Source organism: Crocodylus siamensis, chromosome 4 (genome assembly GCF_052110815.1).
Source record: "Crocodylus siamensis isolate JL-2025a chromosome 4, ASM5211081v1, whole genome shotgun sequence".
In the NCBI taxonomy this organism is placed as follows: Eukaryota; Metazoa; Chordata; order Crocodylia; family Crocodylidae; genus Crocodylus; species Crocodylus siamensis.
Window position 1 is genome coordinate 147,869,083 of NC_143398.1, and position 576,716 is coordinate 148,445,798.

Sequence of the window (576,716 nt, forward strand, 5' to 3'; positions counted from 1 at the left end):
CTGCAGCTGGTTTGTTTTTCTACCTGTCCATCTCCATCAGAAACAAGTCCTGGACATTTTACCTTCTTAATGGTATCCAAAAGCTTCTTTATTTTCTTCCAAAAGCTTCTTTATTGTCTTAATGAAATGTTCATCTCTAAACTATATATAAGCCTCCTTTGCATGTTCTCTGAATGAAAGCAGTCTTTCAGCTACCTCTTTTGGGACACATTGCTTGCTTGTGAAATAGTGAAGTTGCATCTGACCGGATGTGATATATCCTCCATGAACTGGAACACGTAGGAAACACGTGATGCAGTATTTGAGGCTGAACTCCCAGGCAACTCATGGTGAGTGGGTATCTCACGAGACCTAGTTTTGTCAGACCCTGTTAATTTTCAGAATGTATTGCTGATTGCGAGAATGTCATGATAAACAAGTTCCCATTAATTAACATATTTTTGTTGCCCAGTCTGTCCAAGTATACCTCTACTAGGACTTTTTTGAGATCTCTGAATAGTTTGTTCCAGCTTCATATCAGGAGAAACTGCACAGAATGACCTGTTCTGTTGTTGGACAACAAAATGGCCATCTAACTTTTTTGGTACACATCTGCATGTTGTGCATGGAGACTTCTCATATTTTCAAGGTACCAAGATGCATAGCAGAAGTAATTAATGCAGTCAGATTCTCTAAACATAGGGAGGAGGTCCTGTACTGCTTGAAGATGTGATTCCCAATCACCTTCTCTTTCTTTAGTGGCTATCAGATTTTTGAGCATCTGAACTAGCTCAATTAAACCCTTCCAATACTTGCACATTTCAGATTTCTCCTGACAAGAAGCACTGAAAGCCTTGTAATCTTCATAGAGATCATTAATCAGCAGTAAAAGGTTTTCATAAGTGTCCTCAGTTGTCTTTGTAACCTTATCTGTGAGAGATGTCTTCAGTTTTTGTGCATTTCTGAGTACTTCAAAATACTTGTCAGTGGGAGTGATTTTCCAGAAAGCATCCCATTTCAGTTTGTGTATGGCTTCTGACAAGATGAGAAATCCCTTGAATGACCTCACATAGTGACCGTTCAGCAATGGAAGAATGGATCAGCTACCAGAGGGGAATGCACCTGTATTGCCAGGGCCCGAAGATATGAGACAAGGAAAGCTAAGGCAGGCATGGAAATAAAGCTGGCAACTGGCATGAAAGACAACAAAAAGTCCTTTTACACATACGTAGGAAGCAAGAAAAAATTGGGATCTACAATCGACGCCCGGGAAAAGGCAGAACTCCTAAATACATACTTCTCGTTGGTATTCCTGAAACCAAACAGGAGCTGCTCACCTGACTAGAGGTCCAGGGAATGGGAGGAAGACAACAGATTACATAAAATCAGTCCTGAAGAGGTGAGGCATCTCCTACAACACCTGGATGCTTTCAAGTCTGCCAGGCCAGATGGACTGCACCTGAGAGTCCTGAAAGAACTGGCTGATCTTATAACAGCACCATTGGCCAAGCTGTTTGAAGAATTGTGGAACTCTGGAGTGGTCCTGGATGACTGGAAGAGGTCCAGTGTGGTGCCCATCTTTAAGAAAGGGAAGAGGGATGACCCGGCAAACTACAGACTTCTGTCCTGGGTAAAATCTTTGAAAAATTTAAGAAGGCCATCAATCACAAGCTGGCAACTGAAGTGGTATTGTGAAGCAACCAGCACAGCTTTGTTGGGAGAAGATCATGCCTGACTAACCTAGTGTCTGTCTGTGACCAAGTAGCTGGCCATCTGGATGAGGGACACGAGGTTGACGTCATTTACTTAGATTTCAGTAAAGCCTTTGATTCCATCTCCCACGAGATTCTCTTAATCAAGCTGAAGGGTACTGGGCTGGACCAGTTTACAGTGAGGTGGGGGGACAATTGGCTTAGAGGACGCTCTCAGAGAGTTGTAATCCATGGGATGGCCTCATCCTGGCGGCCTACCTCCTTTGGTGTCCCCCAGGGATCAGTGTTGGGACCTGTGCTCTTTAATATACTTTTTAATGACTTGGATGAGGTGGTGGAAAGCTCAGTGATTAAGTTCGTGAATGATACCAAGCTGTGGGGAAACACGGGCACACCAGAGAATGGGGCAAAGATGCAGGACAACTTTGACAGACTGGACTCATGGTCAGAACAAAATCAGATTAGGTTTACTAAGGAGAAGTGCAAAATTCTTCACCTGGGTAGGAAGAACCCTCACCACAACTACAAGATGGGTGGTAGTCCACTGGCTGGAATAGCATCTGAACAGGACCTGGGGGTCACGATTGACTGGAAAATGAATATGACCCAACAGTGTGACGAGGTCGCCAGAAGGGTGAACAGAACTCTGGCGTGCATCAGCCAATGTGTGGCCAATAGATCCAGGGAGGTGCTCCTCCCTCTCTATTTGGCATTGGTGAGGCCTCAGCTGGAGTAATGTGTCCAGTTCTGGGCACTGCATTTCAAGAAGGATGTGGATAAACTTGAGAAGGTACAAAGAAGGGCCATGCATGTGGTCAAGGGCATGACAGGTAGGCCCTTGGAGAAGAGATTTCAGGAACTGGGCCTGTTCAGACACAGTAAGAGAAAGCTGAGAGGTGACTTGATAGCCGCCAACTAGTACGTCAGGGGTGAGCACCAAGAACTAGGGGAGCAATGCTTCAGGAAGGGACCTCAAGGGAGAACGAGGACCAATGGGCATAAACTAATAGAGGGTAAATTCAGACTAGACATAAGAAAATATTTTTTTCTCTATGAGTCACCAGAATTTGGAACACACTCCCAGCTGAAGTGATGCAATCACCCTCCTTGGAGGTGTTCAAGATGAGACTGGACAGGCACCTTGTCGAGCTTGTCTGAGCCCATTAACTTCCTGCCCATGACAGGGGACTGAACTCGATCTTACAGGCCCCTTCCAGTCCTATGGTTCTTTGATTCTATGATAAGGTGATGGGCTCTGTGGATGCAGCGAGACCAGTGGATGTGGTATACTTTGAATTTAACAAGGCTTTTGATACGGTCTCCCACAACATTCTTGCAGGCAAGCTAAGGAAATACAGGCTGGATGAATGGACTGTAAGGTGGATAGAAAACTGACTGAAGCATTGGGCTCAGACGGTAGTAATCAATGGGTCAATGTCTAGTTGGCAGCTGGTATCAAGTGGAGTGCCCCAGAGGCCAGTCCTGGCGACAGTTTTGTTTAATATCTTTATCAATGACCTGGAAGATGGCAAAGAGTGCACCTTCAGCAAGTCTGCAGATAACACCAAGCTGTGAGGAGTAGTAGATACACTGGAAGATAGGGCTAGGATTCAGAGTGACCTAGAAAAATTGGAGGATTGGGCCAAAATAAATCTGATGAGGTTCAATAAGGACAAGTGCAGAGACCTGCACTGAAGTTGGAACAATCCCATGCACGAGTACAGGCTGGGGGCTGGCTGGCTGTGCAGCAACACTGTAGTAAAAGACCTGAAGGTTACAGTGGACAATAAGCTGAATATAAGCTAACAGTGTGCCCTTGTTGCCAAAAAGGCTAATGGCATACTGGGCTGTATTGGTAGGAGTGTTGCCAGCAGGTCAAGGGAAGTGATTATCCCGCCCTATTCAGCAGGATGGAGCTAGACTGTTTTCAGTCGTGAGAGATGACAGAACAAGGAGCAATGGTCTCAAGTTGCAGCAAAGGAAGTTTAGGTTAGACATTAGGAAGAATTTTCTCACTAGGAGTGCAGTAAAACACTGGAATAGGTTATCCAGGGAGGTTGTGGACTCTCCATCCTTGGAGGTTTTAAAGACCCGGCTAGACAAAGCCTTGGCTGGGATGATCTAGTTGCAGATGGTCCTGCTTTGAGCAGGGGGTTGGACTAGATGACCTCCTGAGGTCCCTTCCAACCCTAATTTTGTATGATTCAATGTGCAACTCCCAAGCCATTGCAATGTCCTTACAGTCCCACCCCACCTTTGTCTCAGCCCCATATGGCCCCTCCAGGCCCCACAACCCGAGCTCTCTTTCCCCACAGTACCCACCTGTCCATAAGTCACTGCCCTCAGAGTTCCCTACCCAGATGCACAGCCCCTCCCCTCACACTATCCCACATATGGCTTACAATTCAATCCTACACCTCCCAATTCCCCCATGACCCACCAGTTTCGCCCTGCAGCCCATTTTCCTCCATCAGTCTGTCACCTGCACTAGCTGGGTTCAGCCCCAGCATGACTTGGGGCAGCTCCTGCAGGGGCCATGAGGCCCCAAAACAAGCCAAAGACATTGCTGTCCCTCCTCTCCCATGAGAAACGTCATGGTTGGTGACAGCAGAAGCAGCAGCTGCAGGTCCTGTTGTGTGACCCCTGCAGTCTGGTATGGCTGTGTCCTGCCAGCACAGACAGACCCTTTGACCACCTGCCCGCCCCACCCATTCCCACTCACACTTCACAGCCCCCTACTGGCTCCTAGTCTGCTTGCACCATGCACAGACATCCCTGGATGATGCCAGCACCTCCTTACCCACACCTGTGCTTACACCCACTCCCCAGCCTGCACATGTAGCCAGGGATCCCTTGCACCTCATCCTGGCAGATAGACAGCTCCTGAGTCTTGCCTCCCTCTGACCCTGACCCTTCCCTCCAGCCTGGCCACGACCCGGACCCTGCCTTTGAGGCAGTCAGCCCAGAGCCCCCTTTGCAGCCTGTAGTTCTTGTGGCTTGCTCCAGCCTCAGCTCTACAGCTTTTAATTCCCACCCACCCCATCCCCCACTTACGACCCTATTTTCTTTTTTATTTGCCCCAAGAACTCAGTAGAAGTGACCACAGTGGGTGGCCTCCCTTAGTAAAGGAAGCCGATCATTTCTTGGCGGGCATTGGCCCATGAACTCCCGTGGCACATCAAACAGGCCTGTTTGCAGCTCCAGCAGCTGCACAGCAAATAGACCCACCTGCGGACCCCAGGACAGAAGGCCTCACCGCAACCCATGGGGAAGCTGGGTCTGAGGTTGGCTTGCAGGGGAGGCAGCTCCAGGGCAGGGGGAGGGACAGCAGCAAATAGGGAGCTCAGAAACTTACTGTCTATGGCAGGAGAGACCCAGCCGCCCAGCCAGAGCTGGGGGGGCATGCAGCTGAGACCAGCAGTGTCTGCCCCTGGCCCAGGCACTGCAGGGGCAGTCTCAGGAACAGGCAGGTTGGTGTCATGGAGCAGCTGCCCCAGGGCAAGCCCTGGTGGGGAGAGTCACATGGCAGTGACATTTGCCCTAACCCCAAGCCTTTTGGGCCAGGTCAGACTGGGACAAAAGTGCCATCCTCAGAGCTGATGCTGTCTGTATAGTCCCTCTCCACGCCTGCAGCTGTGACCTGTGCCCAGGGAACATGCATCACTACAGAGCTCTTGCTTCTCTGCCAAAAGAAACACTTTTATAGCAACTGGTCATTGGGGCATGACACAAATGGTGTGTTTCTGTGCAAGGAAAGCAATATTCCTTGTCTTTCAAGTGCTTGCTCCTCGGTTTCCTTGGCAGTAGAATATTTTGGGTGACAGTTACTGGAAACAACTCCAAGTTTCTAAAGGACACTTTCTGGGAACAAAAAAACTTCGGTATCAAGAAGTGAGATTGTAGCTCTCCTGTGCTCGCTGGATGCAGATCAGCTTGTATTAGCAACCCTGCCTCATCAACACAGCTCAGTCGGTTACAGCCTGGTGCTAATAACATCAAGGTTGCAGATTTGATTCCCTGGTTTGCCCAGGCAATCTCCAGGGCCCTTTCAGCCCGACTCCTCTGTGAAATCAGTCCTGCTTGGTTTGATCAGCCTAAAAAACTTCCACCACATCGGCAGACAAGGTTCTTTGGGTGAATCCGATATCTTTTATTGGACCAACTTAAATAGTTGGAAATGTTTTATTATCTTTTTTTGCAAGCACTTGGGTTTAAAAACCCTTGGTCAGGCTGAGGAAGCCTCTGCAGTTGGTGTGTGATCTTCCTGGGTGGAGTGAATAGCAAAGAAACCCAAGGCTGGGCTGGTATGTATGCAAGACAGGCAGTCAGCAAAGATGTAAACTGAGGATTTGAAGGTGTACATTAATCTGTTCACACAACCTTCTTCACACTTTCTTTGTTCACTCCTTAGGGCTTCCTCCTAGACCCCCCCCCAGCTCTGGTTCACACCAGTTTCTCACACAAAAGCCAGGGATGCTCAAGCTTGCACCAGACGACATGACCCATCCCTGCCCCGAGGGCCTCGCTCCTGCCCGCAGCGGCGGGGCGCGGCCTTGCGGTCCTGGCAGACGCGCACGGCAGGCGAGGGCCAGGGCAGCCTCCGAGGTCGTGGCCGCGGGGCCACACGTGGTTCTCGAGCGAGTCAAACGGATTCGGGTTTGATCCGGTGAATCTGGAACACGACACAAATTTCCTCCCCAAAATAATAATAGTAATAAAAAACAGCCCGCCCTGTCCCGCAGGCACCACCCCGCAGTCGCCTCCGCCCGCCCCTGCGCGCGGGGGGCGGGGCTGCGGCCCGGACGTGCTGCGGCCTCAGAGGCGGGCGGTTTCCTCAGCGCCCGCGCCCGTGCTTCCCGCGGCGCCGGGGAGTGCGTGTGGAGGGGCTCGCGGCCGGCGCGGGGTGGGCATCGCTGCGGCGGGAGCGGGGGAGGCGTCGTTGCGGGGCGGGAGGCTGCGGGCGGGGAGTGAGGGGCACGGGCGGGGAGGCGGGCAGGCCAGGGCCCTCGTTTGTCCGGAGACCCCCGCCCTGCCGCGGGAAGACCGGGGTGGGGACTTGTTTTAACACTGGAGCTGAATCTGTGGGGAGTTTGGGGGGCTCTGGGGTAAGTGCAGGTGGTAAGGGAGAGGCCGGGCAGGAGCGCTGCAGGAGTGCTGTGGGGCCACTGGGGGGTGATATGTGGTGAGGTGAGGAGGCGGTGCTGGTGTCTGGGCTGTTGGGAGAAACGGGAGGCCTGGGAAGAGCCTCTCTCCCAGGCTGTCTGCCCCTCCTGGTGGGGCAGGGCATGAGGCTGAGGCAGCAATGGGAAGGGGCATTTCTGGAGCCAGCGCAGTCCTGGCAGCCTGCATGAGGGCAGGAGGGGAAGCAAGGACACGGTGGGTGAAAATCAGTGGGCGCTGGGGCAACGGGGACATGGTCCTGGGTCTCCCATCACGTGGTGAGATCTGTGCTGTCTCCTTTTGGCCAGGAGACCAGATGCTGTTGGCCAGTGCCGTGCGTAAGCAGAGGGAGAGTGAGAGCCCAGGCTGGGGTGAGGGCTCTTCTAGAGGAGAAAATGGCTGCTGAGCTGGAACAGGTGGCTGTTGTAGACTTTCCCTTTGCAGCCCTGGTACAGCCCGGGGTGAAGATCAAGGAGCAGGACCCAGGAGGTCTCCAGAAAGGAGCTGAGGGAGCAGGAAAAGTCCCTCGTGTCATCCAGGCTGGGGCCAGCGGGGCATCCCCATGGCAGTCAGCACCTCAGCCTGTAAAGCAGCAGATGCCAGAGCCAGTCCACAGCCAGGAGATCCAGGGGCAGGAGGTGAAACAGGCCGTGCAGCTGCCTTCTGATGTCAAGCTGCTCTCGGAAACTACACTGCTGGCACCAGGGGACCACCTCCCAACCCCAGAGACCTGGCGCCAGTGCTTCCGGGGCCTCTGCTACCAGGAGGCCGAGGGGCCGCAGGAGGTTTGCAGCCGCCTGTGGGAACTCTGCTGCCACTGGCTGGAGCCCCAGTGCCGCAGCAAGGAGCAGATCCTGGAGCTGGTGGTGCTGGAGCAGTTCTTGGCCATCCTGCCTCAGGAGATGCAGAGCTGGGGGTGGGGGCACAGTGTGGAGACATGTGCCGAGGCAGTGGCCCTGGCCCAGGGGTTTGAGCTGGAGCAGGCAGAGGATGAGAAGCTCCAGGTGAGTGTATTTATTTCAGTTTAATCATCGATGCTGCCATCCCCACCTCCATGTGTTTGTGGGATGTTTCCGGCTTCCCAGTGGCATATTTATCTTGGCCCCAGGTCACAGTGCATGTGAAGATCGAGGAGGTGTCCTCAGAGAAGATGCAGCACACTGGGGCATTGCAGGAACCTGGTGATTCCTGGCTGGAGCAGGCAAAGGCCCATCCTGCAGATGTGTTCCTGGAGGAGGCAGGAGAGAAGGAGACCTCTGGGCCTTGGGACAAGCCACCTCGTATCCCCAAAGAGGAGCCCCTGCCCAACCAGGAGTCAGGTCCTTACCAGCTTATTTTACATATAAGGTTAACATGCGCTGATACTCACAGAGAAATGGTTACCCCCCACGCCCAACCCCTTCTGGTTATTAGGGTTGGCTATCAGGTATAGTCAGTTGATTTTGGGGGGTAACTGAAAAGAAAACGGATGGGAGAGAGGTCTCTAGAGATGTGAAGGCCTGGAAAAAAACCCAAAAATTTTTTGGGGAAAAACATTTTTTCTCCTGCTTTTTTCTGAGAACGTTTTTTGTTTTTTTGTTTTTCTGAAAAACTGGAAAAACTTTAAATCTTTGGAAAAAATTAAAGAAGATCTTATGAATATTTTCTTTTAGAATGATGAATAAAATGTTTAAGACAAGGTGTTCATACATTACTACCCTTTACTCCCCCAAAATGTTTTCTAATAACTATGTAATAGGAAGACTTCTATATAAGATTATCTACAAATCAGATCATTACAATTCCTGTACACCGAGGCCAAGCGGTATAGCACAACTCTCAAATGCAAGAGCAAGATGCATTTCTGTCCACAGGGGGCACTGCCATTTTCACAAGAGGAGGAAGAAGGATTTAGTGCAGGGGCGGGCAGTTATTTTGGGCAGAGGGCCACTTACTGAGTTTTGGCAAGCCATCGAGGGCCACATGATAGGCAGCCAGGGGCAGATGAATATTAATTTTCTAAATTTTTTAGGGGCCCTGTGGGCTGGATAGAATGGCCTGGCTGGCTGCATCTGGCCCCTGGGCCACATTTTGCCCACCCCTGATTTAGTGCCTTTGCTTGTGGATTCCCTCTATTGTTGACTCTTGATCTAGAGGTTGGTGGATCTGCTCCTGTCCTCCTGACTAGACCTCAAAGGACTGGGCATGGACACTGGCAGCAGCATCCATTTGTTCCTGTAGAGATTAGAAAGAAGGAGCTTATTGCCTTGCTTGCTCAAAAGCCTCAGGAGAGGAGACAGAGCAAGTCTAAAGGTTTTGGAGTTGGAAGGAACCTGCTCTTCCTGGCCCTGTAACCTTGAGATCCACAGAAGTGCAGAAGCAGCACAAAGGAACTAAAAGAAAGCATAATTCTTTATTGAAAGGTAAGAGTTTTAAATGTATCTGAATTCAGTGCATTAAACTATATTTTAGCTGCATTAGTATATTTTCATAAACTATGTAATGCATACTTGAATTCCTACTAATCTGATGTTTTGTGATGCATCACCCAACCTTAGCAGTGAGGTGAGGCTTGCAGGGCAGGGAAGTTGTTCACTGTTAACTCTGAGGAGGCCTCTCCTCCATCCATTACTAAATTTGTACATGCTGTAGCTTAGTGTTTATATACGTGAGCTAGCCACTAAATTACGTTTTTCTTTTTTCTCCCTCAGAAAAGTGGTGCGACCAACTTCTAGCATATGGAAGGATTTCCACACTACAAGATATTCTGAGGGAAAAAAAATGGGATTTGCAAATACTGTCTAATGAAATATGCATTTCCAAATGATATTAGGATGACCAAGCACATTGTCTGTAAGAAGTGTCCTGCAGACATTAAAAAATCCTTCGTGGGTATAAGTGAGGAGGAGGTAGATCCTGATGATGAAAGTGCAAGTAGCTCTTTCCAACACTTTTGATCCAGAATTCCTGCTGCTGCTGCTTCTATAACATCAGCATCACAAAGGATTGCCTAATCAATATTCTTAAGTAACCAAATATTGCAACCAACTGCATACCGAAGACTCTCAATATCTTAATTTGTAGACAAATCACCTGAAGATCAGGAAAAAAATTGACCAAGCTCTTTCAAGAGCAATATATTCTTCTGGGGCGCCATTGTCAATAACTGAAAATATCTACTGGTAGGAAGCTTTTAAATTACTAAGACCATCATACCATTTGCCCAGCAGACATTCTTAAGCAAGCCTCTTTTCGAGTTAGAATATGAATATGTAATGCAATCTGTGCAAGAAAAAATTAACAAAGCACTGTGTTTTCCAGTACTTACAGATGGATGGGCAAATGTACAGGGAGAAGGAATCTTAAACTTTGTGATAACAACACCTCAACCATTTTTTTTATGGAAGTATTGAAACGAGAGAACAGGCAAACTGCAGAGTATATCAGTAGTAAAATATGTGAAGTCCTACAGAAGATTCGGAGTGGTAAAGTATTTGCTTTGCTGACTGACAATGCAAGTAACATGAAAGCAGCATGGGAAATCATAATGGATAATTATCCACATATTACTGTAATAGGTTGTGCATCCTATGGGCTAAACTTGCTTCTTAATAACATTGTGAAGCTGGACACTGCAAAAGATCTATCGAAGAGCAAAAGAAGTTATAAAACATGTAAAAGCTACTCGTATTGTAGCTGCAGTCTTTAAGAAGAATCAGGAAGAAAACGCAAAGAATAAAATGGTGTCATTCAAACTGGCATAAAACTAGATGGGGTGGAGTGGTGATCTGATTTGAAAGTTTACTAAAAAACAAATAAGCTTTTCAAGAAACAGTAATAACTGAGGATCTTAAAATACCCAGAAGTGTAAGGAACACTGTACTTGATGAGGATGTCTTCTGGATTTAGCTGCAGAATTTCTTGAAGATTTGAAAGCCAGTTTCTTCAGCAGTCACTGCATCTGAATCAGAAGGTGCACTTTTGTCAGACATTCCTTACTAAAAACCCAGATAAAAACTAGATTTGAGAATCTAAGTGTAGCTTTGCTTACAAGTACAAAAGAAAATCAAGTGAAAGACTTTATTAACAGACAGAGAGACTTTTGTTGCAAGTCAGTTCATGCTGTTGCAAATCTCTTGGATCCAAGATTCAAAGGCAGAAGTGTTAGTGATGATAACACTGCTGCTGCATTTGACTGGATTATAAAACAAGCAACATGCTTATGGCTTGATGTTGGAAAGGTACTTTCAAATGTTGCAGCATACAGAACATCTTCAGGTATTCGGTCCAGCAATGTAGTCTGGTACTCTACCAAGTATATCCCTCCTGCAATGTGGTGGCAAGGCCTTTGCATAACATGGCCTCTGACTCCTCTTGGTTCTCGCCTGCTTCAGGTGCCTCCATCTTTTGTAGCATGTGAAAGAAACTGGTCTACGTTTGGAAATATTCACATAGACTGAACAGACATATGAAAGAGTAGAGAAGCTTGTCTCAATCTGGGCAAACCTTTACTTTTCAGAAGTCCATAAAGATAAAAATGAAGGATCAGAAGAATCAGGAGAAGCAGAAACTGATAATAGTGATAGCTCAGAAAATGAGACTGATTAGACAAATTTTCATGTAGCAAAATTTGTATTCAATAAGGTTTTTTTCTCTCTCTTTTTCTCAGCTCCTTTTCTAAAAATGAGTGCTTTTAGTATCTGCTTGACCTTGTCGAGGAAGTCCAGAATACATAATAACTCCCTTTGTTTTACTATAGTGTTGATGGTTTATTCTATTTTCAAATTTTATTTTTTTTCCTGCTTCTCAAACTGGAAAACACTAAGATGCTAGGTTCTTTAGAGTTCAGCAGCTTGCAGCTCCATTTGTAACAGAAATTTAAAACATTTTAAAGTAAATTCAATTTGTAAATTTGTATTACTTGTTTGAATAAACTACTTTAATAAATATACCAAACATGATAATTTTATGAGCAAACCAAGTTATACATAATACATTTTATGTTCTTAAAGTAGCAAAGTGAATTTAGATCTGTAAAGGGGGCTAGGAAAATAAGTATTGCACATATTTCTATTTTTCCCCCAAATTTGTTTTTGTTCCCCCCAAAAACAAACAAATGCCCCGAACAAACAAAACGAACAAAAAAACCAGGGGAAAAAACATTCTTTTTTTCCCATGGCTTCAAAATTTCTGGGAATTTTACATCTCTAGTGGTCTAAGATTCAGAACATGTGTTCCAGGGGGGAACACTAAACAGAGCAAACTGGACAGTACCCACTGCCTCCTTAATAAATCCAAGGAGCCAGTGGCAGGTAAGATACTAGATGCAGGCCAGGGCGTGGGTCTGGGTACCTGAGTAGCTGTCCTGCATTCAGGGTGAGAGGCCCTTGTCTGTGACACAGCTGCAGTATTTATAACTATATAGCTGGAGTTGAGGTGGGGCTTTGATCTCTGTGGGTGGGCAGTATCCAGGCTGAGGGCCCCTGCTCTTTCTCACTGCATCTGTGCAGTTTTCAGCAGAAAAATGCTTTTTCATGGTTGGGCCTTGATCCAATTGATGTTCTAAGGATCAATGTTCTTTCTACTTGCCCCGTTCTCATTTCCCCATGATCCTTTTGTGCAGGTGTCAGGGAAATATGTTCCCCCAGCGATGTTTGGCTGGTTCATGTACAGTTAACGTCAAGCTTATGTCCTGCTGCAGATTCCCCCAAAACAGAGGAGACCTGGGACTGGTCGGCAGATGAAAGCTCCTCAGACTGGTGCCCTGGACAAGGCCCTTCCCCAGGAGCAGGTAGGGAGCAGTGGTTCTCCCATTTTCCAGCAGTAAGAGGCACTGTCCATCAGTGGAGAAATCTCTCTCCCAGAACATTTTGATAGATTCAGTGCTCCAACAGGTTGGGTTTTCTTGTTCTCCTAGTGCCCATGGAAGCATTTCACATATCCTGGAGCATACTGATCTTGCATTCCCCCTCCCCCACTACTTAAAATGTGGATGCTGCCACTGCACCAGTGTTCCCTGAGCTTTTCTCCCAGGGAGCAATGTACCCGCAGGCTCTGAAATGGTGTTTTGATCAACATCCTGCACTGGACATGTTACTGGGTCCCATGTCTAGCTTTGTGCCTGTGGTGGCCTGTGAGCAAGAGCTGTGGGTCTGTGAGTATTCCTTTTCCCCGCTTTTTCCACACATTGAAGCCTCCGGCTGTCTTAGTCACAGGCCAGTTCAGGAGGCTTGCAGAGCTTTCCCTATGCCACCAGCAGCAGGGCTAACCTGTGCATTCTCTTCCTCACTCTGCAGGTGCAGGAACCCTGAGTATTGCTAAGCAGCTGCCTCCTGAGGAAAGGCCTGTAAACCTGGAGCTGCTGAGGATTTCCCCAGGGAGACTAGAAGAGAGGGGCTCCGAAACACCAGAATCAGGTCGAGTGCAGAAGGGGCAGGACAGGCCTCCAAAGCAGGGGGAGACGTTGGAGGTGAGCAAGGTGCCAGGTTCAGTTTGGTGTGAGAGTAGAGCTGGGGCAGAGGTGACAAGTCAGGGGTGCAGGGAAGAATCTTGGGTAGTGGAGAGACTTGAAGAATGACAGGAGGAAGCTTCATTTGTGACAGAGGCTGTAACCACGCCAAGCTGGTATTAGCAGGAACTCTCTTTCAAATGCAGATATCTAGGGTTGCTGGCATTGGAAGACCTGGTTAGAGTCCATGGAGCCATGGCTCCCTTTTCTTTGAGAAGTGCAGCCTCAGTTGCTTCTAGGAATTGATCAAATAGAACATTTTAAAACCTGAAGAACCAAAAAAGAGTCTCTCTGGGTACACCATGACACTCAACTAGCACCAGGAAGCATGGGGCAATGGTCTCTACAGCTGAGCCCAGCAAGTCTCTTCCAGCCTGGCTAGGACTGCCAAGCATGAAGGGTCTCTGGAGGGGATGCCAGCAGAGTCTTCCAGCCCAGCTCATGCCTGGGGAATCTCATGGGCAGGCAGTTTGGTAGGAGTGAGCAGCACACCTGGCTGCTAGTTATCCATGTTAGTCTGAGATCAGGCAGAAGACAGGATAAATTTGCGCCTTACCAACTATTTGTATGAGAGAGGCATAGCACAAGTTTTTACGAGCCCAAACTCATTTCTTTAGATGCAATGAAAGGATATTCACAGGCCAGACTGTCAAATAGAGTCTTTAGAATATGGGACAGTGCTGGGAAAGGGGAAAATAAGTAGACACCTCCACAGACAAAGGGGACACAAAAGCTGATTTAGGTAATCAGATAAAAATCTATAGTCCCTATTTTGACTGTACCTAACACAATCCAACCTGTGGATGATTTACCGTGGCACAATTCCATGTTCACATTTGTTTTAAAGTGTTTTGGATTAAGGGCCATAGAGGTGCACCGATAGATTGGTCCAATCTCGAATCAGGACCAACATAAAGAAAATTGAGTGTATTGGAAATCAGCCTGATGTGGCCGATAATTTGGCCAATAAATGCCCATGTGTGTGTTCAGCCGCAGCGCAGCATGCAGGCAGCGAGGAGTAGAGCTCAGCAGCTTGGGGAGCTTCATGCAGCTAATTCTCTTGTGGGGGCGGGGGAAGATACTGGGCATGGGGCAACAGATCAAGGCCCCCCGCAGTGAGGTAGGGAGTGGGGCTGGGGCAGGTGCTGCCCAGCCAGGGTGGAGCAGGTGCAGAACAGAGTTACAGCTTGTCTTGAGGGGGAGGGGGGCTCTGGCTACTGCGCACACTCTGGGAGAGCATGGGAGTGGGGGGCATGTGCTTCTTGGATCAGCATGGGGTGGGGCAGAGCAGGCTGCAGCTGTGGGCTAGGGCAGCACCGGGCTTTTCCCAGTGGTGGCTGGGCCAGGCTGCGCTCAGGACAGGTGGCAGCAGTGCTGGGAGCGGGGTTACAGAGGGGGATGTAGCTACTCTAGATTTCATCATAGCCCTCTGCCCCATCTCCCCCTCCCAGCACCACCGCTGCCTGCCCCAGACGCAGCCTAGCCCAGCCCCCGCTGCGAAGAGCCTGGGGCATCCCTAGCCCCAGCCCACAGCTTGAGCTCGCCCCACCCTGCGCAGATCTGGGGAGCACATGCCCTTCACTTCCCTGTGCCCTCCTGGGGTATGTGTAGTGATAGGAGACCCCTCAGGGCCCCCGGACAAGACGTGGCTCTGTCCTGCCCCAGCCGAGCAGCACCTGCCCCAGCCCCAGCCCCACTCCATCCCTCACCACGAGGCCCTTGATCTGCCCCCCCACGCCCCTTCCCTCTCTTCCTCCCTCCCTCCGCCCCTTCTACCACAACAGACTTACCAGCTGCATGTAGCTATATTGGAAATCACATTGGTAATGGCTAATATGCCTCTTTAAAAAAAGGCTATCAGTATTGGCCCCCCCGTATCTCTATCGGTGCACACCTAAAGAGCAGCTATTCTGAGGTCAGCAATGGAATGTTCAGGGAGCTTTAAGTATCCTGCCAAGTCTTTGTGTCTTCCTGGACCTGATGTCAGATTGGGGTTCATTCAGTCTTTTCTGTAGGGATTCCACCATTTGCCAGTATAGACAGCAGAGGAGCACTGTAAGTAGAGGACGGCCTAGGTGAGAAGGGTAGGGTTTGAGGTGAATGACCATCAGATGGTATAATCCATACTATTTGGATTACTGAGGATGTGGTATGTATTGATGAGAGAGCACAGTTTTCATCTGGGTCCATTGCAAGGCCTGGTGCCTTGGTGAGAATGGGAGTTAGGTAGCCTGTTGCTTGAGAGAAGCTGTTTGATGTTGGGGAGCTTCCTGTAAGCTAGGACTAGTTTGTTCCCCATGGCTACAGTGAAAGATTCCCTCCTTTTCCAGGAGGGGATGGAGGTCATTAATGATTGTCCAAGGTTTTTGAGCTGGGGGCTTTAGGTGGCAGTAGCAGTGGCACTCTTTGTCTTGGTATTGCAGCAAGTTGGAGTGAGATCTGAGTCTGGCTTTGTTACTTGCAGTGACTACAGTTTTGGGATTGTATTGTAATTGTAGGATTCTCTGGTCTGGGCCCTTAAGGTATGCATCCCAATGGGTGGGAGGTATTGAAGCAGATAATGTAGTGAGATCTATCATTCAAAGCCCAGCTCTACATGGTGTGCTTAGGATGAAAGCTAGCTGTGGTAGTGGGTGAGTTCCTGATACAATGTGGTGGCAATGTAACCATTGCAAACTTTCATCTTGGTATCTAGGAAATGAATTTGCTGGGTGGAATATTCCAGTGTTAATCTGAGGGAGGGGTGGAAGTTGTTAAAATCCTGGTGAAATTTCTCTAGGGGTTCCTTCCCGTCTATCCATACGATGAAGATGCCATTGACGTACCTTAGGTATATGAAAGGGATGAGATGCAACTATGGAGGAAACAGGCTTCCAGGTTTGTCATAAAAATATTGGCATATTGTGGAGGCCATATGCATGCCCATGGTGTTGCCATGTGTAGGTATCTATAGGGAGTCCCCATATCTGAAGTAGATGTATGTAAGAATAAAGAAAAGTCTGTATTTGCACAACACCCAAGAAAGTGAAATTAATATCTTTCCATGTCCCTTTATACCAGTGTCTGATGGGGAGATAAGACACAGCCCCCATAGCTGATAACATCCATAGAAACCCCCTCCATGCCTACCGGTGTCTTTGCCCACTAGAGTCCAGACATGTGGCTCTATTTCCAGAGACAACAATATTACAGTTCCTGGAGTTTGAAAACCATGTTTAAAAAGAAATGGAAGAATAAACTCATTTTGCACTTAGTCCAGCCTGCCCCAACTTATTGCAGCCTTTGGGGATCCATGTTCCCCTTTCCAGTCTCCCCTCCTTCCCCATCCCTTCATTTCTACTCCTCAGCCAGACACAGCAGGGATGTCTACAGAAGCCCCTGCTCAGGTGAGGCATCAGGGAGGTCCCCTGTGTTGAATGGGGCCAGCCAGCCTGACCCTAGACTCTAGGCTCTTAGCTTCCCACCCCAAAGCCACATGGGAAGTGAAGAAAAATTCCTGACCTTACTGTGCCAGGCTCTGGAATTCCCGGAGGTGGTGTCTGGTGGAAAAGAATTAACTCCTCTTGTTCCCACTGCCAGGCAGGGGTTCTCCCTGCATGTCACTGCCATGAAAATAGCTTCCCCAGGAAGACTTAGTGCATCTGTACAAAAGTCTCCACTGGGTCATCAGTGCCAACTAAAATTAGCTGCACTGTCTCCCAGGATGAGAGAGGCTTAGGCAGACCCATTAATTCCTATACCCACAGAGCTGTGTCCACATAAACTGGCAGCTGAATAATGGGGAATTGTGTACCCCTACCTGTCATGGCTAAGCTTCAAGTCTTTGTAGTGCAGAGTGAGTACAGATAGGGCTGTTGGGGCTGGAGGCAGCTGGAACAGGAGATACTAATGGTATAATGCTTGTGACTGCAGCTCTGGGAGGTCTTTGAGAATGTGGCTTTACATTTCACGAGGAAAGAATGGGAGCTTCTGGAAGATGAAGACAAGGTGCTTTACCAGGACCAGATGCTGAGGAATTACCAAGCCCTTGTTTCCCTGGGTAAAGCTCTGGTTCTTGCTTTTCTGTGGAGCTATGTGAACTCTGAAATTTATTGTCTTCTCCCTATTTTTCAACAGTCTTGTCCTCATGAACTTTTGGCTGGTGGTTTAAATCCACTTCCTCCCCACTGCCCACTCAGTGATCTGACTTTCTCTCACATTTCATATTAATGTATCCTCCTTCATTTGATCCAGCCACTTTCATTTGCATCTTCTCCATTCTTGAAACACCTGGTGCTTCCATATTCTGCAGTTTCTTGCCAACATAATCTCTCTTTGTCTTCTCAGCATGTTCATATTATCTCCAATTCATTGTGCATAAAAATTCACTAACATCTCTTCCTTGGGAAATTATTCTGATTTCCTCCCTCTTTTGCCTAGTTTTTCCTGTCCAAACCCATTTAACACATCCTAGTATGCTTAGTATAATACAGTGATATCTAAATCCTTTTTCCTCCTTTGCTTACAACTCTGTGGAAGTTAGTGGAAGTCTTATCAGCCTCTGCTGCTACAACATCTAGAATTTGAATTTCCTTTCAACTCTTTCTTTAGTGACACATGTACACATGATTAGAGGTGCACCAATACATCAGTCCGATACTGGGTCATAATATAAAGGAAATTGGCTGCATTGGCTATTGGCCTGATGGGGCTGATAATTTGGCCGATAAATGCCAGTGTGTGCACGCAGCAGCACAGTACTTGGGTAGTGAGGAGCACAGCCTGGCAGCGTGGAGAGCTGCCTCTGGCTGGTAAGTGTTGTGGTGGAAGCGGTGGAGGGAGAGAAGGGGCATGGGCGGGGGAGCAGATCAACCACCTCCACCCCTGCACAGTGAGGGAGGGGGCAGAGGCAGGCGTTGCCTGGGTGGGGTGCAGGATGGAGGCATGGCTCCAGGGGTAGGGGGCAGCTCCTGCTGCTGCTTGCACCTTGGAGAGCTGCCTCCAGCTGGTAAGTCCATTGTGGTGGAAGAGGAGGGGGCTAGATCAACCCCTCTGCTGGAGCTGGAGGCACAACTCGTGGGGGGGGCAGCTCCCACTGCTGCTTGCATCATGGAGGGCACGTGCAGGGCATGTGCCCCCTCGGATCTGTGCAGGATGAGCAGGTGGGCTGCAGCTACTGGTTGGAGCCGGGCTTTTCTCTCCAGGGGCTGGCCTTGGAGCAGGGGCTATGGAGGAGGCTGCAGCCACCCCAAATTTTGCCATAGCTCCCAGCGCCTCTGCTGCTGTGCACCCAGTGCACCCCGGCTCTTCCCAGTGCACAGTGGGAGGCGGGGGTTGATCCAGGCTGTGCTGGGTGCACGGTGGTGGCAGTGCTGGCAGGAACCCACAGCAAAATTTGGGGTAGCTGCAGCCCCCTCTGTAGTCCCTGTCCCAGCCCAGCCCCCAGTGAGAAGAGCCTGGCTCCAGCCCGCAGCTGCAGCCCGCTCGCTCTCCCCACGCAGATCTGGGGGGCACATGCCCCCTCCCCTGCTCTCCCAGGGTGCAAGCAGCAGTGGGAGCCACCCCCCCACCTGACAAGCCGTTCCTTCAGCCCCAACGGGGCGGGGGGTGTGATCTGCCCCCCTCCTCTTCCACCGCAACGGACTTACCAGGTGGAGGCGGCTCTTTATGCTATATCCGAACTCGGATTGGTATCAGCAGATATGCCTTCTTAAAAATCGGATATTGGTATTGGCACCAAAAATCTCTACTGGAGCACCCCTATACATGATGCAACCCAGGTACTTCTAAAAAGGAGTTACTGGAAGCTTCTATCTGCAGTCCTTCCTAACATCTTCATCTCCATAGACCACAGATTGTGGCTTTGCTGTATTTACTTTGAGACCTGTACACTCAAGCTCACTCTGCCATTCTTAAGAGTTTTCTTCTCCTCCTCCTAAAATCCTGCATATCAGGTGCCCATCACTGTGATAAAAAGATGGTTAGGTGCAGGGCTTAGTGAAAGCCAGTTTCCAGTTCCAGAGGATCTCTAATACAGGGACTTGTTCTGGCTTGTGTGTAGGTTTGAGGAACTTGGCTTTTACTAGACCAGTTTGCTTTTCTGGTGCTTTCTGTTTCCTCCATTTCCCCCAAGGGACTTCCTTAGGGAGATATATATTTTCTAGTTCAGCAAAGATAATATAGACTATTTCTACATTACGGGCTTTCAGGTGCTGTAAAATGTGTCTCTTTCTGCCTTCTTTTGTCCTCTTCCATGACTCCCAGGAACTTTATTTTAAATCCTGCAGTATTTGCCAACTTGTATACTCATCTTCCCTTCTGGGATGATCTTCCCTTTTGATGGGATGATTGCTTCAGTTCCATCTACAGTTACGTTAAAATCATCTTTTCATGTATCCTGTTGATCAATTACCTTCTTTCCCAGGGAAAATTTTCATTGTCAGCCATATGGCATGGATTCTTTTCACTGCTATGAGTCCTCACTTTAAACCTTTACTGCAAAATAACTCATTTCCACTTATTTGCCTGGAATAACACTGATGAGAGATGTTATCTGTCTGTAAATGTGTCCAGTGTCTTAATTTTGGTTCCTTGAAAACAGTAAAGCTCTATCTTTCTGTGCTCTAGTACATCATAGATCATTGTATCACCACCCCTGTCATTGGTGACTGTAAGTTTCATACCCTTTTTATACCTCGGAGTGGTTGGTGCTTTGTTTCCTGTGACCTTCTCTCTACCACCTGGGTGACAAGGACCATCATCTATTGAAGGCTTCTCCCTGCAGTGCCTTCTCTTTCACTCTACATGTTCACCCTCCCTTATCCATCAAGATCCTAGTAGAATCCTTGAGTTCATTTAATCCATTCCCTAAATCATGGTTTGTTATTCTCTGTCCAGTAGCCAGTCAAAAACACTCTTTAACCACTGCCCTAAACAGGATATCGAGGTCCCACGCCTGACTTAATCTGCCGCATCCAGCAAGGAGAGGTGGAGCTCTGGGTCTGTGAGGATGAGGACCGTGAGAAAATCTTAAGGTTGGAGGACCTGCTGCCAGGTGAGTTGTGGCATTCTCCTCCACCCAACATACCTCTCAGAAATGCTCCATGCCTGGAGTGACAGGGTGCCTGGAAATTGAAGACTTGCTCTGTGCTGTCATTGTAGCAATACATTCTGCTGTAATATGTCCAGGCAGGTGTGGTTCCCATTCCATGAAATTCAAAGTGGAAACAAGCATCTGTTCCTTTTTGTCCCCCTGATTATTGCTGTTAGGTGACAATGGAGTTTGCTGTCTTGATTTTTTTAGGCACAAATCTGGTTTTTCTGGGATACCATGATCTTAAATTTCCATCCTTGCTCAGCAGTGTAAGAGTTGATTCCCCAGCCCAAGGTAGCCATACCTCTCTAACACCCTCTCTCAGGGATGATAGGATTTGTAGTTACCCATGGAAATAAGCCAGGGTGGCTGAAGTTCTGTGTAGCTGTTATTGCTGGACAAGAGAGAACCTGGAGCTGCCTCTGGTTTTTCCTGGTTAGACACTTGGAACCCAGGAAGTGTTTTGATCATGGTCTTAGGCTCCATTTAATGGCTTCATGGGGTGATTGGGATTAACATAATTTTAGGTTAAGAGGGGAAGTGAGTACTGCATGGTTTGCATTACGATCTCCCCATTTCTGTTTCGTCTCTGGGACCCTGAGTGTCACAAAGCCTGGGACTCAGCACAGATTCCACATGCAAGTCAGTGCCAAGGTATTTGTCCCTGTGCAGATTCCTGTGATGTGGAGGCCACCTGGGACTTGTCAGCAGAGGGAAGTGCCATGGATTCATTCCCTGCACCAGACCTTGCCCTGCAAGCAGGTAGGAAGCACAGCCCTGATCCTTTCAGAAGAGAGAACTACAGCTCTAAAGCCTTCCCTCCTAGAACGTTTCTTGGAGGTATGAGGGATGAAACATGTTGGCTTTCCTACCAAGCAGAAGCAGCACCTAATCACCTATTCACCTAGTCACACATACACACCGATGTGTGTAGCATAGAAACACCTAGTCCAATGCAGTGGTCTAGTCTAAGGCAGTGCTCCTGACACACCCCGGCTGATAAGCCCCAAAAATTCACTGTGAGGCTGTTCACCTTTATATCCATATGCTGATCTCAGGACTGCCAGAGATCAAGGGTGAGCACTAGAGAGCATCTCACCAATGCTGTTTGGCTTCCGGAGCACGTGAGCTCAGTTGGGTGGAGTGCTTGGCATCATCTCCCCCTGGGCTCACCAGTGCTGTGAGATAAAGCAGCAGTTAGAGAGCCTCATACTTCTTTTAAGCAGATGCCTCTGGTCTTGTCCTCAGCCCATTAGAGCGTTAAGCCATTCAGATACTATCCTAATATACATGTCCCACATGTATTTCTCCCAGCAGGGTCTGAGGTGTTGGGGCTGACAGCTGGGACAGAAACCCTGATAATCTGGCTCTGAAATCCACTGAGCAGGGAGCATTAGCCTGGTACGGGGACCCACCCCTCCCTCACACTCAACACTTGGGGTTTTGGAAGGAAGACCTTGTTTTCTTGACAAAATCCATGTGCCAAGGTCCAGTCTTGCTCTAAGGCCCATTCCATCGAAGGGATACGTGTTTTTTGTCCTTACCAAAAGATCAGGGACTAATTTGGAGTTTCTCTTACCCGTGCAGGAGGTACCTGGCTGCTGAGGAGAGCTGAGGAGCATGCTTCTGAGGAAGGTCCTGCAAACCTGGAGCCAATACAGTCATCTCCAGGGAGTTTAGGTGAGATGAACTCCCTGAGACCTGAGAATGACCCATGGCACAAGAGTGAAGGGAGGCATGAAAAGCAGGAGGAGAACTTAGTAGTGAAACAGGTACCATCACCTGTTGGTTGTGAGAGTGGAAAAGGGACAGAACCCAGAAAGAGCCCTGGGTGTAGGGAAGAATTTGTGAAGCTGAGAGACCTGAAGACCCATTGGAAAGAGACACTGCATCCAAACCAAGGTAGCGGGGGTGACCTCGGAGGACAGCAGGAACTGAATGCCAAGCACAGGGAGAGAGCCCACCCTTGCTCTGAGTGCAGGAAAACCTTTAACTGCCCATCACTCCTGGCTCTGCACAAGATGAGGCACACTGCAGAGAAGCCCCATATATGTGCCAAGTGCGGGAAAAGCTTCACCTGCCTTGCAACCCTGGCTACTCACCGCAAGATCCATTCTGGAACGCTCCCCAACCACTTCACTAAATGTGGGAAGACCTTTGTGTGCAGCTCAGACCTGGTTAAGAATCAACATGTGAATGGGGAGAAGCATCAGTACAGTGGTGTCACTTGTGGTAAGACCTCCCATTCCTTCTCCCTGGATCAGCACCGGTACATCCACTCGGGGAGGAAGACACAATGCTGCACCAAGTGCAGGAAGAACTTCATGTGCTGGCAAGACCTGTCCCAGCACCAGTGTATTCAGAGTGGAGAGCAGCCACACCACTGCACCAAGTGTGGGAAGAGCTTCAGTCAGCCCTCCAACCTGGCCAGGCATCGGTGCTTGTGCACAAGAGAGAAGCTGCATCAGTACTCTGAGTGTGGTAAGAGTTTCACTCACTCCAGTCTGGCCAAAAACCAGCAGATCCACATAGGAGAGAAGTCACATCCATGTCCTTATTGTGGAAAGAACTTTAGTCGCCCTTCCCGCCTGGCCCGGCACCAGTTAATCCACACAGGGGAGAAGCCACATCAGTGCTCTTTGTGTAGGAAGAGCTTCACTCGCTCTGAGCACCTGACGGAGCACCAGCGCACCCACATGACAGAGAAGCCACATCGGTGTTCTGAGTGTGGGAAGAGCTTCACCCGCCCCTCCCACTTGGCTGAGCACCAACGCATCCACACAGGGGAGAAGCCACATCAGTGCTCTGAGTGTGGAAAGAGCTTCACCCGCTCCTCCAATCTGGCACAGCACAAGCTTATCCACACAGGGGAAAAGCCGCATCGGTGCTCTGAATGTGGGAAGAGCTTCACGCGTTCCTCCTACCTGGCTGCGCACCAGTTAATCCACACGGGAAAAGCCACATCAGTGCTCGGAGTGTGGGAAGAGCTTCACCCACTCCTCCCACCTGGACAAGCACCAGTGCCTCCACACAGGGGAGAAGACACGTCGGTGCTCTTTGTTTGGGAAGAGCTTCCCCAGCTCCTCGCACCTGTACAAGAACCAGTGTGTCCACATGGGGGAAAAGCCACATCAGGGTTCTGAGTGTGGGAAGAGCTTTATATGCTTCTCCCACCTGGCCAAACAGCAGCGCATCTGCACAGGGGAGAAGCCATGCTGGTCCCATGAGTGTTGGAAAAGCTTCTGCCACTCCTCCAGCAGCACCAGCTCATCTACCCAGAGGAGAAGCCACATCAGTGTTTACAGTGTGTGAAGAACTTCACTCAATCCTCCAGCCAGGTCTGGCACCATCCACACCTGGGAGCATCCATAGTTTTACAGGCAATGAAGCGGGGGCTTAGGGATGTCCACCTGTTCAGCACCCACCAGTAGCTGCATTCAGGCAAGCAGCCTCATGCTGTTGGACTGCTGAAAGAGTTCACCCGACTGAAGGCCCTTGAAAGGCACAGCAGAACAAAGGGACCCAGAGGCTGGCTCCCACTGTTTGGGGGATGGAGGGAGTGGGAAATGCTGAGAGGAAACACCTCAGGCAGTGGCTAGTCCAGATGCTGAGGAAACCTATGAGGAGACCATCTTTGCATCAGCCTTGGAGCTTGTGCATTCCCCATCATTCTCTAACAGCAGTTAGTGCTCTCAGGGGGAGATGACATGGCTTCACAACAGGGTGCCATCCCAAGACACCTGGATCCAAAGGACACCCAGACATTGTCATTCACCACTTCCCAGCTTTGTCCTCCCTCCTGGTCCCAGCGTTCTGGTATGTGAGGCTCTTGAATTGCAGGGAGGAGGGTGTTTATGGCTGGGGAAGCATTCCCTTCCCTTCACCCTGATGTCACCTTTCCTCCCCATCTCATAACCATTCTCTCAGGCTTGCTTATGCCCGTAGGGTCTGCAAGGAGCTGCTACTGCCACCGTCTGAGCCCAGTTTGGCAGGTTTTGCTTCTTATCCTCTCTCCAGAACTCTGCGTGCCTGCTGCTCCCCTTGCCCTCCTTCCCTTCAGAGTTTTCTCTATAATGCATTCTGAGCTACTAAAGCCCCAGACCTGAACATAGTAACCCTGTGGTTGGTTTCTGTGTCCTCTCCAGAGTTGTGCAGTGGGAGCAGACAAGGGCCCAGAACCCTTTCTGGGGCAGATATCTCTGTGACTTCCCAATTCCATCCCCTTCCAGAGGATTCACCATAATCTGGGGTTTGTTGCTTACTCTTGGGAGCAGGAGTTGGTCAGACCTGAAACATTCCCATGTCCTGCTGTTCAGGAAGGACCTTACCCTTTTGAAGGAACACATGACCAGGAGGCAGTAGAGTCCCTTTCCTGGGTGAAATGGGGTAGTGGAGGTGAAGGAGGTGCAGCCTGTGACAGGTCCTGTTTCTCCTGTGGAAGGGTGGGCAAAGTATGAAGGCATACTTTGGGTGAAATGCAGCATTTTATAATGTATTGTAAATACTGAAGCCTTGCTAATTACAAAGCTGTTTGGCTCCATGATTGTCTTGGGGACACATCCTGCTGCACAGCTGCTCCAGAGATTCCTGCCACTCCCAGGGCACTGGCCCTTGGCAGGGAGATGCTACCCTCACCCCTGCTAACCCTAGACAGGGGTAAGCGCAGGGAGGGAGACCTTCCTTCTTGGCAGGTCCTGAGCCATTCAGATGTACAGAAGTCAGGGGAGTGTGTTCAGACAGAAGTAGCTGGGGCTGCATCCTGGGGCCTCCTGTTAAGATAGGAGCCCAGGGCAGCCCCCAGTCCAGGCAGCAAACAGGAGGGGCATGGTCCAGACACCCCAGTCTTGGGTTCTGGTGGTGCAGAGGTCATAGACAGAAGCCAACAATTTGCACTAGAGGCAGCTGCAGAACTCAGCTTCTCAGAGACAAGAGCAGTACATGAGATGTTTGAGCAGGTCCTGGCCATAACCAAAGACAGCAGTGGGGAGCAAAGTCTTAGCCAGATGGGCTAGGGTGGGGTATGGGGAGGCTGCTCAAGGGTGTGGTGTTGCTGCCACTGGCTTTGGGGAAGTTAATGCCTCCTGCACTGCCATTGCTAGTGGCCCGGGCATCACTGTTTGGGGCATGGAGGCTGGGGCCTTTCTGTCTGTTGCCAACTGTCTGGGATGGAGAAAGCAGGAGGGTGCTGGGGTCTGCAGGGCTTGGAGACTCGTGGGCAACAGGAGTGATATATTGACTAGGGAAAGCCCTTCCCTCCTTCACAGCATTAGTGGGACTTGACTCTTCTCAGAGGTATGTCCCCACTGCTTTTCTGCCCCGTGCTCTCAGTTGCAGACTCCTTCCTGACCTCTGTCCGCTTTGGTTGCTTTTGCCTTTTGCCAGTGTGAGGGTTGTCTTGTGGATAATTCATTCCAGTCTCAGTCACAAACTGAAATGTGTATGTGCCCAGAGGTGAATCCTGGCAGGATTCAGTCCTGGAGCTCAGGGGACAGGACATCTCAGGGACAGGAATAGCCAAGGGTTTGTTGTCATTGGGCAGAGCAGAACTGCTCCACCCAAAACTTGGCACTGCCCTCTAGGATGCTGTCCCCAGAGCCCATGCCCAGTGCACCATGGTTGCTCCTTGCCCAGCCCCTGGCAGCGACCAACCAGTGTCGTGGGATTCTATTCACCCCTGTACTTGCTGAGCTGCACCAATTACCACCTGGCCTTGATGGGCCTCAATCCCATCTCCCCCCACAGTTGCATGGCTGTGGGCCTGCATGCAAGGCCCAGCCTGTGCGCCACTCACTGCCCCTGCATCAGTTACCAACCCCTTGGCCACTTCCTGGACCTCGGCAGGGATAGTGATGGCCATCTGGACTCTGCTGTACCCACCATCCATGAACTTTGGGGTTCTAGCAGTACTATTTGTAGGTCTGCCCCAGCAGCCAGGACTCGTTGCTTTGTATCATCCACCTCACCTGGGATGATGATGAGTGGCGTGGCTGGTGTTGTTCCAGATGATCTGGGCTGTGTTCCAGGAGCCAGTATAGTAGCTTGGCCCAAACCTGGAGTGCCAGCCCACCATCATGCGCTAACCTCTCCCCAAAAAGACCTGGGTGTCCACTAGGGCTGTGTGAAACAGCACTGTTTCGTTTCTACTTCTGCTTTGCCATTTTGAAGGGGCAGTGTTTTGTTTTGCTGTTTCGAAGCACTGTTCTGTTTTGCTTTGTCGAAACTGTTTTGCTGTTTCAATACTTTTCGACATTTTGCCATAGGCTATAATGGGGAATCATGAAACTGCCTATAATTTTATCATTTCCTGCCTGATTTGGATGAAAATTGCAGGGATGGTAGTCCCTTCTGTGGGCATGAAGCCTACCAAGCTTCAATGAGAGGTGCAGGGAGTTTTGTGAAACTGCACCTTTAACTGTTCAAAGCAAAACCAGTACATTTGCTGGTAGTAACAGCATGCTGTCATCCTGCACACAGATCCAGGGGCCTGCTCCCCCTGGGGGGAGTCTGGCATAGCCCTGCAGCCCTCACAGGGGGGCGGGGGGGGGGCATGAGCCCCTGGATCTGCACATGGGATGACAACGGGCTGCTGCTGCCGGCTGGGGCTAGCGCTAGCACTGGGTTCTTCCTAGCGCTTGGCGTAGGCTGGGCTGGGCAGACTCAGGTGCTGGTGCTGGTGCTGGTGCTGGTGCTGGTGCTGGTGCTGGCACTGGCCCTAGCCAGCAGTGGCAGCATGCTGTCATCCACATGCTCTGCAGTTTTAAAAGGAAAAAAAAAGCCTTGCACTCACTGGCTCTGGCAGTGGCAACTGGGGCCTCTGGGTGCTCGTGGCAGAGTTGCCCCATGCAGTGCAGGACAGTGGGGATGGCCACCCTCCACCTGGTACCCACCTGGCAGCTGCACCATTGTGGAGGTGCAGTGCGGCTCAGTAGGGCGCTGCACGCTGTCTCGGGGCTGGGGCAGATCCACCTATCAGCCAGAGCTTCCAGTTCGATTCCCTAGCTCTCTGATCATGCCTCCAGCTCTTCCTGGGGGGCATGGCCCCTGGATTTGTGTGCAGGGTTTCAGCAGGCTGCTGCCGTCAGCTGGGGAAATGGCCCAGAGCTGTCACCATCCCTAGCTGGCAGTGGCAGCCTGCTGTCATCCCACAGCATCTGGGGGCCTGCGCCCCCTGGGAAGAGCTGGGAGAAACAATCAGAGAGCTGGGGGAAAGATCGGGGAGCTGCGGAATTGATCCGGGAATTATGGGAATGTTCAGGAACCTGAACACTTCCCTAGCCCCCAGCTCGATTCCTCAACCCCTGGTTCAATTCCCTCAGCTCTTCCTGGGGGGTGCAGGCCCCTGGAGCTGCGTGCTGTGGGGCTAGATGTCAGTATCAGAGTAGTCATCCCCACTCTTCTCCTTCCCTTTCCTTAGTTTCTGTTTACCTGCAAGCAAGCTGGGCTTTGAAACTTTCAAAATGTTTTGAGCACTCCTGATTTGTGTGATGGGTTTCAGCAGGCTGCTGCTGCTGCTGCAGGCTTGGGCTGGGAAGACTGCAGTGCTGCCGCTGGCCCCAGCCTGCAGCAGCAGCAGCCTACTGAAACCCCGCACACAGATCGGAGGCTTGGGAAGCTGGGGAATCGAACCAGGAGCTAGATGTCAATATCAAAGCAGTCCTTCCCCTGTCTTCTTCCTCCCTCTCCTTAGTTTCCATTTAGCTGCAAGCAACTCTGGCTTCAAAACTCAAAATTTTTGAAACACTTTGAGTGCCCTTGTTTCGTTTCGAAGCTGTTTTGAAGCCTTTCATTTCATTTCTATTTTGCTGTTTTGAGCTTGAAATGAGTCAAAACAGCTTTGAGATGAAACGCCCATCAAAATTTCACACACCCCTAGTGCCTGTGACCCTCCTGAAGCTGTCCACACTTGACAGCCTGTGCTATGTCAGCCCTCTGTTTGGCATGGACAAGGTAAGTGTCAGGGAGGCCATCCTGGAGGTACACAACCAACAACTTCCAGGACATACTGGCCCACACTGCTCCTGGTTACCAACCCCCTGAAGGTGGTGGTGGGCTTCTGAGCCCTCAGCTTCCCACACTGTATTGGGGCCCTTGAGGGGGACACATCCTTGTTACCTGCCTGCCCTGGGTGGACCACCCCTACCATGGCTGGCAGGGCTTTCACTCCCTCATGCTGCTAGTCATGGTGGACCACTGGGGTGCCTTCATAAACATCTGTGCCAGCTGGGCTAGTAGTGCCCACAACACCGGGATTTTCCTGGGCTTTCCTTGCCAGCCTTGGTGGAGAGTGGCTGCTTTGTGCCAGGTGTCCTGGACCTGCAGTTGGGGAATGTAACAGTCCCACCTTTTCTCTTGCGAGACACCACCCACTCACTGCTGCCATGGCTCATGCACCCCTACGATGGCAAGCTCAACCTATGCCAGGCACACAGGTGCCTGGGTCAGAGCTGCTTGCTGGTGGAGCGCACCTTTGGGTATCTCAGGGGATGCTAGCACACCCTCACTGCCTGTCTTGAGTTTGTGAAGACCAACATCCCGCAAGCCTTCATGTTGCACAACAGCTAGGTGGAGAAAGTGTGAGATGAGCAGAAGATTTAAGCCCAGATCTGTTGTCATCCATTGAACGCTTCAATTATTCATTAAAAGTCCCCTGAAAATTCAAAACTTCCTTTTTATTGGCAGCAAAACCTTCAAAGTATTTGGCTAGAAACAGAAATGACTTCAAACAACAGCTTGACATTGCAGTGAGGTTGGTTTAGATCAGATATCAAGAAAACGCTTAACTGTTAAAAAACGAGCAATGGAATAGATTGCCTAGGAAAGCTGTACAGTCTCTTTCAATGGAGGTATCAAGCAGAGGCTGGATAAGCATTGGTCAGGGCTGGTCTAAGAGTAGCAATGTCTGATGTTGGCTGTGAACAGCAACAGTTGGAAGCTGAGGAGACCTCCGCACATGCATTGTGAATTGGAGAGGGCCATGCTCCATAGTGGGTGGATAAAGCAGGGCTCCAGAACCAGCTTGCTTACAGAACAAGATTAAAGAGCTAGAATAAGTTTATGGAGAGGATACGATGACAGAAGGGCAAGTTCTTGCTCTCTGGTTATAGTGTCTGTTACATGCAGTTGCACCTGGGGACAACAGATACAAGAGTAGAGTTGGAGGGTGTTTGGTTTTTCCAATGATTAGCAGTTGCCCCATGATATTGGGAATAATTTTTTTTATCGTTCCTGTTGCTATGGGTGCCAGGTTGCATCTCCCACCCCCTTTCCTGAGAAGCACTAGATGTTGGCTGCAGCCAAGGCTAGAAATGTTTACTGGGGTGTGCAGATGCTTTCACTGAGACTAAAAGAGCTTGAAGGTTCCTTTCCTAGAGGTTTTTGTTCCTCTGCCCAAAGTCAGAGCAATCATCACATTTGTTATCAGGAAGGAATTTTACCCCACATCCAAATTGGCATTAACTGAGGGACAGTATTGGAGGGAAGGGGGGTTGCCTTCCTCTGTAACACGAGACATGATTACTTTCCTTGGTTCTGTTGAGAATATTTTAAACTCACGCTTGGAGTGGCAGGACATTGACAGTGCCCTCATCTCCCACTTTACTTGTGGCAAATAAGAGTGTTCTTGATATTTGGGGGCATAGTGCCTGGTTATAGATGAGAACTGCTTGTTCAGTTTTAAGACTAGGTTAGACAAACACTTCTACAGGACTGCTTAGTAGGGCTCATCCTGCTTTGAACAAGTTAATCCTGAGATTCTTCCCAGTCCTACTTTTCTAGAATTCTGGGAACAAATTTTGGGTCTTAGGGTTTCAGTTTTACAACGAAAGTCAAAAATTTCATTGGGGGCAGGGGGAAACGGAGCAGAAACTTTCTGTGAGCATTTTGAAAAGTCATTTTAAGACCACTGTTTGCCTGTTATTTGTGAACCAAGGTAAAAATTAAATGGGGATGAAAAGGAAAGTGGCAGTGCATGTTTGATGACTGAGGGGCCAGAGAGTCTGTGTTGAGCAGCCAAGGAGGCAACATTGGGCTAAGCTGCTCCAGGAACACCTTGGAGGTAAGGGTGAGGCTATGAGGACGGAGGAGGCCTCAGTGGTCCTGGACACGAGTGACATGAAACTGTACCCTGCTGGGATAGGGAGGCCTGGTGGGACTGCCGGTGGTGTGGTAGCCCCACTTAAATACCAGGACTGTGGACCTCCCTGGTGTAAGGTGGGTTGCGGCGCCTAAACCCCAGCCCCCATAAGGTGGATTACTAAGAGGGAAAAATAGGGCCAGGCATGGCTGCAGGCAAGACCCCAGAGGCCCGGGGAGGGGATGGCTGTGTGGCCCAAGAGAGGGGGCAATTGTGTGGCCCCAGAGAAGAGACCAGTTGAAAAATCCTGAGAGCAGGGGTGTAGGTGGGCCTGCCCACAGTAGGGTGTATTTTCACAACCTGAAGGACTGGACATCCTCCAGGGTTGAGTAGGTCTGTGAAGGGATGGTCTGAAGGTCAGCCCCGGGGTGTGTGTTGAGAAGGGCTGAAGGGTGGCCAGAAGGGCAGCACACAGGCCAGCCCCCCACAGGATCATGGTGCATATAAGGATCCCAGTGAGGGGCTAGGGGGAAGTTGGCCCTACATTTTTTGGTGAATTGATTGGCACTGCTCAGGTGAGGGTTGTGGGAGTCGCCCAAGAGACTGCATGTCTCTAGCTAAGGCATGATTCATATAAGCCTGATGGCCAGAAGGGTTGCTTCAGGAGAGAGCAGGGCAGAGTGGAGGGGGCACAGTATGGTGCAGTGAACAAGAAACCCTGTGAGGGTGGAGTGTGAGAGGCCCCTGTGATAGGCAGGTGGTGTGTGTGTGCGCGAGAAAGAGAGAGAGGCCTACTGGAGGACTAGGTTTGGTCTGGCTTGTGGCCGGGAGTATGATAACATCTTGGATGCCATCTGTGAGACCTGGGCCACTGTATGGGGGAGGTACAGAGCTGTGGATAGTGCCCCATGGCATCAGGACATAGAATGGCCAGCCTCCCAAATTTACCACCAGTTTATTCCAATAGCAAACTTGTGGCAGGTGAGGCTGGGTGGACTGCCTTATGTAGACAGGTGGGCAGGCCAACTTGAGACTTGACCCTGAGTTTGCCCCCTGTCACAGAAGGCAAAAATACTGCAATTCACATGGAAGATAAAGTGCAATTTGTGTAGGAAACTTATTCCTCCACTTATTTTAGAGAGTTTCCGAGCTTGTTCAATTAACCTAAACTAGACACAGACATAACTAAAGGGCTTGATTAACTGGAAATTTAATTCAAATAGGGTCACTGACCTGGAGACTGGGAAATCTTACCAGAAGCAGGTCTTCTTGTATGGTTAAACCATTTTTGCTTCCTTTTCCAAACTCTGACTCTACTGCAGTTTCTACATGTGTGTAGGGGGTAAAGAAAAAGTTTTACAGTACACAAAATTTGACCTAGCCTCTGGCTAAAATGAAAAAATATACCAACTCACTAGTTTCCGAGTTGAGCACAAACCCCACAGTGGGTCTCTTAACTGCTGTAAAGACCTTATCTGCAAACTGCTGCATCCCTCCCAGCCTTCAGGGGAACCTTCTTGGGCAGGAACACCAGCAGCCAGGAACAAGCTACCTGTTCTTGCTCAGAAGTCAGGATTTATACTTCCAGAGCTTCACCCCTTTCAGTAAAGTGGCTCTCAGACCAGTGACAATTGTGTTACCCCGGCTAAATAGGCAGCCTTCTCTCATCTGCTGCCACCTGCATTATTCCCTTGATTATATCCCTGGACTCTGCCAATTGCCTATTGTCTACTGCAGAGCCATTTGCTTTGGGACTCCTGCCTATTTGCTTCTTCAGTTACCCTTTCTTTCTTGAAGTGACAAGAGCCTTTGCCCCATTACAGATGTGTCAGAGGAGATTAGGATTTGAAAAGCTCTTTGCATTTGGGATATCTGCCAGTGGTCTTGAGTGTCTTCAGGTGCGTCTGTGTGTGGGTGTGCAGTGGCTTAATGTGCATGCCTGCTCTATCAGTGCATCATCTGGTTCAGTCCCATGGATCAGTTGGTGATCCTTGGGGATGAGGTTTCCCACTGTGGACAAGCCTTTTTCATTGCCCTAACTTCAATATTTCATCTGAACCTCTGAGCATTCCTCCTAAAAATGGCAACAGAGTACTGCTGTGTCTTTATATTGTACAGTGCTAGTCAATGGTTTAGCTGTATTCCAGAGCAAGTGATGACCAGGAATTGAGCATCTCATCTAGAAACTGACTACTTCTGGGGCAGTCTGCTCCTCAGGCTTCAACAGGGGCCCATAAGACTTCTGAGATGGGCATGGATTCTCTGCCAGTTCCCCTTATTGTTTACCAGTGCATGCTGGCTATTGAAGGTGCCCTCTCTCTGGCTAAGTAGTGCTGGGTGTACCGTTCTCTGCAGTAAGTCCAGGTTACTTACACCATAATTCAGCAGGTGGGGCAGGTGGGAGTTGCTGCTTGCATAGCATAGACTGCACCCTGTCCCCAGTATCTGAAAATGGAATTTGAAACCTATTCTTCTCTCTGATGAATAAACCACTCCAATTCTTTGGGCAGCATCCTAGACAGAGTAAATCCAGTGCAGGGAGAGGAGAGCTGTTGCCCTTGACATAGCCTGGCTTGTGCAGCAGATGGCTGAGCAGCCTACAACTAAATTTTATAGCTATTCTTTATAGTATTGGCCAGAGTGGGCTTGGGGTTGCATGTAGGAACATGGCTAGCAAGAGCAGTGTCATTGATTGATATCCTGCCAGCAACAGAAAATCTAGAGGAAGGACAAATCCATGGATTCCATGCCCACAGTGGGACTTTCCTTGCCTCAACAGACATCTTGGGGGCTGGAGCGGTGCTAAGGTGCATAGTTGACAGCTTAGAGGTTGTGAGTTTGAGGCTACAGCCAGGGCCAGATTAAAGTATAGGCAAACTATGCACATGCCTAGTGATGAAGGGGCCCAGTTGTGCTTATTTTACATAGTATAATTATTGAGTGAAAAAAGTAACAAGTTTCATCTTCAGCTGGGGGCCCATACGTTTGTTTGCCTAGGGCCCACTAAAGGGTTAATTCAGCCCTGGCTCTAGCAGAAGAGCTCATGACAAGGCCATATCAGATTCCAACAAACCTGCAGATTCTGCTAAATACCTTGTGACAAGGACACAAGAAAGAAGGAAGGAAGGACCAGACCTCCAGCTGACACTACCAGGGAGTTGAACCTGGACTTCTCTCATTTTCTGGGTTGGCAGTCTAGCCACTAGGATAGTGAATAGAAGGCAACTATTCTGAAAGAAGGGAATGAGCCCTGTTCAATCCTTTGAATGGTTGTGGATACCAAAGAGGATGAAGTTACCTCTCTGCATCCCACATTGGTACTCAGATGCTCCTCTGTCCTAAAGGCTCTGGGCACCTCCGTATTCAGTGTGTAGAGTCTTTGGATTGCTTTTGCCATGAGCTGCATGGGGAGTCTTGTGGCCTCACACAGGGTACTGGATTCCACTCTGAAGCTGGGGCATAAGTGTTAAGCACTGCAGTTGAAGGCCTCCAAAGTGCTATCTTGGCTCTGGCCCTGAATGATTTGTTCATGATCAAACATGGTATCTTCAGTGGAGCATGGCCCACCGGTCCTATGCGATGCCTATAAACTGGATCAGATATCTTCTTAGTTACCCTGCAAGTTAGTTACTAGAGAACTGAATGTTGTTACATCAAAGCTCTGTTGTGGATCTAGTTCATAGTTTCTCTGTGGCTCAATTACCTGCCCTTAACAGTGAGCAAAAAGCACTGCCCTACACCACAGGGGGCTGCGCATGGAAATGTATTTCAGAGGGTGGTGTATTCATATATAACAGTCATTCAAAGCAATAGAAGTGTTGATGAGGGATGTCAAGTCCTTTTTCTGGGTACTGTGCGTTTTGCATAGTGTTAATGAAACATTTTTATTGCTGAACATGAGGCAAAATCAGTTCACCAGTCAGTAGGGTTCCCCTCCCTATCTGTGTTCCCACAATTGTTCCTATATAGATCCAACCTGAGTATACTTCAGCCCCACCTTGGTTTGTCTGAGCTAATAAAAAGAGCTGCACTTGGATCTTTGTGAAACTCACTTTTTCTCTCTTTATTGGTGGAAAGTTCTAACACATGATAGCGTTTTGACAAGGTACACAATTCTCTTTGAACATATGGTCACTGACAAATAAGACTCTGATGGAGGCCACATTGCTGATGAACAAAAGAAATGGCTCAACAAAGGGGTGTGTTTGGATTGCAGGAAAAATGTGCTCAAAACAGTCCATGATGCAGAATACATAGGCCTTTCCAGAGAGAATATCATAGATATTGTGTGTTGCTGGAGTAACCTGGCCTGCAAGGGTGAGTGAGCAGAATCCCTTGGGTGTGTATGTACAATCACTGCTTCTTGGAATTGCAGCAGGGATAGGAGTTTTACTCAGCTCCTGGATCTCAGTGGAATCAGGGATTACATTTCTGTACCTTGTGGGAAATGAAAAACACTTTGGAACTAGTTAGGGATTGAGCATTACCAACTGCTTCTAACAGCACATGTGTCTCCAGGGCAGCACCTCATCTGTTTTAAGCTGGTGTGACCCTACTGATGCTAATTTGAGCAGGGACAGTTTCTACTTGCTGAGAACCCAGCCTTTCCTACTGATATTCACCAGGTTATTTATCATGTATTTTACTTGCAGCATTTGGCTATACAACTCGAACCCAGTGGGACTTTTGGAGACCTGAGAGTCCAAACGAGCAGGATCAAAACTTTTATTTACTGACAATTTATCAAACCTATTGCAAAGCAAAGAGGTGGCTGCATATGTCTGGGGGTGGAAAGATGTGGACAGGAGGATGTGGGAGAGTGAAACATGCTGGCCAAAATAGCATTCACTTTCCAACCCCTCTTCAAAGGAAGCCTTCCCTGCTGCTGGGGCTCTGAACTGAGAAAGATCTTCAAGGCATCGGATCAGCATAAAGAGGGTGACACTGCCAAATAAAAGCTGTTATTACAGTAGTATTAACAAGGCAGATGTTCTTCTAGGCAATCCTCCCTCAGTGGGACACAGCTGTGTGGGAAGTCTGCATGCAAACATGCATGCCTGGGTTTGGGCACAGGGAAGAAAAAAACAGCAGAAAAATCGCCACAACCCCAAATAGGGTGCTCACCTCTCCACTCATGCTACATATGTAGCTGTTGTCTAATGAAATTGGCCCTTTTGGGGAGCAGTGGATACTTTGGGAATATGGGGGACATGCTGCTCTCAGTACTGGAGGAAAACAAGGCCCCCTTTCATGTAATTACTGGCTAATAGCCAAAGCATCCACAGGCTGAATAAATATAAAATCCCAGACCCCTCTCTGATGCATCAGGGAGATGCTAGACTGACAGGTCCTGAGGGAAGGGGCAAGTCCAATAGCAGCAGCATGGTGAGCGGGAAGATAAACCCATGGATCCCTTCACTGGGGAAGGCAACAGGGACTGCCTGCTTTAGATGATACCTGTGAAGTAGAGTACTAAGACAGTGCCAAGCTGTTCCATAAGCCTGTCTACCCCAAACTAATGCTGGTATAGGGGTGGACAACTGGCAGACATGGCAGAAATGACACGATCTGGCCATATGCACAAGACCAGATTTAATACCACTCATGATAATGAGGCAAGTGCACAATAAATTAATGAAAAATAAAATTAACTGATCCCCCACTGCAGTTTCATCTGCTCACACCTCCAAAGACAGATTATAAAGGCTACATTACAGACTGAGTAATGCAACATAATAGCCATGGTATGAGACATCTGGGTCAGTCGTGTTGTCTTGGGCTGCTCACCATGGCGACTAAGAGGGTTGGCTATGGCATAGCCTTCTGGGGACCTGGCCTAGATTAAGATTCCTTACAAACTGACATGAAGGACAAGAAAGTAACAAGAGTCCAAGAGCTGCAAGTTTGTTTGTTTCTTTATTCTAATTCAGCTACGATATTAGTAATGGTGATTTTGGGGATGGCTGGGCCTGCAAATTCCTTCTTGGTAGTGAAAATCAGAGGCTTTAAAGAGGAACAGAGCTTATAAAGACAGATAGGAATATATTGCCATAAAAAGTATCAGCATGCAAGTGCTTTATACATTTGGCAGTATATGAAATGGTGGTTTTGTTTTACTGGTGTTGTTGTTTGTTTGTACAGTTCAAAAATAAGCTGTGTCTTCAGATCCTGAAGATGATCCCCCACAGGAAAGGATGACGCAAGTCAAGTCCAAGGTGTCTCTCACTTGGTTTTGGCAAAGAGATTTTATATATATATATATATATATATATATATATATATATATGCATAGCAATTTTCTTTTCCCCCCAGTTGCAAACCTGAGCTTGATCCCTGCTTTCCTGTGCAGATTCCTTCTGTTAGGTCTTCGCACCACAGAGCTGTCAGGAAAGTGTCAGCAAGCTATTTCTTCCAGCGTTCCCAGGGTGGCCTGCAGGGGCACGTTCACAGTGTGGCTGATGGTTTCAGAATGATTTGGCATGGGGTCACAAGTGCTCTGAGGAAGGACAGCAAGGAGGTTACTGTACTGGGCAACTGTTCCTGAGTTGCTCGTGGCATTTAATACCCCCAGCTGTCAAGTGATTTCCCCTAAAAACACAGGGGTGGGGGGCACAGCAACTTAGAGGATGAAGCTTGCAGAGCTCATGGCTGGATTTAAAATCTACTGCAGCTCAGCTTGTCCCATCTATCTCATACTTATCTGAGCACTTGGTTTTACCATAACTGCAAAAAGTCTTCAATGACTGGTAATATCAACTTGCACCTTTACACCTTAGGGCGACCATGCCCCATTCAGCAGGACTATCCTTCCCCTACCCAGCAGCAGGGCAGATGTTTCACTTGGGTGTGCTTGGGCTGTCCTCACACACATAGACCCCTCTTTGTATCAGCCTGAGGCCAGAGGGTAACAAATATGCATCCCTCTTTTCCCATCTTCTGTTCAAAATGGAAGTGCTCCTGCAAGCTGTACCCCATCCCAAGGAGTGCTTTTCTGCAGCTGCCACCTACAGAGCCAAGCCCAGTTTAGCAAAGTCATGTTTGAACAACATCCCTGACACATGCAACCAACTCAGGGTTGGGTAAAGCTGGCTAGCCAGCCCATAACTGCCTGGGCTGGGATGTCTACATCTGCACAACTTACATCTCTGTATATTTTTGTTTCCCCCTGTTTTGATACAAAATTCAGTAAAGTGAGTGAAGTTTAGCTTAGGCAACAAGGATGATTGGTGGTATGGAGAGGCTTCCATATGAGAAAAGACTAAAGAAGCTAGGCCTATTTAGTTTAGAAAAGAGATACTTATGCGGTGGACATAATGGTTTACAAAATACTAAATGGTGAGGAAAAAGTAAATACTTACTTTCTCTTGCAATACACATGCACCCAGGCCTCCTCATACACTCCACCCCCACCATACCCACACACACACCCAATACTGTCCCATAAACGCACACCCCCCAACCACACACCCCACCATACACATCCCACACACACCCATACACCCTGACGCCCAGCATACCCACCCCCACAGCCCCCCATACCCCAACACACCCCATACCTGAAGCACACATCTCACACCCACACACATCCACACATATCCCTTCACGCATACACTTAAATCCCCACCCACACCCACATCCAACAGTCCCACACCCCCCCACATCCCAGCCACACATCCCACACCTTCACACACCCCATTCACAACATACCCATACATGCCCAGCAGTCCTACACTGCCATGCACACTCCACACCCACACATACACCCCACACCCCTCCTACACCCACAAACCACACCACACCATACCCACACCCCACACCCCCCCAACCACATACTATCCCAATCTCACACATCCCCCTACCCCTCCACATATAATATACAAGCAATCCCCCAAAGGAGTACTTCCTGGGTAAAGGAAGAGACTTCCAGTGGCAAAGCTCAGGGGTTAGGGGGCAGGACTTCTGATCACAAGATCACAACCAGGAGGCTGGACACCTGTCAAGGGGCTGGGCTATCCCTGTGGCCCTTGATGCCTAACCCAAACTCATTAAGTGACCCTCCATCCAAAATAATTGCCCGCATTTGCTATAGCACCTTTGTTACTGCACCATCATTTAGTCCTTCCTTTTGGAAGGACTAAATGATGGCAGAGTTACAGTCCATAGTGCACCATGAGTGAGTACACTGCATGGTTATTTTTAGCTGCTAGGTCATTGTAGCAGTGTGCTATAATGAGGACACATGTTGCTACAGTGTCATGTGTAGATGTGGCCAGTGTGTAATTAAAGTGGGGGACTCATTGCCACCAGATGTTGTGGAAGCTTGACAGTTTAGCCAAATTCAAAATGAACTGGAGAAATCCCTGGAGGGAAGGGGGTATCAATATCTATTGGGCAGGACAGTTAGGATACAGCCTCTGAAATAGAACTTCCTAGACCTAAAGCACTGGAGGCTGCAAGTGGAAGAGGAATGGTGGAAAAAACCCTGGTAATACCCTGCTCACTCTCCCTTTCACCATCTGCTCTCTGTGTTACACAGGCCTATTTGATGTACCATAGAAGGGTATTAGGACTAGGCCCATCACCAGGAACTATAAGGCTCCCTTCGGAAGGGAGGCCACTGGGGACATATCAGCTAAATATGTGGGTCAACAAATAAGTAAACAGGAACAGGAGTGAGGTCATAGGTTAAGAGCTAGGGCATTGGAAGGGGACACAGAACAGAACACAGCAGCCAGCACCCCTTGCCCTCTGAAGGAGTCGAGGGATCCTGTGGATGCAGACCAGTGAAACTCTGCCTGGATGCATGAGCGAAGAAGTACCAGGAAAGCAGCACCACACTTGTCCAGGCTCTTCCCAGCTGGAGTCTCTTTCCTGGTCTTATAAATGCTGAGCTTAGCCAAAGCCAGGAGGAGGTTAACCAGGAGGTCCCAGTACTTGGTGGGGCAGTGGATAGGAAGTCCATAAAAGAAAAGGTGTGGGGAGAAGTGTAGCCAGAACCTGAGCAGGAGAGTCTGAAGGAGGCAGAAGAGGGGTTGCAGCCTTGCACACTTGGATAGGTGTGCACTAGGGTCTCCCTCTGAGGGGAGAAGGGGCAGGTGTCATGGGTGTCTGTAAATCATGCCAAATACACCCATGGAGATGGCTCCATTGAGGAGCTACCAGCTGAGGACCCCAGCAGCTTGTAGGATCAAACTGGAATACAGGCTACTCTAGCAGGGACCTTTGCCCCCACTCTTGCCTAGGGTGTCTGGCCATTTGTTGTTGAGGAGGATTGTGAGGACGGGATGATGGGTTGTGCAGAGCATGAGCGCGTAAAGCTGGTGGTGGTGGGCTGTTTGGAAGTGGAATGGTTTGGTGTCCCCCAGCCTGCTGCGGTGGTGGGGCAGGGAGCACCATAGGGCCTGCTGAGGCAGCAGCCCCATGATGAGATCCAGAGGACTAGGGGACACTGGGGGTTGGGGACTGCACTGATTTATGACCTGGTCAATGTAGGTGAGGGAGTGGGTGGCAGGGCAACCTTTTCCTCCTGGAGTATGCAGCAGGGAGCATGCAACCAGGGCAGCTCCATGCACCGACCCAGTGCAGAGGAATCAGCCCAGCCCTGCCTAGCATAGTCCAGGAGGTCTCTAATGAGTGAAGTGGGCCAGGACCATCCTCCAGCACACCCAGGGCACTTCTGTTGCTGGCATCACCAGCTGTGTGTTTTTTAGCAGGGGCTTGGTGAGAAGGTCAGTGCCTTGGGCGACTGTCCTTTGGCACCTGGAGCTGGAGAGCAGTCTCCAGGCCCTGAGGAGGTCCTGCTCAAACTTTGAGAGCTCCTTCAGGTCCTGCTTGGGGAGACCCCACAGATAGAAGAGGTGCTGGTCATATCAGAACTTTTGGAGGTGGTGGTGGAAGGCACAGCCAACCAGGCACCACACTGCCTGCTTACCAACACCATAAAGGAGACTCTGAAAGTCTGAAGGCGGAAGGTGTGGACCTGGCTGCAGAAGCAGAGCAGGCCCTGCTTGCCTTCCTGCAAGAGGAGGCTCAGGACACCTGCAGAGACCCAGTGCCATCCTGGCCAGAAGAACCCTAGTGCCTGTCTCTGGAGACTGGCCAGGAGCTCCGGGGGCATGGCCAGGGTGTTGAAACAGTTTCAGAGCATGGACAGGACCAACTAGTTGATGACCAGTGCCCTCCTACAAAGGAAGAGACACTGCAGCAGGCCCATCTATTACTGCAGCTGTTCAGATATCCTGGCTTTCAGCTGGTGCCAGTTCTCCAGCAGAGAGGGATGACCGGGGGACAAGTAGAGCCCCAGATAGAGCAGTGAGCCCATGCTTCATTGGATGTGCTGGAGCGCAGGTGGAAGCGAGCTCACCTGCCACCCGTCACCCCTGCAGCCTGATCCATCAGCATCCAGTTGAGCTTGAGCATACACTCCACAGAGGTGTTCAACACTTGGAGAAACTGCATGAAGCATGCCTGTGAAGTACCCATGATCCAGCCTATCAAACACTTTCTCCTGGTCAAGGGACAAGAGGGCAAATGACAGGCCATCCCTGTGACTGAGCTTTCAGAGGTCCCAGACCAGGTACTGGTTATTGAAGATGGAACACTTTGGAACCGTGTATATTTGGTCAGGGGGAATCATATCCAACTGCACAGACCTTAGGCACAGCAAGATGGCTCCATGGTCAGCCCATTGATGACCAGCACTTTGTTAGCAGGCACCAGATGGAGGGCATCCAAGAGCTTGGTGAGGGTGAGAGGAGCCTCCAGAGAGTCTCAGTCACCCACACTGACCTGCAGAACTCCCTCCCACAGGACCTGGCAGGTGTCAGCAATTGTTGTAACTGGGGAAAAGAGCTCTGCATAGAAAGCCCTTGCCCTTTCTTGCATCTCGCCTAGGTCCATAAGCAGGGTGCCATCACCTGCCAGGTCTTAGTACCCCTCCTCTTCTCTAGAGCATAGAAGAAGTGGGTGCCCCATCTCCCAAAGAAGCTGTACGCGCGAGCAGACAGATGTGCCTTGGGTGCAGCTGTTGTCCAGAGCGCAAAGCTCTTCCTGCCTCTCCTGATGCTCTCTGCAGAGGAATGGGTTGTCTGGATCAGCAGACAGGCACCTCTCCAGCTCCAACACCTCCTTCTCGAGCCATTCTCTAGCCACCTCCCACTGTCGTGTGTTCCCCAGGGTGGAGCAGCAACAGTACTACCTGATACGTGCCTTCCCCACATCCCGCCATATACAGGCCAAGAGAAAGGCTGGCTCCTGTTTGTGCCAGTCCAGCCAGAACTCCCAGAAGGTGGCCAAAAAGCCCATGCCCTCCAGCAGGCTGTTGTTCTAGTGCCAGTACGCCAGCCCCAAACACTTGGGTTGCAGCATGACCCAAACATACACTAGGTGGTGGTCACTCAAGGGGGGGTGGTCGAGTGCTGGAGGCATGGACCTGGGTGGTGTTCATTATGGGCATGTAGATTTGGTTCAACAGGGAGGTCCATGCTCATTCTTCCTTCACCTTCACAAAGGTCAAGGTGGAGGCATCATCAGGGTGGTGGGCATGCCAGACCTCAACCAAGGAGTGGTCCATGATGATCTTCCTGAGAAGGCCCGTGGTGGCCTGGCTCTACTCCCTGCCACTATGGTCTTGCACCCTGAGAGTGACATTGAAGTCCCTGCTAAGGACCAGGCGCTCATGAGGTCTCAAGGTCCTGGAGTAGGTGGCTACCTGCCAGCAGAAACGGACCATCTCTAAGTCATGCACAGGGGCATAGAGGTTGACCAAGTTGAGGATAAGCCCCTGCACCTGGACCTAGAGATGCAGCAGGCGGCTTGGCACTACCTCAGTGGCGAGAAAGACCTCTGGCTGCAGGCTTGGAGGGAAAAGAGTGGCCACCCCATAGGACATGTCCTTGAGGTGGCTGAAGTAGATCCTGTCTCTGACTCCACTCACCAGTTGGCTTTGGCAGCCAGTGTCATGTGGGTTTCCTGCAGGAGTCCCCCCACTCCCACAGGAAGGAGAGCACCTGGCACCTGCAGAGACCTGTCCTGCAGCCATGCAGGTTGAGAGTTACCATAGTGAAAGACCTCATTGGTTGAAGGGGTTGTTAGGCTGGATGGGGCTTTTGTGGGAGGCAACACGAGCTGTGGGGCCCAAAGCAATCTTGCCACCCTCCCAAAGATGTAGAGGGCATTATAGAAGCTTTGGGCCCAATGGTAATTATTTTTTTGTCATGGCTCTCCTTGTGCTCCTTGCCTTCTGCCACCAGAGCCCTCACCAAATTGAGGACTTGGTGGAAATCCCCCCACAGCATTCCAGGGTGAGCTGCACCTTCTTCCCCGAGTGGCGCATGCTCTCACGGAATTGGAGCAGCTCCTGCTTGGGTACTCATAGATTTCATAGATTTCATAGACATTAGGGCTGGAAGGGACCTCGGGAGATCATCGAGTCCAGCCCCCTGCCCAAAGGGCAGGAAGTCAGCTGGGGTCATAGGATCCCAGCAAGATAAGCATCCAATTTACTCTTGAAGGTGTTCAATGTAGGCGCTTGAACCACCTCCGCTGGCAGACTGTTCCAGACCTTGGGGGCTCGGACAGTAAAGAAATTCTTCCTTATGTCCAGCCTGAAACGGTCTTGCAGGAGTTTGTGACCGTTCGACCTCGTCATCTCATGGGGCGCTCTGGTGAACAGATGTTCCCCCAGATCCTGGTGGTCACCCCTGATAAACTTGTAGGTGGCCATCAGATCACCCCTGAGCCTGCGCTTTTCCAGGCTAAAGAGTCCCATGGCTCTCAGCCTGTCATCGTAAGATCTGTTTTCCTGACCTCTGATCATGCGCGTGGCTCTCCTCTGGACTCTCTCAAGCTTCTCCACATCCTTTTTGAATTGTGGAGCCCAAAACTGGACGCAGTACTCCAGCTGCGGCCTCACTAAGGCCGAGTACAAGGGGAGAATGACGTCCCGGGATTTGCTCGAGAAGCATCTATGGATGCAAGCCAGCGTTTTGGTCGCTTTACTAGCCGCAGCATCGCATTGGAGGCTCATGTTCATCTTGTGGTCAATGATGACCCCCAAGTCTTTTTCTTCTGTAGTGCTAACCAACGTAGCACTGCCGAGCCTATAAGGGTGCTGCAGGTTTTTCCTCCCAAGGTGGAGAACCTTGCATTTTTCGGTGTTAAACACCATGAGGTTCTCGTCTGCCCATTTGCTGAGCTTGTCCAGGTCAGCCTGGATCACCCGCCTATCTTCTGGCGTGGATGCTTTGCCCCAAAGTTTGGTGTCATCGGCGAACTTGGCCAGTCCACTCCTGACTCCAATGTCCACATCGTTAATGAAGATGTTGAACAGTATGGGTCCCAGGACAGAGCCTTGAGGGACCCCACTGGTCACAGGGCACCATGATGAGTGACTGCCATCAATCACAACCCTCTGGGTCCGACCACGAAGCCAATTTCCCAGCCAGCGGATCGTGGTGGAGCCAAAGCCACAACTGGGCAGTTTGGCCAAGAGGTGATCATGGGATACCAGATCAAAAGCTTTTTTGAAGTCAAGATATATGACATCAATCTCTTCTCCCTTGTCCAGGTGATAGGTCACCTGGTCATAGAAGGAAATGAGATTGGTCAAACAAGACCTACCCGCAACAAACCCATGCTGGCTGTCCCTTAGAATGTTAGCCTGGGCCAGTCCATCAAGGATGGCCTCCTTAATAAACTTTTCTAAGATCTTCCCCAGGATAGAAGTCAGGCTAATGGGCCTGTAGTTAGCCGGATCCACTCTCCTCCCTTTTTTGAAGATCGGCACCACATTGGCCTTCTTCCAGTCTTCGGGCACTACACCAGAGCGCCAGGAGTTTTCAAAGATCTGTGCCAGGGGCTGGGCTATGACGCTCGCCAGCTCCTTGAGTACCCTGGGGTGCAGGTTGTCAGGGCCAGCTGACTTGAAGGTATCCAGCTTCTCAAGGTGTTCCTTCATGAGGTCAGCATTGATGGAGGGTAGGGGATCCCCCTCATCCAGATTTCCCTGTCCCATAGCAGGCATGGGCATCCCGTGTGACTGATGAAAGACTGACGCAAAGTACCTATTTAATAGGTTGGCTTTTTCCTGGGCGTCAGTTGTCAGTTGCCCCATCTGGTTTAGCAGGGGTCCAACATTGCCCTTGCTTTTCCTCTGGCTCCCCACATATCTGAAAAAGGACTTTTTGTTGTCCTTGATGCCTGAAGCTAGTTAGAGTTCAGTTGCAGCCTTGGCTTTCCTGGTTTGCTCCCTGCAGGACCAGACCAGCGCGGAGTAATCCTCCTTGGAGGTGAATCCTGTCCTCCATCCTTTGTAGGCTTTCCTTTTTAGCCACAGTAGGTCCGCTAGGTCTCTGGAGAGCCGGGGGGCTGCTGTGCCTTCTTGCTGCCTTTCCTCCGTGTTGGAATAGATTTAGCTTGTGCACTGAGGATCGCTTCCTTGAGAAGCAACCACTCTTCTTGAACTCCCAACTCCCTGTGGTCATGGTCCCTGAGGGCCTGACTGACTAGCCTCTTGAGCTTGTCAAAGTCGGCTTTTCTGAAGTCAAGGACTTCTGTGTTGCTGACTGACTGGCCAGCTTTACGGCGGATGGTGAAGGTGATCAGCTCGTGGTCGCTGTCACCCAACTTCCCATCAATCACTAGGTCGCCGATTAGGTCGTCCCCCATAGCCAGTACCAGGTCAAGCAGCGCTTTGCCTCTCGTTGGCCCATAGACTTCTTGAGTCAGGTAGAGGTCATCCACGCACGAGAGAAAGCTTTGCGCCCGCTCAGATTTAGCTGAGTGATCTTCCCACAAGATGTCCGGGTAATTGAAGTCACCCATGACAACCAAGGTCCTGGAGCAAGCGGCCTCAATCAGTTCCCAGGTGAACTCCTGGTCAAGCTCGGGACTTTGAGTGGGAGGTCTGTAGTAGACTCCCACCGTTGTGTCCCCTGTGCCGAATTCCCCACGAATTTTTACCCAGAGGGTCTCTAGCTGTCCATGCCGGTCGCCAACATCAGCTTGCAGGGACATGTAGCTTTCCTTCACATAGAGAGCTACACCCCCGCCCCTTTTGTCAACACGATCCCTCCTGTACAGGGTATAGCCCTCTATACCCGTGATCCAGTCATGGGTGGAGTCCCACCAGGTCTCCGTTATCCCAATGACATCATATTTCTTTGCACTGAGCAGGAGGACGAGCTCGTCCTGCTTGTTGCCCAGGCTCCTGGCATTAGTGTACAGGCAGGCATGTGTGCCCTTGGGGGCTCTCGCCTTGCCCGCAGATTGTGCCAGGGCTGGGGCAGGGGTGGGCTCCCTTAAGTGCCCCTTTAAGTGCCTTGGTCCGCTGGCCTTGCAAGGGCCGTACTGCTGGGGCCAAGAGGTCTGCAGGCTCTGTGGAGCCCACAGACTCCCGGTCATCCTCTTCCTGGTCCTGTGGTTCGGCATGCTCCTCCTGGATGCTGGGTGGGGTGGGTGTTTCATCCCCCTCTACCCCGTGGGGGCAGAGGCCTGGCAGAGTGCTACATCCCCTGACACTGGGGGAGGGAGAGATGCAGCCTTTTGGGATGGGGGAGGGGGCAGCTTGGGGAGTGGCAGAGGGAATGGCAATGGTTTCTAAGCAAGGTCTCTCTTGGTGTTAGAATGGTGGTCAGCGGGGGACCCTGCTTCTCTCTGCTCAGAACTGTGGCCAGATCAACCCCCAGGGTGGTGGGGCTGAAGTCTCAATATCTACAGCAGTGGGGGGAAGGTCACAGCCAGCAGAGTTGGGGGTCTCCTCCATGGGCTCCTCTACCTCAGAACAGCTGGGCTGTCCTGGGCCCTCCTCCATGGTGTTTACAGTTATCTGTTTTTATTTTATCTGTGTGTGGGAGTCCTGGCACAGCTTATGAGGTGGTGGGAATAATAATAATGTCATCCCCCCTCTTGGGTGGTGGGAGGGAGGCCCCTGCCATGCCGGAGGGCCCAATTTGTGCTTGGTCCTTACGTTTGACCTAGGTGGCTAATCATCACCCATATGTGACCAACATCCACCCAGATTTGGTGTTGACCAGAGAGGGGTCACTTTGGGGTGCTGGTGGTGGTATGGGGCTAGGAAAGGGTGGCAGTGGTGGTGGGGGCTGGCGTGACCCCATCACCACCCTCCCCTGCCTGCACCCCCCTGTTTTGGGATCCCTCTGATGGCTGAGGTGCAAGGTCCCCTGAGCTTTTGCGGGAGCTGGCTGCTGGGGATAGGGTGTCAGGGGTGCGAGTGGTGGTGGCATCCTCTCCTTGGTTGGGGCCTGCGGTGCCCTCTGTAGATAAGGGGGCGCTCCTGGCAGAGGTGCCCCCGTGGCCAGCACTGGAAACACCTCACCTCCTCCGCTATGTAGTTGATGTGGTTGGGGACCCCAGGAAGGGAACCATGAAGGTCCCTCCTGTCTCTGCCCCTGCCACTACTGGATGGTGACTTGGTGGAAGAAGAACTGAATATGGTGGAAGCTGGGGTCCCAGTACCTCAGCAGGAGAGTGAAAACTGGGGCTAGGACTCTCCCCAAGCCCTGCAGAAAGGGCATGAGGGCCCACTTGGGGATGTAGGACAGGATGTAGTTGAGGGCCACCAAGGTCCCCAGCTCCTCCAGGGGCTTGAGCAGGACATACTTGCCCCCACCTTCTTCACTGCCTCCTGGGCAGCAGCTTCCATGGCAAGGTAGAATACACCCTTGTGGTAACACCTGGAGGCTTCCACAATCAGTGGCAATGCATAGCGGGTGCACGTGCACCCCTTGAGAGCACCGGTGCCCCCCCGATGGCCGTGTTCACCGCTTAGGTGATGGGCGTGGGGGATAGGCAGGAACACCGGTGCTCCCCCTGCAAGCACAGGCTGATTGAGTGCTCACTGCACCTGCTTTCAGAAGTGGCTGCAGTGAGTGCAGTGATTGGCTGCAGGCTCCTGGGACTGCAGGACTGCCCCCCCGCCAGACTGCAGAATTGCCCATGTGGGACTCCCCACTCTGGTCGGTGGGACTTGTTGCAAGGGGGGCACATGCCCCCCAGGACTAAGGTGGCATCAGTAGCCCATGTCCACAATCTTTGGGGCCCCCACTACCCGAACGAGCACATGCATGGTTCTCAAATGGTGACAGCTCAATCTCGCACATGTTACGGTGCCTGGTGATGGCGGGAAGGGCCCAATTGCCTGAGGTGTTATGGACAGAGGCAGTGGAGGGCCCACCTGGGCATAGCTCTGGCTGAAGACCTGGGAGAAACCTGAGTGGTTGGGGCACCTGTTGACCAGGTGTTACTGGTCCCTGCAGGTGCTGGCACATTGGCCTTTTGTGCAGGCCCTTTACCCTTCCTACCCGCTTTGGAAGAGGAGGACGAGCAGCCCTTGCCTTTTCCCCTGCCCTGATGTATCTGGGGCTCCCTGTAGCCCCCTCTGGTGGCGACTGGCCAGAGGGAGTCCCCTGGCCCTGCAGGGTCTCTCTCGGCTCATTGGCAGCCCCCTAGTTTGGGGATGCTGGTGTTGCAGTCCCCTCAGGGGGCTCTTGCCCTGCCGTTGGAGGGCTAGTTTAGAAGGGGCTGGGTGGGGTGAGAGAGGGGGAGTCATGGTTTTCCCCTCTGCCTGTAGCTGGGTTCCTGGGTGCCTGCTCTGGCTGCACTAGGTGGGGAGCTGTGGAGGGGTGGTGCCGGGGCTGTGGGTGGGGGCCGGGACATAAAAAGGGACACAGGGACACACACAGGAGGGAGGGAGAAGCATGTTGCTGGCTTACTTAGCTGTACACAAACACTGGGAGAGAGAAGCACAGGACTCACCACAGGAGGACAAATATAGGGGTGCTGCTGGAGCAGCTAGCAAGCAGACAGCACATGGTGGTGCTGGTGGAGGGGCCCCACTGCTATTGTGGGGTCCCCATGGCTGTAGGTGGCTGTGGCAGCAGGTGCTGGCTGGTGCTGGGGAGGGTGGCTTGTAGGTCCAGGAGAAGCAGAGGTGGTGGTGGTGGGGAGAGCAGGAGCCTACAGCAGCTTCTCAGGCTCCTGCTGCTCCCTGCCCAGCTCCAGCAGCAGCCAGGGAGAAGTGGTGGCACCCCTGCTGCTCTGAGGCTACCAGGCAAGATGGACCTATGGTCTGGCCCAGGAAATAGCAGATCTTATGTTCTTATGGGCTCCACATATATGTAGGGAGCAAGGCTGAGGAGTGGGGGGAGAAGCTTTAAGTTCTCTGTACCTCTGAAGACAGACCAAGGAAGTGTGTTCATGAACTTGCCTGTGGCTGCTCTTGCTGTACTCAAGGCTCTCCTAGATTCTCTAGTCACTGGCAGGCACAAACCCAGCCTGCAGTTTGGCTGAGAACTGGAGAAACTCTGGGAGCCTCTGAAAACATAAGATCACAAAGGGGGGCCAACTCTAAGTAGGCTTTGTTTTTGCTTCTCCTCTTCCCCATCAGGACCCGGAGTCATAGTGATATACCAAGTTCTTGGAAAAGTGCTAATGGAGTGGTCTATGATACTGACTGATGTTGTCAGCTCCCGCAAGTAGATGAAGGTAGAATCAAGGCCTCTGTACTTCCACCCATGAACCAGGGACGGAGCCTATGCTGTGGGCACAGAAATGGAGGGAGTGCTAAGGGAGTGGGTGTGAAAATCTCTCTCTTAAAAAGAGCTTCAATATTGTTTAGCACAGGAAACATTTGTAATGTTTCTCCTTTCCAAACTTAATTATTTTTTGTAAGGAATTGTTGACTTCACACTGCCCATTTCTGGCAGTATTTCCTGGGACTATGTTTAGTGACACTCTTATGGCCATTTTTGATTCACTTTTTTGACGTTGTTGATAGTCTTAATTTTATTGAAATGGCCTGGCTTTAGTGATATTTCCTGTGACCATTTGTGCAAATATACTCATTGACTTCAAAATATTTACCAAAGTTGTTTTCCAAGTCCTTGTGGAAAAATAATATTGAAAACACAATTTTTAGGGGAAAAATGCAGTTTGGGGAAAACAAAAAATGATAGTAGCAATTGTTATAAAAACAACAATAACATTTTGATAAATATTGTACTTAAACTTGTGTAGCACATTTCACAAAATAAATAATGGGCATATTTCCAACCCTGTCAAAAAAAAGAATAACTATGACATTTTGAAATTTTTAATCCTTTTTTTCCCCCATGAATATTGGACATCTCTGCCTCAACTGTTCTTTCAAGAGTTGCCCAACAATCTGACACTTTAAATTGTTTCATAAAAATATCTATAATTGCCTCTTTTCTTTTATCATCATGAAGCAAACTCTCTCTTCCTTCACTTGGCTAATTGCTTCTGAATACTATTGTGGTGTTATCATGTGTCTTATGATAGATTTTATTTCCCTGAAGTACCTTGCTCTTGGAGCCAGGTGACTCTCAGGTTATTTTTAATGAGAGGCTCTCACAATGACAGAAAAGAGCTGGAAAACGTGTCCTCTGATATTCAAAAAGCAAATAGGCCTTCTCCCCCTAAAATTTATTAAAACCCCCCAAATCTCATGATTTTTGAAGCATGATGCTTTGTAGCCTCTGGGCTGGGGTTGGCTCTGCTGCCTCACTTTCAAGTATATTTCCTTCTGTATCAAGGATGATTTGGGAGCTGGCAGCTGGACCGTTTTGGGGCACGCTGTGATGGCACTGATTATCGTCCTTACCACATTTTCGTCATGGCTCCCCTCCTCCTCCTCCTTGCCAAGCAGATCTAACAGTTTTTCCTTAATCAGCTGAAAGAGAGGCAAAGATTGTTACATTAAGCCAGGTGGGGGGCCAAACTTTTTGGCAGATTTGCCATAAATTAAGCCCCTTGCTCTCCCCAAGTGCCATTCCAATCCCCTTTCCCTGCCTGATCTGCCACTCTACCTTTTATTCCCTGCCCTATCTGCTGCTGTGCTGCCTGCCCTGTCCCTGACCGCACACAGAGGCTGCCTGCGCAGTGACTGCCCACCCCTGCCCCTCTATCCTGAGAGCGTTCATAGCAGCATGCTCCATAGCACCTAGACAGCCACTCTGGTGAACCCTCACATTGGGTACTCCCCTAACCCGTTTTCTGTTGGATTTAGCACTCACTTCTTCAAGGCTGAACTGTGTAATCTCAGTCCTCAGCCCAATATAAATATTTCCAGGACCCCTCTGAGAGCTCCTGGTATCTGACCACGGAGGGTTGGATCCAGCTCCACTGCCAGCATGGCCCCCAGTTTTAAAGATAGCAAGATCTTGCTGGCATTGTGCCTTTGAAGAAGTCCTGGCACCAGGTAATACACAAAGCCCTGCTTTCCAATATGGGGTTTAATGAGGGATGTCCACGTCCCTCTCATAGCTACAGACAGAGGCTTTTGGTTATTTCATATCCCATAATCTGAAGCTGAGTGATGATTACTTAAAGGGACTTGTGAAAACTGAGCCCTGCCCCTTCCACCACATCCAGCTTATTCCAGCTGCTGCAACTGAAAGGGGAAAAAATCCGTTAAAATCATTCTGCTGCTTAAAGCGAAGGACTATTTGGAGGCTAACAGAAGCCAAGGCAGGGAAGTGCCCTGTCTCTGGAAGTTTCAATCCCACCTGGCACAAACTGCCCAGGATCAGCTACTGGGAGCGGGATTTAGGCAGCAGCAGGCAGGGCAGATCCCCAGAGATCCATTTACTTCTCCTCCACATCCCACAGATAGTCCAGGAAGTCCCCTTTGTGCTCAGCAGCACTTCTTAAAGGAGTCAGGCCCTAGCACCATCAGTGGCTGGGAATGAGCTGCATTGTGACCGCAGTTGAACTGCACTGCTAGGGAACAGGAAAGAGTCACAAGGAGCCCATTGCAGAGTGGAAGTGCGAGACTTTCAGTTTTTGGGATACCCTGCACTGGGAACGCAACAAAGCTTTTTAGGTGGAAAGTAGCTATGTGTTTCAAGAGTAACATTACTGCGCAGAATCCCTGTTTCTGCTGGGAGGTGGGGAGGACAGTGTTTGAAAAATCTTGGCTGGTGAGGTAAACGTTTTCACTTTAGCCCTGCACTCCTGACTAGCTAAGGCAGTTCCATTCATTGCACCAGCAAGTCATGCTTCACAAAAGGTGAAAGAGAAGGAAGAAAAAACTTCTTCAGGTTCTTGGAGCTATCAGTTGAGAGAAAGAAATGGGAAATGAAGGGGAGGGAAGCCTTTAGTTCAGATAGTTTGTATTAATTTCTCATTAAAGAGGCCAAAATAAAGACTGGGTTTTAAAATGTTAATGGAATAATGTAGGCATGAAGACTGGAGTATAACATAAGGAGAAGATTCCTTTTGAGCTCCAAAGCCCTTATTGGTTGTAGGCTTGTAATTTTCAATATATTTCATTGCAAAGAAATGCCACCAAATATTAATAGCTGCTTAGAAGCTATGGGCCAGATCCAAACTGTTCTCAGAAGTGCTTCCACTTAGGAATAGCAATGCCTAAAAATTAGACACGTTGCCCCAAAAAGTGGCAAGGACTGGCTATCTAAGATACCCCCTCCAATCAAGGGAGAGAGTTAGTAGTCATGACAGAGTGATTCAGAGCACCTAAATCCTGAGTCTGGAAGCCCTTAGTGCAGTGTTTATCAACCAATGTGCCATGGCACAAAAGCATGCCATCAGAAATCCATAGGTGTGCCACGAAATTTTGCCATGGCAATGAGCTACAATAGGTATGAGGATGGGGAATGCCTTAACAGGTGTGCTGCAGGAAATTTGTATTAATGTAAGTGTGCCTTGGGCTGGAAAATGTTGGGAAACACTGCCCTAGAGTGCTCAGAAAGACAATACTAGGTTACTCCTGCACTTCTCTGGAATTCAGTCACATGAATCAGGAGTGCAAGAAAGGAACCTCCACCATCTCAGGGGCCAGAGGTATGTTGTGCACATCAGCAGCAGCACATAGTCGAATGCAAAGCCCAGCAACTCCAGTAGTGTCTTACCCTCAACTTGGAGGGATTCAATCTCTTGCAACCCACTTTTTAAGACAGTGCCTTAGCCACCAGGCTATAGTGCAGATCAGGTGAGAACTCTCTCCCTACCTCCTTTGGAAGCTGGCCCATCAGACGGTCATGAGTCCAAGATTCATGGGGCCAGAAGAAGACACAGCAAAATGGATCCTGACTGTAGCTCAGTGATAAAGGTGCTCAGGTGGGAGCTGCATTCTGCCCAGAGGCCTACCTGGTAGGGTTTGTGCTCTGGGCAGCTCTGGCTGCTGTCCAGGATTCAGGCAGTACAGGCAGGGGGGTCTCTAGGGTCCTGGCAACTGCTGGCTCCAGCTTTAGAAGCAAAGTGGAAAGGAGCTGTGGGGGTGAAGCCAGGGGGAGCTTTGGGGTTCCACCAGTTATGGGGAAGGTGACCTTCAGCCAAGCAGTTAACCTTCTTGCCTGCCCCCTCCATCAGCAGTAGTCTGTGCCAAATGCCATGGTGAGTAAAGATAATTCAGTGGCAGGGAGGGGGCATCTCCTTGCCTTCACCCTTTGACTCCTTCCCCAGATCCACACAGCTGGAGCCTTAGCTGGCTGAGTAACAGTTGTCTGTATCCATTCCAATGCTCCCTCCTGCTCTGTCCTAGCCCCCAGCCCCTTTATCAGGGCCAGAGGCTCGTGTTCCCATCATCTAATCATAGTTACCAATTGTAGCTACACTACAGGTTCTGCTCTTTGCTGACAGGGCTATTTCTGTTTTTTTAAATAGTGAAAATGCACAAACAGCCTTGGGAACAGGTATTAGACCCCAGTACTCCCTCCTTCCAAGACAGCACCCGCTTCATTACACCACAGAATTGCACTTCCTTTTGTTCGCACTCCTTCTGGCTGCAGGATTTTTCCATCTGTGATACCTGCTGGGGCAGTTTCAGTGGGGGAGAGGAAGGGAACTCACACGCAATCTCTTCTGTTGCCTGTGCCTGGGGCATTCTCCCAAAGGTGGTTTTGAATCCTCTCAAGTGGAAAAGGGTACACGTCCTAGGCCAGTGCTCTAACCATTAGGAAGATTGTGTCAAAGGCAGGCCCTGCCTCCATGACTGTTGGCCTTGTTCAAGACTGAAGGCTGCTCCAAATGCTATGCTTTGCAATGACCTCAATGCTGTCATTGATATCAGCTAGGCACTCTGCAGGTGTTGAAGGGACAGGGGCTGTGGTGTACTTCTCTGCACTTCTTAGGTCCAATATGGTTCCTGATTGAGCTAAGGTGGTACCTAGGTGCCTCAGGGCTCAATCCGGATCACATCTGAACACGTGAAAAGTCTCCATCTGGACATCTAGGTGCCTTTTAAGGTGAAAATGGAGGTGTCAGGTGAATCTAGGCTCTCAGTGGTTTTCATAGATTTCATAGACATTAGGGTTGGAAGGGACCCTGGAAGATCGAGTCCAGCCCCCTGCCCAAAGGGCAGGAAGTCAGCTGGGGTCACAGGATCCCAGCAAGATAAACATCCAATTAACTCTTAAAGGGGTCCAGAGTAGGTGCTTGAAGCCGCAGGAGCGGTGTTTCTGGGTTTTTTCATTTTTTTTTCTTCTTAAAGGGCCAGAGCTGGCCTGGGTGGAGCACCCGAGGGGAGGCTGGGGGAGTGAGGAGGGTGGACCAGGGGGCTCGTGGAAAGCCCCCCACGCAGTGCAGGACAGTGGATCACCCCCTGCCCAGGTGCACCCAGTGAGCTGGGTCTTTTTTTTTTTTTTTAGAAGTGCCAGGAGCTGGGGCAGCCATTGCTGGGCTGGGAGAGTGGGAGGGGGATAGGCCTGGCCTGGCTGATTCAGAGATTCGGCCAAATTGGATTGGGACAGTGATTTGAATCACTGAATCAAATCACTGTCTCCCAAATCAGCTGAATCCAAATCTGAAGTGAATACTAGCCACTTCGCACAGGCCTCATGTCTATGCTGTAATCATGGTGGTCCATCCCAAGAAGAGGCATAAGCATACCACATGAGCATGCCACAGACCTGCAAGCTCATTTTATACTCAGAAGCTTACCACCAAGCCTGGGAAAACCTCTCTGAGCTACTTCTGAGTTGAGACTCTGACTGTGGGTATGGGCATATGTGGCATGTTTGGTCCTATCCTCACTGGGATCTGTTACTGCTATGGTGTAGCAAGCCCTTTGGTGCCTAAAGTCTTCCGGAGTCTCGTTTAGGAGTCTGTAGGCATATTTACCTGAGACATTTACTGTGGAGCTGCCTAATCAGCTTCACAGTAAAGTCTCAGCATCTGTATGGGAAGCCCTCTTAAGCCACAGTAAACTAATTAACTCCAACTATGTTAGTATTTGTAAATACAAGTCCTATCCTATGGCAGAGTTCTTTACTGCACAGCAACAGATGTGTAGACGCTGATGGTTCTGGCTGGGGCACGAGGGTGCTTCAGTGCAGGGGCTGCCTGCTAGCTAGCCCCACACTGGAGCACACTTGTGCCCCAGCCAGCCCCTCCGCAGTATGTTGAGTTGGGTTGGAGCATCCCCAGGTTGGCAGGCTGATCTCCTGGACAGCCCCTGCCAGCCAGGGCTGCTCTGACCCGGCTCAACATGCTGAGGTCCCAGGTGCACGTGTAAACATGGTGCCTGGGAGCAACAAACTCCAGTGTGATATTCTGGGATTTATTGCTTGGCATTAATTTCATGTGTAGATGTGCCCTGTGAGAGCAATTTGGAGCAGGCCTGTATAATTGAAGTGTCTTCCTTACACTGTAGAAACATCACTGTATTTTTAGAAATAATTTTTCCTAAGCTCTAAAGTGATGCAGGGCTCTCATCCCATTGAAAGTCATTGAGTTGTTTCTTTTGAACTCATTTGGGCACTTGGGAAATATTAATCAATTGTCATAAGCTACATGTGAATGCAATATCCAGGAAGCTTTAAAAATATATCTGTTAAAAAAACCTGTTTAACAACAATATTTAAGCAACTTCTTTATTTAAGAAGAAAGCAAATGACTTGGCATTTTAACAGTTATAATATTGTACATGCATGTGAAAGAAGGCCTTTGTTTGAAATCAGGAAGTTCCGTTTCCTTTTTTTATTCCTTTCTTATATGCTCATCTCAGTGAGTGCATCTACACGAAATGCTTTACTGCACAGTAGCACAGTTTACTGCACAGTACGTGTGCATGTCTACATGAGTAGTTATTGTACAGTAACATGCATGTAGATGCCAACCAGGAGCAAATTTGGTCCTGGTCAGCCCTGCCACTAGGGGCCCAGCCTACGCTCAGCCCCAGGGCCCCAGGGCTGGAAGCCTCTCCTGCTCTAGGGCTGGGTTGGGTCTATGGCAGCCCCAGCCCCAGGCCCTTAAAAGCCTGCAGGCAGTTTGAGCCCTGGGGCACAAGAGCAGGGAGCCTAGGGTTACTGCTGGCCACTGCTGCCCCTGCACAGGCTACAGGCCAGCTGTACTAACTGGCCTGAACCCTGGCAGCACTTCCTGGCACCACAGGGCCCTGCAGAATCCTGCTAGGCATACCAGCACCTGGGCTCAGCTGCAGCCAGCTCCTGGTCACTGGGGTCAGCTTCAGCTGCCTGCAGCCAACCCCCAGCAGCCTGCCTGGACCCTGCAGTTCCTGCAGGGCCTTGCCTCACTGCACAGCTACTAGTTCCATGCTGTGTCTGCCTAAACCTGCCCTCTGCCAGCTTGTGACCATTATTCCTGGTCACTCCTGGCAGTGACTCCCCCAATGCCCACTGATCCCCCCTGACTAATTTATAACAGGCCACTAGATTCCCCCTCAGCCTTCTGTTTTGGAGGCTGAACAGGTTCAGGTCCTGTAGCCTCTCCTCATAGGGCCTGCCCTGCTGTCCCCTGATCATGCGAGTGGCCCTCCTCTGGACCCTCTCCATGCTGTCCACATCCCTCTTGAAGTGTGGTGCCCAGAACTGGACGCAGTACTCCAGCTGCAGCCTGACCAGTGCTGCATAGAGGGGGAGGATCACCTCTTTGGACCTGCTCGAGATGCATCTGTGGATGCATGACAAGGTACGGTTGGCCTTCCTGACTGCCTTCCCACACAGCCGGCCCATGTTCACCTTGGAGTCAATGATGACTCCAAGATCCTTTTCCGCCTCCGTACTGACAAGAGGGGAGTTCCCCAACCTGTAGGTATGGTGCTGGTTGTTCCTCCCCAGGTGCATCACTTTGCACTTGTCTGTGTTGAATCCCATCCTATTCACATCCGCCCACCCTTGTAGCCTGTCTAGGTCTGATTGAAGCCTGATGGTTCCTTCTAGTGTGCCCACATCCCCCCACATCTTAGTGTCATCAGCAAATTTGAACAGGGTGCTTTTTACCCCCTCATCCAAGTCACTGATGAAGATGTTGAAGAGTGCGGGCCCGAGGACCGAGCCCTGCGGGACCCCACTGCCCACGTCCTTCCAGGTTGAGAAGGATCCATCCACTACCACCCTCTGGGTGCGGCCCTCCAGCCAGTTGGCAACCCATTTGACTGTGTGGGTGTCGACACCACAGTCCCCCAGTTTCTTAATGAGAATGGGGTGAGAGACAGTGTCGAATGCCTTCCGGAAGTCCAGGAAGACTATGTCCACTGCTACCCCTGCATCTAATGATCTGGTGATCTGATCGTAGAAAGCCACCAGGTTGGTCTGACAGGACCTGCCACTGATGAACCCGTGTTGGTTGCCCCTAAGCATGCAGTCCCCAGCTGGCCCCTCCTGGATGTGTGCCAGCATAATTTTCTCAAACAGCTTGCCTAGGATCAAGGTAAGACTGACTGGCCTATAGTTTCCTGGGTCCTCCTTCCTCCCCTTTTTGAAGATGGGAACCACGTTAGCCCTCTTCCAGTCCTCTGGGACCACACCAGAGCACCACGAGTGCTCACAGAACCGTGCCAGAGGTCCTGCAATGACCTTGGCCAATTCCTTTAGGATCTCTTCCTTTAGGTGGAGATCATTTGGGCCGGCTGACTTAAACACGTCCAGCCCCTCCAGAAGCTCCCTCACTAGTTCCACGCTAACCTTTGGCCCAGGCGTGCCTTCCCTGGGGCCTGAGGGGGGCCCAGCAGGAAGGTGGCTGTTCTGGTCCCTACTTAGGAAGACAGAGGCAAAGAAATCTTTAAACAGTGGACCCTGTCCGGCTGGCTGGACCCCAGCAGGGATGCTGACAATGTGTGCCTGGATGCCACCTCGGAGAACCGGCCATAGGGTATAATGGGGAATCAATGAAATATCTATAACTTTTTTTTTTTCGTCTGATTTGGATGAAGCCTGCAGGGATGGTGGTCTCTGCTGAGAGCATGAAACCTGCTAAGTTTCAAGAAGATCAGTGCAGGGGTTTCGGGGAAACTGTACCCCAAATTCTTGAAAGCCAAACTCATGTCATGGCTGTGTGTTACACCACAGGGAGGGGGGTCAAAATTGCAGGGCTGGTAGCTCTTAATGAGGTCACAAATTCTGCCACATTTCAAGGAGATCGGTGCCGGGGTTTGGGGGGAACTGGCCCTCAAGCTGTGGACAAGCAAAACTCGTGGCACGGGTGACCCTGCGTGTGTTAAGGCACAGTGGGGTGACAGGTGCAGGGATGCTGACCCCTGCTGAGGCCATGACGCCTTCTAGCTGTCGAGGCGGTCAGTGCAGTCAGGCTCTGGGCCCTGCACCCCTAGCTGCTGACAAACAAAATTCGTGCCAAGACTGTGTCTGTCTTGGGGCAGTTGATTGTCTGTATTGATTCTTTCCTCTCCTCGGCCTGGTTTTGTAGGTGCTAATTGATGCTCATTAAGTAAAGTAGTAGCTAGGTCCTGTGTATTGTGCTAGTCCCTGGTCCCTGAGTGAATCATGATTGATTGATTGGTAACTGGGAACACACACAGCAGCCAGGCTTGCAGCAGTGTCTCCCCTCCCCACCCCTAAACACAGACAGTCAGTCCTACAGCACCTATAGCACCAGTTTTGTTTGTCTGCAGCTTGAGGGCCAGTTCCCCCCAAACCCCTGCACCTATCACCTTACAACTTGGCAGGCTTTGTGGCCTCAGTAAGAGCCACCACCCCTGTAGTTTTCACCCCATGTTGTAAAGCCTAGACATGACATGAGTTTTGCTTTCAAGAATTTGGGGTGCAGTTCCCCTCAAACCCCTGCACCAATCTTCTTGAAACTTGGTAGTCTTCGTTCTCTGCAGAGTCTACCACTCCTGAAAATTTCATACAAATCGGACAAAAAAACAACAAAATTATAGATATTTTATTGTTTCCCCATTATACCCTATGGCTGGATCTCTGAGGTGGCTCCGAAGCTCTTCGGAAGCTCTGAGCCACTTTGGAAAGCCGAATAAAGCCAGCGCTTCGACCTGGATGTGCTGCTTCGGACCCCGAAGTGTCCGAAGCTTTTCTGGATCCAAAGCTCTGTCTAAAGCCTCTCACAGCCCTAGAAATTAGCCAACCAGGCTTCACTCCCAGTGCTCCAAATACTTCTGGAATACGCTTTGCAAAGGAGGTCATATCTTATGTGGGGGTTACGTGCTGAAGTCAGCGTGTAAGGCGAAAATCGCGTATAGCTGAAATCGCCCTTCCTGCTGCACTCCTCACCCCTCTCGTCCTTTGCTGCATTGTCCCGCCAGGGCAGCCAGCTAAGCGTGAGCAAGCTGGAGCCTCCCAGCCATGCTGGCATGTGCAGGCAGTACCACGCGGTGCTGCACTATGCACCGTGCCCTGGCCGGCACCTGGCTAGCACCCAGTGGCCAGCCCCAGCAGCTGAGTACGTGTAGCTGAATTTGCGTAAGTTAAATACGCATAAGATGCAATTCAACTCTACACTCAACCCACTTCACACAGGGGTAAACTAGAGCCCAGGTTGTCACTTGAACCCACAGTTTACTTTATATGCCAGGAGTACATCCCAGAGCCTCATCACAGAGCTCAGAGACACCTTACCATGTAAGGAATTTCTGCCCAGAAGAGCATTCCATCTTTTTACTTCTCTGTGAAATATGAAACACCATAACCAGAAGGAAATATGACTACATCCTGCTTACCACTGAACAACTTTGAGGTAAACAGACTCTTCCATCTTTTCTCTGAGCTTAATCTGCATATAAAAAGAACTGTTCCAGACAGGAGATGTTACCACACCTTCAACTCTCCTATGAAATATGAACTTTAATTTCTACCCAGGAGAACTTTTACAGTCTTTTCTCCTATGCCTGAAGAAGGGTGCTTGTGCTCTAAAGCTTGCAATTAAAGATTTTTTTTTTTTGAAAAATATATTTGGTCTAATAAATGGTATCACCTCTACCATGAGTTTTGATTCCAGGAGTACAGTGAGGACATTCATACTGAAACAGGGGAGAGACCTTTGTGTTGGCATGAGGTGGAAACATCAGAATAGTTCTGGGTAAAGCAGCCTCACCCCATCTTTCAGCACCTTTGCCCTGCAAAGGGATGGAGGGATGGGGCCAAAATTTGTCTCTTTGTGGAAGGGGGACAGAAAAGCCTGATTTCAGCATAAGGGCATGGCTGTTGGGATTCAGGGGCTGTTGAGCTAACGATAAAACAGGGCTCCACTCTGAGGAGCGTGAGTGGAGAAGGATGAAGAGACAGTGGCACTGGGGGCCAGGGGAAAATGTTGCATGCAGGGAGCCAAAGGATCAAATGACTCCCTCAACTATCTGACTTTCATTGCAGCCCTTCCTGTAGAAGGATCCAGGCTTGGACTGAGGCCAGTCCCTTCCCTGACCCCTGTTAAATATGAGGACTGTCAGGCCAGCCAAGTATTTTGCTTGGGAATGATTAATAGGATGAAACATCTATATCATCAGTCATTAAGTGAATAAAGTGGAAGCTAAAACTACAGTGATGCCATCTGACAGCTTGACTCCTTCATTACTCCAAAAATTCAGTGGCACTGGACTTCATCTGGGCTAGACTCTGGGGCTGGGCTTCTCCCTATGCTGTTGAGGTGGATTGGAGGATGTGAAATACGAGACCTGCAGCAGCAGAACCTAAAGCTTCCCCAGCAAGGAAGCTACCTGTTGAGTGGCTTTGACTGAACTGTGAGCTAGGATTCCTGAGTTCTCATCTAGAGAAAGCCCTTGGAACAAGTCACTGTAGCCCTCTGCCTGCTTTCCATTGTAAAATAGGGATTAAAAGATAGCTCCTTCCCTCTGTCAAGTGCTTTGGAGGGAAGGTGTTATTATTGCTTAGAGCACTGGCCTGCTTCTTTCACAGACTTGTCTCCAGGCAAGAAGTAGCTGAAATAAGGTCAGCTGCCATTCAACCATTGACTCCACTTCTACACTTTGGGGGGGGGGGTATTGCCAACATACTTATTAATATGATAATATAGCACCTTGTCTCTGAGCTCTTTTGATATAAGTCCCTGTAGCTAGACCCACAACACTGACACTCAGGGGAAAAGCTTGATTGGCCTAGGGCTTTACAAACACAAGGCATGTCTACACGTGCATTAGTTGTGCTTAGATTTTGCAATTTTTGCTAAGTGTCTACACATGCAAGGATCTGGCAACAAATTTGCTGCCAGGTCCCTCCAAACCTGCTAGGCATCCCTGTGGCCACCAGGGGGAGCACCCAGCTTGGGCCTCAGCTGCTTGCACCTAGCAGTCATCTTTGAAGCCAGCCCCAGCTGCCAGCCATCTTTAAACCCAGCCCTGCTCTGTGCACTCTGGGCAGCCAGGGCCTGTGCTCAGAGATGCAGCATGGCACACACGGAGGCAGCACATGGCAGCTGTGTTAATGCCCACTGTGCCTCTCAGCTATGGCTGCTCCAGCCTCTGGCACTGGAAGCAATGAACAGTGTTCCAGAATCCTGCTGGCTGCCTTGGTCACACTGCTGTCCACTGACTGTCTCCTGGCTTATCGCTGGCTCACCCTGCCTGTTTCCCTCACACATAGTGACCACATGCCTGCCCACAGCATGGCCTTCCAGGACCCCGCCACTGCTGTGCAGCTCCTACCATCAGGGACATTGATAAAGGGCTCCTTGAGGCCACCACTGGGGCAGCCATCAACCCCCTGGGCCTCCAGCCCCACCACCTCTGGGCCCGGCACTTCAGTCAGCACTGGTGGCAGCACTTGGTGTAGCACATCTGAGACAACGAGCAGTGGGTGGATACCTTCCAGCTGACCCAGGCCACCTTTTGGGGCCTGCTCCATCAGCTCCAGTCCCACCTGCAGTGCCAGGACACCAACATGTGGCCACCACTCCCGACTGACCCTGGAACTTCTCAAACTGGCCATGCCCACCAGCCTCCAGTATATGGAACATCTATTCAGTGTGGACAAGGACACCACCAGGAAGGCCATCTTGGAGGTGTGTGGTGCCCTCAGGCAGTGGTGGCAGTCTTCCATCACTGGGCTTCCCCCAGTGTATCGGGGCCCTGGATGGGACCCACATACTGGTCACCTGCCCTCCCCATGGAGACTACCCCTATTATAGCGCAGGGAATTCCACTCCGTAGTTCTGCAGGTCATTGTGGATCACCAGGTCATGTTCATCCATGTAAGCACCAGCTGGGCGGGCAGTGCACACAATGCCTGTGTCTTCAGGAACTTCAGCCTGGCTGTGTTGGTGGAGAGCAGGCACTTTGCACCAGGGGTGCTGCAGCTGGATGCTGTCATCATCCCACCCCTGCTCATCAGGGTCCCTGTTTACCTGCTCCTGCCCTGGCTGATGAAGCCCTACACCAGCTACCTGGACCCCCACCATGTCCACTGCTCCTCTGAGGTGGGTGGCTCCCCCTCTGGCTGGCAAAGTCTATGCGCACCAGGGCCTATGTCAAGTCCCAGCACCACTCCAGGCAGCTCCAACTCTATGCCTGTGTGGAGATGGGATAAATGGTGGGCCTGAGCCTAGAGGGGTGGCACTGGACCTGGGGCAGGTGCCAGAGGCAGTGGAAGACCTCCTACCAGGACTAGGCAGGGGCCTGCTGTGGGGTGGTGGGTGACTGCCAGGGGGCCTGCAGGGCTAGGGCTGGGGCCAGACAGTGGCAGGCATAAATGAGACCACCGGGCCCAGGAAAGCATCTAGGGTCTGGTGGTCATCATCTGTGGCCTCTATAGTTTGGCCCAGGATATTATTTTGCGCACACAGGACCTGCACGCGCTTGTGGCTCTAGGGCCAGGACCTCGGCCCAGAACTTGCACTCTGCCCAGTCCTGTGTCTCCTCCTGGGTGGTCTCCTGGGCAATATCCTGTGCCCCCCACCTCTCCTGGCAGGCAAGCATGCTCCTCCCATTCCCTGGCCAGTAGCACCAGCTGCTGGAAGAGGAGGGCTCTATATCATGTGCACTTCTGGCACAGCTGACGTATCTGCAGGGCTCCAGCACTGGGAAGTGGTGTCCCTGAGCCCACATCCTTGCTCATCCCTGCAGCCTCTCCTCCATGTCCAAATGCTGGCCCTGCAGAGGCAAGATATAGAAGAATTTTGTGAGAGTTTGCAACATTTCAGAGATAAGTTGCTCTGTGCTGGGGCCATGCAGTGTCCAGTCTCAAATCAGGGGTTGGCCATGTACGAGTGCACGAGGGACCACGGTAAGTCAGGCAGACAGTTCTGGCCCAGGCAGCTACCAGCTGAACCCCCATCTTCACATGGTCCCCTGGGGCCAGTGGCCCACTGGGTCCTGGCCACAGGCAGCCTGCCTCCTCCACCCCTTCCTAAGGTGGGACAGGCCAGGCTTCTGGCAGCACCTGCTCCTTTGGCTTCAGACCCCGCTCCATTCCCTTTCCCCTTACAGACCAACTACTCTGCTGTGCTGCTCCCCAGCCCATGGCACCCAGACTTGGGGATCACTGGCTCCCAGAAAACAGGAGCAAGGAGCTGGCCATGCCCCCACCCTCCCTGCAGAGGGCCTCTCTGGGGAGGCACCCTGGAGCCAGGCCCCCATTGCTCCTCAAGTGTGCCCAAGTGTGCCTGCTGCATGTGCCCAAGGTGGAGTGTGATAAGCTCTTTGTGCAGGCTGAGGCATGCCCAACCCACTACACCCTGCTGCTACCAATCCTCCTGGTGCCGTGGGCACACCTGCACAACTGGCATGGGAGTCTGAGCTACAATGGTGCAGGTGGCAAGCCCAGGCTGCCCTGCAACCTCCACCACTGCCTGGAGGGCTACTTGTGGCAGCATTACATGTCCCTGCTCTCCACTGCTGAGAAGGACATCACTGCTGATATTAACACCTTCCTCAGTGTGTGAGAAGCCCATGACCACACAGCTGTGGGGGCACAGACTGCTCAATAAAGTTTTGTACTGTGTCCCACCTCTCTGTGTGCTGTAGCAGAGAACCCAGGGCCAGGGGAGTGCAGACAGACTGGGTGGGGAGGGGGGGCAGGGACAGTGGCAGGGGTGGGGTTTGAAGTGGGGAGGGCCTTTCCCCCCCTAGTGCGGGTCTTACCATGTGTCCAGGGCTGGCAAGGCTGGTGGCTTGGCACGGTTCTCCCTGTTGGTGATGGCATACAGCAGGACCTGGTATCCTGGTATCCTGGGCCCCTGGTGCACAACATGCAGGCACCCAGCCAGGGCTCCCCACCAAGAAGGAGCTGGTGCTGGTGACAGCCAACAGTATCATGGCCCACTGTTCCTCAAGGCAAGGTCTTGGGCTGCAGAGCTAGCAAAGTAGCCACTGGTCAGGGGTCCCTGAGCTCCTATTGGAGCTGGTCAAGGTGGGACACTGAATGCCCAAGTGTTCCTTCTTCAGCGATGTGTCACCAGAGGGCTCAGGGTGGGTGGGGGCTTGGGCAGCCCACCTGTGCTGTGTAAATCTCACAGCTATGGCCTGGGTCCCAGGGCACCAAAATATTGGTCAGCTGCCACATCAAGAGCATGGTCTTGTGGGAACAACCAGACTGACAGTTGTGGTCAGTCGCAGCCACCCATTGTGCCCACAAGGTCTTGATCTTGATGCAGCATTACCACACCAACCAGGAGTGCCCACACTCCTGCATCCCACCCAACAGGGCCTCATAGATGTAGGTGTTCAAGTGTTCACTCCACTTCTGCACCTCTGCTTTGCCCAAGAGTGCCACGAGGTCACTAACCTCTTTCATGAGGTCCCTGGTGTGTGCCCATGGGTGGTGGCAGGCTTAGGGAGGATGAGGCCATGCTGGTGGGTCCCCATGCAGCTGCCCCTCTGTTGCCAGCCCTGGGCAGCTACCAGCAGTGCCCAGCACAGGGGCACGGCAGGAACTGGCAGCTGTGCAGCAGAGGCTATGCCTCACAGCAGCTGCAGGGCAGGCTGCTGGGAGTGTGCAGCAGGCAGGTACTGCTGGCCCTGATGCACAGAGCTGGCTGCAGGTGGCCCTGGGGGCTGGAAGGCCTGCAGCAGGCTTCTAGCCCTGACATCAGTGTCCTGGCAGCCACATGGCTGGGCAGGACCAGGCAGCACTGCTGAGGTCCTGGGAAGCAGGCACACCAGGGCTGTGGCCTGCCCACGGGCACACTCAGGGCCTGCAGTGTTCTCATTTCCCTAGTCTGTGTGTCCCATGGCATAACATATCCACAGGGTTTTATAGCCTGCAGCTAGGGTCTGCCATAGAGGCAGTCTAGTCCTCGTGCAAGAGAGGCTCCTAGTCCCTAGTGGCTGGGCAGAACTGGCAGTAAATTTGCTGCCAGATCATGTCTACACGTGCTTTAACTGCATATTTACTAATCATGCTTAAATTTGCTACTTACATTTGCAGGTAGCAAATTTAATCATGATTAGCCACTTTTACTGCACAGTAAGGGCACACACATGTAGATGCTCGCCTTTACGGCACAGTAAACCAAGCTACTGTGCAGCGACGCATCTCATGCAGATGCACCCATACAGAGTACTGAGCACAGGTAGCAGTTGGGAGAATATTCTCCTTTTACCTATTAGATGGAGTAGAGGGCACATCAGCCCCACAACCTGAGCTCCAAGAAATGGCTTCACTTCCTTGGTTGGTAGCATAAATTACCATTCCCATGAACAAAGAAGCTCATGTTCTTATTCTGTTTGGCTGATTCATTTCTGTCACTGTTACAATTGGAAAGAGGCAGTTATGAAATGACATTATTACACTTCCTGTAGACTGCTGCTCCATGTGGACTCAGCAAAGGTTTCTCAATGCTAGAAAAAATATTTGGGTGTGTTTCATGGCTTGCTGAGTTCCACTTTTGGTTTTTTCTTCAAATGAAAATAATATCTGCTAATATTCTCCCATCAAATCACTTCTCCCAGTCCCCTCCGCTCTCCTTTTTTTGTTGGAAGATTCAGCGCCAGATTAAGAGTTGTCAATTAAAAATCCAAATCCTTCTCCATGCCCAAATGCAGTGAAAAAATGTCCTGTGTACAGTGCCATCAACGTGCCTAATCATGGATCCTGGATCCTTAACTTCTTTTCTAACAAGGTTAGTGAGATTCATGATGACAACTAAGCTCTGTGCATGTGTTTAGCATGTTCCAGCACCCTGTTCAGGCACGTATGAACTACAATAAGCCACAGAAATCATTCACTTTCCCAGTAAACCTATGACAGAGTCAAGGATACAAAGTATGTCTCCCAAAATACAAAATGTGTGTTAACAATAAGATCATTTTTTTCTCTCAGAATGAGGCAGATCCTTGTCTTGTTCAGTTCCCTCCAAAGATAGTGTGGCTTATCTACAGAGTAAATCCATTTTGTCTGGAGGTGGTACCCTCACACATGCTGCACTACCCTGCCAAGGTTCACTAATAACTGAAACTGTCCATGGACTAATTAGTATTGCTAGAAGTACTAGTGGCAGAAACAGTTAGTAGTATCACGCAGATGAACCTACACTGCTTCCAGTTCAGGAGCTAACTTATGTGATGTGATGCAAAGCTGACTCCCTGGGCAGCCAAGATAGGGACTGTGTGGCAGCAGGAGTCACATGGAAGAGGAAAAGGTAGTTATGTGTCTCAGTGAGATGGACTCTGCTCCAAAAGGCAGCAGGTCCTGGGTTCTACCTTGTTTCCAGTAGGGCAGTATCTTTCCCGCTACATTGCTCTCCATACATTTTCCTATGCATATGAAATGCATAGAGAAATGATTCAGCTTCAAAAGGAGATCTGGAAAGGAACTTGGATAATATTTAACCTGTGTCCTTGTGGTTAGAGCACTGTGCTAGGAAGTCAAAAATGCATATTTAAACCCCTATGGGTGATGGGGACCTACAATTCAGGTCTCCAGTTTCCTGGGCAGATGCCATAAGCATGCAGCTTTGGAGGGCTAAGACATGGGAGGGCCCTCCTCCTGTATCTTGCACCCTCTAGTTTGGGTCAGAGGAGGGCAGGGGAAGTGGAACAGCTTTTAGCTATCCCCAAGTGAAACCGGAGTAGAAGTAGCTGGGAGGCAAGAGGCTTAATATCACCAGAGACTCCAGGGTTCAGCTATGTTTTTTTTGTTTTACAGTTTGCAGGAGGGATGTAGTGCAATATCTTAGGGGTGCGGCATCAGCTGATAGGCCAGGTCAGGTGATTACAGAGCAGGCTGTGCAAAGAAATTGTTCCCCATAAGGGGCTGCAGACAGCAATCATTCAACGAGATGACCTGTGGTCTTGGGCAGTGAGTGCAACAGGACCTCTTCAGGGAAGGTCAGTCAGGGGAGGGCCAAGGGTTGCTCTTAGGCAAGCACAATGTTTACCCAGTTAAGGAGGATAACACCATCCATCCTGAATGAGGAACCCAAAATGGGGATCTTACCTCATAAATATAATCAAAGAGCTCTAGAATTGTCAGGATACTAGCACCAATAAATAGTCCCATCTGACCTCCAATGTCACCTAGGAGAAAGAAAACAGCTCATTTTACTTGCATGCTGTCAGAGAAATGTGCTCAGATGGTGCAGGGTTGTAAACATTAGCTATATCTTTATCTGGCATTTTCTGAGGAGTCCTATTCTATTCATAGCCCTTCTGTTCTGGTCAAGAACAAAATCACAAAAGATACAATGCCTGAACTTCCACATCACCCTCCATCAAGATTTCCCCTCAGGCTGACATGCTTGTGGAGTGATATTATTACCTGCGCTGCTCATGGGCAGAACTTCTCTCTGAGTTAACTTTGGCCAGCAGGTATTTTCAGCCTCAGAGCATTGTTGTGACTAACAAAAAGGCCATATCACCCCAACCATCATGTGTGATGAATGATCGCATTCATAGTAGCCAGGAGAGGAACCCACTTATTTTCAAACATTTATTTGAAAATAGCCAGGAATGAAGGAAGGAAAAAAAATGATGAAAAATGAGCTCTTCAGTGAATCACCAACTAGACTTTAAAGTTTGCTCCCCATGGTGTAGCCCAGGAGAGGCAGCATAGAAATCGTGCCTGCCCATGCCCTCTGAAACAGCCAAGGCAGACCACAGGGAAATACAATGCATGCTGTTAACAGATAGAAGCCAGAGGCCTAACAAGCAAGGTTGGCATCCCAGGCAAGCCCTGAAGGTAAGTGAAGGAGGGGGAGGTGCCTCTGAGCACTGGAAGGGACAGGGTCCTGCGAGCAGGTGAAGGAAGGGTAGGGAAGTATCTTACCTACTTTAGGGACTCAAAACCAATCTCTGGCTGCTGTTCCTGCTATGACATGGTCTGCATGCCCCAATTGTTGCTCCTACAAGAGCATTGTAGCATTCTTGTGCCTGGCTACTGCTGCAACAGCAGGACAACGGTGCTGCTTTTGCTACTGGGGTGTGGATTTGGGTGGGGAGCACCATTCTGGTGCTTCTTCTAAGTCATTGCTTGGAGCTGGTGCTCTGCTCACTTCCATCCCAAATTATGTTATAGGGGGAGGCTATAGGCAAAATGCCGTGGAACAAATGGAGCTCAGATCTTAACATCAGCTTTCTACTTTCAAATGTTATGGGCAGTATAGTGTAGAAGGAAGTTAGTGTGTGACTCTCTCCCAGCCTATTCCCCATGCCCTGGGAATATCCCAGCTAGGGCTGAAAACGAAATGCTCTTTCCAGGGCCAACTCGCTTCCTAAATCTCTGGTACCAGTGTTCTATATCTCTGTATAGATAAGTAGGAGGGAGCCACCAGATGTGAACTGCATCAAGCCATCAATTTAATGAGCCATGTGACAAAGATCCTATTAAAGCTGATGATGAGAGCTAGAAGAAGAATACGCCCGCAGATTGCAAAAGTTCAATGTGGTTTTGTAGAAGATCAAGGTACAAGCATTGCTATCTTCATGGTACAAATGCTTTCACAGATGACAGCAGAAATGGGGAAAGGCCTTTTCTTGTGTTTTATTGATTATACCAAAACTTTTGATAGAGTCGAGCATGAGGAGTTAATGAAAATGCTGAAAGAATTGATGGCAAAGACTTGAGAATTTTAAGAAACCTCTATTGGGGCCAAATTGAAGCAGTGAAGATAGAAAATGAACTACGTGATTTCATTCAAATTAAGACCTGACCTGTTTAACTTTTACAGTGAGGAAATACTGAGGGAGATTGAGGATTTACCAGGGCTGATCACTGATGGACAGAATTTGAACAACTTGTGTTATGCTGCTAACACAGTCTTAATAGCTGATTCAGAAGGAATCATGCAGGAAATTTTAGAAACTATTGTTAGTGAAAGCAAGAAGGGTCTCAGCATCACCTGTAGAAAAACAGAATGCATGGTAATTACAAAGAAGATGATCATTCTTGTATGCAACAACAAAGTAGATAAGGAACAGATAAGGCAGATCAATAAATTTAACTACTTGGGAAGCTGGATAATATCAGATGGTAAATGTGATCATGAAATAAAACAGAGAATAGGGATGGCAAAAGATGCATTTCTGAAAATGAAGAAGATATTGACAAACAGTAAAATTTCTATGGGGATGAAGCTAAGAGTTTTGGATTGCTGTGTTATATCAGTCCTCATGTATGCATCAGACTTCTGGACAATATCTTCAAGTATGGAAAAGGAAACAACTGAGATGTGTTTCTTAAGGCGCATCTTGAAGGTATGTTGGACAAGTCACACCTCAAATGAAGATATTTTGTCCAGAGTAGGCTGCAGGAGGAATCTGCTGATTATCATAAGAAAGAGACAGTTGGAGTTTCTTGGACATGTTAGGAGGAAAAAGGAAATAGAAAGTCTGGTCATAACTCGAAGGATTGAAGGAAGGAGAGATCATGGAAGACAGAGGGTGACTTATGTCAAGAGTCTAACTAAATGGATGAATGTATTAATACTGGAAACATGGGCAACTGGTGCCACCTTAGGCGGGGCACGTCCCCCCAGAGACCAGTCAGTGACTGGCGTGGGGGAGGTCCCCCATGGCCGATTGCATGGACTGAGAAGCAGCCACAGCACTCCCAGAAGTGGGTGCAGCGCTTCATCTGGCACTTGCACTCCCTGGCTGATGCTCACAGGGGGGCACTGGTGCTCCTGCCTGCACCCCACCCATCGCCTAAGCAGGGTGTGTGGCCTGTCAGGGGGTGCACCAGCACTCTCAGGGGGTGCATGTGCACCCCCGTGCACCCTGTACGTGTTGCCACTGACTGGAAATTCTGTATGCCTAAAAGAGAAGAGGTTTGTGGAAGACCATGGTCACCAAAGTCCTGTTTGGATCTGGTACCTAGAGAGCAAGAGAGAGAGAATAGATATGGTGCCAGTAGATGGTGCTCAAGAACCAATTCCTGGGTGGATTGTAAATAATTTTCTTTAGCAGACCCTCAAGTCAGTCCTAACAAACTCTTTTTTCTAAGTTCTTTTGCAAGATTCATTTCTAAGAATCTAGAGGATAAAAAGGGATTAAGAAAAAAGCTAATATAATTGTGTCAAAAGCAGGCCATACCTAATCAACTTGATTGCCTTCTGTGACAGGGTGCTGAGCTTTATGGATAGGAAGAACAGGAGATATGATATACTTGACTTTAATAAGGCTTTTTTACAGCATTGGTCATGATGTTCTCATATGTAAATGTGGCAGGGCACCTTTGGTGCGTACCACTTCAACAGCAGCAAAGAGGCAGCAGCCAGAGGCCTGATCAAGGCAGCCATTTTGGTCCAGGGATGTAAGTGGGGCTGCAGTTTGCTACAGGAAGAAGGAAACATCAGGCTGAGAGGCTGCTCTAGCTAGAGTCAGGAGGTGAGGGCAGAGGCTAAGGGGAGAATGTGACCCCTTGTCCTGGGTAAGATGTAAAACTGCACCCTGCTAGGGAAGGGTGGTCTGGTGGGGGTCCTAGTGGCGTGGGAGCCCCGAGGAAATGCCAGGCCAGTTACCTCCCTGGTGAAAGGTGGGTTGGGGTGCCTTAATAACCCCAGCCCCACATCCCTGGTGGTGTTTGAGTGCGCAGGGAGAGCCCAGGGCCCTTGGTTAAGGAGCCCTGTGGCAGAGCTCAGGCTGGAAGAGGAAGCTGGGGCCATACCCAGGCAGCAGAGAAAAGCCTGGGGGCATGAGTGAGACCCTGTGTGAGAGGGCGACGATCAGTGAGACCTTATGTGAGAGGGGTGATGAACAGAGTGGCCTGTGAGTGTGGGTGAGTGAGGAGGCCCAGTGGGGTCATAGTAGTCTGGTGAGGAGCTAGGAGCAAAATAGGCCTACAGTTGGACAATCACTCAAACGCTCAGGTGAGGGTAGCAGGAGATACCCAACAGACTGTGTCGGGGCTGACCGAGGCAAGGAGAGCTCAGTCCAAAGCCAGGTGGCATGAGCGTGGCCCCTGAGAGAGGGCTGTATGAAAGAGGCTGGGTGAGAGCCAGTGGAGTGAGTGAGACCCCAGTGAGAGAGGGGTAGTGTATGAGTGGCCCTCCAAGGCTCTAGAAAAGAGCTACCACTGTGTGCCCAGTTTGCTCCGGCCATAGGCCAGAGAAGTAACATTAGAGTAACGTCTGCAAAGCATGGGACCCATGGAGGGGAGGTTGGAGTGGGTATTAGGCCTTTGTCGGTAGGGCGAGTAATGGGTAGCCTTCCACTTTAGTAACAACTCTCATATTTTTTCATCAAGGTGTGGCAGAAGATGAAGCACCATCAGTGGGTGGTTACTTGAGGAGCAGGGTGGCCAGTGAAGACCTGATGATGAGGCCACCCTGTTACAGTAAACTAAGAATGTAAGGTGCACGACTGTACTCAATGGGCGCCTCTACACATGCAGAACAATCGACTCTGGTGCTTACTGTGCCAGAATTTATTGCTCCTGAGAGTTATATATACACATGCACTCAGGACTACAGCATGTTGAGCCAGGTTGGAGCAGCCCCAGTGGGCAGGGGGCCCACGGCTGCTTCAACCCAGATAAATGTGCTGTGGGAGGGGTTGGCTAGGGCATGAGGGTGCTCCAATGCAATGCTAGGCAGGCAGCCCCTGCACTGAAGCACCCTTGTGCCCCAGCCAGTCATGTCACTGTATATACATGTGGCTACGGAGTAAAAAAACCTCCCCATCAAGAAAGTACTTGTTTTTACAAGTACTATGCTGCTGTGGAGTTCATTAGTTTACTCCAGCCTAATAGGGCTGCATGCATAGATGTGAGACATTTACTGAAGAGCTAATTACTCTTCTCTATAGTAAATGTCTTATGTATATGCAACCATTGCATTCAAAGTATAGTTATCAGTGGCTCAATATGTAACTGGTAGAAAGTATTAAGTAGGTTTTCTCAAAGAACTGTCCTAGGTTCAGTACTGTTCAATATCATCATTAATGATGTGAAGAATAGGGCTGAGTGCATGTTAAGTAAATCTGCAGATGACATCAGGCAGAGTGGCATAGCAACCAATTTTGAGGATAGGATTAGCCTTCAGAATGACCTTGATCAATTGGACAAATGGATTGAAATAAATCAGATGAAACTCAGAAAGAACAAATGCAAAGTGCTACAGTCAGGAATAAACAATACAAATGAAATAATACAAAATGGGGAACAACTGGCTAAGCTACAGTACTGCAGAAAAGGACTTGAGGGTGGACGGAGGGGAGGTAATATGAATATATGAATGAGGTACTGAATATGAGCCAACAGTATAATAGTGTTGCAAAATAGAATACTAGTATGTTGGGGTATGTTAATAGGGTGTCATATCCAAGTGATTTTTCTACTTTGTTTAGTATTGCTGAGGCCTCCTCTGGAATCTTGAGTCCACTTTTGACCACTGAGCTTCAAGAAAGAAATAGACAAGTTGGAAAGAGGCCAGAGGAAAGAAATCAAAACAATGAGAAGTCTAGAAAATATGACATAGGAGAACAGGGTGGAAGAACTGTAGTATCTAGTCTGCAGAAGAGACAGCTTGAGGGACTGGATAACAGTTTTTCAAATACAAAAAATAATCATTATAAAAAAGATGGTTATCACTTGTTCTTTGTGTTCTGAGGATGGGATAAGAAGTAATGGGGTTAAATTGCAAAACATGAAATACAGATTAAATATTAGGAAGAAATATCTGCCCCTTAGGGTGATTAAACACTGGAAGAAGTCACCTAGTGAGGTTGTAGAGTTTCCATCAGTACAAGTGTTTCAGGGCAGGTTAGAGAAATGGTTATCTGGGATGGCTCAGATAACAATGACCCTGCCTAAAACAGGGGATTAGACTAGATGACTTCTTGAGGGAACATCCCTCAAGAAGTCATCTAGTCTAATCCCCTGTTTTAGGCAAGATCATTGTTCAGGGTATCTGTTTACTAATATGTGATTCATAGATTCTAGAGTCAGAAGGGACCCCAGTGGGCCATCTAGTCCAACCCCCTGCCCTGGCAGGCAAGAAAAGGGTCACCAAACCTGGGATCATGTGATCTCAGCCAGGTGCCTGTCCAGTCTCCTCTTGAAGACCCCAAGGATGGGGGGAGAACCACCTCCCTTGGAAGCCCGTTCCAGATCCTGACAACCCTGACCGTGAAGAACTTTTTTCTAATGTCCAGTCTAAACCTACTCTCCAATATGGCCATTGTTCCTTGTTGTTCCAGGGGGTGCCCTGGTAAACAGATCATTGCCTACTTTGTGTTGCTCTCCCCTTATGAATTTGTATGCCACCACAAGGTCTCCTCTCAGCCTTCTCTTTGAGAGGCTGAAGAGGTTAAGGTCCCTTAGCCTTTCCTTGCAGGACCTTCCCTGCAGGCCTCCAGTCAGCTGGGTGGCTCTTCTTTGGACCCTCTCCAGGTTGTCCTTATCCTGCTTGAAGTGCGGCGTCCAGAACTGGACACAGTACTCCAGCTGCGGCCCAACCAGTGCCATGTAGAAAGGGAGAATCACCTCCCTGGACCTGTTTGTGAAGCACCTAGGGATGCATGACAAGGTGTGATTAGCTCTGCCGACTATTTCATCACATTGACGACTCATGTTCATCCTGGAGTCAGCAGTGACTCCAAGATTTCTTTCTGCCTCAGTGGTGCTGAGAAGGTCACCCTCCAGCCTATAGGTATGATGGCAATTTTTTCTCCCTAGATGTAGCACCTTGTACTTGTCCTTATTGAATTGCATCCTGTTGCTCTCTGCCCACTTCCCCAACTTGTCAAGGTCAACTTGGATCTGGTTGCTCCTCTCCAGGGTGTTAGCTTCACCCCATATTTTTGTGTCATCCGTGAATTTGGATAGGGTGCTGCCCACCCCCTTGTCCAGATCACTGATGTTGATGTTGAACAGCACCTGAGGGACTCCACTGTACACATCTTTCCAGGTTGACACTGACCCATCCACCACCACCCTCTGAGTGCAACCTCTGAGTCAGTTTGCTACCCAGTCTACCATATAATCATCCACGGCAAATCTCCTCAGTTTATTAATAAGTCTGTGGATTGGCACTGTTACCTCATGTCATTTAGACCTCTCTCTCAATAATCTGTCCCAGTGCTTTACTACTCTCCCAGTGAGAGTTTTTTCTTAATAGCTAATTTAGCCTTCCCTTGCTGCAATTTGACACCATTGTTCCTTCTTCTGTTACCTACCACCACTGAAAACAGTCTTGCTCCATCCTCTTTTGAACACCTCTTCAGGTAGTTGAAGGCTGCTATTAAATCTCTGCTAAGTCTTCTCTTTTCTAAACTAAATAAGCCCAGTTCCCTCAGCCTCTTCTCATAAGTTATGTACCTCAGCCCTTTCATTGCCATCCACTGGACTCTCCAATTTGTCTACATCTTTTTGTAGTGGAGAGCCCAAAACTGGACATAGGACTCCAGATGTGGTTTCACCAGTGCTAAATAGAGGCGAATAATCACTTCCCATGATCTGCTGGCAATGCTCCTAGCAGTGCAGCCCAGTATGCTGTTAGCTGTCTTGGCAACAATGACACGTTATTGTCTCATATTCAGTTTATTGTCCACTGTAACCCCCAGGTCCTTTTCTTCAGAGCTCTCCTTATCCAGTTGATCCCCACCCTGTACCACTACATAGGGTTGTTCTGTCCTAAGTGCAGGACTTTGTACTTGTCCTTATTGAACCTTACAAGATTTCTTTTGATCTAAATCCTCCAATTTGTCTAGGTCACTCTGAATCCTATCCCTACCCTCCAGCATATCTACAACTTCCCACAGTTTGGTGTCATCTGCAAACTTGTTGAGGATGCACTACATGCCATCTTCCAGCTCACTGATGAAGGTACTGAACAAAACCGGCTCTAGGACCAACCCCTGGGCACTCAACTTGATACCAGCTACTAACTAGACATTGAGCCATTGATTACTACCCTCTAAGCCTGATGATCCAGTCAGTTTTCTATCCACCAGTGATGAGGGACTGGTCATAAATCAAATACTTACCACAGGGAAAGACCGAGCAGAGCAAAGACAAGAAGACAGTGGGAGAATGATGCTTCTGGAGAAGCTTCTCCTTTAAGATAGAGAAACCCCAGAAGGGGTGGTGCGGTGCACGGAGAGACAACTCCAAAGAAAAAAACTGGAAAAGACTGCTGGGAACGGAGAATCCCTAGAACTGGACCTGAGTGGAAGAGAAGACTCAACCAGATACTAAGGCTGTGCGAAACAGCACCGTTCTGTTTCGCCTTGAGTTGCGACGGTTCGACGGGACAGCGTTCCATTTCAAATTTAATTTCAATTTGAAACAGCTGTTCCATTCCATTCTGTCGAAACAGAAAGGCTGTTTTGATGTTTCGCTGGGGATGGGAAGTCAGCCTACAGTCCATTCAATCCAGACTTCTTTACCTTGCTTGTGAGAATGTTGAGGGAGACCGTATCAAAAGCCTGGCTAAAATCAAGGTATACACTTGATCTGAGCCTTCAAGAGGCCGAGAAGCGATACATCCACTGCTTTTCCTGCATCCACAGAGCCAGTCAGCTTATCACAGAAGACAATCAGGTTGGTCAGGCATGACTTGCCCTTGGTGAATTCATACTGACTGTTCCTAATTACTTTCTTCTCCTCCAAATTCTTAGACATGGATTCCATGAGGACCTGCTCCATGATTTTTCCAGAGATTGAGGTGATGCTGACCAGTCTAGTACCCTGGATCCTCCTCCTTCCCTCTCTCAAAGATGCACACTATATTTGCCCCTTTCCAGTTATCCAGGACCATTCCTGATTGCCATGAGTTTTCCGAGATGATGGCTAGTCGCTCTACATATCACATCAGCCAGCTCCTTTAGCACCCTCAGGTACATACATAGCCCCATGGAATTATACATCTGGCTTTTCAAAATAGTATCTAACCTGTTTTTTCACTACTGTTGCTGCTCACCTCCTCCCCAGACTGTTTTTCCAGGTGCAGTAGTCTGGGAGCTGATCTTGCCCATAAAGACTGAGGTGAAAAAGGCATTGAGTACTTCATCCTTTTTTACATCCTCTGTCACTAGGTTGCCTCCCCCATTTAGTAAAGCGTCCACACTTTTCCTGATCCTCATCCTCAGTGAGGTCCTTTTGCCAAGCAGATAAATGGAAGGGGAAAGGGGAGAGTAGGAGGGGGATATTTTTACTTTTTATCAGACTACCTAGTCTGACTGGAATTAGTCAAAACATAATTTAGCCCTCAATTGACTAGGCTATGATTTGGATGCTAGAAACAGTGGAGAGAGACACAGAAGACCTGTTTTTAAAGTATGGCCATGGCTCCTGGAGACAGCTTAGGCAAACCATGAAACTGTTTCCATATCTAGAAAAATGGGAGTAAAGGTTAAATTGATCAATTCCTTTAAACTTTTCACAAAATGAAATTTCAAATGGGTGCAAAATCATGACATGAATGATTGGAAAGGTCTACATTGCCATATTCCTTCAAATTGAAGACTTGATTTTTTAAAATTTAAAAACTATCTCTAATAGTAGCCTGCCTCTGAAACTTGGGGTGGGGAGGGGGCAGGGTTAAGTAAAAAAAACAAACTTTATATGTACCATTGGTGTATCTTTTTAAACATGTCTTTCTTTCAGGTTTTTTTGTCTTCAAATGAGAGTCATAAAATATGGATATTTCTTAAATGCAAATGAGTATACATTTGAATGAATAGGGTAATTTTGACCAAGTATTTACAACAGTTTCACCTAACTCTTTCTTTCCACAGGAGGTGGAATGTCCAGTGGCTTGGGAAACCTGCCCTATGCCTACCTCTGTCCTGGGAAGTTGAGTTCAGTTGCTCAGCTACAGACTATCTCAGGATGTTGGGTAAGACATTTAAAAGTTGTCTACAGTGCTAGAGATACAGGCCCCAATACCTGGCCCACCACAGACACAGGGTTTAAGTCCCAATGCAGAAGGATGACAGTTTGCAACAGCCCTCCTGGGTCACTGCTAGGTTTGGAGTATGCCTGAGGTGTATGGGTGAGGTGTGGGTAGGGCATACTTGAACTCTCCTGTTCTGGTTCCTGCTGCTGCAATAGTGTACATGTTCTCAGTCAGTTGTATCTCAAAGTCATTGCCCTATTTGTGCAGTGGGAATAACAGCACAGCTCTGCTTCACAGGAGTACTGTGAGGATCCCTGAACTGAGATCACCGGGTACTCACAGAAGCACCTGAAATGACCAGATCAATGTTTGTGCCTTTGTATAACATGAACATCTAATGAAAATAACAGTAAACAAGGCCCAGGACCCCCTGAACTTTGGGCAGCAATTAATCCAGACAGAGAAGCAGTTAGCAAAAGCAGGTGTATATAGCGCTAAGTGCTCTGCATGCAGAAGCTCCAGTCCATCATGAAATCATAGGAGTAGCAGCTAGAAACACCCACCTGTCAACTTGACAGGTGGCCATCTTGGCTGCCATCTTGGGACCAGAAGTCCGACCCTATCACATGGTCTTTGACATCACAACCCCCCTCCTTTCCCCCTTATATGGTGTATAAACCAATCAGCAAGAACAGTGCCAAACCATCCAGAGCGAGTACATGGGGTGGGGCCTATGCTGCAAACCCACCCAGCTTGCAAGGATGCCCCCTGTCTGAGACCACGCTAAGGCAAGCAAGGACAGATATGTATTCTTACACTTCACCTGTAAGACCCCTCATCTTCACCATACCATCAAGACTTGCTAGATGTCCACATAGAACACTTTACCGTAGAAATAGTTTTGCGGAGGACAGCCCCCTAGCCCAAAGACTTCCTGAGATGCCTGAACCTGGTCTGGAAGCCCATGTGAACATGCAAGAGGAGACCTGTGAGCCAGAAACCCAGGCTGCTGAACACTGAGCTTGTCTGGACCTATGTGAAGTATTCACATGACTAAATTATAATATCAGTGTCCTTTTGCATAGAATGTAAACTCATGGATGGGACCACCTGAAATATAACAATACAGTTAATCTCATCTCTGACTTTGGTATCAAGTACATCCCATGCCCAACTACTCTAAATTGATTATGAATAAGTCCCCTTTCAGTGTGATTGCCTCTTCCTTGTTACCAGATCCATCACCAATCTAGGTGTCTGTACCAGCTGGAAAAGATTTTGGGTTCCACCCTGTTATCACAGTGGGTGGTGAATTTCGTAAACCAGGGGGTGTGTTGTAAAGATAAATCAGAACACAAAAAAATGTAGATGTGACCAGAGCTTCTAACAGCAGACTTCTACATATTTGAAGACTAAAGAGATTATCTTTTACCAAAAAAATTTTTAGACATGACTCTGTTTTAAAACATTTGGTATATACTTTATATACACTAGTTTGCATTATTTGATTTTTAATACAAGGGGCTGACAATGTATTATCTGATTTTTATTACAGCAAGCTTATCTACTGGGAAAGCCACATGCAATTTTACCACAGCAAGGTAGAAATGTATTTTAAAATGGAGGGGTTATTTGTGGCTGTGTTAATATAGACACACTAAGCTGTATTATAACTGTCTGTAACTCTTTGTTTTCAGACAGAACCCCTCCTTTTAAAATAGAAAAGCAGAACAAACACATACATTCATGTTTTTATCTAGTAGTAAAAGGTACCTTTCTGAAATCAGCTTTTGAAACTTTATGTGTTTCTTGGAGAGAAGAGGTTGGTGTGTGTGAATTAGTCCCCTGTGGATGTAGAGGTGGGGGAGGGGTGTGTGTGGCCCTATGAGTATAGAGATAGATGGGTTAAACCTTTTTTTTTGTTTCTTGGGTATGTGTGAATTAGTCCCCTGTGAATGTAGAGACAGAAGGTGGGGTTAATGAAATTTTAAATTTGTAGTGTATGAGGCTTAGCTGTATACTTGTGGAAAGTGAATTCTCAGTGCTGACATGTACATTTTACATTTCCTAAGTGATCACATGCAACACTCCCGAAGAAAGACAGGAACTAGGTCAGAGAGCTCTAACAACACTATAAAAAACCACAGAAATGCTCAGCCTGCAGATCATAACACCCAAGGACCAGAAGACCATCAGGACAGAACAGAAGGGCATGGTTCCTCAGAGGAAAACATAGTTTCATAGTTAGTAGGGTCAGAAGGCACCTGAGCAGATCAAGTCTGATCCCCTGCCATGGCAGGAAAGGATGCTGGGGTCAAATGACCCTGGCAAGGTGTGTATCTAGCCTAACATGCCACTAACCTCTGAGAAAATTACATGTAAAACCCCAACGATTCAAACCCCTAAAGCAGGTGATTTGGGCCCCATGAATAAGAAACCCAGGAGTGATTGCTCATACACTTTAGAGAAACACAAAGAGAAAGAGGAGGGTCTTCATCTTTTTTTGAAAGATCATGATTACTGTGAAAATCAAAAGGTGGGGTTTTGGGGGGATGTGGGTACACACTTTGCCTTACAAGAACATGATTATTGTAAAAACCAAAAGAGGGGGAGTTTTGGGGGTGTGGGTAACCATCTTGCCTTGAAAACTCATGAATGATCATGATTATTGTGAAAACAAAAAGAGAAGGGGTTTGGGTGGTGCTGGCCAACGTATACATCTCAGAAAGAGTGTGGAGAGTGCAGGGTGGTTTGAAAGATCATGATTACTGTTGAAGCAAAAGAGTAAATGTTATTCAGAGAGGAGGTAGCCTGTATGACCCGGACAGCAGTCATGGCATGTATCATAAGAAGGGAATCCATGATAAACCCGGCGTTAAGAACAAGGAGCTAACCACCAAGTGGCTTGCAGGACAAAAAGTAAGGGCCTGGATAAAGAGCAGTGTGGGAAAGGCTAATTGCCTGTTGAGAAAAAATAAAGAGATCCCCTAGTGATGGTGCTTTAGAAGGGGTCCTTACAGGGCCCCTCAAACGCTTCCCCTACTCCAGGGCCTGGCCCTCCTCCAGGACTTGCGGAGTCAGAGAGGTGGGATGATAAATATGATTTAGAAGACCCTTTATAGGGCCTCGCAAAACTGATCCTGTGAAGGATGTTTTACCGGATGTACATATGGTGCAGGTGAGAAGGCAAGAGTGGTCTGTAGCTAGGTTTGGAGGCACAAGGTACACAGAGGAGTCCTGTTTTGTGAGTCTGGACCATTACACATGGTGTATGAAGCCATAAGCAGAGGGGTAGAACAACATGTAGCAAAACTCATCCAGAGATTCATGGCCAATGGCTATACCCAGGTATGTATTTAGGCAGATAGCATGAGGAACTGTTTATATTCTCAAGCTGTTAATTTAAATCAGATGACCCTGGGGCTGTTTTTAGAGTGATTAGTAACCTGTTACAAAGCCAGAGAGAACTACTGCTTGATTTGATATTTCAGCTGTTTGTAGTTGTTGTGAGAGGCACGGCCAGTGAGAGCCAAAGAGTTATAAACTCTATCCCCTAGTCCTAGATCATTGCTAAAAAGAGGAAATATTTAATTGACCCAAATACCTTTGAGAGTAACCTGTGCTTGGCAGGCAGCCTATTGGCTGTTACAAAAAGTAGAGATGCCACAGATGCTGAACTGCTAGATGGTGTCAAAGAGCTGCACAGGAAATTGGGCCTGTCTATACATCAAAAGGTTATGCTCCACCAAGTAGTTTTGTTTGAAGACCTTGAACAGGTCAACATTCATATTGTAATGTATAAAGAGAAAAAGGGGTGGACCCCCATCTCCTGCATACATTCAAAAGCATTGAAAATGTACCCTGCACCTATTTCAGGCTCTGCAATCTGATGTAGAAAGCACTGATGCTTGTTTACATCCATGACTTCCCCTTAACACAGGCAAAGATGACATTGGAACCTGCATGCATGGCTATGACTGTACAATGTCTGACAAAGATCACAATAACTTCTCCAACCAAACACCTTACATCCAAAATACCATGGTAATGTTTATTATGCAGCAAAAGAAAACAGGTATTGGAGTATCTGGATGTGCCTTGGGCTATCCTGCCTGGTGTACTGATCGAGAAAAACAAGACAGATACTATAAAACCCAACCCCACAAAGTGCCAAATAGCAAAATTGTTTCTAAATTCTTTGTGGGGTAAATTTGGTCAGAGGAGCAACCTGCTCAACACCACCATTGTCAGAAAGCCTAAAGAACTCAGACAAGGGACAGCCACAAGTCTGCAGGCCCAGACAGTATGCACCCGAGAGTTCTGAAGGAGCTGGCGGACATCATAGCATGGCCTACAGCAAAGATATTTGCGAACTTATGGTACTCAAGAGAGGTACTGAGAGATTGGAAAAGAGTCAATGTGGTCCTAATTTTCAAGAAAGGAAGTAAGGAAGGAAGACCCAGGGAATTACAGACCGATCAGTCTGACAATCATCCCTGGAAAGATCCTGGAGAAAACTATCAGCAGCAGGCTAATGGAAGACAAATTTTTGAGTGCCAGACAACATGGCTTTGTTGCTGGAAGGTCCTGCCTGACTTCTCCCTTGTTCAGGCAGTGTGTCACCTTGTCTCCTTCTATGACCAGGTGACGCATTGCCTGGACAAGGGAGATGAGGTTGATTGATGTGATATTTCTGGATTTCAAGAAGGCCTATGACTTGGTCTCCCATGATGTCCTCATGGCTAAGCTGGAAAACTGCAGCCTCGACCATGTCATGTCTGATGGCTGGGGAACTGGCTCTGGGGTTGGACCCAACAACTGCTGGTTGATGGGAGCAAATCAACATGGTGCAAGGTGACTAGTGGTGTTCCTCAGGGCTCAGGCCAGTAGTCTTCAACATCTTCATTAATGATCTGGATTTGGGAATTGGATGTGAACTGGAAAAGTTTGCAGATGATGTTAAACTATTGGGGAAGGCGGTCACACTGTAGATTGGGGATACACGTTGACCTGGACAGGCTTGCAAGGTGGGTGGACCAAAACCTGATGGCATTTAATGCAGAGAAGTGTAGGGTGCTCCACCTTGGGAGGAAAAACCAGGATACCATACTTATAGGCTTGTAGTGCTACACTTGCTAGCACCATGATTGAAAGAGACTTGGGGGTCTTGATTGACCACAAGATGAACATGAGCCAGCAATGTGATGCTGTGGCTGGCAAAGCAAACCAAACTCTGGCGTGCATCCACCAATGCATCTCAAGCAAAACCAGGGACACCATCCTCTCGCTTTAGTGAGGCTGCAGCTGGAGTACTGCATCCAGTTTTGGGACCTCCACTTCAGGAAGGACGTGGGTAAGCTGGAGAGAGTCCAGAGGAGAGCCACCCACATGATCAAAGGCTAGGAGCAAGCCTTATGAGGAGAGGCTGAGGGTCATGGGACTCTTCAGCCTGGAGAAGAGAAGGCTCGGGGGGGATCTGGTGGCAGCCTACAAGTATATAATGGGGGTGCACCAGGATCTGGGAGAACAGATGTTCACCAGGCTCCCCAAGGTCTAACGGCCACAAACTTCTGGAAGGCCAGTTTAGACTGGACATAAGGAAAAACTTGTTTATGGTCCAAGTCTCCAAGGTCTGGAACAGACTCCCCCCAGAGGTGGTGCAAGCACATACTCTGGACTCATTCAAATGGTGTTTGGATGCTTATCTTGCAGGGGTCATTTGACCCCAGCAGACTTCCTGCCTATGGCAGGGGGGCTGGACTCGATGATCTTGCGAGGTTCCTTCCATCCCCTAATGTCTATGAATCTATGAAAAAACTCTTTGGCTATCTCTTTTCTCCCACCTATGAAATCTGATCTTGCGACTTTATTGATGATGAGACAGCCTGTGTGTCTTGAAAGCATGCCAAAGAGAGTTACATGCTCTCAGGTAACACGGACATCTTTATAGCCTGTTTCACCACTGCTTATGTGTGCTTAGATTTGTACGAGCTGCTAGACAGATTGCAAGACCAGTGTCTGTACCGCAACACAGATTCTGTGATATTTGTGAGCCATGAGAGATATTGGAACCCCCTGCTAAGCGATTACTTAGGCAAGCTCACCAGCCAAGTTCCACCAGATGAACACATCATGGAGTTTGTATCAGCCAGTCTGAAAACCTACCAATACAAACTGTTTGGGGGGAAGGTTTGCTTGAAGGTCAAAGAGATTACCCTGAATGTGGCCAACTGTAAAAAAATCAATTTGAAAACTTGAGAGATCTTGTTCTAGATTACGGAGCAAATTCCACTGAGGACACTCATAAAACAATTGCAGTACAATAGTGCTCTATCATCAGGAATAAAAACAAGTGGACATAGGTAGGTCTGATACAGACTGCTTGTGTTCTGTCACAGTTCCTGGTCCTGTTTCGGAAGTCTTGCAATCCATCTCACACTCCCAAATCTCACTTATATATCTACCACTGACTGCCTTAGCACTGTCTCAGATGAACAGAGGGCCCACTTGGGAAAGCAGAGACCGGGTGGGCTGCAGCCTAGGCCTCACACCTCTACTTACTCTGGTTGCTTTGGTGCTGTTCTTGGGGAGATCTGAGGCCTCTGAAACCCTTTGCTGATTAGTCGGGGGTGGTGGGGCAGGTTTTTAGAGGGGTCACCTCCCCCCACTACCCAATATGTTACACCTGTGCCTGGTGGGATAGGGGAGTGCCATGCAGCATTTGGAGTGAGGGTGGGGTTTGTGGCTGGTGGGCAACCACTTCTGATATCACACATCATGTGATGGGGTGGGGAATTGGAGTCTGGAGCATTGCAGTCTGGAGCTTGATAGATCATGACTGTACCATGTGGTTTAAGGCAGGTCTTGCAGTATGAGGGATGGGCTTTGGGGCCTCAATGGGCTGTCCTTCTGATCTCATGGACCAGGTGATGGTGGTGTCATGTGCTATGTGATGGGGTCAGGGGCAGGTTTTTTGGTGTCACTCATGGTGTGACTGGGGTGGGGGCAGGTTTTGTGATGTCACACACCATATAAGGGGGGAAGGGGGTGGGGTTTGTAACATTAAAGACCATGTGATGGGGCAGGACTTCCGGTCCAAGATGGTGGCCAAGATGGCCACGTGTTAAGCTGACAAGTTGGTGTTCCTATATACTGCTCACAGACCACATACCCACAAGCAGGAATGTATACTTTGCAGCACATCAAGGGCTTCTAAGGCACTGCAAAAAGCACACAGCACAGGTGAAAAGGTTCTCTGCACTGCATATTTGCAGCATAGAGCCAAAATTGGATACCAGGAAATCCTGGGACCTAAAAGCTGCTTAAAAAAAAGTGGGGTGGTATATGTGGCTGCAGCCTGCGCTACCTGAAACTGGAGCCTGGTCAGCCAGAGTCACACTCTGCCTGCCAGCTAGGCTTTGTGTGCCCAGATCACCCCTGCTGCAGCCCCAGGAGATCCCCAGAACCCCAGGTAAGGCTTCTGGGGCCAATCCAGATGGTGGCTCCTGCCTCCCCTACCCCACCTGAGCAACATAGCATGCACCACAGCACAGCGCAGGGGTGTTTTCTGGGGACAAGTAGCAGTGGCACAACTATGTGCTGCTGCTGTTTGTCCCTGGGGAAATGCGCATATGCACTCATGGGGATATGCCCATAGTTGCATATCCAAGATTTTGTCATTAAAATGTGGGTGGGGCATTTACATTATGCAGATTAGTATTAAACAAATTTATCTTCATGTTTAGGTAAGAGAGTAAATTGTGTGCTTTACACGGGCAATACTCTTTCTGGCTGTCTTGCAAAAGTGTTTTCTGTCCCTTAGGATAAGGCCCTGGGTCATCTCTTGTATAAACTTCAAAGCTAGAGCACTCAAATAGCCCTCAATCAAAGCAGTGATATGACTGTTTTCCAGGTAAACTACAGCAGGAAAAGCATGTTTGCCAGATGCTGGAGCATAGGGAGAGGGACAAAAGTGCTGAGCACTGTACAACTCCTTTGAAAGAACACTGGGAACCATCTGTGTAGAAATATTGGGTACGAGCTCTTTTGTTTGCTGGCAGCTATTCCATCACTGATGGATCTCATCTCTTATGCATGTTGAGAAGTGGTTAGCTGTTTATTTAAGTTTCTGGTAACTGTATTTGCCAAAATACACAGAAAGCAAAGCAATACAACATGTCGTTTAGCTGCAGGAATAAAGCATCCATAAAAGGAAGAAGTAGGATTAGTAAAAACCGGGGCTGTGCGAAGCCTTGGTCCCTGATTCGATTCGGCGGAGATTTGGCCTGATTCGGTGGCTGACTCTCCAAATCTGAATCAAATCAGAGTACCCTTTAATGTCTCTGAACTGAATTGGAACCCTCCGAATTGATTCAGAGAGTTTTGGAAAGATTTGGAGATTTGGACATAGACACAGCTTTAAATGTTTTTTTCTACATACCTCTAGGTAGCAGGGGCTTGTGAATGCTGCGATGCTGGGGTATATGGAGTGTCCCACAGAAGCATGGGGGGCTCCCCAGAGCACTCAGCAGCAGACCCGGAAGTGGACCAAAAGCAGGGCAGAGAGACAAACTTTGAGATAGAAGGGAACAGCCAAAATTCTGGGCCTAATGTGATAGAAGGTCAGAGGTCTGGGAGATTAGAAGGGTAAAAGTACAGACAAGTATTTATGATTTACAGGATACCTGGATGAGGATGTGGAAGACAAGTCAGTCAGTAAAAATCATCAACAGTTCTACTCACTCATACCTCTTGATCAAAAGCTGTAGGCAGCAATGCCCCATAACTTACTGCATCATGATCCTACCACTGCTGGAAGCACTAGGGTAAGGATGGGAAAAATATGACTCACAGGCCAAATTTAGCCTCTCAAGAGAGCCTATCTGGCCCATAGCTGCTCCTCTGAAGTAGAACTCTATCCAGCCCACAGCTGTCTTGGCTTTCGGTGCCTCTTGCCTCTCTCCCTTCCCCATGCCATAGCTGACTACAGCATCAGTAGCAGCTATGGCTCCAGTGGCCAGGCATCCACTCCTCCCTCTAGCCTGGCCTGTCTTTCCCTGCCTTGCCCTGTCAGCATATGGTCCAAGGCAGGGGGTGCTGAAATCCTGGCCAAGCTGAGGCTACATACAACTCTGAGCCTGAGTCCATTCACAGACCAGAGAGCGTGACTTTGGGTGAGAGTCAAAGCTCAGGTATGATTCTCTCCACTGTCAGAGGAGAGGGTACAGGGAGAAGAGGGCCAGGAGCCATGGGTTATGTGGGCCCTGCTGGGCTGGATCAGGGTCTGTTAGGGGCTCAGGCACCACTGGTGTTGTACCATGCTCTGTTCCACACCTGCTTCAGGCCATGCCACATGGATGCAGCCACTGTGGCTCATGTCTGAGTCTGGTGCAGCTCCTGCCTGACCCCATGTACCCAGAATGCAGCCAGATCGGGAAGGAGCTGCTCCAGCTGTGCCTATGTGGCCCAAAGTGGAATACAGGAACAAAGTGTGGCACTGGCTCAGCCCAGTCACATGCCGAGGACTCGGGGAGGGGAAGGGTGTGCAGGGAGAAAGGGGGAACACAGCAGAGAACCAGCACAGCCAGGACCAAATAACCTGTGGCTCCTGGCCCCCTTCTCCTTGCACCCCCTTCCTGAGTCCCTGGCATGGGCTGGGCTGGCTTGGTGCCATGCTGTGTCCCTATGTGTCGCTTTGGGCCATGTGGACACAGCTTGAGTGGCTGGTGCAACTCCTGGCTGATGCATCTGTGTGTCAGGGGCTCGAGGCAGGGGAGGGGGTGCAGGGAGAACTGCAGGGAGCTTATGTGTGTGTCTATGTGTGTGCACGCGCATGTGTGTGTTTGTCTGCATCTGGCGTGCATATGTATCTGCACATATGTGTGTGTGTGTGCATGGCCCTCAACAGCTCAGCAAACGTCATTAAGTGGCCCTCCAGCCCAAATAATTGCCCACTCCTGCACTAGGGGGTATATCTCCAAGGAAATGAAAATGCTTTGGGTATGGAGCAGGTGGCATATTTTGTTCACAGTGGGCCCATCTACATGTGCCCCCATGGCATAGTTGTTACTGCACCATCATTTAGTACTTCCTTTAGGGAGTGGCAGGGGGCAAGCTGCCTGCCCTCCCAGTGCCTCCCTCATTGCCTGTTCACTACCTACTGGCTTCCCCTCACTGTTTGCCTGCTGCTTGCCCCTTTACTACTTCTACCACTGCCTGACCCACACTACCTGACATGCTACCACTCCCTGCTGCAGTGGTGGTGAGGATGAATTTAAGATAATCCTCCAATAATTAGAAAATTATAACACAGAAAATTATAACAAATTTATAAATGATAACAAATGTATAAATTTTCCATGTATATAATCTAATTATTGGGGGTTGTCTTAAATTCAGGGTCCTCTTGAATTTCTGTAGGTACGGTAAGTCTGTCCTCAGTGGCATCGGCCTCCTAAACCAGAAACGGTATGGCCACTTAAGCACAGTGTTGGGAGCAAGCTAATTAGCACTGTCGAATGCTGCTGCTAATTAGTCTGCTTTAAAGCTAATAGACCTGCTTCCAGCACTGGCTACATCACTTTTTGCTTAGGAGGCAGCCCATCTGGAGCATGCCATTGCTGGAAGTGGAGAGTAGAGAGATGTGGCCTTCATGTCTCAAATCTCCATCTCTAGACTGCATCCATCTCCTATCTTGCAGGAGGGGCTCTGAGTGTAAAAATGTTACAAAAGTGATGATTATATGGAATCTATAATAGGAGGCTACAGAAATAGAGATGTATAATAAGAATTTACCTGGGTGAATACTGTGGTAGCATTACTTAGGCCATGTGGTGCAGAATTTAATGACAAACTCTCCGATATATGGAGGTTTGAGATCACACAGTGTGTGACCAAGACTCCTAGGGCTCATTTAAAAGGAAAAATGGGTGTAATTAACAGGTCTGGGCTATGTAGTTTCTGAGTCTGATTGAAAAACATAGGGAGAAACAGGGATGTGCCCACTGTGCACCCCCAAGCCTGGAATGTAGTGGACATAATATGTCTGGATTTTAGTATGTCTTTTGATGCAGTTTCATATTATCATAAGTAAACTACATAAATGGGGGATACATAGAATTACTAATAGGTGGATGTATACCTGGCTAAATAAATGTAAGCACCTCCTTCTCCTGAACTTGTAGCCCTGAAACTAGCCCACTGTTTGTTGCTTTTATGGATTTCAGGTATGGACTGTTCCAAATATCTATGTCAATGGTGCAACTACTTAAATGCACCTTTCATGTGGAAAAAGGCCCAGAGAGCCTTGAATGGATGAGGGAGATTTAACATACACAAATTCAACAGCCCTTTCATCACAGCAATAGGAGAGCAGTCTGGCTGCACAAATATTAGCTGGAGAGAAGTGCAAAAGCAGGTGCTAGGAACCTCTAGCAGGTGATAAAGGGAGCTCCAGAAACAACTTCTAGGCAGTGAAAGCCACCACAAGGATGGGAACAGACCTCAAGCCATGCATAGGCAAAGCCCAGGATCACAGGGAGCTATGGTCAAATTGAGGTTTCTAAATAAGTATGCAACATGAAGGACAGGATCAGTCCCTCATATATCCCAGGGACCAAGAGGGGATCAGTCCTCAGCCAGTTCATCCCTTCCCTTTTCAGTGTTTATTTCTCTGGTTTCTTTTCTTTATTCCCCCCACCCCTCTTCCTGCCTCATATCCCTCTTTCTGTTACTTGCAACTCCTTTGTGTTGCCAAAGTCAAACTCAAAGGTAGAGAAGCCTGAAACAAAATGGCTGCTGGGTCCATGTACAGACAGTCACTGCCCTGATGGCACTGGAGCTGGTCCAGGCTTGCCAGAGCTTGGCCCTTGCCCCAGTGATGCAGGGCTGGTCCATATTTGCCAGAGCTTGGCCCCTGAGCATGCCTAGATCAGCCCCGCACCTTTAGGACTCTGTGCTGGGCTTGGACATGCCCGTATCAGCCTCACACTATCAGGGCTGTGTACCAGGCCCAGGCAATCCAATGGTACAATCCCAGTTTGGGCTTACCAGAGCTCATCCCCTGGTCCCAGTGGTACAGGGATGATCCCCAAACCCTGGCCCTTCAACCCCCTTGCTCCCGCTTACCTTCAGAAGCAGCTCCCGAGTCCTGCCTGAAGTGGAACGGAAGGTGCAGCTGCTGGAGCTGCTCCCACCACCCTGCTTGTGGTGTTGGCCACTTGTGCATGTGTATGCGTATGCACATGCACATGACGCCCTGTGCCCTGCAGCCCCAATTTTTTTCTCCCCTTTACTTCCCTTCCTCCCTTTCTATAAATGTCAATGTTCATTGATGTTTATCGATAAAATCAATTAACATTAAATCTGGGTTGGCAGGGAGGAGGCAGCAAGTACCTCCTTCCTCCTCCTGTACCTCCCCAACACATTACCAGTGGCAGCCAAGGTAAAGGAAACCCAAGGGCCTGTACTGGGAGCAAGCGAAGTACTTCAAATATTTTCTGTTTTTCTTTTTCTTGGTGAATGCTACTGCAGGGTGAGGCAAACCCCAAGTGGAACATTTCTTTGAGCCAGGACCAGCACCTGTATTTTGGTGGCTTTTGTTTCCATGGTGGACTGGAATGTGGCTGTAGGGACAGCAGAGACCCCTAAAAGGTATGTTCTGAGCCCAAGATGGGTAGAACCTGAAAGGCTTTTGTGGAACGGGATAACAAGACCAGTGGCTTAAGCTGCCTGTGCAGGAGTCTAATGGGGCCTGGAGCCTAATGTCATTAGGGCATAGCCCAAGATGAGCCAGAAGCTTGCAGCACTGAACAGTTGGCTCCAAGCTAGAAGGAAAAGCCAAAGTAAAAGTGGGAGTGGGCCAGGAAAGCCATGGTCCAGACAAGGGTTCCCTTTCCCAAACCTCTTTCCGTACTTCAGGCAGCCTTCCCTGTCTAGTTTATGACATTGAGACATGGCAGGAAAGAATATAGGGAGAGAGAACAAAGGGTGCTAGCAGGAAGAGGTTCTTGAAGGCAGGTGAATTGCATTGGCACCCATGGGCATCCTACAAGGAGCTATTAGCAGAAGACAAAAAAAGCAGAACTGCTTAATGACTACTTTGCATTTTTTTCATTAAAAAAACAAACAAACACTGCAACCAGGCTGCTAATAAACGTAATATAAAAAAGAAGAGGTAAGAGCTGTGGGTCTTAAAAAGCAGAGCACATCACAAAGCTTTTGACAAACTTGAATGAATTTAAGTCAGCAGGGCTTGATGAAATTCATGCCAGAGTGATAAAATAATTGCCTGAAGAAATCTGGGAGTTACGGGAAATATTTGGAAAGTCATGGATGACAGGTAATGTCCCAGAGGACTGGAGATGAACTTTAAGAAATGAAAGAATAGGGAATTGTAAACACAAAGAAGAATGAAGGCTGATTGCTAGTAGTCAACATGAATTTATTACAAATATGTCACACCAAACCAATTTGACTTCCTTCTTTAACAGACTAATTAGCTTGTTGGATGAAGGGAATGTAGTGGACATAATATGTCTGGATTTTAGTATGTCTTTTGATGCAGTTTCATATTATCATAAGTAAACTATATAAATGGGGAATACATAGAATTACCGATAGGTGGATGTATACTTGGCTAAATAAAAGTAAGCAGAATGATTGTTAATGAATGACAGGAAGTTTAGTGTGGCTCCACAAGGGTGTGTTCTGTCTAGTGCTATTTACTATTTCTGTTAATGACTTGGATGCAGGAATGGAGAGCTTTATGATCAAATTTACAGATGATACAAAACTCTCAGGGACTGCAAACACTTTAGAGAAATAGTGTTCAACTTTTTGACCCATGGGCCAGATGAGTGGCACAAGGCCTGTCTGTGGGTCAGATCAAGCCCTGGGGCCTGGTACTACCCTCTCCTATCCCCCATAGACCAAAATTAAGTCCTGGTGGCCTGCTGCTGCTCCCTCCTGCCCCCCTACCCAGGCTTGGGCCGTGGGGCCCAGCATCATGCCCATCTATCGCTATGCTGATATTGGGTGCTGGATCCAGTGTTCAGGGCCCAGGGTTTCCCATGGGTCTAGAGATTTGGCAGCAGAGAGAGGTGGCATTGCTCACCTGCCACCAAATTTCTGGACATGGTGCCATGGGCTGGAAGTTGAACATTCCTGCTTTAGAGGATTTGGTTAGAATTCAAAAGCATCTTGATAGACCAGAGACCCAGATGCTAGAGCATAGAATAAATTCAAGACAGAGATATGTAAGAGAAGAAAAACTGAATGTACAAAGGTAGACTGTGAGCTAACCACAAGCACAACAACAGGAGGAGCTGAGCCACCTGTCCCCACCAACCTCCTCTGAAGTGCCTTCCAGAGAAGGAGACCTGCCTCTAGGGGAACTTTGAGGGGTGCACAAACTCAGATTCCCCCTTGTTCCCCCAAATTTCCTTTGCTATGGCCCTCAGCTCCTCTGCTTCCAGATCCAGCTCCTCCTCTGTCACTGGAAGACTTATGCTAGGAACTGAAATTGGGGTGGAGAATGTCATGCTGCTGCTGGTTAGTGGTGTTAGTGCTGGTGGTGCAGGTGCATGTACAGGCACTGCTACTACCTCCTTGCTCCCACTAGCAGCAGAAGACTTATTTCTGCCATGAAAGAGGGGCAGGGGGAACTTGCAGCTCTCCCTCTGCCCCCTCTCCCTGCTCTGCCAAAAGACCTGGCACCTACTGTTCCAGCATGCTTCATAATGTTTCGTGTGCTACAAAATGTGTGTGTGTGTGTGTGTGTGTGTGTGTGTGTGTATTATATATGTTGTGCTTTCCTGCACAGTGATGACACTGTCAGGGAAAACACAGATTTCTTTTTGTGGGGTGAAGGAATCAAGACAGACTAACAAGAACAAATAAGAGGATTTGGGGGGTGGAAAAAAGATGAAAGGAATGGATAGGAATAACAATAGGTATTTGTTAGACCCCAACTCCATGCGGTGCCCAATGACTAGGGACACAACGATCCAGTTGCTCATAGATCCTGGTATTCATTAGCCACAGCAAGCAGGGAGCAAACACCAGCAAACATTGCTTGCAACAGTGTTATTCAGAATGGAGACAGCTTTGGGCGAGCTCCCTCACAAACACCCAGTCTATGCACATGGGGAGCAGCATTGAACAATATTTTTTTTCACATTTTATACACCGTGGTTTATGCTCATTAACATTCACTCCACCTATGTCCCTCCTCAGGTTCCATCCATTTCTCCTCCCATCACAAGCTCTGCCTCAGTTTACTGTTTACTTCATTAGCATGGAATTGCCTATGCATTTTATTCATTTACATGCCTCTCTGCTAAGACACATACGTAAGGCCATGAACTCAGGTACTCTCTGTCAATCACTGTTTTTTCTGGTTCTTGCTGACTTCAGTACCATCTCCAAGGTCTTGCTTCTGCTTTATCTCCTGACGATAGCTAGTGGGCTGCATCTTGTTCTCCTTACACAACGGGCTGTAACACTGTGACTTTGTTAGAAAACTGCTTGCCTAAGCATTTGTAAGGTTAGTTTTAATACATCATTCTGCCTTGTGACCAGCAGCTCTGCTGAGACACAGAAAAAAAGGCCTTTATTCAGCTGCAAATCCAGTGCTCTCCAAAAATCAACATTATTGTTACCCTAACAGTATTGTAGGCAGGGGTAAGTAGGAAAGGATTGGATACAACTTACAAGAAGAGAGGCTAGCTACCAAGAGACTAGATAGCAAGCCAAAGCTTTTCAGATGCTGCTGGTCCAAGAGAGACAGAGCTCACAAAAGGCCAAGGTCACTTCAGACACAGCTTGATATGTTGTTTCTATGTCCCTCCCCCAGAGCACTGTGAGTGGAAGGGAACCCAGAGAAAGATCAGAGTCACTGGCCAACTACAATGTCACTGTCAGAACAGTCTTCCCCCCACCCCCTCTGCCTTTTCCATATTTGGAAGATTATACCACCCCACTCCCTCTTCTCAGTTTTTGTGTCTTGCAAGCCTTCCAAATCTCTGAATCTCTCTGAATTGATTTGGAGGTTTCCGAGGGCTTTGATGATTTGGGTAGTCCCCAGTGGCTGCAGCAGGGAGCTGCAGCTGACTCCGAGCTGGTAAGTACTAGTGGTGGGGGCGAGCGGGCTGGGGGAGGGGACCATACTTGAACTATGTATAGCTAGTTGGAGATTTGCCATACATTTGTTCACAACATTACCAAACCATTGCTCATGGTCCAGACAGAATCACTGCTACTCTTCCAAGCAGGAACAATTGGAAGTCCTCACACACAGTCATGGAACTATGACCTGACTGGAATCACAGAGACTTGGTGGGATGGCTTGCATAATTGGAGCAGTCATGGATGGTGTAGTACAGGGCATATAGGCTCCAGGCAGCTGCAGCAAGAAGGGGAGGGGCTGCTTTACCCCTGCACCAAGCAGCAGCATCTGCCTGGCCACTGCCGCTGCTCAGTGTGGGCAGGTGATTCAGAGCAGGTGTGGGGGTGGGAGTGGGGTTTGGCGTGCAGGTTTCAGCTGACCCACTCCAGCCGGGATGAGTCAGGAACAGGCACAGGGCAGGCTGTGTTTGAGGCTGGGGCTGTGCGCTGTTGGTGGTGGCAGGGAGGAGCTGCAGGGTGCATGGGCTCTGGGCTGTTGCCCTGACGGAATGGTGCTGACTTGCCCACAGCACCTCTATAGATCTGCCTATGTGGCCTGTGGGCCCAAATAATTGCCCACCTCTGGTGTAACACATTGGGGTCCAAGGGGAAGCTGTGATGCCCCCTGGTGACTCTGCAACCACGCTCCACTCTGCCCCTAGGGTGCCTTCCCATCTTACCAACCGTGCCTTGATGGAATAATAAGGTTAACAAGGAGGGTGCCCACGGGCCTTTTCATGGGTCCCAGTCTAGGTGAATCTGCCCACTGGGGCTACCAGGCCCTGTGCAGGGCCTCTATGGTTCCCAGACCCCATATGGGGCCTCTCTGGTTGATGTGCCAGCTTGGCACCTGAAGTCTTGAGAGTTAATTGTGCGACTCCAATCCTCTCCTACACCATGCCTCAAGCCTCATGGGTGTTACAATAACGTTATTCTCCTGTCAGGGCTTCAGCCTCTGCCCCTTTACTCTAGCTAGGCCTTCTAGCTCAGGCCCACTGTATCAGCCCTGGCTTTGAGGCACTAGCTCTGATTTGGCCCTTTTGGGCACTGGGACCTTGTCCCCTGTCAAGCTGTGCCCCAGTCAGGCACTGGGCCCATGGATCCTGTCTGGCTCTGGCCTCACTCTCTGCCCACTCCAGTCTCAACAGTGACGCAAGACTTGAGTGTGCCCCTGGCAAGGCTCAAGGCAATACTGTGCCCTCAGGCACTAATGGGACCGCTGTATACCACCTCTACGGTCCCAACCCAAACCACCGGTATAACTACAACATAAACTTAAGCTCTTGGGCTACAACATAAATACCAAAAGAAGAAACAGCCCTCTGTCCCTTTAAGAGGGAAAATTGTTCCCTCATCTCTCACCGAGGATAGCCTCCCAGCCCTGGGCTATATCCAAGAGAGCTCCCCTCGCCTCACTGGGGCTCTGTACAGCAACACAGTCCCTTCAGGAGCCCTGCTGCCAGGAGCTCTTCTTCTGAAGGCAACCAGAGACAGACTAATTTGCTAGTCCAAGCCTCAGGCTTATATTCTCCCAGGGCCCTGCCCCCTTCCAGTCGATAGACTGCCAGGGCTGCCCTCAGGTGCCTGCTAATTGGCCCAATTGCCCCATTGCTATGGTGACCCCATTGCTGCTGCACCTTGGCTCGCCTGCAGTGTCCCCTTGCTGGACTGCTTCCTTCCCTTTAAAGGAATAGAGAGCCCCAGGCTTTCTGTTACACATGGGCATAAATTATTCAGGAAGGATAAGCAGGGGAGAAGAGGAGGGGGAGTTGTCCTTTATGTAAAAGAGCTGTACATCAAACAGCTCCAGTATAAAATTGGAGATAGCCCTGTTAAACGTCTCTGGGTTAAAGTCAGAGGGGACAGCAACATGTGTGATGTGGTGGGTGCCTGGTATAGATCACCAGACCAGTATCACAGGCCGAGGTTCTCATGGGGGACTTCAGTCACCCTGACATCTGTTGGGAGGGCAACACAGCAATGCACAGGCAATCGAGGAAGTTTTTGGAGAGTGTTAGGGGACAACTTCCTGGTCCAAGAATTGGAGAAGCCAACTAGGGACCATGCTCTTTTTGCCCTGCTGCTCACGAACAGTTAAGAATTGGTGAAGAGTATAAAAGTGGATAGCAACTTGGGCAGAAGAGATCAATAGATGATTGAGTTCAGGGTCCTGAGGAAAGGAAGGAAAGAGGGTGGCAGAGTAAGGAACCTGGACTTCAGAAAAGCAAACTTCAATTCACTCAGGGAACTGATGGATAGCAGATAACTGTAGTAAAAGAACAGGTTAGGGACTCTGAGAAAAGGTGGATAAACACAAGAGCATGGGGCCAGACATGATGCACATAACCCAATGGATGTGATGCTGAATTGGCTGATGTGATTGCACAACCACTGGTCATTATCTCTGAAAACTCTTGGCGATCAGGGGAGGTCCCAGATGATCAGAAAAGGGCAAGATCCTTCCCTTCCCATCTTTAAGAAAGGGAAGAAGGAGGATCTAAGGAGTTACAGACCAATCAGCCTCACCTTAGTTTCTGGAAAACTCATGGAACAGTTCCTCAAAGAATCCATTTCTAAGCACTTGGGGGAGCAGGTGATTAAGAACAGTCAGCATGGATTCACCATGGTTAAGTCAAGCCTTACCAACCTGACTGCTTTCTATGACAAAAATAACTGGCTCTGTGGATGCGGGGAGATTAGTGGATGGGATAAACTTTGACTTTGAGCCCAAAAGCTTGCAGAAAAAGATATTTTTTTTTGTGATTTCCCAGTTGGTCTAATAAAAGGTATCATTTCTGAACCAGGAGTTCTAGACTTTTGCATGACTTTAGCAAAGCTTTTTTTGATATGGTCCCTCACCACATTCTCACAAGCAAGCTAAATATATCTGGGTTGGATGAATGGACTGTAAGGTGGGTAGAAAACTGGCTGGAGCATTGGGCTTATAGGGAAGTAATCCTTGACAGAACAAGAAGCAATGGTCTGAAGTTGCAGCAAGGGAAGCTTAGGTTAAATATTAGGAAAAAACTTCTCTCACTAGGAGGGTAGTAAAGCACTGGAACAGGCTACCCAGAGAGGTTGTGGAATCTCCATCCTTAGAGGTTTTTAAGACATAACCTGATAAAGCCTTGTCTGGGATGATATAGTTGGGGATGGTCCTGTTTTGAGCAGGGGGCTAGACTAGATGATCTCCTGAGGTCCCTACCAACCCTAATTTTCTATTATTTCTATGCTTGGAATGTAGTGACCTGTTAAATTCAAGACATGTTAATGAGATAATCCTTTCCTGAAACGGAAGGACATAGCAACAGAAGAGTGAATTGTGCCTCCCCCCCCCCAGCCCCACCCAAGATGAGAGAATGGATCTGTGCATTCCAGATTGCACATTTAGATAGACAGCTAGATAGATAGATAGATAGGCCTGTTAAAGCAGGGAGAAGGCCTGTCTCTGGAGAGTGCATGGCATTGAACCTTGATCAGTGGGGTGAGTAAATTTATAAAAGAAGATATATTGTCATGGAAAAACCTGACCCCCAGGTACCAGGGAGGGCTATCAAAACAGGGAGGCAACAGGGAGGCACCCAGAATCAGTATGCATATTGATCAGCTGGGAGTGGGAAGTGTTCAAAGGAAGGGCCATTATCAGGGGAAATCCAGGTGCCCAACCAGAAAGGAATTATTTGGAGAATTCACCTGCTTTCTGAGGATTGCACAGAAAAGAAAAAAAAGATCAGGGGAGCTGGCTTTAAGGTATTTATAAGGTGCCTGATGGGAAGAAAAGGTCTTGAGTTACTTTTTATTGTGTAATCTGTCTTTCTTGTACAATAAATCTTGTTTGTTTTGTACTATGTATATATATTACACACACACGTTGCAGGGGAGGTGAAATGAATGTTCAGTGCAATTGACAATTACAGGTATATAATCTCTGCAGAGGTGAGGATCTATATTTTGCAAACCAAGGGTGAAGATCCCAGGAGCTGGGAAAGTTTCGCTTGCCAAGTGTAAAAGACTATGGCTCTAAGCCTTTATCACCCGAATGTCTTCTACTTCCAGCATGCTACTCTCACCACCAGGATATGGGCTAGCCATTCCCCAGAGCACTTTCTGTCTATCCTACTGAAGCTGGGCAGCCAAGAGAGTAAGAGTCAGGGATCTAGAAGGATAGCAAGCAAGGAATGTGACTTTGTGGCCCAGTGAAAAACGGCTTGTGGCCTGCAAAAGAGGGAGCTGGGTTCTGTTTCCAAAGATGTTTTTCCATGTGTTGAGCAGAGAGCCCAGGGCACTGCAGCCCAGTGTTCAAGGACAGAGCAGGTACTGCCTAGGCAGCAGCAGTGCAAACTTCCCCCACCAATGTATTTCAATCAGAACCTGAGTAGGGCAGGGGAGGGAAGTGTTATTTGCCTTTTCAATCTCCCTGGCAATGGTGACAATTACTGAAAAAACTAGGATGATGGTCTTGCTATACACTGTGCTAGGACTTGCCAGATCCTTTTGCACAACCTCCTAAACTGTGATGATTTCCAGTTATAGCTGGCTTTGGCCAATCAAACCAGCACCCTAGAAAGTGAGCAGCTCCACATTCCCTTACTAATAAGCTGAGATACCCCAGCTGCTGAGCCAAATCATCCACATACCCTGATGTGTCTTGATCAGGTAGCAACTGGCAGCATCTACATAAGATGCTGACTGCACAGTTGTTACTATGCAGTCATTTAGTACTGGCGTTACTGCACAGTAACATCTCCACATAGCTTTGTGGTGATGCTGACTGTGCAGTAGTTCATTACTACTACTGCACAGTAAGAATCTCATGTAGATGTGACCACTGTGTAATGCAAAGATAGGTACAGTGCCCTCTTCTTCAGAGGTAGAGCTGAGCCCATACTGATCTCAACAGGGAACAGCTTTGCTTCCAATCACCTTGGGGGCGGGGGGGTGGTCATGATCCCAAGACATTCACCTACTCAGTGCAGGAAAGAAAATAAGAGATGAACTTTACATTACAATGGATAATTACTGTGATGGTTCCCGGACTCCCAGGCCACTGTTTTAAATGCACAATATAAGCACACTCAGTCTGCACAAACACCCTTCTACTTCATTTGCCTTTTATGTACAACCCCCCAACCCTGCATATGTACACTCAGTGTGTGGCTGTATGCACTGTCCCTCTGTCTGTTGTTCTCAGCATGGATGCATACACTGATTCAGAAATTCATAGGATAAGAATGGTCCTTACCAAGTAAGGCTGCCACTTCATATGCTTTCTTCTGTTCAATGGTCTCGTAGTTGAGTGCTTCAAAAAATATATCCAGCACAAGAATATTCTCTCTGCACAAACAGGACAATGGCATCAGAACACCTGCTGCCTAAAGCTACCTGGGCTTTGTAAGAAGAAGTGAAGAGTGACCCATCTCCTCTCTTCTACCGCCTCTGAAAAAGTCTCAGCACATCAAAGATACATTTCTAGATTCATGGATTTAAGGCCAAAAGAGCCCATTCTGATGACCCAGCCTGAACTCCTGTGTGGTACAATCTAGAGAACTTCACTTAGGGGAGCCCCTCATGCAGCCCAGATACTATGGCTGAGCCAGGGCAAGCCACTCAGTCTTCACTGCATCTTTCTCTTGTAGGGAAAGCCAGGTTAGATGTCATGTGACAGAGGAATGCTGGTCACCTGGAACTGTTGCTGGTCCTTTCACAATAATCACACATATAGTGTGAGATGGGAGTGGGGCTGAGGGTGGGGCAGAGAGGACGAGTCTAACTCCTTCACTAGAACTCTTCATTCCAACCATTTATCCAATGCAGAGTACTGTTCACTTGCTAAGAGGAGCAGCACCTACAGTTCAGAAATGGACGCTAAGGTTATATCTTCACTTCCAAAAAAGCAGTGCTTTTACCTCACCAGCATTGTATTGAGGTAGAACAGGAGGGTCAAACTCATTTGTCCCCATAAGCTGGATGAATAGCATGGGTTTCCCTGCAGGCTGGATCTGGAGCACAGGGCACCCTGTGGGCTTGGCACTTATACACAGGCTCTGGAAGTGGCGGGGGAGCTTTAATTAGAGCAGCTCCGAGAGCCACTCTAATTAAAGTGCCCCAGAGCATCATGTCTACCAGTGTCCCTGCACTGATAAATGGCGGCAGGGTGCTTTAACTAAAGCTCATCAAACAAGTTTTAGTTAAAGCACCCCCATTGCTATTTTTCAGCACAGGGACGCTGATACATGTGATGCTGGAGTTTGCTGGGGCACGATAATTGCCATGTAACTACATCACATTGAAGCAGCCTCACTGCACCTGTATAGGTGCCCAAAGATTTGAACTGGTCCACAGGTATCCAGCCTCTGGCCTGTATGCTTAACACTTCTAATTGTAGAATTCTAATGGAGACAAGGCTCTCAAACCAAGGGGGTGAATCCCAAGTGGGAGCAGAGAGTTGACCTCAAGCAACTACATTGAGGAAAAACCTACCTGTGTCTTATCTGAGGAAAGGTTTTACATGGCATATTACATGGCACTTTATCTTTGCCATGAATGCATCACCAGTATTTGGCACCAGTACCAGCTGAGTTAAGCACTGAATTGATATGGCCCTTGGAAGCCTGCTCTGAAGAAGCTTTTTACATTATAAATTAAATTAGATAAAACTGTTATAGCACTGGTGCCTGCACTTACGAGATGTATTTTTCCGACTTGTTGAATTTTTTCTCCAGATACTTGGCTGAAGTCTTGCTGGGGATTTTCACCATGGATAGCTCTTTGTTGTACCTGGTTAGGTTGCATGGTGTGCTGCAGATACAGTAACTGCTGTCCTTTTCAACAAGCATACCTAGAAAAAGACGAGGGAACTAAGTCACATGGGATTACATTGACATCCACTTTCAAGAGTTACTGGGCATAGCCTATAAATATACCCTTTCTTTGATTCAAAGCAGATTGGGAGTGGAAGGGGCAGGCAATTCTACCCAGGGAAGGGTCAAACAATCAGCAATATGTAAAGGCCATTTCTGTCAAATTCCCTATCATTCAATCCACCACTTCACTACTGTGGCCATTCCTACCAACCTGTAACATGGGAGAAGCCTGTCCCATGCACTCATTCAGATTCTGGGGTTTGGCTGGGGATGTATAAAGGAAGAGAAGAGACCCAATGTTATGGCTGCCTATTCAGCATAACTGCCAACTAGTATAGTTCTTGTAATTCAAGAGGTTGCATTTGGATAAACTATAATGGAGGTGATGTGATGGGGGGGAGGTGCAAGACAATGACATTGTTAAAAGTATCTAAGTGACTTAGGAGCCTACAGCTCATTTTCAAAAGAAGCTTAGAGCCAGGTACTTAGAATGCTTAGGATCCAGGTACTTTTGAACCCCCTAGCATGTCATTTCAAGTGATTTCAATGGCAATTATGTGCCTTGGGTGCCTTGAAAATTCCTGTAGGTCCCTATTTTGGGGATTAGGCACCTGAAGATCTTCAGAAAAACTCCCTAAGTGCCCAAGTCACTTTAAAAATAGGACTTAGTCTTCTAAGCTTCCGAGGCCTAGACTCTCAAGATTATTTTGATAGCTGATTCCCATGATTTTTAATAGGCGTTAGGTGCCAAGTACCAGATTTGGGCCTCAGGCAGTTTTGAAAATGTCCTAAAATATTTTAAGACACCTTTGAAAATAGGAATTGGTCTCCCAAGTAATTTTGTGCTTTTAAAACTGTTATCCTTTATTTTTATCCTTCTCAAAACATGATTAGCTTATTAGCTGAGATTGCTCTGGAGGTGAATTACATGGTGATTAAAAGAGATTAAAGAATATGAAAATGACCAATTACAGGACCTTCTATCCAAATATTCCTCCCATTAGCCTTGCAGTTTGGATACTTAGCTAACAACAGTATTGACATGTAAAGTCCCAGTCTTTTGTAAACAACCTTCACTGGGACCCACTGCACATCCATAGGAACTTCACTGACACATTAATACAAGAGATGAATACATTCATCAGAGTCCACAAGGAGTGGCCTAATACACAAAGAATTGGTAGGCATGGCCAGAGTTAAGGTTGTTTGTGCACCCATCAGTGTAGAGTCTTCCCTGTTGTACCTGAGGGCTTGTTTCAAAATGATTCATATTGACCTTTTGAAACTCTGCAAGAAAAATTACCTCTCCTCACGAACTAACCACAACAGATTAAGAATATTATTGTTTGTCACTGTCACAGCAGTCATAAACCAGGACCTTATTGTGCTAGGCACTGTATAAACAGCGAGAAAAAAGATAACCCTTGACCAAGATAGTTGTCTTTTTGCTACCAGAAGTGAGCCACTTACACACCTGCTGTAACTTCTAAAGGCCTAGAACTGCAGGGTTGGGTTGGACGCAGACCACACAGGTGAATAACACAGACATTTCTGAGAGCTCCTGCAAGCTCAGGGGAACCATAGCAAAAATGTGTGCCTTTGCCATGTGTCAGTGATAGTACCGTAACATATTTTAAGAGCTCCAAAATGAATGGACAGTGCCTAGTTTGGGGTGACCCATGGGTGTGGAAGACATTCAGGAACAACAGTGAAGCTCGGTGCTGGGGGGTTAAAATTTCATGATGGTTGGGGTGTGATGATGTTGAACAGCAGGGATAGAACTTAGTCTATTATGGATCTTCTTAAACCTTCCTGCTGGCTGCTTTTTCTGACTTGGGCCACTTGCCTGCCCCGGCCCTGCTTCCAACAATATGCCATATACGATTCCTCCAAATTGGGGCTGATACACGCCCAAAACATGCTGGGCTCTTGGGAATATTGTGTGCACTATTTATCCAAATTTCTCTTCTCTAAAGCATGCAACTGAGGAAATGTTGCTGAGAAGTATTCTGAATGAAGCTAGGGCTTGGTCCCGTAGTCCTGGAGTACCCAGCAATTGCTGTTGTCTTCAGCCCCATCACAACCTATTTGTTTGCTATCTGCTGTATGTTAATCGAAGAATACAGTCAGGCCTCGATTTACACGGTGGTTATGTTCTTGAAAAAACACTGTGCAAATAGAAATCATGTAAAAAGATACCAAGGGTCTATCGGAAATAAGGGTTTAGGTTCCAGGCTCACAAGATGATCTCCCATTTATCCAACCCCCGCCTCCACTCTTGCACCAGAAAGAGCTGGGGTGCACTGAGTGGGCAGCAGCAGTGCTGGGAGAAGGCTATGGTGAAATCTGGGGTGGCTGCAGCCCCCTCGCCATAGTCCGCTCCCAGTGCTGCCACTGTCTGTCCTGAGCTCAGCCTGGTCAGCCCCCACTGAGAAGCTCCCAGTGTGGCCCACAGCTGCAGCCCTCCCCACCCCATGAAGATCCAGGGGGCACATACTTCCCATGTGCCCTGGGGTGCATGCAGTGGCAGTAGCTGCCCACCCCTCCCTTCCCCCGTGCCTCCCAGATGAGCCACAGCTCCATCTTGAACCCGCCCCACCCTGGCTGGCCAGCATCTGCCCCTGCCCCCTTGCCCCACTCCCTCCCTCACCACAGGGGGCCATGATCTGCACCTCCTTTCCCTCCCCCTCTCCCCATCCACCACACCAGACTTACCAGCTGCACGCAGCTCTCCAAGCTACCTGGCTGTGCTCCTCATTGCCTACATACTGCACTGTGGCTGCATGCATGCACGGGCATTTATTGGCCAAATTATTGGCCACATTGGACCGATTTCTGATACACCAATTTTCTTTATTGCATGGTGTAAAAGTAAATCCATGCCGTGTACAAAAATAAAGGGTCACAATTAATTGACCATGCATAACTGAAACCATGCTGCAAAAATACCATGTAAATCGAGGCCTGACTGTACTGATAAAGAGACTACAGGCAGCTTGGGTGGTACCCCCTCCTCCCGTTTGATACCCACATCATCCACCACCATTGTAAAGGGTCCAAGTGAGCCTGATAATTCGTGGCTGTACTAACCTAGAGCAGGTTCTGCACATTCCTTATACTGCTCAGGAGTACAGAAAGGTGCATCCCCTGCATAGAAAAGAAACAGAAGACAAGAGGGAAATACACAGAGTCAGAAAACAGATGCTGGTGTCAGAGCATCAACTAACACGTTTGGCATCAATAGCATGAAAGCAGCCATACTTATGTATTAGACAACCTCTTGTTAGTGTACCCAGTGCAAACAGCCTAGGAAGAGGTGCATTTGGGGACAATGAGGCTGGCAGGCAGGGTGCAGGGTGAGATGTGAAGCAGGTTAGAGTCAGCATCTCATTGTAGCTTCCCCACTGGAGTTAGGTACTCTGTATGTAAAATTGGCAGGATGGCACAGAGCTAGGCCACTTTGTCAGATTTCTGGGCAAGGTCTGTTTGGCCTAGATTAGCATTTGGATTGGAGGCTTGAAAGTATCATCCAGGTTCTACATAAAGCAGTCATTGATCAAATAGGTTGCCTCTTCCTCCTTTTCTAAACTAAACAAAAGACTTGGCATGGTGCAAGAGCACTATAAGCAAATGAATTTCTCACACCTGCCTGTACCCAAGTATGTCTGCATGGAAGTCTTAGTCTTACCCTAAAGTCATCAAAACAAACCCTAAATCTCATTTCCAGCTTCCCCCAGAAGTTTGTATTTCCTGAGTTTCCCCTCAATGGGCATCTCTTTTGATGCTCCTAATTACTTTTCTTCTAAGATCCTTAAACTCCTTATTCTTCAGGACTGAATTTATGCTTCTGTATCTGTGCTTCTGAAGTGAACCCACATGGTCTTACTGCTGGCTGAATCAGCATAAACAGCTCTGCATCTGTATGGAGGGGTCTTAGCACTTCACACCTTATTGAAAACACACTGTGCTAAAGATAGGGCATGAAATACAGTCCCCAACCATTTGAGGCCATCCATGAGCACAAGGTGCAGGTAATTAAATTCCTAATTAGACCACTTTTATAGGTTCAGTGGAGCATAGTTTCCTTCATCATCTCCAGTGAAAAGATGCTAATCCTGCTAAACAGTGTTTGCATTCTGCCTCAGAGGTGTCTGGTCTTCAGTAGTCAGTAAATCAACCCAAGAATGCAGTTTGTGCCTTAGAATATATGTGAATAATGCTGCTCCTCTGTATGCACTTGTGCATATTAACTACAACCTGGTGACCCCCCTGGATTCAGAGGGGTGATGATAGTCTTATAAAGTCAGCCTACTCATTCAGGCAGGTGGGGTGAAAGGAGGATTCCATTAGTTTCAGTGGAATTCCTGCCACTGGTTTCCTCCTGCATTGTCATATTTAGTGGGTTCTTGGGTTCTGGGGGTGCAGCTACATGAGCTGCTATGTCATCATAGCAATGAGCTACTATGCTGTAAATCATTGCTACAGTGATGTAGCATCGCTGGACATGAACTGGGGTGCCAACGCTATTGCACAGTAGCAAGAATCTACTGCACAGTGGCTCTTTGCTATTAAGCACTAGCAGCTAAAAATAACTGTGCGGGATCGGGACTGTGCAGTAACTGTGCAGTCAGGTGCTCGTGTAGACGTGGCCTGGGTGTAATTTTATCCTGTCAATCAGAACCCACCCACAATTTAGTGGGATGTCCTAGGTGCTGGGGTTTTGTTTGGCAGGAGACCAACTCCTTCCAGGTTGGGCAGTGAAGGTGGAATGAAGGAAATATTGATGTCCGGATGCTGTGGTCAGGGTAGGACTGTGGAGCATGGAAGGAAGCAAGCTTTTGTATTTCATCCACAGTGAGACTGGCCAGGGAGTAATTTAGGATCTTGATGGCTACTGTCATAGAATCATAGAGAAGTAGGGCTGGAAGGGATCTCCAGAGGTCATCTAGTCCAGCCCCATCTGAGGCAGGACTATCTCTATCTAACCACTCTATACAATCCATAATATAAACTACATAAAACTATCATCAGCCCTGACACAACACAGACCTAATACCCTAACCTGCCGCTGGTAAAGCAGGGGACCCATGGCAGCAAATGCCCTGCTTCTATGAAATGTCAATATATGCTCAAGAGATTTAGGATGAAGGGCTGCTACAGATGAAGGCAAAAACACCCACAGTCTGTGCCAATCTGACTATGGGGTAAAATTTTCCTGACCCCAAGTATGGCAATCAGTCTAACCCTGAGCAGAGGGGCAAGACTCTCCAGCCAGGAAAGTCTGGCTTTGGTACCAGCAGGAGCATTGGCACACCCCAGTCAATTTATGTTGCATGCTCAGACGGGTTAGTTAGGGATGCTCTGCAATCTAGGGGTGGCAGGTGCCCTATGGCAAAGGCCTCTTTCCCCAGTGGCTTCCCAGGGTGCTCTCCTGTTCCAAGTTAAGCCACTTAACTCCTGTTCTGAGTTAAGCTGCAGTACTTCAGGCTGCTCTATGCAGCTGTAGTGCAAAGGAACCAAGCAGAACTGATTTATTTGGACACTATCAAAATCAATAATTCATCTCTATGAATATTGCAACAATGCAGGGAAGTGAAAAAGTCATACTACCACCTCAATTAGATGCAGTGCTTTGGTAAGCAGTTTTCAAACAGTTTATAAAGGTCAAGGTCTTCCAACAGTTCTTTCAACTACAGAACTGTTCCAATAAAAGATATCACAAAAAAACCCTGACTTTCATCAATATCCCAGTGCATTTTGCAAACCATGAACTTGATCTCACAGTCCCTACAGAGCAAGGTCAACGGAACCTAATTTCCGATTGCCGCTCCATAAGTAGGGAAGTCAGGGTTCCCCACTCAGCCTGACCTGTCCCTCTGATTGCAAAAGAGCAGGTCTGGCTGTGCAAGGAAAAGCTCCACTTTCTCTGTTCAGTCAGACCCATCTCCAGTGATTGCTAGGAACAGGTCTGGATGAGCAGGCAAAGCAGGGAGATCACAGTGCCCCTTGTCCTACACCATCAAAGGTTAAACAAAGGGTGATGTGTGCTTTCCTAAAGGATGCAGATCGGCTATGTCACAATACATCATGGCACAGCTGATCCACTTCATTCAGCAACATCTATTTCTAGCTTTTGGTACCATTCTCACAAGCTTTAAGCCAGTCTAACAAGCTTGTATGTCTGTCCACTTCAGGTTTCAATTTAAATCAGTCTAAGTGTCATGTGTGTCCATACCCTTAAAGGGCTTCAAGTTCAAGAGTAAACATCGCTACTGAATTGGCCACCAAGAGTTGGTACGTGAAATGATCTCTAACTAGTGCAGGGCAGAAGGTGCCAGAGGAAATCCTTAAACTCTGGTAAAGTTCAGCACAGTCTCTAAAGCCTGCTCATAGCACCAGTGGGATTGGGACACATTAGAAGTGCAATGTCCTTCTGCAAAATCATGTGCTTAATAGGGCAAGTGCATGATTAACTCCCCATGTGCACATTCTTATTCCATAACAACAACAATACCGCAAATGAGTTTAGTTCACTTGGAAGGGGGTTAAACTAATCTACAGTAAGGCACACAAATTCTGGAAGGAATGCATCACACAAATAGTTAATCAGGAACAGCTCTACTGCTTTAAAAATAACATCTGGCCTTAATCCAATTTAATTTACAAATAAGTAAATGATCTACATTGCTGCGCATATTCCAAGACACCTTGTGCAAACTGACCTGGCATGTGAACCATTTTGCAGTTGCAGTTCTCCACGATGTATCGAGTTTCACAGTCAATCCTGCAAGCTGTGATACTGTAAACAGGAAAGAAGGCTAAGCCCATATCTGAAGAGCGACATTCACCCCATGGAGGGGGCAAGTATGTCAGCTGCAAGAGAGGGAAAAGCCATTAGTTAGCAGGGTTGAGAAAGCAGGCATACTGGTCACATCTACACAAGCATTTGATCCAAGATCAGGTTATTTGCAAGTAAACTACTTGTGAGTAAGTTCTCCCAGGCAGGTGTCTACACATGCAGGGACTTAAGAGGAGATTAGCTGCTCCAGGCAGCAAACTGCTGCTACTTTCTGTGGTCCTGCAATGGGCCCTGCCACCATAGGAGGGGGCGAACTCGAGGCACCGGCTGCAGCTGCTGGCAGCCATCTTGAAAAGCCAGCCTCCCTTCCTGTTCACTGGCATACAGTGCTCTGGGTGCACGACAGCCCCTTTCCTGGCCAGAAGCAGCATGCACAGTACAGGGACAGCACGTGGTAGCTCTCTCCTTGCTGTCTCTGCATCCCTGCACCATGGCTGCTCCAGGCCTTGCCCCTGGCAGCAATGACCAGCACCCCAGGCTCCTGCCACTGCAGCCTCCAGGCCACCGCACTGACCCTGCTGGCCTCCTATGCCAACTGCCAGCTTGTACACAGCCCTACTGGCTCCCCAACATGCAATGACCACCTGCCCAGCTGCAATGTGCCATCCCAGGGTGGCCACTGCCACCACCACACAGCTGCTGCTTGGACACTGTCCAGCTGGCTGGATCCCAGCAGGGACACTGATGCCACTGCCAGGCCACTCTCACTATTCTGTGCCTCTAACCCTGCTGCCTCTGTGATCAGCCAGGAATGGTAGCTGCACATTTTCCAGCAGACCAGGGATGATGAGCTGTGGCTAGAGGTATTCAGGATGATCCAGGCCATCTTTCTGGACCTTCTGGGGAAGCTCCACCTGTGCCTGGAGCAGCAGGAAACTGCCATGTGGCCACCCCTCCTCATGGACACCAGCCTCCACTATGTGAGTGCTGGCTGCGTGGGCAGTGCCCATGATACCTGCATGTTTTGCAAGTCTACCCTGCCTGCCCTGGTTCAGAGTGGGTATTTTATGCTGGGGGTGCTGGACCTCCAGCTGGGTACCATGATGGTCCTGCCCCTCCTCATCAGGGACCCTACCTACTCACTTCTCCCCTGGTTTATGCAGCCCTACACTGGCCAGCTGGACCCCTGCCAGGGCCACTTTAACTGCTACCTGAACTGGATCCATGCCCTGGTGGAATGTGCCTTCATCCACCCCAAGGGACACTGGTGCACCCTCACTGCCCACTTCGAAGTTGCTGAAGACAACACCCCCAGGGCCATTGTCATAGCTTGCCTGCTGCATAACATCTGTGAGACCCAGGGGGAGCTGTTTTGTGAGGCCTCTGTGGAGGAGGTCTGACAGCCTGACAGCAGGAGCACCAGCTGTGGTGGCAGCAACAGCAGTGGGCCCCACCTGCCGAGGCCCTGGGATAGCCACCCACCTGCCAATGGGAACCAAGGCACCACATGTGAGAGGTGCTGGACTACCACCTCCTCCTGCACTCCCCACTATAGCCTGCCTGGACAGCCACCCAGAGACACCTCCACCCCTCCCAGCCACCCCCAGCACCACTTTCACTACAGCCATATCTCAGAACAACAATTTTTATTCCCCTCACATCAAACAGACCTCCCCTCCCTCCCCAACAAAAGAGCCCCATGCCTCCCTACCTCCCCCAAAAACAGATCTCTCTCCTCCCTCCCTGCCAACAAACAGACACTCTCCACCACACTCTGACAATAAAACACCCTCTTCCCTGTGCAGACTATTTACAAGTGGAGTGCTGTGGTGTGTCTGTGTGCCCTTCTCGCATGGGCAGCTGTGGAGTGGGGGCATGTAGGGGGCAGAGCTTTGAGATGGGCAGCAAACACTCTGGCCTCTGGCCATTCCCCCATGGATATGCATGCTGTGGTGAGCCCAGCAGGTCAGGGGTTTGTCCAGGGCAATGGCAGGTGGTGTTCCCCTGGTTCTGGCAGCCTCCCCTCTGGCAGCTGGTGTCCAGGGCGAGCAGGTCTGGCATGCCATTCTTGCCTTGCTGCATGCAGCTCCAGCTCAGCACCCACTTGGGGACAGGGTGTGTGGCCTGCCTCAGCTCAGCTGTGGGGGCTGAGTGGCAGGAGACCTGAGGCAGAGCCAGGATAGGAGTTCCTAGCTGGTGAAGGCAGCACTGGACCTCTGCCCAGGCCCAGCTGGGTGGTGGGCTGCTGCCAGGGGGCAGGCCAGGCTAGGGTCAGGGGCCAGGCAGTGGGCAGCCAGGATGGTGTCCAGGACCCAGCAGTCATCCTTCGTAACCTGCAGTTCCTTGCCCAGGACTGTGCTCTGCTCCCACAGAGCCTCCAGCTGTTCATGCTTCAGGGCCAGGGCCTTTGCCCAGAACTCCTGTTCTGCCTGGTCCCATGCCTTCTCATGCCAGTTCCACACCTCCTTGCATCAGTCCTGAGCATCCTGGCAGGCCATGTCCTCCACCCACCAGGCCCAAACAGCCTTTAGATGGTTCTCTGATGCCATAACCAGATCTTCCAGGAGGAGGGTCCTGTCCTACATCCTTCTTTGGTGGAGCTGGAGCATCCACAGGATCCCAGCTGTGGACGGCAGTGACCCTGAGCCCATATCCCAGCTGCCACCTACAGCCTCTTCCCCATGTGTAGCTTCAGGGCCTGCAGAGCCATGAGAAAGAAGCTGTCTGTGAGAGTTTGCAACATTTCTGAGAAAAGATGCTCTGTTCCAGGGGCTGTGCGGGGCCTGGCCTTAGATCAGGGGGTGGGTGTTCACAGGTGGCCAGGGACCATGGTAAGTTGGGTGGGCGAACATGCCTTTCCTGTGTATGTCCCGGGCACTGTGTGAGGAGCTGTTTTTGCAGACCAACAGGTGTCTGACGCACAAGGCCCTGCTGATCACCATGGTGCCCCAGGCTCACTTGCACACCTGGCACAGGACCCTGAGCTTCAATGGTGTGGGGGGGCAAGCCCAGGCTCCTCTGCAACCTCTACCACCACCTAGAGGGCTATCTGTGGCTGTGCTAAATGTCTCTGCCCCCCACTACTGAGGAGGACATTGTTGCCAGCATTTTCACGTTCCTCAGTGTGTGAGAGTCCTATGTCTTCCTAGCTGCGGCAGTTTGAGCTGCTTAATAATGTTTTGCACTGTTTCCCACCTCCTTGAATGCTGTGAGGGGGAACCCAGCTAGGGAAGTGCGGCCGGGACAGCTGGGGAGCCGGGGCAGGGACAGAGGCTGGGGTGGAGGGCCCTTCCTCCCAGTACAGGGTTTACCATGTGGCCAGGGCTAGCGTGGCTGGGGGCTCTGGTTAGTCCCAGCTGGTGATGACAGCTTGTGGCTCCTGGCAAATTCATCAGATGGCAGGGCACAGTGTAGGCAGCTTCCCCCACCTGGGGGAAGATCTGGTGCTGGTGGTGGCTGGCAGTGACATGGCTGGCTGCATCTCATGGCTGTGGCCAAGGCTGTGGAGATGTCGGGGCAAGCACTCACGCAGGCTCCCTAAGCTGCTGGTGGAGGCTGCATGCAGGGAGCTTGTTAGGACAGGGTGCTGATGCCCCAAGAGTCCCTCCCCGGCAACACATCAACATGGGTGCCAGGCTTGGGCATGGGTGGGAGCCCAGCCAGGCTGCCCATGCTGCTGTATACAGTACAGCTGTGGCCTGAGTCCCAGGGCATTAGGATCTCTGTCAGCTGCCACATAAAGGGCATGGTCTTGTGGGCAGTCTCTTAACTGACAATTGTGGTGCCAATGGACACCCACTGTGCCTGTAAGGCCTTGGCCTTTATGTGGCACTGCCACACAGACTGGTCATGCCCTTGCTTCCACATCTAGCCTGACAGCCCCTCATACACATAGATATTGGAGCACCCACCCTGCACAAACTGCCACTGCACCTCCTCCTTGCCCCACAGTGCCATGAGGTTACCAGTCTTCTCCATGGACCAGTTGGTGCCCCAGGTTGGCCGGGGAGGGGGAGGGGTGGGGACTGGCATGGGTGATGATAAGGCTCCTGTGCCATCTCTCCAGGCCTCTGTATGGCTGTCCCTGTACTGCTGGGCCTGGGCAGCTGCCTGCAGTGCCCAGTTCAAGGGCACAGTGTGGGACTGGCAGCTGTGTAGCAAGGCAATGCCCCACAACAGCTGCAGATTCTAGGCAGAGTGCTGGGGGTGGGCTGCTGGTAGCTGGAGCTGGCCTCAGTGGCTAAGAGCTGCCTGCAGCTGGGCCTGGGTGGTGACAGGTCTGGCAGGAGCCTGGAGCAGCTTGCAGGCCTGGACAGCACAGGCCTGGCAGCTGCACAGCACTGCAGTGACAGGAAGTGGCGCTGGTGTGCAGGCAGGCTGGTTCAGCTAGTCTTTAGCCTGAGGAGGGGAGCACAGGGGCCTGGAATAGCCTCAGGCTGTTGTCTCAGAGCTCAAAATGCCTGTAAGCTTTTAAGGGCCTTAGGTAGGGGCTGCCGTAGAGCAGGTCTAGCCCAGGGGAGAAGAGGATCCCATTCTCTGAGCCCTGGGGCTAGCTTGGGTTGGCCCCCTAGTGGCAGGGCTGACCGGGAGCAAATTTGCTCCTGGTTGGCGTCTACATGTGCCTTACTGCACAGTAACTACTCATTGCAGGTAGCAAATTTACTCCCAAGTAGTGTAATTTACTGTGCAGTAAGTGTATGCAAATGTAGACACACGTGCTGACTGCTCAGTAAACTATGCTACTGCTCAGTTAAGTGTCTTATATAGACATGCCCACTGAGACCTAAGAGAGCCTTCTGTGACCTTATGGGAGCTTTGTGATAGTTTGGCAAGGTCAGACTTGCGTAAGAAATCTTTTTTGGCTCTCTCTCCATATGAGGTAATATCTGTTGGGGGGTGGGGAATTATTGGTGAGTATTAAGGTAACTAGAAGTCCAATCCATGCTCTGAAAGTTTTTCCACATATATGACAGAGAGTGCCTTGGGGGGAGGGGAGGAGGAGTGGAGGGAGCACAGCTGTGGGCCAGGATGTTGTGTGCTTTCCCTCCTCCTCTGCTGTTTCTCAGCTTCCTTAGCAAGATGGTTCTCTTCAAAGTGGGCTGTAGCTTGATGTATGGTGCAGTGCCATTGACACGTGTTACCAGCCAGCACTTTAGAGTTTGTAAGGTTGCTGCCACCTTTCTTAAGGTATACTTTCAGGGTGCCCTCATTGCACTTCCTCTATTCTCCGTGGGTCCTCTTACCATGACTGAGTTGAGAGAAGAGGACTTGCTCTAGGAGGCAAGTGTCAGCCATCTGCACACAGTGGCCAGCCCAGCAGAGTTGATGTTTCATGATCTCTGCCTCAATGCTGGTTTTGTCAGCTGCAGAAAGAATGCTAGCACTGGTGCAGTGGTCTTCCCATCTAATGCAAAAGATCTTCCTAAGGCAACGGTGATGGAACCGTTCCAGGCACTTAAGATGGCTTCAGTAAATCATCCAAGTCCCACACCCATAAAGGAGCATGGCGATAACCACTGCACTGTAGACCAGGATTGCAGTTACCATCTGCAGATCTCAGTTGGTAAAGCAGCTTTCTGAAGGATACGCTGGCACAGTGAATTCTGTGTTTGATTTCTACATCAAGACTGACTGACAGGGAGAAGTGGCTGCCAAGGTATGGAAAATGCTCTACATTTTCCAGTGGTTTTCCACCAAACGTAATCTGTGGTGGGGCGGGGGGGGGGCAGCTTATTCTGGGACAGGGTGATGGAGCACTTTGCTCTTCTCAGTATTAAGGGAGAGTCCCAAGCTATGAGAGGCACCTGAAAAAGTTTAGTGATGAACTGCAGATCAGTCGCAGTGTGTGAGGATAACAGTCATCAGCTGCAGTCTGTGATGCCAGTCTTGGTAACTTTCATTTTGCTGTGAAGGTGCTTCAGGCTGAAAAGCTGATCATCCATTCAATAAACCCCAGTTCCAGGAGGAAGGTGGTCATGGATAAGAAACAAAATCACAGCAAGACAGATGGAAAAAAGGGTTGGGGCAATTACGCAACCCTGCTTGACAGCAGTATGGATGGTAAATGCATCTGTCTCTGATCCATTGCAAAAGACTGTGGCAGTCATCACATCATGGAGTAGATTGAGGACACTGATGAACTTTAGTGGACAACCAAACCTAGCCAGCACGTTCCATTAGGCTTCCTGATTAATGGAGTCAAAGGCCTTGGTTAGATCAATGAATGCCATAAACAGCTCCTGGTGTTGCTCTCTGCACTTCTCCTGGATCTTTCATGCACCAAAAATCATGTCAGTGGTATCCCAAGATGGTTTAAAGCCATGCTGGGATTCTGGGAGGACATCCTTGGCAAGGTGGAGGAGGTAATTAAAAGGATGCAAGTAAGAATCTTCCCAGTAATGGAGAGAAGAGCAATGCCTTGGTAGTTCCCACACACTGACTTGTCCCCTTTCTTGAGGGTGGTCACAATGGCCGCATCCACACATGGTGTGGACATCTGGTTCCCGGGGACAACTAGCAGCAGCACCGCACCTTGTGCTGCCACTACTTGTCCCTGGGGAACGTGGGCATGTGGCAAGTTACCCTTGGTGGAGTAGAGGAAGCTGGGGTCAGTACTGGGGGCTGCAGCAGCAGTGATTCTGCTGTGTGGAGCCTGGCTGGCAGCTGCAGCACGGCTCCGGGTGGCTTGGCTCCTCTTTTGAGTGGTGCATGCTGCCTGTGTATATGCTGCTCAACCTTTTTTCTCTGCTGTTTTTTTTTAACCCAGGATCCATGACCACAGCTATCCAGCTGCTTCAGAGGGGCTTCCAGGGCTGGGTGCAGGTTCAACTGCTGGTCAATGGGAGGGGTGAGCACCAGCCTGCCACTCCCTGCAGGCACAGCAGCCTGATTGTAGCCCAAGCATTCAGAGCAATGAGCCAGCCAATCCAGGAGGCACCACAGCTGCCGGGTGCTTCAGGGCTGCAGCACTGGCTCTACCTGATGGGAGCATAAGGGCAGAGGCAGAGTACCTGGGCCCACTATGCCCCAGCTTCCCCACTTGCCCTGACTCAGGAGGGGCTATTGCATTATAGGACACTGGAGGACTTGAACTTGAGTAGAATAACTCTGTGGAGTGGCCATACCTTAATGGAAAGGGAGCAAAACTAGGCAGATTAGAGATATCCTGCCCTGGAGTGGCTTTACTTTAAACTGAATAACAAGTGCTTTAGGCCACTTAAAAGGTGTTAATGTGTAGCCAAACCAGGGGGTTAAGAGCTCCAGAAGCCACCTAAAGCTACTGGATACCCTAAATTTGTACTTTATGGTAGAGTTGACTAATTAGCTCTGCAGTAAAAAAATGTCAACATCTACACATGTGCATATGTTAGGGTGCAGTAAATTAATTAGCTCTGCCCATACTAAGCATTACCCTGAATGCACAGAACACATTCTAACTTTTACCCTTCCACTGATGTTGTGCGGAGTTGCTGACTCACAGCACATTCTGAGAACCAGCCTCAGGCATCATAAACCGAGCAACCAAATGTTCAGGTGTGGAGGGAACAGTAATATAATGCTTACCTTCTTACAACTTGCCCAGAACTAATCCAATCAAGAATTAGCTTTCCCTAGCATCTCTAATGCAGTTAATAAAGGGGGTGGGGGGGAAGGATGAATCTGTTCACATTCCTCCAGATATTTCTACTGTTTATAATTTTCTCTCTAATGGACTATTAGTTATTCCTAAGGCTTGACATTGCGGCCTTAATTGCTCTATCTTCTTTTCATTTTGTATTAATTGCTTGTGTAAATCTTTCCCTTCTTCAGCATATTTGCTCTTTTCTGTTACAGTGACTTTAAGAGCTTGCCACAACAGCCAAGATCCTGCCATCAGTTTCTGTTCATTTGACAGCTTAAAGATACTGCAATATTTTTCAAAAGTCTGCTCAATATCTCCTATTGAAGATCCTGGAGGTACTGCCTCCTCTGTCCACAGACAAATACCCTATCTTGAATGAGTATTTTGTAAGGCAGATGGCTTATCCCCCTTTGTCCAATCCTCTGCCTTCAGATCTGTTTGACCTGTTTTTTTCTCATTTCTATGAAACTTAGTGGCCCTGCACAGTATCAACCACTCAGTTTTCTAAATTCCCAACAGCTAGTAGCTATATCCTTCACTACCTTGCTGCCCTTATTGTACCTCAAGCCTAGTCTCCCCCCTTTCACTTTCTCTACCAATTGCTGCTACTCAAAATGATCACTAGCAGGATCTTAAGAAGGGTAAGACTTTATTGATAACAGGTTGTAAAGCAAATCACATTCATTCACTCACTCACACCATACCAGTAGCAGTGCCAGGTGTTCATGACGGCTCTGAAGTGACCATCTTCACCAGTCATACTGTCAATCTGGGAGAGAGGCACTGGCAACACTCTCCCCTCTAGTATGTAATCCATAGGATACCAACAAAGTCATTCACTAGTCAGTTCTTAAACAGTTCAAACAAAGAAGGCTCACTGCCAACTTACTCCACCAATCGTAAATTATCCACATACCACAGCCCAGCAGTTACACAAGCATTTGGAAAGGTCTTTGTGCAAGCATTACTGTGGTCACAGAAGATGTTCATCACTTCTTTGAAGACCTTGATAAAAACCTTGTTGATGTCCGAGATATAGGGATGTCGCATTCTCATACATTCCCTCTTACCATTCTCCCTGCTTGCTACTGTTGCACATCTTACTAGTATCTTCTTGCTTTTGGCAATCATCCATACACACATCCAGTCACTCAGCATTCATTACAATAGCTGATGCTTAATACATATAAATTCAGTCAAAATTTAACCCTTCACCGGGAATCAGAAGTTCTGAGCACAGCTTTCTAAACATGACTTTTGCAAGTCAAACTGGAGCTAGGCTTCCCCAAATACCTAATTGAAACTGTAATATTGTAACTATTTTATTTGTCTCTCTTGTATGGCTGTTACTACTGGTATCATCATAAATTCAAATACCTGGTAATAAATAACTCCTATGGTCAAGCTGGTTGCTATATTCTTTCTCTGAACCTCAATTACTCTTCCTTCCCTTTGACCACCCCATTTGCTCTGCAGCAACCCTTCTTTTACCTAAGCCAAAGATCCCTGTAATGCCGAAAACTATGGTGGGGTCTGCTTATCAAGGGAGTTACTAGTAGGACCATTTTAACAAGAGATTGGGATGTGCTGAGTTTTGAGGCGCATGGGGGTATCAGCTGAAAGTGCTGATAGGACCCAGCCTGCTCATACTCTGTTATCTTGTGTGTATGTGTGTCTAACTGCATTTATTGTTGTCCTTATGAAATAAGGGATGAAATGAGTTCAAGGCACATGAGGGTGTCAGCCTGTCAATGCTGACTCAGATGTGCTCTGTTAACCCATGTGCTTTGTGTCTGATTGCATTTTATTGTTGCCCTGATAAACTGAGTTCAAGGCATATGAGGGTGTTAGCCTGTCAATGCTGAATAACCTGGCCCAGCTCAGGCGTGCTCTGCTAATCTCTGTGTATGTGCATATATGTGTTTGACTGATTTGGTGGTTGGACGAACCTGGCCCCATTGAAACTAAGTCCTGCAGAATATCTGCATGGGGGTGAGGACTTGTAGAAGGGAGATATACAGTTCCATATAGAAATGTAAGTAACACAAGTAGCACATTGATAATATTACAGAGACCCCAGAAACGTACCCCTAATAAATGAGCACACCCCAAAGTGCTGGGCAAATCTGGTAACAGCACCAGCAAGAAAGGCACCCTGTTTCTTTTGGCAGGTTTAAATATAGGCCCAGAAAGACACTTTCTTCCATCAGTTTATTCATCTGCTTTCCATCTCCTCTATCAGGCTATCTCTGGAGAATGCTTATTACACTTCTGAAAATTCAAATATAATAATAATACAGCCTCTCAGTCATATTACTTTTCTGCAGCCAACAGTGACTTCTTTCTGCTTTAGTTGCCTCTTTTGTTCCACTCATGGTCTAGGGACATGGAAGAAAATAAAAAATCATTGCCTGCAAAGGTTGTAAATAACACAAAAATCAGTGGAGTGATAAATAATGGCAGGCTGGTTTCACAGAGCAATATGGATCACTGGGTAAGATGAACTCAGTTGAACAATGTGCATGCGTTCTAATGCGGTTAAATGCAAAGAAATACATCTAGAAATGAAGCTCAGTGGATGGAGACTGTGTTTTGGAAAGCAGTGACTCTGAAAGGAACTTAGGGCTCCTCGTGGAAATCAAATGAACATGACTGATGTCCACAGCATGATACTGTGATTTGCTGGGTTATCTTAAAACTAGGCTATATAAGCAGAGGAATATACAGGAAGAATAGAGAAGTAAGTGACATTTTCTTTGTATAAGGCATTAGTAAGGGTTTCTGTTAGTTGGTTCTAGTATCCACATATTAAAAAGCAGACTGACAAAATGGAAAAGATTCACAGCTACAATGATGATACCTGAAAAATCTGCAGTGGGGGACTAAAGAAACTCAATCTATTCGGTTTATTCAAGAAAAAGTGAAGAGGTGATTTGATCATAGTCTACAAGTACCTGAGGGATGCAAGACTTTCAATAGTAGCAAGCACTTAGCAGTCAAAGGCAGACGAAGGAGACACAGTGGCTGGAAGCTAAAGCTGCAAGGATCAAGACTCTCGAGAAGAAGCTCATTTCTAAGCAAGAGCTTACACTACAGGAACAGTGGATTGTGATGTATTTCTACCAACTCACTCTCTACATTCATGATCAGGACTTTATAACATCCAAAATTAAAAAAAAAAAAAATCTCCAGATAGCCTCTCCTAGGTTCCACTTTTAGCTCAGTGCATGCTAGGAAAGTGGTCTAGCAGTTCAGTGAGTGTTATTTGTATAGGGCACATTTTCAGTGTAGTTATGATTATAAAGTTTAGGCTGAAAAACTTTTCTCAAGAATTCGTTTGATTTGGGGAGCTCCAGAGAACCAGAGATGCAAAGTGCTTATATATTGCTTTACAAGTGATTTTCAGCCATTCATTCACTTAAAGATATTAAAAGGATTCTCTCTCAATTTAATTGTAAATTTGGATAAACCTAAAGAACTGCATTCCCCAAAGCAGCTCCCATGATGAATGGTGATAGTTGAGTAAAGGCTCCAGACCGTGGTTGATTAAAAAGCCTATTAATACAGTCCTAAGTCCTGAAGTTTTTGTGTAGTTCCTGGTAAACACTCAGTCTAGTCTGAAGAATGTGCCTACATAAGAACTGATGAAGAAGATAACTCATGGTGCATTGTGAGTATCCTACCTCAACAAGATAATACTAGGCAGCACATCTACATGTGTGCCCCACTGTGCAGTTGTTACTGTGTGCAGTCATTTAGTACTTCCGTTCTAAATGACTGCACATTTATTATTTGCTTTAACAAGTACTAAATGACTGTGAAGTAATTGCCGGTACCGCAAAGCCCTGGTGCTGCCCAAGTTGTTGCAGTAGTGGTAGCATCACGGTTAGTGCCTGCAGATGCTACATCACCATTCAAACGAGCTATGTCACTATAGCTTGTCACTATGGTAATGTAGTATCTTGCATAGATACAACCACTGTCACACTAAAGACAGCAAATGCAGCCTTGGTAATGAAGCATTGACAATTCCTGTCTAATGGTTTGGGTTTTTTTTAATTTCCATGTTGCTTTATTTCATGCCATTTATAAAAACAATTACCAAAAAAACTGTTTAATGACATTAAGCAAACAGATGCAGACAGCAGCATAATCAAAGCAAAAGGGACTGATACTGCTGCTTGATTTGGTGTGAACAGCATTGTCACATTCTCACTGTTACGTTTCTGATGTGCCTTATTCAGAATGGTAACCCTGGAGTATAGCAACCATGCTCCCTAGAAACACATGAGCAGCCAAGAGAACTTGTGCTACCTGGAGCTTACTAGTCAAACAGGAGTGACAAAAGACAATGTACTGACTAGCAATTTCCATGTGAACACAGGCAAACAGAGGAAATGAAAGCTTCTTAAAAAAAACGTTGACATACAGATCTTGTCTGAAGAATAATCTTTCTTCTCCATTGGAGGATGGGTCTACTCCACAGGGTGAGCAATTATATTGGATGGAGGGCCACTTAGCGAGTTTGGGTGAGCAGTTGAGGGCTGCAAGGGTAGCCCCACCCCTTGGGAGGTGCCCCCCTCCATGGCCACCATCTTGGGGCTAAAATCCCTGCCCCCTAGCCCCTGGACTTTGCCATCACAAGTCCCTCCCCTTGCCTAGGACGTACTCGTTTTGGAAGGAGGGGTGTGGTCCAGAAGTTACACGCCATCACATGGTCTATGACATGAGACCCACCCACCCAACACCAAACTTTACCCCAGGTGACATGCTGATTCCAGAATCCCCTGCTCTCATCACATTACCTGACATCAGAAAACCCACCCTTCGACTGCCCCTCCACAGGGCCCACCCTCACGGTGCATGGCCTGCCCCTGGGCCCCAGAAGCTCTGCCCTCTAGGCCATGAGGTACAGGCACAATCTATCAGTTAGCAAGGGATGTGACTCCTCTAACATGCTGCCCCATAACCCACAACCAATTGGTGGGGGCTTCATGGGCATCAGACCTCCTAAAGAATGGTGCCAAACCAATCAAGCAAGGACTGCACACATAAACTCTTTCAGAAAAAATCATTTTAACAAAATATAGATTAAAAAAACATATACTAAAAATCAAACATCTATTATAGGTATTTAATTTCATTTTAAAAAATAATTTGAGTTGCATACATAGAGACGATTGAATAATAGCTCAAATGTGGTGGTATGGAGCTAGCCCAGCCCAGCCTGAAGGCCTGCAGTTCATGGCTGCAACACTGGAGCCCACATGTGGCAGCATGGTGTCAGTCCAGCCCAGCCTGGTGGCACGCAGTTCCTGAGTAAAATGCTGGGGTAGACATGTGGCAGCACAGAGCTAGCCTGGCCCGGTGTAACGGTGCACAGTTCTTGGCTGCAATGCCAGTACCAGCATGTGGTGCCACAGAGCCAGCCCAGCCTGGCCTGGCCCAGTGGTGCATTAGAGCGCCAGAAGCCATGGAGAGTCCTGCACCATTAGGCTGCAATGCCTCCCCTGGGCTCCTGGCACTCTAGCCAGAAGCTGCGCATGGAAGCATAGTCAGAGCCCTGTGAGCTGCAAAGAGGTGGGTGATTGCCCACGGTTCCCTCTCCCTCCCATGGCTATTCTTACCTGAATTTCCACTCTCAGAAGGAGGGAGGGCTGGGGAATAATCATAGGGTCACCAAGGCAGAAGCCTCTGCTAGGCAGAAGCTTCTGGTCTCCAGAAGCTTTGGAGGGCTTGGGGTGGGCTGCAGTGGGGCAGGGTGGGGCAGGTTTGGGTTGAGGTTGGTCACTTCACAACCAGAGCCCAAGCTGCTGCTATAGCCAATGCCTCCTGCCAGCAGCTACTCATTGGCTTTCAGACAGGCAGTGGGTAATGATTTTCTAAGTTTTAGAGGGACCCCATGGGCCAGACAGAATGGCCTGGTCAGCTGGATTCAGCCCATGGACTATATTTTGCCTGCCCCTAATTTAGAGTGATCTATCTCCTATTCACTACCCTCCCTGGCATCCACCATTATTGGTATAATGCAGGGGTGGGCAATTATTTTGGGTGGAGGGCTACTTACTGAGTTTTGGCAAGCCATCAAGGGCTTCATGGTAGGCAGCCAGGGGTAGATAACTATTCATTTTCTAAACCTTCTAGGGGCCCCACGGGCCAGATAGAATGGCCTAGTGGCCTGCATCTGGCCCACAGGCCACATTTTGCCCACCCCTAGTATAATGTCTCTCCTACTTTTTATTTCTGGCACATTGTAAGGTGTTATGCTTTGTTTTCATGAAGTGCTTTATGACTGTGGTGTAGGAGGGGCTGAAGTGGATGATTGTTAGGACTTCAGATGTGTGGTGGCCTGCAAATATAGGGAACTGGAATCAATAACTTGTGAAACCTCTTCCAAGCCTGTCTACCTTAGAGTGTTCAGCTAGAAGGGAGTAAGTGCAGTGAATTAACAAAAATGGGTGATGCTGCTGGACTACTAGTCTGGGATTAATTCCTTCAGCACCCAGGGGAATTTCTTGCTGTCCTTGATCCAAGTGCTGGTGAGACTGAATGTTTCGTTCTGCCATAGGAGATCTCTCCTTTCCTTTCCCCACCAGGAGTCTGCTACAGAACTGGCTTGCCTGGATTATAAAAGGAGCCGCTCCAAGCCCCACTGAGCTAAGAATTGGGGAGGGAGAAGGTAGGGAGGGTCTGGGAATTTCCCTGCTTCCCATCAGGGTTACAAGTGTTGGTGCCTACCAAAACGCTGTCCAGTGTTTGCTCCAATTCTCTGAGCAAGTAAAATCTATAACCAGGTAGTTGGTTGAGCACATGTTCTCTTGGGACTACCCCACACAATCAGGCCTCTCTCAGGCTGGCACATGGTGGCCATGGATCTTTTCTGTAATAATCCTAGAATATTGGGATTCAATCATTCTGTGGCCATGGAAAGAACCAGAGTAAGAAGGCAACAATTCTTCACTCAACAGGTGCAGCAAGTGATTGTTTGTGCAAACTCAGGGAAAAGAACATCAAATGCCAAATAATATAATTTTCTAGACATCAACATATGGAGTGAACCCAGCTCTGCTCAAACCATATCTCAGCCAAATATGGCATATCCTTCTGGATTATCAGCCTCCTAGGTGCTCTGTTTCAGCAGACGCAATCTTTTTGTTTTGCTTTTGTATAGAGCTTAGTACACAGAGGTCCTTGCCCTGGCTACAATTCTTGTGTACTGCCACAGTGCGAATAGCAACATCCGTAACTGCCTACTTAAATTCCTAAGCAAAAACAAAAACTATACATTAATACAATAACCTTTTCTAATTCAGAGTTTTGGACTTATTAAAGGAGGAGTAATTTCAGCCTTTTTCCCATGGCTACAACTTGTTTTTCCTTTATTTAATGCTTATGTTTCCTATCCCTCTTAGCTCTTCTTTAAAAATTCTGAGATATTTTCTAATAGAGAACAGAAAATAGAGAGTTTTTTTCCCCCTTTCTTTTCCAATACAGAGGCAAAGTGCTCTGTATTTGAAGCAGTGCTCTTTATTTGAAGGTTGAATGAGCAAGTTTTACAATGCTCCTCTCATCAGAAAAAGATATATAAAACCATATTAACGATCCCACAGTACCCCAGGCCCAGTTCCAGAGGCACCTTCCATACCTCTGTAGCAGTAAAAAAGTGGAAGCAGCAAAAAGAATGCAATACAGAAGAAACAGGTTGTAGAGACTTCACTGAATGAAAAACTGCCACTAGGGAATGGCTTTGCACTAAAGGTGAAGTTACATGTCACATTTAGACCGGACTAAAGGGATGTAACAATCCTGTTAACAAGTACTAAGTGTCTTGTAAAACATTTAAAGTCTTGTAAACATTTAAAGTAAAACAACTTAAAGTTAAAACATTTTAGGTGGGGATTATGTTTGAGTTGGGTTACCCAGCTCAAATTACCGTAATATTCGGATGCCTCACTGAGATAAAGCAATCAATTTGCAGTCCTCTAGGAGAGTAGGGAAGTGGAGGAGTGGGTAGGGCTAGCTAGGGAGTTGATGGGCTGTAGCTTGCAGGGACTGGTGGGTGAGTAGGCAACTGCTCACAGCATGTGCTAACTTTAACATTAACATTCCTTAGAGTTAGCAAGGGCTAATTGTAAAGTGTGTTTCAAAGTTATGCCACATCAGGCAATGGTTAACTCTGGGCTGTGCTACCTAAATCATGTTAGTGTAACTTCAGTGCTCTATGGAGATAAAACAGTAAATTTGCAGTCTTCCAGTATCACAGGATTCACTGCTCCTAGCCTCCACACCCCCAATCCAGCAGGGATACAGCCCAGCTGTTCTAGCTCCTAGACATGCCCCTGCTCACTAACCCTCTGGTGGCAAGTCAGAGCTATGCAGGCAAGAAGCAGTATTAGCCTTTAGCATAGGACTGCTCACAGCATATTCTAACTTGAACGCAGCTTAGCATTCCACAGATTTAGTGTGGTCTACGTGTAATGTGCAAATTCACCCTACACAGGTATTGTGCACTTACAACTGATTAGTGTTAAGTGAGAAGAATGATAATTATGTCATGAGAACTGATATACAACTCAGGAAATGTGGGTTCAGTTCCTGAACCTGCTTCAGGCTTCCTGGGTGAGCTGATCTGAGGTCCTGAGAATTTCCAAAGCACACAGAAAATCTGTCATTACAACCATGTGCCCAAGGTATCCTGGGTACTCAAAATTCATAGCGGGGCTCTCTAAAAACAACAGTGTAATCAGGGGTGAAGCAACCGGGCCATCAGCTCTAGGTGCATAGTTAGAGGGGGCAGAGGTGTAGGTAACTCTTTCAATTCCTGGGCAGTGGTGGGACAAAGCCTGGGGTGTAGCAACTTGCCTGCCTCAGCTTTCCAGCAGCACTTTTTACAGCTGTGGCTGCTGCTTTAACAGCATTGACTCAAGCAGCTGCTACCTGGGGAAAGGCTAACCACATACCAGTTGCAGCAGTCTTGTAATGTGAGCTCCTTAGAGGCCTCCATCCTGTCTACTCCCCCCTCAGGCTATGCCTGGCAAATATTTCTAGGTGTGTGGGGGCAGAGGGTATGCTGTGGGGTTGCGTACATGTAGGGGGTTATAGGGGCAGGGTGTGGGTTTGAGGGAGGTTGGGGTGTGTGTGTGGAGACTCCCCCCAGTCCTCCCCCCTGCCCCATGGTGCAGCAGCAGGGAGGTTGCTCAGGGTGCAGTTGCCCAGTCTGTGGCTCTGACCAGCACTGCACAAGGTAGTGTGGGGTGCAGCCTCCGTGCGGCTGCCTGTATTGCCAGTGCTCCCTGCCACCCATGTGCAGCCCCTGCACTAGCACAGCAGGGAGGGAAGCCCCACATGCTACAGCCAGGTACCTTCCCTGTTGGGGCTGTGCAGCACCAGAGAGAAACTTCATGCTCTAGGGATAGCTGCCTTCCCTGCCCAGCAGGCCCCTGGGGCTTTCCTCCCTTGCAGCCCCTGCGGGGAAGGCAGCTAGCTCCAGCATCTATGGCTTCTCTTTGGTGCTGAGCAGTCCCAGCAGGGAAGCACATGGGGCTTTCCTCCCTGCTGTGTGAGCGCAGGGATTGCCCATGAGTAGCAGGGAGCACCAGCAATCCAGGCAGTCACACGGAAGCTGTGACCCTTGCTGCGATGTGCAGCACTGGCCAGAGCTGCACCCTGCGGGGCACCTGCGCTCTGAGCACCCCACGTGCTGCTGCTGCCGCTGCCTGCCAGGGCTGCATGCCATAGGGAGTGTGTGTGTGTGTGTGTGGGGGGGAAGGGGCCCTATTCCCCCCCCCATGCTTCCTTACACACACATACTGCCCACCCCAGCTCTGCACTGCCACTGCCACCTGTTCCCCTGGGTGTAGGCTTCACGCTGCCACCAGCCCCAGCCCCATGCTCTGGGCTCCCTCCCAGCTGCAACCCCACTCCTGCTGCTTCCCTACTTGTTGCCTGGAGCCAGCAGGAGACTGGGAAAGTGAGGTGGTCCCAGGGGCTGCAGCAGCAGCAGCCCTGCATAGAAACCGTACACTGGCCAGCTGGGTCCTTCTGCCCACAAGGGTGGGAGCCAGGCAATAGGGTGCATTTTTAGAGCTGTGTGTACACATGGGTGCCTCACTCCCACCCTTGTGGGTGGAAGGGCTGGGTGGGGCAAAATTTGCTGTGGGGCCCCCATGAATTGGATGAAAGTGTTTGGCAGGCTGGATCCCACCCGTGGGCCGCATTTTGTCTGCCTCTGGCCTACATGCAATTCATAGTGATGTAATGATGAAGGGCCGTTCAGAAAATGCTTTGCTTAAGATTAAGCGTTGCCTAGATACCAGTAACAGTGCATCTAATAATGTTTGCTATGTTGTTAAAGTGCCATGAAGGTCTCCAGGGAACTGTGAAAGCGTCAGCTAAAGGGGATCTGGTCTGGTCTTCCAGGTTGGGGGTAATGTGGGGGTTGGTAGCTCACCCATGTAAAAAAAATTGAATTACAGTCTACAAGAGAAGAAACCAGATGGAAACGATGGTCTGAAAGCTTTTGAAGTTGGAACGGGAAATGATGCATAAAGCATAAAGTGAAGATGATGATGACTATGACAAAAGGTTATAAAAAATTTTAAAAAATCAAATTAATCTTCCGCAGTGAAGCGCAGCTTCAACTAGTAACACTGGAAACCCCTGGATGCCCATTAAACTCAGCTACTGTCCCCAGTAGCTGAGTTATTTTGAAAAAGACTGTTATGGAAAACATCCTGTGTTGCAGTCTGCATAGTATTTTACTGATGTCCATTCTTTGCTGTCAGTCATTCTGGATGTAGCGGGGACTTTTACATGTGCTCTGGGAGTAGAGGGCAGCGGGCGCAGCACTTTAATTAGAGCACCTTTAAGAGATGCTCTAATTAAAGCGATGTCACATCCCATGTATCAGCGTCCCCATGCTTAAAAATGGTGGAAGGGCACTTGAATTAAAGCTTGTTCAACAAACTTTAGTTCAAGTATGTCCGCCACCATTTTTAAGCATGGGGACGCTGATACCCAAGATGCAGGAGGCTGCTGGAGTGCAGCAATTGCCATGGTCCAGTAGATTTGATTAATCAAGTCTGCTCTGATGCACTGGAATTCCAGAGCATTAGAGCAGCCTCCACACTTCTGTAGAAGTGCCCAAAGATCTGAACGATAAGAGACTGAAATAGTTAAAAACTTTTCACCTTTCATTATACTCAGCTCATTTCTTTCCCTTGCTCCTTGCACATACCTGATAGATGTGTTAGATTTAAGTGGCCTACAGGCCCGTTGGTGGAAGTTATCTCCAGCATAAAATGGGTAAATGCTGCTTTTCCAAGGGTGAACACTGGGCAGACAGCCCAGAAAGCTGTTTCGCTCAGAAGGATTGAGGTCTGGAATCTTCTTGCCTTGCTTTTCTGTCTGACGGGCATTTGTCTGCAGACAGAATCCTGACTACTCCGGCATTCATCCACCCTGCTGTTCCCCAACCCACTTGAGCTCACAGAATCATAGAAACTTAGGTTTGGAAGGGACCTACAGAGGTCATCTAGTCCAACCCCCTGCTCAAACCAGGACCAGCCCCAACTATCATTCCAGGCAAGGCTTTGTCTATCCAGGTCTTACAAACCTCCAAAAATGGAGATTTCACAACCTCTCTGGGTAGCCTGTTCCAGTGCTTTACTGCCTCCTTAGTGCAAAAGTTTTCCCTAATATCTAACCTAAACTGTCCTTGCTGAAACTTCAGACCTTGCTTCTTGTTCTGTCACCTGCCACCATTGAGAACAGTCTAGCTCCATTCTCTTCAGAACCGCCCTTCAGGTAGTTGAAGGCTGCTACTTATTCTGCCCTTAGTCTTCTCTTCTACAGTACAAATATGCCCGGTTTCCTCAGCTTCTCCTCAGAAGTCATGTTCCCTAGCCCTCTAACCATTTTTGTTGCCCTCTGCTGGACTCTTCAATTTGTCCACACCCTCTCTGTAGTGGAGGGCCCAAAATAGGACACAGTGCTCCAGATGTGGCCTCACCAGTGTCACAGAGGGGAAGAATCATTTCCCATGATCTGCTGGCAACACTTGTACCAGTGCAGCCCTGTATGTCATTAGCTTTCTTCACAACAAGGGCACACCGCTGGCTCACATTTAGCTTACTGTTCCACTGTAACCCCTAGGTCCTTTTCTGCAGAGCTGCTGCTTATCCAGTCAGTTCCCAGCCAGTACTATTACATGGGGTTGTTCAACCCTAAGTGCAGGACTTTGCACTTGTTCTTATAGAATTTCATGATATTTTTTCAGGTCCAATCCTCCAATGTGTTCAGGTCTCTCTGGATCCTAGCCCTACCCTCCAGTTTATCTATTAGTCCCCCCAGCTTTGTGCCATTTGCAAACTTGCTAAGGTGAATTCCATCCCATCTTCCAGATAATTAATGAAAATATTGAACAAAATAGCCCCAATATTGATGCCCAGGGCACTGCACTTCATATCAGCTGCCAACTAGATGTAAGCCATTGAGCCCAACTATCCAGTTAGTTTTCTGTCCACATTACAGTCTATTTGTCCAAACCATACTTTCTTACCTTGCTCACGAGAATGTGTGGGATACTGGATCAAAAAGCCTTGCTACAATGAGGGCTTAAGGGGATTTCAAGGTAAAGTCCCAAATTTAATGTTTTCCTGGGAAAACTGTGATTTATCTGGAAATGGCCTGAAACAGCAGGGGGAGGAGGGAGGGCAGGGAAAACAAGTTAAAAAAATACCTGAAGCAAGAAGAAAGGCAGCAGAGGCCCAGAAACATTGTGGAAGCCCCACGTGTTCCAGGGGCAGTCTGATACAGCCTGCCAGGGCTCAGCCAATCAAGTTGTTCAATTCCCCACTTTGCTAGGGAGTTTAAAAATCCTGCCCAGAGCTGAGCAAGTAAGTACCTCCTACCCTAGGGGCTGTGGGCATGGGCATGCACATGCCTGCCCCCACAGCTAGGCATGGGGAACAAGGTTCCCCTGCCACAGGGGCTTGCCTGCACCCCACATGGCTTTCCTGAGGCCTACTTTGTTTTGATGCTATGCAAGAGAGGAGAGGAATTTCCCCCTCCCTTTCTCTGCATGGTGGGGCAGAGCTGGTCTCAGGAGACTCATGCTCAGGAGACCCACGGTGGGGGAAAGCCCCTACAGCAGGGGCACCCTGTGCCCCACACTCAGCTGTGGGGCAAGAACGCAACTTGCGTCTCCCAAGTCCCACTTTGTCCCACTGTGTAAAGAAGGGGAGGAGGAAATTCTCCTCCTCTCCCATGCAACAGCAGAGCAAAGCAGGGCTCAGGAGACCCTGTACCAAACTGGGGGAAGCACCTGCACCACACCTGGCTGTGGAGGCAGGCACCTGGCAGGGGGGAACCCTCCTCCCCCCTCCCTCCCAGACTTATCCCACTCACCCCACATCCAGCCAGCTAAGCAAAGCCTTGGCTGAGATGGTATAGTGATGATATAGTTGGGGCTGGTCCTGCTTTGAGCAGGGAGTTGGACAAGATGACCTCCTTAGATCCCTTCCAACCCTAAATTTCTATGACTGTATGTTTTCAGCATTTTTCACAGTGCAAACTGAAAAGCTGAGCAAAAGCAGTGTGAAGATGCCCCATGTAGCCAAAAAAAAAAAAATTCTGCCGTGGATCGAGTGAAGCAGCTTCCTACAGGCACTCTTCATACAGATAGTGGCAAGCTTTTCCACTCCTTGTGCAATGTGACTCTGGATCTAGTGAGGAAAAATAGTATCGATTGCCATTTAGATTCAGAAGTATACCAGAAGAGAAGGGCTGCTGCAGAGGCTGAAGGACAGAGCAAGCAACAAACCACCATGTCTTTGATGTTCAAAAATCAGTCTGGCAAGGAGAGAGGCTAAATTTGCTCTGCTTAAGGTATTCACAGCTGCAAATACCCCTCTGCAGAAGCACAGCCACCAAATCCTGAGACAGTATTTGCAGGACAACGTGCCAAATGGGGGAAGAATTTCAACAGCTAACAGGCTTCAGGAAGAATGTCTCCCGCAGGTGATACCTTCATGCATGCAGTCCACAGAAGTTGCATTGGCAAAGTTCAACTCCATTTTCATTGTGGCTGATGAAGCCACAGATAGTCAAGAAAACTACATGCTGCGTATTGTATTTGTAGGTGGGAGTGACTTGCCTGTTTTTCAGACAGAACCAGTCTACCTCATGGCTGTCAGTTCTTCAACAGTTGCGCAGGTAGTCATGAAAGCTGTTTTTACCTACCACTTAGACTTGAACAATATATGGGCCTTCCTCTCTGACAGTGCCAGGTACATGTGCAAGGCTTTCACTGGTGGTTCCAGGAAGCAATGACCAATTCTGTACATGTCACCTGCAATGCAGACATCCTGTCATTAATGGGTGACATCTGATGCACACAGTTCCATGATGTGAATGGTCTGGTGTTTTGCCTGAAGGAAGACTTCAAACACTGTCCTGGCTATAAACTCTGGTACAGGAACTTCATCGCCAATCAGTGTGAGGAATCATATGCTACTCTTCCCTTGCCACCAGAGCCTGTGCTCACCTGGTGGAATTCATGGCTCAGTGCCATCCAGTACCATGCTGAATACATCCAGTACTACTGGCAGTTTGTAGCCAAAGAGCTGGACATCACATCATGCATATAGTACATGCTCGAGCTAAGGGATCTTCTAGAAAACAGAGACATTAAAGGGCAGGTGGGCTTTGTGGCATAAAATGCCACAAAAATCATGGAGCTCCTTGTGGCGGGAGAAAGCCACACTCCTCACTTGGTTTGAGGGCTAGCAGCCTTCCACCTACCAGATTCACAACAAAGTGATGGATTTGTGAAGCTGGGTTGAAGTTGGACATCATTGCACAAACTTTCCAAGCATTGATAAGAAAACCAGTGCAGAAGAGAGGTGTTTCAGGCAGTAGCTACTAAGCTGCACCAATACTACAGATACAATCTCTTCAACCCACCAAGGTTCAGGCAACCGGCTGCTTCGTTTGTTAAGGCAGTACAATTTTTTGAGCCAAACCAGGTGGCTCTGCTAAGCTTTGATGCTCAGCTGCTCAAGTCCATTCCTGAGTGGGGGAAACAGCACGAGCAGGACTATCCTAATTATGTAAGCTGTGTCAAAGAGTGCCAGCTGCTTGTGAATATAACTATATCCTGGAAGTCTTTCAGGGAGCAGTTCCCAGAGCTATACACTCTGGCAAAACAGTGCCTCACATTCCCCACGAATTCCATGGATGTGCAGCACCATCTTTATCTATGGCCAAGTGTTCACGCCACAAAGATAGGCTATGTTCCTAGGAAATATCAATGGCTGCCCCATGCTCACTTTGAATTATTAAGATGGATTTTGCAGCAGTGGGCTTTGCCTGAGGGTCAGTGTTCTGTAAAAGCGCTCAATAAAAGTTGTTGTTTAATCAAGTTTATTTATTATAGTTCCATTACGAGTTCTAAGTGGTGAGCTTTACCTAAAATGTGTTGTTTAACAAGTGGTGAGCTTTACTTAAAACAGCTGAAGAACAGCCTGTGTGCTGCTGTTCAATGGTGGGCTCCCTCAACCCTTCAGAGGTTTGGGAGAGGACACCTTGAAAAATGCCTGAAATTGGCATCAATGAGCCTCCAGGGAGCCAGCTTTTGCCTGCCCCCAAGCTTGAATTATAGTAGTTCCTAATTTTGTCCACTGATCTCCCTGCATTCACAGGGCCAGTCATCTTGTCATAGAAGGCAATCAAGTCAATGTCTTGTTTTGTAATCCTCTGCCACTTGCCAGGCAGGAGATTATTCTGCTTTAACGACTGGGTAGTTTTCCAGGGCTAGATATAAACACTGCTGTGTTGGCTGGTAAAAGACAGAACAGAGGGAGCTCCACTTGACTATTTAAAAGGACCCCACACAATTGCCACTTCAAGTGAGAATGTGCAGCAGATAAGCAAAGAATCCTATCTACATGCAAAAAAAACTCAGGTGGTAAGAATAATAACAAGGAACCCAGGAAATATGCAGACACTAGTAAAAGAATGACATTGCCTCTAAATAAGCTGTTTTGAATGTTGCCAATGAAATGCTTTTGAATTAAAAGATTTGAATCTTCTTGTGACAGTGATGAGGCAGCATTTGAAGGATGTCTTTTCTCATTTGCTTTACACTTGTAATATAATAGAGTGCCAGATGCCACCATTTAGTCATCCATGGTGGAGAAAGGGACCCATATGTTGCACATTGTATGATAAAGAAGAATAAATAATAGTAGATTTATCTGGAATTAGATGTCTCCCTAGCACAGTAACACAAATCTTTTAAGCCCTTTAAATAGTATTCTGAATGTAGGTGACCGGATCAGAAAATGATGGCGTTATGATCAGATATTTAGGTTTAAATACTTATTCATCCAGCCCTGGATTTGAGCCATGTTGCTTGGGAATTGGCACAGTTTCTGTGGGAAACTCACACTCTGAATGCTTAATTAAGCTACCTGAAATGTGATTTGAGTGACAAGGCTAGGGCACATTTCATAGTGGAGCACCAGGTCCACTCTACTCCTGCTGAATTAATTCATACACAGCACTGACTGACTTTCGTGCATGCATACCAGCCTCTGGATTCTCTTCTATTTATTCCATCCAGGAAGAGCACAGACCAACTGCAGATGCTGCCTCAGCCTGATGAAGGGTGCTTGTGCCCAAAAGCTTGCAAAGAAAGTTTTTTTTCAGTTATTTGAGTTGGTCTAACAAGATATCAGATTAATGCAAAGAACGCAAAGAACATCTTCCTCTTCTGTAAAGGTCTCATGAGCTCAACTCTTGTTTAAGTAATGGGGAGGGGCAGGGAGGTGCAGGGGCTTGCATTTGCTGGGAATTCTCCTGCAAGAAGCTCTTTTGCTAGATTTCATAGATTTCATAGACATTAGGGCTGGAAGGGACCTCGGGAGATCATCGAGTCCAGCCCCCTGCCCAAAGGGCAGGAAGTCAGCTGGGGTCATAGGATCCCAGCAAGATAAGCATCCAATTTACTCTTGAAGGTGTTCAATGTAGGTGCTTGAACCACCTCCGATGGCAGACTGTTCCAGACCTTGGGGGCTCGGACAGTAAAGAAATTCTTCCTTATGTCCAGCCTGAAACGGTCTTGCAGGAGTTTGTGACCGTTCGACCTCGTCATCCCTTGGGGCGCTCTGGTGAACAAACGTTCCCCCAGATCCTGGTGGTAACCCCGATAAACTTATAGGTGGCCATCAGATCACCCCTGAGCCTGCGCTTTTCCAGGCTAAAGAGTCCCATGGCTCTCAGCCTGTCATCGTAAGATCTGTTTTCCTGACCTCTGATCATGCGCATGGCTCTCCTCTGGACTCTCTCAAGCTTCTCCACATCCTTTTTGAATTGTGGAGCCCAAAACTGGACGCAGTACTTGAGCTGCGGCCTCACCAAGGCCGAGTACAAGGGGAGAATGACGTCCCGGGATTTGCTCGAGAAGCATTTATGGATGCAAGCCAGTGTTTTGGTCGCTTTACTAGCCGCAGCATCGCATGGGAGGCTCATGTTCATCTTGTGGTCAATGATGACCCCCAAGTCTTTTTCTTCTGTAGTGCTAACCAACGTAGCACTGCCGAGCCTATAAGGGTGCTGCAGGTTTTTCCTCCCAAGGTGGTTTTCGGTGTTAAACACCATGAGGTTCTCGTCTGCCCATTTGCTGAGCTTGTCCAGGTCAGCCTGGATCACCCGCCTATCTTCTGGCGTGGATGCTTTGCCCCAAAGTTTGGTGTCATCGGCGAACTTGGCCAGTCCACTCCTGACTCCAATGTCCACATCGTTAATGAAGATGTTGAACAGTATGGGTCCCAGGACAGAGCCTTGAGGGACCCCACTGGTCACAGGGCACCACGATGAGTGACTGCCATCAATCACAACCCTCTGGGTCCGACCACGAAGCCAATTTCCCAGCCAGCGGATCGTGGTGGAGCCAAAGCCACAACTGGGCAGTTTGGCCAAGAGGTGATCATGGGATACCAGATCAAAAGCTTTTTTGAAGTCAAGATATATGACATCAATCTCTTCTCCCTTGTCCAGGTGATAGGTCACCTGGTCATAGAAGGAAATGAGATTGGTCAAACAAGACCTACCCGCAACAAACCCATGCTGGCTGTCCCTTAGAATGTTAGCCTGGGCCAGTCCCTCAAGGATGGCCTCCTTAATAAACTTTTCTAAGATCTTCCCCAGGATAGAAGTCAGGCTAATGGGCCTGTAGTTAGCCGGATCCACTCTCCTCCCTTTCTTGAAGATCGGCACCACATTGGCCTTCTTCCAGTCTTCGGGCACTACACCAGAGCGCCAGGAGTTTTCAAAGATCCGTGCCAGGGCCTGGGCTATGACGCTCGCCAGCTCCTTGAGTACCCTGGGGTGCAGGTTATCAGGGCCGGCTGACTTGAAGGTATCCAGCTTCTCAAGGTGTTCCTTCACGAGGTCAGCATTGATGGAGGGTAGGGGATCCCCCTCATCCAGATTTCCCTGTCCCATAGCAGGCATGGGCATCCCGTGTGACTGATGAAAGACTGACGCAAAGTACCTATTTAATAGGTTGGCTTTTTCCTGGGCGTCAGTTGCCCCATCTGGTTTAGCAGGGGTCCAACATTGCCCTTGCTTTTCCTCCACATATCTGAAAAAGGACTTTTTGTTGTCCTTGATGCCTGAAGCTAGTTGGAGTTCAGTTGCAGCCTTGGCTTTCCTGGTTTGCTCCCTGCAGGACCGGACCAGCACGGAGTAATCCTCCTTGGAGGTGAATCCCGTCCTCCATCCTTTGTAGGCTTTCCTTTTTAGCCACAGTAGGTCCGCTAGGTCTCTGGAGAGCCAGGGGGGCTGCTGTGCCTTCTTGCTGCCTTTCCTCCGTGTTGGAATAGATTTAGCTTGTGCACTGAGGATCACTTCCTTGAGAAGCAACCACTCTTCTTGAACTCCCAACTCCCTGGGGTCATGGTCCCTGAGGGCCTGACTGACTAGTCTCTTGAGCTTGTCAAAGTCGGCTTTTCTGAAGTCAAGGACTTCTGTGTTGCTGACTGACTGGCCAGCTTTACGGTGGATGGTGAAGGTGATCAGCTCGTGGTCGCTGTCACCCAACTTCCCATCAATCACTAGGTCGCCGATTAGGTCATCCCCCGTAGCCAGTACCAGGTTGAGCAGCGCTTTGCCTCTCATTGGCCCATAGACTTCTTGAGTCAGGTAGAGGTCATCCACGCATGAGAGAAAGCTTTGCGCCCGCTCAGATTTAGCTGAGTGATCTTCCCACGAGATGTCTGGGTAATTGAAGTCACCCATGACAACCAAGGTCCTGGAGCAAGCGGCCTCAGTCAGTTCCTGGGCGAACTCCTGGTCAAGCTTGGGACTTTGAGTGGAAGGTCTGTAGTAGATTCCCACCGTTGTGTCCCCTGTGCCGAATTCCCCATGAATTTTTACCCAGAGGGTCTCTAGCTGTCCATGCCGGTCGCCAACATCAGCTTGCAGGGACACGTAGCTTTCCTTCACATAGAGAGCTACACCCCCGCCCCTTTTGTCAACACGATCCCTCCTGTACAGGGTATAGCCCTCTATACCTGTGGTCCAGTCATGGGTGGAGTCCCACCAGGTCTCCGTTATCCCAGTGACGTCATATTTCTTTGCAGTGAGCAGGAGGACGAGCTCGTCCTGCTTGTTGCCCAGGCTCCTGGCATTAGTGTACAGGCAGGCAAGTGTGCCCTTGGGGGCTCTTGCCTTGCCCACAGATTGTGCCAGGGCTGGGGCAGGGGTGGGCTCCCTTAAGTGCCCCTTTAAGTGCCTTGGTCCGCTGGCTTTGCAAGGGCCGTTCAGCGGGCCAGCAGGGGCAGTAGTCCCCCCATCCCCCAGCGGGGGATCAAATAAAACAAATGGCTGGTGAGAGTCCAACCACATTGTGATGAGAGTCCAACGTAACTATGAACCACAATGAAATGGGACAGTCATGTAGGGGAGAAGCTATTGGGTTTATCTTGATATTCAGCTACAGATCTTAGTATAGATATGACAGTAAAATCTACCACACTTAAAGCTCAGATGGCAAATTTCCCCTGCTCTTTGATCTGTGCTTCCTAACTGACCCTAATGGGAAGGGACCTACTATATTCGGGGTAGCTGCCCCCTGATTTGGCAGTCCAAGAGAGGCACTGGTCATGGGAACACGGCAGGCTCCTCTATGCCTGTGATTGGCAGAGGGGCCCTGGAAGTCCCACCTCTCCCCAGAGATTGACAGATGGCCAATCACAGGCATGGGTGAGGTCCTGTCACATTCTGCCACAAAAATCCTGTACCCATCCCAGCCTGTGTTCTTTAAGACACCAAGGCTTCCCATCCTTTTCTGTTTGCATTTCCTGTTTTCCCCCCACCCACTCATTAGCCATTTTCATGCTTTTTAGCAGTCGTCATGCTTTTTTGTGGTGAACAAGTTTTTTTGTGGGGGGCCTACCAATTTTGCGGTTTCAGCAAAAATTGCAACACTGTGATTTCAGTAGGTCCCTACTAATAGGACTCTACTGGATATATGAGACTAGGACAGAGCTCTCTTTTATGCTCAGCAATGCAGATGTCACAGTGAAGGGAGACTTTAGATTCTGTTACAGGTTATCTTTTAAACATTTTAAATCTGTGAAATGCTATACTATTACTAAGTTAGAACAGTATCAAAGCAGATTCAGTTTAAGGCTTAATGTCCTGTCAGGGGTTTGTCCAGTCAGGCATGATGAAGTGGCTGGCTGGCATGCTGGGAGGGGAGGCATAGCTATGGAGGGAGACTCCCTCAGCATCAACCCACCTTGGCCTGTATAAATTCTTGCAGGTTATGTAAAGTGTTGTTATTCAAGCGTGTTTATTTGGAATTAAATACATGACCTGAACAACGCCCCCCCATATGTTAATGAACTGTCATTGGTGGTAGAAGGTGAGGCCCTGGGGAGCCCGCTAACTTAGCCCCACCAGCTGGCCCCACACTAGCACGCTCCAAGGAATCCTCTGGCACTGTCCTCTCTGAGGAAGCCCGGGGAGGGGAGGGAGGTGGGGAATGGACCAGGATCAGGTCAGAGATAGGAGAGTTATGCAGGTTGGAAGATGGTATGCTGAGGTGTTGGGGGGCTCTGCATTCCTGTCCTGACGAGGGAGGGGGTAGGGGTGGTAGGGGACTGGCAAGCACCAGCTGCCTGCAACAAACTCTGCTGAGCTCCCTGCAGTCCTGTTCCAGGTAGTGGGAGGTTTAGAGGGGCCTCAGCTCCCCCTCTGCCTCCACCGCACATCCTTTGCACTCCCATCCCAGCCTGAGAGAGAAGGGTATGGTAAGTGGAGCTCAGGAAGCTGGCTCTACACCAGCTACCTACAAAGAGCTGTGCCAAACCAGATCTTGGGCTCCCTTCCCCATCCCAGCCCCTTCACTCCATGCTTGGAATGCCATGCCTGTGTCTTTAAGCCAGGCACAAGGGGTGGAGAAATCTCAATTAAGCTCACTTTACCTAAGATTAATTAACATTTTTACATACCCCTAGCTCTTTTCCCCTGTTCCCCTGGCCAGGTAGGTGGTGGAGGTTGGTGGGGAGGGACAGCTTTCTCTGGAGGCCCCCCCCCTCAAAGTCCAGTTTGAATGAGGGGGGATATGGAAGGCTAGCAGGGTATGGGAGAGCAGGGAGGCATACTTCCCATCACCTCAGATAACCCCCAGTAAGGTGTGTATGCAGGGTGAAGCCAGAGTGTCAGAGCGGCTAGACCAGACAGCAGAGCAGCCAGGTGGTGATACCATAGAGCTGCTGCTGCATTTAAGGTACTGAGAGCATCTGCTCTCAGCACAGTGCTATCTCAGGGGGGAGGAAGACCAATAGATGTATGGAAAGGGGCTTGGAGAATTGGCAGTGGAAGGCCAAGGCTAAGTGAACTCAGCCCCCCCAAACATGGGGCAGTGGGTAGGGCTGCAAGGCAGCTCAGCTATGGACTCTGGGGGGCTGCAGCAGGGGTGGAATGGGGCATACTTGCAGCCAGGACTGCAGCCTGGTGTGTGGATCACTGGCTGCCCAGCCAGGTGGTGGAACGATTAGAGCTCAGGCTGTTTGTCCAGGGGCATGTGGGGGGGGGTGGTGTTCCTGCTGCTATGCACACCCTGGGGAAGACCCCGGGGAAACATGCCCCCCTGATCTGTGTGCAGAGCAGAGGTGGCTGCAACTACGGGCTGTGCTTTGCACCCAGCTGTGGCTACCTTTGGAGAGGCATGATGCCACATGCCTGCTGCTGCTGGGCTGTGCCGCGCCCCTGCCTATCTGGTGGCAGGATGCATGTGGCATTATGTGGGTCCAGAGGCAACTGCAGCTGGGCACAAAGCTCAGCCTGCAGCAGTAGCCACCTCCACCCTGTGCACAGATTGGCGAGGGGGAACATGCCCTTGGGCCTCTGCTGGGGTGCAAACAGTGGTGGGAGCCCACCCAGAGTGCCCCTGGATGAGCTGCCTGGACTGTAATTGTCCCATCACCCAGCCCAGCCAGGGACCCACTCACCCCAGCCCCTGCCTCTGCCCCACTCCCTCCCTCACTGTGGGAGCCTTGATCTTACCTGCCCACACACCCTTTCTCCCTTCTCCCACCCCTTCCCCCACAGACTTACCTGTTGGGTGGGGGTGGGGAATTTTATCCCACTGCCTGTGGCTAGGAGCTATGCATCTTGGGATTTTAGAGGACTGCAAATTGATCAGTTTATCTCCCAGGAGCTAGTTGACTGCTGCAGGCTTTCTGGAAGCAAGGGAAAGATGTGGAAAGATGGACAGGGGAACAACCCCTTGGGAAAGACACCTGACTATGGATGGTGCCTGCAAAACTAAAGCCTCTCTTCTGGAAAGAAGGGAAAAATCTGAGGAACCAAGCTTGTCCAATGGGAAAGATGAATATCTGACAAGGGAGGAAGTGACACAAGATCTGTCTCCACTTAAATCAGGAGGTAACAAAGCTAACATGCTGTAAGAGTAAAGTAAATGACAGGAGAAAAGGGCATTTGGGATGGGGAAGAAACAATAACAACAAACAGAAGCTCCAAGGAATGAGATGTCATCCCAGCCCACCCAACTGGGAAGCTATGGGCTCAGGTGAGAGTCAGGCTGCACGGTCCAAGTGCAAAATCAAGCACTGTTGGTGGGGTCCCCTCATTTCTATGTATTATTCTCTCCTTAAAGGCTGACAGCATGTTGGGTTCTGTACAAAGATCAAGAAGAGAGATTGTCTGTGCCATGGAGAATTTGTAGATTCCAATCCTGCAATAGGTCTGCTCACACAGCTACAGCAGCCATCCACTGAGGCCCAACTGCAATCCAGCTTTTGCTCCTTTCAGAAAATAGTGACAAAAGTTGCTGCTAAATTTTACTGCTCTCCTTGGCTGGGAAAGAATTTACACATAAACCAGTTTAAGTGATTGGAAGCCAGTCCAGATTTGTAATACAACAGAAGTTCAGTGCACATAAACAACTTTCAAAATGGTCAAAACTGGCTTAAGATAAACCTGGATGGATGTAGTATAAGACTTAACTGATTTAAGTTAAATTGGTTTATAGAAATTATGTCCCAGATCCCCTCCAAATTTATGTTAATTCATAAATATTAACATAAATTCAAGCCAGTGATCCCAGGGTGCATGGCACCTCCTTTGCAAACCCTCTCACACAGAGTGGGCAGGCTAGCATTGGCCTAGGCTGTCTGGTCCAGCTGAGCAGGGAGTTGTGGTTTAGCACCTCCTGCTTCTGGCCTGGGCCACTGTAGGCATGTGGCTGCATTTCCAGAGTCAAAAGTGTCTTTTGACATCCCCCTCTGCATTTAAATTGTGGTTTACGTGCTAAGTTATTTCAGTTATCAAATATGCTGTAATCATTCTCCGTCTCAAGAACTGAGCCTCACTACAGGAAGGGAAGAGGAAAATCATATTCTCTTATACCAGGGGTGTCAAACCAACTGACCCTCCAGATATTATCCAGACCATTGCAGCTCTTTGGGGCCAGATCCAGACCTGGCAGTGGATTGAGCAGACATGCATCTACAATACAGCTCCATCTCTGAAATTTCATCAGTAGGCCCTGATTCCCCCTACATTCCACCCCCAAATTCCTGGCCCCAGAAGGAGCCCCACAGGCCAGATGACATGACTCCATGGCCTGGATCAGTCCTGCAGGTTGTATGTCAGACAACAGTGGTGGTATGTAGGTGCCCCCCTGAGAGCACCAGTTGGGGAGGGGGGGCACCAGGAGGAATGTCTCTGGCACTTCTGATTTGGAGCGATTGGCCAGCCCCACCAGCCCGGTTGGTGTGATTGACCACAGAGGACTCCCCCCCCCCCAGTCACTGACTGGCAGCTTGGGGGGCAGGCAAGTGCCCCCCCTGGGTCAGGAGGTACCAGTCACCCATGTTAGACAATCTTGCCTTATGAGCAGAGAAAAGTAGTTAGTTGTGTTAGTCTGAAATGGGGCAGAAAGCAGAGTAGGTTTTCACGTTACAGACCAACTAAATCAGACAGAGGTATATACCGTAAACTTTTGTAAGCTCATGCTCAGTTCATGAAAGCTCATGCTCAGCTCATGAAAGAACATTCATAGAGATGTAAAAATGGAGAGAGTGATTTGAATACAAAGGACAAGAAAGAAGGAAGGAAGAGGGGGAAGGGTCAAGCAGTGCTGGGAGACTTGTTACAATACTATTACAATACTTGTTACAATACTAACCCTTGGATAAAGACAACAGAATCCCTCTAGTTGCCACCTACAGTCCTCATCTTTAGTACCTTGGATATATCATTAAATGACCTCCTACCCCTCCAGAAAAAGGACAACCATCTCAATGTGGGCATGGGGGACAAGCCTATCCTGGCTTACAGGCAGCCTCCTCATCCTCAAACAACATCTCACAAGCAACAGGCTACCCAGCTCCCACTCTCACTTTGGCACAGGTCTTGCAATGGACCCAGGGCCCTTGTTCACATAATGCATTACCTAGATACACCTCACAAAATGGCAGCAAAAATCTCCATTTTGCTAGCTTAATTGTGTCAGAAGATACATGTTGACCTGGTTTTATTGTGGTAGATTTCCAATTGCCGTGGTAAATTAAACCACCTCCAACGTGTTTTATTTTTAGTGTGGGAAATTGTGCCAACAGGATTATTTTTATCGTGACAGTTTCTAAACATGTATTCCAAGATACAGGCAAAACCAGGATTTTCCCTGTTCTTCCACAATTTGCCCACCAGGTGCCACTTGGGTTCACTCAGAAATTTCTGTTGCAATGCAGCCACTACACACTAGGTGGAATGGATGAAATCTTTACTGGTCAGGCAGTTCAAGGGTCAGGTTAATAAAAAATACCATTTGTTGGACTGAACAAGGTGCCACCAGGAGACAGGAGCTTCCCCCCCCCCGCTCTTTGCTGACAGCTCAAAGCCCAGCAGCCGAAAAAAATTCTTTTGGACTTTGATTTAGTCAAATGTAGGTACCTTGCTTTCAGGGGACTGTTGGGGCAAGCACAAGCACACACCGCTGGGGCACTGGTGGGACTTTGGGGGGTCCCAGCAAGGCCCCCAACCCATTTGTAGGCATGCATGCCTTAATTAATGTAGGGCATCCTGCTCTGCTTATCTCAAAGGGATAATGGCCAGTGATCAGCGGGGCCAGCTCCTGGTGGTAGCATGCATTCCTGGGGGGCAGGGGGGACCCATGCCTCCCAGATGTATGTGGGAGTGGGAGCAGGGTGGGTGTGTGGTGTGGGCTCATGCTCCTCACTATGCTGCCCTCCCCCAGGCCCTCCAGAGCATAGTGTGTACAACCTGGGGCAGCAGCACGCGGGGGGATGTGCATGAAAGCTGCCCGCTGCTGCAAGCTTCTGCAGGTGGGGGCAGAAGCAAGAGGCACAAATCTGTGCTGTCTCCATGCACACAGAGGAAGTGTGGTCAGGGCGGCACGGAGATTGCAGCAGCAAGCAGCTTTCCTGTGCAGCTCTGCTGTGCCTTGCCATGCCAGGTTGCACACACTGCACTCTGGAAGGCAGTGGGGCGGGAAGCACAGTTTGTGACCCAGGGTTTGCAGCCAGCTGGGCACTGCAGCTGAGAGGCGGGTGGGGGTAGTTTGCAGCCTTCCCACTTCTGGAGGGAGTGCCTGGCCAGCTGCAACCCCCCCCACAGCCGGAGAGTGCCCAAGCTGGCTCGGGGCTGAGGTAGTGGGGCAGGGAGGGGGGGACTGCTTTTGCAGCTGGCTGTGCACTCCAGCTGGGAGCAGGGAGACTGCAATCCCCACCCCACCCCCGCCCCCAGCCAGAGTGCCCAGCCAGCTGAAAGCCTTCCTGCAGCCCCGAGCCATCTTCCCCCCTAGCCCTGCCCCATAACCCCACTTACCTCCAGCAAACAGAGTGAGCCTGGTAAGTGTGAATGTCAGGCCCTTCCCTTCCCTCTCTCCATTCCCCTCAGGGCAGGGGGTTTCCCCGCCCCTTTTGCAAATTGCTCTTGCAGGCTGGAACTCAGCCAGCCTGCAGAGCTCTTTGCAAAAAGGGGGAAATTCATGGGTTTCCCTTCTCAAAGGGAAAATCCATGTTTTCTCGGATAAAAAAGAGAAAGCCATGGTATTCTGTTTTCCCCATGGGAAACAGGAAACCCAGATTCCTGGTGATCAGGGACTATTCATTAAAGTTATTTGAGTTAATAAATGTTCTGAGCCAAAGGCAAAGCCTCAGTAACACCCACACTTGTGATCCCAATTAAGGGATCCCTTCCTGGCTCCTCCACCCACCCAGTCTGAGATTATGTGCAAAATTGTAAAGGTGCAAAGGCAAATTTACCCTTCCCACCCTTTAGGGCACCAATGGTCCAAGCACGCAGCACTCAGTCAGTACACAGTGGTTGGGCACATGGCCCCTGGCATGACTTTGTGGGTCCCCCACCTCTTTCCCAAGTGCCTCTTTGAAAACCCAAAATGAAGCTTCACCTAGCAGGTGACAATTTCTTCCAGGATTTGGGTTAGTTGTTTCCCTGGTCCCCCCCAAATTACCCCAGTCATGCAAGGCAACTGTGCCCCCCCACCCTTCAGCACACTCGGGGGGTAGGCACACAGAACTGGGGCAGTTGCTGGACTTTCCTGAGTTCACCACCCACCCAGGGCACCATCAAGGTGTCAGCAGGAGCGAGGAGCCTCAGCCCCCAGCCTTCTCTGGGCTGACACCTCACCCTTTTAGCCTACTGTCAGGGTAGGCATACATTACGCTGCCCCTAGCACAATGCTGGGGATCCCCTAGCCATTGGACACTGAACCTTTTCCTGAGTGCCTTTTTAAAACCCAAAAGTAAACCTTTGCCCAGCATCCAACAGTTACTTCCAGTGTTTGAATTAGGTGCTTCCCAGGCCCCCAAAAGTTTGCTGACACCTCACCCCTTCAGCACACCCCTTCAATGCACTGTCAGGGCAGGCAGACAGTACCACGCCTCTGGTATGATTTGGGGGTCCCCTACGCAGTGGACATGGAACCTTTTTTCAAGTGGCTCTTTGAAACCCAAAAATGAAGCTTCATCCAGGAACCAACAGTTTCTTCCAGTGTTCAAGTTAGGTGCTCCCCTGGCCCCCCAAATGTTTGCCCAGTCAAAGGCAATGGTGCCCGCCCACCCTTCAACACACTCATGGGGCAGGCACACAGCACTTGGGCAGTCGCTGGACTTTCCCAGGTTACAGGTGCCAGCAGGAGACAGTATCTTTAGCCCCCACCCTGTTTCAGCACTCTTTTGGGGCAGGCATACAGTCCTGGGGCATTCTTGGGACTTTGGGGGTCCCCATATGTTCCTTTTTTGAACACACAAACTGGTGGTTAACCCAAGTTGCCCTTGTCACTCATGTCTCCTTCCCCTTCCCACATGTTGCACTTTTCTCTTGAAATGCACCATTACCAATGCTTGTTGCAGCACACAAACAACTGTACTGTACAGATCCAAAACTTTTAGTAACAGAATTTAAAGTAACAACCATTAATCAATAATTTAATCAATCAAATGAACAACAAGGCTTATTAAATAATGGAGCAGTACATAGCATTCCCTCATGGAATAATTGGAGACCATCTTGTTTTCACTTCTGTCAAAAGAAGAATTTGAAATCTTTACAATGGGCCCTCAGTATTACTCTGCAGCTGGTTTCTGTGAAAGGAAGAAAGAATCAAAGGAATCGGGCTTTCTTCTCACCCTACATAATTGCATAACTTAGATTTGCACAACTCTTTTCAATTAAATACCTACCTAATCAATCAGTGTCCTGATTGATAGTATTATTCCTCTGACTTGCCTCATTGCACATGGCAGGGTGAGGAACAGCTGGCAGGGGAAATGACATTGAGCAGTTAGCCCGTTCACGAATCTCCCCTAAAAAAAAAATCAGTGGCTTTTTGAGAAGTATCCCACTATTTGGAAACTTACCAACATCCGGCACTCTCAGTCTTGGTGCCCAAATCCTGGCTGGTGGCCAGAGGACTCCAAATGGTGCAGCACTATCAAGGGGGTAAGGGAGTGGGGGAGGAGGTGCAGGACCATGTACACAGTTGTGTGTACTAGAACTACTGTGGGTCATGTTAACAGTAGCACCCTTTGAGTGGGTAAGGGTGGAGGGGTGGATGCCCATACCTGAGTCAGTGGCAAATGCATTCTGTTCATAACAGGGCTTGGGTAACTAAGGTTTTGGGGGCAGTTTGTCTGATTTGTCCACCCTGCTCAACTCCCTGTGTTGAAAGCCATGGTGTTGGTCTGTGGTTCTGTGGCTTGGCTAGTCTTTGTTCAGTTCGGCTGTGACATAGTGTTATTATGCTTGCTTTATGGTAATTTATCTAGGGTCTGTTCTACTGCTTTTGTAAAGTGATAATGGCTGGTCATCAGTGACTATTCATTAAAATCCTTTGAGGTGAGAAGTGCTCTCAGCCATAGGGCATATTTCATTAGCAGGCCCCAAGCTAGCTGTCACTACTTTTGTGATTCTGATTATGGGGTCCCTCCTTGTTTTCCCCCACCCAGCCTCAGATTAGGGGATTGCAACCCAGAGTGTTCCATCCTTTCCATGTGGCTGTCTTGGGGTTCCCTTTCCTGGCACGCCACACCATGCTCCTCTCTCCTCCAAGACATGGAAGGCACAGCATGGGTCCCTACGACATCAGCTGCTTAGCCAGCTGCCGACTCAGCAACCCTTTTCTGGAGCCTGGACCCCTGACTGTGCTCCTCCTAGCACTGCACACTTCTTACTGGTCTGACAGTTCCTGGGTTCCTTGCAGGTGAGGGCTGGCCAAGCCAGCCTTTCACATTTCCAGAAAAGAAATAACCCACCTTTGTCTCTACAGCACCCATTCCAGGGCTGGCCATCCAACCACTGAAACTGTGTTCCTTGGATCAGCTGTCCTTCACCACCACACCTTTTTGACAGAGGTGGCCCTGAATGGCCATGCATGCTTTGCAACCTCTCAGAACCAACCAGGACTACCCAAGGGTTGTCATACCCCAGGAGCTTTACACCCCATCTGTCATCCCTGCTTGGTTGCTAGTTTCATAGCGTCCCCACTGTTCCTACAGGCATTTCCCACATTGGCATAAGAGCTACCTCTGAAACTGAGCCCCAAGGAGTCTAATTCTACCCCTTCCCCCCACCCCTTCCCTGTTGTTGCTGTTTTGTGATTTCTTGGGTTTCTTAAAGAACCTTCCTTTCCTGCTACTTCACAAATAAAATTGCAATTCATGATAGTACACAAGTATACACCAAAGAAAAAGAGAGTCATTTATCATTTACATTAGTAATCTTTCATTATTTATTTACCATAAGTTACACAAAAATAAAAAAAATACAGTAGTTTCCATGTAAACTTTTTCCAACCCCATTACTTCAGCATATTGAGGACAGCATATTGTAGCAAGTATAGTTTATTGCACCCACACCAGATTATGCACCCCATGCCAGGAAAGAGTTTGGCAGAGAGGTGCTTTCAGGACAAGGTGAAGGGTGGGCAAACAACAGTGCCTGGGAAAATTCTCAGCAGCTGTGGTCCCTGTGGCAGGCCAGTGGGGGGTACTTCTGAGCTGAGCCACCCACCTCACTGTGTCTGGCCAAAAAACAAGCCTCAAGTGCCCCCCTGGGGCACCTATGCTTGTTCAATCCCCTTCCTGGAGCACACCTACAAGCCTGGGGTATGGCTGCCACCACCTGGACTCAGGTTTTCAGGCCCTGTTCTGCCCAGGATCCACAGACCCTGTAAGCGTAGGGGTTGCTAATCCCCAGCAGGATATATCTGGGTGCTTCTTACAGCCTGAAGCATAAAAAGTAGCCTCCCTTAGTCAGCTGAGTAAAGAGAGAAAGAAGGCCTGCCCAACCCCTCTCAAGCATGTACAACAAGGCTGGCTATTATGGATAGCTCTATTGGGTAGAGAAGGTAGGCATAGGGAGGGGTACAAGCTGGAGAAGTAGCAAAAGAATAACCCTGAGCAAACAGAAGTGGCTGGGTAGCTTTTCGATATGCTTCTAGAGCTGTATTACTGGATAAATTTCAGGTGAGGTACTCGCATGTTCATCTGGAGTCTAGAAGAGCTTCAGAGGCCATGTGCTTGCTTCATGTTCCCAAATATGTCTGCCTCTACTTTGTCATGGAGAGGCTTTTTTTATACACCTTTTGTGACCTCATCACTAATTTCCCACCAGAAGCCGACCAATTGGATGCTGACTGGTGCTTCCAAATGACATCACCTTCCCAGGTGAGGGGACTAGTCATATGACCTGCAGTGGTGGGAACTCTTAAACAAAGACAGAGGGAGCTCCCCCTTCCCTACAGAATTTGCAACCGTGTTACCTGGCAGGCCAGGTGAATCCACGAGTCTGAGTTTGTAACCAGAGAGGGAGGGTTTGGGCTGTAGCCCTACAGCAGTGAGACAGGCTGGCGGAGAGGTTGATTCCTCCACAGCCCCAAGACCTAAACTTGAGAGGTATGAGAGGTGACTGCAGCTCCAGGGAGGGTATCACTCTGTACAACAGCCTAAGACAAAAGGAAAGATGGAAGAGGGAGCATCTTGTAAAGCTAAAATTGACTAAGTTAATGTGAATAAAGTTACACATAGTTTTCTGTTAAAAATATAAACTGTAGCATCTCTTGAAAGTTGTTCACATTATTAATGCTTTACACAAGCCAACTGATATTAACCAAGGTTAGAGCACCCAAACAGGCAACAGAAGTATTACAGAATGCTTCCCCAATTATTAGAGGCAGATTATAATTACATGCAGATTTCAATTAGATTTTAATTCAGATTATTATTATTAGAGGCAGATTCTCTCTAAAAAATCTCAATTACACTTGATTGATAAATGATAATCAAAAAAGCTCAATGGTAATGTGCCTCTAATGGTAGATTGGTGAAGAAACTCACAAACACACCCACAATGGGTTGCTCTCCAGACTGCTCAGTGGGCTGGGGGGTGTGGAGGCCAGGGCATACTGGGGGAAAACAGGATATGGGAGAAGCCACAGACATCAGAGCCCTGAGCCCCTAACCTCTGAAAAATCCCTAAAAATCATAGGGGAGTGATAAGACCACATTGCCTTCACATCACTGTCTGTGTCAGGTAGCGGGTGCAGGGGAGAGAGAAGTCCAGGCCAGGCCCACAGGGGCAAAACAGTGTTTGGGAAAAGCCTCAGGAGGCTTTACACAGAGGCCCAAACAGATATAATTCCCCCACCCCACACTCATGCTATAGGGAAAGGACCATGGGGACCAGCTTAGAAAGACATCATATTATTAATGCTTGACACAGAGCTATTGGTTTTATATCAGTGTTACAAGACCCAACAAGCAAAAGCAGCCAAACACCCAAATCTGGGAGAAGCCTCAGCAGGCTTGGCACACAGGCCCAAACATATACAGTAACCTGCCTGCCCCCCATCCCTTATGCTACTGCTCAAGGACAAGGTGCACCAGCTAAATGTTATCTGTGACTATGCAGAAAGCTTAAATTGCTCTTGCACTTCACTTAGTATTAGAGTTAGAGTATCATTAGAAACACATTTCAACTGAGCAAATTTTGATCATAATTTAATAATTGAGTTTAATTGAGAGTGATTAGAGGGAGATTGGTGAGGAAACCCATGAGCACACCCAGACTTGGTTGCCCTCCAGACTGTGCAGTGGGCAGGGATTTGCAGGCCAGCGTATACTTGGGGAAAACAGGATGTGGAAGAAGCCTCAGATGTCAGAGCCCTGAGCCCCTAACCTCTGAAAAATCCCTAAAACTCATAGGGGAGTGATAAGACCACATTGCCTTCACATCACTCTCTGTGGCAGGCAGAGTGCACAGGGGAGAGATGAGTGCAGGCCAGGCCCACAGGGTCAAAACAGTGTTTTGCAAAAGCCTAAGGAGGCTTAGGACAGAGGTACACACAGATGCAATTCCCCCACACTTATGCTACAGGGAAAGGACCATGGGAACCAGCTTGAAAAGACATCTTTGTATTATTAATGCTTTACACAAGCCTACTGGTTTTAAATCAGCCTTACTGTACCCAGAAAGTGCCAGTTTAAAATGTAGGAGTCCCTTGAATTTACTGTGGAACAAAGCCAATAAGAGGATCCAGGCAGGCCTTGAAGTATTTAACAGAAATCTTCCACAGTATTAGAGGCAGATTATCAATAGGGGTAGATTATTATTGTGCTATTTCGATTATCAGTAGGGGCAGATTCGTATTATTATTGCTTTGAACAAGCCTATTGGTATTATTCCACCTTAAAGCACCAAAACAGTGCTATTTTCATCGTTTCATAGTTGATAGGGTCAGAAGGGACCTGAGCAGATCATCGAGTCCGACCACCTGCCATGGCAGGAAAAAGTACTGGGGTCAAATGACCCCAGCAAGGTGTTCATCCAGCCTCCTCTTAAAGACCCCCAGGGTAGGAGCCAGCACCATTTCTCTTGGAAGTTGGTTCCAGACCCTAGCCACCCTGACTGTGAAGTAGCACCTCCTGATATCTAGCCTGAATCTACCCTCTGCCAGCTTGTGACCGTTATTTCTGGTCACTCCTGGTAGTGCTCGGGGGAACAGGGACTTCCCCCAATGCCTGCTGGTTCCCCCAACCAGTTTGTAACAGGCCACTAGATCCCCCCTCAGCCTTCTCTTGCAAAGGCTGAACAGGTTCAGGTCTCGCAGCCTCTCCTCGTAGGACCTGCCCTGCTGCCCCCAATCATGCAAGTGACCCTCCTCTGGACCCTCTCCATGCTGTCCACATCCCAAGTGCGGCACCCAGAACTGGACGCAGTACTCCAGCTGTGGCCTGACCAGCGCTGCATAGAGGGGGAGGATCACCTCCTTGGACCTGCTTGAGATGCATGTGTGGATGCATTTTAAAATTGACAAGCCCCTAAAATTGAGAGTCCATCCCTCCCGCTCCTTCCGCCACAGACTGAGGAATAGAGGCAGCAGCTTGGAAATACATCTTCATATTACTGATGCTTTACACAAGACTTTTGGTATTAATGAATGTTAGAGCACCCAAACACACAAATCTGTGAAAAGCCTCAGCAGGCTTGGCACAGAGCACTGAACAAATAACAGCTCCCCCCATGCAATTCCTCCCACTCTAATCACTTATTTGTGAGACGTAATCATATTATTAATGCTTTAAACAAGCATATTGCTATGAATTAACGTTGGAGCACGTTTTGATCATACTTTAAGGATGGGAGAACCAGAAGCAATCTATTGCTATTAATTAACGTTAGAGCATATTGCAATCATATTTTACAAATAGGGGGGGCCAGAAGAAACCTGCTCATCCATCAGAGCTCAACTGAGATGTGTCACATGGAAGTGGTTGGATGCATGAAAGCCTTGTTGGGGGGGGCTTGCAGGATAAGCTGAGGGGGAAGGTGACACTTCCTATGACCATCAGGAATAGAATGGTGATCAGCACACCAGCAAGGACCTGTAGATCTTGTCAGTTTTGTGTATTACTTCTTTGTGTTCCTTGCTTAATCTCACAAAGCACCCCAGTGACACTTCCCACAGACCAGTGAACTTGGATCCATTCTGTGCATTCATTCAGGCTCTTCATGATCCAGTCAGTTTGCACGCTGGTAGCCTGGTTGGTCCTCCTAATTGTTCTTGGGGGAGAGGTAGCAATCAGAACTGGAACATAACACAGATGTGATTGAACAATAATCGCTGTTTGAAAGGCAGAACTTTGGCTGCAACATAACTTTCACAACATTGCCAAAGCTGCCTGTGAGTGTCTGCATCCCTTGAGGTTTTCCGAGTGCCAACTCAAAACCATATGAGAGAGGAACCTAAAAAAGAGGAGATTAATAGTACCTCATTGCATGCTCTGCATTTTGACATCTAACATCGCCCATGGCTCTTTAATGCCCTGTCAAAATCACACTAGCACCCCTGCCCAGTTCACCCCCCCCAAGACCCTCTGAAGGCAACATATCTTGTGGGGTGGTGGAGGTCCCAGGTCTCTCCTCCTGGTGCTTGGAGCCCACCCAGGACATCCCACTGCATGCACCACTGTGCTCTGAACTTGAGTTGCTGACAGCAGCGCCTCTGGCCAGTGCGGTGGGAGAGCTGCTGCCACTAGTGGAACATCTCAGGGGAGAGGATGCCCTTGTGCCAGTGGTTGTGGCTGTCCATTGTTCCAACACATGCATAAATTGATCCGTGTATTGAGATTTGACTGTCTGCTTGACCAGTGTGCCCATGAGCTGTGCCCTGATGACGTCCCTATGGAACTCGGTGTGAAGTGATTTTGCCTTGATACAGCACTGCTCTGGTGTTTTGTTGTAGCCATGGTCCACCATTCTGCTAGAAACATTGTAGTATACGTGCCAGTTTGCTTTCGGGCTGATCACAAATTGGCGAAGCACCTCTGGTTGGGCCAGTACTAGCCCAAGGCTCTTAACTTCTTGGATGTTTCATGCTATTCTAGTCTTCTTTGCCACTCTCTTCTTGGTCTTCTGATGTTCCTCAGCCATCTCTGTGCGGTGGGTTCACTCGCAAGTGTGCTGGGGCATCAATTTATAGAAATTCTTTTGGAAGAGCACAAAACACCTGCAGATGATCCCTTTGCCTAAATAAGAGTGTTTGTATCTGAAAGCTTGCAAAAAAAAATAATTGTTTCCAACTATTTTAGTTGGTCTAATAAAAGATAGCTTCTACCAAGCTGACTGTATTTGCTACATACTGAGCTTGCAAGGACTATGGAGCACGCCTCCTGGCCATTTTGATTCTTTTTTGAGGATGGCTTATCCCAGAAGTCAATATACAATATGCCATTCAGTGAAAATCCAAGTTTTGGCAGACAGTGGTTGAGAAGCAGGTAGGGGTGGAGGGAGGGGAATGTTGACTTGTAGCTGGAGTCTTTGGGTAGAGGCACTACCTTTTATTAAAAGTTGTTATTTGCAAGCTTTTGGGCACACACAGTCTTTCTCAGGGAAAAAAAAAATTGTCAAACTAGAATCTACTTGACCACTATACTAAAACAGCATTCCTTTCATGTCCTTATACATTTATGGTGATCTCATGCATCTGAGTAATTTTTCTAAGGCAGTTGTTTTATTCAATTTTGTGTGTGGCAAAATTAAGTAGTTCATTTCAACATTGTGTGTTGTGCTTTATTTATTAATGCACTGTGCAAACATTTAGCAGGTCTATTTATTAATGCTTTTTGATACTTGCATGTTTAAAATGGAGTGTGGGGGCCTCCAATTTTCTGTTTTCCCAGGGCTCCAATGAATCTTAATCCACTTCTGTCACAGACTTGCTGCATGAGCCCTACAGCTAGAGGTGAAATTGCAGCAGGTGTAGACAAACCCAAGATAGCTTTAATCTAGTTAGCATCAGCATCCAAAATGCTGGAGGATAAGATCATGGCTGGAAGAGAAATCCTGAGATCATCCAGTTCAGCCTCCTGCTCAAGGCAGGATCTCAACCATCTGACTAAACAATCCCAGCCAAATGTCTGTCCATCCTGCTCTAGAAAGTTTCCAAGAATGGAGATTCAACAACTTCTCTAGATAATCTGTGTCAATGCTTAATCACCTGCATAGTCAGAAAGTTCTTCCTAGTCTCTAACCTAAATTTTCTTTGCTGCAGCTTGAGACTATTGCTCTTAGTCACGTTCCCGACAGCCGCAAGGAAAAGGCTGTCTCCGTCTTCTCCCTATAACAGCCTTTCTGGTATTTGAAGACTTATCACATTCCCCTCTCAGTCTTCTCTTCACCAGACTAAATAACTCTAATTCTTTCAGCCTTTCCTCATAAGTCTTGCTTCCCAGGCATTTTTGTCACTTTCCACTGAACTCACATCTTTCACATTTTTATAGATGGACACTATATTTCCCCTTTTACAAACATCCGGGACCTCACCCAAACTCCACAGCTTCTCAAAGTGGATAGCTAACGGCTCTGAAATTACCACAGCATGGCACCCTGTATGAGTATACCAGTGCTCCTGTGTATAGATTCAGCAGCTCATGCTGCTGTGCTCTCCCACCTATTGATGCCTACACTGCCTAAATTGATGCTAGGTCAGGTACATGTCTCCATTCTGCCATCACACCTACTCTACCCCATGGGTTGTGGTGAAGCTAAAGACTGTAGAGCCTGAGGCACTCAAATATTGTGGTGAGGAGAGTTGCAGGTACATAATGGATATCCAGGGAGAGGAAAGCATCAGCTGAATACCCTCAGAAGTCCCTGCATGTTGTTTAATCATCCAGCCCCTTGCAGGAGGTGCTCATCACCACCATATGAAGTCCGGGAACCTTTTCAAATAGAGCTCTGACAGGCTGGACCAAGCACAGCCTTGTAAAGGCTTCCCAGTAAAGGCTAATGGCCTATTTGCCAGTGGCTTGAGGAAAGCCAGTGTGGATATCTGTACTGTGTTGCCTTTGCAAACCCTGCTTCTCTGGGGTTTTTGTGCTTCATTTGTCAAATAAGAGGTATCCCATTACCTCCCTATTGGCTACTATCACTATCTACTCAGATGCAGCTGCTGAGTCTGGTTTTGCCAGAGAAATAACTGCAAATTTCTGAGGTCAGTCATTCTACATTCCTCCTTGTGGAGTGGCAGGGCCTGCAAAGTATTTGGAGCATGAGATTTCATAGTCACAGGAAAATTCCGTGTTTTGAAGCCTCTACAGGTGGAACTACATTGTGTAAGATGTCAGAAGGTCTCCCAGTCCTACTTTTTGGTTCTTGAAATGAATACAGTGCATTCCTGAGGACGTACCACAACTTTCTGTGTAAGCCCCAAGACTGTGGAGGCAAATAAGGAAGAGATGTGCCTCCTGAGATGAAAGCAGAAAATTGAGGGATCATTACTACCTACTATCAGCTTAGTTTACAGAAAGAGCTGGCTCCCTCCATAGTGGCAAAGTGAAAAGTGAGGGAATGGACACTTAGGGCGCTTATACACGCTATAGCATTTAATCCTCGTTAATTTAATGAGCTTGAAAAATTTTAACCTGGGTTATTCTGGTGCATCACATTTGTGTTTGCATACCATGGGCTTTCGAAAGAATTAAGTCCCATGTGTAATTTCCTGCAAATTCCAGCAGGGGGAGGCAAGTACCAGTATACCCCCAGTAATGTCTTTCTTAATGAATTACAGCAGGACGTGCATGTTTGCCTGTAAACTGGCCTCCACAGTCTCTCCTGCCCCCGCGCCCCCCGCCAGGAGTGTCATGCTAAACTCACCTCCACCCTCCATGCCAGGCCGCGCTTACCCCAAAACCCTGCCACTTTTACCTGCCTAGGTTTGGGCCGGTCTCCCAGTAGGTGACCCTGTGGTGATCCTGATGTCAAGCAGTGTGAATCATCACCTTCCCTCCCTTTCCCCATGTTACAAAGTAATGAAAATGAATATATGAATTTTTTCTTTTGATGTTTTCTTTTGATAATTCTGGTATCAACCTTAGAGTCCTCAGTGCATATCTGCGGTATGGGGAACATTTTTTCATTCATGGCATGCCTCCTCCAGTATCTCAAACTGCCTTGAGATGCCAGAACAGGCACTTCCTTGTTTGTGTGAATGCAGTCTATGAACGCAATTCTGCCTAGTTACCCTGTAAACGCAAACTGAGTAACAGAAAAATCTCTCAGATTAAAGCCATATAAACAAAGTAAGCAAATTAGATTTGATTCTCCCCTGAATCCCCTTTCGAGCTACATATAATGATGCAGATCCTGCAAAAAAATGACTTCTGTTATGACCAATACTATTTTTAGCAGAAACTGGTACCCTAGTGAAGGAAGTTGTACTGAGGTCAAAGTTGTCATCTACCAGATTGACAGGTATTATGAGAAAGGTGATGCTGGGGGTGGGGTGGGGGGGTGACTCATGCATTTCTTGGGGGTAATGCACTGGATATAGGAGAGATTTGAAACTTGGAATCAGGAGAGATGCAGGAGCAGATGATAAAACTGCCCAAAACTGACATAACCTCAGATCTTTTCCATTGAATCAGATAATGTTGTGCTGTCTTTGTAACACTGAAACACTCTGGTGTTACTGTAATAGGGCAGGAGGGCCCTATAAAAGCAGGTTGTGCTAGGTCAGAGATGGGACTGGTCAAGATTGTAAAAAATAAAGAAGCCGGGAGTTCTGAGACCTGGCTGAGCAGGGAGAGGCTCCCAGGGGAGAAAGACTGGCAGAAACCAGAAATTAAGAGAGACTCTTGAAAGGGTTACAGACCATCTCTCATGGTCCAGAGAGAGCAAGATCATCCAACTGCCAAAGAAGGGTCTGCAGGAAAGGACCAGAGGCAAGGAGGAGTCTGAAGGAGTGTATCTCTTCCACTTCCTAGAGGGTTTATGGACAGGAACCCAGGAGGAGGCCCCTGGTTCCCCAATGGTGTCACCAGGGGGAGACCATTTGTTGATTTCCCTGTACTTAGCTGTGCTTCCAGGAGGAGGAGGAGGCTGATATTTTAGCCTTGGATGGATAGCAATGGCTAGTGATATCCATAGGAGGACAGAGGGCCTCTTTTAACAAGGAAGGGAAATCCTGGGATACTGCCCTGAAGAAGTGATTGTGTCTGAGGGGCAGGAAGGCTTTTAATTACTTATGCAGGGGATGGAGTCACATCAGAGATAAAGCCAGACATAGGTTTCTTCATTCCCAAGAATCATATGTCTTTAATAAAGTTATTTTGGTCTTCCCTTTCCACCCTATCATTTTCTCTGAGACCCATGTGTTTAGTAATATCCATGTCAAATCCACAGTTCATTTTCCTACTTAAGAGAGAGGCTTCTGAATAGGCTCAGGGCTACCAAAAGCTGAGGTAGTACTGTAGTGAGAAGGGCAATTGCTATCTGCTAGTGGCTGGGCTATACCAAGCACTAGGAATCAGCTACTGCTGGTTACAGGAGATGTCAGTAGTGCTGGTTACAGAGGTCTGTTTTTCTGGAATGGAAGCACCAGGATTTGAGTCCTGGGTCTTCATGGGAGTATTTCATTTAGTCTGAGTCTGTCACTGTCAACATGTGGGTATAGAGCTGTAGTTTCATAGAGCTGGAAAGGACCTCAGTGGGCCATCTAGTCTGACTCCCTGCCCCTGGCAGGAAAGAAAAGAAACACCAACACTGGGGTCATGTGATCCCAGCCAGGTGCCTGTCCAGTCTCCTCTTGGAAGACCCCCAAGGATGGGGCAAGCACCACCTCCCTTGGGAGCCCATTCCAGATTCTGGCAACCCTGATCTTGACGAACTTTCTCCTAATACCCAGCCTGAATCTTTTCTCTAGTAGTTTATGACCATTGTTCCTTGTCATTCCAGGGGTGCCCTGGTGAACAGATCATTGCCTACTTTGTGTTGCTCTCCCCTTATGAATTTGTACGCCACCAGAAAGTCCCCTCTCAGCCTTCTCTTGGAGAGGCTGAAGAGGTTAAGGTCCCTTAGCCTTTTCTCATAAGGCCTTCCCTGCAGGCCTCTAATCAGGCGAGTGGCTCTTCTTTGGACCCTCTCCAGGTTGTCCACATCCCGCTTGAACTGCGGCATCCAGAACTGGACACAGTACTCCAGGTTTGGCCCGACCAGTGCCATGTAGAAAGGGAGAATCACCTCCCTGGACCTGTTTGTGAAGCACCTACGGATGCACAACAAGGTGCAACTGGCTCTGCCAGCTGCTTCATCACATTGATGATTCATGTTCATCCTGGAGTCAACAGTGACTCCAAGATCTTTTTCTGCCTCAATGGTGCTGAGAAGGTCGCCTTCCAGCCTGTAGGTATGATGTCAGTTCTTCCTCCCTAGATGCAGCACCTTGCATTTGTCCTTATTGAATTGCATCCTGTTGCTCTCTGCCCACTTCCCTAGCCTGTCTAGGTCAGCCTGGATCTAGTTCCTCCTCTCCAGGGTGTTAGTTGAACCCCATAATTTTGTGTTGTCCGTAAATTTGGACAGGGTGCTTCCCACCCCATCATTCAGATCACTGATGAAGATGTTGAACAGTACCAGCCCCAGAACCGAGCCTTGAGGGACTCCACTGCACACATCTTTCCAGGTTGACAATGACCCATCCACTACAACCCTCTGAGTGCGACCCCTGAGCCAGTTTGCTACCCAGTCTATTGCGTAATGATCCAAGGCAAATCCCCTCAGTTTATTTATAAGGATGGTATGGGATACCTAGTCAAAGGTATGTTACTGGACATTTTCTATGCCAAATGGGCTTAGTGTTTCTCCCTGGAGCTCTAAGTGTTGGCTGTTGTGGCCACTCAGGAAACTGCCTGGCAATGCAAGCATCTATGGGGCAGTGCAAAGCTCCCAGCTAGTGTGCAGGCTGACTGGGGGAGGAGGGGTAGTGGGTTGGCCAATTTACTTTGTCCTGAACCACAGAAATGGGAGACAGAGCACAGAGATTCTCATATGTGGGGCTCCCCTCCACCAAGAAATATTAGTAACATGTGAGGAAATATCATTTCCCTCATTTGAAGAACATTGTGCTCCTTAACTAAGGAGTTCTGGGGTAGGGAAATGAGCCAGGGAGGCAAAGTTAGGATGGAACTGATCTCTGTATGAGGACCAGTAGGTAAGTGCAGAGCTGTGTGATCAACTCCTCAGTTCGGTGGTTGAATCAAAAAAAAAAAAAAAAAAACGTAAAATGATGATGATTTCAGGTCAACAAAAAAAAAAAGGTATTTTTGGTTTTCTCTCTGAAATGGTACCAAAGGAGAGGAAGGTATTAATTTAGCATCAAAGGAAATATTTTGTTCATCCCCAGATGAAAACATCCCTATTTAATCTTTTAAAATAAACTGGCAATGTTAAAAATAAAAAAATAAAAATCAATGATGCTTTGTTTGGAAACTGTTGAAATAAATGTTTTAACTTTTCCAAATGTTTTAACCCTTTTTTTTCTAGCTGAAACTCTTCTGTGGTGTTGGCAATAGCTTCCTCCGCCCCCCATGAAATGGCCATTTTTCTGAGTAAAGAAAAAATGCCAAAAAGCATTTGCCCAGCTCTAAGATGGGGCTCCTGGGTCTCAGCCAAATACACAAGCTACTAGACTTCTCCCCCTATCTACTGATGTTCACAATGCAAGCACCCTGCTAAGAGGACAGAAGAAGAATGCAGAAGATAAAAAGCAGGGAAAGTGAGAATAACACATGGCAGTTTCACTATCAACTCCCTGCTGCATCTTCACAAAAGTAACTCTGAGATTATATTTTGCTTCACTGCAATGCCAGCTTTCCAAAGGCTCCAAATGCAGATGCTTCTTTGGCACGAAGAAAGTTACATTTCTAGAAACTTGATTTTAACCTCTAATTGAGGTTGACAAATTTACTTCCTTGCACATTCACAATCATTAATACTTAATTAATTAAATGATTTTTAAATTCCCTCAATCGCCTCTGTTAAGAATTGAGACAATCAGTAATTAACTGGAAGACTTAGAGAGAAAGGGATTAAATCCAATCATTCTCTTTAAATGCATGATGGATTTGCTTTCTTGAAATTGGAGAACTGCTTAAACAAAGGCCATGCATACAATATAAGCACAGCCAAGAATGGGACAGAAGTCCAGGAGCAGGGAGTAAGGATTCAAGGTCAGGCTGCGATTGTGTGAGATGTCTACATGTGAAATTAATTCAAAGCAATAAACTCTAACATTTGCACCAGAGTTAATTGCTCCCAGGTGCACTGTTTGAATGTGCACCTGGAACTGAAGCATGTTGAGCTGGGTTAAAGCAGCCCTTGCTGGTAGGGGGCCCAAGGATTCAGCCTACCAGCCTGGGGTTGACAGACCTGGCTCAATTTGTTGAGGAGGGGCTGGTTGTGGCACAAGGGTACTCCTGTGTGAAGCTAGCTGGGAGGCAGATCCCACACTGTATCACCCCCGTGCTAGCTGCATCAGTGTCTACACTTGCAATGCTGCAGAGTAAAAAAAAACCCTGTATAGTATTTGTATTTCCAAGTACTACCCTGCTGTGGCATTTTTTAGTTTACTTTAGTCTAATAGCCCTGCATGGGTAGACACTGAGACCTTTACTGTGGAGCTAATTAGGCAACTCCACAGTAAACTTCTTGTGTAGATGTGCCCTGTATATGCCATAATGGCTGTGCTGTTAGTTCTTACAACCTAATCCCTAGTTTTTATAACCTAATCCCTATGGTTTTTCTCCCATGGCTAAGTAATTGCCATTCATATTTTACTCCTGCAAATGCAAATATGGCTATCTCAGCATCTACAGAATTTTTTTAGTCATTTCATCTTTAAGTGTGGTTTTCAAAGGTACTGAATGAAGGGATAGATTCAGAGAGCTGAAGAGAGACAGAGAGTGTTCAGGCCAACTTGAACAACATCATCCAGTCCTAACCACAGTAGTTCCTGCTAGCCCAGCTCTGGAGAAGACATGCAGGGAATGGAATGGTCCCAGCTCAGAGCTCAAGGACTGCAATGTTGATGTGCCCTACACCACAGCTTCCATACTACAAGGCCAGACTTTTATTCTGCCCTCCAGCTCTCTTGGCTGGTCCTGTCTTGTGCCACACTCTTTATAGCCCACAAACACCTGTAAGCATCTCATTTCTCACCTGCAGAAGCCTGTTGCCCTGGTTTCAGACAGGAGAGTGTAGCTAAACCTCCCTCTGGCTGAATTTGAGTGCTGTCTCCACTCTCTCTTCCTTAATATTGTTTCCTGACTCACCCTGGCAGACCTGATCTGGGGAGTAAACTGAGTGCGTTGGCTCCTTGTAAGGCTGCTTGCAAGGCCATGTGTCCTTCACATGGCAGGCAGGGCATGGCAAGGGGTTCTGGGCATGCAGACCTGTGCACAGACCCAACAGAAATGCTACTGCGAAGTGAGTGGCAGAACGGCAATCAAGCCTCTCTTTTTAGTGGTCCCTGTTACCCAGTAGGTACAGAACATTCATTTCTACATCCTGAACAGCCAGCTTACACTTCTTAGGTGCTACTGGGAGGCCACAGGCTGGAGTGATGAGAGGTTCCTAAAACCTGCTACCAGAAATCACAGACAGGTCTGACCTAGAAAGCACCTCCTCTCCTTTGGCCACCTCCACTTGGCACCCGCAGAGTCTTGCCAAAGATGGGGTTTATGAGGAGAACCTGCTTTGGTTAACCATACACATGACCTTTGACCCTGGGGAACAAGCCTCTGGTTCCTGTAGACTTAAAGCAGTGAAGAAGATCTGCAATTCACAGCCAGTGCTCATTGGACTTAACTCCTTCTGTGGAGCAAGCAAGGTGGTCCTGCAAAGTCCACCCCAAACTCTCTCCTTTTAGTATCACGGTCAAATTGTTTCAGGTGCCAGACTGATGGGGTAATTGTCCTATTTCTAGTTCTGCCACAAATTTTATGTAAGACCCTGTGCAAATCATGTGTTTGCACATTTGTAAAGTAAGAAGGGTACATCCCTTCCTCACAAAGGTGTTAGAAGGCCAACACAACACCTGTAAAGCACACTGCAATCTCCATGGGTCCAGAGGTGCATGTACATAAGCTCATGCATGATATCTGTGACTGGGTAGACACCTGCATATCTCCCTTAGAGAAGCAAAATAAGGAATGTATGTGTTGACCCTGGAGGACCCTGGTGAACAGACAGGATGAGGCCCAACTTCAGACTGTGATCAGCTGAGGAGAATTCAAATTCTCTGGGTTTCACAAGCTTCTGTATGCTGTGAGTGCAAGTCTTGGGTATATATGCATTTACTCCAAATGAAATCATGAGCAGAAATCTATGTTCTTTAACGGGACATCAAATAACATCTACTTAATAGAATTTCAATTCCAGACAGTGTTAGTACTTGTAACATACTTAAAAGCTTCACACACACGCAGTTTGCCATCATTGTTGCCACCATTGCCTAGTTAATGATGCTGGAATTTTTCTATTTACTGTCTCATTTTGCAGACACTGCTGTGTTCAGTGCAATACATCTGTTCCTTCCCATTTGCTCCCTTCATGGAAGCACCAGGAGCGTTGTTTTTCTTATAGAGAATTAAGCTGCCTGTCCCATCCATGGGTGACTGGTGCGGTCTTAGTCAGGTAGGGCACGTGCCCCCCCAGTGACCAGTCAGCGACTGGGCAGGTGTGTCCCCCCAAAAAAATCTTGCTGACTTGGGTTGTTGGGTTGGGGGGGTAGGCCGGTACTTGTGGGGGTGGGGGAAACTGGTGCTCCTGCCTGCCCCCACTGCCTGTAGCTTAAGCGGTCATGGCTGGTCAGGGGGTACACCAGGGCTCTCAGAGGGTGTATGTGCACCATGTTGCCACTGGTCCCACCACTCAAGGCCCTCATAGTGGGCTGGGCCATCTCCTGTTGCCTTGTCCACTACACAGGAAACATAGCTGTTGCATTAGCAACATTTGCAAATGCATAAAAGTTGATCTTGTGAGCCCTATGGTGCTAGATTTGCATGCAGTGGGCTGGGGAGATAACTGCAAGAAAAGCACCTGCCTCAGAATTTGAAGCTCACAGTTTCTAGCACTGTGCTCCACTTCTAATTGGCTTTGGCACGTCATTCTTGTCAAACCAGACAAGATATTAAACCAGGAGGGAAAAATATAGAAGTCCAAGCCTTCCTAGCAACCCTGTATTAACTCCATGATACCAGGGACTGGAATGCAAGCTGGTCAGTCACACTTCTCATAGACTGTGTGATTCTGAACTCCAGAAGGCAGGGTAGATTTGCACCATATAAACTAACTAAATCAGAGATGTGTAGCATAACTTTTCATGAGTGTGAGCTAAGGCCTTTCCTGGATGTCTAACTACAGAAGGGTTGAATTTGTCATCAGCTTTGCACAAAGAAAACAATACAGACACTCTTCTTGTCTCTGTGTTGCCACAGTTTTCTCCCAACTGTCTCAGAGACAGGCCTTCAAAATGCATGGGTATCCAGATTTGGGAGGGCCTGCAGTTATCCACCTGGCATCAGGAAAACCCTGTTACAAATTTCTATGAGTCTTGAATGGTACCTTCCTAGAATGCCCCATCCCATGAACATATTATGAAAATGCCTTGGCACACAGGACTAACTCAGGAATGCATTACTCCACTGGATTTTAACATAGCTTGTTTGTATTTTTTCCACTGCTGCATACCACCTCAAAAGGGTTGGGCAGGCTACAGGGCACAGCAAACCTTTCCAAGACCTGGACTCATCAGCAAAGCAAATCAGGAAACAAACTGAAGAATCAATGGTTGTTGCCACTATCCAAAATATCACAGGACGAAGGTGAAAATGTGAGCAACTGCAGCCTCACCATCTGGCTCTTCAGAGCCCTCTGATTCACCCCCACCCCCAAGTTGGTCCTGCTGGGTATGATGCTACCCATGCCCTCACCTGAAGAGTAGGATCCTGGGGTACCTGGTGGCCCTGCTCAGCTACCTGAGTAGCTGCTGCAGGGTCCCCGAGCGGAGAGCCTTCCCTTACAATCAAACAACCTTGCAGACAGTTATAAAATATTTATAGGATTTAATTATTTACAAGGTAACATATAACCAATGCAATATAACAAATGATACACTGCATGACCTGGCAATGGTGGCTTAAGGGTTAATACTTCTTGGATACACATTACACTAGGAAAAGTATACAAATTACCCATGATAAATAAGGAACCAATAACTAAATACATTGATACTCCAACTAACAAAGAACTTATTTAATAGATTTCACAGATTTCATAGAGATTAGGGCTGGAAGGGACCTTGGAAGATCATCGAGTCCAGCCCCCTGCCCAAAGGGCAGGAAGTCAGCTGGGGTCATAGGATCCCAGCAAGATAAGCATCCAATTTGCTCTTGAAGGTGTTCAGTGTAGGTGCTTGAACCACGTCCGCTGGCAGACTGTTCCAGACCTTGGGGGCTTGGACAGTAAAGAAATTCTTCCTCATGTCCAGCCTGAAACGGTCTCGCAGTAGTTTACGACCGTTCGACCTCGTCATCCCTTGGGGCGCTCTGGTGAACAAATGTTCCCCTAGATCCTGGTGGTCACCCCTATAAACTTACAGGTGGCCATCAGATAACCCCTGAGCCTGCGCTTTTCCAGGCTAAAGAGCCTGGAACATGGTCTATAAATTGTACACTGTGTACTGAGGACCCTGTGTGCACTGCCCCTGGCTGGGTGTCTCAGAGAGCAGGACTGGGTCTGTGTCCCTGCCACAGGAGCTGTGAGCAGGTCCCTGCTGCTGGCATCTCACATGAACTCATCACTTCGTAGTCCCATTTTGCTGCTTTTCTTAGAGTAATTTACCATTCTTGAGGCAGCATTTCTTCATAGCTGATGCTCTCTGTCCCATGCAAACATTACAAGAAGATGAGTCTCTGAGGCACACTAGAGCAGTATTAAACAATATTTCTCTATCTTCCAACCTGTTGCATAATTTAAACCTCTTAAATTTGTATTGCGAAGTTGGTAGAAATTGCCAGTTTAGTATGCATTTCATCTTCTCTAACATACTGTATATGGGATGTAACAAGTAGCAATAGTGCCTGGGTAAGTAATGTTATCTGATCCCCCTCATTTCATGCAGAGGGGCTGGAACAATGCCGCAGGCATTTCCAAGCTGAGAGATGATGTCTGCTATAAAATTCAGACTAAAAGAAAATTCTAAGGAGGTGATTTGTGGAGGAAGCTAAGTGCAGCCACCTGCCTCTGCGTTTCTAAAGGGTAAAGCAAAGAAAGGCCTTTTATTGTGATTAATGAAGCCACTTACAATGGAGGGATTGTATCATTTCTAAGTCACAGTGTCCAGCCTCTTCAGGAGAGTTGGCTAATGAAACCAGTTTTGGGGAAGTGTGTGCTCCTGCTTCCACTGACAAAGAGAGATGGGGGAGCATACTTCCAGCCTGCCCTCAAGTCTCAAAGCTCAAATTTCATCCACCCCTTAAAATTCAGAATGAAGCATCTATCAAAATGAGAGCTGCCCCTGGCTAGCACTTGTGCAGCCTTCCAAAAGAAATAGACCCCTGCAACCTGCACAAGTGCAGGGCAGTGCTTCATTCACAATACAGATTCTGAGCAAATGCAGCAGCTTCATGGAATTTGCTTTGCAGAGAGGTGGAGAGTTTCCCAAGAGGCAAACTGCAAGCTGCTGTCCCCAGCACAGTCTGACTGCTTTCCCTCTTCTCCCACAGGCTGCCATTGCACAGAGGAGCATTGCCTCCAGCAATGGCTTTAAAAGCTTTTGTTTTTTCAGGGGAAAATATTACTATTTATTAACCATGTAATTGCCAGAGCAACTTCTTTTCCATGATATAGAGCCCCCTTTCCATAAATTGCCGTGTTAGAATGAAGCACAGGTCAGCTCTGGTGCACTCCTTGAATGGTTGCCATGAATAAAAGTGCTTCCCACTGTTCATTTGAAGTCCGACCTATTGCAAAGAGACTCTGGTCTATGTATGTTGTGCAGTCAGCTCTAAGCCACTTTTGTAACAGGATAATCTGATAGTTTATGGGCACTTATGGGATACTCCTCTGAATTGGCTGAGAATTTTTCTGCCACATCAGTTCTGCAGCAAAACTATATTGGTATGTGGAGTGGGATTCAGAGAGATTCAGAGAGTATGACAGAGAGCTGGGAACAGGGCCCCAGACTTCTGCAGCAAAACAGCCTGAGCTGGGGCACCACCTAGGTCACTGCGTGGGCTTCAGCACTCACTGCTGAAGCACTTGGATAGCTCCTCTAGGTGCAAAGATGCTGGGTGCTGATAAAGGCTCCTTCATCATATGTGCATAGCACAGATCAGGGGTCTTCACACAGCACTTCCCATTTCCAGCTGAGTAGCTTATGATGTGATTCAGCTTGAACAAACCCTCGCTCCAAGTATTTCAAATGACAAGAGTCCACCATACTTCCAAATAAGTTTGTACAAATATTTAAGTAACCATGTGAACGTGAAAGGGGTAGGTCTACACCAGAGGGCCCTGCAATGAAGCACAGCATGCTCATGCCACACACCCTACACAGGATGTAATACAGCTGCCATAGCATAATGCTGACCACGTACCAATGAGTGTTCTGTCACTAAAACACCTATGGACCCTAACTCCACAGTCAATTTAGTCAGATAGCCACAGTAGGAACATCGAGACTGAATGAGTTTTGAAGCACAGTAAAAATATTCTGGAAACCTTTTCAGAACATCCTTGATTTTCAATTTCTTCCCTCTCCAGAGTGCTTCATAAATTACAGGTTAGATTTTGGGACACTGGCCAAGTCTACACTAGAAAAGGCTTGCTGGCATTGCTGTACTGGGAAAGCCTTCTAGTGTAAACACAACTTGTAACAGCAAAAGACAGCATTTTCTAGTGTAGCTTATCCTGATTTGGCAAGCAAATTAAACTCTTATCAACAAAAGCACTTTTATGTTGGTAGGTGTGTTTTTGGCTGGGATAGAAATATTACAAAAATAACTCATAAACAAAACCCTACATCATTTGTTTAACCAACTATAACACTATGATATGATACGATATAATATATGATACTTTAGAACAGTGGGGGCCAACCTTTTTGGCAGGTGAGCTACAAATTAGTCCCGCATCCCTCTTGGGTGCCACTCCAGTCCCCTTCTCCTACCCAATCTGATGCTCTTTCTGGTTTTTGCCCTGGGCTCCTTGCCCAGTCTACTAGGCTTTGAGTTCTTCTTTCTGCCCTGTCCCCTCATCAGTCTACAGAATGCCACATACAGAGGCTGGCTGTGCCACTTACATCATCTGTACCATAAATTGGCCACCCCTTCTTTAGAGAATATTAATGGAGGTGAACCCAGGCTTTTCACAGAAAACTGGTTATGACTGTCATTGTAGCATTGCTACTGCAGCTCTGGAGTGGCTGCTCAAATCACTTGTTAATGAACCACAGCATCCCTTAGTGTGTGAATCAAGTGGAAAGGTAAAGACAATCCAAGGAACAGCCAGATGATAAAACACCCTATTACTGCTAGTGATGGAGGCATCTGTCTGACTGTTTAAACAATTTTGCTAGCATCTCATTAAACAAAGGGTCACAGTAAAGACTGCAATGAAGAATGACAGCAGTCACAGAGTTCATGCATGACAAAAATTAAAGGAACCAAACCAGTGGCCTGGTTTTAAGAGGTGCTGAGCAATCTGGAACTTCTATTGATTGAAATGGGCGCTGCAGTTGCTCCAGCACCCCTAAAAGCCTAACTCTGGCTACTGTCTGTGGTTTACAGAAATGGAACCAGTGGTGGCTCTGTATGAAGAGAAACAATACAAAAGAGATTTTTTTCAAGTGATTCAAATCTGTTTTAAGAGAAGTAATATCATTATACTTGTAACGCCCACACGTACTTGTGCTGTGTATGGCAGAGTGTACGCCTTTGGTTTCATATGTGTTGTGGGGTCTTTTTTTCCTATATTTACATTTTTGTTTTTCTTTGTTTTCCTTTTCTCTTCTGGCCTGTTGCTGAAGAGAAAACATGCAGTGTGGCCATGTGGGCAGGATGGCTCCTGTTGTTCATGCCATGTGTTCTGCACAGGGAGAGCTGGGGCCTTGTATCTGGGTGAGACATGTAAAATCCTCTAGCCTAATTAGGGAGCAAAGACTTCTTCAGGCAGATTGGTTGAGAAGGAGAGACTTGGAGTGCGGCACTCCCTGTCTGGACAAGGCTAAGGTGATGTCATACTAAGGGATATAAGATCAGCTACACTGGTTCAGTGGGGGTGGGGAAGAAGCTGTTGGGAGTTGCTGAAAAGTGAAGTCCCTTCCAAGGGGGGAAGAAGGAATCTGTGGCTAGAAAGGAAAAATTCAAGTACAGGAGAGAGAGAATTGTCCTAGTGTCTGGGAACTCCTCTCTTGTTTTCTTCCCCCTTTTCTGAGGTTTTAAGGGATTAATAGTGGGGATGAGGGTATTGATTTCTTAGTTGGCTGGCTAGGAATTAGGCCTGGCAATGTTTTGACAGAGTTGCAACTTGGGAGTTTCTAATCCTGCCAATTTTGGAGCAGGGTTGAAGTTTGTAAACTACTTCTCCTAGTGGAGCTCTGAACCCAAACTACCTGCAGACCAGGCCTAGAGGGTAGGTCTGGCTTTCCCCTGTTGTTTCTTCTGATGGTCCTTGGCTCCAGCCAAACAGTGTGGTTGGCACAGCTGTAACCAGTATTCAACCTGGCTCCCCTTTCAGTTTGTCCTACAGTTTCTGTCTCAGCAGGCCATATAACCGAGCTTAAAACTTTTGGGGTGTGTGTATGATGGCTGGAGCCAGTCACCACTCCGCCTCTGCCCCTCCCCACCCCCCCAACCTCTCCATGGGAGCAAAGATCAGCACTCTGCCACTTCTCCAGGAGCAATGAGGGACACCTTGCACCATAGCCAAACCACCAACCACAAGGAGCTTCCTGAGGACCATGGGTGACTGGTGCCTCCTGAGTGAGTGGGGGGCATATGCTCCCCCTGACACCAGTCAATGACCGGAGGGGGTCCGCTGGCAGATGATCCCACTGACCAGGACAGGGGTGGTCCCCTGGCAGCCCATCTCACCCATCAAAAAGCAGCTGCACCACTTCTGGAAGTCCCGCCCTTGTCTCTTTGGGTCAGGCCTCAGTCTTGCTGCCAAGACTGGCAGCTGGGCCTCCCCCTTCTTGCCACTAGGGGTCTCTCCCGAGCCGTTTTCCTGCTCTCAGGCGCAGGCCCACCTTTAACTTCAGACTCACCCAGACGAGTCTTCCACCTTATCCACACGGCTTTCAGTCGCTGATCTCTCAGACCCGGGTTCTTGTTCTTGGAGCATTTTAACTTGCACCAGCAGAGGTTTTAGGGCACCTCCTACCCACCTTTTACCCAAGGCGCATCATGTGGGATTTTACGGGATTTGCCCTGCCGCAGGCAGTCCTCCCACACTAGCTAACCTTGGTAAATCACGCCCTCCGTTGATCCAGCTCCAGCTCCAGCTCCAGCCTACGTTCCGGGGTTCCTTCTCCTTCTTACTTCTGGGCCTTCTATGGTCCACCCGTGTGTACCCTGGTCTCTGTCTCTGTCTCAGGGAAAATTGTGGGCTCTTTTGTCTCCTTATGCTTTTCTGGAGGTCTTGAAGACTTCCCTAGATCTCCCACGGTCTCTCCAGCCCTTTCTGGGCATCCTCTCTCCTCCAGAACTCTATCTTCCCCTGTCCCATAGATTCTCCTCCGGGTCACTTATAGATTTTTAGATAGGCTACCCGTCCCACTTGCTCTTCGATGATTTTCTTTAAGATCCACCATTTAACTAGCCTAGGGACATTCCTCATGTAAATTTGCGGCCTCTTTTCAGGCTTCGGCCCCCACTTTGGGTTTTGTGCCCTCTTCTGCCTCTCTTGCCCCCTTTTCCCAGCTTTCTTTCCTGGGGTCCACCAATCCCCCTTTCTCGGGGCCTACCTTTAGTCCTCTTGCCCCCGGTCCTGTGCTGCCTGGGTACAATCCTGGCACGTTAACAGGAGATCTCACTCCTTGGGGTCATTTGTTCACCCTTCCCTTCTGTCCCCACATCTACCCTACCCACTTTTCCTGTCTGCTCCTGACCAATTCCTGGAATTCTTCCCTTAGCGTGGGGACTACATGTTTCTCCCAGCTGGCATCTTAGCTGGCTCAATTCTATTGTCTGGTGTTTCTGCCATTGGTTCCATCGCTCTAGGATGCTCTGCAGGGCCTGCTTTTGTAGGGTCACCGAATTCTCCCCTACAGATTTTTCTTTCCCTTGTACGGTGTCCACCTCCTCCCCAGAATCCCCTATGCCTCAGTCCCCAGGGAGCTCTAGGGGCTTAACCTGCTCTAGAGTTCTCACTCGGGTGATTTCTAACAGTGTCTCCTTCAAGGACCCCTTCAATATTTCCATCTGTCTACATGGTTCTTGATGTTCATACTTAGCAGCCCCCCCATGTGCTCCGCTAGTTGGGTTGCCAGAGCCTCCAACCTCTCTCGGATTATATACACGTTATCTGAGGTCTGAGGCTTCTGCCCGCTTCTTCTAGGTCTTGCATCTTCATAGCCATCTATTTGTTCCCTGTAACTCCTTCCTCTCAGTCTCCAAACCCCGAACTTCTTGCTTCATTGTTTTTTCTTCTAGTCGTAACTGTTGGCTTTCTACCCTTGTCCCCTCTTCTTTAGCTAGGCTATTTTCTAGGGGGGTTTTAAGGGATTGTACCCGTTGCACCAGCATTTCCTTTTTGGTCTCCAACCTCTGCAGCTGGGTGTGGATTTCCTCATTTTCTTTCTCGCTGGCTTTTAGATCTCCTTCCAGGGACAGCCTATGCTTCTCTAACATTTCACAATTTGCCCCGACTATTTTCATCTGTTTGATCTCTTGCAACAGCACCTTGTCGGTCTCTGCTGCTCATGCATAGCTCACCCGCAACTTGTCCTGCATTTCACGTGCCAAGCCTTCTGCCCGGTCACTTCTCTGTTGCCAACTCTCTAATTCCTCATGCAACTCTCTTATCCGGTCCTCTTGAGTATGGACTTTTTTGGAGGACCTCTATTACATCTCTTGCTACTTCTGATTTTCATAACGCCTCTTTATGTTCTTCTCCCTGTTTGGTACTGGCTTCTGAAGACCTTGTCCTCTCTGTTATCATTTCCTCCTTCAATTTTTAAAATTTTTCTTCCCTCTCTTGGCTCCTCTGAGTCTCCTGGGAGATAAGCTGCTCAATTGCTCGAGTCTTCTCTGCCTCTGCTGCCACAAGGCAGCAAATTTCCTTCGAGCCTGCCTCTTTCATGCCTGATTGTACCTGAAACTCTAATACCACGGCCTTCACTTCCGCTCTCTCTTTCTGAAGTCTTCCCAGTCCTAGCTCCCATTCCAACCGGGTCACATTCTCCTGCATCTCGGCAATCCTGAGTTGCCAGGCAAAGCTTTCTTGCCCCTGGCGTCCCATACTCTCTATCTGAGCCTTAATTACTCCTCCCTTGTCTCTCTGGGTCGGGCCTCAGTCTTGCTACCTCAAATCCAGGCGATGGGTATTCTCCCACTGTGATCTGATGCATCTCAGTCTCGGCTCTATTTTTGGTGACTCGGTGCACCCCAGCCTTATGGGCTGTGTGGCTCCAACCACTCCAGTACCACACCCCAAGCCTCACAGATGTACTAGACGTTGTTTTGTCAATTTCACTCTCCTGCACCCCACTGGCGCTTCTGGCTTGCTTCGCAACCGTGCTCCCTGGCACTCGTCAATAATCTCCACCCCCTTGCTCTGGGGCTTCTCGCAACTGCCACCCTTGCTCTGGGGTGTCTTGCTCCTCACAGCCCTCTCTCTGGACTCCTCACTGTCCCCTTGCTCTGGGGCTAGGGCCAATGCACCCCAAATGCTGCGCCCTTTGTGGCGCTAGGATCCCCATGCTACCATGGAGTCCCCATGAGGCCTCCTCCAACCCCTAATCACCTCACCCGGTCCTCCGGTAAAAACAGTGAACACAAAAAACACAAAGCCCCTGGGCTATAACATAAAAAGCTAGACCATCCGGCCAAACAACATTCAATCCCTACCAGGAAAATGCTCCAACCTGCCCTCCCCAGCAGCAGCAGCAGCAGCAGCAGCAGCAGCAGCAGCAGCAGCAGCAGCAGCAGCAGCAGCAACCAGGGGCTGCTCACGCAGTCAGGGTTCTCCCCTCTGTCTGCACTGGCCAAGCTCCTCCTCCCTTGGCCACCAGAGGGGAACTGCCCTCCTAGCCTCCTACCTGGGCTTATATGGGCCAGGCCCTGCCCCTTCCTGTCAGCTGGCTCCCCAGCTGTTGTCCCAGCAACCAGCACCTGTTATTCTGGCTGCCCTGGTAACTGGCAGCTGGGCCTCCCCCTTCTTGCCACTAGGGGTCTCTCCCAAGCTGTTTTCCTGCTCTCAGGCGCACGGCACCTGAGTGCTCTGCAACAGGAACACTTGGGGGAATTAAATAGTACTCCAGGAGGAAGAAGCCAGCATGAGATATAGAGAAGATGGACTGTGATTTCAGGGGCTCCTTCCAGAATGGACTGCCAGGAATATACTCAGCAGCTAGTTTTAAAGAGGCATTGAACAAAAATCACTTTCCTCTCTACAGCCAGAGAGTTTATTTTTTAATGTAGTGCCTTGCATGTGTGTAAGCAGAAAGGTCACAGTTTTACTGCCATTTGGATCCATTTGTAAAGGAAGATCTGAACCTGAAAGCATGAGATGCTGCTATTTTATTTATTCATTCCCATCCCCACCATGAATTTAGTGTATAAAATCTCAGAAGCACAGCGATGCTAGTGATTTAAACAAAGGTCTGGGAACCCCTGAATATATTCCTGCCTCTGTGAGCTTTGGGTGACATCTGTGCCTGAGTCTTTTCTTACACTGGTACAGTGGAGTCCAAATAACTATGGCTGCTGTACCCAGAACCTGCTGAGTGCCAGTAGTGGATCACAGACTATTTAAAGATGTACAACCCAACTCCCATACACTGCATTCAGCTTCCATCCTTTAGTTAGAGGGAAAACATAGCATACGTTCCTCTGAATTCCCAGGGGGTTGCAATTATGACTGTTTAGCACACTGCAGATGTTAGTGCCGGACATCAGTATTAACAGCAAGCTACCATGTAGTTAAAGACAGGACTCATACACAGGATTATTCATCGATTCATAGACTGTAAGGCTGGAACAGACCTTGGAAGATCATCAGGTCCAGACCCCTGCACCAGGCAGAAAAGACAGCTGGAGTCAGGTGACCCAAGCAAGGTGACTGTCCAGTCTCCTCTTCAAGATTTCCAGTGCAGTTGATTGCATCACCTTTGGAGGGAGCTTATTCCACAGTCTGGCCACTCTAACTGTGAAGAAGGTTTTCCTAATGTTGAGCCTGAAATGGTCTTCCATGAGTTTGTGGCCCTTACTCCTGGTTTTCCCTAAGGGTTCCCTGGTGAACAGTTGTTCACTAAGCCCTTGATATACTTTCTTGATGTAGCTGTTAGCTCCTACTAAGTCCCCTCTCAGCCTTCTCTTTATTAGGCCAAAGAGTATCAGGTCCTTCAGCCTCTCCTCGAATGGCTTGCTGTGCAAGTCTCTGATCATATGGATGGCCCTTCTCTGAACTCTCTCAAGCCTTACCATGTCCTTGTTAAAGTGCGGCACCCAGAACTGGATGCTGTTCTCCAGCTGTGGTCTCACCAATGCCAAGTAAAGCAGAAGAATCACTCCCTTGGTTTTGCTGGAGATGCATTGATTGATGCATGCCAGAGTGTTATTTGCCCTGCTGGCTACAGCATCGCACTGCCAGCTTATATTCATACTGTGGTCTATTATTTCCCCTAGGTCCCTTTTGTTCATAGTACTGGTCAGTTTGTCACTGCCAAGCTTGTAGGTGTGTAGTAGGGGTGTGTGAAGCAGGCCCTATTCAATTCAGATTCAGCCTGAATCAGGGACAGTGATTTGATTCGTTGATTCAGATCACTGTCATTGATTTGATTTGGTCGAAGCTGAATCTGAAGATTGGATGCTGATTTGGACATAGACATAGCTTTAAATGTTTTTTCTATATACCTAGAGGTACCAGAGCAGCTTGTGAATGCTTCAATGTTGGGGCGGATGGAGCATCCCACAGGAGCGTGGTGGGGCCCTTCACGTGCTCGGTGGTGAACCCAGAAGTGGACCAGAAGCACTTCCGGTCCACTTTTCGGTCCTCTGGTGAGCGCATGGGGGCTCCAGTCTGGGCGATCAGCCATGGGGGGAACCCAGGTGTCCTCCTAGTTGTAGGAGGCACCAGTCACTGCGCCAGGGGTGCGTGTGGGGGTAGAGGTGCAGTGCATTCTCTGGCGGACCCGGAAATGGACCAGAAATGCTTCTGGTCCACTTCTGGGTCTGCTGCCGAGTGCACTGGGGACCCCACTGTGCTCCTGTGGGATGCTCCATCTGCCCCAGCATTGCAGCGTTCACAAGGTACCTGCTACCTAGAGGTATGTAGAAAAAACATTTAAAGCTGTGTCTATGTCTGAATTGCTGAATTTTTCTGAATCTCTACAAATTGATTTGGAGGGTTCTGATTTGATTCGGAGATATTAAAGGGTCTTCTGATTTGATTCAGATTTGGAGATTCAGCCACTGAATCAGGCCAAATCTCTGCCGAATCGAATCAGGGACCAAAGCTTTGCACAGCCCTGGTGTGTAGGGGGTTGTTCATCCCCAGGTGGAGCACTTTACATTTCTCAATGCTGAACTTCATCTGGTTCTGACCCGCCCAACTGGCCAGCCTGTCTAGATCTGCCTGCATCTGTATCTTGTCTTCAAACATGACCATGCGTCCCCATAACTTGGTGTTATCTGCAAACTTGACAAGTAAGCTCTTTACCCCCACATCTAAATCATTGATAAAGATGTTGAAAAGTACTGGACCAAGCACTGACCCCTGTGGGACACCGCTGGCCACTTCTCACCAGGACAACACATATCTATTCATTAGAACTTTCTGGGTCCTATCCTGCATCCAACTTCCTACCCACCTAATTGTCTCACAGTTAAGCCCACAGTCCTCCAGTTTTCTTGCGAGGACATCATGGAATACCAGATCAAAAGCTTTTGGAAGTCAAGGTATACAGTGTAAACCTCCCCTCTCTTATCAAGGTGGTGAGTTACCTGATCGTAAAAGGAGATGAGGTTGGTAAGACAAGACCTGCCCATGATGAAGCCATGCTGGCTGTTGTTCAGAATCCTACCTTCTGCAAGTCTATCGCACATAGACTCCTTAATGAATTTTTCCAGAATTTTTCCTAGGATAGAAGTTAGGCTAATTGGCCTATAGTTACCTGGGTCCTCCTTCTTCACCTTCTTGAAGATGGGCACAACACTGGTCCTCTTCTAGTCCTCAGGGACCTCTCTAGAGTAGCATGAGTTTTGGAAGAGTTTTGCCAGGGTCTCCATGATGACTTCAGCCAGCTCCTTCAGCACTCTTGGATGGAGTTCATTCGGTCCTGCTGACTTATATATGTCCAATTTTTTTAATTGATCACACACCAGTTCTATGGCAATAGTAGGGAGGCAGTCATTCCTGCCCTGCTTGTTCTGTACCCTATCTGGAATGATTTTCCCCTTGGCCCGGTGAAATACCAAAGCAAAGTAGTCAATCGGGAGTTCAGTTTTCTCCTAAGTGCCAAGAATGAGCTGTCCTAAATTGCTGAGTGATGGCCCCACGCTCCCATTTGTTTCCTCCTGTTTCCTACATACCTAAAGAAGGTCTTCTTGTTGTCCTTGATTCCTTTGCTAATTTAAATTGCCTTAGCCTTTCTAATTTGTTTTCTACAAGTGCATGCCATTGTTACATAGTCCTCCTTGGGGCTTCCATTGTTTGTAAACCTTTTTCTTCTTTCTTAAGAGGACCATCATTTCCCTGTTTAGCCAAGAGGGCTTCCCAGTTCTTTTGGTACCTTTCCTCCACATGGAAATGCTCTTAAAGAACAACCACTCTTCATGCACTCCTTTTGCCTTTGGTCCCTGGTCCCACAGCGCTAACCCTACTAGTGACCTGAGCTTGTTGAAATCTTGAAGTCCAAAACTTCAGTCCTGCTATCTGATTTGTCTGCCTTGCAATGGACAGTGAATATAATGGTTTCATGGTTGCTGTTGCCGAGGCTACCCTCTATATTTAAGTCAGTCACCAGGGCATCTCCTTTGGCCAGGACCAAGTCTAGGAGAGCATTACTTCTGGTTGGCCCATGCACCTCCTGAGCCAGGAAGAGCTCTTCAATGCAGGTCAGGAAGGAATATGACCGGTCCAACTTGGCTGAGTGTTCCTGCCAAGAGATGTCGGGATAAGTGGAGTCACCCATGTCTCGTGCAAGTGTGGCCTCTGTTCTCAGGTGAACTCTAGATTGAGTTGCTCCCCATGGTTTGGTGGTCTGCAGTATCCACCTACAGTTAGGTCTCTCTCACCACCCCCTCTCCCTCCCTCCCCCCTGCAGCTTGACCCAGCCGGTTTCAAGCCATCCTTTTTTGGAGCTGATGTCAGCCTCCAAGAAGGTGTTCTCCTCCTTCACATAGACAGCTATACCCCCACCTTTCTTCCCTACTTGGTCCCTTCTGTGTAAGGCGCAGCCCTCTATTGCTACACTCCAATCATTTGAGGAGTCCCACCAGGCCTCCGTAATCCCTACTAGGTCATAATGCCCACTGAAGAGTAGAAGGGCTAGCTCCCCCTAGTTGTTCCCCCTGCTTCTGGCATTAGTGTACAGGCCAGGAGCATGGGGAACAAGCAGGAGGAGACTGGAAATCTTCAAGATGAGACTGGCGAGTCAGCTTGCTGGGGTCACCCAGCTGTCCTTCCTGTCTGGTGCAGGGGGCTGGACCCAATGATCTTCCAAGGTCCCTTCCAGCTTTACAATCTATGAATCTATGAATAATCCTGTGTATGAGTCCTGTCTTTAACTACATGCTAGCTTGCTTTTAATATTGATGTCCAAGCACTAACATCTGCAGTGTGCTAAACAGTCATTATTGCAACCTCCTGAGAATTCAGAGAAACATATGCTATGTTTTCTCTTTAACTAAATGATGGAAGCTGAATGCAGTGTATGGGAGTTGGATTGTACATCTTTAAGTAGTCTGTGATCCACTACTGGCACTCAACAGGTTCTGGGTACAGCAGACAAAGTTATTTGGACTCTGCTGTACCAGTGTAAGAAAAGACTCAGGCACAGATGTCACCCAAAGCTCACAGCCCTCCTACTCTCCAGTTGCCTATTACAGGTTTCCCTTGATTTATGTGGTACACGCGTTCCTGGAGAACGCCACATAAATCGAATTTGCATAAAGTGAACCTACTTTGCAATGTAATAAATGGGGATAGGTTCCCCTGTCAGCTGCTCCTGTGGTCTGGGGTGAGTGCTGCACCCCACACCGCCTGGGGCTCTGCTTGTCCACACTCACCCCAGCCCTGGCTGCAACAGCCCCAGGAGCTACTGGCCCCAGCAGCCACTGGGCTGCACCATGCCCCAAACCCCTGGGGGCTCTGCCTGTCCCCACTCACCCCAGCTCCTGCTGCAGCTGTCCTGGGGGGGTTGAGGCATGGGACAGTGCAGCAGCTGCAAGTAGGCTGCATCCACCACTGCAGCAGGGGCTGGCTGGTGCATGCAGCCAAATGAGACCAGGATGCGGCCAGTGGCATGATCAGGGCACTCCACCCCAGCCCCGGCTGCAGCGGTTCCAGAAGCTGCCAACACCAGCTGCCCGCACCAGGGCACAGTGCAGCCCAGCACCTACAGGGAGCTGGCATTGGCTGCTCCCAGGACAGCTGCAGAAGGAGCTGGGATGAGTGGGGACAGACAGAGCTCCAGCGGGTTTGGGGCATGGTGCATCCCAGTGGCTGCTGGCAGCTGGTGCCAGCACCTCCTGGGGCTGCTGCAGCTTGGGCTGGGGTGAGTGTTGCACTCTGTACTGCCTAGGGCTCTGCTTGTCTGCACTCACCCCAGCTTGCCCCGGGAGCAGCTGACAGGGGAACCTATCCCTATTTCTTACATTACTACATAAAATAGATTCGCTTTATGCAAATTTGATTTATGAGTCATTCTCCAGGCCTATGCCGATTGCATATATGCAAATTTACCTTGCATATAACAAATCTTGGGTACAAAAGGGTCATTACATAAAAGCGAATTTGCATAAATCAAACCCGCATAAATTGAGGGAGACCTGTACTTGCCTGATCGAGGTCTTGTAGTAAGATTCAACAGGATGCTTGTTGGGAGGCAGGAGACTCTGCTACATCACGATCAAGTACATAAGACAAAAGTCAAATAGGTTACTTTTCCAGGTCTTACTGTTCCTCTGTGTCCTTGGATGTGTATCTTAACTCCATTCTGCCTTGAGACATACAAGCTACAATTAGTCATCTGCTGGGAGCCTTTTGGAAACTGTGATGAATTCAGTTCAACTAACTTTGCAGCTGAGCTCTTTTCAAATCGAGTGACGCAAGATGCAACAAAGCAACTGGGGAGCTCACATTTAGCTGGTGTATTCCAGAGACCCTGGCTATTGCAGGGTCCTCAACTCATTTCTGGCCACAAAGCTGTTAATGACACAGGAAAGGAGATGGTATTCTTTAATTAGCCTTTATCACCCCTGAAAGTTGAGCTTCTTAGCAAATTGAAGTGACATATTTCCATCATGGAGTGTTCTCTGCTTCCCCACTGTTCATTCAGCAGGCAGGACTTGCCAAAATCCTTCTCTGAAGTGTAACACACTCCCTGTCTCTGAAGTTTACAAAACCCCATGAGTAAGGAAACCTAGGGATGAACTTCAAGTAAGGCTTCCAATTTATTCAGCGCCAAGGATCCTGGTTTTCCCTTGTAAAAAACTGCAAAATCTCTGATAAAATAATTGTAAATTCTCTGATAAAATCCCCTAAATCCATGATTGAAATGAAAGGTCCCTCACTCCCTCCCATAGCCTTCCCCCGGCCCTGCTGATGCCTTTCACTCCCCACCCCCCAAGCTCCCTGGCCCTGCTCGTGCCCCTTACTCCTTCCCACAGCCCCCACATCACTGCTCATGCCCCTCACTTCCCCCCCACAGGTCCCCCAGCCTTGCCGGTGCCCTCCCGGATGGGGTCCTTAGCTGCCAAGGCTACAGGGCCAGGGACCCGGGTCTGCAGTCCCTTTCTCCAGCAGGAGACGGCAGCTGCTGCAGTGAAGTGAAGCTCAGCTCCCCACCTCTGCTGCCTGCGGCCTGCCTGCTGCAGGCTGGAGGGGGCTGGCTCCCTGCCACTATGCGCACTCCTGGGGGGGCAGTGGGGACCCATGCCCCCAGATCTGTTCATGGGGTGGAGGCCGGCATGGGCTGCCTGCTGTGGGCTGGGCTCCTGCCATGCTGCCCTCCTCCAGGGCCTCTGCTGCTACAGAGGGAAGCACCGGCCCCACCCCATGCAGTCCAGGGACCACTCCACCTCACGGCAGCTCCCCTTTCTGTCCCCGCCAGAGAGGCAAGTAAGTTAGTGGATATGACATGGGGGTTTTAATCAGCCCCAAATTGAAGCAGTGTTTTTTAAAACCCACTGCTTCAATTTACGGTGCCCGTTCATCTACACACGCCCAGAGTTAACAGTCGTAAAATACTTCACTAGCTTCTAGTCTAGGTTGATAAATCGTGTTATCACCAGGGTTCACTCCACTTCCACCAGAGTGCAGCCAGTCCATAGGGGACTGGATGTGGAAATAAAAGATGCACAGGGGATTGTTCCAGGGGAGATCATTGCTACTCTTCTGCGTTGTAGTGAGACAGAAAGTCAGATAACATTTTCATCCCCTCACCAGTGTTGCCCAAACTACACAAGAACAGAGCTTTCCAGTTACACATCAAATCCTCTTGCCAAGTTCTAAGAACACACCATATGCTTTTAAAAACTGCTCAGCCAAAGATCAACAGGGCAGACGTATTCTGGGGAGATGGCATCTTCTGCCTTTTACATTTCGTTATAAGGTCAGACAGTGCCAAAAAAAAAAAAAAAAGATGCAAAAGTTGGAAAACAGGAGTTACCACACTAAGATTTTCAGCCATGGCTCACTGCCATATGTTCTAATTAGGAACTGCAGTGGGTTTGGTTCCCATCTACACCTTAGGCCCACTAATACCTGAAGGTTAAATTCATGCCCTCAGCTGTATATAGGAGCCTGAGTGTAAATGTGAATCAAGCCCTATTTGTTTAGGATTTAGTCAAGTAACAATGAGAGACAGTAAAGTTGCCTGGACACAATATGACTATTATCTCTTGAGGTTGGGAATTTTCAGCTGGGTTTGGCTTCCCTCAGATGAAGTGAACCAAACCTATTGCTGATCATTGCTAATAGCAGCTAATAGCAGCTATCACTCCACTGAAACTTGACAACTTATTATTAACAAGGAGGTTGAAAAATGGGCCAAAAGAAGTAATACAGTTTCTCCTTTAACTCTATAACTGCCTTCTTCACTGAAAGGCAAAGTTCTGTGGGCAGATGCACTGAAGTTTCTTATTAAGTGCACTCCCAGTTAATGCACAGAAAGCTTATTGCACGGTGAAATACTGGGCAATAAGCTTTCCCTGGGAGTATGTCTACAGCTACTTGGACAAGGAGGTGAAAAGCACCTTGTTCAAATTCGCAGATGACACTAAGATGTGAGGAGAAGTGGGCACGCTAGAAGGGAGGGACAGGCTGCAATTGGATCTGGACAGGTTACAGGGGTGGGTGGATGAGAATAAGATGGGATTCAATACTGACAAGTGCAAAGTGATGCACCTGGGGAGGAACAACCGGCACCATACCTACAGGCTGGGGAACTCCCTTCTCATCAGTGCAGAGGCAGAAAAGGATCTTGGAGTCATTATAGACTCCAAGATAAACATGGGCCGCCAATGTGGGGACGCAGTCAGGAAGGCCAACCGCACCTTGTCATGCATCCACAGATACATCCCAAACAGATCCAAGTAGGTGATCCTCCCCCTCTATGTGACACTGGTCAGGCCGCAGCTGGAGTACTGTGTCCAGTTCTGGGCACCGTACTTCAAGAGGGATGTGGACAGCATGGAGAGGGTCCAGAGGAGGGCCACTCGCATGATCGGGGGCAGCAGGGCAGGCCCTAGGAGGACAGGCTGCGGGACCTGAACCTGTTCAGCCTGCGCAAGAGAAGGCTGAGAGGGGACCTGGTGGCCATCTATAAACTGGCCAAGGGAGACCAGCAGGCAATGGGAGAGTCCCTGTTCTCCCAAGCACTACTGGGAGTAACAAGGAATAATGGCCATAAGTTGATGGAGAGTAGATCCAGACTAGATATCAGGAAGCGCTACTTCACAGTCGGGGCGGCTAGGACCTGGAACCAACTTCCAAGAGCACTGGTGCTGGCTCCTACCCTGGGGGTCTTTAAGTGGCTGGGTGAACACTTTGCTGGGATCTCTTTCCTGCCATGGCAGGGGGTCGGACTCGATGATCTGCTCAGGTCCCTTCTGACTCTACCAGCTATGAAACTATGTGTGTCCCTCAGGAACAAATCTGCTCCAACGGGAGCAGTTCAGGGCAGGGCTACTCCTGCCAAGCTCTGCTCCCATATGGCAGCCAGTGAGAGCTCTAGACTCTGTCTGGGTGCCAGCCCCAGGCTGGCAGGCAGCACCAGGGTCAGGGCTGTGCAGAAGTTCAGGGAAAGACTACTTGTGCCCTACTCTGCTCTCACACGGCAGCCCTGGGCTGGCAGGCAGCACTAGGGTCGTGCCTGGGCTCCGGAGACTGAGAGGGAGCTGTCCCTCTTCTGGGGCAGCTGCTTCCCACACCCCTGCCCTGGGTAGCTGCCTGCTGCCCAACCCCTGGTCTGAGATTGGACCTGCACTGCTTTAATGATGTTGGTGTTTGCACGTGTTGGCGGTGTATTGTGCGGTAATTCCAGCTGGTGTAGCAAATTCAGCAGTGTAATCTGCCTTAAATGACTTGAGGTGCCTGAGGAGTTTTAGTTTGCTGCCTTACAGCTGCAGAGCAAAGCACTGGGCTCTGTACAACTCAGGGGCTCTGCAGGAAGCCCACGCAAGTGGCCCGGCAGCAGCCTGGGAAAGCGCCAGGCCCCCTGCAGCTCAGGGATTGCTATGCCCACCAGCAGCTTGCCCTCCCCTCCCTGTCACCAGAAAAGCAGGTAAGACATGGGTGTACACGACACAGGGGTTTACATCATCCTAAATTGAAGTGGTGTTTTTAAAAACCCACCACTTAAATTTAGGGCCCCTGTTTCATCTACACACACCCTCAGAGACCAGGCTAGGATAATTCCTTGGTGGGCAGAGATTTTCTTTTAATTTCCTCCCCATTCAAACACATACATGCCCCACCCTCATAATACCTCTCTCCAAACCCATGCTTGCTCCATACATTTTTTTGCCAAGGGTTTCAAAGATATAAATTCCATAGTAACTAGATTTGCTATTAAAATAAAAAAGAGAAGCAAATGCACACACTGGGCACATCTACATGTGCACTTAATGCACCAAATTTTCTGTGCAGAAAAGTCATGCTTATTAAAGCTCTCCCGAGGAAGTGTTTATACAGGCTGGCAGAGGGCACAGGGCTTGTCCTGAGCCCTGTGGGGTGGTACAGCTCACTCCCAGCTAGGAGGAGAATGGGGCTGGCCCTGAGCTCCAGGGGTGGGGGAAGCGACATGTCCTGGGTCCCAGGGCAGCTCCCTCCCAGCCACAGGGAGAGTGAGGCTGGCTCCAAGCCCCAGAGAAAATTTGTAATTGAGACTTTAGAATAGGAATTGCTACCAGGAAGCCCATAGCCACCACATCTGAGCAAGTTAATCCGAAATTTGCCTAATACCAAAAACAGGAATGACCAAAGTTTTCAAACCATGTGCCCGGTGGATCAGAGAGCATCTTTCCCCACTTAGTAGCTGCCTTGTCTTGACCAGTTCCATGATCCCTAGATAACAGGGAAAAATGCAAAATCATTCTGAAAGTGCTGCTACAAGAAAGGGTCTATCTCACGCTCTCTCTCTCTTTCTGTATTCTCTGAAGCAACCGATAATATCAAAGTGTTTGAGAGGTCTCACTCTGTCAGTAAAACTAGAGACTTACCCTTTGCTCTTGTGTGGCGACAAAGGTCTGAAATCCAGGGGCCACTCCAAAACCAAGCTCTTGGACGAACGGTGGTTCAGACTGGCTGTGGATCTGAACTTTGACTCCAGCTTCAAAAGTAGTTTCCTCTAAAAAGAGAGGCAGGGATTTAGTTAAGAGTACAAAAGCCAAGGGACATCTGGGGTTGTGACAGCCATGATCAGAGGGCACAGCCATGTGCAATCAGATTTGGAATAGATCCGGTACTGGCCCCGACTGTCCCAAAAGAGTTTTATGAGAATTCATCGTGTCAGCAAATGTGCTGCTCAGAGGGATGTGTGCAACTTGCTAGCTAAACAAGTTTTCACTTCAGGCTGTTCTCAATAGGCCCCGTGAAATCAAATCAGCATCACCCTGAGTTAAGCAAACTCTAGACTTATCATCTAGGGCAGGGCTGTGCAACTTCCAAGTGTTGCAGAACTCACAGGCCACACATCCCATGGGCTGCACCACAGTAAGCACACCCCATGGACACCTTCACTGGTGTACCATGCACTCACATCCCTGCCCCCACCCTGAAAACCCCATGTCTATGACCCACCATCACTGCACTGCACATCTGTGACCCCCTCTCCCCACCCCTACATTACAGGGCTATGAACCAATCCCCCTCTACACTGCTTCCCATGATTCCCACCCCATACTGCACACATGCCCATAGTGCATCCCACCTTTTCACTTCATGCCTGTGATCCCTGAATCTCCCCACCCCTCACTGAACTTTGCATCCCAGGCTCACCAGCAGTGCCCTGTGCTGCTATGCTGCCCTGCTCCCTGGGGCAGGAAACAGCAGCCTCAGAAGAAGGGAGGGAAGCCCAGAGACTCCAGCTGCTCTTGCAGCCAGAGCTATGGGATGGAAGAGAGGAGGTAGCAGCAGCTAGGCAGGAGCCTGGGGAGCTGCAATTTAACCCCTTACAGTCTGCATGTGATCCACAGGGCTTCAGTCCAGTAAAACCCTGGGTTAGGGGTTTACTTTGGCTCAGACCTGATAGCATTGCTACTGATCCATGAGAATAACAATAGCTTTGGGTGACACAGCTGCCTAGTTAGATGGGATTCTTACCGTGTGGGTATAACTTTCTTACTTTGTGGGGATAATTTTCTGTATCATGGAAAGTTCTCCATCCTTTGCATACTTACAAAAGTTTCTAGGGATAAGGAAATATAGATAATTTCTTCTGTTTCCTGGAAATATGTCTACATTTTCAAGGTAGCGCCTGTATCTTTCTGATGTCTGCTGGACACACTAATTCACAACATTTTTTTGGCCTACAGTGCACAGGATGAACTGAAAGCCAGTGGGTCACCAATCCTTTATGCGCCTACCCCCTCTCCTGTTCAATTTGTGTATGTGGAGAAGTGCGATTTTAGGAGACATTCAACAGTGGATACAGTCAGATGGTGTCCCACACAACAGGGTGGGCTAGTGACACAGGGCTGAAGAAGTCTAAGTATTGTACATATGAGCTTTCACATAGGAAAGTCAGAGGTATTGGGGTTTGCTATGATCAGTCCACCAAGCTTTCTTTTCCTCTCTCTAAGCACATGCACAGAAATTCTGGATCCCATCTATCAAGTGTCCTCTCATGCACAAAGAAACACTGCAGCAAGGACTGTCACTTTAAAGGCTTTCCAAGCAGTGCAGTCTGGGGGTCTCTTCCACCTTTTTGGGAAGGGAGTTTCAAGCAGGCACCATGAGAAGTCTGCCCTCTGCCCCAGTGCTGTTCTCACAGTTTTCCCAATGACTTTGAAATGCAAAATGCTCAAAAAGCAGTGGAAGCAAAGACTCACTTCCCCTTACCAGGGCAGCATTTTTATCCCTGAGCCACGGGGTCAGGGTTGCTTAAGAAAGCAGTCTGAGATGCCACAGGGGGCACGCAAGGAATGAAACTTAAGAAACTTAAGAAAGAAACTTTCTTTAGAAACTTAAGAAAGAGTTTGAGATGCCACAGGAAACACAAGGAATGAAAAAAATGTTCCCCGTGCTGCATATTTGCAGCGCGGACTTTAAATCTGATACCGGGAAATCCCAGTATTAAAAAAAAAACATGCTGAAAAACGCACCTCAGGTGTGGCACGTTCCTAGATCACACCCTGAAGCACCTGGAGTCTGAGTTCTCCAGAGAGACACTCTAGCACCCAGCCAGGGCATCTCTATGCCTGCTACATACCCCTGCTGCTCCAGCACACGGCCTCAGCATGCTGGAGCAAATAGGAGCAGGGCAAGGCTGCAGCAGTGGGCCAGACCCAGGCTCTGTCCCAGATAAGCAGGGATGTGCGGGTGGCGGGTACTGTGTGGGGGGTGGGATGGACTGTTTGGCGCTCATGGCCCGCTTCTTGCAGAGCCTCCAGGCAGCACATGGTGCTGCCTGATATCCAGGGGCTACACATGGCACATGGTGCCAGCCCACTGGCACGTGCCCTTGACTAGGACTGGGCCTGCTCTTGCTGTTACCCAGACTCCCAGCACCACATGCAGAAGTCACATGCCAGCAGGCCAGGCCAAGTCCTGCCTCTATGTGCCCCATGAACTGTTGGGCCAGGCCATCTCTATGGAGAAAAATCCATGGAAAAAAAACAACGGAGCACACATGGGCAGCACACCCTTGCAGTGTGGGGAACACCTGACTGTGCAGTGTGTGGCGCTGCAGACAAGTTCGCGGTGCCACATTCCTCACAGCCACGCTCATCTGGGCATGCCCATAGGGTTTAAGTATCTAGTCACTTTTGAAACAGATTCAAGCTCCTAAATCATTTAAATCATTTAGAGAATTTTATCCTGAAGCATGATATACACAAAAAGAACAAATTAAGGTTTTCATGGCAATCATAAATCTGGTATTTTCCAGATTTTGAGTGTCTGACTTTGCTAGTTAAATGTTTCTAACACTCCATTTTAATGTGAAGGAAAACATAAAAACAGTCTCTAATAAATTCTGCTATTTTAGTGGTGGTACCATGAGTCTGACTTTAAAGAATATCCATACTGAGTTACTATTTTGGCAGTCTGCCATTGCTCGCTGACAGTGCAAGTGACATTAGCGAAATGCCCACTTTCATCCGTTTATAACTCCAGTAAATCCTCCTAGTATTTCACAAGACAAAGCAAAAGCATCTTCCAAGCCAGAGGAATTCCCTGGGCTAAATTTCAGAAACTTTCTACAAACAGGCTTCTAAAAAATATTGCAAGTCTTTTAGAAGAGGGATATCAAGCATATAGCCCCTCCAGTTTTGTCTGACCTGTGGTGCTCATGTAGGGCACAAGAATTTTGGGTGAGACAGGCAGGGAATAGGGCCTGCCATGTAACTCACAGCTATGGAGCCTTCAGTGGCCGGGGGAAGGGGAAAATGGGGGGCAAGAGACAGTTGTACCAGTACAGTACTGCTTACGCTGTTGCTCCTTGCCACTTTCCCATTATCGCTTGCCTCACTGCTGCATGCCCTGCCACTACAAGTTGCCCCACCACTTGACCTTACCATTACTGGGTCTGGATCCAGCTTGCAAGGAGCCCTGTGGTCTATGTCCAGCCTGGGGGGTGGGAGGACCTGGGTGAGTTTGACATCCCTGTTTTAGTGCGATAGGTCATGCAACCTCTTACTCCCACATCTCTCTCTCTCCTTCATGTGCACACACACACACGTGAGTACGTACACACACACACACACACACACACACACACACACTATATAAAGAGGTTGGCAGGTTAAAGGGTAAGAACTTGAGAGTGGCTTACTGCTGTCAAAGCAAGATACTGATGGCTAGAAACTGGTAATTAGAGGTTTGTTTTTGGGAATTGGCTTATGGGTAAACTAGATATGCATAAGAATAATGATCCAGAGCAACAGCAAGGGTTAACTGATTTCTAAAAAGCCTGTCCGTGACAAAGTTTCTTCAAGGCCTGCTGTGTCTGATGTGGGCAAGCAGTGAGCAGACACACAGGCTGGGAATTGAAACGATGTGCTACCCTGTTCCATAACATGAGATGAGGTGGCATTAGGTCACAGTTGACAGAAAGCTGCATAGCTAGTCTTGGACTATAGGCCCAAATTTGGTGAGGTGTTCAGGAAAAATGTGGTCAGGGCCAGCAGCTTTACCTGTTTTAATGCAAGACTGTGCTGTCTTCATCTCTTCTTCAGTGAAAGGAGCTATCAGATTTTGATTTGCAGTTGGTGATTTTAGGCTGGATGTGGTTTTTTGCTGGATGACCTTGTCAAAACTCCTATTTGGTTCTGAAAAATTGCTGTTTGTGATGAATACACTTGCAATGGCATTTGGTTGAACACGGCAGTCTCTGTGGCTTGCCCTCTCCAGTTGGTTTCTTGATGGTTGACCAAGCCTTTCGGCCTGAATGTGTCATGTCTATGTTTTTTATATGCATAATTGCAAGAGACCAAAAATCTGGTGCAAGACCAACATCATTGCAACACAGAAGCCAGGGAAAGACCCAACAGACCCAAAGAGCTTCAGACCCATATCACTTCTGTTAGTGGTCTATAAACTCCCAGAGTGACTTATCCTGAACTGGATCACACTAGTTGTTGACCAACAGCTGCCACATGAACAAGCAGGTTCTGGATTAAATTGATCAACCCTTGACTATGTGGCAGCTCTTACAACTGACATTGAGAGAGCCTTTGAGAATTGAGAAAAAGTTGGAGTGGTTCTAGTTGACCTAACAGCAGCCTATGACATGATCTGGAACCCAGGATGTCTGGTTAACTTCATCATGGAGATGATCTTGAATCAGTCCTTTATTCTGAGTACACCATGCAGAAAGACAAGTCAGCACAAGAGACTCAGGAATGGAGTACCACAAGGCTCTGTCCTAGCTCCTACCCTGCTTAACATCTGCACGGCAGACTACATAAACACCACATCAACTAAATACATGTATGCAGACAACCTGGAACTTGCCACTGCCAGTAATCGCATATCATTAATAGAGGCTAATCTGAACTGTGACAGAGCTTCCTACCTAAAACATTGGCCATTGAAGCTGAATATACAGAAGACTACCTCAACACTTTTTCACCTAAACAATCATGCCACAAGTGCCAAGATAAGACTTGTTGTGGAGAGAAAAGAGTTACTCTTTGAGAAGAAACTAACCTATCTGGGTGTCACTCTAGATAGAAGCTTAACCTTCCACCAATACCTGGAGAAGTTGAGGCACAAGGTAACCTCAAGGGCAGATGCCATTAAGAAACTAGCTGGCACAACATGGGGAGCCTACTTCTCTTCCTTGAGAACAACTACACTAGCCATGGTTAACACACGACTGGAATACTGCCTCCTTGTGTGGGCAAATAGCTCCCACACCTGCGAAGTGGATAGCTCCCTGAATTCTGCACTACGAACAATAACTGCTGTCAGAGGGAAACATATTCATACAGGGAATAGGGAAACATGTTCATGTTGGCAGGCACCCCCTCTCATAACATCAAGAGGTCTGGAATATGGCTTGACCTAGCAACCAAAGCCCAACATGAAGACCATTTATTACATGACATGATTGAAAAATATCCAATGCAGAAACATCTAAGAAGCAGAAAAACCCTACCAGTATCCGCCAGAAACATCATAGAGGAAGCAGGAGACACCATACTGTCATCACGGTCCCAGAGAAGGTGGGAAAAGCAATGGGATAACAACCACACTCCACCACACAACTACATACAACTACCATCCTGACACCCTTCTGGTCATAAACTCCCATGTAAGGCATAGGTAAACCTGGATCAACTGTGATCAGGCTATGGAGTACTTCAATAAAATCAAACATAAAATGGGCCTTACAAACTCACCATTGTGTCCCTGTAGCAAAGGAGATCATATAACCTAGCATATACTAACTGGCTACCTTCTATATGGTCTACCAGAGAGAGAGAACAGTCTGAAAGATTGCAATAATAGTGATGGATGTACTCTTAAATGGTTGGAGGAGTCAACTTTCTGAAATCATATGCAAGAAGAAGGTCACAGTGCCCAGCCGCAGAACTCTTGGGATTTGTGGTTTTGGGGAACAGACCAAATTAGAACAGATGTAAAGCCCAAATTAGGATGTGTGCATGTGATGGATTTGTGAACCAAAGGATTATGCTGACAGGGCAGAATGTGGACAGTATGACAACCACTGAGACCAATCAGCAATGGCCAGAAATGAAGAGTCATCAGGAGGGGAAAAGACTACAAAAGAAGGGATTTCAGAGCAGCAAAGGGTCTCTGAGAGGGGAACCCGAGCTCACCATGGACAAAGGGCATACCACCAGGTCATCTCACCCACCCCACTGGAGGGTGGAGGGGAGAGAGGTCAGTCCTCAGCTTCTAACCTCTGGGCTGCTGACATCTGACATTCAAGAGGGAACCTCAGGGTGAAGCTCATGTACTGGCCAGATGATGACCCTCTGATGATGGCCCTCCGATGACAGCTCTAGGACTGGTACTGTAAGAGTTAAGCTACGTCTGCAAAATAAATCACCATCTCTTGTTTAATATGAACTGGTTAATTTCCTTTATTTCTTGCCCGCCATGACTTTGACGGAATAAGATACAGAAATAAACGCAGTCCTGAGAGATGAGGAAGATATCGTATCTGCAGTTCAACAAAAATAACTCTTCTGCACAACTATTATGTCTCTCTTAGATAAATAACATATATATATGTTTATTTTATATATATATGTTTAGTATATATTATATATAACATATATATATGTTTATTATATATATTTAGTTCCCTCTCCCTTTAAGAACTCTCAATTTCTTGGTTGCTTGCCCCGTTCTCCCCTGCACGGGTCCCAAGCAAAATAGCAATCCTAGGTCACCTCGTCTTTACTACTAATATCAACATTGGGGGGGTCTTTTTTCTTTGTTAGTTTTCATCCACTCTCATTCCTTTCTCTTAATTTTAAGTCTCTGGGATGTTACTCAATGTCTTCAGGTATCAGACTCACTGACTCAAAGTCCTCTTTGTTAACTCACTTCATCTTCCCAGGTAAGTCTCTCTCCAGGACCCTTCTTACATTCCCTTTTCTCTTTCTTGTAGTTTCTCCTTGTTTCTTCTGGGTTGCTTTCTTCTCTTTTTTCAGCTAAATTTGGGTTACTTCACCTTTAGATCCTTCCAGCCATCTGCTGTCTCTCTCACAGCCAGCACTCTCTCCCCTCTCCCTTGGCACCTGCTGCTCTCTTTGTTCATGTTTTCATCCGGGTCTCCCTCTCCTCCATCTGGGTAGCCCCGCTCCTTTTCTCCTGTGACTGGGTGCTAAGGTAAGTTTTCTGCTTTCCTTCACTTCCCTGAAGTTCTGTGAGGGGGCAGACTTGGTGCCCCATCACAGGTACATATAGAATTGTTTGCATTATTCTTATCGCCTATCACTGTGTATCCATAAAATTAACCTGCTATCGAATAGAGAGGTCATGGTTGGTCTGAGGTTTTGGGTCCACCTGGAACAAGGTATCTGGTAGGGCTGTGCAAAGCTTTGGTTGCTGATTCAATTTGGCGGAGATTCGGCCTGATTCGGTGGCCAAATCTCTGAATCCATATTGAATCAGAATCTCTCCGAATCAAATCAGAACCCTCCAAATCAATTTGGGGAGATTCAGAGAGATTTGACGATTTGGACATAGACACGGCTTCATATGTTTTTTCTATATACCTCAAGGTACCAGGCAGCTTGTGTGAACGTTGAGATGGTGGGGTGGATGGAGCATCCCATTCCCATGGGATGGGAAGCATGGGGGGGGGTCCCTGTTGCCCTCAGAGGTGACCTAGAAGTGCTTCTGGTCCACTTCTGAGTCTACTGCGGAGCGTGTGGGGGACCCCTCCCTCTTCCCCAGCTCTGTAACTGGTGCCTCCTGGGTCTGGAGGGCCACTCGGATCCCCCCATGGCTGATTGCTGAGTCAGGGGGGCATCAAGGGGGAGTTCTGGTCCACTTTTTGGTCTGCTGCCAAGCACCCAGGGCCCCCTCTTCCCCCCGCGCTTGTGTGGGACATGCCACTGCCCCACCATCTCAGCATGCATGAGCCATGCCTGGTACCTCAAAGTATGTAGAAAAAACATTTAAAGCTGTGTCTATGGCCAAATTGCTGATTCTCTGAATCAGAATCAAATCTTCAGATTCAGCCAAATTGAATAGGGACAGTGATCCAAATCAACAAATCAAATCGTTGTCCCCCGAATCAGGCTGAATTCAGATCCAAATCTGAACTGAATATGGTCCGCTTCACACACTCCTAGTATCATAAATCCAGTGCCAACAGATGTCAGTTGGAAGTTACTAGAGGGACATAAAGGGCACTTAAACACATGCAGGGAGGCTGCTATGACATGCTTTAAATCAAGTGCATTGGAGCAGACTCAATCGAGTCTGATGGAGCATGGCAATTAATAAGCTTTTGTTCCAAGTGCCCTGCCACATTTTTTTCAGCACAGGGATGCTGATACACATGATGTGTGGGCATTTTTAATTAGCATGGCTCATTAATTAAAGTGCCGCCCCTCCCCCGCCTCCTAGAGCATGTCTATAAATACCCAAAGTCTCACAAATTCTTTCTCTCAACATGAAAACAATGTAAATTTTTCAAAGAAATGCTGCATTATTATTTCTGTGCTGTAATCTAAGCTGTTGGAAGGACTGCTGTTGAGCAGTGAGACAGCTTGGTCACTGCCTTAATCACTGTAACAAAAAACAATCAGTGCAAAATTGCCTCTCTGAAACCAGACATTGGTGGAGGTTCTTGAACATAGGGCTTTCTTACGTACTGTGTTTGACCATCTCTGTCCCAACGCAGGTTTATAGTCTATTAATAAGCACATTTCATTAAGAAGATACCCACTGATTCTTCTTCTAACAGGACCCTGACCTCTGAGGTCCTAGCATTTGCTAATGCCCAGCAGATGGACAATGCTTTGAAAGATTACAGACAGCGTCCATGGAAATGGTATAGATGATACCACAGCAACCCAATTATCCAGTGACTTTATATTAACAGAGAACTTGGTAAATGTGGGGGTCAGCCAGTTCAGCAGGCTCAGAAGTCTGTGCTTATGATTCTCCTACCCTTAACACAACTATTTGAGCCTGTTATCTAGCTTTCCTGATTGCATACTGTTTAGGCCTGTGTGAAGCAGCTGGTATTTGCTTCAGATTCAGATTCAGCTGATTCAGGGGACTGCCCATTAATGAATGTGTAGATGTACCACCTGAGCACCATTTTTCTCTGCCGTCAGTGCCGGAAAGGTATCTTAAGGAAGCATGTCTTGCATATGGAACCTGCACAGAACTAAACTCTGTCTCCTTCTATTCTTTGATGGAGGTCTTCAATAAATCCTTACCTTTTGCTAACTAACATGATTGATTATATTAAAATGATTATGTTAAGGAATAGGAGAGTAGTGGTGGTTGCTAATTCCTGTTTGCAGGTGATGGAAGTGCCAAATATGTCATCCAGAATTTGGGTCTCAGGAGATACGCTCTCTGCCTGGAGCCTGCATACAGGATGTAACAGAAAACTGCCAGAGCTCTTCCATTCCTCTGATCACTGCCGTCTCTTGATTGTTCATGTAGGTACTACTGATACTTCCAGGACCAACACTGACCACATGAGAGGAGACTATGAGACTCTTGACAAGAGGGTTAAGGAAATTGGACCACAAGTGGTGTTCTCACCAATCCTCCCTGTGTAAGACAAGGATCCATGCAGGGACCATGGTATTATGGAAGTAAACACCTGACAGAGAAGGTGGTATTGACATGAAGGCTTTGGATTCTTTGAAAGTGAACAGATATTCTGGGGAGGACTGCTGTTAAGAGACAGGATCCATGTGAGCAGAAAAGGGAACAGCATATTTGGGCACTTTCTGGCCAGCCTAGTAGGGGGAGCATTAAGGTGAGTTATACAGGGGATGGTATACAAAACCTTCTAGCAACAGAAAAAATAATCTAGAGGGGGAAAGGACCAGAAGATCAACTGTGGAAAAGGGCCAGAAAGTGACAGGTCAGAAACTGTGACACAAAAGGGAAATGAGTAGTTCAGACTACAAAATGGGTGTATTACATGAGACAGTATATTGCTATAGCAATGCACACCTGTGTAGTGTTGGTGGGCAGAAATCATGATGCTACAGCTATGTTGCCATAGCAATACACTCCCGTCATTATAGTGCATTGCTACGGTGACATAGCAGCTAAAAATAATTGTGCATTGCTGGCATAGCACAGTATGGGCTGTTACTGTGCTGTCATTTAATACTTCCAAAAGGAAACACTAAACGATGGTGCAGAAACAGCTGCACCACTGGAGTATGTGTAGACATTAAGGCTGTGTGAAGCTTCGGTAGCCAATTCGATTCGGAGGAGATTTGGCCGGCGAGTCAAGCCAAATCTCCTTAATCGAATTGAGAGACATATTAAAAGCTCTGAATTTAATTGAAACATCTAGATTGATTTGGAAAAGGTTAGGAGATTCAGAAGGCAGGCATGCAGGAAACTGAAACTGAGAAGAGGGAGAGGGTGGAAAGACTGCTTTGATATTGACATCTGTAGCCTGGCAGTGACTGTGATCTTTCTCTGAATTCCATTCTGCGGCAGGGCACTGTTGGTGTCTGCCACTTTAAGAACTGAGCCAAGCAGCCAGCAGGTGCTTGATTGCGGTGGCCATTTTAGATCTTTGGCCTCCCATATAAACTGAGCAGTTTCTGCTTGCAGGCCAGACAGTAACATCACCTGGCTGCAAGGCTACCTGCATGCAACAACCTGAAGGTAAGGGCAGGTGCTGTAGGGGTTGGCTTGGAGGCTCCTGGCCCTGGGCATGACTTAAAACTGCATCCTGCTGGGAGTGGGTGGCCTGGTGGGGCTCTCAGTGGTGTGGAAGACCCTTGGAAATACCAGGCCAGTTACCACCCCGGTGAAAGGCAGGTTGTGGTGCCTTAATAACCCCAGCTCCTGCAACCGGGTGGGTTACCCCCTAGTAGGGTCCAGAAGGTAGACCCAGGAGAGAGAACGGGGCTATAGACTCAGAAGACTGACTTGAAATCCCTTGACTGGTCAATGCTGGGACCAGAACCTGAAGGGTCAAAAGGGCCAGGGGCCCACTGTGAGGAATACCCAGAGCTGAGGGCCTGGGGTTCTGACTGACCTGGAGGTAAGGCCAGGGCCTGTGTAGCCAAAGGTCCCAGGGGGGCCACACCCATAAGGGAAAACAGCTCAGGGAGCTAGGTAGCCCAGAATGAAGGTGGAGTAGGCTGCCTGAGTGGAGGGATCCAGTTGGGGTCTAGACTGGAGGATTCTGGGGCCCAGTGTGGGGCCAATGAAGGTAAGATCTATGGATGCCATCTGCGAGGCTTGGGCTGCAGTAAAGGGGAGGAATGGAGCTGCAGATAGCGCACCCCTGGCATCGGGGCAAGAAATGGGCAGCCTCCTGCCTTATTAACAACTTCATTAAATATCATCAAGGCATGTCAGGCGAGAAGGCAGGTGGGTGGGCCATTGATAGACTGGCCCTGAGAAGATCCCCTGTTAACACCTTCTAATCACAGTGCTCTGGGGAAGGGATGTAGAAACAACATATAAGGCTATGTGAACTCATCTGTGTGTCTTTTGTGAGCTGTCTGTCTCTTTGTTGCAGCAGCAGCATCTGAAGGGCTCTGGCTTGGTAGTAAATAGTTTCTTGCCACCAAGTTCTATCCAATCCTTTCCTATTTACCCTTGCCTACAATCTCTATTGTTATTCATTCCTTTCAGCTTATTCTTCCCACAAAATCCTCTTATTTGTTCTTATTAGCCTGTCATTTTTTCTTCCCACAAAAACAAACCTGTGTTTTCCCTGACAGTGTGTCATCACTGTGCAAGAAAGCACAACATATATTACACAGAGACCCACACACATTATGCAGTACACCAATCATCATGAAGTGTCTCTCTCACCCCCTGATGCCTCAATTTACATTTTCACTGACTGGCTTTCTTGCATGCATACCAGCCTCTGGCTTCTTTGTTGTTCATTCCATTCAGGAAGTGCACACCAACTGGAGATGCTTCCTCTGCATGACAAAGGGTTTTTAAACCCGAAAGCTTGCCAAGATATATTTCTCCAACTATTCAATTGATCTAATAAAAGATATCACATCTACTCAAAGAACCTTGCCTGCCTGTTCCTTAGACCAACATGGCTACAACCAAAAACCCACATAATACACACAAGTGACTTGAGTTTTGCTTTCAACAGTTCGAGGTGCACTTTCACAGAAGCACCTGCACCTATCTCCTTGAAACCTGGCAGACTTTATGCTCTCAGAAGGTGCTACAATCCCTGCTATTTTCATCCCACTCTACCATAATACACACAGATGACACGAGTTTTACTTTCAAAAGTTTGAGGGGTACTTTCACAGAAACCCCTACACCTAACTTCTTGAAACTTGGCAGGCTTCATGCCCTCAGAAGGGTCTACCATTCCTGCTGTTTTCATCCAAATTTTCAAAAATTACAAAGTTATAGGTATTTTAGTGATTCCCCATTATAGTTTATGGCTGAATCACTGATTTGGCATCCAAATCTCTGAATCCAATTTGGTTGAATTGAATCAGGTCAGTGACTCGAATCACCAAGGAATCCGAATCCAGATCAAATACTTGCTGCTTTGGACAGGCCTAGCAGACATGCCCCATAAGTCCTATGTATGTATACAAATGCAAGATCTATGGGGAAGAAACGAGATGAGCTGGAAGAAAGGGTGGTGGTAGCATTACTTTGTGTATCAAAAACAAATGCACTTGTACCCTGATTCAGGAGTAAGGAAGTAGCAGATCAGAATGTGTTTGGGTGCAGATGAAAGCTATAGCATAGATATATGGTGGAGATTTATTATAGAACACCAAATCAAGAAGAAGAGGTGAATGAGGCACGCTTCAGGAAAGTGACAAAATTATCCAAAAGTTATGAGTTGGTACTGATGGGAGACTTCAATTTTATGGACATTTGATGGAAGAATAGTATAGCCAAACATAAATGTTGAGCAAGTTCTTAATTTGTGTGGAGGATAACTTTCTGTTTCAGAAAACGGAGGATACAACTAGGGGATCATCCAGGTTCATCCCTTGTGCCATTGTTGTGCCCTGAGCATGCCCTTGCTGTGTGTGTTGTGGCTATGCACAGTGAACTGTTTGGGCAGGCTGAGGGGTGCCTGAACCACTATGCCCAGATGCTGCTGCTCAGGAATTCTGCAAATAAGCAACAACTGACAATGCACTGAACAAATGCATCAGATCTTTGGCTGCATTCATATCCTAACAATTTTATACCTACATTATTATTAGCAAAACCATGCCTGAGCAGCAAGCAGTGATGGGGGGAGGGGCAGAAGTCAGGCAGACTCTGCTGTACCTGCAGTCTTCACTAGAGCTGTGGCTAGGGAGCAAAGCCCTGTTCTCTGGATCAGATATCACAGTACAGCCCAGCACAGCACAGGACTGCAAAGCATCTGGGATGCTGGGGGACTCTGGTTTAACTTAAACCAGGAAGGGATCTGGTACAGACATTTCATAAACCAATTTGATCAAAATCAGTTAAGTCTGATACTACATTCAACCAGGTTTATCTTAAACCAGTTTCAGCCTTTTTGAAACTGGTTGGTGTGCACCGAACTTATGTTCTGTTACAGGTTTAAACCAGTTTTTGGTTACTTAAACTGGTTTATGTGTAATGTCTGTCCCTACCCCAGAGGACCTTTGGCAGCCTTTCTTTTCCATTAGTCTATGATTATTTATATTGTCATAGCAATTAGAAGTCTTGGTCATGGATCAGAACCCTAACATACTAGGTGCTGTACAGACACAACCTGTCCCTGCTGCAAAAAAAATCCCATCTCTGTATAAGGCTAGAGGAAACAGAAGGGAGCACAAAAAAATTATAAGATGCTGCTGCTCAGCATGACTAGGAATGGCCTTGCATTTTTTTTGGGTGGGTAGGTAGCAAAGAATTTTTAGCCTCTTCTTCCCAAGAGATTTTGCCCTGGATATTATAAGTCTATGCAAACCCCATGATCTCAGCTACCCAAATGCAATTAGATATAATTTCTCCTTATTCTGGAAACAAAGCTCCAAACAGCATGCTTCCTTAAAGTTTGAAAAACAATCAGTTTATTAAAAAAACCCTTGACAATGAAGCTGCTTTTCATGTTGGCTACTTCATACATCATGTTCTGTAAATGGAGTAGTATACCTAGGGGTTACATCTTGAGTTCTCAGACATATCTCAGCAGTCTTTATAGAAACAGTAGCTGGTGTGGCCTATTAATATTTAAAAACAAGTCCAAGATAAATAGAATTTATTAAAAACATTGCTTTTGGGGGCTTTGCAGATTTCTGAGCGATCCCTCGGGTGGGCAGTAACTTCTGAGAGTGCTCAATAGGCTCAGAACTCTAACTGTTTGGGTAGAACATTCAGTTAGTCCCAATTCACTGATTTATAAATTTGGCTCTGCAATACAGATTTGAATTCATTGATATCTTTGATGTTAGGATTAGTTGTGTACCCTGAACATCTTGGCCTGTATACATTTTGTAAGGCAATTATATCTTTTTTGCTCTTTTTTTGTTTTTGAAAACAGTACATTTTTAGCTACACGGTATCATAATTACTGAATGCAATCATTGTTTTTGTATGCTGTTGCACTGTGAACAAATATAACACAGATCAGTCCACCAAAGTATGAAAACAACAGAAATAAATATACTGCATAGTGATTAGATCCCGCTCTGGATCAGTCTTATCTGATCAGAATGACAAGTAGGAGCAAAGTCAGGCAGGGAGAAGGAAAAAGCTGTGTACATTTAACCTCTCATGTTGTTTCCTGGAGAAACTAGTGCCTGCTTCCTGGAAGAGAACAACACCATACAGAATTGGTAACAGAAAGCAGAGGGGTTTGGAGCCACCACTGACAGGGATTTTTACTGACTTCTGTTGAGATGGTGTGAGTTTGGTCATTTAATGGTGGGAGCATGGCATGGGTTGCCCCAGGAGGGAGTGGGTGGGGCTCAGCCCCATGCAGAGTGCCATGGGGGCAGCTGCAGGCTGGATGCAATCAATTGGCAGGCAGGATTCAGCCCATAGGCTGCATTTGCTCACCCTGATCTAACTTATCATTACAAATGGCTTCTGTGTCAGACAACTGGAAGGTTGCCAACATAATACCTATCTTCAAAAGGGCTCCAGAGGTTATCCTGGGAACTGCAGACCAGTGAGTCTTTCATCCCTGGCAAATTGGTAGAATCTATAATACGGAATAAAACCAGAAGTCACACAGACAAATATGATTTGTTGGGGACGAGGAAAAGTCAAAATGGGTTTGATAAATGAATTCTGCCTCACCTATCTACTGGAGGTCTTCAAGGGTGAACAAGCACCTGGAAAGGGGGATCAAACTCACATATATTTGAACTTTCAAATAGTTTCAGCGAAGTCAATCACCAAAGGATTTTTTAAAAAACTGTTGCCATGGGATTGGAGGGAAGTTTCTTTCATGGACTGAGAGCAGGTTAAAATATAGGAACCAAAGGGTAGGGCCAAATGGTCACTTTTCAGGATGGAAGCAGGTCAAAATTGGGGTCCTACAGGGATCTGCACTGGGCCCCATTTTGTTCAATGTTTTCATCAATGGCCTGGAAATGGAGGTGCACAATGTAATCTTCAGGTCTGCAGATGATGCCAAATTATTCCAGATGGTCAAGTCTCAAACTGATGGAGATGAGCTGCAGAAAACTCTCACCGAGCGAAATGGGTAGAAAAGAGGCATATGAACTTCATTGTCAGTAAGTGCAAGGTAATGCTTCTGGGGAATAATAACCTCAATTAGATGAACAAAATGTTTGGTTATGGACTAGCCATTACAACTTAGGAAAGAGACCTTAGAATCATTGTAGTTAGTTCTCAAAAAATGTTAGCTCAGCGTACAGTGGTGACCAAAAAGCCAATAAAATGTTTGGCATCATTAAGAAGAGAACTGAAAACAAAACAGATACCATCTTCACACCATTGTATAAATTCATGCTGCACTTACATCTTGAATACTGTGTGCAGTTCTGGGCTCCACATCTCAAAAGGATGCAGTAGAATCTAAAAAGGTACAAAGAAAGGCAACCAAAATGACTAGGGGCCTTGAGCATGTTCCATGACAGGAGCAACTAAAAGCCTTTAGTTTGGAAAAGAGATGCCTGAGAGGTATGATAAAGATCTATAGAATCATGAAGAGTGTGGATCGAGGGAACAGAGAACAGTTGTTTACCAAGTCCCAGAATACTAGAACAAGGGTTCACCCACTGACATCTGTAGGTGACAGGCTTAAATCTGACAAGAGAAAGTACAAAAAGCACTGTTTATGGAATTCATTGCCATGGGAGCTAGTGGAGGTAGATAACATAGCCACGTTCAAAAAGATACTGGGTCAATTCATGGATGATATATCTATTAATTGCTATTGAACAAAATGGTTGGAGATGTTTCATAGATTTCATAGATTTCATAGACATCAGGGCTGGAAGGGACCTCGGGAGATCATTGAGTCCAGCCCCCTGCCCAAAGGGCAGGAAGTCAACTGGGGTCATAGGATCCCAGCAAGATAAGCATCCAATTTCCTCTGGTATCTGTAACCAATAAATGGTGGATGCCAAGGAGGATGTTGAATAAGTGATAGATCACTCTAGAAGTATCTGGTTCAGTGTTCTCCCTATATATCCTCCACTTCTGCTACTGTTGGAAAAATGATATTGCAATAGATGGACCATTGGTGTGACCCATTATGGCACTTCTTACGTTTTTATGTCCCCAACAGTACTATCTTACAGTGGAGTTAATTAGTTTACTGTGTGCTAATACCACCACACAAGTAGAGGGTGATGCTTTACTGAAGAGCTAATTAGTCTAATTATAGTAAAACACACATATAGATGCACCCATAACGTGCATCCAGACAAGTGTGTACATGCCTGTTGTGGTGTCTCAAATCAATAAGAGGCATGCTGGGAATGAAAATATGTTCTCCGTGCTGCATGGTCCCAGATCCCTTAGTCTTTCCTTATGAGTTTTGTCCTCCAGGCCCTTAATCATTCTTGTGGCTCTTCTCAAGATCCTTTCAAGATTCTCCACATCTTTTTTGAAGTGTGGTGCCCAGAGCTGGACACAGTACTCCAGCTGGGGTCTCACCAGCACTGAGTAGAGAGGAAGAATCAGTTTCTTAGCCCTGCCTGCAACACAATACTTAATCCATCCCAGTATGTTATTAGCTCTGGTGAGTACAGCATAGCACTGGCAGCTCATGTTTATTCTGTGATGAACCATAACCCCAAAGTCCCTTTCAGCCATTGTGCTAGCTGGGACATCTCCTAACCTATATTCATGTCACTAGTTACTTCTCCCTTGGTGAAGCACTCTGCATTTATCCTTATTGAACTACCGGTTCCACTCCACCCACCTTTCCAGCTTGTTCAGGTCTGCTTGGATTCACATCCTGCCCCCTAGCATGACTGCTTTTCCCCATAACTTAGTATCATCCACAAACTTGGCCAGTGTGCTTTCCACATCCTCATCTAAATCATTAATAAAGATGTTGAACAGCAGAGGGCCAAGAACTGAACCCTGCGGGACACCACTGGCTACCCCCTGCCAAGACGATACAGACCCATCCACTAACACTCTCTGGGTTTGACCTCTTAGCCAGTTCCCAACCCAGCTGACCATGGACTCTGCAAGCTTACAATCCCCCAGTTTTTTTTTTTTTTTACACAAGTGTCATGGGAGAACATATCGAAGGCCTTTTTAAAAACCATATGATACCAACCATGTCTCCCACATCTAAGCGGTTTGTTACTTGATCAAAGAAGGTAAGGTTGGTCAGACATGACCTACCTACAATCAAACCATGGTGGCTATCCTTTAGAATCATTCTTGTTCCAGTCAGAAAGCATGATGCTAAAGGTTGCAAAAAGATATAAACTTGTGCTGGCATTAAAAAATTATGGCAACACAAAAGCCAAGTGATGAGACATCATTGCCTTTTCATGCACCGCAAGTACTTAAGTCATGTGGCACCAACAAAGATAGTAACAATTAGCTCTAGTGAGTACAGCATAGTACTGGTGGCTCATGTTTATTCTGTGATCAACCATAACTCCAAGGTCCCTTTTAGTCATTGTGCTAGCTGGGACATCTCTGCCAGTGGGTCATGGCTGCACAGTTGTCCTTTGTGCAGCACTGTTGCCATAAGTCCCTCTGCCCTGTCATCTGGGCAGCCATTGCCTGGGAGATGTTCTCAGTGTGGTGGCCTGCTTTGAACTGTCAAAGCATGGCCTCCTGGCCCCAAATGTCTACGAGGTCAGCCACCCCATTTGACCTCCAGCTGGGTCCTGGGTGCCAGCCCTGAGCAGGCTCCTCTGCCTGGGTCCTACCACTTGCCACACCAGCAGGAACCCTGGTGTTCCCTATTTAAAAACTGAAAAATTAGAACTCCCCCTGACCCGTTCACTAATCAGGATGTGGGGACCTGAATGAAGCCACAGCTCCTGCAGCCACAGCTTCTGCCCTGTCTGGCAGCTAGGCATGCTGGTGGTGTATGGGGGGATGTGTGGTGTGTAGGCGGGTGTGGGGGGCCATGGGGTGTGTGGGTCAGTGTGGGGGATGTGGGGTTTGCCAGTGGGGGAGCAGGTGTGGGGGGATGTGGGGTTTGTAGGAAGGGGGTGGGTGGTGTGAGGTGTGCGGGTGGGGATGTGGGGTTTGATGGGGGGGGCACCACATACCCTCCTCCACAGCACCCAGTGTGAGGAGCAGCAGCCATGAGGGCTATGGCCCACTGTCAGCACAGCCTTGAAGCCAGCTCACCCTCATGGAGAATGGGCCTGGCCTGGCCCAACCAGTGGCAGACTTGTGCCCTCTCAGACTTAGGATATGCTGCAGAAACTTCCTAGGTACTGAGGCAAGGCTAACTGGTCCTTAATTCCTTGGGTCCTCCTTCTTGTCTTTTTTAAAAAGAGGCTCTTTTTCCATCCTCAGGTACCTTGCCCATCTCACACGCCTTCATGAATATCATTGCCTAGTGTTTCAAGATCTATTCTGCCAGTTTCTTCAGGATTCTGGGATGAAGTTCATCAGGCCCTGATAACCTGAGTTCATTTGGACCCACCAAAAGCTCTCTTTTTCTTTTGTTATCTCATCCCTCAGTTTGTCCCTTCCTTATCCAAATAATCCTTGTTAGCTGTCTGGTTGCAGCCTAATATTTTGTGAAGACTGAGGCAAAGTAATTGTTGAGTATCTCTGTCTTCTTTGCAACTTCTGTTAAGAGTTTTTTCCTGGCTATTTAACAGTGGACCCACAGCTGCCTTGGTCTTTCTTTTCTGGACAACATACTTATAGAACCTCTTCTAGTTATCTTTAACCTTTCTTGCTGGAGGCAGCTTATTCCTTATTCTTCCTGATTTTGTCCCTGAAGGTGCTTGCTATTTCCTGGTAACGTTCTTTGGTGGCCTGTCCATTTTTCCTTTTGCATTTGAGGCATCCTTAGAAACTTCTTTTTTCTGCCACATTGGTCTCTTGGTTTTCTTTCTGTGCCCCATTGAGTTGGAAAAGTTGTGTTGAGCTCCTAATATTGTACCATTTAGAAACTCCCAGCGCTTCTGGGCACCTTAATTCTTCAGTGTGTCTTCCCAAGGCACCGGGCTTATTAACTTCTTGAGTCAGGTGAAATTCACCTTTTTGAAATCTAGCATCCTAATTTCACTTTCCTCATCTCAGGTTCTGGAATGTTATTGTATTGTAATCACTTTCTCCCAAGTTGCCCATCACCTTCACATCATCCACCAGTTCTTCCCTTATGATCAGGACAAAATTCAAGATAGATGACCCCCTAGTTGTATCTTCAACCTTATGGAACAGAAAGCTGTGCTTCACATGAGTTAGGAACTGGCTTGACATTTTCTTCTTGATATTGTATTGTTCTTTTCAGCAGATATCTGCAAAACTGAAGTCTCCAATCAGTATCAACCCATAGCTTTTGGGTATGTCACTTCCTTTAAGAGTGCCTCACCCACCACCTCTTGCTGATTTGGTGACCTATAATAAATTCCCACCATTATATCAGTGCTGCATCTTTTATCTCCAGATAAATACACTCTGCTATCTTTTTCCTTCTAAACCAGGGAACAATTGTATGTGATTTTGGCACACAAGGTGAAATCACCAACTTTTCTCCCAACCCTGATATTCTGAAACAAAGTATAACACTTAATGTTGACATTCTAGCCCTAAGAGCTGTCCTACCAGGTCTCTGTGATTGCAATCAAGTCATACTTCTTTTCATATAGAGCTCATAGGTCTGTCACAGGGGGTGGGATCACCATCAAAAGAAAACTCCAGTTTATTTTTATGCTTTATCTCCCAAGCACATGGCCTGGACACCCCTGCAGTCATACCACTGCAAGAGGCAAGGACAGCAGGCAAAAACAGCATATAGGTACTAACTGTAAGAGCAGAGATCTCCCCCAAGACAGCAAGAAATGTTGTGTCCTTTCGTTGCTTTTAAAATCCAGCTAGTATATATAGGTTATACTGCCTTTCCTACCTCACTTTCATCTTGCCAGATGGCTGGCAACACTGCATTCAGGAACTCTTAACAGAGGGAGAACACATACCTTTAATTGCCTAGGCCAGGAATTGGCAACCTAGTACTGTGCAGTAAATGTCTTGTGCAGATGTGCCCCGTGAGAGACAGAATAGGACCATGTGATACATTGGTCTGATCCAGGTCCTACATTTCTAATGATTGGAAAACCTACTTGTATGCTTTTCTATGCTTAAAGTTCTTTGTAAAGAACAGCTGTGATTCATTATTCACCAAATAACAGGTGCTATAATAAACTATATTAAGCATATCAGCTATTTTTAGTTAAGCATATTGCACTTGCATACTAAATACGAGGAGCCATATGTCTTGATATATATTATAAAAGGTTGTTACATAATATACAGGGTATGAAAATGCTGCTGGTCCCTGGAGCCAGTTATAGATGTTATGTTTTTATAGGTTTAATCTGGATTATAGCCATTGCTATATATACCTGAACATCTGTAGTCAGAATTAAAATTGGCACCAGTCCAAATCAACTAATCCTCATTGAAAGAGGATTAAATTTAATGCAAACTCAAGATTTGAAACATAACAGAGGCTATCAGGCACAAAGTTACACCTTTACAAAATCAAATGTACCAACAACACCTCATCATGATTGAGTATCAGTATCCTGACTAAACCCCCAGCCCTCCCCAACCACACAGGCTACTGGTCTGTGAAGAAGGGGGCAAACCCCTTGATAATCTATTAGCTCTTAATTCATATTGAAATTTAAGTCCAACTGTCAGATAACATGGTTCAGAAAATGGTGAGTACATCTACAAACAGCCCGCGTGGCTGGGATCTGTTGCATTCCGAGATGTCTATCCTGCTGGGTGGTACAACAGTGATACCAGATGCTCCATCTCCTTACCAATCCACCCCCACTAACTAAAGCTCTAATTATTACCAGAAATCAGAGATAACATTATTCTTCTCATTGGAGAGTTCCATTTGGGGAAGGGAGTGTCTAAGGCTGTTTTATATCACTCTGTTTAGGAACAGCCACTCACTGTCACAGTATGGGGAAAACTTCTTCCATAATAACCAGTAATAGGCCTTGTTTGTACTTTGCTTGGGAACAGTAAGCACTGGCCATTGAAGAGGATAGCCTAGCAGAATAAACAGCCCCTGGTCTGAGAAGGTGTAGCAATTCCTATTCTAGGCGCATCTACACATAAACATTTACTGCCCAGTAACCTAAATTACTATAGAGTATGGTGCATGCATACAGATGCATGCCCATATTGTGCAGTAACTATGGTAACTTATGCCAATTTGGGCATAAATATGATACCTGCATGCTGCTGGGCTGGGCTGCTCTCTGGCAGCCCCTAGCTGCAGGGTAGAAAAGCCTGCAGCTATTTTATTCTGCAGGGCACACATTCCAGGAGCCTGCAGGAGCCTGTGCTTACTGGTGGAGCCCAGAAGGCCCTGCGTGCCCCTCTGGACAGCCCACAGCAGGGGCAATGTGTAGGGGGTACACAAGGGTGCATGTGCACCCCCTGACAGTGCCGGTGCACTGCCTGTCAGGCCATGCTCCCTGTTTAGCTGGCAGGTAGGTGGGCAGGTGAAAGCACCAGTACCCTCCCTGCAAACACTGGCTGGATAGTGGCCGCAGGAGTTTTGGATGGAGTGGAAGTGGCACAGGAGTTTCGGAAGCGGCACAGCTACTTTTATGGTGAGTGAGATTGGCTGCAGAGGACCCCCCCTCCCCCCCCCGATCAGTGGGATCTGTGACTGGGGCCACCCCTCCCCAGGTCGCTGACTGGTGTCAGGCAGGGCACATGCCCCTGCTAATTCAAGAGGCACCAGACAGCCATTGGCCCACAGTGTGTGTCTGCCAGGTCTGTCCCACTCCAGGGTTGCTGCCTGGCCACAGGTGAGTGATGTAAAGGACTTCAGCTTGCTGCATCCCTTACCCAGCCCTGTGATCCCACCAGGGCTCCTGGCCCTGCTGGCTGTGCCACCAGGGGCAGCACCTGCTGCTGACTGCTGCTCAACCCCAGCTCTCTCTCTTTGCAGAACCATGGTGAAGTGCCTCAGCCACACAGCTGCAACTCCCTGGCCATGCCCCTGTTGGGAGCACTGCTGCCAGCCCTCCAAGGCTGGCCACACAGGACCAGATATGCAAGGCCCCAGATGGCATGGGGACAATGTCCACCACCTCCGTTGTGTCTATCCTGGTCCTACCTGCATACGCTTGTCTGTCCACAGCCCCAGAGTGGTACTTTGTGGTGGGGAGGATATCCTGAGGCAGTTTGCAGCCCCACTCTGCTGCCCCTGGGTTCCTCCCCAAAGCATGCAGGGAGGTGGGGCATAGTTTAGAACTTAATTGAGCAGGTCATGTCCCCACAACTGGGTGGGCACAGGCCTCTTGTGATGAGGAACACATCAATCCTGGTGGCAATTTCCTCAGTGGCTAGGGGCAGGAACATGTAGCACTGTGACAGGTAGTCCTCCAGGTGGCAGCAAACGTTGTGGGGCTTGCTCCACATGCCACTGTAGCTCAGGGTCCCAATCCAGGACTGTAGCAGGGCAAAGTGGCTGGAGCAATCCTCTGCCTGCAGAAACAGCCTATTGTGCACCACCCACAACACATGCAACAGAGACATGCTCTGGGTGCAATAGCAGTATGGTAGAGGGCCAGTCCTGGGGCACCTCCTTGGAGAGTCCCCCTGCAGGGGACCTGCAGCCACCCCCTTGCCCCATTGTCTGGGAGCCCCATATGCCCTGTGCCTGGGAGCTGGGGGCTGGGTGGCAGCAAAGCACAGCAGTGGTCCTGGGGTCGGGGGAGGTCAGCAGAGGCTGGGGGTGTGGCAGCAGGTGCTGCTAGCAGCCTGGCCTGGCTAACCCTGGGAAGGGGAGGCAAGCAGCCTGTGGCCAGCCCCCAGGGAGCAATCAGGGTTGGGGGCTTGGGCAGCACCCACCTGGGCCCAGGCCTGCCCAGTGAGCTTTCCACAGTCCCTGGCACCTGGACACTGCTGCCCTCTGATCTGAGGCCAGGTAGAACAGGGGCCCTGGAGTAGAGCATCTTATCTCTCAAATGTTGCAAACTCTCACAAAAGCCTTTTGTCACTCGCCTCTGCAGGGCCAACATCTGGACATGGGGAAAGGCTGCAGAGGCCTGCAGGACTGCTGTCACAGAGTTTCCACCACCTTCTGGTGCCACCCAGAGCTACCAGTGGCATCACCACTACATCCCTGAACGTACCTGCTTGCTCTGGTGGGTGGTGGTGACCATGGAAGGTTGGGTGGCAGACCACTGGGCATGGCAAGTGGAGAACCTTGCCCAGGAGGCTTCCTGGGAGGAGGTGCAATTCTGGGCATATGCAGAGCATGGGGCTGTGCTGGTGGTCCTGGAGCATTGGCATGAGGTTCTGCTGGAGCAGCAGCTCACTGCCTAGGTTGCCCAGCAGTGCCCTGGCCCTTCATGGCCCCTGGGTCCTGCCTACCACTCTGAAGCAGGCCCCCGGCAGTGCCTCAAGGAACTGGTGTGGTGCTTGCCAGCTGCAGGCATCCCTGGGCTCTCCTGTGGCCCTTGGACCCACAGCAGTACTTCTTGTGGCTGGGGTGGCCATCTGCCGCCAGGCTCTCTGCCCTGGGCAGTCCCAACTCTGAGCCCCTCACAGGTCGACCTGGGGACAAAGTCAGACTTCTGAAATGTCTTTGAAATTTGGGGAATGGTATTTTCATTATTGGTGAGTGAGGAGGGTAGTGGAGGGGCACTGTGTGGGGTGGGGAGGGGCCTGTGTTTGTTGAAGGAGGAGGGATGAAGGGGTTGTTTTTTTAATAAAGTTTGTACTGTTTCTCCTATATGTGTGTCCTGGAGTGGTGCTGGGGGTGGGCAGGGGTTGGGGGTGTGTGGGCAGCAGGGCAGGGGGGATGGAATGGGGACCATAGGAGGAGGGGGTCAACAAGAGCCTCCTGAAGCTGGTGCCCTGGTCCCCACTGGCAGGCAAACAGCTGCCCTAGAGCCTGGGCAGGGTGAAGCATTGTTGGGCCAGTAGGGCCAGCACCATGGCCAGCAGCAGCACAGGCCACTGGTTGCCATGGGTAGGAGCAGGGGCAGGGGTGGTGCAGGGAAGGAGTTGCTGCATGCTGGCCCTGTGCTGGGCACCTGGCTTGCAGGTAGGGGAGGGGCTGGGCAGGGCTGTGTGGGTGGAGATGAGCCTTTAAGATGGCCACTACATGCTGCCAGATGCTTTTGGCCTCAGCATGGCTGCCAAGTGCTGGCAGACATGTGGCTGGAGGCTGGAGCCCCCCCCAGTGGCCACAGGGGCACATGGCAGGCTGTTCTGATTTGGGACTAACTCTAATTCCAGGTTGCCTACTGGAATTGACCTATTTCTTGTTACTGCACAGTAACTTACTGGGCAGTAAATTTAATGTGGCATAAATGCATGTTTAGATGTGTCCTCTAAGTGGCACCACCCCATGAGGCAAGACCTGAATGATGGAGGGTACAAATACAAAGTCAGCAAATGATAAATATTCCTCTCCAAATCTTACGTTGTCTCTTCTCTCTGGAGCTCTGGGTGCCTGCCTCTAGGGCCTTCCATCTGCCAACTTTCAGCTCAGCAAACTGCATTCACAATAAAAAGAGCCTTTTAAAGACATAGCAGCAGTTTGTCTGAAGCCAGCATCCCTGCCTTCACACAGGAGTCTTGCTGCTTCTCACTGAACATCTTGAAATAATAAACAGTAAAATATCTGTTGCTAATTTCAGTTTATATTAGAGCCAGGTGGAAGCAGATTTATGAACTCTGATTCTGGGTTCATTCTGCCCATGTCATTTTTCAGCAGATGGATGGGCTACTGGCCAGTTGGAAGCTCACAAAGATGAATTTCCATTAAAAAACTGTTTGCCTTTACCAGTCAGTTTGCCTATAAAAAGACAGAATGGGATCCCTCAAGCCACTATTCAGAGCACAAAATGGAGAACACTTTCTAGTACCCTACTGACTTTCTTAGTGTTTTGTAAGGCACCCTGGCAATCTTTACTAGGAGAGATGATCTCGATGCAAATTACTGCCCCTTTAGAGCCTAACTAATGATGAATCAATGCCATAAATTGTAAACCAGGAGGTCAAGCACTTACACTGAACTAAAGCCATGGGAAACATTTATGCGTTTACACACTGAACAGCCAACAAAGTTTTGGTAAATTATCTTCATACTGTAAGGACAACAGAGAAAGGGACAAATCCAGATAGACCTTGCAGGCCTCTGAAAAGGACTTGGGAAGAATTCAGGCAGAAATCAACCCTACTCAGGGGTCACAAAGCTATCACTGTGCCTATCTATATTTATTACATCACATCAGTTGGCCTGAAAACATGCTCAGGTGCTTAGACCTGGGCTGTTGCACTTACTCAGACCAGATGTGATCCAGAGAAGCTGGCTACATGACTAGCTCCTGCCTAAGCTCTGCAGTGGTCCAGATCTGGGCTAGACTTCAACTTCACCTATTAATCCTTAAACCCTTAGCCAAGGTCAGATCATGCCTAGCAACTGTCTGATCCTGAGTATACTCACACAGGATGAAGAGGCAGTGCTGCCATCTTTTTGTCCAGTCAACAGGAGAATTTGCCCTAGAAGTTGAAGACCTGAGTTCTAGGCCTCCCTAGCCTGAAGGAATTTTAACCTACATCTCCCACTTCCCTGGAAGATGCTCTCTCCAACAGATTACAGAACAGGCTGGTTGAGGGCTCCCTCTACTAGTTATGTTGAAGCAGGCCCTGGGCAACCAAAAGCGATGGGACTAGAAGGAGTGCAAACAAGAAAGTGTGACTGTATAGTCTAAAGTTTATAACAGTCAGCTGGGATGGAGGAATCCCAGCTTGTACCCCCTGCTGTCAGGCTTTTCTGATTTGGATTTTCCAAGCTTGGTCATCTGAACTGACAACAGGCTGAGAGAGCATCAGGAGAAGAAGGGGCTACCACTGGAGGAGTGGGAATGGCACCGCCAGCAAAACCAATGCTTTTACTGCAGTAAACCTTGGCATAGCATTGCATTTTGTTCAGTCTGTACCTGGGAGGTTCAGGAAACACTGAAGTACAGGCCCTCTGAGTGGAGCAGGCCTGGGATCCACCCATAACACCCCCCACCTGAAGTTTTGGTGGGCCTACTCACTGCCAAGACCCTCATCTGTAATTAGTTACATAACTATATGAACCTGATTTGTCTCAACCATCTCTGGAGCTGGCTGTCCTCCTCAACTCAGGTCTACTGACTGCTTCATGGACAAGGAGACTGCCTGGAGACTGCACATTCCCTTATACCCACAGTCTATTCCAGACCTAATAGAAACCAGTAGGGCTGTGTGAAGCTTCCATCCCTGATTCAATTGGGTGGAGATTCAGTCCGACTCAGTGGCTGAATCTCTGAATCCGAACTGAATCAGAGGACCCTTTAATCTCTCCAAATCGAATTGGATCCCTCTGAATCAATTTGGAGAGATTCGGAAAGATTCAGCGATTTGGACATAGACACAGGTTTAAATGTTTTTGGATCATGAAAGATCATTCAAGCACCATTTTTCAGTGCAGGGACACTGATATATGTGATGCTCCAGCCACTTAGAGTAGCTCTCGGAGCCATTCTAATTAGAGCACCTCCCCCCCACACACTCCCAGAGCACATTAATAAATGCCCAGTGTTCAAATACCTGAAGGGCAATTACAGAAAGGATGCAGATGGGCTTTCGTCTGTGGTCATAAGGGACAGGACTAGGAGCAGTAGCCTCAAGCTGCAGCAGGAGAAATTTAGGTTGGGGATCATGAGGAACTTTCTGACTATGAGTATGGTCAACCATTAAAGCAGGCTACTTAGAGATCCTGTGGAATCTCCACCCTTGGAAGTTTTCAACGCCCTGTTAAGACAGACTCTTGGCTGGAATGGTCTATAAAGGGATGATCCTGCCTTAAATGGGAGCTGAATTAGATGACCTGCTGAATTCTCTTCTTTCTTATGAACTTATGATGAACACTGGTCTCCACACCGTCTCACTTAGGGTCATGACAGACATACATGCCCCCACTTTAACTCATGGCACTTTGTATAAAGCATTCTGACCCAACAGATGTTTGTTTGTTGAGTAAAGGGGCGGGGGTGGGGATTGAGACTTCCTGCAGGAGTCTGCCTGCAGTGGAGGAGCTGCCTTTGTCCCTCAGTCCCCCTCCCCCAAGCTCCAGCACTGTCTGCAGGAAAGGAGTGGGGAGAGGGGAGGAGAAGTGAGCTGTAGGCTGGGGAGTGCCTGGCTTGAGTTGTAGGGGGAAGGGCTTGGTGGGGGGGGGGTGCATGAGGTGGGGAGCTACAATCTACCAGTCCCCCCTGTCAGCTCAGGCCAGGCAAACCCCAGCTCACAGGTCGCTCTGCCTCCCCTTTCCCGCTCCCTTCGTGCAGACAGGCTTGGGGGCAGGGCTACATCAGCCCAGTCCCAATCATTCACAGGAAAGTTTAACTCCAGGGAACACAAGTTCCCTAAGGCACTCCGAAGGTACCCAAAAGTACTCTGCAGCTTTGCCCATGTGTCACGATGACATATGTGTAAAGTGCTTTCATGGGTCCAATCATACAACAAATGTAACTTCTGTCTGCACTTTTATTTCATTAGCCAGAGGATGATGGAGGAAGACAGAGCCTACAGCTAGGAACTAGATCTCCAGGCTGAAATGCTCCTGTCCCTACAATTTCAAAAATCTCTATCTTTGCAAGCCCTCATATGGAGAGAGTATAAGAGGTCCCAGAAAATGGCCATGAACACATATCCAGAACAGCAGGAAAGATGGGTACTGTCAGACATCAGCATAGCTTTTACAGCAACATTTTTCAAAAACACATAAAGGACTTAGGATCCCATTTGCCAATAAATTTTATGAGGATCCCAAGTATTTATGTCATCCTTGAGACTCATGGAGGAGTTCCAGTTGTGCTAGGCTATAGTTATGCTAAGCTATCATGCTGAAAAGCAGTGTGGGGAAAAAGGGCCCCCCGACTTCTGTGGGACCCAGTAAGAAAAAAAAATAAAAAATAAAAATGCACTAGTGAGCAAAAAGACATTGAAGAGAGTATGAAAACAGCAGCTATACATGTAGAAGAACTTACTAATGAGACTGGAGTTTGTGAACCTGGCAAACAAAACAAAGGAAGATGAGCATCTCAACAGAGTGAGAGATAAGAGTGGACACAAGACGGGGGAGGGGAGTGAGCGCAAGATGTGGGAGGTCTGTAAACATAAATACAGGAGTTGGGGGACCTGTCTCTCATAGAGACCTAGGGGAGTCCAGAGAAGAGCCACGCGCATGATCAGAGGTTCAGGAAAACAGACCTAATGATGACAGGCTGAGAGCCAGGGGGCTCTTTAGCCTGGAAAAGCGCAGGCTCAGGGGTGATCTGATGGCCACCTATAAGTTTATCAGGGGTGACCACCAGTATCTGGGGGAACGTTTGTTCACCAGAGCACCCCAGGGGATGACGAGGTCGAATGGTCATAAACTCCTGCAAGACTGTTTCAGGCTGGACATAAGGAAGAATTTCTTTACTGTCCGAGCCACCAAGGTCTGGAACAGCCTGCCAGCGGAGGTGGTTCAAGCACCTACATTGAACACCTTCAAGAGCAAAGTGGATGCTTATCTTGCTGGGATCCTATGAACCCAGCTGACTTCCTGCCCTTTGGGCGGGGTGCTGGACTCGATGATCTTCCAAGGTCCCTTCTAGCCCTAATGTCTATGAAATCTATGAAATAATGTATGGTGTATCTATTGGTCAAGGAGAAGCTTCACCAAGTTGGATTGCCTGTTAATCAGACCAAGTAGTGTGCTGTCTGATGACAATAAACTTTTCTGAGATTTTGCCACTGAAAATTAATCTGAGTTGTGTTTTCTACATTGCCTTCAGGATCTGGAACATGACTTGCTAGCATCAGCCTCCCAGACCATAAAGACTACAGCACTCTGTAGATCAAAAGCAACAGCAACCAGATACCATCCAAGAAAATGCTGCATGCCTCAGAACAACAAATGACACTTAGGCATTTGTAAAAAAGAATTATTGTACCTTTTGTTACCTTCAGCAAGGAAATAGCATTAATGCTGTAGTATTAGAGTTTGCACTAGAGCAAGGGTTTTGAACTTTTTAAAATCAAAGTATCCCTGGTGGCTAGATGGGGGGGGGGCGAGGAGGAGGAAGCTAGTGAGCAGCCGGACGCAGAGCAGAGGTGTGGAGAGGTGGCGAGTGGCCAGACATGGAGCAGTGGCATCATGGGCTGGTGGGTGGCAAGCTTCCCCACCCCGCAGAGGGGTGTCGCTGCCCTGCCTCGACCCTGCTTCTTGGAGGTGGTGGCACTCCATCCCTGCCCACCCACACATACTCCTAGGACCATTGCAAGTACAAGCAGTTTGTACAAGTACAATCACTGGCTTTCTGTTGTATCACAATGGAAATGGAACAGGTGCAAAGAATTAGCTAAAATGAAATTCCACAGGTAATGGGGCTGGAACAATTCCAGAGCACTTGGATTACAAAAGAGCAGAAAACATCTCTGAAGGATTTACTCCAACCTTCATTAAAATTCATGGCCAAACTCCTTTTGTTTTCTGCAGGATGGATGCCTGAAGATTAGGGAGCCATAATTATGACGATTCTTGCTTTAAAGGTGTTGTGCCTTACATTAAAAGTCATATGAGTGTCAATAGTAATGCTTAATTATTATTTTCATTAATTAAATATTGATTGGAGTCCATATAACATCCATATAAATGGCTAAATGAGGCCATTACTACTGTTACAGAAATAAATATCTACACTGAAGGACATTATGATGCGACAATGAAGATAAATTATTGCTAGCTTATGAGATTAAGCACAGCAAATTGCTTTATAACATTAACACATTGATTTTTCTTTTGAAAATTTGATCAGGTCACATGTCTGAACATGAGGAATCACAAAGTTTTAGTCTGATGTGGATCTGATTGGAATCAACTGTCTTCCAAGCAGGAGGTGTGACCTACCCCCATACTCACTGAAATGTGGCTGTATTTTAAATGTACTTTAACAGACTAGGAGGAGACAACACCTTGCTCTGGGACCCTGGGAGCAACCTCCCTTTTTCTCTATAAAATAATAACAGCAAGGCATGGCAGGTGAGGTAGCAAAAGCAAGGGTACCCAAAAAGATACAACAAAGCAGGAGTTGTGAGGCCACCAGGGGGCATCATAGCTGAACATAAGACTCCATCCTGCTACAAAGTTGAAGTCTGTTTGCTCAGGGTGAGAGAGTGCTAAGAGCCAGAGTACTTGCCCATGCTCTCTAGCATTCCTGGGCAGGTGGTCCAGAAACCTAAGGGGCCCAATCCTGTGCACCCCAGGGAATTCCCAGGCAGAATCAAGCCCTTGAGCACCTGCCTTGCTTGCCCTGCTTACAGAAACACACCCCAGGAAATCTCAGGGTGTATCTAGTAATCAGGGAAAGTCAGGATTTCCCCACTTACAGAGCCACCCCCAGGGTCTCCTGGGCTTATCTTCTTAAGTGAGGAATACCCTGCATTTCCATGCTAGGACCCATCCCACACTAACTGTTGTGGAAGCATGGCTCAGCACAGGTTTCAGAAAGGACGTACAGGATCTAGGGCTTTCCCAGGCTTTCCTTGCTTGAGACAGACTCCCAGGAGACACAGGAGCTGGGAAATTCCTGGTGCCCTGTATGTCTACGCTGTTACTCATCCTGCACTGACCTGTGCTTCATGTGGAGGCACAGGTCAGTGTTTGTTGGGGTGTGGAAGATACAGAAGCCAACAATTGCCAAGCTCCTGTGCAGCCCCAGGACTCTGCGCCACACTGTGCTGACCCATGCCTCCACATGAGGCAAGGGCAGCATGGATTTCATGATGGAGGGATGAGATATTAGGAATTCCTCAGCTCCCACACGACCCCATACCTCCTTGTAGGGACCTGTGCTGACCCTTGCTTCACCTGGGACAGGTCAGTACAGATCTGTGCTAATCCTAAATAAATTTCCTTGGGGGACTGAATCTCATGGCAAAAATCCCGGAGCTCCAGAAGCAGAGGGAAGCCAAGGCATAACCAGAGTAACTAGTGCACAGCATGCTTCTAGTCTGAAAACTGACTGAAAAAAAAATGACCATGAGGATTTCTGAACCTATCATCATTCAGTACACCAACAAATGTGCTCCGTTCACAAGGAAAAGTATATTTTTTCTTATGCACTGATCATTCTGAAACTCATGCTCAGCTGAGGCCTACTCACAGAAGTTAAAATACAACATACTTTTTATCTTACTGTATTCATGATGATTTCAAGCAGGCTCCTAGTTGACTGGTATGTAACCACGTGAAATGTTTATCCTTGATTAATTAGTATGGTAACTATATCTCTTACAATTAACTCATGTTATGTACAGGCGGAGTTATTCTCCATATCTGATAGACGTCTCCTCTCGATTTGCTTTTATTTTGCCTAGTGGTTCCTTTGATTTTCCAAGGACACTTTCCAAAACCTTGTGTTCTTCCTGGCTGTTAACCAGTTTCTTGATATGTTCCAGACTTAGTAGAAATGGATGCCCTCTTGTTACTGAGGAAAGTAATTCAATCAAATTGGAACTTTCTGATAACCAATAATCAGCAGTTTGATAAACAGGATTTTCCTGTCAATTACTGCTTGGCATTCTTTCTCGATTTATACAATTAAAAAAATGCTTTGAACATGTTGGACTAAGGGTATAAGAACAAAGTGAAAACAGCTAACAGCACGCATGCTTCAACAGTGAGAAATCTTTCTGACACCAACTGCTGCTGTGCCCCAGCTATCTTAAGAAGCTGGAAGAAACAGACTGTCTCTCTTGTTGCCTGTTTGGTGAGAAATCACCACCTTATAGCTAATTACTTGATTTTGATTTGTTTGGGCTCACTTGACTTGACTTTGAATACTTGTAGTAAATAAAGCCTTCTGTCACTCATTGAATGAGGTGTCATGTCAAACCCTAGGCTAGTCTGTAATCCTAGGTTTTTATTAGCTAACAGCACTATCCCTACAAATTGCCTTCAGACTCTGAGAGTAAAGCTGAATCCTCTCCTTATCACGCATCATCACCTTTAATAAGGAATCTTCAGGCCAAATTGAGTCTCACTGACAACAATGCAACCCTATTATCATCTTCTGTAACTGACAGGAACTTATAACACAATTCTACTGATGGTATTTGAGAATGAATAGACTCTAGCTCAGCCAGTTTGGTTCAGCAGACCTAATGGAAATCAAAACTACTACACACAACTTGTGACTATATGTGCAATTAATGCTATTTAGACTTACTGGTCATGTCTACGTGAGACTCTGACTGCACAGTCATTACTGCACAGTCATTTAATACTTGTATACACAAATACTGAATGCACAGTAACCAGAGTTGCTGCACAGTCACACTGAGGAATGGCTTTTTCATAATACTGACTGCATAGTAGCTTGTGACTACTGCATAGTGGCTCAGTTAGGCTCCGGAGTGGTGGGAGACATGCGGGTGAAGCCCGCTGCGCCCCCGCTCCCCCGAAGCCCCCCAGACACCCCCTCAGCAGCCGCGGAGCCCCCTGCCGACCCCCAGCACAGCCGGAGGTAAGCAGGCTCATGGTGGGAAGGGGTTAACTCCTCGCTCCCCGGGAGGAGGCCGCTGCCTGGTGCCGGCCGGGTCAAGCCCCCGCCCAGGCCGCTACTTGGCCCAGCCCCCCAGGGAGTGACAAGAGAAAGAGTGGGGTACTCACCAGTCCCCCTCCTGTAGGGCAGGGCCCCCCAAATCCTGGGCAGGGCCCCCCTGGCCTAGAGAAACCAGCGTTCCCCGATGGCAGGCCCACTGCGCATGCACACAGTTTAAAAGGGCCCGCCAAACAGGGGAAAAAAAAAAAAAAGGCTCAGTTAGGCTCCTAATGAGGCTCAGTTAGGCTCCGAAGTGGTGGGAGATACGTGGGTGAAGCCCGCTGCGCCCCCGCTCCCCCGAAGCCTCCCAGACACCCCCTCAGCAGCCGTGGAGCCCAGTGCCGACCCCCAGCACAGCCAGAGGTAGGCAGGCTCGTGGTGGGAAGGGGTTAAGTCCTTGCTCCCTAGGAGGAGGCCGCTGCCTGGTGCCGGCCGGGTCAAGCCCCCGCCCAGGCCCCTACTTGGCCCAGCCCCCCAGGGAGCCACGCGACCGGAGCCGCGCGAACTGGCTGCGTAAACAGGCGCTCGAGTTAGCGTGGAGTTCGCGCAGGAGAGGGTGCGGGAGGCCACGAGACCCTGCCTGCGACACCCCCAGAGTAGTCAGCCCCAGCCGTAGCCAGCCTACCAGAGGCATGACACAGATGGGCACGCGCCGCACCCCGAGGGTCCCCTCGGGCTCTGCGGCTCCCCCATCGGGCACATCAGAGACGGCCGCCCAGACGGAGCCCATGGTTCCGGGCTCCACGCAGACGGAGCGCCTGGCTCTTGGCTGCGGGGGCTGCCTGTCCCTTTTTCGGGCTATGGGGCCTGGGAGCATGGCCACCTCCCCTTGCAGGGTCTGCTCCCTACTGGGGTCTCTGGCGCGCCAGCTGGAGGAGCTCAGGCCACAGTCCAGAGACTGCGTGCCATCATGGACTGCGAGCAGGAGATAGACTCCTACTGCCAGGCCCTTCTCCCCCGGGAGCCGCAGGGGAGAGCACTGTCTTCCTCCAGGACTAAGGAGGACTCTGGGACCTCCTGCTCTGCCCAATCAGGGACATGGACCAAGGCGGTCAAGGGCCCGAAGGCTCGCCGCACCAAGGCCCCTCCCTTGCCGGAGCTTAGCAACAGGTTCGCACCTCTTGCAGCCCCAGCAGAGCCTGCTCAGTTGCCAGCTCCCGCAGGCAACCCAGGCTCAACCACAGCTACTGGCCCCGCTCTCCCCAAGTCAAAGCGAAAGGTGTTTGTTGTGGGAGACTCCATCCTGCGGGGCACTGAGGGGGCAATCTGCTGCCCCCACCCCTTAGCCTGGGAAGTCTGCTGCTTCCCGAGGGCCTGCATCCGAGACATTGCGGAGAGGACCCCGCAGCTCCTCCGGCCCACAGACCACTACCCCATGCTCCTTATTCACGTGGGCACCAATGACATGGCTCAGAGCACCCCTAGCCAGGTCATGAGGCACTACAGGGAGTTGGGAGTGGGGCTTAGGGGTCTGGGAGCTCAGGTGGTTTTTTCGTCAATCCTCCCAGTCTCAGGCTATGGGCTGAGGAGGGAGAGGAGGATCCACGCAGTGAACCAAAGACTGCGGAGCTGGTGTTATCGGGAAGGCTTTGGCTTCCATGACCACAGCTCGCTCTTTGGCGAGAGAGGCAGCGAGCTGCTGGGAAGAGATGGCCTCCACCTCTCTCCCCTGGGGAGGAGGCTCTTCTCAGCCAGGCTGGCTGACCTGCTCCACCGGGCTTTAAACTAAGCCCGCTGCGGGATGGGGGGACTACTGCCACTGCTGGCCCGCTGAGCGACCCTTGCAAAGCCAGCAGACCAAGGCACTTAAGGGAGCCCACCCCTGCCCCAGCCCTGGCACAATCTGTGGGCAAGGCAAGAGCCCCCAAGGGCACACTTGCCTGCCTGTACACTAATGCCAGGAGCCTGGGTAACAAGCAGGAGGAGCTTGTCCTCCTGCTCAGTGCAAAGAATTATGATGTCATTGGGATAACGGAGACCTGGTGGGACTCCACCCATGACTGGACCACGGGTATAGAGGGCTATACCCTGTACAGGAGGGATCGTGTTGACAAAAGGGGCGGGGGTGTAGCTCTCTATGTGAAGGAAAGCTACATGTCCCTGCAAGCTGATGTGGGTGACCGGCATGGACAGCTAGAGACCCTCTGGGTAAAAATTCGTGGGGAATTCGGCACAGGGGACACAACAGTGGGAGTCTACTACAGACCTCCCACTCAAAGTCCCAAGCTTGACCAGGAGTTCGCCCGGGAACTGACTGAGGCCGCTTGCTCCAGGACCTTGGTTGTCATGGGGGACTTCAATTACCCGGACATCTCGTGGGAAGATCACTCAGCAAAATCCGAGCTGTCGCAAAGCTTTCTCTCATGCGTGGATGACCTCTACCTGACTCAAGAAGTCTATGGGCCAACGAGAGGCAAAGTGCTGCTCGACCTGGTACTGGCTATGGGGGACGACCTAATCGGCAACCCAGTGATTGATGGGAAGCTGGGTGACAGCGACCACAAGCTGATCACCTTCACCATCCGCCGTAAAGCTGGCAAGTCAGTCAGCAACACAGAAGTCCTTGACTTCAGAAAAGCCAACTTTGACAAGCTCAAGAGGCTAGTCGGTGAGGCCCTCAGGGACCCCAGGGAGATGGGAGTTCAAGAAGAGTGGTTGCTTCTCAAGGAAGCGATCCTCAATGCACAAGCTAAATCTATTCCAACATGGAGGAAAGGCAGCAAGAAGGCACAGCAGCCCTCCTGGCTCTCTAGGGACCTAGCGGACCTCCTGCAGCTAAAAAGGAAAGCCTACAAAGGATGGAGGACGGGATTCACCTCCAAGGAGGATTATTCTGCGCTGGTCCAGTCCTGCAGGGACCAAACCAGGAAAGCCAAGGCTGCAACTGAACTCCAACTAGCTTGAAGCATCAAGGACAACAAAAAGTCCTTTTTCAGATATGTGGGGAGCCGGAGGAAAAGCAAGGGTAGCGTTGGACCCCTGCTAAACCAGATGGTGCAACTGACAACTGACGCTCAAGAAAAAGCCAACCTATTAAATAGGTACTTTGCGTCAGTCTTTCATCAGTCCCATGGGACGCCCATGCCTGCTATGAGACAGGGAGATCCGGGTGATGGGGATCCCCTACCCTCCATAAATGCTGACCTCGTGAAGGAACACCTTGAGAAGCTGGATACCTTCAAGTCAGCCGGCCCTGACAATCTGCACCCCAGGGTACTCAAGGAGCTGGTGAGCGTCATAGCTCAGACCCTGGCACGGATCTTTGAAAACTCCTGGCGCTCTGGTGTAGTGCCCAAAGACTGGAAGAAGGTCAATGTGGTGCCGATCTTCAAGAAAGGGAGGAGAGTGGATCTGGCTAACTAGAGGCCCATTAGCCTGACTTCTATCCTGGGGAAGATCTTAGAAAAGTTTATTAAGGAGGCCAACCTTGAGGGACTGGCCCAGGCTAACATTCTAAGGGACAGCCAGCATGGGTTTGTTGCGGGTAGGTCTTGTTTGACCAATCTCATTTCCTTCTATGACCAGGTGACCTATCACCTGGATGAGGGAGAAGAGATTGATGTCATATATCTTGACTTCAAAAAAGCCTTTGATCTGGTATCCCACGATCACCTCTTGGCCAAACTGCCCAGTTGTGGCGTTGGCTCCACCACAATCTGCTGGCTGGGAAACTGGCTCCGTGGTCGACCCAGAGGGTTGTAATTGATGGCAGTCACTCATCGTGGTGCCCTGTGACCAGTGGGGTCCCTCAAGGCTCTGTCCTGGGACCCATCCTGTTCAACATCTTCATTAATGATGTGGACATTGGAGTCAGGAGTGGACTGGCCAAGTTCGCCGATGACACCAAACTTTGGGGCAAAGCATCCATGCCAGAAGATAGGCGGGTGATCCAGGCTGACCTGGACAAGCTCAGCAAATGGGCAGACGAGACCCTCATGGTGTTTAACACTGAAAAATGCAAGGTTCTCCACCTTGGGAAGAAAAACCTACAGCATCCTTATAGGCTCGGCAGTGCTACGTTGGATAGCACTACAGAAGAAAGAGACTTGGGGGTCATCATTGACCACAAGATGAACATGAGCCTCCAGTGCGATGCTGCAGCTAGTAAAGCGACCAAAACGCTGGCTTGCATCCATAGATGCTTCTCGAGCAAATCCTGGGACGTCATTCTCCCCTTGTACTCGGCCTTGGTGAGGCCGCAGCTGGAGTACTGCGTCCAGTTTTGGGCTCCACAATTCAAAAAGGATGTGGAGAAGCTTGAGAGAGTCCAGAGGAGAGCCATGCGCATGATCAGAGGTCAGGAAAACAGATCTTATGATGACAGGCTGAGAGCCATGGGACTCTTTAGCATGGAAAAGCGCAGGCTCAGGAGTGATCTGATGGCCACCTATAAGTTTATCAGGGGTGACCACCAGGATCTGGGGGAACGTCTGTTCACCAGAGCGCCCCAAAGGATGACGAGGTCGAACGGTCACAAACTCCTGCAAGACCGTTTCAGGCTGGACATAAGGAAGAATTTCTTTACTGTCCGAGCCACCAAGGTCTGGAACAGTCTGCCAGCGGAGGTGGTTCAAGCACCTACACTGAACACCTTCAAGAGTAAATTGGATGCTTATCTTGCTGGGATCCTATGACCCCAGCTGACTTCCTGCCCTTTGGGCAGGGGGCTGGACTCGATGATCTCCCGAGGTCCCTTCCAGCCCTAATGTCTATGAAATCTATGAAATCACATCATGTTCCTGCCATGTGACAGTATTGTGCAGTAGTCACGAGCTACTGGACAGTCAGCATCTTGTATAGACATGGCCACTGCATGGTAATTTACTATGCAGTAAGCCAGCTCTGGGAAGGTATCTACAAGTGCACCCTACTGGGAGCATATTTTGTCTTTATAGGGGTAAGCAGATCAAGTCCACACTTCTACCTTGCTCTGACCTCCTGCAGCACCAAGGGGAGCTGCAAGCTCTGGATGCAGCTGCCCAGGTTCCAGGGGTCACCAGGGAGGACAGGCTCAGGCTAGTAGGGGTATCTGGGGGCCAGGCACAGACTAGCCAGAGATGCTGTCCCGGGAGCCTGTGATGAGGACCATGGATGCTACCTGCCCTCCCCACCAGCAGCAGTGGACAGGACACTGTGTCTTGTGGACCTCCTCCTCCCCCACCCCCAAAATAGGGCCCCTGGGTGGCTGACCATGACCCTTAGGCCCACAGTGCACCCCCAAGACCACACGCTTGACAGCTTCCAATCACCAATCCTTTATTTCTGTTCCCAACAACACAGTCCCTCTTTCTCTTCCTTCCCAACAGCCCCCACCCTGAACCCCAATACCCACCACCAATAAAATACCCTAATTCCCATGCAACTAGTTACACTAGTGTGGCTGGTGCAGTGTCAGGATGGAATGGTGGGCTGGAGGTGCCTATGGCATGGAGCCCAGAGAGAGGCACAGTGTAGCCAGAGGTCTGGGGGCTCAGCCAGTGGAGAGGGTGGGTGCTGTCCAGCCTACTCCTCCTTCTCCTCCATAGGTCTCCACAATGGGCCCAGCAGGGGGCATTTCCCACTCAGGGGCCACATGGTGGGAAGGTGAGTGGTGGGCAGCAGCCTAGGTGGGTGGCTTGGCTGCCAAGAGACCCAGCTCAGGAGCAGAGGAAGGAGGCCCTGGCCACTGCAGGCACAACTGGACCTCCTTTAAGGCTACAGGGGGTCTTGGTGGGGGGCCAAAGGTGGCTGCCAGAGAGCAGGTGGGGCAGGAGCCAGGGCCAAGACCATGGCCAGGGCTGGTGACTGTCAGGTAGGTGGCTGCCAGGCAGCAGGTGGGGCCAGAGCTGGGTGCTAGGCAGGTGGCATAAAGGTGACCACCAGGCCAGGATGGTGTCCAGCACACAGTGGTCCTCCTCAATGGCTTTCACTGCCTGGGTCACCACAGCAGCCTGCTTCTCCAGTGCCTTCAACATCCTCTTGAGGAAGGCAGTGTGCCTCTTCTTGATGGCAAAGAGCTTGTCCTAGCAGGCAGGTTCCTCCTCGTCCCTCTCCCACTCACACATGATGACCTGCCAGTACATCCCTGAAGCACAGGGGCATGGTGCCCAGGGTCCAAGGAGCAGCTAGCAGAGGCCTGGGAGTAAGGCTAGGGCTCTGCAGTACTGCTGCAACCACCACGTGCCCACCACACCAGCATACAATGGTGAGGGGCAGGCATTAGCTGACTCAGGTCCTAGGGGTCAAATCAAGGGTCCAAAGGCCAGCCAGGGACAGCTAAAGAGTCATCCCTGCCATGTGGCTGGAGGGACTCCCAGACATATTGCTCTTCCCCTGGCAGGAGGCTGGCCCCCTGCTGGTTTGGCTGACCAGGAGTAAGTATGCTCCTGGTCAGCGTCTACACATGCATTACAGTACATTAGCTGATGTGCAGTAAATCTATTACCTGTAAATACAGATTTACTGCACATTAGCTTATTGTAATGCACAGCAGCTCAGTGCATGTGGGCACATCTATATATGGGCTGTACTACACAGTAGATTATTTTTTTTTGTGCATTAAAACAATGTAAAAAACTGTGACATTATGCTAATGCACAGTAAAATAGCCTAGTGTGCATTAAGCATCACTAAAATGTATGCAAATGTGCTTCTGCACATTAGAGCAGACTAATGTGCATTAATTTAGTACCTCACATTGGAGGTAAGAAATTTAATGCATATTAGAAAAGGTGCATTAATGCACATGTAGATGTGCCCAGTGACCCACAAAAAAGCAAGTCAGCTCACTAAAAGCTCCCCATTTTTCTTTTGCATTCTGCTGTTTCTGAGCAGAGCCAGAAATGCAGACAGGCATATACAACTGCATACAATTCTTCCTTATAGATTCATAGATTGTAAGGCTGCACCAGGTGACCATCCGGTCTCCTCCTGAAGGTTTTCAGAGTAGGTGATCACACCACCTGTGGAGGGAGCTTATTCCACAGCCTGGACACCTTAGCTATACCTTAGTTTTTCCTAATATTGAGCCTGAAACAGTTTTCCAGGAGTTTGTGACCATTACTTCTAGTTTTTCCCAAGGGTGCCCTGGTGAACAGTTGTTCACCAAACTCTTGATGTACACCTCTGATTCACATGCATCCTATTAAGCTAGGTAGAAAGATTTGGACAGCTATCTCTTCCTCAGGGTAGTGGCCAGGTGACAAATGAAACCTGGGCTTAGGAATACAAGTCCAAGCTCTGGGCTAGGAGGGAAGGAAGTTTATATCCTGAAGGTGATGGGCATGAATGGGAGGAACTGGAAGCTGGGGAAGGAAACCTCAGCCACTCTAGACAGCAGTAACCTTTGTCACAACTATGGAGGGTAGGAAGTAGTTTTTAGCAGGATGATGAACCCCTTTGTTCTGATTCTTTGTTCTGGAATTGAATTTTAAAGACTGGAGGACTGGGAGTCACTGTAGGGATGAAGGAGGCCACGAGCAGGGTACCTGATAGCCATGTTGTGCTGCAGGGCTCAGACCAGAGAGCTAGGACCCAAAATAGTGGACCTGAGATGAAAGATCTCAGTTAAAGGAAAAAGGGCCAAAGCCAAAAAGGTTGGGCCTGAGGAGCCCAGTGCTGATCTTCTGTAAAGAAAGAGACCATGAGGAAGAGACTCCCGAAAAAGGGGCAGATGCATAGTCATCAGTGAGGCATGGGCATGGCTATAGGGGTGGCAAGAGGCCTTGATAATAGCCATAAGGCACAAAGGAAAGGACTGTCCCCATCTCAAGTGCACCCTCCCTCAGAATACATATTGATTGCCATTAAGTCATGGCAGGAAAAAAGCAGGAGGCAAAATAGGCTGGGGAATATGGACAGGAAGAGGCAGGGACCAAAGCCCACACCTGTCACAGACTAGTTTCTGGTCAGTCCTTGAAAAAACCCATCCGGAAGCACTCCTACTCTTCTTCCCCCAATAATCACAACCCTACCTCTGAAAGACAGCTGGCTGCTGTGGTACTGCTCACTGGTCAGATAGAGAGGGAGAGGGATGATGTCCCTGCTTCTAGGGGAGGAACAATTAACAATTAATGGTCCAATTCACATTGATAGAGCATGAAATTGAAAGCCATTCTATGTTATTAAGTGCCTACTTTTCAGTTTCTGTTTTCCATGTTAGCAATTGTCCCCTTACTATTAAAGGACAACCAACCACCCACCTTACAGTGTGTGTGTGTAAAGGGTGAATTGAAAAAATATAAACAGCTTTCTAGGAAAAGTCTTTCACTCAGTACTGGGAGGCATGCTGGGCTGGGTACTCACTCTTACACCAGTGGCAGTTCAAAACCACTGTAATGACTATAATGTAACTGTTCTACTTACAGCCCTTGGGTGGTGTATGTGCAGACACCTCAGAAACAGCAGTCCTGAACTAGCTCCCAGAGGCATAGCTGGACATTTCCATGCCTGGGGCAGCAAGAATGCGCAGAGCAGTGTGGGCTGCTATCATGCGGATTATAGTAGCATTATCAACTACCACTATGGGGAAGCAACTGTTTTTGCACCCACTTCCCCCCCATAAAGGTGGCATGTGGACCTGCTGCCCTGGTTTCTTCCCTTCAATTATACTAATACACATGGCCACTGATCCTCCAGATCATGGTGTATGCACAAGAGATCTATGACCATCACACAAAGACCTGTGATGTGTAGGCCTAGGCAAGAGTATGGAGACTGTAAGCTGTACATGGCCTGTGTGACATAAGCCCTGTAAGGGGGGACAGTAAGTGGGGGACAGTTCTCATCATTAAGAGCTGTCCTCTGCTCATCACAATGGCAGCGGTGGCAGAAGGGGATATTTCCCAATGGCAAAGCTGGAAGAAGAAGATGACAGTAAACACTGCTTTGTGGAATGCCTCGGGAAAGGTGAAGGCTAAGACAGTAAATAATGAAAGACAACCCAGAGTGAAGCCCCTAAGGCAGTTAGGTGATTGTTCAATCTTCTTTCTGGCAGCTCCTACAACTTTCCTGGCTCCACATTATACTGGTTCTACATTTCCAGTGGCTAATTCAGCAAAGCTGAAAGAGTGATTTTGATGCTTAGGCAACTCTTGATCATCACTGAATGTCCCAGCCTTTGCACCCTGGATAGGTTACTCCAGCTTCACCAATGCACTGAAACAAATGGAAGTCAACAGTAACCAGTTATAAGCCATGGATTGATTGTCATAGATACAGGCACCAGGGGTGGTCTCTGATGGTGGGAGAGATCATAGCACCTCATTGGAAAACTATCTCCTGCCTCAAGCTGGGCAGTCCCCATCCAATGAGGTGTTTCCAACCATAATCTGCTGTTTCAGTGGGTGCTTGGAGCTTAGAGATGCAACATGAAATAAGACTGTTATCATGCAGTATCAGCTACTACAAAAAATGTAAGCAAAAATACCAGGTATACCCAGTGACCTCCAAACCCCTGATGACACACGCACAATTGCAGTCATTGATGCAGAACTGCTGAGACTGAATGTTGATATTGTCACTGTACAAGAAACCAGACTACCAGGCATTGAGAGGGAAGAACTATACTTTTTTCTGGTGTAGTAAACAGCCCAAAGAAATCAGAGAGTATGGTATTAGCTTTACAGTAAAAAAAAACAAAAAAGAAACTTCTGTTTGCAATATAACTCCCAAACAAAGGCTCCAAAAGATTAATGGTGCTTTAACTCACTACTGCCTCTGGTCCTGTCAGTCTCTTATGTGTATAAACTCCAAGTCTCACTGCTTCATCTGAATCAAAGGACCACTTCTCCAATGATCTTAGTGCCTTAATCAGTAATATTTCACCTAATGAAAAAATTCTCCTGCTTGTAGACTTCAATGCAAGAGTTAGCACTGAGCATGCTACCTGCCCTCACTGTTTGGGCACAAATGGTGTTGGCAAAATGAATGAAAACAGACAACATTTGCTTGAGCTATGTTCATGAAATGAGCTATGTATAATAAATTATTTCTTCAATGTGAAACCTCAACACAAGGTGTCTTGGTGCCACCCATGATCTGGACACGGGCATCAACTCAACCTGATTATCATGAGACTTCTATGACATAAACATCATGCAATCCTATCAGAGTACTGACTGCGATACCAAACATTTATTGGTATGCACTAATTGTGTCAAATTGTGTCCCTGGAAATTTTACAAGAGCAATAAACTCTCCTTACTACAAATAAATGCCACATGACTGAAAGCTGAAGACACATCATCTCAATTCATCAAAACTCTCTGGGGCTCTATCATCTCTTAAGCCATGTACAACTGCTGAGGAGAAATTGGTTCAGTTTAATGGAGCCATGTTATCAAACTGCCTTGGACTCTTGTGGTACATTGCATCACAGCTCAAATGATTGGTTTGATGAGAACTCATTTGAAATGATCTCACTCATAGAGAATAAATGGTCAGCTCTCCTTAAATATAAGTGTGACCCTAGGCACTCCAACTTGCAGGTGCTGTGAAAGATCGGGAAAAAAAACAAATGTACAGTGAGATAGTGTGTAAACAAGTATTGGCTACAACTGTGTGAAAGTATCTAAAAAGTTGCTGACTGAGGCAACACACAAGCAATATATGGGAGCAGCAGGAAAGTTATCCGCTTATTCCAAGGAAGATCAGGCCTTTAAAATCCTCCACAGGTGAAGTCATCAATGACTGCAATAAGCAGACGAATCGATGGGTTGAGCATTACTCAGAACTCTACTCTCACAAAAATGTGGTCTGTGACTCCACTCTCAATGCACCTGAAGACCCCTCAGCTTTGACAGTGCTTGACCATGAACCTACCATATGAAGTAGAAAAAGCCACAGATTAGCCTGCTTGTGGTAAAGCCCCAGGTGCAGATTACATAACAGCTAAAGTTTTTAAGTGCAGAAAATCAATCTATTCTTCTCCAGCTTCACAAATTAATATGGATGTGTTGGAGAGAAGGTGAAGTTTCTCAAGATAAAAAGGATAAAAGCACAGACACTCTGTACAAAAATAAAAGTGATATAAGATACTTCAATAACTATTGCAGTATATCCTTAATTTGGATCATTGGGAAGCTGTTTGCCAAAGTCATCCTGCTAAGACTGCAGACCTTGTGGACAGAGTCTACCCTGAGTCTCGATGTGGTTTCAGATCTGGTAGATCAGAGGTGGGCTCAGTACAGCCTGTGGGCCAGATCTGGCCCACCAGGCCATTCTATCCAGCCTGCAGGGGCCCTAAACAGTTTAGAAAATTAATATTTATCTGCCCTTGGTTACCTGTCAAAGATGACAGGAGCAAGGGGCAGTATAACCCAGGGGAAGCCATGACAGGCTCCTACAATAGCAAAGCTCACCCATCCCTGCCTCCTCACTTAGCAGGGGCTTCTGGCCTAGGACTCTGGGGCTGCTTATGCCTCCCTGGGCGGGAGCAGGAAATTCAGGTAGGAAGGGACAGGAGGCGAGGAAGCAGGGAAGGACTGTGGGTGATCGCCTCAGTCCTCAGGGCTGGGTCAGCTCCATCTGAGTCCTGCGGTCCAGCCATGCAGCCAGGAGCCATGTGGTGTAGAGCAGCTGGCAGGCAGGCACCATTTTTTGCAGTCACTGCTCATCCTCAGCCCCAGAGCCGGCTCCAGGTTCACCCATCAGGGCTGAGCAGCAGCGGCAGCAGCAGCTGGGCACAAACTGCTGCTCGGGGTACAGGAAAGCGCCCCTTCCCCACTGCTTACCGCTGCTGGTACTGTTTGCTGCAGCCGCCTGGAGCCAGCACCACACTAAGCTGCACTGTGACTCCTTCACCACCGTTTGTGAGCTGCCCAGTATGGCAGCAATGACAATGTGGAGCAGCTACAGTGCAGCTCACAAGTGGCAGTGAAGGTGCTGCACCACAGCTTAGCGCAGCTTAGGCTCCGAGTGCCTACAGCAAACCCCACCTGGCGGCAGTGAGGGAAAAGCCACTTGCTTCTGCCCTGAGCAGCAGTTTGTGCCCAGCTGCTGCTGGTGCTCAGCCCGGACAGGTGAGCCCAGAGCTGGGGCTCAGCATGAGCAGTGGCAGCACAGGACAAACTGCTGCTCAGTGTGTGGGAAAAGCAGCCCCTGTCTCTCCCCCTGCCAGCAGCCCCTGGTTCAGCCTCTCAGAGCCCATGCAGGCTGCCTATACCTGCTCTCCACTGCCATCACTGCCCCATGGGGCAGCCCAGAGGTGGCAGTGACATGGTAGAGATGCAAGACAGCCCCACATGGGCTCTGGGTGGCTGCACCAGGAAGCACTAGCCATGGGGAGGGGCCACTTTTCCCCTGTGCTTAGCAGAAGTTTTGTCCTGCACTGCTGCTGCTCAGCTCAGATGGTTGAGCGCAGGGTGTGCTGGATCGCGGCTGCGCATACTCATCCCTGCCTATCCCGCAGGGCTGGGGCTGGGGGAACCGGGAGTGAGCAGACATGCGGAAGCCAGTGACACCCAGACAGAAGCGCGGGACCTGTGCCAGTGGAGCCCAGAGTGGGGTGGCAGGACCACGGGCTCCTGGCCAGCAGGGCCTCTATGCAGCTGGGCCAGCTTTCCCCTCTCCCTGCTGGCACAGCCGAGCCCCGCTCTGGGCCCCATTGGTGCTGGCACCAGGACATCAGCACAGGCTCTGCGCTTCCACATGCCTGCTCACTTCCACTCTCCCCTGCCCCCGCCACCACTTTCCCCACTTTCCTGCCTGCCTGCTGGCCACTGCACCACATGGCTCCCATACCCACACACACACATCCATACATTCCCACAAACTCCCATACCTACTCACCCACAGCTCCCCACAAACTCCACACTCACCATCCCATACCCCCAGAGACCCCTTCACACCCCATACAATATAAAAGTAAGATTGCATTTTAAGGTATTATGCAATCACTTCTACATTGTAAAATACTTGGTCACTGCTCAAGTATTGGTGACAAAATGTCTCATACTAATTCGGCTATTAATTGGTCCTATCAAATAAAATTGTCTCCATGTGTCTTCTTTATTAATTTTAGTCTTCAGCTTGCCAGCAGAAGATTCCCAGGATATTTCTTAGCACAATGTACCTCGCACCCCACTCTTGTCTGCCACGTCTGGATGATAAAGGAGGAAAATAAAGGATGTCAGGCTAACTGCATGAATGATTCTTGGCAATACCTTAACATAGTGAGAGCTCTGCCAACCCCTACACCCTCTCCTGATCCACTGGGTGGTAACTCATTGTCCATATAACATTAAAATAGTCCACAGGATCCTTTTGTTAGGCTTGTACCTTTAACTTAAAACAAACTTAGTCCCAGTTAATCCTCACTGGGACTCTGGAAGGGAAATGTTTTTCTTCTGAACAGTTTATTAGCCTAGGTGCAGATATCTGAGCTTTATCCTCACTTTATTTTCTGAGAGGATTCCCACCTCCTTTAGGCCAGTGGGAATAATGAACAAAACAAAGATCACTGTCCGAATATCTCAGTATTAATGGTACCTCCAACTAAAGTTAACTTAAATATATCTCAGTATTTATGGTATATCCATCTCAGCCCTTCTCACACAGCTAGCTGACTGGAGTTTTGGATTTCATTCTGGCTGCTTTGTCACAGATATGTCTCCTCAGTGGCAAATCTGCAGCTAGCTTCAGGTAGGACTGTTGCTTGTGCTTCATTGCCTCTCTCAGCTTTCTCCTCTCTTGCTGTCTGGGTGAGGAACTTCTGGTTCCTGTCTCTGCCCCTGAGTCTGCTCCGGGTCTTTCTTTATACTGGAGCCTGCCTTGCTTCCCCCTCCCCTCCAGAAGCAGGGGGAGAAGAAAGATTCCTTTGTAACTGTATGTATCCTAGGCAATGGAATGACTGTGGGCAAGCACCCTTCAAACCCTGGTTTCTTCCTTTCTGCCCCAGGGATTCCTTCTCTTCCCTTACATACATATACAGCACACACACAAATCAGAACAAAAATATATATATTTAAATTAAATTAAAAAATATTCTTATGGGTGTTTGATTTTCAGTATATAATTTGCTTTTCCCCTCTAAAATGGTAAACCCTCTTCCCCAAAGGAGTACTTCCAGGGACAAAGGGAGGGACTTCCGGTGGCAAAAGTCAAAGGTTAGGGGCAGGGATTCTGGTCCCAAGACGGCAACAAGGGGTGGGGCACCTGCCAAGGGGCGGGGCTATCCATACTGCCCTTGACATCTTGCCAGAACTCGGTAAGTGGCTCTCTGCCTGAAATAATTGCCTGCACCTGTGGTCGATCCATGACGGATATGATATTTTCCCTGAGACAGCTACAAGTAAAGCGCTGTGAACAAACAAAATCTCTGTATATAGCATTTGGAGATCTCACCAGTTTTTCATCTTGTCAGCACAGATGGTTTGTTCCAAATCTTGAAGAAGATAGGATGCCCTCCTAAGGTCCTGAGAATCATGAAGTCCTTTCACATCAGTATGCATGGAATGCTGCAGTTTGATGGGTCACATTTAGAAGAATTTGAAATCAGGAGTGGGCTTGTCAAGCAGGGCTGTGTCCTATCTTTGATGGTTTGGGGGATTTTTTTTTGCTGTCCTGCTCAAATATGCTTTCAGTGGCTTTTCAAAAGAAATATACCTTTGGATGACATCTGATGGGAATCTGTTTAACTTCACTCATCTCAAAGTGAAAACAAAAACTTGAGAAGTTCCTGTCCATGAAATGAACTTTTCAGACAATGCAGCAATTGCTAGTCATTCAGAAGAGACTGCAAAGTCTCATACACAGGTGGAGGAAGAAAATATTTGAGGGAGCTCAGCATGTGCGTGCTTGCATGCACATGCATGTATATAACCTCCCCTGCCCACCGCATTTAAGTCTGTAGTGTGGAAGGGGCATGGGGGGTGTGTGCAGACTGAGGCCCCTGTGGTGAGGAAGGGAGTGGGGCAAAGGCAGTGGCAGGCAGGAGCTGTGGTGAATGGGACCCCATGGTTCACCCAGGGGTGCGGCAGGGTGGGGAGGAGGGGCTCCCGCCACTGCATGCACCCTGGGGGAGGCAAGGGAAGACATGTGCCCCCCAATTTGTGCACAAGGTGAAGGCAGGCTACACTCTGTGCCGTGCTGCTGCTTCCCCAGAGTGGCACAACACCATGTGCCTGCTGCGCACAGGGCACAAAGTCCCAAAATCATGGACTCAATACAGATATTGGGATTATGACACATTACAATCTGCCTGATATCTGATTTACCAGGTGTGGAAAAATTCCATATTAGTCTCTTTTCAGTCTCTTTTTGTTTCCCCCCACCCGCTTCCCATTATCTTCCCACCTGTCTGTCAACCAGTTGCTAAGCAACCAGTTCTGCCTACATGACCTGAGCCAGGTGAGAGGGGGTGGACCAAGCTCTCCATTGTGTTAGCACTGACCTGATGGGATGGGGGCAGGGACTCAAGCTCCTGTCACTGTCACAGGTGAGCAGTGATGCTTTTTAAATTAATTGGTTGGCACCCCACAACACCTGGCCATAATTGGGTCTCACGGATGATGTCAAAAGGCCTATATAAGCCTAAGACTGCCCAGGGGGAGGGACAGCAGCCATGTTAAGGATCACAAAGCAACTGGAACATCTGCAGCTCTCACTCTCTTTCCCTCACAAGATGCTGAAGTGAGTAAACTGCCTGAAACTTACCTAGATACATAGCTTACTGTAATATACAAGCCTATCAACCAGCTACTATGCTGACACTATTTGCTCTAAGGTTATTCTTTGATAGTTCCTTATCATGTACCCCTCCGCAAGCCTAACCTCTTTAACCAATAAAGCTTTCCACTATTACAAGCATGGTGATCTTGCAGGGAGAGGGATCAGGGCATGCCTGTAAGCTCACTAGGCTCAGATAACTAAAGGAGGCTACTTTCTGTGCTTCAGGCTAAAGGAAGCATGCCATGTTCTTGCAGGAGGACAATCACCATCAAGGTCTACAAGGCCAGTGTACCTCAGAGGTACATAGGGCCTGAATACAGACCAGCAACCCTGGGTGGTGGCAACAGTACCCTGGGCTTGTGGGTGTGCTCCAGGAAGGGGATTGGTCGGATGTAAGGTGCCGCTGGGGAGGTACTCAGAGCTTGGTAGGTGGTTGGGTGCAGTGAGGTGAGTGGCTCAGTTCAGGAGTGCCTCTAACTTGCCTGCCACACCACGTACCTGCCAGGCCTGACCTCTTACACTTCCCCCCCGTCCCCTTCCTCCCCTCTCCTCCCCTTCTTTTATGCCTTGCATCTTCCTAATTTCTGGATATTTATTTTTTCACAGACAGCCTCTTTTCTACCTTGAAAATCTATTACTGTAGAATCTTTGTTACTGACCTTTGGCTCCCCCCACCCTGCACCTTATTACCCTCCCCCCTTCCCTGCCTTTGCTTTTGTTTTCCTAATTTCTACCTATATATATCTTCATTGACATCCTGTCACACTTTCAGCTTCTTTCATTCCTTGGAGTCTCAGAACAGCAGAGATTTCCTGTGTCTGAAGAAGGCTGATTGTGCCCGAAAGCTTGCAAATAACTTTTTCCCAACTACTCAGTTGGTCTAATAAAAAAAAACACATCTACCGAAAGAACCTTACCTGCCTATGTCCTTAGACCAACATGGTTACAACCAAAAACCTAGTAACTACTGCACATGAATGAATGTGTAGATGTGCTCAGTGAGAGTAAGATTTGAAGAGTAAGATTTGTGGGCACTGTATAAAGCTTTTACCTACTAACTTCCAAATACATTTCTTCTAGCATGATCCCTGCATTTACTACTTTTGAAAAAAAGCTACATTTTGCAAGAAAGCAATTGGGTTTCCTTTGTGCGATTTATAAACCCTCAATGTTGCTTGCTGTTCAAGGTTCAGAGCTGATTGAGAATATGTCATTCACCTTCATGAAATGCCATACTCCAAAATAATCCTGTCTAAGCTTCAGTATTACCAACCCAAAGCATTCAAAAGCATGAGTCAGGCTTCTAGAGTGAAAAAAAAAAGGTTAAAACATAAGGCTTTTTTGTTTTGTTTTACATTAATGTCAGATTTTCTTAGTTGCCTTCTGATTCCTGAGCATATAGGGTCAGATTCAGGCCATATCATAAGACATTTTATGAAGAGGAAGTCTAGAATTTCATAGATTTCATAGATTTCATAGACATTAGGGCTGGAAGGGACCTCGGGAAATCATCGAGTCCAGCCCCCTGCCCAAAGGGCAGGAAGTCAGCTGGGGTCATAGGATCCCAGCAAGATAAGCATCCAATTTACTCTTGAAGGTGTTCAGTGTAGGTGCTTGAACCACCTCCGCTGGCAGACTTCCAGACCCTGGGGGCTCGGACAGTAAAGAAATTCTTCCTTATGTCCAGCCTGAAACGGTCTTGCAGGAGTTTGTGACCGTTCGACCTCGCCATCCCTTGGGGCGCTCTGGTGAACAGATGTTCCCCCAGATCCTGGTGGTCACCCCTGATAAACTTATAGGTGGCCATCAGATCACTGCTGAGCCTGCGCTTTTCCAGGCTAAAGAGTCCCGTGGCTCTCAGCCTGTCATCGTAAGATCTGTTTTCCTGACCTCTGATCATGCGCGTGGCTCTCCTCTGGACTCTCTCAAGCTTCTCCACACCCTTTTTGAATTGTGGAGCCCAAAACTGGACACAGTACTCCAGCTGCGGCCTCACTAAGGCTGAGTACAAGGGGAGAATGACGTCCCGGGATTTGCTCGAGAAGCATCTATGGACGCACGCCAGCATTTTGGTCGCTTTACTAGCCGCAGCATCACATGGGAGGCTCATGTTCATCTTGTGGTCAATGATGACCCCCAAGTCTTTTTCTTCTGTAGTGCTAACCAACGTAGCACTGCAGAGCCTATAAGGGTGCTGCAGGTTTTTCCTCCCAAGGTGGAGAACCTTGCATTTATCGGCGTTAAACACCATGAGGGTCTCGTCTGCCCATTTGCTGAGCTTGTCCAGGTCAGCCTGGATCACCCGCCTATCTTCTGGCATGGATGCTTTGCCCCAAAGTTTGGTGTCATCGGCGAACTTGGACAGTCCACTCCTGACTCCAATGTCCACATCATTAATGAAGATGTTGAACAGTATGGGTCCCAGGACAGAGCCTTGAGGGATCCCACTGGTCACAGGGCACCATGATGAGTGACTGCCATCAATCACAACCCTCTGGGTCCGACCACGAAGCCAATTTCCCAGCCAGCGGATCGTGGTGGAGCCAAAGCCACAACTGGGCAGTTTGGCCAAGAGGTGATCATGGGATACCAGATCAAAAGCTTTTCTGAAGTCAAGATATATGACATCAATCTCTTCTCCCTTGTCCAGGTGATAGGTCACCTGGTCATAGAAGGAAATGAGATTGGTCAAACAAGACCTACCCGCAACAAACCCGTGCTGGCTATCCCTTAGAATGTTAGCCTGGGCCAGTCCCTCAAGGATGGCCTCCTTAATAAACTTTTCTAAGATCTTCCCCAGGATAGAAGTTAGGCTAATGGGCCTGTAGTTAGCTGGATCCACTCTCCTCCCTTTCTTGAAGATCGGCACCACATTGGCCTTCTTCCAGTCTTCGGGCACTACACCAGAGCGCCAGGAGTTTTCAAAGATCCGTGCCAGGGTCTGGGCTATGATGCTCGCCAGCTCCTTGAGTACCCTGGGGTGCAGGTTGTCAGGGCCGGCTGACTTCAAGGTATCCAGCTTCTCAAGGTGTTCCTTCACGAGGTCAGCATTGACGGAGGGTAGGGGATCCCCCTCACCCAGATTTCCCTGTCCCATAGCAGGCATGGGCATCCCTTGTGACTGATGAAAGACTGACGCAAAGTACCTATTTAATAGGTTGGCTTTTTCCTGGGCGTCAATTGTCAGTTGCCCCATCTGGTTTAGCAGGGGTCCAACGTTGCCCTTGCTTTTCCTCCGGCTCCCCACATATCTGAAAAAGGACTTTTTGTTGTCCTTGATGCCTAAAGCTAGTTGGAGTTCAGTTGCAGCCTTGGCTTTCCTGGTTTGGTCCCTGCAGGACCGGACCAGCGCGGAGTAATCCTCCTTGGAGGTGAATCCCGTCCTCCATCCTTTGTAGGCTTTCCTTTTTAGCCACAGTAGGTCCGCTAGGTCTCTGGAGAGCCAGGGGGGCTGCTGTGCCTTCTTGCTGCCTTTCCTCCGTGTTGGAACAGATTTAGCTTGTGCACTGAGGATCACTTCCTTGAGTAGCAACCACTCTTCTTGAACTCCCATCTCCCTGGGGTCATGGTCCCTGAGGGCCTGACCGACTAGCCTCTTGAGCTTATCAAAGTCGGCTTTTCTGAAGTCAAGGACTTCTGTGTTGCTGACTGACTTGCCAGCTTTACGGCGGATGGTGAAGGTGATCAGCTCGTGGTCGCTGTCACCCAACTTTCCATCAATCACTAGGTCGCCGATTAGGTCATCCCCCGTAACCAGTACCAGGTCAAGCAGCACTTTGCCTCTCATTGGCCCATAAACTTCTTGAGTCAGGTAGAGGTCATCCACGCACGAGAGAAAGCTTTGCGCCCGCTCAGATTTAGCTGAGTGATCTTCCCACGAGATGTCCGGGTGATTGAAGTCACCCATGACAACCAAGGTCCTGGAGCAAGCGGCCTCAGTCAGTTCCCGGGCGAACTCCTGATCAAGCTTGGGACTTTGAGTGGGAGGTCTGTAGTAGACTCCCACCGTTGTGTCCCCTGTGCCGAATTCCCCACAAATTTTTACCCAGAGGGTCTCTAGCTGTCCATGCCGGTCACCAAGATCAGCTTGCAGGGACATGTAGCTTTCCTTCACATAGAGAGCTACACCCCCACCCCTTTTTTCAACACGATCCCTCCTGTACAGGGTATAGCCCTCTATACTCGTGGTCCAGTCATGGGTGGAGTCCCACCAGGTCTCCGTTATCCCAATGACATTTCTTTGCACTGAGCAGGAGGATGAGCTCGTCCTGCTTGTTACCCAGGCTCCTGGCATTAGTGTACAGGCAGGCAAGTGTGCCCTTGGGGGCTCTTGCCTTGCCCACAGATTGTGCCAGGGCTGGGGCAGGGGTGGGCTCCCTTAAGTGCCCCCTTAAGTGCCTTGGTCCGCTGGCACTTAATTTATATATATGTACATATAGAGTTCATCTACATGTTGTGCTATGTTGCCGTAGTGTCGCACTACACCACCGTAGCAATGTACTATGCTAGCGTAGTCACCATGTGAGTCTACACGTGACTGGCAACTACTTCACTGTAGCCGTGTGTTCCCCCATTTTAATGTGACACTATGGTGAAGTAGCAGCTAAAACTCACCATGGGCTGGGTGCACAGCACAGCAGGGCTGGTTACTGTACCCTAAGGCAACGTATAGATGTGCCCATAGTCTCATAAGTCTCACAGTTACAGCAGTGGAAACTCCAAGGGTTCAGGCCAAATTATCACACAAGTCAGCAATACCAAAGCTTCCTGTTCTATGCTTTAATGTTGGCTCTTGCCCCAAGTTTATCTACAGCTCAGATGGCACCATTCCCCATGCCCTTCCCTCCTATACTAACTAGTGATTCTTTTATGGGGTGTGATGACAGAAAGGTTTAAGTATGTTATTATAGCTCTGGTGATGTGAATGCAAGTATTGTTCTGGACTCATATTACATTTGCCTAAAGTCACCAGGCTATACATAGATAGTGGGTCATTTACAATGTGGAGTGAAAGGAAGCAGTTCTGATGCTGGTCATATCATTCCTTTGTGTGCTTTTGGTTATACAAACTAGGATGCCTCAGCCACACCACCTTGACTGGCCTGATCAGCTCACTTGAACTTACTGTGAGTCCTTTTTTACATCAAATGTTAAAACTGCTATCCAAAACATACATGAATGTTACCATACAAAATAGACTGCTTGGAGTCATTGCAGGCAGTTCACTAAACAAAACAGAGAGTACCATTATGCTTCTGTTTAAATCTAGTGTCCTTTATGCTGTATGCAGTTTAAGTTCTTTCACCTTAGAAAGGATATAAAAGAACTAGAAAAGAGACAAATAAGAGCAACAGAGATGATCAGGGGTATGAATGGATTTCTGTATGAGGAGAGTCTACAAAGACTAGGACTTTTCAGCATAGAAAAGGGACATTTGAGATATACAAAATACTAAAAGATGCAGAAAAAGTAAATAGAGATTTATTATTTGTATCTCTCACAATACTAGAGCTAAGGTGAATCAAATGAAATTAAGTAGTAGGTTTAAAACTACAAAAAGAAATTCTTTTTCACACAATGTGTAATTAATTTGTAGATCTAACTGCCACACAGTGCTGTGGAGGCTGATAGCTTAATTCAGTTCAAAGGGAAATTGGACACCTTTTTGGAGGAAAAGTCCATCAGTGGGTACTGAACATGGTAGACAGGGATACAGCCTCAAAATAAAGAGCTTCCTAAGCCTCCAATTGCTGAAAGCTGCAATGAGAGAGGAACAGTGTCTGGGAGATTCTGGACATGCTCTGTTCACCTTCCTCCCTGCAGAATCTACTCTCTGGCACTGTGTACACAGGATACTGAGCTAGATGGATTTATTGGCTGACCCAAAAAAACACATTTCTTCTGTATTTTAACAGGGAAAGAGATTTCCATCCAAGGCCTCTGTCCATAGGCCAATATGGAGCCTCATGCAACATGGCTCATCTCAGCCCTTGCCCAGTCAGGTTATTTTGAAAGCATGTGTTACTATGCTCATAAACCAATGAGATGAGCTCCTTGGCCTGCTTGAACATACTGGGCATCCTAAATATTGTGTGTAGTATGAAGCACTTGTCTGTGCCCTTGGAAAGGCTTTAGCAGTTTGCTGCAAACTGGCAAATAAACCCAACACTCCTGCTTGATTAATCATACTTTCACGGGTGACTGGTGCCTCCTGAGGCTGGGGGGGCACCAGATCGCCGACGGGAGTAGTGGGGGAAAGGAAGGTGGTCTTCCCAGTGGCCAATCACCGAGCTGTCCTTTTGGTTTTGTGGCTGGCACTTTCAGGGGGTGCACAGCTGATCTCAGGGGGTGCACGTGCACCCATGTCCACCCCTACGCTTTGCCAATGCATATAACACTAAAATAAGTTAAATTTGATGCCCCTGCACATAATTAGCAGGCAGGAGTTCAACACTGAAAAATTAAATGACTGAGGGCATTTTTAAAATGTGCTCCTTTTCTGCTAGGACTGTTTGACTTTGGTGTATTGCTAGCATTTCACGGGGTTAATTTTAATTATAATCATGTTTAAAAAGTACTTTAAAACATGATTATAATTACTGCTGGCCGTACTTCCTAACACTGAGCAAATACTCCCCAGAAAGGAGGGACTAAGAGCCATTGCTGGCTGGCTTCCTGAAAGATACTGTTGTTGTCTGTAAGGACACTTTTGTTCCGGCTGACTCATTCCATGACCATCCCTTTGTTCAAATGTTTAGAGGAATGAAACAACATACAAATGATACCACAAGCAACCCATACCAGACAGGGGAATGCTATGCCATTTCCAACTCTGCCATGCTCAAGGGCCAAGCCAACAGGGTGCTTTTCTTTCTTTGCTCCTTTATAAGCATGAAGACGATGTGATTTAACAGTTGACCCCTCCTATAGAAATTCATGTCTAGGCAGCATTTCCTTGAGACTTCAGGAATGACTGAAGAAATGGCATAATTAGGATATCACAGGCACTCTGTCAGGGAAGCCAGATTAACTGTGCAGGGAGGCAACTTTCACTGAAACTCTTTGTCTTTCTGTTGGGTTTTGCTGACAGCAGCATCGCTCAAATGCCTAAAACACATGCGGGGAAAGTAATATTTGGTAAAAATTCAACAGCTGCCTTCCCATTCCATTGTCTTCCCCAACTCTTTCAGCTCCTTCCCAGCATCATCAGTATTTCTCAGCTTAAGAACAAAAACAGTTTGCTGGGTGGGGACAAGGAATCTTTCAGACTTTTTTATAAAGTGGCATACAACATGAAAAATGAGGCCAAAAATGTCATTTCTCTCATACTGCAGATAATCATGATATATGACTGCCTGTCAGCCTTCAGAACAGTGTGGCAACCAATCCCCCTGCCCTCCAAGAATTAGCTAAAAGGAGGAACCTGCAGGGAACCACAGGCTGTCAGTGTGTCCAGACAATACAGTTCAGAGCTGACAGTTGCTCCAAATTGGATTGGTTCCCTACTTGTACAGTCTCATAAAAGCAGGGACATTTCTGGGAATTTCACCAATTTCCTTCCTTCAGTAACTAGAATAGGCAATGGGATCTTCTCAGGCAGAGTTTTGAATCTAGTCCTGCCTGCTATCTGCAGCCAGGAAAGATTATATATCTTGGTGAAGTTGCTTCAGTTGTCAGGGTTTTCCCCTAACAAAGGAGCTGACTGAAAGCTCTCTGAAGAAGAGGCTGTCTGTCTACTTCACATTCATATGGTGCCAGCACAGCAGGGTGTCTATCACTGACTGAGCTTCCAGGGGCTACCGAAAAACAAGTAACAACATCCTGATACTCATAATAAAGGAGAATAAGGTGACGAGAAACATCCAGCATGAGTTCATCAAGAGCAAGTCATGCCTGACCAATCTGATTTCCTTCTATAAGCTGACAGGCTCTGCAGATGCGGGGAGAGCAGTGGATGTGATATACCGTGACTTTAGCAAGGCTTTTGACATTGTTCCTCACAACATTCTCACTAACAAGCTAAGAAAATATAAACTGGATGAAGAACTGTGAGGTGGATAGACAACTGGTTCGATCACATGGCTCAACATGTAGTCATCATTGTCAAGTTGGGAGGAAGTATCAGTGGGGGGTTCCTTAGGGGTCAGTTTTGGGTTTCTTATTGTTTAATATCTTCATTAATGATTTGAAGGAAGGGATTAAGTGAATGCTTAGCAAATACTGCAGATGAGGGTGGCATTAAAAACACTCTGGAGGTTAGGGATAGGATCCAGAATGACCCAGATAGACTGGAAAAATGGTCTGCAGTTAACTAGATGAAATTCAACAAGAACAAGTGGAAAGTCGTACACTCAAGACAGAATGGTTGCACATGTGCATAGAGACTAGGGGATGACTGGCTAGCTGCAATACTGCAGGGAAGGACCTGGGAGTTGTCGTGGACCATAAGCTGAACATGAGACAGTGTGCTTGTTTTACAACAAAAAGAGTGTCACTTGCAAATCAAGGAAAGTGATTCTCCCACTTTATTCAGCACTAGTGAGTCTTCCCATGGAGTACTGGGTCCAGTTTGGGCTCCATACTTTAACAAGGATATGGACAGATTATAAAGAGTCCAGTGGAGAACAACAAAAATGATTAGAGGTATAGGAAGTAAACCTTATAGAACTGTAGAATCATAGAAATATAGTGCTGGAAAGGGCTTCCAGAAATCACCTAGTCCAATTTATTAGTAAAACTACACAGTCAACACTGACACAACCACAAGACTTCACATGCTAACGTAACACAGGTAAAGCAGGGGGACAACAGCATCAAATGTTCTACTTCTGTGAGGCCTGTTAAAATACATTTGAGAGACCCAAGGAAGAATGCCATGGTCCTACTACAGAGAAATGCACAAACCCACACTGACTATAGTATTAGGGTTACCATTATTTCCAGTTCCAAGAAAGAGGACACCTGTCATGTAGGGGGAGAGGGGGTATATGACTGTGGAGGCACAGTGATAAGGCTGTGCCCTACCCCTACCCATTCTGTTATCTCTCACTCCCAATAAACAGCCCCCTCCCAGCCCTGCTGCTGTCTCTCACTCCTGACCCACAGACTCCAGCTGTGCCAGTGCCCCTCACTTCCAACCTGCAGCCCCCTATCCCTACTGGTATCCTTCATTCCCAACCCACAACCACCTGGCACTGCCAATGCCCTGCTCTCCCAACCCACAGTCCCCCATGCCCCTCATTCCCATGCCACAGGCCCCCCAGCTCTGTTGGAGACCCTCATTTCTAACCTGCAGCCTCCTGCTCCCCCCCATCCCTGTTTCTGAAAGCACAAGCACTGGCCCTGGTGCTGCCAGGCCAGCCACACAGCTCCTTGCTGCCCTTAAGGCACCCCTCCCACCTCCTTCCCCTGTTGGAGCGGCAGGTGCCTTCTCCACCCTGCTGCACACCTGGACCTGCCCCCCACCACACACACATACACACACACACAACCCCCACCCCCCACAGACTTACCTTTATTCAGCTGAGCTGCTCTTATCCCCTGCCTGGCTACATGCTAGCCACATGTATGTGCACCTTGTCTCCAATAGTCCTGCCCCCAGCCCCAAACAGCTCCTTGCTAGGGCAAGCCAGGAAGTGCTGAGAAAAGCTTTGAAGCTGAGCTGTTCAAAATCCTGGACATTTGAACACCACCCAGACTGAGATCAAAGGATCTAAAAAGAGGACATGTCTGGGAAGACCCAGGCATATGGTAAATCTAGTCTGTGCAAATCTGACCATGGGGTTACATTCCTTTCTGACACCAAATGTGGTGATTGCTCTGGTCCTGAGCAGAAGGGCCAGGAACCTCTGGGTTTAAGTCAGGAACACTGGCATACCCCAGTCAAAATACCCAGCTTTGGCTGAAGCCAACCTCTATGCTTCTGAGGAAGGTGATATAAAACACACACACCCTGATACACACAACAGCAGCAGACACAAATTCCTTCCCAGCCCCAGAAAAGTCCAGCAAAGCCTAGAATCAGGGGAAACAACTATAGAAGAGTACAGATATAGTTATTCCTAGATCATCCCTGACCAATACTTTTCCAGTCTCTTCTTAAATGTCTCCAGTGATGGAGTTTACACAAATTTCCTGGGTAGTCTGCTCCACTGCTTCACTGTTCTAACAATGAAAATGTTTTTCCTAATGTCTGACCCAAACCTACTTCGCTGCAACTTCAAGCCATTGTTCCATGTCCTGATCTTTGGAGCAAGAGGGAAGAGGTGTTTCAGTCTATGGTAACACTCAGATATTTGAAGATTGCTTTTAAGCACCTTTTCTGAGAGCAGAACATGCCTAAACCTCTTCCTGTATGACTTACCTTCCAAGACCTTTATCATTTTTATTGCTCATGTCTGGACCAGGGTTGCCAACCCAATATGTTTTTTTTCTACTGACAATCTGCAACATTTTTACTAACAGGCAAACTTTTTTACTGATTTGTTTTTACTGTAATTAAAGAAAATCTTAGATTGGCAGCTTTTTGTGACTGCAACAGTGATTTTACATCCTGTTGTCCCCACCATGAGGGTAGCCTATTCACCCACACCAGGCATGTCTACATGTGTGTTTACTGTGAAGTAGACCAATTTATTGCACAGTAAAGTATTACCACTTACACATGCACAGCAGTTAGGTCAGTGTAGACTAATGTACTGCTGCAAGGTTGGATAGTCCCATCAGACACAAGTACTATCCAATAGCACAGTAAATTACTGCCCTTAAATGCACATGTAGATGGTGATGCAGGACAAGAATTCACCCAGTCAGACAACCCAGCAGGGGGCCAAGCTTCTGGAGCTGGATGGTATGGGAAGCTCCTCAGGCACCCAACACTACCACCTGGACCCTGGGCCTGACACTCTGAGGCTCCTGCCAGCCTGAACTGGCCTGCCAGGCACTGTGCTCTCCACTGCAAGCACATGCAGCCCAGCGCTTGACCCAGACCCTGTGGCTGCTCTGCTGACCTCAGCCTGCCCCCTAGCTCCCCAGCTCCCAGGCGCTGTAGCCTACTGCTCCAGGCATCTGCTTGCCAGCTGCTGTTCAGTGCTTCAGCCAGAGCCTGGGACTGCCTTGCTGAGGCTCCAGCCAGCCTGGGCCTGACTTCTGACACTGTGGTCCCCATGGTTGTCCCTCCGAGGCCCCTGGCAGCCTGCTTCTGCCCCTTGGGCACTGTGCCCCACTGCAGCAGGCACCTGTCATTGATGCTTGCACTAGAAGTCCAGGCCTGACTCCCTGAGGCTCCTGTCAGCTGCCACTATGCTGAGCTCTGCACCTGCTGACACACAGGGCCAGGGGCCCAACTGGAGCCCTGAACAGATGGCAGACTCTCTGAAATGTTGCAAACTCTCCCAAAGAGCCTCTCTGTCCTTGCTTTGAAGATCTGCTTTGCAGATCCAGCTACGTGGGGGTGACCTACCTGCTGCCAGCTGAGATAGGACCTCAAGGACATCACCATGCTTGGCAGGCAGGCTTTTCGTGCACTGGCTCCATCAGTGCCAGAGCCAGGACAGGATGGCTTTCTTGGAGCATCTGTTTGGCATCTCCAAGGAATGGCTCAAGGAGACTTAGGCCTGGTGCCACAAGGTCCATAATATGGACTAGGAGTACCTTGCCCTCCTGCAGAAGTATCTTGCCTTCCTGGAGAGGCAGGTGGAGCCCCAGGAGCAGCAGTGTGCTGTGCTGTGCTGGGTCAGGTGGTAGACACCAAGGAGAATAACTGGTACCTCATCACCACAGTGCTGGCTCTGGTGGTCTATTTTGTGCCACCCAGCATCCAGGTCCAGCCCTGACCCCAGTTGGTCTCCTGGAAGCCACCTATGCACCTGCATCAGGCCCCCCAGTGGCCATGGGAGGAGGTGCAGCACCATCTGCAGAAGCCAGGGCCTTCAGCCCCTGCTCCAGATCCTGGGTCCCAATGACTGGGCTCCCACCTTACCTGGCACTTACTGCTCACCCCACCTCCATGCAGCCCCTTAGTGGGAGCTGGCTGTGGTGGAGCCAGCTCCCCACTTGGGCTCTGTTGTCCCTAGTTCAATGGAGGAGGAAGAGGGTGGATTGAGTGGGCTAGATAGCACTCACCCTGGCCCACGGGCCAGCCCCCAGCCTGCTGGGCTCACCATGGTGTCTGGACCTGAGGTTGTGAGAACAGAGCTTGGGGTGCTGGGCACATCCCTCTGGGCTTGATGCCATAGGTGCCTCTCCCCACCCTGTTCACCCCGATACTTGGAAAAAGACGCTTGTAAATAGTTTTACAGGGAAAAGGGTGATTTACTGGTGGTGTAGATTGGGGTTAGGGTGGGGTCTGTTGTTGGAAAGGGAGGGAGAGGGTCTGATGTTGTGAGGTGGGGGACCGGTTGCTGTGTTGGGGATGTAAATAAAGGTTGTGGTATTGCAAACTGTTCACAGTGCACATGGTCTTAGAGCTGCTCTGTGGGTCTGGGGTTTGTGGGCAGATGCCCAGGCACCCTACTGTGAGGGGTGGTGGAGGAAATGGTTTGTGAGCTCCTTGCAGATATGGTGACCTGGCCCCTGCTGTCAGGTATGCAACTTGCCCAGGGCCTCAAGGGTGGTGGGTGGGGCATCATCAGTGCCACCACCACAGTGGACCCTGGACTTCAGAAAAGCCAACTTTGACTCACTCAGAGAACTCATGGGTAGGATTCCCTGGAAAGCCAGTCTGAGGGGGTGAAGAGTCCAGGAAAGCTGGCTGTACTTTAAAGAAACCTTATGGAGAGTGTAGGAACAAACCATCCCAATGTACAAGAAAGACTAGCAAGTATGGCAGAAGACCAGCTTGGCTTAGCAGGCAATTCTGCAGTGAGCTAATTCACAGAAGGGAAGCTTATAAGAAGTGGACAAATAACTAGGGAATATTATAAGAGCATTGCTTGGGCAAGCAGGGGTGAAGTCAGGAAGGTCAAAGTACAATTGGAATTGCAGCTAGCAAGGGATGTGAAGGGTAACAGGAAGCATCTCTACAAGTATGTCAGTAACAAGAGGAGGAACAGGGAAAGTGTAGGTCTCCTACTGAATGCGGGAAGCAACTTAGTGACAGGGGATGCACAGAAGGCTGAAGTAATCAATGCCTTTTTCACTTCAGACTTCACAGGCAAGGTCAACTCCCAGACTACTGAACCTGGCAGCACAGTTTGAGGAGGAAGTCAGCAGCTAGCAGTAGCAAAAGAACAGGTTAGTGTTAGGGACTATTTAGAAAAGCTGGACATGTAGGTTTCATAGATAATAGGGCTGGAAGGGACTTTGGAAGATTATTGAGTCCAGCACCCTGCCCAAAGGGCAGGAAGTCGGCTGGGGTCATAGGATCCCAGCAAGATGAGCATCCAATTTGCTCTTGAAGGTATTCAATGTAGGTGCTTGAACCACCTCTGATGGCAAGCTGTTTCAGACCTTGGGGGCTTGGACAGTAAAGAAATTCTTCCTTATGTCCAGCCTGAAACAGTCCTGTAGTAGTTTATGACCGTGCGACCTCGTCATGCCTTGGGGCACTCTGGTGAACAAACATTCCCCCAGATCCTGGTGGTCACCCCTGATAAATTTATAGGTGGCCATCAGATCACCCCTGAGCCTGTACTTTTCCAGGCTAAAGAGCCCCATGGCTCTCAGCCTGTCATCGTAAGGTCTGTTCTCCTGACCTCTGATCATGTGCGTGGCTCTCCTCTGGACTCTCCATGGACCTGGATGTACTTCTCTGTACAAGTCCATGGACCTGGATGAGAATCACTTGAGGGTGCTGAGGGAATTGGCTGATGTGATTGCAGAGCAACTATCTATCTGCGAGTGCCTGCAGTGCCGGGCCTGGGGTGGGCGAGGGGCTGCTTTGCTCCATGCAGGGAAGGAGCCCAGGGAAAAGTTGAGTGTGGGGAGGGAGTGGCCCATCCCCCGCCCCACTCCCAGTGCACTCATAGCCTGGACGCGGCTGTCTGGAGCGGGCATAGGCAGCCCCACGTGGGCTGCAACCAGCTGCAGCATGGGGCACCGGGCATGGGTGGGGAGGGGCCGCTTCCCCGCGCTCCTTCCTTGCCCGGGGTCCCCCAGCCCCACTTACCTGAGCTTCCTGCGGCGCCGGGGCAGCCACGTGCTCCCAGCCCAGAAACCCCAGAAGGGGCTTCCAGCTGGGGGGCGGGGCCGGGTGGGCCCCGCTGTTGTTGGAGCCTGCTGGGCTTCCCCTGAGTCCTACTGCCCTTGGTTCCTGTCATGTTTTACAGGAACCAAGGGCAGAGTAATATTAATTTTCCAAATATTTTTCAGGGCACCATGGGCCGGATAGAACTGCCTCGTGGGCCAGATCTGGCCCACAGGCCATATTTTGCCCACTCCTGCCTTAGAGCACTGGCCAACAAATGGAGGCTCATAGCTGAAATTCTCAATGAGTTACTGTAAAATGTTCATCCATTCGTGCTTCGGAAAGATGGGTATGATTTGGCCTAATGCAGGCCCCAGCTCAACAAAGCACATATTTAAAACAGGTTGAAACATTTCTGTCAAAACTTCTCTTTTTTTTAGAAAGAAAATCGGGTTTCTGACTAAATGAAAAGTAGGCAATTCCTGCTCTTTTGGATACCTTTTCATTAGAAAATAAAAAGCCAGAAACATGAACCTTTTTTTAGTTTTCCAGTTGCTGAAAACAAACAGGCAAAGCTATTTTTTCACCAAAGGTTGATATTTTTCCACAGAAATCCTCTACCCCGTTTTCCATTTGGTCCCATTGCCAGCATCAGAGAGCCAGCAACCTGGATCATTGTTTGCATATTTGTTCTAGATATGGAAATGAATGTTTTCTATTATGTTTTCAGGGAGAAAATAGCTTTTTCATTAGTGGTACTTGGAAAACCCAGCAAATGGTAAAGCTTGGAGGCTCAGGAGAGCTATTTACCTCTAGCTGGAATATCTCAGATACATGACAAGCTTAATGATACAGTTTGGCACAAAAGTCCGCCTAACCTTTAAACTGACTCTCTTTACTGAGAGTCTTTACTATTATTGAATCCGTTCAGTCACACACAATTATTTTTTACTTGAAGTCTAATTTTCCTGATGCTCCGGTCATCAGATTGGTCATGGAAGACGGAAATAATGCTGACCTTTTCTCCCTGGGAAACTCAGTTAATTGAATGAATTCTTGCTCTCATTAGGAAAAGGTCCAAGATGCAATGACATAGAGAACATTTTTAAATTTCCCTTTGGGTGATATCTTCCAAACTTTTCAAAGGTCAAGTAGAATTCTGATGAGGTGAAACAACCTGGTCTGAAAATTATTTGTAGCACAATAACTCATGCCATTCCCTAGCATTATTTATTCTCAAGATCACTGGTACTTTACAGATGCTATTTATCTAGTATTACTTTTACATTCTTAGTGACATGAATAAAATACTTGTAACTTTTTTTATTGTCTTGGCTAAATATTGCTACCTGGTAATGCAATCCCTTGAACATTATTTAAAATAAAAGTGTACTCCCTTTGTAGGCCTGACTGCAGCTCTGCTGAAGTTGTTCTACAATGGAGTTTAATAGCATAACCAGGAAGGGCTTATACTTAGCAAGAAGAGTGCTACATAAGAGATTTATGCATTGAATACCCTGTTTTGTTTATCAAGAAGGGACAGAAAGAAGGAAGAATGTTCTGAGGCTCAGAGGAGGGTCTCTGCATCGCACAACAAATTACTGGTGAAAGGAAGATATCAATAACATTATATATCAATATTCCTCTATCTCTGTGTTAGGAATTCACCATATATTTTTTTGTAAAATGTTTAGGATGTGTCAACACATTCCTTCTGTGTCTTGAACATACATATTATAGGTGGTCATTCTCCCCATGTAAGCAGCTGATCTGTGTTGGTTGTCAGACAGTAAGTGAAGAATGTGAGCTTTATGACTTGCATTCATGGCTGTCTTTATTTATTTGGATTTTGATGTTGTGCCTGTCTTGAGCTCCAGGGGCATACAGACCTTAAAATTCACACAATCCATAAAACATTGTAACAAGAGAGGAAACAGTAAGCTGTAGAGTTTATAGTCTGTAGATATATGCTAAAATGAAATTCTCTATTACAATATGTAAAGTGTGACTGTCTATAAACAATGTACATTAACATGTGTGGCTGCATTGGGCTAATTCCAAAGTCAAGGGACCATTCATAGAAAACATCTTATTGGTATTTAAGACAAGGAGGCTCTGCCTTTGGGACCTTTGCTGACTGCAACTAAGAGTACATCCTTCGTGTTAAGTGCACTAACAAAACCTTACTAACTGTACTGAAGTAACACCTAGTCGCATAAGCTCCATGGTGCTTGGTGCTGTACAAATAAGGGTGGGTGGGGCAGGAGGGAGGTCTTCTCTGTCTCAGACAGCTCTTGCTTAACTGTAACATGGCTGTCATCAGAGGGTGCCTTTGGATTTGTTCTTTAAACAACTTACACATTTGGGTGTTGCATGAATAGTCTCCAGAGTTCAAGATTTTAGACTAATTATTTAAAGTGCCAGGTTTTAGGACAAAAAAGAGACTGGCCACAGCCAAAGTTAAGCAGGTGGTGATGGGAGCTGGAGGACAGTGTGTCTTAATGAAGATCCAGAAAGAAGAGTTTTTCTCTAGTTTTTTTGTACTGAAACAATAAATTTATTGTAATGCAGAATTCACACATTCACACAAACACACATACAATCTATGCTCTCCTTAGTAAAGAATAGGGGTGTGCAAAGTGGGCCCTATTCAATTCAGATTTGGATTTGGCCCGAATCAGGGACAGTGATTTGATTAACTGATTCAGATCACTGTCCCTGATGTGATTTGGCTAAATCCAGATCTGAAGGTTCAGTGCTGATTCGGAGAATCATCGATTTGGCCATAGACGCAGCTTTAAATGTTTTTTCTATATACCTTGGGAGGGGGTGAGCACTCCATGTGCTGAATGGTGAGCCCAGAAGTTGACCAAAAGTACTTCCAGTCCACTTCTGAGTCTGCCAGGGAGTGTCCTGGGAGGTCCCCTCATGCCCTCCGGGCTTGGTGATCAGCCACAGGGGGACCCCGGTTGCCACCCCCAGACCCAGGAGGCACCAGTCACCGAGCTGGGGACAGAGGATATGGGGGTGGGGAGCACCCCTGTGCACTCCCCGGTGGACCTGGAAGTGCTTCTGGTTCACTTCTGGGTCTGCTTCCGAGCGCACTGGGGAGCCCCCCACACTTCTGTGGGACACTCCATGCACCCCATCATCACAGCATTCATAAGCTCCTGCTACCTAGCGGTATGTAGAAAAAACATTTAAAGCTATGTCTATGTCTGAATCGCAGAATTGTTCCGAATGTCTCTGAATCTATTTGGAGGGTTCTGATTCAATTCAGAGAGATTAAAGGGTCCCCTGATTTGATTCAGATTTGAAGATTAGGCCACCGAATCTGCCCGAATCTCCGCCGAATCGAATCAGGGACTGAAACTTCACACTGCCCTAGTTAAGAAATTTATCAAGTTCTCATACCACAAAGTGTACATGCCCTATATATTACAATAAATTAGAACATTACAAACTCCAATTACAACATAAGACTCCCAACATTACAAAATTACACATAAACTAGAAGTTCAGATATTGAGATGAGTCTAAATACATGGAGAAAGTACCATTCTGAATACATTTTCCTTAGTCTTTTCATTTGCATATCCTCCCAATCCTGTAGGCTCTCTGTGCAGGATTCTGTCCGGGGTAATGAAAGTTCCACAGGAGAAGTGGAGATAGGTCTAGACCATCACTCATTTGGCATGGCTCTCTCAGGAGGTCTTGCAAATTTATTTTAATACGCTCTGCATAGAAAATAAGCTGTGGTCCTGAACTTGGGCCTTATAGGCCACAGGGTGCTTGCAAGACTGTTTGGGATTGCTCACAGGAAATTTTTCTTCCTATCTTTTTTCCAGTCAAGATGGAAGGGAAAGTTTGATGTTGTATACTGTGCTCCATTTTACTATTGATGAGCCAACAAAGGTTGGGAACCTTGGGGACAAGGCATTGGCCTAGTGTCCACAAAACCTGGGAACTATCTCAGGCTCTGATAGGCAAGTCAGTCCCTCTCCTCTATAAGACAATGATTACACTTTGCTAAGCACTCCACAAAGGATAAGAGCAAGAGATTATGATAACCTGGGTCTTGTCACAGCCTGCAGAGAACTAAAATGGACTAGGAATGGCAGTTCCAACACTCAAGGATATTTTCAGGGGTGGGAGAGAGTTATTATTATTATAAATAAAGAGGAAGAAATAAAACAAATTAAATAAATAGTTAAAAAGTCTACATCTAGGCCAGCAAGACAGATCTGTGTGATGTTCAAGTGTCTCACAGTAATTGCATCTAATTGCTCTAATTAAAATGGTTTATAGTTTATGAAATTGTAGAGAGTCAGCACAACAAAACTGACATTCCTTGTTTCCAACAACAGTGCATAGGCACATGGTATTAGCTTTGCATTGCTACTTGTAAGGCAACAATTAATTGGCAATTAAGACATAGTCCTCTGACAAATTAAGAAAATCAAGTTAGAGCCATTATAGAGCAGCAGCACATGATGTCTAAAGCTATGATCCTTCACTTATTCTAGGTGACAGATCACACTGAAACAGGAGGCAAGTGGGCATTTCAACCAAACTGAAGTGCCACATACAAGTTTCTAGTAAATATTTCAGAATAGATGGAGTTGGAACTATGTGGCTGAAGGTAAGCTTTCTGGATGAGACATAAAATCAGTTCTGACTTGTGCTAATTCAAGACCCCATGGTACTTTTTGTAATAATACAGAGCATTAACCCAAGTGTCTTGGTTAAATACCAAGTCAGACCATTATACTGTAGCTTCCTAAATACCTCCTGCTTTGTTCAGGTGAATTCAATATTGCTTCCTCCACATCTTAAAGTGTTAGGTTTGATCTGCACTGCTAAATGCATTTTGTCTTCCACCCCACAGAGAGCTGCTTTTTTTATCTGCTTTGGTAAAGTATTACATAGATAACATTCACTAATTAGCTCACAAAGTGCTTTGTGTTGAAAGGTGCTAAGGAAAGGTAAGTTAGCATTAGATGGACCTTCCCTTTTTTAACTGAAAGTAATATGAAATTCAGAATCAGTACTTCCAAGGCAAAATAAAATTTTAAGTTGGCCTCTAATGCAGCACAACAGAGAGATGCTTTCAACACTCCTGCAATGGAAATGGAATTGCAAAGGCATTGTGGAGCTGGATGGTCAACTGTAACAATCCTAGATTGTACAGACGCATTTAGGGCAGCATTGTATTTCCCTTTGTGCATCTAAATGGCAGCTTTCTAGCCATGTAAATGGCACTTCTGGCATCTATTCCTAGGTGATGCTACCTCCCCTGCGGTGTGCACACGTAAGTGTGCATGCATAGACTGAGTATGCACAATCAGCTAGCCGCTGCAGGCATGCATAAGCATCCAAGTCAGGTAAATGTAGGCAGCCAGAATCCCATGACCAGTGGGTGTTAGACATAGAAGGAATACCTTTCTATGCTTCAGACCCAAGAGGTAGTTGAAACCACACAGGAAGCCATTGATCTATATCCCCTCCTTGCCAAGAAGGAATTTGATCCTGTGTCTTTTTTACTTCCCAGCACAGAGCTCTAACCACCACATCACAGGTTAGGCATGGCCCAGTCTCCTCATGGATCCTACTTTTGAAGCTGTTGCCCTGGGCAACCATGAGACGGAGACATTTGAGGCCAAGAGGAAACAAGCAGGGTATAGGATGTGTGGTTCAGTGTGATGGCTACTGTCTTTGATGGGAGGGGGTCCTGGTTTCTAGCCTTGGACTCTTGCTCAGTACTGCAAAACCTTTTGCACTGCTTTCCATTTCTTATAATCAATGATTATTAAATGCAAAGAGCAGAGGTTCATCTTGAAACCTGTGTCCAAACAATAGGTTGGATGACACTATGGATAGCAATAGGTATGCTAAGGATGATACATTTGGAGATATGCTACTACAAGTCCCTTACCTATCCCATCTCCCCTGACATCCCCCACATAACAGTATTAGTAGTAGTAGTAGTCCAAATGTTACTGTCATTTACATCAATCTGGAGTAACTTCACTGAATGTAATAAAGCTGCTCAGGTTTCCACTAGAGTCTTTTGGAGTGGACAGGTTGCTAAACTCAATTTAAGGGGAAGTGTACTGCTCCTTCACATAGAGAATTACACCCTTAACCCTGTTCCCAACACAGTCTCTGCTGTACAGGGTATAGCCTTCTATGCCTATGCACCAGTCATATGTGGAGTCCCACCAGGTCTCCATTATCCCTACGAGATCATAATCTTTGTCCCTCAGGAGAAGGCCCAGTTCCAGTTGTTTGTTTCCAAAACTCTTGGCATTTGTGTATAGGCAGTTGAGCCTGCCACAAGAAGCCCTGGACTTCCCTGTGCGCTGGGCTGTGATTTTTCCTTGAGCTGTCATCAGAATAGGTTCTCTTGGGTTACCTAACCTGTTAACATGACCTGGGCTAGAACTGTTAATTGACTGCTCATCCCCCAGTGATCCTAGTTTAAAGTGCTGTTAGTAGGTCAGCCATTCTGGCTGAGAAGAGCTTCTTTTCTTTCACAATGAGGTGGAGGCCATTCCTTCCCAACAAGCCACTGTTTCTGTCCCTGAAGTGTGGACTGTGGTTGAAGAACCCAAACCCCTCGCAATGGCACCATTGCTGGAGTCTTCTGTTGACCTCTTTAATGCACCTTCCCCTCCAAGGCGTGTGACCCATGACTAGGAGGATCGAGAGAAAAACTACCTGTGCCCCAGACACTTGAGCCCAGTCCCCAGAATCCTGTAGTCACACATGACACAGCTAGGATTATTCCAACCCATGTCATTCATGCCCATGTGAATGAGTAGCGTGCAGTGGTGGTCAGAGGGCTGGATGAGTTTGGGAATCCTCTCAGTTACATCCTGGACATGAGCCCCTGGGACGTAGCAGATCTCACAGGCTAAGGGGTCAGGGCTACAGACTGCTCCATCTGTCCCCTTCAAGAGGGAGTCACTCACCATGACTACTCTGCGCCTTCTCCTGGGTATGGTTGCTGGTAGCTCTCCATCCTCACATGCTGGAGCTAGCAGATCAGCTGGCTTTGTCGATGTAAGGGGGTTGAAATGGTTGTGTATCTCCAAAGGAGTGGTAACCTTGGTGCAGTGCCTCCTTGGGCCAGAGGCTACCTTTGTCCAGGCAACCTCTGGTTGGACTTCATGGTGGCTCTTCATTCCTGCCCTGAAGTTGCCAGCCATCTTTACTCTGTCCCCTTTGTTCTTCTGGTGGACAGCCTGGTAGTAGGTGTCCAGTTCCTGTTCTACATCCCTAATGCTGTGCAGCCTCTGCACTAATGCCTGGAGATCCCTAATATGGCACTCCAAGGCCTCCACTGTTGAGCACATCCCACAAGGGGAGGTGTCAGTGCTCCTAAACCCAGGCAGCCTCCACAGGAAGCCAAAGGCTCTGTCTGTTTGGAAACTGGGGCCGTGGGTTCCACTGAGGTGTGAGCAGGGACCACAAGCTCCGTTTGGATACCAGCCAGAACCATAGGCTCCATCTGGGTGGAGGCCTTGGCGATACTAGAGGAGAGGGGTCCAGTCACGGAGGGGATCTGCAGGGTGCAATGTGTCCCCACCATGGTCTGTGTAGTGGTCTGGGCTACTACCATGTTGACCCTGCTCTTCAGGCTCATCACCAAGAGCCTTGTGCCCCACCTGCATGAACTACCATGCTAACTCATGCACTGGGCCCAGAGTGTGCCTGTTTGTGTGCTCTGTTCATGTGGCTCCCTAGGTGGCTGGGCCATGTAGGAGCTGGGTGGGGGCATGATCCTCCTTGGCTCCTCTCAGATGCCTAACACCCATCCATTGCAGGCTTCACCCACCTCCCAGCAATGCTGGGGGTCTGGGTTGGGGTCTGCCGGGTTTGTGCTGGGTGTCCTCAGGGTTCCAGCCTCAGCAGGGGTATGATGGGCTTCTGCCCATGCATCTTGCACCAGAGCCGGGTCCAAGCTCTTGAAATTATTAAGAGTACACACTACTGTAATTACATTAATATGTAGAAGGAAATTACAATTACTATTTTGTACACCAGCACAGACTCTAAGTAGAGGTAGGCAACCCCCAGCACATGTGCTAGAATGTGGCACATGAAGAAATTTTCCTTGGCATGCACACCTTGAAGTGGATGGTGGGGGAGCCACAAAGGGCCCAATCCTTGTTGTGGCAATATAGCCCCGGTCCCTTCCCTGCTATCTGTCTTGAGTTGTGTGTGCACCCATTGTCAGCAACTAGTGGGACCAGAGCTCCACAGGTCCCAGTGCAGCTGCTTGCAGCCTGGTGTAAGCAATCCAGGCCCCAGAGTGGGCAGTAGGGGCCTGCCCAAAGCCCAGGATCGCTGTGGCACACAGCTAGGAGGGGTCTGCAGAGCTGTGACCTGCCTTGTTGCTAGTGGCAGGTACACAAGCACCTCAGGGTGGACAGCAGGGAAGGGGCCAGGCTTGCACTCAAGGCTGCACTTAGGACTGCACTCAGAGCTACAGCAAGTATCATGCCTGTTGTGACTCCCCCATCGTCCACCCCTGGCATGCTAACATCTTATAAGCTGAGGTTGCAGGTGTTTTTGGCACTCTGCCCAAAAACATTTCCAACCCCTGCTCTAGGTGATGCGGAGGTCATGGTTTCACAGTACTTATATGTGGAGATCTACTTAGATTATGGTTTCACAATTTTCATGGAAACCATAAAAAACTGGTTTCTGCAAACACCATAAAAACCAGCGTTTCCCGTGATTTTGCATGGAATCAGGCAGAAAAAAAAAAAGCTTACCAGAAAAAAAAGGTGTGGCAATCCCTGCATCCATAAAACATGTGGTTTGAGAAAGAGAGACCAACTGAGAGGCTGAACTAGTGATTTAAATTCAGCAAAGGCAGCAGTCAGAAAAGTGAAAGGGTTTCAGTGCCATTTTTTAAGAAGCCAGATGCAATGCTGCAGTCTGAAGGTAAGTGGGGATAGGGCCGTGGGGCTCCTTGGCCAATCAGCAGGGTGTGAGGCTTACCACAAGAAGACCATAAAATCAGCTCCACTTGCTGCAAGTGGACCATGAAAATCCTTCCATCTCACCATGATTTAGGTAGGTCCCTATTTATGTGCTGAGCATGGAGTTTGCATAGATAGAAAGGGCAAAACCCCAGCTTGTAACCTTAGGGCTAAGAGGACAAGTTGCCCTTAAACCTAAGCTAAATCCTTACCGGTCTGCTTATTGCTATGAAATATTTTGCTGTACTATATCTGATTGAAGCAGCAAGAGCATTTCATATACACATCTCTGCAGTACAGGAGAGATACTATTTTAAATGTTTTACCTAACACAAAATGCTTGCAGACAGGAAAATGAAAGAAACCATGGAAACACTCTGAGTTTATGCCAGTACCAGCAAACTTTGCAAGAGGAATTTCACGGTTGTTAGTAGCTGCCTCTAGATATCTGAAATGACACAATTTCATGCTTCTCTTTGCACACTGGTATGGGCATTGAGAGTAAAGCTTCCACTGCAATACCTCATAAGTAGTAATCAGCTGCTTAGGCGCAATCTATGTGAGTAACGTATGTGATGGTTAGTGCTCTGAATTCCCTGTTATAAGCCTATTGTAGGCAGCAAGCACCTGAAAAAGTAGAAGAGGGCTATAATACTAATTTCCTAGGAGGGAATTTCTGCCAGCTAAGCTTCTGTCCTTCCAGAAGGTAGCTATGCCATCAGAGAAACTCCTATGCTGCCATACCCCATGTATCCACTAGAGGACTCTGTCAGCATGGTTCTGGTAGCAGTAGCTCTGTTCCAGAGGTGTGAGTCTCTTCTGACTTCTGCATTGCTGAGAAGAATAAGTCTAACACCAGAAAGGACTTGGTCAAAGTTGGTGTAGAATTCCTCCTTGGTTTTGTTGGTGGTGTCAAGAGTTAGGACATAAGCACTGATGACAGTGGTGTATTGGCTTCCTGCCAGTTTAAGATGGTGAGTCATGAGGAGCTCATTAATTCTGATAGGGAACTTTTTGAGTTGGAAAGCCAATTCTGTGAAGCCAGCATTCTTCTTCCTGTTTACACTTCCAGAGGAAGGTATAGCCACCTCCTTGTTCTTTGGGCTGTACATCTCCCGCTCTCTGGGTCTCACTCCATTCAGCAATATCAATATTTTGCCAGCTGAGTTCTTGAGCCATAATTTCAGTGTGGTGCTCTGGACATTCACTATTAGGATTTTGCATGAGAGTCATGATGAAGTCATGCATGAGGTCCCAAAATTGTGTCTTTGTTGATTTTGACCAAAGTAAAGGTGAGTCCAAAGGACACATTTTTCCAATCAGGAAAAAGGTATCCAGACTATGTTAAGGGCATCTTTTCTAGACCTTTCCCTATGTGGGGTGATATGAAAAGATCCTGAAGAGAGTTGCTCAGTTGAAGTTACAGATGCCAAATTGCACTCCTGACTCCAAGTGCTACATGACTTTCTTGTGATTGCTGTCTTTGTGCTAGTTCATGACTAGGAGCTTCCAGACTTCACAAACCTGCTCTTGTCATGACTAGCTGGTTGTCAAAGGACTTAAAGACTGTGCCGGAAAAGCCGTTTCCATGGAAGACCCTGTGCATGTTTCTTTTACCATGGAGAAGATGCACATCAGCTTCCACACAGTTCTTAAAAGAACAAGACCTTGATCCAATGGCAAGGAGGCCAAGACAACTGGAGATCTCATTCTACTGCAGCCTTTGTCCACCTTCACAGCTGTTGAGTTTATAATATCTTCTTTTACTTGTTCCTTCATTGAGGACATATAGATGCATGGCTGGGGTCTGGGCAGGCTTATTATAGTGGTGACTTGTACTCACAATATCACAGCACTGTCAAAGGATATATGTGGCTTTTCATGAAGGAAAGTATTCCCATCTGCTCTCCCTACCACATCCTGGTGGGGGCTTCCACTGCTTGGTCCATGAATGCTTATTTATCAGAGTTACCATTACTTATGTGTAGGCCATTCCACTGCCATCCACCTGTGGATGTGTTGTGTATAAATACAGCTTTGTCACCTCAAACCTCTGAAATGTAACCATTGGCAAGGAAGGGGCAGGAAAAGTCAACTCCAATGGCATCCTCCTTTTGATCAAATGTGCAGAACATGGATTCATCATCACATCACCAACACCCTGTTCTGCCAGAAAAAACATACACAAGATGTTATGGCAACACCTGTGATCCAAGCATTGGCACTTGATTGACTGTGAGCATGTCTACACATTGTTGTACGACAATGTTTCTATGGAGCTATGTTTTACCTTTTGCTTCCTTTTAGAAGTACTAAAGCATGGCGTTGTAACTGCCCATACTGCATTGTATGCATGGCACACAGTTAGATTTTGTAGCTGCTTCACTTTAGCAGCATGCTAAAATGGAGGAGCGTGCCACTACAGTGAAATAATTACTGATCGTGTGTAGACTCATGTGATCTCTACTTTGCCATAGTGTGCTGTACGGTGATGTAGCGCATTGCTACAGAGACATAGGGTGATGTGTAGACGTGCCTTATGTAATTGTTTGTAACTGGGATCACAAAGATATCCACATCACCCAAGCTGTGCTAGGAGCTGACATTTGCTGGACCAATCACTGACTCATCAACTCAGTTATGTCATTCAAACTGGTTTCCATATGACAGCTGCAACAGAAGCAATGTTGACAGAAGATCAGCATCAAAGGATTCAAGGACCCAGTCAAGTGAGACCACATCCACCAGTGTCTCGACAAAAAAATGGTGAATTGCAATCAACAACAATGGTAAAATGTCAGAAGTGCTTGGAGTGCCTTCAAAGCCACTGTCATAAACACCTGTGAAATGACACTTGGATTCTTTACCAGGCAACATCAAAACCGGTTTGATGAAAATGACTCGGAGATCCGAAAGTTGATATACTGCAAGTGCAAGACCTTTTGTTCTTGGGGAATGACATAAGTTCCAAGCAAAAGAAATTAAATCACCCAAAAGCCAAAGTAGAGGTTAAAAGGAGAACCCATTATATGAAGAACAGATGGTGGGAAGACAAGGCAAAGGCGATTCATCACTTCAGTGACATCCACAATATGCACATTTTTTTCCAGTGACGCCAAAGCTATCTGTACTCCAAGCACTCCAGAACCAACCCCCTTGAGACCTAAGTATGGAGAAGATCTGATCAAGATCTGATCAATTCCCATTGGAAGGTGCATTTGAAGACCTCTTCAGTTAAAACTCTGTTGTTGATGAGAGTATTCTCAAATCCATCCCACAACATCGAGCCAGAAACAATCTCAGAATCCCTCCAATCCATGGTGAGGTGAGGAAAGCCATCAAGCAGATGAAGAATGACAAGGCATATGGAGATGATGGAATTCCTGCTGAATTATTCAAGCAGCGGGGAGAGGAGCTCACATTAGAGCTCCATGCCCTCATTTTAAAGATCTGGTATTATGAGGAAATTCCAGATGGCCTCAGGGATTCCATGATCATGATAATATTCAAGAAAGGAGACAAGTCCAACTGGAAATTATGACTAAGGTCTTTCACCAACAAGCTCTTAATGAGCAGTCCCCAGATTTGTCAATTCAGATTCATGGAAAGATTCCAGAGAATATTGAGCATTTCCTGTACACTTCAAGTCACTGGAGAAGTACCATCAAAGCTGATTATGGAAGATCCTTCGAATACAGTGCGTAGACAGACACACCAACATTGGAATCCTTCTCACAAGCAAATGCCATGAGCATTGAGGTGATGAGCATCTGATATCAATTTTGCTGGGCAAGCCATGTCATCTGGATGTCCAACTGCAGACTTGTTACCAGATTTGCCCATCACTTTGGCGTGCACTTATTTATTAGAGTTATGTTTCCGGGGTCTCTGTAATTCTATCAATGTGCTACTTGTATCACTTGTATTTCTATATGGAGCTCTATCTCTCCCTTCTGCAAGTCCTCACTCCCAATGGAGCTACCTTGCAGGGCTTATCTTTAATAGGGCTGGGTTCCTCCAACCACAGAGCCAGGTGAACAGGCTGGGTTAAACAGCACTTTCAGCTGACACCCTTATGTGCCACAACCTACCACAGAACTTATTTCAGCAGGACAGTAATAAAATGCAGTCAGACACACACACAAGTTAACAGGGCATGCCTGAGCAGGCTGAGTCTGATCAGCACTTTTACCTGATACCATTATGTGCCTCAAACTCAGTATGTCCCCATCTCTTGTAACAAGTGTCCTGTTAGTAACTCCCTTGATGAGCAGACCCCACAGGATCTTTGGGCTTTACAGGGGATCTTTGGCTTAGGTAAAAGAAACATTGCTGCAGAGCAAGTGGAGAGGTAGAGGTTCAGAGAGAGTATGGCAACCATGGAAGTTATTTTATTGCCAGGTATATGAAACTTATGATGATACTAGTAGTAATAGCCATACAAGGAAAATCAAAGAAAACAGTTGCAACATTACATGGGTTCAATTGGGTATTTGGGGGAATCTAGCTCAAGTTTGATGAATGAAAGTCAGGTTTAGAAAGCTATGCCTGGAATGAGAGAGAAGGAGAGAGAGCAAGAGATTAAATCATGTCTGAGGTTTAGGAAGTGGGCTTAAACAAAAGAGGGAGGGGGAGAGAGAGAGAGAGAGAGTTGGGATTCTCACCACTCCTAGGTTCCCAGGAGTTCATTGACAGGAAGAGCCCCCACCACGATCAGTGACGGTATTCCAGGCAGAAAAGGAGTAAGTATAGTCCCAGTGGAACTGATGTAGCTTTTTGAATCCAAGCACCAAGACAGAGACTTGGGTTTGGGTTGAGGGTTCTTATAGGGCAGGGGTGTCCAAGCTTTTTGAATGTGAAGATCATGAACTTTTTATCATCCAGTGTGCTGGCAGGAGCGGGCGCTCATGTGGCCTGTCCAGTCCGGCTGTGCCTGGGGGCTCAGGGGTAAAGGGGTGTCGCCTGACCCCGCTGTGTGCTCCCTGCCCCCCGGGCGGCCTCAAGGATGCTCCTACACTTGCGCGCCTGGGCTCAGCAGCCAGGGGGACATGTGGGGACCCTACAGGGGGGTGCAGGGACACCCCCTGCTCCCTCTCCCCCAGGGCAGCCCAAGCCCAACCGGCAGGGCTCCCTCCCTCCCCCAAGGCCCACGATTCACTACCCCCAGTGCGATGTCTGCAGGTGCGGGGGGATACAGGGAGGCTGGAACAGCGCTGGCTTCCCACCCTGACCGCTACAGCCACAGCAGCAGTGGCAGCAGCATCTCCCATGGGCCTGGCTGCAGCATCCCTCTGATCCAGCATCTGCGCCCACCCACCTGCTGCACCAGAACCTGCTCCAGCCTGCATGGCCTGCGGGGACCAGCGCAGGATGGGGCCGACATGCAAATGAGGAAGGGAGGGGCGGGGCTAGGAAGGGACACCGTGAAATGAGGGGGGAGATGAGGAGCCACATCACGTTGGCAACATCAAGCTGACATAGTATGTGTGGGAACCTTGTCCCTTCCCCAGCCCTTCAGCAGCCATTAGGAAGCTGCTGAGGAGCTGGGGGAGGGACAAGGGGCAGGAACAAAAGTAAACAGAATTTACTTTCATTTCCCATTACAGCACCTCGGGCCATAGAAAACGGCTTGGCGGGCCACGTGGTGGCCCACAGGCCATATGTTGGACAAGCCTGTTATAGGGAAACAGCAATGGTTCAAGGGAGAACAGTGGATTTGTTTATGCTCGACAATAGGAACCGATTATTCCTGGCTCTACGTGGTGTTACTCAGAGGGAGCTCATAATGCAATCAGGCAGACAGTTTTTTTGGGTACCAATAAAGGATTTATCACTAGAATGGGTCTGATAAATGCTGAGCAGGATGTGTACAGACATGAGTTAATTAATATCTGGAGCAGAGATCCCCCATCATGCAGCACTTCCCTGTTCGGTGTGGTCCTCTCCTTGGAACTCTGTTCTCCACCCTTGATGCTAATGAAGGTGCCTTACTTTTCCCATCTCCGATGTAAATGAGACTGAGGGAAATTGCTGTAATCTTGTTACCCTTATCTGGAGGAGCTTACATGTGAGGCGTGTCTCACATTGTATCTTCATTTGCTTCTGTAAGCTTTTCTTCTGATCAGTTCTGGTTCAGGCAGAGGTGAGGTGGTGGAGGGGAATGTTGTTCATGAATCAGGCAGGCTGGGTACTGTGCCAGGGTTCCTTAGGAACACAGAGCTGACAGGTAACAGACTCCAGAAGCAAGTGTTGTTCTCCCAGCTCAGTCAAGGCATATGCTCAAAAGGGGTGCAGAGAAAGCGTTTCAAGGACGTACTCAAAGCCAGCTTGAAAAAAATGCAACACTGATATCGACTCATGGAAGATTATTACCTACGATCACCCCAAATGGAGGCACAGTGTGCTGCAAGGATCTCAGTACTTTGAAACTTCATGACAAATAGAATAAAATAAAATAGAGCCAGCACTGGGTAGTTAAGTCTAACATATGCGGAACAGAGAGACAGGCAAAAGTAGGGAAGTGAAACAAGTTAAACTGAATTATGACCACTTTAATTCTGAATAGCGGGTTTAACTAATTTGTTTTAAGTTCCCACCTTCTGTTAGTTCAGATTAACGCTCCTTAACTGCCTCCAAGTAGGCAGATCCTAATTGCCTTGCCTAAAGTGACATAGTGGATCCAGAGAAGAACAAAGAGTTTAAAGCAGTGTTTTTGAGGGTCTAGATCTTTATCTGGCAGTTGATACTAATGGGGTCCAGCTCTATAAATGTAGATCTCAAATGTATAATATCCAGGTGAAAACTGACATCTTAGAGGAGTTTGCATCCTCCCAAAACTTCTTCCCCCAGTTAATGCTGGCATGAAGACAAAATGCATGCAGTAGAAACACTGAATTGCAAAAGAGATTTCAGGCCTGTCACTGTGGTATATATGAGGTGCTCACAAAGGCCATGTTTATAGTCCCTTGCACAATACTAAGTGTCAAGCAGAGACCCTGCAAGGAGAAGCTGGCTTGGCTCATGTCGCTGCAAGAAACCTTTAAGTAAAATGACTGTCTCATTGAACAAATATACTATTATCAATTTTTGATTGCACAGCTGCAGAGTAACATGGACCTTAGATCTTGCTTGCATGCGACTTCACCAGAAAGCCTGCTTGGAGGCCACATTGCTTTTTTGTATTAAATGAAAACAGCCTGGGTTGTTCCTTGGTTGTTTACTAAGGGCTTCAGCCTTTATGAATTTCATGCTTCTACTAATGTGATTTTACAGTGTTCTTTACCCCTTTTCTTATTAAACAAGTCACATGATTAATTAGTATGCAATATTCATTTCTCAAATGATGCTTGAAAAACAAACATACATCTATTTACTTTTATTTCTTATTTAGTACACTGTTGTTTGAATGATTTCCTAGTTTCTTTGTTGGTCTAGTAGGTCTACACCTAACTACTATAACACAGGCAGTCAGATTAACTGGTAATAGATTTCATTGTCAATCAAATATTGAGTGCCATAATATAAGTTCTTTTTAATATGTTTGATTGGATTTCTGTTGGCTTCACTACAAGTAAAATAAAATAATCACTCACGCACTGTATGACTTGGGGACCCTACACATGTATATCCAGACAGTGACTGTCCATTAGATCAGGGGCCTGTAACCATTTCAAGGTATGTGTTGAAACATTCCAGCTCCAGTCTGGCTCAGGCTGAGTGTCTTCAGTGGCATGTCAGCAGCGAGGGGGATTTGCTGGGAGCTGCACTGGCCCTGCCACCACTTTTCCCAGGTCACCACTGCCCAGCTAGGGTGTAAGCACAGCTTCCAGCTGAAAGAGAGCTGCACTAGGGTCATGTAGCTGAGAACTGCGCCCATGGTGATGCTGCTGTTTCTCTTCAACACCTGTTTCCCAGCTGCAGCATGGGCACTGCTTCTAGCTACTGGGGAGCTGCACCAGGGCTGGGCAGCTGAAGCTGCATCAGCACTGCTGCTGCTTCTTCCCATCCCCACCTTCTATCTACCAACTGTGTCAAAGGTGCAAGTGGAAGTTGCCCAGCTCCCATATAGCTCTCCTCCACCTGGAAGCTGTGCCCAGTCTGCAGCTTGGGAGCAAGGGGTGGGAAGAAGGAGTAGCAATGCAAGTGCAGCTTCCAGCTGCACAGTCACAGCCCTTGTGAGGGCAAGGTCAAAGCTTCTGGGTCTGTAAGCCAGGAGTGGTTACGCATGCCAGATTTGGCCCGAGGACTATATTGCCGAGCTCTGCCTTAGACTATTTGAAGTTTGCTGTTTTTCCTTATCTTGCTGGATAGCTTCTGCTTTCATTCTGTGGTCTCACATATAACTTCTGTGCTTGGAAAGTGATGCTAACACTTGCAATGTTACTGCAAATCTTGTGAGTCTTGTTATATTTAACACTTTTCTTAAAGCCCTGGACTCTAGACTCACATGAATATTTCAAATTTATGGATACAGTTTTCAAAACAGATTTTCTAGCCATCGGTGGTTATGGAAACAATGCTGGAGAACCTTCTCCAAATTTGCAAATTTTCTTTTTATCTAAAGAAGTTTCATTTTATTTTATGAGTTTAAGATAATCTTATGATTCTGGGAGATATGACTTGTGATTTTTTAAATTTTTATGGTTGGACATGCTCCCTCATATAGTGACATTTAGGCATGTTTACAATTTTTGTTCCTGCTATTAGACAACCTAATAAAGCAAACTGTGTATACTTTATATTATCAAATTAGGATTTTCTTGACTGACTGTGGATTTAGCAGCATATTCAAGTAGTGGCCTTATACAAATATACAATATTTCAGCTAAACATATATTTTTTCTCATGAAATTCATGAGATGCCAATCATGAGACTACAGGCTTGTGGAGAGCCTGGAGAATGGAATATAATCTAAGATTTGGCTTTGGTCCAGAGCACTGCAAAGAGTACCAAAGTCTTGAACCAAAATGGAGTTCAGTGTTAATCTGTGATAAATCTCACCAGCAATGTGATTACCCTCATCTTTTTGGTGTCTTTCCCCATACCAACACTTGTGTAACAGGATTGCCTTTTGGACCTTGGGTTGAGTCCCAGGCTTGAAATCTTGCTGTTTTGATTGGTGGAGCCCATCCACCAATCAGGAGGCAGCAAGAGGAGTTAAGTCATGCCCCTTTCCTGAGGGGAGGGGGAGAGGAGTTCCCTTCTACCCAGGACCTGATTGAAGACAGCAACACTTAGGTCCAGAAGACTTCAGGGGCAGAGCCCTGGAGCGTATAAATGGAGCTGTGTGCCCAGCATGAGGGGAACACATCCAGGACAGAGAAGAGAGACGAGTGGGGCTTAGAAGAGCCAAGGAGAACTGCTCAGCAGGGTGAAGCAGTAGCCCAGAAGCGCTCCTGAAGTCTTCTATCAGTGGAAGACTCCAGCAGCTATGTTCTCGGTGTGCAGCACGGCACAGCGTCCAGACCCTGGGAGCTGTGTGAGGTGGCTTGGGTCTGCAACCTCTGGTGTGCGGCCAGAGACATGGTGCACAGGCCAGTGCATGGAGTAGGACCTTTGGAGCACTTGGACAGCTCAGGTCCTCGACCCCCGAAACGAGGCTGGGAGCTCAGTGCAGGAGGCAGGAGCAGACCAATCCTGGTGCTGCATGAGGCAGCCCAGGCCTCCAGCCCATAGCAAAAGGTTGAGTCCAGGCAGCCAGACAGTTCTCAGGCTACTGAGCCAGCAGACAGGGCCTAGCCAGAGGCCCCGGAAGCCCTGCATAAAGGAGCCCTGTTCCAGGGGACGGCGACCCCCTCCCACCCAAAGCCCACTGCAAGCAAGAGAGCAGTTTGGCGCAGATGACGAGGGCCACCTTCCAGGCCTGGGAGCTGTGAGTTGCAGGGTAAACACGATTCTCACAGGGGAGGGGGAGTTCCCCCTGGTTAGTTAAGGGCTCCTGAAAGTGGAGGTCCCAGTGGACGGCCCCCCCCTAAAGTTACCAGCTTCCTTGTAGGGCTTGGGAAAAGCCCAAGGGCACTAGGTTTTCCCCTTGGGATTAAGTTTATCTTCGGGGTTCTTGTACCATAAGTGGTGTGATGGCATGCCTTATATTTTGTGAACTCTCATGTTTGTTGCTATTATTTCACCTGTTGTTTACTTGTATTTATTTGTGGCTTATTTATTGTTCACCCATACTTATCTATAGTTTATCTGTTGGCTATCTATGTTTATTTTGGGGTTTATCTGTTTCAGATCAGATACTTACCTGTGACTTACCTGTATCTGGAGCACTGGTATAAGGTTTTATATCATTTACCCAGAGGGTATTGTTTATGTTACCTGTTTAGCTATCTTATATATATATATAGAGAGAGAGAGAGTACATGTTTATATTCATGTTCCTTTCCCTTGTAATAAGTTAATGTAAATAAATGTGTATATAGTTAAGTCCCCTGACTGTCCTGGCCTGTTTCTATAGGGACGGAGGGAAACTGAGAGGTCTGCAGTTACCCCCACAGCACACCTGCCAGCAAACAATCCCCTTCAATTGGAGAAGGGGAGGATATACCTGAGTACCTGGGCTACATTTCTTTGGGGGTTTAAGTTTCTTACTATGTTCTGTGCAATGAAGGCCCATGGCAAAGGGAGGCCTTTGCAGGTTCCAATTTACAGATGCGGAGTAGATTTAAATCCAAATAGATTTACATTATTATGCAAATATATGGAAATCATTCACTTCTTCACTCACCTGCTAAGAGCCATGTTAAGTGTTTCTATGGGAACAGCATCTGTTAGCACTGTTACTGATATTTGTATTCTGGTAATGTCCAGAGAACCCAGTCAGGATCAGAGTCTCATTGTATTAGGTATTGTGCAAGTAACAGACCCCTGCTGGCATGTAGCAATCTAGATTTCATACAGTTCCAAGAGGATGGCTGGTAGCAAAATTCATTGTGACCTGCAAGTATACTCCGAGCACAATTCCGGTGCTGTTTCTCCCCACTGTAGCAGTTTCCTGTATATCAGGGCTGGGCAAAATACAGCTCGTGGGCCAGATTCAGCCCACTGGGCCATTCTATCCAACCTGTGGAGCACCTTAAAAGTTTAAAAGATTAATATTTATCTGCTCCTTGCTGCCTGTCAAAGATGACATGAGCCAGGGGCTGTAGAACCCAGCGGAAGCCAGGAGGACTCACCAGCAATGCCAGGCAATCCCCACACCTATCTACCCTCCCCCACATACCCACAGCCCCCCACAAATCTATACCCACCCCACTCCCCCATGGTATACAAGAGTAAGACTTCATTTTAAGCTGTTGCACAATAACCTCTGTGTACGCTACACAAAGGTATGTAAATCAGGACAAAAATATTTTTTGAAATTAAATTAATGAATGTAATAGATGTTAATTTTTTAGAATAACATTTGGTATTTTTTTTGTTTCCAAGATGGCAAAACCCCTTGCTGAAAGGAGTATTTCCGGGGGCCAGGGAAGGGACTTCTGGTGACAAAGGGCGGAGGTTAGGGTGAGGACTTTTGGTCCCAAGATGATGGCCAGAGGGTGGGGCACCTGTCAAGGTGCGGAGCTACTCATGGCCCTTGACAGCTTGCCAAAACTCAGTAAACGGCCCTCCTCCCAAAAGAATAGCTTGCCCCTGCTCTATATTATCTCACCAACTGCAGTGGGATCATTCTTACAGCATTAGCTTGCCTTTCTGAGAATTTTATGTCAAGATAGCAGTCATGTGTTAGCTATTTGAATATAAGGGCACCCTTTTTTGCCATGGCAAAAGAACCTGAGCTCGTCTTAGACCAGTGAAAGGGCATCCAAATTTGGTCTAGTGTCTAAAATGTTTAGGAAGTTAGGGAAAACTGGGACAAAAAGACATTTTAAGGTGAAAGCATTGTAGCTAGAGCTGGAGTCTCTGGATGAGGTCACAGACTGACATAACAAGCTTAGGTTTCTAGAAACTGAATAAAGTGCAGTGTACCCAACCATATATGTGCTGAAATCAAGTCAGGCATTAGGGCTGTGCAACGCTTTGGTCCCAGATTCAATTTGGCAGAGATTCAGCCCGATTCAGTGACTGAATCTCTGAATCTGAATCGAATCAGAGGACACTTTACTTCTCTGAATTGAATTGGAACCCTCTGAATTGATTTGGAGAAGATTTGGAGATTTGGACATAGACACAGTTTTAAATGGTTTTTTAAACATACCTCTAGGTACTGGGTGACTCATGAATGCTGTGATACTGGGGCGCATGTCCCACAGAAGCATGGGGGGGGGGCTCCCCAGTGTGCTTGGCAGCAGACCCAGAAGTGGACCAGAAGCACTTCCAGTTCACTTCTGGGTCCACCAGGGAGCACATCGGGAGCCCCCCTGTATTCCCTTGGCTCGGCAACTGGTACCTCTTGGATCTGGAGGGGGGGGCACCTGTGGTCCCCCCATGGCTGATCACCAAGCCAGGGGGCACAGGGGGTCCCCTAGCGTGCTTCCCAGCAGATCTTGAAGTGGACTGGAAGTACTTCCGATCCATTTCCAGGTTTGCCGCAATGCATGCGGAGAGCGCCCCAGCATCACAGCATTCACAAGCCACGCTGGTACCATGAGGTATGTAGAAAAAACATTTAAAGCTGTGTCTATGTCCAAATCGCTGATTCTCTGAATCAGCATCGAATCTTCAGATTCAGATACAACTGAATTAAATCAGGGATAGTGATCTGAATCAACTAATGAATCACCGTCCCTGATTTGGCCCAAATCCAAATCGAATAAGGCCTGCTTCGCACACCCCTATCAGGCATCATAAAGCTATGTTTTGGGGGTTTTGTTGTCATTGATTTGTTTGTTTGCTTGGGTTTTTGTTTGTGTTTTTTTTTACTTGTAAACTTGCAGTTTATTTTCCTTCTGGTTCTTGTTCTGTTTCTATATGAAATCACTTAGTCTGTGTTTTCATAGGTAATGTTAGTTGGGAGCGGTTGATGGTCCTGCCCTTGGGCATGTAAAGTGGTATCATTTAACCCAGTTTCTCAAGTACAGCTTGAGTACATTACTCTTTATTATACACAACCAATTTAAATAACAGAAAAAAGAAGAAAAGATAACAATAATTTGATAACAAAACTAACAACTTGGATAAAATTGCAAGTTCGGACTGGGTGGATAATTCCAGCACACTTGGTAGTTCCACTTGTGTTAAACAACTGGAATAACTAAAAACACCTTGTTATGCCCTTTAGAACAGTTTCCCTTCTAACCCAATTGATTTTCTCCTGGTCACAATCGATTTTTCATAATTCAAAATAGCAACACAGCTATAACTATGATCCACCACTAAATGGTGGGGGTGAGGCTTCTTCTGCTCTCTAGAAGTGTGGCTCTTTTAAGCAGTCCTAGTAGCACAGGGAAACAGCCACTTAAAAGCAAAACTGCTGCAGACAAAGTGCTCTGCTTGTTTCCTTTGCTGGCAGAGTGTTCTCTTATGCAGTTTCCTTCTGAAAAATACTGGCAAGCGTGGGTGATTAGGGGTCCCCTTAAACCCCATGCTGCTTTTTACTTCTCAGCTCACTCCCTCTCAGGAGAAACCTACATCTCCCAGCACACCAACCCACAGACAGAGGTTTCCCTCTTCAGGTATCTGACTCTGTTGCTCAAGCCTTCCCAGCTCAGGTTTCATGCTGTGCTCAGCCCAGCATCCTAGCCAGACACAAACACAGCCCAGTCATTAAAGACCTTTGTCCACGGCATTGGCTTTTTCTGGCTAAAGATGTTCCTGGTTTTTATTCACTGTTGTAATGTACCATGACTAATGACCTAAGATATATGTTATTTACCACATTATGGCTTAATATGATATTACTAGTTAAAAATGCTTAGGGGGCACATCATAACAATTTTACCCTTCTGCCCTCACAGTACTAATTTATGTCAGGGGGGCGTTTTAAGATAGGATTTGATTTCATTGGGGGGGGGGGAATGTTGTCGGCTTTCCTTGAGAGACATCCCTATTTTGGGGGGTTTGAGTTCAGTAAGAGGTGGTGTCCAACTCCTTGCAAAACCTTCCCCACCCCCTTACAAGGCTTGGCATCAGGGGTCAGCCAGGTGAGTATCCACCCAAAGTGGGTGCCCCCCTGGCCAATCCTGATCCTGCACTCCCCTCTCTCCTGCTTTTTCTGGGTGCTTGCAGCACAGGGGTCATGAAATCTTTTTGTGCAAACCGCCACAAGTGGCTGCCTGCCATCCCCTCACAAGTCAGGCTTGGTAACAGGAGTCGGTACTGCAGGCCACCCAAAGGGGCTGCCTCCTTGGCCAAGCCTGTTCCCACACTTTTCCTCCCCTCCCCTACTTTTTCTGGATGCTTGCAGCATGGGGCTTGTGAAATCTTTTCATTTCACACCCACTTTGCAAAGCAACACAAAGTGGCTTCCCCTTGCAAAGTCTTTTCCTGGCATTTTTTGCACAGGGTTTTGATGCTCTTTTTTGCCCGTTTTTTTGTGATCTTTTCCAGTCCAGTGCCAGCCTGTCTGGAGTTTTTTTTACTCCAAAACAAGGTTGGTGGGGGGTGGAAGGGTGCCTGCCATGTTCAAGGCCTATAAATTATTGGAGCAGTGGTCGGGGTGCACGTATACTGTATCAATGAAAGAGTTTTGAGGCACATGACACACAGCAGTACACCAGAAGCAGGGCTCAGCCCAGTAGGGAGAGTTGCCTCTGGATGCAGTGCAACATTTGAGTGCAGGTTGAGAGCTGCTTTGCAGTCTGGGACTTGAAAGACAATACCGCTTTATTTAAATGACATCTGATGCTTGGCTATGCCCGGGGTGGGGGTGTGTGTGTGTGTGCACTGTTTACTTCAACTTTGATGTAAATAGGGTGGGTGGATTTAATTGCCCTGAAGGAGAGTGCAAGATATTGCACAGTATGAAGCCCTGCAATTGCAGCTCAAGGTCTGGGGCAAGGGGGAAGGGGAATGCCCTTCCCCACTTCCTTGGCCATCAGCCTCCTTTTTCTACCCCCCATACAGTAGTTCAGGACAGGAGGCACTGCATGCTAGTTTTTCAATACAAATTCTTATGCTCACTCTCAAACTTCCCCCATGCATTCCTTCCCTCCCTCCTATTTTTAGCTCCTGATTGCTATGCTCCATGTTGCTCCCGTTAGTCACAATAAGCAGAAGAGAAGAATACAGTCATGAAGCCTGAGAAGGATGCCTGATGCCACTTCCATCTTAAGTGGCAATGTCACTGCCAGGTACCTATTTGCTACTCATAATATCCTTAGATTTATAATATTGAAAAAGCAATTGAGAATTCACCATTAGCAATGTATGTATAAAGTGTAAGCTTCTCTCTGCGCAATGTAGACAGTTTCTAAGTAGAGACAAAGGCATCATATTGTGTAAGTACATCAGCAACTAAACATCCACATACTTGAAGTAATGATTTTAAAATTTAAAAGTTAATATTTTGGTTTAATATATTAACATGCAAATATTTACCAATGTTTACAATTTTTTTTGTCTCTTTTCAGGATAAGAACAGTCTGTGCTATGTTTGTTTGCCCTACTTCCAGGTTTGCCTGCTGCTTTGCTGCCCAACCTACAGTGTGCAGGATTTTAAAAGGCTGAAAAATTAGAAATGTTCAGGTAGTTCAAACAGCTAATTACTGAAATATACTTCATTAGCTCTTTTCAAAGATGCTTTATGCAATCTTCCTTGTTTTGTTTGTTTATATACCCCAATTTTTTTACTTCAATGTATTTTGCTACTTGGGCTTGGTGTACTTTATGTCCAGATACAAAGGAGCACAGTCATTTATGGGTGCTGGGTCCAGTAGGTACAGTAAAATAATTTGAATGAAGTTTTGGCATTAGGATACTGTATTTTTCTAATGATAATAATCATAATATCTCATGTGTCTGCCCTTGTCGGCCTCCCTCCCTTCCTTGGTGTCTGCCTTCCTCTGGTGGCTGCCCAAAGATCTGAGGTGCTGGACCCCGGACGGGACCGGCTGCCTATTTCCTAATGATTGTGCTCTTTTGTATCTTATGAGGACAATAATCACAAGTAATTCTGTCTATGGTAATGATTAAATTAATAATTATACTAGTAATCATAAATGATACTAACAATACTCTGGCCACCGTCTCATTTTAGTATTCATACATACATATATACTAGGGCTGTGCAAAGCTTTGGTTCCTGATTCGGTTCAGTGGAGATTCTGCCTGATTCGGTGGCCAAATCTCTGAATCCAAATCAAATCAGAGGACCCTTTATGTCTTCAAATTGAATCAGAACCCTCTGAATTGATTCAGAGAGATTCGGAACGATTCAGTGATTTGGACATAGATGCAGCTTTAAATGTTTTTTTTACGTACCTCTAGGTAGCAGGTGGCTCATGAATGTTGTAATGCTAGGACGAATGGAGTGTCCCATAGAAGCATGGGGAGCTCCCCAGCATGCCTGGCAGCAGTCTCAGAAGTGGACCAGAAGCACTTCCAGTCTACTTCTGGGTCCCCTGGGGAGCATGCATGGGGGCCCCTCCATGCCCCCCGGCTCAGTGACTACTGCCTTCTGGGTCTGGGAGGGCACCCAGAGTCCCCCTGCAGCCGCCTGTTGATTCAGGGAGGTGCAGAGATTTGGGGCCCCAGCATGCTCCCCAGTAGACCCAGAAGTGGACTGGAAGTATTTCCGGTCCGCTTCCGGGTTTGTTCCGCACATGTGGAGGGTCCCCCCCGCACTCCTGTGGGACGCTCCATGCGCCCCAGCATCACAGCATTCACAACCTGTGCTGGTACTTCGAGGTATATAGAAAAAATATTTAATGTTGTGTCTATGTCCAAATTACTGATTCTCTGAATCAGCATTGACTCTTCAGATTTGGCCGAATCAAATCAGGGACAATGATCCAAACCAAGAAATCGAATCACTGTCCCTGATTCAGGCCGAATCTGAATCAAATAGGGCCCACTTTGCACACCTCATACAGTCACACTAATCCCTTATACGTATCCATTCATACATACACTCAGTCTTCCCTGTCCCAGGTCTTATCTCCTGAGGTGGTGGGCAAAGGCAGTCCTTCCTGTGGACTGGTCATATCTCAGTAAAAACACTAAATTCCCTTTCCCCCCAACTCTTCCCAAATGCCTGGTGGGTGGTTTGGGACTTAGTACCCAGGGCCCAGTGGGTCTTTTCACCCAGTGTGGAGGGTGGGCAAAGGCACTCTCTTTTCCCCTTCTCTTCCCAGGGCCCAGTGGGTCTTTTCACCCAGTGTGGAGGGTGGGCAAAGACACTCTCTCTTCCCCTTCTCTTCCCAAGTGCATATATTTGCTGAGACTAGTACTGAGCAAATGAACAAGCCCTGCACACTGGAAGATTTGCTCACTTTGAATGCAAATCCAGATGTTGCTGCAACCTTCAGATTGTTATTGCTGCCTGGACCACAGTGTTCCCCTCCCTCCCTCTTGCCCCCTGGCTGGTGGCTCTTAGCATTCCCTTCCTCCATCCCTCTTAACTGCCACATGGTGTCTCTTAGCACACACTGTGGTTTTTGGGCAAAGCCCCCCCACACTCCCACTTTCTGGTAGAAGTCATTTTCTCTGAATTTCCTGCAATGCAAGAAGTGCTTCCTGCCCTGCAAGAAGTGCCCTCACCTCACTCCCTGCTTGCCTCACTTGCCTGCTGCCTGGACCTCCTTCCGGGTTACTGGCCATGTCTCACCAAAGGCCCTTACTGCCTCCTCGTATTCAATCAATTAAATAACAATCAATCAAATAATCTATAATCAATCATCAAATCAAAATAATCAATCAAATCAATAATCAGTTTGGAATCAATAAGCAATCAAATCAAAATAATCAATCAATAATCATTCAAACAATCACACACACACGTAGAGTCATAAAAGCACTGAAATCATAAAAGTCATAAAAACACTGAATTCCCATTTCCCCTCTCTTCTCAAATGCCCTGGTGGGTGGGCCGGGCCTTGGTACCCGAGGCCCGATGGGTCTTTTCACTTGCTGTAGAGAGTGTACAAAGGCACTCTGTCTCCCCACTTTCTTCCCAAATGCATACAGGCAGTCCTCGACTTACAGCATTTCAACTTATGGTGATTCGCACTTGCGGCACTCTGCCATTTACACCCATGTTATTACTGACTGTGCTGGATCTTTGCACTTACGGCACAACAGGAAAATTTACAATGAGGAAGAGAGCAGCAAAACAAACATCCCCCAATCAGTTTCTCAAAAAGCCATCAAATGGCCCTAAGTCTCCCCAGAAGTCTCCCCAAAGATTTCATAGATTTCATAGACATTAGGGCTGGAAGGGACCTCGGGAGATCATCGAGTCCAGCCCCCTGCCCAAAGGGCAGGAAGTCAGCTGGGGTCATAGGATCCCAACAAGATAAACATCCAATTTACTCTTGAAGGTGTTCAATGTAGGCGCTTGAACCACCTCCGCTGGCAGACTGTTCCAGACCTTGGAGGCTCGGACAGTAAAGAAATTCTTCCTTATGTCCAGCCTGAAACGGTCTTGCAGGAGTTTGTGACCATTCGACCTCGTCATCCCTTGGGGCGCTCTGGTGAACAGACGTTCCCCCAGATCCTGGTGGTCACCCCTGATAAACTTATAGGTGGCCATCAGATCACCCCTGAGCCTGCGCTTTTCCAGGCTAAAGAGTCCCATGGCTCTCAGCCTGTCATCGTAAGATCTGTTTTCCTGACCTCTGATCATGCGCGTGGCTCTCCTCTGGACTCTCTCAAGCTTCTCCACATCTTTTTTGAATTGTGGAGCCCAAAACTGGATGCAGTACTCGAGCTGCGGCCTCACCAAGGCCGAGTACAAGGGGAGAATGACGTCCTGGGATTTGCTTGAGAAGCATCTATGGATGCATGCCAGCATTTTGGTCGCTTTACTAGCCGCAGCATCGCATTGGAGGCTCATGTTCATCTTGTGGTCAATGATGACCCCCAAGTCTTTTTTTTCTGTAGTGCTAACCAACGTAGCACTGCCGAGCCTATAAGGGTGCTGCAGGTTTTTCCTCCCAGGGTGGAGAACCTTGCATTTATCGGTGTTAAACACCATGAGGTTCTCGTCTGCCCATTTGCTGAGCTTGTCCAGGTCAGCCTGGATCACCCGCCTGTCTTCTGGCATGGATGCTTTGCCCCAAAGTTTGGTGTCATCGGCGAACTTGGCCAGTCCACTCCTGACTCCAATGTCCACATCATTAATGAAGATGTTGAACAGTATGGGTCCCAGGACAGAGCCTTGAGGGACCCCACTGGTCACAGGGCACCATGATGAGTGACTGCCATCAATCACAACCCTCTGGGTCCGACCACGAAGCCAATTTCCCAGCCAGCGGATCGTGGTGGAGCCAAGGCCACAACTGGGCAGTTTGGCCAAGAGGTGATAATGTGATACAAGATCAAAAGCTTTTTTGAAGTCAAGATATATGACATCAATCTCTTCTCCCTTGTCCAGGTGATAGGTCACCTGGTCATAGAAGGAAATGAGATTGGTCAAACAAGACCTACCCGCAACAAACCCGTGCTGGCTGTCCCTTAGGATGTTAGCCTGGGCCAGTCCATCAAGGATGGCCTCCTTAATAAACTTTTCTAAGATCTTCCCCAGGATAGAAGTCAGGCTAATGGGCCTGTAGTTAGCTGGATCCACTCTCCTCCCTTTCTTGAAGATCGGCACCACATTGGCCTTCTTCCAGTCTTCGGGCACTACACCAGAGCGCCAGGAGTTTTCAAAGATCCGTGCCAGGGGCTGGGCTATGACGCTCGCCAGCTCCTTGAGTACCCTGGGGTGCAGGTTGTCAGGGCCAGCTGACTTGAAGGTATCCAGCTTCTCAAGGTGTTCCTTCACGAGGTCAGCATTGATGGAGGGTAGGGAATTCCCCTCACCCAGATTTCCCTGTCCCATAGCAGGCATGGGCATCCCGTGTGACTGATGAAAGACTGACGCAAAGTACCTATTTAATAGGTTGGCTTTTTCCTGGGCATCAGTTGTCAGTTGCCCCATCTGGTTTAGCAGGGGTCCAACACTGCCCTTGCTTTTCCTCCGGCTCCCCACATATCTGAAAAAGGACTTTTTGTTGTCCTTGATGCCTGAAGCTAGTTGGAGTTCAGTTGCAGCCTTGGCTTTCCTGGTTTGCTCCCTGCAGGACCGGACCAGCGTGGAGTAATCCTCCTTGGAGGTGAATCCCGTCCTCCATCCTTTGTAGGCTTTCCTTTTTAGCCACAGTAGGTCCGCTAGGTCTCTGGAGAGCCAGGAGGGCTGCTGTGCCTTCTTGCTGCCTTTCCTCCATGTTGGAATAGATTTAGCTTGTGCACTGAGGATCACTTCCTTGAGAAGCAACCACTCTTCTTGAACTCCCATCTCCCTGGGGTCATGGTCCCTGAGGGCCTGACTGACTAGCCTCTTGAGCTTGTCAAAGTTGGCTTTTCTGAAGTCAAGGACTTCTGTGTTGCTGACTGACTTGCCAGCTTTACAGCGGATGGTGAAGGTGATCAGCTCGTGGTCGCTGTCACCCAATTTCCCATCAATCACTAGGTCGCCGATTAGGTCGTCCCCCGTAGCCAGTAGCAGGTCAAGCAGCGCTTTGCCTCTCGTTGGCCCATAGACTTCTGAATTCCATGACCCTGGTGGAGGCATTCCTTCATCTTCTGATTAAATAAAATGTTATGTGATGAGTTACTATATTGTCCCGTTTAATAGATTTATATATAGTATATATAGTATACTTTGGAAAGCTTTGTACTATGCAGTCTGTATCATTTATAGTTGATTAAATAGTTGATTTAAATATGATGTTTATGGTCACTTCTATAAAAAGTTGGGCATCAGGCCCTTGTTCAGAAATGTAACCCCCTACTATAACATTGTTTTTATGGGAAAATCAGATTCGACTTACATCGTTTTGACTTACAGTGCCTTTTCCAGGAACGTAACCTGCCGTAAGTGTAAGGACTGCCTGTACATTTGCTGAGACTAGTACTGAGCTTCCCTTGTTGAAGACATCTTTATTGACATCAGTGCCTATCACCATAACTGATTTTGGCTAAAATTTGAAATTAGTGTGATTTTGCAATTTTAAATCAATTTTAATTGAAAAAAAGTCAGTCAATTAAACAATCAATCAAATAATCTAATCAATTAAATCTAATCAATCAAATAATCAATTGAAGAACTGAATTTCATAGATTTCATAGACATTAGGGCTGGAAGGGACCTCGGATGATCATTGAGACCAGCTCCGTGCCCGAGGGGCAGTAAGTCAGCTGGGGTCATAGGATCCTAGCAAAATGAGCATCCAAATTTCTGTTGAAGGTGTTCAATGTAGGTGCTTGAACCACCTCTGATGGCAGGCTATTCCAGACCTCGAGGGCTCGGACAGTAAAGAGATTCTTACATATATCCAGCCTAAAACAGTCTTGCAGTAGTTTATAACTGCTTGACCTCATCATCCCTTGGGGCGCTCTGGTGAACAAACGTTCCCCAGATACTGGTGGTCACCCCTGATAAACTTACAGGTGGCCATCAGATCACCCCTAACCCTGTGCTTTTCCAGGCTAAAGAGCCCCATAGCTTTCAGCTTGTTGTTGTAAGGTCTATTTTCCTGACCTCTGATCATGCATGTGGCTCTTTGCTGGACTCTCTCAAGCTTCTCCACATCCTTTTTGAATTGTGGGGCCCAAAACTGGATGCAGTACTCCAGCTGTGGCCTCACCAAGGCCGAGTACAAGGGGAGAATGATGTCCTGGGATTTGCTTGAGAAGCATCTATGGGTGCAAGCCAGCATTTTGCTCACTTTACTAGCCGCAGCATCACATTGAAGGTTCATGTTCATCTTGTGGCCAATGATGACCCCCAAGTCTCTTTCTTCCATAGTGCTAGCCAGCATAGCACTGCAGAGCCTATAAGGATTGATGTAATCAAGTAAGATTCTCAGGGTCTGCTTACACACACACACGTATATACATTCATAAAAGTGCTGAATCCTCTTTCCCCTGCCCCCCTCCCTTGCCAAGAACCGGTGGGTCTTAGCACCTCAGGTGGTGGGCAAGCTTTCCTTGTTGAGGGAGTCATTGTGGACTGCTTAATGTGCCAAATATTTAAAAGGAATGGTGGGTCTTATCTCTTGAGGGCCTCCAACTTCACCACTGCCTGCCTCCATGTTTCCTTTCTGTCAGCATGTTCACGCGGGGTACCATCTGTTCCTTTGGTTCTCTCCTGCCATGACTTTGATCTTATGGAAAAAAGGGGAGGAAAGAGACGTTACCATGCTTAGCATCCACTGAAGGACCATGCTTGGTCTATCTCATGATACAGGTGCTTTTTTATTCTTTTCTTTTACAGAGAATCGGTTGGGAGGCAGCAGCTCGTCCAGGTTGTTCCTGGGATCGGCCCCGTGCTCCAGGGAGGATTCCCGGCAACTTGATCCACATGGTAAGTTCCAACAGAATCTCACTTATGGGCTTATGGATGTGCCCTCAATCAGTCCCAGTGGGGATCCAGCCTAAGTCCACTGCCCTGAGTTGGGTGCCCCGGCTAACTCTCCTTACATGGGTTGCTTGTCATAACCCCCTGCCTCTGCAGTCATTGCCCACTCCAGGTAGTAATAAGAAGGTAAAAAAAAGATAAAAGAAAGATTTCCTTCTATGCTCGTGTCTGAGCTCCCTGCTGCTAATTACCTCATTAGCAGCTCATTACGGGCACCGCCCAATCTTTTCTACTGCGCATTGTGCCGGTGTGTGGATCCGGGAGTCTCCCCACAGTCGGGCCCATTGTTCTCAGTCCCAGCTTCCCTCTCCCCTCACGTCCTGGATGAGGGGCCAGGTCTCTCCCCGGCTCTGGGCTGGTGACTCCCCCTGAGATTCTGAGTTCCTTCACTGTGTCCCTGCATAAAAACCACGGCTTCTTCCTGTGCCGCGGCTGCGTTCTCCCCAGACTCACTGCTACTCCCACGGACTCCTGGCAGGTGGTGCATGGTTTTGCTGATCCTGGGCTCTGGAGCCCCTCAGCTCCCGCTGGTCTCACGTTGCGGATCCCTCCTTTGGATCCTTCTTTGGGAGAGTCCCCAGCAGCTCCTCTCTTCCCTTGTAGTGCCTGAAGGCATCTTCCCCGGGCATCATTCTCCTCATATCCCTGGATGTTGAGCCCCATTGGCTCCCTGTGGGCATGGGGTGTCTCCCCACCCTGCTGGGGCATTATCACTGCCTGCTGCTGGGATTTCTCAAGTAACAGGGCTCCAGTCGGGAACCCTGTTACACTCCCCATCCAGTAAAAATTGCAAAGACACAAAAAACAAACACAAAAAACCCCACAAAGACACAAAACCCACAAGAATTACAGAGGCAAAAAAACCAAAACACTAAATCAAAACTACATAAAAAACAAAACAAAACAGGGAGATAATCTTTGTTGCTCCAGGTAAAGTTTTCTAAATAGTCCATGTTATATTGACTAACTATATGCTTTTAAGTTTTGAACATGGCACTCTATAACAAAGTTGGTGTGGCTTGACTGCTCTTTGTCAGCATCTGGTGGTTGTAACCATTAGAAAAAAATGCAGCTGGCCAGTGTGCCTATGAAAGAAAATACCCAATTCAGGAATGGCATATATTTCTACACTGTGTATTTCAACATTAAAATGCTGTGTGAGTTACATGTCTTTTTAGAAACAGAAAAAAACCCCCTGTGTGTTAAATGTCTGTCCTGCAGAGGTGGATGCTTTCCACAAGGTATGGGGGTACCACTGCCCAAATGGTATTGGGTTCACCTGTCTAGTCAGTTTCTTCCATCAGGGTGGGCTGGTTGGATTTTTAAAAATATTAATGTGAATGTTTGAAATTAAAAAAATGTAACTGTCAACGCTTGGATTGATAAAATTGTAACTCACTCATGGTTTTGCTACTGAGAAACATTAAAGGGTTAATGGAAACATCACAGGAATTTTTTTGTAAAACAGAAAGAATCATCTGCCTCCTGTTGTTTGTATTCTTGTGTCAAACCACAGACAAGGACTTTTTCTCAAGTTGAGAACCATCCTGGGGGCGGGTTGGAGTTGTTGTTGAGGTTGATTAAGGTTGCTTGGGTACTGGGGATCCCTGTGCCCGGGACAGCTGCTTCCAAAGTGGTGTTGGGAGGCCCTGATCAGCCTACTCCAATGCCCCACCCTTGAAGGCGATCACCACAAAGGCCAGCATGAGCTGCCTCTCTGCTCCCCCCCCGCATGGCAGGGGGATGGTATGGTTGAGGTGAAGAAGGAATTTTCTTATCATGTAGTCAGTCTATTTGCATGTCAACCCTATTACTGCTTGCATTGCAGATCATTGCCTGCAGTAATATTCCCCAACCAGTTCTACTCTTGCCTTTCTTCTCAAGTCACCTGACACCCCAAAACAACCCAGACCCATCCTCCATGCCTCCCACCCACTGAACCCCCATACAGAGACCTGTTGGTTTCATCTCAGCCATGGCAACACACTTCTCTGGGCTAATGGGCTGATGGGCTTCTGAATGACAGTTGTCTGGTGCTCAATGTGCAGTGAAAGCAAGATAATAATATGTACGAACATCTTTTTGCTCATTCTTAATGTTTTGAGCCATTGAGCATCATTCCATGTTGACATGATGATTCTTTCCCACTAGTCCGAGATGCTTTCATGTGCCCATATCTGGTGAGCCTTGCCCTTAACGTATAGTCTGCAAGCCACTGTAGTCTTTTGAATCCAACCTTTTTGTTTGTTGCAATGTGAGAGCAGCTTCCATAGTTCAATCAAGAGCATGTTCTTCAAGACACTCATCTGAAGTTGGTTATACAGGAGTTTTACAAAACAACAGCACAGGTGCCTCACGTTGTTAAAGTCCTCCTTTAGATCCATACTTCTACAATGTGAATATCTGATGGCCTTCAAGATTAACCTCTGCTTTCTGAATAGTCCATCAGGATTTGAGGAAGCCATTGTCTTTAGCAAGCAGGACATGTACCAATTTCTGCCTGTTGTGTTCCCTGTTGCTCAAAGCCTACAACATTCAGTTCTATGTTAGCATGAAACCACTTGTGTCATTTACATGTCAATAGCTACTCAAACCATGTGCTCTTAGCAATCCTCCCTGCAACTGCATCTTTCTGGTTTGGGTTGAAAAGAGCTGAAATGTAACCACATTCCTACTAAATTTACAATCCTTCCTTAGTTTCCTCCATTTCATATTTGATGTGTTAAACACCCCTCCCCACACAAAAGGTAGGCTACACTTGTCTGTCTTTTGTCAAAATTGTCTGTCTGCTTGAACACTCTAGATCAAACATCCCACCTCAGGCACTACATGGGGTTTGGCCCAATAATTTACAACTCTTTTTAATGCAGGGCTGTGAATTCAGACTTCAGGCTTCCCTAGTGTTCCTTGTAAGCTGAAGGTCAGGGCTGGCCAAGCAAACAATTTTAAGTGGTGTTGGAATTATGGTCTCTCCAGGAGAGCTTCTCAGTTCCCTAAGTCAAGTCATGGATGGGTGCAGCCTGCCAATATCTTTCCATGAAAAAATTGCCAGAAAACCATTCTAAAGCTATGACTCACTCAGTTCTGTAGCCTGGCAGGTGACAGCACCCCGGGCACAGGAGGGGTTTCCATTCCATTCCACAATGTACCCTCAAGCACATGGAACAGTCAACTTCTATGCTCTGCACCCAAAAATGAGATTATGGACCATCACCCACATTGCACTCCCTCTCACAATGTATGAATCCTGATCACCCTGTGGAAAATGCTCATACAGGATATATTTTTGCCTGCATATCTAATGGATATGTGTTTCAAACATCCATTCTAACATGTTTGCAGTTTCTTGCCTGAAGTGATCACCCAACAGTTTCACCTATTTCCAGCACAATAGTTGTGTGAGTATGCTTCTGAATGCCAGCGGCTAGATTATCAAAAGTGAAGAACTGCCACAAATGTCTGGAGATTGCACCAATCACACTTCTATTAAGCCTCTCTTCATAAAAGGTTCACAGGTCTCAGGCCCTTGGACATACCCGAAAACAGGTCCTAGTAGGCTATACACTGTACCATCTGCTCTGCTATACATTTTGTTGGCCATGGAAGGGAGCAAAAAAAGGCCACATTTGGAAGATATGCTGGATACTTCTCAAAGCCAGGGACCAGACTGGACTTATGTGGAAGTTGAGCCACTGATTGATATTTGGGGTGAATGGAACATGTTGACACAACTGGAAAACTGAAGAAATAAACCAGTGTATGTGGCTATTGTTGAACTATTAGCAGAACGTGTCATTGTTCAGGACTGGGAACAATATTGCAGTAAGATCAAGTCCTTAAAGTCTGCCTTCCATTGCATAAGGGACAATAATTCTTGGTCAAGTGCCTCATGTAGAATGATTCCACTCTATGACAAGCTGTCTACCATCCTTACCATCCTTAAAAGTGATGCTTCAGAGGCTTGCATGAACAAGTTTGGGACAACAGGTTTGGTGGATGAGGAACCAGAAACTCCACAGTGCCACAGTACTTGGCAAGCCACAGCCACTGCGCAAGCTCCATGCAATCAGGCTCCTCATTCACAGACTCAGTTACAGATGAATGACCTCAAAGGGACCTCCACTGCACGTGGTCAGAAATGAGCAGCAGGAGTCTAGAAACAACTCTCCTATTCATGATGCAGAAGTCTTCAGACCAATAGTCTGTCGCAGGAGTCTTCAGGTTTCCAAGCAAGTCCTGTGTTGGAGACCCCACAAGCCTTGTGAACAGCGACTCTAAGTTACAGCAGTAGTATTAGCCATGGGAGTAAAATATTAGTGCGGATGCGTCCTTAGTCTCCTGGGGTGGGGGAGACTAGTCCCCTTAAACAAATCTAACCTACTCTCTGCTGGGTGGATGGTAGTATGCATTTTTCCAGGCAGAGGGGTACCAGGTACAGGGAGGTGGGGGACTAGATGCCTTGAGACTGGTCAGAATATTTTTGAGGTGCAGCCTTAATAACACATTTGGGTGCTACCTAGTGTGCTTTCATTGGTAATTCTTGTGGAGGGTATCCTGTTAAAATATTTTAACAATGACTTACTGTTCTTAAAAAAAATGTTTAAAAGTAGCCAAACATTGCATGAGAGCTTTCTCTTGTACACAGCAACCCCTGCTACAGGAGCTGTGGTTCCTGGGTCATCAAGACCAGCTATTAATACTCATCATCAATGCAATTAGTAAAGAAATCAATGAGCAACTAAGAAAAGTATTCTTCAGCTACTGACCAAATGACATCCAAAATTCAGGATATCTTCAATAGGTTAATGAGGAGGGGGGAAACCAATTTTGAGCTTATGGAAAGCAGGATTAATGAAATGGTACAATGCTTTAAGAAATTCAGTAAGAAGGCTGATTGTAGTTTGCGGCTGGAGCAAAGGTTTGAAGAGGAGCTTCTAACAGTTTCAAGATTGTAAACATACTTGGAGGAGCACTGACAATATGCTACCCCAGCCAATTGTTCATTCTCTTCCAAACAAAAGCTATGCTTCTTCTAGCCACAAGAGGAGAGTCCCAAGATGGTTCAGGGATGAAGGGCAGGAGGATACTGAACATCCCCAGGGAGGGTCCAAGAGGGGGGCAGCTTGTGGGGCAGCATATTTTTGTGACTAAAGCATGAGTGTAAACAAAGCTGAGCGATGTCCTAATAGAAATCCCATTCAACAGGCAGTCCTCAGTGATCAAGCTCTAACTGAATCCATTTTTTAAAATTTCAATTAGATAGGCTATTATGTCACAAGAGGGGTGATGGCTGCTCTGTTACTCCCTGTGATGGTGTGCTTCTTAGGCAATGCTCCCTCATCTGCTGTCACCCCAATTTTCTCAAAGCAGATTGTGCTTCTATCTATCTAGCATTTCTCTGTAACATTAAAGGCAGGGGTGGAGGTGTGTGAACCAAGTTAGGTTCACTTGCTATCTGTTTTTTCTATCTGATTTAGTATTTTTTTCTAAAACTGAGCTAGAAATAAAGTTCCCCAAAGGACTTTGGAAAGTGTCTTGTACTGTTTTTTCCATAGGAGGAAAGGTTTAAATTGCACTTTAAATCCACCTATGTTACAGACTCCGAAGAATACCAGAATTGCAGTAACGATCCAGCTCCCGTGCTCTAACACCAAAAATGCTTTATTCTCCCACCCTGGCCACCCAGACAACCCTGACAATTCTCCAAATCTTGGATGGCAGAGGTAGGCAGCACATGAACTGTACCATGACAGGGCAACACAAGCCCAGAACAGTGTGCTTGACAAGGCTGGCTGGTTAACCTCAAGGGGTATTACTTGGGGGTACACCACATACATGAGTAAATCTTTGATAATGTAACCTGGGCGGTACTCCAAGAGGTACCCCCCTCTCCAGTTGAAGGGATCAAAGAAGGTGCACAAACACTTTGGGAGGTGTAGGGACTCTCCCCACTATAGAGCAGAGCCAGATCACCAATGGAGACTTCACCATACACCTTTTAATGAGAGAACGGTACTGGGAACATAACCAGCATAAACCAGGGGATATAGGGGACACTACAACGCCCTGAGGGGACAGGATTCAACAAAGGTTAGACACTTACAATCATAGGTATATTCATCCAGTTGACAAAAGACAGGGTTAACAAAATATAAAACACAAACAGCAGAGCAAACAATACGGGTTGGTGAAATATAAGAGGCACAAAATACAAAATGTCAAATAACAAAGAATATAGGACCTAGGTACCTGGAGTGGGAGAAAACACAATGACCCCTTTCCACTGCAATGAGAACTTCTCCTTGTTAGCTCACTCACCCCAACTGGGACTTGACCTCAGTCCTCCCACATGGTAGGCAGAAACTCTACTACACAGCCACCAGTGCCAGTACTGTGCAAAGCTGCTAAGGGTCTTGGTCTTCCAGGAGCCCCGGCCTCACGTTGAGCTACCTGGCCTCTAATTGGAGGAGCTGGAAGCAGAGCTGCGAACTCTCAGGTCGCTGCTCAGATCCTTGCTGGAGCTGGGGAGCCTCTCCTGGTGGCCGCAGCCTCTCATAGGGGATTCTGGAGCCCAGCAGGGAGCCTCTCCTGCCGGCTGCACACCGTGCTGCTGAGGGTCCCACTGCTGCCTGCAGGTCCCACTCCTTCAAGTGCTTCTGGGGCAACTGCTCCCGCCCTGTTGGCCCAGCTCTTTGCCAGCTCTTTAAAGCTCCTTCCTTGTGGTCCCTCACCAGTCTCTCCTGAGTTAGCTGCACTACTCCTTTTATCCCTCTCCAGGTGACCCAAGGGGCCAATCAGGGGATGTGGAGGGTGAGTCTCTGGGGCCTGACTGGTGAAGAAAGGGAATCCCAAGTCCTCCCATTATCTTTTACCCCTTCAAAACCCCTAGGCCAAATCATTACCAGATTGGTGAGGAAAGGGAATCCCACGTCCTCCAATCATCTTTTACCCTTTCAAAACCCCTGGGCTAAGTCACTACCAGCTAGCCCATCACAATAATACATAGGGCTGCGCAAAACAGCACCATTTCGCTCTGATTTCTGTTTTGACGTTTGTATGGGACAGTGTTTTGTTTTGAGTTTTGTTTCATTTCAAAAGCACTGGTCCATTTAGTTTCATTGAAAGTGTTTCACCATTTCAATGCTGTTTCTATGTTTCGCCCATAGGCTATAATGCAGAATCACGAACATGCTTAAAACATTGTCAATTCTTGCCTGATTCAGCTGAAACAAGTGATGGTAGCCCCACTTGAGAGCATGAAGTCTGCCAAGTTTCAAGGAGATAGATGCAGAGGTTTCTGGGAAACTGCACCTCAAGGTGTTGACAGGCAGAACAAGCAGAAGACCAAAAGAGTCACATGGGGAAGAGGGAAGAAGCTTGGTAAATTTTTTGGGGGATGCTGGGTAGGGTGATACAGGGAGGCACCCCATAATATGAATCACAAGACTGGTGACAGCCATCTTGGGGCCTGCATGACCAAGGCTAGTGTATTGTGGCTGAGGGCACTTATCAAGTAATGATGACCAGCCATTAGCCCTTTATAAAGGCACTAGGAAACACTCTATGTAATACAGCATAAATTTGAACATATATTTGAACAGGGTAACCAAACTGACACAGCAGGAACCCAGAACTCTGCCTTTCAACTTCCCACAGTGCCACCATTCATATCAGGCATGGGCACCCACTCATGGTCCTACTATACTCACTCCATGGGTGCTGTGGATAAGTCCCCCGCCATACTTCTGGTACACATGACGCGTACATGGTGCTGCACCACTGCCTTCCCAGCATGGCACCACCGGGAATCCTGTGGACACCACCTGTGCTTTGGTGTCAGCAACAAGGAGAGTGCAGGACAGTGGTAAGTTTGCCGATGGTGGGGTACTTTGGAAAAAGATTTCTGGTTGAATTTTTGAATGTCATCTCCCATGACAACTGTTCCTTGCCCTGACACAAGAGATGCCATGACACAGATAGAATAGCAACAGGTTCAATGAGAATATTGATTGATTAATTAGGTATGTATGTATGTAAGTAATCAAAAGAAAATACAAGTAATGTCATGTGGGAAGAAAGCCTAAGTACTTGAATTCTTTCTAACTGTCACATTTATTACCCGGAGAATAATACTGATGATGCATTGTAAAGATTTCAAATTTGTCTTTTGACAGGAGTGAAAATGAGATCATTATCCAATCCCAGGAGACTGCTCTTTACTGTTGGAAGAGCATAGCTCTTTGTTTCCTTTCTTTGCTTGTTTGTTTTTTAATTTGTTCATTTGACATTTTCATTGTTTGAAGTCTTCATTTATGGTTCTTAAGTTAAATTATGTTATTACTTTTTTTTTTTTTGCTCTGTACAATACAGGTTTTTGTGTGCTTGCTTGAAATGAAAAAAATGAAAAAATGTGAAAAAAGTGTGAAAAAAGTGTAAGAAATACAGTGGCCATACATGGCCCAGGCGTGGTGTGAAAGCAGGGGCCAGCCACCACTGAGTGGGTGGCGGGAAGCAGCAGAAAAGTTGGGGCACGGTGCACAGAAGAAGCTTGCTGGCTCTGAGAAGCAGCAGTGGGGAAAACAGGCATTGCCTGCTGGTGGCAGTGTTGGGGGGGGGGGGAAGGGGAGGAGCCCTGATATCCAACCAGCCATCCATGGGACTGTGGCCACGCATGGCCTGGGCATGATGTGAAAGCAGGAGTGTGCTCCAGGGGTGGGGGGTCAGCCACCATTTGTCGGGAGGAGGGGAAAGACAGCAAAGCAGGGCATGCGAGGAACAACAGAAAAGGTGGGGTGAAGTGCATGTGAATATGGGGAACAATATTTTTTGGAATCCAAAAAAGTTGTTTTTTTCATTAACCTGAACCTTGAATTAAATCACCAGTAAAGATTTGCAATAATTACACCTAGTGTCTTGCTGCAGCACTGCAAGAGAAATTTCATAGATTTCTGAGTGAACCCAAGCGGCACCTAGTGGTGAAATCATTGCAAGGCAGGGAAAATGCCACTTTCGCCCATATGTCAGATACACATTGAAAAAATAATACAATAAAAATAATCCTCTCGGCACAAATTCACCCACTAAAAATAAAACATGCTGGAGGTGGTTTCATTTACCATGATAAAAAGATGACTAACATGAGAAAACAAGGTGACAACATAGATCTTCAGATGTGATTAAAATAGCAAAATGGCAAATTTTGTCATGTGGAAGCAGGAAAAGTGCAACGCGGACAAGGTCCCTAACACTCTAGGACTCTGCTGCTTCTCTCAGTCCCAGTGAGGCTACCAACCTTGCTTACCAACCCCTCCCTAAGCCCTTCACAGGGTCCCTTCCAACTGTTTCCCTGGCACCTGTGTCTCTGGTTGCACAGCTCTGAACCTGGAGTGGGATCAGCTTCTCATGGGGTGTCACAGGCTCTGCCTCGTCCTGATGCTCTCTGGGCAAGTTTCAACATGGTCTCCCCTGACTTGGGCTGAGTTTCCTTGACCTCTCCTGGGTCGGGGTCTGCTACTTCCCCCTTCTCCAAACTTTCCCTCCCTCAGCTTTTATGGACTCAGTAGTAGCCAATCAGAGCCCCCAGTTTGCAATGCAGGCTCTGGTCACAATTTAAACATGCCAATATGAAGCATGCATCATGCTACTGTCTGGTAGGACTTGTGCACCCTCTGCAAAGTTTTGTTGCCCCTCTGTTGCAGAGCTCTTAAGCCCCAGTCACTCACTTGGCTTGAAGCCAGATGAATTTTGCAGCTGTTATACTTTAATACGCAGTAGACTATTTTACTGCTCATTAAAGCGTCATGTAAAAAACTGTGACATTATGCTAACATACAGTAAAGTAGTCTACTACTCATTAAGCATCACTAAAAAAAGCATGCAAATTAGTGCAGTCTAATGAGCATTATTTAGTACCTCACATTAGAAGGTACCTATACACATGCCAGATGTCTGCTCCTAATACGTACTAATTAGCATGCGTTGGAGCAAATTCAATTAATTGACTGTGCTGAAGCATGTTGATTCATACCTATTCAGCATCTCTGCACTTCAAAATGGTGGTGGGAGCACTTGAACTAAATCTCATTTGACAAGCTTTACTTCAAGTGCCCCTGTCATCATTTTGAAGTGTGGGACACTGAAAACATGTGATGCTATGGACACTTTAATTAGATCTCCCAGTGTCAAAAATCCACTGCATTAATTAGCAGTGCAGTGAATGCCTGCATATGCAGCAAGTGTGGTTTGCAGTGCCATAGACTAGTCTGTGGTGTTGCAAACCACACGTGCACACTTGTCTGGATGTGCCTGAGAAGCAGTTCAGTGTAGGGCTACTCCAGCCCTGCTGAGCCCCCCCTAAAGCAGGGGGGTGGGTAAAGCTGACCCACCTCTGGGGCAGCTGCCTCCCAGCCCTGTACCCCAATCTGTAGATCAGGGTATGGGGTGGGGAAAATGTCCCCTTCCCTTGGCTACTGCTTCCCAGCTCCATGCTGCAGTCAGCAGAGGCTGGGAAGCAGCAGCCAGAGGAGGGGACATTTTCTCCACCCCATGCCCCAGTCTTCCAGTCAGAACATGAGGCTGTGAAGCAACTGCCTGGAGAAAGGACAGTTTCCCTGCCCCCTAATGTCTGGGCTGACTAGGAGCAATTTGCTCCCAGTCATCAGTCTACATGCATGCTACTGCACAGTAGTTACTGTGTGGTTAATCTGCTACCTGTGTTGCAGAATACCATCTATGTCTCTCCCCAAAACTCTGCTATCTGATGATTTGGTTACCATGATCACTGCAGAGGGCAGATACCTCTGACCCTGAGCTGAGCTGGATACATTTCTGAGGGAGGGGGAAAACCTGCTCCCTCTGCCTATGTGACTGGGTATCACATACCTGGGTGGGGGGCTTAAGCTCCTTATTGTTCTTGTCAAAGAAAAATCTTTGATTTCAGATGCCGATGGCAAAAAGGTCAAAAGGTTAACATAATATATTTTGTCATCATAGTTCCGTATTCAGCCCTCCCCCAGCTTAAATGTAAAATACATGCGCAGTCAATCTTGCATGCAACCTGAGCAGAAGTAAGGAACACACAAAGTCTGCTCACAGTCATAATTGGCAGTCCTGTAATTATTCAAGCCTGGTGTGTTGTGATTGGCTACCTGAAAACCTTTAATTTTGGAAAGATTTCCGCCTTCTGCGGAGACCTCCACGCACACCCAGGAGACATAGTCAGCGACCTGGCCAGTCGCTGACCCCTCCCCACCTGCGGCGAAAAATTTTCAGGTGTTGTATCCGATTTTGTTGACTCATCCGTTCTCACCAAGAGCTCACGAATGTCTTTGAACCGAAGTTACCTGTACGCTTTGTTGAAAATCTGCACTAAGCAGTTTATGATCTGTGCAACAGAAAAGCGTCTGCAAGCTGAACTGAACTTCTTTCCTACTGTGTAACCACAACTTCCTTCCTACGCTACAAATCTCCTGTAGTGTAAGTAAAAATAAACTTTCTGTATAACCAAAACGCATTTAAACTCCCTGACTCCTCTCGCTTTTCCACCTGTATGACCACCGTATCATACCGCGTCCAGCCGGTCGTGCCCACCCAGGCTCGCAGGTCAAGGGTGCACCAGTCCTCGGACGCAACAGTTCTAAGCAATGCCAACATTACTGGGAGTGGGCTAAAGACCCTGCCAGTCTATCCAGAAACCCATGATGCCTTTGAAATCGGTTGGCTGGCAGCCAACAGTTTCTGGCCTTCATTGGATCAGCTAAATGAGGTGATAAGGGCTATAAGTGAAGGACTCCTGGGCAGTAACTATGATGAAAACTCACAGACAGAAGCTGGACCATCTGAATCTGTCTCTGTCTCTCAGCTCATGATCAATGCACTGCCTGCCTCCAGAGGGAATCTCCACCTGTCTCTGGGTGATACTCATGAGTAAGCTACCTGAGAGCTCACTAGATATATAGCTTGCAGTAACACAGATGTGTAACCAAAGGCTACCAGGCCACTTTGCTGTAAGGGATTTCTCTGATATTGCTGTACCCTGTACCCTTTTCCAAACCTACTCCTTGTAACCAGTAAAGTTCTCCTTTTTACCAAGTATGGGAGAATTATTGGGAGAGGGTATAGATTATGCTTGGGGTCCTCTTGCTTCAGTTGACTAATGATTTGGAGCTGGGATGGGTGGAGACCACTATTTGTGCTTCAGACTGAGGGAAGCACCCCAAGTTCTTGTAGTGGGTCAAGTACCCTCAAGGGCTAATAGGCCAGTGCTTCCCAGAGGGCACAGGTCCAGGATCAGTCCAGACTCTGGATGGTGGCAGTGTTACCCCCAGGCTAGCGGGTATGGTCCAGGAAGGGGGTTGGCCAGACATGAGGCACCCAAGGGCGGCACTCGGAGCCTGAAAGGTGGTTGGGTGCAGTGAGGTGGGTGGCTCAGCACAGCAGCAACCCCTACTGGCCTGCCACAACCTGTATTTACAAGTAGGAGGCAGCTTCACAGTAGACTAATCTACCACACAGTAAATGATACATACATGTAGATGGTGATGCTTTATTGCACAGTACATTAGTCTACTAGGCTTTAAGACTAGGGACAGACATTCAAAAAGCCTGAGCCTGAATTGATTCAATCTTTGCAGGTTAGCCTAACATGGCTAGGCTCAGTCAGTTTTGCAACCAGGCAGACATCCCAGAAATCCAGGCACATGCCTGCAGTGGCTTAAGCTAGAAGCTGGGTGGGGTGCTAAAGCAACCCTTCCTTCCCTTGTACAGACCTGAGCTGAGAAGGGGACGTGGCCAGGTTCCAGCAGGATGCTATGATTAGCGAGGGGTTCCCCCCACTCCTGACCAGCCCAGCAGGAAATGTTTATCACCCCTAATTCAGAGTTTATCAGGCCATTAAGAAAACAACAGAAAGACATTACCAGCTATCTGTTGATTCTGCCTTTGCCCTGTGTGCTACAGCTCAGTGGTAGCCAGCGTGTGGTCTGCTAGCTAATGCTAATGTGTCTGCGAGGGAAGGGGGAATGCTGCTTAGCAGAGTGGGGACAGAAGGGTGGGAGCAGAAGCCAAGCAGATGCTTGCAGAGGCAGTGAAGGTGCAGCCAGGGAGCAGAGGGCAAGGGCCAACCCTGCTGTGGAGCAGAGAACTCTGCCGAGCCCAGAGAGCATGCTGGGATGCTGGGGGAGTCTGATTTAATTTAAACCAGCAGGGGGCCTGGGACACACATTATATAAATTGGTTTGAGCCAATCAGTTAAGTCTGATACTACATCCAATCAGGATTTTCTCAAACTGGTTTATGTGGATCAAACATCTATTATGTTACAGGTTTAAACTAGTTTCTGATCACTTAAACCAGTTTGTGTGTAATGTCTCTAGCCCATAAATCATCTGTGGTAGCAGGGCTAACGAGACGGTTCAACGCATAACTAAAGATGAATAACTGGGATCCGGGGCACTGAAAATACTGGACAAGTAAAATATGGCTCCAGAAAGCAGGCAGCAGGTGCTGGAGGGACATCAGGAGGCTGGACACAGCCATGCAGAGCGGGGGCAGAAATTATATTTGGGGTCACAAAGGAATTTTACCCCATGGCCAGATTGGTACAGACTGGGTTTTTCTTTTCCTTCCTCTGTAGTGGAGAGATGGGGCCTAGGACTGTGAGAAGCTTTGGGTGCCGATTCAATTTGGAGGAGATTTGGCCTGATTTGGTGGCCGAATCTCTGAATTCAAATTGAATCAGGGGACTAATTAAAAAGCCCAAATTATTCAAAGGTCTCAGAATCTTCAGAAAAAAATTCAGAGAGTTTCAATGATTTGGAAAGTCCCCAGAGGCTGCATCAAGGAGCTGCAGCTGGACTCAGAGCTGGTAAGTAGGGGGTGGGGAAGCAGGGCTGGAGGAGACCATGGGGGGGACCCAGCCAGGCCCCATACCCTGCCTGCTCCCCCAGTCCCCCTGCCTGCCTCAGCTCCCAGTCCTATAAAAAAAACTCCCCACTCACTGGGTGCTGTTTTGTGGGGGAGAGCAATCCCTGCTGACTACCACTGCCCCATGCTGCGTGGGGGGCTCTGCATGAGCTCCCTCCCCCCCCTCCCCCAGGTCCCCCATGGCTGTCCCGCCCATCCCAGCTCCAGCCCTTTAAGAAAAAAAAAAACCTGAGAAAAATGCTGGGACTCATTGTTCCTGAAGTGGCCTCGGGGCTTCAGGGGGTTCATGCAGATCCCCCCACATGGCGTGGCGCAGTGGGGCTGCTGCCAAATCTCCAAATCAGATTCATCTGAATTGATTTGGGACAGTGATTCGACCTACTGTCCCACAAATTGACCAAATCCAAATTTGAAGTGAATTCTAGCCACTTCATACAGACCTAATGGGGCCCTCTTCCTTTGATCTCTCAAGTATATTTTAAACAACCTTTGCAGCAGCATGACAATTTTTGTCACTATTGTCCCCTTGCTTTACTTCTGGCAGGTTACGGTGCTATGCCTTGGGGTTGTGTCAGGGTTGCCTATCTAGTTTTAGAAATAGGATGGCCCACGTGTCTGTATACGATGGTTTAGATATGGATGATCTGGCCTTTGGCAGAAGGCTAAACTCGAGGACCTCTGAACTCTACTTTTTAACAATTCTATGATTCTATGGGTCCCATCACCAGTGCCACTACCCCCTCCAGCTCCCAGCGTCCTGCCAGACTAGCTGATGGGTGATCCCAGGCCAAAGCACGTAAAACTGCCTGCCACTCCACCATTCCAGGTTCCTGCCACCGTTCCAGTGCCCCACTGCTCCCATGTTCTCCTGTACTCCCTCCTGTACCCCCCACCAGATCTGCCCAGGGTGCTAAATAGCTAGTTATGACGCTCACTATAAGATAGCCTAGCAAGTGAAGAATATTTCCAAGCTGGAAAGCAAGTCCTCAGAATAAACCACTGAACTTGCTCTTGCCCCTGAGTTTTGGGTAGTCAACTTCACTTTTAAGTTCCACCTGCATTTGTAAAGCTCAGATGCTCTCTGCAAAGCTTCAGGACTTTTAAAATTGAAACTTAAAACAGGCTTTGGTTGTTGATGGCGAGTGGAATTCCTTAGCCCATGGCAATGGGAAGAGGCAGCAAAGCTGGTAAAAGTACATCTGCAACCAACTCACATCATTAGCTAAAGGAATTAATATTTTCTCTTACCTGTTTCTCCCCATATTGGTAAATATTCATCTTGCTGTATGTCCAGCATGAGTTCCAATCCATTGCCTGTCCCACCTTTGACTGTAGTAAGCAGAGGCCGCCCTTCTTCTCCTGAGTTAAACATGTAGCATTTCCCATATTTTGTAAACACCTTTGAGAGAGAGAAAAAAATAGAAAGCTCCTTATAATATGCACCTTTTCCCAACCCGACCATAGCTGCAATATCACAAAGAATATAACTCCAGGACAGCTCTAAGGGACATGTTTGAAGACAAATTTAGTCTCATTAAATAATTTAGTGTATTTCATTCTTCTTTTTTTATAGGAAAAAAGAGGACAAGGGAGGAAACAATGTGGAATTTCAAAGGCATGAACAAAAGTCTGATTAATATTGTGTTAAATCGTTACAAAACTTTGTACACTTGCAGTATTTGAGTTCATGCTGAAATATAACATAGTTCCCCTATTTTGTCTAAGATGTCACAACGGCATTGTATGATGGTAGATTTAGAGGTGGAATATTTTATGTCTAATTTCAAGCAAATATGAATGCCTGTGGGGAAGTCCAGCTTACTCCAGGATAACTCATGTGAAACTAACTGTCAATCACCTTCTAGCCTGCTGCCCGTCTAATCCAAGCCTTTTCATCCCATTTCAATAAACATGCTTCTTGTTGTTTTGTTCTCCCCTTTTGACTAAGAAATAAAAAGCCTTTGGAGGGACAGAAGCTATTGAAGGAAAATGGAAGGATAGATTAACAAAGCAAAAGACAGAGTTCTGCCTAATGACAGTTACTTTTTGACCCGACAATACCTTCCTGCTGAATATTGACTCATGAAGGCTTTGTTCATACTGTTTTATATATAAAACAGAGCTGTTTATCCACAATGCTTTTTCCTACCAGTCACAATCCAGGTTACAGGCCTGCTCTCTCAACACACTCTTTAAGCATAAAAAATGTATTAGACTTCTCATTCACGATTTTATCACTTCTCTGGAAGAATACAATTTATGCCACCTCTGTAACAGAGCAAAACTTCCTCTTTAAACAGAAAGTTTTCAAGATTTTCCCAGTCATTTCTGCTCTTTGTTTAATCAGTGCTTTAAGCAGGCTGAGACATGCCTCCCACATCCCCATGAGATCTTGTATAAAAAATGGTTAGTTAGCCAAACAGTACAAAGACAGATATTTTTACTACACACATTTTGAAACGGGGGCAAATGCACCCTGCTGTCCTTCATGGGGGTCACCACTGTTGATTTTTGCACTACTGACAACCCAACACATCTCAAAATCAAAAGTCAAGTCCTACCCATCTCCAGATCATGAGATTTGCTTAAAAATAACTAGTGTTGGGGTAGTTTTAAATTGCCTCTGGCTGCAGATGATGTCAGAGGTGATATTTTAAAGCTTTTTGCTGTATTTAAGAAGGCTAGAAACTTACTTAAAAATGAAAGCTGATACAGTGCTAGCTTTCAGAAATAACCACTTATGAAAATTAGAACTACGATTCAATCAGAACCCTGTATCTGCAAGTATTCAAGTGACCACTGGCTTTGGCTTGAAAAAGAATGTGTGAATTCCCCAAATATCATACATTTTTAGCACTGAAGTAAAAATTAGCACTGGAAACTAATATTTGCTTCACACTGTTCTCTGGTTTTAAAAGTTCCAGGCATCCAATCAATGAATAAGTCACATATCATAGTTAACATATTCAAACAGAGCATTAAACAAGTTAACAGCTAGTGTTGGTTCCCTTTCGAGATCCTGCAAATAATCACAAAGAAGGAACATAGTAGCTGAGATCAGATTACTATAAAAGCAATTCACAAACCTAAACAAAGGCTGGAATCATCAACTAATACATTCAGAGTAAATAATCTCATTCGGTGTGTCCAGACAAGTGCACATGTGCCTCCTGCAGTGTCTCAAACCCCGTTGAGATGCTGTAAGAGGCACATGTGGGAACATAAAAACATTCCTCATGCTTCAAATTTGCAGCGCAGCAGCAAAATTAGACCCCTGGATATCCAGGGGTCAAAAAATACCCTGGGTAAAAAAAATGGGCCTGGGCATGGTGCCATTTTTACTACACATATTTTGAAAAGGCGGCAAGTGCACTCTGAGGCAACTGGAGTCTTGGTCCTCCACAGAGATGCTCTGGTAGCCAGCCAGCGCATCTCTATGGCTGGCCTTCACCCCGGTGCTGAAGCATGCTGCCTCCCCATGCAGGGTAGGTAGTGTGCCAGCTGCAGGAAGCTGGACCCAGTCTCTGTGCCAGTAAGTAGGGGGTGGAAGGTGGAGAAGGGGCCCCATTCCCCATGCTAGGGTGGGGGGAACTCTGCCAAGAGACCCCAGTGACCCCAATGGCAGCTGATACTGACAGTGACTGTGGGCCTTTAAAAAAAAAGATTGCCAGGATGCTGCGGCTGGGTGGGGCAGCAGGAGCTGGTGAGGGATGGGGTCAGTGGGACAGTGACAGTTCCCATCTGGATCTGGCAGGAGCACAGCAGGTCCCAGCCAGGCAGCAGCCTGCACTGCCAGACTGCTGCAGTGGGTAAAGAGTGAAGGGAATGCTCAGGGCTGCTTCAACAGTCCAGCTGGCACAAGTGGTGGTGTCCCCAGGTACCAATTGGCTGGGCCCCAGAAGCTCCTGAGAGTGAGTAGCCCTGAGCTACTTGCTAGGGCGGCTTTTTATACTGCTGGGGACAACACAGGTGCTGGGCCTGGGCTCTAGCTCCCTCTGGCTACAGATCTGGGAGGAGCCAGGCAGGGTTATTGTTCCCCAAGTGTCACAACTTGCACCACACCAAAGCGCATGTCCAGGCATATGCACTGAGGCAAAAAGCCCTGGCTCAAATTTGCACCACGTCTATTTGAGCTCCTGCAAGCACATGTGTTTGCATGCATGGTCATGTCCATTAGATCTATATATACCAGAAAATCACAACATTGCTGCAAGAGCAAATGAAAACAAAAACATTAAGTTGATTAAACATGACTAACCTATAAAACCTAGTGAAATAAAAAGGATAATCCAAACAACTTGAAGTCCATATGTGGCAGGACTGTCCCTAGGGGTGCTGTGACCTCCCCTAGTGCCCTTGCCTACTGTGCCAACCTGGGTCTTGAATGCACCCTATCTCACCCGCCACGTCTTTGATCTTATTATTATTATTAATGGGAGGCTGCCTTCCTGCCCTCCTTGGCACGGGGCTGGTCTCGCTATACTGGGATTCTGTTCTAAGTAGCCTGCTCTTTCTCGGGCCTACTCGATATACTCATTCCTTCTCTCCAGGGCCTTCCACTGGGCTCGCCCCCTTCCGGGGCTTTCCCCTCCCAGGCCGTGCCCCACTGGGACTCTTCCCGATGTAACATACGCGCCCTCTCCCAGGGCCTGTCCGATGTCCAATATACACGCCCTCTCCCAGGGCCTGCTCCAAGATACTCGCGCTCTCCCCCCACACCGGGGCCTTTGCTCACATCTCGCGTGCTCCCCTGTCTGCACTGGGGCCCTTGCTCATGCTTGTCGCCCACACTGGGGCCCCTGCTTGCACTTCTCACGCTCTCCACCCACACTGGGGCCTTGTTCGCACCTCTCGCGCTCCCCTGCCTGCGCTGGGGCCCTTGCTTGTGCTCATTGCTCTCGTTGCCTGCACTGGGGCCTTCTACGCCCGACGCGGGTTTCCCAAGGTTGGGGCTCAGGTGGCCCCGGCCTCACCTGGCCCCCAGACCTGCTTTCTCAGGTCTATGCCCCACTGGGGCTCTTCCCAATTGGGGATCCCAATTGAGGCTCGTCCCACTACCACCCCGCTGGGCTGGGGTCGGGACCCCCTCAGACCCACCTTTCTGGGCCTGTGCCCCACTGGGCTTCTGCCTCTACCGAGCTCTTCCCAAAGCTGCCCACATTGGGCTGGGGTTGGGACACCCCCACAACACGACACCCTCAGTGGTGCCAGGAATACCCCCACTTTACTGGGGAGCTCCTGATGAGGCCTCCTCCACCCCTACAGCCTCACCCAGTCCTCCGGTGTAATAATCACAACAACCAAACCAAACAGAAACACAAGGCCACTAGGCCATAACACAAATCTTAGGCCAACCTGGCTATCCTTCTCTCATCCCTGTCAGGGTCCTCTCCACCCTGTAGCCACACGCTGCTGCTGCTGCACAACACCACCCTGCTTGCTCTAGCAGAGCTCTTACTCCTTAAGCTACCAGAGGGGAACTGCGTCTGGCCTGAGCCTTCTCTATTTATGAAGGCCCGGCCCTGCCCCCTGGTGGTCAGCTGACCCAATTAGTTGCTTTGGCAACTCACAGCTGTGCTGCCCTATTGAGTGGCAGCTAGGCCTATATCACCACTATCAGTAGCAGGCTCCTTAGTGCCCTGCTACACACCATTATCTAGTAGTAGGCACCCTGGTGCCCTGCTACACCATATTACTAACCTCATGCTGTTTCCTTCAACTACCTGAAGAGTGGTTCCAAAAAGGATGGAGCTAGATTGCTCTCAGTGGTGGCAGATGACAGAACAAGGAGCAGTAGTCTCAAGTTGCAGCAAGGAGGTTTAGGCTAGATATTAGAAAAAAAACTTTCTCACTAGAAGTGTAGCTAAAGCACTGAAACAGGCTATCCAGAGAGGTTGTGGAATCCTTGAAGGGTTGTAAGACCAGGCTAGACAAAACCTTGGCTGGAATGACAGTGGTGGTGGTGGTCCTGCTCTGAGTGGGGGGCTGGACTAGGAGACCTCCTGAGGTCCCTTCCAACCCTAATTTTCTATGATTTTATGACATGGGCTAGACATAATGCCATGGGCACAGGTTTATCTAAAGATGCGCTAAAAGCAGGGGCAACATTTTCTAACTGAGTGAGTTTAAGATACAGGAAGAAAACTCACATTAGCAAAAACTACAAGATAGCAAGCTTGCTTATATCAAAGGCAACACCACATTTTATTTGCTGAATGAGGATTTAACTGTTGATGCAGTTATTGTAGCCTCTAGCCAGCTGAACACCAAAGTGAAGCTAGGCAATTTTCCAAGGCTTTATATGAGACAGAAGTGCTCACAGACCCTTGGGATTTAAAATAGTAAGTGTAAAACATCCAGGCAGGATATGTATTTATAACTCATTGGGTGTTCCCAGTGTTCTAAGCCCATTGGCTTGTGAGCTGAATGCCCAGAAAACATACATTTGTAGAAACCCCCATTGGCTCCTGTGCCGTTCTCAGGGCTTGGTCCACATGTCTCTGTTGCCTCCATGAGACTTCTATGTTTAACCTAAACAGCTCTCTGAATCTCCAAACATGTACCTGTACTTCGTCTTGCTATTTAACTGAGCCAGAGGCATAACCAACTCACTGATCCCACTGAGATCTTTCATGGAGTTCAAAAAGAACCCCTCACATTCTTCTCTCTTTCAAACTGGACAGTCATGCTCGGTAGCTTCCAGTAGTCAAAAGATGAACCAGAGCATTGAACCAGGCCTCACAGAAAATCAAGACTTATGTCCTAATAAGGAATGGGCATGTTGAACCTCCTGGCTAGAGTGCCAAGACCAACAGAAAACTAAAAATCCAAGACAGGGAAACCAGACATTAAAACCTGGACAGTTATAAGGCTGATCAAAGCACAACTTAAAAGAAACATAAAGGAAAAAGCCATTCCACATCAAGAGACCAAGGATGGAATAATGCGGAGATCTGGGATTTTCTGGTTCTTGTGGATTTGTTTTGAACACTTCCTGCCCTGTGCTCACAGCGGGGAGCTTGCATGGAATGGCTTCAGACTTCAGGAGAATTTAACACTGGAGGAAATGACCTCAGGAATGAGAGATAGCAGCTCCCTATCCCAAGAGGTTTGCAAGCAGGCATCTCAAGGGAAATACAGGGTTAGACAATGAGTAAGAAAGATCTTATGCCTCTGCTGGCAATATCCCAGGCCATTGTCCCTGGGGCTAGTTCTGCTCCATGTGGAAAAGGCATCCCAAAAGTCAGACAGAAAAAAGGAACTTGAAATACAGCCCTTCTGGCCCAGACTACAACCACACTTCACTTACCCCACATAACAACTCAGAAACTTGCTTCCTTGGGTAGAAAATGTATATTGGATTTCAATTTACAAGAGAACCCACTGCAGTCCTCCCGTCTCTCTGCAGGCTCTGAAAAAACAGACCTTCCTAACCTTACAAATGTGTACAGAAAACTGAATCTGAATTCTAATATATCAATAACAGTAAAGATAGTGGTTGACCAGACAGCATGATTAAGCCTTGTAAACTGTCACATACAAAGCAATGTAGTCACCTAGCAGGAATGTAACTGGTGGTCTCTGCCTTGGGGTCTTCCATCCAGACAATACCATGCCTACATTGAGGAAGAATCTGTTTTGTCTCTACTTACTTTGCCTACTTACTTTGGCAAGGTCAGTAGGGGATGGAAAAGTGAAGTTTGTTAGCAGCTGGGTATTAGTGATTTGGGTTTTTAGGGTGTTTGTACATGCCACAGTGTTTGATCCTCATTAATTTAACATGCCTAAACATTTTTAACCTGGGTTATTTTGCTGCATCGCATTTCTGTTTGCACACCACGGGGTTTTGAAGTACTTAAGTCCTGTGTGTAATTCCCTGCAGATTCCAGCAGGGACAGCCAAATACAAATCTACCCCCAGTAACATCTTTCCTAATGAATTACAGCAGCAGGCACCTGTTCACCAGTAAAGCAGTCTCCCTCCACAGTCCCTGGCCCCTACTGTCCGCCAGGAGTCTCACACCACGTTCCTTCCTACACCCGCCCCCCTCCAGGCTACGGTCACCATTGGCTTAGGGGTTGCACTGGGAGAGTGGTGCAGGACAGGTCGGTATCAACCTGGAAAGATGTGGGCAGTGGAGTCCTGCAAGGCTCGGTTCTTGGACCAGTGCTATTCAATGTTTTCATCAGTGACTTGGACGGAGGCATGGAGAACACCCTGTCCAAGTTCGCAGATGATACCAAATTATGGAGCAAAGTTAACACACCAGAAGGTAGGGAAAAGATCCAGGTGGATCTGGACAGGTTGGAAAAATGGGCAGAATGAAATAGGATGCAGTTCAACAAAGACAAGTACAAAGTGCTGACCTGGGCAAAAAGAACCACCAACACACTTATAGGCTGGGGGCTGACCTTCTCAGTGGCACAGCAGTAGAAAGGGATCTTGGAGTCATAGTTGACTCCAAGATGAACACGAGTTGTCAATGTGACGAAGTGATCAACAAGGCTAACCACACTTTATCATGCATTAGCAGATGCATGATAAACAGGAATCTTTTGTGGATCAGTGGTAGAATCCTTGTCTACTATACAGAAGACCTGGGTTCAATTCCCAGGCACTTATATAACTACAGCTGTGGAGGCACCAAACATCTGGATTCAGTCTGGTCTTTGGATTCTGTCTCAGTGGCCGAAAAGGAGGATGGAGGGATGTATGAACACCCCCGGAAATTGGCTGTGCACCCCCCTGGAAGTGTACTTCTGGCTTGTTTCTTCCTGCCCCTGGGGCAGGGGGCTGGACTCAATGATCTTCTGAGGTCCCTTACAGCCCTAATGTCTATGAAATCTATGAAACAGGTCCAGGGAGGTGATGCTTCCCCTCTATGTGGCACTGGTCAGGCCGCAGTTGGAGTACTGCATCCAGTTTTGGGTGCCACACTTCAAGAGGGATGTGGAAAATCTTGAGAGGGTTCAGAGAAGGGTCACTCGTAGGGTTAGAGGTCTGCAGGCAAGGCCCTACGAGAAGAGACTGAGGGACCTAGATCTCTTCAGCCTTCACAAGAGAAGACTGAGAGGTGATCTAGTGGCTGCCTAGAAATTCATCAGAAAGTGCAGCATGGAATAGGAAATGCCCTGTTTACTAGGGCACCCCCTGGAGTAACTAGGAACAGTGTCCACAAATTGATGGAGAGCAGATTTAGGTTGGACATCTGAAAGAACTTCTTCACAGTAAGGGTTGCTAGAATCTGGAATGGGCTTCCAAGGGAGGTGGTGCTCTCCCCTGCCCTGGGGGTTTTCAAGAGGAGACTGGACAAGCACCTAGCAGGGGGCTGGACGTGACCTACTGAGGTCCCTTCCAACCCTAACATCTATGAATCTATGAAATCCCTGCCACTTGCAATGACTTAGGCTTGGGCTGGTCTCCCAGTAGGCAACTCGATGGTTATCCTGACGACAAGCCGTGTGAATCATCCCCTCCTGTCTCTTTCCTTTCCCCCATGTTACAAAGTAATGAGAACTTATATATGATTTTTTTAAAACTGTATATATGATATGAGAAACATACAGGGTTGAGAATAGTGGGTGTGACCCTGGCTGGTTGGTGATTGCCACTGATGGTGGCGGCGAGTGGACCAGTGTGTGGGTGTTTCATGCTGTGTTGCTAAAGCAGATGTGGCCATGAATGCTTAATGAAAATTAATGGTGTACTAATAGTATAGTACAGTGTGTGTGGGGGGCAGAGGGATGATGCCAAATGTGACAGATGTTAGTTTTCTGGCTTTTAGGACTACATTTCCCAGCATTCCAGAGCTGCCAGGGCTTCAAACAGTTTCCATGGGGGATATATCAATGGGGCTGCTTCCCAGCTCCCCTTCCCTGTCCATGTTCCATTATGAATACCTGCCACCTTCTCTATTTGTTTAGTACGGCATATGGCTTTTGGAGGGGTGTTGTGAAAAGTTGCTGAAATGAACAACCACGGCTAGTTGTCAGCATCCATATCCATAATATGTGCTGCCAGGCAATCCAGCACAAGGGCCCCCTGACCAACTTCTCCTTGTGGATATGTCCTCGGTCTTTGCACTGCTGGCTGGCAATGACTCTGTCTGGCCACTGCCTGTCACGCTTCTTTAGCTCGCGAGTTGCTGAAAACCTCTCCATGGGTCTCAGACATGTTGTGAAGCATGCAGGCTGCCACTACAAAGGCCATATTTTCTAGCTCCAGCCTGAGCCAGGAGTTAAGTGCCATCCATCATGAACAATGCCTGCCCCCAATGGCTGGAGGGCCACGGTGGTACTGGCAGTGGCAGGGGCATGGTGGTGGTGAGCGAGGAGCTCCCGCAGACACTGCTGGTGCTGTTGGTGGTGGTGGGGGAGGTGGTGAGCGGTGACCGCCACAGCAGCAACTGCCCCTTTTCATAGGGGATGCACTGCCATGCTCAAGGGCTGTATGTGGATGCTACGCGTTGCCACTGCCCTTCATCATCTTTTCAGTTAGATACACATTCAACAGCTATCCTGCATCTGCTCAGATGGTATTTGAAAACCAGGTTCCACGGGTCCATAATGTTCCCTCCGTAAGGCTTCATAAGCCAGGGGTTTAGGGGGTAGGCAGCATCCACTATTATAAGCAGGGGAATGGCAATAACGTGTATCAGTGTCTTGGAGACTCCGGGGGCATAGCGTTCTTTCTCCACAAGGTGAGACAGAGGAGAGTTTCTGAACATGTGCATGTCATATGTGCTGCCAGCCCACCAGGTTACAATATTCATGAACCAGTGCCAGTGGTCCACCAAGGCTTGCAGGATCACAGAGGAAAATCCTTTCCTGTTTGTGAAAGACCTTCCCCTCCCTGAAGGGGACCGCACTGGGATATGAGTGCTGTCTAAAACCCCCACACAGTTAGGGAAAGCTATGGCACTGAAGCCATTTATGACTTCCTGAGATTTCCTGAGGCAAATAAAGTTGTTTGTAGCAATGTCCTGCAGCGGCTGACATACCTCACAAGTTGTCATCCCAGCTGTGCAGGAAGCTGCACTGAACTGGTTCACGATGTAGTGGATTGGATGGGGGGGCCAATTTCATGATGGCTATGGCCACCCTCTTGTCCAGCGGGGTGGCCCGATGGATATTAGTGTCCTGCCTCTCAATCTGTGGTGCCAGCATCGAGATGATAAAACATCTCCATGGTCATTCAGAATATCTCCAGCCACTGCTGATCATTCCAAGTGGTCAGCATGATTCGGTCCCACCAGTCCGAGCTGCTCTTGCAGGCCCAGACCATGCAGTTGCTGCTCCTGAGGTTTCTCAACAGGGGCCAGCCAGCTTCCATTTCTTTGCATGCCTCTCAGTCGTCCCAGTCCTCAGAATATATCCATCCCCTGTTCACGAGGTGCCTATACATTCAGCCTCATTGAAAACTTGGAGAAATGCTAATGATGCATATGCTATCATCTTTATATGGTTCTGCATGTCTTGTATTAAGGCCAGCAGTAGTTCAATCAGCAGCAGTATCATCTCCTCCTCCTCCTGCTTACCCATGTCCTCCTGATTCTCCATGTCAGAGGAGTCTTCATTCCATTGTTCTCTTTTCTCAACTTCCCATTCATGATTTGTTTCATCCTGAATCTCCATTTGGTCCTCCTCCATCATCATTTGCTTCTCATATCAGCTGTTTTTATGATCACCACCACCACCACCAATTGGGAAGGGGGCAGGTGATGGGGGTTGTATTCTGGAGCTCTGTCTTGCTGCATTCACTATAGATGACCACTGCATCAATTCTTACCTGCATTTCAATAAGTAACCCCACCTGGGGCGCTGGGCATTTGCGTAGCCTTTGTTTGGTGGGAGGTGATGTTGGTGTTTGTTCAAGTCTTTATTCAAGACAATAGTCATCAAGCTTTCAAAGAATTAATTCTGGAATGAGACAGATAAAATGTTGCCATAGTGCTCTCATGTTAATGTGGGACCACAGCAACTGAATACTTTGTCTGGTCAGTGAAAACAGTCTGCCTGTGCTTCTCTAGTTGCACCAATAAAAATTTGGCCTTGATTCTGTGCTACTAGGGGTAGACAGTCAAAAACACAAGCGTGCTCGATTTTTGCAACATTATGGGCCATTAACCAGGCATTCAAATGGACAATGGCTTTATTTTGCCCATGCTCAAGCCCATCACCATGTCTTTGTTGCTAAACATGGTGCTTCATCACCTTTGGGTGTTGTGACACACAGGTAATACCTTCACAACAGTATATGGAATTTTCCAAAGTGGTTGTGCAAGGCATGTGTATAAAGCTGACCCACAAATGTAGCTAGTGACCTTTTGTGAATCCAGTTTCTGTTGGGCACAAACTGCTTCCTGATGTTTCAGAAAACCAAGTCCAACAATATGCAGGTGACTGAGCAGAAGGCTGATACCTCCAACACCCATGGACCCAACTGGACCCGGGAAGAACTGCAGGACTTACTCAACATTCGGTCAGAGCAAAGGATCATAGACGAGCTGGAAAGTTGGAGGAATAAGCCTGTTTGTGCAGCTATAGCAAAAGCAATGCAGGTGTAAGGGCACAACCAGCAGGACTGGACTAAGTGCCAGTGCAAGATCAAGGCCGTGAGATGTGCATTTCACCGTGCCAAGGATGCAAATGCTCATTCTGGGGCAGGGTGCACAATTGCTCCTTTCTATGACAAGGTGTCCATCATTCTACCCAAGGATGTGGGTGAGACTCCCTGTATGCAGTCTTTCAGGACTGGCACTGTGCTGGAGGAGAGCACACTGACAGAGGCAGCTCCTCCTCAACCAAAACCCATGCTGCATCAGTGGGGAGACTGCTCCTTGTTCCCAGATGACAGGGAGTGCCAAGAAGGGCAGTATACCTTGGCCTTGACTACCCTGGTTCCATGGAGTAGCACAGTTGTTGAGGTGGAGGAGGATGAACAGGAAAAAAACCTTTACCCATGCAGCTTCTCTTCCCCACGCTCAAACGTCGGCTTCTGTTCCCGAGACTCAAGAAGATTCACGACCGGTTTCTCTTCCCTGCACTCAGACATTGGTTTCTGTTCCCAAGACCCAAAAAGATGCATGCTCGGTGACTTGTAAGTATCACGGAATGTGGCTCTTGCCACTGGCAGGCACTGCTCAGGTAAGTGTGAGTTGGGTTTGTGTGTACGTGGAGGGGAGAAATGCAGGTATCATTGGAGGTGGGTCGCCATGCTCTTTTGGTGTTGAATGAAGGGTACACGTCATTCTCTTCTGGTGTTGGTAATGTAACTGGTAATGTAACAGATGCCAAACTCATTTTTTGGCTTTGGTTGTCTGCAGCTGGCACAGGCAGTGACTCTGACTCTGGACCGGGGTCTTGTAAATTTTGGGCAATGTGAATGGTGCCCCAATCTTGCAGGGTTTGCTTCTGTGCCTGTATGCTTTTTCTTCACTGCAGTGGTAGGGAGGGATTGCAGGTGTGGAGTTTCCTCTTCTTTGGGGAAGGAAATGTCACCAAACCAGGAACACCTTTTTGTTTGTTTACCAGGTACCGCGCCTGATGCTGGGAGGGCACGTTCACCCAAACCTCGGAAACCAGCTCACACTACAACAGAGCACTCAAGGGATGTGCACCACAGGCATCAACGGTCCTGAGAAAACATGATGGAGGCTTTGGTGGACTCGTCATGAGCCAGAATGTCAGGTGCAGCAGGCTGGTGGAATTAACTCTGGGACTCGCTTCGTTCTGATACAGAAAACACAAATGCCTTCTTCGAGAAGGTGCTAGACCACATAGGACGGTTGGGAGACATGGCTACAGAGTGCTCTGTTGATTCCAGGTCACAGGGCTTGATAAGTGATGTCCTGCAGTTTAAAAAGCGGATAGCACCCCAGAAAGGGCAGGCTCAGCTTGCCTTTGTCCAGGAGGTAGCCAGCAGCATTACAGCTGAGCCTCTTCCCCCAAATGCAGTGGAGTTGGGGAGGGACAAAAGACTGCCAGTAGGCTAGGTGGCCACCACTGCGGTTCAGGGAAGTAGGGTCCATTCAAGATGATGTTGGGGTAAAGGCAAAGAAGGCCAAATAACCGACTGGTTACAATACTGTGTTGCTTATAATAAAACCTCATGTTATGCTGGATTTCTGCGTCTGGCTCCATAACTTTGAAGGGCTGTCAAGATCCCCACGTCACTGTGTTGGTTTGGGAGGTGCTGTAATTGGGAGGGGGTATGGCCTGCACACAAGAAGTTTGCCAAGGCAGTCACTGTGCAAAGTCACCCAAAGGGGCTGCTCCCTGACCACATGGGGCAGTTTTAGGTCTCTCTCCCCCGCTTTATCTTTAGTTTTTCCTTTTTACCTATTCATATTTTCACTACATTCTCTCACACTTTTAACTTCTCTCAGTCCTGTTTTCCTGATCTCCAACTACTTTATTTTTCACTGATAGCCTCTTTTCTACTTTGGATTCTATCACTGTAATGTCTCCTGTTGGCCTTTTTTTTCCCTTCTCCCCTGTTTTCTCCCTCCTCTGCTTTACCTCTGTGCTTTACCTTTTGTCTTTCTAAGTCTACCTATTTACATTTTCACTGTCATCCTACTTTAAGCTTCTTTAATTTCTTGGAGTCTCAGAACAGCAAAGACTCCCTATGCCTGAAGAAGGGTGACTGCGCCCAAAAGCGTGCCAAAACCTTTTTTCCAACTAGTTAGTTAGTCTAATGAAAGATATCACATCTACTCAAAGAACCTTGCCTGCTCCCTGACCAGGATTTTCTGACTGGGGGGATGGGGGGGGCAAGGGACTATCTGGCTGTGTCCCCCCCTTACAAGTCTGGCTGATCACAAGCAGTTTGTCAAGGCAGTCACTCTGCAAAGTCACCCAAAGGGGCTGCTCCCTATCTAGGCTTTTCTTCCTATGGGGTGTGGGGTGTGGGGGAGGCTGCTTGGCTGTCTCTCTGGCTGACTGTGTCCCCCCTCACACAGTGTGCAAAGGCACCGCAAGTATTTTGCCGAGGCAGCCACTTTGCAAATGCACTTTTCCTACTATTTTTTCATACTCTTTTACAGCCCAGTGCCAGACTGTCTGGATTTTTTTACACCAAAATGAGGGCAGTGGGGGGTGGCGGGAAGGCGGGGGGCTGCTCTGATCAAGGCCTATAAATTAAGGGAGCAGTTATTGGGGGTGCACACACACTGTATCGATGGAAGAGATTTGAGGTGGATGAGAGAGAACAGCACACCAGAGGCAGAAGGACGCAGCCCAGTGTGGAGACCAACAGGGCGAGGTGACCCTGGGGGGTGTTCAGCAGTATAAATGCAGCTTTCAAGAAGAGTGCAGGCTGCTGAAGTGGGGTGCAATGAAGCTTTGACTGAAGCTTTGAGTGCAGGATGTGAGCTGCTTTGTGATGTGGAACTTGAAAGAGGACTTTGCGACATGCTCCACAACTGCCCAAACTTTATCCATTGGTAAGTGACACCTGCCACTTTGCTGTGCCCTGAGGGTGGTGGTGGAGGGTGCATTGTTTACTTGAACTTTCATGTAAATTGTATTCGTGGTTTTTTTGTCATGAAGCAAGGTACAAGAGGTATACAAGATGTCCAGGCAGGAGGCACTGCATGGTGGTTTTCCAGTAAAAATTCCTATGCTCCTTCTATGCTGCCTCCCTCCTATTTTTAACTCCCATTGCTATGCTGAGCTCCCAACGGTGAGAAGAACAGGCAGAAGAGAAGAACCTGGAAGGATGCCTGATGCCACTTACTTCTGCAGTGTTTCAATTGGCAGTCTCAACTCACAATGCTAACAATGTCTCACTGCCAGGTACCTATTGCTACTGGAATTAGATTCATAATAACCCTCATCCATTTTCATGAAACCATAACCACTGCTGTTTTCACAGGGTAACTTGTTACCCCATCTGCATGAACAAAATGGAATCAGTGACAAATGTACCAAAACCTATTTATTAAACATAAAAATTGTTTGAAAGAGTATTTATGATGATTTGAACCCAAAATATTATTTAACTAGAACTATGTACAAAATTTAAACTTTAATTTTAGATTTTCAAAACTTGAATGAACAATTTGCTAAGTCTGCAGTTCACACTGTTTTCAAAGTAACAATTGCTTCCAAAAATATCTCCTAACTGTTTTAATTAAATATAGCATTCCTCACAAAGCAGCAGTGATGTACTATGGTGCACACAAGCAAATCACTTACAGTCTTCACATCATTTCTGGGTTTTGCAGTCATCTGTCCTTGGACAAAAAGTACAACGTCCACTCATGCTTGCAGAAGATTCTACTGAGGTGGGTTGTAGCAATTTGTAATTTAAGGCAATCATATCAGACTTGAGGGACTTAGACAGATTACATATATCCATCATTCTTAGTTTTATTTGTCCGTTGATCAACTGTTCTCCAAGCTCCTGCAAAAAAAAAGCACCATCTTCTTAAATGTAATCTTCCAGTTTAGGTTGTGGCCTAGCCAAATGATGAGGCTGGCAATGGCAGCCACATCCAGGGTATTGAAAAACAGTGTGATTGACCACCCGTTGATTTTCCAACTGCAGGTGGTCATACAGATTAAATGGTCAAGGTTATCTACCTCACCCTTGTTTTTACTGTAATCATGGATAATGTCCAGCTTTCTTTGCTCTCTACCCTCTGACAGGTCATGGTGCATGCTTGACAGCAACAGTGCAGCTTTACTTTGGGACATAGGAAAGTAGGGTGAGTTCCTCATTAAAAACAAAAGTGGATGAAAAAGTTTACCTTCTTTAATTCATTTGCTTGCATTTCGTTTGGGATATTGGCCTTGTTTTTCTGAATCGTACCCACGTCCTGCTGTAGCAGTCTTTCTGCCAGGTCAGTATTTGTGAAGAAATTCTCACCCACAGTATTCCTTCTCATCTTGTACCAGGGATGAACCAGTTTTTCAATGACCTGGGTACCAAGATTACCTTGGCATAGAGCTTCTGGTTGCTTGCCCAGATAGATGTCTTCAGATAGAGGGAATGATGTTGCTTCATCACAGCACCATGGAATTTTCAAGCCATATTTGGCAGGCTACCTGGGCATATACTGTCTGGAAGGACAGCAACCCCTGAATGCAATGAGCTGCTCATCAACCATTAGGTGTATTCCAGGAATATACCATTTTGTGAGCTACTCCACAAAATGTGTCCAAATATTTTTGAAGGCAGCAAGCTTGTCCACAGCTCTCCTTTCCTCATGTGCCAGTTTGTTGTCAAATCTGAGGTAGATAGTGATTTGTTGGAATCGTTTTAAATGCATGGTGGCACAGAAGCAAGGATGCCTGGTGCGTTGCTGCCACAAGTCCTTCAGTGCCTTGTGACCACTGTGGTATAGATCACGCAGCAGTATAGGCTTTCACCTCTGTTTCATCCAGCTTTTTCTACTCCTTTCTGTTTTCAGGATGGCTATCATTCCACTCCCTGAATCTTCTTTCTGCCTCTCTGTTTGTTTCTCTTATAACAGTCCAGAATATATTGTGAGAGAAACAGGTGGAATGTTTCCACCACCATGTCTTTATTACTTTCTCTTGCTGGCCCAGCACTTTCATGGACTATGTCCTTGGCTGTTCTCTGATGATGTATTAGCTGTGGACTTTTTTCCCCACATTTTGCCATTCTTTCCTCTAAAGGTGTCATCATCTGCAATGTTTTCCAGGGATGGTGGCAGTGGTTCTGCTCTGTGCCCTGCTGTAGCTCTCCCTGGTCTTCCACAGTGGCCCCAGGCTGGTCCTCTTCCCTTTCCCACTGGAAGTATTGGCATCACTTCTGCTTGTGGCACCAACTCCTCCTCATCTGAGCTGGATGAAGCTTCCATAGACATCTTGCTCTGAACCATCTCCCATGTCTGGAACAAAGTCAGCATCTTGGGATAAGATTTCGTCAGTGGATGTGTTGCTGTCATCCCTGATTACCTGTGCAAAATGGGTTTCAGCACTGAATATGCGCTGTCTTTTATTCCTGGACTGCAGGAAAAAAAGAAAGAATGATTAGTGCTGAATGCATATAAATAACAATCAAAGACAAGCCTGTCCACCTATGCTGTCTCAGAAGCAATTCTGCCCTGCCCTATGACAGTGCAGGTAGCACCCTCTCCTCCTAGGCACAGAAGCCAGAGACCAGCATCCACCCTTTGCAGGCAAGCCAAATGTGGGTGGATACTGTTTGGAAACCACACATGCAGGGGCTTACTGAGAGCTTACTGAGTAAAAGGGGCATGGGGGATGTCAAACCCTTACCGTTGAAGGGGACTCCATAGTGTACGCTGTATTGCAGCATGATGTTGTTCTATTTCTTCTCTGCTGTCCCTTTGCTCCTTGTCATCACTTCCAACAAAAGCAGTGGAAACTAGCTTGTATGTTACGAAAGGGGCAGGTGAGGTGGGGTTTTGCCATGAGAAAAGAGAGCAGAAGTGGCTTAGGGTGTGACAAAGGGTTTTTTTGTTTGGCAAAGGACAGGGTGTTTTGATGTCCTTGCAGCCTGCAAACAAAGTGGTTAGCAAAAGGGATTACCACATCTTCTGCAAAAGCATATTGGAGGATGGCCATCCATTAGTTACCATAGATACCTGAAGTGGACATGAATGATGTGTGAATGAATGCTGACCTTTCAGATGCATCCACCCGAAGTGGCCAAACAGGTCTAGACCTGTCATTTATAGAAATTGCATGGAGTAACAAATGCATTAACCTGGACTTGGGATAAGTTGTTACCCCAGATGGAATACACATTTACGCCTGAAGTAACATGTTCTCCTGGACAGTTTTTCATCCACAGAGAGCAAACCATTTATATAAGCTGGCTGACCTTTGGTGATATTGTGCACTGCAGTGCCCATGATAATGTCCTAAAAAGAATATTTTTTTAGAATTAATTAACTTTAAGATACTGCACAAAATATGTGTCTAGGGTAGAAAATTATCCCATGGGAACATACAATGGTTAAAAAAGAATTGCCTGAGAAATGAGCATTATAATTAGTCCTGATAATGGTAGTAAACAGTGCATATATAAAAATTATACCTCTCTCTACTGCACCATACAGAGTTTATAAACATAGAGAAAGTCACCCTGTGACTATAGCAGCAGCTAAAATATATATATATTTTGTTTTAATATTAATGTGCCTGTATTTATTATTAGAATGTTTTTGTCTCTGGCCCAGGTAAGAACAGTCTATGTGTGTGTGCCCCGCTTCCAGTGCTGACTGTTGTTCAGCCTACTGCCCTACATTGTACAAGATTTTAAAATGGTAAAAAATTACCAATGTTCAGGTAGTCTAACTGGGCACTTACTCAAATATGCTTCATTACTCTTTTGAAAAATGATGGATTCAATTTTTCCTTTTCTTTTTATTTGATTTATATTTTTTACTTCAATGTAAAAGAAAGAATAGGGTTGTATACAACAGTAAATGGAAATGTGGGTTGCTCCTCCATCTCTTATGTGCTAGGGTAACTAACATTTTGATTTCTTGTAATTATGTCCCTCCTTCCCTCCCTCTTTGCCTGCTGCCTGGTGACTTTGTGACTGGGATGTTCATTTCAGAATTAATATGTCCCACCCCATTCTCAGAGGTTACAGTCCCATGAAAAACTGCATTTATGCTTCTTTATTTTCTGCTGGTCACAAACTACTACTGAATTTCCCTTGTTGAGGGCAGAGTGCATCTTTATTTTGTGCTGACCACAAACCCTACTATTGAGCTTTCCTTGCTAAAGGAAATTGAAAACTGCATCTATGCTTCCCATCTTGGCTACCAATGGCACCTTCCCCACTCTGGCTGGTGGGTCTCCTTGCTGACATGACATTCCCATCAAGGGAAGTTTGGGTCTGGGCCTTTATTGAAGCATTAATGAAGGCTTTAGCTTGTAATTTTGAAATTGGTGCTTGCCACAAAGCCTATACAGAGACCTTCCCTCATTGAAGGCATATTTTTGTGTCAATTATATACAGCGCTCCAACCACTTGAATACCAATGGGCCTTTATTACTCCTCTCCCACCTCCAGCTGCTGGGTCTCCTCCCTACTGCCTGCTTGGTCTCAGATTTTTAATTTTAATGACATACATACATATTCATACATACATTCTAATACATACATGCATACATGTATGCATAGATACTTTGTCTTAGCACCAGAGGAAAATGTGCATTGATTACATGACTTTAACTTGTTCTTGTTTGGGTTTATTAAAGGGAAGAACACTTCAATAAAAAGATTTTATTAAAGCAACTGGCAAAGGCCCTCCCTCCTGCTTGCCTGCTGCCTGGCTTGGTGTGTCTTTGTTTCCAGCATGGCCTGTAATTTTGAAATTGAAATCAAGTAAAATTTCAATTTATTGTGATTTGCCAACGGAAAATCTGCATGGGGGGTGGGGCCGGGGAAGCACATACAGGACCACTGGAAGTGGTACATGATTGACCAATTGTGACTGACAAATCAAATCTGTCAATTTGTACTTAGTCCTGTTTGGTGTCAGGGCCAGGACCTGGGCCTGCCTGCTTCGAGGTCAGATGAGAAAGGTCTCACCTTTTCTCATGTACATATATGCATGAATAAGATTTCAAAGTATTGTGATTCACCAATCAAAATAGTATTTTAATTTAATAAAATTTCAATCCCCCTTTCCCCTATTGCCTGGAATCCCTGGACATGACACCCCACCCTATGTTATTCTTTGCCTCTGCCCTGTAGGGGTGGGTGGGTTGTTGCTCACTGTGAATGCTTGGATTCATACAAATGTAACTCACTCATGGTTTTACTAATGAAAAGGAAAATAAAACATTAAAGGATTGTAGAAGAGACTCTGTCTGACTCCTGTCTGTTGTGAAACTATTTGCAAAGCCTACAACTGAGGAGCTATTTAAGCAGCAGAGCAGCAGCACTGGGCGGGTAAGTGTTGCCTTCGCAGTGTAGTGGCGGATTAATATTAATATTCCTTGGGTAATTGTGATCCCAACTGATGGGGACACCGAGGATACTGCTTTACCTACACTACATGTTCGGGGGGTGTGGGGGGAGAGGAGGGAACCACTCATGGTGGGAGGGTGTTTTGGAGGTGATGCAAAAAATAAAAGCTAAGCATTACACAGAAGAGTTGCTAATTACCCTTATTCAACTACGAAGGAAAGCTCTCCCATGCCAGGCCCAGTACTGCTGCTTGCCGCTTTTTCTTGTGTGTTTGGTTCTGGGGTGGACTGGGTGTGGGGGGAGAGGAGGGCGAGTCTTTCTTGCGAACAGCATTGGACCTCCCATAACAATCCACCCTGAAACTCTTTCCAGTAATACCATCACTTCATAAATGTCCCCAAGCACAGGACCACCCCCCCTCCAAAACTGAGGATAGTGTCTCCCAACCCTCCCACTCCCAAACTGCACAGACTGCCATGCCACCCATATAGACACAATTTCAAATCTTTATTTAAAAAATGCAGTATGTTTACATGATTTTTTTAAATAAAAAAAGGCATAATTAAAAAAGGATTTAAATAATAAATAAATTGAGAGTAAAAAAATTAGGAAAATAGACAAATAGTGAGGGGGGGAGGTCAGGATTTTTCCCCCCAGCACCTATACAGCATTGTTTATTACAACACTGTCTATACACTAATAGATTTTACACACAATACACTATTTAACTACACAGTATTTTCTATAAGACACTATACAGTATACACTATTACATACACTATACACTATTTAAAAATTATACTATTACTAAATAACTTGCTTCTACTGGTTGATTCTTGATGCTTTTATTAATCTTTTGCGATTTCTGACCTTGAAAGTCTTCTGCAGGGAGCGGAAGAAAGAAGAAGAGGCTGGGGTTTTGGACCACAGGCCAAACACTGCCCTTTTGTCCCCCAACCCCCTCCGCCCCCACAGAAGGTCAGTGTGGCATTTTTTATTTTGCCTATATATTACCTGGGATGTTGCATATCCTGGGGGATGGGTCTGGCATGCAGCATCTGCCTGCACTACTCCTAGTATTTCTGGAATGAATGGCAATGTCAATTAGAAGAAATATTGAAGTGTTAAGAAGAGGTGCCACACTCCAAATACAAATCCAAGTTGCAAACTTACCATGCCACTGGCAGTGGTGATGCCACTGTGTTCACTGGCATTTCAGAACACTGTGGTAGGCGCAGCAGCATGGGAGAAGTGTGGAGTGGGGGCTCACACGGAGAACTGATGGTGGTGGTGGTACAGGCACAACCACAAGTAGAGAATAGTAAAAAAACAGTACTTGGCAATGGTTGCTCCTCCATTTCTTTCCTATTAAGTATTCTCTGATAGCTGGGTTAACTTTGCTACAGATGCCCCTTGCACCATGCCCTGGCTACAGGCACAGCTGTGGGAGCAGAGGGAGGGAGAGGGAGATGAGGAGCCAAAAAAAAAAGCAAAAAATAACAGGAGCAAATAACAGTGGGACCTCCTGGCCAGAGGCCTGAACTACAGAAATAGCACAGCACCACCTGGTGGCAAAAGAAAGTAATTAGAAGTCTTTGAGACACTGGGTGTTTACACGCCACAAATCCACGGATATGGCAATGTAAGCAGTGACAACGCAAATTAAACTATGTCCTAGCAGCTTTAGTTTAACGCAGTGAAAAGACTTTTAAAGCAACGGGAAATCCCACTCGTGCAAACACAAACGCAGTTCCAGGAGCTTAAATGAGAAATCTCGTGTCGTGTACAAATGGCCTTAGAGCTTGTAGGATTGCCTTGGAGTGGCTGACGAAGGATGCCTTAAAGAATCAGCCAGGACTTCAACACAGGCTTGGGGACACAGCCAAGACTATAACAGAACTCCATCAAGAAAGAAGAGTCATCAAAAACCTCACCACCTTCCACTATGAGTACCAGACACATTTCCTCAACTTGCTTAGGCTGAAAGAGACACAGGGCTGTGTGTACTCATAAAAGACTATACCAAAACAAAGCATTATGGTGTGGGCATAATTCTCTTTCTCAGGGGAGGATGAGAGAGAGAAAGAATGAACCAGGCATAACAGATGTGTTACATCTCTTAATGCACAACTGAGATTAAACTACAGTGCTGAGGGCGGTATAAGAACCTGAACAGAAGAGCACAGAACAGAACGTGTCTCCTGAGTCCTCTCCAGAGCTCTCACTGCACAGCAACTACTTCTTCTCTATGAGCTGTCCAAGAAGTAATAAAGCATAATTTATAGCAGCAGTTAAAAAACCATTGCCAAATCTGGCCAAACTGAAAATCCATATGCCTCCATTTAAACCCACCTTAAAGAGCTCCTGCATTTCCCCCTTTGCTCTAAATGACAACTTGGAAGATATTTCTCAGGTGCATCTCTTTTTCCTATATTGAATTCCCTTGGTTCTTGGAAGGCATATTGTTATTCTTTAATGGCTTACATTCAGTATCAAATGAATTGGGCTGAAAGACCTGGCTGGTTGGATAGGAAAGAACTTGAGTTTATGCACTGGAGTTATACAATGCAACTACAACAGTAAATGAAAACCAGAAAAGAAACACACAATTTAATTGGGGTTTGTTTGGTTTGGAGGAAGTGGCAAATACATGTGTTAACATCGGCTTGACTGCAGGAATGGCGCTTTTAATCTGAGACAAGAATATATTTTATCACAAAATGGAAAAACTAAAGATCTATCTTGAAAGTCATCTATATAATGCCAGATTTCTCAGTGATAGATCACTAGTTACATCTAAAATCTACATTTCAGTTCAAATGCAAACACATTTTACATTTTTAATTGGTATTTGAGTGATACAATCATCCTCTTTATTGAGCGCCTAAAGGAAAATATACGTATAGCCCATGAAATTAAAATGCAGTATATAGATATTTCAGAGGCACTGCACATATAAAAACAAAACATCATTCTTTATAATTCTTAGAAAGAAAAATCTATATCTTATGGGGTGCATTTACACATTCATTAATGTGCTGTAATAACAGGTACTAACATAATGCACCATAATTGGCACTACTGCACATTAGTGCAGATTTACACTTTTTGTGATGCGTAAAGCCCATTGGACTAATCTACTGTGCATTAGAGCATTAGCATGTTTTTTGCCACCTGCGCTAATGTGCAGTAAAATTAGTCCAATGGGCATGAAGCGTCTCATGTAGATGCACCCCCTAAATGTCAGATCAAACCAGTAGTCGAAAACAGATTCATATTCAATGTGTGAGTAAGTGTGGCCAGAATAATAGATGGAAAATATTTTACTGTTTATACCCAAAGTCTACATGGGATTGAATTATGTTTTAAGTACAGAGTGAAATGATGGTAAAAGCTGGGTACTTGAGTTCTGTAAATACAGTAAAAAGATGTAAAATTGAGTTTATTAAGAATGAAAGACACTGCTTGCTTGATTAAAGTATCAACTATTGAAAAGGGAGTGAATTAGCATCTCTAACAAGCATCTTCACTCAAACTGAGACATGCAAAAGTTTACAAACACCTTTTGTTTCTAACTGCTTTAAAAAGGATTATGTGGGAGTTAGAAGGTAGGAAAATGGGGAAATTTTCCTGGGGTAACAGTAGCTGAATGACAGCAATTAATAAATTAGTAAACCTCATGTAGTGAATGGAGACTCATCCATCTTCTCCAAATGATACATGATTGAATCCTCCTGCATGAAAATTATGGAATTTCCTTATCCAGATATGAAAATGGCCTCCAAACTTTACAGCCAAATTGGACAAATAAATAGATTGAAAGATTGGCTGGGTTGATAATGAAAAGGAAACAACTCCCAAATGGGCAGAGGAGAATCTCATTCAGGTTTTCATGGAAAAAGAGTGAGGCAATTAATTGATTTCATGAGATGCAATGACTCTGGACTGTGTGAGGGGTTTAAATGAAGGATATGCTGCAGAACCAATGACTTTCCTGTCATATGATTTTCTCTATCTTTTCAATAAGTTCTGTTTTAACTTGATTTTTTGATTTGTAGGGTGCTGGCAGGGTAATTTCATTCAGACAGCCTGAAGAAATGAGAATCCATCCATCTCCATGGAGAAGTAGCAACTGACTGGCAAAGAATAAGACTTGTACCAAATTTTCTTGGAAGACAGGTTGTTTGGGGTTTTTTTAATGGAAAATTCAGTTTAAAAAAAATTTGTTTTTAGAAAGTGTCTACTTCTACAGAAACATCCATACTTGAAAGATCCAAAAATTGAAATACTTTTATTTGGATATTTAATGCTGATGTCTTACTAGAGCTGCAATTCAGTCTCTGTGCATCCTCCAAATCCCCCGCAGGCCAGTTTCCTTACTTGGCTTACGCGGTGTAACAGAGCAGCTCCACATCCTGGGCAGCTTCCATGCATGGGGAGGTGCCCACTGCTGGGCTGCTGACAGTGGCAACACAGCCAGCCTCCCAGCTGCAGCGTAGGTCCTTTTTGCAGCCTCCTGTCTCCCAAAGATGGCACTTAGAATTACTGCAGGGGCTCCCATGATGCAACTGCTGCCTCTTACCAGCAGGTGAAGCTATAATATAGCATATCATAGTAAATGTAGTTGGCAGGGAATTCCAACAACTCCTGTGAAGTACCCTGGCAGTATTCCCTACTCAAATTATTTTTAGTTTTCAAAATTTCACCACAAAAGTTGAAATGTTCCATGACAATTTTAATTAAAACAGTTTTTGTTTTGCTTTGTTTTAGTCAAACTTTCCATAGGGGAGAGAGCTTATTTTCTAACCATCTCCAGGAAGCAATTGCTAGAGACAAGCTTTGTCAGAGCAAGCCTGCATGCAACAAAGTGATGGATGCTGTCCCCTAGGTTTCAGTCCAGCCTTCCAATGCTGTTTATGGATTTTATCCAATGACTTTTAAATGTAAAATGCATTAGCAGTCCCCAGGTCTTGCTAGTAAAGTTATTCTCCTGGGAACTGGGAGATGGGGGGGGGGCAAAACCCATATCCACCACTTTCTGGGCAACTGTCCTAAATACTAGGCTTTTAGATTAAAGATGGACACCAACAATGGCCCTGAATTTTTAAAGCAAGTGGTTGAAGCTGCTGTACTTTCTATTGAACTCAACACTGTAAGCACATATTAGGCATACTCTTTGAGTTCCCCTGCTGGTTGTGGCCACTGGAAGACTTAGCTACAGGGAGGCCTAATTTATGAATCCCAGCCACCCTTAGGTATGATGTCAGTTCTGAGATGATCCACTCAGCTTCTGGGTAAATGCAGTGCCAGAACTTTAGGCACATGTAGACTCCTAGACATGTAAGCATCAACAGTAGGTTTGTGTGGCATTAACCTATGGCAATTTGCAAATTAAACTGAGAGATATAGCATCACCTCCTCACTGGTACTGTGGAGTGTGGTGCATATAGTGGAAGAATTAGGGCACAGGGCAAGGGTGGATTAATGCATGGGCCCACTGGGCCTGGACCCAGGCATCCCAGCCAGTCAGGCCGCCCTGGGGTGTCAGAGGCAGCAGAGCCCATGCAGGCATCCTGGCTGCAGGCATCTGGGATGGGCAGTGTGCACTGCCTGCCCTCTGGCTGGGCCAGGGCCAGGGCCTGGGGTTATGGGTGGGCGCAGGGCTCCCTGCAGATGATGGTGGCTTTCAGGGGCTGTCTGCTGCCAGGAGGCCCCATGGACAGCCACTCTCTGCTGTCACTGGGCTGCCATTGGCATCAGTGCCACTGGGATAGGATGGGACAGCCCTGTCCTGCCCCACCTGAGTCAGCAGAGAGGTGGGTAGGCAGCTGGGAGTGGAGCTTGTGGCCCCCCCAAGCTGACCCCAGCCCCAACCTGTCTTGTGGTGCTGGGGGACTGCAGCTCTGGCTGCATGACACCCGCCACGTGGTGGGGCCAGGCTGGGGCCAAGGCTACTTTTATCTCAGTGTCACGGAGCGGCATCCTAAAAGCAGCCGTGATTTCTCCTAGTGCCCCCTACCATGCCAAGTTGGTGTCAATGCACCTCGTTCTCACCTGCCGCGTCTTTGATGTCATTAATGTTATGGGAGGCTGCCTTTTCGCCCCCTTGGACATGGTATCCCTGATGTATCAAAGTCTGTGCCCCATCTGATATGACTCCGTGCACTCAAGCCTTAGGGGCTACGCGTGGCTCCTACCACCCCTGATAACACACCCCAAACCTCGCAGATGTCCTGGACATTGTCTAGTCAATTCCTTGCCGTGCCCTCACGGCACCCCCTTGCTTGCCTTACTATAGCCCACGCCCCCACGGACTTTCCCTCTGGGCTCGTCTCAGTCGCACACACCCTCATGGGCGTTCCCTGTGCTCTCAGTTGCCCGCACCCTCATGAGCGCTTCCTGGGCTTGTCCCACTCTCGTGGCCCACACTGGGGCCTTTTTCCATGCTCCCACCCGTACTGGGGCCTAGTCTCACAATTGGGCTCAGGTGGCCGTAGCCGTGCCTGGCCCCGAATCCCCTCCTTGGGCCTTAACACAAGCACCCTCTGGGGCTTCTCGTCTGAGCGCCCTTCCTGGGGCTTCTTTTCTGTCTCTGGCCTCTCTCAGGGCCATGCCCACACTGGGGCCTGCTCTCACAATTGGGGCCTTCCCTTGCGATCCTGCCCATACTGGGGCCCTGTCTCACAATCAGGGCTCAGGTGGCCGTAGCCATGCCTGGCCCCTAGTTCTCCTCCTCAGGTCTACAACTCCTGTGGGGCTCAGGCGGCCTCGACCTTACCTGGCCCCCAATGCACTGTGCCCCTTCTCAGGACTGGGGTCTGAGCCCCCTAAATGCTGTGTCCTCTTTGGCACTGGGGACCCCACACCGCTGTGGAGCCCCTATGGGGCCTCCTTCAACCCCTATTAGCCTCACCCGGCCCTCCGGTGTAACAACAAAAGCAATAACATAAGCCAATCAAAACTAAGCCTCCTGGCTAAAACACAATCTGTAAGCCACCTGGCTAATCATCATTCCACTCCCTACCAGGTCTTTCTCCACCCAGTCCTCAAACCAAAGCTGTTCAGGCCATCAAGCTTCCCTAGGCTGCATACTCCAGCAGAGCTCCTTTTCCCTTAGATGTTAGCGGGGAACTGTCTCTTTGGCTTCAGCCTGGGCTGTTTATATAGGCCAGGCCCTGCCCCTTCTGGTCAGCTGACGGAACTGCGGTTGCCCTGGCAACCGGCACTTATACCTTTTCCTAGGAGCAAAGCACTTCAGTGCCCTGCGACACACCTCCCCCCTTAAGTTCCTGACTCACTGGGAGCAGGGCACGGAAGTGCCCTGCGACAGTGGCGCTTGTGCCGCCTGGCTCACCCCAGATGAGCTGAGCAGGCTGGGCAGATGAAGCCACAGCCCCCTGGCAGGCTCTGAGAGAACCTGCCCTTGCCTGATGCGGGGCTTCCAATTTTCTGGTTGCCCAGGGCCCCAGTAAATCGTAATCCACCGCTATACAAGGGGCGCATCTACATGAAATATAGCGCTGGCAGGCATGAACCATGACACCACAGCTACTGTGCAGGAGCAATGAGTTGCTGTTTAGTAGGGTTGGACATGACTTGTGTGCTGCCAGGACTGTACAGTAACACGGATTACTGGGCAGTCATTTAGTACTTGCAAAAGCACTAAAAGAAATACTAAATGACTGTGCAGTAACAACTATGCAGTCCAGTCCATGTATAAATGCGCCGAGGTAGATTAAGTCAGTTAATGATAATATGGCTCATTAATGAGGTACACTAATAAAGTGGGTCTCAGAGCAGCTCAGAAGGCCTGGCTTTCAGTGGTTTACTCCAACACATGTGGGTAAACCCTGCAGAGCTCAAAACATTAGCAGAGCTGGCATGCTGCTCACTCCACACTGTCTTTTGACCTTTTTCCATGGAGGCAGTAGGATGATACAACTCCAAGCTGTTTTTAAATATTGTCATTTATTCTTCTACACAATCATTCATAGGAGGGGGTGACACTGCACATAATGGAACAGTTACTGCAAAAGGCCACAAAAAAGACATTTAAATATATTAAAACATTGGACTTAATGCCCAAAAGTGACTAGTGATTTTGTGTATTTATCTTGAGAGAAAGTAATACAATATTACATGCTGAGCCACTTGAAGGCCTCAAAGTACTACATAAGTGCAAGCAATTGCTATTATTAAATATCAATGAAAATCTGGAAGGAACAATGTGCACAGATGAAATACCTTGAAAGCCTCATTCCATAACATGACTGTATGCTTCCTTTTACTTCCTTGTTTGTTTTACATTATCTTATACTTGACAAAAAATTCTCAAAGAAGCAGAACATTTTGGATTGTCATTTATATTCTTGACATGGAAGGAGTGATGGAGATCTAGTTCTGGATAGCAGAGCCATAAAACTTGTCAGAGATGTGTTTATAGGCTACAGCTTTACTTTCAGCCTCCGTGATTGAAATATGACAATGAAGTGTGTCAAGTAACTCTGAAACGCAAGACTGATAGATGCTTTGTCTGAATCAATTAGATATTTGCACACACCCTTTTGGGCACAGTTGCCATATGACTACATGGGACACATAGGGATAACATCTCAGGTTTTATACTAGGATGCTGTTACTCAATAAAAACTCTTTGATATCTTGGGTACTGCCTGAGGCTAAGGCAGACTTATGTTGGCATGAATTTTATTTCTCCTATAGGAGGTAACATCCAAAGCCGCAGCTGTACATTAGTCTGGCACTCCACAAAAGCGTATATATATAACACAACCTGCTATGAACTGCTGTCTTCCAAACTATCTCCTTGTAGCTAGACCAGGCCTGATAGTCATGGACTGTAAGACCAGAAGGGACCTTGGAAGATCATTGGGTCCAGCCCCCGCACCAAGCAGGAAAGATAACTGGGGGTCAGGTGACACCAGAAAAGTGACTGTCTAGTCTCCTTCTGAAGATTTACAGGGTAGGTGATTGGACCACCTGTAGAGGGAGCTTATTCCACAGTCTGGACACCCAGACTGTGAAGAAGCTTTTCCTAATGTTGAGCCTGAATCAGTCTTCAAGGAGTTTGTGGCCATTACTCTTAGTTTTCCTCTTGGGTGCCCTGGTGAACAGTTGCTCACCGAGCCCTTGATGTACTCTCCTATTATAGCGGTAAGCTGCTACCAGGTCCCCTCTCAGCCTTCTTTTCCTCAGGCTGAAGAGTCCCAGATCCCTCAGCCTTTCCTCATATGGCTTGCTGTGTAATCCTCTAATCATGTGATTAGCTCTTCTTTGGACTCTCTCAAGCTTGTCCATGTCCTTGTTAAAGTGTGGTGCCCAGAACTGGATGCAGTACTCCAGCTGCAGTCACAGCAGTGCTGAGTACAGTGGAAGAATCGCCTCCTGGGTTTTGTTGGAGGTGCATCAATTGATTCATGCCAGAGTATTATTTGCTTTTTAGAGATAAAATAATACGGAGTTAAGCATGTTGCTGTATGTGAAAATTCCAACCCACATATTCTAACCTTTAAGGATATTTAAACTCTAGAAGAGCAAACCAAGATGTGTGAAAGGCTAAGATGTTTAATTGACTGAGAGAGATTGTAATTTCCTTCATATTTGGGCAATCAGCCATTCACTGTAATAGCATATTGGTGGAGGCATTTGTTTGAATGGTGAGTACTTATGAAGGGTCCTTAGAGGTAACATAAATCATCTACATAGATATACTTGCAATTTAGTGTTGGCTGAGTGGGTATTGAAAAAGAAATACAGTACAAATATTCTGGCGGCAAATTAATAAAATAATGGTTAGGCTCAAAATATTTGAGATGTCTGCTGGTATATAAATTAAGTAATATGCTATACTCTATATTGTTCCCCTTGATAATTATCTAGAAGGCATAATAAACTTGTAACAGAACAACATGGCAAAAGGTGCTGATGGAGCACTGCTTTGTTTCATTAGACATTTTGCTCTCAAAGACACTGGCTGGAATCATGGCAGCTCTACCAAGTACAGATAAACCTAATAACCCGATGAACACCAATGAGCAAATAGACATATTTTTAAGTTGTTCAGAGGAGCCAAGGTATTTTAACCTGCAACAGAAAAGACGAGCAAGGTTCAAAAGTTTTAGATTTTTTTTTTAATATAACAAAGCCAAATTGTGTCATCCTCAAAGTCTGTGGAGTTCTGGCAGGGGGTGGGTAGAGGGTCTGAAAATACTTTTCAACTATTCTGAAATGAAATTTGAGTTGTTTCTACAGTTAAAAATAATCAATGCATCTGTTATGGGAGAACCACTAGGATGTCTGATCACAAATATATACATATGCATGAAAGCACACACACAAACACACACAGACACCCATTCAAATATGAATATCTTTTACATCATATTTTCTCAAGGTTCAGAAACATAGAGTATTATGATTATGTAGTATCACATTTATGGGTGTATCTGTTATTTAGTTTTTTGATGTTTTGCTATAAACTTGGAGGCCTGTTTTACTAAACTCCCTTGACATATAGAAAGAAAGCATAATCAATGTGAACTTTGCAAAAAATTCAGCAGCTGCATGCTCCTGAGTCTTTGTGCACATTTTGAAATTAGTTTTTTTTTTTAAGTTAATGTCTGACCTAGCATCCTATTCATGTAATTCTGGGTAAGTGATATCAGGTTAAGCAAAATCAGACCTGATCAAGTAGTTGGGAGATTGCCCTAAGGAAAGGCAGATGGTGTGGGAAGAACAGTAGCATTGGTGACTCAGTAGGTAGCACTCTTCTGCCAAGTTTGTCCTATTTTGGAGCCAGTAGGAACTGGCAATGCTTGCAGTATCAGCTTTCAGCTGAGACAGAAAACAAAGTTGCTCTTCATCTGTGGTTACAGAAAATCCTAGAGTCTTCTGTAACAGGTGTTAGTATATGTCCAGAAGGCTAAGATGAATTTGGGTAATAATTACAATCTGTCTTCCTACAGTCTTCCAGTGATTACATTTAATAATTTATTCTTTGTTGCCCTCACTAAATTTCACGATCAGTAATATTACAATTGCGACTGCATCTCAGGAAGTAAAGTGGCCTATGACAGTCTGTAGCATAATTCTACAGGGATCTGTCTGGATAGAGCAGGGGTGGACAATTATTTTGTGTGGAGGACTGATTACCAAGTATTGGCAAGCTGCCAGGGCTGCATGGTTTTGCCACCTTAGAACCAGAAAAATACCAAATTATACCTAAAAAGAAAATATGTACAACATCCATTAATTTGATTAAAAAAATATAATTGCCCTGATTTACATGTGTTTGTATAGTATACATAGAGGTGATTGAACAATAGCTTAAATTAAGTCTGACTCTTGTACACTGTGGTGGGGGTATGGGTGTGTGGGGGGCTGTGTATGGGGGGAAGTGTGGGTATGGGGTTTGCATGTATGGCAGTGCGAGGCAGGGTGTGGGTGCATGTGTATGGTGGGGTGTGCATGTAGGACTCACCCTACGAACACACACACACTGTCCCACCCTCCCTCATTGCACGCACACATGTGCACACACACACACACGCACACACAAACTCTGTCCCGCCCTAACTGCACCCCCCCCCACACCTACACTCACACTCACACCCACACACAGTCTGTTCCTCCCTCACTGCTCTCTGTCTCTCCCCGCCTCCCTCCCTCCTTCCCTCATTGCATGGACACATGCATGCACACACCCAGCCCCCCTCCTGGCCCCAGGGTACTGGTGCAGGCCCTATGCTCCAGCGGTTCAGTGATGCAGCTGGAAGCCATGTGGCATAGGAATGGGCAGTGGTGGGCAAGAAAGCAGTGAAAGTGGTGGCAGGCAGGGGGGAGTGGCAGTGAGTGGGCATGTGGGAGTACAGCAACAGCTAAGAGGGAGCGCAGGGCCTGCACTGGTGTCCCTGGGCTAGGGCCAGCCAGGCACAGAATGGGGTGGCAGGAGCATGGGATCAGGCTGGCAGGGCTCTATGGAGACTGGTTGGCCTCTCCCTGCTGGCGCAGCCCGGCCTGGGTCTATGGAGTCCCTGCCACCCAGCTCTGGGTGCCATTGGCTATATATATAACCACATATATATATAGCTGCACTCCCGCCCAGCTGTCACCAAGATCTTGCATGCCCACTCACTGCCACTCGCCCCTACCTGCTGCTGCTTTCACAGCTTTTCTGCCCACCTGCTGGTTCCTCCGGCACCATGTGGCTCCTGGCTGCATGGTTAGACCACAGGACTCATTGGAAGCCAGACCGGCCTGGCCCTAAGGACTGGGGCAATCACCTGCAGTCCTCCCCTGCCCCCCCATCCCCAATCTGAATTTAGCTCTCATGTGGAGGGAGGCAGGTAACAGCTCCATCGTCCCAGGCCAGAATCCTCTGGCTTCTGGTTGGGGAGGGTGAGGCTGGGCAGGCCTTGCTGCTGGCCTGCTGGGCCCTGTTGCCAGCTTCCTCTGTTTCGTACTGCCCCTGGCTCCTGTCATCTTTGACAGGCAGCCAGGAGCAAATAAATATTAATTTTCTAATTTTTTTAGGGGCACTGCAGGACAGATAAAATGACTTGGTGGGTCGGACCTAGCCTGTGGGCTGTATTTTGCCTTCCCCTGGTATAGAGCATGCCATTACAATGTCTGTGCTGGAAGTTGTGTGTTTAGGTGCCTGCTGCTGGCAAGATACACATTCACAAATAAGTAGGATGCCTCTTATAAGAATGGGCATGCTTGTATTTAACAGTCCTGGGCACCGTTATATATTAAAATATCTGGGGGCATTTTTACACATGCTCCAAATGCAGCATTGGGTGCTTTTAATTAGTAATCCGCACTAATGAAAAGCACCCAACACTGTGTCAGATGCAGATGTATAAGTGGCAGAGTGCATGTCAGCACTGAGAAAATGGTGGTGGTGCTCTTTGAACTAAAAGCACATTGGATGTGTTCTAGTTTAAAGTGCCTGCCTGCCTTTTTTCCAGTGCTGATGTGCACTGCACTGCTTATATAAATGCACCCGACTCAGTGTCAGGTGCATCAATTACGTGCTTCAGCAGGCTTAATTAATAAAATCTGCTCCAACACGCTGGATTTCTGGCACATTGGGGCAGGATTGCAAGATCAAATGATCAGCTACAAGGGAGGATAAGACATATCAACTTAAAATATCAACATCAAACACAAACCCACTGAAATAACATAGGATCTCCCAGGCTTTTCACTGGCATCTTTTCCTAGGTGGTGAGCAGCAGTGTCCATGTTATACTGTAGCTGGACCAGTGCTACAATCAGGGATCAGGTGTTTTAACTCTGAGTAGGTTCATAGAAAATGCACCTGACCCCTTTATCAGTGTTTCACAAGTTAAGTTGCACAGCTGTGAGAAAAATAATTATTTTTCTACTGCACATCAAATCTTGGGCTACCAAATCTTGGGTCAGTGAACATCTCTGTGCCAGAGTCCATTCCCTAAAAATTATATCCCATCCAGTTCCCAGGAATCCCAAGCACCAATCTCATGAAGATGAAGTTATGCATTACACCTAGACAATATCAAACCTTGGTATGCAGTTAAACAGTGTTAAAGTTAGAAGGTGCTGTTAGCACTTGCACATTAAGGCAGGGACAGGCAAAATATGGCCCACAGGTTGGATCCAGCCCACCAGGCACTTTCATCCAGCCTGCTGACATCCACCAATGAGTTGTACTTCACCCAGTCCTTCTGCCCATAAGGGCAGGAGCGAGGCACCCAGGTATACACCCCTCCTCCCACATACCCTATTGCACTTCGCTTCCACCCTTGTGGGCAGAAGGGCTTGGCCCAGCCAGCAGTCACTTCTTGGCAGGGCTGCTGCTGCTGCTGAAGCCACACCTGGGGGACTTGCTAAGCTTCCCTGGCATCTCACTCACTCTAACAGCAGGTAGGGAAGCAGAGGTGGTGGGGGGTGGGGGCAGTGGGGAGCTGCAGCTGGGTAGGGCAGGGAGTGTAGGGCTGGCAGCAATGCAAAACCCAAGTCCAGGGGCAGTGGGAGTGTGGAGCTTAGCTGGGCAGGGTGTGGGTGTGAGGGAGGGTATGGGGGTGGGGGGATCCAACCCCATACCCTCCCCCACATGGTGTCCAACCCCTGCTGCTGGCAGCAGCAGCAGCCAGGGCTGCTTGAGGTGCTCCTATCCCATGCAGATGCTGGCGCCCAGTGGCACATGGCTCCAGCCAGAGCTGCACATGGGGGCAAGGGACACAGCCTGTCTGGCCTGTCCCTATCCACACTGGAGCTGGTTGACTTCCCTGCCCCCTGCTGTGTAGGTCCTGGGACTCTGCTGGAAGTAGAGGAAAGCCCTGGACCCTGCTTTCCCACAGAGTCACAGGATCTGCACAGCAGGGGGAGGGGGAGGCAGCTGAGCTACTATGCAATCCCTTCTGTATACAGTATGCAAACACAAACCCACATTGTATACGGTATGCAAATACAAATCATGACATATTTTTTGTAATACAATCAAAATATGTTATTGTAGATGTTTGACTTTTAGTGTACAATTTGTTTTTTTTCCTGGTTCCAGGATGACAACCTCCCCTCCCAAAAGCAGTATTTCCAGGGTGCAAGGATTCTGGTTGCAAAGGTCAGGAGTTAGGGGGCAGGACTTCCAATCTCAATATGGTTACCAGGGGGTGTGGTAAAGGTCAAGGGGCAGGGCTACCCATGTGACCCTCAACAACTCACCAAAACTCGTTAAGTGGCCCTCCAGCCAAAATAATTGCCCATCCCTGCATTAAGGGTTAATGCAGTTTCTTGCCTGCACAGCTCTGACTTGCCACTAGAGGGCTGGCATGCAAGAGTATGGCTAGCAGCCAGGGCACTCAATCTCAAACCTTGCTCTGGGCAGTTGAGAGAGGAGGAGAGACAGGGAACAGTGTATCAAGGGATGCTAAAGGACTTCAGATTGCTCATTTCATCTCCATGGACTAACAGCTAGATAACCTGGCACAGAATTAACCCTCGCCTGAAACAGTGTAACTTTGAGATGCTCAGAAAGCACTTAGCTCAAGTTAGTGCATAGACAGTTGTGTTTTAAGTGTCCTTAAGTACATGGTACAAATGTAACAAGTAACTTCACCCTTGAAGGATCGCACCTATAGCTAAGCCTTTGATGAAATGTGCATCAGCAAATCAGGTGTTGTGGGTGGACTGGGCTTTTATTTCCTTTATTCTCCAGGTCATGATGGGTGGTCTGACTGTGCCTTCTTCCACTTCATCATCCCTCCCAACTCTTCCTGAGCACTCAAATCACCCTGGTTCCTCTGTGCTTCAGTGCCCAATCCTTCCCTACCATGGGGAAAGATTTGCTTAAATATTTAAATTTATATTTGCTTAAACCCGTAAATATTTACTCAACCTTATGAGTCTATGTTCAACCTAGAAACCCAAGATTCTCAGACAGGCAAAGGGAAGCCATGTAGAAAATAACTCAAAATTTAGAACAGAGATGAGGATCTGCAAATATTCCTCAGTGGGGAAGAAATTCTGTTCAATTCTTTCTAACAGAAAAAAGAAATGAGTGTTGCTTCCATCCTCCTTTCAAAAGATAAATATTGAAAACAGCTTTGAAAACAGAGTTCATCTGAACTTGAGGAGTCTGGACACTCTTGGGGTTTTCATTATTTACAGCCCAAAGAGTTCTCACCTTTCCCATAACTTCCCTATCTTTATCCTGCATCACTTCACTCCCTGTGATGCACCCCTGCTTTGCAAGCCCCCTCATCTGCCCTTCACTGGGACTCACACCAGTGCTGCGGGCCACAGCACAGGAAACCTGCCAGCAGCAATCCCCAAAACCCCTGCCCCTGATTTCAACCTTTCTGAACACCACTTCCTTTCTCTTTCTTGGAAGGAGAGACAAGTAACCTACAAGATAAGGTTGGATCAGTTGCATGCAGCAGTGCAGGCTGGAAGCTGACTAGCTAGGCAGCAGTCTGTAGAAAAGGATCTAGGGGTTACAGTGGACAATAAGCTGAATATGAGCCAACAATGTGCCATTGTTCCCAAGAAGGGTAATGGCATATGGAGCTGCATTGGTAGGAATGTTGCCAGCATATCAAGGGAAGTGATTATTCTGCTCTATTCATCACTGGTAAGGTCACATCTAGAGTACTGTGTCCAGTTTTGGGCTGCCCACTACAGAAAGGAAGTAGACAAACTGGAGAGAATCCAGTGAAGGGCAACAAAAATGGTTAGGGGGCTAGAGCACAAGGAGAGGCTATAGGAAGTGGCATGGGCAAGTGATGCCTCCTGAGTTGGGGGGGTGAGGTGGGGGCACTTGCCCCCACAGCAGTCAGTGACTGGGGAGGGCTCCCCCTGTAGCCAATTGCACTGATGTGGAAGTGCCAGCATTGCGGGGGAGGGGTGGACCACGGGGATTGCTTCTCCTTGCCCTCACTCCACAGCTGGCACTCTCAGGAGGGGTACCTGCACTCCCACCTGCCCATCGCCTAAGCAGGGAATGCTTTTTTCAGGGGGTGCATCAGTACTTTCAGGGGGTGCACAGGCACCTCCATGCACCCCTTACACATCAGCACTGTGAACTAGGCATATTTAGTGTAGAGATGAGAAGACTGAGAGAGGATTTAAGAGCAGCCTTCAAGTACCTGAAGGGTGGTTCCAAAGTGGATGTAGCTAAACTGTTCTCAGTGGTGGCAGATAACAGAACAAGGAGCAATGGTCTCAAGTTGCAGCAAGGGAAGTTTAGGTTAGACAGGAAAAATGTTCTCGCTAGGATAGTAAAAGACTGAAACATGTTACCCAGAGGTTGTGGAATTTCCATTCTTAGAGGTTTTTAAGGCCTGTCTAGACAAAGCCTTGGCTGGGATGATTTAGTTGGGGATGATCATGCTTTGAGCAGGGGCTTGGACTAGACCTGACCTCCTGAGGCCCCTTCCAAACCTAATGTTCTATGATTCTATGACTCAAAGATTCCTAGAAGGGTTTTACAAGGGAAAGGGGGAAACATCAAAGTGGACCCTAAACATAAGTATAGATATAGCCACTATTTCTCTGTGCTTCTCTTCCTCTTCTGTAAACTGAATATAAAAACACTGCCCTACCTCACAGGACTACCTGAGGATGCCTGCATTAAAGATAGTAAGAAGCTCAAGCACTGTCTGACATATAGGGTTGCCTGTACACATACGGGACATTTGCTCCAATGTGCTATAATTACAGCGCCTTGGAGCAGATTTGATAAATCAAATCTAATTAGCATGCCCCTGCAGCCTCAGCATCTTATGTATTCAGGATCTCCACACTTCAAAATGATGGGGGGGTGCTTTAACTAAGTGTGGGATACTGAATACACCCTCCCCCACCCCCTGATCCCTGGAGCACATGTAAAGATGCCCATAGGTACCTATAGGAGACATGAAGACTACACAGGAGTTCCTTCCCTGTCATTCAGGAAGGAGTTTTACTACTGATGTGAGTGTGAGTCAAAGCAGGCCCCATATTAACATGACACCATGGTATAGCATTTGCCTCTCAATGTATGAAGCTGCTATCCTGTGCATGTGCGTGTGTGTTGGGGGGATGGGAGGGCAAACAAAAAAAACCCCTTTATCAACAATACAACTGTCTTATTACAGAAAACTACAGGAGAACACAGTTGTCTTGTGCATCAGGGAAGTGGTACCTAGAACTCCTTTCAAGCACTCTCTCATAAGCAATAGGCCTGGCTCCCTGTACCTCCCTCAGAGGAGCCATGTGGCCCAGACAGACTTGCACTGGATTTCTGGGCAACAGCCACCATTTCCAAACACATTAATGCAATCTTCCAAACTGCCTTTTGTTCCTGCAAGCTCCTTCAGTCTGGGAATGTAACTGGCAAATCGATTAAAACAACACAAAAACTTTTCAAAGCACAGCACTTTGTATTTACGTCATTAAAGGTACCAAGGCATGCGCTTGTTTAGCCAGTGATTACTTGGACAATGCATCTGACTATGAACTAGTAGATTGTTGGCTTGTCTCCTGTCTGGCTTTTGGATTTCTTCTCCTGGTAGCTTGTGTTTTGTGGGAGTGGAGTTAGGAGCCCTATGGGCATCTTTACATGTACTCCAGGATGGGGTAGGGGCTTTAGTTAAACCATTCGATGATCTTTAGTTAAAGCACCCCACCACCATTTTAAAGCATGGAAATGCTGAATATAGAGGATGCTGAAGCTGATGAAATGTACTAATCAGCACACACTGAGGCAGGTTTCAGGCTCATTTATAGGTACCCTATGATTCTATACAGAGCAAAGGGAAAAAAAAAACAATGAAAGTACTGTTTGCATGAGTCTTGCTTACATCTCAATCATTCTTTGCCAGCTTTTTCAAGTTCCCTTCAGTGCAGCTAACTGCCAGCTTCGGCTAGGAGAAGTGGAATATCCTTTTCCAGCATGTACGCTTTCCTTGGGTCTCCTTGCCAGCCTTGTGTCTTCTGATGATGTTTCCTGGGCACTACCTGATCAGTCATCTCCCACAATACTTTTGTAGCCTCTCCACACTAAAGTCCTCTATCAATATCCTCATGCTTCTAGAACTCACCATGGGATGAATTCTGTCCCACAGTGCCAGGAGCAAAGGAGGAAGTATTCTCCAAAAACAGCTAAGTTATTGTTCCCACAAAGACTCTTTTCTGTGCCATACAGTTATCTTCTCATTTTTATCTAACTCCAAGGAAATGAACTAATCATAAACAAAGACACAGAGCCATGTAACATATTTGTAAAAATAATACAGATATTTCCAAGCTGATCACAACAGTACAGAACTGATATCCTTAAAAATGAATCCAACAGTTCAACAGAAATCAGTTTCTCTGCTTTAGGAAGCAGATGATAAAGAGACACTATCATAAAGCATTTAAATTAACAACTAGTCTTGAAAAAGGAGATAAAAAATTCTGTTCTGCCTGTCTCATACCACAAGTACAGGCAGGCATGCAATGAAATAGAAATATACCAACTTTTAAACATTAACACCTTCTGCATTTGGACAAGCCAGTCACTGCTAGAGGGAATTTTGGAGGCCAAAAACTCAGCAAAATTCTCGAAGAGATTAGACGGGTAATGAATAACAGTTTTGGAAAAATATTAACCTTCATGTTTCAAGGTTTAAACCAATCCTTGAGTGTTAGAGACCAAGGTGATGTTTTATGTGGGAATAGATTATCCACATCTTTCTACTCCAAACACCAAACACTTTTATCTCAAATACCTTATGCTGGCCAGAGCCAGAGACAGGGTGAGTCTCAGCTAAGATCCAGTCTGTAAGCTGACATGTTCCTGATTTAGGAAGCCATTTCAACTGACCAGAAAGTAAGCAATCTATGACAGAATATGGTTTCATCATTGTGCAGATAAAACTCCCTGGCAAAAAAAGAATTCCTGCATTTTCATTCACAAATTGGCCTTTGGTTTGCATGGATTTTGCACCTGTGAAAAATACATACATTTCATCAACCATTCCTTGATGCATATGTTGAGAGTCCTACATCTTTTTCCAATACCAGCTCATGCTCTGCAGTTTACAAATCAACCACACTTCATTAACAGCTGCCATTCGTTTCTCAGATACCACTTCTCAGATATGATGGGAGCTTAGCACCTTCACCAGCATCTAACATTTGGTCTTTCCTAACACCCCATAGTATCTGAAATGAACAACAGTATCACCCTGTATACTTAGGGGTAACACTTAGTTACAAAAAAACACATACTAAATACCAAAGCCAACATCAACACACAAAACAACATTCTGTATAAACTTGCAAATTCCAAGTGGGGAGCACATCCACCCACTCTATGCACTACTGCCTTAGCACTTTATTTCTCTGTGGTTGAATATGCCTGCACCACCTGGGGATGCTTATGTCACAGTTAACATATTAACACGGCCCTAAATGATACATGCAGAATTATAACAGGCTGCCTAAAACCCACCTTCGTTCCCTAGCTGTACTCACTATCAGGAGGAAAGTAGCAAATTACATTGATTAACAGGTATGAGAGTCAGATGACCCCCTCTACCTCTGTCCCGCTATATGGACAACAACCAGCACACAATCATCTCTCATCAAGAAATAGCTTTTTGTCTTTTACCATATCATTGACCACATCACCAGATTCAGCTAGAACTACCTTGTACTCAAAAGAATGGGAGAAACTAGGTGACAAAGCTACTGAATGGAGTTGGTGAGGAATTACCACCAGTGAGAAGTTACCATCTGGCTTCAACTACACGTAGCACACATGGCGGAGCCTGAAAAGACAGAGTGGATCTCAGGAGATAAATTTTCTTATGAAACCATGGGGTCCCTATGCAACTGACCAATGTGTTTGCCAGAAGAAGCAAACCATGGATCATCTCCTGAGGTGCCTGTAAGCACCACAATGCACCCCACAAGATCTGGCAACACCAACACCAGAAGCAGTTGTCTGTGCAGAATATTGGGAGCAGAACATAAAGAAAGTTTGGATTCAAGACATGATGAAGAATCTGGAATGAATTTTTGCTTCAGTCCATTTCACCAAATTGTTGGTCAATTTTTACATGCATGTTCTGGGTTCAGGTTGAACAGTTTACGAATCAAGCATTTATGTGGGTTTTTTTGGTCAAAACCTTTGCTGCATACTAAATAGAAAACCTTCTGTGTACAGCCTGGTCAATGGCATCACTAATCTCCTCAGAAAGAGAAACTGAAGTTAGCTGGGCATGAAGGGCACTTTTACACGTGACAGGATTTAATCCTCACTGAATTAAATAGATTAAAATTGAAATGAGTTGTTTTAATTCAATAAGTCATTGTTTACAAGTGACAGACTTTATATCAAATTAAGTTCAGTGTGCAATTCACAGTAAATTACAGCAGGGGGAACTGCATAAAAATCCACCCCGCTGATCGCTTTGGTACTCAATTACAGCAGAGGGTGCCAGCAAACCAGTAATTCAGTTACTCCTGAACTGCACCCTCCCCTTGAAGCTGTAGTTGCCCGTAGAAAGCCTCACACCAATTCACTTATGAAAAAAAATCTACATCTGGAAGGAACTTTATAAATTAAAAGCTTTATTAGCATTTTAAAAATCTTATTTACAAGGTATAAAAATATAAGTATTCAGTATTTAAAAATATAAATATATGAATAGCACTAGAAAACACTGTATAAAATTGAAAACACAGTATAAAATAGATTATAAAATATGGTCTTTCTGCCTTATATTAAAAAAAACAAATAAATATCTACAAATAAATAGGTAATTAAATAAATAAATAAAAGCAGCTCATATACATTAATAACATTAAACTTTCCCACCACCTATACTATTATTTCCTACTATTTGTTATCCTATCTTTTATATTTTTATTCTACTATGTATTTGTTCTATTCTATTGCTCTATTTTCTGCTTTATTAATCTTTATTTTATTCTATTTCTATTCTGTTATCAATTTGCTTTCCAATTGTCTCTATTCTTGTTTCTTCAACTGTCTTCTTCTTCAAGGTCTGCTCCTCTAAGAGTCCTGCAGGGAAAGAAAGAAGATGGGTTTTGCCCCATACTCCCAAAACTACCTTCTTCACCTTCCCCCTACAGGCTACAAAATCTCCTGTGAGAGATTTCTCCAAGCATTATGTCTGTCATTACCCATATAAAACCTGGGATGCAGCCCAGCCCAGTGGATGGGTCTGGCAGGATGCATTTGCTGTGCATGAGTTTTCTGGAAGGCATTTATAAGAAAGATGTAAATTACCCCAAAATATTAACTTGCTAATATGTGCCAAGGCACACCCCCTCACTTGTAAACTTATCATTTGCTGCACCTGCTGCTTCACATCTTATTAGGTGGCTTGGTGCTGTGATGTTTGGGGTTGAGGGGCAGGGGGAAGCATCACCAGCATAGCTGGTAGTGCTGGAACAAACAACACCACCGTATGTGGTCAGTACATAGCCAGTATGGGGTGGGGAGGGAATTTGGGCTCTGTCCCCGCATGTTTTTTTTATTTTGCAGCCAGACTACATTTCCCAGCTGCCCTTGACTGCATGGGTGGGTCTCCATGAAGACCCCAGCAGCAGCCACATTGTGATAGCATGGCCCCAGGGTTCCTATGGAGACACGGTCAGATGTGTTGGCTGTGCACATGCCTGTGTGAGCAGCTATGTGCAATTTTGGGGTGGCTTGGGCCCCACAAAGACCTCTCCCTTAGCACTGGTCCTGCTCACAGGGTAAGCAATATGGTATGAATGTGCACTGCAGCTGGCCTGGCATCTTGCAGCAGTGACAGCGTGGCTCATAGCTGGGGCAGAAGCATGATCTACAGCCTACATGCTCCGGCCTTGTCTCCCTGCTGCCACTTGGTGCTATGGCTGCTCCTACAGCTTTGGTATGGTTGTGATCCTCCTCACCCCTGCACAGTACCTGGAAGCTGGCCTGTGTGTTACTTCACCTGTGGGTAGGGGTTAGGCAATCTTTTTCAACATGAAGGGAAATTTTGGCACCCATTAACCAGTCTTGCCATGGCGTACACATATGTACTAACTCTCCGTACAGTCACATCCATGAGTTTTAGCAGGCAGCCTCCTTGCCAAGACCCGGACTCCTGTAGGATCATACTTCCCCTACCCTCCCATGATGGGGCCCTGGAACACTTTAATTAACCCTTCACAATGCATGGCCAGCCCAGGTCCATTCAAGGAGGATAGGCTAGGGGTGTTGTGCCAACCCAGGTGTCAGGCACTGAGTTGTGCTTGAGGGCCCCTCATTGGGCTGTGGCTCCAGTGCTGCACTTGTCAGCCTGACAACATATCTCTTCCCCCCACACCTGGGCAGCATCTCCCTTCCCTCCCCCCATGCCCTGCTGCAGTCAGAGCGATAGTTACTATTCATAGTTCAAGTAACCATGGGAAGCCACAGCTGCCCAAAGGGAGACCCTGCCCATCACTTCACCCCCTCCACTACCCATCATCACTGCGTACTCCTTACCACTACTACAGACAATGTACTGAAGAGACAAACAGAAGTTTTGTGTTGCAATGAAAACTTTATTTTTATTCAAAGAAACACTCAGTGGTAGATATCAGGAACATATCTACTGGGCTAGAGAAAACCAACTCCATTGGCAACACCCATAATGTGTGTGGCCAGGCAATCCTGCACGATGACCACCTGACCAGTATCTCCATGATGATGCTGTGGGGTGCTGTATACTGCCTGCCCACATCTCTGTCTGCCCACTGCCTCCCGCGATTCCTCAGCCCACAACTCACTAAAAACCTCTCCCCTGGTTTTGCAAATATTGTGGAGCATGCAGGCTGCCAGTATAGCTGTTATGTTTACTGGCTCCAACCTGAGCCTGTAGTTTGGTGACCTCCACCATGTCTTGAGGTGGCAAAAGGTGTATTCAACAGGCATCCTGCAGTTACTCAGATGGCAGTTGAAAGCCATATTTTTCAGGTCAGTAACATGTCCTCCATATGGCTTAATGAGACAGGGCCAGAGAGGGTAAGATGCATCCATTATGACAAGCAGGGGTATGGCAACACCACGATCACTGTACTGGGGACTCTGGATGCATATTGTCTTTTTTCCATCAAACCAGGCAGCAGCAAGTTCTAACCACATGCACATCATGTGTGCTTCCTGCCCAGCCTGTGTAAGTTTTACTGAAATAGCCCCAAAGATCCACCATGGCTTGCAGGATTATGGAGTAAAATCTTTATTGGGATGGGTTTATAATGCCTGGTCCTGGGTGTTGGATGATGTAAGCGAAGCCAAACTTTCTCTGGCTTGCCTCAGACACATAGTGGTAATGAGAGAGACTAATTCCTCACAAGTGGGTGGTGGGTTGGTGTAGTGGTGGGTGAAAAATAAGCTAACTAGTGGTGTGGAGGAATGGGATTCTAGTGTGGGGAGGGGGCAGGTTCGATACCAGTTGCCTGCATGGGCTGCTTGCCCTGTACTATAATAGTGGTGCTGGTGCTGGGAGCCAAAGGCAAACCACAGGGTGTAGGTGGTAGCGGGGCCAACTATAAATGTTTGGGTGCTTAACATGGGCACCTGGAAGTGCTTTCATTTGACCTTAACAGCAAATGAGGCCCTTCTGGTCCCATGCCCACCATCCATGTGCGTGGCCAGGGTGCCAACCTGTGCCATGCTCCCCCTGGCTACTGGCATTTCTTTTGTGCCCCACCCCAACCCCCTGAAGCCAATCTGCAATTTTAGTAGGGGTTGTAGTTTTAAAAGTTTAACAAACTCCTCTAAGGGTGCTTCTGTCAACTGGTCCTGGTTTTGCAACTGAAGAGAACAAAGCCAGGGAGCCTAGCCTGAGCATTTAATAATAGCTTGCTGAGAAAAATAAAGTGGCTGGATAAAGGCCTACACTGAAAAAGATAGTGCCTGCCCATCAAGGTTATGCAAGTCCCTCCGTCTGGCCAGATCACACATAGAATCTGAAGTCAGGCATATAGAAACTTTGATTTTCATATTTAAACATAATTGATATATTAAGCATGTGACCTTGAGGTGTTTGGGACCCTGAGCCTGACTATCCCCGGTGTATAGGTGTACAGAAGCCTTTTGTGAAATTTTGCAACATTTCACAGATAAGATGCTCAGCAGCCAGTGCCGTTATCTGCCTTCCCTCAGATTGAGGCTTGGACATGCATGGGGGTGTGCAGTGAAAATGGTAAGTCAACACATCAGACCCGGTGGCCAGGAGGCAGCTGGATGACTCCCCTCCCCTCCCAGCTTGTTCTACTGTGGTCAGCGTCCTACCAGGTGATTTCATAGATTTTCATAGATTTCATAGACATTAGGGCTGGAAGGGACCTCGGGAGATCATCGAGTCCAGCCCCCTGCCCAAAGGGCAGGAAGTCAGCTGGGGTCATAGGATCCCAGCAAGATAAGCATCCAATTTACTCTTGAAGGTGTTCAATGTAGGTGCTTGAACCACCTCCGCTGGCAGACTGTTCCAGCCCTTGGGGGCTCGGACAGTAAAGAAATTCTTCTTTATGTCCAGCCTGAAACGGTCTTGCAGGAGTTTGTGACCGTTTGACCTCGTCATCCCTTGGGGTGCTCTGGTGAACAAACGTTCCCCCAGATCCTGGTGGTCACCCCGATAAACTTATAGGTGGCCATCAGATCATCCCTGAGCCTGCGCTTTTCCAGGCTAAAGAGTCCCATGGCTCTCAGCCTGTCATCGTAAGATCTGTTTTCCTGACCTCTGATCATGCGCATGGCTCTCCTCTGGACTCTCTCAAGCTTCTCCGCATCCTTTTTGAATTGTGGAGCCCAAAACTGGATGCAGTACTCCAGCTGCGGCCTCACCAAGGCCGAGTACAAGGGGAGAATGATGTCCCGGCATTTGCTCGAGAAGCATCTATGGATGCAAGCCAGTGTTTTGGTCGCTTTACTAGCCGCAGCATCGCATTGGAGGCTCATGTTCATCTTGTGGTCAATGATGACTCCCAAGTCTCTTTCTTCTGTAGTGCTATCCAATGTAGCACTGCCGAGCCTATAAGGAAGCTGCAGGTTTTTCTTCCCAAGGTGGAGAACCTTGCATTTTTCGGTGTTAAACACCATCAGGTTCTCGTCCGCCCATTTGCTGAGCCTGTCCAGGTCAGCCTGGATCACCCGCCTATCTTCTGGCGTGGATGCTTTGCCCCAAAGTTTGGTGTCATCGGCGAACTTGGCCAGTCCACTCCTGACTCCAATGTCCACATCATTAATGAAGATGTTGAACAGGATGGGTCCCAGGACAGAGCCTTGAGGGACCCCACTTGTCACAGGGCACCACAATGAGTGACTGCCATCAATTACAACCCTCTGGGTCCGACCACAGAGCCAGTTTCCCAGCCAGCGGATCGTGGTGGAGCCAAGGCCACAACTGGCCAGTTTGGCCAAGAGGTGATCATGGGATACCAGATCAAAGGCTTTTTTGAAGTCAAGATATATGACATCAATCTCTTCTCCCTCGTCCAGGTGATAGGTCACCTGGTCATAGAAGGAAATGAGATTGGTCAAACAAGACCTACCCACAACAAACCCGTGCTGGCTATCCCTTAGAAAGTTAGCCTGGGCTAGTCCATGAAGGATGGCCTCCTTAATAAACTTTTCCTTTTTATCCTTTTATTCTCTCACCTATAGCAAGGACCATTATACAAAGCTATGGATTCAGAAAGGCATAAATTAAATTATATTTAACAATAATTTGCATATATAATGATTTATATAATTTATATGTATCTATTACATGCTTTATATGTATAAATTAAATTAATTTAGAGATATTTTTTCTGGGTCACTGAGACCAATTTTAACAATTTTTGGCTTTTAACTTTTGATCAGCACAGAGATTCCTATATGATATGTATATTGTACCAAAGCATTGTCTCCTGAATGCTATAGGTATAGCTATAATTTCCTAGGCAACTGTGAGAACTGCACTGGAAAATGTTGACAGTTGCAATGCAAAAGACAGGTATTAATATAAATTTCCATTTGTCTTTATTTTTTTAATCCAACCAATCACAGTATGTTCACATTATAAAATTAAACATCATTTAAATATATAAGAAGGTTTTTATGTGTTCCTTAGAAAGGATACAAGACAAGAAACACCGTTAATATTATCTTCATTAAATGTTACTGAGATCTTTTGAACATAGGGTACAAAACAAACAGGAAGTAAAAAATGTACAGTATTTTATAGTAGTTATTTTATCAATTAATTGGAATCACATTTTACATCTTTTTGGACATAACATTGACGTAAGATGGCTGCATAGAACTGCTGTTGTTGCTCTGAAGCATTTTTCCCACACCCTGTCTGGCCATCCAGGACAACTGCTTTGCTCTGCTGCTGCACAGCCATTGGCACCCAGGATCGGATCACATGGGGCTGTAGGACAACTGCTGTGAGGATCTTACCATATAGCCACTATCGCACTGGGGGTCTGTTTGGGGAGGTGCATGGGGAGTAACTGCCCGCAGGGATGTCAGTGGTTCCAGAGCATACCACTGTTGTGTGTGACCTGGGCCATGCAAGATGAGCTCTTTGAGCAGGCTGAAGGTTTCCAAAGTCAGTACGCCCTCCTGCTGCTAATCCTGCTGCTTTGGGCCCTTAGCTGTGATGGTGTGGGGTACAAGCCTGGCCTGCTACGCAACATCCATTGATGGATAGATAGATACCTATTACAACACTATGTGACCCAGACCCCCAATACTAAGGACATCGCCACAGGAATCAACACCTTCCTTGGAATGTGAGTGGCACACTCTCACCCAGTACAGTACTGGGGAAAGGAAATGGGATGATAAATAAAATTATGAACCTTATCATGCCTGTGCATGTGCTGTGCTGGTTGGAATAAGGTGCCAGGTCAGTGCTGTCATGCTATCCCACCCTAACAGTAATCCTAAAACTACTTAGATCTTCATTTTGTGCTGTCATGCCCATTGAGGAAAGAACTGACCCGATATTCATAAAGCAGGTGGCCCTGCTTACGGTCTCACAGGATCACGGAACACCATTTATCAGGTTTTTCTGTAAAACTGTCACTTGAATATGTGGTTTGTTGGTAGGAGTGGGGGTGGAATTCAGCCACAGCATGCCAAAAGGATGTTTTAGTGGAGGGTAGAGAGTAGCAGTGGTTCCTCAAGGTCACTACTTTCATGTAAAGTCTTGGGAGCACTGCTGTACTAACATATGTTCTGTAGTGCAGCAGTTGCAATTTTCACTGGTGCCTGTGAACACCATGAACTGCCCATCACCACCACTGGGGGTGAGGGTGGTGTTCCAGTGAACTGCACTGAGAAAAAGAACCTTTCCCAATCTCAGTGACTCAGACACTGTGACTCATTGACCCAGACACCGGTATCGGGGACCCTTGCCTGACCACCCTTCCCTCTGGGTCAGCCAGGACCATGCATGCTCCTTTCCTGGTGTTGGCCCAGGCAGAAGTCTGGCTTATGTATGACCTGGTCAAAGACCAGGGGAACACGGATGTAACATGGTGCAAAGTAGTTCTGATGCCTGTAGCTGTGCAATTGGAGAACTGCATGCTAGTTTAAATGGCCAATGAAAGCAGTTAAAGCAGAGAAGTGGTCATTAAATTCATGCTAGTGTCAGATTAACAGACATGCACAAGGGGGCCAGGATCCGGGGTTCCCTTGGTAATCATGATGCACCTGAACTTGACAGAGAGGTGGTATAGACCTGGCAGGCATGCTGACCACTGTCATCTATGGCAGTCTGCTGTCATCTGTGGCAGCCACTGTGTTAGCGAGCCCACTTGTGTTTTCAGCAGACATGCTTTATGAATAGCAGATCAGTTATCATAGAATCATAGAAATTAAAGGCTGGAAGGGACCTTGAAAGATCATCCAGTCCAACACCTCTGATCTGGACAGGAATATAGCTGAGATCAAGTGAGGTGTCTGTCCAGTCTCCTCTTGAAGACTTCTAAGGTTGGGGACTGCACCATCTCCTTGGGAAGTCTATTCCAGATTCTGGTCACCCTTACTGTGGGGGATGGGGTGGACTACCTTGGGTCGGTCGCCCGTATCCCCTGGATGGCCCCTGGAGAAGAGGGGGGGATCTGCCGTCCGTACCGCGCCTCCGCCGATCTCGCTTGCCACGACTTGATGGAATTTGGGGGGTTCACCCACCTGGGGAAGCGGGCAGTCCGGATGCGGTCCCTCGGCTCTAGAGTCCAGGGGTCCTGAGGGCTCCTCCTCCCCTACACTCTCACCCGGTCCTCCGGGGTAGCCGCTCTCTGCGTGGCTCCCTACAGGGTGCTAGTCCGTGTGGTAGGTAACAGGTCCAAAAGGAACAAAGCAATATAATGCCAACACAAACGTCTGCGCCCGCTTCTCTGGGGCGGAGGTTATCTCACTCTGCAATGGCCTTCGGCCCTGGTCAGGCGAGGACCTTTGGCCCCTTAGTCTGTCCATCAGTCCCGCAGTGGGGTTTCTTCCTCCCCCTGCAGGTCCCTATAAGAGTCCTTACGGTACCTGGCTTGGGCCGGGTGCCGCTGCCTTCTGCGGTACTGGGGTCAGTGTTCCCCTACCGCCTGCCGCTCGCGCCACTTGGGTGCGTTGGAGCTTACCTCCACCCCAGCAGGTCCTGCCAAGTGGCCAGATGGCTTGCAGCCGCCTGAGGAGGGTCTTTCCGTCGATGCTTCTCTTACCAGGACCCTCCGGCTCCGTCGCCTCCGGCTCCACTGCCTCCGGCTCCCCTGCCGCCGTCTCCGCCGCCACTGTCTCTGCCGCCACCGTCTCCGCTGTCGCCGGCATTGGCTCCCGTCGGAGCCTCTCCCTCCTTCTGTTTGGGGTTGGGGGGCTCCTTTTATCTCTCCGGGCTGGTCCTGACCCAGATCTGCCCGGGTTCCTGGAAGGGGAAGGCTTCCGAGCCCACTTCCAGGTCCGCACCCATAAGCTAGGCTGGACTGCACTGCCTTCCGCCTTGCCCCGGCCCCCCGGGTCTTTGACCCCTTCACACTTACCATAAAGAAGTTCTTCCTTACATCCAACCTGAAACTGTCCTCTAAGAGTTTATGGCCATTGCTTCTTGCTCTGCCCTGGGAAACCCCTAGTGAACAGTTTCTCTCTCAGCTCCAGATATTCACCCCTTACATACTTATAGACAGCCACCAAGTCCCCCCTCAGTCTTCTCTTCCCCAGGCTTAACATTCTCAGATCCCTTAGTCTTTCCTCATATGGTTTGTCAGCATCATTCATTCACTCATTCATTCATTCATTGCCTCACCAGTTATGGAGACTGTGGGCAAGGACCAGTGTCTTGACACATGGTTGACTGGTGGGTAGCCCTCTACTGTGCCATGGCCTTAAAGGGACCCTGTGGGCAACCCTCATTGGCATACCTGGGAGTACATGGCTCATTGGTTAGCTACACCATCCACAGATTTTGGGAGCCAAAAACAGCAAAAAACCATCCTGAGCAAGTATGCCCATAAGAAACAAAGTTGCGAGCATGGCATGTCTGTTGTACAAACTTTTTGCACCGAAACGAGGGTTGGAAGGGGGTGAATTTTCTTGACCTGCTCAACAAGAGACCTATAAATTGAGGGCCCAGGGGCCCAGGTATGGGTACCCCTTATTGAGCTGAGATGTCTGAAACTGAGGAGAGAAGACAACAGACCAGGGAGAGAAGACAGCAAATGAGGGTGTGTAAGACTAAGACCACTTGGTCCTAGGCAGAAGCTAAGAGCCTGGTGCAGGTGCTGGGGAACGCTGAAGTGTCAACTGAATTTGGCATCGGCCACAGCCCAAGTGTGAAATTATACATCTATCTGGATATGTCCAGGAGACTTGTGGAGCAGGGTCACAACAAGAAGGTGCTCCAGTGCAGAGTTAAGGCCAAGAATATGAGGACTACTTTGTGATGTGAAGTAGCAAGAGCTCAGTAGAAGAGCACCCTGGTGTGTAACGTGCCACATTATGTCAGGCAATGAGACTATCAGAGATATCCAGACCATCCTCCGCTCCTGAGTTCCAAAACCTGCTGCCTCAAGTGAGGAAGAGTGCCAGTTCACTAGTAGTGGCCCTTGAAGAGTCTGCGGAAGAGGAGAGAACTGGTGCATCATCCTCCACAATCAGTATGTGAAGCCCTGGAGAACCTTTAAATCAATTGTTTTCTGAACTGACACCTGTGATTAGGCTGAGCTGCGAGTTGAAGGTGCAGAGGGATTAAGTTGGTGTCCGACACTGCTTTAAAGATTCAGCAAGTTAGGCAGTGCAGGGAGGCTCTGCTGGGCAATTGTTTGCAGCCATTCAGGGCCTGCAGTCCAACAACGTGACAGACAGGCAAGCCCTTCTTGGTGGTTTTCCCCGACCACTTCTTATCTGATTTCCTAAGCATAGCCTCTTAAAAAAGGCTCGATTCCCCACATTCTTTGATTTTCAGCTCTGCTTGTTATGCTGTGACCGCCAAAAAAATTCAGACCACATAGGAAGCCCGCTAACGATGCCCAGACAGATAGGATTGTTAATGTCATCAGTACCTGTGCAGTGTTGTTGAGGGAGATTGCAGGGAAGGCACATCAGGTCTGTGGCCAAGTGTCGTCCAGGCAACGCAGCAGGAGGCATTCAAGAGAATGTGAGAGAGACGGAAGGTAAAACAGTATTGCTTATTTGCAGTGAAAGCTGTTGATTATTGTTGATTGCTTGTTTGTTGTTTTAAACATTCAATGCCTATGGTTATTACTTCCTGTTATAAAAGTTGTTATAAAACTTGTGGATTATTGATTGAGGTTTTAAAAGTTGAAGAGTATTGCTTGTTGATCGTGGTTATCTTATAAATGCTCTGATGTTTGGTAATTTATGTAAAGTATGCTTAATATATCAGTAAATGTTAACTATTTTTAAAAAAACAACTTTCTTATTTTCTTTTCTTCCAATGTGGGGCATTAGGAGGCCATCAAGCCAAGCTCCCTGGCTTTGTTTTCATCACCACCAAATCAGGGAGGATTGTTAAACTAACTTGTGAAACTGGAAAAAGCAGTAAATCCTCAAGCAGCATCAACATAACACAGGGGGACAGGGCACTGCAGGTTGGGATTGAGGGGCACTGACAGGGTCAGGGTTCCCCAGGTCAGGAGTGAGGGCTCAGGGGGCTGTGGCTCTAGAGTGAGGAGCAACATAATGGGCAGGGCCAGGGTACCTCTTTTTTGGAACTTTTTTGGAACTGGAAATATGTGAACCTTAGTGAAGGTGACGTTATCAGTAAGGGCTGCCTGCTGCTATTGTGGGAGCGCTCATGGGTCTGACTGTGGGGTGAGGCTGTGCAATTGCGACTGGTGTGGCAACCAGTACAAGAGGGGAAAACGTTATGAAGCACGGCAGCTACAGGCTGGCTGCACTCAGTGCTGTGAGAGGGCGGGTGCCATTTGCTTTAAAGGGCAAATGAAAGCAGTACAGGGCATCCCCTTTAGGTGCCCAAACAGTTTTTCACTCCTGAACTGAAGCAGGGCCAGATTATGGGGTGATGGTGCCATTTTCATTAAGGGATGCCTGCTGACATGGCTCTGACTGTAGGGTGAGCTTACGTGTGGATTAAATTCTGTTGGCTATGGGCTAAAATTCTGTTGATCAGGAGGGTACCATTTGTTCAAAAAGGAAAGGAAACTGCTCCCCCCTTTAGACAGCTAAGAGGTTCTTCATTCCTGGATGGAACTAGAGGCAGATTATGGGGTGATGGTACCAATGTCACCCTGGTCAGGGCATGACCGGGGGAGGATGGGGGAGGGAGATGGGGGGCAGGAGGGAGGGACAGAGGCTGGGTTTCTGGGCAGGTAAGCAGAAGATTTATTCATGTCGGGCTGGATGGACCGCAACACTTTGCATGCAGCACCTGGAGTCTGAAAAACACATTACCCAAGTACCTAAAAACTGCAGGTATCCTCCTTCTCTCCCATCTGCAATTTGAAGCAAAATCTGGTGGAAAAAGGGGCTCAACTACACAAAAATTGCAGTGGCATCTGGTGGACAAAGGGGCTCATTACATGTCACTGAGGGTATTTCTGTTTTCATGTGATGTATCCATGGAGACAGCTGTGTAATTCATGGTGATTGAAAGTAAAATACATTGGGATGTGTTTTACTTTGAATTGCAAAGAAGATATTTAAATCACTAAAAAAAACCCCCCATGAAACCTGTAACACAATTAAAGAGCAAAAAAGGGCAATTTCCATCATGTGTAAAAGTGTCCAAGATGATTGGTCATTTAACACTGCAATCCAGGAAATGCTCTTCATATTTTCAGATCAAATTAAAATTATGCAGTCAAACCAATTTTACAATCTTTTCTTCAATACCTGATGAAGAGTGTTTGTGCCAGAAAGATTGCAATTAAAGATATATTTTTGCCAAAATCCAGTTGTTCTAATATAGATACCTCAAAAAATCCCAGGCACCCTTGAAGTGTTTTCTATTAAGGTAGCTACCAGCCTAAAGGAATATATATAGGACATCAACAGCATTGCCAAACAGACCTTCTGACATCAAAGAACACAACAGATCAGAGCTGATATCTGCTTTGAATTCAGGGGTATAAATCCTTAACTTCCAAAATCCCATGGCAAAAGTACAAAATGATGACCTTTTCATACAATCGCATACATTTGTATAAATCCAGGTACAAACAGGTTGTAAGCACTTGCCTTAACATTGTACCTTCTGACCTTGAACATGGATGATCCCAACCATAGGGAATAGAAGGTGGCTTTTGAGTATTTTAAAGCCAAGGCAATTTATTTAGCCACACACAAGTAACTGCTTAGATTTCCCAGAGCATCAGGTTTGGAAAGAGCAAGAAAAACAGCCCATTTGGGCTTGATGACTTATAGTAGATGAGCAGTGATATTTGTTTTTATCTCTGCAAGTCTGTTGTCAACAGTTATTCATTACCAAAAAGATTTAAACCAGGAGGCAATCTTTAAGCAGCATTAACAAGGTCTGTGACATTACATTTCCTTTGTTTTAAAAGGAATAATTTCTCAGAACCACATGTACACAAGGCCCACAGCTCACCTTCAGCTCCTTGCAAATCAATTTCCTAGCCAACAGCACTAATGTAGAGACTAATGGAGGTAGCACAGGAGTGGGCAATTATTTTTGGTGGAGGGTCACTTACTGAGTTTTGGCAAGCCATCGAGAGCTGCATGACAGGCCACCAGGGGCACATCCGGCCCCCAGGCTGCATTTTGCCCACCCCAGAGGTAGCATCAGCTCTTCCTGCCTTTGATTCCCCAGCTTGAGAAACCAGGGTCCCATTATACCTGGCTGACCTACAGGAAGCTTTTGGCATGAGTTGAGAGCAGAACATGACCTCACACCTCTAGAGCAGTAGGTTTCAATTTTTTTATTTAGAGACCCCTAACTTTTTTTTTTTTGAATGGAGGTGTGGACCCCTAAAAAAATCTGCATGGATATGCAGATCCTTTGGAAACAGAATAACTTTTCTGGGATTTGAAACTTTATTTTTATAATCATCTCTCGTGGACCCCCTTCGACAGTGTGTGGATCTCCAGCAGTTTGCAGACAACAGGTTGAAAACCACTGCTCTAGAGCAAAATATCCCTCTACAGCTGTTTGAGTACTCGGAAGATAAGACTTAATAGATGAAGTATTGCTCACCATTAACTATAGTGGAGCCAGCGCTCTACAACATAGCTGCCCAACTTGCAGTTCCCAAGTGCTGCAGCCCCAGATTCAGAAAAGTTGGACTGCCCTCCTATATCTACCACACTATTAAGATCCTGCATATGTTGTCATCATAGAAGGGAAAGCATTCATTGTCCTTTAATGTAGAGAAAACAGTCTCAACTCTTTAAAGTACAATAAATTATTAAAATAAATAAAAGAGAAACTGAATGAGAGTGAGAGACAAATATCTAATTTGTTTTTCACAGACGACTGGCTTAGAACAGAAGTCCAGATCTGAACTCTGCATTTGATCAGTTTTCTGCTTAAAACTGCCATCTAATTGCAATCCCTGAATTCATGTACAAAAATCCCAGCTGCATCAGTAATGTGAATTAGAAAACCTCCAGTAACCTGCTATTTATCACTGGGCCTGTGCCACAGAATTCCAATTCTTAGCTGTCACCAGTAAGCTGCCTCATGTATTTCTATAAAATGCAGACCTACAGATGCATATGATGTTACAAATTACTAGTGTTCATATACTATGTGTATGATGTTACAAATTAGTAGTATTCTGCCCAGACTTGATATATGCCTTGTACAATCTCTCACCACTGTCAGAAATTAGATAGAAAAAATGAGACCATAAATAATATGACACTAGCTCAATTCACTGCTAATACAGAATTATTCCTCCTACAGTTACGTAGTAAATGAGTCTTATAACTGAAGATGCCACTAGTCAAATCATACATGACAAAGCAGCATAATGGATTACATAAACAAATCCTGCTACTGAAAGACAATGTCTGTTAAGTGGAAATAGAATAATAGAAGTAGTAGTGTTGGAAGGGACCTCCAGAGGTCATCTAGTCCAACCTCCAAAAGATTCATTTTGAATGAAGAAAAAACAAGGAATACAAAAAGGAGTTCAGTAATATGTGGTAAGCTTTTTCTCATGAGGAATAAAGTTGTGTATGGAACTGAAAATGTGTTTTTTTTCTGAAAGGTGACTGTAAAAATGGTCCCTTCTGACTCAGCCAACTGTGTGTGCAGTCATATCTTTTCCATCTTTTTCTTCCCTTTAGTCCCAGAGAGTCAGAACAGCTCTGGAAAGAACACAATTCTTGTCTAGCTCCTGCATTTAGCAAAAGAAAAGTTAGCCAAGTTCCAAATGCATTTTTAAATGCTGATGATGTGAGACACTTTCTTTCAGATTCCAGGATAAATCTGTAGCCCAGGCAAACAAAACATCATTTTTATGCTTTCAAACAGAGCAGATTTCCTCTAGATATCACGGAGGCATGGCAAACATGGAACATCATGATGCCATTCTTATAGCCATTTTTCAGAGCAGAACTGAGCTTTAAGAGATTATTGGATTCAATATTTTGGCCAAACATCTTCTATAACATTAGAATCATAATGTTGCATTTCCACATTAAGTTGTTTCCTAGCAGCATGTCAGCTATTTGGGGTGAGAATAACATTTTCAATAAATCCACCTGTCTCATCATGGTTTAATATAAACATCTTTTTATAACTTTTTGCTTGAGAATGGAATTGAATCTGGACTATGGAAATGTACTAATGTAATCAAGCAAGTGGCAATAAAGAAGTTATTACTATTCACTGCAGTACTAAACTAAGGCAATGTATATAAGCTTTAGATGCAGAAGAAGCTGCTCAGAGACAGCCTTACAAAAGGAAGGGGATGTTTTAAAAGGGGCAATGTTAAATGCAGTTGGGAAAATATCTGGTGATGAACATTCTTAAACAAGTACTCCATATTATACTAGAAAGGAGTTTAGTACATGTTGATATAATTGCTCTGCTGGGACTCTGGCTAAATTACCACTGAAGGTGCTGATTGGGCAAGGTGCTTTTTAGCTATAATTGTACTGCAATAGTACTTAGAAGCCTGAGTTATGGCCTGGGACCCTACTGTCTTTGGCACTGTAGAAACATAGGACAAAACAATAAAGAACTTATGCATAACCTTTATGCTGATCTCAGCTCACAGTGACACAATCGGACCACTGATCATGAAGCTCACAATTAAAACGTCAGCTCTTATTAGCAAAGCCATTTTCATAGTTTCATAGTTGGTAGGGTTGGAAGGGACCTGAGCAGATCATCAAGTCTGACCCCCTGCCATGGCAGAAAAGAGTACTGGGGTCAAATGACCCTGGCACGATGTTCATCTAGCCTCCTCTTAAAGACCCCCAGGGTAGGAGCCAGCACCACTTCTCTTGGAAGTTGGTTCCAGATCCTAGCCGCCTTGACAGTGAAGTAGCGCCTCCTGAAAATTTTGATACACACAGGGTATGTCTACACAAGTGCATTTACTGCGAAGTAACCAAAATTACTGTACAGTACAGGTACACATCTATATGTGCATGCCTCTATTTCACAGGAAGTATGGCAACTTCTGCTGACTTGAATGTAGAATTGATACCTGCATTATGCAGGTATCAAATTTACACCCAATTAGCTACTGCACAGTAATTCTCATATAGATGCTTTACTGCATAGTAACTCAGGAGGCCCCCTTCTGGGTCTGCCCAGCCACTAGGGGGCTAGCCCGAGCCTGGCCCCAGGGGTCATGGCCTAAGGCCTCTCTTAGCTTCAATTTGGGACTAAAGTTAGTCCCAAGTGCTGGCAGCCATGTGGCCGGAGGTTGGAGCTCCCACTGATGGCCACAGAGGCACGAGGCAGGCTGCTCTGATCTGGGACTAAATTTAGTCCCAGGTTGCCTGCATGTGTAGATACCAGCCTATCACAGACTCATAGAAGTAGGGTCAGAAGGGACCTTGTAGATCTTCAAGTCTGACCCCCTGCCTGGGCAGGAGAAAAAAAAAAAATACTGGGCTCAAATGATCCCAGCTAGGAAGGCATCAAGCCTCCTCTTAAAGACCCCCAGGGTAGGAGCCAGCACCACTTCCCTTGGAAGTTGGTTCCAGAACCTAGCCACCCTGACCGTGAAGTAGTTCTTACGGATGTCTAATCTAAACCTACTCTCCAACAACTTATGACCGTTATTCCTTGTTATGCCAGGGGCACTAGGGGAAACAAGGTCTCTCCCAAACCCCTCTAGTCCCCCCTAGTGAGTTTATAGACTGTCACCAGGTCCCCCCTCAACCTTCGCTTGTGAAGGCTGAACAGGTTCAGGTCCCGCAGTCTCTTATTGTAGGGTCTGCCCTGTTGTCCCTGGATCATGCAGGTGGCCCTCCTCTCAATGTTGTCCACATCCCTCCTGAAGTGGGGCGCACAGAACTGGACACAGTACTCCATCTGTGGCCTGACCAGTGCTGCATAGAGGGGGAGGATCACCTCCTTGTCCCTGCTAGAGATGCACCTGTGGATGCACGACAAGGTCCAGTTAGCCCTGCCAACCGTGACCTCGCATTGTCAGCCCATGTTCATCTTCGAGTCAATAATGACTGTTGGCACCACCAGCTGCATGTTTTTCAGCAGGAGCTCAGTTAAGAGGTCTGTACCCTAGGCAGAGCCACCCCTAGGGGTGTGTGGGGCCTGGGGCATATCACCCCATGCGGGGCCCAGGGGTGGCAAGTGGCCGGAGCAGAGCAGGGGGTGGGGTGGGGTGGGGTGGTGAGTGGCCAGAGCACAGAGCTGGGGGGTGGCGAGTGGCTGAAGTATGGAGTGGGGGGGGGGGGTGGAGTGGCGAGCGGCCGGAGCATGGAGCTGGCAATGTGCAGCAAAGCTTGTATGGCACTGTCTGTGGGGGCCCTCAAAGCATGGGGCCCGAGGCAGTTGCCCCAATTAGCCCCCTCCTTGGGACAGCCCTGACCATGGATGACTATGTCTGGGGACCTTGAGGCAGAAACCAGTCTCCAGGCCCTGAGGATGTCCTGGTGGAGTTCCAGCAGCTCGTCAAGGCCTCATATGGATGGCAGCCTCACAAGGCCAATCACAGGACAATCACATCAGAACCCTTAGAGATATTGGAGGAAGGTGTGCTAGTGGGTATGTCTTATGGAACACCATGCTGCCTGGCTACTGGCACTGTAAAGGAGCTTCTTCAGCCTGAAGGTAAAAGATGCAGACCTGGCTGTGCAAGCAGATCAGGTTCTTCCCCCACTTATACAAGGGGAGACTCAGGACACCTGCAGAGACCCAGTGCCATTCGGGCCAGAAGAACACTAGTGCTTATCTCTGAAGCCTAGCTAGGAGCTTCAGGTGCAAGGGCAAGGTGTTGAAGTGGTGCCAGAGACATGGACAAGGCAAGCTGATTGATGACCAGTGCCTGCCTGCAGGGGCAGAGGCACTAGAGAAGCCCCACTCATGCCTGTAACCACTCAGACACTCTAACTTCATGAGGTTTTTTCATAGATTTCATAGACGTTAGGGCTGGAAGGGACCTTGGAAGATCATCGAGTCCAGCCCCCTGCACCAGGGGCAGGAAGTCAGCTGGGGTCACAGGATCCTAGCAAGATAAACATCCAATTGACTGTTAAAGGAGTCCAGAGGTGCTTGTTCTCTAGTTGGCAGGGGTGGCTGAGGGACAGGTAGACCCCCAGGTACCACAGGAGGCCCACATGCCAGCAGATGCCATGGCAGATGCAGGTGGGAGGGAGCCCATCTGTCATCCGTCACCTACTGTCAGTCCAGAGCTCTTGGTCAAGTTGACCCAGGTAGAGGAGGCTGTCAAGTAGATAGATGGGCAGGCCTCCACCTGTGCCAGGTTGCTCAGGTCCTGAACAGTGAGAAGCAACACACTGACCTATGCTGATAGGACCAGTCTCATGACTGGTTCCTGGACTACCATCCCCACCAACTGCTTGTGCAGGAGGCAAAGGAAGGGCTCAAGGGTGGCAGTGTAGAGCTATCCCAACAGTGGGCAGCCTTGATGCACTCCTCACCCAAACAGGATGAGCTCCATCAGTGTCCAGTTGAGTTTGACCAGACATTCAGCAGAGGTGAACAGCATCTGGAAAAACTATATGAAGCAGGGATTGAAGCTGAACACCCTCAGTGTGTCTGCAAAATACCCATGATCCATCATGTCAAATGCCTTCTCCTGGTCAAGGGACAGGACAGTGAAAGATAGGCTGATTCTGGAAAGTAAGCTCAAGGAGGAGATGAGGTCTAAGTTGTTGAAGATGGTCCATCCTGGCACTGTGTACATCTGGTCAGGGTGGATCATATCCACCACCACAGACATCAGGTGCAGCAAGATGGCTTTTGTTATGATCTTGTTACACATTCACTGGAGGGAAACTGGGCACCAGTTTCTCAGGTTGCAGGGGTCATCCTTATTAGGCAGCATGGTCAGCAAATCCCCCTGTTCAACAGGGGGAGTTCCCCATCCCCTTTGGACTCAGTCCAAACTGTGGTAAGGCCTGGGCTGAGGACTTCTCAGAAGGTGCGGTAGAGCAACAGTCAACCTGTTGATGCCTGGTGGCATAGATGACATGTAGGGGGTGCATGTGCACCCCCTGAGAGCAAGTGCTCTCAGATTAGGTGATGGGTAGGAGGGGCAGATGGAGTGCTGGTGACCCCCACCCTGAGAAGTGCTGATGGCACTCCCGGGCATGCTGCTAGCACCTCAGGGCTCTGTGTCCACCTGCAGATGGTCCCCGCTCAGCCTGCCCTTGCCACTGACCCCCATGTAACTGCTTGCAAGCGGTCACTATGCCCCCCCAGCCTCAGGAGGCACGCATCACCTCTGCCTGGTAAACATCAGGCAGAAGGCATCCAAGCTCAGCCAGAGTGATAGGACCTTCAAGTCAGTCCTGGCTCATGCTGATCTGTAGCAGCCACTCCCACAGGACCTGGAGGGCATAAGTACTGGTTGGATTTCGTGAGACGAGCACCGCATAGAAGCCCTCACCATCACAGCTTACTGGGATCCAGGAGGCAGATGATGTACTTCATTGCCCCCTTTTTTCCAGAGGATCTAGATCTGTGATCAGATGAACACCTTGTGGGCACAGCTGTCATCCAGAGCTCTTATTAGCAAGGTGACAGATGCATCTGATGAAACAAAACCCCCAGTTGCAGAAGCAATGGTAAAAAATATATATATTCTACAGGAGCCTGAAGCTACAAATAGTAGAAAATCAAGCTGCAAGCCTTGATTGCATGTTAGCTTTGACTAGCAATGCCCTGACTTCAGAGACATTGCATCAAGTCCTTAGCATAACTCAGATGGGGAAGAGAGGGAGGATTTATTTATAAGGATACAAGACTCATTGCAATGTTCTGCTTCAATTACAGTATTAATATATTTCAGATTGTATATTTCAATTCACTACTTGCCCACTAGTCTGTTTCAGCTCAATAATAATTTTGGGTAATGGGCCAGGACATACACATTATGTAGAAATTCATAAACACATGACATGACAGCAGGGTTAGAATTCAGCTGCTAGAACTACTGCAGCTTCTCCATTTCACCTCCCCTGTCACCAAAGAGAAACTGGATCCTAGGAAGGTTAATCTTGACATAATTTAGACACTGCCTATCACCTGCACAAAGAGAATACTGTAAAACAGCCTCCTAGTAGAATTAAAATAGATCAATAACATGAGAAAGAAAACAGAGAGAGAGGAAGCAAATTCAGATAAATTAATGAGTTGTGAAGCAGACATACCTACTGAAGGTTTATCATCTACATGTCTGACTGCGCTACCTGTCTGTGTCTCAGGAATAAAAGAAAAGAAAAATGTGACACAATCCTGGAATGTGCCTTTAAAATCAGCCATTACTTTTCACTTCCTTTTAAACAATGCAGCATTGCAGGCCACGACTCAGAAATGATTCATCCTGTTTGACAACATTTGAATGCCATGAAACCTACATGTGAGCATATTTTAGATCTGACAGTCCCAAAATGATTAAATAGTATTCAGCAGCCAGGTATGATTGGCTCATGAATGGTCCTAACCTCAAGGCATGTTCAATCAATGCAAATTTGCTTTGGTCATAATGTCCCTTAGACAAAGCTATGGGAGAAAAGGGGGAACAAGATTTACTTTGATACAAAAATCAACAGATTGAGTTCTGCCTAAACCTGGCAGTGGGGTTGAGGCAAATTCCTAGATCACCTTTTTGGTGCCATGCCATGGAGCCAGAGGCTCCTATCATTTTAAGTAGAGAGTGCAGCATGCCAAGCTGGCTGCATGGAGCTGCAGCAGAGGAGCACAGTTGGCCATTCCAATGGGAAAACCCCTGCAGGTGACTGGAGAGCCACATGACTTGAGGCAAAGCAGGCTGTTTGTCCGTGTGTGCTGCAGGGGAAGGAGCTCCTGGGAGGGGGGCTTCAAGGAACAGGCCCATGGACACCCAAGCTACCCAGGGGAGGTAGACAGAGAAGCTAAATGGGAGGTATGATTTGTGGTGGGGTACTGACCCAGAGTGGGGATAAAGTTTAGTTTGGAAGTGGTTTGCATATATTTGTGTTATGATTAAGTCTGGAGGGTTGGTTTGTGGCTATGGGGATAGTATGGAGGTTACAAAGGCATCTGCAGGGCACCCACCTTGAGTCTGTTCAGAGATCCCTAGTGGGGGTTGGGCAGACTGAGAGCATGATTAATGCCCTAAAGAGTGTCAGGCATTCCAAATGTCCACTAGGGAGTGGTCTAAGTGGACCCCCTGAGGATGGTGGTGATGGCCTAGCTCTACTCCCTGCCCATATGGTCCTGCAGCTTGGGGGTGATGTTAAAGTCCCCACTGAGGACTAGGAGCTCATGAGGGTTTACGGTGCCAAGGTAGGTGGCTGCCTGCTGATAGAACCAGGCCATCTCTGAGTCATGCACAGGAACATATATATTCATCAGGTTCAGAACAAGCCCCTGTGCCCAGACTTGGAGATGCAGTAGAGGCATGGGACTACCTTAATGGCTTGGAGGATTTACAGCTGCAGGCTTGGGGAGAAGATGGTAACCACTCATGCAATACTCCATAAGGTGGCTGAAGTCACCCTTTCTCACACTCCAGCCACTAGCTGGCTTCAGTGACCTCAGTTGCATGGGTCTCCTGCAGAAAAAGCATAGAGTTCCCCCCATCCTAAAGGAAGGAATACCTGGTACCTGTGGAGACCTGTCCTGCAGCTGCATCATGTTGAAGATCACAATGTTAAGCAACCTCATTGCTGGGGGGTATCAGCAGGCCTAGCAGGGGCCTTGAGGGTGGCAACACCAGGCCCAGAGCCTAGCAGCAACCCTACTACCCTCCTGTGTACATAGAAGGTGTCATGGATGCTGTAGGCCTACAGGTAGGTCTTGGCATTGCACCACTTCAGCCATGTGCCTTCCTCCACCAGCATCATCACAGCATTGAGGATGCAGTGGAAGTCCCCCCAGTGGTCCAGGCTGAGCTGCACCTGGCTCCCAGAGAACCGTGTGCTCTCTGGGAACTGGAGCAGCTCTTTCCGGGGGACCATTGGAGCTGAGAGGTTGTCAGACTCCACAGAGCCCATGGACTTTTCTGGTCATCCTCTTCCTAGCCCTGTGGCTCAGCAGGAACCTCTTGATGATGGTGGGGGCAGGTCAGAACACAGTGGGGTCAGTACAGGGCTCCCCTCAGGGTTTTTCTGGGTGTCAGGGGACCCTGCTTTGCCCTCCCTCTGTTAGGACCATAGGGCAGGTCTAAGATAATTTCTGGGGAGGGGGAGGGTTTTGTCACTGGACCTGCCCCGGGGTGGCCAAGGCCTGTGTCTCAGCATTCACTGTGTTGGGGGGAGGGGCGGGGGGTAGGTTGCTGTCAGCAGAGTGGGAGCTGTCCTCTGTGGGCTCCTCTCCGGAATCTTCTTTATGTTCCCTGGGGATGGGGTACCTGGCACAGCTCAGAAGGTATCAGGCACATCTTTCAGCTTGGCTCCCCTCTTGGTGGGATGGAGGGGGGACTCCCTCCATGTTAGAGGGCCTGAGCTGCCCTTCTTTTGCTTGCCAGTGGCTGAGGCATGGGGGGTCCCCTGAGCTTTGTGGGGGGGGGGGGCTAGGTGCAGCAGCTGGGGTGTCAGAGGTGTTAGAGATATGGGCACCCCTCTCTCTGGTGGAGTTGCCAGTGCTCCCCAATGCTGGCCTAGGGGGCACTCTTGATGCAGGTGTCCCAGTGCACAACACCAGAGGCACCTCAGGTCCCCCATGATGTATTAGATTATTAGGTAACCCTTAGGCCTTAAAGTGTGGGCCTTCTTTCTCAGGCAGCCAGCACATCACCCTGTGCCTGTAAGTGAGGGCCTGGAAGAGGACCCCACTGTCAGAGGTAGATAGGTTGGCTTTTCTTCTAGTTTGGCTGATCTCATATGGTGGGCCTTAAACTAGCTTTGCCAGGGGAAGGGGCCGCTCCCAGTGGAGAGGATGCTTCACCATAATGCAGGGTGACAAAAGAAAGGGATGGCCAGGTAAGCAACAACGTCCTGGGACTAGGGGGCCACAACTGTCCTGTGTGTTGCGGGGAGGTGCGTGCACCCTCAGGAGGCCTCAAGTGCCTCTATACTAATGCGCGTAATATGGGGAACAAGCAGGAGGAACTGTGCCTCGTGATTGCGAGTAAGAATCCAGACCTAGTAGGGCTCACAGAAACCTGGTGGGACCCCACCTACGACTACATAGAAGTGACAGGACAGAGAAAAAAGGTTGGGGGGGGTTGCACTCTATGTCAAAGAGCACCTCACAACATCAAGGATTAGCTTCAAGTTAGAGAAGAGTTGGGTAGAGACACTGTGGGTCAAACTATAAGGGGGCATGGTGAAAGGGACCTTACGGTGGGTGTATACTACAGATCACCCATCCAGGGGGAAGAACTGGACTGGGACTTCTCCGGTCAGCTTATGGAGACAATTAGGTTAAGGGATGTTATTGTCATGGATGACCTAAACTACCCAGACATTTGCTGGGAGAAGTAGACAGCCAGGTCTGACTGCTCACGTAGGTTCTTGGCTGTATTACAGGACCTTCACCTTATCCAGGAGGTGCACAGCCCCACCAGCGGTAATGCCTTGCTGGACCTGGTCCTGGCCACTGGGGATGACCTGGTGAGGGGACTGAAGGTCCTTGACCACCTGGACAATAGTGATCATCACCTGCTGGAATTCATTATCCAGCGCAGGGTGTCAAGGGCTTACAGCAAGACTAAAGCTCTTGACTTCAGAAGGGCCAACTTCAATGAGCTTCAGAGATTAGTAGGGGAGGCACCGAGGGCCCAGAAGGTAGAGGAGATGGGAGTCCATGGGGGATGGTCATACCTTAAGGGGGTGATCCTCCAGACCTAAAGGAGAACAGTCCTTGAGAGAAACAAGGGGGGTAAGAGTGTTCAGAAATCCCCTTGGCTCAGCAAGGGCATTCAGCAATGCCTGAGGACTAAAAGGGTGGTGTACAACCAGTAGAAGGGAGGAGTTATCACCAAGGAGGATTACTCCTCCTCGGCCTGTGAGTGTAGGAGGGCTATTAGGAAGGCCAAGGCAGTGATGGAACTCAGGCTAGTGTCCAGGATTAAGGACAATAAAAAGTCCTTTTTCAAGTACATTGGGAGCAAGAAGAGGGCACCAGGCAACGTAGGGCCCCTGCAAGACTCAAATGGTAACCTCGTGGCTATGCCAGACGAGAAAGCTGATATTTTTAACAGTTTCTTTGCCTCTGTTTTCTTGAACAAGGACCGGGACATCCTTCCTGCCAGAAGTAGGGACAGTCATGGGGATTGCTCTGTCAGGCCTTCAGTCAGCACAGATGTAGTTAGGGGTCTTCTGGAAGGGCTGGACATTTTTAAATCTGCAGGTCCAGATGCCCTCCACCCAAGGGTGTTGAGGGAGCTGACAGGAATCATCACAGAGCCCTTGGCCCGGCTGTATGAGCACTTGTATGGTCATCTGGCTGGGTGCCAAAGGATTGGAAACTAGCTAATGTGGTCCCAATTTTGAAGAAAGGGAGGAAGAAGGACCTAAGTAACTATAGGCCCGTAAGCCTCACCTTGATGCTCGGGAAGATTTTGGAGAGAATCATCAAGGAGCACATCTGTGGGGGGCCAGCAGGGGAGATCATGCTCAGGGGCAATCAGCATGGGTTCATCAAAGGCAGGTCCTGCCTGACCAGCTTGATTGCCTTTTATGACCAAGTAACCAAATCCTTGCATGATGGAGTCACCATGGACATAGTCTTTCTAGATTTTAAGAAGGCCTTTCACACTGTCTCTCACCCCATTCTCATCAATAAATTAGGTGACTGTGGCACTGATGCCTACACAGTTGGTTGGGTAAAAAATTGGCTGATGGGGCACACCCAGAGAGTAGTGGTGGGTGGGTCATACTCAACCTGGAGAGATGTGAGCAGTGAGGACCCCCAGGGCTCAGTCCACAGGGCCACACTGTTTAACATGTTCAACAGCGACTTGGACAAGGGGGTTGAAAGCACGTTGTTCAAGTTTGCTGATGACACTAAGATGTGGGGTGAGGTGAACACACATTTTAAGGGAAAGAGAGGCTCCAACTAGATTTAGACAGACTACAAAAGTGGGCAGATGAGAATAGGATGGGGTTCAATGTAGACAAATGCAGGGTGCTGCACCTTGGGAGAAGGAATCCACAGCATACATACAGGCTGGGGAGTTTCCCTCTTGAAAGCACAGAGGTGGAAAGGGATCTTGGAGTCATTATTGACTCCAAGATGAACATGAGCCACCAATGCCAGACCGCAGCCAGCAAGGCCAGCCATACCTTGTCATGCATTCAAAGATGCATCTCAAGCCGGTCCAGAGAGGTGATACTCCCTCTCTATGTGACATTGGTCAGGCTGCAATTGGAGTACTGTGTCCAGTACTGGGCACTGTACTTTAAAAAGGATGTGGCCAGCCTGGAGAGAGTTCAGAGGAGGGCCACCCGTTTGATGAGAGGTCAGCAGGACAGGTCCTATGAGGAGAGACCGAGGGACCTGAACCTGTTCAGCCTCGGCAAGAGGAGGCTGAGGGGGGACCTGGTGGCTGCCTACAAACTCATTAGGGGAGATCATCAGCAGAGCCCTTTTCTCCCCAGCACCACCTGGGGTGACGAGGAACAAGGTAATAAGCTGATGGAGAACAGGTTTAGGTTAGAGATCAGAAGGCAATATTTCACAGTTAGGGTGGCCGGAATCTGAAACCAACTTCCTAGGGAAGTGGTCCTTGCCCCTACCTTGGGTAAATTAAAAAAGAGGTTAGATGATCACCTGTCTAGGGTCTTGTGAACCCAGTATTCATTCCTGCCTGTGGCAGGGGGTCAGGCTAGATGATCTGATAGGTCTCTCCTGACCCTAGCTACTATGAAAATGTAGGGCAGTGGCAACGAAGAGCCCAGGCTTAGGATCTGGGGGCTTCCCCGCAGTAGTGTGGGCATAGCTGAGGCTTCCCAGATGGGAAGCTGTATTGGCAGGACCAGGGATGGGCTGAGTGAATGTGGTGCTCTGATGAAGAACACCTGGACCACTTAGGTGCTGGTGGTTTAGTTTTGGCAGCCAGCTTTTTGCCCTTCCCAGCCCTAGGTATGGAAGAGGCTCCTGAGGAGCCCTTACCTGGGTCCCTTTGGGGGAAGTCTGCCTGAGCAGAGCTCCCTGGCACTGCTGGCTCTTCCTTGCTTCATTGCCAGCCTCCAAGTTGGGGACTGTTGGGGTGGCAGTCCACTCAGGGGGCTCCTGCCCTGCACTCTCTCATGGCAGGGTTTCCCCTCCATTCATTAAATGGGTTGAGGGGATCAGAAGGGCTCAGTCAGATGCTTCCTCTGGCTGCACTATGGGAAGGATGTGCTAGTGGGGGTGGGATGTGGTGGAGCAGAAAGGGTGGGCCACGGAAGGGGGGAGGGAAGACACACACACACACACACACACACGGGAGGGCATGCCTCCGGCTTACTCAACTTGTGTACAAAAACAATGAAGGAAACACAGGGCTGGGGAGGGAGTGGGAACACAGGATTCACACAGGGCAGAGATGTAGGTGTTGCCCAGGCAGCTGACATGACTGGGGCAGGTGGAGGGGTCCTGGTGGCACTGTGGGATCTACTTGGACAGGTAGTGTGGGTGGCAGTGGTGTGGGAGGCCCTGCTGATGCTGTGGGATCCTCCTGGTCTGTGTAGCAGCCCAACAGCTCAAAACCTGGAGCAGGAAGCAGAAGCTGGGGGAATCCAGGGGCCTGTGTAGGGAAGGAGGGATCCCGCAGGGAGCTGGGGTGGCAGCAGCAGCAGTGGCAGCAACAGCAGCAGTGGTTCAGGGGAGCTAGCTCAGGTAGAGCAGGCAAGGGGCTGGCTCTATGTGGAGCCAGTGGGAGCCCTCTTTGGGGAAGCCAGGCAGGGAAGCAGGCTCTGGGGAAGGGGAGGGGCACAGTGTTTTGTTTCTTGCCCAAAAGTTTTGGCAACAGGTGGTAGTGCTGGCACCCCCATGTGGCACAGGAGACTGGGCAAAAAGGACCTATGCTCTGACCCAGTAAGTGGTAATTCTTACGTTATTATGTTCTTATAGTCCGAATGATTAATTAAAATTAACGGATTGATTTTAAAGGTCAGAGCAAGAGCTATGAAGCGTTTCCCTGGATCAGGCCTCCTGGCTGCACTAGCATGCTCAGGTACGGTTTGCCTTTTGGAGATCCTTGCTTTTTATTAGGCTGTAAATGTACAATGTCAATGTAATGCAATGGGGTCCCTGACCACCACAGAGCACTGTAAATCTGAAGGATTTTCACTGCCCCAGCAACATATTTGATGACAGAGCGAGGATCACTCCATCTGTACAGGCAGACAGGCTGCCAGCTCCTTTGTCGGACACGATGGTTGGAAACAGATATTACCTAGAATCTCATTTGTGCTGACATTTTTTATGGTGGCACAAATACTGAGCAAATAAACATTGACACCTTTTGTTGCTCCACATGAAAGGGAAAAAAAAATCACTGTGCAACAGAAAGTGGCAATAGGCTCTGCCACTTTATAGCGATGGCCATCTATTACCTCTGTGGCATTTCCCCCACTCAGTCAGATCTATACCTCAGGTCTGGGTGGGTGGGGAGAAATACTTCTCCACTCAACCAAACCAACTTATCCTGCTTTTCCCCACCCATTCAGACTTGGGTCATGGGTATAGCTGAGTGGGGAAAGTGAGATCACTTCACCTCTTGTCCCACATCATCAAGGGCAGTACAAGGGGACAATGCAACACATCATGGCACAGCTGATCTTCATTCAGTAAGATCCACTTCTGTTAGCATATTAGTGTTGTCAGCAACAGCCAGCCTTCTCCAGCCCTCCCCTGTACTATGGTACAGTCATGATAAAGTCCGTTTCTTCTTTTAGCTCTTGCACCATTACTCAATTGAGCATTACACTACAAAGCACCATTAGACACGCCCCATTCCTTTCAGTGGGACACAGAGTTCTTCCCAGAGAATTCATTTTCTCCAGTTAATAGGTACACTTGCATCAGTGGATACCGAGAATTGCATGAAGCCTTTCAAACAGAGCTAGATTAACATATATTGTGCTTTCTTACAGTATCTTATACAGCTGATCTGTCCTGACTGCTCAAAGAAACACCATGCCATGAAAGCATTCATACATCAAAAAGCCCTCTTGGACAGCTATTAACAAAACATAGCAGCAAGGATTATTACTAAAGATATTGCGACAAAATGCTAACAAAGTCTGAAAGCAACAGAAACCAGGTAGAGGATCAACAGGAAATTCCATTACAGCTGACATTTTTTAAAGTTTTGTTTAAATTTGTGTGGAAATAAAAAGGGTTAATAAGCTATAAGGGAGCAGAATCTCTTATTGGCTTCATACTCATGTGCAAGCTCTTTGGGGCAGGGGCTATCATTTCACCCTGCTCTATGGTGGGGCTCAGAGGACTACTAATAATAATTGTACAAAAAGCTCCTGAAGTAAGCACTGAGATCTTTCCCGAAGAAAGCTGAAATAGGCACAAACAGAGCAACTTGTACATACTTCTTCAGGCAAACACTGTATCCTTTTAGCCATAATGCTGGTATTTTCCTAATGCTTCTACTACCCTTTGTGAGGGACTAAAGCAAAAGAACCAATTTGGAAATGAATGTTGCCTTCTAAGTTGTAGGGCAGAGCTCACAAGAGAAGAATTGTAACCCCGCTAACCTGATCTGAGAAGGAATGTACACCTCTTGTCTCTTATTAAATAACTGTGGACTATAGGCAAAGATGGTGATTTGATTTCATGACACTTCACAGAAGCTAACAGCCTAACAATCCAGAGAGCCTCCTGCGCAGCAAAGAGCAAGATTCTAGTTATCTCCTGAATAAAATGTCAAGGTACAGAATTACAGATATTTGCTTACGGCTTCTTCCTGCCCTCCCATTCCCCTTCCCCTTCCCCCCCAGTACTTTGTTTCTGCTTCCTTTTTGAATTTGTTTCCATGATAATGATTGATGGCAAAGACCTTCTTGTGAAAGTGGTTTAGCATTTAAGAGCTGAGGTTTTTATAAATTATTACAATTATGGCTAGTGAAACAGTACAAGAACTGACTTGCGGGGCTGGGAGTGAGGGGAGGAACCACACATCTGGACTGGACTGACTTCCAGAGAGATATCAACCAAGCTGAGGTACACAAACACTTGTTTAAATCTATGTTTATGAAAACACTCAGTTCTTGGGAACACCTTCAATCTGAAGGTCTTAAAATATTTTGCAAGTAGTGGACTCTACTTCAAAACACCACTATGGAGTGGGATGACTACAAAGGTAAGATTTCATAGATGTCATAGACATTAGGGCTGGAAGGGACCTCGGAAGATCATCGAGTCCAGCCCCCCGCCCAAAGGGCAGGAAGTCAGCTGGGGCCATAGGATCCCAAAGGCATAGAGAAAGGAAGTGCTTAAGGCCACACACAAATGAAGTGGCAGAACTAGTAAGAGAATGTAGATTGCATCACCAGATGCCGCACTCATCCTGCCTATTTTGACCAAAGAGTCCTCCAAAGATACTTTTTGCTGTTGTGCCAGGTGGTAACAGGGAAGTTACCTTAGAGCAAGACTGTCCAACTCAAGGCAGGTGGGCTTCATAAACCCCATAAGGATTAACTTGTGATCCACTACCACTGCCCTAAACACTCCTCCTGTTGTTGCCAAAGTCACCAGGCTCCCTCTCCTTCCTCCAGTTCTCTCTTAAAGCCCTCATCCCTGGGACAGTGTGGCATAACCTATCAGCACCCACACAGTTTGTGCAGCAGGGGGGCTTGTGGCAGAATGGCCCAGGATGTCTGCATAGCCCATGTGGTGGACCTGCATGGCACGTGGCCCCTGGCCTCTCAGAAGTTGTACAGCCCTGTCTTAAAGGATAATTCACGTCTGTCTTGCAACCTTTATTCAAACACTTTTGTGAACTACCCACAAAACCGTGACACTACTCAGCATTAAAGAATAGAGGTAACCCATCTCCCCACATTGCCAGCTTAGAGCAATTTAGGGCAGTAAGTAGTAGTGATGGTTGTAGGATTCATGGTAAACAACCAGTGCAAGGGAGCAATCAGAAATTCTAAGGTAGGGTTACCATATTCCCAGTTCCAAAAAAGAGGATGCCTGTCATGCAGGGGGTAGGGGAAAGTGATATGCCAATACTCTGCCCCTGCCCACTCTGCTGCCCCTCATTCCCAAGCCACCCTACCTCCCAGCCCTGCCAGTGGCCCTCACTCCAAATCTGCAGTACCCTGTCCCCCCCGGTCATGCCAGTGCCCTTCACTCCCAACCCACAGCACCTCCCCAATCCCTTCTGATGCCCCTCACTCAACCTGCAAACCCCTGGTGCTGCCAGTGCCCCACCTTTCCAATCCACAGCCCCCCCCACCCAGTGACACTCACTCCCAAGCCACAGCTGCCCCCCCCCATCACCCCCCAGCCCTGTAGCATCTCCCAGCTGCCCTGCAAACACAGGCACAGACCCCAGTGCCACTGGCCTGGCCGTGCAGCTCCACGCTGCCTCTGAAGGTCCCCCATCCCCTTTCCCCACTGGAGGGGTAGGTGCTTCCCCCACTCTGCTGCAGCCCCAGCACCAGGACAACTCCCCTGAGTACCACCAGGCACCCATTCCCTCCACACACACCCATTCCCCCCACCCCAAACAGTCCCCAAGTCCTGGTCCTCCAACCCCCACCTCCCACAGACTTACTTGTATCCAGCTGCTGGGCTGCTCCCCGCCCTACCTGGCTACATGCTGGCCGTGTGTGTATACCCTGCCTCTAATGCCCTGTCCCCAGACACAAGCAGCTTCTTGCTCGCTAGGGAAAGCTAAGAAGTGCCAGAAAAACCTTTGAGCCTGAGTAGAGAAAAATGCCAGACATTTGATCATACTTAAAACAACAATAAGTCCTGGACCAAGACTGGAGGATCTAAAGAAAGAGGACATATCTGAGAAATCCTGGATGTATGGTAACCCTACAGAGAAACTCTGAATAAAAGCCCAGAGTGGTGTGATCTCTGCATACCACATCACTGAGACCATTCTTGGAGGTCATGCACACAGTGTCCATACCTCACAGTTCTGTGAAGATCAGAAAAATCTTAAGAAAAATAAGTTTCAAAAGATTTGAAGTTTGGAAAGCTTCCTTCTGGTGCTCATTCTTAACTTATTGAAGAGGAGGCTAAAGAGATTATTTGACCATGGTCTATGTATGCCGCACAGGGATGAACTATCAGATGCAGGGGTGCTCAGTCCCTGACCTGCAGCCCTGATCAGCACCAGCCAGGCACCACCATTCATTAGATCAGGCCCACAAACAGGATACAGCCAATGAGCCAACTGACACCGCTTATCTGGCCCATGGGCCAAAGAGGTTAATCACCACTGGTCTATTGCTACAGGGCTCTTTAATCCCGCAAAGAAAGGCAGAACAAACACTTATGGCCATAGGCTGAAGCCAGATCCATTAACACTGAAAATTTGGAGCACTTTAACAAAGAGGTTAAGTAGCCACTGGAAGAGTTTCTCTATACTGCTATAGAGTCCCCCCTCAACTTGAGATCTTTGCAGCAAGATAGCCGTATTCTTAAAAAGGTGCACTGACTTGCAGCCACAAGTTGTTGGGTGAAATGTTTTGGCAAGTGATACCTAGAAGGTCAGAGAAGACAAGGAAAAAGCACTTTTCTGGCCTTAAAACTTTTGGATCTCAGAAGGGCTTTTACATATGATTGAAGGGATTACACAAATTGATGGGATAATGCCAAGGAATCTACCTGCAGTTTTAGTTTTTGTAGAGTTTAGAAAACCTAACCCAGATTAAAATATTTGCATTATTGCAAATTACTACTTTGGCTGATGAAGCCTAGGATGAAGCATTCTTATCAAAGAGATCCAGTTCTGGAATGAACTTCCAGAGATTAAGCAAACCAAAATTCTCCCCATGATTAGGAAATGCTGTATGAAAGCACCTCCCTCAGGTCAAGAAAAAAATATTCTCAACATCACCTCTCCAACTTTCCTCCCAGCTCTCCCCAGTTCTCAAGCTCCTCTAACTCCTGTAATTAATGAGCATTCCTCCCTCTAAAAAAATTTCCACAGGGTTTTACTTCAAACAGTCCAGAGATGGCATGATGCTTAGTGAAGTAGCAAAGCTCCCCTGGTAATATGTGAAATGTGTTCCCACTACACATTTAGTGGGCTGTATAGAAATCCTTATGCAAACAGACAGAGTATGTGGAGACAGACAGACAGATGATTATTTCAAATATCATTGGAGAATGTATTTTAAAACAACCAGACATTTTCATGGAATGCCTGGAATACAAAGAATGCAGGAGTGAGTGCCCCATACCAGCTACAAACAAAAGTGAACCTGATGTGGTTGATTCAAGTGGCTGAATTTGAAGAGAATATAGAAAGTAAACAACATAATCACTAGGAAGTAAGTTGATATTGAATATTCTCTCAGTTATAAAGTTTGTAAAGTTTAAGGAGATACTGGTGACACAGGCAGAAAAATAAGTTTGCTTAATACATTCACTGAGAGGTTTAAACTTTTCTGAAGATACCCTTCTAGCCTGCCCAGTATGCAGAACCACCTGAACTGACTATTCACTTAAATGAATAGCCTACTCCATTTTTAAGATTCAGCCTGCTGTTTTATTCAAACAGTTCTGCAGGAATAACACCAGTCAAGGTTGTTGCTCAGTACCATAGACACTTTGTTACAGATGCTTTACTTCTACACTGGAGGAAAAATATATAAATATATGTATTTCCCTCCAGTTTTGCAGAAAAGCATCTGTGGATAAATATATAAATACGACACACAGAGATTAGTTTGTTCCAGTCATCATTAGCAAAGTGATTGTGTAGCTCCGGCTTCACCATTTGTGGTGTTAAACTGAAGAGGTCCCCAGTTCAACACCCCTTTCCCCACAAACATGCACACTGTGTTAGCCAAGATGGTAGCTATCAAAATATCATCAATGCTAGGGACAGACTTAGTAAGCAGAAACTAGTTTAAACCTGTAACAAAACAGATGCTCAGTGCACATAAACCAGCTTGAAAATGGCTCAAACTGGTTTGAGATAAACCTGGTTGAATGTAGTATCAGATTTGGCTCAAACTGGCTTCTGCAATGTCTGCCTGAGACCCCTTAATGGTTTAAGATAAATCAGAGTCCCCCAGCATCCGGGCATGGTCTTGGGCTGGGGGAAGCTCTCTGCTTTACAGCAGGGCTGGCCCCTGCCCTCTGCTGCCTTGCTAGAGCTCCACAGCCTCTGCAGGTGTCTGCCTAGCTTCTGCTCTCCACTCTGTTCTAAGCAGGCATTCCCAGTCCCTCAGACACCTTAGCATTAGCTAGCAGACCATATGCTGGCTACAGTCCCTGCTGTGGGAGAAAGACAGGCAGGCTTTATGGAGCTAATCAGCAGGTAGATTAATGTCCTTCCTTGGAAATGCTGTTTGAGAAGGGCTGTTTGCTCCCCTCCCTCTCCCTCACCACTGTCTGCTAAACAGAATTCTTACCCCCCCCCCCCCGGCTGAGAGGTGCCTGTGTATTAGCCAGCAAACCACATGCTGGGGCTGTGCTGAATCAACAAATAGCTGGTAATCTCTCTCTGTTTTCATAATGGGGCAATAAACAGTGAGGTAAGAGTGATAGGTACTTTTATCATCTCCCCCACCCTTGCTTGCCTGTCAGTTTGATGTAGATAATATACAGAAGCAGGGAGGGTGAAAAACTTTGTATCATCAACAGATGCACGCACTGCACTACACCTCCCACCCCCATTACCTCAAAGTGCTAGCCCTGCAGGCTGGCAATACTCCTGTCCCTTGAGCAGGGAGTCAGAAAAAGCCTGAGACTGGAGCCAGGATGGGGGTTCACACCCCTCCCTAATCAGAGCCCTGCTGGGGCTGGCCACACCCTCATCTGTTTAGCTCTGCAGAAGGGCAGGGAGGGTTTCTCTAGCATCCCCCAGCTTCCAGCCTGAGCCACTGCAAGCATGTGCCTAAATTTCCTCAATCAAGAGGGATTGTCTGTATGGTTGGAAACCAGTTGAGCCTAGGCAGGTTAGACTAATCTGCAAAGGTTGAATCAATTCAGGTTCAGGCTTTTTGAATGCCTGTCCCTAGCTGGTCCTGAACTTCTGGAGGATACAAGAGACCTTTGCCATAGTTCCTGCTTTATCCTACTGTCAGCCATCCATTAGACAACGGGCTCTCTGGAGCAAAGGATTCACCATACCAGTTCAAATCACTGGTTTATCTGCTTGGCAGTCTAACTTTGGAATTAGCCTACATTTAAGATGATCAGAAGGATAACGAATGTGACCATGTGCATTCTAGAGAGGGAGAAAATTATGTAATTCCATATAGCACTCTGTCACCTCCGTAGCATGAGATCCGATTGTAGGCTATAAATGCTATCACTTGATTGAACTATAAATTATTCCACCTTTGGCTGTCCTGCAGAGCCCTCTCTGGGCTGTTGTCCTCTTAAAGTGATAGGCCACCCTCAGCTATCTGTCACATTTACAAACTGATGAAGGCAGACAAGGTTCTTTGGGTAAATGTGATATCTTTTATTAGACCAGCTAGCTAGTTGGATAAATTGTTCTTCACAAGTTTTCAGGTACAAATACCCTTCTTCAGGTGTAGGGAGGGTCTGAAGTTGTTTTGTGCTCTCCTGGATGAGATAGATTCTAGTATGCAAAAATACAGGTCTGTGAAAATGCAAATGTGTGGCAGTGAGGATCAAAACAGGGTGGGAAATAAGGTGTGTATGTGTGGGGAGGGGGAGGCGGGTTGTGACCTGGTGATAGAATATAGCTGGTAAAATGTAGAGAGGTTCCAGGGATTATCAGATGGTAGGCAGGTTATAATGATGAAAGAGTTTGAAGGGGAAAACACAAGAATAAAACCCAGACCCACTGCTTGTAAGTCCTCCAAACATTTCAGGAATGGAAAAACCCCCAGCTATTTTAAACAAAATTGAATTGCTACTCTAAAGTCTGAAAACTACCTGTTCCGAAATCTAGAGGCTTTATTTTTTAATTAATCTGACACTAATTACTGAAAAGCTCAAATACTTAGCACCTCATTTGCATGATTTGGATGTCACTGAATAAAGATTTTACTTTATTTCCATTTTAAAGACTTGCCTTGTATTTTATATTCAGGACAGTTCATTGAGTTTACAAAGCTGAGCTCCATGCAGGCCTATGTTCATAGCACAGAGGTGTCAAATATATGGCCTGCAGACCAGATTTAGCCCTTAGTACCATTCATTCTGGTCTGGTACCACTGTAGACTACCAGAAGTTAGGGGGTGGGGCTAGAGCAAGCCTATTGCAGAATTTGGGACCCCTGGACCCTTATGGGCATGGCCAATGGCAGCATGAGGGTGAGCAAGAGCTATGCAAATACAGACCTCACTCATCCTGCAGTGACTTGGCCCCACTGCCACCAGTCCCTCATCAGTGCCCCCAGATCTATGCTACCATGAAATCCCTGAAACCTCTGTTAGATCCCTCACTGCTAGATCCTTGCCACTGGTTTCTGAACTGCTGAAGCTGCCACTGAGCCTGCAGATCTGGCCTGGGAGAAGCTTAATAGTCTGGATGCGACCCAGAGCCAAAAGTGAATTCGACATACATGGCATAGCAACATAAAATCAGTAAAGGTGCTTTACAAATGAGGGGGCAGGGTGGTGAAGGGGCAGGGCCCTTGATGTGGGCAGCAGCCCCTGTCATAGCATCAGGAAGCCCAAGCCCCTTTTTGGTGGGGGAGCCCCACTGTGGGGTGGACAGAGCTGCAACAGACATTGTGCAGCAGTACCAGCGCCTGGAGGTGGTCAGAGCCCTGCAAGCCATTGCTGCTGCACTCTACACTAGCTTTTCTCGTCCCGCACTATGGTTTCCTACCGGGAAGAGGTTTGCTCTCAGGGAAACCATGATAGGGGCCGCTCCAGTGGCTGGGTGGGGGCAGGGCCAGACGCCAGCCAGCAGGGCCCCTTAGGTAGGGGGCAGGGAGCGGGTCTATTCCCCGCTCTGTCCCCAGGGCATCACAGCAGGGTCTGCCTGGCCTGACCACTGCTTGCTCTGTGCCAGAGGCAAGCAGTGGAATAATCACCCTCCACCAGATACCAGAGGGAAGGAAGGAGGCAGGAGGGGGCTTATTCCGCTGCTCGCGGCTGGGGTGGCCAGACCCTGCTGCAGTGCCCTGGGGGCAAAGTGGGGAATAACCCCACTTCTTGCCCCACCCCCCCAGGGGACCTGCTGCCTGGTGTCTGGCCCCACTACCACCCAGCCACTGGAGCAGGAAGGGGGGAGCAACAGGGGGGAGCAATAGATGGGGGAAGCAGCCACTGTCAGTTTCCCTGAGAGCAAGACTTTCCAGTGGTCAAAGCTGCTGTGGGGTGAGGAAAGCTGCTGCGGAGCTGCTGGCAGTGAAGCTTGTAGGGCTCTGGTCCCCTCCGGCTTCCAGTGCTGCTGCATGCAGTCTGCCGCAGCTGTGCCTGCCTGCTCCACAGTGGGCCCCCCACCACTGGGAAAGGGCTCACACTCCCTGACACTATGACAGGGACTGCTGACCCCATTAAGGGCCTTGCCTCCTCGCTGATGCAGCAGCCCAGAGGGGGCACAGCCAGTTCTTGGCCAGCAGGGCCCCTTAGGCAGAGGCAGGGACAGGGATTATTCCTCCTCCCTCCCATGTCTGGCAGAGGGAGGAGCAGAGGGCTTATTCCGCTGCTTGCCCCAAGCAGAGAGCAAGTGGCAGTGGTGGTTGGTCCAGGCAGATCCAGATGCGGTGTCCCAGGGGGTAGAGGAGGGAACCCCACTCCCTGCCCCTTCTACCTCGGGCCATTCCAGCCTGCCACTGAAGCAAATGACTCAGAAATTGGAACTATCTTAAGTGTGGCTGAGTTTGGAGGAAACTCTTGGGGTTTTTTGCAATCCTATTGAGACTTCAAGGAAGTAGATAGGTCATACAATAATGTATCTTGCTTTATGCAAAGTTGCATAATAAATTACAATCTATACTAAATCACTGTTGACAAATAATATCATGCTATTAATAGAGAATACATTTTAAAATACAACAGGAGAAAAGAGTTGATGAAGAGCTTTCAGCCACATATCTACTTCTCCTCATTTTGACTGCCTGGCTTCCTAAACTCAGTGCTACTGGAAATGCCTTTTTTGGTTATGTGTGGTCAGATTCATGTTGCATGTAAAACAAACAATGCTGAAAAAGTAAAGCCTTATTTAGGTCTCAGGTACTGATTATCACTGCCCTGGGGAAAATGAGCCTAGGAGATACTTCAGCCTAACACCTTTAAAGAAGATGTTCACTCTTGATAAATGTTGCTTCCCAGAACTGTGAGGTGGCCTTGGCTGTGAAGTAGGCTGTCAAAATTCAAGGCCTGCTTGAGGTTACTAACGCTTTAATTGTAGAGAGGTTTATACCAGTACTTCTGGAAAGAGAACATAAACACTTATATGCACTTTTAATGGTAGAGAACATACTGTCCTACATTGCTTTGTGTTCTGCTGTATACAACATCATCATTCCTCATCACAACCTGTATAAAAATAATGACTTAAGTCCTGCTTTTGGTTACAGCATGCAATGCAGCATGAGACAGACATAACAATTATACTGATACTAAGTTATAGCGATATATGTTATTCTGATGCACCAGTTAGAATTAAAGTGGTATAAATGGAGTAAAATCATCACAAATTTAACCGTTTCATTCAGGGTTTTCTTTTTGTTTTATTTGTACATTCACTAGCATAATGGGGTCCTGATCCCTAACTCATTCTCCAAAATACTACTGCTTTGTAGATAATAAACAGATCATCATTCTGATTTCAGAAAAAAACAGTGAAACCCTTTCCCCTTAGGAACGTAAACTTCTTCAAGGATGCTGCTCTCCTATGGAATCGGGATTAGAATCCTTTATGTTTAAAATAATGGAATGGCCATAATTTTTTTAAGGATAATTCTTCCATTTTATAGATGAAATAATCCTTTATAATTTTGTGTCTAACTACTGAGAAATCAGTCAGAAGTTATTAAAGTTGTGTTTTAAATACTGGCATTACCCTGCTATCTTGGAAACTAAGGGCATTTGTACATGCCATGATGTTTGATTCTCATTAATTTTCTGTGCCTTAAAAATTATAACCTGGGTCATTGCAGTGCGGCGTGTTTGTGTTTGCAAGCCACACTCTTTCATGTGTCATTCCCCACAAATTCCAGCAGAGGTAGGCAAAATACCAGTTTACCCCAGTAATGTCTTTCCTAATGAATTACAGCAGGAGGCACTTGTCCAACTGCGGGGGGAGGGGCGGGGTAAAGCGAGGCATACAGGATGTGGGCATGGAGGTGCTGGGAGCAGGGGCTATGCCCTGCTGCCACTTGCCCAACTGAAGCAGGGTGGGAGGCACAATGCTGGCACAGCTCGCTCCAGGCAGAAGGCGCTGGGAGTGGGGGCTCTGCCCTGTTGCTGCTTGTCCAGCTGGGGCAGGGGGTGGTGCGGGGCAGAGATCCTGTGCTGCCTTGGACAAGCGGCGTGCAGCAGTGGAGCCTCTCCAGCCTCCCCATGCCTCCTGGATGAGCCATGGTTTCACTCCACCCTGATGAGCAGTGGCTGTCCATGGCAGGGGCATATGCCCCAGATCTGCTTGGGGCAGCCTGGGCTGGGGCTGCTCTGGGCAGGAGGTGGGGCCTATGGGGAACTTTAGGGTAGCTGCAGTGCCCCCATAATCTCCTCTCTGCTGCCATCCCTGTGCAGATCTGCAGATCTGGGGCCACACAACCCTGCCACACCCTGCAGCTGCTGCTGCTTAGTGGCGTGAAACTGTGGCTTGTCCGGGAGGTATGGGGAGGCTGGAGGAGCTCTGCCACTGTGAGATGCTTGTCTGAAGCAGCACAATGCCTCTGTCCTGTGCCCTCCCCCGCTTACCAGCTGGGCAAGTGGTGGCAGGGCAGAGCCCCTGCATGCAGCCCCTCCACCTGGTGCACAGCCCTGGCTCCAGCCACCCCATACAGGTCCAGGGAACATGCCCCCCCGCCCCGTGCCCTCTTAGACCTGTGGTGCACAGCAGCAGGAGCCACCCCATCTCCTCCCTGTGCCCCCTCTACCCTGACTGGACAGCGCTTGCCCCAGCCCCAGTCCCAGCCGCAATCCCTCCCTTACCGTGGCGGCCTTGATCTGCCCCGCCATCACTCTTCCCTCTCCCTCCCCTACACCAGAACAGACTTATCAGCTGGACACAGTTGTGTCCAGTGTTGGAACATTGAAACAGGGTGTCAGTTTAAAAATGTTGTAAGTACCGTTCAATGCAACTCAAAACTTGTAAGTTGAGGCCTGCCTGTAAAAGGCCAATGCCTACATTTTGCTACGGACCTGTCATGAATCAGAATCACTTGCTGTTGACCATGAACTGCTTTGCCATGTCTCAGAAAGTCAAGGCCAGCAGTATGGAAGTGACTGAGCAGGACACTGATACTTCTAATACCCAGGGACCCAACTGGACCTGAGAAGAACTCCAAGACTTAATCAACATTTGGTAGGAGCAAAGCATCATAGACAAGCTGGAAAGTAGGAGGAATACACCTGTTTATGTCTTCATTGCAAAAGCGATGCAGGTGCGAGGGCACAATTATGATTGGACCCAAGTTCAGTGCAAGATCAAGGCCCTGAGATCTGTGTTTTACCATGCCAAAGATGCAAACTCTCACTCTGGGGCAGGGTGCACAATTGCTCCTATGACTCGTCCCGAAACACTGCACACCTGGAGTGTCGCCTACATCCTTAGGGAGAACGATGGCCAGATGGTCCCAGTACCGTTGCCTCTCACCCTGAGCATAGCCTGCCTTTGCCCCATGCAGATCCAGGGCACACGACTCCCCATAACCTCCTGGGGTATGCATAGCAGCAGGAGCTGTGGCCCCCGGACGAGCCGCCTGTGGCTCCATCCTGCACCCTGCCCTGGCTGGGCAGTGCCTGCCTCAGCCCCTGCCCCAGCCCCACTCCCTCCCTCACCACTGCATGTGCGCCTCTCCTCTCCACCTCTGCTGCAGCAACCTGCAACTGGTCTGTCTTGCAGCCCTACTGTTGCCCCGTGTTCCGGGGGTGGGGCTGAGCTCCATTATCCCCCTCCCCCCTTCCACCTCTTATGTGTAAGGGTACCGTAAGAACTATATAAATTGATATTAAACAACAACAGAAATAAACAAGTGTTGAGTAGTCCAAGACAATGGAACATAGAGGCCCACCTGATCCTAGCATACTGCTATTCTCCCAGATGAATCTATCCCACTTTACAAGCTGGCCTGCTAGCCAGAGTCCGAAAAAACAGGAAGGGAAGAAGAATCTCCTTGTCCTGCTAAAATTGCTAGCTTAGAACTGCGACAACTGGGTGTAAATTCAAAAGCTGTAAGGTTCAGCCAAAATTCCAGGGTTATGCCTCTTTTTTACAAGAATGAAAAAGCCATTTCTTAGTTAATAAACAACTCAATTTCCAATTTTAGATGAGATTATTTGGGAATTTAGTGTGTATGGAAGGGAAATGATTAGAAAATGCAGAATCATCACAACTAAAACCTTCCATGGTGATGTTTTGAGTTTGATAGTCTGTTGGGAGGGTCTCTCAGGTGCATGATGGAGCTCCTGGCCAAAGCAAAAGACAGCTCCAGCTGCATTCCAGACCAGTCACTCACCTAAGGATTTGATACCCAGAGGTAATGAGAGAGAAACCAGGAAGATCAGGTCATCCATATTACAAAGGAAGCCCCCAACCACCAGACTACTGACACTTTTTGAGGGAGGGAGTCTGACTTCTTCCTCCTCAAAAACAAACAAACAACCAAAAAAACCAACCCCCCCCTCCCATCCCCCAAATAAACTCTACTTCGCAAGGTCTGGATTTATCCTGCTATAGAAAGGGGAAATTTTCAAAATCTTATACATATTTACAGGCTGGGGAAATCTTTCCCTGACCAGATCTAATAATAATAATTCTAACTCTCTTTTCTTCATCTCAGCCTATGCTTTCTTTTTAAAAATGTACCAAAAATAGAATATTAGCTCCAAACATTTCTGTGGATACAATAGGATCTTTATGTCAAATTTAAATTGAAGTGGGAGGAAAACTCCTGTTTCGTTTTGTTTTTGATCTTAGAAGTGAACAAGAAAAATAAAAACAAAACCTAGATTTTTTTTTTGCTTGAGAAAGAAAAAGCTATATAGTTTTTATGATGTTCCATGTCAGATTTATATCCTGGAAAGTTTTGCTTGCTTAAAATACTTTGACCCCAGTTATGATGACTGCACAGATCCCCCCAAAATGGCAGTAAAGTATATCTTCCTGTAGGTCTTTAAAAAGACTGTGAATGAAAGATTTCATACACTCTCTTGCAATCCAGGTCTCCCCTTTATAACATACAGCCCCCTCATGCCCCGCACTGCTGTTGAGTGAAAGATTGATTCTTCATGTATGTCATTTTGATTAATAGTCAAGACAGCTTATCCTTATAAGGTTTCCTTACCAAGGTTTCCTTCATTTTCGCCCAATCCTGCTCTGCTATCTTTCTACCCTGAGGCCTTGAGCAGTGCTGGCAAAGTTTATTGTACAGAATTGCTGTAAAACCCTCAGATATGTTGTCAGAGACAATATCCACCTTCACAGCTTCTCTGGACCTTATAACTGATGTCTGAGAACCTCCTGATGCTCATCGCATGTCTTTTTATAACATCCCCATGAGGAAGGGTAGTGCTATTATCCCAACTGTACAGAAGAACTGGGCAACATGCAGGAGATCAGAGTCTGGAACCAAGCAGAGATCTGAATGAGAGTGACTCAGGTGCAGGCAATAGCACCATCTATTGTACAACTCTGCCTCCCCATTTCATTATTGTTGTATACACTGCTCTTTCTTCTGCCTATCAATGCAAAGCAACTGAAAGGAGGAGAGAGAGACAGTGCACAGCTCATTGGACTAATTCAGGAGTGCTGATCAGATCATTAGAGTCCACTAAGAATCCACAAAATTGGAAATGGGATGATACCTGCTGGCAGACTGAGTCTGTGGTTGCTGGCAACCAACATGAGGCTGGTAAGAAGAAGTGGTGGTAGGCTGAAAGCCTATTAAAACAAAGCACTAGTGCCTGTGTCCCCAGTGCAGACTGCAAAAGGGTTCTGCGCCCAATTTCCAAAGCATGTCTCCTCAGCAATTTTCAGATGCCTTCCCTCAGCCATTTCTGCACTACAGTTCTTCACAAACAGTTGTCAGATTTTTTCTCTCCCAATCAGCAGAGATGTTTTTACTTTCTGTCCTTCTGCCAAAAAATGAGCCAACTTCATTCAAACTTCCTCCTCTAAGCAGTGGCCAAATTAGAGAATTTCAGCCCAATAATAGAAAGCTTGGGAACAAAATCATATTTGTACTAAGACCCTTTCCCCTTCACTGGCACAGTAGTGCCAAGGATAAGGCACAAGCCTGAAATCTGCAAGACTAGAGTGCAATTGTTTTCAACCTATAGTCAGAAGAGCCTTGAGGGCCTGCAGACTGTCTAAGGGATCCACAAAAGACATCTATGATCAATTAAAAGTATGTCATACCCACACTTACAATTCAAAGGGGTCCACAGCTGCATTCAATTTTTTTTAGGGTCTGCAAATGTAAAAGGTTGAAAACCAGTGGTCTAGTCCATCACATATTCCCGTGTGACCCTGGTAAAGTCACTTAATCTCTCTGTTTCTTGCTTCTCCATGTACGGGTGCTTAAAGAAGCTAAATTTTTCACATGATTGGGCCCCTAATCGTGCTCTACAGCCATGATGTAACACATGGGCATGTCTGCAGAACACTTTAACAGTGGCTGATAGTGTGAAAAGAATTAATCTTTGTCAAATTAGGTATTAGATGAAGGTGCTCTAAAGCACAGAACCTTAGGGAACTTGTGTTCCCTCAAGGGTTATTTTTTATTGCTTTGTGAGGGGTGAGGGGGATGTCAGCAGGGGAGGGAGGGGAAGGGGAAGAGAGGGAGGAGGGAGCAGCGCAGCTGCTGGCTGGGCTTTGCATGGCTGGAGCTCGAAGTGGGAGGGCAGGGTGGAATGGAGCCCCCTCAGCTCATGTCCCCCCCAAGCTACCCCAGCTGGGGTATTGTGGGGAGCCGGGCTGGGCCCACAAGGTGAGGGGGCTCTGTTTCACCCCCCACCCAGCTCTGGCCACTGTGAAGCTGAGATGGTAGCTGATGCTGTCAAAAGGCCTAGGAAGGTGGCGGGGGAAAAGACCTTCCCACCCTCAACTGGCGGGCCAGGCGCAGCCCCTCCTAGTACCCTAGCCAAGGAACCTGTGGGGGAGCTTTGAGGTGAGGGGGGCTCCCTTCCCCCACCCGCTGCCTGGGAGTCTTGGCAGTGGCAGCAGCAGCTTCCAGATTAGCTTTGCAGTGGCTAGAGTTGGGGGAGAGAGACAGGGTGAAAAGGAGCCCACTTGCCTCTCAGGCCTGGTCTGACTCCCTCCAATACCCCAGCTGGGGTAGCTAGTAGGGGCCTACAAGGCAAGAGAACTCTGCTCCATCCCAGCCCCCCATCTCCAGCTCTTGGTAGGCAAAGTCCAGCCAGCACCTCCATGCTGCTCCCTTCCTCTCCTTCTCCCACTGACAGCCCCAGAACTGGTGTGGTGGGGGGAGGGGGGGGAGGCGGGGGCAAGGCTGGGCAGAGGGGTAGTTCAGCAACCTCCTTGGAAGCTGCTGGAGCACCCCCTCCTGCTGGCCAGGGCTGGTTCAGGCAGGCTTGATTTCTGCCTCCCCCTACCCACCCAACAGGTGAACATCTGTTGGGGGGTGGGGAGGGGAGTCTCTAACTTGTGTAAAGTGCCATGAGTTATAGCACATCCCCTAAACATCTATAGGCACACTAATACAATTAAGAAAATAGCACTGCCTTTTCTCAGAGGGGTGTCATGAAGATGAATATATGACACATCAAATGTATTTAATCATGATGCTGTTGGAGATCTGTTAAGGACCAGTGATAGATAAAGGGGATGTAAAGTAACACAGCAGGGTAATGATGCTTTAATGTATTTAATCAGGCTCAGGGAGCAAAAATGCAAATAATTATAACAGTCTTTCTAGCAGGTCACTACAAGTTCCCCTGTAATAGATAATTACTCCATATTAATGATGCTTGCAAGTGAGCATTAAAATTGCTCTTGCTTCCACACTGTAATAAGACTAACCTATTTCTGTCTGTTATTGTGTAGATACTCAGCGCAGGGTTCCTAATCCCAATGCTCCATTCAATTTATGGTAAAAATGAATCAACTCTAAACACTGACCAAATCTGTTATTACAACTGAATTATGTTTCCTGTGGTGAGAAATTGTCTCCCTGCCATAGTAACCAGTGCAATATTTGTTTAGCTCTTTTCATTTTATCATCCAGAAAGTGACGTACTATCCACAGAGGCACGAGTTAAGGAAGAGAAGCAGGATAAATTAATAAATAATAATTGGCCCATCTCAACTCCCCATGAGGGATAAAAAGTATGCGATTTGCTTTGTGGACTGTGGAGAGGTTAGCCCCCTGGATAGGGAGAAGCATGAGAAAATACAAATGTTGCATCTGCCCGGTGACCAGGTCCACAAGGGCAACTGTTTCTTGGCAGTTGTTCAACTCAAAATGCCAGGTACTAAGGAAGGGACTGGCTCTTTGCTTTGTTGTTGTGGAACACATTGGGCACCAGCCCATGAATGGAGCATTTCAGTGCTATCTTAACATGAATGAGGCTTAAGTTACAATTGTAATTCTATTGTTAAATGGGAAAATGTTTAAGTATATAGTGTTGTGAAAATAAGGTTGAAAATAGGGTGGAGGAGTCCGTACACTCAAAATGAGTTAGGTGTGGTATGAGAATAGATAGATGTGAGCACCTGCCTATGTACATACTCTTACCCTGCTGTAAGGAGTAGCTGAATTGCAGTAATTTATACCTTAGGGTTAAGCAGCTACAGTTTAGCTTCCTTTGAATGGAAGGTAAAAACATGCATGAGGACATTTACCCTGGAGCAACTGACAATAAAGCCCCGTTCCCTTTTATCTTGCGATAAATTGCTCATACATTCATATTGTAAAGAGAGTTGTTAGACAGTCAAGCAATGCTCAGCTCAGCACATCCGCATGATACAACCTGCAACACACCTGACAGACAGGAGTCAGTGCTATCCCTGAACACCATCCCAGCCTCACTAACTGAAAAGTTAATCATGATCTAACCAGGCAGCCTGACACACATTAAGAGAGGATGGACTGTGGTACTAGAATTTAAGCCAAAGTGTATTACTTTTGACATCACTAGAACTATTTATTTGGCCTTAAGGAAGGCTAAAGCTTAGTGGCTTAGAGAGGATTTTTTTTAAAACCCACTAATGGTAGAGACAATTCTCTGCAAGTAAACAGGATCTCAAATTGAAGGCCTCTGATGTATCTGTCCACCCACAGCTAACTCCTTATGTTGGGATTCTTCAACTCTACATACAAGCAGCTCAAACAACCTGAAATCTAGTAGGCCAATAATTTATAACATTCAGATCTGTATCAGTAACATCTCAGCCATAGTTGTGAGATATGTAATCATGTTGGCAAGTGAGTGGGCTGAATTCTGGATAGGTCTTAAGAAGCCCATCTCCCCGGGGTTTTCCTGTATCATTCCAAGGTAGACATATGGCTATGTCTGTATCTTTGCCTGGCAATTCTGGGATGTTGTTTGTTGTTCTGAATCCTAGCCTAAACAGCCATTGGTAAAGTCAGATTAATTAATCAACATTTTTTATTAATAAAGCATAAAAATCAAGGCAAGCCAGGCAGACAGGGAAGTACATAGCAAAAAATGTAGAGTTTATTTTTTTTCTTTATTCTCATGCAAGCGGATGGTGACACAGAAATTCTATCGGTTTGCTATGCTTTGCTCCTATAAGTATATCTCCCTGTGGACAATAACATTATGAAATGTTCCTTTTTACTATGGAGTTTTAAATATATCTAAGCACAGTGTTGGTGTTGTGTGTGAATACATTACTTGGCATAAGAGGTGAAACCATATAGCCAACCCACAGAGAAATCGCAGCAGAGAGACATGCAAACATGGGGAAACTGTGCAGACAGCCACCAGAGCAAAGAGCTGATAGTATAGACAGCTAAACCTAAAAACTTTGTTACTTCACCCCTTGTCCCACTCCTTTGCCCAGTAGTGCCTGTCAAATCCTACTAAAAGTACTTATCTACGACCTATTACCACAAATACTTTTAAGTAGCTGGACCTAAGTGAACTGACCAATACCACAAGAAAGAGCAGGATCCTGAGTCACTCTTCCTGCCCACATGGCAGTTACCTGACCATTTGATAGCTGTTTTGGATATCTGTGTATAGTCAGTGATTCTGCCACATACCCCCGGGCAGCCAAGAGAGGAAGATATTTGGGGCAAGGAAAAAGGACAGTGTATGGAGTAATGAGGCTCAGGGAGACAGCTGCTGCTACTGTGAAACAAAGCAGGTTCTGAGTTCTAACTGGATTCTTGCTTCCAATGGGGTGGGTGACACCTTGCTGGATGAGGAAAGATCTGGGAGTCTTTGTAGATCAGACTCAATATGAGCCTGTCAAATGACTGCAGCTGCACAAAAGGGGAGTACAGTTTTGGCATGCATCAACAGAAGCATCAGGTGCCAGACACAGGAGGTGAGAGTGCCTCTCTACTTGGCACTGGTTGGGCCTCACCTAGAGCATTATGTGCAGTCTGGAACTCCATATTTTAAAAAGAATGTGGAGAAGTTAGAGGGGGTTCAGAGGCAGGCAACAAAAATGGTAAAGGGCTGGCAGGACAAGACATATAAGAGGAGGGTGAAAGAAATAGGCATATTCAGTTTGTGAAAAAGGTGCTTAAGAGATAGCAATCTTCAAATACCTGAAGGGCTGCCATAAAGGAGGAGAAAACACATTTCACTCTCTCATTGCACAGAGGATGACATGGACCAGTGGCTTGAAAGTTGCAGCCAAGTAGACTTAGATTGAATATCAGGAAAAATGTCTTCTCTGTTATAACAGTGAAATAGACTGCCTAGGGAAGTTGTGCACTCTCCATCATTGAAGGTGTTCAAGAAGATGTTGGACAGGCATGGGTCAGGGACGATCTAGGAGTAGCTATGGCTGTGTTCTCCTATGGGTTTTTCCCATATTTATTTCTGGATTTTTCTGGTTACTATATGGGGCCCAGAGGGATTTTTTGCCTCCTTTGTGCTGCTCTACGTATCAGAGGTTTTTTTAACCTTCTGCAGAAGTATTAAGTGTTAGCTGCAGCCAAGGCTAGGGATTTTGACTGGGGTGTGCTAATGTACCTGTTGGGACTAAAACCTGCAGGTTCCTGGCTAGAGGTTTCCTCCCTCCACTCAGGGTCAGACTGATTGCCCTATTATGGGTCAGAAAGAAATTTTACCTCATGGTCAGATTGGTATGGACTGTGGGATTTTTTGCCTGTACTGGGGCATTGTGGCCCTCGTCCTGGGATCTCTTAAGCTGATTTCAACAACCTCTGCAGAAGCAAGACCTCCATGGTCACACCTGTGGTGGCAGGGTTGACTGCACAGTTTTGCTTTGAGGCTAGACTATGCAATGGATCTGTATAGGGTGGTTTAGATAGAGGTGATCCTGCCTCAGGCTGGGGGGCTGGACTAGATAACTTTTCAAGGTCCCTCTCTGATTGTTTAATAAACTTCCTCATTGCTATTAAATGCTACGTGCAGTGAGTGGCTCAGACTTGAGATGGAATTGGATAAGGCTAAAGCCTTATGCTGGGAAGTTGTTTGCATTACTACCAGATCCTGCTGTTCCAGTCACAATTCCCAACCTGCATAGGGCTGGTGAAAGGAAAAAAATTCCCTTTTTATGCTCAGATGCAATGCAGCAATGTGGTCCAGCTAACAGTACTAGGAATGCAGCTCTAAGAGGGGTGTGTGGTATTAAGGACCAGGATTCTATAAAGAAAGGGAAATGTGGAGTGTTGATAAAGAACAAGATTAGATAATAACACATTAAAAATTATTAACAATAAACTATGACCCTTAAAACTATTTATACAGATGTACCAAATAACCAACATATATATCTACAACTATACAAGGATGGTTAAAGGTCAAGTCTCCACAGAGGTCTGTTCAGTCTTCCAGACCTTGTTTCAACCTCTTTAGAGCTCCCGTCTCAGACTGAGCATTCCTATAGACTTCCTGAGGAGGAGGTTCATTTTCATGCTCTAACCCTGTCTCTTTTGGTGGTTGATCCTCTTTATGTTGACAAGGTAAACCCCATTTCCCTGGAGAAAGCCTTCTGTAGTCTCCAATAACTAGGATCTAGGGGTGTCTGTCACAGTTTGGGCAGTTCCAAACATTTGGGAACATTTGAGCCAAACTCTGAAACTTGGCAGCAGCTCAGAACATAACCACTGCCAATGTAAAAAACTGAAGTTCCTGTACTGATGAAGTTCTAGTTCAGTTTATCATTTCTTAAATTCATATAGGTTGGGGCATCTTGGTTTAACCTAATCCATGCTATAGGTCATGGCATCCTGTTATCATCCCATGAGCAGTTCAGCTGGAAACAGTCCTAATGCCAGTGGTGTATATCAATGCCAGAAGTGCCAGATATGGATCTCTGTATTTATGCAGAAGCTGTTTCAAAGTTCTCTGCAAACTGCAGAAATGACCCAAAAGTAAACTGAGGTCTATTATCGAATATGACAACCTCAGAAACACCTTGCTTTGCAAATATAGACTTCATTTTTTGGGTGACCTATGCTGATGAGGTCTGTATACATAAAGCTAACTCAATATATCTGGAGAAAGTCTACTATAATAAAATGTGTTTTCCTTTCCAGAAAAATAAACCCATTACTACCAAGATCCTTCTCATGTATTTGCAAGAAGTAATGGCACCAGAGACAGTCTTTATTTATTTTTTTTCTTTTTTGCATTCCCCACAACCTTCTACTGAAATCAGAATCTGTTTACACACACTAGGACACCATATAAACTGTGGTGGCCTAGGCTGAGTATAAGCTATTTCCATGCATTTGTTTATACCCCAGTGTCCTTCATGGATCTTCAACGCAATTCTTTTCAAAGAACCTGAGAGATCACAATACATCTTTCTTTAAGGAGCAGACCATCAGCTATCTGTAGGTCATTTCAGTCCTGTCAGTATGGTTGTAGGTCTTTTGGACATTGTGTCCTGTGGCCCCATCCATCTTGGCAGAAATGAAATTGTTTCTGGCAAGTGTCAAACTTTCATTGTTCATTTTTAATTTCCCAAGGAAGTAAGAGCTCAGCCATTCATGGGCCCAACTAGCTGCTAAGGCTTCTTTTTTTCACTTGAGCATAATGCTGTAAGACATCTTGATTTAAATGTTACTGAGAGAGTACTGCTCTTAAATCATATGATGATGCATATGCTGTGACTACTGTGATATAATTCACCAACTACTGTTCTAAAACAGGTGGCAATGCCAGTAGTCTTTCATTACATTGAATGCCCCTTCCGCATTACCCCAGACACACATTTTGTATCCATTGAGGTTTTGTTAGTGGTGCAATTTTTTTCCATACTGATTGGTTATACCCAGAAACTGTCTTATGGCAGGAACATCTTGGGGTTAAACTAAAGTATACAATGCCTTTATTTTTTGTCTAGGTCTGGCTGAATTCCATTTTTGTTAATATGTTCAACAAAATTTATTTGTTCCTTCCTAGATTCATATTTCTTATTCAAAGTGAGACCAGACTGTTTGAAGCATTGCAAAACAGATGAATGCCTACATGCATGTTCCTGTTTGTTTTTGCCATATATATCTACAAGTCATCTTCATGGCAGAGAATGCTGGACAGCTCCACGACAAGCTGAGACATTCATTTTTGAAACTGCTCTGGCACTGATGATATGCAAAAAAAGATGACACCTGATACATTACCCCATTTGGGAGAAATTGTATGTACTTAACAGTCTAGATTCTTGTGCGCAAGAGGGATTTGCCAAAATCCTGATGTAGCATCTAATTTTGAGACTACTTTAGCATCAGCCAAGCTAATGTCTGTTTTGCTACAGGAAGCATGTGTCTTTTTGTATATATTTTTGTTAAGTTGAGTACAAACCACACAAATGCAAATTCTTCCAGTGGGTTGTGGTACTACAACTGTTCCTGCACACCAGTCTGTGAGTTAATCTATTTGGGAAATAACCTCCAGCGCTTCCATCCTCTTTAAGTCTTCCCTTTGTTGAAAATGAATGGGGATGCATGAAGGAGGTGTCAGAGCAAGAGAGGTTGGTGATTTTAATTTTATATTCCCCTGACAGCTTCCCCAACTGTGTGAAGACCTGAAGATACATTTCTTGTATAGCTTGCATTTTGCTATTAATTGAGTCTAGTTTTTCCATTAGATGTAGTCTTTGTACTGCTGGTCATCCCAATGCGGGAACTGTTAACACTTGTACCACATAAGTTGTGACACTTTTTCCCTTTTTTTCCTCCAATTTCCTCTTGAATTGGCCACACACTTCTAATGCAGTATCACTTACCCCCCTGAGAATCTTCTCTCACCTTTACAGATCTCTTTTCCAAAGATAGATCATAATCTTTTGCAGAGATGGCAGTAACTACAGCTCCAGTGTCTATTTTGAACTTAATGATTCAACTATTGAGATTGGCATTCATGTATCAAGTTGTTGACTCTATTGAGGATATAGTTTCTAGTAGCATAGGCTCATTGTTATCAAATTCCACTCCTGCCTCTTGAATTATTTCCAATAGCCTGGATGACCTGCACTTGCAAAATGTCCTTTCTTATGGCATGTCTTGCACTCCATATTTATTGCTAGATGTGGCAAAATACCAAGTCACTATTGGCAACAACATCTACTATATCTTTCACTACTAAACTTTCTCAATTGTTTTTGCCTCTTTTGCTCTATTTTTATATTGCATCTTACATGTGAGGGTCCCTTCCTCTCTTAGATCTTGTCTTTTTACTACCATATTTACCTGAAACTAAGATGATCCTGAATTTAAAATAACGCCCCCTAATAATTAGATTCTATACTGGAAAATTTGTAAATATGCTATAATTTTTCCTTCCCCTCCCCGCCCCCAGCTTTGCTCTGTCCAGCACACTACATCCCCATTCTAGCCTTAGGCACTGAGCGTGGCCCCAGCCCAGCCCCCTTAGCAATCTGGCCTCATAGCGGCTGCTATGAGGCTACACTAGGGCTGTGCTCCATGCTCCAGGCTGCAGCATGGTCAGAGACTGCTGGCATGGAGCAAGGATAAGGTGGGGAGGTAGAGAGGAAAATAGGGGAGCAGAGGCTGCAGGAGGGAGATGGTGGGTGCATAGGTGGTGGAAGGTAAGCAGCAACTGCTGCTATGCCCCAAACCTAGGTAGGAGCTGGAGCCTGATCCACAACAGTCACCTGCTCCCTCCCCCCTACTCAATTTTAAGACAAGGGGCATTCCCCCACCATATCAAATGGGAGGGAAAACTCATTTTAGAATTGAGTTAATATGGTATATCCATGTTCTCTGAGGAAGTTTTAGTATACTGTTAGCCTACAAGTCATCCTGATGATTCTTTATCATTCCTTGTAGCTTAACATTACTCACAGCATTTCCTAGTGTGAGTTCTGGATCCAGCTATAGTTGTGTTGTGTTGAGAAACTGGCATCACTGATGCCTACAGCAACCCTGTCACCATCTTATGAGTTCTTTCAAAACACTAATTGCAGTGTTCAGCAAAATGGTGAACTGCAGTAATAAAAGATCCAGCTGTTTTCCCTGGTTCTTGGTATCTCATACTGAATTTGGTCCTCGTGTATAGCATTTCTTTTCCCTATGAAATGGGCATCAACAGCTTTTTTCCCCTTCATATAGTCTCAGGGAGTGGGGAGGCACATAAGGGCCTTTAACTGGTATTCCTGTGTTCTTTCTGATGAGCCTGAAGCATCTGGAACTGCTAAAACCTTTTGATCCAGCAAGACCAAGTCCCTGCATTCCCACAGTCAGACTTCTCTCTCAGAGCTACTTTTGTTATGGCTTGTGTAGCTGCCCTGGGCTTTCTCTTCCCTGCTGCAGTGAACAGAGTCTCTCCCTGACTGCAGTCTTGCAGGTTGGGGCTCCTTTCTCTCTCACTTTCTTTTTCCTAGAGAGAGGGATCGGGCCTATTTCTGACAGTGTGGAGGACCAGGACTCTGTATTTAATCCATATTATGTGTGCTGCTGGGACCCTGGAGTGTTGTAGATATAAGGAAACAAACCAGGATCTGGCATTTGCAGCACAGACAGAACACAGACCATCATCCCCAGCAACACCAAATGGTGAAATGCCAATAATTGCAAGCCAGTGAGTCTAGCTTTATACCCTGGTAGAATTATCAAAAAGCATATACAAATGAACTATAGAAAGTGCTCTTTAACAGGAGGCAGTGCTGTTTTATACCAGGTGCATAGTAGATAGTGCTATAATTGCAGGAGAAGGCAGGCACACTGACAAGGAATGTGATGGGTCTAGACTGCTTGCAGCACACACCTGCTTGGTTCTTAGTCACCCTGAACAGAGGACATGGGAATATTAATTGGATAGTGATTTGGCTAAATGGACAGAAGCAGGAGGTCACCTCCAACAACTATGGGTCACTGCTGCAAGGAGTAATGAGGGAGCTCTGTTTGCCTGTTAATGACTTTGTGCATAACAGCTGCTGTAAGTCTGTCAAATGCAACTATGAATATCTCCAGAGACACAGATAATCTTCAGGATGATTGAAAGCCACCAGGAGAGCCAGCTAGGCAGCAATTTTTGCATTGGTAAGTGACAAATTATGCATTTTGGATTTTAACCCTGTACTGCACACACACCAATATGAAAAAAAGAGCACAAAGAGATAACTTATAAGACAATGAACCTTGACGTTCAGGTTTGCAATAAAATGAAACTAGAAATTCCTGATCACTTTGCCATGAGCCTCCCAAGAAACATCAATGTTTGTACATGAAGTCAAGGTATTCCTATCCCTTCTGCACTGGTCTACAGACTTTCTGTGTCCATGGAGTTTTTAGCACTGCAACACAGTCCTTGGGTGTGTTTTGTGGGTGCCCCTGGCCTTCCTCATTTCTGTTAATCTACAGATCTTCTAGGCAATGATTTCCAAGGCTTATGGCCCATTGAACAGGAATGCTGTGCTCATGAACCACTTACCAACCCTAACAGTTCAGCCCTGAGATTTCACACAGACATCTGATAGGGCACAGTTTCAGAACTGCTGCTTTGATAAGATCAAGAGACAGCAATGAACTTCAGCAAAATTCAGCAAAAAAGTGTTCTGCCCTCAGTTTGGGAGCTTCAAGCCCACACATGCCACAGAAAGGGATCTACTGCCTTTTAATTCTTACATCTAGAAAACAGTTGCAAAGATTTACACCACTTATCTCAGAAACTGAGAGCAGACTGGGCTTTTGGCTACCAGGATAGCTTCATGCAATGAATCCTCAAGAAGCCCAGATAGGGATTCCTAACCAAGCCTCTTCCTGCAGCCAGAATACATCTATCTCCTTGTGGTGACTTTATCCTAAGGAAGCTGTCATTCCAGTCAGAAAGCGTTACTATTCCTGCTGCATTGAAATTAGTACAATCCCACCACGCACTGAGTGTTGCAAGGGACAAATTTAAAGATTTTGGCCAGGTTTGGCCATCATTCACCCTGCTGTAAATGTAGGATCATTATGTTGAAGTCTGTGGAGTTAGTACACAGTTAAAGTGGTGCAACCAAGCTCAGGGTCTGAGCCATAAAATTGCAGTCAGTATTTGTCATGGTCCCAGGAAAGTCCATCTATTCTGTCACTTCAATTCTTTGCTCTGTTGTTCCATTTACATAGTCTCTGGTATGCTGCTCTGCCTCTCCTGTAATGGTGCCTTAACTTTCCAGTTTTGGCTAGCTCTTGTATTGCCCAACTGTTCAAGCTGTTAATAATCCCTAACACCATAATAGCTGCCCCATACTTTACCTCAAGTCATTGCCCCTTGCCCTGCCATGTTCCGAGACTATTATTAATTGCCTCATGGGATCTTTTTCAAAGAAAAAGGTATTTCACATAGACTATTCCCTTGAAGGTAATTATTGATTTGGATCTTGTTCTCAGATCTGTACATTTAGCTCCTTGATGTCCTCTCTCAGTATTATTTTTTCAGAAATCGTTTACATTTTTTTCTAACTTCGTATTCTAACATGGCAGGGGAGTAATATCTGTTTCCATGGATGTAGCTAGGCTAACATGATTCCTCATCTTCAATCTCAATATCATGTATTCCCTGTGCTATCTGTCTAATGAACAAACCCTTTGCACCAGGTTTATTTAATCTGATCAGTCTTCATCATGAACACAGAAATTTACATCTACACGTGTACACCTCAAGATGCCTTAACAGGGCTTTAGTAGGCCTGTGAGAAGCAGCAAGTATTTAATTTGGCCAATTCAGATTCGCAATTTGGCTGCTGAATCTCCTCTGAATTGAACAAGTGGTGGTGGCAGTGCTGGCAGTGGGGGCATGGCAGCAGTGAGTGGGGCCCCAACCCCTGCCTGCTTCCCCAGCTCCCACCATGGCTCCTGTGCCCTGCCCCAGTGTCCCGGCACTTTAAAAAAGCCCTGCACTCAATGGCTGCAGCAGCAGCGATCAGGGCCTCTGGGGGCTCATGGCAAAGCCCCCCCATGCAGTGGCAGCTGTTATATCATGTGGGTGCAGCACAGCTTGGCAGGGTGCTGCACACTGTCCTGGAGCTGGGGCAGCTCCAGCAGTCACCTGGAGCCTGGCAGCACTCAGTCCAAGTGGCCCCAGCTCCCAGACAGCTCATGGACCCCTGTGGCACCCTGGTGAGTTATGCTGTACCCGTGTGATGCAACAGCTGCTGCATGAGTGCCAAGTGGGGCTGGGGGCCTGATCCCCCAGCCTCCTCTGCATGGGAGGGGGCGGGGGCTCTGCCATGAGCCACCAAATACCAGTGCTGCAGCGCATGAGTTCAGGACTTTTTAAAAAAAGTGCCAGGATGCTGGAGCCAGCCAGAACATCCATAGGAGGGTGCTGGGGGAGTGTGTGGGGCGGGGGGCTGGTTAGGTCCCCCAATCATTTTCTCCCCATTCTTCCAGACCTCCACCCCTTACTTACCGACACAGGTCCAGCTCCCTGTGGTGGCGAGCGGAGACCACCCAAATCTCCAAATGAATTCAGAGGCTTCCAATTCCAATTCAGACCTTTTAATGGGTCTCCCAATTTGATTTGGATTCGGTGATTCAGCCTCTGAATTGGGCTGAATCTCTTAGGAACTGAATCGACTACCAAAACCTCGCACAGCTCTACTATGCAGCCTTCTTTGGTCAGCACCCTGGACAGCTGCCCTTACCTCCCGCCTCTAACTTGCTCCCCCTGTTCTGCCCTCCCCAGCAGATCAGAGAGGCACCACCATGAACTAAAACCAGTGGGTGTTTTTGCAGCTGGTAGCACATTTCTCATACCTCCCACACCTCTGCCTCCGTGTAGGGTTCCCCTGCAGCAGTGGGACATGTTGCTGCCCTCCCAGGAATGAGGCGTCCTTAGAAGCCAGTGCTGGGGTTCCCACCTGAGGCAGCAGGTGGGTTGGGGCAATGTCTGCTCCAGCAGCTGGCGCGGCTTTCCCTGCTGCAGCCACCTCCATCTCAGGCAAGTGCCGAGCTTCCCTGCTGAGAGGATATTCCTAGGGGCTCTGCTTGGCTTAGCCCAGGCAGGCCTGCTCATGGAGCTGGGTGGGAAACAAGTTCCTCAGCCTGTTCCCCACACAGCTCAGGGCTCCCAGAGCTCAGCAGGGAACAGGCTTCCCAGCCCCTGCCAGCAGGGAGCTCCCAGTGCCAGCTCCATGGGTTGGGGGCCAGTGGTGGGAGACCCTTATCTCCCAGGGGCAGTACCAGCTTCTAAGGGTGCCTGAATCCTGGGCAGGCAGGGAAGCATCCAGCCACTATGGGGGCTGCATTGCCTGGCCAAGAAACCTGCCTCGAGGCAGACACATGGAGGTGCCAGCAGCTGCAAAAACACCTGTGGCTTTTACTTTCTGGCAGGGTGTGCCTGGCAGGCTTGGCTGCAGCTGGCACAGCTGACATAGCATTAAGGTGTTATATCATGTCTACACATGGGTTACAGTGCCTTAACTACTCACACCTAAATTTGATACCTGCTTTATGCAGGTATCAAATTTAGTGCCAGATCACCCTTAGTCATCCATATTTAAGGCGGATTAAGGATGGAAACATGTAGGCCCATCCTTAATGCGCCTTATATATGGTTACTAATGATCCATTAATTGCCTTACGTCACCTTAAGGGGGCACATGTAGATATGCCCCACTGAGAAGGGACACTTCACCTTTTATCTTCTTTAAATCTGATGGCCTAATTTAGGGGTCTGCTAAAATTGAGGGAGCAGTCAGCCAACTTCACAGGCAAACCCTGGGGTTGGCAGCCATTTTCAGAGACTGAGTGGGGTCAGCCCTTCCTACACCTCTGATGGGCCAAGGGGCCCGGGTGGCCCCACTTCTCACTGCTGATTGGTGAAAGGGGGTGGGGTCATATGACATAGCCCTCATAGTCAGTCAGTGAGAGGCAGGAGCAGTGAGAGGCAGGTCATCTTAGTGTGCTGGCATCCCCTCTCACCCCACCCTAGTGGGCTGTGTAGCTAGGCAACCCAGTGGGAGCAAGAATTTAATTTCTTTCACTAAGTTGTTTTGTTCCCCCCCTTCCAGGAAGCCCACTAAAAGTGCAATGCCCGCACTTTTTAGCCTACCTAAAAATCACAGTTTCCATGAAAATTGCACAATTGCAATTTTGGTAGACCCCTAACTATATTTAAATTCTGTTAATTTGCCCAGCCACCTCCTACCAATTTTCCAGCAAACCAAGTTCACAAGTGGCAGAAGATGAGAGACAGATCCTTCATTAAACCTTCTCCATAATAGCGACCTTCAGAAGTTGACAAGGCTGGTTTACAAGGCTGTTGTGTTGACCACTGTCCCGTACTGCAGTGAAACCTGGACCGTCTACCAATGCCACATTAAGATCCTTGAGAACTTTCACCAGCAGTGCTCATGTCAAATCCTGGGGATCACATAGGAGGACCGCCAGACCAATGTGACCGTTTTCCATGAAGCTGCATCCACCAGCATCAAAGCCTTGCTTTTGATAAATCAACTGTGATGGATGGGCCAATGCATCTGGCTGTCTGAGGACTGCCTCCCTCATCAAATTATCTTCTCCCAGATCTCTGTTGGCCAACACTCAAAGGGCAGCCAAAGGAAACAGTACAAAGACACATTCAAGGTTGCCCTCAAGCACAGAGGTATCAACACCAACAGCTGGGAGGAGCAAGCTGCTAACTATTTGGCATGGTGCCATCTGGTTCACCAAGGCACGTGTCACTTCAAGACCCAATTACTTGATACTGAGGTGGAATGGCAGCAGCAGAGGAAGGAGAAGGAGACCAACCCAGGGCTGCAAATTCCACTCCCCCAAGCAACAACATGCCCCCATTGCTGAAGAATGTGTGCATCCAGAATTGGGCTCCTCCGTTACCTGAGGACCCATCAAGTCTGGCAGATGTCATCCTCGACTTTGAGGGAGTGCCACCAAAACCTCCAGTATCTGGGTCAGAGGGCATTTCACAAGTAGTTCCACTGAATTTTGAGTCATTACTATTTATCATCCATTATTTCCTCTCCATAAATCAGACATGAGTATATTTCTTATTCAAGGTTTTAAGAGAAACACACATATTCAACCAGAGAGATTGAATGTCAGTAATCACTGGTGTTTTCTGCTATCCACAACCCATAAAAGCCAACTGCAAGTTCTTTCCTTCTGCAGAATCTGAAGTGTTAATGCACATTATGTGCATCATATTCTTTAATCATTTAAATTACACATTTGTAGATACTACTTATCACTTTAACACCTGAGTGCTTTGCCTTAATTAAAGTTGCTGTTCTATACTGAAAAGAGGGAAAAAATGACACTTTTAAACTTCACAGACCTGTTTCCTCTACATAATCATTATCACTTCTGCTTACATTATTAATTAAAATAAATGTATGCAACATTTTACTCACATTAGGAAAATACATTGATATGTACCTGAAAATATATGCTGAGGTCCACTCCCCATATTTTGGGGTCACTGGAGTGTATGCAGGTGGGGTGTGGGGAGCTGGACCCAGAAGCCCTAACAGCACTTAGCATTGGTAGTTCTGTGTTATGCCTGATTTTTTGGAGGAGGTACACAGAAAGGTTGTTCCTGGCATGGCCTCTGGGAACCCAGGCCTCATTTTTCCTCTGGCACATTGCCCATTTGGCTTGACTCCTCTCAGGAGCTGGGGTAAAGGGGTACCTGCTGTGAAGCCAGGTCTTTTCCCATCCTGCCCAGCATCCTTTCTTCCTTCCAAAGCTTGCCTCCTGTGGTAGACTATATTGGTCATGCCCCATTTGGGGCCTAGGCCTACTGTGTTGGACCTAGATTTGAGGTGCTAGCTCAGCTTCCTCCTTTCCCACTGCTAGGCCCCTGGCCCCTGTCAGCTGCACCCCTCTGGTGCCAAGCTCTCTGGACCCTGTGTCTCTGTGCAATACTCACAGGAACCTTGAGCCTGCCCCTGGCAGGGCTCAAGGTGCTTATGCACCCCTGGGCACTAATGAGGCCTCCAAACCTCCCCTTTTAAGCCTCATCCCAAGACTCTGGTTTAAACTACAACATAAACACCAAGCCCCTGGGCTATAACAAAGAAAAATAATAGAAGCAGAATACCTGATTACCCCTGGCTTTTCCTCCCTGGGTCGTCTATCTGGTGCTCCAGCCTGAAATGCTGGTTTCCAGTTTCCTGAGGCATTCAGGAGCCCACACTACACCACAGCCTAGGCTGGATGTCCTACAGCTTGCTCAGGCCAGGATTTATATAGCTATGGCCTGAGCTCTCACAGTCATGTGACAGCCCCCAGTCAGCTTATTGGTTAGTAGGGCTACCCTTTAACACTTCCTCTTTTGGCAGACTGTGCTGTAAAGACTCTGGCCTTAAAGGGGCCATTCTGCTTCCTAGTAACAGGGCTAGGGTTCCCTGTTACAACCCCGATTTATTTCAATATCTTAAATTTGGACTAATTAAGGTGTCACAATTGAGTGAAAAGCTGATAGAAAATGTTCACCTGTTAGGTAAAACAGAGGGAAGAGTGGGGCAGCACCTTAAAGACTAATTAGTTCTGGTAGGCATGAGCTTTTTGGAGGCAAGAGCCTACTTCAGGGGTGGCCAACTCATGTCACGCATGCCACAAGTGGCACAGTCAGCCACTTGTATGTGGCATGCTTCAGATAGGGAAGAAGCAGAAAGAACAGTTACAGAGCAGGAAGGAGAAAGAAGAGCAGTAATCAGTCAGGGGAAAGGGAGTGGCACTTGGGGATGATACAGGGCATAACACCAGTAAAAAAAGTTGTGCCTTTACTAGCCTATGTCATCAGGTGCAGTGAAAGAAATATTTCCACCACAGCTGCCAAAGGTGAAAACTCCTAGAGTTAAACATCTTACCACTAATGACAATTCTGCAGACTGAATTACATTCTCCCTGATATCTGAGTCTTGTGAGCATGCTAGTAAACAACTCAGTCAATACCATACAAGAAAGAACAGATCCCTGCTCCCACACTCACAAACACATTTTCTCTGTGAGACAAATGGGATCAAAATGCAGTAAAAGCTCATTTGAGCCATGAAACTCTGCAGATCAGGGAGCAGAGATACTGGGGTAGACAGCATGAGTCCTTTTCAAAGCAAATAAAACTTTACAATAAGGAACCTAACTAACAGATGGCCTAGGCTGTCTTGGCAGATGATACTCCTCAGTTCTGAAGTCATTCAAACACCTGAACACAGAGAATGAATTCACATTTAGTGGTGGTGGAAACTCTGAAGAGTTGAGTAGCATACATGCCACCACCAAAACAGACAAGTGGAAGCATTTACAAGATTACTTTCAGAAAGACTAAAGATGACAAAGCTGCCCTATCGTTGACTGAAAGTCAGGAGCATTGCCAAAAAACTGCTTCTGCTGAAACAGAAAGCAAGTGTCAGTTGCCTCCTACTTCCCAGCTTCACCCCCCTGGAAGCAAACTGCTTAAATTCCTTGCCAGTCACAGCAGGCTTTCAGAAAGGAAGACAAAAATTACTCTGGTAGTAATCAATATACATGCAGATTCTACACTTTGGCAGACATAAGAGGAGGGTAAGAAAGCAATGTCACTGCAAATGCTGGTGGCAATGCTTTGTTTTGGTTGCCAAGGTAAACAGTGGCAATCGACTATTCATTAAATCATATAAGAGATTAGAAAAGGCCACCTGTAATAGACTACATCACCTACAAAAACAGGTTGCTAACTGCTCGCAATAGAACTGCAAATTACTAGAGCAAGCTCCTCAATGTAAGAATTACCATTTTGTTACCATTAATAGTAAGAATATTAATAACACCTCCCCAGCTGCACTGAGAATGACACACTGGGGGAGGTATGCATGAAGCCATGCAGCTTATTTGCATGGCTGACATTCACAATCAGGATGTCATTGCCAGCAATACACTGATGTTAGAAGCAGGCTTCCCTGCCAGGATTAAACAGATTTCATTGGTCACTGCAGGCATTTATAGTTACATTTTTCTGGGGCTACAGGGAACCAACACATGCTAGGTCTTGCTGTTTGAATTTGGAAGGAATTAGGATAGACACAGTAATAACAAGGTCTGCAATTACTCAAAAGCCAGTGGGATGTAAGTGAAAACAGTATGGAGACAAGGTAGCTTGGCAAGTTCTGTGACACCCTGGCAAAATCAGCTAGGTGCAAGCTCGATTTTCATCAATAAGTGCTTTACAAGGAGCCTATTAAGAACCAGATGTTAGTGAAAACATGCTATCCAGTTGTTGGCTGGCTGGCCCCAACAAAACACACCTCACATCTTGCAATGCCTGCAAAGCTTAATGATGGCAAATGCACACAGAATAACAACTGACTTCCTCTTTCAGTTACTATATTAAAGTGCAAGTCACAACCAAGGTGTTTCATTTGTATACATTAGGGTTAGAGACAGACTTTCAAAAAGCCTGAGCCTGAATTGATTTAATTTTTGCGGGTTAGTGTAACCTGGCTAGGCTGAACTGGTTTGGAACCGTACAGATATCCCCTCTAGACTGAGGAAACGCAGGCACATGCCTGCAGTGGCTCAGGATAGAAGCTGGGGGGAGCTAGAGCAGCCCTCCCTGCCCTTCCACAGTGTTGAGCTGATGGGGGTGTGGCCAGGCCCAGCAGGATGCTGGTTAGGGTGGAGTTCTTCCACCCCTTGAAAACAAAGCATTTATCAGCTCTGTTATCAGCATTTAGTACCCCATCAGAGAAAAAAAAAGCCTCTCTCATTAATTCAAGCTCTTCTTAATCAACTTTTTCCAAGGAAGGAAACATTCCAAGGATGGACATTACCAGCTACCTGTTGATTAGCTCCAAAAAGTCCTAAGCGACACTGTCCTGTCTGCCTTACACAGACACTTCTCAGCATTAGCTAGGATATCATATATTGGCTATTGACCATGCTGTGGGAGAGAGGAAGGAGGGATCCCTGCTTGAGCAGTGAGCAGCAAGGGGTGGAAAGAGGAGACAGGAAAAGCCAGTCAGAGGCTGCTTTGCCTGCAAGTCTCTGCAGGAGATCCAGCGAGGGAGCAGAGGGGAGAGGCCACCCCAGCTCTCTGGAGCAGAGAACCCAGCCCAGCCCAGACTCTGATTACCTTAAACCAGGAAGGGATTTGGGACAGACATTGCCAAAACTGACTTGACCCAAATCAGATAAGTCATTCAATCAGGTTTATCTCAAACTGATGTTAGCCATTTTCAAACTGGTTTATGTGCACTGAATGTCTGTTCTGTTACAGGTTTAAACCAGTTTCTGATCACTTAAACTGGTTTCTGTGTAATGTCTGTCCCTAGCCTAGATGAGCTGGATTGTATTGTGTGCTGGAGTAGCAAAACACACCACAGTATTCCTAGGTACTGCATTCTTTTTTCAGATGAGCAGTGTTACAATGATTGTAACATCATGACAATGGCAATACAGAACTCTAGACAGTGCCTTCAAGGAATAATAGCCATTAGCTCATTGTCGCTAACTTGTCTAGATAGTTGGCACTGACATGTGTGCATTGTGTTTGCTCTACAGGTCTTGGATTTTTTCTCACCTCACTAGTTTCCTTGCAGTATTATTTACTATCTGGAAACATGCTTTTAAAGAGAGTGGAGGAAGAAGCAACTCTACAATCATTAATTTGAAGAGAGGGTTCCAGTTCCTCTGACAGAAAGAACTGAATGAAGCAGAATTTAAGGAATAAAACTTGCACATTCCTAACTGGAACCAGGGTGACCTTGAAGGAATTCCTCCGGCTTTGTAGAAGAAAAAAGAAAATGGGTTGAGAAGTGATTTTGCTATTTCTCTGTGGTAATTATATGTCATGAAAGCACTAAATAGTTTCCAAATCAAAGTGAACTGCATCCTCACCCCATAGGGTTCAATTTATTTGATCTGCACTTCATCTCAAATCTTTCACAAGTCTAAACAGTGCCTGTCCTTCTAGGAATAAGGTTCAGCAGTAAATCAGAAAAAGCACGTAACAGTGAAAGGTACAATGATGATACTTTTATATCAAAACTCCACACAGGGCACAGCTCAAACTTCACTTTCTGTGAAGCAAGAATATTATGTCAAAGGAACAGATTATTTCCCAATTTCTACCATGACAATTCGGGGAATTTTACAATTTATGAGTTCTGTTCTGAGATTATGAACGTTATTTATATCAGAGTATCAAACTGAAAACTGCATTTGGATTGAGAAATTGTAGCATATTCTCTGTTGCCTTTTTTTTCAATCCAGAATGGAATTCCAAGGGTTAGTAACCAAGACGTAACAATGGATGTCTGTTAAACTTGGAAACTCTGTTACACAAATGGAAGCCCCACTGGACAAGGAAAAAAGAAGAGGGTGACCAGATAAAGAAAACAACTCTGCCCATGAAGCCTGGTTTCCAAATAGATCATTGGTGTGGGCTCTGAACACTGATGAAACTGATGGGGTGGGGGGTTCACACAACACAGGGAACCACAGGGAAGGACTCTCACCTGTCTCACCCTCACCTCTCACTCTCTACTTATTGAAGGACTGAGAAGAGAGAAGTCCGTGCAGTACGAGAAGGCAGAGGATTATAGACATGAAAGAAGACACCAACCATATACGAAAAACTGTTCAAGGCTGATTAGGAAACTGATTCAGGAGACTGAGTAGGAGTTTCATTTTTCTATCTAGAGCAGCCTATTTCCTGGGCTAACAATATATGTGTTTTAGATTCCTTTTACCATGTATGTGTGTGTCAACTACATGTTGATGAGCAGATTTTCAAAATGTACCAGTGACTCCAGTGCTTCATATCTGCAAAAGTAGTCAAGGCTAACCAAGTCTTCATGCTAAAGGATGAAAATCTGGTAAAAGAAAAAAAAAAAAGCTTCCCCAAAACTCCTAGTCCATATAAACTTGTACTCCCTAATGCCAGAGGCATAAACCCAGTCCACGTACAATGTTGTCTTGTCTATGGTGAAACTAAATCTTCTCAGCATCCCCTACTAATATGATTTGCAGCACCCCCATTTCCTATCACCAGTATGAATTCTCATTCCATCACCTTGATCAGAAGTGGTGAATCCAGATGGCTTTGCAAAAGCCAGTGCATACACCACAAAAACTGTTGTAGTACAAGCATTTCCTGCCCCCCTCTCCGTTAGGCCTGCTTGATATAGGGCACTCAGTTAAAGGAGATAAAATGGAAACTTCCCACGCTAAGCATAGAAAGCAATAAAATGCCCTAAATTTAACTGGAACAGGTAGAGACTTCCTAAACATTGCCGGAGCAAACTGCCAGGAAACAAGTTGCCATTTAAAAAAACAAACACAAAAAACCCTGTGACACAGAGAAAGATGTAAGAGGTTTCTTCCTCTGTCAGATCCCTCAAGACAGTGTCAATCCTCTCACCTACTTTTAAATACTTTACCAGGGAGTGAGTTAAAAAAAAAAAAAAAGCTTCCCACAGTGCTTACAGAAAGGTGGTGGCGCTCCCTCATATAGAAATGTGATGCAACTGATAGAAGACTGGAACCTGAGGAAGGAAGGACTAGCTAGTGACCTGTAGCCATCCCATAAAGACAAGTCTTTTGCCACCCTCATTTCAAGAATCAAGGGATGCTCAGAAATCCCCTTGGATACAAGGCTAATGCTTTGCCCATGGAGATGCCACCAGCCCTCTTGCACTATGTAACATTCCATTTTAAATAAAAATCTGTAAGGGGGAAAAGGAGAGAGTTAAAACAATTCTACTTCTCTCTTGTAAAACTCTATATCTTTTAGTTGGCTAACTCCCTTCCTGTCCTTCAAAATCCCTAAAGTCACATAACAGAGGCCATGACATCCTTACCTACCCTCTAAGGACCTCCAGAAGGTTGGGGAAGTGGGAGGGCTGCTCCATAATGGCACAGAGGACTGCTAGGGTCAAAAAATAATTATAGAAGGTCAACAAGGTTCTTTAGGTAAATGTGATACCTGTTATTAGACCAACAGGATAGTTGGAAAAATTGTTCTTTGCAAACTTTCACGTACAAACACACTTTTTCAGGGATAGGGAAAGTCTGCTGCTGTTTATGTGCTCTCCGGGGCAGAATAGAAGTATAAGCCAATATGCAAAATACATGTCTGTGAAAATGCAAGTGCATAGCAGGGAAAATCATGGTGATAGAATATAGCTGGTAAAATGCATAGAGGTTACCTGGCGTTGTCAGATGGCAGGCCCTTTATAATGTGCCATAAATCCAATGTCGATATTCAGTCCATGATTTTTTGTATCCAGTAGATTTACAAAGTGGAGTCTGTAGGCTCATTTATACAAGATCCAAACTTTCTGATAATTAACTGGTATCTAAGCTTTCTTAAAGAATGTAGAAATTCAATTAAACTGCCTTTGAAATAGAATAAAAATTATATGTTCTGATAATCTTTTGGGAGGGCTTTTTGGAACACTCTTTGGAACATAGGTACACTGCCATGAAGCCGCCCATCCCCACAGACACCCAGCTGTCCCTTACCCTGCTAAAGCTGGCCATACTCATTAGCCTTCACCGAGGAGGCACAGTGGGCTGAGGCCTCTACCCAGGCCTCACAGAAGAGCTCCCCCTGGGCCTTACAGATGTTATGCAGCATGCAGGCTGCAACAATGACCTAGGGGAGATTGTCTTTGACAGACTCAAAACAGATGGTGAGGGTGCGCCATCATGCCTTCAGGTGCCTGAAGGCATACTCTACTAGGACATGGGTATGGCCCAGGCAGCAGCTAAAATGGGGGGGGGGTTGTGAAAGGTGACCAGGTCATTCTGAATGCCTCCAACCACTGCTCATCATCCAAGGTCTGCTGAATGATGTGTAGCCACCAGTCCTAGCTGGTCCGATGGGCCCAGAGGCAGCAGGGCTACAGGCCCAGAAGAGTGAAGGTGGCTCAAGTGGTAGGATCCAGCAGCACATCATTGGCATCCCTGCCAGGGTCTGGCCAGCTGGATGCAGTCCAGGCAGCAGGTGCATGGTGGTGGTAGCCCTGGGATAGTAAGGTAGGGTTGGTCAGGCGGTCACTATGCATGGAGAGCTGGGTAGGCCCAGATGGCCATGGGCCAGCCAGCAGTTGGCACAGAGGGACAGCAGAGTCAGTGTGGTGTCCAGCAGGAGTTCAGAGTGCTGGTTGTCATTGCTAGGGGCAGGGGCAGCAGCTGGAGCAGCCATGGTGTGGGGAGGCAAAGTCAGTGAGGAGAGAGTTGCCTTGTGCTGCCCCTGTGCTGTGCACACTGCTCCTGGCCAGGGAACTGGCTGGCCAGGGAGCAGAAAGAGGGTTTGGCTTTTCAAGAAGGCTGCCAGCTGCTGCAGCCATAGCCTGGAGCCCTCCCCGCACTCCATGGCAGCAGGAGCCTATTGCAGGGCTGCAGGAAGTGGCACCAATTTAGTATTACTGGTGCCACTTTAGTGCTACTGATGCCAAGTCCCTGCATGTGTAGATGCCTGACTGGGAGCTTTTACTTACAAGCAGTTTATTTGAAAGTAACTTGATCTCAGATCAAATCATGTGTAGATGCACCCAGTAAGAAAGAAATGCACTCTCACCTTCCCTATGTCTGCACAGAAGAATGTATAGTCAGCTTGCAGAGCAATGGTAGTTTGACTCTTCTTTCCACCAATCTCATGTCCCAGCATTTTGAACAGGCACATCACTGTGGTATCCAAACACCAAAAGGGCAGCAGTATGTATTAAGCCCAACCACCTGGCTTCTGAGCTCCCCAGCTCCAAACGGACACACTTCCTAAGATGAATTAATGTCAGTTTGCAAAGGACTTTGTGATGGTCATTTACCACAGTCACAGGAAGCCAGGCAACACCCAAAAACAGAGGCGTAATGCTGCTCCTTTTAATCTGTGTGAAATAAGCCATCTTGATGTAATTACCAGACATAACAGCTTCTGTTCTTTGAGCTCAACTACCTAGCAAAGTATGGGGACACTTACATCAGTGGTTGGCAGCCTTTTCAGGTTGTGGGCCAGATGACCCAGCTCAGGTCAAAGATGGGTGGGCACTAGGACCCAGCCACCAATGCTGCTTCTCAGTGTTGAGGCAAAGAGAGTGCTGCCACAACCATCATATCTCCCTACAGTGGCATGTAGAGAGGAACTGCTCCCAAAGCCCCCTGCAACTGAAGCCCCAAGCCCACAGGCCAAATCAAATGACTTTGTGGGCTGAATCCAGTCCACAGGCTGTAGATTGCCAACCCCTGATTAAGTCACAAAGGTCTAAGTGAAGGGAAAAAAAATCATGTTTCTAACTTTGTCCATAAAATGGTTTTTTTTCTTTTCTTTTTTTTTTGACCTGTTGGCAACATCCTCTGACTCTGAGGAGCTGAGAATTTCAGCCAAGGCATCTGTGGCAAAAGCAAGCAAGCAGTGAGTTTAATACGGCAGAGGTGGAACCTCACTGACTATAGCAGGACCAAGGCCCTAGGGGTGGCTGTGATATTCCCTGGTGACCAAGTGCATCCTGCGCCATTCAAGCTCCCTAGGATACCTTATTTTCCTCTCCTTCATGCCTTTGTAGCAAGAAGCCCCTTTTGCCTGCCCTGGCCCCCTCCCTAATGCAACAGGAAGCCCCCTCCATATAGCAAGAGCCTCTTGCCTGCATTGCATACCCTCTGCTTTAGGGTATTTTCTCTTTCCGTTTAACCTTTTCTTCCTTCCTCCCTTTTCTTATTCTCTTTTCACTATAAGAATAAAGATACAGAATTGTTTGGGTATGAAATTGTGTTTTATGAAATTATATTTGTTATGTGCTTCTATAGGTATAATGATGTATTTTACCTTTGTATTTCTCCCTCATTGTATTTTGTACTGTATCTATTTTATTGTGCCATGGCATTTTATCTTTTATATTCTATATTTTATACTTTTAAACTTTTAATGAATATATTTTATTTAGAAATAAGTTTTATCCTGTAACAGTATTAGAACTATGATTCAATGGGGCATTGACATTGAAATTGTAAGGGCAGGAATCTAACCCCTGCTTGTCTGTATTAGGCTGGTTTTATGAATGAGTGAGACAGGGCGAATTGGATGCATAATAAGTTAATGAGTGGCAATTAACACTTGCAGAACTGCAGACCGCAGTCAGGAGGAAGAAATCAATACCAGAGCCAGGAACTCCCTGAAACTCCACTGCGAGTGCAACAAAAAGTCTTTGATTTGAATTAACGCCGGAGACTGGCTCTTGCGACTGCGTGCCAACCAACTGATCACTCCCAGAGCCCTATTCAAAAATCACCAACGGACTCCCAAAACTGCACATAGCATTGGATGTGGCCCCCAGTGACTGACAACTATAATTCAACATCCATCAGGGGACAGTCAGGGGATGTCACCCAAGGACCAGTGGCTCTTGGATTGGATAAGCTTGGAAACTGGGAAGGGGGGGTGCAGAAGTCTGCCAGAGAGGAATAAAACAGTGAAAAGTGACCCCTGGTGGTGCCCTCTTCAACCCAGCCAGAAAGACCAGCCAGCCACCCCTTCTGAAGACAACACCGCCTTGGAAAAAACTTCAACTGGTCATCTATGGCAGACTCCAGTGCTTAGGTTAGATATACTCAACCACGGTGCTCTATTGCTGATGCTACGTGAGTGTGTATGTGTGTGTGTGTAGGCATTTAAATAGACAGTGCCTTAACAAGAGAGTACCCCTCATAAATAAAGCTTTGCATTTGTGACTTGTGATTTTGTTAACTTTGTACTCCATCCAATAAACTAGAATTTTGATGATCCTGAGTTGGTGCTTTGTGTCCAACATTATCTGGTGGAGAATGTGGGCAAAATTCTAAGATTATTGATAGATGTGACAGTTGATAATTGTGGGGGTGCAGTGTCACCTCATAGAACCCATGTCCATGGAAGAGTGGGAGTTGCTTGGATAATTTGGGGGGTGTGGAGAGGACTGTGTCACCTCATAGAACCTATGTCCATGGAAGAGCGGGAGTTGGTTATAGATAGAACTCACATCCACAAAGGAGTGCAGAACTCCTGCGGGGCAGGGACATAGTCAGTCAGGCAGCTGAGGGCTTGGGAACTGACAGGCTCAGTCAGGAACACATGGAACTCACCCAAGGGAGTAGGCATATCCCAGGGAAGGGATTTGGTTATAGAATTCCTGCAGGGCAGGGGCAAAGTCAGTTAGGCAGCTGAGGGCTCAGGAACCAACAGGCTCAGGGTCATGATTTAGAACTCATTCCAAAGAGGAGCAGGAATATCTAAGGAGGGTCAGATAAAGATAGAATTCACCCAACAGGGGGGGCCGGGCATATCCCAGGGAAGGGATTTGGTTATAGAACTCCTGCAGGGCAGGGGCATAATCAGTTGGGCAGCTGAGGGCTCAGGAACCAATAGGCTCAAAGTATGTTTAGGAAAATGTCATTATTCAGGAAGAACTCCCCTAAGGTTGAAACAGGGGACCATGAAGTTAAGTAGATGTACAGGGAGGAAATTTCCCCTCTCTATAAGGAGATTCTAAAGGGTGGACCTAGCCTATGGAAGGGGGAGGATGTGTGTGCCCCAGGTTTTTCCAAAGGAGACATGGAGGTTCAATCTGAAAAATTATGCCTTTGTGAAAAACCCTCGGCCCAAAGGTAGCACAGTGCCCTGGTCTGGCTAGTGGAGCATGCTGTCAAGACAGCTACTAAAAAAAAAAGCCCTGAGAGCCTCAGAACTTGAGGAGAAAGAAGAACAAATCCAAATTCTAAAACATAAATGTGCCCAATTAGAAACCAGTAATCAGACCCTAAAAGGACTGTCTCAGAATTTGGAAAATGAAAATGAAAAATTGAGGAAAGTAAATCAAGATAACATGCAACAATTGGAATTCTTGGTCCAGGAAAAGGCTAGCTGAGAAGCCTTACAAAAATTGGCAAAGACCATGGCTAAAGATAAAGCCAAAAGGGGAACCAAAGTAAACCATGGCCCCTGCCTGAACACCATAAATTACTTAATGTGAGAACTCTGGGACTGCAGCATAGAAGTAGCAGCTGTAATCCAGGGAGATCAATCCTGAGACCCAGACATCCCCATCAACCCAGGAGAGATTTGCGATGGGGAGTTGTGGGGAGACCCAGAGGACACAGTGGATCCCTTCCCTGAGGAACCTAAGTCCAAGATGGAGAGCGATCTGGTGCCTGAGGTGAGTGCGATCACTTGAACCTCAGTCACCTGGGACATGCAGGGAAACGCAAGGGAAAGCATGTACATGATAGTTCCCCTTAGTGGAGCTAATTTAACTGCTCTGGGCAAGACTCTGGGACCTCCTAATGTTAGAAACCTGGGGCAGTGGCTGCAGAAATCTTTAACTGTAGTGGAGTGGGAAACCTTGAGCGTCTGGGAATGGCACCACTTATTAAGGGCTTGTGCTACCCCGGAGATTCAGGTGGCCATGAGTCTTGAGAATGGCTTTTGGGGAAACACTATTCCCTGGAGCATAGCAGACTTGGGAATCAATCTAGGAAGAAAGACTTTCAAGGAACAGTTTGGGGCAAGCCACCAGACACCTAGGGAACCTGTCAGAGTCTATGTAATTTGATGTGTCATGTTGGGGTTGCTGTTAGGGTCCATATTACCCCTGAACAGGGCGGGCCACTGCACATCCAATATCCCAAATATACATCACCCCCCCCCTCCCAGCTTTTGGAAAGAAGTACAGGAGGGTATGCATCAGTCCATAATTGGACTGATGGGTCAGCTCCGAGAACCCTGGAATTATGTGCTGGGAGAAGTCCTATCCTGGGCTCAGGATGTGGAGTGGTTGATTGGATGGCAAAGGGGGTGGGGGGCAATTGCAGCCACCCAGTTCAAAGAGAAGGCCAATGACATACCAAATTACATGGTCACATATTCTAATGAAAGTGCATATCCCAAACCTAACAGGTGGGTGGAGGGACCAAATTGCTGTCCTAGCCCAGACATGGTTGACCTGAGGCTAGCAAAGGAAAGGAAAAGGGAAAATGGAAATCAGGAGCCAGTCTGGAGATTTTTAATGCAGCATGGGGAACCCAGAGAGAGATGGGACAAGCAGCCCCTACCCGAGCTAATTAACAGAATGACAGAGCCGAGTAGGGAGGGGAGGGGAGGGGGGCAATGCCTTCCCATAACAGAATAGCAGTCTCAGCTCTGGTCTCCAAAGAATGCTGATGGAGCCCTCGTAGCTGATGGAGCCCTGAGTAGAGCCCAGGCTTGTGGGAAAAATTGGGGACCCTCAATTGGAATCCAGGATGGGGACCCTGAATACCTGTTATGGTGGGGAACCAAGGGCATACTAGCGCACTTTTGGACTCTGGAGCTGCTCTGAATATATTTGGAAGATGGTACCTAAGCCAGTTTCGGACCTAGCAAATAACATTCTGGTCCTTCACAGGACGAGAGACAGCTGGGGTTGTATGCAAAGGGGTAGCCACCTGTATTTGATTCCCAGAAGGACCGTATAAGATTGAGATATGAGGGGTTCAAAAAAGAGGGCTTGACTGAACAATTTATTTTGGGACCCCCCTTGTTCAACAGAGAAGGCTAGATCCTGGATCTGGCCAATAGGGTCGTGTGGCAGGCACAGGAAGCTGATCCCTGGGAGCCTTGTGAAACAAACCCATATTGGAGGTGAGAATTGTGTATGGGTATTGGGGCAATCAACTTTGACACAGAGGATGAGTGGGTACAGCAGTTCCCTGACGTATGGGCTAAAAGTAAAAGTAACTGCGGCTGGATCAACACCTGTGTTAAAATCATAGGTGATCTGGTGCCTCCTCAAAGACAGTATAATTTCCCTAAGCAAGCAGAGGTAGCTATATAGTAGCAAGGGGTGCTAATTGAAACCAATTCAGTGTTTAACTCCCCCATATGGCCCATCCTAAAAGCAGACAGGGTATTTTGGAGACTGACAGTAGACTATCGAGTCATTAACAAGGTGACTCGTCCCATGGCTCCGATAGTGGCTAACATGCCTGCCATGCTCAGCATAGTGCAAGAGAGTCCTCGATGGTTTTCTGTAATAGATTTGGCTAACTGCTTCTTTGCAATCCCCTTGCACCTGGAGTCATGAAACCAGTCTGCTTTCACATTTAAAGGGAAACCTTTACTTGGGTCCCACAGGGGTTTCACAATGCTCCAGCCATAACACACCACCACATTGTGACTATGCTCCAGAACCTAGCCGGACCTGATCAGGAGAGGGTGGTCTTTTACGCAGATGACATTCTGGTATGGGGAGATCATGAACATGAAGTGAAGGAATGCATCAAGAGGGTGCTAGCCCTGATTCAGGAAACTGGATTCAGGGTTAGCAGACCAAATGCTCAATTAGTCACACAGGAAGTAACATACTTGGGTGTAAACCTGGGGGTGGAAGCAAAAAAATAGACTCCCAAAAGATCACCGCCCTGTTGAACATGCTGGTCCCCAAGGATCCTTATTCCCTGCACATACTGCTTGGAGGATTTAATTTTCTCTGCTCACATATCCATCAATTTGCAGAAATTACTCAGCCCTTGTGGAGGCTGCTAAAGAAAAAGGTACAGTGGGAGTAGGGAGACCCCAAGCAGAGAGCTTTTTGCCTACTTAAGAAGGCATTAGTCACCGCTCTGGCTTTGGCATACCCGAACCAGTCAAAACCATTCTATATTAAATTGGCAACAAATGACATACTGCTACAAAAAGATTTGGGTAACTAATTGGTACCTATAGTTTATGAATCCCACAAATTGACAGGTCCAAAAATCAACTTTAACCAGTGTGAATTACAATGTCTGGCTGCAGTATGGGCTGTTCAAAAATTTGAAGGACTCATGGAAATGGCACTGGTCATCATTCAGACAAACCATTCACCCCTAAAATATATCCTATCAGGAAACCTAACAGGGTCTAAAGTGTCCAACACCCAAATCACTCAGAGGGCATTGCTCCTAGCTGGACAGGGAGTCGGACATGAAACCTAGTCTAAAATAGATATGCTCCCATACTCCCATAGATATGCTCCCATGCTTTGCTAATAGAAGGCACCACTCACGAGAGCCCTGGTGTAGTTCCAAGGGCATACAGGAGTGACTGAGGCTCCACCACTGGAGAAAAATCCAGTGGTGAAGGATCAGCCTGCCCATGTGCAATTTACAGACGGAAGCCTCAGCTTTGAAAATAGGGAGTTATTTACTGGGTATGGAGTGGTGAATTTTAATAATGATCAGATAAGGGGTCCCTTGCCAGCAGGCTATTCAGCTCAAGCTGCTGAAGTAAACACCATCAGGGAGCTCCTTGAACAGTCTAACCCACCTGAAGGGAAACTGCGGCTCTACACTGACTCAGACTTCTGCATTAAGGCTCTGCTGTATTGGGTATATGATTAAAACAAAGCTAATTGGCATGCCGCTGATGGCAAGGAAATTGCACAGAAAGCCAACTGGCAGGCAATTTGGGAATGGATTCAAAGGTACTCATCCTTACTGTGTATTCAACATGTTGAGGGTCACCAAAAGGCTGACACCTTAGAGGCCAAAATGAACCAATTAGCAGATGCTGTGGCAAAGAAAGGGGCAGAGAGAGACATTTCGGTAATACAGACCCGGTCCTCAAACCACCAAAATTGGAAAATTCAGGAGGAGTATGCTATTCATCAGGAAACTGGGGAAGTGAGATGGGTGCCACTCCCGGAGAGCAGAGAGGAAATTATTAAGGCCTGTCATAGTCTCAGACATGAAGCACCTGAAACTACTACAGCCAGGGTGCAGGAAATTGCCTACTGGCCAGGGATGCCCAAAGGTATAAAGAAATGGGTACAGAACTGCTTGCATTGTGGAGGGAAGGGAGCAAAGCCAAGGACCTCAGGCTCATTTTCCATAAGAAAATAGTGGGTTTGTGGCAATGGATCCAAATGGATTATATTGATAAACTTCCCTGCACAGCCAGGGGAAACTAGTATTTGCTGGTGACTATAGATTCTTTCAGTGGATGGCGGGAGGCATTTCCTATGCACACCCACACTATGCACATCCACACTACTGAAGTCACAGCAAAGAAGCTGTGGACAGAGGTGATATGCAGATTTGGAGCCCCTAAGGTTACTGATTTGGACTGAGGTCCCCACTTCACTGGGGCGGTCATTAAGCAGCTGCTACAAGCCTTAGGCATCAAGCAGCAATGGCAAATTCCTTACCACCCCTAGGCAGCCGGACAAGTGGAGTGAATATATAGAACAATGAAGGAGTCTTTGAAGAAAGTTGTGAATCAAATGGGCATGGACTGGGACCTTAAGCTCTCCCTGATTTTGGTGGCTCTCCAGAGTGGGAACAGCTTGGGAACCAGCCTCCAGCCCTACCACATTCTATTTGGCAAGCAAATAGATCTAATTCCTACCAGGCTTATCCCATACCTGGACAGTCTAGGCAATCCACAACCCACAGAAATTATTGAGTGGGTAAAAAAGCTCCAATATCAGTTAAAGCAGCAGGAGCTGCAAATTAATGAAGCCATTCAGCAAGCTTGGATGCAGATGGACAAGCCGTCTGAACAGCTTCCCAGGCTGTGGGAAACTGGACAATTGGCCATGTACCTTAGATTCCCCCCAAAGGCACATGTTTTGGAGTCCAAATGGATCAGGCCATTTACCATTATTAACCGAATAAGCCCAGCCATGGTTCAAATTGATAAACGGGTATCAGGGAAATGGGTACATGTGTCCTAACTGAAACTGTTCAAAGGGGCGGGATAAGTCGAACCCTGTATTTAGCCCTGTTCTAATAGGATTCTTAACATTGTGAGGAGAGCGTCACAGGATCCCTGCTCAAAGGATGAAAAGTAAACTGACCACCTAACAACTGACCCCCAAGGAATAAGGTAACCAATTTCCTCAACCCTGCCAGCCACCCTTCTTGACTACCAAGGAGGAAAGGCTTGAGCTGTTGGAAAATACACATCAGGTGGGCTGATCAGTGCCCATCCCCATTTTTAAGCAGAAAAGGTCAGAGAAGTCTTCAACTTATGACAGCCACCCTCTTATAGGTAAGTGCCTCACTCTTTCTGCAAAGAATCTACATTAAAACAGGCACTGCTGATTAAGTTCCCTCTCCTCATCTTCACCCCACTTTCCCTGTTAACCTGAACTGCCTATTTTATTTTTTTTTGAGTGCTAAAGATTTTTGATATGGAGACTCTAAGTCTGTGGGGAATTCTTTTCCTATGGATCTTTCCACTTAATGCCAGCCTTCATTGTACCCTGAACAGTGAGTCAAATGCTACTTGGAGGTAATTAGCTGTGATGGTAGCCTAGAGGGCATCCAGGCCTCACAGTGGCTGACCTCCCAGCAGAAAGGTTGCAAGTTCTGGGCAGCACAGTTCTGGAAAATCCAGAATGGCATAAACAAATTCAGCCTACAGGATCCTTTAACCTTGTCATTCTTCTTAAGTCCAGATGCAACCCCCACACAGAGTGTGTTTGTGTAGGATTGAATCCCTGCAGAGAAATCTGGGACTAGCAGGGCAGTAAGGTCTGGAGAACAGCCAGAATCCTCATCCCCACTGGGGGACAGGGAATATTGGGGTGGTTGCGAGATGGACCAATCAGGTGCACTGGGCACTCCCACGCTTTTAGATTGGTCCATCCACCCAGACCCACACCTGCCCCCACGGTGTCCACAACCCAACCCTTTTCACCACCACCTCCCACCTGCTCATGCATAAGATGGAACATCTCTAGTCTCCTGCCTGCTGGGAAGCACAATACCTAGGCATGTTGAGGCAGCAATAGCACTGATCCAGATCCCCAATACAAATAACCATCAGTTCTCTGCAAGGACAGCTAGCTGTCAGTCTCACCAACCCAAAATCTGAACCCATGAATTCTACCCTCAGTGCCTCCAGCTGCTCTCAGGAATGTCCTCTACTCAGCTGTGGCACCCTAACGCACAACTTCTCCCTGTCAAGCTCTGAAGTGTAGGGAGCTTCTGCTTCCAAGGTCTCCCCAACCCTAGTCACAGAAATAATACATGAAAAGGCAGAAGAACATGAAGTCGGACCCTTTGTAGTGAGACAAGATATTAGCAAGCCTTTATTAACTAATATAACACAGTCTTTATGGAATGTCACTATCAATCTGCAATCCCACAGTATCACACAGCTGTATCCATAGTGTGGCGACTATGCTATTCTGCTAAACCTTGGATGGCAGGGATGGACTCAGCAAATCCATCATAAATCCCCCAATAGCTCTGGAACTGGCAGCCCATGACACCAATGATCCCTGGACACAGTGTTGAGGGCAACTGGGACTGGCACCAGTGTCCTCAATACCATCAACGCAGAGGTGCTCTAAAATAAATTGGCAACTGTTGGAAATCTCCTTCACCAATTATATAGGCCTAGAAAGGGCAATTTTGATGCCTCCGTTCAGTTAAGTGTTTCTATTACCTCCCTCATGCAGTGGATGACTCACGTGGCATCCAAGGACTCCCATACCCTAACTGAAGCTATCATAGCCCTAGGGCAAAACACCTCTCTTGCCCTCATGTGCACCCAAGCCCAAGTATGGTACCTAGATACAGTTAAAGGTATCATATTTCAGGGCATGGGAGAACACATTCCCTTAGAACTGTAAAACTTGCTAACAAATTAAACCAAGCAGTCTCCACAGATAACCCCTTACAATTAGCTAATAAAATTTGGGTTTAACCCAAATTTATGACATATTAATCTTATAATTGGGGGTGGGAAGGGTGGGGAAGGGAGGGTTAGTGGCAAATTAGACCAAGTATTCTCAGTCATAACATTGGGAAGCCACATTAATGATACTTTCATGATCTCACAGACAGGCAAGCACTGGGCTCTAAAGAAACCTAGCAGCCAATTCAAAGCCATTGCTGTCAATAACTGTGAAGACACAGGCTCTGATTTCCTTTGTGAAGAACTCATGTTAAAATCTCAAACCCTCTGCTTTGACCCTGAGTTTTCAATTTGTCCCTATATGATATTTAGAGACCCAATGTTTACTCATTGTTTATCAATATTGGTTTTGGATGTGTTTGCCTCCATACTCTATGTCCCTGCATTACTGTGAATGAGTTTTATAATATTACTGACCTACAACACAACCTCTGTCTGTGTAATGTCAGATCCATTACTGTGTGATATTCAGTACAAAAAGGAAACTACATTACACCAATTAATCACCTCACAGTACAGCCTCTTTGAATCTAAGATCACCCCAGTCTACCTAGGCATGTCCCCCAAAGCTCTCAGACATGCCATCACACACCCAGAACTCCAACAGGTCTTACAAGCATTACAGTGTCAAGGCAACAAAACCTACACCATCATCCAAACTAATAACCAAGTTACTCAAGTACTCACCAAAATCAAAGAAGTCACCCAGAACAGCTCATGGGAAACCCTCTTGGGCTGGTCCCCAACAGCCAATAGAATCCTGAACCTTATGATGAACCTCATTGTAATACTGTTTATCCTAATGAAAATTTTAATGTTCCTAGTCCTGTACTGTAAACTTATTTCCACCCTATGTACAATACATGCTAAAATAGATGAGGTCAAAATATTAGTCAGAATGCTATAGTGACATCGCCCTGATGGCCAATGCCAAGGGAGAGAATAATGTAGCAAGAAGCCACTTTTGCCTGCCGCCCGCCCCCACAATTGTGATAGGAAGCCCCTTCCATGTAACAAGAGCCTCTTGCCTGTATTGCATGCTTTCCTCTTTAAGGTATTTTCTCTTTCCCTCTACCTTTTCTTCCTTCCTCACTTTTCTTCTTCTCTTTTCACTATAAAAATAAAGGTATAGAATTATTTGGGTACAAATTGCGTTTTATGAAATCATATTTGATAGGTGCTTCTATAGGTATAGTGAGGCATTTTGCCTTTGTATTTCCCCCTTGTATTTTGTATTTTATCTATTTTCTTGTGCCATGGCATTTTACCCTTTATAGTCTATATTTTATATTTTTAAACTTTTAATGCATGTATTTTATTAGGAATAAGTTTATCCTGTAACAGTATTAGAACTATGATTGAATAGGGCATTAACATTGGAATTGTAAGGGTGAGAATTAAACCCCTGCTTCTCTGTATCAGGCTGGTTTATGAATAAACGGGACAGGGTGAATGAATGAGTGTTTGGATGGGTAATGAGTTAATGCGTGGCAATTAACACTTTCAAAACTGCAGACTGTCAGGAGGAAGAAATCTATACCAGAGCCAGGAATTCCCTACAACTCCATTGCGAGTGCACCAGAAAGTCTTTGATTTGAATTAATCAACGCTGCAGATTGGCTCCTGGGACTGCATGCTAACCAACTGACCACTCCCAGAGCCCTATTCAAAAATCACCAACAGACTCCCAAAACTGCACGTACCAGCAGACATGACCTCCAGTGACTGACAACTGTCATTCAACAGCCATCAGGGGATGTTCAGGGGACATCACCCAAGGTTCAGTGACCCTTGGAGTAGACAAGCTTGGAAACTGGGGGAGGATGCGGGGGGAGTACAGATGTCTATCAGAGAAGAATAAAAGGCAGTGAAAAGTGACCCCCGGTGGCAGCCTCTTCAACACAGCCAGAAGGACCAGCCAGCCACTGCCTTCTGGAGGCAACACTGCCTTGGAAGAAACCTCAACTGGCCATCACCGGCAGACTCCAGTGCTTAGAATAGGTATATTCAACACTGGTGCTCTATTGCAGCTGGTGTGTATGTGTGTATGTGTGTGCGCGCGCGCACTGCGTGCGTGTGCGGGCATTTAAACAGACAGTATCTTAACTAGACTGTACCCCTCATAACTAAAGGTTTGCATTTGTGATTTGTGATTTTGTTAACTTTGAACTTGGTCCAATAAACTAGAATTCTGATGATCCTGAGAGTTGGGTCTTTGTAGCCAACACCTTGATGTAACTAATAATACTTAGGGAGGCTGTCCCAGGGCCCCAAAGTGAGCTTCTGTCCCTTAGCTATCTACTATCTCAGGTGCTTGCCTGGCACCTATCTCACTCCTTCAACTGCGTCATGGTCTCATGGCTCTATCTGTGCTTAGAGCACAAACCACCTTACAGGTGATAATAGTGGTCTCTATCCTCCTGCAGCCATGCCCATGCCTTAGAGGTGTCATTCTGACAATGGCCTGGACCTTCCTGTAGGGGCTTCTGCCCTCTTCACTTTAGCATCCTGTTATCCCATTTGCCATCCTCCATCTGTGGCCCACTTGTTCCAGCCCAGTTTTCTCATCCTCAGCCTTCTCCATATATCAGATCCTGGGCTCACCCTTCTTGGGGCCCTTCACCCACCTGGGGTCCCAGAGCCAGGCAAGGTTGCTCTTCTTTTCTTTCAGTCCCCTCAGGTACCTGACTCAGGCAAGGCTGCTTATGTACCCCTCAGCTTCCTGGGGGTTCCTAACCCAGACCAGGCAGTTCTGCGGCTGCCCAGCCCCTTATGATACCAGATCCCTAAAGGGCTGTATGCAGGCTGCCTCTCAGGCACCCCTGTTGTCTCCACACTGCCCCCATAGCTATAAGCCAGTTCTCCAGTTTCAACTTAATGTCACACAAACACAAGCGACCACTTTCAACAAAACTCTGCCCCTCACTCTAGATTTATGCATTCTTGCAAGGCCTACCTTCCTTTGGGCTCTCACCTTCCAGCTCTCATCATGGTTTGGGTGTTTGCCTGGCTGTTTCTTTCAGCCCCTCTTTCCCAGGAGCTCAGCTCCCTGTAGCACACAGGGGCCAGACTGCCTGCCTCACTTCTGGTATTTGGCTCTTCAGGGAGGGGACCAGCGGGGATCACAGAGCCCCCGCAGATACTGCCAGGGGCAGGGTGATGAGCGGCAACCGCCCACAGGCGCCACACTCAGGGTGTGCACAGTCACCCATGTACACTCCCTATGCATCACCCCTGGTCCAGCCATGGCACATCCTGCCACCCTCTGGGCATGCAGCGGGGCTGGGGCAGCTCCACAACTCGACTGCCTTTCTAGGTAGCCCAGATGGCAGGTGGCTCCTTCGGCTTCTGCCACTGCTTGCCCCAGCCCCGCAGTACCTCTCTGATGTGGAATTGTGCCCCCAACTGCTGGTGGGTGGGCAGGGGGCACACAGCCAGTACAGGGCTCCCAAGGGAAAGGCAGCAGAGCGGGGAGCCCCAAGCCCACAGCAGGCAACCTGCATCCACTCCTGCTCTATACTATCTGTGCAGCCAGCAGAGGTGGTGGTGTGGGGGGATGGGTCCTGCCTTTACATTTTAAATAAGTGGTCATCCTAGGCTCACAGCCTTCACTCTCAGGCTGCCTAAAATCTGCTTCACACAGCCAGCTTGTGGCAATGCAGCTAACTCCTGCTCAGTTGCCTGCCTACACAACAAAGTTGGCCTGTTACACTTTCCCCTTAAAGTAACAGGAGCCTCTGGCTCTCTGTTACAATGATGTTCTTTGCACCTTGCAATTTTAAAATCAGCGTGGACAAGGGAGTTATCTGAAGAAGCACTGACTTTAAAAGATGGGGTGTTTTTAAAGGATAAATGTCTGAGCCTATGCATTACAGTCCAGTGTTAGAGGTATTTACTTATTCTGGAACATTTATGGTAATTTCTGCAGCAAAACCTCACATAAATCATGTGAGCATAAGGAAAACCTTTGTCCATGCAGACTTAATTTAACTTTGTTATTCATAATCACTTTCCTATTTCTGCTGGTCCCCTCCACTTCTTCCCACACTTGGACGCTGAGGTGAAAGAAACAGCCAGTTTGCAAACCTTTTGGGTGGTAACACCAATAAAAGCCAATAGTGGGGCTGTATTTCACATCCTAACTCTGCAGTCTGTATATATTTAAAAGCAGTGTGTATACACAGATAGTCTTCCCTTGTACTCAGTGGTTTTTCAACTTGTGGTCTGTGGAGACCTGGGGTTCTGCAGACTATGGCTAAGGGATCCACAAAAGATGATTATGATCAAGCAAAAGTATGCGAAGGGTGCCTCTGAGCTAGGTCCCTCTCCTCCACCATGGGGCCAGGGTCAACAGGGCCCAGGGGGGGATGCTGGCCTCGCTGTGGGCAGCTTCTGTTCAGAGGCCACATGGGATCTGGGCAAGCGGTTGTGGGGAGGGGGTCATGCGCACACAGGTGCCCATGGACCATGGTAAGTTGGCCAGGTAGGTCCTGTCACAGGCAGCCACTGCCTGAGACCTCCACCTGTGCTCCCCTCCATGATCCCTCCAGGTTGGGCCAGGGTTGGCTCCTGGCAGCAGCTACCATGGCTAGGAGGAGAAGGGAAGGGAAAGCCCATCCAGGTGTGCAGCCCAGGTGCAAGTGAGAGAGCTGGCATGGGCTCAGGTGGCCATGGTGCTGCCTTCCATCCCCCCCAGCCCTCCTTCCTGTGCAGGGCTTACCAGATGTTCATGGCAGGTGTCCCTGGCAGCCCAAATTTGTCCCTACAGGTGGCAATGAGGTGCAGCTCTTTCCAATGTCCTGTGGTTCAGGGGCATGGTGCCTGGTTGTTTGGGCAGTTGTCCCCTCCAAGGAGGATCTGGAATTCCTCACAGTTGCTGGTGACATGCCCAAGCTATCCTCCTGGGTGGGGCTGTGCACACAGAGCTTGCATGGCAGTTGCTAGCCTCGGGTCCCAGAGTGGCAGTTGCTAGCCAGGCCCCCAAAGGCATGGCAGGGATTTAAAGGCCAAGCTGGGCCAGGAAAAGAGCTGTCCCAGCCCCAGGACTGGAGAAACAGCCCCATGCCCCAGGAGATGCTGAGGACAGAATGCTTTATAAACTCAACTCCTCCTCAAGTCAGCATGAGCCCAGAGTCCTCTGCATTCTGTGCACAGGCCTTAAACACACTGTAAGTAGCAAACATGGTCAGTGAAGCATATCTAGTTAACAACCATGAAAAGAACCAAATACCTCTAACTTTGTTGTTTTTTGTCTGATTTGGATGAAACTTGCAGACATGGTAGCCTCTGTGGAGAACACGATGTCTGCCATGTTTCAAGACAATCAGTGCAGGGGTTCAGGGAAACTGCACCTCAAATTCTTGAACGCAAAACTCACGTCACGTGTATGTGTTACACCACAAGGGGGTGAAAACTGCAGCGGTGGTGGCCCCTGTCACAGCCACAAAACCTGCTAAGTTTCAAGAAGATCGGTGCAGGGGTTTGGGGGGAACTGCACCTCAAGCTGCAGACAAGCAAAACTCGTGACATGGGTGACACTGTGTGTGTTAAGTTGCAGCAGGGTGAAAGCTGCAGGGATGGTGGCCCCTGCTGTGGCCACAAAGTCTATCAGCTGTCAAGGAGATAGGTGCAGGGGCTTCTGGGTTCTGGGGCCCTGTACCTGTAGCTGCTGACAGGCAAAACTCGTGACATGGGTCCTTGTGCAACTGATTGTGTCTGTCTTGGAAGAGCTGATTGTCTGTATTGATTATTTCCTCTCCTTAGTCTGTGGTTTTTTAGGTGTTAATGAGTTAATAAGCAACGATCAACACACATTAATGAAACAATCCTGATACCAACTTTTATTGCTGAACTCCAGTACACGCTTTCAAACAGAAACTTCTTCAGGACAAAATCCCCCAAAGCAGCCTAATTTCTGCCACTGAAGCAAAGCACAGTGACAAATTCTACAGCCTTGTCTACAGTACATTGATTAGTTATACCAGTATAGCCTCCATTACATGGACACATGCAAATGAGTGCGAAGCTGTTTCTTACTGAGACAGCTATTCCCACTGGGAAACAGAAAAAACTTCAGTGGCATAAGGAACATTTAAGGAGCTATAACTGCACCCCCACTTGAGGACTGGGATGCTTTAACCACTGCCATAGAAAAAAACCCAACAACCTTCTCCACTGAAATAGTGAAACCAATAGGGTGCACAGACAGTCTCAACAATCTTCACCCATTTTCTCCAGTTCCAAGGACAGAAAAAGAGCACTCATGATAAGGTAATGCCAGCCATGCAAAATCCAAGAAAATTATATTTTTATTTTTTTACTTTTCACATGACTAACATACAACTGGCAATTTTCTCCACTACAAAATAATTCCATGTATTCATACCTAGTAAAACATCATGAGACACTAAACTGTGTTAATATATACTAATCCTAACTCTTCTGCCAAATTGTAAAACTGTCCCTTACAAATAAAGTAACTGCCTAATTTTTCTACTGTGCGTGCTTAATGCTTGTGTGTGTGAATTAAGTATTAAAGTTAGTGTTAGAATGATTGTGATCTCCATCTTTCTATGGGTTTGGTTTTGTTGTTGTTTTTTTTTTGTCACGGATATATTTAATGGTACATTTTCTGAAGAGCAGTTAGTAACCTTAAATGTAACTTAAAGTTTGTCTGATAGTAATGAATGGATTTAATGAATACTAACAAACCATATTAGCATAACTATTATGCAAATGCTCCACTCAACCCAGCCCTCTTATCAGGGACAGTTGTATCTGGAAATTGCTTCCAACTACAAATATTACATTCCTAATATAGCAAGCTAAACAAACCTTTGGGGAAGTTGGGCAGACGCACTGTGGTAATGTATACATTGTACACTATCTGCACTGAACTGAATGAAATCATTTAAGCAGGGCCATTCCCAACCCACTCTTCCCTCTTCTGGGTTCTACTCCTTATGCTGTGATGCACTAGTAAATGAAAATTAATCAGTATATTCTGAATCACCCGCATATGCTTTAAAGAAGGATGGAGTCCAAAACAAATGGGGTTTTATACTTCATACAAGTCTTACAAAGTTCTTTAAATAAAAAATATTGAGCTGTTTTCTTAATATCATTCAGTGTGATTAAGTAGGAAATTACAATCATTAATAAAGCTCTTTAAACCTCAAGGCAGCAGCATAATTTTCCCCCTTCAGTATTAAAAGTGAGAAAAAAAGAGAGAGAGAGAGAGAGAGAGAGAGAGAAAGCACATTGAAGAACAAAAAAGATTGGATAGTGCCTTATCATAAGTCACCAGTACCACCTAGGGTAGAACAATTCTGCAGAATGTTAAGCAATTAGTGATGTGTTCATTAAAATATTATTAATATGCAAATTGAAACCAGATCAATGTATCAGTTACCAACCTACTTTCCCCAGAATAGGAAATGAAGCTATAAAGTTGACTACTACAACACACCAGTGACTAATAATATAAGTAAACTTTCTCACAACGGGCAGAGTAATAATACTTTGCAGAAGTACTGGAACTTCACCCAGAGTAAGAGAAACTGGCTCAACCTTACAAGCTAGCCACACCACACACTGGTAAAAACTATTGCACAGGGCTATGTCATCCAGTCCATTGGACTCCCTACAGGTCTGGAAATTTGGCAGCAAGTTTGATCACTGCCACCGCTCCCCCACCACCAAATTTTTGGATCTGAAGGACAGATGACATGTCTCCACAAGCTGGAGTTTGAGCACCACTGCTCTATACTACACCAAGCATTTAGAGGCAGCATGGCCCAGTGCTGTTACTACTGACTAGTATGCCATTGTGCCAGTGGAGTGAAGCTGTGTAACATCTCTCTATTCCTAGGCTTTCAGTGATCTTTTACAGCTATGCAGTCCGGACTGGGAGCACCTTGAAAAATTAGGACTGAGATCTTCAGCTTAATTTGCTCATCCCTGGAAAGGCCATGTAGGGAGCAGAGGACAGGTGGCACAGCTCCTCCCTTCCTTATCTAGTCATTTTACTCACTCAGAACAGTCTAAGAGCTACGGGCTGTGCATAGCTGTAAGGAAGACCAATGTTTGTTCAAATGCTGCAGGTGGATGACCAGGGATCCTGGTTTTCTCTGTTTAAAAATCCCAAAGTCTCTGATTATAAAACCCAAATCTGTATTCTTCCAAAATAAAACACCACTCTAATATATATGTATTAGCTGAACACACTGTTTTATTGATATAGGTATACTTTTAAAACAATTTGGAAGCTGACCAGTGTCTCAATCATTATAATATAATAAAATAAATTCTATATACCTATATATTTTAGCATTTGATTTGTTTTTTGTTTTGTCTTTTTATCACAGACAATCAGAGCTTCCTCTGCCTGTCCGGCTGTGGCTGTCTCCTCCGCCCGCTGGGTGCATTGTGGCACTGAGCAGTCCTAATATTCTGGCATCCCTCACTCCCAAACCACAGTCCCCCCAGTTCTGTCAGTGCCCCTCACTCCCAACCCACAGCCCCCATCTCCATTAGTGTCCCTTTCTCCTGACCCACAGCCCCCCACCTCCCCCAGCCCTACTGATGCCCCTCACTCCCAACTTGCTACCCCCGGCTCCCAGGCCCCAAGCCCCCAGTGTGTTTGGGGCAATGCCCTGGGTGACACATTGTGGGGTGGGGGGTACATCCCCCTCCAGATTTGTTGGCCCACAGTGGGACATGGGGCTGCAGGCTGTGCTGACTAGCATAGGCAAGAGCTGCCTCTGTGACCCAGCAGATGGGACTCAGCATGGCAGGGCAGAGCTGCTGCCACCACTGCCAGAACTCCCACACCAACTGTGCTGCCATCAGTACAAAGAGTAATGGATGTGGGGTGATGGGCAGACTGCCCTCACCTCCTCCTGCTGCCAGCTGCTTGTATGCCAGGCCCTATATCTACCCACCACCATGGCCAATCTGCCACCACCACTCCCTTCCCCTTCAGGCTGCTTATGTTGGCGTCTACCCCACCTCCCCTCTGGGGTAGAGCTGTAGCCTGGCATGCAAACAGCTGGCAGTGGGAGGAGGCTAGGGCAGTGTGGCAACCCTCCTCCCCCTGGTTCATCACTCCTTGCACTGCTGAAAGCACAATTGGCACAGGGGTCTCTGCAGTGACAGTGACAGCAGCAGCAGCAGCAGCAGCAGCAGCAAAGAGTCTCGCTGCCCTGCTCCACTCTCTTACACCAGGTCCTCCCCTTTGGGCCACAAAGGCAGGTCCTGCCTGTGCTGGTTCAGTCAGGCTACAGTTCCATTCCCTGCTGTGGGTGCACAAATCTCGGAGGGCATGTGGCCCCACAGCACACTGCCTATGGTGCCTGGCCTCTCCATGGGAGTGCATGTAGCAGTGGGGAGCCGGCTCCTCCACCAGCCCCTGCCTCCCCCTTCCCCACACCAGATGAGCTGCCTATGGCTCTGTCCTGTTTCCTAGCTGGGCCCCACAGCTGCGCGTTCCTGCCCCAGCCATGGGTACCACTCCAGCTGAGCAGTGCCCCCTGCCACAGCCACCGACTCTGCCACACTCCCTCCATCTCCCCCTACCCCCACACATCACCTATGCCTGCTCCCCACTCCCCCATGTGTCACCAGTACATCCATCATTACACTTACCTGCAGGCAGCTGGGGGAACTACTCTCCAGCATGCTGCCTGACTGTATTGCTGGCCACCTGCCTATGCATGCATACACACATGCATACGGTACCCCTTACATCTGATTGACCTCCTCCTACTCCCCCCAGCCTTGAGCAGCCAGCCTGCAGCTCTGCCACCCTACAAGAGGAAACCTATGGTTTCCCACATTTTTGTCCTTTAAAGGAGAGTATTTTTTTCCATAGCAAACAGAAAACCTAGATCTCTGTTGATGAATAAGGTGAGCTTGCTGTTGGGATCATCAATTAATCTGCATGTAATGACAGACAGGAAAGGCCATCCTCGTTTGTTTTTTTCTTCAGCTTTTCAGTACAGAGAAAGAATTAAAGTTATGTGAAAAGCCTTAACTAGGCTTTCCAATGAAAAATGATCCTTAACTGAATTTCCTGCGTTTCTAGCCCTTGCTCTGTTTTAAAAATGCAACATTTTTGGCAGCTTAATAATAAATTATGGATAGTTACTCTCTTGTTTAACAAAACTTGTGGGTCTGAGACTGTTCAGGAGTCTAAGGGACAGATTCTGATCTTGCTTATACCAGTTTAATCTCAACAAAATCAGTAGCAGTTATCCTGGGACCCACAACAATGTAATGAAAATCAGGCTCCATCCAAAGATGTACCCAGCCATATACAACACTTATCACAGGTGCAGCCATTACAAGTGTGGTGGGCTCAGCTGCTTTTGCCCAGCAAGCCAGGCTTGGAGAAGGACACTTTGGATTGATGGAACATTTCCACCAATCAGGTAACAGCTGGGAGGGACTTGCCCTGCCCCTGCTCAGAGGTGTCGGGTGAGGAGCCCCTGGACCTGATTGAAGACTGTGTTCTGCAGGTCTGGCAGACTTTGGGGCAGGGTCGTGGGTATAAATAAAAGCCCAGTCTGCTTGACATGCTGGACAGAGGCGGCAAGGGATGGATAGAAACTGACTGGATTGTCAGGCTCAAAGGGGATGTCTACATGTGCAAATTGCTGCTGGATAGATTTACTCCACAGTAATTTACTGTGGAGTAAAGCCACCCTGGGCAAATGTCCACATGAGCGGGCATTTGGAAGCAGATTTGCTCCCACCATGCGCCACTCCCTTGCAGCAGCCAGGGGAGCTCTAGCCTCCAGCTGTCTCCTGGCAGGGGCTGGGAGATAGCTCCCTGCCCCTAGGAGCTGCTTGCTGCTGGGGCAGGTGGCAGTGGCAGCACCTAGGCTGGGACAATTTCCCCCCACCCCAGCAGCAGGTAGCTCCTGGTACACACAATCTATTCTTCCTTCCCTCCACATACACACACACACACACACACACACACACACAATTCCTCCCTTCTTGTACCCCCCAACACACACACGCACACTCTATCCCTCCCTCCCTGCATACATGCACACACACTGTCCCTCCCTCCCTGCACATGTGTGCACACACACACACACACACACACACTGTCCCGCCTGTCCTGCACAAACACACAATCTATCCTTCCCTCCCTCCACACAATTCCTCCCTCCTTGTGCGTGTGCACACATGCACACACAATCCTTCCCTCCCTGCACACATGCGCGCACACACGCACGCACACAGCTCTCTCTCTGCAGTCTGCTCCTGCACGCACTCACTCTGTCCCTCCCTCCCTGCACACGCGTGCACACTCACTCACTCACTCTGTCCCTCCTTCCCTGTGTGCACGCACATATTGTGCTGAATTTTATTGCTTCTGAGCACTGTGTTTACATATGCATCCAGGACCACAGTACACTGAGACGGGGGGGAAGATGTGGCGGGGGATGTGGGTACGTTAGAAGGAAGGAATAGGCTACAATTGGACCTAGACAGGTTACAGGGGTGGGCAGACAAGAACAGAATGGGATTCAACACTGACAAGTGCAAGGTGATGCACCTGGGGAGGAAGAACCAGGACCATACCTACAGGCTGGGGAACTCCCTTCTCATCAGTGCAGAGGCAGAAAGGATCTTGGAGTCATCATTGATGCCAAGATGAACATGGGCTGGAAGTGTGGGGATACAGTCAGGAAGACCAACCGCACTTTGTCATGCATCCACAGCTGCATCTCAAGCAGGTCCAGGGAGGTGATCCTCCCCCTCTGTGCAGCACTGGTAAGGCCGCAGCTGGAGTACTGTGTCCAGTTCTGGGCGCTGCACTTCAGGAGTGATGTGGACAACATGGAGAGGGTCCAGAGGAGGGCCACTCGCATGATCAGGGGGCAGCAGGGCAGGCCCTACAAGGACAGGTTATGGGACCTGAACCTATTCAGCCTCCATAAGAGAAGGCTGAGGGGGGATCTAGTGGCCTGTTACAAACTAGTCAGAGGGGACCAGCAGGCATTGGGGGAGTCCCTGTTCCCCCAAGCACTACCAGCAGTGACTAGGAGTCACAAGCTGGCAAAGGGTAAATTCAGACTAGATATCAGGAGGTGCTACTTCACTGTCAGAGCAGCTAGGATCTGGAACCAACTTCCAAGCAAAGTGGTGCTGGCTCCTACCCTGGGGGTCTTTAAGACAAGGCAGCAAGTCACCTTGCTGGGGTCTTTTGACCCCAGTGCTCTTTCCTGCCACGGCAGGGGGTCGGGCTTGATGATCTGCTCAGGTCCCTTCCGAACCTACCAGCTATGAAACTATGAAACTAGGTTGGAGCAGCCCGGGTTAGCAGGGATCTGAGGGGTCAGCCTGCCAGCTTTTGGCTTCTCCGACCTGGTTCAGTGTACTGCAGAGGGGCTGGCTGGGGCACAAGGGTTCACCACTGTGGGGGCTGCCTGCTGGTTAGTTGCCAGTCATCTGTCTAAAATTTCACTTCTTATAATTCCACTTCCTTTTTGTGTGCTAGCTCACTGAAGAGTTCCCTGCTGAGCCGAGCTTGTCTTCTGCCATATTTGTTAGTCTTCCTGTGTATCAGGATGATTCAATTCCTGTGCCCTCATTAAAGTTACTTTAAAATACAGTCAGCTCTCCTAGGCTCCCTTCCCCCCCCGCAACCAGCCTCCCAGGGATTTTGCCCATCAGTTCCCTGAGTGAGTTCAAGTCTGCTTTTCTGAAGTCCAGGGTCCATAGTCTTCTGCTTTCCTTTCTTTTCTCAGTGTGCTGAACTCAATCAATCATCTTGTGGCCCTTCTGCCCATGATGCCATCTATTTCTACATTTCTGCTATTTGTGAGCAGCAGGTCAAGAGAAGCATGACCCCTAGTTGGCCTCTCCAACACTGGCACCAGAAAGTTGTCCCTAACACTCTTCAGAAACTTCCTGGATTGCCTGTGCACTGCTGCATTGCCTTCTCAGCAGAAACTTCCACTATCTATTTGAAGAAAGCCTCATCTACCTCATCCTCCTGGTCTGATGGTCTTTAGCAAACACCCACCTAGACATCAACTTTGTTGCTCTCTCCTCTGACCCTAATCCAGAGACTTTCTCTTTTACATAAAGAGCAATGCTTCCTCTTCTCCCCTGCCTATCCTTCCTAAACAGTTTATGCCCATCCATAACAGTGCTCCAGTCATGCAAGCTATCCCACCAAGTTACTATTTTTCCAATCATGTCATAGTTCCACGAGTGTGTTAAGACTTCCAATTCTTCCTGCTCATGTCCCAGGCTACATGTATTCATATACAGACACCTAAGGTAACTAGCTGATGGTCCTACTTTGTCAGGAAGAATGAGGCCTCCCCTGTTGCTCCCTCCTGCTTGTGCTTCCTCCAGGTCACCCACTTCCCCACTTACCTCAGGGTTTTGGTCTCCATCCCTAAGTGAACCTAGTTTAGAACCCTCCTCACTAGCTTAGCGAGCCTGTCTGCAAAGATGCTCTTTTCTCTCTTCATCAGGTGGATCCATCTCCTTCTAGCAATTCTTCTTGGAACAACATCCCATGGTTGAAGAAGCCAAAGCTCTGCTGGTGATACCACCTGGGCAGCCATGCATTGATCTGCAAGATGTGTCCTGTCCTGCCTGGGCCCTTCCCCTTGATCAGAAAGGTTGAGAAAAACACCACTTGAGCTCCATCCCCTTTATTCATACACCCAGAGCCCTCTGGTTACTTTTGATCTGCTCGGGGTCACTCCTGGCAGTATCAGTGGGGCCCACATGGATAAGCAGCATGGGTTAGTAGTCAGAGGGCCAGATAAGTCTTGATAATCTTTTCATGACATCTCAGATCCAGGCTTAAGGCAAGCAGCAGACCTACAGAAACAACAGGTCAGGCCAGCAGATGGATGCCTCCATGCCCTATAGAACTGAGTCTCCAACCACCACCACTTGTTGCTTCCTCTTGGTGGCAGTGGTCTCAGCCCCCCAACCTTGGGGATGCCTGGTCTGACCTTTTCCACCAACAGAATGTGCTCCTCCTCCTGTTTTGCTAGGACTCCGTATCTGTTCTCCAGCTAAAATGCAGCAGGTGGGGATGAAGACTTCTGCTTACTGCCAGGTATCACAAGTTTCCAGCTTCCACCTTCCTGGGAGTCCATGTCCTCTTTCTTTTGTAGTCCTGCCTGACAGTCCTTCCTCTGCAGTCCTAGAAATCTCTTCCAGCATCACACTGATGAATCCCTCATGACGGAGGAGTCTTCAAAGCCTTGCCACCTCCTACTGGACCTCTCTTGCCTGCTTCTTGAGGGACATCACCAGGAGGATTTGCTCACATTGCAGGCTGGCTAGAAGGAACATGCAAGCCACAGTTTCCACAGCATCAAACCGGGATCTCGCTGGAAGCCTCAACAGTGGGTGATCCTGCCCAGACAGACACCTCACAGGTGCAAGCACAGGAAGAGCTGGCAGTGGCAGCGACTCTGGCATTATGATGCCCTCCAGACATCTTTCTAGGTCTCTTAAATCTGCTGCCTCTCTTCCTACCCCTCTCTTTAAAAAGACAACCCCTAGCAACTCCCCTATAAGCTGACATGTTTGCTGATGTTTGGTCCTTAACAGTCCCCTTTTCCCTGCTAACCTGCTTCATCTCACCAAACTTACAGTGAAGGAAGGCGAGAAAATTTCCAGGCAAAATCCCTAGTGAGCTCTCCCTTGCTTTGGACTCTAGTTAAACAAGGGGCTTAAGCATTGGTCTAACTGCTGAGTTTTAGCTACTTATGGTAAATATATGTAAGTTAGTTACTCTTAATTAAGGAAAGAACTTACCTTAGAGGCTCCCCTTCAAAGATGGAGGCAGAAAACTAACCTATGAACTGACTAGAGAACTGGCAGCAAACTATTCACTTGCAAACATATACATAAACAACACACACACAAACACACACACACCCACAGATAAACATACACACAGATATATACCTACTCACATCTATGTTCATACATAGTCACATTCACATATCTAGCCATATACACACCGTCCTATATATGAACACATACAAACACATACATATATTCAGACATGCACATATACATACACACTCACACATATACATACACATATTCATTCACACACACACATGCATATATATGCAGACTGTCCCAGGGTGCGGCGAAGGTATGAACCCCAAAGGGTCCAAGAGAGGCCCTGGGGGGCAGCACACCACGGGGAAAAGAAAGGAGAAGAGAAACTAAACAAAAACAACTTACCGGCAGCAGGAAGCGCGGCGGGGATTGCAGCGGAGCGAAAAGCGGTGGCGGGTCCTGCGCGGCTCATTAGCCGTGGTTTATTTAAAGAGGAAACAGCTGGGGAAGTGGGGGAGGAGAACCAGCGCGGGAGAATAAGAAGGGAGAGCGAGTGGGCAGAAGGGGAGGAGAGGTGGCAAGAAAGCGTGGGGAGAAGAGCTCCAGAGCCCTCCAGGAAGGTGGAGGAGCCGGAGAACGGTGCTGCAGCCTCATGGGAAGAATCTGAATTCTGCCCAGGGGAAGACTCTGCCATCGGGCTTGACAAGACCCAGGTGTCTCGACTGCATATAATCCTGGGGTGCGAGGAGAGTCGAAGTTGAAAGCTTCATTAACACAGAGGACAACGGACATAGGAATTAAGAGGGAATCTTCAAAGGAAAGAAGGACTGAGACACGACGGTGGGGATATAGGACCTCGACCAAAATTCGTGAGCCGAATATCCCCTTGATAGGGAGCATAGATTATTTTGTGGGAGGTGATCCCTTGAGCCTTGTGGTTAAATTAGCATTTTTTTTTCTTTCGCTACTAGTGTGGTTTGTTTGTGTTGGCCTGGGTCTCTGTATTATTGTTCAGGGCTATTGAGTTAGAGGGAACCTAGGATCCTACAGGTTAGGCTGGCCAAGAAGGAACCAGGACTACTGTGCAGTCAGCTTCTTGTGTAGATGCAGCCACTGGGATCCTGGCCATCCCTGACTCCAGTTCCAAAATACCCTCTTGGTTGCCAATATCTCTGTGGATTTCTTTAGTGCCTACCACTTTGAACATGCACCCAACTACAGCTATTAGCAGTTCAAGGCTCTTAGCTTTCTTTAGATCTCTTTGTCTTGTATTACCATGGACTAGTAAGAGAAAGGTTGCCGCCTTCCATTCCCTTTGAAATTATCTCGCCACTGAGTTACTGCTCCTCTTTAAATCATGCCTGACTGTCATCTTGCCCTGTTTATCTTCTGACTGGCTCTCCCTGGGAAGCATTATGAGATGCTCTGCATCAAGGCCACTATATAGAATCAGTTATGCTGTGCTGTGCTGTGCTGTGCAATGATTAAGTCTGCCAAGATTGAAAAAGTAGCAAATGGGGGAAAAGTCTGACTTTCTAGGGAATCTGCTGAGTACTGGAAACTCTTCATATCATGCATCTATCTCCGCTGTCAGAAGAAAGGGCAGCATTTGTTAGAAGAATAAAACCAGACCTGGAAACAGCACAATGTTTAAAAACAAAAACAAAACAGGAAGAAAATGTTACCTAGTGGGCACATCTACATGTGCTCATTTACTGCATACTAACCAAAATTACTGCATAGCACAGGCATGTCTCCCCACATGCATGCCTGTACTACTCAGTAAATATGGTGACTTACACTGACTTGAGTGTAAATTTGATGCCTGTATCATGCAGGCATAAAATTTACTCCCAATTAGTTAGTGTGCAGGAACACACGTGTAGAAAACTTACTGCACAGTAACACTGTGTGTAGACTGATTTGGGACTAACTTTAGTCTCAAGTCAGTCCACACAATGTTACTGCATTTTAATGCCTGCACAAGTAGACGCTACACAGTATTCCTGCTTGCTGCACAGTAAATTACTGCACAGTAAATTTAAGCCGGTGTAAATGCACATATAAACACACGCAGCGTGCTGAATAACGCTATCTCCACCTGGGCTCAATCCAACAGGGACAACTGGTTTCTCTGGTCTCTATGAAGGGGAGAATGCCTGGTTAGGTTGGCTGCTGAAGGTTCTTTTCCATGCCAGTAGAAACACAGCCTTACAGTTCTGTATGTAGGTTAATGCTCTGCAGGGTCCACCTAGTTTGTCACTTTGAAATACTTGCAGCCATAGCATTTTCGTCTAAACCTTAATTAACACAAGGCCTCCTGGCAGTTATTGAGGTTGAGCTGCACTGAACTGCCACAGCCCAAAGAAAGCCCAGACAAAGAGCAATGGATCTACGCTGCACTGACAGGCCTGTGTACTATAGTGGATCTTGGAAACAGAAAAGACCTATATGCTCTTATCCAGTCCATAATCCCTTAAGTGCAACACTGGTCACTACAGTTTGTTCTCAACAGAGCTTTGCCCAGTCCCATTTCACATACCCCAATCAATGAGCCTTTGCTAGCTTCCCAGGAGACTAACTAAATATTATAGTTGGAAAAGGCATCCCCAGAGAGTCTACATTTCCCTTTGCTTTATTCTTTTCCTAGTAGGCTAGTAGCCCCTTTGCTGAAATCTCTCTTCCCCAGACTACACCAGTTGATGCTTCTACCCTTTATTCTTACTACCATCCCTGAAAGCCAAGCAGCACAGTTCACACATCTGCACAGTCTTCTATAATGTCTCCATAAACCAGAAGCATTTTTGCACTCCTAGGGCAATAATATTCTTCAGGATCCAGAAACAATATGAATTTATTTATCTTTAATGTTTTACCTTCATGCACATTTTGTATGTGACTCTGCAGTTCTAATCTCTCCAGGCATTCACCCTCAAATTTAAATTAGGCTGCTAAACGGACTAAAAAATCCTCATAGATTGTGGTTTGACATTTTGAACCAATGCTTAACTGTAGCCATGTGAGATGAATCCAGGATTCATATAAAACCAAACCAAACCAAACCACACAAACATTCCAAACAAACGGCACTGAAGAAATTGCTTTGTTTTGCATTTGGATTCTTATTATTAAAGCAGTCATCTTTGATAGCTCAACAGTTACCTAATAACCTCATCCATGAGACAGCAGTCACTACTTATTCTAAATAATAGTCTCCAAGGTATCACTAGTAATAAATATTGGATTTTTAATGCTGCTCGCAAAAACTCAAGGAAAGGAAACAGAAAACAAAGGCTGGGGTTATTAACTACGCTTACCATTTTACATCTGCAAAGCACTGCACAAACGTGCCTAAATTAAATTTTGCTTCACACCAAGCTCTATGTAACTGATCCCTAGAATGGATCACAACTTGGAGGGGGAAGGGTGGAAAATTAAAACAAAACCCTAACAAAAATTTTGTTTTGATCAAAATATTCTCAGGAAAATGACAGCATTTTGTCAAGGAAACCAAAATTGGGGTGGAGGGGAGAATGGAGGAAGGTTACCAGAGAAAAGAACTGATATAAATTTAAAGTTTGTCAGGGAAAAAAAGGGGGGGAGGTTGAAGTTCTCCCTGCCAATCAGCGCTGAGGGGTGGGGCTTCTCTGCCAATCAAAGTGCTCCACCTGGGGACGAACAGTCCCCCGCACACCTACAGGCTTGGCAATGCCAACCTGACCAGTACCATGAATGAAAGGGGCCTGGGGGTAATAATAGACCACAGTATGAACATGAGCCGGCAATGCAATGTTGTAGCCAGCAGGGCTAACAATACCCTGGCATGAGTCCAGTTCAGAGAAGGGCCACCCATATGATCAGAGACTTGAACAGCAAGTTATACAAGGAAAGACTGAAGGATTTGGGACTCTTCAGCCTGAAAAGAATGCTGAGAGGGGACTTGGTAGCAGCTTACCGCTATATTAGAGGTGTACATCAAAGGCTCGGTGAACAACTGTTCACCAGGACACTCTTGGGGAAAACTACGAGTAATGATCACAAACTCCTGGAAGACCATTTCAGGCTCAACATTAGGAAAAACTCCTTCACAACTAGGGTGTCCAGACTGAGAAATAGGCTCCCTCCCTGCACCTTTTTTGTTATGCGCTCCTCATCTGTGGCCCCAGCAAGCCCCAGGACCTCCTCCTGGTCAACCTCTTCCTGGCCCTGGCCAAGATTGCCATCTATAACATTACGAAGGAGCCTCTGAATGGCAGGAACTTGGGCAAGTGTTGGGCTGTCGTCCTGTCAATTCCTCTGCTTACATCTCCAGGCAGTTTCACTGTTCAGTGTCCACAGGCTCCCTCCACTCATTCAGGGGACTGTGGGCACTGGTCATTGTGCTCTGCTTGGTGTCCCCTTCTAGATCCATTGTTATTAACCTATGACCTCACTTCCCTTCCTGTGTTCCTGTTATTGGTCCCAAGAAATTAGATTATGCATCTCAGTGGCCTCCCTTATTAAGGGAGGTTTATAGTTTTTTCATGATGGGCCTAAGACCATGACCCTATGACACACCAAATAGGCTTGTCTTGGTTTCTGTCCATTCATCCCACTGGGTCGCAGAACCCTTCCAGGGTTCTCTCTTGGCTTCAGTGCCTAAATCACTTGGCTGTCTCATAAGGGTGGCGTGTCTCACAGACACTTTGCTTGTGGCTTCCCAACCACCCCAAACCTCCATGATATTCAGCATCTCCTTCCTCTTGCAAGATCAAGGCCAGTCTGAGTCTCTAGCCCCAGGCTCAGGTTTATGTGGTCCTTTCTCCTCCCATTACTGGTCACCTGATCCCCAGTCATCAGGGCCAGGATCAGGGGGTTCTCTTTCCCTCCTAATTATTAGGGTTTTTGCTCTGACCTGTCTCTTTACCTCCTATACCCCACCACCTGTCTCTCTCATCAATGGCTTACCAGTTTGTAGGTAGCCTCCCTGTGGCACTGCACTCATTCACTCTCTCCTGGTAGCAGGGGTAGGGGTCTCTGCTATACCACTCTGCTGAAGGGATGGAAACCTAGAGAGAAACACCAGGCCACCAGGAAGAGTCACAGACTGCTATTGCCAGATACACTCAGTTCTCTGGGGCTCCTAGTTCCCAGCCCTGTGCTCAAGCTGAGCATCTTTTGGTAGCATTAGCTTAGCCTATCTGGCTCCACTTTCCTACTTATGGGGATAACACAGATTCTTACATCCTTCAGCATCCCCACATCCTTCAGGATCGTGCCCTGCCTCATTTATTAAAAAAATATGAGCTCAAATCAAATGGCATCCTTTCCAGACCTCAGCCCTTCAGCCCCTTGCTGGGCTCAGCTGCACCTTAGGAGTCTGGCTGTGAGCAGTTGGGAAAGGCCACCTTACACGTGGGCAATATCCAGGGGGCAGCTACCCAGGGAGCTGGGAGTCAAAAACTACAGTCAAGGTGAACCAAAAGCCAGTGACCAGGTCAGGATGAGCTAAGAATCAGAACCAGAATCATTAATCAGGGCTGAGTCTGGGTATACCAGAGCCAGAGCCGGAGTCAAGGTGTGCCAAAGTTCAGGGTGTATCAGGAGTTAGAACTGGAATCAGGAGCCAGAGCTAAGTCCGGGTTAGCCAAATGTCAGGACCAGAGGTCCAATAAGTGAAGGAAGAAAATGTGGTAGGGCCAAAAGCAAATACCTAAGTCTTTTTCTGGACACAGTACCATAGGCTAAGCCTAGTTTTAAGGGCTGGAGTGAAACCTGTTGCCTATGGCCTCAGGGGATTTGTTGTCACCCATTTTAGACTCAAGGAACCCCTCTGCAAGCTTCAAAATTTAGCTGCACCCATTAAAAAATATATAAATGTAGTATGAATATGATCATAGAAAATGTTTTAATATAATATAATATGTAAAACAATAGTTAAGCCTTCAGACTGCTCCCCCATCTCTGTCTGGCCCCATGCACATTTACTCCCACAACAGCACCTGGACTCTCAACACAGCTGGGCCTGGGAACCAGCAAGCCAACTTCTGGCCTTAGTTATCCCAAGACAATCCCCCTGAACTCCAGCCACAGGGCCAAACTAGACAGAGTCCAGGAATACTGAGACACAAGGTGCTAGGCTGCACCTATGTGGTACAAAGGAGGTGCTGAGGGGGACACCCACCCTTGCACACTCAGTCTGTACCAGAGGGGGCAAGCCCAGCCCCTGCCCTGCCTGCTCCTGCAACCCCTCTCACCTGGAATGTGCAAGGAACTGGAAGACAAGCCAGTTGAAAAGAATGGCTCTGCCTACATGTCCGCCCACTTGCCCATGGCAGATCACACTGCTCAGGGTGGTGGTGAATCCAGAGCTTGTCAGATGGTAATATAGGGCAGCTCTGGGTACTCCTTGTCTGTCAGACTCTGGGGTGGGAGGTGGGGGAATAAGTGGCATACTTACCTTTCTCTACAGGGACAGGGTGCAGCAGTGCCCCTGAGGGGGTCCTGCAGCACCCTGGTTGAAAATCCCTGACCTAGGCCTTTTTATCTGGCTGAAGGGGACAGATCTTAGATGTGAGAGATCTCAGTAAGCCAGCCTGCTCCAAGGCCCTCATGCTTCTTCATGTCATTCTACAACATGAATTCTGATACGACTCACCAAGCAAACCTGACTCTCTGAGCTGCAAGGTAAGCCAGCTGCAGGTGAGGCTAATTTAATCTGCCAGACAGCCCCAGGCCCATTTCCAAATCCTGCCAGCCTTCACAGGATAAGACTCACACAGACCAAGAGAAATTGACCACTTGTGTGCTTCAGATTGATGAAGAAAACTAATCAATATTTCCACAACCAAGTTAGTAGTTACCAACCTGGAACACTCAAGGTTTCCATCACAGTAGTGTTCTGGCACATGGCCCCGTAATTATTGGTACTGCCTTACACTCTACCCCAGCCAGCCCTCTCAGTGATGTGTGCAACCATGGTGGACAGCTCTGACAGTGTACTTTTCAGCCACAGGTCTCAATGTACTTTATAAAGGAAGTCATAATCAGGATCAGACAAAACATAGTTTAGAGCAGGGATGGGCAAAATAAGGTCCATGGGCTGGATTCGGCCCACCAGACAATTTCATCCGACCTCCAGGCACCCACCAATTAAATCTACCCCCTCCCCCAGCCCACATACTTTACTTCCACCCTCATACATGGGAAGGCCCTGGCCTGACCAGCACACACAGCTTCCAGCTGGGGCCACTGCTACTATTGCTGCAGGGGACCTGCTTGGCTTCCCCATCTTCCAGTAGCTGCAGCAGCTGGTGATGTACCATCTTCCCTGCTGCAGCACTCACTGCCAGTAGTAGATAGGGAAGTGGTGAAGGGAGACCAGTGGGGGGAAGCTGCCATTGAGTGGGAGTATAGAGTGTGGGGCTGGAGCTGATGGGAGCACAAAGCCCAGAGCTCACACCCAGGGGGTCAATGGAAGTGCAGAGCTCGGGTCAGCTAGGTGTGGGTGCAAGTGTGTGGGATGCGAAAGCGGGGGGAGTGTGGGGACTCCCCCGCACTCACTCCCTTCTATGGCACAAGCTCCAGCCACTGGTGGCAGCAGCAGCAGACAGGGGTTCTCAGGGTGCTCATGGACCGCTCAGGTGTTGCTGTCCAGCTCCAGCCAGTTCCAGGAGCTGCATGTGGCAGCAAGGAGCAGAGCCAGGCCACCCCCCTCTATCACATGGGGCTTCCCACAACTCATGTGCAGCTTCTGGCACTCACATGCCACCGAAAGAAAACCCTATGCAATGGAGTTGGCTGCTTTTCCTGCTCCCTGCCGCCACATGCAGGTTCTGATATCTCGCCAGAAATAGAGGGGAGCCTTGCCACCTGCTTCCCAATAGAGTCTCAGCAGCCCCATCATGCAGGGTTTCCCCTAGTGGTGTGTAAGTGCCATGAGCTGCACGTGAGCCACAGGGAACCCCACACAATAGAAGTGAGCCAACCTGGCTCCACTCCTTGCCACCACATGCAGCTCCCAGAACTGTCTGGAGCTGCATGCCATTGGGCAGCAGTGCCTGTGCAGGCCATGAGCACCCCAAAGGCCTGCTGCCAGTTGCTGCAGCAGCTGGTGGGGGGGTTGCGCACCATGGGGAGGAGTGTGGGGGTGGGTCCCCACATCCCACACATCCTACACATGCATACCTTGTCCCCATAACCCCCCCACATACAACCTGCAACATACCCTACACCCCCCCACATACACACAGCCACACCCCCTCGCAAACCCCACACATGAACACACCACATCCCATCATACACACACAGACACACCCTCAACCACACCCTACACACTCCCCCCAAACACAGTAAACAAGAGTAAGACTTTGTTTTTCAGCTATTAGGCTATCATCTCTATATACACTATGCAAAGAAAAATAAATTGGGACTTAAAAAAATAAAATTAAAATATGTTATAGTAGATGCTTGACTTTTAGTATATGATTTGTTTTTTGTCTGGGGCAGAATGTCCATTCCCAAGACAGCAACCACAGGCAGGGCACCTGTCAAGGGGTGGGGCTACACTTGTGTCCCTCAATAGGTCACCAAAACCCATGAAGAAGTAATTGCCCACCCCTAATTTAGAGAGATGTATGCCCATATCAGTCACAGCTCTCCACATACATCCACAGGGCTCGCTGCTCCACCTCATTCTGCAAGGTATCTTCCTCCACACTGACAAAGGTGCACCTCCACTTTCACCCCCATGTAACACCTCCTCCCCCACCAGACAGCCTCCTTACACCCACTTCCCACATGAGACAAGATCTTATTTCTTCTCCCCATCTCTCATGCTCAGAAGCAGGCTCCAACCCTGCCCCCTATACCTACAGCCACAGCCAGCTCCTATTTGTGAACCTCTCTTTACTGCCCCTAAAACAGATGTCATTCCTTCCCTCCTGTTGCTCTGCATGTGCCTCCAGGGGAACACACACATCTCATGTACCTTGTGAATATATTCCTACACACACACACAGAGGGCTTATGGAGAAGGGATGGAGTAGCTCCCTGCCTTCTCTCTGTAACGATAAAAGTTGCAATTTAAAGATGGTTCCTAACTATGGAGCCTGAGGAAATTAGTAACTGAGAGATGATCCCTCATTTAAACAGCCAGTACTTGGAGACAGGCAAGGATCTGCAGAAGTGACCTATGACTCCACAATTTAAGTCTGTTGTTAGTTCTTCTCATTCACTGGATGCCTGCAATTATTGCCCAGACTGCGCATAGGAAGCTCATGCTGGGCAGGAAGGAGCAAACTTTGCAGCTGAAATGTCCCCCACTCCTCCCTCCCTCAGCACCTAGGGAGGAGGCTGGAACTAAATATGCCAAGGGAGGTAGGCATGTCCTTCCCTGGAAGCAAAAATTAGGTGTAGGGGCTGCAGTGGAGGGGGGAGTGACATCCCCTTCAGCCCACCCCAGGCACAATGTATAACATGGCTGTAGAACTCATCACAGAGACCAAGAGCCCAGGAAGGGATGAGACATTTCTAGGTAAAGCAAGAGCATGCAGAGTTGCTGTAGCAAGCAATAACAACCATTCTCTAAGTAAATGAAACTTCATGTACCAAGCCTTGCACCCATTGCTTGCTGCTGCAGACCAAGATGAGGCCTAATGTGAAGGTGGATAGTCCCATCTGACTGCTTACTGATTCCTCTGAGGCATCTGACTCTGGTCATTGGCAGAGAAAGTGTCACAGCATGGAGTCTAATTCAGGCTGACAATTCCTACATTTCTCTTGGTGACTAGAGAAAGGAGTAAGTGTGCCTCTTTGTTGCAGAGCCAGGCAGTACCCTGAGGCAGCTACAATATGTTTTAGATTGGGAAGTGTCTAGCCAGTTAGGCTCCCTGGTCTTGCAGGTAAAAGGAAGAAATTAAGAGACCTCAGAGGAGTTACTTCTGACTTAGGCCAAGCTGAATTCTGAGGGGCCTTAGCCTCTCAAAAATGAGGGTATGCAACAAGAATTCTCTCCAGGGCCAGTTCTGTTGTAACATCCACAATAATTCTAAAAATGAAGAGGAAGAATGCTTCCCATGGCTCCATTTCTCTGTCTCTGGTGACAAAGAAGTGGCCCCTTTTCCCTTTGCTTGTATTGGGCAAAATACACATGATTTTATTTCTGCAATGTACATTTCCCTGCTGGCTGGCAGTCTTGGAGATCTGGCAGCACAAACAGTTGGTAAGCCTCATATTAAGGTTTGGTGAGAAGTAGTGGGTCAGGTCTATGTTTCCCAGCTGCTGAACTACACTAACTGCAAAATGAACCAAATAAATTACAGAGAAAACAAAAATACACTGGAACTGGAAATACAAAATTCTTCTCCAAGAGACAGCAGAGACCACTGGCTCTGCCTTTTCACCTCTCTTCTACCAATCACTGTGGTTTTGTTCTATTTTTCCTGAAAACCAAGATAATTAGCTGGCAAAATGGTCATAAACTCACACTTAGCCAACACCATGATGCGTAAGCTTAGGCAGGGAGAAAGGAGACACCTGAGTGCCATCAACAAGTACAAAGCAGGTTTTCAGTTAAGAGACTTTGATGCTGCTCCATAGTGACCTGCTTACTGAAACACCTTCTCCATCTTTTCTTCCTCTCTTTTACACATACAGTATCTGTGTATACCAATATTCATGCAGGCATAAATAATGGCACAGGTTAGCTATTAGGGGTGTGTGAAGCTTCAGTCTGTAATTCGATTCAGAGAAGATTCAGCCTGATCCGGAAGTTGAATTGCCGAATCCTTGAATCGGGAGAAGAAAAAATCTCCAAATCAATTCAGAGCCTCTGAATCAATTCAGAAAAGATTCAAAGATTTGGAAGGCAGTGTTTTCAGGGGAGCAGAAACTGGGAAGAGGTAGTGGGGGAGCAGTGAGGGTAAAACTGACATCTGTAGCCGGCCAGTGACTATGATCTTTCCCTGAGGCCCCTACCAATCACAGGGTCTGGGGGATGGACATAGAAACAGCACACAAGCCCTTGTCTGCACACTTTCTGTACTTTTTGTGAGCTGTTTCTACCTGAGTGACAGCATCTGAAAGGTACTGGACTAGCTTGGCTTCCTACCTAGTAAGTCTCCTGCTACTTTCTGTTCTTTGAAAGGATTGGATATAGCTTACTAACTAGAATCCTTCTACTTATCCTTATCCAATCCATTTCTTTCCATTTATATTTGTTCTTCTTTCTTTCTCCCCATACTTCTTAAATAGAAAACTGTCTTTTCCCTGGCAGTGAAACCTCTATACTTATCTCCTTGAAACTTGGCAGGCCTCATGCCCTCAGAAGGGGCTACCATCCCTGTTCTTTTCATCCATGTCTGCCATAACACACACACAACATAAGTTTAGCTTTGAGCCATTTGAGGTACTGTTTCCTAGAAACCCCTGCACCTATCTTCTTGAATCCTGGCATGCTTCATGCCCTCAGAAGGGGCTAACATTCCTACAATTCTATTTGAATCATCCAAAAAATGACAAAGCTATAGATATTTCAGTGATTCTCCATTATAGCCTATGGCCAAATCTCCAAATCTCTCTGAATCAGTGCTGAATCTTCCAAAGCTGATTTGGCCGAATCAATTCAGAACAGTGATCCGAATCTCCAAATTGAATCACTGTCCTCTGAATTGGCTGAATCCGAATTGAATACTTCCCTATTCGTGCAGGCCTATTAGCTATTAACTAATGCATCAAATCTTCCTTCCAGTTGTATTACAGTCACCCTTAAGGTAGCATCACTTCAGAGGCTCATCACAAACATACAGAAAAGTAGGTCAGGGAAAAACATTTTTGAATAGCATAAACTGAGTTCTACATCTAGACTATTCTCAGGAAAAACCAAGCCCATGATTTGTATACCACTTGCACCTACATTTTGCAAAATATAGAACTACTATCAGTACTAAAAAAGAACCTCTGAAAATAGAAATTCCTCTCCTCCCTATGAAATTATATGAGTTTTAATTCAAAAGTAAAAGAAACAAGCTGAATCTATTATACATAGGGACAATGTATTTTTATTAGATTTCTTGCAGCTACAATCTCTACAGGCCATTTTAAGATAATGAGGTAATACGGAGCATGACATCTGTCAGTTTTCTAGCACTTACTTGGTGCAGGCTTTGCAGCTTGCTGTGCACTCCACTGTTGACATGTAACCTAAGTTCCCTATTGACAGCAAAGCTATTTTATTGTGGCAGCCCCCTTGCTTGCAAAAACAGTGGGCCAGAGTGGTAGTGGGTGTAAATGGATATGGTTTCACTGATTTTAATTGCTTGCTAGTGATTCACACCAGCTGAGAATGTCCCAAAGACTTTCATTTTACAAACTTGGGGAGGACACATTCTAACAAGCTGTAGCCAAGCCTTTATTGGGAAGGGCAGCCTATAAACCTAATAAACAAATTCTGCAGAGACGCTGTCCAGGGTGCTAGGTAATGCATGGCATGTTTATGCTGCAACTGCTACTACAACTGCAATCAAGTGTAGACATACCTAGTCTAGCTTAAATTAATGAGATCACTAGTCATCTAGCCGCAGCAGCACACATTTCAACATGGGTTACTCCACTAGTATTCGCCTACCTTTTTGGGTGGTTTTAGGAGTCTGTACCCAGTTTGGTGCTACTGTTGAACTAACTGAATGCTAGTTTGTGCTATCTACACCAAATTTCAAGTATTGCAATGATGGCAGTGCAGAGATTGTTCATGCAAGCAACTTATTTAATACCTGTTTCTTCTATGCTTAAAAGTAAGAGTAAAATCATTACCAGGCGCCCTTGTTCATCTGAGAAACAGCTCCTACATAACCCAACAATCCCACAGCACTTTGCAAGAAGGCAACAAAGAACAAACACAATAGGACCCTGCGAGAAGCCACTCCTTAGCTGCCTTTTGAAGGATAAGATTTGAACGCATAGCATGGAAGGATGGAGATACTAGTCTGAAAGCAAATTTTATTTTCAAGCTTCTGAAGAAAAAGTCTCAGTATATTAGATTTTGTTAAAAAAAAATAAAGGTGTAAACACCCTTTGCACACAGATTTGGTTGTCAATACATTCTTTCAGCTTCATTTAATGTTCATTAACTTCCCATGTTTAATAAGTCACATGCAGCATTTGTACACAAGTTTATGCTGCAGTGCTGGGCACGTTTAAAAGCACCTGGCACTGCAGCAAGTAGTTATATAAGCACTGAAATGCATGTCAGTGCTGAGAAAATGGCAGTGGCACACTTTTGAACTAAAACATCTCAAAGGTGTTTTAGTTCAAAAGTGCACAGCTGCCATTTTCTGCATGCTGATGCACATTTTGCCACATATACAACTGCACGTGACAGTGCAGCATGTGTCAGCTCGCATGTGAAGACGACTTGATTAATCGAGTCTGCTCTGACCTGCTGGATCTCTGGCATGTTGTAGGACAAAAAGGTATTTGTATAAATGCCCATATGATAGAAAATGACAAAAAACCCCAAATCAAAATATCTTCTATCTTTACAACCAATGATAATGGTCTAGAAACAGTGTATGTATACCTATGGCAATTGCAAACTTTTAATCGAGCCCAGGGCTCTCTCTGAACTATGCCACTCACTGGATGCCTGAGTGTCTCTCTTGGGAATCTTACAACACATCCAGAGTAAAACAAGAGATATGCTGCCAAATTCAGTATGCAGGAGTTTCCACCAGCACAACAGAAGGCAGACTGAACAACAAAAATGATCAGCTTTGCTCTTCTGGGCTTCTGCAATGCTGGCTGCAACAGTCTGGGTAACATGGAAGTGTGGGGTAAGCAGCAATTCAGAGAGTGGGAGGAAACTATGGTGTACTGTCCCCTGCTACCACATGGAAGGGGTGAATTTTGAAGGCTGAACTGGCCTCTCCTCATCTGGTGAAGCAATCCAAAACATACCAAATAGGGCAGTGTCACTCAGAGACAGCTGTGCTTTACTCAGCACCACTTATCCATTGAAAGAGATATAGCACTACCCAATTTCCAATTTGCCTATCAGGCATGCTGTACCTTACTGTAGGTCAGGTTGCTTTAGTGAATTAACCATGGGATGGCTTCCAGACTTCAGGGGACTATTCACAACTATACCCAAAATGTTTCTGAGCAAATCACTAAGCTTCTCCTTATTTTCCATCTATACAGTGTGCTGGATAAATCATCTCATGATGAATGGCTATGCCTACACATTAGAATATGAATGGCATGGGTCCTGAAAACAACCCAGACCTTGGCCAGGCAATAGAAGTGGCAGAAATCTGCCAACTGTGATTTTTACCTAAATTTGCTTTTTTTCCAAAATGTCTGAGTAAAAACAGTTTAATATTTTTTGAGGCTGAGAAGGAGCAAAATTATTAATGTAAAAAAAAAAATGAAATCTCTTTTTGAACAGTTCTTAATCCCAAATGGCCTTAATTTTAAATGCTCAAGACACATCTTTGCTTAGGAAGGAATCAGTTCAGGTTTGGCCAAAGTGGAAAGTACTGAAATATTGCATATTGAGCATTTGTAGACCAGCTCCCTCCTAGGTTACACAGAGATCCTGTGCAGGGCTGCCAAAGTCTGTGAGGGAGCAGTATGCTAGTTGGTCCACAGAATGGCCTCAGATCAGTTTAAACCACTTTGCTAGGATGAGATTTAATAAACATGTTCTCATTGAATACTCTGCTCATTAGTTGCCCCATTTGGCCTGAGGAAAAGTGCTCAGCACTAGAAGCCAGATAAGTCTAGGGTCTGTTCCCACTGACTACAGCTTATAAATCCCTTTAGGTGGTAATTTTTCCACTTCATGAAACTGTGCCTTTTATTTACAGATCTATAGTGAGAGTATCTAATTCCACCAGCAGGAGTTGGGCTGTGTAATATGGGGATATCCATTTTGAGAGCTTGACAATGGTGACTTACATTAAGAGTTCTTCAGGATATACAAACCATCCTTCAGTCATCAGAAGGTTGTGTCATGCCAGTTCACATTTTGATGTCCCTTGGGGGCCTAAAGCAAATTGTTAACAAATCTGGATATATTCTAAGCATTCCCCTCCTCTGACTGAAAAGAAAACAGTGCACATGAAACCCTTCCTATGACATAAAATAAAACACATTAAACTCATCATATTCAGTCCATTGAACTTTTTTGGCAGTGGTGGTTACACTGTGTCAATGACTGCAACCAGTCTTTAGAGTCCAAATATTCATTTCAAGTGAATTAGAACTATACTGTCCTGGCAAAAATCCAAGCCCTGAATCAACAGATGGAAAAAGACACACTTACATCACCTGCAAGTACAAACCCTTGTGGTCCCAAAAAGCATCTTTTTTGCCAACAACCCAGACTAATGCCCTGATGCTTGTTCATGTCCTGCTTTCCAGAAGTCAAGTCCACATTTATAAGAGTTTCTCTAGACCACATTATCATTCCACACCATGGACGCCTACTCCAATAGTGACTAATTGCTAACAAGCTCATTACAAGAAGAAAGCAGCAGGAGTATAATGCTGGAATGTTTCCCTTTGTCTGCAGAGTGAACAGCTGGCCACCAAACCTAGAGTATTAATTTGATAAAACAGTAACAAAAAAATCTATGTCTAGGTAAAACAAAAGACACTGGGGTATGAATGTCCTATTCTCAAAGTTCATCACAATTTTGCCAATTTTGAAAGTGCTTCCAGTAGTTATATTCCAGGAGAGATATAAGATGAACTGTCTGTGACTACTTATGTGCAATCAATGTACAGTCCTATCACTCAGGACAGATGAGGATGAACAAGTAAGGGAGAGACAGAAACTGTGTGCACGTGTGCGCATGAGCGAGAGAGAAGGAAGACTACTCATAGCAGGTGATCCAGAGCCATGATGAAAGCATGGGAACAGGGACTCTCTCTGTGTGTTCTCTGAGAACAAGAGTTAATAAAGAATAATACTGGGGCAGTGGGGATTTCTATAACAGTGGGAAAATTACTTGCAGCAATTTTTTCTTTGGCCATTTCCTTTTTTCTCTGCAATTTATCCTCAATCAGTCTCTGAGCTGTACAAGCCTGTTCACTAATCTAATTTGCTTGTATAACAATTTACAAAAGCACATTTCTACTCAGGAGCTGGTGGTTCCCTGGATGCTTGGCTCCCAATAAGCTACCTGTGCAAGATTCTGGAGTGGAGGTTTGTTGCATCTTGTGCACTTTACACAATCCCAACAGTGTAAAAAAAGTCATGCAGGTACAGTATGGTTTCCCAAATAACTGTACACAAGCACATTCAGCAGTGTAGCTATATGTATATACAGTGGGTACAACCTACCTATATTATAGATTTTAATACATGACACATAGGAAACACCAATGGAGGGCTCACAAACTATTCAAAGAGATAATCTTGCATTTCTGCAGTGGCAGAAATGTGGGGACGGCAGAAGTGGGATGCACTTGCAAAGCAGTCATAGCACCTTGCTATAGCTGTGGAGGTAAGTGTGTGAAATTTGCTCTGGACACATGTCAAAGGCCATCAAGCTAATCCAGCTGTACTTAGTCATCTGGACTGGAAAGTCAAAGGCAGCTAGATCCGATGTGGTCACATCACTTCTTTGTTCACACCTGGTTAGAGAAATTGTTTAGCCTAGGGGTTGACATCCTAAGTCCTGCAGAATGAGGGCTTTAAGCAGTAGGGGTCATTGGCAGTGTTCAGCCGTGGGAGCTTTATTGCCTATGACTCAGGGAGCATACCTACAAGCGCTCCCTCTTGGGAGCAGATTTTATCCCACCCTGCTATGCCCCCCCTGCAGCAGCCAGGGGAGCTCCTGGCTCCCCCTGGGTGCTAGCCCAGGGGCTGGCAGGGAGCACAAAGCCAGGAGACAGCCGTTTCCTGGCCCCATACACATTGGGAATGATTATGATGTGCATGTGTGTGTTCTTCTACTGCAGAGCTCTCCACCTTGTGCACATGTGGACAAACCTTGTGCCTAGCAGGGCTTCCCCATGCAGCCCATAGCTGGCCATGACCTATCCTGTTCTAGGGCAAGTCCCAGCCAGCCCTGGGCTAGGAGGGGAACTCTTTTGGTGCAAGGAGCTCCTGGCTCTGGCTCCATGATTGCAGTGGGGGTAGGAAATTACTCCTTGCCCCCCGGAGCTGTCTGCTGCCAGGGCAGGCTTCAAACTCAGAGCCCAGGCAAGGACAACATCTCTCTGCCCTAGCAGCAGGCAGCTCCCAGCCCTGGCTCCCTGCTGGAATCCTAGATTTTATTCCCAGATCAGCGATTGACACCTGGGCAGATGACGTGCAAATGGGGACTGGGCAGATGATATAAACCCATATATAGAGATATCTTTGACCAATGCAGTTTAAAATTACTAATGAAAGAATCAGGGAAAGGAAAAAAAGTAATATTAAAATGAAAAACAACACCTGAGTAGGTATCATCTGCTTAGAATTCAGTTATCCATTTACACACTGCTTTGAGTAAGGTGCTTACCAGCAGTAAGGTGTTTTAATAGCATCAAGTGAATGTAGTTATCCCAGTGTAGCTGTTCACCTGTGCATGAAAGATCCTGATGTAATTTACATTGGTGTACAACTAAATTGCCCTGGTGTAACACAGTATCTATCTAGGCCCTGAGAAATGGTAACATGTTAGACAGGCCTCTTACTCTCTGTATGCCTTTGTCTAAAACAAAGGTAGTAATACATACCTACCGTACAGGGGGTTGCAACACTAGTTAATGTCTGAACAACTGTATAAAGTAAAGCAATCTGCTATTAATATAATCATGCTTCATCTATAGAAGCTAGATCTTCCAAACAGCTGATTTAACAAAAACAAGCTCAAACTGGGTGCATCTACCACATTCAATTAACGTGGAACAAAAAACTCTGACATTTACTGCTCCACAACTTGTTGCTCCTGGGCGCTCTATTTCAACATGTACTCAGGACTGCAGCCCATTGAGCTGGGTCAGTGCAGCCATGGCTGGCCAGGGGCCCCAGGGGTCAGCTCACCAGCCTAAGGCTGCTCCCCTTCTGGCTCAATGTGCTGTGAAGGGGTTGGCTGGGGCATGTGGGTGCTCTAGTTGGGGTTAGCTGGTAGGCAGCCCCCTGCACTGAACCACCCTCATGTGATTCAGGGGGAAACATGGAGGAAGACGGGGAGAGGGGAAAAGGGGAGAGGAGGAGGGAGTTCTACAAGGACCAGGGACCCAGAGTGCAGAGAGCCCTTTAGTCAGTCAAGGCCCAGATGGCCATGATTAAGGGCTGACAAGCCCTGAGAAATGAAAGACAGTGACGCAGGACAGGGAAGCCCATGGACAAGGGAAACACAAGCAGTATGTCTTGCTCAGGTGGGGACTGGGGCCAGAAGAAGGCCCTCTAGTCATGAGAAAGATGGAATGAAGCACCAATGGCTTACTCTGATGTCTGAGGGCAGCCTCCTACATCTTATTTGGACATCAAGCAGGGGCAGGAAAACAAAGGGTGGTGGCCTGAGAGACCATTGGACCAGAACAGGGATTGGAGTGCCCTGTAGAGGATATCGTGGCCAACCTTTGGAGGCAGATCCTGTGACACAGCACATCAGATTCTAGCCAGGGACTTTAAAAGAACTGATTTTGTTTTTCAAAAACCATGCTTAATATTTTAAGCACTGTGAGCTCTAAGTTTATTGTGTGTCAAATTTTCTTTCCTTCATTATTTATTTGACGCTGCTTTTCATACTTAAAAGTTAAGGAGATACAAATTAGTAAATGAGTTTCATGAAAAATGTAATCAACTTACTATGGTCATCTTTATTCCCCCTCAGAGCTGGAAGGGATACCCAAGTCTGGAGAATGAGTCTATTCTTCTCTCACAATATATATTTTAATATCAAAGAGCCTTGATGAACCCATGGAAGAAGATACAAAGAGTTGGTGTCAGACTAATTCTATCAGCTGTCGATGCCTCATGGGCAACTTCTAAAACTAATTTGGCTGACATGTATAAAATATTTTCTTTCCACTTTTTTTATTTGCTGAAAATCAGGTTCTTTGTAGCTATTTAAATCTGTCTATGCCCACTATTTAGACAGTCCACTTTCAGGTCCACCAGGGAGCACACCAGGGGCTCTCCCTTCACCCCGGCTCAGTGATCGGCTATGGGGGGACTCCAGGTGCCCCCCCAGACCAAAGAGGCACCAGTTGCCAAGCCAGAAGGGGTGCGGAGCCCCCCCCCCACACACACTCCCTGGCAGACCCAGAAGAGCTTCTGGTCCACTTCCAGGTCCGCTGTTGAGTGTGCTGAAGAGCCCTTCACACTCCTGTGGGATACTCCATCTGCCCCAGCATCGCAGCTTTCATGAGCCATCTGCTATGTAGAGGTATGTAGAAAAAACATTTAAAGCTGTGTCTATGTCCGAATTGTCAAATCTTTCTGAATCTCTCTGAATCAATTCGGAAAGTTCTGATTCGATTTGGAGAGATTAAAGGGTCTCCTGATTCGACTCAGATTCAGAGATTCAGCCACCGAATCAGGCCAAATCTCTGCCAAATCAAATTAGGGACTGAAAATTTGTATAGCCCTAATGCTCATGTGCTCATTGTAACAGAATGCTGACACGTGAGGATCACGCCAGAGGTGAGTCTGAAAAGCAAACTGAATGAAGAGAAGTTACCAGGAAACTGTCATCAATCGACATGATCAAGGCATGTCAGAACGTTAGCTTTAAGAATGCTGTGCAAGGGATGACTTTTGAAATATGGTGGAGAAAGAAATACGGCAATCTGATCATGAGAAGGAGAGGAAGCCATCTGCCTTTCTGATTTAAAACTTATTTAAGTGGCGCTCCTGTAACACCCTTGTACTGCAGAAGGGAGCTTTTCAAGATGCATCCATTTTGGACCCTCTTGAGTATGCTCAGTGGGGATATGGAAGTGGTTGGAAGCAAGGCTGCCTATACATGATCTTGGGGGTAGGAGGGGGACACATTTTAATTAGAGTGGTCCCTGGAGAGCGGCTCTAATTAAAATGCCTTACTGTCATGTATACTAAGCCCTCATGGGTTTAAATGAGGTTTAGATAAAGCACCTCAGAGGCCATTTTTAAACATGCAGGGGCTTAAACATGTGACAGTGAAGCCATGCTGGAGCATTCTAAATGGAAAGCAAAGCAGACTTGATTAATCTAATTAGAACATGAACCAGCACATGCATAGGCAGCCCAAGTTAGGTATCAAGGGGAGACAAAAACTCTATCCTAGCAGCCACACTGGAGTGTGTGTATGGCAACTGGGGTCCAGAGTGGGGTGTTCTCAGAGAACTGTGTGAACAGGGGCAGGGTCTGATTGACTGAAACAGATCATCCTATTGAAAACACTGGTGATCAGGGTTGGGTGAGCTCTTGCTCCTGCTGGTAGAGGGGTAAGAAATCTATCCAGCATCCCAGGAACTGAAGGAGGTTGAGGAGAAATTTGGATGAATTTTCTCTCTGTCAGAGAAACATGCATCCTGCTTTAAGCACTTGCTGGGGAAAAAAAAAAGAAAAAGAAAAATAGCATAAGCATGTTGGATCCATCCAGAGTTTCTGGAGAAGGTGGATTAAATTTACACTAACCGCATGCAGAATGCAGGGAGCATCAGGGATGGTGAAGCTGGTTATCAGTTTATTTGCTACCAAAAGGAGGGGGAGAGGGAGACATTTTTAATGTTTTTCATTATTGTGTGTGTTGTTTGTTATTGTAGTAAAAAGATGCATTTGGGCATTTTTGTATTCATTATTATTCACTGAGGAAAACTCGATGCCAAGTCTCTCACACCAGGTGCTGTTGGATTGTATGTCGGTGTGTGGTGAACCCAGAACGGTATTACATAATCCTTATAGTCCCAGTATTACAATGTTCTCATCTATAGTACAGCTACAAATGTTGTGGCAGCAGTTTTTAAAATAAGCAGGCTCCTATGTGGATATGCCACTGTTTGGTTTAATTTGCGCACTCAGGACCATGCCATTCTATGATCCACAGAACAGGGCAAAGATCAGTGGTGAAATCCTGGCCCCACTAAAGACAATGGGAGTTTCATAATTAAATAAATCCTGGAAAGCCAAGATTTTATTCATGGGGACAGACACATGAGGAAGAAGAGAAGACACACGGCTTTATGCAGAGAGGACAGATGCTTCTTCAGCCCCTATAAATTCCTGGACATGGACTATATAGAAGCTCATGCAGAATTAAAACATATAAAAGCAACAATCAGACCATCACCCTCTCTCACAGTTTTGACTTAAATGAGAGAGAGTCACAGAAAATCAGTAAATTACAGCATTAAACTACTTTAAATACTGGGATCAGACATTTCAGGCTGCAGCAATTCTGTGAGGCAGGTTTACGTCCAGGTTAGTAAAAGGCACCTGAAACAACCTGTCTTTAACCTAACTTCAGGGGCAGTAATACCTCCTAGGGGAGCTCTGCACTGTGAGCTCAGCTGTAAACGATGCATAAATAGATATACCAATACTAGCTGTAAACTAACCAGTTCAACCCTAATGACTACATGGGCTTGAGCTGCTGAATACATACCCAGAATCCTGAGAGGGCTTGGGTAGCTTACGTGCAGCCTGTGTCTCCTTGGCTATGTTAATGGGGTACCTTAGCTAGCTAGTTCAGATGCAGTAGTTCATCTGAGCTGCAATCACAAAGCTGGAAGGCAGGGCAGATATAACCACAGCCTTGCTCAGGGCTCTAGGAGAACTTTATAGTTCATTAGCTCATTTCCATACAGTCTATTTGCTCATGACCAGCACCTGAACCAAGCTTGCTGTCATTAACAGAACATTTTTTTAAGACTTTGTAGCAACTCCAGTGTCATTTATTCCCCCTTCTTCAAAATCAGAGCTTGAAAATGTACACAGATAAAATAATTGCCATTAGCTTGTCATTTCTGCTACTGCGTTGCATTGGTTAGACAGCCAGGTGCTCAGATCATGTAAAGTTCCTTTCACACTTTACATTTCTTTTTATCATTTTTACCTTCCCCTGAGAGACTCCCAGGTCAGGCTTGAGTTCAAGATCAGCCCTGGAGGCTGAGCATCTCCTTTGTGACTTGCACCAAGGACCATTCATGCCACTCAAGGGTAGAGAAGAGATCCATGAGGCAGATCAAAATAATTGCCCTTAATTTTGGCCTTCTCCATGTCAAGTCAAAGTACTAACAAATCAATCATTTCCATTAAACCTACTTACCTGCCAGTTCCTGTCTGTCTTCAGGGCTCTAGTTATACCTTCCCTGGAGTACATTTCCAGCCTAAGGCCAGACTCGCACACATTTTTTGGCTGCAGCAGCAATGCAGCTAATCAACCAATAAATGTCCTGTAGGGGCTTTTGTGGGGTCTGTTCCCTTTTTTTTATTGCATGAGACAAACAGACATGATGATCATTTAAACCAAACACAAATGATTACCCATTTTGGACATCTTTTTTCAAGGGAAAAGAAGGAAATGCATGAATTTCACTAGGGACTTCTGAATAGCTGAATTTCTGTTCAACAGAAATGCCACAAGATTGTTAATCTCTGAATAGAAAAAGATGCTGATTTTCATGATTTTTGTTGCCTGAATTTTTATGGGCGAGCAAACAAATGTCTCTATCCTTCGCTGCACCACATCGGTGGCCGCAACAAAAGGTAGTGCTGCTTTCTTGCAATGGACATCTATTTGCCCTGTGGTGGGAGAATGGGGACAGCCTAGAGCTGCCCAATATCTCCAGCTACCTTAGGCAGGTGGTCTGGGGGCCTGAGGCTCCCAGTCCTTCACACTCCTGGAATTTCTGTAGGGGATTGGACCCCCCCGCCCCAGCCCTAGGAGAACCTTCCCAGCTTTCTCCAGTTACAGAGATACTCCCCAGGGAATCTTGCAGCACCTCTCTAGTAGGAGGAGAAGTCAGGGCTCCCCACTTACAGACTCACCCCAAGATCTCCAGGGGAGCATCTCCATAAGCAAGAAAGCTTTCATAGGTCCCAACATGGAGGCGTGGAACCTGGAGATTCCCCAGCACCCTGTGCCTCTAAGACCCATGGTGAGTTTCATGCCAGCAGCTTGGCACCGAATGTGGTATAGGTCCTCATAAGGAGGTGGAGAACAGTGAGGGACATGAGGATTCTCCAGTCCAGGGCAAGTTAATAAAGCAGATTATCTGTAGTGGGATGTATCCTACCACAGATGATCTGCTTCATGGGTGACATCTGTTTTTACCCTCTGTGAATAGCAGAGAAACCCTGAGTTGTTAACAGACTGCATTCTAAAGGCATAGCACATAGCATATCAGATGAGTCACTATTTTATCTGTAAGAGTTTTGAAAAGACAACAGATTTGTAAACCCCAATAAACCATACTTCTGGCTCCAAAGAGTAACCTAACAGTAAAAGTTTAAAAAGTATTGGGCAAAGGCAACTAACCAATCTAATGTAAAAGGTGGAATTTACCTGCAATAGGAGGGGAGATCAAGTTTTTGTCCAGTTTAAGACCCTTTTATTTAAAGAAATGGGGGACTGTAGGAGCAATTATAGAAACCTATTGCAAACAAACAAGAAAGCTGCCACAAACCACTGAAAGGGAAAGGAAAGTCAGGTACCTCGAACTGCACAAAAGAAGCACATGTCAGGCAAGTGGTTTTGGCTCTTTACTCATGTGGTCAAGTAGGTTAAATAAAACTGACCAAGTAGAAGGAGGCTGGGGAAAAATTGGAGTTATGTACCTCCATATTTTTTGCTTTGCTACTTTATCAGTAAAAAGGAAAGTCATAAAGGAATATATCATCTGTAAAAAAAAAAAAAAAAAAGACTTGAAATTACTTCCAAGGCTCTTAAATAATCACATTAGGAATTCAAAAATTGTCTAATCCAGAGGATACTATAGTGACTGGAAAACTAATTAAAAAACGGCATCATAAGAGCTAAGTGAGTAAAAGCAAAGCAAAAATGAGAAAGGCAAACATTTTAATCTGAATAATAAAACTAGTTTTAGCTTGTCTTTTAGCATCTTTTTAATTCCAATGCCAAACACACAAGTGGAAACAAAAGTAGTTTGTACTACAGATTCAACTGTCACAGTCTACTCCATCAATTAAAATAAGACACGCCATAATAAATATCTCAGAGACCCCCCTTAAAGGGTCAGAGGAGACCACAAACCTAACTTCCCTTGAATCCCTAAATAAAATCAAGGGAAAACAATTAAATCTTTTGTGTTTTCACTATCTCTGAGAAAAGCAACTCAGGACCACCTACCTATTCCCCAACCCCTCAAGCACACCCATGCTATCCTGTACCTCCTGCAAGGGATAGTCCAGGCTTTAGAAGAAAAGCAAGTGGCCAAATAAAGGTCTGGGCATTTCAGAAAAAGGGAGTAACTCCATCCTGCTCAGCAATGACTACAGGTAATAGGTGCATGCTTACAAAGCCCCTACATAACCCAGGAGGTCATATTCTACTTTCAAGACTGCGTGTCTCACAGAAACTCCATGGGACTTGGTGGGTGTTCTACTAAATCACTCAGAAAGCTTCAAAGGACTTGCAGTAACACATTGGCTCCTAATCACTTTCAGAAATTGGAAATTAACTCCCATGTTATTTGGGGCTTGTTAATACTACCTCTGCTGTGCCAATGACCACCACAGAAAAGCATTCCCTGTCCACTGCTTCCCATTCAGCATACAATAAATCCCACAAATGAGGTCCAGAGATCCAATTCCATGGCCCTGAGTGCAGGCTCCAGAGCTGCTCTCGGGTTCTCTGCCATGGGTATGATTCTTGGCACATGCTCCAAACTGCTCCGAAGTACAAATACTGGCTAGTTTCTGGGATCTAGAGTGTAATGAGCAGGATCATGCACCCCAGTAGCATGCCCAGCTACAGTACAAATGTGATTTAGGCATGGCTTTAGGCACTTCTCACAGTTTTATCCAGGAACCTATATATACTCCCAGTAGAAGAGTAACTTGTTCACACTGTTAGGAAGTAAGGAAGGGCCTGGTTGGCCCAGACCAATGCTCCACCCAGCCTAACACCAGGTGTCTGTGGACAGCCAGCACCACCTACTTCCTAAGAAACTGCAAGGCACCCAGTAGCAAGTAGTTAAGGTATAATCTGTGCCCAGAGAAAAATACTCCTTCAACTCCAGTTCTTTGATGCTGGTTTAGATTCTGAAGTGGGAAGTCTTGTCATCTTTTAATATTGGCTATTATTCATTTGTATCCTCCTGGCATTCACACAAGTGTCCAATTCTCTTTTGAGTCTTTCTGTCCTTATCATTTGTTTCATGAGCAAGGCTAGGAGGGCGAAAGAGATGTCGTATTCTCCACCTGATGTCTTGCAACATTGACAATTGGTATGGCAGCCATGACTGAGATGGTATCAGGAAAGATCCTCCCACTTTCACCAGCTGAGGTCATTTTGCTGTAGTCATGTTAATAAACAAACAAGGAAGATACAGAAAACAGGTTTCCCTACAGCAAAAAAAGCTCCAGACAGACAAATGACTCAACTGAACTAAAAGTTACAAAGAGAAGAACATCACATACTATTTTTAAAACTTCCATGTAAAACACAAAAGATAAAAGATAAATCAAACTAAGCCATAGAAAATCTAACACACACTTTTAAAAATATCCTTCAACAATTTACATCTTTTCACCTTTCTTCTCACTTCATTTTTGTCTGATCTTCTGCAAATGTCTCCATCTGGCAAATCATATGAAGTCAGTAACTGAGGAGATCAGAACAGGTTTATTAAATGCCCCCAAGAGTGGCCTTCACCTAATGCTTCAGGACAAGACAAATATCACCACTAGGATGCTGAGCAGATCCTACTATGACAGTGGTTAAGGACCTACAGCCCGTGGTCCAGATCTGACTTGTGAATCCACTGGATTTAGTCTGAAGCTGGAAGCTTTTGGTGGCATTCGGGGGAGAAGTGGGGGTGGGAAGTTTCAGCCACACCATACCATGGTTGGATGCCTTAGTGGTAGGGAGAACAGTGGTAGTGGCCAGGTCCTAGAGCCAGCTTACCTTCAACCCAACCTGGGTCATTTTGATTCAACTCCAGAAAACCATCACAGATATTGCATGCAAGAGAAACTTTACTGAATAAATATGAAGGCGGCAAAGTTATACCCCTAAAATAAACAAATGCTACATAAGAGGTTGCTTAAGCAGCCTTAATTCACCCCCCTTGGGTACATCCAGACAAGTGTGTATGTGCGTTTCCTGGGGGCAAATAGCAGTAGGGACAAATAGTATGTGCGGCTGCTACTTATCCCCTGGGAACACCTATGCATGTGCACTCTGGTGCACGGCAAGTTGCCCCAGGTGAGGTAGGGGAGGCTGAGGGCAGCACCTGGGCTGACCCCAGCAGCCTTACTTGGGGTCCTGTGGGATTCCAAGGGCTCCTCCGGCAGTGATTTGGGGGCACAGAACCTGGCCAGTAGCTGGAGCATGGCTCCAGCTCATCAGGCTCTAGTTTTGGGCAGTGCATGCCGCCACCATGTGTGCCACCCCACTTACTTCTCCCATGGGTTTTACTGACACCAGGATCTCCTGATGTAAAAAAAACCCACTACACTGCAAATCAGCAGTGTGGTGAATGCCTGCATGTGCAGTGTGTGTGGTTTGCAGAGTTGCAGATGGGTCTCTTCACAGCACGCTCTTTCTAAAACGCATCCAATCACTGCATTTATGCTGCTATGTGCCCTTGCCAGCTCACTGAAATCAGTGGCAGCTTTTCCAACAACACTAATCAACTCTAGATGAAGATCCCAACTCTGTAAGGTTCTCTTCAGGGGTTCTGATCCTGACTTTTCCATCTTTTGGAATGGCTTTGCAAAGGGATTTTGCTGCAATACAATAGTCAATGAACAGAAGCCATAGGGCAAACATCCTCCATTAACATTTATCATTGCCCTCCAGGGAGGTCTCAAAAGAAAAAAAAGGCCTGAAAGGAAAAGGTAGAAGCCAAGCCCAGTAATAGGTCTATAGATGGGGACTGAGTAGCTTGCACTGTCCATTGTCCTCACTGCTCCTGCTGTACATAAACAGAGAACTTCCATCCAGCATCTTTGGGCACTTCCATCCAGCACCGCTAGGCACTTCTGATTAAGGGCCTCATGCTTTTTAGTGTTCTTCTTTAAATCATAGCTTCTCCAGTCAGGAAAATGTGCATAAAATCTCAGCTTTTCTTTTATAGTAGCCCTCAAGCTAGTGAAGAAAAGCTGGGAAATATCACTTCCAAAAGGCTCAAAAATTTAAAGCAAAAAAACCCCAAAACACCCCGCCCAAATCTCCCAACAACCCCTACACACACTATTTCTTAAAAATCCTTTTTTTGGCCAATAATCATGATTTTTTCCCCTACCAATATTACATGTTTTCATATGCAACAACCTCTGTTTCTGTGATGACGTGGTCTTGCAACAACTGTAATAATATTTCCTTCAGCAGTTACACATTACAGCACATTGTTACACATTACAGCACATTGTTACAATTTGTGAAGTCTGCCTGTACAAAATAAAGCTGTAAAAATCTGCCATTTGTAATGATGTGCCTGTTTCCCAGCAGGTGACACCTAATGAATCCAAAGTCATTCTAACTTTGAAGACTCTAACTCAGAGTCTTCCCAAACTTTGAATGGGAGTAAAAGCACCATGCAAGCACTTGTCACTTCATGATGTGTCCACGTTGTCAGTGTTAATTCTCATTATTAAATAAAGGGGGTTTCATTCAGAAATGAAAGAATCTGATCACAATTCAATTCTTTCTTGTCCAGAAAGGGCAGAACTTGTTCCTAGAAGATATTATGGAGCCTGAGGTCTCTGTGATTTTAGAAAAGGAACAGCCATTTATGCAACTAGAAAAACCCAGTGACACAATAGGTTTTAAAAAAATAGATGACAGCTATAAACATGCACAGACTCACTCCATCCAAGGAATGCCTTGAACCTTCACAAGTAAACAGAACTCTTGGAGAGGTAATATCTTTTATTAGACTAACTAGATAGTTGAAAAAATGTCTTTGTTTGAAAGCTTTCAGGCAAACACATCCTTCCTCAAGCATAGAAGAGTGCAACAATTGTAAATTTCTCCTAGGTGGAAATGAAAATTCATATTTAACAGAAAACCTGGTGTAAGATTTACACCTGGAAAAAAATAACTCCTCCAAGTTATCTCTTTACAGACTCCCCTGTCAGATCCCGGTGTCTGGTACTCCAGAGATCACTGGAGTCAGGGGCCTCTCTCTGCTGCTTTCACCCAGCTCAGAGGCATGGGCTTTTGGCCATGCCAAAGCAAGGGGATCTCTCATCTGCTACTATCTGGCTCTAGCACCTGGCTGCTCTGCTCTTCCGGGCAGGCCTTTTGTGCGTCACTCCCTGCACATCTTCATAAACACAGGGAGTATGTACTCTTAAAGTGGTGCAGCGGCACTGCACACTGCTCTAGTGTTTTGGTTCCAGTGCCTGCAGGTGAGTTTTGAATGTCATTAGCCCTTCCCAAGCTAGTCTCCCTCACGGGCTGATGCCATTTTACAGTTTCCAGGCTAAATTGTGTGGTGACTCCAAGTTACAATTCAATACCTTAATCATCCTTCCCCTTATGAAGTATGTCATGCTCAAGACAGGATTAGATTTGGAGTTTCCTATTAGTTCTCCTGACAGACCCAGTTCTCATACACATACAGGGTCCTGGCCCAAGTTTTAGCAGAAGAACACAATGTGCCACAAGCCCATACTACAGGTAGCAGGAAAACAGAGGCACTGGGTAAAATTTGGTAATCCTGTGACCATGGGATTATATGTCCCCAGTCACTCATAAAGCCAGTTGCTTTCTTGATAGTGGAAATCACATCTTTGTTAAATATAAAAGTTCAGGCAAGCAAGGTTCTTTGGATAGATGTGATATCTTTTTATTAGATCAACTTAATAGTTAGAAAAATTGTTTCATAGGGAAAGTCTGTCCTGAAGAAGGGTGCTTGTGCCTGAAAGTTTGCAAAGAACATTTTTTCCAACTATTGAGTCAGTTTAATAAAAGATATCAAATCTACCCAAAGAACCTTGTCTGCCTATATCCTTAGACCAACACAACTACAACCAACACCCCCAAGGTCAGGAAATGTTTCTTATCAGAAATTAACAGAGCCAGGTGATCCATGGCTGACCTGGCTATATGTACACTTAGGTCTACGTTCTATTTTCATTAACAGAAAGAACCAAAATGTCAGCTACTTAATTGCACCATCCAAAAAAAATGCTCTAAAAGCTAAAAATTACATAAATGATAATGACAGCAGACAAGAATGTTGTCAAAGCATTATAGTCTCCTGCTGCTGAGTAAATTTCATCCTGTCTATCAAAGCTGAATACCATCACCAAGCCAAGATGTTCAGTACTAGGGAGTGACACACCCACTCTTCGACAGTATTTTATTCCTGTCATGTGTATGGTTATAAGACAAACAGCCTAATGGTAGAATATATGCAGAAAGAACATTGGTGGAAGAAACCCTCCATAGCTCTAAAAGGAGGAGGATGCTAGGGAGTAAGATTTAGGCACCCAATTCTCTTTGTCTGCTTTGAAAATCCCATCCTTACCACTTGCATTGCCAAGTACTGCGAAAACATTAAGAACCCATTGCAACTATTGCATTGTACTTCTGGGAACAAGAACGTTTCTAGACTGGCAGGAGTTTAACTCCTTTAAACCTCAATGGGAAAGCATAAAGCATACATGGGGGCATTGTTCCTTCTGACTACCTCAGGTTTCACAATAGCTTCCATGCACTACAAAAGATTCTGAGGTATGCTAATGAGTTAGGAGCAGGGTTGATATGCAGATGAGGACACAGGGGATAGCTGTTTAAGATAAAACTCCTTGCTTACAATGTACCCTGGACAGTTTAAGGGCAAGGCCTGCAGCTCATGCCACAGGCTTTTACCCTAAAAAGAAACTTTCCAAAGAGGCAATGAATCTGGTATTTGTCTAAGCCAAGTCACTTGGAACAGATAATCAACTAGAATAAATGTTAGAATACATTTCCAAGGTGAAAGACCAGGATGCTTTCAAAATACTGTCATTCCATTTCCAACTTCTACCAGGCTTCCAAGAATAACTTTACTCTAGGAGGACACACAGTATGCAGGTGTTCCCAGAGCCCACTATCTTTCTTGTGAATCTTAGGAATGCAGGTAGAGGAAGAGTAGTTGGTTTTGTCCTTTAAACTGGCTTCAAAATAGGAAACCAGCTGTTACAATAACTATGGGGTAGCTAGCACTAGTCCATCAATCAAGCCGTTACCTTCTGGAAGCTAACACAAGAATATTTGTGCAGAAAAAAGTCAAGCAGGCAAGGGTGATCCACCAAGCAAGGAGCTCTGCTGATATGGATGCTTCATCTATGTTGTATTAACAGGGATTGGTAGAGAGTGCTTTTGTAATGGCTTACATATGAAGCAACTCTCATTCCCTCTCCATATTTAAAAAAAGGAAAAATGTCTTGGGTCTGCCCATTTTCACAGAAGGAACACTTAACTTCAGTTAATACGACAAGCACCAGCAAGAGAATAATGTAGACTTCTAGAAGCTGAGGGGTCTTTAATTCCACAGAAAAAGGCAGAAAAAAACTAATGGTTCAAAAATGAAGCTAGACAGCCTCACATTAGCAACAAGGAACAATTTATTTCAGCAAACAACTCTATTAAGAATTCTCCAAGACAAAGCCTATAAATCAAGACTGGATTACTTCCTGCTAGGTATGTGTGAGCTCGCCCAGGAGTTATGACCTGGAAGAAGACAGGGGTGGATCCAGAGGGATTGCAGCAGTGCAGACATACATCCCTTTCCATTTTTCCCACTGCTGTCCCAAGGCTGACCCAAAACTGCTCCTGCCCTGCTCCACATCTGCACAGGTGCCAGGCTCAGCAAGGAGCAGTGGTGGCAACACAGGTTCTTCCTTGAAGCACTTTCTCCCTGCCCACCCATCCTTCCCTGGCTGGGATGCCCCAGTAGTTCTCAACACATACTAGAGGAGGAACCAGCACGCTGCAGCCACTGTCTCAAGCTGATGCATGTATGGGGGCAGCACCAGATCTACTGTCCCTTTGTCCAGGGAATGGCTCTGCAGAGATCCAACTTAGCTGCAGTAGTGCAGAGGTTCCTCCTTCTAGCACCTGGGGACCAGGGGCATGCAGAGTGCAGAGGCTGGAAGGAAGAAACTGCATGCCATTGCAAGGGTCTAGGACAAGCACCCCATGCAGCCATTCCCCAGGGTCCCCAGCTGGAGCAGGGCAGGAGCAGCTCTGCCCACCCCCCACACCATTGCTGGGGACAGCACCAGCAGTATTGGCAGTGGGCCAGGAACCTACCCCCCTCCACCACCACCTCCACTGCTAGCAGGGGGGCAGGTCTCCCTATTCCCATCTTTGTGCACCTGCTCCCTGGGCTGCTCCCTACTGTCTCCTGCCAACCTAGGGGCTCCAGCCATGACTTGCCCCCATCCCTCCATGGTCTGAGAGGAGGTGTGCTGTACCTCCTCTCTAGTATATCTAAGATCTGTCCATGAACGCAGAAATCATTAGGTGAAATTCTGCAATCAGACAAGGCTGTCAGAAGGGTCTCTTCTGGGCTTAAAACCTCTGCATCTATGGTAATAAGGAGTGGAAAGGTTTGGACACATGAGATGCCAACTTGTGCGGGGATGGAAAAGGCAGTGGAACAAAGGGAAAAGCAGTGACAGCAGAGGCATCCCTTGTAAGGATTGCTGAGAGGAACTGACAGAAAGGAACCAGGCACAGCACGTCAGAAGAGCATGAAGGAGGCAGGAGCTAAAGGGAGAATGCAGAAGAGGAAAGCAGAAATAAACTGAAAAGTACACCCTGAAAGTCAAACCCTGTGAATTCGTAGGTGAATTCTACTCCCCCTGGTGAATTCCACTCATCTCAGGTGAGGGGAAGGAAGGTGTGTTTGACCTCATGATCAAAATAAAACTAACCATACTACCCTACCCCTAATCAAATACATTTGCCTGTAAGAGAGTAACCAACCTCAAGGAGGCAAAAACCATCTCAGAGAGAGAGATTACATTACATTCACCAGGAATTCAGGGGGTACAGATACAGCTTCTCAGAACAAGGTGGGGCTAAGGAGGAAAGGAGACAGGGGCAGTGTGGATTAGTAGCACAGTGGTTCACAGACAGATGGATCAGAGCCATGGCCCATCACAGTAGGGAGGTCTGGCTGCTCTGGCCTCTCTCTAACACCATTTGCTTGTGAATAAAGCAGCTGGCCAGAAGGGCTCCGGAAAAGACAGCCATTTTACTACTATGAAAATGTATAATTTTAAAGTCAGGGAGATAATACATTTAATATGTGGAAATTGCATTTTAATTATTTAATGAGATGCCAATGGACCAGACTGTTGTGACATTGTAATGGGTCTCCTACCATCAGCAAATGCCACCATGAAGCAAGGAACCATTATCTTATCAAACAGCCCCTTACAGAGACTCCAGGAGTCCTAAATGCTTTGGAGTGTGGCTCAGTTGGTAGGAGACACATTTAGTACATCAAATGAAAGCCACATGAAATGGTATGGAAGGGCAAAGACAGTAAGCAGAGATGAGTGGGGCAGCTTTCATAGAATCATAGAAAAGTAAGGCTGGAAGGGATCTCAGGATGTCATATAGTCCAGCCCCCTGCAGGATCATCCCTGTCTAAGCCATCCTAGACAAGGAAGGAGAGAGGAATAGTATAAATGGGGAGAGGTTTCAGGGTGGGAGGTTTGTTTGCATGGGAGGTAAAGGGTCTGGAGGGAAAATTAGGAACAAAGAGGGTGAATGGAGTGAGGGAAAACAGTCCAATGGAACTGGGCCCTTACCATTTTCTGCACTTTTACAGCATGGGTACATCTGTCCCCAGACACTGATACAACAGTAGGACAACAGGGAACCCTTGAGCCCCTACACAATCAAAAGGCACCCAAATGAATTCTTCAGATCAGTGAGCTGAGCACTCATTCATATATTTGCAATGGTTTGTGGAAAATACTTTGCCTTTTCTGACTGATTCCTCCTGTAAGTTGTTTGATCCAATTATGTATTACCATTTCTATTTTTCTCACAGATATTTTTTTTTACGGTGACATGAGTGTGCGTGTGTGAGGGGGAAGGGATCTTTTTTTGAAAGAAAAATTCCAGTCAGTTTTATTTAGACTGCCCACTCCCATGCAACTTCAAGCCATTCTCTGGTTGCTCAAATGAAATGCAGTATTAGATTCATAGACACAAGTACCTGTATTGCTAATAAAGTGCAAGAGACCATTTCCAGATGCAGCAGCGTCCCAGGTGCAAATACTGTCCCAGGTATTATCCAGGAGTTTATACACAGGGAGTTCCTGAAGACCAGTATTATTAGAAACAGTGATTGACATGTCTGATATTATGGGGTGTGTTGAATTTGTGGCACTGTACATGTTTGAGATGTGTGTGCAAAGTCTGCATCTGTCATCCTATGAAGTAAATATTATAAGTATTGTTTCATAGAAAATAATTCCAGGCACAGCAATTTAACACAAACGTATTCATTGCAGAGAATGTGTTTCTGCATTTTAACATCAGTCTGATATGTTGATTTGTGGGTATCTTTTTGGATATAGAATGGCTAGTACAAACTAGCTGGAGGAATAGCAAATGTTCAGTATTGATCAAAACTAGAGGACTAGCTAGATAACCTTAACTACTGCATTTCCTGATATTGTAAAACTTTGGGAGGTTTCACAGGTAGAGAATGTTTGTAACAACGTGCTTCTGAATTTGAGCAGGACTCCTCTGAAATACATTCTTAGCTTTAACTCTGTTTTGCTTGTTTTTAACTACTTACCTCCAACTCTTTTAAAATGCCACACTGAAGCACAGAAAGAGGGAACTGACTGAAAGAGGCCCTGTGGTAAAGGTGCTAACTGTGGACAATGGACAATATTTTTTGTACTAAAATTAACACTAATTTTATGAAAAAACAACATTTTTGTTATGTTTGTATTTGCTTACTGTATATAGAGTTGATTACATGGTATGTGGTGTGTGTGTGGTATGTGTCGGGGGTGGCATCGGTGATGAGTAGGGGGTGCACAGGGATGCACGTGCCCCACCAGATGGGGCCAGTGCCCCCAATGGCTGACACTGATGCTCTCAGCAGGGCCGATGCCCCCCGAGAGGGCCGCTGCCATTGGTGGCTTCTGCAGGTGCCCCCCAGATTCATGAGGCACCAATCACTCATGGAGTGTGGTATATGTGTGTTGGGGGGTGGTAAATGTGGGGAGTGTGGTGTGTGTACGGTAGCTGTGTATGGTGGAGTGCAGGGGTGTGTGGCTGTGCAGTGGAGCACAGGGTATGTTGGGGGGTTGTGTATATGTGGGGGGTTGTGGGGAGCTCCCTGTTGCTTCTCCTCCTCCTTCTGATGGATGAGGCCAGACTAGAATAGGCTAAAATAAAAATATTTCCCCCCTTTTGTTGCAGGAACTTGGTAGCTCAAATGAAATTTGCAAAATTTGAGCAGATTTGGAAAAAATTAAAATGTTGAGCTGCCTGGTCTGGGGGAAGAAGCAGCAGGATCCTCACTTTCAAGATCACTGTCACCAGAGATTGAATCTACCATGAGTAGCTGTCCAAGACAACCAAGCTTTTTATCAAGCTGTGTGGACAAGATGTCAAAAGAAGATCAAGAAAAAGCAGATGAGACATTAGCTTGGGCTATGTTTGCAAATGGTACACCTCTTTCCATAACTGAAAATCCATACTGGAAGGAACATTATAAACTAATTTACCCATCATATCAGTTACTGTTGCATTATCGCTTATCACATCCTCTCTTAGATAGAGAGTATGACAGAGTTCAGACAATGGTTATTCAAAGGATTGGTCAAGCAGAATCACTGACTGATGTCAGATGGATGGACTGATACAAAAAGAAATCCTTTATTGAACATTATGTTAGTAAAATCTGAACCAATACTCCTGAAAGCAATTGTTACCAAGTCTTCTCATCATACAGGTGAATACATAGCCAAAATTACAGACTGTAGAGATTGAAAGTGCAGGTCCCTTGAGGGTACAAGCCCTTGTAACTGATAATGTATGTGAGTGTGTAGGGTGATTTTAGCCTCTTGTCCCCTCTTGTACTCACCTGCCATGACTTGGATTAAATAGCAAAAAAGAAGGAGCTCAGTGGACTTTGATGTTTTGATTGGTAAATACCACCCAGGTGTTAAATGCTCAAGTAGTAAGGGTTTATTTTCCACAAACACAGATATAATCACAAAAACCTCGCCAATTACTTCATTGGCAGGCCATTCTGGGTTACAGAGAAGGGAGAACTCTGGTTTGTTACCTGAGAGAGACTTTGCAACTAAATTGCATCCACCACCACTTACTTCAGTAGTGGAGCGTGTTTCCCCGCTGCCTTTGCTCTCCGCTCACGGCTTGTGCCTAGAGCAGCCCCCTGCAGCTCTAACTCAGCTTGTTCCATTATCTTCTTGTCCTGATTCCCGTCTCCCTGGGAATTGTCCCAGAGACACAGTCTCTCATTCGGCGCAGGGCAAAGCTGCTTCCTGGTGCCTCAGTGCTTTTCCGCACTCACCGCATGCCGGCCAATCGCCCAGACCATTGCCCACCATGCATCCGACCTGTTCTCCAGCATCCCTATCTCATGGTGCTCTCTGGGCCCACAGGTAAGAATCCTGTCACGCTTTCTACATCTTCCTGGGGTCTCCATTACCCCTGCATTTGTCCTCCAGTGCCCGAGGGCAATCAGGCAATGTCCCACTGCTGATTTTATCTCCAGTTTTCATGGGCTATTTATCTAATCTGCCCCCAGTATGAAATCCTTTCCACCTGGCAGGGCATTCAAGGGACACTCCTCCCAGAGCTAGCCTGTAACAGGGCCCCTCTCTGAGTCCCTGTTACAATGCCAGTAACATGAAAGCTGCATGGCAAATATTAAAGGCAAAATATCCTCATTTCATAGTATTTGGCTGTCTTGCTCATGGGTTGCATCTTCTGGCAAAAGACACAGTAAGTGTAAATACAATTAAGACAAGATTGGCAAACTGCAAAGCAATTGTGAAGGGGAAGGAAAATGCACTTTTATTGCTGGGGAAGCTATGAAATGTTTACCTAGTTTGCTGCACACAAAGAACTGTCTGCAGTGTGCTTCAGTAGGTGACGCAGTATCCCAGATTATTCCCATGAACGTTCAGAAGCAGATTCTCGACAACGATGTGTTTTGGGTTCGAGTTCAAGCAGCATTCAATTTGCTACTACGTGTTTCAGTGGCTATCAAGAAACTTGAAGGAGATGCACCAACCCTTTCAAATATTCCAGAGAAATTCAGACAACTGAATGAAAATCTAATTGAGCTTTTGACTTCTTCACCTCTATCCAAAAAAGAACTAAAACAAAGTTTTACTAAGAGATCTGAGTTTTGCTCTCATCCAGTTCATCTGGCAGCAAACCTTTTGGATCCTCAATGCAGAGGACAACATTTATCAGAAGATTAATTATCTACTACTCTCAATACAATTATGGAAGTAGCTAAGAATGTCCCCAACATTGATGAAACAGCCGTGATGACAGACATTGCTGAGCACTGCACGAAAGAAGAACTTTAGAGCAAATATATCATTTGGCAGGCAGCATCATTTGTCTCCTCTCACATGGTGGAAGGGAAACTGTAACACCCGGCTGTTGTCCAGGATTGCTCGAAGCATCCTAAGCATTCCCCCAACAGCAGCTTCTTGTGAATGGAACTGGAAAGCTTTCAGCTCAATCAAGACAAAAAAGAGGAATAGACTAACAAATGAATACACTGCTGAACTGGTTTCTATTTCTCAAAATCTCTTGCTTCTGGAGAATCAATCAGAAGCACAATTAGTGAAGAAGATGCAGTGTGATAAGTTGCCCTTGCCCATAGACTCATGGGTAAAACCATCCTTTAGCTAAAGAGAACCCGGTTCAAGTAGTTCTGAATCAGGTTTGCCTCAATCTAATTCTGACATGGGACTAATAAGTAGTGCAAGCAATTCTACAGATAGTGACCGCAAAACTGGAGGTGCCACAATGACCTCAGTGGAAGACAGTTAAACCCTATTGAAGCAGATGAGTAGACAACCACGGCATATCATGCACAGTTCTTTGAGTGTGCTAAAGTAAGTGTGTCAACAGTTTTCAGTGCCTTCCTTTTTTTCCTTAAATTTTAAACAAAATGTAAGGGAATTACATGCTATTGTGTATTGTCTTTACATTTTTACAAGTATTTCAATAAAAATAATTTCTTTCCACAAAGTTTTGAATGTGTTTGGAATATAACATTTAAACTACATTAAGTGTGCTGTATTTACTTTTTTCCTAATCAAATATTTCAGTTCAAATACCCCCATGTTAATTTCATGTCTCAAGAGCCACAGGTAACTTTTTTAGTTTTGTTTACTAAATATAAGTCAAACATGCTAAATCTGATCACGCTCTATTTCATAGATTTCATAGACACTAGGAGCTGGAAGGCACCTTGTGAGATCATTAAGTCCAGCCCCCCTCCCACCCCCACTTGCCATAGGCAGCAAGTCAGCTGGGATCAAGTAATCCCAGCAAGGAAAATATCCAGATGTTTTTCGAATGAGTCCCGAGTAGGTTCTTGCACTACCTCTGGGGGGAGTCTGTTCCAGACCCTGGACACTCGCACCATAAAGACATTTTTTCTTATGTCTAGTCTAAATTGGCCTTCCTGGAGTTTATGGCCATTAGACCTTGTTATCCCTTGGGGAGCTCTGATGAACAGCTCTTCTCTCAGGTCCTGATGTACTCCTCTAATATAATTGTAGGCTGCTACCAAATCCCCCCTGAGCCTTCTCTTTTCCAGACTGAAGAGTCCCAAATCCCTCAGCCTCTCCTCGTATTGCCTGCCCTCCATATGAGTGGCTCTCCTCTGGACTCTCAAGCTTTTCTACATCCCTCCTGAAGTAGGGGCTCAAAACTAGGTGCAATACTCCAGCTGCGGCCTCACCAAAGCTGAGTAAAGCAGAAGGATGACATCCCTGGTTTTGCTTGCAATGCTTCAGTAGATGGACGCCAGAATTTGGTTCGCTTTGTCAGCCACAGCATTGCATTGGTGACTCATATTCATCTTGTGGTCAGTCAGGACCCCCAAGTCTCTTTCGGTCATGCTGCTAGTGAGCATAGCACTGCTGAGCTTGTAAGTATGTTGAGGGTTCTTCCTACCGAGGTGCAGCACCTTACACTCCTCACATTGATGGCCATCAGGTTTTGGTCTGCCCACCTCGAGAGCATGTCTGAGCATTCCAATGTCCTATTTAGGGCGCTGGAAAATTTCATAGTTAGTAGGGTCAGAAGGGACCTGAGCAGATCATCAAGTCCGACCCCCTGCCATGGCAGGACAGAGTACTGGGGTCAAACGACCCCAGCAAGGTGTTCATCTAACCTCCTCTTAAACACCCCCAGGGTAGAAGCCAGCACCACTTCTCTTGGAATTTGCTACCAGATCCTAGCTGCCCTGACCGTGAAGTAGCGCCTCCTGATGTCTAGCCTGAATCTACCCTCTGCTAGCTTGTGAACGTTATTCCTGGTCACTGCTGGCGGTGCTCGGGGAAACAGGAACTTCCCCAGTGCCTGCTGGTCCCCTCTGACTAGTTTGTAACAGGCCACTAGATTCCCCCTCAGCCTTTTCTTGTGGAGGCTGAACAGGTTCAGGTCCCGTAGCCTCTCCTCATAGGGCCTGCCTGGCTGCCCCCTGATCATGCAAATGGCCCTCCTCTGGACCCTCTCCATGTTGTCCACATTTAGGGCATAGGAAATTGGAAAATTACAATGTTTTCAACCATTTTCAAACTGGTTTATGTGCCCTGAACATCTGTTCTGTTACAGGTTGAAAACAATTTCTGGTCACTTAAACCAGTTTATATGCAATGTCTGTCCCTAGCCCAGAAAACTACTCTCTCTCACTCCAATCTCTCAGTTCTAATCCTCAAAGGGAATTTACTAAATGCCTTTCACAGATAAGCCTACAAACTTAACTTTATCAACCTACTGGATTAAAAAAAAAATCATGGACTAAGTATAGGTATTGGATTTATGACACATTATGACCTGCCTAACATCTGACTCCTCAGGCACCTCTCCACTATTTACTAGCTACATTTCTCTCCCCCACCCCCCGACCTGTTTGTCACCCATTGACTCCTATTTACGTAGTCACTGATTGGCTTTCCAGTCTCTGGATTCTTTACTATTTATTCCATCCAGGAAGAACACAGACCAATTGCAGATGCTTCTTCAACCTGACAAAGGGTGTTTGTGTCCAAAAGCTTGCAAAGAAGATTTTTTTTCCAACTATTTGAGTTGGTCTAATAAAATATGTCAGGTTTACCCAAAGAACTGTCTCTTCTGTTACAACGAATTCAGAAAGACCACAGCATGTCAGAATATTTTTGATGCTGCTACACATTCTTAACTGAAACCTCCGAATTTATCTTGTGAATCGCATGTAGGTGTTTGCACACCGAACACTGCTAGTATTGTGTGGCACCCTACACCACCCTTAAAGGTATCTTGTGGCACCTTAATTGAAAATCACTGGTCTAAGCCTTTTCATGGATCTTATTGGCTCCTCTGTACCTCAGATCCCCACCTAGACAACAGGAACAAAAACAATATTCTGCCACATAAGGCTGCTGTGAAGAGGAAAAGATGAAAAATTGTGAGGTGCTCAGATAATGTGCTAGTGGAAGCCAACTAAGAAAAGACTGTATTTTTATGAGTTCATGTATTTTAAGGCCAGAGGAGACCATTAGATCTTTTCTCTGACCTCCTGTATGAAACAGACCAGTAAATTTTAACCAGTTACCCTTGTCCTGCGCCCAGTAACTTGTATTTGGTTAAAGCCAATCTCCCAGGAAGGCATCTAGTCTTGTTCTGAAGATATTAGAGGGTGAAAGTCTCCCTTAGAGATAGGCCTTACTTATGGCATCAACTCACTGTTACAGATGCTCCAGATTAATAAAGAGAAGCTTAAGGGAGCCTGCCAGGCTGTTGTACAGTGACTAACCTGAGCTTTGCTTACATCAGCTGGTTTGGCTTTAATCACTGTAACTATTCTTGGAGTTCTCTCAAATCTCTCTCTCTCACATTCTACTGACACGAGGGAGGTAACACTGCATATTCAATCACAGCACAGCTACTAAAACCATTATTATGGCTGACCAATTTAGGTGCTGACACACAAGGGTCTTTACCACTGCCTAAGTACATTCACCTTTACTCCTAATTTCATTGCTGCTTTCTTGATTATCTGACCAGTTTCAGCCCTTCCTTCTCACATTTGCAGTTATTTTGTTCTTAGAATATTGGGAAAGGATAGTCAGATGTTTTCCAAAACAAAATTAGAAAACTAAAATGTTTCATTTTTCTTAGAATTTTGTTGTTATTCAGTAAAGAACATGTGGTCAACTGTTTAGATGACTATGCTGGGAAGTCAGGCAGATGGAGGTAGTCAATACCTGCCTGGCCACTGCATAATCTACTGAATATGCTCAGTAGCCATGCAGACACTTAGTTCCCATTGCAAAGGTAACAGAATCACAAACCATGCCTAAGCATAAATAATGCTGCTTACGCAGTTGATTGGCTAGTATACCCACATTTGATCACTTATAGGGCAATAGAGTTTGATTCCTTATGTCTTTTACATACAGAGTGGCCAACTGCTGCCAGTGGCCTGTGCCTGTCACAAGCATGAGCTGGAGTTACATATGCAATATGCAACCACAAGCACTAAGATGCATGGGGCAAAAATTCATAACCCACAAGAAAAATTCAGTGTCATGCTGAAGTTCCCAGTTTGCTCTTAAAACAGAGGAAGGTAGTAGACAAAACTTGCCCCCCCTCATTCCTGGCTTTTAAGAAACATACATATTTTGAATTTAAAATTATGTTTGATCAAAAGAACATCACACTGGGAGCACCCCACTGACACCAGCACTCCTACTCACTGGTCACAGACAGACTGGGGTCCCTCCACAAGAGCAAGTTTAGAGGAACTGATGCATAAAGTTTAATCAAGCAACAGGATGAAGTTATTTATTTTTGTCAGTAACACATATTGGCAGAATATGAAAATTTACATACCTACAAAAAAAGTTTTAATTACTAAATTATTATAAAAACAGCTCATTAATTCCCTACTGCTTATTTTTCATTCCAGCAGCTGAAATGCACCCTTTAAAAGACAATAAAGTCTGCTCTAAACCTGTCCCAATCTTATTATGTAACTTTTCCTCCACATTGGAGACAGTAAATCCTGCTTGTGATTCAGAGCTAATTATATTATAATGTGCCATTCTTCATGATTTAATATACTGTATAAACATCACTATGTAAGCGAGTCCATGTCGTTGTGAGATTAGTAACTGCTTTAATTTTTAATTTGTGTTCACACTTTATTATTGGAAAATTTCAAAACTCAAGTGCATTAAGACTGATTTTTTGGTTGTTTGCTTTAGCCATGAAGTAAATTACAAAATTAAGAGAGTGGGGAAAAAATAAATTACAAATACCTTCTTTCGCTGCATGAAATTACAACTCCTGAAGTGGAGCATTAATTTTTTTCCTCTGAACTGTGACTGATAAACAAATGAAGCAGCTATATGATTATTGAATTTCACAACAATAGGATCCTTGCCACCTCTAGAAGTTGAAGAGAAAACTAAGATGAAAGCTGCACAGCAAAATACATGGGAGGCATTTCTTTATCTGTTGAGCTAAACCTTTTTTAAAGATAGGAAAGGATTAGAAGAAGCCAGGGAGATCAGTCAAGGTTTACATATAAAGAGACATAGGCTGCTTGTACATGCCATGGGGGGTTATTTCGGTTTAATCCTCCTTAATTTGAAGCAGTGGGTTTTTAAAACCACCACTTCAAATTAGGGCAAAGTAAACCCCCATGGTGTGTACAGAAGGGTCAGGCCCGATCCTTACTTGCCTCTCTGGTGGTAGGGTCAAATGGAAGGCAAGCTGCCAGAGGGCCAGGCTGTCCCTGAGCTGCAGGGGGGAAAGGAGGAGGGGGGCAGTGCTTGCCTCCATGGCAGTGGCAGCACCCCCCATGTGGCATCTGCCCACAGGCACCTAGCCTGGGAGGTCCTAGGGGGCACTGCAGCAACGGAGGGAAGCACGGGGCCCCTGCACAGCTGCAGAGGGAAGCACTGGGCCCACACACAGCTCAGTGTGTTAAGGCGCAGCAGGGTGACAGGTGCAGGGATGCTGTGACCACGATGCCTGCCAACTGTGGAGGAGATCGGTGCAGGGGGGTTCTGAGGCCCTGCACCCCTAGCTGCTGACAAACAAAACTCGTGCCATGAGTGCTTGTGGGACTGACTGTGTCTGTCTTGGGGCAGTTGATTGTATTGATTCTTTGCTCTCCTTAGCCTCCTTTTGTAGGTGCTAATTGATGGCAATTAACTGGTTACATTAGCTAGGTCCTGTGTATTGAGTTGGTCCCGCAGTGAATCATGACTGGTTGGTAACTGGTAACACAGTAGCTTAGCAGCCAGGCCTGCAGCAGTGTCTCCCAGCCCCAAGACAGAGACAGTCACCCGTGGCACAAGTTTTGACTGTCAGCAGCTAGGGATGCAGGGCCCCAGAACACCCCTGCACCAATCTCCTCCACAGCTGCCAGGCTTTGTGGCCGCAGCAGGGACCACCATCCCTGCAGCTGTCACCTTGCTGCACCTTAACATACACAGGGTCACCCATGGCACGAGTTTTGCTTGTCCACAGCTTGAGGGGCCATTCCCCCCAAAGCCCTGCACCAATCTTCTTGAAACTTGTCAGTCTTTGTGGCCTCAGCAAGAGCTACCAGCCTAGCAGTTTTGACCCCCTCCATATGTTGTAACACATAGACATGACGTGAGTTTTGCTTTCAAGAATTTGGGGTGCAGTTCCCCCCAAACTCCTGCACTGATCTTCTTGAAACTTGGCTGGCTTCATGCTCTCTGCAGAATCTACCACCCCTGAAAATTTCAGCCAAATAAAACAAAAGAAAACAAAATTATGGATATTTTATTGTTTCCCCATTATACCCTATGGCTGGATCTCCAAGGCAGCTCCGAAGCACTTTGGAAGCTCTGAGCCACTTCGGGAAGCCTAACGAGACCAGCGCTTCAACTCAGATGTGCTACTTTGGACCCTGAAGCATCCAAAGGTTCTCTGGATCTGAAGCTCTGTCTGAAGCCTCACACAGCCCTACATTTAAGCTGTTTTAAAGCCCAATTTTGTGGCATGTACAAAGGCCCCAAAATTCCCAACCAGGCTACACAGGGAAAACAACAGACACTTAACAATACAATTGCCAAGAAGACATGAGAATATAAGGGTAAGAAAGCAGGCTGCATTGCTTTGTCCAGGCCAGCCTTACCAGTGTATTTTCAACTCTCCAGGTCAAGCAATGTAGCTTATAATCATGGTACTCCCCAGGCATGTTATTTTTTAATGTAATTTTACAAACTGTTGTAGAGAGCATAGGGCAGAGAGCAATTTAAGCTTTCGCCTCCCTCTTTAAGTTGAGGCAGCAGGCCCACCTCCACTGCCCCTCCAGGAAAAGCCTGTGTGAAGTGACAAAACCTATGGTCCCAAAGTGTTACACAGTCATAGGCTTAACTGTGAGCACAAACAGCTTGCTGGAGCATAGCTTGTGCTCCAAATGTTCAACTAAAGGTGCATCAAAGACCCTTAGCCTTTCCATAGAACAGTGCATTCTCAGCACACACCATTCACACAGAATGTTGGAGGGATTGCTTCAGCTTGGATTTCAGTTGTACTGGAGAAGCTGCAATTCCTTCAGTAGCTTTGATCTAAACCTGGCCCAAAATTGTACAATCACTTGCCACCTGGCCTCCTGCCATGGCAGTCCATGACTGTTAGCAACACTGGACTGGTCTTGCTTGACCAATCTTATTTCCTTTTATGACTAGGTGACCCATCACCTGGACAAGGGAGAAAAGATTGATGTTGTATATCTTGACATTAAAAAAAGCCTTCAATCTGGTATCCCATGATCACCTCTTAGCAAAACTGACCAATTGTGGCCTCGGCTTCACCATGCTCCGCTGGCTGGGGAATTGGCTCTGTAATCAGACCCAGAGGGTGGTGGTTGATGAAAGTCAATCATCATGGAGCGCTGTGACCAGTGGGATCCCTCAAGGCTCTGTCCTTGGGCCTATGCTATTCAACATCTTCATTAATGCTGTGGGCACTGGTGTCAGAAGTGGACTGGCCAAATTCACTGATGACACCAAACTTCAGGGTAAAGAATCCATACCTGACCAGGCTGACCTTGACAGGCTCAGAAGAACTTGATGGTGTTTAACACTGAAAAATGCAAGGTTCTCCACCTTGGGAATAAAAACCCGCAACATGCTTATATGTTCGGCACTGCTACACTGGCTAGCACTATGGACGAAAGGGACTTGGGGTTCATGATTGACCACAAGATGAACATGAGCCATCAATGTGATGCTGTGGCTAGTAAAACAAGCAAAACACTAGCTTGCATCCATAGATACTTCTCAAGCAAATCTCAGGACATCATTCTCCTGTTGTACTCGGCCTTGGTGAGGCCACAGCTGGAGTACTGCATCCAGTTTTGGGCTCCGCAATTCAAAAAGGATGTGGAGAAGCTTGAGATCAGAGGTCAGGAAAACAGACCTTATGATGACAAGCTGAGAGCTATGGGACTCTTCAGCATGGAAAAGCACAGGCTCAGGTGTGATCTGGTGGCTGCCTATAAGTTTATAAGGGGTGTTCACCAGGATCTGGTGCGTTCACCAGAGCACCCCAAGGGCTGACAAGGTCACAAACTCCTCCATGACCATTTCAGGTTGGACATAAGGAAGAACGTCTTCACTGTCCGAGTCCCCAAGGTCTGGAATAGACTGCCACTGGAGGTGGTTCAAGCACCTACTTTGAACACCTTCAAGAGAAATTTGGATGTTTATCTTGTTGGGATCCTACGACCACAGCTGACTTCCTGCCCCTGGGGCAGGGGGCTGGACTCGAAGATCTTCTGAGGTCGCTTCCAGCCCTGATGTCTATGAAATCTATGAAATACATGGTAACATCCTGAATTGCACCCAAGGACAAATGATAAGCAAAGGCACTTCATTGGAAACTGACATAGGCTCCCCATAGGTATTTTTATTAAGTAAATTATCTGTGGTATTTAAGCGTTTGGGGGCAGGGAGGTATCTGCACATTTCTCACCCTTTCCCATTGAGGAGCTTGGAATTTTTTATTGTATCATTTGCCTACTTTCCCCCATACATCTTGCTTAGATAAAAATACTATGATTACTATTCTTTGAAAAAGTTATATATATACTAGCAAATTGCCCATTAAGAATGATGGACGGGGAGGTGGGCAGGGATGGAGCCCTGTGTCTGGCCCCCTGCTGTGCTGGGTCCGACTCTGCTCCCCACTCCATACCAGGCCTGAGCTCACTGTCCCTTCCATGCTGGGCTTGCTGCCCCTGCCATGCCAGGCCCGGGCCTGTGCTTGATGCCCTACCATGGCAGGCCCGGGCCCACTGGCTCCGCTGCACTGGGCCAGGCCTGCCCCTGCTGCCCCTGCTGCACTGGGCCCAGGTCTACTTCCCGCATTGTGCTGCGCCCTGGTCTGGACTCAGGCCCACTGCCCATGACATGCCAGGCCTGTGCCCACTGCCTGCACCAGGCCCGGGGCTGCGCCCACGCCCCCTGCCTGGACCGCTCCGGGCTCCACCTTGCTCCCCCCATTCCGGGTCAGCTCCTCTCCTCCCCTCCACTCTATCCCTCCTCCGATTGCCTGAGTTGGGGGGGGGGGGGCAGACTCAGACCCCCACAGTGCAGGAGGGAGTGGGGCAAGGACAAATTATTCACCTCTGTCCCACTCCCTCCTGCACTGTGGGGATTGCCCCATGAATGGGGCTGGGCCACGCTGGGTCGTGGGACAATTGGAGTCCGATGGCTTCTCCAGAGGCGCGGCGCTGGGGAGTCAAGAAGGGAACGCAAAGGGGTCTGTGCCTGGGGCAAGGGCAGGCTATAGCCTCTGCTACCTGCCTCACTGCTGCTGCTTTGACAGCAGTATGGCACAGTGCCAAGTGCCTTGCTGCACGGGCCACCCAGCAGTGGGACTCACATGGCACCACACCAGCTGCTGTCAAAGCAGCAGCAGCAGTGAGGCATGGAGCAGAGGCTGCAGTCCACCCTTGCTACGTATACAGACCAGGGAGCTACATGCCACCCCCTTGGCTCCCCAGCACCATGCATCTGGAGGAGCTGCTGGGCTCCGATGGTCTCACGACCTGGCCCAACCAGGCTGGGCTGGGGCGTGGGGCTATCAGAGCCCGGTGGTTCATCCAGGGGAGTGGATTGGGGGAGCCAAGGAGGGGGGGAAATGTGCCCCGCCTTCCCTGGCTCCCCCACGGTGCATGCAGTGGCAGGAGCTGCCCACCCACAGCCCTGGCGGAACCGTCAGGCTCTTACTGCCTCATGACCTGGCCTGGCCTGAGCACAACCCGCCCCTGCTGGGAAGAGCCCAGCATGTCCCAACCCCAACCCCACCGCCTTGCCCTCCACAGCCCTTCCCCTTGGCAGTGGCAGTGGCAGGGCAGTGGGCCGCCACAACCCCTGCTCCACTTCCCTCCCCGCCAGCTGTTGTCAGGGGGGATACGGGGGCAGAGGATGTGGCACCATGTCTCCCTCTCCCCCAACCACCTCTGCTTCCTCCCCTGAGCCCCAGCGCAAAGTTTTGCCCACAGCTATCTGGGCCGGCCGAGCATCACCCGCTCTCTCAGCGGGGCATGTACAATTGGCCCGGAGCATTATGGATAGACAAACAGATGGACTAAGGCTTTTATTATACTAGAAATACACACACACACACACACAATTATACACACATACGTACACAATTATACACACATATATACAGTATACATAATTATATACATACACACATGCATAATTATACACACACATGTATACACACATATATATGTCTATCCATATGTATAGCTAGCTATTCTAATATAATAAAAGGATTAGTCTGTTTGTCTGTAACATTTCTGGCCAACTGTGTGTGAGCTGTCGAGAAGGCAGGCAGTGATTGGCTGCACAGCCTGGGCTGCGTGGTCCCAAGTTTACACTGCTGCTGGGGAAGTTTGGTGGTGGGGAACACACCCTGGCCATCTGAGCAGTGGGGCTTTCCCCCTGCTTCCCTGCCTGAGGGTGAAGAGGGTGATCATGGTGGCAGCACCCCCCAGAACAGCCAGCAGGGAGGGGGAAGTGGTGGGCAGAGATGGAGGGAGGGGAGCGGGGAGCCAGGCAGATGCAGGCCAGGCAGACCTGAAGTGGATGGGGGGTGGGGGCAGACCTGAAACAGCGAAAGGGGTGGGGTGTGGGATTGGAACCAAAGTGGTAGGGGGAAGGGAGGGAGCGGGGCCAGACCTGAAGGGGTGGCGAGAAGGGTGGGTAAGTGGGCTTGGACCCAAAGAGGTAGGAGGGAGGGGAGGAGCCAGGCTGCACCTGCAGCAGCAGGTGGAGGAGGTGTGGGAGAGGGGCTGGACCCGAATCAGTGTGGGAGGTGGGGAGCAGGGTCAGACCTGAAGTGGCAGGGGGAGGGGGAGAATGGAAGGGGTAGACACAGAGCAACAGTGGACAAGGAGCAGCAGGGGGTTGGGGTGGGGTGGATTGGAGCTGGACCCAGAGCGGCAGTGGGGGGTGGAGTGAGGCCGGATGAGGAGTGGTGGGAGGGAAAGCAGGGGCACAGGACCAGACTCAGGGCTCCATCCCCACCTCTTCCCCATCATTCTTGATGGGCAATTTGCTAGTATATATTTATTAGTAGTAAGTTGGAAGATCTTGAAGTGATTTACAAATACTAATTAAGCCTCAGCACATACCTGGGTAATGCATAAGTGTAATTAAGTTCATAATTATATTTATTATACTGTAGGGCTGCAAATAATTATTTGAAATCTATCTATGGCTAAAACAAACCTAAGTTTGTGTGTACACTTTCTGAAAGTAACTGTAAATTATCATTTTTTTCCTAACAGCTCCAGAGAAAAGAAAACAAAAAAATATAAAAAGCTAATTTTGACTGTAATAATTATATACATGGTCAGGCTTGTCACTGCAGAAGTGTGATTTCCCCTGAGCCTCACTGTACTTTTATCATTCAGTCACACATGGCTTAGCACCACAGATGGTCACTTTCTTAAGTTTTCACTTGACCTCAGATGACTGATGCTCCTGCATTTCTGATCCTGCTGGGACTATTCAGACCCAGACAGGCTGCCTGGCCCTTTCTTTGCAACTAGAGTTATGATCTCAAAGGCTTAAGTTAGATAGTTAATCTATAGGTTCAGCTCAGTTCTACCAGGAGATCTAGCACTATGTGAAATACAATCTGCTTCATTATTGGGTTTTCCAATACAGTATGAAATGGGTCTTGCCACCACCCTCCGATGAGACATAAAGCAGAGGTCATAGCCTCTGTGGGGTTTCCTGGATTTCTATGGAAACCTCAATGTTATTTTTATTATTTTATTTTTACTTAAGAGCCAGGGCCGGAACCCTAGTGCACTAGCCAAATTACAATCTTCAGGATTCATTTTCCTTACCCAAATTTTGGTATTGGCTTTAAACTATCACACAGTGCTGCTGCATGTTTTTAACAATTAGAGCAGGTGTCCAACTGAAGCCCTGCACAGAGGAAATGAACCTTAACATAGCTGGTTTTCCTCCTCTACTGTCACAGCTCCACCTGCCAGAAGGCATGTTTATCTTCTGAATTGTCCCTAAAAATCAAATGTGTCCTGTCTCATGGTTTAGAGATTTAGAACATGCAAATAGAGTGATGTTACAGCAAAGGTGGCTTTAGTGCCAGGAGTGTGGATGTCTTCTCTTTTTTCTTGGGGTAGGGGGAAGGAGGAAGGATTAGCTAAACAGTGGTATGATCCAAAGAAAAGGTAATTAATGAAAAGAAATGGGGATGAGGTTGGCATCTGGAGAGCAGGAGGGAGGTAGAGCAGTGGTTTGGTCAGCTCATGGAACGTACTTGAGCTTGAGAAAAAGAGCACAATTAGCCTCTGTAACAGCAAAATTGTGTACCAAGGAAATCCTGCTTCCATTGCTATTTACAGCACCATTAAACTGAAATGAGCTTTTTTTATGTTCTTATCTGCCAAAATGTTTTGAACTCCTTTGCATATTTTAGGAAGAATAGGATGGCTTTTCCTATACAATTTGTGTCTTTCAAAAATGATATGAAGTAGACTTGGTTAAAATTCATAATGTTCATCATTTAGGAAATACCCAGATGTTTAAAACTGGTTTTATTCCTGAATGGGACAAACAGTCAATCTTGGAGTTTTTCATGAAACAAACTATCCTGAGAAATGTCCTGTTTGAACATTAGATTTTTGTGAGTGATATCAGTTGTCTGGAACCTCAACCTCCTGCTTCTGACTTCTATGTTATAATATAAATCAAGGTGGTAAAGTTATGTATCATTTGGATAATATTCCACAAAAGATTTCATTTTTCATCAGAAAGTACTGATTCAACAAAACCTGTTCTGCTGAAACATCCTTAACCAGCTCTAAGTTTACATATTTTGGAATTTTAGTTCTTGATGCCTGGGGACATTTTACGTGGCTCTGGAGAAACTGCACTGCCATGCTACATTAGCTCTGCACTCCTCATGGGTAGAAAGATATTGACAACTTGAGGGAGCCTGAAGAACAACAATAAACAATATGATGACTATAATGGTTGATTTATGGAGAAGGATATAAAAAATCATATCTGCATGACTTGTCTAACCACATAACCTCCCCACAAAAAATCAAGGCTGGCTATGATAAGTTGCTAGAGCTCTTTGAGGATCTCCCCTCTAATGAGGAAGTGCTTAGGATGAAATTGATATTTTGTTTTAATTTGGAAGGACAGATTTAGGAATGTATTGCACCAGTGGGTCAGCAGTAACTTTTGTGAATTTCATCAATATTTTCAACTGGTCATGGCTGCTGCAACTTCCCTCCAGCTGATTCAGGGACTGAAATGTAAAATCTTGGCTTCTGATAGATCACATGAACTTCCTGAAGGATGCTGGCTTTATGAATGTCTGATTGGATTACTCTTCCTTATTGTAGGAGATGCAGTAGAATTTTTTATTACTGAAAGATATCATCTTTTACCCCTTGCTTCTAGCTAGCTTTACACTGCAAGAATGCCTTCTAGAAACAGTCAGTCTGCTCTGAGCAACAGGGCTGCCTTTATTCTGGGCTTTGAACAAAAGCTATTAGCATGCAGGACAAGAAAGTGGCTAAAATTTTGTGCTGCATAGATTCTAAGCTACTTTGGAGTCAGTTTTGGTAGTAGGGAGTCCCATGTTAGGCACCTAAGTCCAATCCTATGATCCTGAAAACCCCTAGCTGAGCTGCCACCTAACCCTGGAAGAGCCTAAAATCCATAGGCACCTCAACATTACGCTTGATCTTGATCTTCTGGAACCCAAACCTCAGCTTCTGGGCATTCACAACATCACCTCAGTTGTGTCAACACTGAATAATTCAGCGTACATCACATACCAAAGCTTGATTAGGATGCAGGAACCAGATATGACTCCAACTAAGACCCCACTAGTTCTGGGGTACCTGGGGTGGGTCCCTGCTCATTCTACCGGCTGCTGTTGCTCCTGTTCTCAGGAGCCTCACTCTCCCCATGCACTGTGCAGAACTCTTGCTCTCCCTGTGCATTGTAAAGGGGCCTGAGAATTGAACTCAAGTTTAGGGATTCTATTTTGGGGACAGGCGTTTGAAAGTGACGCTTTGCCAGAGGTGTAACTAGTAGTTTGTGCCCTGGACAGTAGAGGCATGCCTGTTAGGTATGGCTGTAGAGCACTGGAGTGGAAGTAGATGGACTTCAGACTGGCTGCTCAGAGCAGATACAGGACACTGCTGCAAGGGGACACAGTGCTGCCAACAGCCAGGTTAATCCTTCCCTGGGCCCATGACTAACAGAGTTTTACATGGCGAGTGACCCTCCAAAGCCACCCCATTTTGCAGTGCCTACAGGGCGAGGAAAGGTTAACCTGGCTGTTGTTGGTAATACCTCCCTTCCCAGCAGCAGCATCTCCTATGGGAAGAGGGAGGGGGAGGTTGACAACAGGATGCCTTCCCCTTTTCCACTCTGCAAAACTGGAGCTTCAAACCACCTGCCTCCATTCTGCATTCCTCCCCCATGCTGAGAGCCTAGGGCTCATGTTCCAGTTGCAACTCTTACTTATGCTACTGGGCAAGGCCCACCCTCCTCGCTGAATCCAAGACAAGGCTTCTCTTCTGTCTGTTTTATACCACCTAGCACAATAAAGCCACAATTTCTGCTTGGATCCCGGGATGCACTTGTAATACAAAAATAAAATTATTTAGTACAACTTCAATCTAGTAAGCAGAGCGTGACCTTGGCAGTGTCATGCTAAAACATTGGGTTGGATCCAACTGGCTTCACTTTGTAGTTTTTAAATGGCAGTTGCACGGATCAGTAGCATATTTAAAACTTCAGCCCCACAGCACAGTAATTAAATGTATATATTTCTTTTCCAAAACTAATGGCAACAGCAGGCCAGATCCTGAGTTAGGCTTGGAACCCTAGAAATCTCTATCCAGTTATTATTCCATAAGGGTCCTATTTGGGGAGTAGGTAATAACTGGTCTAATACAAATGGTGAACAAATAAAAACACTAACAGCTTTTGACTCAAGAGCCTTTGAAATAGCCCTATAAATCACAGCGCTTGACATGGCTTATTTCACAAAAGTGTAATAAGGAAACAGAATGAAATGTCCCATCTTTCAAGGCAATTTGCATATGTGTCCATTGTAATGTGTATATCGCCACCTATGATTTTTCTAGTCAATCTTGCAAATAAAATGACTAGTTCTATTTTGAAGGGTTCTTAAATCAAGAAGATAAGATTAGTTCATATATTTCAACACACAAGTGGAATGAACTGGACTCCATCTGTACCTGGGTATAATCATGTTATTTGTGATACCATAACTAAGGACATTAGGCCAAATTTTGCCCTTTATTAATATCCATTCAAATACACTCAGAGCAACTATACTATGCAAGTATTAAAAAGGGTAAAATCTGCTTCTCAGAAAAATAACTCATTTGACCTGTTTTCCAATATATCCAGTAGCAAAGATTTCCACAAATTAGTTGTGCAATACAGAAAAAAGCAATTAAAAGAGAAATACATCCGTCTATTTTGAAGTGGTTGTATATCATTGATGGTAGGGTAATCATGAAGCACAAGTGTGATACAGCTGTGGAAAAGGGTAATACAATCTGATATATTAGCCAGGGTATACACAGTAGAGAGAGGTGTGCAGTTCTGGTCAGTGGTGTTCAAAGACGAACTTAAGCTGGATGAAGTTCAAAGAGGGGAACTAAGCTTGTCAAGGAAATTTAGACCCTTTCTTATACAAAATAATTAAAGTAGCTTGGATTGCTTAGTTAAGCAAAACAAACTTTAAGAGGAAATAGGATCACCTTTTACATGAAACTTTGTAGAGACAATATTAAGGAAGGAGAACGTTTTTTAACAGAAAAACAATAGCACACAATTAAATGGCTACAATCTGGTTATGGATAAATTCAAACAGGATACCATATTGGTCAGCAGCCTATGGCCCATAGCCCAGATATGAACTACAGAGCCTTTGGGTGTGGCCCATGGAGCCATGGATTTGATGACATTCAGAGGTGAGGGCCTCTCCCTGCACAAAACTGACGTTAGATGCCTGGGTTCCAGGAGAGTGGGAGCTCTGCTCATGCCCTGCCACAGTCCAGCACCACAGACACTGATGGAGGGGGGATTTTGACGTGCTCAGTTGAACAGCAGAGAAAAGCAATGGCAGAGGCTGAGTCCTAATGCCTGCCTACCTCCAACCCAGGTCATTCTAGCCCCTTCCCCCTCCCCCCAATAAAAATGTTACTGACCCCTAGCATATCATAAGATCTCTAACTATCAGAGGAGTAATGAGTTGGAAAAGACTTCAGGCAAAAGCAGTAGGACAAAGAACCTGAAGCTCTAAGAATAAAATAAAGAAGTTAATGTAAGGGCTGGTATGATGGGACAGGACATTGTCTCATTGATCAGTGTGGGTGATGTCAAGTCATGTGTCTAACCTCAGGGTCCTGGTATATAAAGGTGCACCCATACGTTGGTCCCATATTGCATTGGCACCAACATAAGGAAAATTGACATTATCGGCAATCAGCTTTTTTGGCTGATGTGGCCAATAATATCTCTCATAAATGCCTTGTGCAAGAGCAGAGCTGCACTGCAGCACACAGGCGGCAAGAAGTGCAGCCTGGCAGCGTGGAGAGCAACATCTGGTTGGTAAGTCTGTTGTGGGGGAAGGAAGGAGTGTAAGGGAGAAGACTGAGGCCCCAGTGGTGAGGGAGGTCCCTCCCCATCCAGCTGGGGCAGGATGTGACATGGGACGGAGCCACAAGTATCTTGTCTGAGGGACAGCTCCTGGGGTGCATGCCCTCTGGCTCTGTGCACTGGGTGAGGGTGAGCTACTGCTGCAGGCTGGGGCCAGGAACAGCACCAGGCTCTTCCTGGGGGGAGGGAGGGGGACTGCACTCAGGGAGGGTCACAGCAGCACTTGCAGGCAGGGGCTACAGCCACTCCAAAATCAATTGTAGCTCCCCTCCCAGCACTGTCACTACACACTCAAAGCACAGCTCCAGCCCAACCCTCCCTCTAGGAAGAGCCCAACACTGCCACTGGCCCCAGCCCATAGTGGCAGCCCACCCTTGTGCCACACAAAGATCTGGGGGGCACATGGCCCCCCCATGTACTTCCAGGGTGTGTGCAGCAGTGGGAGCCACCCCCCCACCCCTTGGATGAGCCACAGCTCCATCCCACGCGCCACATGCCTGGATTGGGTAGTGTCTGCCTCTACTCCTGCCCCAGTCCCAGTGCCAGCCCCACTCCCCCCCTTACCATGGGGGCCCATGCCCCTTCCCTTCCCTTCCCCAACAACAGACCTACCAGCCAGACACTGCTGTCTGTGCTGCTAGGTCACATATCAGCAGTTGGATCAGTATCAGCCAATATGGGTTGTTAAAAATTGGTACTGGCCCAGAAAACCTCTATCAGTGCACCTCTAGTGGTGTATAGAAGCTCTTGTGGAAGGTGTCCAATAAGCCCAAGCCTCAGGGATTTTGCTGGCTGCCATATGGGGTCAGGAAGGGTTTGTTATTTTCCTCCTCATGAATGCTACTGGCTTTGGGAGACTGAGGGAGGCTCTGCTTTCCTCTGAAGTACTGGAACACTGGCCATAACTAAGACTGGAGGTTAAGTGAGGTACACTGGTAATTCTGCCAATACTTAGAAAATCCATAAGTTGCTGGCTTGAGGAACATTTTTTTTTTCTGGTCAGAGTCACAATGATCATCAAATCTGGGGTCAAAGCAGAAATTTCCTCCTAGGTCAGAATTACATGGAGTGTAAGGGGTTAGCCGTCCTCTGCTGCTTGGGGCATGATCCTTTGCTTATTATCTTCTGAACATATATCAACCAACTGCTTACTTCTCACTGCAGTGGCATTGTAACCCTCTTCTACCATGCATTTATGGCGGGGGGTGGTGGGGAACCTTTTTGGCAGGCAGAGGAAGTGGTGTTAGTCATGGTCTCCTTAAAACAGTATGCCAGTGGTTAGAGCACTCACTCAGCCAGATACCTTCCTTCTTCTGGCTAAGGAAATTAAAATCCCTGCTCCAAGACCTGCTTATATAATTAAATATGGCAGAGATGCTCAACTCCTGGCCCATAGCACCATGTCATCTGGCCTACAGGGCTCCAGAAATTTGGCTGGGCCCTCAGGACCTAACCCTGGCACATGAGGGAAGCAAGGGGCAGTGTGTGGTCCTAGGACCCAATCATGGCATGCAGGGGGCAGGAGAGGACAGTGCTGGGCTCCTAGGACCCAATCCCAGCACATGGAGAGCAGGAGTGGGTGGCACCAGACCCCTGGGACCCAATCCCAGCACATGGAGAGCAGGAGTGGGTGGCACCAGACCCCTGGGACCCAATCCCAGCATGTGGAGCTCGGAGGAGGTAGTACAGAGCCCCATGGCCCAATCCAGCCCATGGGCTGACCCCATGCTGCTCATCTGGCCTGCAGGGCCAAAATGTTGAGTATCATTGACACACAGTATAACAAACAAATAGGTCAAGTCTCTTGCCTCCCTCACTGGCATAACCAAGACTAGTCAATTAGCCATTTACTCATTTGTGCCCTCTCTGGCCACTGACTTGAGCAGCAGCAAAACTAGGATGGACCAGCCAGGGCGAGCACCCTAGGCACTGACTGTGGGAAAGAAGGAAGGAGGGAGAAAAGCTGGCAGCTGGAAGCAGCTACTGCCTCCATGCATCACAGATGACCCAGGAGTCTGTCTGTGGTGTTAGACAGCTGAATTAGAATTCTTTCTTCCCAGCAGCACTATCCCCATGGGACAGCTGAATGATATCCCATATCTTGAGAGATATGGTCCATTCTGGATCTGGATCCTGGATTTGAGCTCCTCAGTTAGAGGAAGGAGCTGATTCTGGGTTCCCACCTCCCAGATGAGGATTTCTAGTATGCTCTGAGAATGCTTACTTGATCAAAGGGTGATGGCTAGAGAAATGTCTCATGCTGGGGTTTAGGCAGAAGCTAGGAACCTGCTTGCTCAGAAGCATCAGGCTTGGACATCCAGAATATTGGGCACCTGAGCATATTAGTATTGAGAGCTTATTCAGAATTAGACAGCAACCAAGCCAGGCTTGGGGACACTTAATTCTGCCTTGGGTATATTCCATATTAAAAGTTTTCCTGGTAGAACTTTGAGTGTGGGGATGAAACACACTTCCTGCCATCAGAATCATGCAACTCAGCAAAGGGGAGAAAGGCTACTGCCATTGCCCAGCATCAGGCTGAAGGCACAACTACACAGTCTGGTCCTATCAACTGGCTGCTGTGGTCCATTCGGCATGCTCTGGTGGTTCAGCTGCTGAATGGAGCTGTGCCAGAGGCACATCGTAGTGCACATACTCTGGCAGCTTGGCAGCAGAAGCAGCTGAATGTAGACACAGATCGTGTCCATTTGATGTACATAGGTCCCTTTCTGGATTTGTGCCTCCAAAGTTCCCCATTCTACAGCGGGTCTTACTCTTGATGCACAGCTCACTTAGCTTCAATCTCCCGGAGGTAGATATTGAAAGCTATGCTTTGCAACATTATCGAGAAGGAGAGAAAAGCCACATTCATTAGTCTTCTTCGTTTGCATTTAGCAGGCACTGCAAACATTAGTAACTGGGAGGTTGATTATATTAAACAGAAGTCTACATTTGATTCCTACACTGTTCTCCCTGGAATCCTTCACTGATGTCACGCACAAACAGCACTTGAGGCTTCATGTTTTGCAGGATAACATGTTTACAAATCATCTTTTCCTTGCTCTCTAAAACTTCAATAAGAGTTCATTAAAACTGACAAGCAGGTCTACCGAACTAGCAAAGAGAGAAAATGTGTAGGCTGTAAGAAGAACAGCTCCCCTCAGAATTTAGGTTTAATTCCTAATTGTTTCTGTTTCCTTCTGCCAGCCCCACTCTTAGTAGTCATAAGTTTCTCTCTGTTACCTTGTAGGGTTTTTTTTCCTGTGATGTCCCAAAAGGAAAGCAAAAAATCAACCAGACATAAAAAACATTCTTCTCTTTTTGGCAAAGGCACCTCTATTAATGAAGAAAACTCCATCATGACAGCCCACAGCCACAGAAGCATATACTAGCTCAACAGCCCTTTGCTACTCAAATTATTCCATGGGGAATCAATCTCTCTCTCTCTCCTGCCCCTCCCTCCCCCCACCCGCCCGCCCAAGCCTGATATTTTCTTTTGATTTTAGGTATACATCTCAGGCTAGACCAAACGAATTGGGAATTAAATGGGGCTCCTGCATGCAGTAGTAACAGCGCCTCAGGGTAACTGACTCTTCCTAAAGCTCACCACACTAGCACTGGTAGTAGTAATGGGGATGTTTCATAGATTTCATAGACATTAGGGTCTGGAAGGGACCTTGCAAGATCCTTGAGCCCAGCCCCCTGCCATAGACAGGAAGTCTGCTGGGGTCAAATGATCCTAGCAAGATATGCATCCAAACACCTTTTGAATGAGTCCAGAGTAGGTGCTTGCACCATCTCTGGGGAAGTCTGTTCCAGACCCTGGACACTTGGACTGTAAAGAAGTTTTTCCTTATATCTGGGCTAAATCAGCCTTCCAGAAGTTTGTGCCCATTTAAGTGAAGAATGTGCTCTTCTCTCCTTGATATTACAGTACAGACAAGAAGAGCAGACTGTTCCTACCCAATAAGCATTAGACTGCCACCGTGAAGTGAGAGAAGGGAGATTCTCAGAAGTCCAGTTAGAGGTACTTTTAAAATGAATTCAGTTAGCTTTTTCCTCTGAAACAATTTTTTCCCAATAGTGTCCCTGCCCGCAGGGGCAAACGGACTATTTGCTCCATGTGACAAGAAGGACAGAATGGGGATGGTTCTGCTCTGAGCAGGGGGGTTGGACTAGATGACCTCCTGAGGTCCCTTTCAACCCTAATTTTCTGATTTTGTGATTCTAATGGTGTCATCAGTGTCAAAGTATGTTAATTCAAGTCTTGTCCAAACACTTAGACCCTTCACTTAGTGGTGGTGATGTTTATAAATGAAAATGCTTGAACTCCAGTTAGTACAATTCATTGGACACTAATCCAACCACTCTGCAAAATAACCCTTAAACCGAAGGGGCTGACCGCTTTTAGCTGAGCAAGGTGAGCTCAGGAGTTAACTGTGTTGAAGGTGTATCCAAAGAAAAGATGCAGAATCACCAAAGCCAGACTTTCAGACCCCCTCCACTGTGCCCTATGATTAAGCTCAACATTCACAGTGGACTACTGCTTGACAACCAAACCAAGCTGCTAAGTGTTACTGACCACAAAAATACAAAACAGCAGTGCTATAGTGTACAGGGTATGTGTAAGCAGGATCCACTCAGGGAAACTTTGCTTGCTTGTTGGGGCTGGAGAATCATAAAGATTCCAGGTATTCTGAGTGTCATATGAGGAATAAAGTCACAGGAAGTGTTTGAAAGAGGTTACCAGCTGTGAGGAGACTGTGTGGCACTTTTAAAGCAGAATCCATCAAGAGAGTCAGACTGCTCTGTTCAGAGGCACTGTTCTTTTAGTTGTTAACAGGTGGAGAGAGGCTGTCTGAAAATTTATATTCATGTCTTAGTTCGAAAGGGAAATAAGAACTTGGAGAAACAGAAGTGAGTAGCCAGGGACTGTTAAGAGAACAAACTTGGCAGGCAGCTCTGTGGGAGCAGATTCCTAGGGTTTTCATACAGGTAGGGTAGTTACAAGACCTAATGCCTGAAGGACAAGGGGTTTGTAATCCAGGCTTTTTTGATGCTATTAATATTAAGGCTAACAGTTGTGACAATTATTGCCAAGAAAAAAAAACCTGGTTAAGAACTGAAAGGGACCTGAGGAGAATTAAGGGCAGCCCAGAAGAGGAACAGAGATACTGTTTTGTTCCAGGAATTTATGCATGTGTGTTCTGATTTACTTCCACAAAATGCTATGTTAAAACAAAAATTGCTTGTCTTTCTGTTTTACCTGCGCTTACAAGCACAGTGCAAGGCAACCTCACCTATGCAGGTTTGAACTGGGAATTGATCTCAGTGGCCTTCACCACATGCCTTCTAGACACAAGTGCATGTTTCCAAATGACCACAGGGCCACTTCTATGGGATAATTCTGCCCTCAGCTTCCCAAGCTTACTTTGTTCTGTTACTACATTGCTTCCTCATGGTCAGAACAAACATCGTCTCCCCCCTGACCTAGAAGAAGGTTCCTCTTCTGTTTTAGGCCCAGATCAATTGTCAGCCTTTCAGTGAAACCTGCAGGGTACCAAATATCCATGTCTCTCTGCTCTATACCTTATCCTTGAGGAAAACAAGCTGGAAGTCAGCTTGTTCCTGTTATGCTCTGAAAAATCCCATTTACAGGCCTCACTTTCCGGCAGAAAGAGTGGGATTTCTGCCCCAAGATCCCCTTCTCCTGCCAAAACAAACTTTAAAGACCTGTAGCATATATGAGCTCTCCAAATCTGGGGGACCAGCTGGCATGCACCTAGACAGGAGACAACAGGCTTCAAGTGAAAAGTTTCATTCAAGCTCTGACTTTTCCTTAAAACAAGGAAAGGATTCCTTGCTTCTCTGCTGAAGGAGCTATGGACGAAGAAACACAGTGGGGTCAAATCCCACTTACACTGGACTTGGACTCAAAGATGTGCTGCAACCAACATTTCCCCTCCCCCCACCCCTTTGGTCAAGAGCTGAGCTACAACCTGGAGCGGGAGGGTCTGGGACGGGAAAAGTCAAATGCCAGCTTAACTAGACAATCAGGACTCCTCATCCAGATGATCTTTTTTATTAGACCAACAAGTTTTTTGCAAATAAATACATAAATAAATAAATTCTTTAATTGCAAACTTCCGGGCAGAAACAAGCTTTTGGGCACAGACACCCTTTACCGCCGTTTGTGTCCGAAAGCTTGCAATTAAAGAATTCGGGCACAAACACCTTTCACCGGCCAGAAAGCCTGCAATCAAGGAATACGGGCACAAACACCCTTCACCGGCGTTTGCGCCCGAAAGCTTGCAATGAAAGGATTTTTTGTGTGCCCGCAAAAATCTTGTCAGTGTAATAAAAGTGATCATCTCTACTACGCGTCCCGATTGCCTTTGCCTCGCTAGCCCAAGACGGCTACCACCCGACAGCTTGACTAGAGGCAGGCGCCAGGAGGCTCCGCAGAAACGCCTGCCGGCACGCTGGCAGCACGGACAGCTCCTCGGGCGGCGGCTGGAGGCTGGCACCACCTTGGCGCCGGGGGGCAGGCTCAGGAGCCCGCCCGCTGCCCCTGGCCTGAAGCGGAGGGTGCTGTGCAGGCAGGGAGGCGGCAGGGAGGCAGCCGCGGCCGAGCGCGGCGCGCACGCACTCACCGCGGAGAAGTTCTGGGGCCCGCACAGCTCGCCGCGGTACTTGCAGGAGAGCAGCATGTCGTCCAGCTGGTGGCCCAGGCGGTCCATGAACTGGGCGCTGATGCCCTCGTAGTGGCGGGGCGGCAGGAAGAGGCGGAAATCCGCGAGCTTGGCGAACCACCGGAGGCGCGACTCGTCCTCGCGGAGCAGCTCGGCCAGCAGCGGGCGGGCCGTGCGGTTGGGCAGCAGCAGCCCCAGCCAGTGGCCCGCGTAGTAGAGGTCGCCCTTGGAGAGGCGGGGGAAGCGCAGCGGGTTGTTGTTGCAGACGGTGACGGCGGGGAAGGGCAGCTGGCGGCTCCACTCGGTGCGCACCTGGGTGTGCGACGGGAAGGCGAGCCAGTGCAGCAGCCGGTTCGAGGACCACGAGAGCAGCAAGCCCAGCGAGGTGCAGAAAGCCAGCACCCAGAGCGCCCGCCGCTGCAGCGCCGCCCTCCGCGAGCACATGTGCCGCAGGCCGTGCAGCCGGGGGCGCAGCAGCGGTGCCCGCCGCGCCCCGCGCCCCCGCGCCATGGGCGCCGCCGTCCTCCGCCGCCGCCGCCGCCGCCGCCGGGGGCTCAGCGCCAGGGCAGCGGCTTCGCGGCAGCGCAGCCCGACCCACAGCATTCAGGCGGGCGGCGGCCCCGAGCGGCGGGGGGGGCCGCCATGGGCAGCCCGCGGCGCCGGGGACCTCTGAGCCGGGCAGGAGTTCCGGCAGCGCGGCATGCCGGGCGCCGCCCCCGCCGCCAGCCCCGGGACGGGCCCCGCGCGCCGGCCGCTCTCTCCAGGGGGGCCGCCCGCCGTGGCGCCTCAGCCCGTCCCGCGCTCCGCCTGCGCGGGGGGCGCTCGGGCGGGCCCGGGGCTCATCCTCCGGGCGCGCCGCCCCGCCCGCCGCCCCTCCACCAGGAGCAGGGCGAGACTCTCCGCCGGCAGAGCGGCAGGCCGGCTCCTCCCCGCGATGCGCCCCGGCAGGGCTGCAGCCCGCCACCGAGACGCGGGGCATGACGCGCCCGGCTCCGGCGGGGGAGGGGGCGCCGCTGCCGCCGCTCAGCTCCCGCCCGCCGCGCGCAGGGATGCGCCCCTCGCCCGGTGGGGGCCCGGGGGTCACTTCGGCAGCTCTTGCCCTGTGTAGCGGCGCGCAGGGCTGGCTGCAGGCGGGGGGGGGTTCCCCTTCGTCCTCCCCCGGGGGTGGCAAGGTGTCACCATCCCCGTCTCTCGAGCTCATCCCCGAGGAGGAGAAGACACGGCCGAGATGAGCAATTAGACCCCCGCTTTATTTGTGGCCCTGCTCCCTTGGGAAGTTGTCCCGGAGCATCAGCCCCTGGCTGCTCCCCTCTGGGTGCTGTTGCATTTTTGGATGGGTCTGTCCATCAGAGTTCCTACTTTCAGGCTTCGCACCAAAGGAGGGAAACATCATGATCCTGGCAGACAAAGCAAATCCTACTGAAAGGGGGGCAAAGAAAGCTTCAGAGTGGGGGAAGAGCAGGGAAGGTGCTTTTTAAAAGCCTCTTGGCCTGTTTCTTAACTTAAACCCAGACATGAAAGGCAGTATATGTACCACAGCTAATTATTATGAGCCTGCAGGGTTTTTCAAAGGAGGGACCTCATCTGCATTTTTATCCTGTTGAGGATCAGGCTCCTTTCCTGCTGCATACCCTGCGCTCCTGAAAAAGGAAATCCTAAAAGGCATATATCCCTTGCATGGGATTTGTGGCATTGACACTCGAAATGCAGCCTCTCTCGGTGTGTAAAGTCTGAATCCCCTTCCTGTTTATATAAGTTGTTATTAGGAAAAAATACAGGAAAGCATAGCTGTAGCTTCTATTAACTGCTTTGGGGCTGCTATGCTGCTTTGATCGAAATTTGGTTTTCTTGTAGATTTTATATTGTTTCACATTTTCACCCAATAGATGGAGCCGTTACAGCCTGGTTTCTAGATCCTTTATAAAGAGTTTATTTTAGATACTGTAGACCTGTGTGGACCAGTCTTTTTGGCCAGCATGCCACATAGCCCTGCACCATCTCTGAATGCCACTCTGATCTCTTTCCTCTGCCTGATGTACCAGTCTGCTCTCTATCCCCTACCACTCTTCTCCCTGGCTGGTCTACTCCTCTGCTTTCTACTTCCTGCCCTATCTGCTGCATGCTATACACAGAGGATGCCCTTACCACTTGCAACAGATGTGCCACAAGTTGTTCATCCTGACCAAAGACCATGTCCCATGGAGATAGTCCATAGGGTGTTCTCATTTCTCCATAGCAAGTGATTCCTGTTTAGGAAAATGGAAGCTATGACTTTTATCATGCCGGCACTGGTGCACAGGGTAAGTCTCATGAGCAGGCACTATGACAAAAATGGTACTCCTGACCAAAGCCCTTTGAGAGGCCTACAAACAGGGCCATCCCGGGGGGTGGGGGGGAGATTGGGGCAATTGCCCTGGGCCTCACACTTTGGGGGTCCCAGCAGAACCAGGCTGGCTTCACGTCCGGCTGCTTGCCACCTGTTTGCCCTCCCGCCGCCGCCACATCCGGGCCCTCCACAGGCTGATTTGCCCTGGGCCCAGCATCCTGCCACAGTCATCTCTGCCTGCAAATACACCTTCCTTTGTCAACAACCAAGCCCGTTAGCAATGTCAAATCAATTCTCATTCACTTCCATACACTCCCTGACCCACGGTTCACCAAAGTGAACAGAAGTCTTTGCCAGCTTGCCACTTAATGGGGAAAACTGCCAGTTCAACTTCAGGAAGTCTTGGATCAGATTTCAGAGGTAAAATTCTTCTCTTGGAAATGCAGGGCAGGCCATGACTCAAGTATTTTGCTCTCTGCAAACATAATAGAGCCTTTCAAGCCTTGGCAAGGACTCTCTTTCAAAACGGAAGGGATAAGGCCCTTCAAGTACCATATCTATAAGATCGAGCACCTAGCAGCTCCCTTTGTGACACTTCTGGCCAGATATTCAAAACAATCCTGACTTGGCCATAATCTACTTCCTGTTAGCTAGAGACATTTTCACCATTGGCTTGATGGGAGCATGCACCTTTGTTGTGAAGCAGTTAGAGATCTTCTGCATACAGTATGTGTCATAACCTCCCAAAATCGAGGAAATAAAACTATCACACTGCAACTAATTCAGCTTTTCTACCCCAGCTATGGGCCTACCAATTAACCCATCCCATAGAGTCTGCATACGTATTGTTTGTTTATTACAATGTATTCCACTTGCATGTATCCTGAGGAAACAGGTAACTCAGGTATTGGAATAACAGAATGCTAGCTTTGATTTGCTGTTTGTTATAGCAAACATTGATTATCCATGTATTGGATAATATCATAAGCCACTTAAGTGCATGGTACTTTTTGGGTCCCACTATTTGATTTCAAACATAATGGTACTCCAGGATAACTTGGTGGAATGGAGAAGGGGAATGAGCTTTCCAAGGACTATTAATAGAAGCCTTGAAATTGGCAGGGCTCGGTGAGTGTCAGAGCTGTTCTGTCCCCTCATTTTCCAGGTTTCTAATAGCAGCCCTGCAGCATGTTTTTAGGAGCCTTGAAAATTAAGAGAGTTAGTGAATGTCGAGGGTGCTAGTGCCACAGCACTGATAGCACCATGTATTTAAGGATCACCGTTTATTCTTATTCAGATGCATGCATACTTTAGGTAAATGCAGAGCCTTTCTTTCAGTCCCAAAGCCATGCACTTAGACTGGGTTCACAGTATTTCTGCTGGAGCACCTTCTAGGAACTCCAGTCCTGGAACAAAGCTTTACTATGGATATGTGACAAGGAGCCATCCCAAGGCTAGTCACAATGTTGGCCTGCACATCTGTCTAGGGCAGCCCGCCCACCTGACTCACCTGCAATGCCTTTATTGTAACTAAATAGTTGTTCCTAGGCAGGAGGCTGCCCATGTAATGTCCTGATGCCAAGGGACTAATACATGGCTCTAACCTTCCCTTTACTGTGTCCCATGCCTTGCAGATGGCATCCAAAACCACTTCAACTCCTCCAGCCCCATTACTTGGCCACTGGCCCAAATGTGGCTTTAGGTATCCTCAGCCATACCTTGGCCTAGGCTTCAGCACTAACTTGGCCTCAGGTACTCTTAGACATGCCTTAGTCTCTCAGGGACCTCTACTCTGCTCCTTTCTGGGCTCCTTGCCTCTCATTAGGCTCATTGGTCCTCATACTCTACCCCCTCACTGGGCCTTATACCTCTCGGGCCTCAGGTGTCTGTCAGTGTTGGGGCTCCTGGGCCTTATGCCCCTTGAGCCTCAGGTGTTTGTCAATGTGCCTGGACCCCTAACTTGGCCTATGGCCCACTCAGGCCTCAGGTGTCTGTCAGCATACCTGGACCTCACTCATCTTCAAGCCTTCCCCTTGGCCTTACTCATTCAGGCCTCCCCCTAGGTCTACTCTCTCAGGCGTTGGGTCTTGGGCCCTCCTGGCCCCTGTGTTGCTACTCAAGCCTCACTCTCAGATTTTGGGTCTCGGGCCCTGCTGGCCCCATGGTTTGTTACCTAACCCTAGTGACTTTCAGGTTGTGCTTCCTGGGCATTTATCCTCTATAAGGGTCACCCACAAAGTAGTGGGAAATGAGGCTTTCTGCTGCCCCATCCTCACCTTTCACTAGGGAAGGCATTGGTGTGGCATTTCCTGGAGACTCCCCTGCCACAGGCAGCCTCACCATACCATCCAACCCCATCAGGGTGTAGTTTTAGGTCATGCCCCAGGACCAGGAACCTTCTCCATTCCTATAGCTCCTACCCTCTGCTCCAGTTGTTTTGGGAGCTGTAAACTGAGCAATGTTGTCCCTCTGGCTCCCTAGATGTAACTGCCAGATCAGCTTCTAGGGCCTGGGCTTATACTGAGGCTGCTCATCCCTCCTCCAGTCTAGAGGCCCTCTTGCAGTCCTGTGACTGTCTAATTGGGCCTGACCACATGGGCCGCCTACTCCACAGCCTACTGAAGCCCCTTAGAGTGTCAGGCACCAAATGTGCCCTGCCACAGGATAATGCCATTCAAAAATCAAAACCTGGTCCCTGCTGCCTCCCTTCCTTGCACCGTTCTTCACTCTCATGTTCCCAAATCATTTCTTCCAGGCACCCAACAAAAATTGAGAGTGGATGGAGTGCACCATTTTTCAAGAGGGAAATTTTGGTAGCAGATTGATACTAGAGAGATTAATAGAAGGCCAGCATGAAAATCCCGGTTGATTTTTTTTTTTTTTTTTGTCATAAGCTGATCATTGTAGCATCTGTCCTCAGAATCTGCCTCTGCTCCAGGTTCAGTGTAGGGAGGTGATGTGCGTTGTTAGCTTGCTTGTTTTGAAGAGATAACAGCCAACTGTTAAAAGAGGGATGGCCAAGGAAATAATTAAACTGAGCCTACATTTACAGAGTTTCTATTAAAACTTTATGAAAAAACAACAGAAAAGAACAGAGATAATTCAAGGACTGGAAACAAACTTTGGTATCAAATTTCATAGAATTGGCCACCTGTTGTGAGACAGAAACAGGAATTTGTGTCCCTTTTTGTTCTAATAATGAAGTATCTGTTATGTTACTCCATTCTCACAGTCTCATAGTGAATGGGCCTGATTCTCATTCATGCAGCCACAGCAGGTCCCAGGGATCATAGAGTACATGATGATCAGGGTTGGTGCCTGCGAATGTTACATATGTCATTAGTAGGCTAGGGAGAGGTTACTTCGATTATTGGGCTTTTGTTGAAGTGATGAGGGGGAGGGGGGCAGGACAAGGCACTGGCAAATAGCTCATGTGCTAGAAAATGTTGTTTGGAGAAGACGAAAACTGTTTGTGAACACAAGCTGAATGTGATAGGGCACCCGTCACTTTAAGAGGAAAGGACTGCCTGAAAAGCAGCCTGCAGGTGGTGATGGGAGCCAATCAGGGAGTCACCTGACCAGGGCTGGACTTGAACTATATAAACCCAGGGTCTTAGCTGCTCAGGCAGTTTAGTCCCAGGAGCCACAGGAAGAGGAAGGAGTTCCTGCCTTTTCATCTGAGTGGAGGCCAGGCAGTACTGAGTCCAGGACCAGGAGTATGTGAGCCCATACCCTTGGAAGAAACAGGCATGGGATCAAGGACCAGGGTCCCAGCACCTGAGAGGGGCAGAACAGACCTTGGAAGGGAGACAATGGTCTGAGAGAGCTGGTGGTAAACGATGCCTGGTGGTTGTGGAAGGGGCCCCATTTGGTACAACCAGAGAGAGTGGGGCCAGAAGAACAGAGGGCATGGCGCCAAGAGGGAGAGAGCTTGAGTCCATAGTGAGACAGAGTCCAGGGCCAGAGTGGGACTTGGAAGAGATAGCCCCAAGGCCTACAGAGAGAGAGCTTGAGCCCAGGAAGTACTAGGTACTTGGGAGAAAGTCTGGTTCCTTTGTGGGGTGGGGAGGACACCAGGAAGGTCCAGTGTCCAGGGCAAACTAAAGCATATCATGAGAAGGTCCGGTGCCTGGAGGGGACTAGGAGGATCCGGTACCCAGGGGGTGACTAGGGTGAATTGAGGGAAGCTCCCATGCCTGGGGCCTCCCAGAGGGCAAAGTATGGAGCCAAAAGGCCCAAGCCTATAGAAAAGTTGGTGTCAGAAGGGCTAAAGAGCTTGGAGGTCTTGAACCCAGGAGGGATGAGGACTGGGGCTTGGAGCCTATAGTCCATGAGCGGTATATGTTAGCAAATAACCTGTGAGGCTTGGGAGTGGGTATTGGGAAGTATAGAGCCCATGAAGTTAACCCTTAAGTCAATGACCATGAGCACCTGTAGTCATAAGAGTAAGACCAGGCTTGGGGAAATCTTGGGGCAGTGTCCCTTTCACCAGAAATCATTAACATCAAGGTGTGGCAGAAGAGTAACAAGGAAAGGGCCTGAAGGGGAGCAAAGTTGGCAAGGGCTGAACAGCCACTAGGGGGGCATCGCAGTCACCTCTTGGACATACTGAACTTGGTGAAACTTTATTCAAAAGAAAGAAATGTGGGGGAGGGATGGAAAGGAGGTGGATCAAAGCATTCTGCTTTCCTCCCAGGAGGGGTGAGGACTGGGGTTTGGAGCCCATAGCTCAGGTCTGACCAAAATATAGCCAGGGGGCTGTGTGTTGGAGGGGGGAGAGGGAGTAAGTAGGGGTCCCCACACCACCCCTATCCTCCCTCACATACCACAAACCCCAGATACCTCCCACATATACATACATCTACACCGCATCACACACACAATATGTAAGAGGAAGACTTTATTATTTTCAAGCTATTATGCAATTGTCTCTATATATACTAAGCAAACACACACAAATCAGGTCAAAAATATTTTCTGAAGTAAAATTAAAATATAGTAGATATACTAAAAGTCAAATATGACTTGTTTTTTTTTCCAGTTCTAAGATGACAACCCCCCCCCCCCCACTGCCCCCACCAAAAGGGGTATTTCTGGGGCAAGGGCAGGGACTTCCAGTGGCAAAGGTCAGGGGCTGGATTTCTGGTCCCAAGAGTGTGACTAGGGGGTGTGGCACCTGTGAAAGGGTGGGGATACCATTGCAGCTCTCGACAGCTCACCAAAATGTATTAAGTGGCCCTCCAGGTAAAATAATTACCCACCACTGCCCTAGCCCGTAAGTGGCATATGTTAACAGACCACCTATGAGTTTTGATTCAAAACTAAATGCTTGAAATTTTTATTGCAAAACAACACTTTTCTTTCAAATATTGACACTATAATAAAAAGGGGTCAAATGAACAATTAAAAGCCCTCAAATATATCACTTTATGTTTAGTTTGAAACTGCATTTTTTTTATTTAAAAAAACAAAACAAAAATAGCTTTCACTCTGTCTATTAACTGGAAAGCCAGCTATTTGAGGTCTGTTGTTCATGCAGCTCTGTTCAATAAGCCTCAGTCAGCATTAGAAAACACAAAATTCAGGGCACAGTATAATCTGAGGCAGGCACAGCCTCTGGCCAAAGAGGCTTATGGTCTAAGATCCCAGAACTGCAAGCCTGAAGGTGACCAAGTTTTGTAACAGCTTGCACAGTATAGACCATAAGTGGCAGTAGTTTCACCTCACTATCCAAAATGAATGCTTTTGGCTGAGGCATGATTTCCACAGCTTCTTAGTACTGCAGTACTATTGCCTCTGTGTATAAGGTCAACAGATCTGTCTTGAGTTCTGTAAAAAAACAAGTTAGTACTGTGATTGTACCCAGGACTTGGAAAATCTTTGCAAAAGCTATCATTTCATCAGTTTTGTAGCAGTTATAGGAAAAATGGTCTCTGTGTGCAGTAGGCAAGATTGCAGCAATGCGATCAAAGCTGCAGAATGCTGGTTAGCAGCTTGCAGCATTACCTGAATATTATAAAACCTTATTAAAAATGAAGGGCTTGATTACGACTCTTAGGAGCCTAACGCCTTCTGTGAAGGGACATTGACTGAGCAGCACTACCTGGAAAGTATTGTGTTTTTGGAAGGTATAATGATTTTAGGAAACAACACTCAGGTTTTACCTGCTCCACAAGTTTTGCACATCATCCAGCTGGGAACAGAGTATGGCAGACCATAGAATCACAGAAAATTATGGTTTGAAGTAACCACAGGAAGTCATCTAATCCAAACCTCTGCTCAAAGCAAGACCATTCTCTAAGTATAGCATCCCAGGAAAGGCTTTGTCTATTCAGGTCTTAAAAACCTCCAAGGATGGAGATTACACAGCCTCTCTCAGTAGCCTGTTCCAGTGATTAACTACCCTCCTAGTGAGAAAGCCTTTCCTAATATCTAATCTAAGTTTCCTTTGCTGCAACTTGAGACCATTGCTCCTTGTTCTGTTATCTGCTACTACCAAGAACAGTTCAGCTCCATCCTCTTTGGAACCACCCTTTACGCAGAGGGGTGGTTCCAAATCTGCTCTTGGTCCAAATCTGCTATTAAATCCACCCTCAGTGTTGTGGTCTATGCTGGGGTAGGGCTAAGATCCAGTGACATAGACACATTGGAGGATTGGACAAAAATAAATCTCATGAGGTTTAACAAGGCCAAGTGCAAAGTCCTTCACTTAGGACAGAAGAATCCCATGCACCACTACAGACAGGGGACCACCTGCCTAAGCAGAAGCTCTGAAGAAAAGGACCTGGGGGGTTACAGAGGACAATAAGCTGAATATGAGTCAATAGTGTGCCCTTGTTGCCAAAAGGGCTAACAGCATACTGGGCTGCATTAGTATGAGCATTGCCAGTGGATCAAGGGGAGTAATTCCCTCTATTCAGCACTGCTGAGGCCACATCTGGACTACTGTGTTCCAGCTGTCAGCCTCCACTACAGTAAGGGCAAAACTGGACACAATACTCTGGATTTGGCCTTACGGGTGTCAAATAGAAGAGAAGAATCACTTCCCTCAATGTGCTAGCAATGCTCTGCTCCTACTTATGCGGCCCAGCATGCCGTTAGTCTTCTTGGCAACAAGGGCATACTGTTGACTCATATTCAGTTGATTATCCGTTGTAACCCCATGTTCTTTTCTTCAGAGCTGCTGCTTAACGAGTTGATCCCCAGCCTACAGAGGTGCATTTTCTTCCGTCCAAGTGCAGGACTTCGCACTTCTTATTGAACCTCATGAGATTTCCAATCTTCTGATTTGCTGAGGTCCTGCCCCTTCAAAAAATAATTCCTTTCCATAATTAGAAGTCTTTGATGTGAAGTGGATGCCCCTGCCCCTCTTGTAGAGCACTGAACAATTGGCTAGCGAGGCACCCTAAGAAATACAGGTTGAAAAAAAGATTCTAGGGTCAAAACTCAGTGAGCTGATCCAGTGTACTCAATGAGCTTCGTGTTTCATCAAAACAAAACAAGCACTTTTAGTGTATCTTTAAAAAGGTATGTGTGCTTTCTCTGGGCTTCTTTAAAGTTCAGTATTTCCCAATTCTTCACATTTTGGTTGGGAATAGCCATGATTAAATTCCTGCTCAGCCATGCCAGAAAGCTTCTTAAAATAAGGATTTTATTGGAATTCATTCTAGCATTCCTGTATCAAGTCCTGTATTATAACAAAACTGTTCCTTTCTAGAAGGCAATCCGATGGCAGATGTATATCTGAGAAGTCCATGGGGGGCGGGGCAGCTCCTTTTAACAGTGACTTTATTATAAAATGTTTCATTTTCTGTAATTTTTTATGGAAGGCAGCCTATTGAACTGCCAGCTGTAAAATTCTACAAGTTCATTTGGGATTCTTAGAGCAGTATCTTGATCACTATAACTATGCATTGTGTGTTCTATGGGGAGTTTTGTTTTTTTCTTGGTTTTGGCATTTTCTTTGCTGTTTTAATACAGGGATGTAAAATACTTGATCAAAAATAAAATATAGAAAGCAGAAATAATATATGCCTGCACATCCATATTATGCAGATGCCTATTTATTCACCCACCAGCATGCATTATAATGAAATACAGCAATCCTGACACATGTAAAGTAGCAAAACAATTTCTGCTTAATAGCTCTCATTTCTAACATCAGAAATATGTGAAACCATTTAGACTAATTTCTTCCATGACCAATGTCTGTGCAAATATATAAATGAGCTATATAGGCCCTCAGCTGAGACTAAAAAACCCCATGGTTCTTGGTTAGAGGATCTTCTCCACTCAGGGTTGGATCTATTGCCAGATCTGGGGTAATGAAAGACTTTTGCCCTGTGGTTGGATTGATGTCGACTGTGGGGGATTTTGCCTTCCTCTACAGCAGAAGACAGAGAAAGGGAGAGGAGGAGGGGTGTCTATTTTTCTGGATCTCACAAGTGTGGTTTAACTTTAACAAACGTCAGCACCAAGATACTGAGAGTGCCTCGGGCTTCAAACTGACTAAGTGAGACTGGTACACTGGGCAGCCAAGAGGATGACAAAATGTGGGGCCAGGAGGAAGGCAACAAGCCAGAGGTACATGTCTCAGTGGGATAAAGGGTGCCAAGGAAGGATGGATCCTTCTTTGAAACCATGCTGCCAGTAGGACAGAAACTTCTGAACTACTATCCATCTACTTTATTTATTGACTATTAAATATCATGATTAGTGACTTGGCTTCAAAAGAAGTGCTGGAGACAGTACCGTAGTAAGTAGGAAGCTTGGTTTTCAGGGCAGCCTGCCTTTGCCCCATGCACAGATCTGGGGGGTACATGCCCCCCATGCTTGCCAGGGAGTGCACACAGCAGCAGGAGCCATCCTCCCTGCATCCCTGCTTCCCTCCAGATGAGGTGCTCTTAGTTCTGTCCAACAGCCTGCCCTGGTTGGGCAGAGCCTTTTGGCACACCTTTGCTTCAGCTTTCCTTCTTTTCCTTGCTTATTCTGAGAATTGCACCAAGGCCTGCAAATATGTAACTGTGTAACTGTTCAGCCTGGGCAGCCTCCATCTGTTCCATAGATTTATGTTTCCACACTGCATAACAGACACTATCCATGTTGGATAGTGTGCGTACATGCCAAAAACACCACTTCAGCAGGTAGAAAGCTGAACTTTAGGTGCACAGAGGGCAATTGAGTTCCACTTTAAATAAGTTTGTGTGTAAACTTTTCCACAAAAGTGTTTAATGTGTGTGTATGTAAAATATTAACCAGTGCTGCTTTTGGTGCACTGAACACGTGACGTTGCACAATATGAGTCTGATCCTGTTCCTAGCATGCTGTATGCCTATCAAAGCCAAATTAACCTTTGTGGCGCAGCACCTGGTCCCAAGAAAACATACCATCTTCTGATAAAATGAATTTTCCTTACATTTCCTTACAATTTTCCTTCCGTATCTGATTGGTTGTCCAACGATATGGCTCCTTTCCACAGATGCCCCTGGTTTGGGAGGAATGGTGATCAGTGGTTGGATCACTAGCCTAGTTCTAGGGGAAGCCTGATTTTAATGCCATCCTGTCCCAGATTCCCCATATAAACTCAAGGGCATTATTTAGACCAAGATTCATGACAGGGCTTAGGCACCTGAAGTGAGATTTAGAGGGAATGCCGGTATCTATGTCTTGCTTCCCATGTAAACAACTCAGTACTGATCCCACTTGGGCTTCCACACATAGCCAGAAGCAATTCAGTCTGGTCAGTGCAGAGCAACTCAGCCTGCATATCAGAACCAAACCCTCTGGGATCCACAAATCCACCCTACTTCTATGCTTGCCAAAGGGCCTGATTTGGAGCAGACTAAGGCACAGGCTCAGTGGCACTAGCTGCTTTTATTTAAAAGCCTCAGTAGAGGAGGAAGTGGACCTACTACCAGCCTTGTTTCTACAATGTGGTCTAGTGGTTAGAGAACTCAACCCAGATGTGGGAAAGCAGGCTCAATCCCTGGCACTGTCTGAGAGCTTTCACATCTGTCCCTAAGCTAGGCCCATGCCTATGATCCCTCTTCCCTGTATTCTTTTCTACAAAATGGAACAGCCTCTGCCTGATGTGTGAACGATGCCCGACATGCACCTCAGGATAGTCCGTAGCCAAGTGACTAGGGAACTTTTGTGGAGATGTGGATTTAAAGCCCCTCCAGCAGAAGTGGAAATTAAAACCAGGTCACCTTCACCACTCAGGGCTGCACTTACTTCATGAGGCATCAAAGCCCTGACAGGAGGCAGGCTCTTCTCCTCCGTGCTGAGCATTTCCCCTTACCTGGCTGAGGCATCTCTCTCCCCACAGATGGGCTTCTGTGGATCCCATTTAGAGGCACTTAGCTATGAAGAGCCTGAAAACCTGATTCAGACCCAAAGCTTTCACTTGGGGGACCCAGCCCCCCACAATTAAGCATTAAGATGCTCATCACTACCCTGGTGGTAGTTCTTAATGTCTCTGTATTTTATTTTCCTATCAGTAGAATGAAAATAAACATTCTGCCGTCTCAGTGAATTATTAGGAGGGGGAAAGCGCAGAAGAGACTGTAAGAGATTATCTATACCATGATGGTAATATATCCTATCACCAGAGGACATGAGCACCCCCCACTGCTCCCCTGAGTCTGTTCATTTGCTCCAGGGCCATACGTTTACCAGTGCGGCAGTGCTTGGCTCATCCTCAACACCCACTCCTGAGTCCTTGGTCTCTACAGGCAAACCCTCATCAATTCTACTGTCAAACATCCCCAGCTTTGTAGCAGGTCAGCAGATATGGATCATTGTGATGGGGGTGAGGGGACCATATTCAGGCCCTCCAGTGCCAGCCACACCACTGCCATGGTAGATCTATATCCCAATGTCATCTAGCCACACCTTTCATTTTCAAGACTTGCTCTCTAACTCCTGCCCAGTTGGGCAGGAACATGCATTGCATCAGCATTACTGAAAAGTCTCACAGAGATGATGAGAGGAACACCATAATTTGGAGTTGATCAGTTCTGATAATCCTTTCAAGCCTAAATGTGCAGCAGGAGAAACAATGCAAATGAGTATAATTGAAAGAAGAGAAAAAAAATTCTCTTATCTGTGGTATGTATTGCTATCTATAGCATCTAGTGTGGGTGTGAGTGACAGGTTTGATAAAATAATCTTTTTAAAGAGAGCAGAATAGTTACCCCAAAGATATAAAGGCCTGTTCCAGCATCAGTTGACTCTGATGAGAATTTCTGCAGCTTGAAGCTGTCAAAACGTGGAGGGAAGGGAATAACTGGGGTGGTGATGGACCTAGATGTCTGGAATGCTTCACACAATAGCTGAACTTCCAGAATTTCTGTGTGAGCTGAGGAAAGACACACTGTGTAGGAGGTTGCTTTGAATATAAAAAGTAGTATGAAATCCAGGAAAGGAATCAGGGTAAAAGGAGACAAAGAGATCTGGGGGAAGAGGAGTAGGAAGAGGATGGAGGCAGTGGGAATTGGGGGGCTGAGACATAGCTGGGAGCAGAAGTGTAGGATGTGCTTCTCTCACATCAATCGAGGTTTCCCTAAGCTATACCTGTGAGAGAAGAGGCCTGTAGAGAGCTCAGGTGGAGAAGCAGAAGGCAAGGAGATGCTGGTCCAGATCCAGGAGGTGGGAGACACTGAGCAAGGGTCAGGTGAAATTGCTTAGATCTTACCCAGGGCTAAGATTTAGTATTGTCTCTGTTTTGGAGAGAGCTTTTGCATCTACTGTGCTGCCAAGCCCCAGGGCACCTTTACACGGAGCAATTTTTTTGCGTTGTCAAATTAAAAAAAAAAAAAGAATCTAAATTCATTTAGTATTGCATGGAATTTTAGTTGGTAAGATCTTGTTGTTTCCGCTCACATCTTTATTTATGATAGGCTGTGTTGCACAAGAGCATTCTCCCTTTCATAAGCAGGAGCGATGCCGTGGCTTTGCTTCAGCATTTAATCAAATTCTAAAGCATTTTACAGCTTTGTGTACACTGCCATAGGAAATGTTCTGCCTTAATTAAAAAGTCTCTACAAAAATGCAAGGTTCTTTTTATTGTTAAACTCTGTGTAATCCAGCCATTCTCTTCAGCACTGTGCTGCAGTGAGGAGCAGTGTGAACTAAAGTCCCTGAGTCTGATTCTCCACTTCATTACTCCCACACTTGTTCATGAGGCAAGCTGAACCAATGTAAATGTGGGGTGGCAAGATGTGTAAAACACCAACTACTCCTTGGGTCTTAAAGACAACTCACTGGGTGGCTGTGGACGAATTGAGGACAGAAGACAGAGTACAAAGTTGTTCTTATCATGTGCGCATAGAAGAAAGATCTCCCAGACAATATCCATGACCCAGATACAGCTGAGTAGCTGCAGAGACAATAAGGACCACCTCAGTTTTAGTCTCAAGTTTGTAATTTCCTATATGATTGAAATTATAGGGACTCCCATAACACATAAATGATAAATTTTGGTACCCTATTTTGCATTCACTTAAAAAAAGAAGGAAAACTGACTAATTGTGGTAGTAAATCAGGACCAGAAGGGTCAAAGCTGAAAAGACAGGATTCAGCTTTCCTCTCATCCTCACAATTAACTTTGAAACTTACACAGGTACAAACCCCAGATAAAAATAAGGCCCAGAGTCTTGTAAGATTGATTCTGCCTGCTTCCCTTGCCAAAGTCTCCTTCCCCTCCAGCCATCGGTCCAGACAGCCAGAAAATTAAAATACTTAGAATTCTATCATCCAAGTGCAATCCCATCAGGAGGCCCATGAAGAAGAGATGTGCCCAGCACCTGGCTCAGGGTCTAACACATCACAAACATACCTGAGCCAAACCAGTGCCACCATGAGTGGGTCTTTGCTTATGTAAGGGCATGGATGCAGTAACTGTGGATAGTCCATCCTGTGTGTGTGCATCTTATAACTGTAGGGGGTGGGTGAGAGATGCCATTCATGATCTCTTCAGAACCCCATGGTGCCGACTCCCTATGACTCAGGTGAAATTCAGAGCCATTAGCCGATACCTGGACTGGTGTCTCCATGTTTAGATGCTGGAGGGGAACATTACAGTTCTTCCATGGAAGTTCACCAATGTCTTCAGTTACTATTTATTCTGACTTTATTCAACTTTTTAAAGTTCCTGTAGGAGCTAGTAGAACAACATCCATTTCCCTTAAACCTGCCAATGCAACAGAGTCCACAACAGGATGTTACAAGACCTCCCCTTACAATATCACAAAGCGGGGCAAATCAGTAGTAAAGCTGTGGTCCAGAAACAGATCCAAAATCCAGGGATGCAGTTGCAGCAACCTGTACTACAAGGGTGGCTGCACACCTGCTCCCAGCCTTCTTCCCCTGCATTGGGGCAAGCAGACAGCACTACAGGAGCAACAGCCAAGGACTCCAGTCCCAGGTAAGGCAAGCATCCCCTGCCCCTTCTGTTCCCACACGGGCCTCTGTCTGCTGCTGCCAGGTGCTGTTCTAGGGGTGAGAGGAGTTCCTGCCCACTGCAGCTGTGCTGTGTGGAGATGCACTCACTGGGGACAGTGACTGTAGCATCAGTGGCTGGGGACTATTCCTTCTACCTGCACATGCTCCCAGGCTGGCACAGAGCACCCAGGGGGAACATGTAGGGAGAGGGAATCTGCCTGCCTGTTTCAGCGGCAGTCCCTGTGCAGCTCAGCTGGAGTGATCAGACGATCCCCACACCACAACCTACCCCCTGCCCCCAGTTCTCTCCCAGAAGCAGGCAGGGTAGGGGGGACTAGATGTACCTTTTAATCATGGAGGGAAAACAGACAGAGAGAGAAGGAGGGGGAGGAACATGTTTACTTTCTTCAAGACTCAAATCCATGGCAGGTATTCCAGCAGCATAGTGGGAAAGGAGTGGGAAGGCTGCTCCACTGCACCCTCTCTGGATCCAGCCCCGCTCTGGTTATTCAAACACTTAAATATGCACTCAGGTTCATAGCTACATAAGTATTTCCATGGAGGTCAGCAGGATTACTAGCTGCTTACAGAAACTGACAGTGTGAGCATTTGTGAAAACAGGGCTAAACATTTATTTGAATACTGCCCTGTTTGCTGCTTGCAAATCTAGTGTATATGGGTGACTGCTGCCTCCTGAGTCTGGGAGAGCACCAGTGGCTGATTGCCGACTGGGAGGGAGGGGTCCCCCAGCGGCTGATTGCTGAAGGGCCGGGGGGAGCGGCTGACCACCAACCCTGGAAGCGACAGCGGCAAAACCCAACACTAGCTCCACTCCCTCCCTCACAGCTATAAGTACATCCCTCCCCATCCCTGCTGCAGCCACTAGAAGCAGCTAGGCTGCCTTGAGGCCCTACCACTGCCTCGCATTTGGGGGGCTAAGCCTCATTAGCCTCCCTCTTCCACTGCCCATGTCCCCAGCCCTTCTAGTGCCCCTCACTCCCGACCTGCAGCCCCCCTATCCTTGCTAGTGCCCCTCACTCCTGACCTACATCCTGCTGCCCCTCCCCCAAACCTGCAAGAAGGGGTCCCCAGCTACCAGGCCAATGGGACCCAGTGGCTGTATCCTGCCCACTCCTTGCTTTATGCCCTGTGGGTGCTATCCACAGCTGGCCAGCAGGGCTGTGTGAAGCTTTGGTCCATGATTTGCTTCTGTGGAGATTGGGCCTGATCTGGTAGCTGAATCTCTGAATCCAAATTGAATCAGGAGACCCTTTAATCTCTCTGAATCAAATCAGAACTGTCTGAATCAATCCAGAAAGATTCGGAGATTCAGACATAGACACAGCTTTAAATGTTTTTTCTGCATACTTCAAGGCACCAGGCAGTTTGTGACTGCTGCGATGCTGGAATGGATGGAGCATGAGGGGGACTGGAGGGTCCCCAGTGCACTTGGCAGCAGACCCAGAAGTGGACCAGAAGCACTTCTACAGCTGAATCCCTAATTCTCCAACTCAGCATCGAATCGTCAGATTTGGATTCCGCCAAATCAAATTGGGGACAGTAATCTGAATCAATGAATTGAATCACTATCTCCAATTCAGGCTGAATCTGAATCCAAATCAAATATGGCCCATTTCACACACCCCTACTGGCCAGTGGCACCTGAGCCCCAGCTGCTGGGCACAGAAGTCAATAGCTGCTGCAGCTGGAGCAGAGGGAAGAGCACAAAGCCTGGGGTGTCCCCCTCTGTCCCACCCTGCCCATGGGCAACACAGAGCGGAGCCAAGTAGAGCCCATGGGTGGTAGTGGTGGGGGTCGGGGGAGAATGTGGTCTGCCTGCTGCAGAGCTCAGACCTCCCCATCCTGCTATCCTCCCTCAGGCGCCTCCACAGCCCAAAACGTGGGAACCAGTGCAGGAGTGCAGAGTGGGGCAGTGAGACTCATTGCCTTGCCATGACTCCCATGCCAGTTGCACTGCCAGCTATGTGAGGAGTAATGGATCTTGGCAGTGGCAATGGATCTTGGCGGTGGTGGCAATAAATATTGCTGCCCCGCTCCACCCTCCCATGCTGGGTCCCACCTACTGGGCCCTGTATCCACTGTGGGCACACCAATCTGGGGGGGTAAAAGAGTTCCCCCATTCTCTTGATGCATCATCTATGCCCCCCAGCCTCCAACACCCTACTTATGGCTCCCCATAGACTTACCTGCAGGGAGCTGCTGGAGCTGCTCTCCACCGTGCTGTCTGGCTGACATGTATGTGTGTATGCATGCACATGCACATGATGCCTACTGCCTGATTGCCCTCTTCCTGTTCCCCACTGTCCCAAGTAGCCCCTTACAGGCTGGAACTCTGCCAGTCTGCAAGGGGACACCTTCCGTTTCCCATGTATTTCTCTCCTAAATGAGAAAATATGTGTTTTTCCGCAGCAAATGGAAACCCAGATCCCTGTTCATGACTGATATACCAGTGACTGAGCTAAGGAGTTCTAGAACTACAAAGTATGATTTGCTACATCTTGAGCCTGCCACCTGCAACAGGTGATGGATACAAGGCTCAAAGGTGTACTTATATGGCACACACATGCACATATGCCCCGCCCCCTGCCATCACCATGGGGTGGGAGCGGGGTGGGGGGGGTACTACAAATGGATATATAGGTCAAATTAGTATGAGTAAATAGACAAAATAATTCTATTTATTTATTCTGTACATTGCACATGTACATAGCAGCTAAGATAGGAATCCTGGGAGATAGTTTTCTATAGCTTTCAATGCTGTGACAAACTCCTGTTAAAGTCATTGCTGGTATGTAGGCAGACTGCCTGGAGTTCAGTACAGGTTTCAAAACTCATTTGGGAGCCATATATGCTTGAGTGGCTATCTCAGGCTCCCCTCTTCTGCAGTCAAGGGTCTATTAGTACTCAAACCAGCTAGTTTCAAGGTTTTTTACTGCATGTCCAATGTGAGTTTACTACATTCCCACTGTGAGATATTTATACTTTAACAGAAGAAGAATTAGGCCAATTCTGAATGCTTTTAAAAATGTCACCCTTGATCTTTTAGCTACTGAAATACAGCCTTATGGCATGGACAGATGGAATGTTTATGCTGGTGTGGCTGGCATTACACTGTTGAAAAAACAGTGAATAGAAAAGGCAAATAAATCAGAGTAATATCACCCCATCCAATGGAGAATTACCTTGGGTAGAATCAGTGCTTAAACCTTACTGGTGTAATTACAATGGTTTAGGTTCTGTCTGTCCATGTCCACCCTAAATTTGTGGCTTGTTAAAGGCTAACAGGTATTACCTGCTCCCTCCCACAAGAGATTCAGGGAGGAATTTTGGTGGTGCAGTCACACCTTGTCCCCTTTGATTCCTGGTACATTCAGAGTTTGAAACAAACTGCCCAGCGGCAGCAACTTTATTCAGACAGAGCTGAGAGAGTCAACTGACTTCACTTCATTATCCACTTGATTGCAGCTAACCTCTTCACATAGGTGTTAACAACACTTGGTCTTCTATTAATCAAACCATTCTTTCTTCTACAATTACACTGTCTGTTATCTACTCCTGGTAATATTTTTCTGCTCATCCCCCTGCATATCCAGTAAAAATGTTCTGCAACCTAGAACCCTGTACTAGGTGTGAGGGGGGTTGAGAGTAAGAGATTGTGGATAAGCGGAGCCCAGGAGGTATGCCAGACTGCAGTAAGGTTTAGGTATTTGGAGGGCTTACTGGGCTGTGAGGGATCAGGGAAGCTAGAAAGTGATGGGGAGGGTTCTGTGCAGGGTACAGTGGGTTCATGGGGGCAGTGAGGGGCAGGTTAGGACTCAGTGGGGCATGAGGGGGATAATAGGGTCTGATGGGGCTTGGAACACAATGAGGTGGGCTGAGCATAGGGGATATGGGATAACAAAGAACAGAATGAAGACCGGAAGCATTCAAGGTACTAGGTACTAGAAGCAATGTATAAAAGGCAGTGTGGGGTACTTTGGCACCATGGTGGAGTGTCTGGGGGACACATGTATTGGAGTGCAGGAAGCAGTTTTATGTCTAGCCAGGTTTGGGATGTGACAGCTCTACTTCCCTAGCATCAGGTACCTGCCTCGCCCTGGAGCTAGCAAATCAGCCCCACTTCCAAACTCAGTTATATTTCTTTTCACTTGGATCATAAACAAAATGAGATAGTCCTAGCTCTCTAGCATATTAGTAAAAGTTCTAGTTTCTTCATAATTAACAAAAATGTGTTGTTATCTGATGGTCTGATGGTATGCCACACCATCTGCACCACCCCCCTCCAACTTCTCAAATTCCCAGATCCACTTCTGCCTCCCACCTAGTGGCAAGACACAGTAATATCTGCTGTTTTAGCATGTTATAGCAACACCACTGTCTATTCCTGATCACAGTATCATTTATATCCGCTTGCATATCAGTGTACGTGGCATGAGGGGATGTGTAATTCTGTCCATACCCTCAACTGATAACAATAGTAGAACTCCTACCCTCCTCGTATACAAGCCACTGAACAACAACTCTCTTGTCTGTTTTTTCTCATGTGCACATGTTCCACACAAAGACGATATATTGTAAATTAGTAAAAGTACTTCTTTATCTGGAACATAGTAGAGCCATCTTCTAACTCTGTTCTGATGGCTATCCCTTCTTGGTTTTTTATTTTTTGGGGGTTTTTTTACTGTACTGACGTGATGTAAGTGTGCTCACACTAAAATAATATTAATATTCACATATTTACATGGGTCATAGACTAATAGAAAATTAGGGCCAGAAGGGACCTCAGGATGTCATCTAGTCCAACCCCCTGCTCAAAGCAGGACCACTTGGGGATTAAGGCACTGACCATGGATAGTTAAGCAGAATCCAAGGTCAAACTGGGTCAGGAAGCCAGGAGATCAAACAGGAGGTGAATTCCAGGAATAAACTAAGTCAGAAAGCTGGGAGATTAAACAGAAAGTGAAGCTAAAGAGCAAGCCAAAGGAAGCACCAAAGCAATCTTGGACCAGATTGCCTAGATCAGGGGTAGGCAACATTTTTTGGCCGGAGTGCCAAAAAACCACAGTGTCTACCTTGGAAGGTGCCGGAGTGCCGACATGCCGGAGCCCAGAGCAGCTGTTTGTGGCCTCCCAGTTGGAGCTGGCCTACAGAGCCTGGTCTGCTTGCAGCAGGGCTTGCAGTCTCCCAGCCACCTGCTGGGAGCAGCCTGGGCTCCGTGGCTGGCAGCAGCTGCTTAAAGCCCAGGCTGGTGGTGGTGTGCTGAACAAAATGGCCTTGTGTGCCATGCTCGGCACACGTGCTGAGGGTTGCTGACCCCTTGCCTAGATGCTTTGTGTCCTGGTCCAGTGTTTATATGGGGAGAGTAAAGTTTCAGTGGACCCTAGTTGGCCTCTCTGGTAAAAAGGAGTGTGCAGAGGGCTAGACAGACCCCACACTGGCTTTGACCAAGGCCCTACATCAAGGTTGTGGCCTGACAGACTAAAAATTCCAATTATTTTTGACTGAAGTATAATACTTTTGCTCATTAATGGAATTAAAGCCCATAGAATAGATTTTTTTTCCTGCAAACACTTGTCTTAAACCCAAATATCAGTAGAGTAAGCAGCAGTGGAAGGAATGTGGGATTTTGTGAAAGTCTATTCATAGCAAACTGAATGAAAAGTCTCAAACTGCAATGTGTTCACCGCATCCATTTTCAATTCTTGATTAAGTTAAGCACTTTGAATGTGTAAGCAGTCCTTTCTGAGTCAGCAGTGGTAGCTGGTGATTTAAATTTAAGTGGCACTGCCCACATGATTCACTGCTTCACTAAGTCAGGGCTGTTGTCAAACTGCTCCATGAAAAAGCAAAACATGATACAGTGATTAGAGCTGGCAGTTGGTCTGGTAGTAGATGGGACAGGACAGGTGACCATGCAAAGGCTTTAATTACCAGGCTGAATAACTTAATCATGACCTGATTAAGGCGGCAGGGCCAATCTACACTAATGTTTCACCCTCTGTGAGTGCTGGTAATCCTGCACAAGGGAGCAGAAATAGAAGGTTTTAAAAAGTGGAGTAGTTTTTATTAGTTGCCTAGTCAGAGCAGTCATCTCCAAGCAGAGCATGCTAATACCTGCCTGGGGTGCCAGGCAGGCTACACCTGCTAAGATGCTGGTGTAGAGGATCCATTCTGCTCCCTCTCTGGCAAACTGATGGGTGACAGCAGGTGTGTGGGAAGCCTAATGGAGAAAAGGTTTGATAAGATAGAAGTGCCAGACCCAAGTTTTTCATGCTTTTTTGCACTTATATAATTTTAAAATGACATTGATTAAAATAACAGAAAATCTGCATATGCTCAGGACAGGGTACTACTCTTGCCTTCAACAAAAGCCTTCCTGGCACCTCTCCCTGACTTCTATGGGGTCAGTGCAGATGGATGAATGGGTTCTGAGGACCAAGATCAGGCCTGAGACCCTTACTGTGGTCCAATTACCTCTGGTATATTGAAGAGGAAAACAATTATTTTAAATGGCCACATCACTCTAGGAAGCATCTACTCTGGGTGAGCATCATTTCCAGTTCAAATGCATTACTATTCTGGCTGGCATTGCACAGCACTGAGTTAGTAAGGCACTTGCATGACTATGGCAGCTACATTGGCTGTCAGGTTGCTAACACCCCCCCAAGCATATCTGGTTCTTTGCAACTAGTTCTCCATGGGTGGATCTAAGAATTTGGAAAAGAGTGCAAGAGATACAACCAGTGCCGCAGGGGAGATTGCAGACCCTTTCCCCACCCACTGCAGCCAGACCCCACTCACTGCAGGCAGGCAGCTGCTGGGAAAAGCAGGTGAGACGCCCACCCCTGCACATGGCTTCTGGCACCCCCTACACTCTAGTTTAGGCACCTCCCCTCCCGTCCCCTCCCCTCCCCTCACACCTTGGAGGAATGCAGGGAGTAGGAGCTCCTGAACCCTTAAGTGCCCTTGTTCTCTCCGTGTCCCTTAGGTTCCTCTCCCCACAGTCCAGGCACCTTCCAGTGCCTGCTCCTGGACTGGGGAGGCATGTGTGGGGACTGGCCACTGATGCCGCTGCTCCCAGCTCTGTCCATCATTCCATGCAGCTGTTTCTCTTAGCTGAAGCCCTCCAACCTACAGAAGAAATGCAGTGGAGGGGAGGGGGCAGGGACCCAGCACTCTGTGCAGGTGCTCCCCACATCCCCCTGGCTGACGTAGGGCAGAAATAATTCTGGGGCTTCTCCTAGGTCAGCTGGGGACACCAGAAGCAGCCAACAGGTCTGCTCTTCCTTACCTGGCCTCAGTTTGGTGTCCCTAGATGAATCTACCTGTGTCATTATGGGGCAACAATAAACTGCAGAGCCTATTTTTTCCACAGCTTATTGCTCCTGGGAAGCTCCCGGGCACATGTTTTGACTTTCATCTGGACCACAGCATCCTGGGACCACTCCAAAAGGGCTCAGAGTGCTGCAGAGGGGCTGGCTGGGGCATAGGGGTGCTTCCATGTGGGGCTAGTCAGCAGGCAGCCCCAGCACTGAGGCACCTTTATACCCCAGCCAGCTGGTCAACATCTACACATGCACTGCTGCACATGAAAAACTCCACAGAAGGGTAGTTCCTGCATGCTAATAGGTGCACATGTGTAGACAGTGAGACATTTACTGTGCAGTCAATTAGTCAACGGCACAATAAACATCTTGTGTAGACGTGTCCTCTGTGTCCTACTTTAGCCTGGTTCTAGGTGTGCCTCAGATACCCCAGGGAACCTAAGCATCTGGGGACCCTGGGAAATGAAGCCTCCAGCACATTGCTTTCACTGTGAAAAGGGGTATAACCATGCCACTGCACTCTACCTGGATCCCTGCTGGATCCCTTTCTCATCTCCAATGGGCAAGCGTTCAGGCTTCAGGCTAGTTTACCATTAAAATCAATTAGCAAAAATAGGTGGAACCCCTTGATGATGTTGGCCTGACAAGACCACGACAAGTGATGGTGTGATGGGTGTGAAGAGACAGAGGTAACAATGATACAGTTTTATGATGGAACCTTATGATCTTGAGGCTAGAGTAGCGGGTACTGGAATCAATCTCTTCTCGATTCTGTCACTGATTTACTATGTGATCATGAGCATCTTATCTCCCCTCTCTGTGCCTCTGCTGCTGTTCTCATCTGATTAGACTGTGAACTGTCTGGGGCAGGGAGTGTCTCATGTGATGGATCTGTTTAGTACACAGAATTACAGGGCCTTGGTCTCTGCTGGGGCCAAGTTGATATAGCATTCAATAAGAGGGATTTAGAGGGATTTTTAAAGAAATGGTTGTATATCTTAAATTAATTTCATGGCACCAGCCAGTGTGGTTTTAAAGCCAGGTTACTAGTCTGAGCAAAGCTGGTGCTATGTAGTTTGAAATACTTGTAAGGTTTGAATTAAACAATTTGAGGTAAGAAGTAACACACACACACACCCTTAGGAGATACAGTGTTTCCAAGCATTGCCTAGCTGTGGAAGGTTGATCTTTCATTTCCAGTCACTCCTTTCTGGGCAACCAGCAGCTTTCTTTGGAGTCCTTCTTCTTCCCCTGGGCATTTTTTCAGAGCAGTGTTCTGCAGCAACTTTTTAGGGCAATACAAAGACTGGCTGGAAAGTGACCTGGGTTTGGCATACCATTGCTTCCAAGTATAGGAAGATTTGTATTCTTGGGCTTTGCGCAGGAGGTGCTATCTGACTTGTGGGCAACTGAAGGACTAAAACATTCTTATTCTGTATAAACATCATCTGTGTCTAAGTTTGACTCTTGGATATTATCCTGCCTGACTACATAGAGCTAAATCAAAAGAAACTGTTACAGGAGAAGTCATAGGAAGTGTAGTCAAGACAAAGCTAAAGCTCTCTAAGGGAGAAATGGGAGGAACTATTGAATTTATGGAGCTCTTGGACAAAATATATTTTTGAAAACAAAAATCCATAAACATTTCTGTCAAGTCTGGTTTTAGTGTTGTGGGGAATTCTGTCCTCTTCCGATGTGGTAAGCTCCTTGAAGGTACTGAAACCTAATGGTGACAATTTCCTGTTTCAGATTCCTATGTAGTTCATTAATAAGTGTAATTCATCAGTCCTTTTCCTATCCTATTCTTAAATTCATTTGTTTAATTCTTTTCTCTGTGTGTGCATTCATGCACATATGAGATACACATACACGTTATTCATAGACTGCAAAAAAGCCACAATATTTAATGGATTGGCTGCTTCTTCTGGATGATATCTCAGCAGTTTTCTTTGGTGAGTATTTTTATCTCTCAATTGATTTTTAAAATAAAAATAGGTGAGTGTAAAAGCTATGCATGGAAATGAGGAAAAGTATAATGGATAAGTACCTTACAAACACTTTCAACAGAAAAACCCAGTGCTTTTCTGTTCTTTCCATATCTAGCGCTCTCTCTCTTAGCTCTCTCATTCACATAGTTGCTTTCTTTTTTATATCTCAGAGAGTTTTATTTCACCTCATGCGAACTGCTTTAATTTCATTGTTAATCTTGTAAACAAGATGCTCCTAACAAGCAATTTCTGTCCTGTTACTGTACCAGTCTTCTGGATCTGGTGCACAAGGACGTCTCTGTTGTCCCTCCTCTCTTTTCCAATGGTAAATTTATTTTGAAAAAATAGAGGACTATTGTAATTGATTTGATAAAGAATAGGTCCTGACAAATAAATCCTGGTCTCTGACTGAGGCTTCCAGGTACTACGGCAATACAAATAATTAATAAAATCTAAAAGTTAACCAAAAATGGGCCCAATTCTATAGACACTCCCAAAGCTTCAATGCCAACACTTTGCACATGGTACTGACAAGATCAAGCCCAATATAAATCTGATTTCCCCAATACATTATACACTCAGTAGTAAACTTAGGGAGACAAGTATAGTAGCCCCAGGCATCAGCTTAGGGAGGGGGCATCAAAGTAACAGCAGCCATCGCAGCCATGTAGCTTTATCAGCAGCTCTAACAGCTGGGAGGCACTGCTGCCACAGGTGCCCGGCTGCCCTGTTATTCTTCTGCATATATCTACCTCAAACGTGTCAAATGAGCAACTGCACAGAGGCCCAGTAGCTTCTCTGCATTGTAACTGTCCTCAGTGCAAGTCTCTGATAGAATTGGAACCTGAACATCAGCTGCAAAAGCATGCAGATTCAAGCAGAAAATGGGTTCTTACCCTCACTTGGCACCAGCCACTGGTTGGGGACTTGTCACACTTAACCCTAGTTTTGCATGACTGCAGCATTATTTTAGACTCTCCAGTAGATTTTGATTGGTGCAGAATACTTCCTGCTCCTCTAATCTTTAAGCAGGATCATAAAAGCTCAGCAACTTGGGATATCAGCCTGTGATCATTGTCTCTTCTCCACATCTGCACAGAAGTGGCTCCCTGTGCTGGCAGCTGCAGGAGCCCAGCATTGCTAATAACCAGGCCATGTAGTCTGCTGTCTCTGCAAAAGACTGAAATGCATAAAGAAGAATGGAATGCCCCGAAAGCACTGAAGGGATAAGTGTGACAGTTCCTAAACACTTTGTTTAAATTAAACCTATACTAGTTGAACCTGTGGTTCGCTGCAGAAGATTAATTTTTTTTTATTTTTTATAACTTTTTGTCATCATCATTTTCACTTTATGGTTTATGTATCATTGCCTGTTCCAACTTCAAAAGCATCTAGACCATTGGTTCCATCGGGTTTCTTCTCTTGTAGACTGTAATTGAAATTGTAATTGAAATTTTTGACCTGGGGGAGCTACCAACCCCCTACACTACCTGCAACCTGGAGGACCAGACCAGAGCCCCTTTAGCTGACGTTTTCATAATTCCCTGGGGACCTTTCATGGTACTTTAGCAACGCAGCGAACATTATTAGATGCACTGTTACTGGTATCTAGGCAACATTGAATCTTGAACGAAGTGTTTACTGAATGGCCCTTCATCATTATATCACTATGAATTGTGCATAGGTCAGTGGTGGGCAAAATAAAGCCCACGGGCCGGGTCTGGCACACCAGGCACTTTCATCCCTCCTGCAGGGCACCCCAACAAATGTGCCCTGTGAGCCCTTCTGCTCACAAGGGTGGGAGCAAGGTGTCCATGTATACACGCAGCCCCAAAAACGTACCCTGTTGTCTGGCTCCCACCCTTGTGGGCGGAAGGGCCCGGCTGGCCAGTGGGCAGCTTCCATGTGGGGCTGCTGCTGCCGCAGCCCCTGGGACCTGCTCGCTTCCCCTGTCTCCTGCTGGCTGCAGGCAGCAGGTAGGGAAGCAGCATGTGGGGTGCTCAGGGTTCACACACTGTCACATCCAACCACACACCCCAACACTACCACATCTGCCATACCCATACACATGAGCAACTGGTGCCTCCTGAGCCTGGGGGGGGCACTAGATTGCTGATGGGGAGGGTCCCCCAACAGCCGATCGCTGAGCCTCGTACCACCAGTGGTGAAACTGGCAAAACTGGAAGTGCAGTTCTGCCAGCAAGTATACAAAACTAAGAATTTTTTATGGAATCACCTCTATATACACTATGCAAACACAAATCATAACACATTTTTTTTTGTAATAAAATTAAAATATGTTTTAGTAGGTGTTTGACTTTTAGTGTATGATTTGTTTCTTTTCTGGTTCCAAGATAGAACTTCCCACCTCCAAAAGGAGTATTTCCGGGGTGGGGGTGGGGAGGGTGCCATAAGGGAAAGGATTTCCGGTGGCAAAGGTTAGGGATTAGGGGGTGGGACTTCTAGTCCCAAAATGGCAACAATGGGGTGGGGCAACTGTCAAGGGGTGGGATTACTCATGTGGCCCTCAACAGCCTACCAAAACTCATTAAGTGGCCCTCCACCTGAAATAATTGCCCATCCCGGTATAGGCTGACAGATCTGGCTTCTGGAATAAAAGATTTAATTTATATAGATTTTTGCAATGCCAGAGCAGTTCAATGGGCTGAGAAAGGAGGAGAAATTAATAGAACCATCATCCCCATGAGAATGACATTGCTGCTCAAGGAGGTGGATGAGTGCTATCCTCCTATCCTCTATTGGTAGATGAAATTGTCAAGGTGATGGGAATGAGGCCTATTCCCCATATTCTGGGAGAGGTGCGTACAATCACACAGTCCCAGTATGATTACTGAAGCTCAATCTGATGCCGTGAGCAGCCAAAACTATAAATTGTTCTGCCAAAGTTTTACACCTGGCTAAGTTTCTTTGAATTATTAGTTATTGTGAGATGAAATTTAGTCACTCCTGAGGAAATGCGATGAAGTGGCAGATAAAATGTCATATTTTCTCACATACAACACGTGAATTTTCCTCAAGTCAGCCCCTTTCCCCCCCAAAGTTGGGGTGTGTCTATTAAAGGGAAAGCTGTTTTCTTCATGAGAAAAAACCATGTCTGGAGATACTGTTCATGTTATGCAGCTGCCAAAATGGCTGCCCCTTACGTTGGCTTCGAAAGCTGAATGGGCAGAAACCTGTGTTTACTATTGGCTGAACACGGCGACTTATGCCAGCACAGCAAGTGAGCTGTTGGTAGTAACTTGATACTTGTGATGTGGAAACAACCCTTTCTTTATGAGAACTTATTTAAGGACTACTTACAGTAAAAAGTAATAGTCTTGCTACTGCTCTTGCAAGGATCTGGGGCCTAACCTTGTGTGACCTAAAGTAAGTCCTCCTGGAAAAAATTAAGTGTCCAAAAGTTGGCATCCAAGAAAACAGAATTCTGCATCAGGAAGGTCCTGGTGCCTATTGCCTCCCCTATACTATCCTCTGGGATGCCATGCTTCCTGATACTCTTTCTTCACTGGAAGTCTTATTGTGTTTCCCACAGATGACTATGGTTCTGGAAAAAAAAATCTTTTTCCCTCCCCTACATTCTGCTTTTCAAAAATAACCTCTGTGTGTATGTTATTTGGGGGTGTGCTGTATGTCAGAAGGTATTTTTTAATTGGTCAGAAGTGAATATTAAGATGCTAATATTTGAAATAAATATTTATTTCAATGTATGTAGTCTGTGTCATACATATATGGCACAGACTGGAACTATATAGAGTGTAACTATTTTTATAGTCAGAAGCCCATTCTAGATATCTCTTCCTCTGTCCTTTCATCTCATCTAAGTAACAGTAGCATGCATCTACACAAGATGTTTACTGTGCAGTAGATTAATTAGCTGTGCGGTAAACATCTTGGCATCTACTACACATGAGCCCTTATTAGGCTGGAATAAATTAATTAACTCGGCAGCAGGATAGTATTTTCAAATAGAAGTAATATCCTACTGCAGAGTGAAAAAAACTCCACAGAAGCACACATGTAGACACTGGAGGGGCTGGCTGGGGTAAGAGAGTGCTTCAGTACAGGGGCTGCCTACCAGCTAGCCACATGTTGAATCACCCTCGTGCCCCAGCCACCCCCTCCATAGCATGTTGGGCTGGGGGGAACAGGCTGGCAGGCTGGCCCGGGGGGCCCCCTGCCATACAGTGCTGTTCTGTCCTGGCTTAACATGCTGCAATCCCGGGTGCATATGCAGACACATGCCTGACAGGAATAAGTATATTGCTGCACATTAACAAGCACATGCCCATAGACAAGAATATTGACAAGACACTGGTCCTTCTGCATATAAAATAATGGAGTAAAGAGAACCATCCTAGTTGACAGGCTTGCCAGGTTTAAACAATTTACAAATATTTCTGTAATACCAAATCCTTGATTTTAATCATAAGATACTGGTGTAGACAGTGGAGCAACTGTAGATCTAAGTGGAGAAGCCCAAAGCATAACATCTTGGACACTTTGAAAACAAAGGCAAAGCTCCCATTTACTTCAGTGAGGTCCAGATTTCATTTTAAAATTTCACCTGCATATAAGAACCTGACACCAATGGGCTGATTGACAGAAGCACCGAGGACCTGCAGCTTCAGGCAGCTTGAGCTGGAGATGGGTGTTCAGTACTTCTGAAAAGATCTTCAACAACCATGCACTCCTGGCACTCAGAGCCTCTGAGGCATATCTGCAGTGATCTCTAGATTTAAGGTACAGCAGTCAGAGCAGGGTTGGAAGTTAAACCATTCTGTGAAAAGTTTGGGGAATTCAAATCTTTCAACTTTTTCGAACAAAATCAAAACATTTTGTGGGAAAAAAAAGTGCGAGAAAGAGACCAGTCTCACAATAACCAGCAGGCAAGTAGTCAGAGCCTCACTTGGGTCATGTGGAGCTTAGTTTCAAGGCCCTGATCTGAATCAGGCAAAGTTGAGATGTGAACCAGAAAAGTGACCTAACCATAGGCTGACTGTGCTGAGTCTCACGTTCTCAGTTCTTTGTGTAGGAATAGCTTAGTCCTGGAACTAAGCACTACCATCTGGCAGCTCTCTAGGAAGCTTTATCCCTTTAACTACTTTCATCCCCAAACTGATATATTGCTGCCAAAATGGAGGATCAGTTAGTCCCTAAGAGCTTTGAGGCTAACAGTCTGTGGCATTGTACCTATTCCATGGCAGAATACCAGACCACTTAAATTTGGAGTCACTGATATTTTTCCTACTACGGGCACATCCAGACGAGCATGCACATGCCTCTTTCAGCATCCCAAACCAATTTGAGACACTGTAAGAGGTACAATAGAAACAAATAAAAATTCCCTGCACTGCGTATTTGCAGCGCGGGCTCAAAATTTGATACCTGGAGATCCACGTATCAAAAAATACCATGGGGGAAATAAGTGGGGCAGGGCATGTGTCCTCCACAGAGATGCTCTGGTAGCCAGCGAGAGTGTCTCTATGGCTGATCCTTCCCTCCCTGCTGAAGCACTCTGAAGGCATGGCTGGAGGTCCCTGTGAATGGCATGGGGCCCCAGGTGACAGCCCCAGCAGCCCAGAGCTGCCTGAAAGTGCATGGTACCATGCAGTGTGCTGTCAAGCTGGGCTGCACCTGCGTACTGTGGCAGAGGCAGTGTGGGTGTCAGGTAGATGGGGCCGAGCCACGCTGTCCCCTGCTGCAGGGGGGCTGGGACTAGGCAGGGGGGAATGTGGGCCTTGTTGGGAGGGTATAGCCCCTTCAGTGGTGCATGTGAGCCCTCTTGGGGGGCTGTGGGCCCTGCAGGGGGGCATGCAGCCCCTGTTGGGAGGAACTTTTGCCCCTATGAGGGGCAGCCCATGAGCTGTGGGGGGGAGGGCTGCATCCTGCAGGGAACCCACCCCTCCTGAGAAGCCCCCCATAAAGCCCCATCACCCACAGTCCCCCCACAATCCACCCACAAACCCCACACCCCCAAGTCATCCCCACAAACCCCTCACCCACATACCTGGCCCTATAGGGCAGGAGTGAGGGGAATGGGGTGGGAGGTAGGTTGTGGATTGAGAGTGAGAGGCAAGAGCAGGGTCAGGGCACTGGTATATCAGTGCTACTCAGCACTGCACATCTTGGTGAGCAAAGGAGATAGGGGTAGCAATGATTTTTCTATGACAAAAAATCCAAAAGTCAATGCCAAACTATTTAGAATGTATTTTATAATGATGATGGAGTCACTGGTAGGTTTCCAAATTGCTTTAAAATTGTAAATATATTAATAAACCTTGCCCAACTGATCAATCTCTCTCTCTCTCTCTCTAGATATATATATAATATATATAAATATAGTGGTCTTTTGTTTTAATTGTAGAAGAACATGAATTTGGGGGTATTTTAAAGAGCAAATTTGGGATTTTTTTTATTAGATTTTGCAGTTTTTAAATAGGGAGTACCAGAATTCCTGCTAGTGAGCCAGCTGGAGGTGGCTGACCTTGTGAACACTTGAGGCCAGGAGGACATGCTTTGGCAGTTCAAAGCAGGCCACCACGCTGAGAACATCTTCCGGGTGACAGCTGCCCAGATGGCAGGGCGGTGGCACATGTGGCAGTAGTGCCACACAACGGCCAACTGTGCAGCCACAGCACACTGGCAGATGGCCCAGAGGTGCAAATGCCTTTATGGGCCATGCAGTACCCATCCATGTCTGGCAGGCACGCAGACTTGGGGCCATATGCTGTTGCAGGTGGCAGCAGGTCACAGTCAGGGAGCAACCCCCACCGCCAGACTGCTGCAGTGGGTAGAGGGTACAGGGAACTCTCGGGGCTGCTTCAGCAGTCCAGCTGGCACAAGGGGTAGTGTCCACAGATACTAATTGGCTGGGCACCAGAAGCTCCTGTCTATTTGTCCATTCAAAATTGCTCTAAGGCCCACCCGGTAAAATAGTAGCCCCCACTATTAGCCCCCACAGCTACGGAAAAAAAACAGGATAGGAGTGATGTAGGGGTTCAAAGGGTCAAAACGTGAAAGTAAGTATTCCAAAGAGGGACACAGAGTAGAGCCCCCTGGGCCACACCTGCCAGTCCTGAAAGGCATCCAAGGAGCCAGTGGACACCACCCACTGGTACTCTATCCAGAAACATACTCAGACAAGTGAGAGGAAAGCTGCTTCATAGTCTCCGGGTACGTTCCTGGCCAGAGCATTCTTCCTGGTCAAGTACAGGGCTCACTTGGCCAGGGCCAGGAGGAGGTTGACCAGGAAGTTCCCCCAGAAGCTCCTGTCTATTTGTATCTTCCAGAGATTGTGGGCCTTAAGGCCCAACTAGTTACTTATTAGTCCCCACTACTGTGTAGGACCAAAGTTTGAAAGATACAACTAATTAATTTTTTTTGCGGGGGGGGCAACTAAGGAAGAAAAGGGTAGGAGTGATGTGGGGTTTAAACGTGAAAAGAAGTTCACTGAGCAGAGCCTCCTGGGCTGCACCCACTGGTCCTTAAAGGCATTGAAGGAGCAGGTGGGTACCACCCATGGGTGCTGTGCCTGGAAATGTGCACGGATAAGGGAGAGGAAAGTGGCCTCACAGTCTCTGGTCGCTTTCCCAACCAGAGCCTTCTTCCTGGTCAAGAACAGGGTCCGCTTGGCCAGGGCCAGGAGGAGGTTGACCAGGAGGTTTCTCCAGAAGCTCCTGAGAGCAAGTAGCCCTGAGCTACTTGCCAGGGCAGGTTTTTATATTGCTGGGACCAGCACAAGTGCTGGTCCCAGGCTTTAGCTCTCCTTGGCTGTAGATCTGGGTGGAGCTGGGCAGGGTTATTTTGCCCCAAGAGGCACAACTTGCCCCACAGCAAAGTGCATGTCCAGGCATGTGCACGAAGGCAAAAGCCCTGGCTCAAATTTGTGCCGCTCCTATTTGAGCTGCTGCAAGCACATGTCTGCATGTGTGGATGCGCCCTATAAGAGCATTTTAGTTTTTTGCCACCAGGGACTAGGTACGAAGTGCTACAAATTCTATAGCCTTTTATCTATCAAGCACATCATTAATGGTCCCTAGTCCTCACTATTTGCTAGTTCTCCTGCAGCCTGTTTGAGATGGTCTGACTGTGGGAAAACAGCAAGTTAGCAGTAGAAGGAAAAAGCCAGAGAAATTCTTACTTGCTCTAGCTTAACCTTACTAAGACTCTGCTCACTGCACATTGGGGATTGGGCCTTACATTATCTTTCCAAAGGATTTCTAATTTCTTAGGGGCCTTCCTATTCAGCTAGACATTTGAACAGGTGGCTTCAGTGACAATTTTGCAAGGTTCCTTTAGTTTTTTGAGGAGTGGAGATGCCCATCTTTCAAAGCTTTGATGCACTTACACCCAAACCACTCTGTTCTAATCCAGTCCTTAGTAACTGTGTCCTCAGCACAGCTGCCAGGATTTGGCACTCTAGATGCAAGTCTCAACACAGAGAGGCCATGTATTGTCTGAGCCTTGGCAAGGACAGGATGGTTTGTTCCTGACAGGGTCAAGACTCACTGATGATGTGGACACAGAGTTAGCTTGCCTAGCTACCTGTGAAGGCCACAGGTTTATCAGGAGATGCTTATGTCTAAGGACTGTTAATAATCCTTTGTGCTATTCCATTTCCCCTTGTTGCCCTGGTACCTTAGGTTTTAGAGGAGATAACTGGACTCATGTGGATGCTCCACTCTTAACAATTCAGAGGGAAGCAGCACCTTTCAAGTGTGTACTAATTTGTGCTGCCTTCTTTGCTGTGCTGCATAAATCCCTTGTGGGGATGCTTTGATAGGAAGTATAGCCAGGGGAAGCCAAGCAAGTCCAAGTGTAATGGAGCAGGTAGAAGGGGCATCTGCAGGCATCTTCCCTGAGTCTGTGTGCTCCCTGAAGGTCCTCGAACACTCATAGAGTGAGTTAGAGGTGGTATCAGTTCCTCCCTTTGAAGTGGAATTTAAAGAAATAAACTCCCATCTTTATTAACTAGCTCATCGGGAAAAGGGTTGCCAAAATGCAGGCTTTTAATGTTCTAATGGGTACAGTATCTGTGCAGCTGTGAAGGAGTGCCTAGATGATTATGAATCTTCATGCTGTACAATCTGCTTCACCATGAAAGGGCAGTGAAGTGCTGCAGTTGTGAATGTACAGTGAAAGGAACATGAGGGAAGCCTATGAAACTCCGTAAATTAATACTGCTATCCTCCATTGTTTTTCTATGCCTGCTTGACTTGAGACAGATTTCCAGTACATTCTTTGCTTCAACAGAGCAAGTCCAAGTGTGAACAACTCCTTAAAGAGTTCGGGTACATTTTACTAAACCTCTCACTACTTATGAGGAGGTTTGTAAGCATGTGGGAGTACTGATATGCGAGTACACAAGCTGTATGGGTGGTCCTTGCATACCTCTTGTACAAGTCATGTGGCTGTACATTCATGTGCATACACAGTATATATGTTTATGTGTGTGTGCACCTGTGGGAGTATGTAGGCATGTTTGCATGTATACCTCTGGTATGTGTGTGCTTGTATGTGAACAATCAATGGAAGCATGCACTGTTAATGTTTTCAGTGTTTTCAATATTGTACATGTGGGCATGTGGGCATGAATGCACCTGAAATATGTTTGTGCACTTTTGTTTGTGTGTATTCATGGATGTGTGTCTGTGCATATATAGATGCATATGTGACTATGCATGTTTATGTGAACACATTAGTGTGTTTTGCTACTTGGAAGAGGAGCTCTGGAACCCTGTGCATGGGGCAGGGTTTGGAGATGGCTTTAACAGTTCACACCAGTATGTATGGAGTGAAATTCCCTGCATAAAGAAGACACGCTGTATGATATTATGGTATTTTGTACTTGACTCCATTTGCCTGCACTTCCTTAAACTGTTTGGATGTACCCAGAAGGTGTAAGAGGTTCTGTTTTTTATTAGCTAGGACCATGAATGCTGGCAAAGAATCACTCCAGGGGTAGGACAGATGGGGTATTAGCACCATTACTTGGGGGAAGGGAAATGGGGAGGGAGGCATAGACAGGGGAGAGCCACTTTCAGTTTGGGTTGGGAATCCCCATTTGTTGAGGCTGCCAGGGAATGGATCTGTGCACCTGAATCTGCCAGCCATGTCCATTTTTTGGCCGTTGCTGCAAATTTCTTGAGCAGCTCTGGGATCCTAGCACTATAGGGCAAGTGGACATAAAACACTAATAAAGCTATCCTCTGACTGGGAATGGCTGTGGCTGATGGACTCTGTTGGACATGTACTTTAGAGCAGCGGTTCCAAAACTGTGGTACGTGTACCACCAGTGGTATACAGACACCCTGTGAGTGGTACGCGGAAGGCATGGGGAGGGGCAGGGCCCGCACACACAGAGACACTAGCTCAGCTTGCTTCAGGCAGCCAGGAATGCAGCCTGGCCACATGTGCAGCACTGCCCATCAGGTAAGTGTGCTGGAGGGGAGGGGCAGGGGCCAGATTGAGGTCCCCAAGGTGAGGGAGGGAGTAGGGCAGGGATGAATGGGGCTGGTGGGGAAGGTGATGATGGGAGTGCCAGATGGCTCACTTTTGTGCACAGGGCAAAGGCAGGCTGCCATTGCCTTGTGGCCATCTATGACGCCATGTGCCTTCCGTGCACTGACTGTCCAGTGCTGGAAGGCACATAGCATTGCATATGGTTCCTGATGCACAGAACCAAGTGTGCAGCAGCAGCGCCTCTTCCCTGTACATAAATCTGGGAGACACATAGCCCCTGTGCCTACCCCAAGGTGCACACAGTGCTGGAATCCTCTGTGACCCTGGAAAGGCCCAAGTTGCCCTGGGAAGGGCCATGGCAGGGAGGCAGGCAGGTAGGGGTGCCCAGTGGCATCTGAGATGGGGCCTGGCTGGGCCTGTGCAGCTCTGTGAGGGGATGCCGCCTGGCTGATCGGGACACAGGGCTTGGTGGGGGGATCTTGGCTCTGGGCTCAGCCTCCCTGCATGCCGGGCACAGTGCAAGCAGAGCAGAGTCACTTCCACTGCAAAGGCCAGGCTACAGGAGATCCTGGCGTAGCTGCCCCAGCTTGCCTGAGCCCCAGCTTTGCCCACCTACAGTTCCCCTCAAGGGGCTGGGGCCGGGGCAGGCGTTGTGCAGGGTGGCTGTGCTGCAGGCTCCCATCCAGCTCAGCTCTCAGCATCACCTGGGGCAGCTATTCCGAGAGCCCAGGGAGTCCCTGCTGCAGCCCAGGGAGCTCCACCCCACTCGTGCTGCACCCAGCATGCAGATGCCAAGCTGGGAGTCCCCCAGCCTGGTGTCCTGCCCTGGCTAGGCAGCGTCCCCTGTGGGTAGTGTGGCTGCGCCCCACCCTTGCAGAGCTGCATAACCCAAGCCAGGCCCCATCTCCAGTGCAGCTGAGTATCCCTGCTGCATCCAAGTCTGCAGAGCCCCAGGGCAGCTGCCACTCCCTACCTGGCCCCTGCTGTCTTCTGGCTGCCACTTCCCAAAGGCCTGGCCAGACCAGCCTGCCCGTAGCACTTCCCCCACATCTGCTTCTCCCGGCACCTCTCTTCTTCCTCTCTCCTTCTTCCTCCTCTCTCTCTTCTCCCTTGCCTTCCATCACAACATGCTTAACAAAAAAGAATACACAGGAACAAAGGTAGTATATGAAGTTTTATTTATTGCCATCATGTTTAGAATTTTTAGAAAACCTGGCATTTACTGAAAAAAAAGCAACATTTATGATTATTAACTGTATTAATATTCAGTGCATCCTGCCATGTACCCTCTGCTCCAGTTTTGTTTTTCTGGTGTGCCTGCACTCTGGCACCTTCTGGGGTACACATTGTGGTTTTTTTGGTACTCCAGCCAAAAATGTTGCCTACCCCTGGTTTATACTGTTCCCCACCCCCCCACCCCAATTTCCAAACGTTTTATATGGCTACTGTAACTGATAAAACAATGTTTTCTGATTACTAAATGTTTTGAAGCTGTTTTAATACATGGTCTGCTTCCTATGTGTATGAAAAAATTGCCGTTGGTGCTTAAGGCTTTATTATTTTAAATTGGTGGTACTCAGTCTGTCAAAGTTTGGAAACTGCTGCTTTAGAGCCATGTTCCAAGGAGCTGGAGGAGGGGAACCCAAAACAAGGAAAGACCTTCAGAGCTCTTGCCAAGGTAGAGAGCTCTATTTTGATAGCCCTTTGACTTTTTGGGTTTTCTTTCAAAATCTAGCAAATCCAAGGGCTCAACTTCCTGGTTCTTGCAGTAGTCATTACACTAATTGTTTGTGGCAATCATCTCCCTTTTCAGGTTTACTGTTTTCTTCTATTTAGATGCACAGCCAATCTAACGTAAAGTGTATCCCTCTGACTGGCAGGAATACAGTTTAATATAACTGCATAGAACTGCTATAGTGTTTTCAGGAGCATGCTTTTGCTCAGCCCTGAGAGCACAAACTGGAAATGAAATGTATGTAAACTAAAGATTTGATTTTCCTTTCTTGAAGAGTATTTGTAAAGTTCTTGTTTGCACAGTGTTTCTTGTTTGTTTGGTTAGAGCCTCTTGGTAGTTATAGGGGATGCTACATACATTCATAAATAATAATTATCTCCCTGGGACTTTCCCAGTTTAAACATTTTAAGTTAATAGATGTAAATCTCCTAAATGCAATTTTTTATGTAACCACATTACATTTGCCAGCATGCTGCTTCCAATGAGAAACCCTGTTGAGAAGTAGGGATGGGATTGGCTAGTGTTTTCTTTCCTAATGAGGAATGGGAAATGGAAACTGCTGCATTTCTGGAAAATAGAATGGAGAAATTGAATAGTGGAATATTTGGTCTAAATTAGACCATTTCCCATAATTCACTGACTTTTCTGCTAATAAAACCCTTAAGAATCCTGGTTGAAGTCTCAGTTATGTAATCAAGAGGGCATAACAGCCAACAGAATTTCATATGATATTTGATTTTGTCACCACATTAATTCAAAAGCATCATCTTTTCTCACAAATAGATGCTCTTAGCCTACCCTATGGTCTTTTCCATGCACACATTCTCTTAGATTTGGCATGCTGCCACACACATGTCACAAGAACAGGTAGCATACATTAAGGCCATCTGCACTCCACCATTAAACCAGCCCTGTTGCACACATCCATTGTCTAATCTATATCATTTAAATATCTTATTCCAGAGGCCAGATCTGTTGGCCTGTGCTAGGGGCAGGCAATTATTTCAGGTGGAGGGCCTCTTAACGAGTTTTGGTGAGCTGTTGAGGGCCGCATAATTATTCCCACCCCTTGACAGTTGCCCAACCCTCTTGTCACCATCTTGGGACCAGAAGTCCCAGGTCCTAACCCATGAACCTTGACACCAGAAGTCCTTCCCCTTGCCCTGCCGAAAAACTCCTTTTGGAAGGAGGGGTTGCAATCTTGGAATGAGAAAACTAAATCATACACTAGAAGTCAAACACCTACTATAATGTATTTTAATATTATTACAAAAATATTTCTGTCATGATTTGTGTTTGTGTAGTGCATATAGAGGTGATTGCATAATAACTCAAAATAAATTCTCAGTTTTGTATATTGTGGAGGGAGGGTGCATGCGTGTGGTATGTGCATGGTGTATGTATGGTATGTGTGGAGCGTGAGGTGGGTATGTGTGGTATATTTGATGTGTGTATATAGTGGTATGCGTGGTGGAGTGTGGAGATGCATGGGTATAGTTGTATGGTAGGATGTGGGTGTATGTGGAGGGCTTGAGGAGGTGTTGCTGTGTCTGGGGGCATACTGTATGTTTGGGGGTTGTGTACATGTGGGGGTTATGGGGGAAGGCTGTGAGTGTGAGGGTGGTTGGGGAGTGTCGGGATCCCACCACACTTCCCCCATGGCACAGCAGCAGGTGGGGCACTCAGGGCGCAAGCACCTGGCAGGGTGCAGCTCCAGTCAGTGCTGCACATAGCAGCATGGGGTAAAGCCTCTTCATGGCTGCCTGTATTGCTGGTGCTCCCTGCCACTCACATGTAGCTTCTGCACTCACACAGCAGGTAGGGAAGTCCCATGTGCTGGAGCCAGGTGCCTTCCCTGCTCAGCACCAGAGACAAACTTCAGGGTTCAGAGCTAGCTGCCTTCCCTGCCCCACAGGGGAAGGCACCTAGGTCTTCCCTCCCTTGCAGTGCAGCCCCTGCAGGGAAGGCAGCTAGCTCCAGCACTTGAGTTTTTTCTCTGGTGCTGTGTAGCCCTGGCAGAGAAGGTACCTGGCTCCAGCACACGGGACTTCCCTCCCTGCTGCATGAGTGCAGGGGCTGCACATGAGTGGGAGGGAGCATTGGCAATATAGGTAGCCACACAGATGCTGCACCCCTCACTGTGATGTGCAGTGCTGGCCAGAGCCTCACCTTGCCAGGAGGCCTGTGCCCTGAGCACCCCACCTGCTGCTGCTGCTGCCACTTGCCAGAGCTGCATACCCACACCTCCCACCCCCTCACACTGACATATTGCCCATCCCAGCTCTGTACTACCACCATCTCCTGTCCCCCTTGTTGTGGGCTCCATGATGCCACCAGCCCCAGCCCCACGCTTTGGGCTCTGTCTCAGCTGCAGCCCCACCTCTGCTGCTTCCCTATATGCTGCCTGGAGTCAGAAGGAGACCGGGGAAGTGAGCAAGTCCCATGGGCTATGGCAGCAGCAGCCCTGCATGAAAGCTGCATGCTGGCCAGCCAGGCCCTTCTGCCCATGAGGGTGGGAGCCAGGCAATGGGGTACATTTTTGGGGCTGCATGTACATATGGGTGCCTCACTCCCCCAATTTGTTGGGGGGCCTTGCAGGATGGAAGAAAGTGCTTGGCAGACCGGATTCAGCCCATGGGCCGTATTTTGCCCACTTCTGGCTTAGGCGCAGTTCATAGTGATATAACAGTGAAGGGCCGTTCAGTAAATGCTTCACTCAAGATTCAATGTTGCCTAGATACCAGTTACAGTGCATCTAATAATGTTTACTACATTTTTTAAGTGCCATGAAGGTGTCCAGGAAACTAAAGGGGCTAAAGGGGCTCTGGTCTGTAGGGTTAGTTGCTGACCCATGTCAAAAGTTTCAATTACAGTCTACTAGAGAAGAAACCAAATGGAAATGATGGTCTGAAAACTTTTGAAGTTAGTTAGTTAGTCAAGCCCCCGCCCAGGCCCCTACTTGGCCCAGCCCCCCAGGAACCCCCGCGACCGGAGCCGTGCGAACAGGCTGCATAAACAGGTGCTCGAGTTAGCGCGGAGTTCGCGCAGGAGAGGGCGCGGGAGGGCATGAGACCCTGCCTGCGACCCCCCCAGAGTAGTCAGCCCCAGCTGTAGCCAGCCTACCAGAGGCATGACACGGATGGGCACGCGCCGCACCCCAAGGGTCCCCTCGGGCTCTGCGGCCCCCCCAATGGGCACCTCAGAGACGGCCGCCCAGACGGAGCCCATGGTTCTGGGCTCCACGCAGACGGAGCGCCTGGCTCTTGGCTGCGGGGGCTGCCTGTCCCTTTTTCAGGCTATGGGGCCCGGGAGCATGGCCACCTCCCCTTGCAGGGTCTGCTCCCTACTGGGGTCTCTGGCATGTCAGCTGGAGGAGCTCCAGGCCACAGTCCAGAGACTGCGTGCCATCAGGGACTGTGAGCAGGAGATAGACTCCTACTGCCAGGCCCTTCTCCCCCAGGAGCCGCAGGGTAGAGCACTGTCTCCCTTCACGACTATGGAGGACTCTGGGACCTCCCGCTCTGCCCAGTTAGGGGTATGGACCAAGCCGGTCAAGGGCCCTAAGGCCTGCTGCACCAAGGCCCCTCCCTTGCCAGAGCTTAGCAACAGGTTCGCACCTCTTGCAGCCCCAGCAGAGCCTGCTCAGTTGCCAGCTCCTGCAGGCAACACAGGCTCAACCACAGCTACTGCCCCCGCTCTCCCCAAGACAAAGCGTAAGGTGTTTGTTGTGGGAGACTCCATCCTGTGGGGCACTGAGGGGGCAATCTGCCGCCCCGACCCCTTAGCCCGGGAAGTCTGCTGCTTCCCGGGGGCCCGCATCCGAGACATTGCGGAGAGGATCCCTTAGCTCCTCTGGCCCACAGACCACTACCCCATGTTCCTTATTCACGTGGGCACCAATGACACGGCTCGGAGCACCCTGAGCCACGTCATGAGGCGCTACAGGGATTTGGGAGCGGGGCTTAGGGGTCTGGGAGCTCAGGTGGTGTTTTCGTCGATCCTCCCAGTCTCGGGCTATGGGCTGAGGAGGGAGAGGAGGATTCACGCAGTGAACCAAAGACTGAGGAGCTGGTGTCATCGGGAAGGCTTTGGCTTCCATGACCACAGCTCGCTCTTTGGTGAGAGAGGCAGCGAGCTGCTGGGAAGAGATGGCCTCCACCTCTCTCCCCTGGGGAGGAGGCTCTTCTCAGCCAGGCTGGCTGACCTGCTCCACCGGGCTTTAAACTAAGCCTGCTAGGGGATGGGGGGACTACTGCCACTGCTGGCCCGCTGAGCAACCCTTGCAAAGCCAGCAGACCAAGGCACTTAAGGGAGCCCACCCCTGCCCCAGCCCTGGCACAATCTGTGGGCAAGGCAAGAGCCCCCAGGGGGACACTTGCCTGCCTGTACACTAATGGCAGGAGCCTGGGCAACAAGCAGGAGGAGCTCATCCTCCTGTTCAGTGCAAAGAATTATGACGTCATTGGGATAACGGAGACCTGGTGGGACTCACCACCCATGACTGGACCACGGGTATAGAGGGCTATACCCTGTACAGGAGGGATCGTGTTGACAAAAAGGGCAGGGGTGTAGCTCTCTATGTGAAGGAAAGCTACATGTCCCTGCAAGCTGATGTTGGCAACCAGCATGGACAGCTAGAGACCCTCTGGGTAAAAATTCATGGGGAATTCGGCACAGGGTACACAACGGTGGGAGTCTACTACAGATCTCCCACTCAAAGTCCTGAGCTTGACCAGGAGTTTGCCCGGGAACTGACTGAGGCCGCTTGCCCCAGGACCTTGGTTGTCATGGGTGACTTCAATTACCCGGACATCTCGTGGGAAGATCACTCAGCAAAATCTGAGTGGTTGCAAAGCTTTCTCTCGTGCGTGGATGACCTCTACCTGACTCAAGAAGTCTATGGGCCAACGAGAGGCAAAGCGCTGCTCGACCTGGTACTGGCTATGGGGCATGACCTAATTGGCGACCTAGTGATCGATGGGAAGCTGGGTGACAGCGACCACGAGCTGATCACCTTCACCATCCGCCGTAAAGCTGGCAAGTCAGTCAGCAACACAGAAGTCCTTGACTTCAGAAAAGCCGACTTTGACAAGCTCAAGAGGCTTGTTGGTCAGGCCCTCAGGGACCGTGACCCCAGGGAGATAGGAGTTCAAGAAGAGTGGTTGCTTCTCAAGGAAGCGATCCTCAATGCACAAGCTAAATCTATTCCAACACGGAGGAAAGGCAGCAAGAAGGCACAGCAGCCCTCCTGGCTCTCCAGGGACCTAGCACACCTCCTGCTGCTAAAAAGGAAAGCCTACAAAGGATGGAGGACAGGATTCACCTCCAAGGAGGATTATTCTGTGCTGGTCCAGTCCTGCAGGGAGCAAACCAGGAAAGCCAAGGCTGCAACTGAACTCCAACTAGCTTCAAGCATCAAGGACAACAAAAAGTCCTTTTTCAGATATGTGGGGAGCCGGAGGAAAAGCAAGGGCAATGTTGGACCCCTGCTGAACCAGATGGGGCAACTGACAACTGACGCCCAGGAAAAAGCCAACCTATTAAATAGGTACTTTGCATCAGTCTTTCATCAGTCCCATGGGACGCCCATGCCTACTATAGGACAGGGAGATCTGGGTGATGGGGATCCCCTACCCTCCATCAATGCTGACCTCGTGAAGGAACACCTTGAGAAGCTGGATACCTTCAAGTCAGCCGGCCCTGACAATCTGCACCCCAGGGTACTCAAGGAGCTGGCGAGCGTCATAGCCCAGCCCCTGGCACGGATCTTTGAAAACTCCTGGTGCTTTGGTGTAGTGCCCGAAGACTGGGAGAAGGCCAATGTGGTGTCGATCTTCAAGAAAGGGAGGAGAGTGGATCCAGCTAACTACAGGCCCATTAGCCTGACTTCTATCCTGGGGAAGATCTTAGAAAAGTTTATTAAGGAGGCCATCCTTGATGGATTGGCCCAGGCTAACATTCTAAGGGATAGCCAGCACGGGTTTGTTGTGGGTAGGTCTTGTTTGACCAATCTCATTTCCTTCTATGACCAGGTGACCTATCACCTGGACAAGGGAGAAGAGATTGATGTCATATATCTTGACTTCAAAAAAGCTTTTGATCTGGTATCCCATGATCACCTCTTGGCCAAACTGGCCAGTTGTGGCCTTGGCTCCACCATGATCCGCTGGCTGGGAAACTGGCTCTGTGGTCGGACCCAGAGGGTTGTAATCGATGGCAGTCACTCATCGTGGTGCCCTGTGACCAGTGGGGTCCCTCAAGGCTCTGCTCTTGGACCCATACTGTTCAACATCTTCATTAATGATGTGGACATTGGAGTCAGGAGTGGACTGGCCAAGTTCGCCGATGACACCAAACTTTGGGGCAAAGCATCCACACCAGAGGACAGGCGGGTGATGCAGGCTGACCTGGACAAGCTCAGCAAATGGGCAGACGAGAACCTGATGGTGTTTAACACCGAAAAATGCAAGGTTCTCCACCTTGGGAGGAAAAACCTGCAGCACCCTTATAGGCTCGGCAGTGCTACGTTGGTTAGCACTACAGAAGAAAAAGACTTGGGGGTCATCATTGACCACAAGATGAACATGAGCCTCCAATGCGATGCTGCGGCTAGTAAAGCGACCAAAATGCTGGCGTGCATCCATAGATGCTTCTCAAGCAAATCCCGGGACGTCATTCTCCCCTTGTACTCGGCCTTGGTGAGGCCGCAGCTGGAGTACTGCGTCCAGTTTTGGGCTCCACAATTCAAAAAGGATGTGGAGAAGCTTGAGAGAGTCCAGAGGAGAGTCACGCGCATGATCAGAGGTCAGGAAAACAGATCTTACGATGACAGGCTGAGAGCCATGGGACTCTTTAGCCTGGAAAAGCGCAGGCTCAGGGGTGACCTGATGGCCACCTATAAGTTTATCAGGGGTGACCACCACGATCTGGGGGAATGTTTGTTCACCAGAGCGCCCCAAGGGATGACGAGGTCAAATGGTCACAAACTCCTGCAAGACCGTTTCAGGCTGGACATAAGGAAGAATTTCTTTACTGTCCGAGCCCTCAAGGTCTGGAACAGTCTGCCAGCGGAGGTGGTTCAAGCACCTACACTGAACACCTTCAAGAGTAAATTGGATGCTTATCTTGCTGGGATCCTATGACCCCAGCTGACTTCCTGCCCTTTGGGCAGGGGGCTGGACTCGATGATCTCCCGAGGTCCCTTCCAGCCCTAATGTCTATGAAATCTATGAAATCTATGAAATAGAATAGGAAATGATACATAAATCATAACGTGAAGATGATTATGACAAAAGGTTATAAAAAAAAATTCAAATTAATCTTCCACAGTGAAGCACAGGTTCAACTAGTATTTGATATTTTCCTGAAAGCCCCCACTCCTGGAATCACATGGAATCTTAAACAACGAAACAAAACTACTTACCAGTCCCTTACCAATCCCAGCCAAACCATGAAAATTAAAACAGAAGTCCCCCATAACTATGACCATGCTTTGTCGGTATCAGTCACTGCCAGCTAGTAATTTTAGCCCTTTGGGCCCTCATGCCTTTTTGTTCAGGCCTTGGTCTTTATGACTTTGGCACATTTCCTCTGGCTGTAACTTTTGTCCAGGACCCACTCATTCTGGCCTGCAGCAGCCCGTTGTTCCTGGCCTGGGCCCTCTTATCCTTATCCTGTGCCCAGGCCTGGCCTTGGTGCTCTCATCCTTATCGTGCCCTCTTGGCCTCTGTCACACCCCTGCTCAATGCAGGGCTTGAGACCCCGAGTGCCTCCAGGCAACCTGCTGTGTGGCCTCCTATGCACCCCTACACCCACAGTCCAGTCCTCCAGTGTTCAACAACCCACAATAATCAAAACCACACCATAATCAGTCAGGGCTAGGTGCCTCTTTCTACGCTTGCTACAGGTTCTCCCTGCATGGTTGACTTTTTCCCCTTCTGGCCATCCTGGGCCTACTGACAATTCCAACTGCCTATCAGCTCTGTGCCAGGAGCTTCTTCCATTACTGCAGCCTGGGCCAGATTGCCTTCTCTGGCTGAGGAGCTGAGTTTGTACCTCCTGGGCTTCACCTATTCTGGTCAGATGATCTCCTGACCAGTTGCAGGTATGTTCCCATAGCTTAATTAGCAGCCTGACCTCACCTGTTGCAATCTGCTTTCTCATTTGTCTGGAGCTCTCCTCTGCTGTCTTGCAGTGGGCTTTCGAATAGCTACCTTGCATCCTTTATCTTTCTGGCTTTCCCTGGCCACTTCTTGCCTCACAGCTTTTTCTACCTTAGGTACATACTTCAAAATTTCAGCCTTATGATGCTGCCTTTTTATTGTCTAAGTAGCAGGGATTGAGAGCCCTTACTACAGTCCCCTTCAGTTTCTTGGATAAAGAGGGATTTTATCCATGGGGACATCAAACAGAAATGCAGCAGAATAAGGCTTGTGTCCCCGGAATGTATGAGGAACAAGCCAGTACAGAAGTGTTCCCACAGGAATCCATATTTCATTGGCACCTATTACTTTTAGGTTTACACAACTGAGTGGCCCTTAATTCAACCTATGCTCAGTTGAACCTATTACATGACTCAATGAATTCCTAGTGCAAGGCAATTAAAGTCTTGCAGATGAAGTATGCATTGTGCTTGTTAGAATAAAAATGGTAGCAATGTAAAGAATGACAATGACAAAGTGATCACTGTGGGAGATGAAATTCAGACTCTCTAAGACTGGTAAAGACTTGTTTAATTTAGTGCACAGTGTTTGAATTCAATATTTTCTTGACTTTTATTAAAATGAGGATTTACTCTCTTTGTGGTTATTCATGAGCTATATAATAAGTACCAGCCAGTGGGAGCACAATTAGCAAAAAATTACTTAGAGAGATGAGAAACTGTTAAAACCAAGTAAATAATGTGTCCATTTTCCTCTAAAGTGGACTGACAGCAGGTCTACTACACAACCAAATCTATAAGGGCTGACATCTTTGGCAGCTAACACAAGAGTAACGATGCTTTCAAATAAAGACATGGGAATAACTAACAGAAGCAGCAAACATGCAGACTGTCAGCATGATTCACTGAGTAATTATAGAATAATACAGTGTAAACTATTAGGAGATAATAACAATAATTCAGGATTGATTCATCTCTCTGCAGAGTCAGAGCTGACATACCCACCAGTTATTTGTTACTTTTCAAAGCCTGGTCTGCAAACGTAAGGCAAACCAAGGAACTATAATCTTGTGGCAGACCCTTGTATTCACAGCAGACTCATCAGGTGATTTGTTTATATTTTTGACAGATACAAAGTTGCAGTTGTAGAAATCCATAAATATTGGTGGGCTAATGCCTTTGGCAGAGTTAGAAAAAACTGCTAGGAATCTCCCTAATACAATTCAGAAAAGGATTAGATAGTTGCAGGAATGAGACTAGCTTGCAAAGTGACATTAGCTAGAATAGAAACATCAGGGAATTTGGCCTCATGCTTCAAGGCTGATGGCTAGCAGGGGTTCAGGAAGGAGATTCTCCCATAGTGCAGTGCTATATAAAGCACAGTGCTATGTGCTTTGTCTTTCCATCTTTAGAAATATGGTCTCAAGGCTCATGGATTAGGACCAGGCAAGGAAAAGTTCTCTCATTGTATGAGATACATTTCCATTTTAAAAATGTTGCCGGCCCTGAAATGTGGCAAAAAGATAAAATCTTAATATTTATATGCCTAATAACAAACCCAAATGATCTAAGTAGTAACTAACTACAATTCAGTTTAGATCTATCAATCTGTTCTGTTTTCAGTGATTTTCAAAAGTTCTGTTTAATTCAAAACCATTGTTACATCTTTTCTACAGCACAAATTAAGTTAAATTACGAAACACAATGAGTTTTAGAAGAAAACAAAAACAAAACAAAACAAAAAGAAAAACATTTCTTTTGGGATATTGTATTAATGTTGCAATTATTTTTCCAGGCATATTTGTAAGCCAGGAAATTTGCCAAAATCAACTCTTTCCAATAGAGCAGTTTTGCTTTCAATGGACTGGTTTCCTGAAAAAAAGTTATATTGAAATGTTCCCAACTCTGCTCTGTACTGTGTTAAATATTGATCTGGCTTGGTACAGTAGTTTCTGTTTTTCATATAGTATTATAAATGCCTCCATAATTGCCAGCTGCTATCTTGTTTATTAGCTGTTATATTCAACTTCTGAGGAAGAATGACATCTTCATAAGTAGATACTTAGGGTTAAACTCACCACTTGGGCGCATCCACACATGCAAGCATGTCTGCTTTAAGCAGCTCAAATAGAAGCAGTTCAAATTTGAGCCAGGGCTTTTTGCCCCAGCACACATGCTTAGACATGAACTTTCTTGTGGAACAAATTGTGCCACTTGAGGCAAAATAACCCTGCCTGGCTCCTCCAGGATCTGCAGCCAGGGGGAGCTAGAGCCCAGGGCCACCACCTGTGTTGCCCCCAGCAGTACAAAAAGCTGCCCTGGCAAGTAGCTCAGGGCTACTCCCTTTCAGGAGCTTCTGGGGCCCAGCCAATTGGTACCTGGGGACACTACCTCTTGTGCCAGCTGGACTGCTGAAGCAGTCCTGAGAGTTCCCTGTACCCTCTACCCACTGCAGCAGTCTGGCAGTGGGGCCTGCTGCCTGGCTGTGACCTGCTGCATACCTGCCAGACCCAGATGGGGACTGCACAGCCAGTAGAGGCATCTGCCCCTCTGGACCAGCTGCCCATGGGTTGCGGCTGCAGAGTTGGCCTCTGTGCGGCACTACTGCCATCTGGACACCTGTTGCCTGGAAGATGTTCTGGGTGCGGTGGCCTGCTTTGAACTGTCAAAATATGTCCTCCCGGCCCTATTTGACCAGGAGATCAGCCACAGCCAGCCGGGTTCAAGGTGCCAGCTCTGAGCAGGTGGGGTCCTGCCACTGGCCTCCCTAGCAGGAATTTCCCTATTGGAAAACTGAAAAATCCCTGATAAAAAAAATCCCAAAGTCACTCTGTAAAATACCCCCAAATCCATGTTCCTTCACAAGTAAAGCAAAAGACCACTATAAAGAGAGAGAAAGAGTGAGACAGAGAGACAGCGATTAGTTGGGTAATGTTTTGTTGATGTAGCTACAGTGTTAAAGCAATGTGGAAGCCTACCAGTGTCTCTATCATAATAATAAAGTGAACTCTAAATACATGTATTCATGAATTCATGAAATATAAATATATATTTTACTTCCTTCCCACAGGGGCTACTCCCCCCCAAAACAGGGGCTATGGCCCCCACACAGGGGCTATGACCCCACAAAGGGCTTATGGCCCCTCAACAGGGGCCAAGTGGCCCCCAAAGGGGCTAGCCCCCTCTGCAATGCCCACATGTCCCACCCCAGCCCCCCAATTGCTGCACCACCTGGCCCCATCCCCCACCAGCTGCTGCAGCCCCCTCCATGATGGCTGCCCCACCCATCCCCACCCCCTGCTCTCCCAGACCTCCAACGGCTGCTACACCTGACCCCACCCCCCACTTGCACCCCCAGGCCCCCATGGCTACCCCCCACCCCAGGTATCATCACTTTGCAAAGAACACCCCCCCCAAAAAAAGCCTCTAGTTACTCTAGAAGCAGGAGCTGGTGGGGCTCTGGGGCCTCCTGGCAGAGGCCCCCTGGGCAGCACAGGGCAGGGGGGAGGGCAGGAGGATCCAGGATGGGGCTTCTGGGGCTGTCCCTCTGCCCCATACTGTGCAGATGGGGTCCCAGGGACCCACACAGCTGCTGGACTGCCAGTAAATGTTGGGGGGGGTTGTTTTGTTTTGTTTTAAACTGTTGGGATGCTGGGGTGAGGGGGGCAGGGATCAAAGGTATCGGGGGCAAGCAGGGGGAGGGGCTGGGCAGAAAAATGATCAGGGGAGTAAGGGGGAAGGTGGGATGTGGGGACAAGTAAAAAAGTGATTGGAGGGTCGGGGGGTTGGGGACAGGGAGGGCAGGGCTGGGGGAGTAGGGAAGGCTGCAGAGGTCCCCCCCATAGTCCCCTCCACCCTCCTCCAGCCCCCCAACCCCTTACTTATGGCACTGGAGCCCTGCTGCTGAGCCCATCAGGACAAGGGGCCAATCATAGAGACACTGGCAGCCAGAGTGTCTCTATGGAAGACCCAGGCTCTGGTTTCATCAGGGCACAATCCCTGCCTTGGTTTTTTAAATTTTATTTTCCTTAGACCCCTGGATATCCAGGGGTCTAATTTTCTCCCTGCACTGCAAGTTTGCAGTGCGAGGAACATTTTTTTGTTCCCACATGTGCCTCTTGCCCTGTCTCAAAGGGGCTTCAGATGGGGCAAGAGGCACATGCGCGCTCATCTGGACGTGCCCCCTGGGTGCATATACAGGCCTTCCACTGATGGCAGTGTGGGTTCCACTCTGAGGACCAAAGTCAAGTTCACTGCTGCCAGCACCTTATGTGTTATTTATCACAAGTGAAAAATGGGTATAGGTTGCTGTCAAAATTAATAAGGAAATGCACAGTGCTCTTTTCTTCTGCCAGCAATTTGCACTCTGCTTGCAAGGGCAGAAATGACAACACAAGGTTTTGGTTGAATCTGGTTCAGAATCTGGCACGGAGAATGTAATTATATTTGAAAGAAAAGACTGTAATTTAATGTTTAGGAAATCAGCTCCCTACTAGCAGCTCATGTGAGTTTCATTAAGAGGCAATTGTAAGCACCCAAGAAGAGGCAAGGGGAAAGGCCCCATTCAATGTATCTAACAAGTAATGCCAGCAAAGCTGATTGAATCTGTCTGCAACAGAACATTTATTTGCTAGAACTTTTGTCACTGTCAACATTGCTGTGTCACTGTAGCATGTGTCCACTCAGCTGTTTTGGGCACTCATCCTTGCTGCCAGTTGAGTCAGCAGAAAATGCACTGGAAGAGACAGAGCTCCTGGCTGCTGATATTCCTGTGTGGCTGGATTGCATCCACACTGACTGACAATTTGTGTCATGCTGAGATGTGGTTTTATTCAGATGATGAAGAGGTTGGGTTTTGCTGGCTTACATCACATTTGTATGTGAATAGGTTGTAAACTGATAGCAACAGAAGGCAACTGGTGATGAACTTTTAAGGTGTGGGCCAGACCTGAATTTGGCTCCATTCTTACATGCCCTTCAACTTCAGTGAATCCAAATAAAATTCTGAATGCATTGTCCTGTGAATTTGATATCCCAGTCAGCTGGGATGTACTCTGTGGAACCAAAGTGACTCACAGCTCCAGTGCCACAATCTCATTATTGACCCCAGTTTATTCCAGGTTGGATGCTGCCTGGTAGGAAACAGTCACAGCCTAAAACAGATGCAGTGAGAAAGCTCATCATCCATGGAGAAGTGATGTAGGGACACCATTACAAAAATCTGCGTTTCATGTGATTGAGAACCAGGGGTTATTTTCTGCACTTAATGGCTGCAATAAACTTTCTTAAAATGAGAAAAATCCACCTGTGTGTCCCATTCATTATTCACTTGGGTAAAGATATTTCCAGGAATATTTCTTCAGGCAAGTTTTCAGCTTGTATTCACAATCTAATTGTTTGGTAGCAAGAGCAGTGAGCAATGATTTTTGTTCTCTGGCTTTCAGTACTCACAGCATTTCCATTTTTATGTCATTTGATTATGCATTAGACATTTAAGATGCATTTATATTATTAACCTCTCCAAAGAGGCCACTCCTAAAACAGCTCTATTTGCCTGTTTAAAATGCAACTCTTGCAGTTGTATGTACTTCAAGAGATCTGAGTTAATGAATCAAAGATCTGAAATATTAAGAAAAAAAATCTGTTTCCTAACAAATGACCTGCAGTATAATATCAGATGCTTACTCCTTTGTCAAAGCAGCTGAGTGCTGCTCAGCTACTCATATAGAGTTGTAATTTGCAAATTTGAATCCAATTTGATGCTTTTTCATCCTGTGACATCCCCATGGGTGAAAGGACAAGTGATTCATTTTCATGTAGCGGCCACTTTTTCTACCTAATGCACTGCCTGATCTGCTCTGTCCTTTAGTAATGTGTTGCATAGTTGAGATAGTGAAAGTAAAAAAAAGAACAGTTTAGTTTTATATATGGTTTACATCTTGGATTGTGATTGTTGTCAGATCTCACAAGCTAAGTAAACCGCAGACCTGGTCAGTCTTCAGATGGGAGGCCTCCATAGCAAGCAGCGCTGGTAATACTGACAATTAGCTCTTGTGCTGTGCCATAGCATTAGAGCCAAATTTTACAAAGGGTGTCAATGTCATTATTCCTGTGGGAAAACTAAGACTCAGAGCAGTGAAATGACTTACTCTGCTGTTATCCATTACAGTAACCTTGAGCATGGAGAAACACAGTGGTATCCTGCATGCAGTCTAGCATGCGGTCCAGATTAAGTTTTTTGTAGTTCTAAATTAGTACTGACTCTTTGCACCTTCACAGACTAACCAAATCAGAGATGACAGATCATGTAGTCTGATTCCTTGTGCTGCTCATCTCACCCCACTAGTATACCTAAGGTACATTGTTGATATCATCACATGGATGCATGGGAAGGAATGTCTACAGAAAGTCCACCAGGGCTTTAACAACTTCCACTCCTTCATCAAGCTGGCTCTGGAACACTCCTCCCAGCAAATAATTTTTTGGGCACCACTGTAAAAGTCTGCAATGGTCATATCACCACCACATTGCATCAGAAATAAATCAACTGCTAAAGCTAACTCTACACTAGTAGCTCTTATACTCAGATCCCACTCCAAACTACTATATTTACCAACCCCAAGACAAGGACAACAGAATCCTTCTGGTTGCCACCTACAGCCCCGAGCTTGAACACTTCAGATGCATCATTAGTGAACTCTAACAGAACCTAGAAATAACGATCATCTCAAGATAGCCATGGAGGACAAACCTACCCTGATTTACAGACAGCTCCCCAGCTTCAAACAGTATTGCTCTAGGAACACACTACATAACTCCTGTTCTCACCAAGGCTCCAGACCTTGCTTTGGACCCAGATGCCACCTATGCCCACACGTCAGCACAGACAACATAATCATTAGACTGAACAACATGGATTATAATTAGGGACCTACTCAAGTTGCAATTTCATAGATTTTGTGGAAATTGTGACCTTAGGCATTGTCTGTAAAATCAGGCAGTATCTGCAAAATCTGCAAGGAAAAAAAACTTACTAAAAATAAAATGGTGGCTATCCAGTGGAAGCCAGGGGTCCTCATAGCCACTGTGGCCTGGCTGTGCAGCCCATGAGTAGGGAAGGTGGGGAGGGGGTGCTGCCAGCATGGCAGCCACCTCCACCCTTTGCCATTAATTGGCTAAGAGAGCTGTCTATCATGCAGCCCTGGCCCTTTCCACCAATTAGCCATGCACAATGGACAGCCCTCTCGGCCAGTCAGGAGCGAGGGGCAGGGCCAGTTGGGCCCCTCAGCCAATCAGAGGCATGGGGGGACACTGCAATAAGCCCATGAAGATGGCAGCTGGCCCCACAATCTGCCCATGAAATTGGCTGCCTGCCTCCTCAATTTGGGGTGGTCCCTAATTATAACATCTGAGGTTCATGTATTTGTACATCTACCAATATTATACATGCCATTACATGCTTACAGTGCCCCTCTGCTGTTGGCCTTGGACAGACAGGGCAATCCCTATGTGTAAGAAACCTGATATCAATAACAGAAAGAGACAAATCTGTATTAGAACTCTTTAACCTCCCTGGATATTCCATCTCAGACCTCATAGTGGTTGTTCTTAGACAACAAAACTTTAAAAGTGAACCTGAAGAGACATTACAGACCAAGAAATCTCCATAGATTGGATTGTGTTAAGTATAGTCTAAACTGAGATTATGAGTTATAGTCTAATTTATCTCATTACCTGGATTAGCTTTTATAAACCCTGTTTACAAAAGCTTATGGTATACCTCTCTGATTTTGTCTATAAAGGTGCAAATCTGCCCTGCATTCTGCCTGATTTCAGACTAATACAGCTAACTGCCTCTAATTTCCCAGCGTGTTTATTACTTCATAACTTCTGTTTTCTTATTACTTTATATGCATTGCTGCAGTACCTAGACACTCTCATCAGGGATTGGAGTCTTTCTGTGGTAGGTGCTGCACATATATTTAATAAAAAGGCAGCTTTACAAAGGTAACAATATATATAAGACCAGAAATCACATGTGGTTGCAGACAGACAAGTTAACAGTGGGCATGTCTACACAGGCAGAAAAAGGTTCTTTGGGTAGATGTGATATATTTTATTAGACCAAATAAATAGGTGGAAAAATTGTTCTTTGCAAGCTTTTGAGCACAAAAACCCTTTATCAGAAATAGGGAAAGTCTGACGAAGGTCGTTTGTGCCTGAAAGTTTGCAAAGGGCAATTTTTCCAACTATTTAATTGGTCCAGTAAAAGATATCACATCTATCCAAAGAACCTTGTCTGCCTATGTCCTTAGGTGAACACTACTACTACCAACACATCAACACATACATTAATGTGCTTTAGTTAATGCGCATTAAATTTATTACTTCCAATGTGAGGTCATTTTTACACGTGCTTCTAGACATGGTTCTGGTCACTTTCATTAGCAAGCCACACTAGTTAAAAGCACCTGCACATCAGTATCAGCATTGTCACATGTCCCAAGGCTGAAAAAATGGCAGCAGGGTGCTTTGAACTAAACTTCATCAGACATGTTTTATTTGAAAGTGCCCCAGGGCCATTTTGTCAGTGTGGAGGTGCACAGTGGTGCTGTTACATGGGACATGCAAGGCTGCTGGAGCACATCAATTTCTGTGCTCCAGCAGACTTGATTAATTGAGAACATTGGAGCAGGCTACTTGCATGTGTATCAGAGCCCTAGGAAAATGTGCATTTGCCTTCATGCGCATTAACTAAAGAGCACGAGGCATCTATACATAAGTGTGGACATTGCTCTGATGCACTGGAATTCCAGCATGCCAGAGCAGAGTCAATTAATTGAGTCTGTGATAGCACGGTAATTGCCATGCTCCAGCAGCCTTCTGCATCTCATGCAGCAGCATTCCTGCACTAAGAAATGGTGGCAGAGGTGTGTGCCCTAAAGCTTTTCAAACAAGCTTTAGTTCAAGCACCCCTGCCACCATTTTTAAGCATGGGTGTGTTGATATATGAGACACAGTGGTGCTTTAATTAGAGTGGCTCTTGGAGCCACTGTAATGAAAGCACTATCCCCCCCACCCCATCCCTGGAGCACATGTAAAAGTGCGCATGGTTTTTAATTGACACGTAATGTTTCATAGATACATAGATATTAGGGGCTGGAAGGGACCTTACATGATTATTGGGTCCCACCCCCCTGCACTTGGGTATTGCCTATTTTAATATGCATTAACTAAATAGAATGATCTTTAGTGACACTTTAATGCACATTAGAGCAGGCTAATGCTCATTAAAATGCACATGTAGATGTGACCAGTAAGTAGTATTCACAGCACAGTAGCAGCCTGAGCAATGCCAGGTTTCTGGACCAGTGATGGATTTGGAGCCACCCATGATAATTTATGACTATGACACATTGCTATGGTCACTTAGGTATTTTCTGTATGAGTATGTTGGCTTATCTCAAATTAAGTCATCTGAAAAACAATGCAGAAAGTAAAAGAATAACTCATGGTAAACCACCCTTCAGCAAACTCTGGGGTTGTTAAGGAACAATTACAGATACTGGCTCTGAGGTCTTTGGCTTGGTTTGCTATTAGGTCTACAGGACTGGTTTAGACCAGAAGTGTCAGAGCCCTGGAACACAGATTATTTTTACAGGGTCCTTTTCTTATTCAGTGCACATAAAATATGGTTAATCAGGATGGTATGGTAAGGGAGGCTGATGTCTGTAGGACCCTGCTTAATTTGCTGGAGAAGCTGAAAGGCATGATGTGAGTGAAACAAGGAACTGTAAGGAGAGAGAAGAGGTTTACATGTTTATAGCAGCTGAAGGTAGGTCTGCAGAACTGGTTTCTATGCTAGAGAGCTTCTTTTGGATGCTGCATAATTCACTCAAAGCATACTTTTCACAGGTGGTCACAGATTGTGTGTTCCTCCCTTTCTGGGTGCCTGAAACAAGACTTTGGGGGTGTTGTAGGCCAAAGCAATGGAAAAATTACAATCGCAATTGAAGCCAATGGCAGCTAAGCACTCAGATAAATGAAGAATGAGGATCCTAATTTGGATATCCAAATTTAGCAGATTAAAAAAAAAATCTCTCTGCTCCTCAGTTGTCCACCTCTTACATGGAGATGATAATATCCCCTTATCTCACAGGGGAGAATACCCAGCAATTTTATGAACTACACAGGCACCGTGGTGATGAATGCCGTTGAAAAAGTTCATGAAGAAATTAATCACGTTGTCATCAGCACTGTGTCTGAATAACACGCAGTAACTAAGACCTGGGAATACACCATGAATGACAAGGAGGAAACAACATTTATAATAGCTGTCCATTAAATGGCAGCTGTCCACTTATTATACTGTATGAGGCAAGAGTCCTGTGGAAAAAATAGCAACATAATAATGTAATTAAAGACAGGTTCATAATGCCTATCCATGAGGGAGTCAAATGAATGTGGCAGAGACAACAACTATACTGGCACCTCCAAGTTTTTGAGTTTTTGATATTCTGATCTTAACAGTATTCTTTTAATGCATTTTTTCCTGTATAATGTATTCATGTTTACATTTAGCAGTATAAACAGTAATCAGAATCTGACACATGGGCCAGATGACTGAGCTAATGATACTAGGAGAACCTTTAGGTTGTTAATATCCTGCTGTTTGTGTGGTTACATACAGGCTGAACACACTGTATTGAAACGTAGCTATATCAATGCACATGCTTTCTTTTGCCAAGCAGCACTGGGTTTGAATCAGAATGTATGTACACTATAATTATTCTTAGTTGTTTCTTTCTTTTTTATTGTAATTTGCTTGCTAATTACCATAAAAGATTCTTAACTTGGTTGTTCTCATTAATCTTAAATTAATTATAAGGTAGTCCCTACTAATTTAACACTGGGGATTTTTTTAATCACATGCTTTTATGCTTTTGCTGATGTGCTGGAGACAGTCATATTTAAAGAGGAGCTCTGCATGGAAAATTGACTTAGAAAAAATGGCATTGTGAGACTCCCTGTTTGTGTGTGTGTCAGGGTTAGATAGCATCAATTTACCAGTTCAAAGATATTTTTGCTTATCTGTTCCCTCCTCCCACCCTTCACCCCCATCCAGCTCATCTTGTGTGATATGAAGCTAGGGTTTTTTCTTTTTCTTTTTCATGTATCATTCTCAGTAATAAAGATGCTATAGTTTTCAGAGGATCCAAGTCAGTAGACACCCACATTCAGTGGGATTTGGGCTCTTTTATTTTAGCTGTTGCCTACAGTTTTCAAAACAGTACAGCCATCCTGACCTGCTCCTACCCTACGGGTAGGAATAGATGTTCAGGAGGTTAGGTGGAGGTTAGACAGCATTAGACATGGCCAGCCAATCTAACTTAGTTTGCCTAGGTTCAGACCTTACGCTATTTAGGTGGATCTAAGTCTGGGGTAGGCAAACTATGGCCCTCAGACTGCATCTGGCCTGCCAGGCCATTCTATCTGGCCTGTGGGGCCCCTAAAAAAATGTAGAAAATTAATATGTATTTATCTGTCCTTGGTTCCTGTCAAAGATGACGGGGAGAGGGGCAGTAGGACCCAGGGGAAGCCCCGGTGGGCTCCTGCAACAGCAGGGCCTGCCTTGCCTTGCCCCCCCAGCTGGAAGCCCCAGAAGAGGCTTCTGGGGTGGGACCATGTGGCTCCTTGTGGTTGCACCGGTGCAGGAAACTCAGGTAAGGTGGTGGTGGGGGGAAAGGGCAGGGGAGAACCATGGGCAGGAAGCAAACTGGTGCTGAGTGTGGGGGAAAAGTGGCCCCTCCTTCATCCCACGGCTAGCACTCCTTGCTGCAGCCACTCAGAGCCTGCATGGAGCAGTCCTGTCCTGAGCAGGCACAGGCAGCCCCACACGGACTGTGAGTGGCTGCAGCATGGGGTGCCGGCCATGGGGCAGGGGAGGGGCCACTTTTCTCTGTGATCAGCACCAGCTTGTAACCCACCCCCACTGCCAGCCTGGGCCCCGTGCTGGCTCTGGGCTTGCCCGTCAGGGCTGTTTGCAGCTGCGGCCCCCGCACTTGCTGCACCAGGCAGTGTTTGCTGCTGCTGATCACCTGGAGCTCACACTGCAGTAGGCTGCAGTGCTGCTGCCACCTCTGTGCCAGCATGGGAGCTTCAGGTGGGCCACAGCAGCAAACACAGCCCAGCGCGGCAAGTGTGGTGGGGGGGCTGCAGCTGCTGGAGTTGGCACAGGGCTCAGGCTGGCATCCAGGGTACGTTAAAACCTGGTGCTGAGTGCCAGGGAAAGCAACCCCTCCCCCACCTAACTCCACATGCTGCGACCTTGGTCTCCCACCCTGTGGCTGGCACCCTGCACTGCAACCACTCTCAGACTGTGTGGGGCTGCCCGTGCCTTCTCAAGACAGCTCTGCACGGGCTGCGAGCAACTCCAGCAAGGGGAGGGGGAGGGGCCACTTTTCCTCCACATTGAGCACCAGCTTATTTCCTGCGAGCGTGGGGTCGAGGCAGCGCACTGCCCCAGGCCTGTACTGCAGGGCTGAGGGGGGCACTGGGAGTGAGCAGGCGTGGGAGGCAGCAGGCATGTGGGGCCCACACTGCTGTCCCAGGGCCAGCGCCGGTGGGGCCCAGAGCAGGGTGGCAGGAGTATAGGGTCCCAGCCGGTAGGGGCTCTATGGAGCTGGGCCAGCTCCCCCTTCTCCCTGCTGGTTCAGCCCATCCTGGCTCTACAGACCCCTGCCAGCCTGCATCCCGCTCTCAGCCCTGCCAGTGCTGGCCCTGTGACATTAGTCCCAAGATGTTGGGACATTAGTCCCAAGATGGTGACCAGGGGGCGGGGCTACACATGCAGCCCTTTACAGCTTGCCAGAACTGGCTAAGTGGCCCTCTGCCTGAAATAATTGCCTGCCCCCATCTAAGTGCAAACCGTAGAGAAGTTCAGGACAGTTAGATTGATTTAAAAAATGGCTGACCTGATCTAAAATAAGCCTACCTCTGAGGTAGTCTAACTTAGATCAGATTGGCCATTGGTAGACTGATCTAATTTTCCCAAAATTCTGTACAGTTCCCAGCACAAACCCAGAGCTGGGAAAGCCCAGCTGTTGGCCCCAACCCCAAGGCAACACTTTACTTACCTCCTCCCTGGCAGTGGGCTATTTTTAGCCCTCCAGCCCTGCCCCCCACCCCCAGATGGACAATGTCTCCCACACTGTGGACCATCCAGCTGCACCCCAAGCCCCAAGCCCACCTAACTCTGCATGCTGCAAGCTACTCCTGGTGCTGCTTTTATTGGTGTTCACCACTGCTGGAGCTGAGGAATTAAGTTTGTGTGGGGGGAGGGGTCGGCAGGATGAGGGGTTGTTGTTTGCCTGGGGGTAGGAGGGGTTGGGAGACTAAAAACAGCCCCTAGTGTTAGGGGGTGGGGAAGATACCCACCCCTCCATCTCTACTGCAGATTCTGCAAGCTCCCTGATCGCACAAAACCCTCCTGGAACCCAGAAACCACCTTATGGAACTGGCCTGCTGCTGCCCTCTGCCCCCGATGACCCCATGAATATTACCTGTCCCCTAATTCCTCAGTCTCCCCTGAGGATGTCACCTTCTCCCCAATTACCCACCACTTCCTGCAGATTCTGCTCGCCCCCAACCCTCTGTGGACCATGCATGCTTCCTGTCCCCAGCCCTCCTTGCTATTTCCCCATCCTGACTTACCTGATACTGGGTGTCCATTTTTAACTTGATCTAACCTCCCTGAATGTCTGTACACTTCTGTGACAGAGAGCTGGGGGCTCTCTGTTACTTTAAGGGTGATAAACAGCTACAGAGGGCCCCATGTACAACCTGACCAGCACTAAGAATGAAAGAGACCTGAGGGGTAATAAACAGACCACAGCATGAATATGAGCCAGCAATGCGACTCTGTTGCCAGCAGGGCAAATAATACTCTAGCATGCATCAATCAGTGCACCTCCAGCAAGACCAAGGAGGTGATTCTCCTGCTCTACTCAGCACTGGTGAGACCCCCCAACTGGAGTACTGTGTCTAGTTCTTGGCACCACACTTTAACAAGGGCATGGACAAGCTTGAGAGAATCAAAAGAAGAGCCACCCATGTGATTAGAGGCTTACATGGCAAGCCATACAAGGAAGAACTGAGGGATCTGGGACTCTTCAGCCTGAAGAAAAGAAGGCTGATAGTGGACCTTGTAGCAGCTTAACACTACACTAGGGGAGTACATCAGGGTCTCGGTGAGCAACTGATCCCCACGGCACCTATGGGGAAAACTTGGAGTAATGGCCACAAGCTCCTGGAAGACCATTTCAGGCTCAACATTAGGAAAATTTTCTTCACAGTCACGGTGTCCAGAGATGGTGCAATCGCCTACCCTGGAAGTCTTCAAGAGGAGACTGGATAGTCATCCTGCTGGGGTCACCTGACCACATCTGTCTTTCTTGTTTGGTGCAGGGGGATGGACCTGATGATCTTCCAAGGTACTTTCTGGCCTTACAATCTATGAATCTATGAAACTATGTACAGGAAATTGCTTACCAGGATCCAGGGCAGGCTGGACAGTAAGGGACTGATAGGCCGCATGCACCCAGTGCAGAATAAGTGGCTCAGCAGTAAGTTGAGCCCTATGAATTCACAACGGAAGTGGGCTGTACTACAGCTCCTTTAATCTTGAATGTTCCCATGCATGCCCCCTGACACTGATTGATGGAGGGGCCCCACTTGCAGCTCACTCCTGATCAGCAGGGAAGTGAAAACTACATGTCACGATTTTTACCTTTCCAGTGGTTAGCAGAAAACTTTGCTCTTGAGCCATAACCTTGTGTTTCCAGGGACCCTCAGAGCTATGTCAGGTTTGAGGCAAGGTCCCAGACTAAGCATGATCCAAACTCCTCAAGACCCCAGTGGAGGAACAGGTGTACTTGAGGACCTGCTGGTTCTCTGCAGCTATGAAGGTGGATGAAGGCTGCAGTGGTATAGAGGTCTCCAGTTGTCTTGGACATCCTTGCCACCGGATTCAGGGCTTTTTCCTGTCAAGTTCGTGTGGTTGTTGCTTGTGCACTGGCCTCCCCATGTTAAAAGATGTCATGCACAGGCCTCTGCTAGGGATGCTAACATTTAATAAACCAAATCCTGTGGTGACAGATGTGGTGGGCCAGTAGGTGTAATCCTTATTGTGCCCGACCACCTACCAGACTCTGAGTGTCTCCCCCGGGGCACCTACAAATGGATGACCCCTTCCTGGAGCAGACCTACAAGCCTGGGGTAACCACCACCACCACCCAGGGTCTGGTCATTGCCCGGGTCCTGTGCCCCCAAGTCCTTGTAGACCTTGAGGGTGCTTGATCCACTGCAAGATCTCAGGGTGTTTCCTTTAACCTGAAGCACAGAAAGTAGCCTCCCTTAGTCAGCTAAGCCAAGGGAATAAAAAGGCATGCCCAATCCCTCATAAGCATGTACCACAAAGCTTGTTATAGTGGATAGCTTTATTGGGTAGAGAAGGTAGGCTTGGGGAGGGGTACAAGTCAGAGAAGTATCAAAAGAATAACCCTGAGGAAACAGAACCAGCCTGATAGCCATTTAATAAGCTTCTAAATTACTGTAAGCTACCTTTCTAGTTAAGTTTCTGGTAATTTACTCACTTCAGCATCCTGGAACAGAGTGAGAGTTGCAGAGGTTCAAGTTGCTGTGTAAAAGTCCCAACATCTCTCTCCCTCTTCCTGCAGAGCCTCTCCCTTACATAGCCCTCCTGACCTCACTTCTAGACCCAATCAGGGGCAGGTGTTATTTGATGCTGGCCAACCAAATTGAAAAGCATCACACATTGACTGAGACTCAAGCCTCTGCCCCCCAGGTCATGAGGCCAGGCTCAAGACAGTAGAAGCTAGGTCTCCATCCTCCTATCTGACTGAGATCACATACACTGTAACCCAGGGTAACCAGACTGATGGACAGGTGAGAAGACCAAGACAAAGAAGAAGAAAAAAAACCAGTGCTAAGGCAAGAGGTTGGGACAGAGTTCCTTCACAACAGATGAATGGTGGTGGGGACAGGAACAGTGATTTCTGGGAGACCCTAGTCACAAATCTGTGCATAGGCAGTGGTCATGTGATGGTCGTTTTGTACTTAATGAGACAGAAGTACAATTTGGCAGCTGTGGCTGTGACTGAGCGGTTCTTTTTAGCATCTGCTCTGCTCACCCTGAATGGGGAAGGGGATAGAAAAGGTGCCTTAAAAATGGGTTGTCTCAAACACCCCTTCCTGGATTGCCACATCTAGTGGGACCACTGTACCTGCAGCCGTAACCAACAAATAAAGTACTGAAATTCTCCGCATGGAATGTCTACATTCTCATGGAGTTTTTGAATAGTGAGTATCCAGGAAGAACAACCACCATTGTACCTAGAGAACTTGCAAGATATGACATAGATATTGCTGCCCTAAGTGAGACCTTCTGGGCAGATGAAGACAAGCTGAAAGAAGAAGAAGGAGGTGACTACGCCTTTTTTTGGAAAGAAAAATCACCTGAAGAGAGGTGCATTAACAGGGTTGACTTTTCCATGAAGAACAAGATTGTCAGTCAGCTATCAGAACTCCCTGTGGGCATTAATGAATTCCTTATGACTCTTTGCATCAAGCTCAGTAACAACCAGTATGCTACGGTCATTAGTGTGTATGCCCCCACACTTGATGATGAAGAAGTCAATAAGGAATAGTTCTACTGTGCTCTTGACACAGTCCTCACTGCCACTCCCAAGAAAGACAAGCTCATCCTCAAGGATGACTTCAACACAAGAGTTGGGGGACACTCTGAACTCTGGAGTGTCACCATTGCGAAAGAGGGGGTGGTGAAAGTCAATTCCAATGGCATCCTCCTCCTCAGCAAATGTGCAGAGCATGACTTGCTCATCACAAATACTATCTTCAGACAGAGTGACAAATATAAGACCACTTGGAAACACCCACACTCCAATCACTGGCACTTTCTTGACTATATTATTGTCAGAGCTCATGATCATACTCATGTCTGTATCACCTGAGTCCTGAGAAGAGCAGGTGACTGTTGGACAGACCAGTGCTTAGTCAGCTCAATCATGGACATGCAGCTTGCTCCACAACACTCTAAATAACCAAAAGGAACAAGGAAGATATTTAACATTAAGACATTCCAAGACCAACCTAGATATGAGGATCTTCAGCAACACATTACTGAGGGACTTTCTGACCTACCTGTTGGCATCAAGGACATCTGGGAACATTGGGAGGATCTTAAGAATGTTATTCAGAAGTTATGCACTGAATCCATTGATACTCCACTTACCCTCACCAATATTGGTTTGATGGTAATAATGAGAAAATTTTATCACTTATCCATCAGAAGAGAACCACATTCTTTAGTTGGCAAAATGAACCCTCTAACCAGCAAAAATGAGAGGCTTACCAGCAACTTAAAGCTGTAGTGCAGAGGAGGCTATGGGACATCAACAACCAGGGGTGGTAAGCGAAGGCCATGGAGATCCAGAGTGTTGCTGATCAACATGACATGAGAAGCTTCTTTCAAGCAATAACAACCAATTTGGTGGCTGAATCTCTGAATCCAAATCGAATCAGGGGACCGATTTAAAGGTCTGAATTGATTCAAAGCTCCCTGAATCTTCAGCAAAGATTTGGAGAGCTTTGATGATTTGGGCAGTTCCTGGTGGCTGCAGCAGGGAGCTGCAGCCACTCTGAGCTGGTAAGTACTAGGGTACTGCCAGGGTATGTTATTGCTGCACCTGGAGACCTAGTTCTTCTGCTGCACCCATAAACCAGCAAGACAGCTAGACTGAGACAACTGTCCAAAACTCTGGATCTGTGGCACAAAGGAACTTTTTGTATGGCATAGGCACTGCCAAACTACAGCCATGAACAGCTAGGGCATTTTTACACATGCTCCAGGGTGTGGTGCTGAGCCTTTAATTATTGAGCTGTAGTAATTAAAAGCATCCACGCATCAGTGTCCCCACGCATCCCTGAAAAAATGGCATTGGGGTGCTTTGAACTAATGATCATTGAATGTGTTTTATCCCCACTTCCATTTTTTCAGCACACAGATGCACGGGGCGGCTGAAAGACTGCTGGAGCACATCAGTTTCCATGCTCCAGTAGACTTGATTAATCAAGTCTGCTCTGACATGCTGGATTGCCAGTGCACATATATAGGAGCCCGTAAGAACCAACAGAAAAGAGAATGTGGGTTCCACTACAAAGAATTCCCTTTTCTGATTGGCATGGGGCTGTCGCATCAAATCTCTTGTAATATATTTTAGAATATAATTTCCATCTTCAAATCTATTCCAATTCCAGTGAAATGTTTCATTATGACAAAGATCTAGTAATCTGTTCAGACTGTAATTGCATGTCTTCTTGAGTTTTTTGGACATAAAAGTACCTGAGATATTAGAATATGTATTGTTGTCTGTTATATTATTCAACTATTCTCTGAAGTCCTTTTCATGCCTCGTGTACTTTGGGACATTAAAGAGGTTACTGCTGTTGATAATTTATCAAATTGGATAGTTCTAAGCTCACAGGTACAAGTCCCTTCTCATAGGATGATGTGCAATGAAACACAAAAGGTAAACATAAAGCTCAGTTTTACAGAGCCGTTAACTTAGCCTCCACTGTGAAGGAGCATTCTCTGTGTTACTAGACTGCTATAAATCTGGAGAACTTAGTTTTTTTCCTTAGCAGTACCAGCTGGGATTTAGTGGGGGTTCCCCACTCATTGGGCTCATCTACATGTGAGCCCAACTGGACAGTTGTTACTAAAGGAAGTCCAGTAACTTCTGTTACTGCACAGTCCTGGAAGTGCATGGGTAGTTTCCAGTCCTACTGCACAGTAGCTTGTGGCTACTGCGCAGTAGCATCAGCTTCATAGTTCATGCTCACCAATGCTACGTCACCATAGTGATGAGCTACATCACTGTGCGTGTGTCTCTCATGTAGATGTGCCCACTTAGGAACATTTTGCACCTGCTTTGCTGCACCTTCAAGGTCCAGGTCGTTCTTTCTTTCTAGAAAGATATAAAAAGGTGTTTTCCCTCTTTTTTATGCAAGCCCTTCAGGTATCAGAAGACTGTTGACATGTCCCCTCTTAAGCACCTTTGCCAAAAGCTGAACATGCCTCTTTCCTTTATTTCTCTCCTCCTAAGACTTAGCCTGTAAGCCTTTTATCATTTTTGTTGCCTGCCTCTGAACCCTGTCTAACTTCTCCACATCCTTTTTAAAATGTGGAGGCCAAGGCTTTACATAATATAGTAGATGAGGCCTAATCAGTGCCAAACAGATGGACACTATCGCCTCCTGTGTTTTGCATCTAATGTTTCTATTGATTTATCTCAAAACTGCATTCATCTTGTACAACTGCATCACACTTCAGATTCATATTGAGTCTTTGATCTATCAAGACTCCCATATACTTCTCTGTAGTACTTTCATCCAGCTAGGTGTCACCGATTTTATATCTGTATTTTGGATTATTCTTCCTGAGGTGCAGCACCTTGCATTTGTCAGCACTGTATTTCATTTTGTTAGCTCCACCCAGCTTTCCAATCTCTCAAAATCCTTCTTGACAGATTGGGCCTGCTGCTGCCTTCAGCATTTTGCCAGTTGCTCATTGGCTCGTGGATTGCACCACAGTATTGCAATCATGAGGTGATGGGGTCATGTAGGTAACTAGTGCTCTGTTCCCTCCCCACTGAAGTCAGCAAAGAAGTTCCTTGCAGACACTTGAGTAGGCATCCAAATTTGATCATTTATTTCCTATTGCAGATGTCTGCATTTTAACTATTTCTTCCTCTGCTCTTGGATGGGTAGAGGAGAAGCTAATCCCTTGCTAACAAAAATACGTTATTACAGACTATAAATCTTCTCTGTCAGGTGTAGGTGCCCATGGTGACATCACCTATAGAAGCACACTCCAGCTGCTGCTTTTTTTATTTGAAAAAAAAGTTTGAATTGGTTTTACACAGTGATGGGCTTGGAATTAGTTGCAACCTCTTGGGATCATTCTGCCGATGATACTGTGGAAGGCTGAATGATTCCAAAATGAAAAAGGCACTTAAAATTAAAGCACAACACAGTTCAAGGGCTGAAATACAATAACTATCTATGCTTCATATAGATCGCCCCTCTGTTGTTACCTATCAGCTCTGTGTTCCCCGGGGAACCCTGGCACAGTACCCAACCTGACTGACTCACAAAGGATTCTCCCCTTCCCCCAACCCCACCTCTGCCTAAACCAAAACTGATCAGAAGAAGGACTTTTAAAAGGCAATGAGGATGCAGTGAGACACACCCCTAAACCTGGATAAGCCTGACAGGATTAAGGCAACTTCCCTAGTCCCATTTGCATCAGAGATGGGAAAGGGAGGCATCTCCATTAGCATTCAGAATAGAGAACAGAGACTCAAAGGCACAGACCACAATGAACTATGGGACTAGAGAAGCAGGGGTGGATGATGGGGGATCCCTGTTCCAAATGTTAATCAACCCACATCTGCACACACTCTGCTCAGCATTTATCAGACCAGTTCTAGTGATGACTCCTTTATTGGTACCCAAAACATTGAATCTGCCTGTTGCATTGTGAGATCTCTCAGGTTAAAGCTGCCCATAGCCAGGAATGATCAGCTTCTATTGTCCAGCATAGCAAAACAACTCTGGTATACTCCCCTGAGCCATTGGTTACCCATAAACAAACCTAGGGTTCTCCCTTGAACCATTGTTATTTCCCTACAAAAACCCCTACCAGAGCTCAAGTTTCTGTTTTGGTGCTTGGATCCAAAAGCTGCACCAGTTCCACTGGGACTTCACTTTCTCTTTTCCTGCCTGCAATACCTTCACCAATCATGCTGGGAGCTCTGCCTGTCAACAAATACCTGGGAACCCTGGAGTGGTGAGACTCCTACTCTCTCTCTTTCTGTTTAAGCCCATTTTCTGAACCTCAGACTTGGTTTACACTCTCTCTCTCTCTCTCTCCCTCTCCCTCACTCTCTCTCTCTTTTACTCCAAGCACAGCTTTCTAAACCTGACTTTCATTGATCAAACTTGAGCTAGACTTCCCCAAATACCCAGCTGAAACTGTGTAATATTGTAACTGTTCTGTTTGTTTTTCCTTGTATGGTTATTACTACTAGCATCATCATAAGTTTCATATATCTGCCAATAAAATAACGTTTATCAGCAAGCTGGTTGCCATACTCGCTCTGAACCTCGTTTACTCTTCCTTCTTGTCTACCTTCTCACTTGGTCTGCAGCAACTCTTTTTTACTTAAGCCAAAAATCCCTGTAAAGCCCAAAGATCCTGTGGGGTCTGCTCATCAAGGGAGTTACTACCAGGACACTTGTGATAAGAGATTGGGATGTGCTGGATTGTGGCACAAAACGGTGTTGGCTGAAAGTGCTGATTGGGGGTGTGTGTGTGTGTGTGTGTGTGTGTGTGTGTGTTTGCCTGACTCTGTGGCTGGAGGAACCCAGCCCTACTGAAGCTAAACCCTGCAAGTGCAAGGTAGCTCCATTGGGAGTGGGGGCTTGCAGAAGGGGGAGAGAGGGGTCTGTATAGAAACACAAGTGACACAAGTAGCATGTTGACAGAATTACAGAGACCCCAGAGGTGTAACTCTGCTAAATGAGTGCACCCCAAAGTGACGGGCAAATCTGGTAACACTGTCTTTTTGAGGCTATTTGACAGTACAGTTAAATTTCACCCCAGGGATACCCTCAAACCTTCTCCAGCCACACAGTGGGCTCATGAAGGTTTAATTGCTGAAGGAGTTCAGTCTTAGCTAGCACTCTACCTGCACTAGGGCAATCAAATGTGGACAGGGTCTAAACATTTAGAAGGGAGTGTGTTACTGTTGTGGAAGCAGAGCTAGGGGTTTACTGACTGGCAGCTTCTGCAGGTGGCTCTGGGGATATCAGAGATCTTGTTTTTTATGCTTGTTTGGAATTTACAGCTTGTTGAGCTGTGTGCAGAAATGAGATTGATTCGTGTTTCGGTGACTCTGCCAGTTTGTATCATGGGGGTTGAGTAAGAGCCTGATAAAGATACTGAAGACCCTGGAGAGGCTTGGAGATTTGTTTTTTGATTAACCTGGCTCTCTTGAGAACTGTCCCTCCTGCTTTACAGACCCTGGCCTTACCACTAGTAGCATTCTCATTCCAGGCCCTAGTCTCTGTGGCAGCCCATCCAATTCATGATTGACTTCCCAAGGGCATTTAATACTTGTAAGGAGATGGGAGATAAGAATGTGACTTAAGAAAAATAGCAGAGACAGGACCTCTTGCAAAAGTGCCTAGGATGAGAATCTTTTTTTGCTAACACAAGCACTGGGCCTTGCTGATGTATACATCTCGGCTCTCAGATCTGTTTATGCTTTGTGGAACACTCCTCCTGTGCTCTTCACCTCTAGGCAAGGGCTCTGGGAAGAATCAAACATGACTGTCAACAGCATTTAAGGCTAATTCCTCCAGCCGCTGCAGGAGGGCTAACACAAACCAATAAAAATCGCTCCCTCTCTCTCTAGCTATCAAAGTATATGGAATACAAATCAGTACACCTGTTAATGTAGCATAAATATCAGCTGAAGAATATTAATGTCACTTACTGCTTACTAAAATGTCTCTCAGGAATTTCTCAATTAGCCTCCTGTCTCCAGTCTTTGCTCGATACAGTCCTTCTGTAAAGACGTTTCCATAATGCTGCGATTTTGGATACGTAAAAAAAGTCTGACTAATTAAGTATTCCTGATGGGGTAAAGGAGAGAGACAAAGCGCAGGCAGGGGGAAAGAGACACAATAGACCAAGACAGACAGACTGTCTGAAAATTTGAGGGTGTCTGAGCATTTTAGAGTGGTTTTGAGAGCCACTCTAATTAAAGCATTGCTGCATCATGTGTATCAGCGTCCCTGTGCTTAAAAATGGCAGCAGGGGTGCTTGAACTGAAGCTTGTTGAACAGTAATTGCCATGCTCCAGCAGACTCAATCAAGTCTGCCTCAGCATACTGGAATTCCAACACATCAGAGCAGCCTCCACACTTACATATAGATGCCCTCCAATGTGAGGTACTAAACAAATGCACATTAGGCTGCCTTAATGCACAGTAACAAATGTTCATGTTTTTTTAGTGGCACTTAATATGCAGCAGCCTATTTTACTGCGCGTAACCACAACTGTGCTTTTTTTTACATGACACTAAAATGTGCAGTAAAATAAGTTACTGTGCATTAAAATGCACATGTAGACATGCTCATTGAGTAACAAGAGTGATACCCAGACTGTGTGCCTTCCCAAGAACACAGCAGACAGACAAATTGTGGATAAACCAGTATGAATACATGTAAATAAAATATTTTTTTGCCCTCATTGTGCTCCAAACTGCATAGGAACAGGGGCTGGAAAAAAACAGGTTAGCTTTGGAAAGTGATTCTTCTTTCAATCTCTACAGGGGCCACACAGGACTAGTTCACTAGTACTATGTAGACACTTAGAAGAAGGTGAGATTATTTTCTGTCTCTCTGCTTGCTCCACACTCCTCAGCCTGACTGTCATGTTCTTTCAGGCTGTTGCTCAGTTCCCAGCATGGCAGGTATTTAGTCCAAGCCTTGTAGAGAAATGAGATATAGGAATCTGACTAGACTAGAACAATAGGACATCATGTGTCCTGGGTAGGATACTCCCCAGCATGGCTACCATCTTCTACCACACTGTTCTTCACTTTTCTGTATGGCTTTTTTCTGGTCCTGGTTGACTCCTTATTCTCCATTCCATTCTCTATGATGTACAGAGCTGCTCCATTTGAAGTGCAGCTCAATTTGGATAATGTTGGCTAATCACAGAGAGTACAGACGGCAGCAAGGAGCCTGGTATTGCCACCCTAGCCAGCCAGTAGGAGTAATGGCTTAGATTATTTCAGATTCAGGTCCCAGACTGTGGGAGAAGCTTTTGGGCAGAGAGCTTGGGGAGTGAACCCAACCAGCATTGCTAAGGATCAGATACCAACGCAACAAGGAAAGACTTTTGCTCTGAATTACTGGGAAAGCCTAACCAGGTGTAGATAGTGGCTTTGACTAGCCCTGTCAAGAGAGGATGGAGCCTTTATACTCCTGGGCTAGTGCAGCTGCACACAGTGGGTGTGTCCCCACAAGCAGGAATGTGCATTTCCTGGGGACAAATAGCAGTGGCACATATTTGTGCTGCAGCTAGTTGTCCCTGGGGAATGCTGCTGCTCATGCACTCTGTCATGGAGCAAGTTGCCCCAGGTGGGGTAGGGAAGGCTGAGGCCAGCACCTGTGCTGCCCCCAGAAGCTCAACCCAGGATCCTGGGGGTCTCCCCAGGCTACAGTGGCAGCAATTTGTGTGCATGGAGCCTGGCTGACAGTCAGAACGTGGCTGTAGTTGGCCAGCCTCTGGTTTTGGATGGCACATGCTGCCACCACATGCACTGTCCTGCTTTTTTCTGGCATCAGTTTCTTTGACACCGGGATCTCCCACTGCAAATTAGCAGTGTGGTGAATGCCTGCATGTATGGCATATGCAGTTTATGATGCCACAGATGAGCCTGCAGTGATGCAAACCTCACACGTGTTTGTATGGACACACCCAGATTTTTCCAGAAGTGTCAGTGCTAAGGGCAGCCCAAGGGACCAGAGTCTGAGTTAGCTTAGACTGAAATAAAAACGCATGTGAGAGATACTCAGCCAGAAGGACTTGGGAAGGTCAACTGAGGGACCCTGTAGACACCTTAAAGAACCCTGACATTCTTTTGTGAGCAGGTGTTGCAGTACAATGCACCAGTCCATCTTTGAAAATTAGACCAGGTATGTGAATAAGGCCACTTCTTCCCTCAGTTGACTCACTTATCTGTAGTCAAAAGGGCTGTGCCCAGATGAGCATGAACATTTGTTTCCCCAAGGACAAGTAGCGGTGGCACATCTTGTGCCACTACTACTTGTCTCCAATGAATGCCTGTCCCACTTGCACTCTGGCGTGCAGCAAGTTACCATGGGTGGTGGAGGCTGGGGCCAGCAACTTTTCTGGCTCCAGCAGCCTTACTTGGGTCTCAGGGAGCTGCAGCCACAGCGCTCCTTCAGCTGGGGGCCTGACCAGCGGCTGGAGTATGGCTCTGACTGCCCAAGCTCCAGTTTTGGGCAATGTGTGCTGCTGCCATGTGCACCACCCTACTTTCTTTCCATGCAGATTATTTTGACCCTCAATCTCTCAAGGTCAAAAAAACCCTCTGCACTGCAAGGCAGAAGTGCAGGGAATGACTGCATGTGTAGTGTATGGCACTCCAAACAGGTCTGTGGCACACCCACGTCTGGACACAGCTGAGGAGATCAAGGACCTGACTGTTTGTTGGAAAACAGAGCGCATCACTACAGCATTTTCCATAGCATCCTGCTTATCTCTGAGAAACCCACAGGGCACTGACAGAAGTATAGACCCATGCATAAAGTGCCATGATTTAGAGTATCCACCTGACCCAAGACATGTTCACCTGCTGGGTTGCGGGAGACAGGAATCTAGTTTACATTCAGGAGCCTGAGGAACCTGCCTGCAGACAAAGAGCTACCCCTCTCTCCCAGCTCTGGCCCCACCTCCATATCCAGGCCTGACCAAGGCAAGGGAGGGGGCACTCAGATCCACCCGCCCCCCATCCAGCTGTGACTTTGGAGGCTCTGGAACTATGCCCCTTTAATGCTGGCTGTCTCTGACTCACGGATCTCCAATTTTATTTTGTACAGTGGCCTAGCTTGAATAAAAAAGGTAAACCATGTCACCGCAGAACACATAGCCTGACAGCTCAGTCATTTTCCTTGCAGGTGGGAGAAATGGGGTTAAATCCCTTTAGGTAGAGGAGGCACTTGAACCCACATCTCCCACATCCTGGGTTAGTGCTGTTAAAGTTCCATGACAATATAAAAGGAGAACATCAACACTTATAAACACACTGCTAAATACTATAGTGTTTTGTGAGGAGGCTAGTCCTGCCGTCTAGTTCTGGGCACACTGCCTTGAGAGAATCCCTCAGGGAGTCAGGCAGAGGAATGTCTGATGTTTGGCTCTGTAGCAGCTTTGGGTGTCACCTAAGTATCAATACCTTCAGGCCTGCCAAGATTGTGGCAGTTTCTAGCATGCCCAAGGGCATGCTACAGGTGGTTGCAGCCAGTTAGGTGACCCCCAGGTTTAAGTGGCTGCTGGATAGAGGCTTTTGGGATTGCAGTTTTGGACTTTGATATCCTAATGAGGATGCAAAGTAAACAGAGCAGCTGTCTCCTAGATTCAGACCAGCTCTGGGAAGATCATCCACAGTCCACATATGTAATAAGAATCTACTATGAATTTAGCATAAAAATAGCCTTCATTATTAAACACACAGAATTCAAGAAATAAACAGAAGCACCATTGATGGATTCACCTCCTCCTGAATATAATATTTAAATACCTCATAAAGAACTGGAAGCAGTGTTTGGGAGAAGGTCAGCCTTCATCTATTAGTCCGTCAGAGACTCAGGACCTATTTTATTTGTTCAAAGCAGTTCAAATTTGAAGAATGTCTCTGAAATGAGACTTTCATTTACTCATAATGTGAATGATAAACTACTTTGAAATGAAAAGCTGACTTGGGAGCAATGGAAGTATTTCTCAATCAGAAACCCCTCTGTGCTCGCTTTTCTTCCCCAGGCTTATCATTGACTAGACTCAATGTCTTTGTTAAGGAGGAGATTAGTAAGTTTTGAGTCAGTTCAAGTGCACTCAGGAAAACAGAAGCAGCAGAGGTCTCTCTCTAAATGACTAGTCACCCATGTGAATAATAAAAGCCAGAGAGGAGGTGAAGTGTAGTGAAAGATGGGGACCAAGGGGTGCCTGTTAATTATTTCTATTGTGGACCTGACAGTCACCCCTGCGGCACAAAGAAAAAGTCATTGGGATCCATTCAGAAAAGTCTACAAATCTTTGGGGTAGATATCTGGTCCCTTTTCCCTGCAGGGTTGTATCCTGCAGGTGCTCCTTTTGGGGTAGCTTGCGGATGGGTAAATACATTTACTCTGTTCCCAGATAGTTTGGTCCTGGCATGGAGAGGCTAGAAAGTCACATGGATTCTTTCAATTCCATAGTACTTGGCGCAGGATGAGAAGGGGGCAATATAATACTGTATTGACTGAAAGACCTTGAGGTGGGTAAAGTTCAGCACGAAGGTGAAGACACAGACATAACAAGGAGTTTACTCTTTTCATTTAAGGAAAAAAGGTACACTCAGCACAGTCACCAGCCACTAAGCAGGAGTATTCTTATCACATGGCTGTCAAAATTCTACCCTTGGGTAACTTCACTGACTGCTCTGGAATCACATCAAAGACACATCTGGCCTCAGATGCCACACTGAATCGTTTTGTATCTTATTGTACCTTTGAGCTGGTAAGTTCTTTAGAAATGGGACCTTGTTTTTTTGGCTTTCTGTTGGGGAGGTGACATAACATCCTTTTTTCAATCAACCTCCCCTCACAAATCTTGCTTTTCACATAACCCTGGCAAGAGTGTAACTAGGGATGGGCAATGGGACAATACCTCAGGTGTTGATTCAGAGAGGATACAAGAATGGTGGCTACCACCATTACTGGGCCAGTTGCCACAGTTGCTGCCACTGCCCTGGCTGCCAAAGCTACCCAGGGTGCAGAAACTGCTTGCTATGCCCCTGATCCCTGGACCATCACACTTATACCACCACCGTGACTTTTTTTTTTTTTGGCAGGGGGAAGGGATTGCTTTACCTGACTTGCTATCTAAGCAACAGAAAGGTAAATTGAATATTTGTTGTGACAGTATTTCTAGTAGTTACAGCACAGCTCTGAGATTCTTAGATGTACAACATATCTACTTTCTGTTACTATGTCAACATTTTCCAAATCCTTCCTCAGGTGTATGAGAAATATAGTTATACTTCTATAAATTGAAGCCAGGCACTGAATGAGATATTCCAGATGCCTCTATCAGTCAGACCTCTGTAAATACAAAACACTATAAGTACTGAAAGGTAGAAAGAACAGAGAAGTATCACTATGGGGATGGGACTCTAACTCCAAATGAATCCAGAAATGACATCTTCCAAATAATTTGAAATCCAGCAACAGGAGTAATAGTAGCCCTGATAGGTAGACATTGGCCTGGATTGTGAATGCAGGGGACTGGACTTGCTGGCTCAGGAGGCCCCTTCCAGCCCTGTGCTCTTATATCTGGGCTTGTGGTTTGAACCTGTCTCTTATATTAGCTAGTTATATCATGACTTAGCATTGCTTCTGAGGAAGAGTAATGGCTTCTCCTCTGTGGGGCAGCAAAACTGTAAGTCCGTTCTTGGAGCACAGTTCAATGGTTAAAAATATTACAAACTGCACTGTGTTGCTTTGCAGTTCTGCATCCAGTTTATTTTTTGCATAACATTTAACATTTTGAATCTGTCTTTCCCCTGGACCCAAGTCATAAATTTGCATAAAGGCCAAATCTGGTCTTATTTAAATGGTCACATCAAGGACAGCTCCTCTAAAGTCATTGGAGTTACACCAGTAAAAATGTAGTGGGAGCAAGAGGAGAATTAGGCCCATTTGTGCCCAGGGTTACGTGTCTTCATCAGTATAGCTTTCTTTCCATTCACAGATGGAACATCTATTACCAAGCTGTCTATTACTAATGAACTTCATCACAGCAAGCAGGAGTCATCAGTAGGCACGACTGGAGGTGCTCATTTGAATAAAAAATGCATCATTAGCATATAGCACCAAGAAGAAGCATCAGTTCTGGCACAGTGATCCTTTTAAAATGACCAACATAATTGCAATCACATGACATTCCCCTGCATCTTCTCTCATCCATGTTCATGGCACAACATAAAATGCCCAAGGGTAAAATCAGAAAGTTCATTCCCCCCGCCACCTTCCAGCAGCAGAGAATACACACCATCACACAACGCATGGGGATTCTCACAAGTTGACATGTGTGGTTGTGTGCGTGTGTGCGCACATGTGCACACACACACACAGAATAGAAAAATAATGCAAAAAACCCAGCAGGATAGAGGGGGAGGATTACTTAGAGCTAGTGATGAGAAGAGCAGCATCAGGTCTGTGAGACATCAGATATACTTAGCTGATCTTTTGTAATTAGACTTGCCTTTGATCTTAGAAGGTTTTCTTCCCATTCTTCCTCCTGTCCCACACCTTCTGTCCTGTCCTGTCCTATTCCATCCTGTCTCCTTTCTGGAAACAGAAGTCAATATGGTTTCTTTTCATTTGTGCCTTTTTACATCCCAGCAAATCACTAAAGGCCTCAGAAAAAACAAATAATTGCTGGTTCTTGTCAAACTTGGTTGAGCCCATTGTGTGCAAACCTGGGTGTGTAAAAGGATTGAGAGTATGTGCATGGACAGACACTGACTAAGAAGAAGCATGCTGAAGAGAAGCAAGTGAGAAGAGAGTCTGAGCAGGAATACCTGAAAAATAATTCTTATCTCCCCTGGAGTCCTCACCATCTAAAAAGGATTGTGGCTACCAAACCAATATAGAAGACAAAGTTTGTAGAAATGGTACTGGAGCTTCTGAAAGAATGGGGATTAGAGGGAAAGGGAGCCTGAACCAGATATTATATTGTTTACTGATGATTCAAGAGGATTATGAAAACTTATCAAGGATCAAAAAAAGAACAGTAGACAAATTAATGAAATATAAATATGGGTTTGGGACTGTGATGCATAGTGCACATGCAAAAAAAAGGAAGTCTTAGAGAACGAAAGATAAGCAACAAAGATCTTTGTGTATTTCTGCTAAAACTAGGCAAATGTAGAGTGTTTAATGTACTGTTGTTTCACTCACTAAATAACTTTACATAGAATTAATTCATTTGGGTGTGAGTATGTGTGAAAAAGACCTTGGACAATGGGATAAATATTTTACTGGAATGAGTTTGGGCTGGCAAGGCTATACATGTGCTATATATGGTCATCAGAAGGCGCAGATGCATGTGATACTTTTTGCCTGATTTGGACCCTGGAAGCAGCTTACAACCATGACCAAATACAAGTACATAGCTGCAGGCCACTTTAAAAGGTCCTGATCCCATGACAACCTGAACCCTCATTGCAGATGAGGGTTCGGACGAAGATGCTCCAAAATGGAGCCAAGAACTGTTCCTGGCAGTGTTTTCAGAATGGGAGGGAGAGAAGGCACGGGACGGAGGTCCTTCCTGGGGGTTCGCCAGGTGCGCTGAAGTGGGAGGGGGGTAGATTGGAGCCCCCCTGAGGTGGGCCACCGACTGCAGGAACCTCCACTGTTTGCTTGGGTTCTGGTTGTGAGGCAGCTGACCCTGACCCCAACCTGACCCAGCTGGCCTTTTCTGCCCTTAGCTCAGGCCAGGACTGTAGCTTGAGAGGGGCAGGATGGGCTGATCCAGATCCTGTGGTGCTAGTAAGGGGAAGGGGTCACTGTGCTGGCTTCTGGTTTGCTACTTGGGACTGGAGAGGATTGGTCAGATCCTGCCTTGCAGGTGAGGCAGGAAATGACAGCTGGGCTGGCTTCAGCCATGTGGCGCTTGGTCTGGGCTGGCACAGGGGAGCAGAAGTGGCAGCTGGGACTGCTTCAGCTGTGCTGCTCAGGATGGGCTGGGTTGGAATGGGCTGCGCTGGCATTGTGGAGGGGAAGTGGCAGCTGGACCAGCTTCGGCCACACTCTGCTGCTCAGGATGGGCCAGGCTGGGTTAGCACTGGGGAGGTGAAGTGGTGGCTGGGCCGGCTTCCACTGTGTGCCACTCAGGATGGGATGAGACGAACTGGGTCCTGCAGCACTGGATGGGCTGAGCCGGTGCCAGTAAAGGGAACCTGGGGCTGGGCTGGCTTTTGCTGTGCTGTGTGGGGCAGGATGGGCTGGGATGGCATGGGTCATGCTGTGTGGGATGGGCCTGACCGGCACCAGTCAGGGGAAGGGGGGTGGGGGGAGTTGACCAGCTTTTGCCATCGCAGGGGGTGGGATGGGCTGGGTTCTGCTGCATGGGATGGCTCCAGTGTCTGGGGCTGGTGATAGGAAGGGAGGCTGGGCCAACTTCTGCTGCCCTGTGAGGCAGGATGGGCCTGCCATGCAGGTGAAGGGAAGCACAAGCTGGGCTGACTTCTGCTGCACTGTGTGGGTCCTGTCCCCTTCCTTACAGCTGGGAACACTGTGCTGTTGGGAGGGGATGGGCCTGGCCATGAAGTCCCAACGTTGTAGCTGGGAACCAGTTGCTACCAGGCTAGCCCTGCCTGGCTCCTTGCCCCACATGCAGGTCCAGCCTTGCAGCTGGCAACGGTTTGCTGCAGCCAGAACAGGACAGGCGGGGCTGAGTCCTTGATGTGCTGTGCAGGCCTGGGCCTTGCAGTCTGGAACTGCTTGTGATTAGAGTCATGGGCAACCTGAGGTGGGTTGGGTCCTGGTAGGTGCATAGGCAACAGCCATGCTCTGTCTCCAGAGAAGGCTCAATGCTCCTACTGCAGTTACTGGCCCACCTACCAAGTTCCACCAGTCACCTTGATGGCTGTTATAACAAGGATATCTATGTGACTGGTAAGGGCAGAGGCCAGGGCAAGGAGAATGCCTCAAGACATTATGGTTAAGTGTCAAACTTAGAAAAATGTAAATGGTTATGATATTTACATCCCTAATATCACCACTCCACAGAAGAATAATTTGGATATGAGCACATTAGAAAAGAGGAAAGTAGACACTGAATGCCAAATATTACCCAAAGAATGGACTTCTAAATATTTTTTTACTGAAGTGGGAGGAAAAGCTGTTTGCTTAATTTGCAAAGAAAGTGTGGCTGTATTCAAAGAATACAATTTGAACCAGCATTTTGAGACCAAGCATGCATCCAAATATGAAAAAATGTCTGCCTAAGAAAAAGCAAAGAAAGCAGAGGAGATGGTTGCTGCAATGCAGAAAGAGCAAAGTTTTTTCACAAAAGCATTGGAAGCACAGGATGGAATTATGAGAACGAATTATGAGATTGCACATTTAATCACTAAGAGGAGCAAACCATTCTCTGATGGAGAATTTGTAAAGGAATGTATACTCAAGTGTGCTGTGAATTTGTGCCCAGATGAGAAAAAGCAGTTTGAGAATGTTAGATTGTCAAGGCAGACTTTTCTGAGATGTGTTGAAGATATCTCTGAGAACCTGCACCAGCAGTTGAAAAGTAAGGTAAACAATTTATCATGTTTTGCTTTAGCACTTGATGACAGTTGTGATGTCTAAGACAGCCCAGTTGTTGATTTTCACTCGAGCAATCACTGAAAATTTTGAGCTCACAGAAGAATTGGCATCGATACAGTCAGTGAAAGATGCAACAACTGGAAAAGATTTATTGGATGCAGTAAATCAAGGCATGTCAAAATTGGGAATGGACTGGAAAAAAATGGTGTGTGTAACTACCAATGGAAGCCCAAACTTGACAGACAAACATGTTGGATTGCTCAAAAGAATTCAAGGCCAAGTCAAAGAAACAAATCCAAAGCAGAAAATTATTAAAACCGGATTATTCATCAAGAGGTCCTGTGTAAAAGTGTTCTAAAAGTAAGCACTGTTGTGGACACAGTTACAGAAGTAGTCACCTACATTCAAGCAAGAGGATGAAACCCCAGGAGATTTGTAACTACTTGAGGAGTCTGAATCTGAACACACAGATGTTCTGTATCATACCAAGGTAAGATGGCTTTGTTTGGGTAGCGTTTTGAAAAGGGTGTGGGAACTGAGAGCTGAGATTGGTTTATTTTTGAACACGAAAGGAAAAGATTTAGGTTTCCCACAGCTGAATGATGCAGATTGTCTCTCTGATTTTGCATTTGCCATTGATATCATAGTTTCATAGTTTCTAGGGTGGGAAGAGACCTGAGTAGATCATCTAGTCTGACCCCCTGCCATGGCAGGAAAGAGTATTGGGGTCAAACAACCCCAGCAAGGTATTCATCTAACCTCCTCTTAAAACCCCCCAGGGTAAGAGCCAGCACCACTTCTCTTGGAAGTTGGTTCCAGATCCTAGCCGCCCTGACCGTGAAGTAGCGCCTCCTGATATCTAGCCTGAACCTGCCCTCTGCCAGCTTGTGACCGTTATTCCTGGTCACTCCTGGCAGTGCTCGGGGGAACAGTGACTCCCCCAATGCCTGCTGATCCCCCCTGACTAGTTTATAACAGGCCACTAGATCCCCCCTCAGCCTTCTCTTTTGGAGGCTGAACAGGTTCCAGTCCCGTAGCCTCTCCTTGTAGGGCCTGCCCTGCTGTCCCCTGATCATGTGAGTGGCCCTCCTCTGGACCCTCTCCATGCTGTCCACATCCCTCTTGAAGTGCAGCGCCCAGAACTGGACGCAGTACTCCAACTGCAGCCTGACCAGTGCCGCATAGAGGGGGAGGATCACCTCTTTGGACCTGCTCGAGATGCATCTGTGGATGCATGACAAGGTGCGGTTGCCCTTCCTAACTGCCTCCCCACACTGCTGGCCCATGTTCATCTTGGAATCAATGATGACTCCAAAATCCTTTTCCGCCTCCGTGCTGACAAGAGGGGAGTTCCCCAACCTGTAGGTATGGTGCCAGTTGTTCCTCCCGAGGTGCATCACCTTGCACTTGTCTGTGTTGAAGCCCATCCTATTCTTGTCCGCCCACCCTTGTAACCTGTCTAGGTCTGATTGTAGCCTGTTGCATCCTTCCAATGTGCCCATGTCCCCCCACATCTTAGTGTCATCAGCAAATTTGAACAGGGTGCTTTTTACCCCCTCATCCAAATCGCTGATGAAGATGTTGAACAGTGCGGGCCCGAGGACCGAGCCCTGTGGAACCCCACTGCCCACGTCCTTCCAGGTTGAGAAGGACCCATCCACTACCACCCTCTGGGTGTGGCCCTCCAGCCAGTTGGAGACCCAATTGACTGTGTGGGCATCGACACCACAGTCCTCCAGTTTCTTAATGAGAACAGGGTGAGAGACAGTGTCAAAAGCCTTCTGGAAGTCCAGGAAGATTATGTCCACTGCTACCCCTGCATCTAATGACCTGGTAATCTGATTGTAGAAGGCCACCAGGTTGGTCAGACAGGACCTGCCACTGATGAACCCGTGTTGGTTGCCCTAAGCATGCAGTCCTCTGCTGGCCCCTCCTGGATGTGTGCCAGCATAATTTTCTTGAACAGCTTGCCTAGGATGAAGGTAAGACTAACTGGCCTATAGTTTCCTGGGTCCTCCTTCCTCCCTTTTTTGAAGATGGGAACCACGTTGGCCCTCTTCCAGTCCTCCGGCACCACACCAGAGCACCACAAGTGCTCATAAAGCCATGGGCTACATGAATGATCTGAATTCATGACTAAAAGGAAAGGGGCTTTTTGCTCATGAATTGCATTCCAGCATCAAGTCATTTATGATGAAATGAGTCCTTTTCTCCCATCAGATAGGAAACAAAGATTTTGGACATTTTCCTACATTGCAGCAGATTACTGTTTCTGATCAAAACCTAAAAAAATATACATCATTACTAGTGGACTTGGATGCTGAATTTTCTCGCCATTTTAACTGTTTTTGAATGATAGAAAAAGACTTGTCTTTGGTCTCTTCTCCTTTCACATTTAATGTTGACAGATCTCCATGTGACCTCCAACTTGAGCTTATTGACCTGCAGTGTGATGCACTGCTTGTGGAGCAATTCAAATCAATGCCACTTGCTAGCTTTTATGCCTCTCTCAATAAACAAAAGTTTCCAAAGATCAAGGCTCATGCCCAGGAGACACTTGTGCTGTTTGGATCAACATACATTTCTGATCAGACATTTTCTGTAATGAAAGTCAAGAAATCCAATCTTAGATCTCTGATAAGTGATGACCACCTTGCAGCAGTGCTCCACATTGCAACAACAGAGGTGATGCCTGACTTTGATGTTCTAGTTAATGCATATCAGAGGCTAAATTCATCACACTGAATTCCTTTGTTTGTTTTTAAGTTAATCATCTTGACATACACTACTTAAATTTTTAAATAAAATTAAAATCTATTATAGTAGATGTTTGATCTTTAGTATATGATACTTTATCTATACTTTGTTAAAATGATTTATTCTGAAAGATTTTGTGTGTCCAGTCCTTGACTCAATTGGTTTGACTCCATTCTAAGGGAGGTCTGATGCCCCTGCAACCCCACCAATTGGTTGAGGGTGATGGGGCAGGATATTAGAGGGGTCACAACCCCTTGCTACTTGATTCATTGTACCTGTGCCTCATGGCCTAGAGGGCAGAACTGCTGGGGCCCCAGGAGAGGCCATGCACCATGAGGGTGGGCCCTGTGGTGGGGCACTGTTTCCCAGTTAAGGGGTAGACCTTCTGATGTCAGGGATAATGTGATGAGAGCAGCAGATTGTGGGACAGAGCAGATTGTGGGACAGATGTGGCAAGTTGGGCAAGGTTTGGTGTTGGGTAGGTGGGTCTTATGACACAGATCATGTGACAGGGGTAACTTTCAGTTCCAAAGCCACAACCCTTCCCAAAAGGAATACTTCTGGGAGCAAGGGGAGGGAGTTCTGGTGGCAAAGGTCAGGGTTAGGGAGTGGGATGTCTGATCCCAAGATGGCAACCAGGGTGCGGAGCAACTGTCAAGGGGTGGGGATACCCATGTGACACTTGACAGTTCACCAGAACTCATAAGTGGCCCTCCAGCTGAAATAATTTCCTTCCCCTGACCTAGCACTTTTTTCAGGCTTTCTTCAGCTGGCCCTCTTAGCAGCCAAGAAGTATGGGGCTATGAGAAATAGAGTAAGGCAAAGGGTGCGTGAATCAATGAGATAGATGCTGGTCTAGAGGGTGAGCAGAGCATGTAGTGGCAGCAGCAACAAAACCCCAGCTGGGGACTGTTTAGGAATGCCTGGCCATATCTACACAATACACTGACTGTTCAGTTGCTACAGAGCAGTCATTTAGTACTTGTATAAACAAGCATAGTAACCAGAGTTACTGCACAGTAGCGCTGATGAACAGCTTTTTGTGACACTACTGCAGAGTAGCCCAAGACTACTATTCAGTAGCGTCACATCATGGTTTCTGCCATATGATGCTATGGCACAGTAGCCTTGGGCTACAGTACAGTAGGCTGTGTGCAATTTCACCAGCTGTTTCATTCTGACACTGTTTTGACCAATTTCAAGGTCAAAACAGCAACATCAGAATGAAATAAAGGACATCAAACTAGCCTTGAAACAAAATGAGACTGGTTGAAATGTTTCAAAAGTCGAAATGTTTGGACCATAATATGGGGATGGGAAATCAGTCCAGCGGGGATGACTTCCCATCCCCAGCGCAAGATTGCACAGGGGGTGGGAGGCAGCCCAGCTGGAACAGGTGGCAGCTCAGCCCAGAAGCTGTGCCTACACAAGACACTGACTATGCAGTAGAGCTGTGCGAAATGGCACCGTTCCATTTTGCCTTGTGTTTTGATGGTTTGTGGGAAGAGTGTTTCATCTCAAATTTCATTTTGAGTCAGAACAGCTGTTCTGTTCCATCGAAACAGACAGTGTGTTTTGACACTGTTTCGAGTTTTGCTGGGCATGGAGTCAGCCCAGCTGGGCTGCCTCCTGCCCCAGGGTCATCTAGTACAGGGGATGGGAAAGCAGCCCAGCTGGGCTTCCTTCTGGCCCCAGCACAATCTAGCGCTGACTTCCCATCCCCAGCAAAACTCAAAACAGTGTCAAAACAGCCTTTCTGTTTCAACAGAATGGAACAGCTGTTTTAACTCAAAATGAAATTCGAGATGAAACACTGTTCCCTTGAACTGTTGAAACACAAGGCAAAATAGAATGGTGCTGTTTTGCACAGCCCTGCTGCACAGTCAGTGTCTTGTGTAAACACAGCCTCTGGCATGCTTAAGATTATGGATTTCAGTGATGCATTGACTTTTTTTGACTGTCTGCAGGCAGCTGACTGGTACATTGAAAATGGACTGCACAACTAACCAACAGTACAAACTGTGAACTGTATACTTAAGTACACCATACATAAGCTACATAATTGGCTGGCTATATATATGTTACTGGAAATTCACCTGCACTTTAGAGGAAGATTAGTAACAGAGCTAATAGTAGAGCTTTTCAGAGGATGGAAGTTCTGTTACATGAAGATTGATAGCTTTTTAAATTTGCCTTTTTAAAAAAATACAAAGCTACCTAAAAAGTTAAAAATGATCCATAACAGAAAATTCTGGAAGGAATATTTTGAAAGGATAAAATGTGTTTTTTAATTCATTTTTGTTATTATTGTATGAATTATAATAACAAAAAGTAATTTCAAAATAAAAATTGAAACATTTTGTTCAGAAAATCTCAAACATTCTGTTTTTTCCTCTAAAGCATTTTTCTGCTGATATTGACACACTTTTATGAATATTTTTTGTTTTTAATGCAACTGTTTCCAAATGCAAAATGGTTCTGTTGAAGATTTTCTGAAAACCTCTAGTTACTACATCTTCAAAACACTTAAACACATATTTTTCTGTGCAAAGTTATGTCATAGGTTTAAAATATTGAAATATCAACACATACTATAGCAAGCGCTTATATTGTATTAAATTCTCTGGAATGTGGAGAAAAACAGACTGAATTCAGTTCTCTTTTTCCCACCCTAGTATGCTGAGGCAAGAGCTGATGGGGATAAATGGTGGTGATTTATTGAACCTGAAATGTTTTGTTCAAAACACCTCAAGTTCTACCCTTGAGTTGTTGACCCTGGGATATTGGTGTCCCTGTTCATGAGGCTGTTTTGTTAGGTGTATTCTGGAGTCAGAGACCTTGGAAGTATGTAATTCCTAAGCCTTAGTTTTGGCAATCCAAAAAGATTCCAGCATCTGCAAATGCCATCAAACTGCCCAGAGGACCCCAGGATTCCAGGATCTGCAGTTCCAGGCTGGCAGCCAAGCCAATACTTCCAGTTTTCTGCCAGGAAGATGGAAGCTTGAAAGTCATGCTCTGTGCATGTGCATATATGCACAAAATGTGCACATGTATAAGTGTATATGTATTATCCAAAAGTAAGTCTCCTACAGCTATGGGAGATGCTTCTGCTTGTGGGGGGACAAGAAGGTTGTGGTCTGCAGCCCTTCCAGAACTTGCCAACTGAGGTAGCCTAGCATCCAAATTTGCTGATAAAGTGTACACTTCCCTCAGACTTCTGTTTTTTCATAAAGCCGCTTCAGGTATGTGCCCTGTATGAACATACCCCAGGTATAAATGACATACTCTGGGTTTGACATGCTCACTACCCATTTAAAGATGTGGATGATGAAACTAGGGAAATTCAAACCCTTGAAAGCTGTTGCATCATGAGGATTTATGAGGCATTAAGCATAGAGGGCCAGACCCATTCCTTGAAACCAATGGATTTATACCAAGAATTAATTTGACTCAGAGTAATCAATAAGACAGCTGAAGGAAACCCTGAATCTGTGGCTAGGCAAAGCAATCACCTTTTATTTCCCTAGCAGAGGCCTCAAGATGTGGCTGTAGACATAATCCTCCACCTTAGACTCCTTGAGTTAGACTTCTTAAACTTGAAGGGAAGTGAAGTAGTTGCTTAGGTTATTTTTTTAAATGAATATTTCTCAAAGAGTTACCATATAATATCCAGTAGGATTCCCTGATGGCTGAAAGCTGCTGGATACCAGTTCAACATAAAAGCCATCGTGTGCAGTGTTTTTCCTACACAGGCATCCCCAGGAGTAAAGCAAGCTGAATACCACAAAAAAGGGTTCAGCTTATTTATTCATCGAGACACATACACCTTTCTTTTTTCACTCTCAAACTACCCATGATTTATTTATCTGTAGATATGCCTGTGTACCATTTACTGGATAGGTGTAGTTTAGTTATTTTACAGTTTTAAAAGTGTGTAAAAAGGGTTTGTACATACTTGAAGTTATTTAGCTTTATGAGTCCCTGCCCTATACTCTGGGTCCCCTGACTCCATTTCCTTTCCTTGTGGTAAAGGATATATACAAAGCTGCATGCAGGGCTGGCTCGTCTTATCCTGCGGAACCTGCAGCCAAAGGGTCCCTGCAGGCAAGGGGTCATGTCCCACTTTCCCCCCACCACTTGCGCCATGCTTAAAGGGCTTGATGCAGGCAGGGAGCCTCTTCACGGTCGAGCAAGGAAGGGGTTCCTAGCTCTGCCCTGGCCCCAGCCCTGGCCCTGGCCCTGGCCCCAGGGAGGGAACCAGGTGTCCCCAGCATGTGCTGCTCCCACCCCATGCCCCCTGTAGCACAGCCCATGTACGTGCATCCTGGCCCTGACTATTTTATCTCAGTGAGTGTATGCAATTAAGCTGAACCCTTTCTTGCATTTAATGACAATTTTGATTTTTTAATGGATCAGGGGGCCCCAAAACTATATCTTGCAGGAGGCCCCAAAAAATTGTGGGCCAGACCTGGTTGCAGAAGGAGAGCTTGCTCAGCTGTGAAAAAAGGCTGCTCAGTTTTGGGAATACACATGTACTGTGACAGCTTTACAAAGGGACAGCATCTGCATGTTATTTACACACAAAAGGACTGAATTTCTCCATAATACCTTATTGAAATAGCTTAACAACCCATACCAGCACTATATCGGTTCCAAAGAAAGTCCCAGCCACATACTTTCTTGTCTTCAAGTTATTAATTAGAAAACAAACATGTCCAGGCCAAATAGCAAGCCAATCAGCAAACAAAAAAGGCTCTGGTGCCAGCCTGCTGGTTTGTGCTTATCAGCATTCGGCTTGGCACTGTACAGAGTTGGTTTAAGCTTCATCTGCTCATTCTGTTAACTGCTTGGGTGAGAACCAATACTCCCTCACCCTGTGGGGTTTTTGGGGGTTTTTTTTGGTTTTTTTTTACAGTTCTGTGAAAAGATGGAAAGAGGCTCTATGGCTACTGGGGAGCCTGGGCTAGATTGTAAACCTTAAAAGAGCACACCCTGAGTTATTCAGTCTCATTAGGCCAAGGACTCCTTCATTCTCTATATAGATTAGCTAATGCATCTTATTTCTCCCTAGGTACTGACAGGCAATGGGGCCCAGAGGCATAGGCAATGTGTAGGGGAATATGGGGGGGGGGCATGTGCCCCCCCGAGAGGATTGCTGCCCCCCCCGACAGTGAGCACTCCATCAGCAGCATGGAAGTGCTGCCACATGTGATCACCAGCTGGCTGCTGGGCCCCACCCTGGTCGTGCCCTGCTGTGCCTCCCAGACTCAGGAGGCACCAGTCACCCATGCCCAGAGGCAACAGCAAGTCAGAGTGAGACTTTTTTGGCATGCAGGCCCTATCATCCTGGAGCAGACAGGAATGTGGAACTATCTGGTTAGGGGATGAAGCCCTCTTACCGTGTTCAGATTGCCTTATGTGAAGGGAAGAGGCTAAATGTACACAACTGGCTGAAGTCTTGGAGGTTACATTGTCATTCATTCCCTGTAACTTTTTGGTGGCTTTCAGGGCTTGGTGCTCCATTTATAGTCAAAGCAAACCCAACCACAGGCTGTAAAGCAGATAGCACAGAGGCTCACTACCACAACAATAAATTATGTTTCTCCATTACTCACTACATCAGAATTGTGAATTGACAGGACACATTAGCAGGTCTTTATTCCTACCAATAGGTGGCATTAGCCAGTTCCATATTTGTCTTCCCAAAGAATCCTTTGCAGTTTTAGTTACTACCAATAGGTGACACAAGTAATCTCTCTAAGGACTGTTATGTGTGTGAATGCATTTACAATGTCGCTATTATATAGGAAAAGGAGGTTTGCAAAAAAATAGAAACAAATCAGGACACTCACAAAGAAAAAGGGTGCAAATTTTAAAGAACAGACTTCCATTTACAACTCTGACCCTTTCCAGGTAAAATTGAAAGACATCTAGTAAGTGGATGATATCAAAGGGGCTTGGGAAGACACAATCACATCAAGTGACATTCAGTAATAAAAATAATTTGTGAAGCAATCATATGCCAAATCCACAAGTTAAGAAATCATAAGTCAGTACCTTTCCAAAATAATGAGGTTGGTTTCAAATCATGTGGCTTTTTAAAAATAACATGGCTTGTTCTGTTTACTTGTGTTCTGGCTTCTGAACCTTTAAATTGCGTAAGGGGGATTTTCAAGCTTCTTTCCATAACTGAGAGGACTATGTAAGTACTTAAAAAGAAAGTTGAGATTCTCACCTAATTGCATGCCTCCAGGATCTGGGATTGTAAGGAAACCACCAACTATTGCAAGAGTTGCAATGAAATTGAGAGATGTCCGCAGTAATTCCTTAGAGTGCTCAAGGTTTAGGGATCATTGTCCATCTCGCTACCCATTTATCCATCTACTTGTCTAATCTTTTCTTCTGATTGTAAACTTTGGGCCAGGGGCTGTTTCCATTTTGTGTTTTGTACATTATTAAATTTATCATCTGATGTTAGTGGTAATCAGTTGTGATCCTGGCCCTGCAAACTGTTGTTGCAGTGGGGACTCTAGCAATCACAAAACCCCAGTTCTTGCATACACCTTTTAATAATGTTTTTTTCCCCTGGTAAATGCTGTTCTCGGAGTTCACTGCTACATTACATATATACAATGAGGGTTCTGACATTATGGGAGGAAACAGCAAGGTAGTTTCAATTTTGCTATACTTTAGAATACCACTGAAATAATATGACATGAAAAAAGGTCTCTTAAATACCCTGTGGCAGTTACTAAAGGGAGGGGAATAAAAAAAGTAGGAAGCAAATTGTTCAAGGGAAGGCCTGGATTCCTTAGAGAAAACGCTTATTAAGTTACAGTCTCCCTCTGCAACAAAGTATTTTCATCCCTGCTGACAGTGAAACATATTTTCCCATATATCTTGGTTCCTTGGTAATACCTGGACAGAAGAATTGAGAGAAACTCTCAGGAAGTGCAGTGTTGGCAGAAGTACCCCAGCATACAGCCTACCACCGAAAGAAAGCTCAGCTGTACACAAGCCTGGCTGATAATGAGCAGATCTGTCCTGCGAAAACTGATGGTCAAGCTCCTACCTGCACCCCTCCTGTGATAAGCAAAGCTTGTCAAAGCAAAGAAACTGGCCCAGCCTGTCATTTGGATGTAGCTAAAAGACCTTTCTCTAAAGTTTTAGCAGTTCAGAGTATGGTACTATCCTGGTTACAGATTTTACTGGTTTCACAAGCCCTTCTGCCTTCTAAATTTGTAAATGATTAGAAGTGCATAAGAGTCAAAAGGGAGAGAATTCCTTGCAAATTAAAACTGAATAACATTTTCTGAATTTCAAAAAAATAAAAATACAATTATGTTAAGATGACCTTAAAATGAGAGTTTAGGAACATTTAATTCAACCAAAACAAAACACTCCATTTGGGATTCAAGCATTCCTTTGACTTTTTTCCACACTTTTATTTTTTTTTTAATACAATTGAAATAAATATCTACATGAAAAAGCTGTTTCTAATAAAAATGCTTTGACTTGTATGTTTTTTAACATGAAAAATTTAGTGAAACAGATCAATTCACAAAACCTTTTACTATCAAGGAATCTTTATTGGGTGCTGAAATCAATTGCAAATACAAATGTCATTCAATTCTCAGGATAAATCTCTAGGATTTTCTCAGTGTGGTATTTCAGATTACTTCATAAATGCTAGTAAACCCACCCTCCGGTATGAATAATATGAACCTGCCCATTTTACCACAGTAGGCAAATATAAGCAAAACTCGCCCAGAATAGAGGTCCACTACAAGGGCTACGTGTCAGTGAAAGTAGGATGGGTGTGATGTGTTTAGCCTTCTTCTAGGGTATCAGTTCTAGAGAATTTGGCAATTGGAAATACAAGGTCTTATGGGAAAGGGAGCAAAGCAGGACTTTGGAGTTTGATGGTTGATTCAAAGCTCCACAGCTCTAATAATGTTCTCTCTCAGCCCTTAATGCAACAGAGTGGGGATGGCAGCAATTCTTCTCTGCCTCATTTTGTAGGGCAAGGTCTGTTTCTTACTATGGATTACGCGGCACCTTGCACCATATGTCATCTAGACGTTACTGTAAAGAAAGTCATAGTCACAGACTTGCTCAATGTCATACAAGAAGTCACTGATGGAGACAGTTCTTGAAACCAAGAGCCTCAATCTTTGCATGGCTATAGGTAGCAGTTTTGCTCTCAACCCTTGGTTTCTGACTGCTATTATTTTCAGTTTTCCTCTCTAAGTACTAGATGAAAATTTTTTCCCACAGGGACAAATAATAGAGATTAGAGAAACAAACAAACAAATCAGATGTGAGAGAGTAGACAACAGTTACCCACTTTAAAGTGAACTAAATTATATTTTTCTCTTGTTTGTATCATATCAAATTAAGTCTATATAAGGCTAAAACAAGAAGAACCCATCAAAGTATTTTGAAATATCTCATGTATTGCTAGATGAACTGTTAAATCACCACCAAATTAAATCACTTTTGAACTCTGTGCACAGCAACTGGACTAATTGCAGCTCAGATTAATGAGTTTCATGAAAGTCCTAATTGTATAATGAGAACTTTATAGCTCACTTTTAACTACTGAGCTGTTTCCAAATTAACCAGGCAATTCATACACATTCTGTAGTTTCATTCATTTGCATACTATAATTACAAGTGTTTCACTTTATACATGACTCTGTGGTTCCCATTACAAAGCATTTGTTTCTGCTCCAACAATCTGTATTTTTGGACATGTGCATTACTGTCAAATAGCAATGGCAAGGAGATAGCTAAGTGTTGTTTTCATAGATTTCATAGACATTAGGGCTGGAAGGGACCTTGGAAGATCATTGAATCCAGCCCCCTGCTCCGGGGGCAGGAAGTCAGCTGGGGTCAAGGGATCCCAGCAATATAGGAGTCCAAATGTTTCTTAAAACAGCCCAGAGTAAGTGCTTGCACCATCTCTGGGGGGAGTCTATTCTAGGCCGTAGGGTCTCAGACAGTAAAGAAGTTTTTCCTTATGTCCAGCCTAAAATGGTCTTCCAGGAGTTTGTGACCATTGAACTTTACCCTCCCTTGAGGTGCTCTGGTGAACAAGCGTTCCCCCAGATCCTGATGGACACCCCTTATGTACTTATAGGCAGCCACTAAGTCACCTCTGAGTGACTGAGTTTTGCACTGCCTCTTGAACAAGCAAGAATACACAGTTATCATAGCTCAGCTGTTTGTCTCTGTTGGCTCTCGGCGTGGCTGACCAGTTCTTTACTTTTACTTATTTAAGTGTAATAGGACCTCTTATTCTAGACTGAAGAAAACAAAGGTTCCTAGTGGCGGGTTCCTTCATCCATTTAAATACTCCCCAGAGTTTCACCAGCTGAGATCTATTCACATAGGATATGGCACCTGCACTATCTGGGTCCTGCTGATTATCATCCTCTAAATAAAAGGGGTTAATTTAGAGAAGTCTGTTGAGAGTCAAATGAGAGCTCTGAGTTGCATACACACAAGGGAAAGGAACAACAGGAGGAGTTTCTTCTTTTTATTCTGCTATTGCTTCTCCTAATTTGGGAAAATTATTAAAAGTGACAAAGAAGAAAAGGGGAAAAAAATAAAAAGGAAAAAGTGGACTTCTCTCTCTTGAACTTATTGGCAATTTACACTATCACAGTAAGTGGCCAAAAAATGGAAATAAAAGGGGGAAAATAATCTCATTTTTCTGCTTTTGAAATACAAAACAAAATGAATCAATTCAAAATGTTTATTTCAAATTGGTTCAATTTGGCTGAGTTTTAAAATTTCCTGCAAGGGGAAAAAAAAATCCCTACAAAAAGTATTTGCTTATGGCGAAGGCCTATTTTCCTGCCTAATATACCCTAAAGTTTTAGCACTCATGACTTTGCCCTCAACACTTGCTGAAACAAAGGCATCTTTCTCTGAATGCTCCCTCCAAGCATTCCAATCTCTCACAAATCCTGAACCTTTTCCTTCAGTCCTGGGAGCACAGTCATCAGTTCTTGTCTAGTGCCATATTAGGCTTATTGTTCATTGGAAAGATCTCAGGGGAGGGATCACCTGAAAATCTTAATCAAAGCCCCAGCAGGCATTCTTGATCGCATGCCAGCTTCTTTACTGATGCAGTTTGTTCTCTGAGGTCATAGGGTTGTGAATAGTCCTGTAGCCTTCTCCAAAGTAGATCCTAGGAGGCGGAAGACATGTTGTCATCAGTCAAGATTATTTAGCTGTATTTTCTCCTGCTGCCTGTTTTCCACTGCTTGAATCAAGGCCGGGTCAGAAGTTTGATACTAACTGGGCACGTCTACGTGAGATGCTGTCGCTGTAATGATGAGCTACTTAACTGTAGCTTGTTGCTGTGGCGACAATGTCGATGGGCATGAGCTGCGATGCCAATGCTACTGCACAGGAGTGTGGGGAAAAAAACCCTCTATGTGGTGTAGGAACTGCACAGTAAAGCCAGTTACTGCACAGTCATTTAGTGGTACTTGCCTAAGCAAGTTCTAAATAATTGCACAGTAACAGTTGTGCAGTCCAGTGCACGTGTAGACATGCCCTTTTATGTTGAACCTGTGTCCTATTTAGAATGAAGGACTTGTAGCAGGTATCAAGGAGAAACAGATCTATACATGCTTGTTTCATGTACTGTATTTTGAGTAATAACACGAAAAGGCTCCAAGCTTGAAAAACAGACATACCTCTTTATTCAGAGCCCTGTTTAAGAGAATGTTAACAGTTTCTGCCAGCTTCCTAACCAGTGCGCCCAGGCTGACCTCCTGGTGCCTTCCAAAGGCCTTCACTATTGCTCTCTGTGCTTGTCTCTTCAAATTCCAGACAGGTTGCTATATGTGTTTAGGATAGTATGACATATTTTTCTCTCTTCCATGTGGTCTGAAGCTCATCCTGAAAAGCCTGTCATCAAAACTGTACCTTATCTTGTTTGGATCTTTTATGGTCCTCAATCATGTTGCTATCATGGTTTTTAAGCATAAGCAAAAACACTACCTGGTGTCTATTGGGCAGCCGTTGGGGCTGTCACAGTCATTTTTAACAGCAATTCTTACTCTGCTATTGCTGATACCTGTTATCATCAAGGCTTCTGTTCTCATGGTTTGTTGCTTCTTTGTCAGTATTAGGCTAGCTCTAGGAATGCTGCACATCAGCTCCCAGCAACCTTTAACAAGCTGTTGGTAGGAACAACTCAGGTCCAGGTCTGATGTGGGTTGGGTGGCTTTGCAGCACATGAGTGATGGGAGGGGCTTTCCCTGAACCTGCTAGGGCCACACAGCTGGGAGATATGCCAGCACTGCCACTGCTTCTCCCTGCTTCCCACCTACCCCCTGCCAGGCCAGTGTAGCTTCCAGCTGGTGGGAAGCTGCACCAGGGGTTGGGCTGTTGCCCATTCTCCTTTTCCCTCACGCCCTTCTGCTTCCTGCCACTTTAGGAGGAACACAGGTAGCCCAAAGCCAAAATGATAAAACATTTATAGCTGAATTTCCTTTCTTTCTGCCTACCTATGGACTAGTGAGATGAGTTTTAATTCTGCGCTGCTTCCTTCCTGTAGAAATTTTCTATGGAAAAACACTGAGAATTTTCTAGCACTTTGCATTTTCAAATGATGAACAGCCCTTAGCACAGACATGATAACAGGTAGAAATTCTCTGCACTTCTGAAGTATAGCTATCATCATCTTCATCATGGATTTAATTATGACTAATTCTGTGGCTGAATAGTGATGTTTTCAGACAGTAGCATATTATGATAGCAGAACTCAATTCTGGCCACGAAGATAAATTGTTTTCCGTATACATGTTCTATATATTGGACAAAGACTCTTGTTTCTATTCTGTACAGAAATAATCAAGTCCCTTCCAACCCTAATCTTCTATTATTCTATTTAGTCCAGCAACCCAGAGTTATAATTGAGTCTTGCCTTTCTGAAGTGCTCTGTCGCAGAGATTCTTGCTTCTCAGTTGCCGTAAACATTGCCTGTATGTTGTGCATACTCAGACACACACACTCAGTCACATAAGCATATATAAATCATTTTGTCATGCATTTCCAGTGGTAAAAAGACTCTCCTCCTCCAACACACATTATAAATATTAATCACATTTTGAGTACTCAGTTTTGTAACACTATTAATGATAATGTTCTTTTCATTAGATAGAGGCTCTTTGTCCTGCTTCTTTCTAGAATAAAAAAAATGATGTAAATAATCTAAAAAAAAGAATTTGCAAAATACATTTCTGCAGCTTTGGCACAAGAGTCAACTGTCCCATCATGCTGTCTACCTGATGCTCCATTAGAAATGAGCAGCGTTAGGCCCAAGGACTGGTCTCCTACATCGTTACTTAGCATTTGGAATGAAAACAGAATAGAAAATACAGGGTCAGTGAAAGAATCACATCCCACTTCCTTACCATTTATACTTGGAGGCACATAACACGCATCTTCACATGCATCATAAAATCATAGAATCATAGAAAATGTAGGGTTTGAAGTGACCTCAGGAAGTCATCTAGTCCAACCCCCTGTTCAAAGCAGGAGCATCCCCAACTAGATCAATACAGACAGGGCTTTGTCAAGCCTTAAAAACCTCAAAGTAGGGAGGTTACCTCTCTAGGTAACCTGTTCCATTGCTTCACCAGCCTCCTAGTGAGAGAGTTTTTTCGTAATATCCAATCTAAAGCTTATATTCTAAGTACCAGATAAAGTGGCCCCTAGTTATATTGTTTCAAATATCACTTTTGAAGCAGCTCAGGGAAATTGCTGTTAAAAGGCAGGCAAGGTTCTTTGAGTAGATGTGATATATTTTATTAAACCAATTGAGTAATTAGGAAAAAGTTCTTAGCAAGCCTTTGGGCACAATCACCCTTCTCCAGGCATAGGAAGTCTTTGCTGTTCTGAGACTCCAAGGAATGAGAAAAGCTAAAAGTGTGGCAGGATGTCTGTGAAAATGTAAATACGTAAAAATTAGACAGCCAGAAGGTGAAGCAGAAAGGTAAAGTGGGGAGGGGAGGGTGAAGAAAGCAAGGGGGGAAAGGCTAAAGGGAGACATGACAATGATAGAATACACAGTAGAAAAGAGACTGTCAGTGAAAAAGGAAATAATTGGAGATTGGGAAAACAGGACTGAGAGAAGCTCAAAATGTGAGAGGATGTAGTGAAAATATACATAGGTAAAAAGGAAAAATAAAAGGTAAAGCAGGGGAGGGAGGAGGTAGAAAGCAGGGGGTAAAAAAAAGGCCAAAGGGAAATACTACAGTGGTAATAATACAAGGTAAGAAAGAGACTCTCAGCGAAGAAGGAAATAGTAGGAAATCAGGGAGACAAAGGGCAGAAAGAAGAAAATAAGAGGTTAGGTCTGGCAGGTACCTGGTGGATTAGATGTCAAGCAAGTAGTAGTGTGTCATAAAACCAATGTCTATATTGAGTCCATGATTTTTTGGATCCAGTAGATTTATGAAGTGAAGTTCACAGGCTCAACTACCAAACGTGTTTTGTAAGTTCCCTTTGAGGATTAGAACTGAGAGACCAGAGAGGGAATGATTATCTTGTGAGAAGTGTGTCCCCATGGGTAACTGGGTGTTCTTGTCTTTGACAGATTTACGGTGTACATTTATTCTGGTGCACAGTTGTTGGTTTGTTTCTCCTACTTATTTTTCATCAGGGCATTTGGTGCGCTAGATGAGATATATAATGTTTCTGGAGGTGCAGCTATACGTTCTACTCCCCCCCCCACTATCTTCCCCCTCCCTCTCCTGCTTTACCTTTTGTTTGTATGTGTGTGTGTGCGTGTGTACACGTGTGTGAGCATGCATGTCCCAGATGCCTGGGGCGGGGGTGTGTGCACGCACTTGTCCCAGATGTCTGGTGTGTGTGTCTGTGTGTGTGTCTGTCCCCCAGATTCCCCTCTGTGTATGTGTGTGATGCCTGGGGTGCGTATGCATGTATGTGTGCACATGTCCCAGATGCCTGGGATGTGTGTGTGTCTGCATGCATGTGTCAGATGCCTGGTGGAGGAGGTGTGTGTGCATGCTCACACATATCCCAGATGCCCGGTGTGTGTGTGTGTGTGTGTGTGTGTGTGTGTGTGTGTTTATGTTCCTAATGCCTGTATTCCCCTGCCCACCATGGATGCCAGTGGCCCTAGCCCCACACAGTGGCAAGATGTCCAGTTCTGCGAAGCCTTGACCAGGTAGCTCCTCACCTATGTGGACCTGAAGCCCAGATGATTGGGGCCAGAGGGCTTCCAGAGCCCCTACCCTGGCACTGGATCATGTGTCTTCAGCCCTGGTTCCTTTGGCCCTGCATCCCAGGCAGTGCTGCTCCCAACCCAGGCTGTTGGGGCACTGTCCCCCTTTCCCTCTCCCTCCCCAGCCCTCCCAGGAGCACAAACTGGGGCATTCAAACAGTCTACTTATTAAACAAAAACTGGAACATTGTTCATGCCAAAGCTTGGAACCTTTTTCTCAGTTAACACTGAGAGAGTGGGGAAAGACCCTGACTATACCAAGCAGCTATGACATTGAGAGGAACAAGGGAGTGGGCAGCCATGGGGGCTCAACTTAATACACATGAAAACTTGGGGCTGCAAGAGGGAAAACTGGATGAGAAACTGCCACCCCTAAGTTTAATTAAATGTTGCAGCTGCCAATTTTTGTGTGCACATAATAAAGAATAACTGTGGACTATTGCTCATTCTGGAACTTGGACCTGAGCCCAGGGGGCTGCCTAGGCTCACAGAGGTGGTACTGTTCCCCCACACTGGGACCCAATGGGCTGTTCCCCACACCCTTTCTGAGTGCTCCTGCATCCTTCTAGAACTTCTTTGGGGCCCCGCACCTATGCCCGTGACTGCCAGGAGCCAGGGTTAAGTTGGCTTTGGAAGGTGAGCAGAGTCACTAAGTGATGGCCCTGGTAGTGGGTCTTGGGTGTCCTGGTCCTGCTTCTCACTCCCAGTGCTGCTTCTTGAAGCGGGCCCTGCTGGATGCCTTTCTGGCTCCTTGGACTACCACATGGTTCCCACGCTCCA

The 576,716-nt window shown here is 47.2% G+C and overlaps 2 protein-coding genes, 1 long non-coding RNA gene and 1 pseudogene across 6 annotated transcripts; 3 read left to right on the forward strand and 1 right to left on the reverse strand.

Annotated features, from left to right (window-relative positions):
- The first annotated feature begins 6,683 nt into the window (after positions 1–6,683).
- Positions 6,684–34,518, forward strand: LOC149866762 (uncharacterized). The gene is given in 9 exon segments (XM_090044132.1): positions 6,684–7,855; positions 7,960–8,170; positions 12,532–12,621; positions 13,127–13,299; positions 17,251–17,377; positions 20,255–20,371; positions 21,083–21,172; positions 21,998–23,363; positions 23,365–34,518. Coding segments are annotated over 9 exon segments (3,141 nt in total). The 5' UTR covers positions 6,684–7,246; the 3' UTR covers positions 23,723–34,518.
- A 27-nt stretch (positions 34,519–34,545) lies between these two features.
- On the reverse strand, positions 34,546–481,887 carry LOC149866763 (acid-sensing ion channel 2-like). Of its 4 annotated transcripts, XR_016441947.1 has the most exons (11): positions 481,101–481,887; positions 289,241–289,391; positions 179,394–179,521; positions 106,669–106,819; positions 103,037–103,093; positions 99,768–99,921; positions 98,326–98,417; positions 67,082–67,161; positions 50,125–50,193; positions 36,803–36,978; positions 34,546–36,707 (listed from the first exon to the last, which is right to left on the reverse strand). XR_016441947.1 is itself a non-coding variant. In XM_090044134.1 (10 exons), exons 1-10 carry the CDS (start codon positions 481,740–481,742, stop codon positions 36,877–36,879), a joined length of 1,623 nt encoding a protein of 540 aa, XP_089900260.1. In that variant the 5' UTR covers positions 481,743–481,887; the 3' UTR covers positions 34,639–36,876. The 4 variants fall into 4 exon arrangements, 3 of the variants coding, with proteins under 3 accessions (XP_089900260.1, XP_089900259.1, XP_089900261.1); XM_090044134.1 differs by having other exon boundaries at positions 34,639–36,978; positions 50,128–50,193; XM_090044133.1 differs by having other exon boundaries at positions 34,639–36,978.
- On the forward strand, positions 266,702–278,085 carry LOC149866764 (uncharacterized). Its single transcript, XR_016441948.1, has 4 exons — positions 266,702–266,801; positions 267,081–267,195; positions 273,926–274,015; positions 277,412–278,085. It is a non-coding gene; the product is annotated as an uncharacterized LOC149866764 (long non-coding RNA).
- On the forward strand, positions 358,789–400,415 carry LOC149866765 (uncharacterized; annotated as a pseudogene).
- Positions 481,888–576,716: the final 94,829 nt, after the last annotated feature.

Excerpts from the sequence above, each read along its gene's own strand:
- LOC149866763 (XM_090044133.1), bottom strand. The coding sequence starts at position 481,742 with ATGCTGTGGGTCGGGCTGCGCTGCCGCGAAGCCGCTGCCCTGGCGCTG. Across the intron at positions 179,522-289,240 it reads ACCAATATGGGGAGAAACAG|AGGAAACTACTTTTGAAGCT; the intron begins GTAAGAGAAAAT and ends CTCTCTTTTTAG. Across the intron at positions 67,162-98,325 it reads TGAAGTGGCAGCCTTACTTG|GTGACATTGGAGGTCAGATG; the intron begins GTAAGGACCATT and ends TCTTTCTCCTAG.